The 499,455-nt window shown below is 40.6% G+C and overlaps 5 protein-coding genes and 1 non-coding gene across 8 annotated transcripts; 3 read left to right on the forward strand and 3 right to left on the reverse strand.

The window, feature by feature from the left end:
• Window positions 1–21,415: 21,415 nt before the first annotated feature.
• ddx10 (DEAD (Asp-Glu-Ala-Asp) box polypeptide 10) lies at window positions 21,416–334,630 on the reverse strand. Its single transcript, XM_059964262.1, has 19 exons — window positions 334,371–334,630; window positions 290,761–290,939; window positions 273,825–273,885; window positions 267,347–267,477; window positions 266,035–266,193; window positions 256,105–256,225; window positions 253,952–254,141; window positions 248,264–248,390; window positions 241,857–242,019; window positions 234,828–234,912; window positions 218,946–219,047; window positions 214,094–214,181; window positions 209,986–210,074; window positions 208,340–208,790; window positions 139,060–139,182; window positions 133,155–133,316; window positions 121,834–121,884; window positions 69,257–69,402; window positions 21,416–22,119 (listed from the first exon to the last, which is right to left on the reverse strand). Exons 1-19 carry the CDS (start codon window positions 334,420–334,422, stop codon window positions 21,921–21,923), a joined length of 2,679 nt encoding a protein of 892 aa, XP_059820245.1. The 5' UTR covers window positions 334,423–334,630; the 3' UTR covers window positions 21,416–21,920.
• LOC132390677 (general transcription factor II-I repeat domain-containing protein 2-like) lies at window positions 275,015–280,693 on the reverse strand. The gene is made up of 2 exons (XM_059963236.1): window positions 280,000–280,693; window positions 275,015–275,166 (listed from the first exon to the last, which is right to left on the reverse strand). The coding sequence occupies exons 1-2, from the start codon at window positions 280,691–280,693 to the stop codon at window positions 275,015–275,017; spliced, it is 846 nt and encodes a 281-aa protein (XP_059819219.1).
• Window positions 316,410–365,051, forward strand: LOC132391292 (uncharacterized). 2 transcript variants are annotated; one of them, XM_059964261.1, is made up of 6 exons: window positions 316,410–316,508; window positions 336,854–337,011; window positions 351,541–353,288; window positions 355,681–355,738; window positions 356,645–356,777; window positions 357,008–365,051. In XM_059964261.1, exons 4-6 carry the CDS (start codon window positions 355,721–355,723, stop codon window positions 364,255–364,257), a joined length of 7,401 nt encoding a protein of 2,466 aa, XP_059820244.1. In that variant the 5' UTR covers window positions 316,410–316,508; window positions 336,854–337,011; window positions 351,541–353,288; window positions 355,681–355,720; the 3' UTR covers window positions 364,258–365,051. The 2 variants fall into 2 exon arrangements, with proteins under 2 accessions (XP_059820244.1, XP_059820243.1); XM_059964260.1 differs by lacking the exon at window positions 316,410–316,508 and adding an exon at window positions 334,776–334,969 and having other exon boundaries at window positions 353,108–353,288.
• Window positions 365,052–391,612: 26,561 nt separating this feature from the next.
• poglut3 (protein O-glucosyltransferase 3) lies at window positions 391,613–422,262 on the forward strand. 2 transcript variants are annotated; one of them, XM_059964263.1, is made up of 8 exons: window positions 391,613–391,979; window positions 392,434–392,631; window positions 403,890–404,170; window positions 404,279–404,489; window positions 408,649–408,845; window positions 413,569–413,763; window positions 415,857–415,961; window positions 417,362–422,261. In XM_059964263.1, exons 1-8 carry the CDS (start codon window positions 391,766–391,768, stop codon window positions 417,485–417,487), a joined length of 1,527 nt encoding a protein of 508 aa, XP_059820246.1. In that variant the 5' UTR covers window positions 391,613–391,765; the 3' UTR covers window positions 417,488–422,261. The 2 variants fall into 2 exon arrangements, with proteins under 2 accessions (XP_059820246.1, XP_059820247.1); XM_059964264.1 differs by having other exon boundaries at window positions 391,679–391,809; window positions 417,362–422,262.
• A 5,401-nt stretch (window positions 422,263–427,663) lies between these two features.
• c3h11orf65 (chromosome 3 C11orf65 homolog) lies at window positions 427,664–485,010 on the forward strand. Its single transcript, XM_059964279.1, has 10 exons — window positions 427,664–427,682; window positions 433,451–433,553; window positions 449,261–449,453; window positions 462,903–462,995; window positions 467,769–467,822; window positions 470,837–471,046; window positions 472,363–472,499; window positions 478,271–478,441; window positions 482,234–482,289; window positions 484,100–485,010. The coding sequence occupies exons 2-9, from the start codon at window positions 433,519–433,521 to the stop codon at window positions 482,286–482,288; spliced, it is 948 nt and encodes a 315-aa protein (XP_059820262.1). The 5' UTR covers window positions 427,664–427,682; window positions 433,451–433,518; the 3' UTR covers window position 482,289; window positions 484,100–485,010.
• Window positions 485,011–491,244: 6,234 nt separating this feature from the next.
• trnac-gca (transfer RNA cysteine (anticodon GCA)) lies at window positions 491,245–491,316 on the reverse strand. Its single transcript has one exon. It is a non-coding gene; the product is annotated as a tRNA-Cys (tRNA).
• Between the last annotated feature and the right edge of the window lie 8,139 nt (window positions 491,317–499,455).

Here is a 499,455-nt window from a genome sequence, read left to right on the forward strand (position 1 = left end):
GCATCTGATTCTCATATTGGGCTGGAATATAAGTGGCCCTGGGTTCACGTGTGGTTGCTGGTTTGCCTTGTTGGTATCCTGTCCTTGCTTCTGTGGGGTAAGTCAGGCCGTTCTTGCCATTACCCTATGGTGGGATCTGTCCCTTCCTGTCCTTGCCTCTGTTGGGTAAGACAAGCCATCTTTGCCATTACCCTGAGGCTGGACTGTTCCCTTCTTTCCCTCTGAAGCCCTGCCGGCAACCTTGCCTGTATCACCATCAAGTTCAGCCGCCGGAGTGAGACCGGAGCCTTGCCATGCCAACTGAAGGAAATAGCTATCGTTGAGCATGGAACTGTCTCTTTGTGTCCCTGTGTTCAGCGTCTGTGTATGAGTCCCGGCCCCATGTCCTGTCCCCAAAGAGGGGTCCTGACTCTGTGTAAAGCCCCAGCCCTATGTCCTGTTCCCAAGGAGGGTTCACAGCTCTGTGTTCTGTGCTCAAGTCCAAGGCTCTGTGGAGGTTCCATTCCATGTCCAAGGCTCCAAGGAGGTTCCAGTCTGTGTCCCAAGTCATAGTTTAGGCCCTAAGTCCTGGTCTCATCCAGGGCTAGTGTCCATGTCCAGCTATACCTCTCCCTGCTGCTGTTTTGCTCTCCCTCATCCTAGGCTCTGCGTTCCAGCTCTCCCTCGATAAAGACCTAGTCTGAGCTTCATGTCCTCATCCAGCCCTGGAGCCCCACGTCCTGCCCCCACGTCCAGTCCTCGCCTGGATCCAGAGTCCGAGCCCGAGTCAAGACCCAGGTTCTGGGTCTCTGGCTCGGAGTCCTTGTCCAGGTTCCTAGTTCCTAGTTTTCAGTTCCTAGTTCCTCGTCCAGGTCCCACTTTCCTACTCTAGTCCTAGCCCATGCCCAGTCTCCTAATCTTGTCCAGGGCCTGTGTCTTATCCAGTGTTGTTTCTCCCCCACTTCCCTTGCTTTCTGACACACCAGGTCCCACTTTCCCTAGTACTTCAGTGTCTGTGTCTTGCATCTGGGTCCGCTCCCAATGCCCACCTTATGACAGTATGACAAAGGGCTGTCAAGAGGCTCTTAGATAGGCAGATGGAAGGATATGGACATTATGTAGGCAGGAGATAGGCAGATGGAAGGATATGGATATTATGTAGGCAGGAGATAGGCAGATGGAAGGATATGGATATTATGTAGGCAGGAGATAGGCAGATGGAAGGATATGGATTTTATGTAGGCAGATGGAAGGATACGGACATTACATAGGCAGATGGAAGGATAGGGATATTACATAGGCAGATGGAAGGATAGGGATTTTACGTAGGCAGATGGAAGGATATGGATATTACATAGGCAGATGGAAGGATAGGGATATTACATAGGCAGGAGATAGGCAGATGGAAGGATATGGATTTTATGTAGGCAGATGGAAGGATATGGACATTATGTAGGCGGATGGAATGATAGGGATATTATGAAGGCAGATGGAATTAGTTTAGTTGGGCATTTGATTACTAATTTAACTGGTTCAGCTCAACACTGTGGGCCAAAGGGCCTGTTCCCATGTTGTACTATTCTATATTCTATAAGCATTAATTCCACTTCTTGATAAGATGATTGATGTGGTTCATAACAGCATAGCACAAGTTAAAGCTTTTGACTGAAAGAGAGGAAAAGGAAATGAACGAATGTGCATCTTTCTTGTACTAACGATGAACTGAATTATTTCATGGAAAATTAGCTGCTTTTGAAATGCAATCATTTTATATCATAATAAGCCTAGATTGGTGTGCTTAATTACCTGGTGAAATTTGAATTCATGACCTTCTGGCTCAGAGACACAAGTGCTTCGACTGATCCAATCCGACATCATCAGATACTATGCTGACAAATGGCAGACTAACTTCTAAACATACGCTAATTAAATGCCAGGTTTAGATGTGGCTTATTGAACGATATTTGAGTCAATAGGACATAATTAAGATATTAAAAATAGAATGCCTAAATATCTGATGGAAAAGGATAACATTCAGAGATTTAAACTGAATTTAGTTTAGAAATGAAATGATTATGCATTAGTACAAAGATAGCAAATATTGCTTCAAAATGACAAGGCAGAATGTACTATATGCATTAAAATATTTCTCAAACAACACCATACATCATGAAATTGAAGGCTTTGGTGACATGTAAAGTGTCAAAACGTGAGAGTGGTTCTTTTTAAACAGCTTTGCCCAGCTTGAATAGAATGATGAGCTGGGAGAAGTACTTAAAGAAAGGAGATATGATGCTCAGCTAAAATATATCTGCTCTTGTTGAGGAAGTATTCAAATTAAAATTACACACTGCTCAATTGTGAAAATAATTGTTGATAGGTAGTCCAGATACATGGAGCATCTTTCAGAGAGTTAACAATGGCTAAAATCTAAAATTAAAGTAAAGCCATCGAGGTTTCATATAAAATAGAAATAATCTCTCATTGGCAGAGCATAATCTTTCTGATATTCCATTATGTAGTATACCTATCCTTTGGGGATACCTTATTTGAGCTTTTTGCCCTACTCTGTTGATGTGGTGTCTCACATCCCAGAGCAGTTCAGTACATCAATAGAAGTTGCATTTTTCAAAAGAATCATAATTTTCAACACACAAGGGGCCATTTGGTTCATTGCTGGAACCTTTATAGCTCGATAAGCTTGTAACTTCTTTTGCTGCAAAGGATTTAGATGATGAGGAGGAGGCATACAGCAGCGAGATAGATCAGCTGGTTAAGTGGTGTCACAACAACACCCTTCCACTCAATGTCAGGAAGACCAAAGAACAGATTGTGGATTTCAGCAGGGGGAAATCAAGGGAACACACGCCAGTCCTCATCGAGAGATCAGCAGTGGAAAGGGGCGAGTAGTTTAAAGTTCCTGGGTGACAACATCTCTGATGATCTTTCCTGGACCCAACATAATGATGTAATGACAAAGAAGGCACAACAGCAGCTATATTTCATAAGGAGTTTGAGGAGACTTTCTATGTCACTAAAGAAGCTCGCAAATTTCTACAGACGTACCATGGAGAGCATACCAACTGTTTTGTCACTGTCTGAGTTATGGAGGGGCCATAACACAGGATCAGAAAAAGTTGCGGAAAGTTGCAACCTCAGCCAACTCCATCACGTGCACTCACCTCCCCAATACACACACACAATGCCTGTAAAATGTATTCACTCCCCTTCGAAGTTTTCATGTTTTACATCATGAGTCACAGTGGATTTAATTTGTTTTTTTCACACACTGATCAACAGAAAAAGACTCCTTCGTGTCAAGGAATAAACAGATCTCGACACACTGATCTAAATTAATTTCAAATGTAGAATACAAAATAATTGATTGCATAAGTATTCACCCCCCTCCCCTTAATATGACACACCAAATCATCACTGGTGCAGCCACTTGGTTTTAGAAGTCACATAATAAGTTAAATGGAGATCTGTTTTTGGAGACTTGTGTGCAGTCAAGGTAGTTCAATTGATTGTTTTGAAAATACACCTTTATCTGAAAGGTCCAACTGCCAGTGGGTCAGTATCCTGGCAAAAACTACACCATTAAGACAAAATAACACTCCAAGCAACTCCAGGAAAAGCACAGGTCAGGAGACGGATACAAGAAAATTTCCAAGTCATGGAATATCCTTTGGAGTACGGTTAAGTCAATAATCAAGAAATTGAAAGAATATGGCACAGCTGTAAGCTTGCCTAGAGCAGGCCAACTGAAAAATTGAGCGACTGTGCAAGAAGGGGACTAGTAAGGGAAGCCATCAGGAGAAATATGACAACTCTGGAGGAGTTACAAGCTTCAGTGGCTCGGATGGAAAAGACTGCGCATACAACATCTGTTGCCCAGGTGCTTCACCAGTCACAGCTTTATGGGAGAGTGGCGAAGAGAAAGCCACTGCTGGGGAAAAAAAACTCACATGACTTCTTGGCTCGAGTTTGCCAGAAGGCACATGGGAGATTCTGAAGTCAGCTGGAAGATCTGATGAAACCAAAATTGAGCTTTTTTTGGCATCAGACTAAATGCTATGTTTGGCATAAGCTAAACACTGTATATCATCTAAAACACACCATCCCTACCGTGAAGCATGGTGGTGGCTCCATCACGCTGTGGGGACACTTCATTGCAGCAGGCCCTGGAAGGCTTGTGAAGGTAGAGGGTAAAATGAATGCAGCAAAATACAGGGAAATCCCAGAAGAAAACCTGATGCAGTCTGCAAGTGAACTGCAACTTGGGAGAAGGTTTGTTTTCCGGCAACACAATGACTCCAAGCGCAACGCTAAAGCTGCACAAGAATGGCTTAAAAACAATGAAGTTAATGTCCTGGAGTGGCCAAATCATAGTCCAGACTTTAATCCATTGAGAATTTGTGGCTGGAGTTGAAAAGGACTGTTCACTCATGATCCCCTTGCAATCTGACAGAGCTTGAGCTGTTTTGTAAAGAAAAATGGGGAAAAGCTGTAGTATCCAGATGTACAGAGCTGCTAGAGACCTATCCACACAAACTTAAGACTGTAACTGCTGCCAAAGGTGAATCTACCAAATACTGACGTGAAGGGAGTGAATACTTAAGCAATCAATTATTTTGTGTTTTATAATTGTAATTAACTTAGATTACTTATTATTGTGTGTGTATATATATATATATATATATATATATATATGTATATATATCAAAAACACACCAATTTCTTACTGTAGTTTGTAGTTTTTGATTAAGTATAGCAATATACTGCTGCTGCAAAACAACATGTTCTGCAACATATCTCAATGATATTGAATATGATTTAGATGTTTTTTCAAGATACAATTGATCATGCTTCAGCCACTTTCCTGCTGGGAAACATTTAATTCTTACAGAACACCATAGAAAGAAATTTCTCCAAACCTCTCTTTCTTGACCTTATGATAATTGTTAATTATTACCACCACTTTCAAAGATTTACTAACTAGGAAGAACTGTATTCTTATATTCACTTTTTCAATGGTTTTAAAACCTTTTAACTTCTTATGAAAAATGCGCAGCTGTCTCAGGTGTTCAGTCCATAGCTATCTGTATTTGGGTAATTGATGGAAAAGTTGATGACAACCACTTCTCCTCTCCTCCTTCCATTGTTCTGTGCTCATCTTTGCGGCTTGGTAATTTAGACTAATGTAACAGACAATCTTCCTTTTGGGGAGTTGAAGATAATACCAGAACTGCACGAAAGTTCATTGCAGATCATCAAACGATTCCTTGCAAACCAACATTTTTGTTCCCCTCCATCTGAGTGGTTTCTCATCACCGAACCAAAAAATCTAACAGGCTTTTGAATACTGCATTCTTACTATACCTTACTATTCTGTATATAATCAGTTATAGAATTCTTTGACAGTCTTAAATCCATCTTTTGCCAGTTTTTCTCCAAGATTCATGCCTTAGCTTTTTTATTTTTTTTTAAATTACAAACAATTCCAGGGTAGAAAGTTCTGCAGCATTGCTGAACTAGCAAAACACGATTGAGATCTTGTACCCAAGCTGTCTCTAAATCATAACTCTCATGGTGTCAGTAGCTCACTTCAGTGAAACACAGGGTTTCAGGGTAAATACAGTTCATTATCAAGCCTTGCATAAACCTGTTTGCTCTAATCTGAAATGTTAATACACTAGAAACCCTCAATACCTAAACAGTTAAACTTTAAAATTCTCCTGGAATTTACACATGTGGTTGTGCAGAGCTCTCCACTGTACAGAGATGATTAAGGTCTAGCCAGATGGCAACCAACCAAATTAAAGAGAGGTTCTGCCTGGCTTGAACCCAGACCATCTCAGAGTAGTGGTGCCAAAGAATTATTCTAAATATACACCATATAAAAAGATGAATAATTGCAATAATCCAAGCTGCTTTTTCAAAAGGGAAAAGATAAAGATCTGTATTTTATCTCCAAAATGTATTTTCTAAAGATTTTCTCACCTATGTAATCTCATTTGGTAGCTGCTGGTAGCATTCTCATATTTTCTTTACATTTTCTCAGGTCCTTCGATATTGTTCTAACAGTTCTGAGATCAGAACTGTACACAGTATGTGTTTTCTGAGATACCTATCCAATATTGTTGCTTTTCACCTCTGTATACCCAGAAATTCAGTATTGTGCAGAAGTCTTAGACATATGTAAAAAAAATTCTGTAAAGCAAAGGCTTTCAAAAATAATGAAAAGTTACTAAATATCAAAAAATTACTATAAAGATCAATACACAGTTTAAAAAAAACCAAATCAATATTTGGTGTGGTCTCCCTTCACCTTTAAAACTGCATTATTTCTCTTAGGTACACTGTCATGCAGTTTTATAAGAAAATCAGCTGCTAGTTTGTTCCAAGTACGTTGGAGAACTTGCCACAGTTCTTGTGTAGACTTAGGCTCTCTGGTTTACTTCTGTCTCTCCAGGTAATCCTAGACAACCTCGATGATGTTGCGATTAAGGCTCTGTGGAGGCCAGACCATCTGAAACCAGATATACAATCTGGGACATATAAAATAATCTAGGACTTTTACACTGTACTGAAGATCCCGCATTTGTTATTACTTTTAATATCTTAAGTAACCTGCTGTCTTCCCACATCCCGTCCACCATTCATTTTTATAGGTTTCTATGCCACTGTGAACAATGTACCAATGTGAATTAATTAGCAATCATTTCAGGATGGTGGAAGTATATTCAGACAATTATGATACTGAAGTTACAGTGCGTAGTGGTTAAATTGCTGAATTAGCTATCTAGATGTCTGCACTATCAATCTGGAGACAAGGCTTCAGATTTCACCATGGCAATTAAGAAAACTTAAATTCAATAATTCAAGTGTACGGAGAAACAACATTAATATCCGATATTTCTTTGACACCACACATTTTCAATGGAAAATTTGTATCTCGTTGTGGTTAGCAAATGCTGTACAGTACCAGCAACCCGGGTTCAATTCCCACTGCTGTCCATAAGGAGTTTGTATTGTTACGAATGTGACGCAACTCTGAGGGGCAGAAGGGTACAAAGTTGCCCCCTCCTTTTTGAGAATCACAAGATCACTATTAATTCGGGTCTGGGGCCCAGGAAATGAGAGAGAGACGTCCAGAATACACAGGTTTGGAATGTGTCCTGGCCTCAGCGAAACGGAACCACTGATAACAGCCATTGTCTCTTGGAGACGGAATTGTGTATTGAGTACTGTACTATTCATTGAAACCCCTCAGGGGACAACCAGAGTGGTCTGGTTGAGGGATTGCATCATCCCAACCTGATTGACATCTGAGACCCCATGAGTAAGGATAAAAGAAGGTCTGGGGAACAACCCCTTGAGACGCACCAGGAGAAACGCTGGAAATCCAGTGACGGCGTTTTATAGCAAAAGCCGGTGGGGCTCATGTGCGTCCTCCCTTGCCTGGGTTGACGGGCTCACCACGGAAGAACGGCTTAGTTAAAGGAGAGGCCACAAGTGAACGGCCACACCAATGAGACTCCGATGGATTGGAATCATAAAAGGAAAATCGGCAAGTTTTTCTCCCAAATCTCTCTCTCTCTCTCCAACCATTGCAACCCAGCGGTCCCCAAAGGCTGCAGCCTGCATGAACTGAGTGAACTTTATATTTCCATCGGACAATACATTATCCCCTAGACAACGATAGAGCTATTTCTTATTATTATTATACCCGCACTTTTAGACTTAGTATTGACGACGTATATTATCTGTATATTTGCATTGATATTATTTTTGTGTATTTTTACTAATAAATACTCTTAAAAATAGTATCATCAGACTTCAAAGGACGTCTCCATCTTTGCTGGTAAGTGACCCAGTTACGGGGTACGTAACAGTATGCTCTCCCTGTGATTGCGTGGATTTCCTCCCACAGCCCAAAGTTGTACTAGTTGGTAGGTAAATTGGTCATTGTAAGTTGTCCCATTATTAGGCCAGGGTTAAATTGGGGGTTGCTAGGTAATCTGGCTTGAAAGGTCAGAAGAGCCTACTCCAAACTCTATCTCAATAAATAAAAATCACTGGTTCAGCTATGTCTTCCCAGATTTCTGTGAGCATGCAGGAGCCACACCTTTGTGCCCCAGGTTTTTACCCCTTTTAGATTTGCTTGTTTACAGGTTAATTATCCTACAATATGTGTATAATATTGTAAAATGTAAGTATCCCCTTAAGATTGTTTGTGTCACTGCATTTGAACTACATAACACTGAACAGTACTAAAACAAAAATTAATTACTATGCAGGAGTGATAAGGATGGGATTCTATTATGATGATGAGTATTGATAGAGAGAAACTAATGAGTCTGCAACTTAAAGAGAGCTCAGCAGAGAAGGTGGTACTGAAACAATAGGTAGCAAGGCAAGATATCAAAAATGGGACAATGGGCTATGTTGGGTGCATTAAATAAGATAGAATATAAAAGGGCATTTAGTCTTAATGTGAACGTTCAAAGTAATAATATTGTAGAAGTTACAAGTAAAAATTTCATTTAAAAAAAGCAGTGATCTGGGAATGGCAGCAAGCCTAATACCGAAATGGGCCTGTACATCCATACAAGCTAACTCAAAGAAACTTGGAGGTCCAAATTCAAAACATATAATCAAATGTCAGGGAAATAGTAGGCAATTACATTGTAGATTTGAGATAACTAGTGAGAAATTGTAGTTTTGCATTATTTCTGTGCAGAGCATGGGCGAGTGGACTTTTTGGCCCAAACATTTGAGTCAAACTTTCAGCTACGCCAGAGCCCACCTTCACCATTCCATGTAGGAGTGCTGTCGAGATGGAGTTGACAGGGAAGAATACAAGAGAGCCACAGTCAATTCAAGAGTCTGGGGTGTAAAGGGCCACAGCAGACATCAGGCAAGAGGTGCAAAGCCGGTTTCAGTGGTGAATCTTTCCCTGTTCATAAAGCTCTTAGTGTTTTATGGATATACATTTAGCCTTATACATCCAGATATGGGGTCCTCAGGAACATAGAACAGTACAGGATTAAAGAAAACCCCAAGGCATTCTACAAGTATATGAAGAGCAAGAGGATAAGACGTGAGAGAATAGGACCAAACAAGTGAGACAGTGGAAAAGCGTGTATGGAACCGGAGGAGATAGCAGAGGTATTTAATGAATACATTGCTTCAGTATTCACTATGGAAAAGGATCTCGGCAACTGTCGGGATGACTTATAGCAGATTGAAAACTTTGTGCATACAGACATTAAGAAAGAGGATGTGCTGGACCTTTTGGGAAGTGTCAAGTTGGATAAGTCTCTGGGACCAAACTAGATGTACCCCAGGCTACGGTGGGAGGTGAGAGAGGAAATTGCTGAGCCTCTGGCAATGATCTTTGCATCATTAAGGGGGATGGGAGAGGTTCCAGAGGATTGGAGAGTTGCAGAAATTATTCCCTTATTCAAGAAAGGAAGTAGAGATAGCTCAGGAAATTATAGAGCTGTGAGTCTTACTTCAGTGGTTGGTAAGTTGATGGAAAAGATCCTGAGAGGCAAGATTAATGAACATTTGGAGAGGCATAATATGATAAGGAATAGTCAGCATGGCTTTGTGAAAAGCAGGTCATACCTTACTAAGCAGGTCATGCCTTACGAGCCTGGTTGGATTTTTAAAGGATGCAACTAAACACATTGATGAAGGTAAAGCAGTAGATATAGTGTATATGGATTTCAGCAAGGCATTTGATAAGGTACCCCATGCAAGGCTTATTGAGAAAACAAAGAAGCATGGGATCCAAGGTGATCTTGCTTTGTGGATCCAGAATTGGCTTGTCCACAGAAGGCAAAGAGTGGTTGTAGATGGGTCATATTCTGCATGGAGGTCGGTGCATGTGGTGTAAGTCAGGGTTGTGTTCTGGGACCCCTTCTCTTCGCGATTTTTATAAATGACCTGGATGAGGAAGTGGAGGGATGGGTTAGTAAATTTGCTGATGACATAAAGGTTGGGGGTGTTGTGGATAGTGTGGAGAGCTATCAGTGGTTACAGCGGGACATCAGTAGGATGCAAAATTGGGATGAGAAGTGGCCGATGGAGTTCAACGCAGATAAGTGTGAGGTGGTTCATTATGGTAGGTCAAATATGATGGCAAAATATAGTATGAACAGTAAAACTCGTGGCAGTGAGGAGGATCAGAGGAACTTTGGGATTCGAGTCCATAGGATACTCAAAGCTGCTGTGCAGGTTGACCCTGTGGTTAAGAAGGCATATGATGCATTGGCCTTCATCAACTGTGGGACTGAGTTTAAGAGCAGGGAGGTAATGTTACAGTTATATAGGACAGTACTCCTCTTGGAGTACTGTGCTCAGTTCTGGTCACCTCACTACAGGAAGGATGTGGACACTATAGAAAGGCTGCAGAGGAGTTTTACAAGGATGTTGCCTGGATTGGGGAGCATGCTCTATGAGAGTAGATTGAGTGAACTTGGCTTTTTCTCCTTGGAGTGGTGGAGGAAGAGAGGTGACCTGATAGAGGTGTACAAGATGATGAGAGGCATTGATCATGTCAATAGTCAGAGGCTTTTTCCCAGGGATGAAATGGCTAACATGAGAGGGCAGAGTTTTAAGGTGCTTGGAAGTAGGTACAAAGGAGGGGGTAAGTTAGGTACTTACAGGGGTAAGTTTTTTTAAAAAACGCAGAGGGTGCTGACCACGTGGATTTGGCTGCCAGGTGGTGGAGGCAGATACAATAGGGATTTTTTAAGAGACTCCTGGATAGATATATGGAGCTTAGAAAAATAGAGGGCTATGGGTTATTCCTACAGAAAAGTACATGTTCCTCACAGCATTGTGGACCAAAGGGCCTGTATTGCACTGTAGGTTTTCTATGTTTCTAATATCCTGGCGTATACCCAATCAGGCCCTGGGGACTTGTTCTCCTTAAAGCTCTTTAGGAGACCGAACACAAACTCCTCCTTGATTTTGAAATGCCCTAGCGTATCAATACTCTTGGTACTGATCTCCCTATCCTCCACCACCTCCTCGATTTTGAAATGCCCTAGCGTATCAATACTCTTGGTACCCTCCACCTCCTCCTTGGTAAAATCTGATGTAAGGTATTCATTAAGACCTCACCCACATCCTCCACACCCAAGCAAATGTTCTCCCATTTATCCTTGAGTGGTCCCATCCTCTCCCTGGTTATCCTCTTGATCCTGATCTACGTTAAGGATTCTCTTTAATTCTGCTTGCCATGACTTTTTATGGCCCTTTGTGCCTTTCCTCGTTCCCTTCTTGAGTTCTTTTATGACTTCCTTCTAATCCTCAAGGACTCTGTTCCATTCTAGCTTCCTAAGCTTCACATACATTTTCTTTTTGCCTAGGGGGTACTTGTCCTGAACTCTGTACACTTGGTCTTTAAACACCCTCCATATGCCAGATGAGGATCTGTCCAAAAACAAATAATTCCCTCTTGTTCCTGCCTAATGCTCTCGTAATTTGTCCAGCTCCAGTTTAATACTCTTGCACAAGCTCCATACTTATCCTTATCTATAGCTATCTTAAAACTTCAAAAGTTATGGTCACTGTTCCCTAACTGCTCACCCACTGAAAGTTCAGTCACCTGGCCAGGTTCATTACCCACCACCAGGTCTACTACAGCTCTTCCTTTTGTTGGGCTGCCTACATATTGATTTAAGAAACCCTCCTGGACACACCTCTCAAATTGTGCCCCATCTAATCAACTTGCACAAAGAAGGACCCAGTTTAAATTAGGGAACCCTATTTTTTTTACACCTTTACTTAATCTGCCAGCACATCTGTTCCTCAATGTCCCAGTGGCTACTGGGGGGTATGTAGTGCAATTCCATCAGAATAATTTCACCCTTCCGATTTTTGAGTTATACAGGTATAGACTCGGTGGGTGAGCCTTCCATTATGTCCCCTTTCAATGCACGTGTCCCTGAGTAGTAGTGCAACTGCCCCACACCTCTTTTTCCACCCTATCTTTTCTAAAACATTGACACCCTGTGTTAATAGTCACCCATTCCTGTCCCTCTCTCACCAAATCTGTAATGGCCACATCACAGTTCCATGAACTGAACAATGCTCTAAACTTATCATCTTTATCCATTATTACTCCTGGCATTAAAATACACACACTTCCTATTGATTCTATTACTCTGCTCTCGCTCATTTTTACTGGTCCTGACATCTACCTTCCTTTGCAAAGCTCCGCTTTTTGATGTGGCTCCCACCACCCTGCCAAGCTATTCTAAACCTTACCCCCACCCCAAGTAGCACTAATCATGAACCTCACAGCTAGAATATTGTCTCCCCTCCAGTTTAGGTGGAACCCATCTCTCTTGTACAGGCCCTGCCTAGAAGAGGTTGCAATGATCCAAGAACCTGAAACCTTGTCCCTTATACCACTTCCTCAACTACTCATTCATCTGTACTATCAGCTTATTGATGCCCTGGCTAGCAAGTAGCACCGGGAGTAATCCAGGGCCTCTTCCCGAAATCCCTGCACAGAAACCCCTCCCGCTTCCTAACCATATCATCGGTGCCAAAGTGCAATATGACCTCTGGCTGCTCACCCTCCCCCTTGAAAGTACTCTGCAGCCACTCCCAGACATCCGAGACTACAGCCTCACCAGTGCTTTATAAAGCTCCAGCATTATATCCTTGCATTTATTTTCTAGTCCTCTCAAAATGAATGCTAATATTGCATCTTCTTTCCTCACCATTGACTCAACCTGAAAATTAGCCTTTAGGGAATCCTACATGAAGACTCCCGAGTCCCTTTGCACCTCGGATCTTTGAATTTTCTCCCCATTTTGAAAACAGCCTGTGCTTTTATTCCTTCTACCAAAGTGCATGACCATACACTTCCCGATACTGTATTCCATTTGGCCTTCTTTTCCCAATCTCCTAGACTGTCCAAATCCTTCTGCAGCCTCTCTGCTTCTTCAACGCTATCTGCCTCTCCATCTACCTTAGTATCCTCCACAGACTTGCCATAAAGCTATCAATTCCGTGTTCCAAATCATTGGCATACAATGTAAAAAGAAGCCATCCCAACACCGAACTCTGCGGAGCACCACTAGTCACCAACAGCCAATTAGAAAAAGCTCATTTATTTCCTCTCATTGCTTCCTGTCAATCAGCTAATGCTCTATCCAGCATCTTTCCTGTAATATCATGGGCTTTTCTCTTGTTAAACAACCTTATTTGCGGCACCTTGTCAAAAGCCTTCTGAAAATCCATGTACACCGATACACCGATTCTCCTTTCACAAACAAGAGAAAACCTGCAGATGCTGGAGGAGCTCAGCATGCCAGGCAGCAAATAAGTAAAAGAGTACAGTCGACATTTCAGGCCAAGACCCTATACCAGGACTGGAGAAAAACACTGAGGAGTAGTTTCAAAAAGTGGGGGGAGGGGGAGACGGGAGGGAGAAGCACAAGGTGACAGGTGAAAGTTGAAGGATGAGGGATGAAAGAGCTACAGGGCTGGAGAAAGGAGAATCTAATAGGAGAGGACAGAAGGCCATGATAGAAAGAAAAGGGGGGAGGAGCACCAGAGGGAGGCAATGGGCAGGCAAGGAGATAAGGTGAGAGAGGGAAGAGGAGATGAGGAATGGGAAGTGGGGGGGGGGGGTCATTACCTTGGGCCTTTAGAATACTACTACTTCTTTGGGATGAATCTATTCTGCCCCTTCCAAATTGCTCCCACCTTGCTAGCTCCTCTCTCATGCCTCCAATTACGTTTACATCACTATAATACTGATATAGCTGACATTATATTCTCCCTCTCAAATTCTAGGGTGAAGTTTATCAATTGATACAATGTGTATCCTCTGAAGTTAAGCTCCCAAATATGATCTTTTCAGCCATGATTCAAAGATGCCCACATCATCACACCTACCAATCTCTGCGTTACAATTCATCTACCTTATTTCATCTACTCTGTGCATTCTGTACTCTGTACATAACAAAACTATAAATAAAAACACTAGACTGCAGTTAAGTTACCAGGGGTTTTTACTCACCCAAACTGAACACATATATACATATTAATACACGCCTAATAGCACACGCTCAATAATGTGTTACTACGATATAAAATAGTCCCATATTATATAGTAGGCTATATGGTACACACCTCCCATTTTATTTTAAAAGTGTAACAACTTTTTTTTCTGGGGCACTATGCTAAACGAATACTGTATGTGTACCCTTAATATACAAATGCCCACCAACTGTTTAATTAGTAACTTAATAATATGAAATTATAAAAAAGTAACATAATAATTATAACTGAAGTCTCTGGGGGGGCCTTCTCTGCCTCCCCAGGTAACATCTGCCCTGCAACGTTTGCTTTGGGGAATGAGTCTTCACAGGTACATCAGGTGGGTCCTCAGCACTGATGACAGGCTTTTCTGTGGCCAGGGCTGATGTGGTCATATCAGGAGTGTTTGCTGCTATGTCCGGGGAGTCAGGGCAGGATGTTGTGATTTCCACCTGAGCATTCAGGATTTGATCCACACGACGTGCTTCTATGTCATGGGAGTCCGGGCAAGGTGCTGTTGAGTTTTTCACCTGAGCGTCCAGGATTTGATCCACACGACGTGCTTCTATGTCATGGGAGTCCGGGCAAGGTGCTGTTGAGTTTCTCACCTGAGCGTCCAGGATTTGATCCACACGACGTGCTTCTATGTCATGGGAGTCCGGGCAAGGTGCTGTTGAGTTTTTCACCTGAGCGTCCAGGATTTGATCCAGATGATGTCTCCATACATTCTCTCCCACCTGTACTCTATACATCAGTGGCTCACCTATGGTGGAAATTATACCCGGCTGTCACCTTTCAGTCCGGTAATCTCGTGCAAAAACTGACTGTCCAACATTGAAACTCTGTGTTGACTTAGTGTTTGAACTGTCTTGTTCTCTACATCACACCGTGCATTTGGTTTGAGAAGATCCATGCGGGGCCTCATGTTCCTGATTAGAAACATCATCGCGGGAGTCTGGTCAGTGGCAGCATGTACTGCACTTTTTAACCTTTTGTATTTTTACTGCTCTTTTTAAACCTTGTGCAGCGTCACCAACGAATGACCTCTGATAAAGATCACAACCCACTGAGAAAAGTAATGGGAGCTTCCTGAGCACAACAATGGGTTTGCTGCTGAAGCCGTGATTGCTCCATGGAGCACCGTACCTCGAAGCAGAATTCGCAATACACACTCTGGTGCAGCTGCAGGTACGCTATGGCTGACTGATTGGAGTGAGATGTCTTACTTATCCCAGTTGATGAATGCACCTTGTTGGGAAGGCAAGGACTGAGGGACAGTATCAACAGGGCTTCCAGGCTCTCTAGCGAAGGCTCCATAAACTAACCATGAATCAATGCTGCCAGAAATTGGCCCATAGGGCAGATATTCTGCAGTGGTATATTCTCACCAATAATTATGCCCAACTTAGGGGGTGGTCACACGTGAAAGGTGAAACATTTAAGGGGAATCTACTTCACTCAGAGGGTGGTGAATGTATGGAATGAGTTTTAATTGTAATATTTAAGAGAAGTTTAGATAGGTACAAGGACAAGAGAGGTATGAAGGGCTGAAGTCCAGGTGCAGGTAAACGGGACAAGACAGAAAAACCCAGGTGGCTGAAGGGTCTGTTTCTGTGCTCAGTGATTCCATGTATATTAAAATGAAAATAAATTGATGATTTAAGATAGGTAGAGTTACCAATCTTAAGGGTTCTGTGGCATATTGTATATGCCAAATTCATCTCGGGTTTCATTTGCTAATGCACCCTTATAAATATGATAGTCACATTCAAGTTTGGAAAGTCTGAATCTATTTCACCTTCCCTCCTACAAATGAAAAAGATGTGCCTCTGCTCCGCACCACAAGCAAATCTTGAGATGTTTTCTTTTGCCTCTGAACAAACAGGCTAGGGCACTTTTCAGCTTCAATGGGGTGTATTAAATGTGTTCCAAGACCTGACAATAAACAGGGTAGCTTGTTTCTATTCACTTCTTTCATGTACTGAATTGATTGAAAAGGAGTATTTTTAAGCAGAGAACGCAATTAGTTTAGATAAACTAGTTTTGACTACCCCTGTGATGGTGGTATGGAAAGGGTCAACTGCAGTCTTTGACAAGTGGTTCTTTTGTAGAGAATGCACTAGGCAATTGTAGCTCTGCAGGAAGGAACAATTAGTTCTGAAGCATAAATCAGTTAAGCCTCTCATTGGCATTGGGTACAGCATAAAATTAACACACCAAACAGCTACAGCAGGCTTGTAGAAATTAGGTCCTGGTTGACATAGAAATTTTTGAAAAAGTAACTGAAAATTGGAGAATAATCAATCTATTCATGCACATACATTTTAAAGATAGACTCAATTCCAAATTAAATTGCCTCCCCTACATCAGTCACATTGTCGAGTCTTCTGCCAACAGTTCTTTCCCTCTTGCCAACCTGGACCAGGGTTCCCAGTCTTTTTTATGCCATAGAGTCTTACCATTAACCGAGAGGCCCATGGAACTCGGATGTGTCAGTATTACAGTTGAACAAAGGGGACTATGGAACTATGAGGGAGGAGCTGGCCAAAGTTCAATGGAACAATACCCTAGCAGGGAAGACAGTGGAACAACAATGGCAGGTATTTCCGGGATAATGCAGAAGGTGCAGGATTGGTTCATTCCAAAGAGGAAGAAAGATCCTAAGGGGAGTAAGGGGCGGCTGTGGCTGACGAGGGAAGTAAAGGGCAGTATAAAAATAAAAGAGAAGAAATATAACATAGCAAAGATGAGCAGGAAACTGGAGGACTGGGAAGCTTTTAAAGAGCAACAGAAGATAACAAAAAAGGCAATACGCCAAGAAAAAATGAGGTACGAAGGTAAACTAGCCAAGAATATAAAGGAGGATAGTAAAAGCTTCTTTAGGTATGTGAATAGCAAAAAAATAGTTAAGACCAAAATTGGGCCATTGAAGACAGAAACGGGTGAATTTATTATGGGGAACAAGGAAATGGCAGATGAGTTGAACAGGTACTTTGGATCTGTCTTCACAAGGGAAGACACAAACAATCTCCCATAATAGATGTAATAGTGGCCAAAGGAACTAGGGTAAAGGATGAACTGAAGGAAATTTATATTAGGCAAGAAACAGTGTTGGATAGACTGTTGAGTCTGAAGGCTGATAAGTCCCCGGGACCTGATGGTCTGCATCCCAGGGTACTTAAAGAGGTGGCTCTAGAAATTGTAGATGCATTGGTAATCATTTTCCAATGTTCAATAGATTCAGGAACAGTTCCTGCTGATTTGAAGGTGGCTAATGTTGTCCCACTTTTCAAGAAAGGAGGGAGAGAGAAAACAGGGAATTATAGACTGGTTAGCCTGACATCAGTGGTGGGAAAGATGCTGGAGTCAATTATAAAAGAGGAAATTACGACACATTTGGATAGCAGTAGAAGGATCAGTCCGAGTCAGCATGGATTTATGAAGGGAAAATCATGCATGACTAATCTTCTGGAGTTTTTTGAGGATGTAACTATGAAAATGGACAAGGGCGAGCCAGTGGATGTAGTATACCTGGACTTCCAGAAAGCTTTTGATAAAGTCCCACATAGGAGATTAGTGGGCAAAATTAGGGCACATGGTATTGGGGGCAGAGTACTGACATGGATTGAAAATTGGCTGGCTGACAGGAAACAAAGAGTAGTGATTAACGGGTCGCTTTCGGAATGGCAGGCAGTGGGGTACCAGTGGGGTACCGCAAGGTTCGGTGCTGGGACCGCAGCTGTTTACAATATATATTAATGATTTAGATGAAGGGATTAAAAGTAACATTAGCAAATTTGCTGATGACACAAAGCTGGGTGGCAGTGTGAAATGTCAGGAGGATGTTATGAGAATGCAGGGTGACTTGGACAGGTTGGGTGAGTGGGCAAATATATGGCAGATGCAGTTTAATGTGGATAAATGTGAGGTTATCTACTTTGGTGGCAAGAACAGGAAGGCAGATTACTATCTAAATGGAGTCAAGTTAGGAAAAAGGGAAGTACAACGAGATCTAGGTGTTCTTGTACATCAGTCAATGAAAGCAAGCATGCAGGTACAGCAGGCAGTGAAGAAAGCTAATGGCATGCTGGCTTTTATAACAAGAAGAATTGAGTATAGGAGTAAAGAGGTCCTTCTGCAGCTGTACAGGGCTCTGGTGAGACCACACCTGGAGTATTGTGTGCAGTTTTGGTCTCCAAATTTGAGGAAGGACATTCTTGATATTGAGGGAGTGCAGCGTAGGTTCACAAGGTTAATTCCTGGAATGGTGGGACTGTCATATGTTGAAAGATTGGAGCAACTGGGCTTGTATACACTGGAATTTAGAAGGATGAGAGGGGATCTGATTGAAACATATAAGATTATTAAGGGATTGGACACACTGGAGGCAGGAAGCATGTTCCCGCTGATGGGTGAGTCCGGAACTAGAGGCCACAGTTTAAGAATAAGGGGTAGGCCATTTAGAACAGAGATGCGGAAAAACTTTTTCACCCAGAGAGTGGTGGATATGTGGAATGCTCTGCCCCAGAAGGCAGTGGAGGCCAAGTCTCTGGATGCATTCAAGAGAGAGTTAGATAGAGCTCTTATAGATAGCGGGGTTAAGGGATATGGGGAGAGGGCAGGAATGGGGTAATGATTGTGTATGATCAGCCATGATCACAGTGAATGGTGGTGCTGGCTAGAAGGGCCGAATGGCCTACTCCTGCACCTACTGTCCATTGTTTGATCTAGATCTTTCTAATAAACAGCTAGACTGGTCTTCAGGAGAAAAGAAAATGGAACAAAATAGAAAAATAGATCAATGGTAAGTGGCAGATACTGTACATCAAAAGGGCTATGCAGCAATTAGAGAAGGGAAAATAAATGGAAGCACACAGTTAAAATACATTTCTTATTTTCACTTCTAATGGTCTAAAAAGCCAACTCTTAAGGTTAAAAAGCCAATGTATTAATTTGAGCGTTGCTCTTGTCCAGAAATGATAATATAACCAGACAAATCAGTGAACCATTCATAAAGCTTAAATAAATGCACATTTTTCTCACCTTGAATGTTCCCAAAACTGTATGTTTTGCCTCAAGCCACTGTTGTTGAAAGAGGATGCACAGAATGCAGAGCAGCACATTATTATTTTAATAGGTACATTTGAAAAATGCATCACATGGGCCAATAACCCTTCAATTTTCTGATTCTATGATGGCTTCAAATGACATAATTTTTCAAAAATCCGTTTTCCTCCTTCCTGTGTTTCACATACTAGAACTTCTAGATCATCTTGAACTTCATTCATTTACTTTATTTCTCCATCTTTTGATTGCATTGTGAATAATTTTACACTCAGGATTGGAGAGCCTGAGCTTATAAGGAGAGAATGGAAAGGCAGGACTGTTTTCCTTGGAATGAAGTGTATCCTTAAAAATTTGTAAAAACCAAGACAGGCATAGATGAGTTGGGTGGTCACAGTCTTTTCCCCAAGATAGGGGAGTCTAAGACTAGAGGTTTAAGATGGGAGAACAAAGATTTAAAGGGGGACCAGAGAGGCAACTTATTCCACACAGAAAATGTTGAGTGTATGGAACGAGGAAGAGATAGAGAAGAATACATTTCAAAGAAATGGTTAGGAAAGGGATATGGACCGAACACAGACAAATGGATCTACCTTAAGTAGGCATTTCACTCAGCATGGGCAAGCTGGGCTGAAGGGCTTGTTTCAATGCTGTATAACTCTATGACTTTTTGACAAGTTTTACAGGAACCTCCTTCCTGGAAACTACCTAATTTTTCCCCATCATTTTAAAAAGTCCTCTGGCCGATGATTACTCATTCTCACCCACGAAAACCAAGACATGATTGATCACCATTACTCTAAAGCTATTGTTCTCTTCATCAGCAGATAATTTTCCAGCACCACAAGCTGGTCTCCAGCATAGTCTCAAGTAATGTTTGCTTGAGAAGGGCTTGATACTACCTTATCAAGCCCATGGCTTTCAAAAACTTCCTGAAATCATCTTAATATTCATAGTGGTCATCTCCTCCAGCCTTTGTTTTCCCACTTTTTTTCTCTTCTTTCTCTCTTCACACTGCTGAAATAATTTCAAAAATCCCAATAGGGAGAGGCTCACAAGGTTCAGCCAGAGAGGGACAACAGTGCTGGAAACTGTGCCATCTGGGTGAGTGCAGGGAAACGCAACATTTCATTGTATGAGCCAGCGATGAAGCTGTGAGTGACCAGTCCACAGTACAAGCAGGAGGTTGCCGATGGTATTGTAAAGGTCAAATGGCTACAGCAATTAATCGACACTATTAAGGAAGTCCATTAAATCGCAGACCATCATGTGGAAGAAAAAACACAGCAGAGTAAAGCTGATTTTGATGCGCAATCAAAACCTCAGGAAATGGAAAGAGGACAAAAGGTTACGATCTCAGTACATCAGCCTGTAACATCTCCCAGATGTGCAGCACCATATTATGCCAGGGTCAGAGCCAGTCCATCAAAACCAGACTGCTCCAGATAGTTTAGGTTGGCATCATGTGAACCAACTTGTAGATAGTGTATGTTTTCTGGAACATTGCCAGTGGGATGCTCTGGATGGAGATGATGATACTCTCAGATTTATCTTTCACGCAATGTTGATGATGAGGATGAAGGAGCAGGTGGACCCCTCAGTCGGGTGGGCAAACACTTGCAGTCTTCACACAGAGCTGAAGGGTAGCTCACTTCATAGCCAGCATCAAGAAGGGAGGGTTAAGCAAGGCAATCTTTGCAATCGCCTGAGCCAAGGCAGAAACAATGGAGGAGAGAAACAGATACGTACGTCACCAAATGTTCTGGGAACGAAGCGGGGGATAAAGTTGTTGAATTTCAAGGAGGTATCAGGTAATCAGGTAAATACAGAAATTGCTCTTGATGGTTTTACTTACAGATATTCAGAAATTATTGAATTTGGAATACTACTGATGAGTGTCCTCATAATGGTCAAATGTTTGATTGAAGGTTACATGTTCTCCAAATAAGTGTATTATTCTCAAAGAAAAAAATCCCAACAGTGCGAATGTCATTCAAAGATATTAATGATTTCTGTCTGGTAAAAGACTGTTACCATATTAATACACTACCCATGAACCTTTAGCAGCAAAGTTATCTAGAATCACATTGGAAAAGGGGAAGTTAGCATACAGAAACAAATGTTCACATTATTTTTCACATTCAGCAAAAGAGACCAAATGGAATAAAACAGATCTCTTGCAAGAGACAGATATATCATCAGGGTTCTCTAGGAAATAGAGTAGGCCAAATAAACTGGAGTATCTAGCTATAAAAGGTATAAAGAATGTTCTTCTTAAACATTTTCATTGCAATAATTTATAAAACCAACTCCTGAAATTTATTAAGTACATTTTAATCTGAAAAATTTACTTTTGTCCAGTTATTTTCATTTTCAAGGTACAAGATAATATCAGTATCTACACATTGCTTTACTGTATGAAAATTGATTAAAAGCTTCCATAATAAAGTATGCTCTGACTGCTGACTTTATTTTCTCAAATGGTCTTTCGATAGGAGACCACCAATTGTCTACTTGGAATTAAAACACGTAAGAGGATGTCAGTTATATAAATCTGACATACTAATGAGAAAAGCTTTCCAATAAAGCAAAGCCTCAATGTCTTCTATAGAGTGCAAGATTTTTCACCACTGCTACAGAGTAGGCAGTGTTCTGGCAGACATCTACAGATCTGCAGCAACCCCACTCAGAAAGCATTCATCACTGTCAGACAGGCCCACCTGCTCTGGTTTGATTGCAACTGCAGGAACATGGCTAGCACAGTAAAAGGGCCGACCTGTAAAGCTGCCTAGAGATTGCAATTAGTTTCTGCTGTTCAACAAATGAAGTACTAGCTCTTCATCTTCTGCCAGGGACAGGCCAGTGTCCAGTGGCCTATGCTCATCAGAATCAATTTCAGACTTCATTCTCTTCTGCCGAGCTGCTGTCATCTCCTTGCATTCCTCATGGCTGCTGCTGCTATCATTTCTCTTCCTTTTGACTTTTACTTCAGTTGATTTGCTGCATATAAGATAGAGCAATGTAAAAATCAATAACAAAACTTTAAGTACAGCAATAAATTACATATATTACAATATGAATCAATAATTTAATTTTAAAGTTGAGTTTCACCATTTTGAAAGGTAATCCAAGTAAGTGGTACTAGAATGTAACCAACATTAGGACTCAGCAATTGCAATCCTGTAACAAAACCTAATTAAACTGCTAATTAATTCCTACCTTCAGTAGAATGACCATGAAATATTCCTTGCAATTCATTCAGTCCCATGCAAATTATTGCATTACAGCATTCAACAAAATACAGATTTACTGCACTTTGTGGAACAAATGTACGTTCCGTATTCATTGGTAGCTAATGAAATAATTGATGGTGGAAAATGGATGTTCAACTTCATTAATTCAGTTATATTATAAATGGAGGGACAGATCGTTCAGCCCAAAAGGTCCACATCAAAGATTATGCTCCACATTTCTCATCTTGCCACATCAATATATTCAATTCCTTTCTCCCTTGTGTTTAACTAGCTTCTTAAACGATTTACACTAACTAGTCACTTCAAATTTCACCACATATGCCAGTGATATTAAACTTGATTCTGATTCAACAAACGTTCACAAGTGATTTGTACACTTACAGTGTTCCTTGTCATTGTGCAAATGCAGTACTCCCAGATTGTTTGTATGCCTGCCTAATAGAATGGCCCCGAGATGGATCATGAAGCTAGCAACATTTGCCCAGCAAGTTTAGGGTTTCCTTGCATGTATGCAAAATTACAAAAGGTGCTCACTATTATGCTCCAAAGCTCAATTCCCTTTTAAATTTAGGGATAAAAACTCCAAATGCAAGATGCTAGAGGTGGAATCTATGGAATTGGGCAGTTGAGCTTCAGACTAATACCAAAATCTGAGGAAGTTTGAATAGTTCTCATATTGCCACATAATAATTCAACTAATTAATTAAACAATGAACAGAACAGACAGGAACAGACTCTTTGTCCTATTAAGTCTGTGCTGACAAAATGGCAATTTAAACTATGGTGCACAATTTCTGTTTGTTCCTGTGTCTGTCAGAATATCTCAAACTTTGCTAAAGTCCCACTTCAATAACTTCCCCTGGCAGTGTGGATAAAAAACATTGCTATGTAAATCTCCTTTAAACTCTCTCCCTCTCACCTCAGTTACGCTCTTTAGTACTGTCATGTCTGCCCCTCTCATAACTTTATATATTTCTATCAAATGGCCCCTCAGCTTCTGACACTCCAAGTTTGTCCAGCATTTCCATCGTTCTGGGACCTTCTCTGTGGCTAAAGAGGGTACAAAGGACTGTGTCAGCAATCAACACTTGCCTCCCCAATAACTGGCATAGGCCCCCAAGGCCTGATGGGGTTATCTACTCAACGCGTTCTTTAAAAGACCCAACATTTCCTATTCCTTAATACTGATATGTTCAATGAACATTCCCCTCCCTGCTATCATTCATGCTCTTCTCCAATGTAGAGTGTTAACTTATCATTGATCATTGTCTTTGGCTCCTTGATGGGTTCTACCCTTTCCCTGATATCCTTTTGTTCTAATGAATCTATTGTCAAGGACATGTCATGACCCCTTTTGCCATTTCTGATTCTCTGATGAGTTCCGTCCTGCTAATTGACCCCTTTATGATAACAAAAGAATAGCCAACATTGTCTTGGCATAGACAATCATAGGCTGGTGCACCTTACGTTCGTGGTAGGGAATTACAGAAGATTCCCAGGGCAAGAATCTACACACATCAAGAATAGCATAGACTTACTAGGGAAAGTTAGGGAGGACATGTTGAAATTTTTGAGAGGTAATGAAGGTGATTTATGAGAATAGGACAATGGACTTCAGAAGCAAAGTTTTCGACAAGGTCTCTCATGGTAGACTGATGCAGAAGATTAAGGCACATGGGATTTAGGCAGACTTGGTAGATTGGCCTGATTGTTATTTATTATCGATACAGTGACCACATACCAGTTGTGGTCTAGTTTTACATGTCTGAACTAATAATGTGCATTCACCATACACAAGCTCTGCTAGTCTATGAAATAAATTGCATAGGAGTTGGCTGTGATCTCATTATCTTCCTGGAAAAAATGAAACCTACTTTGACTTATTTGTAATTAAAGGAAATAAATTTGAACAGCTCAGTAAAACTGTTTTATCGACTTCTGAAAGCAAATACAAATCAACTTCCTTCCTTTCCACCATTCCTAAATCAATTCCAAGACTTCTCTCTCTGAACCAGAGTTAACTCTAATTCACCTGCCTTCTCGGTTATGCCTCTGCTTCTTCCTCAAATGTTAAACCCCATTGGTTATTGATCCCAGTATTAGCCAAGGTCCCACATTATCTGTGGACCCCAGGCTACAGGAAAGGGTTTGGTTAATATGCAGGAAGGAGGAAAAGCAGGCTTACAACAGTAACATCTGCCCATGTTTGCGAGTACATTTTGATAATGGAAATATCTTTCTTTATCTCTTGCATTTTAAATAACACTTGTAAACAGCAGCCCAAATCATCCATCATTTCCCACTATCACTGAGTGATCACCAATATTTATCAAGACTGCTCTAAGCTGTACAACTTTTTCTAATAAATCCACCAAAGTGAAGACAACCTTGACCTCCCTGATCTATGATAGTATTGCTGCAATCTCCTAAACTGAATTCATTAATTACTTTTGTTTCTGATCATATTTTACACAGTCAACCTTACATGCTAAATATTTTGTTGAAAGCAAACATTTAGAATTATACTGCAGCAGTATTAAGAATTTAAGAGTAACAGAATAACAAGACAATAAAATTCAACATTAAAGGCTGTAACACAAGAGAGTCTGCAGATGCTGGAAATGTTTATTTATTTAGAGATACAGTGTAGAACAGGCCCTTCTGGCCCAACCAGACTCACCGCCCAGCAACCCACCTATTTAACCCTAGCCTAATCACAGGATTGTTTACAATGACCAATTAACCCACTAACTAGTACGTTGTTGGAATATGGAAGAAAACCAGAGGACCCGGAGGAAACCTGTGTGCTCATGGGAAGGATGTACAAAATTCTTACAGACAGCGTTGGAATCAAACTCTGAACTCCGACACCCTGAACTGCAATAGCGTTGTGCTAACTGATGCCTGGAGGAAACACACATGCATAAAATGCTGGACAAACTCAGCAGGTCAGGCAGCATTTACAGAGAGGAATGAAGAGCAAATGTTTTGGGCCAAGACCCTCCGTCAGGACTGGAAAGGAAGGGGGAAGAAGCCAGAATAAGAAGGTGGAGAGAGGAGAAGGAGAAGCTGGAAGGTGATAGGTGAAGCCAAATGATGGGTATGGTAAATAAGTCGAGGGAGGGAGGATGATGTAAGAAGCATGGAGGTAATAGGTAGAAAAGGTAAAGAGCTGAAGAAGGAAACTGACAGGAGAGGAGAGTGAATCATGGGAGGAAGAAAAGGAGGAGGGTCACCAGAGGGGTTAGGCAGACGAGGAGAGGGTAAGAGGGGAGCCAGAATGAGAATTGGAAAAAGAGAGAAGGGGGAGGGGGAGAGATTACCAGAAATTGAAGAAAGCAATGTTCATATTGTCAGGTTGGAGGCTGCCCAAACAGAATACGAGGTGTTGCTCTTCCAACCTGAGAGTGGCCTCATCACTGAAGTAGAGGAGGCTGTGGACTAACATATTAGAATGAGATTAGGGACCATGCCAACCATTTTAGTTTAATTGCCTATTCTTATTTTATATAACATGCAAATTATAAATGAAAAAGCGAAATGCATAATTCTTAAAAAAAATCCTCAAGAATACCAATTTGTTAATGGAATAATGACTTGATAAGATAGATATTTAAAATTAAGAGAGGCTTTGATCAGGTAGATAATCAGTGTCTGTTTCTCATACTAGGTGTGTTGGAAACTAGGGTCATAGGTTTAAGGTGAGATGGTGGAGGTTAAAGGACACCTGAGAGGTAAAAAAAACACACACACACAGTAATTGGCATCTAGTATGAGCTACCAGAGGTTGGTGGAGGAGGTGGGAACAGTAATAGTATTTAAGAGGTATCTGGAATTAATGTAGTCAAGTGGGATTAGTATAGATAGGCATCATGATTGGCAAAGATGCATTAAGATGAAGGATCTGTTTCGATGTCGTACAGCTCTGAGCCAACAGGCTCCTTGAAGAGAACCACTCCTGTGCTTATCTTGCCTGGGTTAACTGCCCAGAAATGGTTCCTGTAGTGCTTGCTCATAAAGAGATCCCTAGGCTGGATACAGAGGCCATATGCTACTTCAAAACCCTGAAGCATTATCTGCACAGCATCCCAGGGAGCATCAGTGCAGGAATTACCCCTTCAAAACTCTACTGATGATGGGTTTAACCTATGTACTGAGAACGCACAAGTCTCAATATATGATTTTCTCTGCCTTAAACATAATAGAACTCCAAATGAACAGGAAAATAAAAATCAAGCTGCTAAGAAATCAATAAAACTCAAAAGCTCACTTTTCAAATAACTTCATAAACATCAACTTTCTTCACAACTCTGACATCTACATCCTAAAGCACACCAATTCCTGTCTGTCCACCTTCGTTTTCATCAACACTGTCTTCATCAATGACTGGTCATATCATTCCTTCTCACTGCAGAGCCAAGAATTTTGACAGAGCTCTTTAAACCTGTGAATTAATGCACCATGCTTTGCATGATATTATGGATCAACTTGCAATGATACCTTATATTGGAATTACAATATTACCCCCTACAGAAAATGATTGTACAAAAAAATCGTACTTGATCTCCATATATTCATATTTAATTTTAAATATTTTTAAATATTTAAATATTTTAAACTTTTCAACTATTGGAAATAAAGGCTAAATTAAAATGGCATTCTCAAAAACAGAAAAAAAGCAAAGAATGTTATTAATATCTTCCAGGTACAGCACTGCAATTACAGTGTTGAATCTTAGCATATGAAAAGAAAGTAGTATGCCAGGAAATTCAGATGATTATTATTTTTCGTGAATATATAAAGTTATGCTTCAATAGAATATTTTTTAAGTTATTAAACTCTGTAAACCTGCTTATGTTAACTGACATACATAAATGCGCTAACAAAATTTTGTGCTAATTCTTGCTCTACAATAAATCGCAATATTGAAATTTAGCGTTCAGTTTTACTGTGTAAAGTTGTCATGCTGGATCATACAACCAGAATAGTGCATGACTTTAGAACTAAAATTTCATGTGCTATTCTGTCTATGTTCATCAGGTTTTCAACTCTTAGTTAAATGTGATTTTGGCTTAATCCTTTTGACAATCAATAATCTAGGAGCTCAGAAGAAAATGAGTTTTTTTTAAAGCACGGAGAGTTGCTGGTTCCTCTGACTGGCTCCATTCTCTCATTCTCCAACTCAGCTATATTTTCCATTTTACTGCAGTTCAGTTTGTTAATGGTGGCACCATCACTGTGTTCTCACTTTAAGCTAGACACTTATTTTACTTCGGGTTGAAGCCCTCTAGTTCAGCACCTTTGATACAGTCATTCACTAGTTATGCAAGGGCTTTGAGTACCACTGGTAACCTGAAACTTCAGGTGTGACTGCAAAAGTTGCACTTGAAGGTTAATTCAGTACAAGTTAGAATAGATTCTAGCCAAATTTACATCTTGGTCAAGAACATAGAACAATACAGCACAGGAATTTGTCCTTAGGCTTACAACATGTGCTGAATTAAACAAATTCTCTTCTGCCTGCGCACGATCCATATCCCTTCATACTCTGCATATTCCATGTCTATCAAACAACCTCTTAAACATCACTACTGGGACCGCTTCTACTTTTCCCCTGGTCAGTCCATTCCAGGCACCTACACTCTGTGTTAAAACGCTTTCTGCCTCCTACTTTAAATGCATGCCCCCTAGTTCTTGATATTGCTATCCTGGGAAAATGATTCTCTCTGTTCACACTATCTATGCCTGTCATTAGCTTATAAACTTCTGTAAGGTCTCCCCTTAGCCTCCAAAGCCCTCTAGCAAACAACCTATTTTTGCCTAACCTCTCCTTGTAGCTTAAACTCTCTAATCCAGTTAAACCTTAATTAGAATTAGTCAGTGCAAATCTTTACTACAGATTCAAAAAAACCTGGCCCATAGAATGCCAGCCCAGAGTTATAACATTAAAAAAATGTAAATATAACATACACCAGATTTTCTCACCCACTGATTGCCCTTGGTTATAATTACCACTTACAAAAGATTTAATCCCAAATTTAGCATTGTGCAGAATTGATACTTGGCAAATGCAGTAACCAAAGAGTATTAAAAAGTATTGGAACCACAGTTTTAATAAAACAGCTCTACTAAATCTTTTGCTCATAATATAAAATTACACACTGGCAGGTGTCAACCACTGAACAGATAGTTATGTTCCTGTAATTATCCGTACAAGAGAGAGGTTAGCTGTTTAGTGTGAAAGGAATATTACAGTTATACACACAAAATGCTGGAGGAACTCAGCAGGCCAGGCAGCATCTATGGAAATAAGTACAGTTGATGCTTCGGTGGGGGGGGGAGGAAGTGAGGCAGAGGAGTGAGAAGGGGTGGTGGGAGAGGGAAGGGGAGAGAGGGGGAGAGGATGGAGGGGTAGGGGTTAGGGCTGTAGAGGGGGGTGGTGGGGGGTGGCAGAGGGGGCAGAGAGAGAGACTTCAGTATACTGGCATTTCTCAGTTCCTCATTGTTTACATTTTGTACACATTTTTTAGTTTCTGTTTCTATAAGTATTTCAAATGCAATGATCTAGCCCGGTCATGTCACTCAGCTCTATCCCCTTGTAGCTTCTTTGCATAACCAGAATATTTCATTGGCAAAATATGAATAAATTACACTCACTTTTTGATCTTTGAGTTGTCCCAAATAAGCGGTAGCCATGATTAACCATTAATGCCATGATTAACAATTAACAGGAATCCACTGTAATAATATGATTTACAAAGTATTCTGTTTCTCAATTCTAATAATAAATTACTATTGGTGTCAAACTAACTGTCCTTTGTTCTTTCTTTTTCTGGAACAGGATTCTAATTGTTACTTTTAAACCAGCTGGATCCAATCTAAAATCTAGTGAATTTTGAAGGCTGTCAAGTTAAGATACTTTCCTCCAATATCAGTTATGGAATAGAGACTGCTCACTGCTCCCATCCCACTAATGGACTGCCACTGTGCTCTAGGGAACTCTATAACCTAAACAAGTTAAATTAGTTAATTTAAAGCCAAATCACAAAAAATGCAAAATATGAGGAAAGCATGATGGGATAAAAAGAAAATAAGACCCAAACAATTCAGCTTTCTAAAAACCCCCAACTCTGAAGAAACTTCTAGAAGTTAATTTTAGTACAGAAGGACAGGCCTGTATTAAGACCTGTTATGAAGCTAAAACTCCACTCTCATTTGAAATCTTTGATGAGTTTCTAATGGTTAAGTACTACAAAACTACTCCTGTTTTCTTCCAAATATCAGAGTTAACATCGCCGGTGTATGTCCTGAAATTTGCTAACTTTATGGCAGCAGTACAATGAAAAACATGATAAATAAATATCGAGAAAAAAAATCTATACATACACATACATATATGTAATAAATAGTTAAGTTAAAATAAGTAGAGCAAATAACAGAAAAAAGTAGTGAGGTTGCATTCCTGAATTGCTGGGCATGTGCTTTCAGGCTTCTGTACTTCCTTCCTGACGCTAACAAAGAGAAGAGGGTATGTCTGGGTTGGGGGGGTCCTTAGTGACGGGCACTGATACAACAAGGCTAGTACCCATGATGAAGCTGACTAATTTCACAAGTTCCTATAACTTAATTCGATCCTGTGCAATAGCCCCTCCATACCAGTGATTCAGCCAGTCAGAATGCTGTCCACCATACCTTTGTAACTTTCAAGTGTTTTAATTGACAAACCAAATCGTCTCAAACTCCTAATGAAATATAGACACTTTCTTCAGAGGGTTCTTGCCTTCTTTATAGCTGCAACAATATTTTGTTTCCAGGTTAGGTCATCAGAGATATTGACACCCAGGAATTAAAATTGCTCACTCTCTCCACTTCTGATCCTTCCACAAGGACTGGTTTGTGTTCCCTCATCTTACCCTCAATGAAGTCCACAATCAGCTCTGTGGTCTTGCTGATGTTGAGAGCAAGGTTGTTGCTGCAGCACCACTCAACTAGTTGGTTTATCTCGTTCCTGTACACCCTCTCACCTCCATCTGAAATTCTTCCAACAATGGTTGTGTCATCAGCAAATTTATAGATGCTATTTGAGCTATACCTAGCCGCACAGTTATAGCTTCAGAGAGAACAGAGCAGTGGGCTCAGCACACATTCCTGTGGAGTACCAGTGTTGATTGTTAGCAAGGTGGAGATGTTATTTCCAATCTGCAAAGATTGTGGTCTTCTTCTTAGGAAGTCGACAACCTATTTGTAGAGGGAGGTACAGAGGCTTTCCAGTCAGGACTGTAGGAATGATGGTGTTAAATGCTGACCTATAGTCAATAAACAGCATCCTGATACAAGGATTTGCAAAATCCAGGTGATCCAAAGCTACGTGGAGAGCCACTGAGATCGCGTCAGCTGTAGACCTATTGTGGCACTAGGCAAACTGCAGTGGGTCCATGTCCTTCCCAAGATAGGTATTGATGCTAACCATAGAATCGCTAGCGATATTCATTGAGGCAGCTCACACTACTGTTGTTGGGCACTGGTGTAATTGTTGCTCTTTTGAAGCAGGTGGGAACTTCCAATGGTAGCAGTGAGAGATTGAAAATGTCTTTGATACTCCTGCCAGTTGGTTTGCACAGGTTTTCAGAGCCTTACCAGGTACTCCATCAGGCCCAGTTGCCTTGCAAGGCTTCACCCTCTTCAAAGACAGCCTGACGCCAGCCTCAAAGACAGAGATGCTGCAGGGATGCTCATAGCTGTGGTTTTATTCTCCCTTTCAAAGTGGGCACAAAAAGCATTGAGCTTGACTGGTAGTGAACCATCACCGCCATTCATGCTTTTGGATTTTGCTTTGTAGGAAGTAGCCTTGCAAACCTTGCCCGAGTTGACATGCATCCGATGCCTCCTCCAACCTCGCTCGGAATTGTTTCTTGGATCTTGAAATAGCCCTCCCCAAGTCATACCTGGTTTTCTTATATAGACCTGGATCACCAGGCTTAAATGCCACAAATCCAGCCCTCAGCAGACTCCAAACCTCTAAGTAACCTCATGAGAATCCAGTTTATCAAGGCCACTGGGGGAGCAGGAAACCCAGGACAGAAACACCCCAAATGCTATGTTTAATCATACATCTTGAAATACTTCGATTCTTGTCCAATTTCCTTTGTAGGAACTGTGAATGGTAATTGCCTTCTCTACTATTTCTGTAAAAAAAAAATCCACAAGTATGAACTATCTTACTGACAGTAATAGAGACAAAATGCTGGAGGAACTCAGCAGGCCAGGCAGCATCTATGGGAAAGAGTAAACAGTTGATGTTTCTGCCAAGTGCCTTCATCAATATTCAGTGTGCATCACTTTGAATTCCAGCTCCTGGAGATTTTCTCTTGTTTTTGATTAAACTATCTTACTGAACTTATTTCAAAGAAGCTGGCTGTCAGAAGCATTACTGAATCTAATGGGATTAAAATCTATTTAAAAAGATAACAATGGATTACATTGGCTTACAGCAGTATTTTTGGAGGGTCATACAGTCCAAGGCTATTTTCTGGTCTCTTTTTATCCTATCCAAAGATCTACCTTCTTTTAAAAATCACAAATGCGACTTAAAACAAAAAATTAACTTTACTTAAAAGTTGTTTCTGCCAATTAAGTAAAGTCAAGATGGCACTAAGTGGTGACTCCTTTGCTTGCATCTTCAGTAACAGCTCTATTTCTATCTTTGATATCTCTTTTTTCCCTTTTCAAGGTTCTTTTGAAGACGCTGACCTGGAGTTACACTCTGACTTTGGTTCTTTGTGGGAATGGGTCCCACTCTCAGGGCCTCATGACCGGCCGCTGTTTGATATCCCAAGGACGCAGCCTGAAAAGTGAGTGTGCCTTCAGGGTTCCGGATTTTTGTGGCTCTGGAGATGTTCTGATTTTAGGCTGGTGCCCCTGACTGAAGCGTCGCAGAAGAACACGGAACATTGGGAGTAGTGAGTTAGCTGCCGGGGGTTGTGTGCCAAGAAAGCTGCGCCTTTCTGGGGCCGACTCTGTGGGCACAGAGCTTGATAAAAGTGATGCAACAGTCTTAACATCATAAATCAGCAAATTCTTTATTATGTCTCCCCTCTCGCTGTGAAACGGAGACACCTCTTTTTCCCTTATTAGGGAGAGAGACAGAGAGCCTGTGGTATGTCAAATACTGGGTGAACGAGTAGCTTTTGGGGTACTACAAGTCTGTCTCTTTATTGATGCTTTGCTGCACGCTACAGTGCTCGGTGGGAAGTGAAACTGGGGGGAGGCTTTGGGGTTCTAATGTTTTAACTGCAATTCATTCTTTGGGGCACTTCTCTGATTTCATGGATGTTGGCAAAGAAAAAGAATTTCAGGATGTATATTGTATACATTTCTCCGACATTAAATGTAACTACCCATTGACTTATTATTTTATCTTCATTCAAATTAATTGCTCTTAATTCATTTTTCACTGATTTCTCACAGTACTGTATGTCTAAACTAAGATCGCTACATTTCAGATAAAGTTATTTATTTCTTGATCCACAACAGAAAACACACTTATTATACATTATTCAATCCATCTTCTACATTCAATTAAATTTCTCATTGCAAAATTAATCTTCAAACATAAGTGTAAATAACTTATTCAGTAACACCACCTACTCCAATTTTTTAAAGTAATAAATTATTCATTTTTTGCAACTGCAAGTTTAGTTAAATGATTATATTTCATTTTATTTTGCTCATTACTGTATACAGAACATTCACTGACAACATAACATCAGTCAATGAGAGGTGGATAAAGCGCATTATTGAAAGCAAACAGTCAACTTTACTGCAAACCCAATTTAGAAAACATCTCAAGAGCTGAGGAAACACAAACTAGTGGCACTTCAAACTAAAAGAAGCAAATTCTTCAACTAAAAATGCAGTGTGTGAGGACTATTTGTACCTAGATTATGCACAGAAAATTAATTTCAGTCACACCAGATTGATCACTTGATTAACAAGAGAATGGACTCTGTTCCAACTTTGCAAAGTTTTCTAACAACTTATTGGTTCATTCTTTCAGGTAAATGGAGCTCGTCAGCTGGGAAGGCAGTCCATCTAAGAGAGGGAAAACTCTGATTTCAAACCTCCGCTGCCTTGTGGCTACACCCACTCATGGGAAAGGCTTTGGGAGTAAACCCTAAGGACAAATCCGGAACTGGAGTCCCTAAGGCAGTCCAATGTTGCCTTCAACCTCGCTCTGGCAACTCCTACTGTATGGTGCCAAGCTGTATCGGCCCTTGCCCTTCCCTTGGACAACATCGGTGTCATGGAGAGGGGAGACTTGCTTCATGGGCAACTGCTGGTCTTCCATACAACTTTGCCAGGCCTGCGCCCTGGAAACCATTCCAGGCATAGATCCATGGTCTCGCGAGACTAACGTATGCCACCACTGGTTCATTCTAATTAAATTTCATCATTACATATTCATTGATAAAGGAGCTGAAGTAGTCAATATATTGAGGATGAAATGGAACCTTATTACATCCATCTTCTCCTTAGTGCACTACAGGAGGCACCCCTCTTTGTACCAGCACAATCACAGGAACAATCAATTATGAAATTCATCTGATACAACCGTAATCTCAAAGCAAACACAGGTTGAGCAATCCTTGCAGCATCTATAAGGAGAAGCACTGTCGACGTTTCGGGCCGAGACCCTGACGAAGGGTCTTGGCCCGAAACATCGACAGTGCTTCTCCTTATAGATGCTGCCTGGCCTGCTGCGTTCCACCAGCATTTTGTGTATGTTGTTTGAATTTCCAGCATCTGCAGATTTCCTCGTGTTTGAGCAATCCTTATCTAAAATTCCAAAATCTGAAAACCTCTGAAATCCTAATTTTTTTTAAGCGCTGACATGACACAAATGGAAAAATCCACAAGGCACTGGGAAGATTCCCAGGTAATATGCAAGTCCCTATGCACCACAGAAAATTCTGAGCAGTGACCGCACACATGAAATGAACAGAATTAATGGAAAATATGGTGCTGTGCAAGAGTCTTGGGCATAGCTACTGTTCCCTTAGATTGTTGTACGGTACTGTATTTGTCAATGTCGAGCGGAGGAACAAAGGATATTGGGAATAGTGAGGTGGAGTGATGTGGGAGGGGTGTGGGACAGGTAGCAGAAGTAAATTATGTAAAAAGTGAATGGCTGCATAAAGATTGCTAGAATACTATCTAGCAATCCTATCAAGGTATCTGCGAATAAAATCACAAAACAATCATGAGTAAAATTATAAACTTAAGGATGAATTACATATCTAATAGAAATGTCATTACTACTATATAATATGTAAATACTGAATAAATTCATTTTCTAACTGAGATTAAAAACTTTTGCACATGGGTGTTTCAAGGGCCAAGTATCAAAAATGAAGTTGAGGTATAGAAGATCCAAATAAATGGCAAGAGAGCTCAATCATCTCTCCTGGCCCCATGATCCTGGAAAACTGAAAATGGCTTCTATCGGTGGCTGGATAGGTGAAGTAAGGAAAAGCAGAACTCATTTCACAAACGATTCAGAAATATTCCTGCAAGACAAGCTGCTATACTCCTCATTACTAGTTATCTTAAATTATTCTTCAAAATTTTCTATTGTATTTAAAAGTTTTCATGTTCAAACTTAATTATTGTTTCCAAATGCACATCTCAGCGCACCCTGCTAAAATCAATTAAACCTGCTATACTCATTTGAAAAAATGTAGGCCGTAATAAACAGCTCTGCAGGCTGACTAAAATCAGGTGTCTTGATAAATTGCACCATCAATACTTTACAGATGTTACTCTTTCAAATGAAAACTTGAAAATCAAAAACAACAATCATTAGAGGCTCCTGAATCCAGGGGAAAAAAGTGTATTGGAATAATTTTTTTAATACAGCTCACTATCATAGGGAGAAGTGTTCATTTATTGCAATGCTGACAATAATTGTCTTGCTCCAACAGGTTGTCACCTCATTGTGAAAACTAACAAACAGAATTTGCTTGAGTTGTTACATAAATCTGAATAATTAGTGTCTTATAAAATAAGGCTCTTGACATCACCTTATAACAAGCTGTCTCAACAATCTACTGCACAGAAGTAAAATATATTAGCACTAATCATGTCACCCGCAGGTTCCTTAATGACTCTGAGTTAATCTAATGGAAGAGCTTAACTATCTGGACCAGTAATCTCCAATTCTGGATTTTGATGAGTTAAATAATTCAATTATGAGGTTAAAGATATTGCATTTCGCTTCAGAATACACTATTCTCAGACAGTGGTATCACATAATGTTAGAATAATACAGGGCTATAATCAGCATAAAGAGTCAAAAAGTCAGAGCACTACAGCGTCGACTGTTTATTTACGCCCATAGATGCTACCTGACCTGCTGAGTTCCTCCAGCATTGTGTGTGTGTGTTTTCAAAACCATCATACATTGTAAAGAAGGACTTAAGAACATAAGAAATGGGAGCAACAGTAGGCCATCTGGCCCGTCGAGCCTGCTCTGCCATTCAGTACGATCATGGCTGATCTGATCACGGAATTATCTCTACCTACCTGCCTGCCTTTTCCCCATAACCCTTAATTCCCCTACTATGCAAAAACATATCCAACCTGGTCTTAAATACATTTACTGAGGCAGCCTCCATTGCCTCATTGAGAAGAGAATTCCACAGATTCACCACTCTGTGGGAAAAGCAGTTTCTCTTCATCTGCATCCTAAATTTACTCCCCCAAATCTTGAGAGTATGCCCCTTAGTTCTAGTCTCACCTACCAGTGAAAACAACTTTCCTGCCTCTATCTTATCTATTCTTCTGAATTCCAGTGAGTACAGTCCCAGGTGACTCAATCTCTCCCCATAGTCTAACCCCCTCATCTCTGGAGTCAACCTGGTGAACCTCCTCTGCACCGACTCCAAAGCCAGTATAACCTTCTTCATGTAAGGAGACTAGAACTGCACACAGTACTCCACAAGCAGCCTCACTATTACCCTATACAGTGGCAGCATAATCTCCCTGCTCTTAAATTCAATCCCTCTAGCAATGGCCAACATTCTATTTGCCTTCTTGAGAGCCGGCTGCACCTGCAAAACCAACTTTTTGCGATTCATGCACAATCACTCCCAAGCCCCCCTACACAGCAGCATCCTGCAATCTTTTACCATTTAAATAATCTGATCATCCACTTTTCCTTCTAAAGTGGATCACCTCACATTTACCAGCATTGTACTCCATCTGCCACACACTTGCCCACTCAATGAACCTGTCTATATCTCTCTGCAGACTCTCCACATCCTCTACACAATTTGCTTTTCTGCTCAATTTAGAGTCATCAGCAAATTTAGATTCACTACACTCAGTCCCCTCTTCCAAATCGTTAATGCATACTGCGAACAATGCGGGCCCAGCACCGGCCCCTGCAGCACACTGCTCACCACTGACTGCCAACTAGAGAAACATTTGATGTCAAATCTGTTCTCAGTGCAGCCAGATACATTCACTGAAAGAGGCCATTTATGTGTGAACAAGCCGAGATCTGGACTCCTTTTGGAAGAATGTACCCGAGATCATGCTGGAAGAAACAGAGCGGCATCATATCTATAAAGGGAACACAGTGTTGAAATGAAAGGGACTGAAAGCAGGCAAACACTCTGGGTCTTACCGTCTACATCCTACATTTCTAAAACAGGCAGCTGAATTAGTCATGATCTTTCAGAGTTCTTAGTTTCAGTAATAATACTAACAAACTAGAATTTTGGAAACGTAATTGTTTCAAGTGAGGTGAAGACAAAATGGGAACTATAAACTACTTGGCCTGATACCAGTTGCTTGAAAGATACAAAAATGTGGTAACAACATGTTTACAAAAATCACAGAACAGCATTACAGGGACCACAGTTTGTGAAAGGTAAAAAGCTAATAATAAATTCAGTTTTTGAGGATGTAACTTTGCAGGGCAGATAAGGGAAACTACCAGATGTAGTACACCTCTATTTCAAATCGAATTTAAAGAAGTGTTTCATAAGATGATGCGAGGATGCACAAGGTTGGCATGGAATGAGGGCAGACATCAAACAGTCGGAATTAACAGGACTCAGTTTGACCAACTGTTACTAAAAGGATGCAACTGGGGTTGTAATGGGCCCAGTTTTACGAATTAAATGAAAATGTACCCAAGTTTAGTGATGACACAAGGCTAAGTGTGAATGTGAGTTATGAGATACACAGTCTACAAAAGAATGGAGACAGGTTAAGTGACTAGTTTGTAGATGCAAAATGGAGTATGGTGTGCAAAAATATTCTCACTTTTTTCTGATAGCTATAAAGTAAAAAAATCAAAAAATATTCACCAACTTCTTAGTATCTAATTGATTTGTATTGACTCACACTTTCACAGAAGTCACCCCTATTCACTTTCTCTCCTGTCTTCTTTACTCACCAAACTGAAACTCTGCAGACTCTGAGGAATATTATATCACCATTAGTCGTATGAATAGCTGTTCTGTCAATAATGCATTTGATTCTTCTGGAACCAAAGCATACAGCCCTTGTGCAAAAGATTGATGCAGGTAATTCATCAGGAAGAGAAAACAGCTTAACTCACAATTTGAATAAAACTGCATTGTACGAAAATTGCTCTGCCTCTCAAAGCAAGGTTCTACTTGTCTTGCTTTGAAACACCAAAAAAACAACAAAGAGTAGAACATTCATACCTCTAAACCTTTACTTGGGGAAACATAAGCAATGATGTTAAACACCGCAATCTCTGTAAGATTATTCACATTTTGTTTAGAATGTAGGGTGTGGAGGACTACATCTTAGTGAAACCCGTATTTCTAATGTATCCTCGCCAGGTGTCAGAGTGCTGAAAACCTGTGACAACCAAGTGTTTAAGGACATCTTCAGCCTCTCATTGCTGCAGCTGGAGCTCCCCACCTGCTTCAAAAAGGCATACTGGTGCCCAAGAGGAGCAGAGAGAGCCACTTAATGACTATTGCCCAGTAGCTCTCACCACTACTGTGATGAAGTGCTTTGGGAGGTTGTTCATAGGCAGAGTTAATCCCTGCCTAAGCAAAGGCCTGGATCCACTGCAATTTGCCTACCACCACAACAGATGAAATCGCACTGGTTCGCCACTGGATTTTGAACCATCTGAACAATAGCATCACCCATGTGTGCTCAACCAGCTGCTCTACTGGACTTCCTCATCAGAACAGCAGTCAGTACAGACCGGGGAGGACAGTCATCACAGGGGCATCTCAACGATGCGTGCTCAGCCAGCTGCTCTACTCTCTCTACTCTCGTGACTAGGTACCGCTCAAACGCCATCTACAAACCGATTACACCACTGTTGTTGGCAGACTCTCAGATGGAGATGAGGAGGTAGACAGGACTCACAGCAATAACCCTGCGTTCAGTGTCAGCAAGACCAAGGAATAGACTGTGGACTTCATGAAGGGGAAATCAGGAGAATATATACATGTTCTTATTGAGGGGTCAGTGATGGAAAGATTTCTAAGTGGTTCACACACCCATGAAAACTACGTTACTATTCCTTTTTTAAACTATTTATTTTCATTGTAGCATAGTAATTTCAAAGGTATGTTTTATTATCAAAGTATGCACGCAGATTACAACTCTGAGACTTGTCTTCTCCTGACAGCCATAAAATACAGAAAACCAGAGTAGCGGTAAGACATCAATCTGCCGCACGAAAAGAAAAATAACAAAAAATCACAAACCCCAAACTCTGCTGACCCCTCCCTCACACAAAAACTAACAGATCACCCAACCCCCTAATCGCAACAAGAAAGAATCGGCGAGTACGCGATAAAAACATAGAACTGAAAGAGACCAATATGAACTACAGTCCGATCCATAATTCTCAGAATTTTGATAACATCTTCAAGAGCATCGGGACCCAGCAGCCCCTCTGAGAGCAGCGTCTCGAACCTCCAGTCCCTCCAAGGGCAGCGACTCGAACCTCCAGTCCCTCCGAGGGTAGCGACTTGTACCGCCAGCCCCTCCGAGGGCAGCAACTCATACCGCCGGTCCCTCCGAGGGCAGCGACTCGTACCGCCGGTCCCTCCGAGGGCAGCGACTCGTACCGCCGGTCCCTCCGAGGGCATCGACTCGAACCGCCGGCCCCTCCGAGGGCATCGACTCGAACCGCCGGCCCCTCCGAGGGCAGCGACTCGTACCACCGGTCCCTCCGAGGGCAGCGACTCGTACCGCCGGTCCCTCCAAGAGCAGCGACTCGAACCGCCGGTCCCTCCGAGGGCAGCGACTCGTACCGCCGGTCCCTCCGAGGGCAGCGACTCGTACCACCGGTCCCTCCGAGGGCAGCGACTCATACCGCCGGTCCCTCCAAGGGCAGCGACTCATACCGCCGGTCCCTCCAAGGGCAGCGACTCGTACCGCCGGTCCCTCCGAGGGCAGCGACTCGTACCGCCGGTCCCTCCGAGGGCAGCGACTCGAACCGCCGGTCCCTCCAAGGGCAGCGACTCGTACCGCCGGTCTCTCCGAGGGCAGCGACTCGAACCGCCGGTCCCTCCGAGGGCAGCGACTCGAACCACCGGCCCCTCCGAGGGCAGCGACTCGAACCGCCGGTCCCTCCGAGGGCAGCGACTCATACCGCCGGCCCCTCCGAGGGCAGCGACTCGAACCACCGGCCCCTCCGAGGGCAGCGACTCGAACCGCCGGTCCCTCCGAGGGCAGCGACTCATACCGCCGGTCCCTCCGAGGGCAGCGACTCATACCGCCGGTCCCTCCGAGGGCAGCGACTCATACCGCCGGTCCCTCCGAGGGCAGCGACTCATACCGCCGGTCCCTCCGAGGGCAGCGACTCATACCGCCGGTCCCTCCGAGGGCAGCGACTCATACCGCCGGTCCCTCCGAGGGCAGCGACTCATACCGCCGGTCCCTCCGAGGGCAGCGACTCGTACCACCGGCCCCTCCGAGGGCAGTGACTCATACCACCGGTCCCTCCGAGGGCAGCGACTCGTACCGCCGGTCCCTCCGAGGGCAGCGACTCGAACAGCCGGCCCATCCGAGGGCAGCGACTCATACCACCGGTCCCTCCGAGGGCAGCGACTCGTACCGCCGGTCCCTCCGAGGGCAGCGACTCGAACCGCCGGTCCCTCCGAGGGCAGCGACTCATACCGCCGGTCTCTCCGAGGGCAGTGACTCGTACCGCCGGTCCCTCCGAGGGCAGCGACTCGTACCGCCGGCCCATCCGAGGGCAGTGACTCGAACAGCCGGTCCCTCCAAGGGCAGTGACTCGTACCGCCAGTCCCTCCGAGGGCAGTGACTCGAACCGCCGGCCCCTCCGAGGGCAGTGACTCGAACCGCCGGTCCCTCCGAGGGCAGTGACTCGAACCGCCGGTCCCTCCGAGGGCAGCGACTCGAACCGCCGGTCCCTCCAAGGGCAGCGACTCGTACCGCCGGTCTCTCCGAGGGCAGCGACTCGAACCGCCGGTCCCTCCGAGGGCAGCGACTCGAACCACCGGCCCCTCCGAGGGCAGCGACTCGAACCGCCGGTCCCTCCGAGGGCAGCGACTCATACCGCCGGTCTCTCCGAGGGCAGCGACTCGAACCACCGGCCCCTCCGAGGGCAGTGACTCGAACCGCCGGCTCCTCCGAGGGCAGCGACTCGAACCGCCGGTCCCTCCGAGGGCAGCGACTCATACCGCCGGTCCCTCCGAGGGCAGCGACTCATACCGCCGGTCCCTCCGAGGGCAGCGACTCATACCGCCGGTCCCTCCGAGGGCAGCGACTCATACCGCCGGTCCCTCCGAGGGCAGCGACTCATACCGCCGGTCCCTCCGAGGGCAGCGACTCGTACCACCGGCCCCTCCGAGGGCAGTGACTCATACCGCCGGTCCCTCCAAGGGCAGCGAGTCGTACCGCCGGTCCCTCCAAGGGCAGCGACTCGTACCGCCGGCCCCTTTAGTGGCTTCTCCAAGAGCCACTCGCTTTTCTCCACATGTGCCTCGATGTTTCAAACTTCCTCAACACATTAATTGGTGAGAAATATAGTCACTCATGGCTCTACACTTTGTCACTGAGCTTCTCTTCGTGGTAGTTTCTCTCCTGGTGTTTTCTCAGTGACAGCAGAGTGCTAGCTCACTCGAACAAACCACAGACCAAGTCCCAGGCTCCAAGTTTCAAAAACAAAATTAAGATAAAAAGAATAAGTAGAAGATGTAGAAAAATGAAATGATTGACTATCTGGAAGATGTTGCCTGAGGAATCATTCACTAGCATCATCTTGACCAGAAATTCATTTGTTATACCTGCATTGTATTACTGCCACAAAATGACACACTTTGTGATTAATGTCAGTGATAATAAACATGATCCTGAACAACTGGGCATAAATAATACATGTTCTGAAGGACTGATGGGCAGTGAACTCAGTAAATTGGCTCAGAATAATAACAATGCAGTATTTTATTCCTAGAAAATTCTAATGTTTACTTGGACAGTATTAGAAGGTTATGGATTACAAACATTTAGAAGAGACACAAGCACAAAGGATTCTATAGATGCTGGAAATCAAGAATAACACACACAACACGCTGGTCAGATAGCATCTGTGGAAAGGAATAAACAGTCGACCATTTATTCCTTTCTAGTAGGAACAGTGGCCTCTCTGTCAAACTCATAGTGAGCCATGTGAAATAACTGCTCGAATACTTCTGGTTATAACATGAGTAGCTTTTGAATTAAAAGTAAAATAAAACAAAATCCAAGCGAAAAAAAAACAAAAGGAAATGAAATAGTAATTCAAGAACAAAAATTCTACAGATATTGGGAGCTTGAAATAGCAGAAATTCTTGGGAAACATTTGGCAGCGATTATGGAGAAAGAAACAGGATTAATGGTTTAAGTCAACGTACTTTCATCCACCCAGAAAGTTAGCTGTTTCCTCTCTTCACAGATACCACCTGACCTGAAGTTAATTCCAGCAACTTGCTTTTATTTTAGTAGAAAAGTCTGGCCCTAATTATCTTTTGCCATCATGGACATCTAACTCTTTTTAATCATTCCCTATCAAACAGCTTCTGGACTCTTCATTTCTTTCTTGAACAGAGGACCAATCAGACCCTCAACTCCTACTGCCACCCTCCTTCCACTTGTTGAAATTGGACCTCACATTAAACTGCTCCTTTGGCCAAATAGCAATGAAGGAAATAAGTCGATCCAGTTTTCAATCTGCTCCCATTTTCACTTTACCTCAACCTGTCTTTTTAAATCTGGATTCCTAGACCAGACAGCAGAATCCACTACAAGTCCAGAGCAAGGTTAGGATCTCACTTTCCACCCCACAAGCCTCCAAGTTCAAAATCTCTTCTCTGTACTTTGTTACCTCTAAGCAGAAAGCCAGCATCAGACACATTTTCATCATCACCCCCGCTTACAGCATCTCAACTGGACTCTTCTTCCTGATAATCCCTGCTTCACATTTACTATCAATGACCACTCCCTTCCTTGCATTTCTTGCTATATCGAAGCTCAAACACTCTTTTTAGGTCCCCATTGTACTTCAAATTTAATGTACAGCACTTACTACTCACAATATGAAATCCTCCACACCGAGGGTTCAAAAGCAGATTAGACAGCCACTTTGAAGAATGTTGCTGCTCAGCCCCTGAATATAACCCTCAATCTTCCTGTCACTGAACTTCCCTCTTACTTTAAATTGTCTAACCCATTCCCACTGACTTTGGATTTCAGCCTCCCATAAAGTTCCCACGAAGCCCAACGTAAACATAAAGGATAAATCCTTACTTTCCAACTAGCTGCATTGCAAATTCCTGCTCTCAAAATTAGAGTTCAATGGTTTTAGATGATCAGCAACTCCAGCACCGTTTCTCACATTCATGATGTTCAACTCTGAGTTTTTATTCATTTGTTTTCAACTTCAGCTGATTATTATATATTTCCATAATCTCCAGAAACATTTTTATTCCTTAATAATACTTTATTGACCCTGTGCCACATGGCTTTATCACCAATGATTATTAATCACACCCGCCTCATCCATTACATTCCAATGTTTTTGTTATCTCTGCCCTTGCCATGCCTATGGCATTTAATTTTTTTTTGATAATTGTCTAACCTTTTCCAGGGATGAAAGATCATTGATCTGTAAAGTTTATTCTCTCTCCAGATTTGCTAAAACCATGAGTATTTCTAGCATTTTCGGTTTATTTCAGAATTGCAGCATCCGCAATATGTTGCTTTGGACCAGTAAAATAGGCCAAGATGCTCTAAATTTAAACTAGTACTGCCTTTCCATGACCAAGTACGTATCCAATGAATATATTGACTGATTCAGGTTCAACACTATCGGGAATGTTATGTTAGTCATGGGAGATTTCAATATGCAGCTAAATTGGAAACTCAGTTTGGTGCTGGAATCCGGGAGGGAGGGGGAGACGGACTTGTAAATTGCTTACAAGATGGCTTTTAGAGCAGCTTGTGGTTGAGCACACTAAGGGATCAGCTATTCTGGATTGGGTGTTGTGCAATGAATTGGATTTGGTAAGGGAGCTTAATGTAAAGGAACTCCTTGGACTAGTGATTGTGATATAATTCTCCCTGCAAACTGGGAAGCAGGTAAAAGACAGATATATCAGTATTAAAATGGAATACAGGAATTACACAGACGTGAGAAGGGAGTTGGCAAAATTGATTAGAAGGGGACACTAGCAGCAATGACGGCAGAGCAGCGACAACTGGATTTTCTTCAAGCAATTCAGAAGGTGCTGGATAGGTACATCCCAAACAACAAATGAGGAGAATGGGCAAAGAAGTGGCAGATGGATTACAGTGTCGGGAAGTGCATGGTCATACACTTTGGTAGAAGAAATAAAAGGTTAGACTGTTTTCTAAATGAAGAGAAAATTCTTCATTTAGAGCTTGTGCAGGTTTCCCTAAAGGTTATTTGGAGGTTGAGTTAGTGGTGAGGAAGGTAAATGCACTGTTAGCCTTCATTTTGAGAGGACTAAAATATAAAAACAAGGATGTAATGTTGAGGCAACACACACTCAAAATGCTGGTGGAACGCAGCAGGCCAGGCAGCATCTATAGGGAGAAGCACAGTCGACGTTTTGGGACGAGACCCTTCGTCAGGACTAACTGAAAGGAAAGATAGTAAGAGATTTGAAAGTAGAAGGGGGAGGGGAAAACGCAAAATGATAGGAGAAGACCGGAGGGGGTGGGGAGAAGCTGAGAGCCAGAAAGGTGATTGGCAAAAGGGATACAGAGCTTGAGAAGGGAAAGGATCATGGGACGGGAGGCCTTGGGAGAAAGGGGGAGGGGAGCACCAGAGGGAGATGGAGAACAGGATGGGCAGAAAGAGACAGAAAAAAAGGAGGGGGGGGGAAGCTAAATATATCAGGGATGGGGTAAGAAGGGGAGGAGGGGCATTAACGGAAGTTAGAGAAGTCAGTGTTCATGCCATCAGGTTGGAGGTTACCCAGCCGGTATATAAGGTGTTGGTCCTCCAACCTGAGTGTGGCTTCATAAGGCACTGGTGAAGCCATACTTGGGAGTACTGAGAGATGTTTTGGGCCCCTTATCTAAGGAGGAATGTGCTGACATTGGAGAAGGTTCAAACGAGGTTCACGAAAACATTTCCAGGATTGAAAGGGGCTTATCATATGAGGAACATTTGATGGCTCTGGGCCTGTACTCACTGGAATTCAGAAGAATTAGGAGAGATCTCATTGAAACCTATCAAATACTGAAAGGCCTTGATAGAGTGGATGCGGAGAGGATGTTTCCTATGGTTGGGGGACTTTAAGACCATGGGACACAGCTTCAGAATAGAGGGACATGCATTTAGAATCGAGAGGAGGAGGAATTCCTTTATCCAGAGAGTGGTGAATCTGTGGAATTCATTGCCACAAGGTGGCTGTGGAGGCCAAGTCATTGGGTATATTTAAGGGACAGGTTGACAGATTCTTGCTTAGTCAGGGTATGAAAGGTTACAGAGAGAAGGCAGGAGATTGGGGTGAGATGGAAATGGACAGCAGACCCAATGGGCCCTATAGCCTAATTCTTGTATATCTTATGGCATTATGGTATAAAATTAAGCAATTTTCTTTTTCTTTCTTTCTTTTTCAATCTTTTTATTGAGTTTCATATAAATATAAAAAAACATAACATAATAATGAATAGGTTATGAATACAATAGACTTGAAATAATAATAAGATAATGATATCCTATTGAACATCAACAAAAAAAGTACATTAATCAATCGAGTCTATATAATTATATATGAAAAAAACAAAAATAATCGTCAAAAGAAAAAGAAAAAAAAATTTGAAAATATATAAAAGAGAATATATATGAAAAAAACACTAAACTAAACTAACATGGGCAATAATAACAGTTTATAAGTATATGATAGTGTCAAAAAAAACTCCGGAACTCCATACCTGAACAAGAATAAGCAGAGAGAAGGTCTGAAAAAGGCCAAATTAATTCATATGAAAATGTCGAATGAACGGTCCCCAAGTTTCTTCAAATTTAATTGATGAGTCAAAAATAGTGCTTCTAATTTTTTCCAAACTCAGATAAGAAATAGTTTGAAAAAGCCACTGAGACGTGGTAGGAGGATTTACTTCTTTCCAATTTTGTAATATAGACCTTCTGGCCATTAATGTTACAAAAGCAATCATTCGTCTGATTGAAGGAGAAAACTGATTACCATCCTCATTTGGTATACCAAAAATTGCAGTAATAAAATGAGGTTGTAGATCGATATTCCAAATTGAGGAAATGGTAACAAATATGTCCTTCCAATAGTTATGTAAAGTGGGACATGACCAAAACATGTGGGTCAATGAAGCCACTTCTGAGTGACATCTGTCACATTGAGGGTTAATATGAGAATAGAATCGAGCAAGCTTATCTTTAGACATATAAGCTCTATGTACAATTTTAAATTGTATTAAAGCATGTTTAGCACATATAGAAGAAGAATTAACCATTTGTAAAATTTTTTCCCATTTATCTGTTGATATATTGTATCGAAGTTCTTTTTCCCATTGTTGTTTAATTCTATCAGATATCTCTGGTTGTATCTTCATAATCATGTTATAAATAAAAGCTACTAATCCCTTCTGACAAGGATTTAAGGTAAAAATCAAATCTGAGAAATTCGTTGAAGTTGAATTGGGAAAAGATGGTAGAACTTTATGTAAAAAATTTCTGATTTGTAAATATCTGAAAAAATTAGATTTAGGTAATTTAAATTTATTGGAAAGTTGGTCAAAAGACATCAAAGTACCTTCAAAAAAAAGATCACGAAAACATTTTATACCTTTCCTTTTCCATATGCTAAAAGCTTGATCTGTCAAGGAAGGTTTGAAAAAAAAATTAAATAAAATAGGGCTATCAAGAACAAAGTTTTTCAGAGTAAAAAATTTACGAAATTGAAACCAAATTCGTAATGTATGTTTGATAACAGGATTAGATATCTGTTTATTGAATTTAACTAAATCAGCAGGAAGAAAAGAACCAAGAACAGAGAATAGAGAATATCCCTTTACCTCATTGCATTCCAAATTTACCCACTGTGGACACAATGATGAGTCCAAATCTAATTTCCAATACGTTAGGTTACGAATATTATTCACCCAATAGTAAAATCTAAAGTTAGGTAAAGCTAAACCACCATCTTTTTTAGATTTTTGTAATTGCCTTTTACTTAACCTGGGGTTTTTATTTTGCCACACAAATGAGGAAATTTTTGAATCAATGTTGTCAAAAAAAGATTTAGGAATAAAAATTGGTAAGGCTTGAAATAAATATAAAAATTTCGGTAAAATCATCATTTTAATAGCATTAATCCGACCAACTAATGATAGGAATAAGGGAGACCATCTTGTAGTAAGGTGTTGAATTTGATGAAGCATAGGTAAAAAATTCAGTCTAAATAAATCTTTATATTTCTTGGTAATTTTTATACCTAAATAGATAAAATTATCAGTAACAACTTTAAATGGAATCCTGTCATTCAATAAAGTTTGCGCGTTTAAGGGGAATCATTCACTCTTATCTAAGTTTAATTTATAACCAGAAAAACTACCAAATTGAGCCAACAAGGATAAAATAGCAGGAATAGACCTGTCAGGATCAGAAATATATAACAGCAAGTCATCAGCATAAAGTGATAATTTGTATAACTTCTCATTATGGGTAATATCAAAAATATTAGGAGATTCACGAATAGCAATGGCTAAAGGTTCTAATGCAATATTAAATAATAAAGGACTTAAAGGACAACCTTGTCTCGTACCACGAGATAATTGAAAAAAAGAGGATCTATAATTATTTGTAAGAACAGAAGCAACAGGTTTATAATATATTATAAAAGAGGGCAGTGAAGAGGGCAAATGGGCAAATGGAAATGGAATGTTGGCCTTTGTTACAAGGGGAATTGAATACAAGAGCAAGGATGTTCTTTGGCATTTGTACAGGGCCCTGGTGAGACCACACCTGGAATATTGTGTACAGTTTTGGTCTCCAGGTTTAAGGAAGGACATTCTGGCAATTGAGGAAGTGCAGCATAGATTCACTAGGTTGATTCCTGGGATGGCAGGGCTGTCTTACGCAGAGAGATTGGAGAGATTGGGCTTGTACACGCTGGAATTGAGGAGATTGAGAGGGGATCTGATTGAAACGTTTAAGATAATTAAAGGATTTGATAGGATTGAGGCAGGAAATATGTTCCAGATGTTGGGAGAGTCCAGTACCAGAGGGCATGGATTGAGAATAAGAGGTCAGTTATTTAAAACAGAGTTGAGGAAGAGCTTCTTCTCCCAGAGAGTTGTGGAGGTGTGGAATGCACTGCCTCGGAAGACGGTGGAGGCCAATTCTCTGGATGCTTTCAAGAAGGAGCTGGATAGATATCTGATGGATAGGGGAATCAAGGGATATGGGGACAAGGCAGGGACTGGGTATTGATAGAGAATGATCAGCCATGATCTCAGAATGGCGGTGCAGACTCGAGGGGCCGAATGGTCTACTTCTGCACCTATTGTCTATTGTCTATTAATTTAATCCATGATATAAAATTAGGACTAAAATTAAAATTTCTCAATGCATTAAATAAGTATGTCCATTCAACTCTATCAAAGGCTTTTTCAGCATCTAATGAGATAACACATTCTGGGACTGTGGGTGATGAAGTATAAATTATATTAATCAATTTTCTAACATTAAAAAAAGAATACCGATTCCTAATGAAACCAGTTTGATCTTCTGAAATAATCTATGATAGTACCTTTTCTAATCTAATGGCTAAAATTTTTGTAAGAATCTTAGAATCTACATTTAATAATGATATAGGGCGATAAGATGTACATAAAGTAGGATCTTTATCTTTTTTAAGAATTAGAGAGATAGTAGCTTCATAAAAAGATTGAGGTAATCTTAACAAACGCATCATTAAAGATTTCACATAACCAAGGGGAAAGCAAAGAAGAAAAAGTTTTGAAAAATTCTACAATATAACCATCAGGGCCAGGAGCTTTCCCTGAAATCATTGATGAGATAGCCTCACCTATTTCGGCCATAGAAATAGGAGCATCAAACAAGCTACGATCTTCATCTATCAGTTTAGGAATATTCAAATTGTTAAAAAAATTATCCATCATGGACAGGTCACCATCAAATTCTGATTGATCTAAAGATTTATAAAAATCTTGAAAAGTGTTATTAATTTCTTTATGATCAGTAGTTAAATTACCGTCTTGTTTACAAATTTTAATAATTTGTCGCTTAGTCGAAATAGCTTTTAATTGATTAGCTAACAGTTTACCAGTTCGATCACTGTGAATATAGAATTGAGCCCTGGTCCTAATTAATTGATTTTCAATTGAAGAAGATAATAATAAGCTATGTTCCATTTGAAGCTCAACTCTCTTCTTATAAAGTTCTATGGTAGGAGTCACGGAATAAATCTTATCAATTTCCTTAATTTTATCCACTAATAAAGCAATATCTAAATATCTTTGTTTCCTTTTACCAGCGGAATACGAGATAATTTGTCCACGGATAAAAGCCTTGAAAGAGTCCCAAAGTATTCCTCTGTCAATTTCTTCAGTATAGTTTGTTGAGAAAAACAAGTCAATTTGCTGTTTTATGTAGGTGATAAATTCTGGGTCTTGAAGCAAAGTAGCGTTAAGTCTCCAAGATCTAACATTATTGGAAAAGTCCGAAATCTTAATAGATAACTTCAAAGGTGCATGATCCGAAATAGTAATAGAATCATATTTACAATCAATAACATCCGTTAATAACTGATGATCAATAAGGAAATAATCAATTCTAGAATAACTATGATATACATGTGAAAAAAATGAAAATTCTTTATCTTTAGGGTTCAAAAACCGCCATATTTCTGTAATTCCCTAATCAACCATAAAAGAATTAATAAGTAAGGCTGATCTATTCGGAAGAGTTCGGATAGGTTTAGATCTATCCATCGAAGGATTCAAACAACAATTAAAATCTCCACCCATTATCAACATATATTCATTTAGATTAGGAAGGGAAGTAAATAAACGTTTAAAAAATTCAGGGCAGTCAATGTTTGGAGCATAAATATTAACTAGAACAACTTTCGATTAAAAAGTGAACCAGTTATCAACAAAAATCTGCCCTGTGGATCAGAAATAATTTCATGATGTGTAAACGAAATTGAGGGGTCTATAAAAATAGACACACCCCTAATTTTGGCGGTACAATTCGAGTGAAATTGTTGACCCTTCCAGAACCTAAAAAAACGTTGATTATCCTCCCTCCTAATATGGGTCTCCTGTGCAAAAATAATATTAGCGTTTAATCTATGGAATACTTTAAATATTTTTTTACGTTTAATCGGATGATTTAAACCATTAGTATTCCAAGAGATAAAGTTAATAGATTTATCCATCATGCCAATATTAGTTGTGTGTATCATAATAGGTTAAAAAGACACATAACCCATAATTCAGGAAGAAGGAAAATAGATTCAAGAGCAACCGGAGAACATGACACCTCAACAATATTAATAATTTAAAGTCGGCCCATAAACTAAAAGCAAAAAAATAAAAAGCAAAAGCGTGAAAAAAGATCCCTACCCCCTCCCCCCACCCTTCGAAGGAAAGCCAAGCGGCAGGCGCATAATCTAACACTAACCTTACCCCCATTTCAAGATGGCAGCTCTATAAAAAGATTTTAAAAAAACTATATAATACCCAGATTTATATATAGGGTTGCAAAAAGAAAATATATATCAGAATGAAAAAAATAATATAATAAAACAAACAATCATTAATAAAAAAGGTATAAACATTAAAATTTAAAAGTGTAATATACCTTTAAAAAAAAATTCCATATTCAAATACAAGAAAGATGACGTTTCAGAAGCAAAGACTTATGGGAAGAAGAAACGACATTTTGAAAAAGCCATCTTACAAAATATAACTGTAAATTCAGCAATCTATTAAAAAAAGTTTAATAAAAAAAAGTTATCAAAATAGGATTAAAAAAAGATTTAATAGACACTACAATATATAAAAAAAGACTAAAAAATTCAAAACATTCGTCCCATTTCTAAGTACAGGCAAACAAATAAATGCTTATAGAAAGCAAAGTCTTATGGGAAGAAGAAACGACATCTTGAAAAAAAATAAATTATTACAAAATATAAATGTGTATATCTGAAACAGAAAAAAGAATAAAAAAATATTATAAAAATTTAAAAAGCATCTATAGAACAATGATGATAGTAAAAAAAAGAACCAGACCCGTAGATCAAGATAAGAAGTTATAACCCAGCTTCATAGGTTAATTAAAATGAGATGGCATCCTCTCTCTGAAAAATCTTCAACATGACACATAGCTCAAGTTGCACTAGAAGATCTATATTCTTCAACAAATTTCTTCGCTTCTTCCGGAGTGTTGAAAAATTGCTGACTGTTGTCGTTCAGCGTAATTCTAAGCTTCGCTGGATACATTAAAGCTTGTTTAAGTCCAATCGAGTGAATCTCTGCCATCACTGGTTTAAAAGCGATTCTCGCTCTCATTACATCGTATGAATAATCTTCAACAATTCGAAATGTGTTAGTGTTGTAAGAAATCATACCTTTTTTACGAGCTAATCGAATTAAAAGCTCTTTCTCCCGAGGATAATGAAGGCGAACAATCACCGCTCGTGGTTTATCAGACAGAGCCGAAAATCTCGCAACTCTGTGAGCGCGGTCGATAACAGGTATAGATTGCAAACCTTCAGCACTGAAAGTTTCCCATAGTAATTTAGAGAAAAATTCAGTTAAATCACCGGACTCAATTTTTTCGGGAAACCCGATGATACGCAAATTCTGTCTGCGAGATCGATTTTCAAGATCAGTGATTTTAAACTTATACTGATCCATAGTTTTAGCATTCGACTCTACCTTCTTCTCCAGCGCTTCAATTGTATGTACTTTTTCACAAATTGATTTTTCAAGAGTCGCGATCTTATCTTCATGCCGCTGAATGTCTGATGCCTGCGATTGAAGCTTAGTTTCGAGCGATCTATCAACTTCTTCAAGTTCAGATATTTTCCTGGTAAGCTTATTTTCCAAACTTGTCAGTCTACTTCCCAATTTACCATCTAATCTGCCTTCCAGACCCGCAAGTTTAGCATCCAGTTTAACGTCCAAAAGACTAGAAATTGCGTCGATGGATAAAGGATCCTTAGACGATTTCTTGCTTGTAGCCATTTTAAGTTTGACAAGATTAGATCAAATATTGTTTTAGGAAGAAAAAAGAGTTAATCGAAAGTATCAACCCATATGATTAAATTCGAAAAGATTTGTAAAGGGTGATTACAGTTGAAAAAATGAAGAGCGCCTAAAAGGCAGATGTTTACGTCGCCATCTTGAAACTCCACCCCCAGCAATTTTCATTGACAATAACTTCTCAACAATCTAAAACATCGTAAACCATAAAATACCAAATAACTAGACATCAAAGCAATGAGACTTCTATCAAAACAATTTCCTTAATTAAATAAACTGTATAGGCAAATTACATCTCACACTTCTAATCCAGTAAAGTGATAAACACTATTCTGAAGATTAATAACCCAAGGCATTCTCTCTGGATTATGCACAATTTTTCTTTAAAGACACAGTTTAATGAAGGACAATCAGCATGAATATTTAAAGTGATTTGATTAATGGTTGAAGAAATAACAAGGAGAGTGCATGAGGGCAAGATATGTGATTTGGATCATATGGTCCATGTGTACTTAGCAAGGTGTCTGACAAAATATCACATGGAAAACTGCTGGGAAAAGTAACACCCAATGGATGCAAGGGAAAATGATTCTGATTTCATACCATTTATGACAGAAAGCAGGCAGCTTTAAATAAATAGGCTCCAGGCAAGAGGGTTCTGCAGGTCTTAACTATACCTTGGCTCCATGTTTTACATGGCCTATATTAAACTTAAGGGATCACAATTAATAATCATGGTGATACGGTTGACGAAGGGGAAAATAAACCAATGGATGGATCAGCTAAGCAAAAATGTAGCAAATGGAATTAAGTGTAAATAAATGTGAGAAGTGTACTTAAGAGTGTGTAAATAAGACAAGGAAATAATATATTCTAGTAAGAAACTAAGTGTAAAGGAACAGAAGGATCTTGGCTGCATGTTTGCAGATTCCTGAAGGTAAAAGTACAGAGGCTTTGCTAAAATTGTAGAAAATATTAGTTAGGCACAGCTAGTATACCAAGGATTGCCTCATCACCTTATTATGGGGAGGATGTGATAAGATTAGAAAAGGAAGCAATGAGATTTATGAGCAATCTGGCAGACTTGGAGAATGCAAATTATAAGGCAAGATTGGCTGGGATTGTTATCTTTGGTTGTTTTATTAGTACAAAAGTTCTGATAAGGTAAGACTGGCTGAATAAAAGACGAATCTATTTCCCACAGCAGAGAATTTGAAAGGTAGGGAACACAGATTTAAGGTAATGCTACAAGAATTAGAATAGTAGTTGAGGAAATGGCTTTTCATCCAACGACTGATGCATCTGAAAAGCTGTTGGATGCAAAAACCCTCACCATATTTAAAAAGTACTTTTCTGACCTGTTATAACCTACAGACTGGCAGTCACAGTTTCAAGTGGGATTCATGCATATGATCAGCAGAGGGACTTCCTTCTGTGCTGTAACTTTCTATGGTTCTACAATGGATGGATGAAATTCAGCATAGATTTCCTTTCTTTGACAGAAATCCAAGGTTTTTAATCAAAATTAGGACCAGTTCCACAGTCAAAACTGCAGCAAATTGATATAAAAATATAAATTGCCAGAAATATCCTATTGGGCAAGATACAGTACTTTCACTGTTTTCTGTTTTTAATTCAGTAGCCTTTTGGTTAATGAAAGTTTGTGCACTTCAACTGGTATGCACTTGTGCACTGAAGGAACATACAAAATGTCAATACAATATCCCCAGAATGATGTCAACAGCCAGAGGTGTGCATTGTGTAATAGTTCCATTCTCTTTGCCAAAACAGCATAAACAATGCAAATTAACTCTAATTACAGGTAATCCCCGAGTTACGAACATCTGACTTACGGACAACTTATGAACCGAGGAAGGAGAATGCTGTTCACCATTTTAAGTCATTGCCATTGACACTGTGTTGTGCTTTTAACTTTATATTTGGCTTAGATTTTTCTTAGTAAGATTCACCCTGACCCCACCTCCCCCATTCCGGTTGCCTGGCGGTACAGCGAGATCAGCGCTGGGCTGGAGAACGGAGGTTCCCAAGTTCCATTTAGTGACAGACTGCTCCCGTGCCGGGCTGATGTCGATCCAGTGACTCCCGCACCATCCGTGCCGAGTTGATGTCGAGTTCGCAACTCGACATCGTAAAAAAAACACTGCCATCTCCAGTTTAAATTCCCACGCGGAATATTGTGGAGGAACAAATACCCAAACCCAGCACAGCCCCCACTTGTCCCATTTAACCTGTCTCAGGGCAGTGGAGTTTAGGACCCGGGGAATTCAGTACGGTGGTCCTTAGGACCTGGCGGAGCTCGGGACCCGCCACCCGCAGTGTTTCTGTTCCATTGACGGGAAGCGATCGTGATTAAAAATAAAGTGGAAATAATAAAGCATTTGGAAAGAGGTGAAACGCCATGGGTCATTGGAAAAGCATTAGGCTACAATCAGTCAACGATCGGAACAATTTTAAACGATAACGGATAAAGTGAGAATAACAGAGCATGTGAAAGGCTCTGCCCCGATGAAAGCTACAATTATTACTAAGCAACGCAGTGGTTTAATTATTGGAATACATATGTTTCTTAAGTGTCTTATATGCATAGAAAGGTAAAATATATACAATATACTAAGACAAACGTTTGACTAACTGACGCTAAATAATACCGGATGTACTTGTTCCGACTTACGTACAAATCCAACTTAAAGACGGACTCAGGAACGGAACTCGTACGTAACCCGGGGACTCCCTGTTGTTGCAAATTAGTGGCAGTAAAATTATGAATAAAGGTCATGGCAGACAGAAGACCAGAGTTAACCGCAAGGCTGTGAACATCACAGTGGAAGCAAGAAAAGCATGCCCATTGGCCCGTTGTACTTCAGCTTGCTACTTTTCACACACAGCTTAGTATTTGTGGTGCCACATTCATTTTTCAGCTTTCACTGAGCTTTTCCCCCTTTTACACAGCTTTCAGTCAAACATTTATAACATTTCAGATGGCCCTTCATGGTGCAGCATTTCATCACATTTGGCAAAATGTCCTTAAAGCTCAAATGGTCATCCGTGTTTACTGTTCTCCCTTCGCTCCTATTTCCTGTCACAATTTAAGAAATTGTATACCGACTTAGAATTCAAATCCATGTGTAGTGTCTCATACTTGGGATCATAGAAAAGTACAGCACAGAAACAGGCCCTTTGGCCCATCAAGTCAATGTCGAAACAATTTAAACCGCCTACTCCCAATGACCTGCACCTGGATCATAATCCTCCATTTCCCTACTATCTATGTGCCTATCCAAACTTCTCTTAAGCACTGAAAACATTGACTTCTTGTGTTTAGATATGTTAATGTGAAATTGAATCTCTTAAGTTTTGACTGATTCCTCCAGAAAAATGAATCACTTTTATTCAATATTAAAATGTGTTTTAATTTGCTTAGGGCTCAGTTAAAAGTTTAATTTAGATCAACTTCTTGCCAGAGTGTGCCAGAAAACAGGTTAATAAAATACATGGCCTTTATTTACTTTAGTAAAACTTAAAACATTCTCAATGAACTGACTAATTTTCTTTGAAAAAAACACGAATTAACTGGATACAAAAAGGGTGATCTTTGGACTATAGAAAACATGATGCAACTCAAAACCTTGTTATACACACAACATGCAACAAATATTTTAGGAAATATAAGATATTCATATATAGAGCAGCAAGCAGTTATGGTTACTCCAACTTACAAAAACAAATCTGTTTGCCATTTATATTAACTAAGCATTAGTGAGAGAGTTGGTTTTTCATCTTATTGCCGTCTTTGTTATTGCTTCTGGAAGGATAGGTGGGAAGTAGCCTCATAATAGCAATTATATGTAGTATATTGAATTTCACTTTAATGATAACCATGAAAAAACGATACACAAAGCTTCTTGAGCATGAGTCATAGTGATGACTGATATCAAATATCAGGATATATCAGCAACAACCACACTCTAATCTGGATTCCCTACATGAGCACATTTAACTCATTCCATAATGGCATAATGCAACCCGGCTTTTTAAAGCTTGTCTTGACTGCTTGATTATTACTTGTACCTATGAATCACGGTAAAGATGACTAACAATGCTCTCAGTTGCAGTAGTAACAGAGTTAATTTGACCAGCAATTTAAAAATTAGTTCAAAATACCTCAAACTGCAGCATGTGATTTATTTCGCATAATGCATTGCGGTCAACATTTCAGCTAATTCCTATTCAATAACTTGAAAATTCTGATTAGTCTAAGTCATTAGGCAGAAATGGCACACTGCAAAGAGAGAGAGTTCAAAATAAATTTATTATCAAATTACATATATGTCACCATATATAACTGTGAGAGTCATTTTCTTGCAAGCATACTCAATAACTCTAATAACTATATTAGAATAAATGAAAGACTGCACTAATTGAGCAACCAGTGTGCAAAATATAACCAACTGTGCAAATAGAAAAAGAAAGAAGAACAAAAATAAGCAATAAATATCGAGAACATGAGATGAGTCCTTGAAAGTGAGTCCATAGGTTGTGGGAACACTTCAATGTTGGCACAATAGAAGTTGAGTAAAGTTATGCTCCCTGGTTCAAGAGTCTGTTGGCTGAGGGGTAAAAACTATTCCTCAACCTGGTGGTGTGAGTCCGGAGGCTGCTGTACCTTCTTCCTAGCCGATGGGGGTCACTGGTGATAGATGCTGCTTTCCTGCAACAATGGTGGCACTACCCATGATGGACGGAGCCATATCCATTTCTTTTTGTAGGATTTTCTATTCAAGGGCACTGGTGTTTTCATACCAGCCTGTGATGCAGCCAGTCAATGTACTTTCCACCACACATCTTTAGAAGTTTGTCAAAGTTTTAGATATCATGATAAATTTTTGCAAAATTCTAAGGAAGCTGCTGTGATTTCTTCATGCTGAGCTTAGGACAGCTAAGCATAATTGCATATGCTGAGCTTAGGACAGGTCCTCCGAAACACTAACACTGAGGAATTGAAAGTTGCTGACCTTCCCCATCTCTGAAACTCCGATGAGGACTAGCTCCTAGACCGATTTCCTCCTCCTGAAGTCAATAATCAGCTCCTTGGTCTTGATGATATTGTGTAGGAGATTGTTATTGTGGCACCACTCAGCACGTGTGCTGATAGAGAACCGACATGTACAGTACTGTGCAAAAGTCTTAGGCACATATGTAGCTACGGTGTCTAAGACATTTGCACAGTACTATAGCAATTTTATGTATTACATTGAATTGCTGCCTTGATTTAAAAATAAAATTTGGACATATGAGTGATGATAAACCTGATTCTGTTATGGGTCTGTATTGTGGACTGAGGGTGGGAAGGGGACAGCAAGAGGGAAAGCATGGTTGGGAAAGGGGGAAGGGAGAGGAGAGGGAACGCAAAGCACCGGAGAGTGACATTCTGTAATGATCAATAAACCATTTGTTTAAAATGAAATGACCTTGCCTGGTATCTCAGGGCTGGGTGTCTCTCCACCTGTGCCAACCCCAACCCTGGCACTCTTTCTCTGACACACGTCCCACACCCGTCCTATGGCACTCCACCCTCAACATTCTCAACATCCTTTGTTCCCACCAGATTTACCTTGGTGTGCAATCCACGTTAATAACTCCAGTACTGTGCAAAAGTCTTAGGTACCCTAGCTAAACTTAAATGTGCCTAAGCCTGTTGCACAATACTATAGCTTGTACTGGGTGTTCTATCATAAGCTTTAATTAGCAAGTAAAAATCTATTGGGCCAAATACTGCTTCATCAATTTGCCATAACACTTTTTAACTATTAGACATTATTTATACAATGGAACAAAAAGGCATAGATCCGAGTTTGACTATGGACAGAGTGGTAGATGATATTATAAGCAATACCAATGAAAACAAAATCATAAAGATGGATTAACAGATGATTGTAGCAAACAGATTCAAAAGTAGGCAAATGCTTTGTTGTCTATTTGGGATGAGATGGAGTACATTCAAAAGCAACAGAGGTACAAAGTGTCTCAGGAGACTGTGTAACCAGATCATTAACAAGTCAAAGAAAGCTTCAGAAAATATCCAAACAAATTAATGGACTGCAAAACTGAACAGCTAGAGAACTGGAGTACAGTTCAGGATAATAAGAGTTATGTATAGCTTTTCGCAGCTCTGGTTCAATAAAATCTGGAGTATTATAAACAGTACAAGGAACTTACTGGCCCTGGAGCATTAATTTACTGTAAGGATCCCTGAAATTCAAGGAATAAGTTATGAGGAGAGAATGCATAAACTACAATAGTGTTACTTGGATATATAGAGGACAATGATTTAAGTTTTCAATATAACTCAAGTAAAACAGTAGAAACTTATTTTGGTTGATGCATAGAAACACAGAAAACTTACAGCACAATACAGGCCCTTCGGCACACAATGCTGTGCGGAACATGTACTTACTTTAGAAATTACCTAGGGTTACCCATGGTCCTCTATTTTTCTAAGCTCCATGTACCTATCCAGGAGTCTCTTAAAAGACCCAATTGTATCCACCTCCACCACCGTCACCGGTCAGCCCATTCCACACATTCACCATTCTCTGCGTAAAAATTTACCCCTAACATATCCTCTGTACATACTTCCAAGCACCTTAAAACTATGCCCTCTCATGTTAGCCACTTCAGCCCTGGGTAAAAGCCTCTCACTATCCACACAATCAATGCCTCTCATCATCTTATACACCTCTATTAGGTCACCTCTCATCCTCCGTCACTCTAAGGAGAAAAGGCCAATTTCACTCAACCTATTCTCATAAGGCATGATCCCCAATCGAGGCAACATCCTTGTAAATCTCCTCTGCACCCTCTCTATCGTTTCCACATCCTTCCTGTAGTGAGGTGACTAGAACTGAGCACAGTACTCCAAGTGGGGTCTGACCATGGTCCTATATAGCTGCAACATTACCTCTCGGATCTTAAACTCAATCCTACGGTTCATGAAGGCCAATGCACCATGAGCCTTCTTAACCACAGAGTCAACCTGTGCAGCAGCTTTGAGCGTCCTATGGACTCGGACCCCAAGATCCCTCTGATCCTCCACACTGCCAAGAGTCTTACCATTAATACTATATTCTGTCATCATACTTGACCTACCAAAATGAGCCACCTCACACTTACCTGGGTTGAACACCATCTGCCACTTCTCAGACAATTTTTCATCCTATCCATGTCCCACTGTAACCTCTGACAGCCCTCCATACTGTCCACAACACCTCCAACCTTTGTGTCATCAGTAAATTTACTAACCTATCCCTCCACTTCCTCATCCAGCTCATTTTAAAAAATCATGAAGAGTAAGGGCCCCAGAACAGATTCTTGAGGCACTCCACTGGTGATCGACCTCCATGCAGCTGCTGACCTGTCTACAACCACTCTTTGCCTTCTGTGGCCAAGCCAGTTCTGGATCCACAAAGCAATGTCCCCTTGGATGCACAGAACAAACTTGGATCTCTTCTGCAAACAGCAACTGAATCTTGCTCAATTGTTAATTTTGTATCTGAAATCAATTAGTTTTTTTTAAGTTATAAGGAGATGCGATAAGGGAAGGTATATGGAGGTAAATGCCAGATCACTGTGATCTCAAACCAAGGATCATGGAAGTACTCTTTGCTCAGGCTTGGCTAATTTGTCATTATAAACAAAAAGAGAGAAACCCCAGCAAATTCAAGACAGAAAAGCTTTACAGAACATTTTGAAAGAAAAATCAAATAGAAAAAAGAAAACCTCAGCAAAATGTATTTTTAATAAAAATAAAATTCTAGTTAAAAAAACATTAGTTGATCTAAAACCAAATATCCCACATGCACTGAAAGTTATTTTGTGAAAACCATAAATATGCCTTTTATTTTCTATATAATCAGTTTATCAGTACTTAGCAAGCAAAAAAATTAATGCCAAAGTGGTTGAAAATTAATCTAAACAATAAACTTCAATTTTAGCACAGAGATTTATCAGATTGTTAAGCATTTCACATTGAAATATGTTGAAGCATCCTCTATAGTCTGCAGTGAAGAGCACATACAACTCAAAAGTTAAATATTTCCATAACACTTGAGAAGTGCCATCAGGAAGTGAAGGAAGCATCAGCAGATACAGGGTTGAGCAGTCTCCAAGACCCTTTAAGCTACAAATTGTGCACAACACCACCCGAGCAAGAGTCATGACAATAGATCCAATACATCTACAAGCTACTCATGAAACAAGATTTGCAATGTTTCTTTCAGCTTCAACTGTATAAAATCAGACAAATGCTGCCTGCTCCAGCAGAAGCATTTTCCAAGGGTCTTCTTCCAAGGGTCAATAAAACTTAAAACTACTTCGCAAGGAGAACTGAAGAATTTGTTCTTTTATGACAATAATGCTTTATGGATCAGGATGACTGTGTTACAAGGAATGAATAAATTAAATATGAGAAATATAGGGTAGCCAGGAAGGAGCTTAAGAAAGTACTTAGGAGAGCTCAAAGGGGGCATGAGAAGGCCTTGGCCTGTAGGATTAAGGAGAACCCCAAGGCGTTCTATGCATATGTGAAGAACGGAAGGATGACAAGAATGAAGGTGGGGCTGCTAAATGATAAAGAGGGCAACAAGTGCCTGGAGGAGGAGGAGTTTGGGGAGGTCCTAAATGAATACTTTGCTTCAGTATTCACAAGTGAAAAGGACTTTGATTAGGGTGAGGTCGAAATAGAACAGGCCTGTGTGCTGGACAATGTGGAGCTTAAAGAAGAAGTGATGGATCTTCTTAAAAACATCAAGATTGTCAAGTCCCCAGGGCCAGACGTGATATACCCCAGATTGCTGTGGTAAGTGAGAGAAGAGATCACTGGAGCAGTAGCTATGATTTTTGAATTCTCTTTGACTGCAGGGGAGTATTGGAAAATGGCAACTGTAGTTTCCTTGTTTAAAAAAGGTAATAGGGAGAATCCTGGGAACTATAGACTGGTGAACCTTAACGTCGGTGGTCTACAAACTATTGGAAAGGATTCTTAAGGATAGGGTCTACGAGCATTTGGAGAAGTAAAGTCCACTCAGGGATAGTCAACATGGCTTTGTGAAGGGAATGTCATGCCTCACGAGCCTGATTGAGTTTTTTGAAGAGGTAACAAATTGGTCTACATGGATTTTAGCAAGGCATTTGACAAGGTCCCCCATGAGAGACTCATCCAGAAAGTCATGAGGCATGGGATAAGTGGAACCTTGGCTGTTTGGATTAAAAAATTGGCTTACAGGAAGAAAGCAGAGGGTAGTAGTGGAAGGAAAGTATTTTGTCTGGAGGTCGGTGACTAGTGGAGTGCCACAGAGATCTGTCCTGGGACCTCTGCTATTTGTGATTTTTATAAATGACCTGGATGAAGAGGCAGAAGGATGGGTGAGTAAGTTTGCAGATGATACAAAGATTGAAGGAGTTGTGGATGGAGCTGCAGGTTGTAGAAGGTTACAAGAGGATATAGACAGGATGCAGAGTTGGGCAGAAAAGTGGCAGATGGAGTTCAATCCGAATAAGTGTGAGGTGATGCATTTTGGAAGGACAAACCAGAAGACTGAGTACAGGGTTAATGGTCAGTTACTTAAGAATGTGGATGAACAGAGAGACCTTGGGGTTCAAATCCATACATCCCTCAAGGTCGCTGCACAGGTTGATAGGATAGTTAAGAAGGCCTATGGGATGCTAGGCTTCATTAATAGGGGGATTGAGTTCAAGAGTAGAGAGGTCATGTTGCAACTCTACAAATCTCTGGTAAGACCACACTTTAGAGAATTGTGTTCAGTTCTGGTCACCTCATTATAGGAAGGATGTGGAAACTATGGAGAGGGTGCAGAGGAGATTTACCAGGAAGTTACCAGGTTTGAAGAACAAGTCATATGAAGCAAGGTTAGCAGAGCTGGGACTTTTCTCTTTGGAGCGTAGAAGAATGAGAGGGGACTTGATAGAGGTCTACAAGATTATGAGAGGCATAGATAGGGTGGATAGTCAGTATCTGTTTCCCAGGGCACCAATAGCAAACACCAGAGGGCATATGTACAAAGTTAAGGGAGGGAAGTTTAGGGGAGACAACAGGGGTAAGTTTGTTACACAGAGGGCTGTGGGTGCCTGGAATGACTTACCAGGGATGGTGGTGGAGGCTAAAACATTAGGGGTATTTAAGAGCCTCTTGGACAGGCACATGGATGAAAGAAAAATAGAGGGTTACAGGGTAGTGTCGGTTTAGTACTTTTGTTTAAGGAATATATTGGTCGGCACAACATCGAGGGCTGAAGGGCCTGCACGGGGCTGTAGTATTCTAGCGTCTAATGTAAATTCCATTTTATATAAAAATACATGCATAGTGTGATCTGCTTTTCAAATTTAGAATATCTGAAAGTAGTATCAGCAGTAGTTAGGTATTACCTTCACTGAGTCATTCAACTTTAATTTCCTGAATTCACCAGAAAGTCAACAGGACCAATGACATAAGCACCATGGTTACAAGAATAGGTAACTACGGTGACCTGGCACTCATGCTACACACGTATGGAGTTTGAAGGTTCTTCCTGTAACCACATGGAGATATGCTAGTTCCCTCCCTCACCCCAATGTGCTGCATGGTTGGTAAATTCATTGGCTGCTGTAAACTACACCAAGCATGCAGGTGAGTGGCAGAACTTGGGGCAAGTCGATGGGAATATGGAAAGAATAGGTTAGAAGAGATCCAAGTGGAGGAATGCAATTGTTTTGTGTATGGCACTGACTAACTATGGGCCTTCCGCCGCCGAAAGAAACAAGGAATTAAGTAAAGTGGTGGCAAAATCTCTCCTGCTGGATTGATACCTCATCAACACCCAAAACGTTATCTACTCAGCTGGTGCACAGTAGCTGTAGTGATACTATCCACAAAATGCACTGCATTTTTACTTGAATAACTTATCCCAAACCTGCAATCTCTACCACACAGGTCAAGGGCAAATGGGAACATCATCCCATGAGGTTCCTCGCCATCCTGGATTGGGAGTATATTTATCTTCCTTCATCATTACTAGGCCTAAAATTTCACTTCCCAAAAGCATTGTGGGAGCACACCTCCCTGAAAGACAGCAATGATTCAGGATCCCAAAAATAAATGTTTAAAAAAAACACACATCAAATCTGTTAGCTTGGTGCTTTGGGGCTCAAATTGCATTACTGACCATTCCATTCAGAAACCTATCAAACAAAGATTATTTATTGCATATGCTTTTTACCTTACCAGTAACAATTATGAAAATATGCACACTTGTAAGTAAGCAACATACATTTAACAAAAAAGCGAAGTGGGGTTTAGCTGCGCTAAGATTGAACAAGATTGTGTGTAGGTTGGCAGGTGTTTCAACGTGTGGTGAAAATCTCAGGGATGGATACTGATGGGTGATTGCCTTTTTTTTGTGTTTATCGGCAATGAAGAGGGCAAAAATATAAAGGCATTAGATCTGGTTTGAAACATACAATGAAAATAAAGCAAAATATAATTTTGCTGTTTTGAACTGCATGGTCCTGTCCATTTACCTCTGTGCATTTGTCAATTACCTCATCTCGGACAAGGATGTGTACAATGCTTACATTTTCTAGCCACGAGCATGGCCTGCAGTAGGTTACAACTAAAATTAGGAGATTTGCTGGGTGGTGTGGCTCAAAAGGCCTACTCCATACTGTTTGTCAACTAAAAAAAATAAATACAGCCTTTCATTTAAATCCAGCTCTATTCTTAAGTACAGATGAGAAAAAAGCCAGCCCCTCCCCACTTAGAAATGGACTCAATAGATTTTTTCCTGAACAAAGCTTTCAGCTTTTTTCTTCCACTTCAGTTCAACATGTGGTCACTCTTTACAGATGTACAAGTGTCCTGTCAAGCTTATAATTCTGCCTCAAACCTTAAGATATAGGAGCACAATTAGCCATTTGGCCCATTGAGTCTGCTCCACCTCTACAACATGACTGATCCATTATCCCTCTCAACCCCATTCTCCTACCTTCTCCCTGTAACAGATGATGCCCTGACAAATCAAGAACTCATCAACCATTGCTTTCAATATACTCAATAACTTGGCCTGCACAGCCACTATGGCAATTAATTCCACAAATTTACCACCCTCTGATTAAATCTTTCCTCATCTCTGTTCTAAATGGATGAGGATCAATTTTGAGGCTGTGCCCTCTGGTTGTAGCTCCCTCACAATAGGAAACATCCTCTCCACATCCAGACCTCTCAATATTTGATAGGTTTCAATAAGATTCTTCTGCCCCTCATTCTTCTTAAACTCCAGCGAGTGCAGATCCAGAGCCATCAGATGATTCTCATATGTTAACCCTTTGATTCCTGGGATCATTTGCGTGAACCTCCTCCTCTCCAATACCAGCACATCCTTTCTTAGATAAGGGGCCCAAAATTACTCACAATATTCCAACTGTGGTCTGATCGATGTCTTAAAAAGCCTAAGCATTGCATATTTGCTTTTGTATTCTAGTCCTCTCAAAATGAATGCTAACATTGCATTTGCCTTCCTTACCACCAACTCAACCTGCAAATTAAACTTTAGGAAATCCTGCATGAGAGTTCCCAAATCTCTTCGCACCTCTGATTTTTTAATTTTCTCCCCTTTTAGAAAATAGCCTTTATTCCTTCTGCCAAAGTGCATGACCATGCACCTCCCTACATTATATTCCATCAGAACATCTTTGCCCATTTCCCTAATTTCCCCAAGTGCTTCTGCCCCAAAGCTGGAGGAAAGACCAGGTTGGAGGCAAACTGTGGTATGCCCTTGTAACGGTTTCCACCTGAGTTTCTGGTAAAAGCTTGCCAATAACAAGTTATTTTAAAACAATTCCTAAGATATACATAAAAAGGTACTTTTCTTCTAATTCAGAACAAAATGATTCAAAATTAAACCAATGCTTAAGTCTTCCAGTTATTTTCTAGCAATGTGATGGTGCTTGTAAGTATCACCCACCTATTTTCTTAATAACGTACGAGGTTTTAAACACAGTTTATAGCCTCGTCAATCCAAATAAAATAATACAGGCCTCAATAAAGCATCTCAGTTAATTAGATACATGAAAAGTGCTTTTACATTTTTGGGAAAATGTACTTATTAAATCAGCAAGCCAGCCCAAAGGCAAAGGATGTAAAGGAAAGCATTTTGCCATTATCAAGATGCAATTAACATCAGAGATGAGTGAGTGAATGAGTCTAGCACAAATCTCAGAATAGCTTTGTGCACAGTAAACTAGGGACACTGAAAAGAACAGGGAAAAGCGGCATATTTAGCACTTACAGTACTTCAACGTTAAAGCTAATTAACAAACATTTCTTCTGGTGTACAACAGAAAGCAACAGAAGCTGTAATAACTTCAGAAAGCCTGGGTAATTCCTTTTGGACATTTTAAAAAAAATCCCATAATGAAGAAAGGAAAACAAAAAAGTAAATGACTAAACTAATAATCATGCTGGCTGAACAAAAGCATTTCATCTCCATAACAAGAGGCAAAAGGGGGGTGAGAACCAGAATGATAGAGCGGAGGAGGGGGAAAACAGAAATAAATCTAAGATAGTGAGCAGTAAAGATGTCAGGAAGGACAGGCAAGTGATGGGGCAAATTTGCAGCCATTGGGATGAGTTACAGTGCAATAAATTTGCACTGCAATCAAAGCAAAGAGTACCAAATTCTGGACTAAAATTCTATGTATTTAAATGCACACAGCATAAGGAATAAGGTGGATGATCTTGTCGTACAGCTACAGATTGGCAGGTATGATATGGTGGCCATCACTGAGACGTGGCTAAAGGATGCATTGTCTCTGGGAGCTGATACACAATATGTCGGAAGGATAGGTAGGTAGGCAGATGGGGTGGCATGGCTTTATTGGTAAGAAATGATATTAAATCATTAGAAAGAGGTGACATAGGATCGGAAGGTGCAGAACCTTTATGGGTTGAGCTAAGAAATCGTAGGGGTAAGAGAACCCTGATGGCAGTTATATACAGGCCTCCTAACAGCTGCAGTGATGAGGACTACAAATTACAAAAGGAAAAAGAAAAGGCTTGCCAGAAGGGCAGTGTTATGATAATTGTGGGGATTTTAACATGCGAGTGGATTGGGAAAATCAGGTCGGCACTGGATCTCAAGAGAGAGAATTTGTAGAATGTCTACGAGATGGCTTTTTAGAACAGTTTGTTGTTGAGCCCACTAGGGGATCAGCTGTACTGGATTGGGTATTGTGCAATGAACCAGAGGTGATTAGAGAGATTGAAGTGAAGGAACTCTTAGGAGATTGTGATGATTGAGTTCACTGTGAAATTTGGGAAAGAGAAGCCGAAATCCGATGTGTTGGTATTTCAGTGGAGTAAAGGAAATTACAGTGGCGTGAGAGAGGAACTGGCCAAGGTTGACTGGAAAGGGACACTTAGCGGGAAGGACAGAACAGCAGTGGCTAGAGTTTGTGCAAGAAGTGAGGAAGGTGCAAGACAGATATATTCCAAACAAGAAGAAATTTTTGAATGGAAAAAGGATGCAACCGGGACTGACAAGAGAAGCCAAAGCCAAAGTAAAAGCAAAGGAGAGGGCATACAAGGAAGCAAAAAGTAGTGGGAAGACAGAGGATTGGGAAGTTTTTAAAAGCTTACAAAAGGAAACTAAGAAGGTCATTAAGAGGGAAAAGAGAACTATGAAAGGAAGCTACCAAATAATATCAAAGAGGATACTAAAAGCTTTTTCAAGTACATAAAGTGTGAAAGACAGGTGAGAGTAGATATAGGACCGATAGAAAACGATGCTGGAGAAATCGTAATGGGAGATAAGGAGATGGCGGAGGAACTGAACGAGTATTTTGCATCAGTCTTCACTGAGGAAGACATCAGCAGTTTACTGGAACTCAAGGGTGGCAGGGAAGAGAAGTGTGTACAGTCACAATTACAACAGACAAAGTACTCAAGAAGCTGAATAGTCTAAGGGTAGATAAATCTCCCAGACCAGATGGAATGCACCTTCATGTTCTAAAGGAAGTAGCTGTGGAGATTACCGAGGCATTAGCAATGATCTTTCAAAAGTCAATAGATTCTGGCATGGTTCCAGAGGACTGGAAGATTGCAAATGTCACTCCGCTATTTAAGAAGGGGGCAAGGAAGCAAAAGGAAATTACGGACCTGTTAGCTTGACATCAGTGGTTGGGAAGTTGTTGGAGTTGATTGTCAAGGATGAGGTTATGGAGTATCTCGAGGCATATGACGTTAGGCCAAACTCAGCATGGTTTACTTAAAGGAAAATCCTGCCTGACAAACCTATTGCAATTTTTTGAGGAAATTACAAAGTAGGCTAGACAAGGGAGATGCAGTGGATGTTGTGCATTTGGATTTTCAGAAGGCCTTTGAAAAGGTGCCACATGAGTCTGCTAAACAGGGTAAGAGCCCACAGAATTACAGGAAAATTACATACAAGGATAGAGCATTGGCTGATTGGCAGGAAACAGAGAGAGGGAATAAAGGGATCTCATTTTGGTTGGCTGCCGGTTACCAGTGGTGTTCCACAGGGGTCCGTGTTGGGGCCGCTTCTTTTTACACTGTATATCAACAATTTGGATTATGGAATCGAAGGCTTTGTGACTAAGTTTGCTGATGATACAAAGATAGGTGGAGGGGCCAGTAGTGCTGAGGAAACAGAGAGACTGCAGAGAGACTTGGATAGATTGGGAGAATGGGCAAAGAAGTGGCAAATGAATTATAATGGTGGAAAGTGTATGGTCATGCACTTTGTTAGAAGAAATAGACGGCCAGACTATTATTTAAATGGGGAGAGAATTCAAAGTTCTGAGATGCAACGGTACTTGGGAGTTCTTGTGTAAGATACCCTTAAGGTAAACCTCCAGGTTGAGCCGGTGGTGAAGAAGGCGAATGCAATGTTGGCATTCATTTCTAGAGGAATAGAGTATAGGAGCAGGGATGTGATGTTGAGGCTCTGTAAGGCACTGGTAAGACCTCACTTGGAATACTGTGTTCTGTTTTGGGCTCCTTATTTAAGAAAGGATGTGTTGACGTTGAAGAGGGTTCAGAGAAGATTCACGAGAATGATTCTGGGAATGAGAGGGTTAACATATGAGCAATGTTTGACCACTCTTGGACTGCACTCCTTGGAGTTTAGAAGAATGAGGGGGACTCTCATAGAAACATTTTGAATATTGAAAGGCATGGACAGAGTGGAAGTGGCAAAGTTGTTTCCCATGGTAGGGGAGCCTAGTACAAGACGGCATGACTAAAGGATTGAAGGGTACCCATTCAGAACAGAGATGCGAAGAAATTTTTTTAGCCAGAGGGTAGTGAATCTGTGGAATTTGTTGCCACAGGCAGCAGTGGGGGCCAAGTCATTGGGCGTATTTAAGGCAGAGATCGATAGGTATCTGAGTAGCCAGGGCATCAAAGGTTATGGTGAGAAGGCAAGGGAGTGGGACTAAATGGGAGAATGGATCAGCTCATGATAAAATGGTGGAGCAGACTCAATGGGCCGAATGGCCGACTTCTGCTCCTCTGCCTTATGGTCTAAAAATGATAAATTAAGCTATCCAAACCAAAGAAATAAGACAAGAACAATATTTTTTTACAATGGACAAATGCTTTGGCAAAAAAGTACATGGACCACCTGTCTGGAAACAATCATTTAGAAATCAACAAAATTATCTTATATAGTCAGTGTGATTTCAAAGGCACTCAAGTCACTGTGCAGAGAGCTCTTACGTCATTACAGTGACTTCCATCATACCTGAACATAACAAGATAATTTGCTAAAACTTACCCCTTCCTCTATTAGCCAGATTAGTTCCCATAGAAACGGAAAAAATGGGGTCTTTGAAATCTTGTAACTTTTAAAAAACTGGTAACTGAACTAATTACTAGCAATCAGGGAACATTTTGTAAGGGCCCTTTTCACTTTTAAACATGGACAAAATAGTTCTCTGTATGAAACAAAAACAAAGATTCCTCCGCACAAAAGAAAACTAACCTGTAATAGTCTTCAGATTCCGAAACACTACTGTCATCGTTCTCATCGGAGTCTCTACATTTATCAGGATCAGGAAGTTCAGAAGGATCAAAACTTTCCTCCCCGTCACTCCGTTCCAGGTAAGCAACAGCCTCCTCTTCAGATTGCTAAGATAAAAAGGCAAATCAATAACATTCAGTAAAATAAACTTATTGGAAAATTATTTTTTATCATCTAAAAACAAATATAGTCATTCAGTTCAGGCTTGAAGTCAATTTTATTTCTTTTCACAGCAACATTTAAAAGCTTAAAAAATTGTGCATACCTATTCCTCACTGGCACCTGCTGTGCTTGATTTCCTCAGCATGAGCTGCACTATCAAACTTCTATAACACTCACCTTCCCCAATTTTACTAAAAAGATTAATTGTAAGGGAATGCACAGAGCAAAAAAAAACCCATATTCTCAAACACTTTACATTAGAAACAATACTGTAAATAAAAAAAATATTATTTCAGTAGACTAACATTATTAACAAAAGTGGCTGTTCCCCTCAATAATAAGTTGAGGTATACTGCTTTAAATACTATTGAGGGGGCGACCACCAGGGGAGCTGCAATGACAGGGTCTCTGGCACTGACCCTAGCACTGTGGCTCAGAAGAGTTGAAGAGGACTGCAGCAATCACAGGAGGTTCCATAGTTATAGGAATAGAGACAAGATTCTGTGGTCATGAGAGAAGCACCTGGATGGTATGTTGTCTCCCAGGTGCCAGGGTCCGGGATGTTTCAGATCAGGTCCACAGCGTTCTAAAGGGAGAGGTGTGAGCAGCCAGAAGTCTTGGCACCAATGGCATAGATAAGAAAGGCAAGGAGGGCTGAAGACAGATTTTAGGAAGCTAGGCAGAAAGCTGAAAAGCAGGATGAATACAGGACTGAAGGTGTTATATTTGAATGCATGCAGTATACAGAATAAGATAGGTGATCTTGTAGCACAGTTAGAGTTTGGCAGGTATGACATTGTGGGCATCACTGAGTCATAGCTAACAGAAGATTATAGCTGGAAGCTTAACATCCAAGGATACGCACTGTATCAAAATGACAGACAGATAGGCAGAGGGGGTGGGATGGCTTTGCTGGTAAAAATTAAATCAAATCCTTAGAAAGAGATGACATGGGATCGGAATGTGTTGAACCATTGCGGATAGAGCTAAGAAACTGCAAGGGTAAAAAGACCCTGAAGGAATTATATACAGGCCTTTGAACAGTAGCCAGGTTGTGGGCTACAAATGACAAAAGGAGATAGAAAAGCAACATGAATAGGGCAATGTTACAATATTCATGGGGGATTTCAATATGCAGGTAGATTGGGAAAATCAGGCTGGTGCTGAATCCCAAGAGGGGTATTTGAAGAATGCCAACAAGACAGCTTTCTAGAGCAGTTTGTGATTGAGCCCGCTAGGTGATCAGCTATTCTGGATTGGGTGTTGAGTAATGAAATGGAATTCATTAGTGAGTTTGAGATAGAAAACTCCTTAGGGGCCAGTGATCATAATGTGTGAGAATTCACCCTGCAGTTTGAGAGGGAGAAGCTAAAGTCAGATGTATCAGTATTACAGTGGAATATAAGGGAGTTACAGAGGCATGAGTGAGGAGCTGGCCAAAGTTGATTGAAAGAGGACACCATCAGGGATGACAGCAGAGCAGCAATGGCTGGAATTTCTGGGAACAATTCGGAAGGTATAAGATTGATACATCCCAAAGTAGCAGTACGATAAAGGCACAATGATGCAACTGTGGCTAACAAGGGAAATCAAACACCAAAGAGAGGGCACACAACAGAACAAAAATTAGTGGGAAGCTAAGAGGATTGGGAAGCTTTTAAAAGCAATACAGAAGGCAACTAAAAAATCACAAGGGAAAAGATGGAATACTAAAGTAAGCTGGCCAATAATATTAAAAAGGATAGCATATATTTCTTCAGATGTATTAAGAGTAAAAGAGAGGCAAGAGTAGATATCAAACCACTGGAAAATGTTGCTGGAGACATAGTAATGGCGGACAAAGTGAATAAGTAATTTGCATCACATTAAAGTCTGTTGATGGAAGACATTATCAGTATGCTGGATTTCAGGAGTGTCAGGGGGCAGAAGTTGTCATTACTAAAGAGAAGATGCTTGGGAAATTGAAAAGTCTAAGGTAGATAAATCACCTGGACCAGATGGTCTACACCTGATGGTTCTAAAAGTGATGGTTGAAGAGATTGTGAGTGCATTAATAATGATCTTTCAAGAATCGATAGATTCTGGCATGGTTCCAGAGGACTGGAAAATTGCAAATGTCACTTCACTCTTCAAGAAGGGAGGGATTCAGAAGAAAGTAAATTATAGGCCAGTTAGTCTGACCTCAGTGGTTAGGAAGATGTTGGGAGTCAATTGCTACGGATGTGGTTTCAGGATACTTGGAGGCACATGATAAAATAGACTGAAATCAGCATAGTTTCCTTAAGGGAAGATCTTGCATGATAAATCTGTGGAAATTATTTGAAGAAATAACAGGCAGGATGGACAAAGGAGAATCGATGGATGCTGTGCACTTGCATTTGACAAGATGCCGTACATGAGACTGCTTAATAGGTTAAGAGCCAATGGTATTACAGGAAAAATACTAGCATCGATAGAGCATTGGCTGATTGGCAGAAAGCAAAGAATGAATAAAGCAAACACGAGGCATTCCACCAGCATTTTGTGTGTGTTGCTTGAATAAAGCAAGCCTTTTCTAGGGCTCTGTGTTGGCCACTTCTTTTTTTATGTTGGATGACAGAATTGATGGCTCTGTGGCCAAGTTTGCAGACAATTTGAAACAGGGAGAAGGGCAGTTTCTGTTGAAGAAACAGAGGATGCAGAAGCAATACAGTGTGTATGGCTATGCAGTTCCATAGAAGAAATAAAAGCATAGACTAATTTCTATACGCAGAGGATATTCAAAGGATATGCGAAGGGAGTTGGGAGTCCACCGCAGGATTCCCTACAGGTAAATTTGCAGGTGGAGTCAGTGGTGAGGAAGGTAAATACAATGCAAGTATTCAATTCAAGAGGACTAGGATATAAAAGCAAAGATGTAATGTTGAGGCTTTTTCAGGCACTGGTGAGGCCTCACTTGAAGTATTGAGAGCAGTTTATCTAAGAAAGGATGTGCTGACACTGGAGAAGGTTCAAAGGAGGTTCACGAGAATGAGTCCAGGAATGAAAGGGATACTCTATGCAGTTTGATTGATGGCTCTGGGACTGTACTCCCTGGAATTCAGAACAAGGGCCGGGATCTCATTGAAACCTACCGAATGTTGGAAGGCCTAGAATGGATGTGGAGATGATGTTTCTTAAGGTGAGGGAGTCTAGGACCAGAGGGCACAGTCTCAGAACACAGGGGCGCTCATTTAGAACAGAGATGAGGAGGAATTTCTTTAGCCAGTGAGTGGAAGAAAGCAGGAGATCGGGGTTGAGAGGGAAATGGAGCAGCCATGACGAAATGATGGAAGAAATGTGATGGGCCAAATTCTGCTCTTATACCCTGTGATCTTAAGGTCTTATTACAGGAAATATTGCTACAATGTTACAACCTAGTTTTCATGTACGGGCTGAATGGTGAAACTGAAGATTGCTGCACCAAACTTTAAAAATATGCCCTTATCCAAGTCCATTTTATACCTGAGATTCAATGATGATAGAAAATGATAACAATTCTATTCAATTACAGATCACAATGAAGATCATACAACAATGGTATTAGTGCAAATTGAAACTCATTTTTTTAAAATCTGTAGTCTATCAATACACTTGCTCTGTGCAACTTGAGACAAGTTTTCAAGCGAAAAACCTAAAGATATATCACTCATTCAAAAGAATCTGTCATTTTGAGATAACATAGTGAAAAGGCCACTTGAATTGATTACAGTAGAAGCACTGCATTCAGCATACTGAGTAGAAGCAGTAATTTTGATCAAAACCTACAAAGATACCAGGGGACTATCCTGAGGAGTGTAATTACATAACATTAGCCAGCAAAATGTATTAACTGTCCAAAATTCTAACCAATACAAAGCTGAATGCGTAACTACAATCCTTACAATAGCAATATTCCATCTAAATTGACTATTCTTGAATATATTTGGATTGGGTGTGCACTATAGCCCAACAGTTTACAGTACAGGTAACCCGTCTTCAACTCCCACTGCATCTGTAAGGAATTCGTATGTTTTCCCTGTGACTGCGTGGGTTTTCTCCCAGTACTCTGGTTTCCTCCCACAGTCTGAAGATGTACTGATTGGAAGGTAAATTGTTCTGTGATTAAGTTAGGATTAAATCAGGGGATTGCTGGGCAGTGAGGCTTGAAGGGCCTATTCCATGCTGTATCTTAAAAAAAATAAATTAATTAAATTATGATTTAGAAAATTAATTATGAAGAAAAAAATCCCAGGCGCCTGCTGCTCGGTTCCATGCAGCTGAAAAATATAACCAGTTCTGACGCAAAACAGAGGAATGATGTAGATAGACATATCTCTTTCTCCTCCTCCAAACAACTCAAAATTCCTGTTCTGTGTTGAGTCACATAAGGAACTTAAACTTACATTTCCCTACAACTGTGCTTTGGTTTTACTGCAGAGGAGAAAAATCAGATGTTTAAATTGCTAAATCACCATCACTGACAGGCCAAGATGGTGGATACATGGTACTGTCCAATATTCTATGAACAAATATGCATTTTGATTATGAATGATTGGTGTCTTATCTGGGGGAGATTGAACAAAGGAAACTAAACAAGGAAAATAAATTAAGATTCTGGCTTCAAGGACTGAACAGGTACCGGTATTTGATGAGTTCTTTACATAAATAAGTTGCAACTAAGTGAGAGCAGTGTAAAATAATAATACCTGAGGGTTCATTTTGGCATTAATTTACTAATGTATAAGAGAATTGGTTTATTATCGTCACAGGCACCAAAAGAAAAGCTTTGTTTTGCACACACACCTGACATTCTGAACTTTATTGTTAAGTAGTTGCAGTGAAAAAGAGGGAAGCATATTTCAAATATACAAGTGAGGCTGCACTAAGTACAGCACCCATGTGGACGGTGACCTTATTGAAATACATATGGGGCATGGCGGGGTAGATTTGAAATATTTCCACTAGCCTCCCCACCATCAAATACATCTTCAGAAGGAGATGCCTCAAGAAGGATGCCTCAATAAGGACCCTCACCATTCAAGACATGCCCTCTCTGCATGACCACCTTCAGAGAGGAGATACAGGGGCCTGAAGATGCACACTCAACATTTAAGAACAAGTTCTTCTTAGATGAATGCAACTCTAGTAACACCTCAAAAGCTCAACATTATCTAGGTTACACAGCCCACTTGACTGGTGCCCCATCAACGTCCCTACACATTCAGTCCCTTCAGCAAGCACAAGTGTGTATAATGTACAAATTACAATGCAGTTACACACAGAAATTACTCCAACTACACCTGCCAACTCTGTAACTCCACCATCAAGGAAAACAAGGACAGTTGGTGCATGGGTACATTGCCACCAGCAAGAACCCTCCAAGATTTGAGAATGCATCACTGGTTCTCAATCATTGCAGGTTCTAATTATCAGACTCCCCACCCAACAGGCCTGTGGGACTGCATTCACCACAGGGACTGAGGAGGATCAAGGACGCAGCTCACTGTTACCTTCTCAAGGACAATCAATAAATGTGCCAGGATAAATAGCAAGGAGAACCTGACTGGAAAAGCAAGACTAAGGTTGCAGGATTGAGGCAAAAATCCAAGGAGAGAAAGTGGGGTGGGCATAAAACCAAAACTGGGGGTAAGGCAGCAAGAGCAAAATAGGGAGTTTGGAGAAGAAAGCAAGAAGCCAACAAAATCAAATGAGAGCTTAGAAATGATTGATATTATGAGTAGCTTGATTATTTACATAGTAGAAAATCTAACTGCCTTTCATTCCTCCTGTAATTTGAAAGCATCAGCTATTAATACTTATCAATCAAAAATATTCAAGAAAGTTAGAGAGTTTGTATGAGGTTTGTAATTATACCATCATGTTAGGTAAAATGGAGGACATACTCATCTACTCCAGAATGGGAATGGCAGAGCTTCTGTCAGTATCACCAAAGACCTGGCACAGAAAGTACTTTGATGTGTAATAGAGCAATCAATAAATTTGAAGGGGACGGAAATAAGACCATAACGTCATAAGATATAGGAGCAGAAATAGGCCATTCGGCCCAACGAGTCTGCTCCACCATTCAATCATGGGCTGATCCAGTTCTTCCAGTCATCCCCACTCCCCTGCTTTCACCCCATACCCTTTGATGCCCTGGCTAATCAAGAACTTATCTATCTCTGGCTTAAATACACCCAGTGACTTGGCCTCCACAGCTGCTCATGGCAACAAGTTCCACAGATTTACCACCCTCTGACTAAAGTAATTTCTCTGTATCTCAGTTCTAAAAGGACATTCTTCAATCCTGAAGTCGTGCCCTCATGTCCTAGAATCCCCTACCGTGGGAAATAACTAAACTATTCAGGCCTTTTAACATTCAAAATGTTTCTATGAGTCCCCTCTCATTCTCCTGAACTCCAGGAATACAGCCCAAGAGCTGCCAGATGTTCCTCATATGATAACCCTTTCACTCAGGGAATCATTCTCGTGAGCTTTCTCTGAACCCTCTCCAATGTCAGTATAGCCTTTCTAAAATAAGGAGTCCAAAACTGCACACAATACTCCAGGTGTGGTCTCAAGAGTGCCTGATAGAACCTCAACATCACATCCCTGCTGTTATATTCTATACTAGTGGTCGCCAACCTTTTTAAGCTCAAGATCCCCTACCTTGGCCTTAGAGGAAGGCAAGATCGACCCCAGATCGATTAGTTACACACATGCGCACTGGGACAGAAAAGACCAGAAGTAAAACCCCACAACCTGAAAGCAGAAATAATGTATAAGCACCAGGGGTAGCCGCCCTTTTTATGCACCGCGAACCGGCCGACGGGGCGGGGGAGGTGTTAAACACGACAGAAATACAGCGATATTCAAAGCAGGTTCCTTATGTCCAGTCTATTCTGCGATTTATTTTTTGTGGCTCTCAGCACTTAGCTGCTGTCCCACTTGGTCACGCTTTTTCCACTAGAAAAAAAGCCCAGCGGGTTTGTCTTTAAGTGCAGGGTGCTTGGTGTCAAGGTGCCAAAGCAGTTTTGAGGGCTTCATTGCCTCATTAGACAGCCTCCTGCCTGCCCTCCGTCAGACGCCTTGGCCAGGTGCAGCTGGTCGTGGGTGGGGTGAGAGGACAAGGTCAGGGCCAGAGGTCCCCGTACCAGGGCCGCGTTGGTCGCAGTCCGAAGAGAGCAACCGACCTAGCGAGGAGTGCAACAGGAGGCACCCACCCTCCTTGCAGGATCTATCGGCCGACAAAATTTTGGCTCGAGGGATGACTTTCAGTAGATCGCAGTGAAGTAGCTGCTCTTCTACTTACAAAACCCTGAGCCCGAATTAGGTCATCTGCGAATATTTTAGCACCGGGTTCCCCATGAATATTCGGTGTGCTAAACAAGTTTAGAGACGGCGCCCATCTGTCCGTGCTCCAGGCCAGTAGCAATGGCACTTCTTGCCGGCCGGGCGAGGTGGCCAGTGATCCCTGATGCGAGGGTGTCACTGCGTTTAGGCGGGTGATGACCTCACGTGTTCAAGTTCAACAGTGGGCGTGACAGTGAATGAGGAAAGGTGCAGCTGACTCAAATCGTTTCCTCGCAACCTGGTGGTTGGGGACCACTGAAGTACACTGTAGTGCGTGGCAGGGGAGCTACACGCATGCACACTGGGCAGAAAGAACAGAACTAAACCTCGCAACCCAGAAACAATCTCTCAACAGTATTTGTGTATTTATTTTTCTTTTTTTTTAAATCAGGATCTACTGGGAAAAGTCTCAAAGATCAACCAGTCGATCACGATTGACAGGTTGGCGACCACTATTCTATATCTCTAGAAATGAATGGCAACATTGCATTTGCCTTCTTCACAACCAACTCAACCTGGAGGTTAACCTTTAGGGTATCTTGCACAAGGACTCCCAAGGCCCTCTGCATCTCTGCATTTTGAATTCTCTCCTCATCTAAATAATAGTCTACCCATTTATTTCTTCCACCAAAGTGCATGACCAAACACTTTCCAACATTGTGTTTCATTTGTCACTTCTTTGCCCATTCCCGTAAACTACCTAAGTCTCTCTGCAGACTCTGTTTCCTCAACACTACCCACTCCTTCACCTATCTTTGTATCATCAGCAAACTTAGCCACAAATCCATTAAAAATATATTTCAAATCATTGACATACAACTTAAAAAGCAGTGGTCCCAACATGGACCCCTTTGGAACTCCACTGGTAACCAGCAGCCAGCCAGAATAGGATGCCTTTATTCCCACTGTGTTTTCTGCCAACCAGCCAATTCTCCACCCATGCTAGTAACTTCCCTGTAATTCCATGGGCTCTTATCTTGCTAAGCAGCCTCATGTGCGGCACCTTGTCAAAGGCCTTCTGAGAATCCAAGTACACCATGTCTACTGCACCTCCTTTGTCTACCCCACTTGTAATTTCCTCAAAGAATTGCAGTAGGTTTATCAGGCAGGATTTTCCTTTCAGGAAACCATGCATGCTTTGGCCTATCTTGTCGTGTGCCTTTAGGTACTCCCGTAATCTCATCCCTAACAATCGATTCCAACTATTTCCCAACCACTGCTGTCAGGCTAACAGATCTATAGTTTCCTTTCTGCTGCCTCCCACCATTCTTAAATAGCGGAGTAACAGTTGCAATTTTCCAGTTATTTGGCATTCTGGTACAATGCCAAAATCTATCGATTCTTGAAAGATCATTGTTAATGCCTCCGCAATCTCTCCAGCTACTTTCTTCAGAACCCGAGGGTGCATTCCATCAGGTCCAGAGATTTATCCACCCTCAGACCATTAAGCTTCCTGATCACCTTCTCAGTTGTAATTTTCACTGCACAAACTTCACTTTCCTGACACTCTTAAATGTCCGGTATACTACAGACATCCTCCACTGTGAAGACTGATGAAAAATATACATTCAGTTCCTCTGCCCTTTCTGTGTCTCTCATTACAATATCTCCAGCGTCATTTTGTATCAGTCCTATATCTATCCTCGACTCTCTTTTACCTTTTATATTCTTTAAAAAAGCTTTTAGTATCTTCTTTGATATCAGTTGCCAGCTTCCTCTCATAATTCACCTTTTCCTTCCGAATGACCTTCTTAGTTTCCTTCTGCAAGTTTTTATAAGCTCCCCAGTCCTCTATCTTCACACTAGCTCTGGCTTCCTTGTATGAAATAATACAACAAAAAATAAAATGTGCTATCAATTATGTACAACAGCAACAACATGTTTGCCTTCATCTGTCAGGGCATTGAATATAAAGGTTATCAAGTCATGTTGCTGCTCTATAAAACATTGATGAGGCCACATTTAGAGCAGTGTGGGCATTTCTGGCTGCCATGTTTCAGGAAAGATGCGGAGACTTTGGAGAAGGTACAGAAGAGGTTCACTGGACGTTTCCTGGATTAGAGAATACCAGCAAATGGATAGGTTATTTTCTCTGAAGTTGGAGAGAGACCTGATAGAAGATAATAAAATTATGAGGAGCTGACTGGTGAGGGAAGCTGGTAGCAGATACAGTAGTGTCACTTAAGAGGCATTTCAGCAAGCTCGTAAACATGCAGAGAATGGAGGAATAGGTGGCATATTGTTTCACATTTTTATGGTAATAACTCGAGATAAAAATTGATTCTATTTCCTGCAGAATTGACATCTTGCAAACAGGCCTGAGATGTGACAAGCCACATCATTTAATGCAATACACTTGTTTATTTAGCTTCCTTGGTGCATGGCTTTATTCAATGATATATTCTTTGAAACTCATAAATACCATGGCAGTACAATGTGAAATAAAATGTCTATTAATACAGGAGACTTAATAAAGGAGCTGGCCATGGCTACTGTGGGCTCCCCACAATGCACCATACCAGAGAAAATGCCTTGCAGGTGAAGAGTGTGGCAAAACTGCAACCCAGGACGTCTCACATGTTCACACGTCCTCAGACAAGTGAGTGTGTTCCAAAGAGGGACTTGGAACTGCCAACACAATCAACGGCATTGGCTGTTTCTATCTTCTGTTTATCTTTTCTCCACGTAAATTCTATAAGAGGGAATTTTATTCTGCATCTCAAAGTGATCTGTGAACTCCATGGGTGTGAATTTCCATTAACTAAACAACCATAACATGAAGGTCACCTGCAATCTCATGCCTTTGAACTGTATGAAGAAATTGTTCAGAATGCTCCTTTGTTGGGTTATAAAAGATTACAGCATGGAAGCAGTTACATCTAATGCAAAATATGATTTTCAGTGTTAGCATTTTCATTTGAAACGCTGCAATTTATGATCCCTAAGATTCATCAAAAACATGCTCCAAGTCTAATAGAAACAGTTGGTACAAAGCTCACGTAAAGCAACAGTAGACATGATGAGAATTAACCACAAAGAGCACGAAGACGTCAATGTGTACCCGACCGTATTTTTTCCAGGACACACACTGAACTTTTAATAATGGAAGTAAAACAGATTACCTCTACAAGTTTCAGTCCAATTAAGATCAAAATATGTAGGATATTTAAAAATTTTCTTCCATACATAATCTCCTCTAGTTTGAAGCAATTGAGAGTCAGGGAAACAGTAATGAATTTTTTGTATTTATATATAATGGTTCTGTGAATTAAATTGCCAAGGAGAAATCAGAATTTCACCAACTTAGTTTAGTAATGGTTTGTAAACTGACTTGATGAGAACATTTCTTCTTTAACCCAGTACAAGCAATCAACCAAGAAATACTGATGGCCCAATTCATTTGTCACTGTCAGTATCTGTAGAACAGGAGCACCACAGGTAATGTACTGTGACATAAGCAGTCGAGTAGCTACTCCAAGGCCTCACAACTTTGCTGATTTTCTGTATGCAAGAACAGCTAAATGACATAAAGTACTCAAGCATGAAAAAAATGAATTTAACTGTTTTTACCAAATTCTGATTGAGAATAAGAATGCACCAGGGTCCTGAATGTTTCATGGAGAAACTTCTTTTTTTCATGCATTCATTGAAAGTATAAAAGCAATTCTGCACAATATTCTAATTCTATTTCTATGACATTTTTAAAGGAAGGACTTAGAGCTCCTTCAGGTTTTTCCAGTGCAAAGTTATACTTTGATCTTTTTAAAGATGCATTTTCTTCCCCACATCAGATTTTCTGGGAACTGGTGAGCAACAAAGTGCTGAATAGCTGACAATACAACTTAATAGGTTCTTAGACTGCACTCAAGAGAGAATCAAGCATTTTGTTGCTATTTGACTTTTCCTCGGTAAACACATGTGCCTTATTATGAACAAGTTTCTCAAGGAAGGAAAGAAAACAAAGATCTGCTAAAAAAAAAAGATGAAAAGGGTAGGATAAGGCTTTTTTGCCACAAACGATACTGTTTTTAATAAATTATATTAAAATTTTTAAATCATTAACTATTAATAAGAATAATAACTTGTCTTACATAACATCTCCAACACACTCACTGATTCTTACCAGGGCACTTAATGAGAACATGATGAAAGTCTAACAAAACTTGATGATAACTTTATTAGAAGTTTAGTAACAAAGGCTTTAAGGGGAAAAATTAAAGTAAAAGAAATTGGGGAGCTATTTTCAGGCTATAGGAAGGACCAGTTCTGAGGAAAGGCTCCTGACTCAATATGCTAACTGGTTTCTCTTTCCACAGACGCGGCTTGACAGACTGAGTTTTTTTCACTATTTCTGTTTCTGTTTACTAGACCCCAGCACCTGCAATTTTTATTCTTTTCAATGTTGGTTTTAAAACGGAAGTGTTATTGCAACAGGAGTTCACGTGTACAAAGCTGACCATAAGCTTATGTAGGTGGGTGTAATAGGGAACTCCAGCCAGGACAGTATAGGAACAGCCATATCCAGAGGTAACAATGGCACAGAGCAGAACTAGAGTACCAGATAAGCTTTCAAAAAGTAGGGTCATATTAGATCAGAAAATGGGAAAAATGAGTTTTTATGCCAGATCAGAAGTTTAATTTACAAAGAAAGCACCAAGGTTGCAAGTCTTCAGTATTAACATTTCCTGCTCATGCAACACTGAATGTTAGATAAATAGTATGAAAGCGAATGGCCCAGAAAGGGATATCGAGTTGGACCTTCCTGATAGTCAAATATTACATTGAAAATTTGGAAGGGTACGCAGTGATGAGGATCAAGAAAAGCAAAGTATCATCCATCACATGGGCCTCTGCAGATGATGGCTGTGGTTTGATAATAAGAACCAAATGAAACAAGGGCAATTCTGCCCAGATGGATAATGGCGGGGAGGCGCTGCTGGAGCTGTTACGAGGGCTGAAGCCATGTTGCGAAGAGGAGGAGTACTTACTGCAGTAGAGACATCAATTTACTAAAGACTGCAATTTACTGCAGTAAAGACATCAAAGTGGTATTTGTGATGTAATGCGGTGACGCAGCCAGAAATCAGACTGGAGGCATTTAGATGTCCAATTCTAGGAAAGTGAGTACAGATTTTGAAGATAACAACTCATTCAAAGACCTTTGGTGGGAAAGTGAGTTGGAGATAGGATGATGGTTTGTGAGGACAGAGGTAGTAAAGTGACTTTTTTGTGAAGAGGAATGATGAAGATAGATTTGAAAGTGGTGAAACAGTGGGTGAAGATAGGTAACATTACCACCATTACCTATTACACTTGGCTCAGTAAAGAAAGTTAATTTCTAAACAATATGACCAAGCAGAATAAATTAGCATGAACCAAGCACTGTGTAAATGGTGAGTCTGAAGAGAGCAAGAATGTCAAAATCTGAACAATGACATGGAAAAATAAAATAAAATATCAATGTTGAGATCTATTTCTATGAGGGAAGGGCATAACCTAATATAATAATTTACTCAGCTACAGTGAGCTAAATCTGTTTCAAAACTTTGCCCAATGGCATGTATTACCCTGCACTGATTTCTCATTCCCCATTGTACCCACTAATTACCCCACCTACCTGACAAATATCAGAGTTCCTGCCACTGCATTTATTGAAATGTTAAGCTTATTCCTTAGAACTTTAAAAGTTAAAAATGCTTAAATTGCCAATGTTGTAAGCAACACCAACTGATTAATATACAGAATGATAGGTCTTATGCCCCTTTAGGTGGTAATGGCAAAGCATCAGCTATAAACAACTCTTAAGCTGCACTCTATCTTTGCTACATAAGTATACTGCAAATGAAAGTAACTACATTTTTAAGCAAGCTGTGCTGTTTTAATATAGGCAGGAATTTCACAGCTCACTGGTACAATGTCAGTTATGGTCCTTAAACTAACAAAAAATTACCTGTGATTGAAATAAGGTGGATATACAAAGAACCATGGAATGTTATAGTCATGATTACAAGAATTTTATACCAAGGTTATATTGCATAATATTGACTGGCATGAATGTACATCACAGGTTGAAATGATATGCAATGAACCACAGAACCATAATCTGAAATGCATGCCACCTCCTTCAGTGGGAAGCAATAGCAAACGCTGCTAGATCTTTAACTTAGATCTCATATAGTTTGCCACATTCAAAAAAAACATTCTTGAGCTGCTAAGTACGAAAAAAAATTCACCACAAATCACAGAAATGCTCTGTCACTTGATTTCCTCTGTTTGCTTTCAAACAAAAGACCGGACACCGTCAATTGAAATGGCTGAGCGTTCCTGGCATTTTTCATTTTTATCTTAGCTAGGCAGCATCTGCAGTATTGTTGCTTTTGCAAACCGCCTTAGTAATTGGCATCACCATTACAAGCTCGTGCCATCAGGAGATCTCCCCTTCCTTGGATTTTCATTAATTGTACTTCAAATGTGGGATTTATTAACTGGGTATATAAAACAATGTTGATCCACTTATGATCCAAGACCAACGCTTGCCGGCATTATTGGGATAAAACACATCTATGTAGGGAAGAAACTGCTGTAGAATTCAAATAAATGATGAGAAAGATGGCAACATTTTAATAAACTGGCAAACATTTGCTGCCTTGTAAAGACAACAATTTGTAGTCATATTTACACAGCGCTTGCTGAAAGGCAAACTTCAGAAAAATTATCTTGTTTAACTTTATTTTTGTTTACCCATAGCAGCTGCATTTTTAGACATACTATTCTCAATCAATAAAAAGTAATTTGTAGCTCAGTTTATAATTAGAAATCAACTCTTGCTCCCTAAACACTAACCTTTTATAATATGACACTCAATATTCATATCTAAAAAAGATTTTACAGTAACTTAATCAAAAGCTGTTATAACTAGCTCTGCCTTTTCTTCCAAAACAGTGGAAATGCTTTGCATCTATAGCAACAACTAAAACTGTTAAAATCTTAATTCATTACATGCCTATCATACGAAAACAAACTCTTGGCAACAAGACCTTACAATTGTGATAGTTCACATTTCAAAGAACAAAATGTGCTGATGTACGAGTTATATTAAGTTTTAGATTAACTATTCTGACTTAGTTTTCAAACTCTGTAGGCTTATTTGGCTGCAAATTATTGAGACTCATTTAGTGTCATCATATAGAAAGTAGCTATTAAACAGGACCAGCTTTCATCTTGCTCTAAATTAATGCTTATTACATTAAACTACCTAAAATCCTTAGAATTCAGAAAGATTAATGCTGAGATGAGGCAATTACTAATGTAGTAATGACTATTATTAAAATTCCAGTGACACATTCCACCTTCTGGTGAAAAAATTCTGGTGAAACTCTAAATCTCTTATTCCATTACATTAAATTTAAGCCCTCTAGTTATAGACCTTGTGCTCCAGAGAACAATAAAACCATTAAAATTCACTATCTACCCTGTCTACATCCCTCCTAACTTGTAGACCTCAAGAAGATCCCATCTCAGCCACCTCCACTCCAGGGGGGAAAAACCCAGCCTATTCCTGTCTCTCTTCATAATCGAAACGGTCCATCTCAGACAACGTCTTTGTAAACCTCCTCTGCAGCCTCTCTTACACAATCGCAGCCTCTCCTACAGGGTGCATTCAAGCTGTGGGCCAACCCATGTATTATAAAGTACAGAAGCTGTTCTTAAAACGTTCAGTATCATAAAACTCCTTCCTGTACCTCTTCACTACTGGTAGCAATGAGAAAGGTGCAGGTTTGGGATAGTGAGGAGCCCTTAATAATGGATTCTGGCCTTGAGGCATCATCTGTTAAAGTTGACCTTGATAGTGGAGAGGCTAGTGACAATGATGGAGATGGCTGAGTTTATAAGCTCTACAGCCTTTTCTGATCCTGTGCGTTAGCACCTCTGTACCAGTTACCAGACAGTGATACGACAAGACAGAATGCTCTGGTGGATTTTGCTAGAGTCTTTGGTGATATATCTAATCACCTCAAACTCCTAATGATACGTATTCAGTGGCATGCCTTCTCTTTAATTTCAACAATGTGTTGGGCCCAGATAGATCCTCCGAGATGTTGACACCCTAGTACTTGAAACTGCTCACCCTTTTCACTGCTGATCCCTCGATGTGTGTTCCCTCGACTTCCCCTTCCTGAAATGCACAATCAGTTCCTTGGTCTTACTGATGTAAGGTTGTTAGTGTGACACCACCCAACTAGCTGATCTATCTCACTCCTGTGCTGTACAACAGTAAATATTATAGAAAATTACACTCTTCCTCTTGGTTATCATATTTCTTCTGTTCCATGTTCAAGAAATGCCATCAAATAGCACTGGCTAAATAAGTCTTGGCTAGTTTTCAAGCTGTGATTCCAGGTACAGTGGGATCCATTTCATTAATAAAATGCATGTGATTAAATTGTGCAATGGCAAACCTGGACAGTATTACACTCACCCCACCCACACCCCCCCATAATGAAAGTGATGTGGATGGTTGTTGGAAAAATGAGAGAAAATTAACAGTGAACTACAGGCATATGCAGAAAGTCACAAGAAGCCATTTGAAGATGAAGGGGGGCTACCAGAGTGGAGCAAAATTATAACAGCATTTATTGGCAAAGAATAATAATGGTTTAACCCTTCAACAACTCCACAGTGATTTTCTCTTTTCTGTCTATATTGCTGCTGCTTCTCCATTAACTCATATTTCAGCTTCAGTTTCTAATTGAAAGGTCTGATCCTTGTATTCTCCTACTAAAGGAGGAGAAAACACCTTTAAAAATTCAAACATTCTGAACTCTCCAACAATTTTGTCATTAGCACTTCAAATTGTGAATGTTCAGTTGTCTTTCTTTGATGACTGTTAATCAGGTTTCAAAGAACCACTCACTTGAGCTGTTGCGAATATTCGCAATAAGTTTTGATTAAAGCTTCAACAACCCTCGAATAAAGAAATCTTGTGTTCCCCATCATCTGATCAGAATCTGTTGCAAAAAATGATCACTTCAAACTACCTTGCATATTTGTAGTAATTAATGGATGTATTTTTTATTATGGAGAGCACATTGAATGTATATTCAACATTTGGCACGTTAACTAAAACTTTGACAAACTTCTACGGTTGTGTTGTGGAAAGTGTATCAACTGGCTGCATCATGGCCTGGTATGGAAACACCAATGCACTTGAAGAGAAAATCCTACTAAAGGTAGTGGATTCGACACAGTACATCACAGGTAAAGCCCTCCCAACCATTGGGCACATCTAGATGAAACACTGTCGTAGGAAAGCAGCATCCATCACCAGAGAATGTTACCACCCAGGCCATGCTATTTTCTGAATACTGCAATTAGTTAGAAGGTACAGGTGCCTCAGGACTCACACCATCAGGTTCAAGTACGGTTACTATCCCTCAAACATCAGAATAATAAACCCACCTGCCCATCTATTGAGATGTTCCCAAAACCAAAAATCTCACTTTAAGGATTCTTTATCTCATGTTCTCATTATTTACTGCTATTTATTAATATTTGCATTTGTAGAGTTTGTTGTCTTTTGCATTCTGGTTGATCTGTCAGTGACCCTGTTATAGTTACTATTCTACAGAATTGCTGAGTATGCCCACAGGAAAATTATCTCAGGGTTGTTTATGGTAACTTATATGTACTTTGAACTTTGAAAAGGAACCTTGTTTCTAAACAAAAGATAGTTAAAGTAACTGAACTAAAGTAACTTTTAAATAATGAGTTGAATATTATCTTGCTGTAATTTGTTAAAAACGCTCATTTTCTCTGTATCCCTCCACTGTGAAACATACTACAGAATGAAACTGACCAGGCTTTTCTATTGTTGTACAATTAACTCAGAACTTTGCAGGCTGAAATTCATTGAATTGCCATATTCATTTTGGTATTTTGGTATTCAGAATAGCAAAGGTAATACAGTCCAAAGCCAAAAGGGAATAAAAAATGCAAATGTCTAATAAAGCAACTTTTTTAAAATCGATATTAAATATATTGAAGCTTTGACAGTGACAAATGGCGTTTACCAGAGAATATGGATTCTGCTGACTTGTAACAATACCTTAGATTATCCATTGTACTTTGCCTAGTTTATTGCATCAAATTCTCCGTTTCATTAAAATTACAATTTGTATGATAAAAATAACTAGTTTATTTTTGAAATTAATTAATGAAGGATTAAAAACTGATCTTGTTGCCATTTCAGTAAGTATAAGTTAGAATTTACATTTTTTACCTAAATGTTACTTCTCTCTGGGTCACCAGTTGTTGCAAAGTTATGGCTAACCGGAATATGTTTAGTTCTGGTTTTAAGAGTTTTACATTCTGATTAATTTTTGAATTTTATAGACTTCAAGCGTTTTTCCTCTTTCAATAAGTGCCACCATGGAGTTACAGAACAGCAATCCATCCTGTCCCTCAGCTACTTCTAATCACTACCCTCAAGTTCTCTCCCCTCCTTTCCAAAATTCTCTCCTTCTGTCATTTAGTCTTTTTAAAAAATTTCTGCCCATTCTGTTTCCTTTCCCTCCTGCAATATTATTCTCATTGCCTATTGCTAGTTCTAGCTGCTTCTATTTGCTTTAACCTGAGGGCCTTCATTCTGGGAAAAATAAAATGTATTTATCAGAGTTGAAATGGTAACAAAGAAATTAACTGGCCATCTGCTATTTTCAGAAGGACTCAAAATTGACATTCAGGAGATGCATGAATGAACCCTTGAATTGAACATAAGAAATAGGAGCAGGAGGAGCCTATCCGGCCCATCGAGCCTGCTCTGCCATTCAATAAGATCATGGCTGATCTGACCATGGATTCATTTCCACTTACCTGCCTTTTCCCCATAACCTTTAATTCCCCTACTATGCAAAAATCCATACAAGCCTGTCGTAAATTTACTGAGGTAGCCTCCACTGCTTCATCGGGCAGAGAATTCCACAGATTCATCACTCTCTCAGAGAAGCAGTTCCTCCTCATCTCCATCTTAAATTTACTCCCCCAAATTTCGAGGTTATGCCCCCTGTTCTAGTCTCACCTACCAGTGGAAACAACATTCCTGCCTCTATCACATCTCTCCCTTTCCTAATTTTATATGTTTCTATCTCTTCATGATCTTGTGAATTCCAGTGAGTACAGTTCCAGCTGACTATCTTTCATAGTTCAACCCCCTCATCAGAATCAACCTGGTGAACCTCTTCAGCACCACCTCCAAAGCCAGTATATCTTTCCTCGAGTAAGGAGCCCAGAACTGCACCCATACTCCAGGTGCGGCCTCACCAGTACCCTGAACAGTTGCAGCATAATCTCCCTGCTCTTAAATTCAATCCTGCAAACCAACCTTTTGTGATTCATGCACAGACATTCTCACGTCCTTCTGCACAACAACATGTTGCAATCTTCTAGCATTTAGATAATGAGCTGATCTTCCATTTTTCCTTCCAAAGTGGATGACCTCGCATTTACCAACATCATACTCCATCTGCCAGACCCTTGCCCACTCACGTAACCTATCTTTATCTCTCTGCAGACTCTCCATATTTTCTGCACAATTTTCTTTTCACTCAATTTAGTGTTATCAGCAAACTTAGATTCACTATATTTGGTCCCCTCTTCCAGATCGTTAAGGTATATCGTGAATAGTTGTGGGCCCGGCACCGGCCCCTGTGGCACACCGCTCACCACTGATTATTAACCAGAGAAACACCCATGTATCCCAACTTTCTGCTTTTCTTTTGGCTAACCATTCCTCTATCCATGCTAATCCGTCACTCCCAACTCTATGCATCCTTATCTTATAAATCAGTCTTTTATGTGGCACCATATCGAACACCTTCTGGAAATCCAAGTAAATAACATCCATCTGTTCCCCTCTGTCCACTGTGTTTGTTATATCCTCAATGAACTCCAATACCTTTGTTAAACAGGACCTGCCTTTGCTGAATCCATACTACCTTTGCCTGGTGGATCATTTTCTTCCCAGATGCTTCGCTATTCCTTCTTTAATGCTAGCTTCAAGCATTTTCCCCGCTACAGATATTAAATTAACTGGCCTATAGTTACCTGCCTTTTGCCTACATCCTTTTTGAACAGTAGCATGACATTTGCCTCTTCCAATCCACTGGGACCTGCCCAGAGTCCAGAGAATTTTGGTAAGTTATCACCAAAGCCTCAGCTATAACTTCTGCCTTTTTTTCCCTCCCGTACCATTAGGACCAGGGGACTTGTTTACATTTAGACCTACATTTGCTCAACACTACCTCTTTAGTGACAGCTATCGTATCAAGGTCCTCACTTCCCATCGCATTCATAGCATCTCTCTTTGGTATGTTAGACATGTCCTCCATCGTGAAAACCGACACAAAATAGTCATTCAAAGTCTCAGCCATTTTCTCATTACCCAGTATCGATTCCCCCTTCTCATTCTCCTGCATTCACTTTGGCCACCCTTTTCGCTTTATATAATTGTAAAAACTTTACTATCCATTTTTATATTTTGTGCTGGTTTATTTTCATAATTTATCTTCCCTTTCTTTCGCTTAGTGGTCCTTTGTTGCTTTTTAAAGTTTTCCCAATCTTCCAGTTTCCCATTACTCCTGGTGACTTTGTACACACAAGCTTTTAGTTTGATGCCTTCCTTTATTTCCTTAGTTACCCATGACTGTCTCTCCCCACCCTTACTATCTTTGCCTTTAACTGGAATATACTTTTGCTGACCACCATGAAAAATCTGTTTGAAAGTCTTCTACTGTTCCTCAACTGTCCCATCGTACAACCTATCCCAATCTACCCCATCCAACTCCTTCCTCAGCCCATTGTAATCTCCCTTGTTTAGTCATAATACTGTACACTGGTTTTCGATCGAAATATTGCACCCTCCATTTGTATGAGAAACTCAGTCATACTGTGATCACCCTATCCAAGAAGATCCATAACTACAAGATTACAAATTTTACCTGTTGCATTGCACAAAACCAGATCCAAGATAGCACGTTCCCTTGTAGGTTCAGTAACATGCTATTCAAGAAAGCTATCTCATATGCATTCCATGAAGTTCTCCTCAAGACTGCCTCAATAAACTTGACTCACCCAACTTTAACTGTGTACAAGTTGAAGTCCCCCATGGTAACTGCTGTTCCACTCTTACACGCCTCAGATATTTCTCTGTTTATTGCTTGTGCCACTGTAATGTTACTATTTGATGGCCTGTAGACAACTCCCACCAGTTATTTTTTTCCTTTACTATTCATAATCTCTATTCAGATGGATTTGACATTCTGCTCTTTAGATCTTATTGGCCCAATCTCATCCTTAATTAAGAGTGCTATCCCACCTCCCTTACCTTCCTGCCTATCCTTCCATATTACCTGATGTCCTTGGATATTTAATTCCCAATCTTCTCCACCCCGCAACCACATTTCTGTAATGGCCACTAAATCATACCCTTTTGTACTGATTTGCGTCACAAGTTCATCGACCTTGTTACAAATACCACGGGCATTCAGATAAAGTGCCCTTGCACACATTGAGCCTTTAAGATCTAGTAATCTTTGTCTCTTACGCACTTGACTTTTCTGCACGCCACCCTTACTTTTCTCTTTTTTTAACTGGAGTGGGATTATTATGATATAGCTGCAGCTTTTCAATGGCTTTGACCCACAACACAGCAACAAATTAATCAAGGTGTTCTACAAAGATACCTAGAATACAATTGTAATAGTTGGGAGCAAAAAGAAATCTTGGTAAGATTCTGCTTTAAGTGTGGCTAATGGAAGAGGCTGATGACTATTTAATTTCTTCCAGACAGATTTCATCCCCATGTAAACGGAATATGCTGTCATCTGGGAGATACGTAGAATGCATTCTTTTCTGCATTCTTTTTTTCTCCGGTCCTGATGAAGGGTCTTGGCCTGATATGTTGGCTATACTCTTTTCTATAGATGCTGCCTGGCCTGCTGAGTTCCTCCAGCATTTTACGTGTGTTGCTTGAATTTCCAGCACCTGCAAATTTCCTCTTGTTTGTGCAGGCAGCCCTGCTTGCGAATCATGGCAAAACTTCTGATGGCCATTTTCTTATAGATCATATGATTCTTTTCTGGATTTTATCTGAATTTTTGCACACATCAACATTCTCCTCTACTCAATCTCAGTTTGGAACAATATTGCCTGACATCCCCTTCATGTGGTTTCAGGATTTCAATTTTCTGATTGAGCAATATCTATAAATATCTGCCTTGCTGGACTTTGAAAATGACATCTCTTTGATAAGTAGTGCTCCATCTGCTAAGCCCTTCAGCACATTTTGTAAATCTTTTATTTCACCTGAAATTAAGCTTCAGAATCCACGTCATAGCAATGCTCAGGAACATTTACTGCCACTTCTGCACCATCAACAACTTCTGCTCTGTCTTCACTCCACATTTCAGACAGTGTTTTCCTGCTTTCTCTCACCTACATTTCCTTAAGAAATACAGCTGGCCAAACTTTGTAATCTTTAATTGCTTGATGATAACAAGTCAAATCAAGTTGCTTTTTATTGTCATTTTGACCATAAACTGCTGGTATAGTACACAGTAAAAACGAAACAACGTTCCTCCAGAACCATGATGCGACATGAAATAACACAAAACTACACTAGACTATGTGAGACAACTCAAAGCTACACTCGACTAGGTAAAACAACACAAAAACTACACTAGACTACAGACCTACACAAGACTACATAAAGTGCACAAAACAGTGCAGGGCAGTACAATAATTAATAAATAAATAATAAACAAGACAATAGGCACAGTAGAGAACAAATTACAATATAATAACAAATGATGCTGATGGCAGTTTAGACTCTGAGTAATGAGGAGTCTGATGGCTTGGGGGAGGAAACCGTTGCACAGTCTGGTTGTAAGAGCCCAAATGCTTCGGTACCTTTTGCCAGATGGCAGGAGGGAGAAGAGTTTGTATGAGGCATGTGTACGGTCCCTCACAATGCTGTTAGCTTTGCAGGTGCAGCGTGTGGTGTAAATGCCTGTAATGGCGGGAAGAGAGATCCCGATGATCTTCTCAGCTGACCTGATCTGCTGGAGAATCCTGCGATCCGAGATGGTGCAATTCCCGAACCAGGCAGTGATGCAGCTGCTCAGGATGCTCTCAATATATCCTCTGTGGTGAGGATTGGGGTGGGGGGGTGGGGGGGATGGGAGATGGACTTTTCTCAGCCTTTGCAGAAAGTAGGGACATTGCTGGGCTTTCTTGGCCATGGAGCTGGTGTTGAGGGACCAGGTGAGATCCTCCGCCAGGTGAACACCAAGAAATCTGGTGCTCTTAATGATCTCAATGGAGAAGCTATCAATGTTCAGCAGTGAGTGGTCACTCCATGCTCTCCTGAAGTCAACAACCATCTCTTTTGTTTTGTTCACATTCAGAGACAGGTTGTTGGCTCTGCACCAGTCCGTTAACCGCTGCACCTCCTCTCTGTATGTTGACTCGTCCTTCTTGCTGATGAGACCCACCATGGTCGTGTCATCAGGGAACTTTATGATGTGACTTCAGCTGTGTATTGCTACACAGTCGTGGGTCAGCAGAGTGAACAGCAGTGGACTGAGCACACAGCCCTGGGGGGCCCCTGTGCTCAGTGTGATGGTGTTGGAGATGCTGCTCCCGATCCAGACTGACTGAGGTCTCCCAGTCAGGAAGTCTAGGATCCAGTTGCAGAGGGAGGTGTTCAGGCCCAGCAGTTTCAGCTTTCCCATCAGGTGCTGAGGAATGATTGTGTTGAATGCTGAACTATGAACAGCATTCAAACGTACGTGTCTATTTTGTCCAGGTGGGTGAGGGCCAGGTGGAGGGTGGTGGCGATGGCGTCGTCTGTTGAACAGTTGGGACGGTACGCAAACTGCAGGGGCTCCAGTGAGGGGGGCAGCAGGGTCTTAATGTGTCTCATGACGAACCTCTCAAAACACTTCATGATGATGGATGTGAGTGCAAAGGGACAGTAGTTGTTGAGGCATGACACTGAAGACTTCTTCGGCACGGGGACGATGGTGGCGGCCTTGAAGCACGTTGGAACGACGGCACTGCTCAGAGAGATGTTGAAGATGTCTGTGAGAACATCTACCAGCTGGCTCTGCCCGGTACACGTTGGGGATGTTTGTGTAAATAAGGTCCAACGTATTCGTTGGATGGAATTTGGGGAGCACTGACTTGAGGTTTGTGTGGTTAAAATCTCCGGCGACAATAAACAGTCCATCAGGGTGTGCGTTCTGCATTTCGCTAATAGCCCCATATAGTTCACAGAGTGCCTCCTTAGCATTAGCATTGGGGGGAATGTACACACCGACTATAAAGACTAGTGAATTCCTACGGTAAATAAAATGGTCTGCATCTAACAAGTCACAAACTCCACCAGCAATGAGCTGTAACTAGAGAGCAGCACAGAGCTCTTGCACCAATCTGTTTTGATGTATACACACAAGCCACCACCACGAGCCTTAATGCACAGAGCTGCATCTCTGTTGGCCCGAAACAAGATGAGCCCATCTAGCTGAATGGCGGCATCCAGAACTCTGTCGCTAAGCCACGTTTCCGTGAAAATGAAAGCGCAGCAGACTCTGAACTCCCACCGAGTAGTCACTGGAGTCAGAAGTATTGCCCAGGGAGCAGACATTGGAGGGCAGAATGGACGGGCCAGCCGGCTAAGGTTTGTTTTTAGTCTAGCATGGACCCTTGCCCGCTTGCCACACTTCTGCTTCCTCACACACCGCTTATGACATCCCCACCTCCAGCCACCAGCATCAGGCAACACTGAGGACTGTAGGCCTGGTCCCCAAAGCAGGCCGAGGTCGCGTAGCTTCTGCAGCAGATCCTCATGAAGGTTTGTTGTTGGGCAATTTCTGTACTGTAGCAGTGTCTGGCGAGGGTAGAAACGAACACCGGTTGCTCTGTTGTCCATGTGCAATTGAAAAATTGTGCCCTAGTGCCCTAGTTAAAAAAAATTAAGTTAAAATAACAACAGGTCCTTAGAGGCTGCTGCTGCCGCGCTGCCTCTTTATAATGATTGAGCTAAGGATATTAAAATAAATTAACTAAGAGTGGAAATTTTCTGCTTAACGAAAAAGAAAGCCAGAACAAAAAGACAATACAGATAAACCTCCTCAAACTCTGAAGCAATCTTTTTAAATTGCAGATATTAATTCAAATCTAAATTCAAACCAGTGGTAGCAATTGGAACACGAACCTTGAACTAGAAGCAGTGATGAAAGCAGACATCCAATAACAGAGTGCTCTGCATCCTAATGACCATTTCTTTATAGATCTCTTAATCTCTCACTTCTTTTGCTGATATTTTTAAATTTATGGATTTTTTTGATTGGGCCACTGACAAATGTAAAATAATTTTTCCTTATCTGACTTTTTGATCCATTAATGAAATTTTTCCTCTGAATTTTCTTAATCATTTGATATCAGTGCCTATTTTTAATATAGTCAATCTTGTGACAGATATGGAGAAAGAAGTCTTGTTCATCTTTTTTATCACTGACACCTCTTGATTGCTAGTTGTTTTATTCTGCATTATTCAGGTTTAATTTTTGTTATGACAATATGGTGGGAGACACAAACTATTTGGAGCAGTGAAAGTCGGTTAAACTATCAAACAAAAAAAATTATGTAGCCTAGTTTAAAAAAAACTTCTGTGTAAAAGAACTTACCCCTGATGTCTCCCCTAAACTTCTCTCCCTTAATTTTGTACATATGCCCTCTGGTGTTTGCTATTGGTGCCCTGGGAAACAGATACTGACTATCCATCCTATCTATACCTCTCATAATCTTGTAGACCTCTATCAAGTCCCCTCTCATTCTTCTATGCTCCAACGAGAAAAGTCCCAGCTCTGCTAACCTTGCTTCATATGACTTGTTCTCCAAACCAGGAAACATCCTGGTAAATCTCCTCTGCACCCTCTCCATAGCTTCCATATCCTTCTTATAATGAGGTGACCAGAATTGAACACAATACTCTAAGTACGGTCTCACCAGAGATTTGTAGAGTTGCAACATGACCTCTCTACTCTTGAACTCAATCCTCCTGTTAATGAAGCCTAGCATCCCATAGGCCTTCTTAACTACCCTATCAACCTGCGCAGCGACCTTGAGGGATGTATGGATTTGAACCCCAAGGTCCCTCTGTTCATGCACACTCTTAAGTAACTGACCATTAACCCTGTACTCAGTCTTCTGGTTTGTCCTTCCAAAATGCATCACCTCACACTTGTCCAGATTGAACTCTATCTGCCATTTTTCTGCCCAACTCTGCAGCCTGCCTATGCCCTCTTGTAACCTTTGACAACCTACAGCTCCATCCACAACTCCTCTAATCTTCGTGTCATCCGTAAACTTACTCACCCATCCTTCCGCCTCTACATCCAGGTCATTTATAAAAATCACAAATAGCAGGGGTCCCAGAACAGGTCCCTGCGGCACTCCACTAGTTACCGACCTCCAGGCAGAATACTTTCCTTCCACAACTACCCTCTGCTTTCTTCCTTTAAGCCAATGTTTTATCCCAAACAGCTAAGGTTCCACTTATCCCTTGCCTCATGACTTTCTGGATGAGTCTCTCTCGAGAGAAACCTTGTCAAATACCTTGCTAAAGTCCATGCAGACCACATCCACTGCCCTACCCTCATTAATTTCTTTTGTTACCTCTTCAAAAAACTCAATCAGGCTCGTGAGGCACGATCTTCCCTTCACAAAGCCATGTTGACTATCCATGAGTAGACCGTACTTCTCCAAATGCTCATAGATCCTATCCTTAAGAATCCTTTCCAGCAGTTTGCATACCACTGACGTAAGACTCACTGGTCTATAGTTCCCAGGTTTCTCACTATTAGCTTTTTTAAACAAGGGAACAACATTTGCCATTCTCCAGTCCTCCGCCACTTCCCCTGTAGCCAAAGAGGATTCAAAGATCATAGCTGATACTCCTGTGATCTCTTCTCTCAATTCCCACAACAACCTGGGGTGTATCATATCTGGTCCTGGGGATTTATCAATCTTAATGTTTTTAAGAAGATCCAGCAATTCTTCTTCCCTAATATCCACATTGACCAGCATACAGGCCAGCTCTACTTGGACCTCATCCTGATCAAGATCCTTTTCACTTGTGAATACTGAAGCAAAGTATTCATTTAGGACCTCCCCAACCTCCTCCAGGTACACGTTGCCCTCTTTATCCTTTAGCCGTCCCACCTTCATTCTCGTCTTCCTTATATTCTTCACATACGCATAGAACGCCTTGAGGTTCTCCTTAATCCTACATGCCAAGGCCTTCTCATGCCCCCTTCGAGCTCTCCTAAGTCCTTTCTTTAGCTCCTTCCTGGCTACCCTATATTTCTCATAAGCCCCTCCTACTTTATGCTTCTTATATCTAACATATGCTTCCTTTTTCCTCTTGACGAGTTGCCTCACATGTTTCGTCAGCCTACGGTTCCCTTTTCCTACCATTTTTTCCTTGCCTCAATGGGACAAACCTATCCTGAACCCAGCTCAAGTGGTCCATAAACTCCTCCCACATTACTCCTGTGCTTTCCCCTTTGAACATCTTGTTTCCAATTTACTTTCGCTAGTTCCTGCCTCATCCCTTCAAAGTTAGCCCTTCCCCAGTTAAGTACATTACCATTTCATCAGATTTTATTCCTTTCCATAGCTAAGGGAGTTGTGGTCACTCTCACCAAAATGCTCCCCCACCAAGAGGTCTGTCACCTGACCAGGTTCATTACCCGGAACTAGATCCAGTATAGCCTCTCCTCTCGTCGGCCGGTCCACATACTGTGTCAGGAATCCTCCTTGAACACACCTGACAAATTCAGCCCCATCTACCCCTCTTGCACTCAGGAGGTGCCAGTCAATATGAGGGAAGTTGAAATCACCCATAACTACTACCCTGTATTTCCTGCACCATTCTAAAATCTGCCTGCTTATCTGCTCTTCGGTGTCCTGAGGGCTATTTGGGGGCTGATAGACTACTCCCAGCACAGTGATTGATCCCTTCCTATTTCTGACTTCCACCCAGACCAACTCCGTGGACACTCCCTCTACAGTGTCCTCCCTTTCTATAGCTGTGATACTGTGATACTATCCCTGACTAGCAATGCCACTCCCCCCAACCCCGTTTTGTACCTCCCATCCTATTCCTTTTAAAACACTTGAACCCCGGGACCTGCATCATCCAGTCCTGCCCTTCCTGCAAACAAGTTTCAGTAACGGCCAAAACATCGTAGTTCAACATACTAATCCATGCTCTAAGTTCATCCTCCTTGTTCCTAATACTCCTAGCATTGAAATAGACACATTTCAACTAGTTTAACTGGCTACAATTATCTTTTGTCCCTTGAAGAGAGGGTAACCAGAAAAGGGAATAGAAAGGGAGAGAAGGGAAGAGGGGATTATTACTAGAAGTTAGAGAAATCGGTGGCCCAAAACATCTACTGTTTATTCCCCTGCATAGATGCTACCTGATTTGCTGAGTTCCTCTAGCATTTTGTGTGTGTTGCTCAGGATTTCCACCATCTGTGGAATCCCCTGTGTCTAGGGTAAGTGTGACGTTTTTCAGACTGGAGGTCTGTGACCATGTGATCCATATTTTATCAGTGCTGGGACCTCTATAGTTCATAAAAAATGGCTTAGATGAAAATGTAGCCTGTCCGATTATTAAGTTCGCAGATGACACAAAAATTGGCGGGGACAGGATTGGTGAAATTTATTGTCAAAAGGATATGGATCACTTGGAAATTTAGGTGGAAAAATGGCAGATAGAGCTTAACCTGAGCAATTGTGAGGTGATGCATTTTGGAAAGTGGAATGCAAGATGACAGAATGCAAAATGGCAGGATCCTGAGAAGCAAGGTTTTCGGGCTACATGTAAAAGTGGAAAATTGGTATACAGCATGGTTGTCTTCATCCACTGGGGCACTGAATAAAATGTTGGTAAGTTATGTTGCAGCTGCAGAGAATTTTGGTTAGGCCACTTTGGGAATACAGTCGACCCTCCTTATCCGTGAGGGATTGGTTCCAGGACCCATCACGGATACCAAAAAAAACGCGGTTGCTCAAGTCCCTTATTTAACCTGTCTCAGTGCGGTAGTCTTTAGGACCTGGTGGAGCTCTGAATTTGCAGTGTTTCTGTTCACGAAAATAATCACGATCACAATTGAAAATAAAGTGGAAATAATAAAATAATCGGAAAAGTTGAACAAGTTTGGTCTTTATTCTTTGGAGCGTAGAAGGTTGAGGGGGGAGTTGATAGAGGTATTTAAAATTATGAGGGGGATAGATAGAGTTGACATGGATAGGTTTTTTCCATTGAGAGCAGGGGAGATTCATGAGATTCAGGGAGGACATGAGTTGAGAGTTAAGGGGCAAAAGATTAGGGGTAACACGAGGGGAAACTTCTTTACTCAGAGAGTGGTAGCCGTGTGGAACGAGCTTTCAGTAGAAGTGTTAGAGGCAGGTTTGATTTTATCATTTAAAAAAAAATTGGATAGGTATATGGACAGGAAAGGAATGGAAGGTTATGGGCTGAGTGCAGGTAGGTGGGACTAGGTGAGAGTCAGCATTTGGCACGGACTAGAAGGGCTGAGATGGCCTGTTTCTGTGCTGTAATTGTTATATGGTTATATGGTTATATGGAAAGAGGTGAAACGCCACTGGCCACTGGAAAAGCGTTAGGCTACAGTCGGTCAACGATCAGAACAATTTTAAAGGATGAAGTAAGAAAAGCTCGATGAAAGCTACAAATATTACTAAGCAACGCAGTGGTTTAATTATTGAAATACTTACATTTCTTAGCATAGAAAGGTAAAATATATACTATATACTAAGACAAACGGTTGTCTAATTGACGCTAAGTAATACCGGATGTACCTGTTCCAACTTACTTAGTAAGAGAACTTCTGTTTTTTTTTTCGATCCTGATCCACAATAACTTACGCAATCCTCCTGTATACTTTAACTCATCTCTAGATTACTTACAATACCTAATACAATGTAAATGTTATGTAAATAGTTGTTACACTGCATTGTTTAGGGAATAGTGACAAGAAAAAAAAGTCTGTACATGCTCGAACAACAAGTGCTGGAAGAGCACTTCCGGGTTTTCTCGATTCGCAGTTGGTTGAATTCGCGGATGTGGAACTCGCGGATAAGGAGGGCTGACTGTATTATGCATAATTCTGGTCACTACATTACATGACGCAGACTTTGCAGAGAGTACAGGAGAAGCTTGCCAGCATGCTACCTGGATTCAAATGCATTAGCTGTAAGGAGAGTTTGGAGAAACTCCGATTGTTTCCTCTGTAGTGTCAGAGGTTGAGGGGTGACTTGATAGAAGTATATGAAAATGATGGAAGGGATAGAAAGGATTAGATACTCTCATAGTCTCCCCCCCCACCCCACCAAAATGGAACTGCCAAATCTTAGGAGACATCGTTTTAAGGTCAGAGGGGGAATGTTTAAAGGAGTTGTGTGAGGTTGATTTTTTTTAAAAACAGAGTGTAATAGGTGCCTGGAACGTGCTGATAGGGAAGTCAGTAGAAAGGTATGATAGCAATGTCTATGAGACATTTAGACAGGTACATGAACAAGTGAGGAATAGAAAGATATTGACCACATCCAGGCAGATTGGGTTAGTTTAGATTGGCATCATGATCATAGCAGACATGGTGGGCCAAAAGGCCTGTTCCTGTGCTGTACTATGAAGTAAATACCTTATTGTTTTTTTAAAAGGAGAATCCAATAATATTGCAGCTTAGTACCTTCCTTTTTCTGTAAATGTCTGTAAGAAGTTGTAGTTCAAGTTAGCATATAGTAACATAAACATAATTTGACAACAGATTTACTTTAAACACAAGAAAATAATGCCACAACTTAGTACTGAGGAATAGAGGGATTTGGTGACCAAGTCTAAGGATCTCTGAAGTCAGCGGCTCAAATAAGTAAGAAGGCATACAAAATATGTCTTCATTTGCTTGAACTTAAGAGAAGGGCAGTTACGGTACTACATACTTCCCCCCTCTTCCATCAGATTTCAATAATGGGCCATGAACACTGCTTCATCTTTTGCTCTCTTTTTGTACTACCTGTTTCTATTTTTGATTTTTCTTATTGTAACTTACAGTAATTTTATGTATTGCATTGTACTGCTGCTGCCAAAAAACAAATTTCACACCCAGAGATAATAACCCTGATTCTAAACTGTCAGCACCTGAAAAATCTGCTGTTTTAATGTTGTTGATGTCTAAGGTTTTCAATCCTTTTTAATTACCCAGTTTTGCTGAAGATTTGCATTTTCAAAATAGCAAAGTTTACACCATCTAAGAGAGATCTGAAATTGCACTAGGATACAACCACATTTTTAAAGACAGCTGGTATGAGTTTTGTGAAGTGATAACTAAGCATTCTTTGTCATCTTCAGTGAAGTGTAATTTGATACACAAAACAAATTTGATATTTAATTTATGAGTAAAAAAATTAAGCATTCAAAATTTACATCCGTCTTTCTTTTGCTTCAGTTGAGCTTGACTGGGCCTTTGACTATTTCTTACTGTTTATTTCACTCCAGACCATTCCAACACACAGTTCCCTTTATTCTCAGCATCCGCACTAATAGACCTCTCAACATTCAACAGTAGACCTCCAACAAAATAAAAACGCATCAAAAGGAGAACCCTGATATTTACCTGCTGTGGAAAAACATTTCTGTTCCCTACTGAGATGAAAATTCTCTACTGAATAATGCTGTTTAATTTCTTAACATCTGTAGAATTTATTTTACATAATGGAGTCAGAAAATCCCATAAATTTTGTATAGGTAAATTGCATAATCCAAAACAAATTCATCTTCCCCTTGATACAAAAATATGTCCCAAAGTTGGCAGATAGATTTAAGATTTAAATTAATGCAATGTTTTAAAGCACTGCAATAATCATTCCTAGTAAGTGAAATAAATTATTTAAAAGATTACAGGAAAAGTGCAGCTCCCAAGCCATAAAATAATTGCCATTCAATAATACCTAATGTTTAGCACTGCTTTAAATTCTTAATGGGCACGCTCTGATGAGCATGTCCCTTTTAAGCAATTATCCACTTTAAATAGTTGTCATACAAATAGAAAAGCATGATTCAGTACCTGAGCAAACTGCTCACTTTGCAGGAATCCACTAGGTTAAAAAGTCTAACAATGATCTACTCCTCTACTATATGTGGATATCACCACTGCATTCAAATTCAAAGTGGACACTTCTAATTTCACAATCAATAGAAGCTTTGAATGTTCATAGAAAGGCAGTTCTCAGCCCTTCAAAGTGGGACCATGATCATGCTGCAGCATATCCCTGCTAATTCCATAGTTCATTTTTAAAGAGAGTGAACACTAAAATGCCACATTATTAGAGGCTGTTCCAAGACATGCTCCAGCCACTTAAATAATAACCATTTAGTATTGTAACTCATTTACCAAAGTTCATTCCATTTCCTTTGATTCATAACAAAAATCTATCAATCACAGTTTTAAAAGTTTGGAAAACTTCAATCTTCCTCAAAAGCTTTTGTAGGAAAAAGAGATTCCTTTCTATCTCTATCTTCTATCTATCTATTCCTTTCCATCTCTATTTCATAGTCTTTCATGGTATCTTCATAAGGTATAGTCTAACCTTAATTTTAATTTTTCCCAGACACAATCCACACCAACCACCCTACCAAACCCATTAAATAGATCATCCTCAAAATTCCTTTATGGAAGAACTAAAAAGCTGATCATATAACCCAATCGTGGAGTCAAAGACCGATACTAGCTTCCAATTAAATTTATTCAAACATGCAAATAAAGGAACACAACTAGTTCTGCAAATCCATCTATGGAAAGGAACAAACAGTCAACTTTTTAGACCGAGACCTTTCAACAGCATGAGAAAGGAAGGAAGAGGGAAGAAGCCAGAACAAAATGGTGAGAGGGGGAGGAAAGGAAAGGAGTAAAAGCTGGCAGGTGATGGGTGAAGCCAGATGGGTGGAAGGGGGGAGTGAAGTGAGAGGCTGGGGGGGGGGGGGGTGGAAAAGTTAATGGGCTGAAGAAGGGGGAAACTGATGGAGAGGAGAATGGAACATTGGGAAAGGAAAAGAGAGGCACCAGGGAGAGACCACCCAAACAGAATATGAGGTGTTGCTCCATCAGTCGAGAGTGGCCTCATCATGGCAGCAATTCTCCAGCATTTTGTGATTTTGTGTACATTTTTATACAATTATATGACATTGCAAAATTTATGGTGACATTTACTGCCAGTAATTTGCTATTAAATAGCAGTTCCTCAAGCTATATGGTAAATATCCAGATTAATGTTAATTATTTCACATAGGTTCCTAAGGTTGTCATAACTGGGGTTGGTAGTGGGTTTAAGCTCCCACTACCTACAAAGTGCTCCAAATTTCATGCGATTGTAACAGCCTCTGACAACCAAGTCCAACTCTTGGCCTTCACGTGTGGCTTAGCTACTAGGCCTGGCAGAATTGTTTCTACTGATAAGAGAAGGGGCAAAGGTGCTCCACTGGTGCCTCAAAACCAGTTGCTTTGGATAGGTGGGGCCCGTCAGCCTTGGTTGGCAGCCCGCCGAGAAGGAAAACTCCTTTGCTGCCTTGTGGCCCTACCCACCCATGGCAAAGGCTTCGGGAGTAAACCCTGAGGAAGAAATCTGGAGTCAGGATCCCTAAGGCAGTTTGATGTTGTCTATAACTTCACTCTGGCAACCTCTGCGACAGCCCTTCCCTTGGACTACATCAGTGACGTGGAGAGGGGGAGCCCACTGCATGGACAACAGCCGGTTCTTCAAATCTTCCACCCAGGCTTGCGCCCTGGAGACAACACAGTCCACTAGAGGCACAAACCCATGATCTCCTGGATCGACAGCTGCCTACTACTATTTCACAGAACTTAAGGCACTCATGTTTAATTTCCTAACTTCAATTAGGGTTTATACAGTTATTCACAAATTAACTTAAATTGATTTTTTTTTTAATTCTGGGTGTTGGGTGCACAATCAATAACAATGAAGTACATTGGCCTCATTTTATGAACATTCTGGTAAATGATAGATTTCGGATCATTCACATCAGAGCTAACAAAAAAAAATCTGCAAAATAGATCGGATCTTTGAGGCAAAGGGACTATAGAGAAGAGTGCAGAGGAGACTTACAGGGATGTTGCCTGGATTGGAGAGCATGCCTTATGAGAATAGGTTGAGTGAACTTGGCCTTTTCTCCTTGGAATAATGGAAGATGAGAAGTGACCTGATAGAGGTGTATAAGATGATGAGAGGCATTGATTGTGTAGATAGCCAGAGGCTTTTTCCCAGGGCTGAAATGGCTAACATAAGGCGGGCATAGTTTTAAGGTGCTTGGAAGTAGGTACAAGGGGAATGTCAGAGGCAAGTTTTTCACAAAGAGTGGTGGGTGCATGGAATACACTGCCAGCACAGTGGTGGAGGCGGATATAATTGGGTCTTTTAACAGACTCTTAGGCAGGTGCATGGAGCTTGGAAAAATAAAGAGCTATGCAGTAGGGTAACTCTAGGCAGTTTCTAGAGTAGGTTACACTGTCGGCACAACATTGTGTGCCAAAGAGCCTGTAATATGCTGTAGATTTCTATGTTCTATGTTTGCTCTTAATAGCTATAAAGTGAGACATAATTTAACAATTATGTTTTATGAACCATCCTAAAAATATAATACATGGCTGTTCACTAAAGATGAATTTTTAACTTCACTCCTTTTTAAATTGAGCTTTATTTTTGTACTACAGAACAATCAATAACATGGATTCTTATAAACCTAACCTTTTGTTCCTTACTTCTTTGTGTCTTCTTTCTTCAACTACTGAATGAGCCATAAAATTCAGAATACCTTCTTCCATTAATTTTTTCTTTGAAACTTCTTCCTTGAATTGGAGTTATGTTGTGCCCAATTATGTTTCTCTTAAGTACCATGGGACCTTTTACTACGTTAAAGGTGTGCTGCTCCAAAGAGCGCTATACAATGTCATTCTTACACTTGGTCATTAGGCTCTATAATGAGTCAACCTAGAGCCAGGTTGACTCATTCCTGTTAGTCTGACGACCCCTCCTGTTAGTCTGTCGGGGGTAACTTATTTTTACTCTTTCTTACTTCTCTCCTAATAGTTGTACATCCGTGACCTTGTAATGCTACTGTGACATTGTAATTTCATTTGGGATCAATATAGTATCCATAGAAATGTTAGTTGATTATGTCATTTTCAAAGGAAGATTTGAGTTTACCACAACATATCTAAACAGTTTCAACTTCAATACAGAATTACATTCCATCAAAGTAAATTGCCATCACTGATAAATATTTTGGATTCTATTACATGTTTGTAAATACAATTTAAAAAATCCAAATTTAGAAATACATGAATGTCGTTTGGCAAAAACATGCCACATTATAACATAGCACTGGAACACTCATTATAAATATTACACCAAAACCAATGTAATGACAAATTAGTGGCCATCCTCTGTAACTAGGATGAAGGTAGGATTTCAATGGTACACAAGAGAAACATAATGTTCACATAGTATTCCTTTAACATACATCTGAAATAATGTCTTGGAATTTGCAATTATAGTGGAAATATAAGAAAGTCAGCATGATTGTGATTACACTGCAAAACCTGCAGCAATTTTTGAAGGCACAAATGCTCAGTTAAGCATGGAAATCCAGAATCAGCCTTGAATAATGACCCACTTGGTTATGGAATGCATTGTTGTGCATTCAGAGGAAACTAGTACGTCTACATTGATTTAGAGTCACCTTTGCAAAATACTGATATCTTGTACTGCCCCTATTGAAGGAACGTATACTCAGTGGCCAAAACCCATGAAAATCTAACATGATGTTACACAAGGTATAAATGATATGTACAATTAACACTTAAAGTAAAATAATACTTTGTGTTAATTGCCATTGCCTCAAGTAAATATTTCAAAATTCAAAACCATGATTAATTTTAATGGTATTTCAGTCTACATTTTCTATGACTTAATATGACCATTACTCTTACAAAAATGACACACTACTTGCAGCCATCCACCTGCTAAGAACCAACTCCAACATTGTCATCAAACCTACTGGTGAAGGAAGTACTGTTGCAAGGCAGATTGACAGCCACCACGCAGAGGTTGAATGCCAACTCCCCCTGACACATTCTTGCCCTTACCTCTGGAAAATTACTTCAACATAAAGTAACAACCATTGTCTCCAGACAAAGGCATTAGTTCCTTTACTGATCCTCTCCCTGTAGCCTCCAGCATCATCATCCCCAGCACACACAGACCACCTCAACCTCAAAAAGGACAACCTTGGTAAACCTTGTCATTCCTGTACCATTGGAGATCTTTGTTTATTTATTTTATTGAGAGACAGTGTGGAGTTGGCCCTTCTGGCCCTTTGAGCCACGCCACCCAGCAACCCCGATTTAACCCTAGCCTAATCATAATGACCAATTAACCTACCGATTTGGACTGTGGGAGGAAACTGCAGCACCTGGAGGAAATCCACATCGTCACGGAGAGAATGTACAAACTCCTTACAGGCAGTGGTGGGAATTGAACCCAGGTCGCTGGTATTGTAAAGTGCTGAGTTAACCACTACACTATCGTGCCACCTAATTTTCTAGATCAAAGTGTTACAGAGCCAACTAGAAAAGTAATTTCTGATCTTTTTGTGCGATGAAAAGAAGATGATTGACAATTCCGTTTTTAAGGGGTGTTTGGTGTACACTACTCCAGGTGTGGTCTCACCAAGATCCAATGTTGTCTGCTACAGAAGGAGTTCAGCAAAAATGCACTAAGGAATAGGGAGCTTTGCTGTATGATAAAAGATTCCATTAACTTGGACTGCATCCTTTGGAGTTTCAAAGGGTGACAGGGTTTAATTGAAACTTACACATTTCGGGTAGATGGAGCTCGTCAGCCTGGGAAGTCAGTCCATCTAAGAGAGGGAAAACTCTGATTTCAAACCTCCGCTGCCTTGCGACCATACCCACTCATGGGAAAGGCTTCGGGAGTAAACCCTGAGGACAAATCCGGAGCTGGAGTCACTAATACAGTCTGATGTTGTCTTCAACTTCGTTCTGGCACCTCCTGCGACGACACTGGTGCTAAGCTGCATCAGCCCTTGCCCTTCCCTTGGACATCAGTGGTGTGGAGAGGGGAGCCTTGCTGCATGGGCAACTGTTGGTCTTCCATACAACCTTGCCCAGGCCTGCGTCCTTAAGTGGGAACAGATTCATGGTCTCACGAGACTAATGGATGTCACACACATTTTTTTTTAATTTGATTGGCTTGATGCAGTTGTCTAGGACCAAAAAGCACAGTTTGAGAATGAGGGACAAATTGTTCAGGACTTGGATGAAAGAAATTACATGTAGGGGTAATGGGGTAGTGAGTAAAAGGGGTAGTGAGTCTTTGGATTCTCTAGAAGGCTTTAGAAGTCAAGATGTTTTGCTCTTTCAGAATAAAGATGGATATTGCCAGTGGTTACATAATTGAAGCTTTTCAACCAATGTCCTCCTCCTATGTTCAAGTTTTATTGTCATTCAACCATACATGAATACCCATAAATACAACCAAACAAAACAGCATTACTCCGGGGTTAAGGTGCAAAACACAGCACGGGACACATATAAGATAGCAAGCAGATACAAGATATCAGTAAGATACAGTCACACAAAAAAAAAGTCCAAGGCCCTGAGTCCACAAAAGTTGCAGCAGTCCACAGTTGAACACATATGGCAAAGATGGTTTTCATTTCAGAGGATCTGTCCTGGGTCCTACACATAACTGCCATTACAAAGAAGGCACAGCAGCACCTCTACATTCTTAGAAGTTTGGAAGATTCGGCATGTCATCTAAAATTTTGACAAACTTCTACAGATGTGCTGTGGAGAGTATATTGACTGGTTGCATCACAGCCTGGTATGGAAATACCAATGCCCTTGTGCAAAAAGTAGTGGTTACAACCCAGTCTATCACAGTTAAAGCCCATCCTACCATTGATGACGTCTACAAGGTTTGCTAAAGCAGTATTCATCAAGACCCTCACCATCTAGGCCATGCTTTCGCCTCGCTGCTGCATCAGAAAGCCATGGGTCCTACACAGCCATGTTCAGCACAGTTAGTACCCCTCAACCATCAGGCTCTTGAACCAGAGGGGATAACTTCACTCACCCCAACAATGAACGGTTTCCACAACCTGTGTATTCACTCTCAAGAACTCTTCATCTCATGTTCTTGATATTTTTTGCTTACTTGTTATTATTATTATAATTTGTTGTATTTACAGTTTGTCTTTTACACACTAGTTGTTTGTCTTTGTTGTGTGTGGCTTTTCATTGATTCTATTGTGTTTCCTTTATTTATTGTGAATGCCCACAAGAAGATGAATCTCAGAGTAGTATATGATGACATATATGTATTTTGATGATAAGTTTACACTGAACTTCGAACCACTTCCACACAGCCACTGCACTATGACCTATACTGAAAGCAACATTGCCAGTTCTCAAAATTGCTACCAAGTCAAGGAAAATGTGGAAATAAAAATTTTAATATTTTCAGCTATGTTCTAATTGTTATTTCCAAATTCATAAAATGTTGAAAATGAATTAAGTTGTGTCATTTTGGCTATCACAATAAGTACAAGTAATTTGTTCTGCTTGATAACATTATTGATAGCAAAATTTGAGATCTCTACAAACATCGAACAGCAACAGAGAGTAGGAAAGAGAAAAGCCACCACATAGAGATTGATCAATCTTTGCTGACAGCTTCCTTTAAGTCATTGACCAGCATTATTAGTTTAGTGATAACTGCACAGTTCAAGCCAAGACTCTGAAGCCTAAGGAAATATCTTCATCAGAAACCATGCTCAGCAATTTCCACAGATATATTTTTCAAATATAAAGTCTGCAGAAATGGACAAAGAGACAACCAGTTCATTTTTAAAAAAAAGCAAATAAAAATGTTTGGACCAAAAATAAACTGAGCTACAAGATTTTTAATTGCCTATTTTTACCTCCAATTTATCAATATTGTCACTACTTCACTAGAATGTTAGCACCAGCGCTGAATAAAGATTTTCACTTGCGTCAACAGCAGAACTGTTTCGAAAAACACCACTTACGTCAGCCTTATCTTGCTACAACTCATCCAAAAGAAATTTTCTTTAGAAGTTAGCAGATTTTTGCTTTGTATCAACTTGGCTGCAGCTGCACCTGAAATGAAGCTAAAGATTTTGTTTTGGAAGTTTGGAAATGGAAAAGATTGTCTTCCTATTTGTTACTGATTAGGAAATTTATAATACCATCTGTTTCTCCTTGCCAGTGAAATCACAAAGAGTACAGGAAATTGATTAAACTATATTGTGACTATATTTTAGAGGAGACGAGCTGTCAAGCTGGAGCACAATCATGACATGACATATAACCAAGCTCCATTTATTTGCATGCTCATATTTCAGAAGATACACATTGAAACTTACCAAATACATAAAGACCTGGAAAAAGTGGACAATGGGGAAGATTTCTTTAGTAGGAAAATCTAAGATCGTAGGGCATAGCCTCAAAAAATAAGGGCATCCCTTAAAAACTGAGGTAACAAGGAACTTCTACAGTAGTGCTCGCCAACCCATCGATTGCGATCGACTGGTCGATCTTTGAGACTTTCCCAGTAGATCCCGAAAAAAAAAAGAAAAATAAATACACAAATACTGTTGAGAGATTGTTTTCGGGTTTTAGTTCCGTACTTTCTGCCCAGTGCGCATGCTTACAGTTCCCCTGCACTACACAGTGTACTTCAGTGGTCCCCAACCACCAGGCCGCAAGGAAACAATATGAGTCAGTTGCACCCTTCCTCAATCACTGTCATGCCCACTGTTGAACTTGAACCCACACGACGTCATCAGTCGCCTACACGCAGTGATACTCTTGCGCGGCCGGCGGGAAGTGCCGTTGCTGCTGGCCTGGAGCACGGACAGATAGGCGCCGTCTCTAAACTTGTTTACCACACCGAATGTTCATGGGGAACCCGGTGCTGAAATTTTCACAGACAACCTAATCCAGGCTCAGGGTTTCGTAAGTAGTAGAGCAGCTACCGCGCTGCGATCTACTGCAACAAACTTTTGTCAACCGATAGATCCTACAAGGGGGTGGGCGTGGGGCTGTTGCTCTCCTCGCTTGGTCAGCTGCTCTCTCCGGACTGCGACCGCCGCCGCGGCCCCTCTCACCCCACCCACGACCAGCCGCACCTGGCCAAGGCGGCTGGACAGGAGGCTGGAGTTCGGGCCCGGAGGCTGTCTAATGAATGAGGCAATGAAGCCCTCAAAACTGCTTCGGCACCTTGAGTCCAAGCACCCTGCACTTAAAGACAAACCCGCTGAGATTTTTCCAGCGGAAAAAACGTTAGCAGTACGGGACAGCAGCTAAGTGCCGAAATTGCAGAATAGACTGGACATAAGGAACCTGCTTTGAGTATCGCTGTATTCCCGTCGTGTTTAACACCCGCCCCCCCCCCCCCCCCATCGGCCGGTCCGCAAGAATATTGTCACTATTAAACCGGTCTGCGGTGCAAAAAAGGGCGGGTATTCCTGGTGTTTATACATTATTTCTACTTCCAGGTTGTGGGGTTTTACTTCCGGTCTTTTCTGCCCCAGTGCGCATGCCTGTAACTAATTGATTTGGGGTCGATCTCGCCTTTCACTAAGGCTGAGGTGGGGGATCTTGGGCTTAAAAAGCTTGGTGACCACTAGTCTACAGCTAGAGGATGGTAAATCTGTAAATCCACTGAGGTGAAGTTATTAGATATATTTAACACAGAAAATAATAGGGCTACTGATTGGTAACGGGGTTAAGGGTTACAAAATGGGGTTGGGAAGAAAATCATCCATGATGGGCCACATGGATTAATTCAGCTCCGATATCTTATGATCTTGTGCTGAAGACACCTGTAGCTTGCCAGTGAATAGCAAAGTGCCCTTCCTGAAGCAAGCATAATATTTGCTGAAATGTGGCCATAAGTTATACAGGCATATCAAGCTACAAATAACTTCAAATCTGAACTTTTTGCATAAATATTAGATTAATTTATGTTTCTCTATTGATATGTCAGTCATTCTATAGAAAAATACATCTTAATAATAATATGCCATAAAAGCATGGGAAGGTGTTTGAAAAGGCAGTGTCATGCAGAATCCAAGGAAATTATTCAGAAACATCCAAAGTAAAGCACTGTGTTTCAAAGCAAGGAGAAAGAATGGCTCAATCTGCTACTGCCAGCAATAGAGGTGGAAGATAGAGAGTGGCATTGTAGGCAAGTTGTGTAAGAAGGCATGACAATCTAAACACTTCAGAGCAGGGAATAGGTAAAAGATTTCTGCCTGGGGATTTTAAATAGAATATTTTAAATAGTCCTTAGAATAGAGGAACTGACATGAATGGGACAGCACTTGGGTCAAGCAAATTCTTGACACTGGAGGATTTTCTGATATGGAAGTTCAGTTAGCACTTAGAACACTCAATCAACAGTAACAAACACTGGCAAACGTTTCAATTGCAAAAGTGACATGGACGTTGCTGATGAATCACAGGTGGAATCAGACACCTTTGGTGCTGATACAGGGTCTGAGTAATAAGTGATTTCAGAGTCAATCAGGGTATTAAAGCTGATCTTGAGTTTTACTGACTATTTAGGGTGAGATTCTGTAGCAATGGCGAAATGTTCAAGACGACTTAAATGTGATGTATTCTTGCAAGATGCCAGTCCAGTCGATTTAATGACAATTAAGCAGCTAGTGAGTCATGCAAAAACAAATACTTCTTTACAAATGAAAGCTAATTTTGTATGTGCAGATAACATTGCCAAGATAACAAAGGATAGAAGTAGCATACCAACAATAAGTGAACTAGATTTCAAGAATTGAGATATGTGTAATGAAGATAGATCAAAAAAAGACGGTTATTCTCTCCCCAATTAGCTGTGGCTAAACATGCTAATATGCAAGTCTTGATAGAGTCTTAATGTAGTAGGGTGATGTCTAGGGAAAGTGGAAGACACAAGGGAAAGAAAAATAAACACTGGGCAACAAGCAGTATTGAAATCGACTGACTATTCATCGCTGCTACGCTAAATTTCTTTTTAAAGTTACAAGAAACCCCAAAACTATCTACCTATTTCTGCTATCATGAGAGAAATCTAAACATTGTAACAGAGTGCACAAGATACAGCAAAGTCAATTTGCCCAATAACATCCTTGCTTTGATCTGAAGGTTGCTTTAAAATTATCAAATCCTCTTGTCAAGGTATTCTAGTAGAGCTACAACAGAGAATAATTCCAAAAATGTGGAAAAGTTTGCATATATAAAGGGTCCACAAAAGATGCAATGAATCCAATCTCATTTATTGCTGCAGCTTCAGTGTTGTCTTAGTCAACAAAGTGATGGAAGGTGTTATCAAGAGAACCACCGAGCATCACTTACTCATGCAATAACTTGCCTGATGATGCTCAGTCTGTGTTCCATCAGAAACATCTAGATTGAGACTTCATTACAGATTTAGTCATGGATAAAAAGCTGAATTTCCAGGGCTGGCTGAGAAATGCAGTAATCAAAAAGTAACGTTTGATCAAATAGAGTTCAAGAGTAATTGAAGCCAATTGAAATCAAGGAGAAAATTTTCTATACACTGAAAAATGGGTATAGTTATTAGTCATGCAAATTTTGCCAAGGGGCAAAGCATAACATATCAATAATCATCTTCAGCAGCTTCATCAATTACTGACTCTCCATCAGAATTCTGCCCATCATTGTACTGTGCGTTTAATTTTTCATTCCACAGAAAAGGAAGATGGTAACTGCCAACAACAACAGGACAATACTCAGGCAAAAGCCATTCAAAGTGTCTTTTTTGCCATAGTCACACCATTCTGTGATGCTCAACTCCCTAAAAGCCTTTCTGCCATCTGCAAGGAAGGAGTCATGATAGATCTAATGCAACATTCTCAACTTCCCTGGTAGCCAGTAGCTTTAGAAACACTCAAGAAACTCTTGAGGACAAAACATCATTTGTCTGGCATTGTTTGGCACTCCAACCACATTAACCACTTATTTCAAAATTCACCACAGCTGCAAAATGGACCAGCCTGCAAATGTACTGCACCACACAGCAAGATTTCTTCGCAAATTACTTGTTAAATATACAATCTGGAATGTCAAAAACAGCAGCTACAGGGATTGCTTAGAGCTCCAATTTCTACTCCAAGTCATTTTCAAGTTGACTTTGAAGTAAACTGCCATTTTTCAACCATTGGGTCAAAATCATAGAACTTTTGACCCAATAGCAGTCTGGGAGTACCTTCACCACCAGCACTGCAGGAGTTCAAGGCACTTCATCAACAGCCAGTGCAGAGGCTTGGAAAAAGTGGGAGAGAGTTGTAAACTTTACTTTATTGTTACCAAACAATTGATACTAGAGCGTACAATCATCACAGCGATATTTGATACTGCGCTTCGCGCTCCCTGAAGTACAAATCAAAGTAAATATAATAAAAATTTAAATTATAAAATCGTAATTAGAAAATAGAAAAGGGAAAATAAGGTAGTGTAAGTCAGGTCTGGATATTTGGAAGGTACAGCCCAGATCCGGGTCAGGATCTGTTCAGCAGTCTTATCACAGTTGGGAAGAACCTGTTCCCAAATCTGGCCATACGAATCTTCAAGCTCCTGAACCTTCTCCCGGAGGGAAGAGGGACAAAAAGTGTGTTGGCTTGATGGGTCGTGTCCTTGATTATCCTGGCAGCACTGCTCTGACAGCGTGTGGTGTAAAGTGAGTCCAAGGATGGAAGATTGGTTTGTGTGATGTGCTGGGCTATGTCGGAGCAGTGCTGCCAGGATAATCAAGTACACGACCCATCCAGCTTCTTTCGGTCTTGGACAGGATGACTTCCATACCAGGCTGTGATGCATCCTAGAAGAATGCTTTCTACGGTGCATCTATAAAAATTAGTGAGGGTTTTAGGGGACAGGCCAAATTTCTTCAGCTTTCTCAGGAAGTAAAGGCACTGGTGGACTCTTGGCAGTGGACTCTGCTTGGTTAGATCAAGTCAGGTCATTTGTGATATTCACCCTGAGGAAATTAAAGCTTTTGACCTGTTCCACCTGTGCACCACCGACGTAGATGGGGTTGTGTGGTCCACTACTCCTTCTGAAGTCAACAACCAATTCCTTCATCTTGCTGACGTTGAGGGATAGGTTATTGTCTTTGCACCATGCCACCAGGTTCTTAATTTCCTCTCTGTACTCAGACTCATCATTACCCGAGATACGGCCTACAATTGTGGTGTCATCAGCAAACTTATATATTGAGTTTGATGGAAACTTGGCTACACAATCATGGGTGTACTGTAAGTACAGCAGGGGGCTGAGTACACAGCCTTGTCGGGCACCGGTGCTCAGAGTGATTGTAGAGGAGAGCTTGTCCCCTATTTTTACAGCCTGGGTCCTGTCTGTGAGGAAGTTGAAGATCCAGCTGCAGATCTGAGTGCTAAGACCCAGGTTCCAGAGCTTAGGAATCAGTTTATTTGGAATGATGGTATTAAAGGCAGAGCTGTAGTCAATGAAAAGGAGCCTTACATATGCCTCTTTATTCTCCAGGTGTTCTAAGGAGGAACATAGTGCCAGAGAGATGGCATCTGCTGTTGACGTGCTGCTCCTGTAGGTGAATTGCAAAGTGTCGAGGTTGACCGATAGGTTATGGTTGATGTGTACCATAACCAATCACTCGAAATGCTTCATAGCAATTGATGTCAGAGCCACAGGTCGGTAGTCTTTCAAGCATGCCACCTTGCTTTTCTTCAGCACCGGGATTAGCGTTGCCTTCTTAAAACACGAGGGAATCTTAGACTGAAGCAGAGAGCAGTTGAAGATGTCAGCAAACACTCCAGCTAGCTCGCTTGCACAGGCCCGGAGAACCCATCCCGGGAAGCCATCTGGGTCCATCACCTTCCTTGGATTTATCTTCAGGAAGGCTCTTCTAACGTCTTCCTTGGTGATGATGAATCTCAATGCCACCAGGTCCGGTTCATCCGGAGGGGGCGGGACTTTCCCCTTCTGTTCGAATCTTGCGTAGAATATGTTAAGTACGTCAAGAAGAGAAGCGCTACAGTTATTTATATTCCCAGCCTTTTCTTTGCGCCCAGTGATCTCATTTAGACCCTGCCATAGTCTACTGGCATCCCTCTGGTTAGCCTGGGCTTCCAACTTGGTTCGATATTGCCTCTTGGCGCCCTTAATGGCTTTCTGGTGTTCACACCTGGATTCCATGTAGCCAACTCAACCAGCTCCAGCAGTTACTGCTTAATACACCATCAATAATCCCTTTTGTCAGTTTGCTAATGATCGTGCAATGGGGCAGTAATTGGCTGGGTTTGACTTGCCCTGCTTCTTGCAGACAGGACATACTAGGACAATTTTCCACATTTTTGGGGAGATGCTAGTATTTAGAACTATTAGAAAATTTTGACCAAAGGCTCGTCATGTTCTGAAGCACAAGTCTTCAGTACTATTGCCAGAATACAGTCAGGGAACACAGCCTTTTTTGCTGTGTTTAGCTATTCCTATATATCAAATAAAAACAACCAAAAGGAAAAAAAGCTATGCTGTAAATCTGAAATAAAACCAGTATATTGGAAACTAACATAGCAGGCTGATAAAGCCAATCCTCTGACGCTGTTGAATTCATTGCTAACTCCTCAGGACAGTAATGTGCTTTGTCAGAAGATCAAAAGAGAAAATCTGCAGATGCTGGAAACCCAAGCTACACTCACAAAATGCCGGAGGAACTCAGCAGGCCAGGTAGCATCTATGAATAAGAGTACAGTCAATATTTTGGACCAAGACCCTTCAGCAGGACTGGAAAATGCAGTTGACAGTCGGGCTGAGATGTTGACTGTACTCTTTATGCTGGCCTGCCGAGCTCCTCCAGCATAGTCTGTGTTGTCAGAAGATCAAAAGAGAAAATCTGCAGATGCTGGAAACCCAAGCTACACTCACAAAATGCCGGAGGAACTCAGCAGGCCAGGCAGCATCTATGAATAAGAGTACAGTCAATATTTTGGACCAAGACCCTTCAGCAGGACTGGAAAATGCAGTTGACAGTCAGGCTGAGATGTTGACTGTACTCTTTATGCTGGCCTGCCGAGCTCCTCCAGCATAGTCTGTGTTGTCAGAAGATCAAACGGTTTTTCTCATCTTACTTTGGATTTTATTTTAATCACATAAACAATCCTCCCTATGCTGGAAATCAATGTAGACTAATGACCAGTTTGCAGAGCACCTCAGTTCGCTCCATCAAGAGTGCTTTATTACAGCATCATTTTTATTACATCCTGTTCTCGGATGTTGGTCAGTCTATTTCCAACATTTTCTATTTCAGTTTCAGATTCCCAGCATCAACAGTGTTTTGCTTTTATCGTCTGAATCTCAGTTGCAGCACTTTTTTTAAAATTAACCCTTCTGTTTCCATTCATCTCCTCTGGACACATCATGCATGATTGATACCTTTTCACTACTCCTCCTCATCCAGCTCTTTCAACTCATCAATGTCACTTTCCTCTCAAAATTCCAGCCCTCTTCTGAAGCTTAAATTATGTTTAACTTCTATGGTCTCATCTTTATTGAAAGATTAACAACCATATTTGCTGCATTCACGGATACTGCCTAGCCCAGAATATTGCCTGCTTACATTTCGAAAAAAAAATGTACATAGAAACCCTGCAGCACAATACAGGCCCTTTGGCCCACAATGCTGTGCTGAACATGTACTTACTTTAGAAATTACCGAAGGTTAACCATAGCCCTCTATTCTTCTTAGCTCCATGTAGCTATCCAGGAGTCTCTTAAAAGACCCTATCATATCCACCTCCACTGCTGCTGCCAGCAGCCCATTCCACACACTCACCACTCTCTGTGTAAAAAACTTACCCCTGACATCTCCTCTGTACCTACCTCCCAGCACCTTATAACTATGCCCTCTCATGCTAGCCATTTCAGCCCTGGGAAAAGGCCTCTGACTATCCACATGATCAATGCCTCTCATCATCTTGTACCCCTCTATCAGGTCATCTCTCATCCCCCATTGCTCCAAGGAGAAAAGGTCAAGTTCACTCAACCTACTCTCATAATGCATGCTCCCCAATCCATGCAACATCCTTGTAAACCTCCTCTACATCCTTTCTATAGTTTCCACATCTTTCCTGAAGTGAGGTGATCAGAACTGAGTACAGTACTCCAAGTGAGGTCTGACCAGGGTCCTAAATAGCTGTAACATTAACTCTCAGCTCCTAAACTCAATCCCACGGTTGATGAAGGCCAGTGCACCGTATGCCTTCTTAACCACAGTGTCAACCTGCTCAGATCCCAAGGTCCCTCTTAATATCAAATCTAAACAGAACAACTAAAATTTATTTCAAGATTAAGTATTTACAAACAATTTATTTCACATTTTCAAAAGTCAGAACCACTGATATTTTTCACAGATTTTAGCAACACACACACACACACAAAATGCTGGAAGAACTCAGCAGGTCAGGCAACATCTATGGAAAAAAAGTACAGTCAATGCTTCACACCAAGACCCTTCAGAAGGACTGGAGAAAAAAAACTGAAGAGTAGATTAAAAAGGTTGGGGGTGGGGGGGGAGAGAAACAGATGAAACCTGAAGGGGAAGGGATGAAATAAAGAGCTGGGAAGTTGGTTGGTGAAAGAGATGCTGGGCAGGAGAAGGGGGGAATCTGATAGGAGAGGACAGAAGGCCATGAAAGAAAGAAAAGGAGGGAGGAGCACCAGAGGGAGGTGATGGGCGGGCAAGGAGATAAAGTGACAGAGGGATAAGGGAATGGGGACTGGTGAAGGTGAGGGGGAATGGGGGCATTACCAGAAGCTCGAGAATTTCTAAAGTAAGTACATGTTCGGCACCATCAGGTTGGAGGCTACCCAGGTGGAATATAAGGTGTTGTTCCTCCAACCCAAGTGTGGCCTCATCACGACACCCTGCCTTTAAATTTACCTTGTCCATTTCCAACAACTCTCTCCCCTTTGATGATCTCTATCTCTATCTATTATCTATTAATGTCTATTACAAACCCATGGATTCTCGGCTACCTGTACTATAACTCCACCCACCTTCTTACTTGTAAAAACACCATTCTTTCTCTCAATTCCTCTGTCTCCGCTGCATCTGCTCTCAGGACAATGCCTTTAGTTCCAGAATGGAGATGTCCTCCTTCTAAAAAGAAAGATGCTTCCCATTCTCCACCATCAATGCTGCCCTCGACCAAATCTCTTCCATTTCACACAATAATGCTCTCACCCCTTCCTCCCAACCAGGGATAGAGTTCCTCTTGTCCTCACCTACCATCCCACTGGCCTCCACATCCAGCACATAATTCTCCACAACTTCTGCCATCTTCAACAGGATCCCACACCAAATACATCTTTCCCTCTCCCCTCCCCCACCCACTTTCTGCAGGGATTGATCTTCACACAACTCCCTTGTCCAACTCTTGTCCATTCATCCCTCCTCACTGATCTCCGTTCTGGCACTTATCCTTGCAAGCTAAACAAGTGCTACATCTGCCCCTACATCTCCTACCTCACTACCATTCTGGGCTCCAAAAAGTCCTTCCAGGTGAGGCAACACTTCACCTGTGAGTCTGTTGGGGTCATATACTGTGTCCGGTGCTCCCAGTGCGGCCTCCTGTATATCGATGAGACCCGATGTAGATTGGGAGACCGCTTTGCTGAGCATCTGCACTCCGTCCACCAGAAAAAGTGGGATCTCCCATTGGCCATCCACTTTAATTCCACTTCCCATTCCGATATGTCTATCCATGGCCTTCTCCACTGTTGTGATAAGGCCACGATTAGGTCAAAGGAACAACACTTTATATTCCTTTTGGGTACCATCCAATCTGATGGCATGAACATCGATTTCTTGAACTTCTGATAATGCCCCCCCTTCCTTCACCATTCCCCATCCCTTTACCCTCTCTCACCTCATCTCCTTGCCCACCCATCACCTCCGTCTGATGGTCCTCCACCCACTTCTTTCTTCCATGGCCTTCTGTCCTCTCCTATCACTCTCCCTTCTCCAGCCCTGGATCTCTTTCAACAATCAGCTTCCCAGCTCTTTACTTCATCCCTTCCCCTTCAGGTTTCACCCATCACCTTGTGTTTCTCTCTTCCCTCCCCCCACCTTTTAACTCTACTCTTCAGCTTTTTTTTTTTCTCCAGTCCTGTCGAACGGTCTCAGCCCAAAGTGTTGATCGTACGTATTTCCACAGATGCTGCCTGGCCTGTTGAGCCCCTCCAGGATTTCCAGCATCTGCAGATTTTCTCTTGTTTTTAGAGATTTTATTGTTTTACTTTTCTGCCTATAATTACTTCTGATGGATTGTATTTCACCCCTACTTCTATACTTATGTAATAACTCTCATTGTGTAGTACAAAAAGAGCTTTTACTTCTCATTTTTGGTCATATATCAGAAAATATTTGTTTAATAGTGCTTTATTTAGCAAACAATTACCACACACACCAATAGCATAGAAATGAGCAACTGATAGCATTTACTACTTAATCTATCTACCACTGAGTTTTTTTTAAAAAAAGACGATGCAAGGTTTATGCAAAATCATCAATGTACGTATGAAAATATTCTTGTATTTACTAAAAAATAGATCCATAGTCATTCATCATACACGCTTTGAAAGCAAAATCAAGAACAAAATTCACAGCAAGATGTTTATGCTTATTCAAGACACTATCTCATCTCCCGGGACTATGAAAATACAATAAGCAGTTATCTATAAAATAACAATACATATTATTTAAAACTGTCATAAGCTATTAGTTTAAATCTTGCAGTTGTTTTGCAAGCACCTGAAATACTGTGCTGTACTCGATGATTAACTTACTACAACGTGTAAAACTTCCGTGTTAACATAGACAACTTTCAATTGGAGTATACAACCAAATATACTCTGCCAAATAGCTGTCAATTGTCCGTAACAATTGCTTCATAAGTTGCTGTTTCCCAACTTTGCGTATTTGCATAAATTATCATCTTGGATGCCCTAACCAACCATTTGAAATATTTCTCACAATGGGCCCTTATATACTACCCTGCCTTCGCTCCCCTTTAAATAACAGAATGATACTGACATATATTTGCATTAGAAGTTTGACAATTTTAAGTTTATTTTATGGGAAGAGTAGTGAGGGAATGGATTGCTTCAATACTATAAGTATCTCAATAAATATAGTAAAAGAACACCATAAATAGAATAGAATTGACCTCAGTCGGCGTGGATTTAAGAAAGGAAAACATTATTTAACAAATTTGTCAAGTTCTTTAAGCATTTGATCAATAGAGTACACAAGGGAAGCAAATAGTGTAAATAGATTTAGAGTATTAGAGTGTGGATACAACATGCCCATCCAACCTGTCCCACTAACCTGTGGTAAGCCCCTATTCCTCTGAGCCCTGCCCATCCAAATGTTTCTTAAAAGCTGTGATTGTATCTATCTTAATCACTTCCTCAGTCCATATAGTCAGCACACTGCATGGAAAAGTGTGATGCTTAGGTCTCTTTTAAATCTTACTCCTTTTACCTTTAACCTATGCCTCCTAGTTTTGGACTCTCCTGGAGAAAAGACTAACTGCCCACCTTATCGATTTTAAACATTTCTACAAGTCCCATCCCTCATTCTGCTAGATTTCACGGAATAAAGACCTGGGCTAGTCAATTCCCCCCATAACCACGTCCTCTGGTCCTGACAACATCCTCAAATCTTTTCTGCACCCTTTTGAGTTTATCCCATAACAGGGTGATCAAAACTGTACACAGTGCTCGAAGTGCAGCCTTACCAACGACTTACATAACTGCAACACCATTTCCCAACTCCTATACTGAATGCCCTGATTGATAAAGTGTGCAAAAAGCCTTGTTCACCACTGTCTACTTGCAATGCTACTTTCAACAAACCATGCACTTGTCCTCCTAAGTCCTTGTCAATTGCACTCCCTCATGCTTTACCATTTATAGCTAAATGCTTACAATGGTTTGATTTTCAAAAATGCATCACCACGCAGTATCTGCATTGAAATCCAGATAACTGGAAATCCACTTCTTAGCCCACTTCTCTAACTGATCTGTTCTTCACAAGTAACACTTAATTTTGTGTCATCCATAACATTAATATCAAACCTTGTGTGTTTGTGTCAAAAATATAAATATAAATATAAATATAAATAATGAATAACAAGGTCTCTAACAGCAACCATGGTAGCACTCTACTAGTCCTTCAACCACCACCCTCTGCTTACTACCTGCAAGCCAATCTTGAATCCATTTAACCAGCATAACCTGGATTCCTTGTGACTTAACCTGCCTGCCATGTGGGTCCTTGTAGAAGCCTTTTGGTTACCTCTTCAAAAAACTCTAAAAGGTTCATCACATGTGATGTTTCATGCACAAAGCCAGGTTGACTCCTTGTAATCAGACTCAGTGTCTCCAAATGCTACTAGATCTTGTTCCTCAGAATTCCCTCCAGTGACTTCCCTACTTCTGATGTTTCATGTCAGGCTGATTGGCTTGCAGATCCCTGGCTTGTCATTGCTGCCCTTCTTAAATAACAGAACAATATTCCAGTTTTTGGGAACTTCACCAGTGGCTAACGATGAAGGAAATCTGTTGGTCAATTAGGCCAAGGGAAAATGAACTCAGAAGGTGAAGAACCTTTAGAATTTTCTACCCTTGATGACTGTGGAAGCTAAGTCTTAATGTTCAAATTGTGATCAATATATTTCTGGACAATAAGGGAATTAAGGAACTCGACAAAAGTACTGCAAAATGCTGCTGAGGTAGATAATCAGCCATGGACTGAATGGCCTGCATCTACTTCTATTTATCATGCATGTCTCCAACAATGGACATTAAACCACTTTACAAAGTGAATGCAGTTATATCAACATAGATACTATTTGACAGTAATTCCAGTATGAAACAATATCCAATGACAATAATCTATACATATTGGAATTACATAATGCAACAAAACCCTACTAAACCTTACAGAAGGTTTCAAGCCATGACAGCTTCGAGTTCAAATGCAAAATAAACTGAACTTGCATTTAACAAGTGACAATCACAATAAAATATTGTTAAAAGTCTTGGATTTATTGAATCTATTGGTTTGCCAACACAATTCTACCTCCTTAGATTCTAAAGGTCCATCTTGCTAATCCAAAATGTGCAACAAGGCCTCAGTGAAAATGAGGTGTCACTTAAAACATCAAAGAGAAATTAACCAATCCAATATAGGGAACACACATACTAAAATTGAGTAATTACTACCCAACATCACAGGGAATACAATTTTACACACATACTAACATTGGAATAATTAACCATTTCTGGTAGAACAAGGTAAGTATGAACCCCAGGAACTGGGACATTAATGTGCACCTTATGAACTAAGATGTTAGTAATATAGTTTAGAGTTAAATTATGCAAAACTAAGCAATTAATTAACTTGGAAACAATACCAAAATGTAAACAAAAAGACAACTTTTTGTTTTAAAGGAATTGTTTAAAACAGCCAGTACACATTTAGGTATCAATAATAAGAAAGTTTGGACAATATAAGCTTAGTTTCTGGTACTCTACAAACTTGAAGATCATGTAGATATCAAATCAGTAAAGCTGAACTAGCTATACCAGTTTAGCAATTGCCTTGTTTAGAATATTCTTCTGTGTTTGAATACTTTTCCTGTCTCTGAAGGGAATTTTCACAACACACAAAAGTAAAATACTTACATCTTTCCTTCTCGTGGCCTTTCTTGCTGCTCTTTCCTTAAGCCTCTTTACCTTAAAAAAAGATGAAATTGACAAGTTGAACTCCTAGAATCATAAAACATCAATTGTTAAAGTTTAATTTATTTTTTCCTTATAAAGCAATTTCTGTTTCTTTACAGCCCCAGGTATCAAGAATCGCTTCAATTTTGATTTGCTGTTGTGATTTTGAAAATTTCCCCTGAGGTTTGAATGGTGTGGTGTACTAAGATGTGATAATCTAGCCAAACTGGTGGAGGAAAAAATAGTAACTCTAAATTCTGAAATAAAATGAATTATGGAATTCTGGCCCCAATTCTTACTGGGATTAGACAGCTACATATAATTGCATTTTCCAGGAAACAGGCTAAATTTTGCCCTACAATCATGTGGGTCAAATATATTGGTATCAATTTCAAGAAGAAATTGATTTAGTTTTTTTTAAAAAGTAATTACACAAATTGTTATTTTCTTAAGGATAATGCCTAAAGAAAAACTGTTCTATTCTCAGATTATTTTCAAACAAATGGTATTTCGATATATTTTATTGATTCATCTTCAAATTTATTTTTCTTCCTAGTGCAAAGTTAAATAGTTTCTCCTTGTTAGAACAAAGAATAATTTTCCTTGATTTTTGAAGTCAACAGATAAGGCCCAAGTGCCTAAAGAGTTTCTTAACTTTTACACATAGAAATGTGAATAGTAACAATGATTATGAAAGGTTCACAGTTGTAACACTGAATTATCACACGTCTGAAGATGGAAAAGAAAGTTGCATCTGTGCAAAATTTCAATATAAAACAAACCTAAATTTTGCAGTGGTTCAATTTATCAGTCTCTCTGCTGCTTTTAAATTGAATTAAATTTGCATGTTAGCCAGGACAAAGAAAAATACAACAACTGACCAGACAAATGAAATTCCTTTACTCGCCAAGCTCCCTTGACTAACAAGAAGATGCAATAGATGGTGTGAACAAAAGGTCCAGGAGAATGATTCCTGGAATGTTCAATCTGCCCTATCAGGAGGTATTAGGTGAGCTGGATCTGTACCCTCCGATTTAGAAGAATGAGAGGTGACCACAAACTTCTTAGAGGAATTGACAAAGAAAAAACTGCATAATGGATCCTCAAATAAAAGGGTTGCTCTTCAGGAGTGAAAATAGATCATTAGACACATCCATCCATAGCAGTGAAACATTCTCAAGATTCTCAAACTTAGAGGGATGTGAATACTTAGTTACTAAGTATATTTGAGACAGATTGACAGATTGTTGGGGGGGGGGGTGTGGTTATTATAGAGTTTTAACAAGACAGTGCCAATTAAGTATAAGATCAGCAATAATCAAGCTGAATGGCAGGACAAGCATGGGAGGCAGAATGTTTTCCTCCTGCTCTGTTTCTTATGTTCTCAAAAACTTGCACTTTTAGCATGGTAAAAGATGGTCAACTAATCCACATGGCAACCACCGAACCTCACCTGAGTAAAACAGTTTTAGGACATGTAGACAGAATCTAAGTAACCTTTCAGAAACATTACAAAAGAGGACAGATGGAGTGGTTCAGGAAATGAATCTCAGAGCTTGGCTGCCATATCTGAAGACGCTACTAATAATATAGAAATACAGAAAGCATGGGAGGAAAGGATTGAAATAGGATGGACTCGTAAAAGACAGGAAAAGCTAACACCACGGAGAAATTTGAATGCAAGATAGAGAATTCCACAATCAGGTTATTGCATTGATTTTAAAATCTCTCATGCAAACAGCTTTAAAATGGGATGGATCATGCTGATGTAAAGGAACATCAGCAGACTGCAATGCATGCATAGGACATTCCAGACTTTGGCACCATAAATCTAGAACAACTTTGGAGTTATTTGCAAGTACATGTGAACTCTCATTCCATCACTATATTCACCAATGAATCTCGAGGCATTTCATAACTTACTGAGACGGGACTGGCCACATTTCCAAACCCCAAAAAGTATAGGCACAATGCACTTCAAAGGTTCAAAGTACATTTATTATCAAAGAATGTATAAATTATACAACCATGAGAGCCACAGAGCAAGAAATCCAAAAGAACCCAATTAAAGACAGAATTAAAAATAAAAGATCAATACCTGATATGCAAGAGAAAGGGGGAAAAAAACAGAAATGATGTAAACAATTGATGTGAGCAACAGCGTTCCAAACCAAAATTGAATGCTCAGATCCGAACCCAGGAGCAGCCTGGAGTTAGCCCAAAGTCTCACTTGTTAGCCCATCATCTTAACAGGCACAGAGCACAACAGCCGGGACAGTCTCCAGAGACTCCACGGCGGAGAGCGAGCAAAATTGGCTCTCGTCTCAGATTCCAACATCCTGTCTTTTCAGTCTATCTGGGCTGGCATCAAAACAGCGGATCATGCCTCGCAGTAGGACCCAGCTGCTACGAAGTACTCAGCACCTAGACCACGCTGCCTAGTGAATCGCTCCAAGCCCAGATTTCACCATCCAGCCAGAAGCTGCTCTAAACCTCTTCAAATCAGCACAGTGCCCAGAGCAATCCCAGCTTGCATCCATGCTAGTTGTACGGACATTGGAGCTCCACTGCCCTGACCTCTCCTCTTCGAATGGCCCACTCCATCTGCATCGATGCTGCAGCACACCCTCCCAGCTCAATCCCCAAACTCACCTCACCATCGCTCACCCCCTCACTGTTTGCAGCGATAATTCAGCACAATTTACCTCAGAAAAGGTGCTTTTAGTGACGTTTTTAGTCAAATTTCTTGCCTTTTGACCTACCATTGAGCTGTTACAAGTCCCTATAAGGCAACTCCTTTATCTAGCAACCAACATGCCTCTTTTCCCTGTAACTCCACCCACCTCTGCATCATGGCATTAGCAATCTTCAGTTTTATTTACATTTCTTTATTTCACTGAATATTTGCTTTAATTAATTACTAGTAATTTAGTGGGTTTTAATTGTTTATCTTAAACAATTCTTCATAATTTGAATTACTTCAATAACTTAACAGCTCCTGTCTCCAGTTCACCTAGAGGTACCCTCTTGAGCCTGATCGGCTTGTAGGACAGCTGCAAAACAAAAGCTTCATGGGTTTTGAGAGTCACACCCTCAGAGAACTCTTCTTTTTAATAAATCTTTCCTGGACGAGGATGACTAACTTGCACAGAGTTTGTTGTTTTGAGGTGGCTAATAAGGAGATGTGGGAACCACTGACTATTCCACAGGTGGAACAGGTGGTGCTTGAGAAGGCAGGTGAGTGTGTAAAACACAAGAAATTCTGCAGATGCTGGAAATCCAAAGCAACACACACAAAATGATGGAGGAACTCAGCAGATCAGGCAGCATCCACGGAAATGAACAAAGTTGATGTTCCAGGCTGAGGCCTTTCTTTAGGACAGCACTGAGTGGGTAATTGACTACTTCCACTTGTGCGTGCTCCCAATGTGCTTGTTCTGGTTCTCAATACCATTCAGAAAACTCCATCCCCCATTTGAGCAGTCATGAGACATATTTTTGCAGGAGTTACTAGGGATATTGTGCTTCAAGGAGGCTTTAAGCACAGCCTTGAATCATTTTACCTAACTTGTAGGCTTCTTCCATGAGAAAGCTCATAACTTTCTGGAGTCAGGTACTGTGAACACAAATTATGTGGTTTGTCCAATCTAGTGGACTGAATGCAACTAAGGCCTCAATACTGAGAGTGTTGGCCTGGGAGAGGATGCTGATATTGGTTTGCTCTCCTTCCAGTGAAATTGGAAAATTTTACAAAGAAAGCTACCACATAGATAAATGAGAGCAGCAGGCTAAATGGAGCATGATTCCACCCAACAAGAAAGGAAAGACAGTAATTTATTAAGGTCTAAAGCGGTAATGGCGTGTGAAAGTGGAAGATATCATCACGGTTATTGAATACTTGCATATGTTCTCACAAAGAGATCAACACAGATACTATACAAAAAGAGAAAGAATGTGAAAGGTTGCTGGAATAAAGAATTTACATAAAAAATGGTTCATCTTGTGTTCATTCTAATTAGTGTCACTTTCTCATTCTCCGTGCTTCCCCTACATCGGCATGAACCTCCTACAGGAGGAATGAAGCCCCAGTCTTTGGAGCTGCAGATGTACTGGAAAGAAGAACAATCTATCAGTAGAAATTTGTCAATAGATCCTCAGACTCAATCCTTACTATCATAATAGCCCGTTGTCACCTCCTGCTGTTTTGAAATCTCTACAATAATTAGAGATATTGTAAAATAATTGAAACAAAACTGAACAATTAAAACATTAAAAATAATTAATCCCACCAAAGGCTGATGTGAAGCCTGTACTCAATGAACCGTGGCCAACAGCCTTGAAATGGGATTCCCAGAGGCCCTCTTCATTATTACCAGCAACAGACGTTCTCTTAGACTGTAAAGTCAAGAGGGGAAGAGGGAGAACGAGCCTCTTGTTGGATTTGGAGTAGGCGAGAGGAGGGAAGCTGGAAGCCAGGATCAGTGATTTGGCCACCACTGCCAGCCCACCAACTGGAGAGTGTCGTGGTTTAAAGTCGAAACACTCTGTGAAGGTTGGGAACCACCTGATAACATTTGCTCCTGGCTGAAGGCCACAGTTACCTCATAAGGAATCTGGAGAATGCGCCCTGACAGGTGTATGTAACAAGTAATCTCTGGTTTTTACCAGTGGCTTCCAGGAAAGACTGGTGTGGGCTCACAAGGCTAGCAACCTCGTGGGCAGCACTCGCAAGATGGCACCACTCAAGCTACTATTGAACACGAAGAGCAATACCCCCAGAGTCTCCCGAGAGTGGGGGAGGATGAGAGACACAACGGGATGGTCATACAGGCAACGGCCAGGACAGGAAACATACTACGAGGAAGCTAAAGCTAACAATACTGATCGGAGAAGAATTCACGGTAAGAAAGTCTGCAAAAACATCAGAGGGCTCAAGATACACCACAGCAGGTCTAGATGTGGATCAATGGTGACCCAAGTGCAGCGCACAGACTTAGTATCCGCTGCGACGAAGGAGAATGTCGGCCAGGAAGCACCCCACAGAGCTGAAGATCTCTCCGCACTTGAGTCGCCTCAGCACCAAACGACACACCAAGTGGGTTTGCTCTCAGCTACCCCAATCCATTCGTCAAGGAGAGACAGGATCAAATGGCCCAGATCGGCAGACATCGGCCATCGGCCACCGAACTGCATCGGCCCAGATGGATGCAGTTCGGTGATGATCTAGACGGCATCCTGGAAGTTGCCTTACCAAGTCCAATACACAGAAAGCTCGACTCACTCACAGCCATAGTGTACAATCTAGCTAAGGAACGATTTGGCCCAATGGAGCGGAGAAGTCAGCTCAAGTTACTGCGGCAACCAAATAGGAGGGAAAGGGAGGTTCGTTGCTTGAGAGGCGAATTAAAGATGCTCAACAAGAGGTTTAAAACCAGCTCACTGGCCAAAAAAGAAGGTATTAAGGACTTAACTAGCATGCTGTGGGAACAGCTGTGTAAACTCCAGAGGGCGGAACATCTTCAACAGCAAAGAAGGAAGAAAGAGAAAAGGCGAGCGCAGTTTGTGAGCGATCCATTCAGCTTCACCAGGGCTCTTCTTGGCCTGGTTTACTATCCAGCTCGAAGTCAGAGGTAGAGGAGTTCCTGTGGGAGGCATACAGCAATCCATGGAGGGGTCAGGGACTAGGAACCAATCTGGCTTTGTGTAGACCAGAAAAACCATCAATTGAGCTGAATGTGAAGGAGCCTACATGGCAGGAAATCCAGGACATCATCCGGAAAGCTAAAGCATCAGCTGCCCCAGGCCCAAGTGGCACACCTTATAAGGTGTATAAGAAATGCCCAAAACTTCTTCGGAGACTGTGGAAGGTCATGAGAAAGATCTGGGACAAAGGTACTATTCCATCAAGTTGGAAATTGCAAGAGGGAAGAGGATTCTTCCAGAATTGCCCAGTTTAGGACAATTTCTCTCCTGGATGTGGAATGTAAGATTTTCTTTTCTGTGCTTGCAAGATGGCTCACTTCTTACATGACGCAGAACCGCTATATCAACACGTCCACCCAGAAAGGCGGCATTCCAGGCTTTTTGGGGTGTTTGGAACACCCCTCAATGATTAGCCATTTGATCCTTGAGGCCAAGCAGAAAAAAGGCAACCTAACAGTTGTCTGGTTAGACCTTGTGAACGCCTACGGGTCTACTCCACATGAAGAAGGAATTGACCACTACCACATCCCAGTGGCTATTCGAGACATGATCACCAACTACATAGGAGGATTCAAACTCAGATTTACATCAGCCCATTTCACAACTTCTAGAAGGGGATTCTGAAAGGGTGCACCATCTCCCCCACCCTATTTATTATGGGAATGAACCTCTTAATATCAGCAGCAGAAGATGTAACCTGCGGCCTGACGCTGGAGTCGGGCATTGCCCAGCCGGCTCTACGAGGGTTCATGGACGACATCACTATAACAACTGTGTCACACATCCAAGCAAGATGGGTATTGAAAACCCCGGACAATGTAACCACTTGGGTGAGTATGTCCTGCAAGGCCAAGAAGTCTAGGTGTATGGTGATCAGAAAGGGCAAAGTAACTAGCAAGTTTAGCCTCCAAGTTCAGGGTGAGGTCATCCCTTCCATCAAAGATAACCTGTTAAAATGCTTGGGGAAGTGGTTTAATGAGTCGCTGACAGATGGGGCCAATGTCACTAATGCTATGAAGCAGATAGACAAATGGCTGAAAAAGATCGACAAATCCAGACTTTCCGGTAAATTCAAGACCTGCCTGTACCAATACGGCCTTCTGCCCAGGCTTCTCTGGCTCTTCACACTTTATGAGTTCCCCATGACATCCGTAGAAGGTATCGAGAGGAAAACCAACAAGCACCTGCGGAGATGGTTAGGAGATCCCCCAGGCTTCTCCTCAGTGGGCCTCTATATTTGATCCGGGCAACTGCAGCTTCCCTTGTCCTCTGTTGTGGAGAAATTCAAGGTGGCTAAATGCAGAGCCTTATTAAGCTTGAGCAATTCCAATGATGACCTGGTAAAGCGAGCAGGCGTTGCTAATACAGCAGTAGAGCAGGCAGTGTGTTCTCTGCAGCTGCGAGATATCATCGGCAACCCCTGCGTCGGGCAGCAAGGCCTCAGCTCAATTCACTTCCAGCAGTGGGGAAACGCAAGCATAAGGAACAGATGTGACATGGTACAGGCAGAAGTACTGATCCATGAGGAAGAGAAGTAGATGTCAAAGGCAGTGGAACAAGTGTCCCAGGGTGCCTGGACAAAATGGGATCAGCCCAAGCACAAGATCTCATGGGCAGAGTTATGGAGACTGGAGCTCTTCCGTATTTCCTTCCTCTTGTGATCTGTGTATGACACCCTTCCTTCGCCATTACATCTGTACACATGGGGGATAAGAGAGGACCCGAACTGTAAGCTTTGTGGTCAAAAGGAGCACTGGCTCATATACTGTCCGGGTGTAAAACAGCTCTAATTCAAGGGCGGTATAGGTGGTGCCATGATAAGGTGCTGCTGACGCACTAGAGCGAGAGAGATGCAAGAAGAGGACAGCTGGCACAGATTTGAGGAATGCCATCACCTTCATCAAAGGGGGAGCCAGCCTTTTGTAACCAAACAACCAAAGCCAAATCTGCTGCTAACGGCCAGGTCCTGGGAGATGAGGGTCGATGTGGGAAGGAGGCTGCTGTTCCCGGAGGTGGTGCACACAATGTCCACTTGGACATTGTATTGTGGTCAACTGAAGACCGGAAAATAATTCTGGTTGAGCTGATGGTGCCGTGGGAGGATGGATGGGAAGAGACCCACGAGAGAAAGGCCTTGAAGTACCAGCCCTTAGTGCAGGAGTGCAAAGACAAGGGATGGCAGGCATGGTTGTTCCCTGTGGATATCGGCTGCAGAGGTTTCCCAGCCAAATCAGCATGGCAGTTGTTGTTAGCTTTGGGCCTGAACGAAAGGAGCAAAAAGCAAGCAGCTCGTAGGATGGGGGAAGAGGCAGAACAAGCCTCTTGTTGGATTTGGAGTAGGTGAGAGGAGGGAGGCTGGAAGCCAGGGACAAATAGGCAGTGATTTGGTCACCACTGCCAGCCCACCAACTGGAGAGTGTCGTGGTTTAAAGTCGAAACACTCTGTGAAGGTTGGGAACCACCTGATAACATTTGCTCCTGGCTGAAGGCCACAGTTACCTCATAAGGAATCTGGAGAATGCACCCTAACAGGTGTATGTAACAAGTAACAAGTTTCAAAGTTAGATGATAACAGGCTTAAATAAAAACAACGGCTTTGAAGGTTTTAAGGCAGACACATAGACTCTTGATAAGCAAGGGGTTATAAAAGTCACTATGGGTAGGCCAAATGTGGAGTTATGGTTACAGTTTGATTATGCATGATCTTAATAAATGGCAGAACAGGCCCATCGGGCTGAGTGCCTATTCCTGCTTCTAATCTGGATGTTTATCATAGTCATGTTTCCTGAGTCCTAGCTAAAGCATCAAGCACCCATTTACACTATTTATAAACTAATCCCATTTTATCCTTGCTAACCCCAGATTCTGCTCTTTACCTGCACATTAGGGATAATGTCTTTGAGATCCATGTGATCACAGGGGTGCTAACTCTATATAGGGAGCACTGGAATCAGTAGACACTCCAGAAGATTGTGGCAGGACCATAAAAAACATGGAACCATTCCCCATATCTCAAAAGCTAGTTTGTGGCAAAAGCAGATATTGATGATGAAATTCACCGCCACTTTCAAAATACTAGTATTATTTTTTTGGATAAGGGGGAAAAAATAAACTAGTTGTAACTCAGCTAGGTTCAAACTGCCCCAGAGAATTAGACACTTATTCAAGGTAGCACTTCAGTCCAGGAACAAGACAATGTTACATTGTCAGAAATGGAGACCTTGTGCAAGAAGTCTACCTTATTCTAATTGCTTATTGAGATGCTGAAATGCACTAGACAAAAGCTTGTTTTCTAAAACAGAACCTGTTTTTGTATAAAATGTTGATGCACTGTTTTGGTGCAAACAGGGTAACGGAGTAGAAAATGAGTGGCTGTACAGTGCTGAAGGACAAGCTTAAATCAGCAAGACCAAGCGAGTAAATAAAATAAAATCATCAGGTCATTCATATTTAGAAGCAGCACCGCTGTAAGAAAAGCAGAAACATGATGTGATAATTTATGTAAAGTTATGTAAGAATAGCAATCATAAGTTGCTAACTAAATGTTCTAGACTAAGAATAAGGGAAACCAGAATTGAATACTTAAAAATTAAAATCCGTCAAGGTCACCCATCAAGTGTAATTTGTGTATTCTATGTGGCACACTAATAGTAATCAAACATTGAATTTTCTATTCCAACACTGCAGTGGAATCAACTTCATTTTCCACACTTTAAAGAGGAAAACAAGTAATTACAAATTTCACTGTCAAAAACTATATTCAAACACCTTGCTCAGTTATCTTTTCAATATTTAACTATATTCATTTTTAAATCAAGTCATCCTACTATTTTTTTTATTTAAGATCTGCTAGATATTTACTTTATTCCCTGGCTAAGTTCTCAATGCAGTCATTTCAAAATTTGGAGAACATGCACTCTTAGTTAATAACTTTCTATCAATGCTTAGGTTCACACAATTTAGGTACAGATGAAAACATAGAATCAATTACACAACCATAAATTATTCCTCCCTATTCTATTGAGAAACAGGTCAAGTATGAAAAAATTTCAAGCTTCAAAATGAATCATTATCAAAAGATTTTTATGCATTCTCTACATTAGAAGATAAATCTTCTCTTCTTCTAGTTTTAGCCCTAACTGCAAATTATTTAATTTTAAATCTGAAACCCAATGGCTATACAGCGAGATTAAGTTTAGTAAAATATATTTGGAACTTTCATTTTGATCTTTTTTGAAAAGAAACCTATTTACAAAATCTCACATTGCGTCGAGCACCAATGTGAAGAAAAGACACAGAACTAAGAGAAAGCCACAATTAGCTCCTTATGTCCGCTCTACCATTCATTGCAATGGCTACTGTTTCATCACAGATTATTGTAGATGACAGGTGGACCTTAATCAGTTAGGGAAGTGGGGCAAAGAGTGGCCAATGGATTCAATATAGGTAAATGTGGGTGATGCGTTTTGGAGAGTCAAATCACTGTAGTATTTGTACTATATATGGTAAGGCACTAGGAGTGTAATGGAACACAGGGAACTAAAGGCACACACACATTATTTGTTGAAATCATCACAAATAATGAAAAGTAGAACAGAGGAATCTTGGGGGTCCATGTCCATAGACTCCATGGAGTTGACACACAAGTTGATAGGGAGGTTATGTTGTGTTGGCCTTTATTGTTAGGGAGATAACGTTCAAGATGTAATGTCGGACCACACATGGAGTATTAAGTTCAGGTCTGGTACTGACCTGTAGGAAGCTTTAGAGAAGGTGCAGAGATTTGCAAGGATGCTACCTGGATTGGCAAGCATATCTTAAGGAGGGATGACTGAGAGAGCTGGGGTTTTTGTCTTTGGAGCGAAGAAGGATGAATGGTGAATTAACAGAGGCATAAAAGATGACGAGGCATGAACAAAGTGGACAGGCGGCGACTTGGTCTAATATGACAGGGCATAATTTTAAGGTGATTGTAGGAAAGTATAGGGGGGATATCAAAGGTAGTTCCTTCAACATTGAATGATAGTTGTGTGGAACCCACTGCCAGGATGGTGGTAGAGAGTTATATTAAGGACATTTAAGAAACACTTAGATAGGCATATATTGTAGATAAAAGAAAAATAGCAGGCAATGTGGGAGGTAAGATTTAGATGGATCTTAGAGTAGGTTAAAAGGTAGGCACAACATTGTGGGCCGAAGTGCCTGTACTGTGATGTAGTGTCCCATGCTAAATATTGTAAACGTCTAACTGAAGTTAAGGATGTTCAACATCATTCTTTAACAATTCATTTGTTCGGAGAGGATTGCTTCAATGTACATTTATAACACAACAGGATCAGTATGCAGCAAACACCTATGGCAAGTTGATGAGAGGAAAAGAAAAACTGCAGGAAAAAGAAAGACAGAAGATGGTTGATTTTCTTGGATCTCTGGTAGAGAGCATGAAGAAGCTGGACAACTTCTTTCTCAATGGGATGAAGGATAATATAAAGTCCAGTTCCTCCTCATTCACACTTCCCACAACAAAAAAGTCATATTAGTATAAATGTCAATTTCTCAGGTTACAGAATACCACTTACCCTGTGTTTTTCTTTTATTTTTTTTCTGTACTCTTCTTTGTCATATTTATCCTCCTTACGAAGCCTCTCTTTCGCCATCTCCATATTTATTCCCCCTGCATCATCATCGTCTGTGATATTCTCCACTTTGCTTTTTTGCATGGGTGGCCACTGCTGAGCCACCTACAGTATAAAAAGTGGACAACTGTGAATGGCAGGAAGAACAAACTGGCGCTGAATTAAATTTGATTACTTTTCAAATATAAAACAGCATCACAAAAACAGAATTGTAAACACTACCTTGAATTTGCATTAAAAAAATAACAAAATTAGCATAATAAATTCAGATTTATAGATTAATTAGTTGCCTAAATTCAAAGACCAATGTAAGCAGTTAAGTTTCAGCTCATTGTTAAAATCAAGAATTAGGGCTTTAAAATATTTAAGAACATTATGTAAGAAATTCCTAACAAAAATTAAAACAACAGCTTTATGTTAGAGAGCAATTTTAAATGTAATATCATTGTAACTTAATAAGTACTGCTAACATACAATGAAAACCCCAACTTAAAAGCACTAAGCCTCCAGAATAAATTGAACTGCCCAAAAAAAGTTAATCCGAGTAATAAATTCTTTCAAAACATTCCTAAATGTAATCAAGAAAATGAGGCATAAATTAGAGAAAGGAATTTTTTAATTTGGGGAAATCAATGTTTCACAGTTAGGTATGTTCTTAAGTATTTAGTATCAACTCATCCAGCACATAGAGAGCACTCTGACTGGTTGAATCACTGTCTGGTATGGAGACACCAAGACACTGGATTGAAAGAGGCACCCGGTTACAGATTCTGGCCGGTCCATCACAGGTACACACCTCCTACAACTGAAGGCATCTTCAAAGACCAGTCATCAGTTAGACCACCCCCCCCCCATGTGGGATTGCCTTCTCCTCATTACTACCATCAGGGAGGAGGCACAGGAGCCTGAAAACACACAATCAACATTTTAGGAACAGCTTCTTCCCATCTGGCATCAGATTTCAGATTGGTCTGCTCAATGAGAATATGAATGATTAACTCACTCAATACACTATGGCCACCTTCTTCCCAGCCCCACCCACCACAAGTCATACATCATAGAAGCCAGCCATCCAGTCCACCATCTCCAAGATGACCCATGGATATACGCCTCCATATAAATCCCATCTTCCAGAACTTCACCCATACACAAGATGACAGCGCACACAGATGCAGCGGCCTCTCGGGTGCCAACCAAAGGTGCTTTTTTCTTTGTAAAATTTGTTTTTTTTTTATGATCCAAAGACAATTCAACTCCAAACATTCGAGACTGCAGGGCTACTCCATCAGTGAGCTGCTGATTGATCGGAATAGCTGACTGGTGTCGGTAACAGAGTCAGCCAAGGTTAGGATTTGAGGGGGGTGGCGGGGGAGAGCCGGCTAAGGTATCAAAGGCTAAGGGGTCGGAGGTTACGGTTTGGGTTCAGAGGAGCTGGCCTGGCTGCAGACTGTGTTACTCCCTGCTACTCAGAAGCATCGGAGTTGATGCAGTTTAACCGTGGAAGTTTGTCTCGGACATTTCACTTGTGATCATAAGACTCTGTTGGAGATCACATCGTTGGAGCCTCCCTGCCCTCTATTGTGGACCTGTACTCTTCCAGGTTGAAGAAGAGGGCGGAGAACATCATAAAGGACTCCTTCCATCCTGCGCACGGACTGTTTGAACTGCTTCCGTCTGGTAGGCGCTTCAGGTCCCTCCAGACTAAGACTAATAGGCACTGGAGAAGTTTTTTCCCTACTGCGGTCACTTTGCTGAACAGTTAACAGTCGGCTAACTATTACTTGGATTGCACCACCTGTACGTATAACCTATATTTTCATTTATATTTATCATTATTATTGTTATGAGCAGAGAGACAACATCTGCCGGAAGTAAATTCCTTGTATGTGCACAGGTACTTGGCGATTAAAGTCTGATTCTGATTCTGAATGATAATGTAAATTGCCATAGGCCTGTTTCCCTTGACTGGTGGAGGGACAGTCAACATGAGAGCTCTCAGTTGTAGTGAGATCTTGGTCACGAGCCTCAGAGTTTCCTACAGCTGCACACCAGGTGGAGCTCGGTTGGGACCTGGCCTTGTCCTTTGGTGCTTCCCTCCGGTGTTCGAGTGGTGGAATGACAGGCTGGATTGCATGTGTCTGTACACTGCTGGGTACATACATATACACACTCGCGCATATATAGAACATAGAATAGTACAGCCCATTACAGGCCCTTCGGCCCACGATGTTGTGCCAACCCTCAAACTCTGCCTCCCATATAACCCCCCCCCACCTTAAATTCCTCCATATACCTGTCTAGTAGTCTCTTAAACTTCACTAGTGTATCTGCCTCCACCACTGACTCAGGCAGTGCATTCCACGCATCAACAACTCTCTGAGTGAAAACCCTTCCTCTAATATCCCCCTTGAACTTCCCTCAACTTACCTTAAAGCCATGTCCTCTTGTACTGAGCAGTGGTGCCCTAGGGAAGAGGCGCTGGCTATCCACTCTATCTATTCCTCTTAATATCTTGTTCACCTCTATCACGTCTCTTCTCATCCTCCTTTTCTCCAAAGAGTAAAGCCTTAGCTCCCTTAATCTCTGATCATAATCCATACTCTCTAAGCCAGGCAGCATCCTGGTAAATCTCCTCTGTACCCTTTCCAGTGCTTCCACATCCTTCCTAGTGAGATGACCAGAATTGGACACAGTACTCCAAGTGTGGTCTAACCAGAGTTTTATAGAGCTGCATCGTTACATCGCGTCTCTTAAACTCTATCCCTCGATTTATGAAAGCTAACACCACATAAGCTTTTTTAACTACCCTATCTACCTGTGAGGCAACTTTCAGGGATCTGTGGACATGTATCCCCAAATTCCTCTGCTCCTCCACACTACCAAGTATCCTGCAATTTACTTTGTGCTCTGCCTTGGAGTTTGTCCTTCCAAAATGTACCACCTCACATTTCTCCGGGTTGAACTCCATCTGCCACTTCTCAGCCCACTTCTGCATCCTATCAATGTCTCTCTGCAATCTTCGACAATCCTCTACACTACCTACAACACTGTCAACCTTTGTGTCGTCTGCAAACTTGCCAACCCACCCTTCTATCCCCACATCCAGGTCGTTAATAAAAATCACGAAAAGTAGAGGTCCCAGAACAGATCCTTGTGGGAAACCACTAGTCACAACCCTACAATCTGAATGTACTCCCTCCACCACGACCCTCTGCTTTCTGCAGGCAAGCCAATTCTGAATCCACCTGGCCAAACTTCCCTGGATCCCATGCCTTTTGACTTTCTGAATAAGCCTACTGTGTGGAACCTTGTGTATACATACACGCACACATACTTCTCTTCGGTTGTCCATCAAAATCCGATGACGATGTCCACTCCTTTAACGGTGAGATCTTTGATGACTATACAGTCCTATCCTGGACCCACAAGCTCTATTGCAGGTGGGACATGTATATGTGGTAGTGGTGGTAGTGATGGCAACCATGGCTGTATTTCTCCTGGCTCTCCTCTGCTGTCGTCTGGTTGTTCTTTCCATCTCCAGAATACAAACCCCATCCTTACACAGCTGTCGCCAAGTGTTACGGTCAGCAACACCATCCTCCAGGTCCTCAGGTCTGATCTTGCCCTTCCTTAAAGCATTCTTCATCTGATCCTTATAGGGCTTCTTCAGCCCTCCAGCTGAGCGTCGACCGTAATGTAACTGGCTGTATAACACTCTGTGGGGTAGCTGACATGGGGGCATCCTTATCATATGCCCCAGCCACTGTAACTGACGCTGGGTGATCATAGCCTCAATACTTCTGCAGTTTACAAGTATTTCAGTGTGAGGCACCTGCTCAAGCCAGTTAATTCCTTGGATGCGCTGGAGGCAGCTTATATGGAAGTGCTCCAAGAACTTGATGTGACGGCTGTAGGTTACCCAAGCTTCACAGCTGTAAAGGAGGGTGGTGACACAGACCGCTTGGTACATGGCGACCTTTGTGGAGGGACGAAGGCTCCTGTTCTGAAAGACTCAACGCCGAAGTCTCCCAAAGGCAGCTGATGTCTGTTTAATGCTCTGGATGTCGTCGTCAATGCCGCTATCCTCAGAAAGAATGCTCCCCAGATATTTGAAAGATGGCCCTACTGACAGCTTTTCATCACCAACAGTGAAGGCAGGGAGAGTGGGTGGGGCAGTGCACTCCATTACCGAAAGACTAATGACCCTCCATATCCCTCGGCAAAGAAATGTTATGCTACGTTTCTCAGTGCCTATGTGTCAACTTTGCCATCTGAGAACGAGGCCAAGGAATGTTTTTATCAGACACTGGAAGAAGCTCTTTGTTGGATCCCTAAGAATGATAAGGTCCTTTTGCTCGGCGACTTCAGCACTAGGGTGGGACAGAACGACAGGATACAGAGTGGAGTGCTAGGTATAGGCATGGTATTGGCAAGGTGAATGAAAATTGCATGAGGCTACTTACTCTTTGCTCTGAGGATAACCTTACCATAACCAACACCATCTTCCAGCAGAAGGCAAAATACAAGACCTTGTGGATGCACCCTCGCTCTAAACACTGAGACACACACGCATATGTGCACACACACACACACACACACACACACACTATATTTATATATGCACACACACACACGTAAGTTTTTCCCGAGTGAATATGCTTCTTTGAATTTGTTGCTCACTCTTTTTGAATGTTTGCTTGCTATTTTGATTGCTTTGCACCATTGCCTAGAGGAACACTGTCTCGTTCAGCTATATCTATGTATGGCCTGAATGATAATAAAACTTGATTTGATTTGATTTGATTTGGAAGCACTTCAGTGCCTTGGGAGAAGGAGATTAAAGAAAATTTCCCTCCCCCTCCCTTCTTCTTCTATTCCCCGCTCTGGCCTCTTAACTCTTCACACCTGTCTGTCACCTCTCTATGGATCCCCTCTCTCTGCGTCCCCTCCTCCTCCCCCCTCCCCCACCTGTCTATTCTGGCATCTTCCCCCTTCCTTTACAGTCTTGTAGAAGGGTCTCAACCCAAAATGTTGACTGTTCATTCATTTCCACAGATGCTGCCTTATCTACCGAGTTCCTCGAGCATTTCATTGGTATTGCTTTGGATTTCCAGCATCTGCAGACTTTCTCATGCTTAAGTTTTGGATTCAGTTTGCTATCGTGCCTCAGATCCTTTTGTGCCCTCCAACTGTGAGGACCTCCACTATCTGGTTCATGCCGCCTTCTCATTACTACCATCGGGGAGGAGCCACACAATTTTAGGAACACCTTCTTAACCTCTGCCAATAGATTTTGGAATGATCCACGAACTCAAGAATGCTACTTTTGATATTCCTTCTTTTGCACTTTTATTTTGTAAGCTATAATAATTTGTACTGTCTTTGCACTATACTGCTGCCACAAAACAAGCACCTTCATGTCACGCAGCACTATGAATATCACACAATCAGGACCTTGTTAAGAGAGATGATACCATTAAAGCATTCAAAATTTTAACAGGGCGTGGCAAATTAGATACATTTGGTGTTTCCCTTCGTTGGCAAGTCAAGAACTAGGAGACAAAACCTAAATGATGGGTTGACCATTCAGAACAGACAAGATTAAATTTTGTCTTTCATTCAAGTAGTAGCTTTTTGAAATTTCACTATTTAATTTCACTGCTACTTCACTGCTTGGAACTCAAATTGCAAAGTATATTCAAGGCAAACTGAAAGATTTCTGGATATTAAATAAATCAAAGGATGTCAGATTAGTGCAGGAAAGAGATGAAGTATTAGCCGTGATTTTACTGGACGGCAGGGGTGACCTACAGTACTTCAGCATTTTTATTACTTATCTGAAACTCACCTCTCCTTCTTCATCAAAAATTATTTTTGTATTCACTTTAAATTTCTTCTTCAAAACTTTCTTTGCTTCTTTGACTTTTGTTTTCTTTGCTGTCGTTTTCTTTAATTTTTCTTTCTGAGGTACCTATGAATTAAAAAGGTAATAAGTATCTTAGTTCAAAACAACCCCACTTTGACTGGCTAATGACAATCAGTTGCTTTACTAAATTACATTAAGCAGCTAGATCGCTTGTGTTAAAATCAATAAAAATCATTAAAAAGCATATGCAGATTATCCTGAGGCAGTGGTCAGTTTGCCTGTAACAATCACTGCTACTTGAAATTTTGGTTTATACAAAAATACCTTGGAACCAATGTTCCATATAAGTGGTACAACAAGAGAATAGCAAAATTCAAAACACCATTAAAGATTTAGCAGAAAAGAAAATCTGTCAGAGAAAATACCTTTTTGTCATTTTTCACCTTCATACCTTGAGACCAATACATCAGAAAAACTATGAAATCAATGGCAGAGAAATGCAACTACTTTTCGTGTGCTGCTGTCTTCAAATGAATGATTGTCAATAGAATTACAAAACCATCTTGTGTTGAATCTTGGCCTAAATAGTTCCCAAAGTCCAAGCTTACTCAGTAAAGAGAACACTGCTCCAAGCAAAAAAAATTGAAACCAGTCTAGAAATCAGAACAGACTACTTTAACAGGGAAAATTAAAGCAGATTTAATCACATCCAATGAGCTAAAGACATCAGCTGTTGTCACAACATTCCTGCACTCACTGTCAACAAAATCAAAAAAATTGATTGTGAACTTCAGGAAGGGGAAATTGGGAGAACATTGAGGGCCAGTGGTGCAAAGAGTGAACAGCTTCAAATTCCTGGGCAGCAACATGTTGGGGGATCTATCCTGGGCCCAGCACATTGACACAATCATGGAGAAGGCAGGCTAACAGCTGTATGTCAATAAGAATTTGTGAAGAATTGGCACATCTCCAAGACTCCAGCAAATTTCTACAAATGTACAGTGGAAGCATTCTGACTGGTTGTATCACCATCTGATATGGAGGTTCCAATGTAAAGGACCAAAAGTCATAGGAGCAGAATTAGGCCATTTGGCCCATCGAGGCTGCTCCACAATTCCATTATAGCTGATTTTATTATCTCTCTCAATCCCATTCACCTGCCTTCTCCCCATAACCTTTGACACCCTAACTAATCAAGAACGTATCAATCTCCACTAAATATATCAATAGCTTGGTCCCCACAGCCATCTGTGCCAATGAATTCCACAAATTCACCACCCTCTGGCTAATGAAATTCCTCCTCACCTGTTCTATATGGATGTCCTATTATTCTGAGGCTGTGTCCTCTGATCCAGGACTCACCCACTAGCGGAAGCATCCTCTCCATATACACTCCATCTACACATTTCAATACCAATAGGTTTTAATGAGATTCGCCTATACTCCAGTGAATACAGACACAAAGCCATCAAATGCTCCTTATACATTAACTCTTTCACTCCTAAAATCATTCTTGTGAACCTCCTCTGGACCCTCTCCAATGTCAGCACATCTTTTCTTAGCTAAGGCACCCAAAACAGCTCAGAACACTCCAAGTGCAGTGTGACTAATGCTTTATAAAGCTTCAACATCACATCCTTGCTCCTGTATTCTAGCCCTCTCGAAATGAATGCTAACATTGTGTTGGTCTTCTTTACACCGACTCAACCAGCAAGTTAAGCTTCAGGGAATCCTGTTAAAGGACTTAAGTCAATTTGCATCACTATTTTTTGTATTTTCTCCTTATTTAGAAAATAATCTACGTCTTTAATCCTTCTACCAAAGTGCATGACCATACACTCCCCTACACTCTATTCTATCTTCCATTTCTTTGCCCATTCTCCCAATCTGTCCAAGTCCTAATGCAGAATCCTATCTTTGTATGTTCGTAAACTCGGGCAAACTTAGCCCTACACCAGTTCCTTGGCCACACATTCATCTGCCAGATCATCCTATTTTCACCCTCACTAGCACTCAGCACAGGGAGCAATACAGAGATCACTACCCTGCAGGTGTTCCTGTTCAGCTTTCTACCTAACTCCCTATATTCTCTATTCAGGATCTCCTCCCTTTCCTACCCATGTCATTGGTACCAATATGTACCAGGACCTCTGGCTGTTCACCCTCCTCCTCTAGAATTCTATGGACCTGACATCCCTGACCCTGGCAACATACCATTTGGGTGCTTCTTTCACATCCACAGAATCACACATCTGCTCCTCCAGCTATGGAATCAGTCTACACTATTGCACTCCTCTCCCGTCTTCTGAGCCACAGAGCAAAATTCAGTGACAGAGGCCTGGTTGGTGCGGCTTCTCCCTTGTCGGTTGTCACCCCAACAGTATTCAAAGCGGCATACTTATTGTTGAGTAGAACAGCTGTCTATTCCCTTTCCCTCCCCTGACGGTCACTCAGGTACCTGACTCCAACAATTAGTAATAAGCACACTAGGAGAAAACTATTGATTTAACCTTCTCTATCTTGTGAATTATACAGAATCCAGGGACAGCGGGGAGGAATACAAATCACTTCAAAATTAGAACACTCAAGTTGAAAGTATGACAGCTTGGCTTCAAAACGCAGCACACAATTTGACTGCAGTCCATACAGCTATGTAATTGTATCTTACAAGATGTCTCTAACTCCTGAAAATGTCCTGAACAATGGACCTCTACTCAAGTATGAACAAGCTATGGATGTCATAATAAATACTCAACATTAGTTTTGTAGCCTGTAATTTTTCCACTGAAATTAATACCTGGATTCTGAACACTTATACTGAATCTGAAATCTTACACTGAGCTATAGGTGTATAATCAGAGTATCTTTCTCTTCTACCAACATAATCGTAAATCTCCAGTTTGGCTGACCTTCACCTCCTGAAGGTAACTGCGTTGACAAGAGGAGCTCATAAATCCAAACACAAAACACATAAATAAAAATTAAAAACCCCGGAGATGCTGGAAATCTAAATAAAAACAAATGCTGGAAACATTTGGCAGATCAGGCACATATATGTGGAGAGGAAGTAAAAGCTGAAGACCCTACTTCAGACCTATAAAAATAAGTTAAACAAATTGATTGATGACAGTGTCACTGTCACTGGCCTTGGGCAACACTGCAATAATTTTACAACCACAAAGCAATACACAAACACATGCGGGAATAAAAGTGAAGTCTATTGATACATTAATTGTTTGGTGAACACTCCACTAGATTGCTTGCCTGTTCATTAGTTTGTGGCTTGACGGTCATGGGTACGTCTCGCCAAAACCGAAGCGCTCCTTCTGGGCCGGTGGTGGGGAAAACTAAAAATGGGCCTCAGTTTATCCCCAGGTGCGGCTGGAGGTAGACCCTAATTGTGGTAGGTGACTGTGAACAAAGTTGAGGAAGGAGTGGTATATCCACAGACTGTAACCAGGAAATCTTTAGGGAGCAGTGACTCAGAAAGGCAGCGTCCATTATTAAGGACCTCCAGCACCCAGGGCATGCCCTTTTCTCACTGTTACCATCAGGTAGGAGGTACAGAAGCCTGAAGGACACACTCTCAGCGACTCAGGAACAGCTTCTTTCCCTCTGCCATCCCATTCCTGAATGGAAATTGAAGCTTTGGACACTACCTCACTTTTTTAATATTCAGTATTTCTGTATTTGCACATTTTTAAAAAATCTATTCAATATATGTAATTGATTTATGTATTTATTATCTTTTATTTATTATTTATTTCTCTCTCTCTCTCTCTCTCTCTCTCTCTCTCTCTCTCTCTCTCTCTCTCTCTGCTAGATTATGTATTGCATTGAACCGCTCTTGCTAAGTTAACAAATTTCACGTCACATGCTGGTGATACTAAACTTGATTCTGATTCTGAAAGACTTGATGAATGCTTTGACCAAACCCACAATATGGTGAGAAAGTTTGTAGCAGATACTGGTAAGGACTGAGACAAATGGCTGCCGTTCTTACTATATGCCTACTGGGAGTGCCTTAAACATCAACAGGATTTTCACGTCTTGAACTGTTGTGTGGGTGGTATGAAGAGGAGCTGGGAGGCACCAACTTCAATGCCCTCAAACAAAGGGATTGTGCAGTATGTAACACTGATGCAAAAACACCAAGAACAGTACAGGGGGAAGCCCAAAAAAACACCTCCAGAAAGCCTAACAAAAGCAGGAGGTGGTCTGAACATTACCCTGCCATAGGGAGCACCTGCCTGTTCAGAAGGTCTTGCTGCCCCAACCGTCCAACTCCAACAAACTCCTGGCTAAGCGGCAGGGACCCTACACCATCCTCCGCAAGATGGGCTTTGTCACTTATGAATTCCATCATCCAGACAAGGGGAGGGACCAGCAAACCTACCATCAAAGAATGGAAAGAGAGAGAGGCAAACACTACAGAGATGGCACTAGTGGTTCGGAAGGTGGAGGAAGATGAAGAAGAGGGGTGTGACGTGGTAACACCAGATACTCTTGAATTTAGATCTCGTGAAGGAAGGCCAAATTGCTGAGCTGCAAAGGGTGACCCAGGAGTATCCAGCCCTATTTTGGCAAAGGGCTGGAAAAACCCAGGTATTACCGCATGCCATCCATTTGAAAGATGCCACTCCAACCCGTCAGAGACCATACCAGGTGCTTGAAAGACTGTTAGAGCCACTAAAGAGGGAGATTACAACTATGAGGGAAATGGTGGTAATCGAACCTTCTAAAAGTGAACGGAACAGCTCAATTGCTATTATTCCCAAAAAGGGTAACTCCCTACGAATCAGCCTGGATTCCAGGAAGCTCAAAGAAGCCTCCCAGTTTGATGTCTACCCTATGCCTCTAAGTGATAACGTTGGAAAGAACTGGAAGAGCCAGGTACATTATAACATTGGATCACTGCAATGACTACTGTAAAGTTCCCCTGGAAGCCCAAGGCCTGGGAGTACACAGCATTTAGGACAGCAATAGGCCAGTACCAGTTCACAGTCATGTCTTTTGGGTGACGTGGAGCACCTGCAACATTTTGCAGATTGATGGACCAGGCTCTGCAGGGCATCTACAGCGACAACTGGAGTGACCATCTCCAGCATCTGTGCCAGATCCTGAAACATATTCATGTTTAGGCTAAATCTACAAAAGTATGACTGGGCAAAGTAAGAGACCCTCTACCCACGCTACCAGCTGGGGGAAGTACAGCCATAAGTGATAAGTTAGAGGCCATACGAATCAGTCAAAGGCCATGAACAAAAAAAAAGCAGGTACAATCTTTCTTGGGGCTCGTTGGGTGGTAAATGCAGTTCATTCCCCAGTTTGCCACCATTGCAGTACTCATGACAAATCTGACCACCGTCTGTGAAAAATCCAGTGGAATGGGCCAAGGACTGTGAAAAGGTTTTCTTCACCCTCAAGGACCACCACTGCCTGTCTCTCAATCTGCAAAGCCCAGATTTTAACTAGTGTTTCCTAGTGCAGGTGGATGCCTTGGCTTCAGGTATTGAAGCTATGCTGGCACAAGGAGAGGCAGGAGAAGAATGGCCAATCCTCTATCTCAGCCACAAACTTCTATCCAGGGAAGTGAGATACTCTACCATAGAAAAGGAGTGCCTTGCCATCAAGTGGGCACGACAGCCTCCGATACAATACTCAAGCAAGAGTTTGACCAGGACATTGACCACCATGAAAGACCAAGTGCCAGAGCGCTCCACGCTCCTTCCAATTCAATATTCACCACGAAGCAGGAAGACAGAACATTATGGCTGGCTATCTGCCCAGATTGCCGAACAGTGGCAATCCTGGAGAGCAGAGTGGTGATGTGACAGAGGGCTCAATCACTGGCCTTGGGCAGCACTGCAATAGCTTTAAATACAAACACATACACGGAATAATAATAATAATAATAAAGTCTATTAACACATGAATGTTTTACGTTTGTTGAGCATCCCATTGGACTGTTTTCGGTTTGGCTGTTCAGGGCACGTCTCAGCACAAACAAGCCACTGTTTCTTGGCTGGAATTATCTGTCAGAAGCTGCATGTGCACAGTGTGTAGAAGGGACAGACAATGGGGTGTGGGGGGTAGCTGGAGACCCTGGCTCTCTTCAGTGCTTGCAAACTAAGTTGGGAAAGGCATGACCATCAGTTGATCTGTGTAAATATTTATAATTAAATATTATATGCACCCTGCTATGTGGCAGAGCCAGTCACTCCCACCCCCCAAGAGACAGAGCTTAAACAATGCCTCTACATCAAAGTGAAGAATGTTTTAACATGATCTAGATCAACTGGAAAATTAGGCAAAAGAACAGCAGATAGAACTTAACTCAACCAAGTGTGAAATGCTACATTTTGGTAAAATTAAAGCAGTGCAGGATTTGCAGAGTAAATAACAGGGCCCTGAAGAGTGCTGTAGAATCAAGAGACCTTGAGGTACAAGTACTGTACATAGTTTCTCAAAAGTGGCAATACATGTAGACAAAGTGATAATGAAGAGCAGCATGTCAGATGGGCAATTGAGTATGTAGTAAGAAAATGGTGAGAGAAACAAACAAAATAAATTGAAAATAACTTCAATAATAAAATGAGTTAAGACTCCATACTTAAGAAATTAAATACATGATTGGATATGTTGTGAAGATTTATGTCCTTTTAAAACTACACAGTCAAAGAAAAGTACAGCACAGAAAAAAGCCCTTCAGCCCATCTAGTCTGTGTCAAACCATTTAAACTGCCTAGATTCAACAACATGCACTTGGGCCATAACCATTCATACCCCTGCTAACCATATACCTTTCAAAACTTCTCTTAAACTTTGAAATTGAGCTCATCTCCATCACCTGCACTGGCAGCTCATTCCACACTCTCACCACCCTCAGAGTAAAGATTCTTCACCTTTCACCGTTCACTGTTAACCCATGACCTCTGGTTGTAATGTCACCCAACCTCAGGGGGAAAAGCCTACTTGCATTTAACCTAACTATATCACTCAATTTTGTACACTCAATCAAATCTCCTCTCGGTTTTCTATGTGCCAAGGAACAAAGTCCTAATCTATTCAAACTGTCCATATAACTCAGGTCTTCCAGTTCCGGCAACATCCTTGTAAATTTTCTCTGGACTCTTTCAAACTTAAATCTGAATTTACCCTTTTCTATCACAGTTAATGGATAAACAATTGGGAACTAGCGCATTTTCTGTCCTATTTTGCCATGTCTTTTTAGTGAAATACCTGTACAGTGGGAGTTTGTGAAGAAGAAATTAAACATTTTCTTGGATCCTGGATTGAAGTGAGCACTTATAGATTATGGAAACTGCTGTTTATAAGAAGGAACACTGGCATCCTGTTACTCTGTGTATAATTTAAGTCATTGAAAAACCCAAAACAGTTTATTAACAGAAGAAAAAGAAAGAGAAAAAAATAATGGAAACTTTTTCTAGAACCAGTTATACAAAATATATTTTAATATACTGATGGCTTTAGTTCATTAACACTCACAATCACATAACAATCAGTAAAATGCTTCTTTTTAAATAAGCATTTTATATTTAAATCAGTAATGTGGGTATGGGCTTACATTGTGCCACATTCTCCTGCTACCTCGATTTAAGATATGTTGTATATTCATTTTAATATTTAAATAGTCAAACTCATAACTCAGTTGTGACTGCTTGAGTTCCCAGGTATTAGTGCAAGAGTTCCTCAGGACAATATTTAATGCAACTGTTTCATAAATGGCATTCTTTTCTTTATAAAGTCATAGGGGAAATGGAAATCTAACAGCTTGCAAATGCTGGAAAACTGACCAAAAAAACAGAAAATGCTGGAAACACTTAGCAAGCCACACACTGGTAGAAAGCCAAAAAATGTTAATGCTTCCCTTCATGAAAACGTAAAAAGAGAGATGAGAGTAAATGAATGGGATTGGTACAGAGAGATAGTTGGGTAACATGACATGGTGGTGCTGCATGAGGGCAAGACAGTGACTACATTTCATTCGTAGTTTAAGGAGATTCAGTTTGTCAACTAAAGCACTCGAAAACTTCAGCATGGAGAGCATTCTGACTGGCTGCATCACTCTCTGGTATGGGGCCCTCACTACACAAGACTGAAAGAAGTTGCAGAAAATTGTAAAATTAGTCAGCTCATCATAGGTTCCAGCCTCCATAGTTTCCAAAACAACTTCGAGGAACAGTGCCTTCGAAAGGCTGCATCCATCATTAAGGATCCCCACCACCCAGGACATGCCCTCTTCACAGTGTTACCATTGGGAAGGAGGTACAGAAGCCTGAAGGCACACACTCAATGATTCAGGAACAGCTTTTTCCCCTCTGCCATCTGATTTCTAAATGGATATTGAACCCATGAACACTACCTTACTATTTTTTATATGTTATTTTGTACTAGTTATTTTAACTATATAATAGACATATATACTGTATATACTTCATGCAACTTAGTTTTTCTCTATATTTATTAATCATGTATTCCATTGTGCTGCTTACTGTAAAGTTAACAGACATCATGACATATGTTGGTGATATTAAATCTGATTCTGATAGCATATGTGTAGGGTTTGCCATAGGCAGATAAACAAGGATGTCCAATGAACATAAAGACAGACGAGCACTTCACTTAAAAAGCCTAATGTTTCATAAATGTTCTGCCCTAGTAAAACTGCTGGATAGAAAAAATCCCATCCTAATTTTCAGCTTATTATATTTTAAGCATAATTTATTTCAAGAGAACCAAATTGTGAACACACATACTTCACAAATGCAGTAAGTGAAACCATTTTCTAATGAAGAAAGCTGAATCATTGTTGTGTGTGAATTGAAGCTTAACTGAAGTGTGAATTGACTTCAGAAATTCATTTTGAGTTATTTGACCACCTGATGTGACTAATGAAGTGTTTCTACTCCCCTTGAACATTTGGCATTATTTTCAAAATTGAACTCGTGATTCTAGTGCTTCATCTTTAAAAATACTTTTTGAAAGAGCCAACATTTCAGTAATTAATTTCAGTAATTTATAGCGTGAAAATTTAGAGAAGTCTGACGTTAAAATGCCCTTTCGAGCACAAGCTGAACATGAAATGAGAACAAAATAAAGATATTATTAAAAGCTACATGTTCAGAACTTGCAACTTTTACACTTTTATGAAGCTCAAATATCCTTATTTACATATTTTAATTTATTCAGACTAATTTATTATTTATTTGAATTTCTCTTTTTTCAGAGCAGCTTACTGATTCAGCAACATTATAAACTAGAAATAATATTAATACAATTTTAGACAATACATTCCATAAAAGAATTTGTAAGATTTACATATTAGGCATCATGCTTATAGAAATTAACATAAGCAAATATGGTAAAGTAGTGGAAATAGAACTGTTCTGTCCGTTGCTGAAAAGAGTATACAAGAAAATGCAAGGGCACTTTGCTTACAGCAAAATAGGCACACTATATAGTCTGTGCCGGGTTTCACAATAAATCTACACCTTGAAATTCACTGCTGTAAATCAACACTAGATATCAATAACTCATAATAAACTACTTGTTATAGGTGTCCAAAGAATTGTGCCAAGCCTTTACATTAATAAAGGAAAGCTAAGGTTCTGTTGGTCTGATGACAAAATAATGGTGCAATTGAGACCAAACGTAACACATACTGAACTAGTTAATATATTTCAGTCAGCAACATTAATCTGCTTCATATCTGCATCACTAGTCTTGTACTTCTGTTTATCATCCATATACATTGGAAATCATCTTATCCAGTATGAAGATTCCTCAGTCTAACGGCAGCAAATCTTTAATAGCAAATGGAAGTTATGGCCTTATGTAAGTTGTTTGTTACAATTTAAAGAAAACTGAGAAGGATATAAATTATTAAATCGAACACTGTACAGAAAAGGAGGCAGCCAATTGCCCCCATCACATCTGTTACCTGGTGTTATGGGATTAATCGCATTTTTCTGCATGTAAATTTCATTTCAAACACAGTTCTTCTTCAGCCCAAACATTGAATGCATAAGCTAGTTCAAAATCAACTGGAGGTATACAGATTTCCTTACATATCCCAGTCAATTAGTTTTTAAAAAATGAAACGTGATAGCTTTGGAGATATAACTGTACGATAAATGTATAAATTATGAAAACAGCAAAGCTAAGAGAGAAGAATATCCCTTTCTTGTTTTATCTGGCTTATAATTATATTAATATTCCTCCTAATATGGAATCATTAGAAATGGAAACAGCAATTCAGTTCAGATCTTTGAAATTTACATCCATGGAGGGCAATAATGTGCAGATTGTGACATGTTATATTGTCTTGAAGCCTGCCTCAGCACAGCCTTGGTTGCTTGTACAAACATTGCATTTCACTCCATGTTTCAATGTACAGTGAAAATAAATCTGAATTTGTCAGTACATCTGAATTCAAGTCATCTTAAAATAGTTCAACATCATTTTTTTCATTTCCAGCATTCTTTAAAAATAAAAAGTCATCCTTTTAATATAAATTAAAGGTGAAATATTTCCTTCATTAGACCACTTGGAGTGGTGTGTATAATTCTGGTCACCTCCCTGAAAAGAAGGAGAAACTTGCTATAAAGAGAATGAAGCAAAGAGTCACCAAAGTAGTTCCTGGGATAGCATGTCTGACATTACAGGAGAGATCCACTCCTAAATACAGGTCTCAATCTTTTAGAATTTAAAAGAATTTGCTCCAAGAAAAAAGTAGTGTAAAATGACACTAGTAGTGTTAATTTGACCGGGAAGTTATTGGAGGATGGTACCCCTGACTGATCTACGGGTGATGAAGTGTCAGTATTCTCTAACACAGAGAATAGTAGAAGCTTAGTCTCTGGCTGTTTTGAAAACAGATATCAACACAATACATATCAGAATAATTGTGGGATACGGAGATTATGTTGGAAATTGGAATTGAAGCAAAATATCAGCCATAAATATCAAACAGGCATAAAGAGATGATTGCCAACCTATGCTCCCATTTCTGATGTATGGGGTAAAATTAAACTGAACTAAATAGCAAACATCTTATTTGAGAAATATTAATAATTAAAAATTGTAAAATAAGAACAACGATATAAACATTTACGAACAAATGTAAAGTGGAAATGCAAATACGGATAGTAATTTTAAGCCACAAGAAGTCATGAGAATTATACCATGCAATCATTTTCATTCACAGTACAATTAATTCCATTAATAGTCTCTGCCTGGTTTATGTAAAATATGCTGTAAAGTTCTTTATTTTTTCCAATAATTTGTAAAGCGGATCAGAAGAATTCTAGAACATCTTTAACTCTTAATAATTATTTGGATTTTACATTCTTGAAGCACTGATGATTGTATGCAAGTTCAAATGACAGAATTGTGTTATGATAGTTAACCTTTGAATTTTACAATAAAAAATTGAAAATAACAGCACAGCTGCAATGGAAAATTTACAGCTTTTTTTCAAGACACTGTTGGTTTATTCATTCTAGCACTGGAAGCCTAGATATATCATTTACAAATAACATGGGCTGTGCATTTCAATTTAAATGAGAACTACAGGAAGTACAAATTGAAGTGGCAGCATATTATTAACGGACAATCATTTAGTTTTCATCAATGTTCGTCAGATCTCAAGTGGCAAAACACTGGACATTTGCCAGTAAATTACACATTTAAATAGTCTGTTGTTGTGCAACAATATGTACAATAAAATTAATTCCTCATTTTCACGTTAATACAAATCACAAAATTCATTAAATCTGTTTGAAATACATAAACAAATAGGAAAACCAAGGTCAAAGGTCAATACAAAATTCAAAGTAAATTGTCAAACGTGTCACCATATACCATTCTGAAATTCATTTTCTCATGGGCATTCACAGTAGACACAAAGGAACACAACAGGATCAATGAAAAACTACAAAGACAAATAATCAATGTACAAAAAATAAACATGCTGTGCAAACACAAAGAAATAAATATATAATAACATACATAAATAAGCAATAAATATAGAGAACATCAGTTCTAAAGTTTCAGTTTTAAAGTTTTAGATGACATGCTGAATCTGCACAGATGTCTAAGGAAATAGAGGTGCTGTCGTGCCTTGTGCCTTCTTTGCAATAACAGCTATAAGAAGGGAAAAGATGAAATACAAGGGGAGACTAGCCAATAATATAAAAGATACCAAAAGTTTTTCAGTTGTATAAAGAGTAAAAGGGAGATGAAAGCTGATTTGGACCACCAGAAAATCATGCTGGTGAGGTAGTAATTGGGGACAAAGAAATCACAGATGAAACTTAATGAGTACTTTGCATCTGTCTTCACTGTGAAAGACACTAGCAGTGTGCCAGTTGAACATGAGTGTCAGGGAGCAGGAGTGACTGCCACTGCTATTACAAAGGAAAAAGTGCCAGACAAACTCAAAGGTCTTAAGGTGGATACGTCACCTGGACCAGATGGACTATATCCCAGAGTCCCAAGAGAGGTTGCTGAACAGATAACAGATGCTTTGGTCATGATGTTTCAAGAATCACTTGATTTTGACATGATACAGAGGACTGGAAGATTGCAAATATCACTCCACTCTTCAAGAAGGGAGGAAGGTAAAAGAAAGGAAATTATAGGCCAGTTAGCCTAATCTCAGAAGCTGGGAAATGTTGGAGTCTATTATTAAGGATGAGATATGGAGTCTGATATTAAGGATGAGATTTCAAGGTACTTGGAAACTAATGATAAAATAAGTCAAAGTCAGCATGGTTTCTGTGAAGGGAAATCTTGCCTGACAAACCTGTTAGGGTTCTTTGAGGAAATAGCAAGTAGGGTGGACAAAGGAGAAGCAGTGGATGTCATTTACTTGGATTTTCAGAAGGCATTTGATAAGGTGCCACACATGAGGCTGCTTAACAGAATAAAAAACTTTTATACTGGCATGGATAGAGGAATGGCTGACAGGCAGGAGACAGTGAATGGAAATAAAGGAGACATTTTCTGGTTGGCTGCCAGTGACTAGTAGTGTTCCTCGGGGGTCAGTATTGGAACCGCTGCTTTTCACACTATTTGTCAATGATTTAGATGGTAGAATTGATGGTTTTGTGACAAAGTTTGCAAATGATACAAAATAGGTGAATGGGTACTTGGTGCTGAGGAAGCAATGCAATTGCAGCAGGACTTAGACAAATTGGAAGAATGGGCAAAAAGCGGCAGATGGAATACAGTGTTGGGAAATGTATGATAATGCATTTTGGTAAAAGGAACAATAGTGTGGACTATTATGTAAATGGGGGGAAGTTTCAAACATCAGAAGTGCACAGAGTCCTCATGCAAGACTCCCAGAAAGTTAATTTACAGTTTGAGTCTGTGTTAATTAAAGGTGGCAAATGCAATGTTGGCTTTTATTTCAAGGGGAATAGAATAGAAAGGAGATAATGCTGAGCCTTTATAAGACACTTAGTCAGGCTGCACTTGGAAGACTGTCAACAGTTTTGGCCCCTTATCTCAGAGAAGGATGTGTTGTCATTGGAGAATCCAGAAGAGGTACACAAGGATGATGCCGGGAATTAAGGGGTTAACATATGAGCAGAATTTAGCAGCTTTAGGCCTGCACTCCCCACAGGTTATTAGCGCATGGAACGAAGTGCCAGGATTGGCAGTTGAGGCAGATACATTAGAGACATTTAGGAGACTCTCAGATAGGCACATGGTTGAAAGAAAAATAGAGGGCTATGGGCTGTGTAGGAGAGAGAGGCTGGAAACTAGAAGTGGTTCCCAAAGTGGGTGATATCGTCCTCCCCTGCCGGTGGTCGTAGCTTCTAATAGGGCAAAAAGATAAAGGGGGCAGTGGGTTGCTTGGTAGCAAGTGGAGCAGCAGTGAAATTACAGGCTTAATTTAAGAAATGAATTACCTATTATAAGTTGATCCTCAGTGCCTCATAGCTGATTATAATAAGCATGTAATCACCTCATCTCTTGCTCATTCACCATCCTCTTTGACTTTGCTCAAAGCACATTATAGTTGTTAAAAAAAAATATGGAACTTGTTTTTAGCATATCATGAGAAATCTCGATGGTAGAAGTCATGTTATTTCCAGGTTTGGCCATGCATTATTGCCATTCACTACTAGAGAACGATGTTAGGTAGTATGATTCCCATATGCTAGTCACAGAGTAACATAATTCCTGTGAATTAGGATATGGCATTCAACAGAGTAGAGTTCAGAATCTGCCTTTTCATATGGTCTTGACCACATTTCTCTAGCCCATGGCCCAGAGATATTATTGCCCCCTTTTATATACCTTCAGGCAGAGAATCAGGTTTTGCTTGACCTAAGATGACATCATAACTTTCCTCTTTATTGATCACAGCTAAGGTTGGACTTAAACAATAAGCGACTGACTGTGGCAGTTAATCCAGAACAAAAAAAGCAGAAACAGACCCAAACAAAACAGGTAGGCTATATAGTGTGGTATACTATCGATAAAGCATCATATCCGAAATATGCGTTTATACTAGCACCAAGAAACCAACAGCAGCCAATGTGTCTGGTATAGGAAAAAGCTTTTTTATTCCCCCAAATGGGACAATGAAACCATCCAAGCTCCTTGTATATTTGAAGTGAATACACTGTGATAAAGCAAACAATTTCAGTCAATTAATGAAAACTTTTTGCAACAAAAAATACTTTCAAAACATGCTTGCCAGCACTTCACAACAAAACAGTGATGATTTTCTTGCTTCATACATTTCACTGTTCATTGAGGAACTGATACAACTGGAAGAAATACAACTGGAGAAGAACTGATTCTGCTATCAGTAAGGGAGCTTCTGGGCACAGTTTTGCAAAAGACATCAGACCAAATAATTAAAGCAATTCCGCTCAGAAACAACTCTGTTCAACGACAAAAAGATGAAATGTCTGAGAATGTGGAAGACACATTGTGCAACATACTTAGGACAACAGAACTTGCTCTACAGTTGGATGAGTCAACTTTGCCAGGTGACAAATCTTTGCTTCTTGATTGTTTGCTTCATAAAGATGAAAGCATTGTTCAAGTGTTATTTAAAATGGGACTAGAAACAGATAGAGAGGGGGAGACAATGTTTTGGGTTGTTGACCAATTTTTCAAAGAGAACGACATTCTGCTCACCAATAATCTTGCTTGTGCAACAAATGGGGCACCATCAATGATAGAACGCCACTGGTGGGGGGGGGGGGTTTATTACTTTCTTGAAAACAGCTGTACTTGATATATTTACCATTCACTGTGCAATTCACAGACAGCTTGTTGCAAAACACCCAAATGAATGGCTGCACATTAAACACCGTTGTCAGTGTTATGAGTGATGAACAGACCTGATGGTCAATGGGGTGCAGAGTTAACCATTCCCAACCCCACTCCTCAGAACTACAAACTATTGCTGTTGCTACGCTGCTCATGAGAGAGAGATAAAGCCCGGGCAAGAGCACTTGCTACAGATAAGGGGGGGAGAGAGACCGTTGATTTACTGTATTTTGATTCTTCCTGGATTATTTACCTTCCACTACAAGGACTTTACTTTGCTCGTTAACATTCCTCAGGAGATAGCAGGAGTGACCTGATTTGATGGACACGGTCATTCAGAGTTGATGGATAGCTGAGACCCTGTGAGTGGGGATAAAAGACAGGTCTGGAGAGACACCCATCAGACACACCAGTGGACACTGACTGAGTGATGGGAACCCACAGAAAGGTGGGGGCTTTGGAGACCGAATCAGGAGATCAGTCAGTAAAGCTCTCAGTGTGACAGCAGGGCCAGTGGGAACTTGTGTGTGTGTCCACTCATGCCAGAGTGACGAGTTCACCACAGAAGAACGGTCTAGCTGAAGAACAGAGGGGTCACAACTGAATGACCACAACGATACGACGGATTAAGAAAGCCACAAAAGGTTTGCCTGCCGCAGCTGTTGCTGTTACATCTCACTTGCTCTCTCTCTCTCCAACGATTTCAACACAACAACCATAACCACCTCAGCATTTATGAACTGAACTTTATACTTTTCTATGACAATTCATTTACCTCTAGACATCGATAGAGCTTGTTTATTATTGATTATTATTATTCCTACACTTTTAGGTTATTACTGCCAACTTGTTTTATATGTATATTTGCATTTTTGATATTGTATTGTGTAGTTTACTAATAAACACCTTTAGTTTGGTACCATCAGACTCCAACGGATTCTCCTTTCTCTGCTGGTCAGACACCCAGTTATGGGGTACGTAACAACAGCAGTAAATAAAACCAAGTCCCATCCTCTCAATGATTGACTATTTCCAGAACTTTGTATTGAGAATGATGAACAGTTTAAATGTCGGCTGTTGCACATAGAAGTCAGATAGCTTTCATAAAGGAACTGCCTGAGGTGCTTTTATGTGCTATTTGAAACTGTAATAAAATCCTTTGAAGACTCAAATGCTTTAGTCAGTTACCAACTCAAGAACATTAGGCATGACATTACTTTTTTCAAGGAATTATTTGTAAAGTTTAATGAAATCAATCTTAAATTTCAAGGAAATGATGTGAAATCTTATCAAAGTCAAATCAGTCATCTCCACACTTTATTTATTGAAATACATCTTGGAGTAGTGCATGTAGATCTGTAAAAACCAGTAACATTAAACAAATTTTTTGAATTTAGTCATTGGAAATGAGTTTCTTAAATATAAACAAATCTCAAGTACCTGTGCATTTTCATCTGACAATAAAAACTAACCAATGAATGACTTATTTGCTTTAACTTGGCAAACAAACATGGTTTGATCTTGGAGCAACAAAGTCTGCCTGAGGACTCAGCTGATCAAGCAGCATCTTGTGGGAGGAAAGCAATACTCTACATTTTGGATTGGACTACTAGAACAACCTGATCTCTGGTTTACTGCCAGGGATGAGATTGACAAGATCCCAAGGTCACTTCTCACCATCAGTATTTACTATATGTTCTGCTGTACAATTTTTCTTATAACATAGGGCTCTTTAGGAATATAACTCCTTTATTAACTTGAAGAAATGCACAGTTTAGCAGTTTCATTAGTGAATGGAGATGACCACAAAGGTTACCAATTCATGTCAGAACATCAAGAGTCTCTGTGCTTGCCAGGGCATAATAGGGATTCTTAATCAATGTGCATAGCTCACTGGTAACTATTAGAAACACAGAAACCCTACAGCGCAATACAGGCCCTTCGGCCCACAAAGCTGTGCCAAACATGTCCTTACTTTAGAAACCACCTAGGGTTACCCATAACCCTCTATTTTTCTAAGCTCCATGTACCTGTCCAGGAGTCTCTTAAAAGACGTATCGTATCCACCTCCACCGCCGTCACCAGCAGCCCATTCCACACACTCACCACGGAGTAAAAAACTTACCCCTGCCATCTCCTCTGTACCTACTTCTAAGCACCTTCAAACTGTGTCCTCTTGTGCTAGCCACTTCAGCCCTGAGAAAAAGCCTCTAACTATCCACACGATCAAAGTCTCTCATCTTATACACCTCTATTAGGTCATATCTCATCCTCTGTTGCTCCAAGTAGAAAAGGCCAAGTTCACTCAACCTATTCTCATAAGGCATGCCCCTCAATCCAGGTAACATCCTTGTAAATCTCCTCTGCACTCTTTCTATGGTTTTCACATCCTTCCTGTAGTGAGGCAACTAGAACTGAGCACAGTACTCCAAGTGGGGTCTGACCAGGGTCCTATGTAGCTGCAACATTACCTCTCAGCTCTTAAACTCAATCCCACGATTGATGAAGACCAATGCACCGTATACCTTCCTAACCACAGAGTCAACCTGCATTGCAGCTTTGAGAGTCCTATGGACTAATGGAAAGTATTCTTACAGATGGTATATATAATCATCTGGATAGACAGGGTCTGATTAGGAACAGTCAACGTGGATTTGTGCGTGGAAGGTCAAGTTTGACAAATCTTATTGAATTTTTTGAAGAGGTTACCAGGAAAGTTGACGAGGGTAAAGCAGTGGATGTTGTCTATATGGACTTCAGTAAGGCCTTTGACAAGGTTCTGCATGGAAGGTTAGTTAAGACAGTTCAATCGCTAGGTATTAATATTGAAGTAGTAAAATGGATTCAACAGTGGCTGGATGGGAGATGCCAGAGAGTAGTGGTGGATAACTGTTTGTCATGTTGGAGGCCGGTGACTAGTGATGTGCCTCAGGGATCTGTACTGGGTCCAGTGTTGTTTGTCATATACATTAATGATCTGGATGATGGGGTGGTAAATTGGATTAGTAAGTATGCACTTGATACTAAGGTAGGTGGCATTCTGGATAATAAAGTAGGTTTTCAAAGTTTGCAGAGAGATTTAGGCCAGTTAGAAGAATGGGCTGAACGATGGCAGATGGAGTTTAATGCTGATAAGTGTGAGGTGCTACATTTTGGTAGGAATAATCCAAATAGGACATACATCGTAAATGGTAGGGCACTGAAGAATGCAGTAGAACAGAGTGATCTAGGAATAATGGTGCATAGTTCCCTGAAGGTGGAATCTCATGTGGATAGGGAAAAAGCTTTTGATATGTTGGTCTTTATGAATCAGAGCATTGAGTATAGGAGTTGGGATGTAATGTTAAAATTGTACAAGGCATTGGTAAGGCCGAATTTGGAGTATTGCGTACAGTTCTGGTCACCGAGTTATAGGAAAGATGTCAACGAAATAGAGACAGTACAGAGAAGATTTGCTAGAATGTTACCTGGGTTTCAGCACTTAAGTTACAGGGAAAGATTGAACAAGTTAGGTTTTTATTCTTTGGAGCATAGAAGGTTGAGGGGGAACTTGATAGAGGTATTTCAAATTATGAGGGGGATGGATAGAATTGACATGGATAGGCTTTTTCCATTGAGAGTGGGGGGGAGATTCAAACAAGAGGACATGAGTTGAGAGTTAGGGGGCAAAAGTTTAAGGGTAACACGAGGGGGAATTTCTTTACTCAAAGAGTGGTAAGTGTGTGGAACGAGCTTCCAGTAGAAGTGGTAGAGGCAGGTTTGGTATTGTCATTTAATGTAAAATTGGATAGGTATATGGACTGGAAAGGAATGGAGGGTTATGGGCTGAGTGCGGGTCATTGGGTCTAGGTGAGAGTAAGCGTTCGGCACGAACTAGAAGGGCCGAGATGGCCTGTTGCATGCTGTAATTGTTATATGGTTATATGGACTTGGACCCCAAGATCCCTCTGATCTTCCACACTGACAAGAGTCTACAAAATTAACAAAATAATTTAGCAAATCTCCACTGTACCTGAATCTACAGTCACTACTGTGGACACAAGATCAGTTTTCCAGAGGGTGAACACACGGAAAACATCCAAGCCCGGTTGATGCCCCTGGCCACGTTCTTAGATCGTGTGCAGATCATTTGACGGGCATTTGGACACATTTTTAACTTCTTCCTGCTTTAAGCAATGGTTCCCTCCTACTTTAAGATGACCAGTATCATCCTGATACCCAAGAAAAAACAAGATAATGTGGCTGAGCGACTACTTCCCAATTGTTCTGACATCCATACCAGGACCACCAGACTAAAAAACAGTTACATTTCCCAAGAAGTAAGGAGGATCAATGCTCAATAACCCAGCCCTCCACAACCCCCACCACAAATACTTTATCATTTGATGTCAGAGTCACCTTACGAACAGACATTCATGTGCCTAGAGTCATTTTATACAATTAATGTATACAAGCTACCTTTATGTACTTATATTTATTGTGATTTTTTATTATTGATTTTTTTGTGTTGCATCAAATTTGGAGTAACTATTATGATGTTTTCCTTCACACTTGTTTATGGAAAATGGTATTAAACAATCTTGAATAAAGTGTTTCTACAGGTTAGCCCAGGCAAGCATCAAACTCCAGATTTCCTAAACAAACTCAACACACTACAATTTATCTACCACATAAACAGGTCTATGGCAGATGCCATTCCCCTGGCTCCACATTCATCCCAGGAACATCTGAACAGTAAGGACACTTACTTCAGACTACAACTCTGTCTTCAAGCAGTGGATGGGGTAGAGAGGGGAGAGGAATTAGTTCTGTCTTTTTTTAAATGGACCAACTTGCACCAGACTTTTGAATTCAATACTATGGGAGGTAGTTCATATGTACAAGTGTACACAAATAGTGCATTCATAATTCAGGGATATTGATGCTTTTTGTTATGTTTGTACTGACTGAAATAAATCATGTTTGTTTGAAATCCTACATATTTTTCTTAAGTTTTAGCTTTTTTTAAAAAGCAAAACTTTACATATCAATAAAGAAAAGTGACTCCAATCATGAAGTTAATGTTGGTCAGCACACCAAGCAAATCATTCAACAAAGCATTTGTTCAATTAATTATAGGAAGCAGCCTTAGGATCTGAACAAGTCAATACAAATCAGTGGCTCAAGTAACACAACAACCACCAACTACTATGAGTTTGATTAAATACTCTTTTTCTCAGTTGCTGGCAGAAATCACATATTAATGTTATATGAGCACAATATGTGGTGCAACCAGTTTTCTTCGTGCCAGATATACTTTGAAGCTCCTCCCACTGAATTGCTTCGTGCATTCTGTGACTAAAAGAAAACTTCCATGTAAAATTTCCACAGATATTGCAAGTTTAGATCTTCCAAAAGTTTTAAAATAAAAGTAAGTTTTTTGTTTGGTCAAGCTTTGTGTTGATAATCCTATCACTATAAATGCTTAAAATTTGGCAACTAGACCCACATATTGTACTTTGCTGAATAAAGTTTGCTAATTCCTGACTCACCAAAATTCAGATTTATTTATTTAGCACATGTGCATCAAAAACATATAGTGAAATGCAACGTTTGCATCAACTGCCAACACAGACTAATGATGTGATGAGAGCAGCCCTTAAGTGCTGCCACACATTTCGGGGCCAACACAGCATGCAACAACGCTCAGCAAAAGAACACCAAACACAACAAGCAACAAAATAAGCACCATCCCTCCCTCCTATCAATCCATGCACACACACAGCCTCCAGTCCCAAGAAAGGCCATCTTCAGCCTCCAGCGCACTTGTGGACTCCAGGATAAGAGTCCTCAGTCTTGAACTCCGAACTTGCCAATGACAGGACCCTGAACACTAGGACTTGAACTCTGGTCTCACCAATTCACGTACCTAGGGGGCCTGTGTGTCTTCTGCCAACATGGAATAAGAACTTTGATCCAATTAGTCAATTACTCACTATGCAAGGGTTGGGGGGGACATCACCAGTCCTCATCCCCGCACCCAACCACAGATGTGCCATGCCTGCATCCCTTTGAATGCAGAGCAGAGGACTAGAATCTGGGCTAATTTCCCCTAACTCCCCTCTGCCTCAAAATCATCTCTCCAAACCTAACCAACAACTAAATCTGAACCACAACCTCAATAGAGACATCAGCTCAATGCCATCTTGACCAGAAAATGACCAACTAGCTAAATTTTCAGAGGAGAGAAGTTCATAATTACTTATGAACATCCATACGGACTTTCTTTTAAATGCATTCGGGAAAGGTCAGGAAGCACAGCAGCTGATGAGAGATAATCCAATAAAGGAACACTATGTATTCTGCAATAAGATTGACAATATTTCACTTAGTTTTTTTTAATATTCTGTGCTCTTCACCTGTTCTCTCTCATACCTTTTTGGGTGGGGGAAGGGGTTTGGGGTCGAGGTTCTTGTGGCATTTTGTGCAGGGGGGCTAGGGGTAGGTTTTCATGTTTTCTTTTTTGGTTAGTTTCTTTGTGCAGTGAGAAGGGGATATGGAGGCCAATGTCTTTTTTGTGTTTCGTGTGGGGGGAGGAGTTTGAGGGGGGGTCAATCCTCTTGTTACATTTTTGTTCTTTTTTTGTGCATGGAGAGGGCCAATGTTCTTGCTGCGTTTTGTGGCTAACTGGAGAAGAATCCCAGAATTGTAAATTAACCTCTAAATTTTTATAAAATTTACAATTGGGAATAAAGCCACATGTCAAAGTATCCATGTGATTTGCTCTTGATTTCAGTCATGGTGAAGGGATTTACATACTCTATTAGATCATGTATACCCCATTAGAAAGGAAAGCAATTTAAATTGATCGTTTCACATAGCTGTAAAACGCCTTGGCAAAAGAGCAAAATCAAGCATGCCAAATATACTTGAGTATACTTGCTCAAACTCTAGTGCACAATTAACTTTGATGGTTGAACTTCACAACAAATGAAAATGCAAGACTATGACACAGATTCTGGAGTTGTAATTATAATGAAACTAGCAGTGTTCACCATCAATGGATCATAAGACTGACAATAACTTCAAGATTTTGAGGCGACAACAAAACACCTTGATGAAGGAAGAGCAGTAGATGTAGTGCATATGGATTTCAGCAAGGCATTTGATAAGATACCCTATGCAAGGCTTATTGAGAAAGTAAGGAGGAATGGGATCCAAGAGGACATTGCTTTGTGGATCTAGAACTGGCTTGCCCACAGAAAGCAGAGAGTGGTTGTAAACGGGTCATATTCTGCATGGAGGTCGGTCACCAGTGGTGCGCCTCAGGGATCTGTTCTGGGACCCTTACTCATCGTGATTTTTATAAATGACCTGGATGAGGAAGTGGAGGGATGGGTTAGTAAGTTTGCTGATGACACAAAGGTTGGAGGTGCTGTGGATAGTGTGGAGGGCTGTCAGAGGTTACAGGAGGACATTGATAGGATGCAAAACTGGGCTGAGAAGTGGCAGATGGAGTTCAACCCAGATTAAGTGTGAGGTGGTTCATTTTGGTAGGTCAAATATTATGGCAGAATATAGCATTAACGGTAAGACTCTTGGCAGTGTGGAGGATCAGAGAGATCGTGGGGTCCAAGTCCATAGGACACTCAAAGCTGCTGCGCAGGTTGAAACTGTGGTTAAGAAATCATACACTGCATTGTCCTTCATTAATCGTGCAATTGAGTTTAAGAGCCGAGAGGTAATGTTGCAGCTATATAGGACCCTGGTCAGACCCCACTTGGAGTACTGTGCTCAGTTCTATCGCCTCACCACAGGAAGGATGTGGAAACCATAGAAAGGGCGCAGAGGAGATTTACAAGGACGTTGCCTGGACTGGGGAGCATGCCTTATGAGAATAGGTTGAGTGAACTCGGCCTTTTCTCCTTGAAGCGACAGAGGATGAGAGGTGACCTGATAGAAGTGTACAAGATGATAAGAGGCATTGATCATGTGGATAGTCAGAGGCTTTTACCAGGGCTGAAATGGCTAGCATGAGAGGGCATAGTTTGAAGGTGCTTAGAAGTAGGTACAGAGGAGATGTCAGAGGTAGGTTGTTGTTGTTTTTTTATGCAGAGATTGGTAAGTACATGGAATGGGCTGCTGCTGGCGGTGGTGGTGGAGGCTGATATGATAGGGTCTATTAAGAGACTTCTGGATAGGTACATGGAGCTTAGAAAAAAAATAGAGAGGTGGGTAAGCCTAGGTAATTTCTAACGTAAGGACATGTTCAGCACAGCTTTGTGGGCCAAAGGGTGCTGTATTGTGCTGTAGGTTTTCCATGTTTCTATTTCCATGTTAAACAATGAATACCACACAAAGGCAAAGAAGAAATTCCATGATTCTGTCTTCTTAAAAGGCCAGTGTTTTGCAGCCTCTCTCCAGAAATGATGCCATTTGCCATTCCGCCATTCATATTTTAAAATGCAGTGGTTTATGAAGTGTACATTTTTGATTTTTATTTTGAAAATAAATTAACTGCAACCAATCTGATGAACTCAGGTGCATTTTTTCTCAGCCAACATAATGACAGAGATTGCAACGACCTCAAATACCTGGAACCTGACACTCCATAGCAAGAATTAGATGACAAACTGGGACATTAGGAAGTAGATATCTCGAGGAAAGTGGCACATTCAAGCTAGCCTTTAGAGTGGATGACAACACTTTAGCCCACCAAGTTATGCAGCACATAATTGTACAGCAAAATGTAGAAATGAAGGAATTACAGACAATTATATAGTCAAGGGTGAATAGCATCCATCAACAAGACTTGACATAGTTCAAAGCAGATATTATCATCAAAATGCATATATGTCACCATATACAACCCTGAGATTCATTTTCTCGTGGGGATACTCATTAAAACCATAAATAGAAGCAATGAAGGACAACAAATTGTGCAAAAAGAAAAATAGTAATAATAAACAAATAAGCAATAAATATCGAGAACATGAGACAAAGTGTCCTTGAAATCAAGTCCATAAGTTGTGAGAACAGTTCAAGTGATGGGGGCGAGTGAAGTTGAGCGAAGTTAACCCCTTTGGTTCAAGAACCTAATGGTTGAGAGGTAATAATTGTTCCTGAATCTAGTGGTGTGAGTCCTGATGCTCCTGTACCTTCTTCCCGATGGCAGCAGCGAGAAAAGAGCATGGCCTAGGTGGTGGGGGTTCTTAATGGTGGATGCTGCTTTCCTGCAACAACACTGTGTAGATGTGCTCAATGGTGGGGATAGCTCGATGGTATTACTTCCCTGTGCCCAAGTAAAGGAAGGACATTGTTTAAATTTTGACAGGGCTATGAAAGAGGTGTCAGGAAAGTGACAGAAGCTGTACTTCATATTAGAATTATTAACATAAAAATTAAGTTACCCTGGAGCTTCAGGAATAACTGATGGAATCACAAGATTTGGATTAATGTCCTGACAAGGAATTTATGCTGCAGAAAGCTGCATAGCTTCACCTATCAAGTGGGTGGCAAGGTAACAGCAGTAAGAGTTATGCTTTACAATGGCAGCTGTAAGGTTGGTGTTCAATTCTCACCACTATCTGTCAGGAGCTTGTACCTTCTCACACGACTGCACCTTTCCTTTGGGTATGCCTTTTTCCTCCCACATTCCAAAGACTTACGTTTAGGGTTAGAGTTAGCAAGTTGTGAGCATGCTATGTTGGCACCAGAAGCATGGCAACAATTGCGGGATGCCCGCCAGCATATCCGCGACATAAACAACGCATTTCACTGTATGTTTTGATGTACATGTGACATAACCTTTATCAGGCTGATAGTACCTGGAGGAAATATGAGAAATAAGAAATAAGATGAAGGAAAGGAGCTGGAAGAGGCAAACAGTACTGTTGTTTGGCGGGATTGGGCACAAGACAGGTGCAAGGAAAACCAAGTCAGATATGCAGTGCAAGTGACAAAGTTACAGTATAGAGCAGGGGTCAGCAACCTTTACCACTGAAAGAGCCACTTGGACCCGTTTCCCACAGAAAAGAAAACACTGGGAGCCGCAAAACCCGCTTGACATTTAAAATGAAATAACACTGCATACAACGTTTTGTTTTGCCTTTATGCTATGTATAAACAAACTATAATGTGTTGCATTTATGAAATTGATGAACTCCTGCAGAGAAAATGAAATTACATTTCTGCATGCAACAAAAACATTTTGAACTCCGAAAAAAAGACGTTGGGTTGAAGGTTACTTTTAAGTAAAATACTCAACGTCTATTTGAGTCCTTCTTGTATTTATGAAAAACGCCAAACTTAAATTTGCCGCCAGCAGCAAACCAAAAATAACGTCAGCCAGCTGTCAACCTGAAAAATAAAAGGACTATTTCACTGAACAATGAAAACATATGAATATACGTAAAATAATAGGCAATTAAAATATTTATCATACTTGTTCAGGTTGACTCACACCTGACAATGCAGTCGTATTTAGTAGGGATGGATCGATGCTTAGGGGAGTGACCGGGAAGGATAATGTGTTTTTTTCCTCTCTGAACTCACAGAAGCGTTTCCCAAACGATGTTTGCATTGCGATGATTGCAGAATGTAAATACTCCGAATTTATCATGTCGTGACCTTGTTTGAACTCTCTCAAATTGGGGAAGTGAGACAATGTGCCTTTCTGTAAATCTCTGGCAAGCAACGTCAACTTGCGCTCGAATGCCAAAACATTCTCCAACATGTGCAGGGCTGTACGTCCTTACCCCGTTGAAGAGCTGTGTTCAGCGTGTTCAGGTGCGCTGTCATGTCTACCATGAAGTGTAGCTTTTCCAGCCACTCTGGCTGTTCCAGCTCAGGAAAGTTGAGCCCTTTGCTGCCCAGGAAAGTTTTCACTTCTTCCAGACACGCGACAAAGCGTTTCAGCACCTCCCCCCTGGACAACCATCAGACTTTGTTGTGCAGCAGGAGATCAGAATATGCAATTTCCAGCTCGTCCAGTAACAAACGGAATTGACTGTGATTTAAACTTTTTGCCATTATTTTATTGACAATCTGAATGACAACATCCATTACTTCTGTGCATTCCGGAGGAAATGTTTGAGCGCACAGTGCCTCTTGGTGCAAGATGCAGTGAAAAGTCAGCAGCTTTCTGTCCAGCAACTTCTGCAGTAAAGCCACAATTCCCTTGTGTGTTCCCGTCATATTCGGTGCCCCCATCAGTAGCTACTGACACCAAATGGGTGGTCTTTATTCCTTTGGCTCTTAAACAATTCAAGACAGCCTCACAGATGTCCTCCCCCCGTGTTTGGTCTTTTAGAGGTATCAACTCAATCAGTTCTTCCTGTGGCCCGGCAGAGTTTACATACCGGCAGAACAACGCTATTTGTTCAATATCACCTTTGTCTTTAGACTCGTCACAGGCAATCGAGTAGGCCACAGCTGAATTGATGTCTTTAATTTGCTGTCTTGTGATGTCTTCTGCCATTTTTATGGTTCTGTCTTTGACAGTCTTTGCAGAGAGGGGCATATCCCTGATTTTCTGCACAATTTCACTCTTGTTTTTAAAGTCCGTGAATAGATGTTCTGAAATCTTAATGAAAGATTCTTTTATATATTCACCATCTGTAAACTGCTTCCCGTGCCTGACTATTTCCTGAGCGGCAATATAACTGGCGTATGTCGTTGATTTTCCAGACTTCATCCATTTCTGGAAATGATTTTTGCTCAGATCAACCTTCCGCATCAGTTCCGAAACGGCTTTTTTTCTCTCATCTCCATCCGGATATTTTTGAGCAAAGGCTGCGTGTTTATTCTGGAAATGCCTTGCGACATTTGACTTTTTGTTGTTTGCTAGTTTCTCATTGCATATTAAGCATACCGGTAAACCAGTCTCGTCAACAGTGAAAGCAAATGAATCTGTCCACGTATCATTAAACGTTCTATTTTCTTCAGTCACTTTTCTTTTTTTAGAATTCTCCATAGTTGGCTTACCTTGGATCGAAAAATTAAAGAAATCGCGCACTGGCGGGTGTCAGGTATTGGCAGTGGTGACGTATATTAATAGCGATAAAAACACGTTGTAGCGGTGTGCTCACGCAGTCAGTAAACTGCAGTCGAATAACTTTATTCGAACTAAACAGCCTTGCTTTTAAGCCTCCCTCAACCCAGCCCCCATGGACGCAGATGCTGCAAAAGACGCGTACTCACAAACCCCCGTAGGCTATCTCCCTTAGCCGGAATGCTGGCTAATTGTGAGGAAATGTGTCGCCACACTTAGATTGTACAAGATCACCATAATCTTCAAATTTAGAATTACATTTCAAAAGCTAACAAACTAACATAAAATACATTTTAATTAAATACTGACCAATTATTTCCCAAAGCCACAGGGAGCCGCAGCACAGAGGTGAAAGAGCCACAAATGGCTCGGGAGCCGCAGGTTGCCGACCCCCGGTATAGAGAGATGCAGGAACAAGACATCAGATGAGCTAATGACAACATGCTAATACAAAAATCATACGAGCAAAGATTGGAAACTTAACATCCCCAAGGACAAAGGGTTCAAGAATGACAGAACAATATATAAAATGTTTCTGAGGTAAATATTTCTTAAATATAAGATGATAATTCAGGAGAGAGAGAGATGTCAAGATCATGGACAGTCTGTTTGTTTAGACTAATAGTAGAGCAATGTAATTCCTGGGTGTGTACCTACAGAATGACAAATAGTTGGCAAATAGGTATTCAAACCTAGAGGAAAATAATGAAATGATGTATGGACTGCAAAGCAGTAATAAAGGAAGATTACCATTATGCCGGTACAGACTAGAAGAGTTACAGTGTTACAAGCAAAGCAAGGAGGAAATCAAGCAAAATGAACAATTTCTTGATTTCTTCAACAACAAAAGCAAATAGTGCTGGATCCAGTTCTATAGTATCTGGTGCTCCCATGATCCACTCTCCTCTCCTATCAGATTCCCTCTTCTTCAGCCCTTTACCCATCACCTACCAGCTTCTCACTTCGACCTCCTTCCAACCAGCCACCTGGTTCACCTGTTACCTTCTAACTTGTCCTCCTCCTCCTCCCCCCAACACCTCACTCTGGTTCTTTCCCTTTGCTTTCCAGTGTTGATGAAGGGCCATGCCCTGAAACATCGACCTTATCCCATTCCACAGATGCCGTCTAATGTGCTGACTTCCTCTGTACGTGTTACTCTGGATTTCCAACATTTGCAAAATTGCTTGTGTTTGTAGGTATACTTGAAGTGGAGGTTGATTAGTACGAATATCAAAAGTTATGGGGAGGAGAATAGGATTAGGAGGGATAATAGATCAGACATGACTGAATGGCAGAGCAGACTCAATGGGCTGAACTTAATTCTGCTCCTGTGTCTTATAGTTCTGTGTCCCCATCCACATTAATGTTTGACATGCTTTCAGAGCCGCTCCTCTGCCCAGCTCTGTTGTAACGCCGTCCTGTCTTCTGAATGGACCATGTGAATGGTTGAATGACAATTAAATTTGAACTCGAATTGTCAGCTTGAACAAATCTGGCCATTCTCATTAACAACATGTTTTTACCTACAGAACAGGAGAATTTTTTTTGTTGTTTGCTCCTTTCTCTGTAAACACTAGAGAATGTTGTGCATGAAAATCCCATGAGATCAACAGTTTCTGAGAAACTCAAAACCGCCCCGTCTGGCAGCAACAATCATTCCACGGTCAAAGTCACTTAAATCACATTTGTTCCCCCGTTCTGATGTTTGGTCTAAACAACAGCTATGTCTGCATGCGATTATATATTGAGTTGCTGCCTCGTGATTGGTTGATTAAATATTTGCATTAATAACTAGATGCATAGGTGTACCTAATAAAGTGGCCACTGGGTGTAATTGTACTTCAAATTTTAAAAAACATTCATATAATCATTTCTCAAGCTGGATTTAGTGATACATTAAATTGTTAAGTACAGAGATGAAGGGTAGATTTACTTTTTACAGATCTAGTCTAATAATTTATTTACCGTCATTCAAAGCCCTATTAAATTACAAGGAAGAAATTCAATTTCAAACACTTTTGGTAATTTTGGAGAGATCTGATGACTCAGATATGTGACTCAAAATCAAGGTGTCAAGTACTATACCAAATGTTGGCATTCCGTTCAGCAACATCTCAATTATTTTGTTTTGCAGACAAGTTCAGCAATGCCCGATCTCACTCTGAGCAACTACCATTCTCCATTGTAGATATTCTATGGCAGTAATATTTTACTTTGAGTTCAGCTCATTGTCTTCTTGCACCCAGTGTAATCCTATCACATGCTCATTCAGATTTATAGTTCAGTTCTGTTGTAGCAACAACTGCACTGCTTTGGCACCACGCAAAACACTTCACAAGACCATTATCAAACAAAAAAATGCTGGGGTCACATATGGAAATGTTAAAGCTGATGACCAAGAAATTGGTCAAAGGGATAGTCTTCAAGATTTTTTTTGAACTATCAAAATGAGAAAGCGTTAGGGAAGTTTTTGTTTGATCGGCGTAGCAGAGATGAGAAAGTACAATTTTCCAGAATTTATGACCTTGACAGATGAAGAGGCAGTGGAAACACAAGTGCTTCAATCTGGATACGGGCAAGGAACCAGACTTGAGGTTTCAACTGAAGGAGATTACAAAGATACCTGCTACAGTAGAATATGAAAGCAAGGATAAGAGTTTCAAAATGAAGTCACAACTTCACAGGCGGCACAGTAGCACAGCCCGTAAACTGCTCCCTCACAGCTCCAACATACTGGACACAATTACAAGATCTGACAGCAGCTAAGTCATCAGTACAGGGTACAGTATTTTTGTCACATGTACAATGAAAGGCTTCTGTTTATGTGTCACCCAGAGATCATGCCATTTATATGTAATTAAATCAAGGAAGTAAAAAGAAAATAGCACTCAGAATATAGCAAAGTTGGAGGAATTCAGCAAGTCAGGCAGCATCTAGGGAGGTGATGTTGTGGGCCTTCGCAAGGTTCAGTTCAAGGGCCCATCTTTTCGCATATGAGAGGAACTGTCTTGGGACTAGTGGAAAGTACCCTCAAACTTTTTGTATCTTCAGCCTGATGAAAGAGGGGAGAAAAGAGAATGACCACAGAATGAGGGGACTTTGAATATAGTTGCTGTTTCCTCAAGGCAGAGGGAAGTGTAGATTGAGTCACTGGAGGGGGGAAAGTCAGATCATATTCTGGAGGAAGACTGTCTTGTTGACACCACAGGTGTGATGTAGGAAACTCAATAAAGGTCAAGTTCAGTTTAAGCTGGTAGTTGGGAGAAGGATGGAGTTATCAGCAAGCAAATAGTGCTTGTGAAATGACCAATGATAGTATCTTTGGTCTTCATCTAGAACACAGAACGTTACAGAATGGTGCAGGATCTTCAGCCCATGATGTTGTGCCAAGCTTTTAAGCTACTCTCATATCAATCTAACCCTTCCCTCCTACATAGCTAAAATAAATATTTTGCTAATTCCACTGAATTCCAGGCAAGCAGCTTGACAATTTAAAGACAGTGGAGAGGTTCAAGCAAAGCAGTTGCAAGGCAACGTTAGATAACACTTCACACATCTGGAAACAGCTACCTTTTTTTTAAGGCAATGCTGTATTTAAAAAAACATGTAGATAAAAACTAGGAGGAAGGCAAGGAATGACCCTTGGGAAAATTACAAAACACAACAGTATGGGCGAGGAAACAGAAGCCACTGAGTGATTTTTTTTGGCTATAACTAGACTGAAAAATTTGGACCTACCGAACTGGACAGTGGGTAGAAGAGCAGTCAAACATTTCAAATCTGATGGTTCCGAGACAAGGGGCCATGTTTCTTTTGTCACGATCATGTGCCTAATATGATCCAAATTTTTATAGAAATTTTAAGCCATTCTTAGTCCTGGGGTCAAATATGCTGTCTTCCTGCAATCTAATCTGCATTCTTCTCTGTAGAAGCAATGTGACAGAGCAAATAATTGGCAGATTAGCAAAGGTTGAGACCAAAGACTAGAAAGCAATTTGGGGAAGCACTCAAGTCAGATAAATATCTTATCAAGTCGGACTGGTGCAGGATCCTGATTCCAAATCTCCAGCGTAATGCATCGAGAATCTAACAAGACCACCCTTCCCCAAACTCTAGTTTCATGTGAACAGCTAAACAATGCCAGCAAGATTCAGTTCAGAATCAGAGTTGGGTTTATTATCAGCGTATGTGTTGTGAAATTTGTTAACTTAGCAGCAGCAGTTAAATGCAATACATAATATAGAAGCAAGAGGGAAAAAAATAAAATAATAAATAAATAAAATTATAGTAATTGTATATTGAATAGATTAAAAATCATACAAAAAATAGAAATAATATATTTTAAAAGTGAGGTAGTTGTTCAAGGGTTCAATGTCCATTTAGGAATCCGATGGCAGAGGGGAAGAAGCTGTTTCTGAATCACTGAGTGTGTGCCTTCAGGTTTCTGTACCTCCTACCTGATGGTAACAGTGAGAAAAGGGCATGCACTGGGTGCTCGAGGTCCTTAATAATGGGCGCCGCCTTCATAAGACACCACTCCCTGAAGCTGTCCTGGGTACTTTGTAGGCTTGTACCCAAGATGAAGCTGACTAGATTTACAACCCTTTGCAGCTTCTTCCAGTCCTGCACAGTAGCCCCCACCCTCTCCCCATACCAGATGCAGCCTGTCAGATTGCTCTCCACAGTACATCAAAGGAGTTTTTGAGTATATTTGTTGACATACCAAATCTCTTCAAACTCCTGATGAAGTACAGTAGCTGTCTTGCCTTCTTTATAACTGCATTCATATGTTGGAACCAGGTTAGGTCCTCAGAGATCTTGACACCCAGGAACTTGAAGCTGCTCACTCTCTCCACATCTGATCCCTCTATGAGGACTGGTATGTGTTCCTTTCTCTTACCCTTCCTGGTCCACAATCAGCACTTTTGTCTTACTGACGTTGAGTGCCAGGTTGTTGCCGCAGCACCACTCCACTAGTTGGCATATCTCGCTCCTATATGCCCTCTCGTCACCACCTGAGATTCCACCAACAATGGTTGTATCGTTAGCAAATTTATAGATGGTATTTGAGCTATGCTTAGCCACACACCATAAGTATATAGAGAGTACAGCAGTAGGCTAAGCACACACCGAGGCACACCAGTGTTGATTGTCAGCGAGGAGATGTTATCACCAATCCGCACAGATTGTGATCTTTCAGTTAGGAAGTTTCAATAGGATCCATATCCAGAGCACTGTCTGTACAGAGATAAAACTTCCAACAAATGCTTTTTTTCTCCCCAGTTCAGATAAAGCTTACAGTAGTCCTTTAACACATATATCCTCCCCATAACCTGCCTTCCCTATTCAAATCTCATCACCAGACCCACCCACCCACCCCCAGAGACCTTGTCTCTGGCTGGAGGCATGTCAAACACTAAGAAAGAGGGCTGTGGTTGTTGAAGATCAATCATCTCAATCCCAGGGCATTGTTTCATGAAATCACTATCTAGTGTACTTGGCTGAAGCACTTAGTAGCTCTTTAATGACCTTCCTTCATTTATAACATTTGAAGTGGGTGTTCACTGATAATTACAAAATGTTCAACTCCATATTTGTCAGTTAATATTTTATCAAATCAAAGGCGATGAAACCTTTAATCACAACTGTATTATTACTGAAGAAATACATTCCAGATCTAGCTATGCCTCCAGTCAAGTTGTTTCAGCGTAGTTACCAAAACATAGTTACTCAACTGTGCAGAAAATTGCATCCTGTTAACAAAATGCAGTACAAATCCACTTTGGTTAATTACTGCCCAGTCTGTCTATTCCCACAGTTTTGGTCCAAAAGTTGTAACAAAAGTACATTCTAAAAGAGAAACAATACACACAACATGCTGGAAGAAAGCAGCAGGCCAACTATCTATGGAAAAAACTAAGCAGTTGACATTTTGGGCCGAGACTTTCCATCAGCTCTGATGAAGGGTCTTGGCCCAAAATGTCGACTGTTTACTCTTTTCCATAGATGCTGCCTGGCCTGCTGAATTCCTCCACCACTTTGTGTGTGTGTGGCTTGGATTTCCAGCATCTGCAGATTTTCTGTTGTTTGTGATGTTCTAATAGTGAAGTGAGGATGATTGTCTTTGACATCAAAGAACCCCGATGAAACTAAAGTCAATGGGCATCTAGGATAAAGCATTCCAATGGTTAGAGTCATACCTCATGCAAGAAAAGAGCCTAGTGTTTGCTGTACTGCTCATCAGTACCAGAGAAAAGGTGGTGCTGCTATGGTTTCAAGGGCTGAACTAAAAATTAGCAAGTAGACTGTGAAATCAAGGCAGAGAGAGGCAAAGAGGTAGTGCCTGTCTGTTTGTAGCCCTGTGTTTGTACGTTTAGATCACCAAGGAATGAACTGAAAACCCAAAGGGATATTGAGAAATGGAAACTGTTAGAACATCAGGGCACTGCAGAAAAGGAGCAATATACTTTTTTTGTATCATGAACCCATTGTAGATTTCTGTATCTTTTCTCTTGATGGCATCGGTACATTAAAATATATAGCAGGATATAGAAATAATTTAATAGAGAATTCCAATTTGACCAATTTTCCACCTCTACTTTCCCTCATTTTACAATCAGTGGCAGTGACTTCAGTTGTATAGGTTCAAAGCTTTGAACCCCTCTCTAAAATTCTCCATCTTCCACATCCCTCTTTTCTCTTGTAGAAACTTCTTAAAACCAACTGAGTAAGCTTTAGATTGTGACTCAATGGCACATTTTACCCCCAATTACACTCCAGTGAAGGGCCTTGGAATGCCCCTCCCATTAAAGATGCAATATAAATGACAGTTGAAGAAAACATATTGATCCACCTGATAGAGGATTTATAGTTGAACTTCATGCCAAAAAACAATCAACTTTGAACATACAGAACGAGATGTCAGTTGTACTGTTCAATGTGCATACTTCAAAAATTATGAACCATTTCAACTGCTCTCATTATATAGTTTAAATGTGCTATGCATAATCTTTTGAAACTAAAGTTAGTCAACAATATGTAAAACAATATTTTTATTAATTTTCTGTAAAACACCAATGAAAACATCCAGACATGAGGACTTTTAACCCAAAAGCAGCCAGATTGGGTAGCAAGCAAGAAACATGAAACTGGACAACAGAAGTAAACAAGTAAAGAAGAAGATAGTAGTTAAAGATTACGAGTTTCTTACAGACTGAGGCAGTCAGAAAGTAAAGAAATAGTAGAAAAATTAAACAGTTTGTCCACAGGACACTTGCTCCTTGACACTGGCTGTCAAACAGCTGCTGCTTAAAACATTTCTTTGATCCTTTTCACACTGGTTGAATTTTTGCTCAAAATCGACAAGAGCTTGGGAAACAAGATTGAATTTCTACGTGGAAATGTGGCATACCTAGCCAATCTGTATGGCAAAATGAACATTTTAAATATGAAAATGTAGAGTGGGAATTTCAATTTAATCCAGTCAAACAGTGCAGTGTCCACTTTTATCGGAAAATTGTGAGAAGAAAGTTCTCAGTTTCCCTGCATGGAAAGTGATTTCATAGACAGTGATTTACAAAAGTACTGTTTATACCTGCAGTCACTGAAGAAGGATTTTCAGATTCAATTCAAGGATTTAAATGAACTGGAAATTCCAGTCTGGGAAATTAGCCCATTTCTTGGCAAGGCAAAAGAACAGGAAAAGAGCTTGCAAGAATAAATTATCGAAATTTAGAATGATAAAGAAAATGCTCTTCCAAAATATCAGCTTTTGTGGGATGTGGCACCACTGTTAGATGAAGTTTCCTGGTCTTTGGAGGAGAGACAAATTGCTCATCATTGCATTTCCATCCTCCTACCTTGCTGAATGAGGCAGTGAACCACATACTCACAAACAACAGAAACTGCTTGGACATCGTTATGTGCGAGGTTTTTACTGTCACAACTTGAACCAGATTTAGGGGGACATTGGGCTAAAAAAGGTTGGGAAACACTGTTGTACAATCATAAAACAGAGCAGCAAATCTTTGGAATTCTCAATCCAAGAATCCTCTGGGGTCTGAGTCAGAATATATTCTTGACACAGATCAATAAGGTTTTTAGATATTAAGGGAATCAAGGGATATAAGGGTTAACATAAGAAAGTTGTACAGAGGTTAACTAATCAACCATGATTTCATTCAATAACACTGTAGACATAAGGAGCAAAGTGGCTGACTTTTGTTTCTGCTTACATTCTTATGTCACTGCATTTAGTTAAATGCAATGACAAAATACTTCAAGCCAGAAGGTCGAATAATAAATGCATAAAAATACAAATTCTTACATTTGTTCTGTTGCTAAAGAAACCTAATAACTCTGTACCTTTACAAATAAAATCATTGAATATAAAATTATAAATAACTAGCTCCCCATAGCCATCAAATATATTAAAAAACCAGACTCTTGTCCTTTGGAACAATACACAGAAAATGCTGGAGGAGCTCAGCAAGTCAAGCAGCATCTATGGAGAGGAATAAACATTCTATGTTTCAGACAAGACCCTATATCAGGACTCCTCAGACTGAAACATACCCTCCACAGATGCTGCCTAACCTCCATCATTTTGTGTGTTGCTCAAAGTTTCCAGCATCTGTGTCCAGAGTTTTCACCTTTCAGATGAGAGGCATTATCTAAAGAGCTTTAGCTCCCTCTCCCGCAACCCCCCCCCCCCCCACCTCCACTCTGCTTGTGGGCTATTTCCAAACTCAAAAACAATGATTTTCCTCAAGTCATAAAGCTGATCAATACTTCCACCCACTAACCCACCGCTCCACATTCCCAACCATCATTACCTATGTTCCCTCTAAGCTGTGCACATGTGCATGCACACACGTTTTTCAACCAGCGCACAAAGGAAATTAATGTGCGCACAAAACGTTAACTACCTAAAATAAAGTAGTAATTAATAATTATACTTATTGAAAATAACCTTTTAGCTAAATTTTTCTGTTAACTAGTCGGTTTTTCAAATACCACAATGCAAGTCACTAATTTACGTCACCTCACCTTTCCTGTTCCAGTTTGTACAACTGCACCACGGCGGTAGCCATCTTTAGTGGACCGTGTTCGTATCATAAAGTTTACAAACACCTGTTTCAAATCCTGTAGACAGCTTACTAAGTTTTTATTGAAAAAAATATTGATTCACTATGTCAAATTTAAAAGAAGCTAAGGGTGTGAAGCGCAAAAGGACTGCAAATTGATTTAAAGTTGAATGGCTTAACAAAATAGTAGAAAATGATACACTGAAAATGTCACAGTCAAAACAAGTTCACTGGTGACTTTTATAAATAGTCTTTGTGTTCATTTAGAAGAAGGGTTTCCTGAAGATGAGGTACAAGAATGGTCAGCTTTTGATTTCTCTAGAATTGCAGATTGGGACTTCACATTTGGCAATGAACAAGTTAATGCCTTATGTCTAAAATATCATGATTTTCTAGCTGAATATACTGTAATAGACAGTTTAATGATTTCCATTTTCCATGCAAGAAAAAATTAAATACAAACTGATTTTAAACTTTGCTCAAATGATGGCATTTGTACTTCAAAATGAACAGTTTGCGACCTTGCACAGTTGATGGACATTGGGGGGACCTTTCTTGCGTCTGGCGTGCACTGTGAGCGAGGTTTTAGCCTAATGAATCAACTCAAAAAAAAGCTGAGAAATCGTTTAGGTGAATGTCATTTGGATATGTTAATGAGAATCAAAAGCTATCAATTGGATGGAAGTTCTATTAGTCTAGAGAGAGTTTACAAAGAATGGGTAAATGCCCAAGACAAGATAGAGAAAAAATAACTGAGTGACTTAAATATGTATGTTATTTTGTTGTTATTTTATGCAGTTTTTTGTCAAATATTTTGTAAACCTACATAAACTGTGCCATATGTGCATTCAGTGTGCACATACTTTTGTCACAGGAAAAAATTTGCATACTATAAGATTTTTGCGCACACTGACTACTAATAGAGGAAACACCGATCACTACTTTATTATTTCCTGTCAGTCACCTCATTGACAGATTCTCCTGTGCCTAGCATCACTTTATGGATGTACAATCAGTGTATGTCTACGTTATGTATTCAAATTTATTGTGTTTCTGTTGTTGAGTTCTTTACCTTTTGTGGGTTTTCGGTGCTGCACAGGGTCCAGAGTAATAATTACTTTGTTCTCATTTACTCATGTACAAGAAATCACATTAAACAATCTTCAGTTCCACCCCACCTCACCCATCAATATCCAAAATAATCAAACAGAAAGATCCCTTCAAAATTACTTATTCTCGACAGGTATGTTATCGGGGTCTACGTTTCCTCTACTCACCAGTTGTGTTCATGACCTATCGTTTCTACAGGAATTTCTGAAGAAGTTGCCTGTTTCAGAAACAATTTAATTGCAGTTCTCCAGAGCACGGCACAATTCCTGCAATCAATAAAACCACGCCCAATCGCCAAACTTACAGAGAAATTATTGCTGCAGATATTCTTGCTACCAAGAAGCATTTCTTAAAAACATTACTCTTGCCTTGCTATTGAAATGGTGTGAATTTTATATTCATGAAAGTAAATGGTGCAAATCAACAATCTATTTCAATATTAATTCCTGCATGACATTTATCTGAAAAACAATGTATTTGCATCAGTTTCCTGTTTATACACAGAACATTAGGTTACTATACCATTTTTAAGCATAGGCTAGAAAAAAACCTCATATTGTCAAGAAAAAAGGTTAGCACCCAAGTAGAACACATCGTGACAAAATATAAGGGATGAAAGATATGCAACCCATGAGATATAGCTGAACACTCAAAGGATCATATAGTGCTGTTGAGTATAACAAAAGTGACTGCTTTGCAACTGGTTATCTATCTGGCCAGAGACTAGTTATTTCAGGACGTCTGTTTCTTAACATAAAGATGCTGATTTCCAATTTCAAAGCAAGTCTGAAAGCAAAGTCTCCATTCATGCCACTAGAGGTGTTGCAGGCACACAAAATATTGTCAGCAGCATCGTCAAAGCAATTTTGAAGAATTCTGAATTCTGAAGAAATTCTGATTTGTGACTGCTCACATTGGCCATAAAATCCATCTTCAGAGAAGCATTCAATATAATAAAATCTTGGTTCAATATAAAATTGACAGGCACACCACCAAACACACTATAGTTTGCTGGTTGTATTTATTAACACCGTTATTCCAGCTATTAAAAAAAGCACAAATTCATAATTCTGCCATTATACTCACAAATGACTGATTCTTCTATGTCATGAAAATATTTTGGCTGAGAAGGAAACCTGCAGGTGACCTTGGGCAACATTGTATATAAGGGAGGATTTTGACAGCAACATACCAAATTAGAACTAATCATTAAAATCCTTCATACACCAAAACACTAATAAGAACTACATTAACCTTATTCGGTCAAGAATCTAAAATTAAGTTAAACTGGCAGCAACAATGAGTGAAGCAATGTTGGATATCTATTAAAAAAACAGCATCAAAGGCATTGCTATTTAGTGGTAGCGATGGACTGCAGTACCTCAGATAATGAGTTTAAAAGGACACCAGGCAAACAACCACCTGAACATTTATTCTGCAGCTGGGACACCAACTGAAAACTCAATTATCTCCAGTACAATTTGTTCCTTCAAGTGAGCCCAGATTCTTTCATTGCTATAGATAACAAACTCCCTGTTAAAGCCTACGTCACAGATAGTAACTTATTTTACAGTCAGTACGCCACCTTTTGATTGTATGATCCAGTCTCAGACCTCCAACATATCACCCAAAACCATTCAGGAAATACTACTAATACAACTAGTAAAGCTTATCCAGAATTGCATTCATTATTGAGCACTGTATCACAGGAAAGATATTATCGACGTGGAGCGTGTACAGCACATGCTCAATAAAAGAAACTATGTCCTAGTGTGATATTATGTTGATGGGTGCATAAATCTGACTTCAATTCCCTTGAAGAATTAGGGCAGCTGTGGACAATTTGATGCTGGTAAAGATATTTAAATGATTCAATAAGTTGACTTATTTTCCCCTCTGATGAGAACCTGGATTAAGGAATCAAGATTAAAGATGGGCCTTCTGGGAGTGAAATTCTAATATACAGAGAGAAGCATAAATCTTGAGTTTCCGCTCTTAAGAGACTGTGGTGCTCAAATATTGAATTCTTTAAAGGTGGCTGTCAATGAATATTTGGCAAGGGTATCATGCAGTATACAACTATAACGGATATGTGGAACTGTGGTATCCCTTAAATATAAACTACATACCACTACTACTGCACTTCTGATTAATAAATAAGTAACAGGGCACGTCATGGGGATGTGATCTCAATACTTGAATCCCTACAACATACCCATATGCATGTTAGATTTTTCACAGCAGACAAAAGCAGAGGGTGTGAATTATTTTCGATTGGTCCTTTCCTATCAAAAGAATGTCATCTTTCCATCTTCAAAAGTCTGAAAACACATCACTTAATGGTACCTTGGCAAGTATTTTTTAATGAAAGGAAAATATATTCACCTGCTTCTGATGCATAGTTAATAGATAAATATTTATTAGGCACCAGGAGAGCTACCTTGAAGAATGTGCCAGTGGTATGTAAATTGAACCATGTTGAGAAGGTGACAACTCCAGTAACAAAATTATATGTTAAATGTGTTCCTGACTCATGGAAACAGTAGACAACTGATCCAAGCTAGATGATCAGTCAATTTCTTCGCATCTCCTCTTTCAAAAGACTGAAACTGGGATAAAACTTTAAACTCATAAACTTCCGACCTCAGAGTTAATCAAGCTATTTAATTAGAGCACCTTAAATGATGAAAACCCTTTGATGGGAAAGTAAGCTGCGGCATCTTGACCATTCATCTAAAAAGCATCACAATTTTTTTTTAAATCCAATTCTGACCTCAATTAAGGATATGACAGCAGTGATTTGGACAGTGACAAGAACAGAATGAAGGAAATGCATTAGGATAACCCAGCTGCAAGTTTACTTCTACTCAACCTTTCAGAGGTACTGTAGATTCACTAAAGCAGGGGCTTAGCCAGCAACATCTTTCAAAAGTGCAATAGCTGGTTTCTGAAACCAACTGACAGATTAAAGATTAATGCAATGAGTAATAATTGTAGAGGTAAAGATTTCTTACTGACTGCGTGACTACCCCCGAGTTACAAACTTTTTTTTTATCAGAAATGAAAACAGATTAACTCTGGAAATACTTTACAGATCAAGCCCCATCTGGTGAGACATGCTATTTTCAGTTTTTATACAAGTATCCAGCATCTACAGTTATTCTGTCAGCTACATGCTAATGGAGTCCTGTTCCATCAATGAAATATAACTGTGCAATAACATCCTTAAGTACTGAAATGATATGGTTCAAAGCATGTTACCTTCACATAATCAATAAAGCCTTCAAATGCAAATCATAAATTTATAACACTGCATCCTTAATATTTTCATTGTCATTATGATCACAACCAAAGATAAGACCATAAGAGATAGGAGCAGAATTAGACCATTCAGCCCATCGAGTATGCTCCATCATTCCATCATGGCTGATTTATTATCCCTCTCAACCCCATTCTTCTGCCTTCTCCCTCTAACCTTTGACACCCTTACTAATCTTAATCTATCAATTTCCGCTTTAAACACTCTGACTTGGCCTCCACAGCCGCCTGTGGCATTGAATTTCACATATTAACTACCCTTTAGCTAAAGAAATTCCTCATCTCTGTTCTAAATGGACATCCCTCTAGTCTGAGGCTGCGCCCCCTGGTCCTAGTCTCACCCACTATAGGAAACATCCTCATTACATCTGTTCTATCCAGACCATTCAATATTTGATAGGTTTCAATGAGGTGCCCCTCATTCAAATAAACACCAGTGAGTACAGGCCCAGTCCCATCAAACACTCATGCATTTAATCATTCATTCCCAGAATAATTCTTATGAATGTCCTCTGGACCCTCTCCAATACCAGCACATCTTTTCTTAGATAAAAGGCCCATAACTGCTGAGAACGTTCCTAATGCGATCTGACCAATGCCTTACAGAGCCTCGGCATCTCATCATTGCTCTAATATTCTAGTCCTCTCAAAGTTAATGCTAACATTGCATTTACCTTCCTTTCCTCCAGCCTACTCAACCTACAAGTTAACATTTAGGGCAGGCATGGGCAAACTGCGGCCCGTTAAGCTTTTTAATCCAGCCTGCAGAACTTGATAAAAAAATTATATTAATAAACCTTGTTAACGTTTTTTCCCCGCAATTCTGGCGTCTTCCCAATAGATGACGCACTCTATATACATTGACCTTTGTTGAGGTGCAGCGTATTATTCCACATTTGCGCTTTACTTTGTGACCTTGTGGCGACCCATTTCCTGGCACATCCGAACCAGCTCACAATTAGCCAGCGTTCCGGCTAAGGGAGATAGCCTGCGGGGCACAGAGCTCTGCATATTGGCGCACTCTCACTGTTCTGTCATTGTGCGGGTCGTTGTTGAGTTTTGGCACAGGGGACAATTGAATAAGAAGGAGCAGGACAAGTAGACCTGCATCTCCTACCGTTTTTGAAATAAAGACAGTCAGGAGGAGAGTGATGATGATAATATCTTGAAGGATAACAGAATTTTCAGTGCTTTAAAATAATAACTGTTACTATTAAAAAAAGCTGTATTTTATTCATTTAATTTTCAGTGTTTTAAAAGACATTTCAATAAATAGCTAAATACCATGGGACTTCAAAGACAGATATTTTGTTGTAATGCATTTGTTCATTTTCAATTGAAATTAAAGCACATGTTTTCTACATATCCCATGATATTTTATTTTCTCTTATGAGGTGTATTACCAAAACACTCCGTCCATCTGCTCCTGGTCCCGCCCCCCTGTCAAATTTTAGAACCCTTTGTGGCCCTCAAGTCAAAAAGTTTGCCCACCCCTGATTTAGGGAATACTGCACAAGGACTGTCAAGCCATTTTGCATCTCTAATCTTTGAATTTTCTCCCCATCTTCTAGTCAAGATGGTGCCTCTGCAGAACACACTCTTAAGTCATCACCTTCCAGAAAGTCCATGAAACTGCTTATTTCACACTTGTATGTCTGCTTCTCATCTTAAATGTGTTTCTGGAACTGTTAGTGCCTGCAACTTACAGCTTGGAGATCGATTGGGTAATCCAGCACTTTGCTATTTCTGAGTAGATTCCAGGAAGCGAGTTTGAGTGTCCTTGAGGCAAAGAAACTTTGAGATGGGGCACAAGGCAATGTTTGACTCCATTTCACCAATTAAAGCGCCGAGAAAACATCGAGGCAAACTCGTAAGGCAAATGAAGGTTCAGTGCTGACTGCCTGCCTCTTGATTGCTGACGGGATCCTCCTGCTGTCAGAGAAGATGACTGTGTGGCTCTCGCTGTGCTCGAAGGGTAGGCCTCTGAGTTCAAGTGGTGTTTCTCCCTTTTGATGATGTTGGAGGATGTTACTGAAGTTTTCTGTTTATGGATTGGACTACGAACTTTTTCAATCTTATGGATTGTTTTGTGCAGGGGAGGGATGGTTGATGATCGTATTCTTTCTTTTTTGTGCAAGGGGTGGGCTTGCTGATTCTTTTTGAACTAGCTTCCTTGGTTTTTTGTTTCAGGGCTATCTGGAGAAGATGAATCTCAGAGTTGTATACTGCATACAGACTTTGATAATAAATGCCGCTTTGAATCATTCAGAAAATAGTCCATGTCTTTTTCTTTCTTCCAAAGTGTGTGACCAGACACCTCCCGACACTGTATTCCTATGGATCTGATTTCATTTTTTTTTAAGCAACAGAGCCTCTCCACACCCTCTGCCTACACTTTCGATACAAACTGTATCTTTACATGTTATGCTCCCAAAAAAGATCTTCTTTCAGCAACAACTCAGTGCTGCCCTCAACACCTTACTGCCAATCTCTAACTGCGCTACAGGATCATCTACCTTATTCTGTATTCTGTGTGCATTCAAATACAACACCTTGTCTGTATTCATCACCCTGTCCAATGTTGCTCCATGTTGCACTTCAACTCACCCCAGTAGCTGCAATTTTGCCCTATCATCTGCCTGTCCTTCCTCACAGTCACTGCACACTGCATCTACTTGTATTCCATCTGCTCAATCCTCACCCATCATTCCAGTTCCCACCCCTCGTTAATTTAATTAAGTTTTTAATTAATTAAGTTAAATTAAGTTAATTTAAACCCTTCCCAACAGCTTCATTGAACAATTCCCTATATAATATTATTCTATACTTGATTCAATAACTTTCTAAAGGTCACAGTAAAATAGATTTTGGTACTGGTTTATTATTATACATTTAAACATAAATTACTACATGCTCAGTAGTTACACAAATGCCAATTGACACAGACAAGCTTAAAAAGAAATGCAGCAATCAGGGTATAGAGAATAAAACAAAAGAAGGCCAAGCAAATAGGAAGGGAAAAAAGGTGATGCTTGAGAGTTCTTTTTGCTGGAGCCCTTGCTGTTTGTAATAAATGTGAATGATTTGGACATGGGAGCCATTGATTAAATTGTTGATGGTGTAGAAGGCCATCTTTCTGATGGTATCTAATCCAGACAGATAAACTTATACATTTTGTTTGCACAAATGAGGCTTAGACATAGTGGAGTATTGAAGAACAGAAATCTTTGAAGGGGTAGCACAAGTAGATGATGTGGTTAGGGAGGCATGGTACAGTGGTCTTCATTAATCAGGACATCAAAAGCAGAAGTAGGGAGGTTATGCCTTGGGTAGAATATTATGTGCAGTTCCAGTGAACAGGAAATGTGTGATAGTGCTGGAAAGGGTGCAGAGTAAATTCACCAGGATGCAACCTGGGATAGAGCAGTACAGATATGTGAAGGGAGTGGAGAAGCTAGGTATGTTCTCTCCAGAGCTGAGGATGTTAAGAGAAAACCTGATTGAGGTAGATAGGGTGGATCTCAGGAAACTATTCCCCATTTCAGCGATAAAACTAGAGGACACAGACTAAGGGTAAGAACAAAGATTTGAGAGGTTTGAGGGCACCTTCTTCATCTAAACAGTGGCAAGTACCTGGAATGCACTGCTGGAACGAGTGATTAAAGCTGGGTTGTTGGTAGCATTTACAAAGTATTTAGATAAGCATCTGAACCACCTATGCCTAGGAAGCTATCGGCCAAACACTGAGAGATTGGATGAATACGGAAGGGTGCCCACTCGTTGGCATGGATGCATTGGGCCCATTAGTCTGTCCCCATGCTGTATGATTCTTTGGCTTCTATGAATAAACAACAACTAGCAATAATTGTAAAACTATCATCTAATTTCAAAACCACCCCATGGCTATTGTAGCCCCCTATCTCAAAATAAATAATTAATTCAGAGTTCTCAGAGTTCTATTAACGGGTTACATTTTGACAAAGCCATCTGTTCAATTCATCCTGTGAAATGCTCAACAACTTCAGCTGCTTTGCATTGAATACACCCATCTTTACATGTTATCCGTCTTTGGTTCTGCTGGCAGAAAATCTACGTATTTGCACACATATAATATATGTGAGCTGTTGAAGCTGCGAAGACCGATATACAGAATGAATGTGAAATACACATTCAAACACTGCTTTGTGGTGAAATGTCAGCATGCAAATAACTATCGTTCAATGTATCTTAAGTGACACGTTAGTGGTACCTGTATAAAGAACAAATAAAAGTCACCTGATGTTTGTTGGAAATGGACAAACCAGAAGAAATCATCACCGCCAACAAACAATACTTTAACAAGTGCTATAAGCAACTCAAGTTATGATTTAGCTAGATAGGGTCTTGGAGTCACATAGCACGGAAGCAGGTTCAGCTCAAGTGTTCCATGCCAACCCAGATGTCCAACTAAACTAGTCCCATTTGCTCAAATTCTTCTCAACCTTTCCTTTCCATGTACCTGCCCAAACATGCTTTAAATGCCTCAAACACTTCCTCTGGCATCTCATATAGTATACAGATCATCCTCTGAGAAAGACTGTGCGAGACCTTTCCAACGCCCCCTCATGATCTTATAGACCTCAATAATAGCAACTTGGATTCTTTTATGCTTCAATGAATAATATCCCAATTCCCTGCAACACACTCATAAATCTCCTCTACATTGTTCCCAGCTTAATAGCATTTTTTCAATAGCAGGGTGACCAAACCTGAATACAATCAACATCTTGTACAACTGCAACATAACATCCCAACTTCTATCTGTAATTCCCTGACTGATGACAGCCAGTGTGACAAAAGCTTTCCTCACCATCCTGTCTACCTGTTGTGCCACAAAATGTGGCTTGGAAAAGGTCAGGTTTCTCTCGGGTCTGAAAAAAATTCTAGCAATTTGACCAAAAACAGGCTGACAGCAATGCTGGGCAACTGCTGAGATGATCCTCTCTTAAAGACTCACGACTATCCGAGATAAACTAGCAGCCTTACGACGGGCCCCCATGAATAAAATCAAAATGGCCTGGGAGCAGGATTTAAATATCTCCTTATCTGAGGAGAGCTGGGATTCAGTTCTCAAATCGGTTAACTCAACCTCTCTTTGTGCTCGCCACTGCCTTTTACAGTTTAAGATTGTTCATAGAGCCCATTTGTCCAAATCTAAACTATCTCGATTCTACCCTAGCGTTAGTCCGCTCTGTGATAAATGCAAGAGGGGCGTGGCCTCTCTCATCCATATGTACTGGTTCTGTCCTAGCTTGGAGAAATTCTGGAAAGATGTCTTCACTACATTATCATGTATTCTGAATCAGCACCTAGAACCAAACCCCTTAATTGCTCTGTTCGGTTTTTGGGGCGAGACAGATTTATGTCTGGGTCCGACCAAATGCCGAATATTATCCTTTGCCTCTCTCCTGGCTAGACGCTTGATCCTCCTCAGATGGAGAGATGTTGCCCCGCCCACTCATGCTCAATGGCTTAATGACATCATGGCCTGTTTGGACCTCGAAAAAATTCATTATTCAGTTCTTAATTCGGATCTAAAGTTCCATGAGGTCTGGGGACCTTTTATCGAGTACTTTCATAACCTTCCACTTGACTAGGGTTTTTTTTTTCTTTTCGGTCCCTTGCTTTCAGCTCCTTCTTTTTTCTGGTAGAAGGCATTATTACCCTCTGTTGCTGAGTGTATTCACAGTCTGGGAGTTTGGCTGTCCTGACTTATACTCTCTATATTGTGTTGTGGTTGGTCTGGAGTTGCTGTTGTTTTTTCTTGTGTTGTGGGGCTTGGGGAGGACACTAAGCTTACTTGTCTTTAATTCAGGTGCTTTTTTTGCTAAACTCTCTTCCTTTATAGCATATTGTTATTGTATGCTTAATTTTGCACTGTTTTAATGTTCCTCATTGGGATTTGGGGTTTTTAATTTGTAAAATGTTTTGAAAAACTAATAAAAAAAAATTTAAAAAAAAAGACTCACGACTGATTAATATTATTTCCTATACTTAAATGTAAGGAGAAAAATAATAATTACTCCAGATCAAATACAGAACAAAAAACACAAAAGATAAATACAATAATAATTTTAAAAACAATAAATATAAATACATAAGATAGCTTATAAACATTGATTTCATGTCCATAAAGTGACGCTAGGCTGTTGAATAAGATAACTGACGGGAAATAATAAAGATGGAGTTAGTGGGTAGAGGCATTGATCCGTCTTACTGTTTTTGAAAAGTAACTGTTTTTGAGTTTGGTTGCCTTGGTGTGGATGCTACACAGTCTCCTCCCCGATGGGAGTGGGACAAACAGCGGTTGGAATCATTCATGATGTTACTGGCCTTTTCCTGACACCTTTCTGTACAAATGTCTTTAATGGAGGTAGGCTGCTGCTAGTGACAGATTGGACAGTTTTGACTACCAGTGTAGAGCCCTCCTATCTGCTACAGTGCAGTTTCCGTACTAAGCAGTGATACAGCTTGTTGGGAAGCACTCTACTGTGCATCTGTAGAATGACATGAATATGGATGTGCAAAGCCCAGCTCTCTTCAGCCTCCTCGTTGGTGAGCTTCCTTGACAATGTAGGATGAGTTCTGGGACCATGAGAAGTTATGTGCAATGTGCACTCCCAGGAGTTTAAAACTGTTTGCAATTTCCACTGCTGTGCTGCCAATTAAAAGGGGGAGGTGTGAGTGGTGTGAGCTCTCCTGAAGTTAATAATCTCCTTTGTCTTGTTAAGGAAGTTTACTGAACAACTATTATGATTATCAAAATATAAGCAACCCGTTATTTATCAAAGCTTTTCAAAAATGTTAAAATTGAGGTTTGCAACAGCTATGCTTGCCATCAATTAAGAATTACAAAACATAAGCTTTTCAATTTCAGCAGTATCTGTAGCCACCAGTTGAAACCGATTGGACCAGTGAGTTTCGATTTGTACTTCCCATTGAACCAGAATCAACTCTTTCTGAAATTATAAACTGTACAATTATAAAGCAAATGGCCCACTATCAACTGAACATGAGCACACCATGATAGAACATCATACATAACTTAAATCACCTCGAATCACATTTCCTGATGTAACTCTTGGCAACCCAAGTCACCCACAAATTCTATAGTGATCAGTAACATATAATAAACAACCATATCAGACTATCAGACATATTATCAGAATGGATGATTGTTACCAAGCTTTTACAAAAATCGATAAATTTTAACCTCATTTTAAAATTTGCAGTAGTCATGCTGCACATCTCTTACACTGTGCTAGTGATTAAGGAACTATGCATTATATTTACACTAAGTAGCAACCTGTAACCATCATCTGCCTGAACTTAATGTGCAATATATGTTGCTTAGCCTCAAAACTATCCACAACAGGTGAATTCAATTAGACAAAAGTTCAAAAATATAACACACACAGTGCTTGTTAACTTTGCCGTAAAATTGACATTGTGAACTAAATTTATTCATTTTTGCCTGAAACATCCAACTAGCTCAAGAAGGGCACACAACACACAAAATAATGAGCTGCTGCTGGATCTCAGCAAGTCAGACAGGATCTGTGGGGGAAAAATGGACATTTGACATTTCAAGACTGTTACGTACCGGTGACACGTGACAGTGGTGTACTTGTCATATGACAGGGGTTGAAGCTATACTGGACTTGAGGTAATGGTCTTGTGATGGTGGAGTGACATCATTTTCCCGCCAGTAGAGGTCATGTGACAGGTTTTTTTAAAAACAGGTTATAAAAGGAGGACCCCTCTCTGTGAGGAGGGGTAGTTCGTGGCTGGATTTGCCATGTTGACTTCATGCCACTGCGTGATTTAATGTTATGACGCAGTTTAGTTGAAAGATGAAGTTTTATCCAATGCCTAAAGTTTAAAAGGTATTTGCCAGCAGTTTCTTTATAAAACTGCTAGTTGAGAATCAGTGGAGAGTGAAGATGGGAGTTCGGGAGTTAAAAGATCGAGGAGAACTGATTTCGACGGTGAAGCAGGTTCGACCTTGTTTGATCCTTATTCGGAAGGAATTTGTTGATTGTTCTCGTATTAAACCCTGTGAAATAGCAGAAAGGATTGGGAACAGTTCTGTAAAGGAAAGGTCAGTGCCCTTAAGCCGTTTCATTTGTCCATCTCCGTAAATTCTTCGTGGGAAAAGTTCGATTTGGGAACCGAAGCAACACGACGTGAAAGAGAATTTAAATCGTCTTAAAAAGTCTCTCCCTTAAATGGACTGTAAGCATTTTGAACTTTTGTAATACTACTTTGAAGAACTGTTTTTGCAACATCGCTTTAAGAACAGTTTAAGCTTCCTTGCTTTAAGAACTGTTTAAGCTGCCGCATAGCAGCTGATTTCCGGTTACCTGAGTGGTTTGTTTACTTTTGGGGGGTTTGTTTTTCAGTGTTTAATAAACATGTTATTTGTTATAAAAACCCCTGCCTGACTCATATATTTATTGTTGCTTGAATCCATAACAAGACACAACCCTTTATGTTGCGCAAAAGATTAGAGACAGCCAATATAAGGATGTTGGGGTAAGGGTGGGGCAAGAGCAGGAAAGTGAAACATGAATCCAGGTGAGGAAAGGGTAACTGGCTGGCGTGGAGGGAAAGCAAATAGCTGGAGGTATCAAAGGGCTGCAGATAACACAGTCTGCTAAGATTCCATCATATACAGTGGATCCGATCTCATTGGCTCTTTATGCAGCCTTTGATCACCTGAAGAATACTAACATCTATGCCAGAATGCTGTTTATTGACTACAGTTCAGCATTTACAGTTACGAATGAAAAGTTCCAAAACCTTACTGTAATTTAGTTCTTTTTTCCTCTATTATTTATCCCAAAGACACCAGGTTTTGCAACATGTGCTAGTGATATTAAACCTAATTCTGAAAGGAAAATGAAGAGTGGAACCAAATTAGGAAGGAATGGTGGCCAAAAGGTAACAGAAGGTGGGGGTGGGGGGGGGGGAGGGCGTGGAACAAAGCTGGGTGACAGGGGCTCTCCAGATCCATGCAGGGACCTGACCTGTCCTTCCATGTGAAGCAGAGATTCACATGCACGTTCCTTAACCTCATACATTACCCTCGTGCCACCTTGTTGCATCACCACTTGGTACGGAGGGGCCACTGCATAGGATCAGAAAAAGCTGCAGAAGGTTGTAAACTCAACCTGCTCCATCAGGGGCACCAGCCTCCACAGCATCGAGGGCACCTTCAAAAGGTGATGCCTCAAAAAGGCAGCATCCATTATTAAGACCACATCACCCAGGACATGCCCTTCTTTCATGGCCACCATCGAGGTGGCGGTACAGGAACCTGAAGATATACAGTCAACGTTTCAGGAACAGCTTCTTGCCCTCCCCCCCACCACCATGCGCCATCAGATTTTTGAAAGGACAATGAAGCCATGAACACCAACTCAAATTTTTTTCCCCTATCTTGAACTACTTATTTATTTTCATGTATACTTATTGTAATTTGTAGATTTTTTGTTATTATGTATTGCAATGTGGTGCTACTGCAAAACAACAAGTTGCATGTCATCCTTTTCTTTATTATTTATTTATTAAATTTTTAGAAAATTACAAAGAATAAATGTAATGAAAAAAAGAAAAATAATATTGATCCTCCCCCCTCCCCTTAACCCTCCCCCCCTTAACCCTTTTCTAAAGAAAGAAAGAAAGAAGAAAAAAGACTGCCTGGATATCGGAGGATCCCCACATGCTCCAGGGAGTTCAAAATAATTTTAATATTTATTTTTACTTTCCCCAATTACTTTATAATTTTATCTTCAAAGGACCTATATATTTAATCCCATCTTTTGTATGTATGGGAGCCAAATTTTCAAAAATATATCATATTCATTTCTTAGATTATATGTAATTTTTTCAAGTGGAATACAACTATATATTTCATTATTCCAATGATCCATAGTTAAATATAAATCAGATTTCCAAGTAACTGTGATAACTTTTTTAGCTACTACCAATGCAATTTTTATAAATTTTTCTGATACTTATTCAATTTAAGTTTCAGTATTGTCCCTTCAATATCTCCTAATAAAAATAACATTGGACTACGTGGGAGTTGTACTCCAGTAATTTGTTCCAATAAAAGTCTTAAATTTATCCAAAATGGTTGAATTTTAAAACAAGACCAAGTAGAATGTAAAAAAGTACCAATTTCTTGATTACATCGAAAACATTGGTCAGACATATTTAAATTTAATCTATTTATTTTCTGTGGTGTTATATATAATTGATGTAAAAAATTATATTGTATTAATCTAAGTTGAACATTTATTGTATTTATCATACTATCAGAACATAATCTTGACCAACTTTTCCATCAATTTTAACATTCAAATCAGATTCCCATTTTTGTCTTGATTTATGAATTCCAGATTCAATTGTCTGTTCTTGAATCAAATTGTACATACAAGATGTAAATTTTTAAATTTTTCCTTTTTGAATTAATATTTCTATTTCACTAGGTTTTGGCATCAACATTGTTTGACCCAGCTTTTCTCGTAAATAAGCCTTTAATTGAAAATAACAGAAAAGAGTATTGTTTGATATTTTATATTTATTTTTTAATTGATCAAACGACATCAATATACCTCCTTCAAAACAATCACCTATATATTTAATCCCCTTTTGGAACCAATTATGTAAAAGTTTATTATCCATTGTAAAAGGAATAAGCCTATTTTGAATTAAAGTTCTTTTTGCTAATAAAGATTTCTTTATCTCATCATCAATATTTACCTTATTCCATAAATCAATCAAATGTCTTAATATAGGAGATTCTTTTTTTCCCCTTATCCATTTGGATTCCCATTTATATACAAAATCTTCTGGTAAGTTTTCTCCTATCTTATCTAATTCTATTCTAATCCATGGTTTTTATAAAAAAATTAAAGATTTATTAATTCCTCCTTTTATGGAATTAATATATCAAGTGGAAAGAATGCATAAACTCCCACAACCTTTTTTTAACAGTCATCATAACTGTATTGCCAAAAAAAGATAGAGATCCTTTAACACCAACATCATATAGACCTATTTCTTAGTTGAATACAGATTATAAAATAGCAAAAATTTTATCTAATAGAATATCTAAATATTTACCAAAATTAATACATATGGATCAAACAGGTTTTTATTAAAAACAGACAATCAATGGATAATATAACCCGGTTACTTAGTATAATTCATTTGGCACAAAAAAGAGAGAAAATGACTGTGGCAGTTGCTTTGGATGCAGAAAAAGCATTTGATAGATTGGAATGGGATTTTTTTATTTAAGGTATTGGAAAAATATGAGTTAGGAAAATCTTTTATACAATGGATTAAAACTTTAAATACTAATCCTCAAGCTAAAGTAGTTACAAATGGCCAGATTTCAACACCATTTTGCTTAACGAGGTCAACTAGACAAGGCTGCCCATTATCACCTGCTTTATTTGTATTGGCAATAGAACAATTAGCTGAATTAATTAGAACAGATTCAGACATTGGGGGCTTTAGAGTTAATCAAGAAGAATATAAGATTAATTTATTTGCTGATGATGTTTTGATTTATTTAACAAATCCATTGCAATCTTTGCAAAGATTATCTTTTAGATTGGAAGAATATGGGAAAGTATCAGGGTATAAAGTAAATTGGGATAAAAGTGAAATTTCACCCCTTACCAAAGGAAATTATAATCAATGTCGATTAGTAACTCAATTTCGATGGTCAATAAATGGGATAAAGTATTTAGATATTAGAGTTGATAATGATGTAAAAAATTTATATAAACAAAATTATTTGCCATTATTAAAAAAAATAAAAGAAGATCTTGATAAATGGATGATGTTACCAATAACATTAATAGGTAGAGTTAATGCTGTAAAAATGAATATATTTCCTAGATTGCAATATTTATTCCAAACTTTACCAATACAATTACCTCAGAAGTTTTTTCAAGAACTGAATAAATATGTAAGGAAATTTCTTTGGAAAGGAAAGATGTCAAGAATATCATTGGAAAAATTGACGTGTAAATTTAATTTAGGAGGGTTACAACTTCCAAATTTTAAGAATTATTATAAAGCAAATCAACTTAGATTTATTGTCTTTTTTTGATGAAAAAAACCCGGCATGGATTAGTTGCATGTCATCTGATAGAGAAAATAAACCCGAATCTGATTCCGACCTCCCTCACCTACTGAACATCACCCAAATCAGATTTGGTTCCAGACTTCATCTTCCTTTTTTCACAGCATTGTGCCAAAGTTTTATATTTTATCATTCTCTCTCTATCACTTTCCTGCTCTTCCCTCACACCACCCCTCAGCACCTCACTTCTTTATACTGGCTACCTTCCCTCTACTCTTTGCAAAGAGTAAGCCAAAATATTCATGGGATTTTTGTGAATGAGACCATGCACAAGATCTCTCTTTACTCTGATGATGTATTGGTATATATATGTATCTAAGCCCGAAGAATCTATTCCTGCTTTGCTAAAATTATTTGACAAATTTGGAGATTTTTCAGGATATAAAATAAATTTTAGTAAAAGTGAATTACTTGCTTTAAATTAATCTGTCCCTATATATGATAGTATTCCTTTTAAAGTTACAGACTCCTTTAGATATTTAGGTGACATAATTACTAAAAAATAAGGATCTTTATGAAGCCACTTTTTCTCCTTCAGTGGACTCTATGAAGTACTCATTTAGTAGATGGAGCCCACTTACATTTTCACTTGTTGGTCGTATTCATGTAGTTAAAATGATGATTTTACCAAAATTTTTAAATTTATTTCAGAATATTCCTTTTTTTGACTAAGAAGTTTCTTTTGATCGGATTGATTCTATTATTCTATCTTTTATTTGGAATAATAAAAGACCAAGAATTAGTAAATGTCATTTACAAAAGTTGAAAAAGGATGGAGGTTTCACTTTGCCTAATCTAAGAATGTATTATTGGGCTGTTAATTTGTGATATATGTCCTTTTGGTTATATTGGGGTGATAGGAATGATCAGCCAGATGGGTTCCAGTGACATCATCGTCGAGAACGGCAGCTTAAGTCAATAGCTCCTCCAGAAAAACACATATTTTGCCCCGTTAACCCATCAAATATAGGATTTTTTGAAAGTATTTGAACTGATAAGGGGCAAGAATGGGGAAAAGGAATGAAAATTTAAAAAGCGACACTGTGGAGCCTGTGGATGAGAGGAGTGTAGCGAGCGGCTCTCCTACCCAACCACGTGCTAGCGAGGCTGATGATGGGCCTCATTCAGGCGAAGTGGCAAATATGATCAAAATTTTGAAAGAGATACAGGAGCTCCAAAAAGATATAAAACAGCAGCTACATGATATTAAGTCAACATCAATCAAAAAAATATAGGATATATATCACAAATTAACAGCCCAATACTCGAATTGAGAAGGTGGAAGATCACGTGCAAAATGTGGAACAGATGCTAAATAAGACGATAAAAATATTAAATCAACAAGAAGGTAAACTGCTTGACCTGGAGGGAAGATTACGGCAGAAAAATATCAGGATATACAATGTTCCCGAAGGAGCGGAGGGTTTGTCTATGATGGAGCTTGTAGGAAAGTCGCTGCAGGATGCGCTGGAGCTTCCCTCGACTATGGAGCTGGAAATTGAGAGGGCGCATTATGCGATCGTCCCGCAGTCTACCCAAGGCAGAGAAGATAAGCCAAGCTCAATAGTAATTAAATTCCTTCTATACAGTACCAAGGCGGAGATTCTACGAAGGGCCTGGGGTAAGAAGAGGGTGTTTATAGGAGATTGTATCAGACAGTGGAAGAGGTGACTACAGACATGAAGGCCAAAGGGTTGCCCGTCAGCGTGATCAAACTGAGAGAAAGCCTGGCAGACGAATTATCCCGCTCTGCTTGGGAAATAGTGCGAGAATCAAGAAGGCAGGAGACAGGAGGAGGCCAACAGAAGTATATCAGGAAGAGACTGGGAGTTTTCCCAAAGACAGCCCTCACCTCCTCCAGAAGTGCCATATGGTTTGGCTAACTTTAAAAATGTTGAGAAGCTAAACAGAAGCAAAAGTAGACGGTGATATACCTATCTCGAGAAATATTTATTATAATGTGGAGTTTATATTACTTAGTTGTTATTCTTTATTCGCTCACTTACTCCTTTTTCCCCACCAAAATGAGAATATATGTATATGTATGTATATATGTGTATGTATGTAATATATATGTATATATGTGGGTGGGTCTGTATACGTGTGTATATATGTACACAGGGAAATCTTTTCTGTGTAATGGATTTGTTCACTGACTTTTATGAATACTGCAATGGGGGCCCTCAACTCACAAGTAAGAGGGGTTATCCCCCACAGCTAGACATTTCCTCTAGCTCAACCCAGGGTCATCTACTAGAGATCTCAGCCTTGGAATCACACCTTTGTTGCCTTTTCTCTTATTATTTGCGTTTCTTGGTTTTTATTTGTTCAGGGAGTAGATCGATTAAGTTTTATTCTGCTAATTTCAATGATACATTGACGGATAAATACAGATGGCTAAGGTCAAAGTAAAATTCATTTCTTTTAATGTCAATGGGCTATTAAATCCAATCAAACATAATAGAATTTTATCCAAAATGAAAACAGAACAAGCTCATGTAGTATATCTACAGGAAACTCACTTGAGTGATAATGAGCATAGATGTTGGTTTAATTGATATGTGGAGGGACCTTTTCCCTGACAGAAGGGATTACACTCATTATTCTGCTCCCCATTCTGTATATACGAGAATAGACTATTTCATAACATTTGGAAAAGACAAAGACAAAATAAACACCTGTGGAATTGGGGCAATAGATGTAAGTGACCATGCACCTATATATTTAGGTGTTGATTTTGACCTACAACCAAAGAATACTATTTGGAAACTAAATTCAAGCCGACTCAATGATCCGTACTTTAAGGAACAAATTAAAAAAACAAATTGGTCTCTACTTAGAATTTAATGATAATGGAGAGGTTTCACCCCCCATTTTAAAGGATACTCCGAAGGCTGTCTTAAGAGGGAAAATTATAGCGATATTTTCATATAAGAGAAAAATAAAAAACATTAGAGGAATTATAAAATAGGCTGAAGGAACTAGAGAAAAAATACAAATTGAATTTGGCACAGGATACATTAGGGGAAATTGAAAGAATTAGGAATGAAATTAATAGTTTGGCTATGCAAGAAATCAAGAAAAACAATGTTTCTGAAACAGAGACATTCTGAAAGTGGATCGAAGTCTATGAAAATACTGGCGTGGAAACTGAAAAAATAAAACAGAAAATACAATTCATAGAATTAGGGACCCAAGAACAAAAATGATTAAAAAAAAATAAGCTAAGTGAAATTGAAGAAGCTTTTGAAGTGTTTCACAAAAGTCTATATTCCAGCAGATGACATTTTGATCTATCTGGGGCAACCAACATACTCTTTACCTAAATTGATGCAATCCTTTGAACAATATGGTCAATTATCAGGATACAAGATCAACATAGATAAAACCCAATTACTTTCATATAACTATAGCCCACCAAGAGAAATTGAAAGTAGATATCCCTGGGCATGGCAAACAGAGTCTTTCAAATATTCGTGCATCATTATGCCAAAAGATTTGGCAAAATTATCAGAATGTAATTATCAGCTTTTATATAAAAAAAATTAAGAAAGATATGGCAAGATGGAACCTGATTCCTTTTTTCAGTCTTAGTTCAAGGATTGAGTCTATCAAAATGAATATACTGCCCAGACTGTTACATCTCTTTTAGATCCTACCAATAGAGATTAATCAAAATCAATTCAATGAATGGAACAAGATGTTACCAAGGTATATTTGGCAAGGTAAAAGGTCTAGAGTTCATCTCAAAACTTTGCAATCAGCAAAGGAAAAGGGGGGGGATGGGGCCTACCTTCTCTTAGAGATTATTATTTTGCAGCAAAGTTGAGAGCTGTGATATGTTGGTGCAACACATTATATGACGCTCAATGGAAAAACATTGAGGAGCGGGTACTTCCCATCCCCATACAAGCAATTTTGGCTGATAACAATCTGCAAAGGTACATAAATACTATTAATAACCTATGGGTGAAATTGACTCTTAAAATATGGAAAACTACTATTAAAAAATAATCTAAAGGGAGATATTGCAATTCTTAAATGGTGTGCAGATGACTCAGATTTTACAGCAAATAAACTGGATGCTAGATTTAAGGACTAGACAGCTAAAGGAATAACAGTTCTTTGCAACATAATGAAAGAAGGAACACTGTTCAGTTTTGAAATGTTTAAAGAGAAACACTTACTAGAAAAACAAGATTTTTAAATCGGTATTTACAGATGTGACAATATGTTAATAGGATGCTTAAAAATGTAACCAAGGCAAGTACATGCTTGATAGGGCTATTTGGAAAAGCATATAATTCAGATAACGGTAGTAGAATGTAGAATCATTTCAAGCATGTATAAGGGTTTGTCAAATCTTAAAACACATTCCGACTTCATACATTAAAACAAAATGGGAGAAAGAAGGAGGGATAATTACATCTGAGGAAGAATGGACAATAACATGGAGGTATCAATGGAAGTGTACCAGTTCACAGAAATGGAGGGAGTTTGGGTAGAAAAGCTTAATATTTTATTACACCCTCTCAGAAATCCCATTATAATAGTAACCTCCCTGTTTGCTGGAAAAATTGTGGAAATCAAAATGCAAATCATTATCATATTTTTTGGGACTGCCCTGTTATCAAAGACTATTGGAGGGGGATACACAATGCCTTACAAGACATCGTTAAATGTGAAATACCCTTAGAGAGTAACACCATATATTTTGGATATATCCCTCAAGAATGGTTGAAAAGAGATAGATATTTAATGAATATACTGTTGGTGGCTGGTAAAAAGACTCTTACTAGGAAATGGTTATCACAGGAGAGCCCAACTTTAAATGCATGGATGGAAATTACAATGGATATTTACAAAATGGAGAAGATAACAGCATCTGTTAATCATAAGCTGGAACAATTTGATTCATACTGGGAAAATGGTTTAACTACATAATGCCTCATGGGCCTGATTCTATTCTCACAAATCAATGAATATGTTGTAAAGAAAAAAGATCACTCCCTGCTCATACATAGTTCTTTCCTTTTGCTTGTTTTTTCTCTCCACTCTTTTCTATAAGTGTATACCTCAGATAAATACTTTGTGGAAATTTGTGATATATATGATTATATGATATATACGTACAATGTCAGAAATACATCTTATGGAAATGTTTGATGATGAACTTCAATAAAAAAATAAATTACAAAAAAAATAAAACAATTTTGGAAGTCAGTCTTTTTCACAATTTCTAAAGCACTCAGAATCAACTTACAACCTAATAAGTTGTGCTTTTTGGAATAATTCCTCAAAATATCCATGGTATTTCAGTGTCTGACCAACATATTATCGTGTTTGTTGCACTGATAGCTAGGAGGGCCATCTTGTTGAAATGGAAGGATATATCAGCTCCCACTTTGTCACAATGGTTCTCTCAAGTGATGCTGTGTCTTAGCTTGGAGGTTAGAAGTCAAACCTTTGAACCTTAATTTGATTTTGAGAAGAGATGGGGCTCATTTGTGCGTTATTATCATTTCAGTTAACTGATAGATTTCCTCTACGATCTAAATGTAAATTTTTTTTTGATATATCTTTCTTTCTTGTTGGCAGTTTGATGTTTATTTTTAGAAGCTTTCTGTAAGACGCATGGCTCCAGGGTTGTGCCCTCAATGGGTTTTTTTTCCCCTCACTTTTCTTGCTTAGTAGGGCTTTTTTAAATTCACAAAAATTTTCAATCTTATAATTTCTCTTTTTTTTGAGGCATTGTGTTGTTACTTCAATGTACCTGTGTTATTTTTGAATAATAATAATAAAGATTTGAAAAGAAAGGAAATGTCTTGCTAACTCTTCTGTTAAGGCAAGCAGCGTGCATAACCATTGGAAAAGTATGCTTTGCACGCACTTTTAACTAAGCATGTTTGTTGAATATTCAACTTCATACATTCTGTAACTTGGGGAACATAAATGTTTGGTCAAATTTTTACCGTTTTTAAACAAATGATTAATATAGTTATTCATAGTCAGTGTTTTCTGTCTCACTCACCTTCCCGCAAACCTGATTCAACAGTACAGCAATACAGACATCAGAAATTAATGGTGCCAATTACAGGGTCAACAATAATTGCAGGAGACTAGCTTACAGTATATATGGGCTGGAGAACTGTGTTATGATATGGACAATGGCATTTATCCAACACTTTTCTAGATCAATATATCAAGAAGGAACCAACTAGGAAAAGATTATGATGGATCTTGTTTGGTGCAATGACAGTAAATGACTGTTGTCAAGAATTACTGTGAGGGATAAAGTATAATATAATCAAATTTTACTTTGGGTTCCAAAGAGATATAGCTCAAACCAAAAGAAGGATTTTAGATGCAAACAAAAGAAACTATGAAGCTATCAAAGAACAGGAGACTGTAGTTGATGAGAGGCATATATTGAAAGGCATGACAGTGCACTGGCAACAGTTAGCTTTTAAGGAAATGCAGAAATTCCTACATTCCTTTAAGGCACAAAAGCCCAGAATGAAAAGTGATTCATCCATGGGTAGCCAGAGAAATTAGAGGTTGAGTTAAATCAAAAAAAGACACTTGTTTGGTCATCAGAAACAGCTGCAGGTCTGAGAACTTGGAGCCATTTTGGAGCACAGCAGAAGAAAAGCGAGAAACTGATAAAGACAAGACACAATGGCAAAAAACCCAAAAACTTGCTGTAAGAACTTTTATAGGCATGCCAGAAGAAAATGTATTAGTGGGAGTAAATGTTGGCTTATTATCTAGCTCTACAGAATATCTGCTGGACATTTTAGAGCATCAAGGGTAAAATGAGAACAAGGGAATGAGGAAATAACAAGTCATAAAGTAGGACAAGCAATCCCCAGGATGCACAAGGTTTCTATTCCTGAGAAATTACCTTAAACACATCTTTTTCATGTCAAAAATGTCCATTTTCTACAGCTACCCATATCTTAATGCACTAGATATACTGCTTCAATTGTTTCATTGCATCAATTATCTTCTATGTTCACCCTAACACTAAACATAATTAACTTAAAGGAGCATGTTCTATATCCAGCTATTAACAATAAAATATTTCACTATATTCATTATTACTATCTTAAAAAATTCTTTAAAAATTTATGGAGAATTTGCATAGATTTCTACAAGTCTATTGTAACCCAGGGAGACCCTGTATTTAACAAGATAGTGTTAAGCATACAAAATGCTGTACAATCTCAACAGGTCAGTCAGCATCTTTGGATGGAAGTAAACAACTGACATTTCAGACTGAGACGCAGCAGGACTGGAAAGGAAGGGACTGACCTTCCCTTCAAAGATGCTGTCTGACCAGCCGAGTTCCTCCAGCATATCCAGATTCTGACAAATATCCTGTGTCATTAGAGATGGTGCACTTTAAAATTGGAGTCCAAGCACCTGATGATTCATATACAAGGGCTTTGAAAGAGGACTTTAGAGATGGGGATACTCTGGTTATCATCTTCCAGGGCTCCATAGAAATGATCAGAAAGTATAAAGTATGACTTCATTTACTTCAGAAAGTAGGGAAAGAGAAAACAGGGAAATGCAAACTCCAACCTGACACTGGAGTTAAGTAAAATGCTGGAATCTATAATGAAGGAAGTAACTGCAAAATAACCTTTAAAAAATAAATGGATTCAGCAGAGTCAGCACGTTTTTAAAAAGGGAGAGGGAAAAAACACATTTGTTTTGTTCGAGTTCTTTGATGATATAAGTAGTAGAATCAGTAAGGGGCATCTAGTGTATTTGGCTTTTGGTAAGACCCTATACATGAGCCTGTTCAACACGGTTAAAGCACATAGAAATTGAGACAGAAAATTAGATACAGTGGCATACAAAAGTTTGGGCACCCTAGTCAAAACTTCTGCTACTGTGAATAGCTAAGCGAGTAAACGATGACCTGATTTCCAAAAGGCATAAAGTTAAAGATGACACATTTCTTTAATACTTTAAGCAAGATTACTCTTTTATTTCCATCTTTTAGTTTCAAAATAACAAAAAAGGAAAAGGGCCCAAAGCAAGTTTGGGCACCCTGCATTGTCAGTACTTAGTAATACCCCCTTTGGCAAGTATCACAGCTTGCAAACGCTTTCTGTAGCCAGCTAAGAGTCTTTCAATTCTTGTTTAGGGGATTTTCACCCATCCTTCCTTGCAAAAGGCTTCTAGTTCTGTGAGATACTTGGGCCGTCTTACATGCACTGCTCTTTTGAGGTCTATCCACAGATTTTCGATGATGTTTAGGCCGGGGGACTGTGAAGGCCATGGCAAAATCTTCAGCTTGTAGTCCATTGTGGATTTTGAGGTGTGTTCAGGATCATTATCCTGTTGTAGAAGCTATCCTCTTTTCATCTTCAGCTTTTTTTTAAAAAAAAAACAGACAGTGTGAAGTTTGCTTCCAGAATTTGCTGGTATTTAATTGAATTCATTCTACCAGTGAAATGGTCCTTGTGCCACTGGCTGCAACACAAGCTCAAAGCATGATCGATCCACACTCATGCTTAACAGTTGGAGAGGTGTTCTTTTCATGAAATTCTGCACCCTTTTTACTCCAAACATAGCTTTGCTCATTGCAACCAAGAAGTTCTATTTTAACTTCATCAGTCCACAGGACTTGGTTCCAAAACGAAAATGCATCAGGCTTGTTTAGGTGTTCCTTTGCAAAATTCTGACTCTGAATTTTGTGGTGAGAACGCAGGAAAGGTTTTCTTCTGATGTCTCTTGCATGAAGGTCATATTTGTGCAGGTGTCGCTGCACAGTAGAACAGTGCACCACCACTCCACAGTCTGCTAAATCTTCCTGAAGCTCTTTAGCAGTCAAACAGGGGTTTTGATTTACCTTTCTAGCAATCCTATGAGCAGCTCTCTCAGAAAGTTTTCTTGGTCTTCCAGACCTCAACTTGACCTCCACTGTTCCTGTTAACTGCCATTTCTTCATTACATTATGAACTGAGGAAACAGCTACTTGAAAAAACTTTGCTATCTTCTTATAGCCTTCTCCTGCTTTGTGGGCATCATTTATTTTAATTTTCAGAGTGCTAGGTAGCTGCTTAGAGGAGACCATAGCTGCTGATTGTTGGGACAAGATTTCAGGAGTCAGGGTATTTATAAAGCTTTGAAATTTGCATTGCCTGGCCTTTCCTAACGATGATTGTGAACAAGCCATAGCCCTAACAAGGTCTAAAACCTTGGTAAAAGTTATGTGAGAGCTCAAATCTCTTGGGGCACCCGAACTTTCGCATGGTGCTCCTTTTATTCCACTCTAAAATTGTACAAAACAAAAATAATACACTAATCCTGCTTAAAATGTTGAAAAGAATGCTTCATCTTTAACTTTATGACTTTTGGAGATCAGTTCATCTTCTACTCACTTTAACTATTCACAGTAACAGAAATTTTGACCAGGGGTGCCCAAACTTTCTGTATTAGACAGAAAGCAAAGGATGAGAATAACCAGATCGTTCTCAGGTTGAGAAAATGTAATTAATGGAAGGTATCTAATAACTGTAGGGGTTTGCACTTGGGGTCCAACTTTTCTTGATCTAGATCAACAATTTACCTGAAAAGACTAAATGGTATATTTCCAAGCTTTCAGACATTGCTAAACTCGGTGGGATTGTGGGTACAGAGGGTGTAAGCTACAGGAGAAAATGGGAAACTCAGTGAGTTGACTGGATCATGGCAAATGGAAGAGTGGGGATGAATGAGAGGAGGAGAGAGCATAAAACGACAAGGAAGAAGAGGTAGTAGTCAGACATGGTCAGTGTCAGAAAATTAAAGTAAGAGTGTATGCAAATAGGATCCTGGATGTCAAAGACTGCAGCTTCCCTACCGTAATGCACAAAGCATTCACAGAAGGGTAGCTGAATTGATGGTCGCGCAAATACAGATAAATGGGTATAGTCTAATAACTATACCAGAGATATGATCACAAAATGATTTAACTTGGAACTTGACTATTCTACTTGACACCAAAAGAATGGGCAACATGTAAAATTAAGTACAGTAAATATGATAAAAGGAATGACATTAGAACAATAGAGGTAAATAATCTTTTCTCAAAAGGTTCCTAAATAGAATCAGATTAGGTGAAGCATAAGAAATAAAATGATTGGTGGGATAGTTGATAGGCAACTTAATAGCAGCCAATTTGTTCAGCGAAAAGAATTACCCAAGAAATAGCTATCATGAGTGACTGCAAACATGATATCAACAGTCAAATCTCGTGATAATGAGTTCACAGGGAACACATTCACATGCCCTCTAAGCTAGGCAGCATTCTGGTAAACGTCCTCTGCACTCTCTCCAAAGCCTCAACATCCTTCCTATTGTGGGGCAAGCAGAACTGTACACAACACTCCCGATGTGGCGTAACTAGAGTTTTATAAAGTTGCAACAGGTAAATTGTACTTAACCCTATGAGTATTGTAAGAAAGCATAGACTGGCATTTGGAATTACAGCACTGAAGGCATTAATAAGCATTGGCTGCAAGAAGGGCAAGGACTGGCAGCTCAATGTTCCAGGATTCCATTGTTTTAAACGTGAGAGAGTAGGAGGGATTAAAGGGGAAGAAGTGGCATTACCAGTCAGGGAAAATGTCAAGTGCACTGACAGGATGGATTGGAGAGCTATGTTTTATGACATTGTAGCTGTTAGTAAGCCATTGTTGCAGGAAGGGCAGGACTGGTGGCTCATTGTTCCAGGATTCCAGGAAATAGCCTACTTTTGATTTGATAATATGTAAGGAGATAAAACTAATCAGCCCTTTCAGCTGGGGAAGAGCAAGCATAAAAACAGAAGAATGCATACTGCTTGAGAGGAGCAAATGCAGCTCCAAAACCAACATCTCAAAACTTAAAGTATACAGTAGATCTACAAGTGAACAAAAGAACCAATGACAAAGGATTAGAAATTATAATAGAGAATACGATATTAATAAAAACCAAAACAAAACAAACTGCAAATAAAATAAAAAAGGCAAAATTCTGGAAAAGCTCAGCCATTCAGCAGCATCTATAGAAAGAGAAACAGAGCTATCATTTCAGGTGCAAGACTCTTCATTAGACCTGAGAAAGAGAGAAAAACACAAGTTAGTTTTCAGTGGTAGTAGGGATGGATAGATCAAAGGAACTAGCTCTGATTAAAGAAAGACCAAATGAGCAAATACAGTAGTAAAAAGAACCACATGTAATGCTTCTTTGTCTGTATAATGGCTTGCAAATAGCAAGGCTATGGTACAAGCCAAAGAGTACAAATTATACAGTCAAAATGATAAAAGGCAGAAAGAGAATTACCAAAAGATGGAGAAATCAACATTGCTCTTTTAAAGACAGAGACAAGGAAATTAATTACGGAAATTGAGTAAATAACAGACATTAATTAATTTGTTTTTCCTTTCCACAAGAGAGATTGAGATGTTGTGCCGAAATAATTGAAATGCAGCAGGGAAAAGAGTGAGAAAAGTAATCATTCTCACTGAAAGGAGTATTTAAGCTACATACAAGGGTAAAAAAGAAAGAGGATGCAGAGATCATGGATGCACTAATTGCAACCTTCAAGAGTTACACTATGCACTGGAGAGTTCCCAGCAGATAAAGCTGCATATGTCACACCATAGTTTAAAAAAGAACAAAAGAAAAATGTACAAGCTCGTTAACCACTGCAATTGAGAAAATGCTGGAGCTGTTTGTAACCAAGTGCCACACACTTAGTAGTCTGTCAAAGTGGGGTACCATTGAGATCAGCTATGGCTTCTGCTATTTACAAGTTATCTTAATAATTTGGTCAAGGTGACCAAAGATATTACACTGTAGTAAATATAGGGGGTGAGAAATACATTTGTGATGACAACAGAAAAACTGTAAGACGACTAAAAAAAAAGGTTCTGTTACTGGGAAAGCTATGGCAGATGTAAGATGAGGAAATTGAGCTTTCTACTTTAGCCAGAAGAACAGAAAAAAAGAATTCAAATTGAATTGTGCAAGGCAGTAATATTAACATATACAAAACAAAAATGTAATAAGTGGGCAGACAAATATGCACACAAGACATATGAGTTAATTGTGCTCCTTTGGCCTATCGACTCTGCTCTACAAATGAAGTGTTAGTCTACAAGTGAAGAGGTGTACAGAAATAGGAAAAAAGGGAGTAAAGTTGTAGCATTTATTTTAGAAAGAATATACTTACCTTGGAGATTTCAGAGAAATATGGAATGGTTATCTTATGCAAGAATATTTACCATGTTTAACCTTTAGAGTTTAGAAGACCTTCCTAAAATATAAATGATGGATACAGACAGAATATTTCCTTCAGTAGACAAAGCTAGGAAAAGTACAGTATCCTGGAATAAGGTGCTAACATTTAATAGAGTTAATTTCATCAATCTGGAACATTAACTCACTAGATACTGTCTGAACTACTGAATATGCTATATTTTTTTTTAATTTCAGATTTGCAGAATCTGCATAATTTTGCTTTTATAAAATCAGGGTCCATTTTGGGATTTCAGTAGTAGTTTTACATTCAACTTTACATTTAACTACTTGTTTCCCCTTTGCTCTCAACTGCAGCATTATAGGGAACATTATTGCAACCGATTTTGTTTTTGGAAGAACAATGGGTAACGAAAGAGTTTCCAGTACTAACTCGATAGCTTGATGAAAATGTGCTATTGTTTTCCGGGTGCAATGACCAATAGTAACCCTGACAGGTTGGAGTTGGCTTTTGAGGGACTGAAAAATAAGTAGTCCTTTTAAAGGTGGTGACAAAAAAAACTGAACAAAGCATGTTCTAAAACCTAATCTGTAGATCACCAAATGTTGATAAAAAAAATAGACAACAAATAGATAAAACAAGGTAGGAATCTATAGAGTGATATCCAGTTAACCCATTTTTGTGTGTGAAATTGCTTGCAAATATTAATGAAAGAAGAATGCAACATTGATATGCTCAGTGTAGCTGGATTGGAGCTCATCATGTTACTGAAAAAAAATTGCTGAACACAGTGTAAAAACTGGCATCAAATGTGAAAAAGCTGCCAAAGTGCAGAGAAAAAACACTGGGCCATGCACAGAAACAAACTAAAGCGCTACTTTAATAAAACAAAAAGCAAGTTTAATTCACTGATGTCATTAGCACAATTTTTTTTAATTCACTCTTTTGCTATTCCTTGTATAATAAAAAAACATTTCCTGCCTTACAAAACTAAAAATTTACAGTTAAACAAATTTTATTTGGACTGCAGTGTTGATCTAAAATTTGTAAAGTTGCACTAATGTGACATGCTATCGTATTTTTTTCTCAATGCTGAAATACATTAAAGGATCCACTGGGACCAAGAAGCACTTGCAGTTCTTCAGTAATCATCAATTATTGGTGCAGTCTCATGTAATGTTTAATCTAACCTAATGCTTTTTATAGACACACATTTAATGTAAAAAAAAGAGCATAATGCTTCTCTGGATTCTATGTAAATATTTTATTGAATTATGTTTCGCCTGAGTTAACCTATTTACTTTAGGAAAACAAAGCTCATTGTTCTCTTAAAAGCTTAATGTTTAATATTTTGGATGGTCTGGAATTTAAGTTATTATATTATGACTGACTACGTGCATGAATACAACACCAGCTAGTCTCTTAACCTCTGCTGGTGAAAGGTTACTCTTTGTTGTAAAATATGAAATCAAGAAAATACTGCAACCATTTTGTGCACGGACATGAAATAAAACTAATATTGAGAGAGGAACACATGATTTAATTCCCCCAACCTTCGAAGTAATGCATGGAATTTTATGTCCATTTGAGAAAGATATTCAATGATGCAAGCATCTTTCAAATGAAATGGACTTAACCTCTCTTATGTACGCAAACCATCCCATCTCATTGAAGGACGCTGGCTACAATTAGTAAACTGAGTAAAACCAGAACCTTAAAATATAGAATCTAAAAGAAACTGCAGTATTTTCAGAACCTCCTGGGAAATGGGACGAGACCCAGAATCAAGCCAAAATCCACTGCAGTAACTTACAGCAACCATTTGGCTCAACAGATCTACACTGGCGATCAACAGAGCAAACCCATCAGTTCTATTCTCCCTCTCCTCAATTTCATGAAACTGCAAATTATTCCCACTTTCATTTTCTCAATAACTTCCCTTAGATTAATTTGTCACTAACCTACAGAGGAGTAATGTATTTAGCCAATCAGGTTATGTGTTTTTGAATTGTGGAGGAAAACAGAGAACCTAAAGGAAACTGACTCACTCACAGAGAGAATATACAAATTGTCAAAATAAAGCGCAACTGATCAGAATCTAACATGCTGCACCACTGTGTCACCACAAAGACAATAATATGACAAAGAGGTGGTGAAAATTGAAGTTTTGAGTGGTCCATCGTGGCTAGAATGAACTCCAGCCTGAGCAAAGGCCTGGACTCACTGCAGTTTGACTATCACCACAACAACAGATGCAATCTCACTGGACAACAGCAACAACATCGGGCTGTTGATTATTGTTTACAACAGTGTTCAACACCATCATCCCCTCTTTGCCAACACAGGTACACCTCAAGGATGCATGCTTAGCTCACTGCTCTACTCTCCCTACACTCATGACTGTAAAGTTCAGAACAGCTCAAACGTCATCAATAAATTTGCCAATGGCACAACTGTCATTGGCAGAATCACAGTTGGTAATGAGGTGTACAGGAGTGAGATCGATCAGCTAGTTCAGTGATGTCAATAAGCAAAGAACTGATTATGGACTTCAGGAAGGGGCAATTGGAAAAACATAATTGGGGACCTAGCCTCAAGATTCGGGGGAGTAGAATTAAGACGGAGATGCGGAGGAACTGCTTTTCCCAGGGAGTGGTGAATCTGTGGAATTCTCTGCCGAATGAAGCAGTGGTGGCTACCTCAATAAATATATTTAAGACAAAGTTGGATAGATTTTTTGCATAGTAGGGGAATGAAAGATTATTGGGAAAAGGCAGGTAGGTGGAAATGAGTCCATGGTCAGATCAACCATGATCTTAATGAACGGCAGTGCAGGTTCGATGGGCCAGATGGCCTACTCCTGCTCCTATTTCTTATGTTCTTACATAAAGCAGTTCCCATCGAGGAGTCAGCACTGAAAAGGTGAGCAGCTTCAAGCTCCTGAAGTCAACATCTTTGAATATCTATTGTTGGCCCAACATATTGAGGCAATTACAAAGAAGACATGGTAGCAGCTATATTTCGTTAGGAGTTTGAAGAGACGTGGTATGTCACCAAGAGACCCGAACAAATTTCTACAGGTGTACCATGGAGAGCATTTTAGTGGCTGCATCACCGTCTGGTACAGAGGAACCAATGCACAGCATCCACAAAAGCTGCAGAGAGTTGAAAACTCAGCCAGCTCCACTGAGGTCAATAGCCTCCCCACCATTGAGGACATCTTCAAAAGGAAATGCCTCAGGCAGCAGAATTCATCATGAAGGATCCTCACCATTCAGGCCACGCCCTTATTCTCATCAGACGGGTGGTACAGAGATCAAAAGATGCACACTCAACGTTTTAGGAAGATCTTCCCCACCACCATTAGATTTATGAACAATCCATGAACACTACCTCAGTATTTTGCTCGCTTTTTGCGTTCGTTCGTTAGTTAGTTAGTTTGTTTGTTTGTACTGTACTGTACCCACAAAACAACAAATTTCACAATATATATCAGTGATAATGAACCCGATTCTGATTCAAAAAAGTATACAGTCTGAAGTGATAGTCAATGCCCTAGTTAACTGAGAACATACCTCACATAATGACTAGTTACATGTTATCATATGAAAAAGTGTCTTTGTTTAAATTAGGACATTTTCAGAATCAATTACTTCGAAGAAATATGGTACAATGTTTTAAAACATTTTTGCATATTTTGGTAATTGCATGAACTTAATATATTCATAAATGCTTAATTCATTATTATAAATTTTTCTACTCACTTTCTATTAATTCATATAGGTTGCTATTCATGAAATTGAAAAATTGCAAATCAGCCTCTGGAAATTTGCATAGTATTTAAGATGGCAGAAATATGACAAGTGTGGTTGCAAGGGAGGAAGTATTTGCATGTAAACCACTTTTAGTAAACCAAGCCCTCTACTTGAGATGAATTAAGACCAACTTACTGTTTCTTCTTCAGTTTCTTCAATTTCTTCTGTTTTAAAGCCGAAAACATTTCTCCGCTTCACTACAAGAAGGCTGGAATCATCATGGTCATCAAAAACATCATCATCATCATCAATGAACTGGAGTGCTGCTTCTTGTTTATCCTCCTCTTCTTCAGTGCTTGGATCGTTCTTATCAATGGAATCATCCAGAAAGCATAACTTGTCCTTGCTAGCTATTTTCTCTTTGGTCTTCTTCTTGGGCTCTTGTTGGGAAGAGGTCTGTTCCCGAAATAGAACCTTAAAGTCTTCTAATTCGTCATCAGCTCCTTCTTGAGAGCTTTCTGCTGCAGTATCATTCACAACAGCTGGTTCACTATCTTCGGCTATATTGCTCATAGAAAGCATTTCTCTTTCTTTTTGTGCTTTCTGAAGAAATCTAATTCGGGGAGGAACAGCAAGACCCAAGGAGCTGTAATAAGAGGGCATATTACATATTTAACAACTTGATCTTCCAAAATAAGACAGCACCCAAGTAGGTTATTCAGGTCCTACATATGTTGGTTATGGTCCATTTAGGTCACCTCCTGTTCTACTATCATCATAAATCTCCTTTCCCTTCTTCACATATTTATCCAGAAGCATTTTCAAATCTATTTATACTATTCACTTTTCACAACATGATCACACTCTCTCACAACTCTAGATGGAGAATCAGGTTATTTAAGGAAAGGGAAGCAAAATGGAAATCCGCGTCTATTTCTATCCCCACGAAAGAATTCACTCCATCCAAAACAAAATAATTTGTCCATTTCTGGCACTACAAACTCTTACTAATCTCTAGCAAAATTACAAGGCAGTTTGTGCATTCCTTGTTCATGTGACAAAAGAATTCCAGCTGGTTTTCTATACAAAGTGGACTTTCTGGGTTCTTTTCAGGATCTTGTCCTTTTAAAATCAGGATGGTTTTGGCAATAACTAGGCATTAGCAGATCAAAAAAAAAATCCGAAAGCCCATAGCTTGTACTCAAGTCAGTCGGGGGCATCATGGGAGAAGTGGTTGGGCAGCAAAAATCCCATTATGAAAATACTGGAGGGGGATAAAAAGCAGACAGCCGGCTGAATAGTCCTAGGGTCTGCACACTGCTAAAGTTGCCATGAACTTATTTTTGATCAGAGCTTAAAGTGATTACAAACTTTAAAAAAAGCAACTAAAATACATTAAATAATCCCCTGCAGTAAAAAAACTAAACATCAAATATTTAATTTCTTCATTACAATGATGGATGCCAATTAAAAATTCAGTATTTTCTTGGACAACAGATAATGTCAAAGGAACTTAAGGAATGACAGATGTGTACTTAAAAATTACAACAAACTAAATCAATGTAGCAAAAATTTAACTAACAATAACCCAATACAACTAAGATGCAGAGAATTAAATTTTTTTTAAAAAATCGAAGTACAAGAGAAATGTTTATTTTTTAAAGAGCAAGGAGGCATAATTTCAAGCAGTCCACATTCTAATAGGGCTGAGATTGCACAATACGGTCACTTGTTACTGAACATGGCAATGTTTTCTGTTCTTGATAAAGTTGTTCCTGATCGAGCTACTACATGCCCTCACTCAAACCCCACAACTATCACCTATAAAAAATGCTACTTACAAAGCATATTCCTTTAAAGATAGTGTGAAAACGTCAAAAACATCTTTGTTCTTCATCAGGTAGACCGATCGCACATAGGATACAAAACACTGGAACAGAGCAGGAAAGCAGATACATTTCAGACATTAAAAACAATTTCAAGGTTACAGTACTATCTATTTAAGATTTCATGCGTCAAACCCAACTCAATGAAACACTGGTATGCAGATCAACAGAGAAAGGTATCAGAACATGACTTGGATTTTCTGAAGGCCTTTGACAAGGTTCTGCACATGAGGCTGCGTGTGGTATTACAGGAAAGATCTAGCAAGGATAGAGAATTGGTGATTGGCAGGAGACAATGAGTGGAAATAAAGAGAGCCTTTTCTGGTTTGGCTGCTGATGACTATTGGTGTTCCACAGAGGGCTGTGGTAGACCACTTCTTTTCACATTATACATCAAAGATTTGGATGACAGAATTGAGGGCTTTGTTGCCAAGTTTGCAGATGAAACAAAAAAAGATGAGGGGCAGGTAGTGTTGAGAAAGCAAGGAGTCTGCAGAAAGCCTCAACAGATTAGGAGAATGGGCGAAGAAGTGACTGACAGAATATAGTGGTGGGAAGTGTATGGTCATGCACTTTGGTAGAAGGAATAAAAATGCAGACCATCTAAGCAGGCAGAAAATTCAGAAATTAGAGGTGCAACGGCACTTGGGAGCCCTCAGCAGGATACTAAGATTAACTTGCAGGTTGAGCCAGTGGCAAGCAAGGTAAATGCAATGTTAGCATTCATTTCAAGAGGACTAAAAGATAAAAGGAAGCATATTATGCTAAAGATTTAAAAGGTATTTGTCAGACTGCACTTGTAGTATTATCAGTAGTTTTGAACCCGCTATCTAAGACAAGATTTAGAAGGAGTGGATTAGGACAATTTGTTTTATGGGAAAGATGTAACAGAAAAATGGAGATCATTTAAAGGTGAAATTGTGAGGGTACAGAATCTTTATGTTCCTGTTAGGTTGAAAGGAAAGGTTAAAAGTTTGAGAGAGCCACGGTTTTCAAGGGATATTGGAAACTTGGTTCGGAAAAAGAGAGACAGCTACAATAAATATAGGCAGCATGGAGTAAATGTGGTGCTTGAGGAATATAAAGAATGTAAAAAAAATCTTAAGAAAGAAATTAGAAAAGCTAAAAGAAGATATGAAGTTTCTTTGACAAGTAAGGTGAAAATAAATCAAAAGGGTTTCTACAGTTATATTAACAGCAAAAGAATAGTGAGGGATAAAATTGGTCCCTTAGAGAACCAGAGTGGACAGCTATGTGTGGAGCCGAAAGAGATAGGGGAGATTTTGAACAATTTTTTTCACTTCGGTACTCACTGAGAAGAAGGATATTGAATTGTAAGGGAAACAAGTAGGGAAGTTATGGAGACTATGATGATTAAGAAGAGGAAGTACTGGCGCTTTTAAAGAATATAAAAGTGGATAAGTCTCCAGGTCCTGACAGGATATTCCCTGGGACCTTGAGGGTAGATAGTGTAGAAATAGCAGGGGCTCTGACAGAAATATTTCAAATGTCATTAGAAATGGGGATGGTGCCAGAAGATTGGCATATTGCTCATGCGGTTCCATTGTTTAAAAAGGGTTCTAAGAGTAAACCTAGCAATTATAGGCCTGTAAGTTTGACATCAATGGTGGGTAAATTAATGGTAAGTATTTTTAGAGATGGTATACATAATTATCTGGAAAGACAGGGTCTGATTAGGAACAGTCAACATGGATTTGTGCGTGGAAGGTCATGTTTGACAAATAAAGAGGTTACCAGGAAAGTTGATGAGGGTAAAGCAGTGGATGTTGTCTATATGGACTTCAGTAAGGCCTTTAACAAGCTTCCATATAGAAGATTAGTTAGGAAGGTTCAATCATTAGGTATTAATATTGAAGTAGTAAGATGGATTCAAGAGTGGCTGGATGGGAGATGCCAGAGAGTAGTGGTGGATAACTGTTTGTCATGTTGGAGGCCGGTGACTAGTGGTGTGCCTCAGGGATCTGTACTGGGTCCGATGTTTGTTATATACATTAATAATCTGGAAGATGGGGTGGTAAATTGGATCAGTAAGAATGCGGATAGGTGATGTTCTGGATAATGAAGTAGGTTTTCAAAGCTTGCAGAGAGATTTAGGCCAGTTAGAAGAGTGGGCTGAATGATGGCAGATGGAGTTTAATGCTGATAAGTGTGAGGTGCTTCATTTTGGTAGGACTAATCAAAATAGGACATACATCGTAAATGGGAGGGCATTGAGGAATGCAGTAGAACAGAGTGATCTAGGAATAATGGTGCATAGTTCCCTGAAGTGGAATCTCATGTGGATAGGGCGGTGAAAAAAGCTTTTGGTATGCTGGCCTTTATAAATCAGAGCATTGAGTATCGGAATTGTACAATTGTAAAATCATACAAGGCATTGGTGAGGCCAAATTTGGAGTACTGTCTACAGTTCTGGTCACCAAATTATAGGAAAGATGTCAACAAAATAGAGAGAGTAAAGAGGAGATTTACTAGAATGTTACTTGGGTTTCAGCACCCAAGTTACAGAGAAAGGTTGAACAAGTTAGGTCTTTATTCTTTGGAGCGTAGAAGTTTGAGGGGGTCTTGATAGAGGTATTTAAAATTATGGGGGGGATAGATAGAGTTGATGTGGATAGGCTTTTTCCATTGAGAGTAGGGGAGATTCAAACAAGAGGACATGAGTTGACAGTTAAGGGGCAAAAGTTTAACGGTTACACGAGGGGGAACTTCTTTACTCAGAGTGGTAGCTGTGTGGAATGAGCTTCCAGCAGAAGTGTTAGAGGCAGGTTCGATATTATCATTTTTAAAAAAAAAATTGGATAGGTATATGGACAGGAAAGGAACAGAGGGTTATGGGCTGAGTGCAGGTCGGTGGGACTAGGTAAGAGTAAGCGTTTGGCACGGACTCAAAGGGCTGAGATGGCCTGTTTCCGTGCTGTAATGGTGATATAGTTATAAGATGTGCTGGCATTGGAGAAAGTCCTGAGGAGGATCACAAGAATGATCCGGTAATAAAAGGGTGAGTGCATGAGGAGCATTTGATGGCTTTGGGTCTGTACTTACTGGATTTCAAAAGAATGAGGGAGGAGCCCCATCGAAACCTATTGAATATTGAAAGGCCTAGATACAGCAGACGTGGAAAGGATGTTTCTTATAGTAGGAGAGTCTAAGACCAGAGGGCACAGCCTCAGAATAGAGTCCATTAAGAACACAGATGAAGAGGAATTTCTTTAGCCAGAGAGTAGCAAATCTGTGGAGTTCATTGCTGCAGATGGCAATGGAGGCCAAGTTATTGGGTATATTTAAAGCAGAGGTGGACAGAATGTCAAAGGTTACAGGGAGAAGGCAGAAGAATAGGGTTGAGAAGGATAATATACCAACCATGATGGAATGCTGAAGCAGACTTGATGTGTTGAATGCCTTAATTCTGCTCCTTGGTGTTTCATCTTATAAAAATCCAAATTAGAGTGCTTCTAAAAACTTCTACTTCCTTAAATTTATCAATACTAATTAATGAAACAATTTACCAATGAAAAGTAAATAAATACTTTGTGGAGATTTTGTGATATATATGATTATACGATATATATGTAAAATGTCTGAAATACATCTTATGGAAATGTTTGTTTGATTAACTTCAATTAAAAAAATAAATTACAAGAAAAAAGAAAAGCAATAATTTCAAATACAAAGGTCCTAAATCAAGCCTCTTTGAAAGGCAATTTTTGGATTCTGCTGTGTTCTATATCGGGAAACATTTTTAATACAAGGATACTGATAGCTCACTGCAGCGGCTCTCTGCTGTGTCCCACAGGATTCAAGCTTTGATTTATTATCACCATTGTGTTCATTGCACTCAATTATCAAATTTCCAACCAAAGTAAAATAATATTTCAACATCCAGTCGTGTGATAATCCTCTCGGGTGCACTGGTGACTGCAAAATGCCTGATTTGCCAACTGAAGGGAGGAAGAGTGATCATCCACAGTGCTCATGCTTTTACACCAAATCCAGCAAAAACTTTTTTAAAGAAGGAAATCACAGTAAAAGTTATTGTACTCACTCGTTGTGCTCTTTCCTTCAGCTCTTGTTCTTGAGCTAAAAAAGCTTCCAATTTTGCCTGTATATTTGTCAGTTTTGCAGGATTGATTCTGTATAAAATAGTTTCTTTTAAACTTCTTAAATGCTGATAACATATCAATATACAAAGCAATGCTACCAAAATAACAATTAAAAAATATCAAATCAAGCAACAAACAATCTGCCGGAGGAACCAAGCAGGTTGAGCTGCCTCTGTGCGAGGTTGATAATGAGAGTCAGTGTTTCAGAGCTGCCACGCCACCCCCGCCCCTCCTGCCCCTCCACCCCAAAGATGCTGCATGACCGGAGTTCCTCCAGCAGGTCATTTGTTGAACCACATTCCAGCATCTGCTGTCCCTTTTGCTTCCCATTTCTGGCAAGTTTGATTTTAATGTGCACAGTTAGTAAAACTTGCAGTGTGTGCAATGAAAATCATTATTTGATTACTAATGATTTTCAAAGAATTGTAAATGCTGGAAATCTGGAATAAAAATAGAAAATACTAAAAACACCTAGGCCAGACATCAACGCTGTTAACATTCAGGACCTGGACCCTTCATCTGATGAAGCATAATAATCAAAAATGTGAAGCTAAACAATAAAAGAGGATTAATGTACTGTGTACTGTGATAGGTGAATATAACATCACTTTTGAAAAGACAAGCATCATAAAAAGACTCCCAGCAACTGTGTTCCAGATCTTAGTTCCAGGACGTTTTGTTTCTCTTTGCAGCATTGCCCTTAATTATCCTCTTCTATTAAAGTCCTCCACGCCTGCAAAATTTTACAAGCTTTCATTTCCCTCTCCTAATAGTCAACAGAAGAAATATCACAGAAATTGTCTTTCCTCCTTCAACTCTTGCCTTTCAGCAATAAAACATGCTTGTTTTATAATGTTTCCAGTACTGAAACATTAACTTTGCTTCTCAGATCCGAAACAATCTGATGAGTACTTCTCCTAATTTTCTGCTCTTACTCCTTAAATCCGCAGCAGTTCAAGGTGGCTCATCATTACAATCTACTTCATTATGATCTTGCACTTTACTGTCTACCTGCTCTGAACTTTCTTTGTAGCTGTTACACTTTATTCTGCATTGTTATTGTTTCACCTTGTCCTACTCAATGCACCATGTAACAGCATACAGAAGTGTTTTTTTTTAAAACTGTATCTCTGTACATAAATCAATACCACTGCAAATGGACCCAAGGGTCCTTCCAGCAACGATTTCTCCCCTTTGCTCTCTCTGACCACCATATAAAATGGTATTACCTTCTGACTTTCAAAACCAAGATCATTCCTCACTGCTGCCAAAATGTCGTCTTTCATCATTGAAACAACTTCACCTCCTGTTGCCTGCCTGGTGTCTGTTAAGGATGTTATCTTAGGACTGAAAAGTAAGTCTGATTCAGCTGGGGAAGTGGAGGAAGGGTAAAGGGGAAATGAGACGTGGGACTCATTTGTTGCAGTCCACATTTAAGCCAGTGCCAGAAGACCAAAGGCTCTGCTGATATAAGGAACTATCATCAATTAAACAAAGCCACAAGGAAAGGAATGAATAACTCCATAGCATTCCCAAAACATAAGTAGCAAATAAGAATAATGTACTTTAACTTCTTCAACAGATATAGCAGTGAAGTACGATTCTCACACTATTAATTTGAACTAAAAGGAGAAATCAAGTTTGCTGCCAAGGTTGAAAAAAAAGTGTAAAAATCAATTTCACTTTCAAAGGAGGTAAATCCATTCTGTGCCATGATATTCTGCTAAATAGAGCAGCAGGACAAAGTACAATCCCCAACCTGTAGCAAAACAGCTGAGATTCATACCTAATGTTTCAAGTAAGGATGAATCATCAGGCAAAACTGCTGTGTATAATAACTGCAGTAATTGATAATATTAGTGGCAATCCAGTGACCCCCTCTGGAAAGTGAATGCAGCAACATCTGATTCAACATTTTACTATGATGTACTTAAATAGAATGGAAACATGAATGGTCGAAGATAGACTTACAGTGCAAATTATTGACTTCAAAAAGGGAAAGAGCTGAAGTAAACTCTGCACATATCTATTTTATCCATCTTGCCCAATGACTTCAGCAATTGAGATGCCTCTGTGCTGTACTCATCGAGTGAGATGGAAAATAAAATTCCAGCCTGTAAGCGCTCATTCTACTCAAGGACAGTTTAAGCATGTCACCAGTTTTCAAAATAACTTTGTTGACAATCAGCCCAGGCACACATCAAGCATGCATGCTTAGCCTACTGCTCTGCTCTCGCCAAGCTTATCAGGCACAGCTCAAATACCAGTGCTGAGATCACTGTTGCTCGTAGATGTCAATGAGGTATATAGAAGTGAAACAGATTGGCTGATTGAATGGTACTGGAACAACCACCTCGCAATCAAACCTCAGCAAGACCAAGGAATTGATTGTGAACTTAGGAAAGGCAAGTGAGGAAACCACACACCAGTCCCCATTGAGGGGTCAGCAGTGGAAAGGGTGAACAGCTTCAAGTTCCTGGGCATCAATGCCTCAGGTAATCTATCCTGGGCCCAACACTTCGATTCAACCATGAAGAAGGGAAGCCAGCAGCCCCACTTCATTAGGAATTTGAAGAGATTTAGGTGTCAATGCCCCTTGCAAATTGCTACAGATCTATGGTGGAGAGCATTCTGACCAGTTGTCTTGCAGCCCACTACGGAGACTCCAACATACAGGAGGCTACAGAGTGTCATAGACTCAGCCAGTTCCACCACAGGCACAACCCGTGCTGCCATCGAGGACTTCATCAAGAGGAGTGCCTCAAGAATGCAGCATCCATCATTAAGAATCTTCACCATCCAAAAAGGCCTTATTCACATCACTACATGATGGGATGAAGATCGACATTTTAAGGACAGCTTCTTTCCCTTCGCCATCAGATTTGTGAACAATCCATGAACACCACCATTCATATTTGTTTTTATTTAGAGATTCAGTGCATCATGGGCAAAGAGTTCCCTTCCTTTGAGCAAATCTACATGTTGCAGGAAAGCAGCATCCTTCATGAGGGCCTCCACCACCCAGGTCATGCTTCCTTCTCACTGTTGCAATTAGCAAGCCCTTGACACACTGGAGATAACTCTTCATCTCCTGTTCTCAATATTTATTGCCTTTTTTCTTTCATTTGTTTTACCTTGGGTATTATTGTACTGGATACTTGCAGTAAACAGAGAAAAACAATCTTTCGGTAAACAAATATTCATCAGGTGGGGTGAATTTAGGGGATCACACACCAATCTCAGAAGTGGAAGAGGTGAGCAGTTTCAAGTTCCTGGGTGTCAACATCTCTGAAGATCTAACCTGGGTCCAACATATTGATGCAAGCATAGAGAAGGCACAACAATGGCTATATGTCATTTGGAGTCTGAGGAAAATTGGTATGTTACCAAAGGGACTCGCAAATTTACACAGTAGTACCATGGAGAGCATTCTGGTTACATCACTGTCTGGTATGACAGGCCACTGAACAGGATCAGAATAAGCAGCAAAAGGTTGCAAAGTCTGCCAGCAACACACACAAAATGCTGGGGGAACTCAGCAGGCCAGGCAACATCTATGGAAGAGAGTAAACAGTCAATGTTCCAGGCCAATACCCTTCTTCAGGACTGGAAAGGAAAGGAAGAAATTAGAGAATTTCTATGAACCCATAAACACTGTCTCACTATCTTCCCCCTCTCTTTCTGCACTATTTACTTCATTTAATTTTCTTCTTTACATATACTTACTGAAATTTAAAACTGTTATTATGTCTTGTAATGTACTGCTACTGCAAAACAAATTTCACGACATATGCCAGTGATATTAAACCTGATTCAGATTCTATCTAACTCCTGTATGCCTCCTCGTTACCATCAGACATTCTGTGAACAATAGTTGCATGTTCAGCAAATTTATATATGCCAATTGAGCTGTGCCTAGCCACAGTCGTGAGTGTAGAAAAAGTGACACAGTGGGTTAACTACACATCCTTGAGGTGTGTCAGTGTTGACTGTCAGCAAGATGTTATTTCCGACCTGTACAGACTGCGGCCTCTCAGAGAGAAAGTCAAGAATTTAGGTGCAGAGGGAGGTTCAGAGGCCCAGGTTCTGGGTTTGTTGATTAGAATTGAGGGTATGATTGTGTTGAGCACTAAGCTGTAATTAATAAACAGCTTTCAAAGGCTGAACGATGTTACAGAGCTTGGCAGCTGCAAAGTAACAGAAGTAAAATCATTCCTGTAAAAAGGTATAACTTTCACTTAAATATTGTAAGACCATATAATTTATGCAAAGTAATTTTTGTTTGCTGCACAATCTACTGGAAATTACATCCGTATATTCAAGAATATTCTAATGACTTATCCATCAATAATTAATGTCATATTTGCCAACTTTTTATTCCAAAGTTTATATGTATCTGAAACCTTAAATACACCCCAGCTGATGAATATTCATGTATGGCAAGATTACTTTTCTCTGTTTACTGCAAGTAACCTGTAGAATAATGTCCAAAGTAAAACAAACCATATGTTGCTGGGTTACATCAGAAACAGCAGAAATCTATTTATGTTACCATCAATACATCCCTCTTCTACATCATGTACAAACAGAAAATCAAAAATAAAAATTGTGCATTTTCTCTGTGCGGATCAGAAAGATTGATTTCAAAAAGGTTAAGTGCATTGCTTTAAGCTTCACTTAAGACCACTTCAACAAGTCCAGTAATTTTCAAAACACTTAGCTGCAATATTTGTAATTTTCTTAGCCAGTGTAATGCACTAACTGCATTAAAATTCGAGGAGGTAAAAGTATTACTTTATTTTGTTGATAGGGACTTTCTTCTCTTCCAGCTGTTTCACCATGGCCTTTTCTTCATTTGGAAGTAAAACAAGCAAAGCTTCACCTCCTTCCTTGTACCTATGAAATGGAAAGATAGATTTAAATACCAATGAATGGTAAAATCCACATCAATGAATATCAGAACTCAATGCTCTCAGGGAGCAGATTAATTAGAATACAAAGGCATTTTATACATAGGTTAAAAACAAGATTGTAGCTAGAGAATGGGTAGTGCTTCTCAAGGGACAATGAGGGGGATTTATATTGCAAGCCACAGAAACTGTACAAGGTTCTAGATGAGAACATGCTATCAGTATTCAATAAGGAAAAGATTATGGTGGATAAAGAGATCAGTGTGAGGTTTGATAACATTCTAAGATGGTGATATCAAGGAGATGGTGATTTTGAAGGTCTCCAAGAGAAAATTAAGGTAGTTACGACCCCAGGGTCTGAGGGAATCGATCCAAAATAATCAAGAGTCAAGAGAGGAAATGATTGGGTGTTAAAAGAGACTAGGCTCTAAAGGACTGGAGAGTTGAGGATGCTGTTCCTTTACTTCAGGAGAATAGGGATAATCCTGCAAATTATAGGCCCATGGACCCAGTAGGAAAGCTACTGGAGAGGATTCGAAGGGATAGGATTTATTTGCATTTGGAAAAGCTACTCTCCCAAATTATCCTTTTCTGATACAACTCTTCCATCTTATTGCAATATGACATTTGCAAGTGTCCATAATCACAACTTTAATGCCACTGAAGTACATTTACTTTATTCTTTGCACTACCATGTCATGTTACATACTGACTGTGTACAGATAATCCAAATGATCCAAAGCAGTTGTTCCTTTGTTTAAAAAGGACAACAGAGACAAATCAGGAAATTATAATTCTGTGAGCTTTACATTGGTAGTAGGGAAATTCCTGAAGATGCCAGGGATCAGGATTTATTCAAATTTGATAAAGCATGTAATTATTCAGAGATCATCAGCAAGGCTTTGTGCAGCAGAGAACCTGCCTTACAAATTTGAGGTTTTTTCAAATTAGGTAATCAATGAGTGTAGGGCAATGGATATTGGAAGCATAGACTTTAGTAAAGCATTCGAACAGGTCCATCCTGGTAGGCTGATCCAGAAAATTAAGTCAAATTGGATCCACGGTGAGCTGATAAGTTGGGTGCAAAATTGGCTTCATCATAAAACACGGGGATTGTGGTGGAGGGCTGTTTTTCTGACCGGGGTACCAGCACTGTTTCCACAAGGAACAAGGGCAGGTACCACTGTTGATCGTAATTTATGTAGATGGCATGATTAGTATGTTTGCAGACTAAACAAAAACTGGTGGAATTGTGGATAGCGAGGTTCAGGTCAGTTGGAAACTTGGGCAAAGAAATGGCAGAGGAAATCTAATGTTGACAAGTGAGAGGTGAAATGCAAAAAGAAAATATAAAATAAATGGCAAGATCCTTAAGAGCATTGATAGTCAGCAGATTCTTGGAGTGCAAGTCCATAGTTCCCTGAAAGAGGCAATGCTAATAAATAGAATGGCAAAGGTGATGTACAGCACATTTGTCTTCATTGGTTGGGCCATTGTGTATAAAAGTTGGCAAGCCATGTTGCAGAAAGCTCCACTGTTCTGGTTTCGACAGCATGGATGTGGAAGATTTGGTGAGCTTGCAGAAAAGGCTCACTGGGGGGGGGGGGGGGGGGGGCAGTTGTCTAGAATGGAGAGTATCAGCTATAAAAAGAAATGGACAAAGTTGGATATTTTATCTGCAGCACTGGAGGCTGAGAGAAGACCTGACAGAAATGAAATGATAAAAGCCAAAGATCGGGTTGATATAGTCTTTTTACCTGGATGGAAATATCAGATACTAGAGGGCATAGCTTTGAGGTGAGAGTGGGAGGTTTTAAAGATGTGCAAAGCAATTTAGTATATGTTATTTTTGTTTTACACAGAAAGTGGTAGGTCCCTGGAACATTCTATCACTTCTCATGACAGCACATTAATATTTAAAAGATATTCATACAGGCACAAACAACACAGGCAAGGAATAGAGGGTCAAACATAATCAACACATGCATGGAGATTCTGAGGGCCTGTTCATGTACTATAAAAGTTTTACATTCCATGCTCTATGTTTCCTGTTGCAGTGCTCTTGTGTTCCTAATATAATGTGTTATGGAAAGCTATTTGCTCTTCATGGAAAACAAACCATTGAGTCATATATAAAAACGAAATTTACTACATTCACCCGCATGTTACAAACATTTTTGATTAATCATTTTGAACCTAAAGTAGTTTGCAACTGACTTCATACAATTGAAATAAGCATAGAAGGAAGAAATTATTCAACTTTTTATAAATCACTCATCTTGAAAATATTGTGATCTGAGTAAATTACACAGTTGAAAAAAAAAGCAGAGTTATGAATAATTCCTGATGCAACCGATACTCCATTTCATACCTTTGCAAGATACAATTCTCTGCATTTTGAAAAAGTACATGGAAATAGGTTGAAATTTTAAGAGTAAGTGCAGAATCAATTGAACAGAACTTTGTGTCAGAATCTACTGTATATTCAGAATAATGACAGGATCGAATGTAGAAATTAATCTAATAATCTTTAATTCTTTAGAAAATTAGAATTCATTTGGACTAATTTACATCACAAAATATCTGTTAAGTATACTACACAGATAGGCAAATTCTCACTAAAATGTTTTAACATTCAAAAGCAGTTGCAACACTTCGTAATGGAGTGCAAGGAGGATCTCACAATATGAAATTTACAGTTACTTGATTCTCACACTTGCTATACAACATTAAATTGATGCTAGTTATGTCTTCACAGCTGGTATATGTGCAACAGATGGCTGAGATCACATTCAGTGACATTGGAATCCAAACAGATAGGAGCAGAATTAGGCCGTTCATCATGTCTGATCCACCATTCCATCATGGTTGATCCCAGAACCATTCAACCCCATATACCCGCCTTCTCAGCATATCCTTTGATGCCCTGACCAATCAGGAAACTATCAACTTCCACCTTAAATATACCCACAGACTTGGATCCAATGCAATCTATGGCAGAGCATTCCACAGATTTACCGCTCTCTGGCTAAAAAGATTTTTAATAGAGCGTCACTGTATAAAGTCTCTCTGAAGTTTTGTCAACACATCTAGATGAGCATACGGGGAGATAGCATACTCGACCACTGCTATTCTGCAACGCTTATAAAGTGCTCCTCCATCCAATTTTGGAAAGTCGGATCACTCTGCCATCTTGCTTCTGCCGATGTAAAGACAACAGCTGAAACAACAGGCGGCCACAGTTAAAACCGTCTACTGTTGGCCCAACCAATCGGTCTGCATGCTACAGGGCTGCTTTGAAGACGGCAACTAGAATGTCTTTTGCAACAAGGATGTCTCAGAGTTCACAAATGGGGGTCATGAGCTTCATCTGGAAGTGCATCGAGGACATTATCCCCCAGAAATCGGTCAGGGTCTATCCCTGGATCAACAGTTCTGTATGAACAACACTTATCACTCGTCACAGAGCTTACATTGCCAGAGCTCAAGAAATGCAGCTTTGATCTAGTCATCAAGGCAGCAAAATGACAATACAGGGAAAAGATCCAGACACAACTCTCCACCAACACACGCAGCTCATGGCAAGGTCTGCACACCCTCGCAGACTTCAAAGCTAAACACAGTGGTGCTGCCAACATCACTGCCCCTCTCCGAGATGAGCGAAATATTTTTAACTTTCGGTTCAATGTCGCCAACACTGAATTCCTGAGGGGAGCCGCCGAGGCAACCTGCACCCTGGTCACCTCTGACGCAGGTGTTTCCATCGAGTGGACAGCAGCAAGGCTGCAGGACCGGACAGTATCCCAGAGCAGGTACTCAGAGTGTACTTGGCACAACTGGCAGGTGTGCTTACAGACATTTTTAATCTTTTCCTCTCCCAGTGTAGTGTGCCTTCCTGCTTCAAAACATCCACCGTTGTCCCCGTACCTAAAAAAGACCAAGGCAACATGTCTGAATGACTGGTGTCCTGTCGCACTCACCTCAATAATAAGCAAATGTTTTGAGAGATGGTCAAGGACCACATCTGCAGCTTGCTACCACCCAAACTGGGCCCCCTACAACTCACCTACTGACACAACTGATCGATAGATGACGCAATAGCCGCAGCTCTACATACCATCCTTACACATCTGGAGAAGGAGGATGCTAATGTGAGAATGCTGTTCTTGGACTGCAGTTCAGCATTCAATACCATAATTCCATCCAGACTCGACAAGAAAGCTCAGAGATCTCGGCCTTGACCCTGCCTTGTATAGCTGGATCCTGGACTTCCTGTCAGAGCACTGGCAGGTGGTAAGAATGGGCTCCCTCACCTCTGCTCCTCAAGACTGTGTCCTAAACCTCCTCCTTTACACTCTGCATACCCTTGGTTGGGTCGCCACCAACAGCTCCAATCTGCTAATTAAGTTTGCTGACAACACTACACTGATTGACCTAATCTTAAATAATAATGAGGAAGCCTACAGCCTAATAATGTCACCAACCTGACACAAGTGGTGTCAAGAAAACAACCTCTCCATCAATGTTGCAAAAACAAGGAGCTGGTTGTGGGCTATTGGAGGAATGGAGACAGTCTAACCCCTATAAACATCAATGGATCTGGGGTTGACAAGGGTAGTAGCTTTAAGTTCCTTGGCATCCACATCACTGAGGATCTAACGTGGTCTGTACATACCGGCTGTGTGCTGAGAAAAACACAACAGCACCTCTTTCACCTCAGACAGCTGAAGAAGCCTGGCATGAGTCCACAAATCCTTTCTATGGGGACATGACGAAAAGCATCCTGACTGGCTGCATCACTGCCTGGTATGGGAACTGTACTTCCCTCAATCGCAGGACTCTGCAGAGAGTGGTGCAGACAGTCCAGAGCAAACTTCCTACTATTCAGGACATTTACAGAGACAGGTCCGTAAAAAGGGCCCGAAGGACCATTGGGAGCCCGAGTCACCCCAACCACAAACTGTTTCAGCTGCTACCATCCAGGAAACAGTACCGCAGCATTAAAGCCAGGACCAACAGGCTCCGGGACAGCTTCTTCCACCAGGCCATCAGACTGACTATAGTTGGCCGTCCTTTTCCGCGGGGGGATTGGTTCCAGGACCCTTGCGGATAACAAAAATCGCGAAAGCTCAAGTCCCTTATTTAACTTTGCTCAGTGTGGTGGTCTTTAGGACCCAGCGGAACCCCGGACTTTATTTAACCAGTCTCAGTGCGGTGGACCTGGCACAGCTCTGAATCCGCAATGTTTCTGTTCACGAAAGTAATCACGATCACAATTGAAAATAAGGTGGAAGTAATAAAGCGACCAGAAAGAGGTGAAACGCCATCGGTCATTGGAAAAACGTTAGGCTACAGTCGGTCAATGATTGGAACAATTTTAATGGAGCATGTGAAAGGCCCTGCCCCAATGAAAGCTACAATTATTACTGAGCAACGCAGTGGTGAATTATTGAAAATATGTATGAAATATGAAATTATTGAAATACATATGTTTCTTAAGTTTCATATGCATAGAAAGGTAAAATACACACACACACAAAGAAAAGCGTTTTACTAATTGACGTTAAATAATACCGGATGTACCTGTTCTGACTTCAAATCCGACTTAAAGACAGACTCAGGAACAGAACTCATTCATAACCTGGGGACTACCTGAACTTCTAAATAATCTCTAGATTACTTATAATACCCAATACAATGTAAATTCTATGTAAATAGTTGTTATACTGTATTGCTTAGGGAATAATGACAAGAAAAAAATCGTCTGTACATGCTCAAACGAGAGCTGGAGAGAGAACTTCCGGGTTTTCCCAACCCGCGGTTGGTTGAATCCGTGCATGTGCAAACCACGGATAAGGAGGGCTAGTCACTGGCAGTCAACCAGAAAAGGTCTCTTTTATTCCCATTCGCTGCCTCCTGCCTGTCAGCCATTCCTCTATCCACGCCAGTATCTTTCCTGTAACACCATAAGATTTTATCTTGTTAAACAGCCTCATGTGTGGCACCTTATCAAATGCCTTCTGAAAATCCAAGTAAATGACATCTACTGCCTCTCCTTTATCCACCCTGCTCGTTACTTCCTCAAAGAACCCTAACAGATTTGTCAGGCAAGATTTCCCTTCACAGAAGCCATGCCGACTTTGACTTAATTTTGTCAGTAGCCTCCAACATTTAACCAAGCACTGAGATTAGGTTAATAGAACATAGAATAGTACAGCACCATACAGGCCCTTTGGCCCATAATGTTGTGCCAACCCTCAAACTCTGCCTCCCATATAACCTCCCCACCTTAAATTCCTCCATATACCTGTCCAGTAGTCTCTTAAATTTCATGTGTATCTCCCATGCACCAACCACTCTCTAAGTGAAAAACCTTCCTCTAATATCCCCCTTGAACTTCCCATCCCTCACCTTAAAGCCATGTCCTCTTGTACTGAGCAGTGGTGCCGTGGGGAAGAGGCACTGGCTGTCCATTTTATCTATTCTTCTTAATATCTTGTATACCTCTATCATGTCTCCTCTCATCCTCCTCTCCAAAGAGTAAAGCCCTTAATCTCTGATCATAGTCCATACTCTCTAAGCCAGGCAGCATCCTGGTAAATTTCCTTTGTACCCTTTTCTAGTGCCTCCACATCCTTCTTATAGTGAGACGATCAGAACAGGATACAGTCCTCCAAGTGTGACCTAACCAGAGTTTTATACAGCTGCGTCATTACCCCACGACTCTTAAGCTCTATCCCTTGACTAATAAAAGCTCACAACCCATAAGCTTTCTTAACTGCCCTATCTACCTGTGAGGCAACTTTCAGGGATCTGTAGACATGTACCCCCAGATCCCTCTGCTCCTCCACACTACCAAGTATCCTGTCATTTACATTGTACTCCGCCTTGGAGTTTGTCCTTCCAAAATGTACCACCTCACACTTCTCCGGGTTGAACTCCATCTGCCACTTCTCAGCCCACTTCTGCATCCTATCAATGTCTCTCTGCAATCTTCAACAATGCTCTACATTATCTACAACACCACCAACCTTTGTGTCGTCTGCAAACTTGCCAACCCACCCTTCTACCCCCACATCCAGGTCGTTAATAAAAAATCACAAAAAGTAGAGGTCCCAGAACAGATCCTTGTGGAACACCACTAGTCACAACCCTCCAATCCAAATGTACTCTCTCCACCACAACCCTCTGCCTTCTGCAGGCAAGCCAATTCTGAATCCATCTGGCCAAACTTCCCTGGATCCCATGCCTTCTGACTTCCTGAATAAGCCTGCCATGTGAAACCTTGTCAAATGCCTTACTAAAATCCATGTAGATCACATCCACTGCACTACCCTCATCTATATGCCTGGTCACCTCCTCAAAGGACTCAATCGGGCTTGTTAGACATGATCTGCCCTTTACAAAACCATGCTGCCTGTCCCTGATCAGACCATGATTCTCTAAATGCCCATAGATCCCATCTCTAAGAATCATTTCCAACAGCTTTCCTTTGCTTGCATCTTCAGAAACAGCTCTATTTTTTTGCCATTTGTGCGATTTGTTCTTTTCCCCCCACATTGGGTGTTTGATGTTTTTGTTGAACAGATTCCACGGCGTTTCTCAGTCTCGTGGCTGTCTGTGTGAAGACAAATTTCAGGGTTGTTCCCTACACACATACTTTGATAATGAACGTCCTTTGAATCTTCAAATAAAATGCTTTGTAAACAAAAAGGACTGATTCCACAAATCATCTACCAAATGGACAAAATGAGTTGGGTGCAAAATGATAAGCAGTATCAACTGGTGTATTTTATAACATGAAGTATAACTTAATTGTAAATCACTGATTGACTAAAAATATATTTAAAAAATTAACATCAATGCAAGATTTTAAAAATGTTAACCAAAAATGCAACAAACACTCAACAAGTCAGGAGCAAGCTCAAAGAAAAGAGTTAATATCTCAGATCCAGAATCTTTTTATCAAAGCTGGGAAAGAGAGAAATACAAGTTTGCTGTCAGCCAGGTACAAAGGTAGAGCAGAGATGGATAGAACATCTCCAATAGAGTGAGTCCTAATGGGTGTGGTTACTAGCAGGTTACACAGACAAAGCAGCATGATATATTATTAAAGACAAGGCTATGGGAAATTCACAGCAGAAGAAGACAAAGAAAATAAGAAGTCGCTGTCTTTGACCTGGTGAAAGAAAACTGTTGTGATTATTACAGGCCAATCATCATTGCATTTCTCTGCAGCCGATTCCCAAGGCTTTGTTCAAGACAAAGCCATTTTCTGCTGCTCTGATAATGGCCTGTCCTCCACTATAGGGTCAGAAGCAAGAATGCTCACTACAACAAAAGTATAACTTTCGATTCTGCTTCCTCAAGACTGGAATGGTGAATTAAGAGTGGCAGACGACCAAACCTGTGCAGTCCACAGGAATGGTACTGGGCTGCCTACCACTTCAATCATCCATCCCATTGACATTCTGACCTGTGATCTCCTGCACTTTCAGAACGAGGTCCAACACCTCAACTTCTGTCTGGGTAGACTGAATTACCCAGACTTGATACTGAATTCTCCAGTGTCAGATAACTCGTTCTTTTTTGTGTGTATCAGAACTGACTATTTTTTATTGTCTTCATGCATGCTGGGCATATCCTGCAGCCTTACTATTTGCAACACGAGATGATTACAGAACATCTAGACTACATCTAGTATTAACGAATGAAAGATATTTGCAGTTCTATTTATCCCTCCCCTGCTTTCACTCCTACTGAAAGCTAATATCCTTTTTCTTCCTCTTTCCCAGTTCTGACAAAGGATCCTGAACAGAACATTAACTCCGTTTCACTTTCATTGGGAGCCTGACCTGTTCAGTGTTTCCAGCATTTTTTAGTTTTATTTTTGCAGTTTTTAGTTCACGTTGAAAAAAAAGCTATGGCCAGTCAAACTGAACTCTGGCAATTATCACAGCCAAGTAGTCCAGGAACCTGATAAGATCTGCAGTTGATAGCTGAGGGTGTAGTTGGACCTGCAGCTTCAAGATCACATAAACAGAGTGGAGGACAAAGAGAAGCAAAGGAGACAGCTCGCAACACAACTTGATCCTCAGCATCTCATGAAGGGCAGATTTGGTCATTCTATAAGGAACATCAATGGATATCAACTGACCTCTGAAGCAGGCAAAAGGACACAAAATTAAGTTCATAACTTAGAGTAGGTATCTGAAGTTCATAAGTTAAGGAGGAACCAAGACCCTGAATGGTTTCCTGAAAGTCATATTGCAAGCTGGTGGAGAAGCCTTTTAACTCCATCATCATTCAAGATACTGAGTAAAGAAAATGGGATATTAGATTGGTAAGGCCACTTTTAGATAGAGTTTCGTTTTGATCATCCCATTATTGAAAAGATGCCATTAAGCTGGAAATAGTGCAGAAGAGATTTACAAGGATGTTGTTAAGACTAGGGACTGAGTTATAGACATGTTGAGTAGATCAGGACTTTTTCCAATGGACTATAGGAGAGTGGGGGGGTGGAAGGTCACCTTATCTTCTGGGGGGCAGAGCAAAGTTAAGATGGCACTAAACGACAACTCCTTTGCTTGTATCTTCAGAAACAGCTCTATTTCCATCTTTAATAACTTTATTTTTCCTTTTCAGGGTTCTTTTGAAGACCCTGACCTGGAGTTACACGCTGACTTTGGTGCTTTGCAGGAATGGGACCCATTCTTGGGGTTTCAGGACTGGCTGGTGTTCGGCATGCCAAGGGTTTGGCCTGAGAGTCTGGCTCGGATTTGGAAGCCTAAGTTCTCAGGGCTCTGGAGACCGTCGGATCCAGGGTCGGTGTCAAGACAGGAGACCCATGAGTCTTCAGGGGAGTCGGAAAATCTACCGCTGTGTGCCTGAAGACCTAGGATCTTTGCAATCTTCAGGCACAGAGCTCGAAAAAGCGACAAACTCGCTTGTTTATGGTATTATGTCTCCCTACTCGCTGGGAAAAAAAAGGGAGACATCACCTTCTCACTTATTAGGGAAAGAGAGAACCACTGATATGCTGTACGCCGGGTGAAACACAAAGACTCTGGGGTAACTGCAAGTCTGTGTCTTTGATAATGCTTGAGTGCTCGGTGGCAGTGCCAATGCTTGTTTTTTTTTGGTGGTGGGGGGAGGGAGGATTATTGCTCGCTGCCGTTTACATGCGGGGGGGGACTTTGGGGTTCTTACACTTAACTGTCGTTCATTCTTTGGCGCACTACTCTGTTCTCGTGGATGTTTGAAAAGAAAAAGCATTTCAAGATGTATATTGTATACATTTCTCTGACATTAAATTGGATCTCTGCACCTTTGAAAATGTAATCACGATGCACATAGAGGGTTTAATCCGCAGTGCCCCATCTCCCTCCTCCATCCACCCCAGAGGGTGGTATGAATAAAGAATGAGCTGCCAGAGGAAGTGGTTGAGGGAAGTACATTAACATTTGAAAGATACTGGGGCATATGCACAGACAGCAATGGTTTAGGGAATATGAGCCAAAAGCAGGCAAATATGACCAGCTTAGATGGGAATCATGATCAGCATTGACCAGTTGAGCTGAAGAGCCTGTTTCCATGCTGTATGACTGCACTGTTTGTCATCCACTACATTTTAGTCATAAACTCTCAACTAAAGTAAAAGAATCAATATCAAAGATAAATAGTGTCTGTTCTAAAATTAGGACTTTATTTTACTTCTACCTTTTTGGCAGATGCAAGAGACTCAATGATATGGAAAAGGACCAGGGACGTCACTGCCCTGGAGAACATTTAGCACTCAAGCAACGTAGCTGATTACAGTTTGCAAAAGTCTCTGTGCAGCCTGGTTGACTGCTTTCTGCACTGCAGCAGTGAAGCATATCAAAAGTACTTTATCATCTTCAAGACACCAAATAATTCAGTCAGTAGTGCCAAATATATGACCCATCTCACTTTCACCTGAAATACCAACAATCATAAAAGCTGGTCTTCCACCAAATGAATTCATTCCACGGGATAGCAAGAATAATTTGAGAGCAATGGACACCTCTAAAGCTATGAGACTGGAAAACACTTCAGCTCTATTTCTGAAAACCTGAGGTCCAGAACGAGACACAATCTGGCCAAGCTGTTCTACTACTGTTATAATACTGGTGTCTATCAAACATTCCCTCAACATCAAGGCAGCATTTGAACAAATGTAACATCAAGGAACACTGGTAAACCTGAAGTTAGTGAACATGATGGAGTATATATCTAACTTTTGTCAACAGTTCTCCCAACCCCATGTAATTACAGGAGGAGTTTTTCAGGTCAGCTATCAATAAACAAAAAAATTATCAAAACAACAAAACCGCAAACTCTAGAAATCTGGTACAAGGACAGAAATGCTGAAAAGGCTCTGGAAGTCAGACAATATCTGTGGAAAGAGTAAAGTATCAATGCTTCAGCTTGAGAATCCTTCATCAAAATTGACTCATCTTGACATTGACTTTGTTTTCATTACAACCATAAGTGAATCTCCTTCCATTATAAGGTTCAAAGACTCATTATCAAAGTATACAGCTCTGAAATTCAATTCTCCAGTTAGCCGTGAAACCATGAAAGAAAAAAAAAGGCAGCATAACCCCCAAATCCCACCTCCCACAAAAAAAACTGACAGGCAAATCAACCCCCAAATCATCTCGCGCACCATCCTGCAGCCTGACTGCCACAAGGTTCGCTCACATTGCCTCTGCCTCCTGGAATTTTCTTGGAGACTGCAGAGTACTGAAGCACCCAAATGATCTCGACAACAAAACAAAGGCTCCAGCAGTTCCAGAATCACATTCAGTACAAGAAACAAACATAAAAGATGTGAAAAAGATGGTTTCATGATCTATCCTGAAGATGTCAACCAAAGGAGCATTGTATGCAAGCACTACCTTGACCAGATTTTTTTTTAAGGACATAAGTTTTGATATTACTTTACAATATTTATTTTGATTTAACAACTCCTGAGCAAATACACCAGTCCACATTTGAATGAAGCAAGATCTAGACAGCATTCCACCAAGGACTAATAAATCAACACAAGAGACGCTGCAGATGCTGGAAATCCAAAGCAACACGCAAAATGATTGCAGAACTCAGCATCCAAGGAAACTTGGACCAAGATCCTTCATCAAGACTAGAAAGGAAGGGGGAAGAAGTCAGAATAAGGTGGGAGGTGGGAAAAGGCAAAGGGCTGGAGAAGAAGGAATCTAGATAGGAAAGGCGAGTGGATCATGGGAGAAAGGGAAGGAGAGGCACCGCGGGAAGTGATAGGCTGGTGAGGAGAAGAGGCAAGAGGACAAAGCGGGGAAATGAAGAAGAGGGAAGGGGAAAGGAAAAGTTACCAGAAGTTGGAGTAATTGGTTCATGTCATCAGGTTGGAGGTTTCCTCAAGGAATTACAAGGTGCTGCTCTTCAAACCTGAGTGGCCTCATCATTGCAAAAGAGGAGGCAATGGACTGACATATCAGAACATGAATAGGAATAAGAATTGAAATGATTTGCCACTGAGAAATTCTGCTTTCAGAGGATGGACTTGAGGTATTCAACAAAACAATCCAATCTACGTCAAGTCTCACCAGTATTCAAACTAGGTCGCCAGACCTGAATGCCACTGATCAGGCCCTGATCATAATTTTGTGTACCTCAAACAAATTTCCTCTGAATCGTCTACATTTGAAAAAATACAGTCCTAACCTATCCAATCTTTCCTTATAACTCAGGTCCTCCAGACCCGGCAATATCCTTGTAAATTTTCTCTGCACTCTCTCAAACTTGTTTACATCTTTACTGTAGGTAAGGTGACAAGAACTGCACACAACACTCCAAATTAGACCTCATTTATGTCTTATACAACTTCAACATAACATCACCTCCTGGACTCAATACTTTGATTTAAGGCGGCCTATGTGCCAAAAGCTTTCTTTACAACCCTATCTACCTACGACGCCACTTTCAGCGAAATATATACCAATATTCCCAGATCCCTCTGTTCTACCACCCTTCTCAGTGCCTTATCATTCACTGTGCAAGACCTACCCTGGTTGGTCAGACTAAAGTGCAAAACCTCACACCTGTCTGCATTAAATTCCATCTGCCATTTTTCAACCCATTTTCCCAGCTGATACAGATCCCTCTGCAGCCACAATAGCCTTCCTCACTGACCACAAACTCCCAATCCTGGTGTCAACCGCAAATTTATCACATTGTCATCTGTTTCAATGATTTGGATGACAAAGGACCCAGCACCTCCCTCGGCTGCACACCACTAGTCACAGGCTTCCAGACAGAGAAGCAACCTACCACCACTAGCTTCTCATTCAAAGCCAATTTGAACATCAGTCTCTTTGAATACCTTCCAGTAACTTTCCCACAACTGATATCATATTCACCAGCCTATATTCTGAATTCTGTTTAGACCCTTTTTAAACAACATTGGTAGTCCTCCAACCCTCTGATAACTCCTGTCGTTAAGGATGTTTTAAATATCTCTGCTAGGGCCCTGGCAATTTCTGCACTTCTCTCCCATAGGGTCCAAGGGAACACCTTGTCAGGCCCTGGGAATTTATCCACCCTGATTTGCCTCACGGTAGCAAACACCTCCTCCTCTAAACTGTACAGGGTCCATGTTGATGTCGCTTTGCCTCACTTCTATAGACTCTGCATCCGTCCCCCAAGTAAATACAGATGCAAAGAATGCATTTCAAATCTCCCTCATCTGTTTTGGCTCCATGCATAGATTACCATTCTGATTTTCCAGAGGACCAATTTTGTCCTTTGCTATCCTTTTGCTCTTAACATATCTGTAGAAGCCCTCAGGATTCTCCTTCACCATGTCTGCCAGAGTAACCTCATACTTTCTTTTAGCCCTCCTGATTTCTTTCCTAAATGATCTCTTGCACTTCTTATACTCCAAAAGCAGCTCATATGTTCCTACTTGTTTATATTTGCTGTGCACCTCCTACCTTTCTTAACCAGGGCCTCAAGACCACTTGAAAACCAAGGTTCCCCACACCTTCTATTCTGACAGGCACATACTAGCCCTATACTTTTGAAATTTCATTTTTTTGAAGGCCTCCCACTTTCCATGTACACCTTTCCCAGAAAACAGGCTGTCCCAATCCACACTCGCCAATGATTTCTGAAACCATCAAAATTGACTGTTCTCCGACCACAAAAAAGAGAACTTTAAGAAGAGGAAGAGTTACTGGTTATCGTCGAAGTTTCACAACATCTCAACTTGAAAACAGTTCACCATTTCCGTGTCATCACAGGATCTAAATCCTGGAACTCCACACCCAACAGGAGGATTCTGGCCAGTTAAGACAGCTTCACACCACCACCTTCACAAGTTTGAGCAGTTCATCTTGCCAACAGTGCTCAGAACCTCAGAAATGTACGAATTAAAAATAACCAAATTTTCCCCTCTTTGAAGAGTACTCACTGCAAATTGCAAAGTCCTACAGTTAATCTTAAAAGTAATCACAAAAATCCAATACAATAAATATTTTCAAAGCAGATTGTGGTGTTCAAGTAAATAGACATGAAATCTCACGTAATTTATTGTATAGTAACTTCTTTAAAATGCTCCTGCCAAAATAATTTCCAACACAAGCAATGGAAACTGGTGTATTACCAATTAAGTATTGACTTGCTGACGTACTACTAAATATTCCAACACTCATTACAAAAAAGTTAAATCCATTATCCATCAGCTTAACACGGAAATTCATACTTTCATGCTCCCTACAATTGGTGCCTACCTTTGTCAGGTGATTGAAATATTGTATTGCCCTTTTTGAAGGAATGTATTTCAATGCATGACAGAGATAAATTTCGTGTGAAGGTTGAAAGACATTCCTTCCCACCCCATCTCCTTTACTTGGTTCCTTGCTCCACTTTCCTTTCAGATTTCATCAGCAACAGCCTTTTGATGCCTCCACTATTGTCTCCCAGCCTCTGTCATGATATCCGCTCTTCCCTCCTCCATCTGCCAACCCTCTTAACCTGGATCCACCTATTGCCTCCCAGCTCTTACTCTTTCCCCCCACCCCCTTCTCTTTATATTGGCCATCTCTCCTCCATCTTGCAGTCCAGACGAAGGGTCTCAATCCACAATGTTGACTGTCCATTTCCCTCCATTGATACTGCCTGAATTTGTCCAACATTGCTTTTTGGTCCAGATTCCAGCATCTGCAGTCTCTTATCTCTACCAGACATTCTTTTCTTCTCAAGTGGTCCCTGAGGAATCAAGGAGAATTTGTCTCCACTCCAGTTCAATGGGTTCTGAGGTCAATCTGGGACCCCACCCCCCAGAATATACTACATATAGAGCAAGAAATGCCTGACCAAATGGTGGACAGGTTAACATTTCAAAATATGAAAGTAAAAAAAAATTAAGTGTTTTTTCCAGTTCAGGCAGGAAATATTCAGCAGTACGTTTTTGAATGCACTCACACTCCTTTTGCCTCTTCCAGAACACAGGTAGTAGCATTAAACAGAAACCAAGAAAGCCATTGCAATATTCATAACAATTTGTAATATAAAAGAAAATAACCAAAAGAAAATAATTTATCAAGTGAGGTAAAGAAAATGTATGACTCTTTAAAAGTCAAATTACAAGTTAATCTAAAATTGCCACTTAATATTCATTATAAGCACTCAAATAATGTCTATAATAAAATTCACCAAGAGAACTGGAATACAGTTAGATAAGCACGGATTCATTTCACAATACCTGGCTGTCCTCCCAGCTCTATGAATGTAAGTATTAGCATCCTCTGGACAATCCAATTGAAGAACCCAGTTCACAGCAGGGAAATCTGGGTAAAAAAAACATTTTTCTTTTAATTAGACACTACCATAGTGTAATAAAAGCTGTATATTCTACACATGAACTTTAGAATTCTAGATATCATCCCCCTCTGTGAAAAGTTCCTATTAACTTCAGTTTTCAATGACAAGCCTCTAATCATGCAACTATGTCTCCTTGTTCAAGATTCTCCCATAGATGAAAGTATCTCCAGATGTATCCTGTTGAGTATCTAGCATGATCTCCTGCTGTCCTTCTATATTATTTTGACACTTTGACTTCATACTTTGTGAAGATGGTCATTGTCTGAACTATTGTGATGTGAATACTACCTGCCACTTACCATTTCATGCTTTATGTGGTCTGAACAGACGTATATGGGTAACCTCCCACACTGCTAGATTAATGCTACAATGCAACCAGTTAATTAGAGGAGCAGGCAGTTCTGTTCTGCAAGTTCTCAATACAATAGCTGGTACCCTGCCTGGTCTCAAAACCACCGAGAGAGGTCTGTGGGCAATGAATATCGCATGGAGTAAATTAAAATGGCCAAAGACAGGTTTCTTTATGATTGGTTTCTATAAATGGATAATCTATTTGGCATTTCTGTTTGAATGTGGATACGAATACTTCAGTCTTTTTACTTAAGCACACAGATGCTGAATTGAGAATAGTGACATTCTTGCAACCTCTTCTGTCCATTAGCTGTTTAATTGTCCATGTTCATTCATGACTAACTGAGAGACTCCTGAGCTATGACCTGACTGCAAGATCACTTAGCTCTGCTCATCACATACTACTTTTGTTGCTAAGCATATAAACAGTTCTGTGTTGCGTCTCATCGTTTGAGCTCCCCTACTTTGAAAAAGTCGCCACAGTAGCATAGCGGTTAGCGCAACGTTACTATAGCTCAGGGCATTCTGTAGTTCAATTCCAGTGCCTTTCTGCAAGGAGTCTCTGGACGTCCTTCCTGTGGAATGTGTGTGTTTCCTCTGGGACCTCTGGTTTCATCCCACAGTCCAAAGACATACCGAGTAACTTAACTGATCATTGTAAATTGTCCCATGTTTAGGTTAGAGTTAATTGGGCTTGTCAGGGGTTGCTGGGGTGGCATGGTTTGAAGGACCAGAAGGGCCAACTCTGTGGTATATCACTAAATAAATAAGTTTTCAGCTACTGTTCTTAACAAGCTCTTCTGCACTCATTATTGAACAAGGGTTGATCCTGTCTTCAATGGCAAACCAGGAAGATACAAAGCCGGAATAACAAATTCCTACTGTTATTGGTGGTCAAGGTACTCCACATATTACTAATTTTAATCTCACAGATATTCTGACAGTATCCTATTCACCATGTTTGCAGAGTCACTGTTAGACAGAGGATTTCCTTGCTGTAAATGGCAGATCAGGATGTAGGATTTTTAACCAAACTATAAAGCCTCGCCAGTTTACCAATTCGTATAAATGAGATGAGAAAGGAAGATACGGGTGAATACAACAGGACAGCCAAGTGATACAACAGTTAGTGCCACAGCCTCACACCTCCAGGAATCTGGGTTTAATCACAATGTAGGGTGCCTTCTGTACAGAGTTCACAAGTTCTCTCCTTAACCATGTCAGTTTCCTCCACGTGCTTCAGTTTCCTTTCACGTCCAAAAATCTGTTTAAGAACTTAGACTGCAACTTCAAATTAACCCAGACGAAACTCTCATGATAAACTTCCTGTGGTGCTCTGATGTGGCGATTTTGACGTGCTTGTTCCCCCCCCCCCCCCAAAACACTTTGAACAGCTAACAATCAAATGCTGACCGTTCTATTTACCAAGAGTTCTCCTCTGTGATCCTGACCATACTTCAATCAGGCTTGTTTGAAGAAAGCGCACCTAATTACAATCAGCTTATAACCTGTAGCATCAGAGGTCCCAACTCACTAAAGCACTGCTGTACTACAATAAGGAATGCCTACCTTTCCATGCCCAGACCGCTTTCTGGAAAATCTGATCCTTCTCCTACCTGCACACAGGCAGAGACTAACAAGCAAGGCTCAAGAGATTAGGACACCAAACAGAGGGTCACGGGAGGCAGAAGAGCAACTACAGGATTGCTTCAAGTCAGTGGACTGGACAATGTTCACGGACTCATCTATGGATTTGAACGAATACACCATGAACTTTATAAAAAGTCGTATACAAGTGTATCCCCACAAAATCATTCAGTGTCTTCAGCAACCAGAAGCCCTGGATCAACCTTGACATCCACAATCTGCTAAGGGTTACATCAGAGGCATTCAGGTCTGGCAACCAAGAAAGCTACAAGAGGTATAGGTACATTCTCCAGAAAGCCACCTCACAGGCAAAGTGAAAATTCCAGACTAAACTGGAATCAGGATAAATGACAGCTTTGGCAGGGCTTGAATATTTTCACCCCTTAAAAAATGAAATCAAGTGATAGATCGTAGGTGATAACAGGGCTTGGCTTCCAGACTGGTTCAACTTGTCCATCAAAACATGGAGGAGCTATCACAAAATCCACAGCCCCCAACTGATCCTGTGATTTCAGTCTCTGAGGCAGATGTGAAAGCATCCTTCAAGAGGGGGAACCCATTGAAAGCATCCAGCCCAGACAGGGTACATGGCTGAGTACTAAAGGCCTGTACTGATCAACTGGTTGGAGTCGTAATGTTCACTAAGATCTTAAACCTCTCGTTTCAACAGTCTGAGATCCATGAGCCAGCCCTCATGGGGGAATCAAAGGTGGAGAGGGTCAACAACTTTGAATTCCTGTGTTATCATTTCAGAGGAATTGTCCTGTGCCCAGCACATAAGTGCAATGATGAAGAAAGCAAGCCAGCGCCTTTACTCCCTTAGGAGTTTACAAAGATTTGGCATGACATCTAAAACTGCTTTAAGCAGGCTTCAGTTATACCGGTGCTTCAGAAGAATGTGGTAACCTGCCTCATTGACTATCATTCAGTAAACATTTACATCATCATAATGAAGTGTTTGGTGAGGTGGTGATGAAACATACCAAATCCTGCCTGAGAAGTGACTTGGATCTGCTCCGATTTGCCTACTGGCACAACAGGTCAACATCAAATGCCATTTCATTGTCTCTTCACTCAACCCTGGAACATCTGAACAGCAAAGATGCATACATCAGGATGCTCTTCATGGACTACAGTTCAGCATTCAATACTGTCATCTGCTCAAAACTAATTAATAAGCTTCAAGAACTGGGCCTCAATACCTCCTTGTGCAATTGGATCCTGGAATTCTCCACTTGCAGATCCCAGTCCGTTCGGATTGGCAACATCTCCTCCACCATCTCCGTCAGCACATGTGGGCTTAGTCTCCTGCTCGACTCACTTCACACTTATGACTGTGTGACTAAGCACAGCTCCACTGCCACATTCACGTTTGTTGACGACACTACTGTCGTAGGCCAAATCAAAGGTGGTGACAAACGCATAGAGGGAGACTGAAAATCTGGCTGAGTGGTACCACAACAACCACCTCAGTCAATGTCAGGAAGACCAAGGAGCTGATTTTTACTTCAGGAGGAGGAAACCAGAGTCCATGAGCCAGATCAAAGATGGAGAGGGTCAACAGCTTTGAATTCCTCAGTGTTATCATTTCAGAGGACCTGTCCTGGGCCCAATATACAAGTGCAATTACAAAGACAGCATGACAGCACCTCTTCTTCCTTCAAAGTTTGCAAAGATTCGGCATGACATCTAAAACTTTTATAAACTTCTGCAGACATGTGGTGGAGGGTATTGATTAGCTGCATCACAACCTGGTATGGAAACATCAATGCCCTTGAATGGAAAATCATACCAAAAGCAATGGATATTACCCAGTCCATCATGGGTGAAACCCGGCCCACCATTGAGCACATCTACAAGGAAAACTGTCACAGGCAAGCAGCATCTATCATCAGGGAACCGCACCTCACAGAACAAGCCCTCTTCTCACTACTGCCATTAGGAAGAAAGTACAAGAGCCTCAGAACTCACACCACCAGGTTTAAGCTCTTGAACCAAAGGAGATAACTTCACTTGCCCCATCAACTGTTCCCACAACCTATGAACTCGCTTTCAAGCACTCTTCAGATCATGTTCTTGATATTTATGGTTCATTTATAATTATTTCCATTTTTTTTGTTTTTGCAGTTGCTCAGTTTGTCATCTTTTTTGCACTCTGGTTGTCTGTATGATGCAATTTTTTATTGATTCTATTAGTTATTTATTGACTATGTCTACAAGAAAATAAACCTGAGGTTTGTACAATGTGGGGTGACATGCTACGTGCACTTTAATAATAAATTTTCACTTTGAATGTTGAACTGATTATATTGAAAAAATGAGGTAAAATATTTATATTTTACAATTTAACAAAAATAAAAGCTCATCCATTCTGCATAACAATCACTGTGTCGTCATTATCAGGACAAAAGAGGAAAGAAAAAAAAGAGAATGTGATAGTACAAGTGAGCATAAGAATGAAAGTATTGGAATGAGGCATTCCAACAGTAACGTGAGGCTTCTGCAAGATGCCACTGGAAAGTGATCTTTACGTGCATCCCCAAAGAGAATCATTAAATGTTCCTGTTTAATACTACCACAGCTAAAATCCAGTCATAGCCATAGGTACTTCAGTTAGCAACATGGTTTTAAGACATTTAAAAATCCTACTAATCCTCAAAATATGCTGATCCTGGACTGAAGACTCAGGCTGCGAGTGCAGCTCCCGTTTAAGAAAAGGGGAATGATGAAAGAATGCTGGTCTGCAAGCAAACTTGAAACACTGGCTCTTACCTCCCACCTCCTACTAGCCTGCTGACAGTCTCTCAAAAATAGAACTGAAGACCTCAGACAAGATTGCAGTACCAGAGGGACATCAAGGACTGCTTTATACTTTGCTTCATGGAAATATTGCCCACTCCCATCATTTTGGATTGCTGCACTGCAAGCCGAAAGCTTTACCATCCAACACAAAGACAGGATAGCTGAGTCTCAGCCCTGCTCCACTGACCTGGAACATCTGGTGGTCAAGTTACATCCATTTTATCTGCCGAGGGAGTTTTCCACTGCCATCCTAGTAGTGGTGTGCAATCCACTCGTGGCCAATGGCAGGCAGGCAGGCACTGGAGGAGTCAAGTACTGTGATCAGCAGCAACAAAACAGCACAACCAATCACGGCGGAGGAGTTCAACCAGGTCCACTCGTAGAAATCTCTAAAAAAAACTACCACCAAAATCACCTATGGAGCCAGAGAGGCCAACACACTTGACCACTGTCACACCACCAGAAAGAATGCTTGCCATGCCATCCTATCCCATGCTCTGGACCATGAAAGTATGGTCAAGGAAAGTGGACAAGAGGTTACAGGACTGCTTTGAATCAGTGGACTGGAGAATATTCAGGGATTCATCTTCAAATCTGAATAAATATGCCATAGTTGTCACTGATTTCGCCAAGACCCATGTGGATAAGTGTTTGCCTTTGAATTATATACTGGACATACCCAAACCAGGAGACTGAAAGCCTGCTGAGAGCATTAAGACCAGTAACCCAGCACTATAAAAGTAGTCAAGATACGACTTATGGAAGGCTTATGGAAGGCTATTTTAAGAGCAAAAAAAAAACTCTGATGCTCGTCAGCTCTGGCAAGCTTTGTAGACCATTACTTCCTACAAGGTGAAGAATAACATCAGGAATGGCTGTGATGCCTCATTTCCAGATGAGCTCAACGCACACTTTGAAAGGGAGAATAAAACTACACCTGTGAAAATTCCTGCAGCGTCGGGTGACTCGGTGACCTCTGTCTTGGGGCCGATGTCAGGACATCTTGCATGAGCATGAACACTTGCAAGATGTCAGGCCCTGAAGGTGTAACTGGTAGGACAATGAAAATCTGCGTCAACCATCAAGTATCAACCAGGTCCACTTACATCTACTGTGATGAAGTGCTTTCAGAGGTCGGTCATGGCCAGAATCAACTCCTGCCTAAGGACTTGGTCCTACTGCAGTTTATCTATCGCCGTAATAGGTCTACAGCAGATGCAATTTCACTGGCTCTCCACTTGGTCTTGATTTACCTAGACAATAGCAGTCCTTGCTCCAGGCTGCTGTTTATTGATTACAGCTCAGCATTCAACACCATCATAGTATGACTGAATAACCTCCAAAATCTGGACCCCTGCAACTGGATCCTTGACTTCCTAATCAGAAGACCACAATCAGTGCGGATCAGAAATAACATCTCCTTCTCAATGACAATCAGCGCTGCTGCACCTCAAGGGTGTGAGCCCATTGCTCAACTCTCTCTCCACCCATGACTGCGTGGCTAGGCAAAGATCAAATGCCATCTACAAATGTGCCAACAACACAATTATGGCATAACTTCAGATGATAAGGAGACGTACAGAACTGGGATAGATCAGCTGTTGGGTAGAGTCGCATCAAGAAGCTTGTATTCAAAAGTCAGTAAGACTAACAAATTGGGCACTAGCGTCCGAAGCATCGAGGACATCTTCAGAAGGTAATGCCTCAAAAAGGTGGTATCCATCATAAAGGACTCTCATCACCCAGGACCTGTCCTCTTCTCACTGATACCATCAAGGCAGTGATATAGGAGCCTGAAGCCCGAAAGAGCCTTCCCTCTGCCAGATTTCTGTAAGGACAATGAACCCATGTACAATACCGCACTACTTTTTTCCTCTCCATTTGCCCTACTATTTAATTTAAATATATACATATTTCTTAACGAAATTCATAATATTTTTACATATTGCAATGTACTGCTGCTACAACTGTCATCTGCCTGATATTAAACCTGATGCTGATTAAATATTTACAGTAAAAAGTTCTTCGAAAGTTATTCAGGTCAATAGAAAAAAAAAGTTTGAATTGCCCTCATCACTTGCCCACATTCTTCATCCTGTAGACAACATACCAAGTCCTCGAGCAGCAATATCCGTTGCAAACAGGACAGCAGCTTTTTTCCGGCAGAAATCATTGTAGACCTCAACTCGTTTCATCTGTTGTTGCTTGCCATGAAGTGCAAGGACTGGTAATCCGGGACGCAGACGGCAGAATGCCCGGAACAAATACTGGACCTAATGCAGAGAAGCAGAAATGTGAAGGTTACAAATAAAAAAAAAACACCTCAAACTGTTGCAAAAAGTTAATCTATTTTTTTTTGTTGGAATAAAAACATAAATGCTGAAAATACTGAGCTCAGGTGTTTGGATTGAAGTTGTAAAACACATTTTTCAAACTTCCATTTCAAGAATTGCATATTTCCCCTCCCAATCCCAATTAATTCACGATGCTAGTCAAACAACATATTATGGCAAATCTTGTTTGCGGCTAACATTCAACCATTATGTGGGTAAGCTCAGTGTTCTCTCCAATCCAGGAGGTAACCCAGAAGTGGTGTATTCTCAGGGCTCTCAGTATTATCAAAAACGCTCCCATCCATCCCACAAACTCTTCAACATCCTACATTCAGATGGAAGGTACCACAGTATAAAGAACAAGGACTGTTAGGCTAGGTAACATGCTGTGAGATTTCTGAATACGCAGTACACATTATTTATGACAGCACCAGTATCATTATACTGGTGTATATTTAACTATGTCATATATGCACTTTTTGTCAACTTGTATATCTATAGAATTTTTAATTCTCTATTAATGTTATTGTTTTAATATTATTTTAAGTGTTGCTTGTGATACATGTACTGTGTTTTGCACCCTAGGCCAAGAGGAACATTGTTTTGTTTAACTGTATATATCTGTATGGTTTACTGACACTAAATTTGAACTTGAAACATTTTGGCTACAAAATTCAGCAGTCTAATGAACAAGGAGGCAATTAAAAGAGAGAGAGGACTCTGACGGTTTTGATAACACTTTTAATTATGACCTTGAGAGAGAGAGTTCGGCACCAGCTGAGACATGAGCTGGGAAGTCACCATGGTAACAGCTCAGAGTGGTTGAGTTAACGGACGGCTGGAATTTCGAATGGATTATAAAAGTTGAGGCGGTTGGTCTGATAACGGCAGAGGAGAGACGACACAGGAGAAGTGCAGAAGCTACCCAAGAAATCACTGGTGGAGTTTAAGACCACCAGGACAGTGGAGGCCATGGACCAATTAATTTCAACCCGTGATTACCAGTGCAGGTAAGAGCTTGCCTGTGGGGGTCTGCTGGTGGTGAACCCGTGCCGTGGGTTAGTAGACCGTTCCCTAGAAGGGGCTCTGTCCGTCTGTGTCTGTGTGGGGTTCACATGAAGTGACTCTAAAGACTTTGGAAGCAAGAACAACTGAAGCTGCCAACTTAAACAACAACTCAATTAACTCTCTCTCTCTCCATCAATTCAACTCGACGCAACACAAAGTGAACTGAACTGCCTAAACCTACCTGACACCATAAGACCGATATCTACCTCGAGGACTATTATCTCTCGCACACACATACATTTTGGAGGGAGGGGAGGGGGGAGGTCATGAATAAAAATTTAGGGTTAGGGTTAAGGGTTAGGTTGAGATTATGCGGGCAGTGGGCGAATCAGACCTCTTGTGCTTTTTGATCTCATCACTTGAGATTCAGTTTCACTCGACCCTGCCACTTTGATCTGGCCCACACCTTCATTAACCAGGTCCAACACTTGCCTTTGTTGAATCTTGCCCCTCTTGACATAGGACATCAGGTTTGTGGGGGTTTTGCAGGGGTTAATCAGTGTGTGCTTTGGGTTTGTTGGGCTGAAGCCAGGGTTAATTGGGGAGTGCCTAGGGTTTGTTGGGTTGTGTACCCCTTCTGGACTTCAGGATTAGGTTTGAGTGTTGGGCTGGTGGCTGTATATGTTTGGCTGGGAGAGGTTAGGCTGCAGAGTTTTGAGTGGTGCTGTCTGAGGTGCTATGGCGGATGGGCGAGTATGGTGAAGCCAGGTGGGTTCAGGGTTCAGGGTTATAACCTGTATCGTATTATCCGGCTTTAATGATATTAATTTATAGTAGTAATAAATAGTCTTAGTTTTTAGTAAACCAGACTCCAGATGTATTCCATTTCTGCTGATCCCTTTCAACTTGTCACGGGATTTCTGACACTACACTGTTGACTAGTTTTCAAGGACACTTCATTACAATAAACTGTTTGTACGACATTGGCAAGTGAGCTCTGTGTTTTTAGATATGGACTCTCAGGCTTGCAACTTGCAGAGAATCCTATTCCTGTATTGTTCTGAGCTGTCACCCATTCACAAGATAAAACAGGTTGCAGTTTACCTGAAAGGTCACAAGTCTATATAACAAACCATAATCCTTAATCCTTCAAAAAGTTGCAAAGGTAACTTTGATGCTTACATGGAAAAAGAACAAATATTTCTTTCTATTGCATCACATTCAGAATATTTTTTTTGATTTGCTCTCAGTCCAAAATTCAGTAAAAGGAAACTGCACTTAAGTATAATAGTCAACAGTTTGCTTTTAATCAAACTTTCATCTTTTCCTTCACTGATACCAAGGATCGAAGGATTAGATGTGCAAGCATTTGTCTTCCAACTGTTCATTTCCCTTCTGATCAAGAGTACAACCAACTTTGTCCTGTGAACGGGTGACAGCTCGAAACAATACAAGATGAGGCTTCTCTGCCAGTTGTAATCCCGAGAGCCCATATCTAAAAATAGAGTATGGCAGAGAGCTCAGTAATGTTTATGTTCACTTGGGTCTCATGTCTGGAAATGGCATTCAAATAGTTTATTTACATGAAATCACAAACAAGAGAAAAATCTGCACACACAAAATGCTGGAGGAACTCAGCAGGCCAGGCAGCATCTATGGTAAAGAGTAAACAGTCAACGTTTCGGGCCAATTTCCTAGGTCTTGAAAAAGACAGGAAATGGTGGGGTGGGGGAGAAAAACTGGAAAAAAAGATGTTGAGTCAGGGGAAGGGAGGAAGATCCATGGTGAAAGGTGAGACTTGGAGGGGTGAAGTAAAGAGCTGGGAAGTTGATGGGTGAAAGTGATACGAGGCTGGAGAAGGGGGAATCTGATAGGAGAGGACAGAAGGTCATGGAAGAAAGATAGGGGGAGAAACACCAGAGGGAGGTGATGGGCAGGCAAGGGGATAAGGTAAGAGAGGGAAATATGAATGGGAAATGATGACGTGTGTGTCGGCGGGGGGGGGGGGGGGGGGGGGGGGGTTATTATCAGAAGTTCGAGAAATTGAGGCAACCCAGATGGAACACATGGCGTTGCTCATCCAACATGAGTGTAAGTTCATGTGTGGCAGTGGGAGAGTGTTTATAGAAACAGTGGAAAAAGCAGAGGTACTTAATGAATACTTTACTTCAGTATTCACTATGGAAAAGGATCTTAGTGACTGTGGTGATGATTTTCAGCAGACTGAAAAGCTTGAGCATGTAGATTTTAAGAAAGAGGATGTGCTGGAGCTTTTGGAAAGCATCAAGTTAGATAAGTCGCCGGGACAGGATGAAATGTACCCCAGACTACTGTGGGAGGCAAGGGAGGAGATTGCTGACCCCCTGGTGCATCATTAATTGAGATGGGAGAGGTTCCACAGGACTGGAGGGTTGCGGATGTTGTTCCTTTATGCAAGAAAGGGAGTAGAGATAGCCCAAGGAAATTATAGACCAGTGAGTCTTACTTCAGTGGTTGGTAAGTTGATGGAGAAGATACTGAGAGGCAGAATTTATGAACATTTGGAGAGGTATAATATGATTAGGAGTAGTCAGCATGGCTTTGTCAAGGCCAGGTTGTGCCTCACGAGCCCGATGGAATTTTTTGAGGATGTGACTAAACATATTGATGAAAGAAGAGCAGTAGATGTAGTGTATATGGATTTCAGCAAGGCATTTGATAAGGTACCCCATGCAAGTTTACTAAGAAAGTAAGGAGGCATGGGATCCAAGGGGACATGCTTTGTGGATCCAGAAGTGGCTTGCCCACAGAAGGCAAAGAATGGTTGTAGACTAGTCATATTCTGCATAGATGTCAGTGACCAGTGGTGTGCCTCAGGGATCTGTTCTGAGACCCTTACTCTTCGTGATTTTTTTATAAATGACCTGGAGGTATTTTGGATAGTGTGGAGGGCTGTCAAAAGTTACAGCAGGACATTGATAGGATGCAAAAATGGGCTGAGAAGTGGAGTTCAACCCAGATAAGTGTGAGGTGGTTCATTTCGGTAGGTCAAATATGATGGCAGAATATAGTATTAATGGTAAGACTCTTGGCAGTGTGGAAGATCAGAGGGATCTTGGGTTCCCAGTCCATAGGACGCTCAAAGCAGCTGCGCAGGTTGACTCTGTGGTTAAGAAGGCGTATGGTGTATTGGCCTTCATTAATTGTGGAATTGAATTTAGGAGCTGAGAGGTAATGTTGCAGCTGTATAGGACCCAAGTCAGACCCCACTTGGAGTACTGTGCTCAATTCTGGTCGTCTCACTGTAGGAAGGACGTACAAACCATAGAAAGGATGCAGAGGAGATTTACAAGGATGTTGCCTGGATTGGGGAGCATGCCTTATGAGAACAGGTTCAGTGAACTCAGCCTTTTCTCCTTGGAGCGAAGGAGGATGAGAGGTGACCTGATAGAGGTGTACAAGATAATGAGAGGCATTGATCGTGTGGATAGTCAGAGGCCTTTTCCCCAGGGCTGAAATGGTTGCCACAAGAGTACACAGGTTTAAGGTGCTGAGGAGTAGGTACAGAGGAGATGTCAGGGGTAAGTTTTTTTACTCAGAGAGTGGTGAGTGCATGGAATGGGATGCCAGCAATGGTGGTGGAGGCGGATACAATAGGGTCTTTTAAGAGGGTTTTAGATAGGTACATGGAGCTTAGAAAAATAGAGACTATAGGTAAGCTTAGTAATTTCTAAGGTAGGGACATGTTCAGCACAACTTTGTGGGCTGAAGGACCTGTGTTGTGCTGTAGGTTCTCCATGTTTCTATGACCTCATCGCGACAGCAAAGGAGGCCATGCATGGACATATCGGAATGGGAATGGGAAGTGGAGTTAAAATGGGTGGCCACTGGGAGATCCCGCTTGGTCTGGTGGATGAAGCATATTGTGGCAAATGAAGCGTAGGTGCTCTGCAAAGCAGTCTCCCAATCTGCATCGGATCTCACAGATATAGAGGAGGCCACACCGGGAGCATGGGATACAGTAAATGAGCCCAACAGACTCACAGATCAAGTATCACTTCACCTGAAAGGACAGTTTCAGGCCCTGAATGATTGTGAGGGAAAAGACATGGGGAGAAGTGTAGTACTTGTTCCACCTGCAAGGAAAAGTGTCAGGAGGGAAATGAGTGTGGAAGGAAGAATGAACAAGGGAGGCACATAGGGAGTGATCCCTGCTTTCTGCAGGGGGGTGATGGAGGGAAGGACATACTCAGTGGTGGGATCCCGCTGAAGATGGCAGAAGTTATGGAAAATTATGTGCTGGGCCCAGAGGCTGGTGGGGTGGTAGGTGAGGACAAGAGGAACCGTATCACTGGTGGGATGGCGGGAGGATGGGGAGAGGGCAGAAACTCGCAAATGGAAGAGATGCAGTTGAAGGCAGTATTGATGGAGGAAGGGAAGCCCAGTTTTGGAGTGAAAAGCCTCATCCTGAGAGCGGATGCGACGGCGATGGAGGAATTGAGAAAAGGTGATGGCCTTTTTTCCCCCCCACAAGTAACAGGGTATAAAGAGGTAAAGTCCAGGCAGCTATGAGGATCAGAGGGTTTATAATTTTACTTTCCAATCCAACATGTCAGTCCATGGCCTCTCTTGTCATCACAATAAGGCCACACTCAGGTTGAGGAGCATCATCTTATATGGCGTCTGGGTAGCCTCCAACCTGATGCCATGAACATTGATCTCTCAAACTTCTAGTAATGCCACCCTACCCCATCCTTCACCATTTCCCTATTCCCATCTCCCTCTCTCACCTTACCTTCCCATCCCTTCCCTCTGGTGTTCCTTCCCCTATTTTTTCTTCCACAGCCTTCAATCTTCTCCTATCAGATTCCCCCTTCTCCAGCCCTGTATCTCTTTCCCCATTCAACTTCCCAGCTCTTTACTTCACCCCTCCTGGTTTCACCTATCACCTTGTGCTACTTCCTCACCTCCCCTCGCTGTCTTACTCTCACACATCTTTTCTTCTCTCCAGTCCCGAGACTTGGCCCAAAACATCGACTGTACTCTTTTCCATAGATGCTACCTGGTTTGCTGAGTTCCTCCAGCATTTGTGTGTGTTTATTGCAATGAAGTTATCTTACAATGTATTCCCAAGAATACAGAAATAAGTTTAAGCAAGGAAATAATAAAGACACAAAATGGAAATAGAAATACATACTTGTTTGCAGGTTGAGAAAAAGACAATCGTCTTCTTGTTTAGATGATTCTTCACGAATGAATACAACATGTTTACTTTTTGGTGCAGCTCACAAACCACGTAGTTCTGTTCCAGTGTTCCGGGGGTGCTGCAACACAAAACTCACGTCAACATTCACGCAGAAGATCACTTTATAAAGACACACAGAAAGCGAGAATAAAGTGGTGTTTACAGGTATGTAATATAGGAGGGGCATAATTGTGAGGTGATTGGAGGAAAGTACAGGTGGGGGATGTCAGGGGTAGGGATTTTTGTTAAACACAGAAGAGTGAGGTTTGGAGCAGAGTGTGTGGCCTGCAGGACTGGAAGTCTGGAGCCTCCATTGCTTTTCTCTGATTGAGGCATCATGCAAGGTTGAAATCGACAGGGATAAGAGCGGAGGACAGGCAGGCATTCGAAGCCTGCATTTGGCCAGTCTTCTTCTCCCTCTCGCTAGCTGCTGTCGGAGGAAGGTGCAGTTGTCTTGGTATCCATGTTGATAGGATTGATCGGAGAGGCTGTAGTCTCATTTTCGGGGAGGTTAGGGTTCACGTTGCATATGCTCCTGGATTATGGTTACTCTTTTTAATTGCTGTGCTTGAGTGATTTGTTTGGGACGATCGATGCGGTCTGGGACGCTTCAGCAAAGAACGCTTTGCCCTGTAGCCTGCAGTCGGCTAGCAGCGCAAAGCTGAACTAAAATAAACTGAATGTACAGGACTCCTGATTTGATATTCTTTGTATAGTCCTCTTGCTTTTTGCCATTTGTGCAATTTCTTCTTCTATTTTGCACATTGGGTGTTTTGGTATTTTCTTAAATGGGTTTGATGGTTTTTGTTTCATAACTGCCCCGCAGGAGGACGAATCACAGAGTGGTATACTTTGATAATAAATATATTTCGAAACTTTGAATCTTTTCCTTCAGTTATTAAAATTGTACAAATAAAATCCAGGTTAATTTACATATAAAATTCAAGATTACTCCAGCTACCTTCATCTTTGCTTCTTCTTCATTTCTCTTGTCATGATTTAATCATTTTTAACTGATGTCAATTATTCTAATAATTCTGCTTTTAGAGAGAACTCTCAGAATCCCATTGAACACAACCCAATATTATTCTGGCATTGTATTTTTTTTTAAACTGCAGATGCCAGATATTTGAAATAAAAAGCACTGAAAATGTTGGAAACACTCAAGTTCAGCTGTACCAGCAGAAAGTAAAAGAGTTACAAGTTTCAGGTCCAGGACCATTGATCAGAGTTGTTTTTCTGATTCTCTACCTACAAACATTATCTGCTGAATTTTCCCTGCAATACACTAGAATGGTTTAGGATGGTTTCCAGCACTGTAAAAGGTTTTAGGCTTGAAAGATTTCCAGTTATAAATCTAGACTCTTCTTCTTGAGGTACAGATTCTTGGACGTTAATTTAATAAAGGTCTTCAAGATTATGGCAGGTTCAAACAGTGACTACTGATAAACTTTTCTCATCACAGGATGGTTGAAGCACCAGATGACATTGTTTCAAAGTAATGGGCAGAAGTTATGAGGTGAACTGTCAGGGGAAAAGAATGCAAGGAAAAAGAATAAACACAAGGGAGATTCTGCAGATACTGTGACAAACACAGAAAGCTGAAGGAGCTCAGCAAGTCAGGTAGCATCTGTGAAGGGATATGAACAGTAAATGTTCCAGACCAAAATTCTAGGAGCTTTATTCCCCTCCACAGATGCTTGCCGACTTACTGAGCTCCTCCAGATTTTGTGTGTATCGCTAGGGAAAAAGAATCTGTTATTTCTTGCACTGAGTGATTATGGTCTTGGTGTCACTGTCTGCAAAGGTGAAAATACTATTATTCAGAATCAGAATTATGATCACCGGCGTGTGACGTGAAATTTGTTAACTTAGCAGCAGCAGTTCAATGCAACACACAATCTAGCAAAGAGAGAAAAATAATAATAAAATAAAACAATAAACAAGTGAATTTTTTTTTAAACGTGCAAAAACAGAAATACTGTATATTAAAAAAAAAGTGAGGTAGTGTCCAAAGCTTCATTGTCCATTTAGGAATCAGATGGCAGAAGGAAAGAAGCTGTTCCCGAATCACTGAGTGTGTGCCTTCAGGCTTCTGTACCTCCTACCTGATGGTAACAGTGAGAAAAGGGCATGACCTGGGTGCTGGAGGTCTTTCATCATGGATGCTGCCTTTCTGAGACACTGCTTCATAAAGATGTCCTGTGTACTTTGTAGGTTAGTGCCCAAGATGGAGCTGACTAGATTTACAACCTTCTGCAGCTTCTTTCAGTGTTTTAAAAAGGGGAGCTGGATAAATACTTGAGAATAAAATATTTTGAAGGAAAATTCTGTGACAATGAGTCTGAATAGATTGCTCTACATCAGGATGGACTTGTTGGGCAAAATGGATTTCTCATACCATTAAAAAAAATCAAAGATTCTGCAGTTTTACCATAGTTTAAGATGATGTTTAGTACTTTAAGATGATGACAGAAAAATTATAAACACACACACAAACAAAACTGAAATACGTGGCTGCTGATTAAAAGGAGAACTAGTTAAAAGTAGCATCACTAACAGTATGATCAAGCCTGACTGAAATTTAGAAAAGATGACTGCCCAACATAACTTTGAATTGATGGCTTTAACCAGATAAACAGAACCAAAGAAATATAAACTTGGGAATTTATACAACTCTTGAAAAATATACTTGGTTGAGTTAACGAGTAAATGTTTGTTGCATTAAATGTCTAGCTTGCCCGTTCATCGAAAGTCACTCCCCCGTGCATTGCAGCCCATCCCACTACCTGCCATTTAACTGATGACCTCACAGAACCGGTAGTTTAAATACCGCACATGGTAACTATGTGATCTCCTTTGTTCTCTGGGTCATCGTGAAGCAGGTAGTCAACTTTACTTTATTATCACCAAACAATTGATACTAGAGCATACAATCATCAGTGATATTTGTTTCTGCGCTTCACGCTCCCTGAAGTACAAATCAAACATAATAAAAATTTAAATTATTAATCATAATTAGAAAATAGAAAAGGGAAAGTAAGGTAGTGCAAGTCAGGTCCGGATATTTGGAAGGGACGGCCTAGATCCGGGTCAGGATCTGTTCAGCAGTCTTATCACAGTTGGAAAGAAGCTGGTTCCAAATCTGGCCGTACGAATCTTCCAGAGGGAAGTGGGACAAAAAGTGTGTTGGCTGGGTGGGTCTTGTCCTTGTATTATTCTGTCAGCACTGATCCGACAGCGTGTGGTGTAAAGTGAGTCCAAGGATGAAAGATTGGTTTGTGTGATGTGCTGGGCTGTGTTAACGATCTTCTGCAGCTTCTTCCGGTCTTGGACAGGACAACTTCCATACCAGGTTATGATGCATCCTAGAAGAATGCTTTCTATGGTGCACCTATAAAAATTAGTGAGGGCTTTAGGGGACAGGCCAAATTTCTTCAGCTTTCTCAGGAAGTAAAGGCGCTGGTGGGCCTTTTTGGCAGTGGACCCTGCTTGGTTAGACCAAGTCAGGTCATTTGTGATATTCACTCCGAGGAACTTAAAGCTTTTGACCTGCTCCACCTGCGCACCATCGACGTAGATGGGGTTGTGCAGTCCGCTACTCCTTCTGAAGTCAACAACCAGTTCCTCCGTCTTGCTGACCCAAGATACGGCCTACAATTGTGGTGTCATCAGCAAACTTATATATTGAGTTTGATGGAAACTTGGCTACACAATCACGGGTGTACAGTGAGTACAACAGGGGGGTGAGTACACAGCCTTGTGGGGCTCAGAGTGATTGTAGATGAGAGCTTGTCCCCTATTTTTACAGCCTGTGTCCTGTCTGTGAGGAAGTTGAAGATACAGCTGCAGATCTGAGTGCTAAGACCCAGGTTCCAGAGCTTAGGAGTCAGTTTATTTGGAATGATGGTATTAAAGGCAGAGCTGTAGTCAATGAAAAGGAGCCTTACATATGTGTCTTTATTCTCCAGGTGTTCTAAGGAGGAATGTAGTGCCAGAGAGATGGCATCTGCCGTTGACCTGTTGCTCTGGTAGGCAAATTGCAAAGTGTAGAAGTTGACCGGTAGGTTATGGTGTACCATGGAAATGGTAAAATGTGGAGGTGTGATGTAGTATAGAGGGCCCAGGCACACACTTTAGGTATTTGCCACTGTATATTTAGTGTTTTTTGTCCTTCCAATTCAGCACTCAGTTTAGATAAGTATTTGTAAATGAGTACAGCTTAAAGGCCTTACTGAATATTCAATGTCTGCCTTGTCCTGTAAATAAATAATTAACTTACTTGTCATTAGTGAGTGGAGCAGACTCGATGGGCCAAATGGCATAATTCTGCTCTTATATCTTAAGATCTTTTGTCCCCACTCACCAAATTTGATTTCGCACAACATTGTATAGCTATATAATAAAATACATCTCATACAATTTCCGAATTGCAATTCTGACTCATTTGGAAACTGATGTGTCTGTTCTGTCATCACAGATTGTTCATTCAGTTCCCTCATCCAAAAGTACACATCCTACAGTTTGTATGAAACCTAACAAACAAAAAGTTGGCAAGCAGCTGCAAAGCTCAGCAATACTGATGTACAGCGTTTCCAAATTTAGCAAGTTGAACAAGTATTAAATCTAAAACCTGCAGGTTCATCACTTTCTCCATCAAAACTGAAATTTGACAATGAGTTAGTTTTCTGAACACCTTTGTCTCAATCTGCGAGAAGGCAGCCACATTAGATGGTTTTATGATAATGACTACACAGTATTAAAAAGTTATTCCATGTTTGTAATGAGAATGGGAAGTTGAGGGGAATAAGTAAATGTAAGAAAAGAAGAATACACTTTCTGAAGAGGAATGCTGCAAAAACGTTGGGGTCTTCCAATTCACTGACAACTATTTTAATGGCCAATAAGTCCAGTAGATAAAATAATGCAAGTTTGTAGGTAATGAACTTCCATCAATAAGAAATTAAATTAACTCCAGCCCAATCCTACGTTGTAATGGTGAAATTGTTAGAAAATAATTAGAAAACACTTACATCCACTGATCTAAGATTCCTCACCTTTGATTAATTAGTGTACCTACTAGGAATTACAAAATAATTAAATAGTGTTGATATTGTTTTGAGATGAATATATGCGTCCCTTATGTGCTTTCCATGGAATTTGCAATTTTGTTTGACCATTTAAGAAATGTAGATTGTCCATTCTTCATGTTACTAAGGCAGTGTGATCCACTATTCTTGAATGAAACCATATGCAAACTGCAACCACCACCAAATCCATAAGCAAATGAATATGTATACAAAGACAGAGCAAATGAAAGGAATAAAAATAAATTCAAATCTTGAAAACTCAAGAAGCAGTCAAAAGAGGGTAAATAATATCTTTGTACTGTAGCTTCATGAATTTTTTTAATTAAATTTGGAACTTGGAAAGAAAAACAGACAGATGATAAAGAAACAAGTCAGTTACACAAGGGGCAAGATGTCAATAGCCAGAAAACATTTAGTACTTAAAAGTGGTCCACTGAAATAAGGAGTTCACTGACAAAGCCAGAATTTAATGCCTAACCTAAAGGAAACAAAAGTTTGATAATCTGTTGCAACTTACAAACTTATTATATCCATCTAAATGAACACCTACCTGAATTTAGCTCTTTCATGCACCCAAACATATTCTGGGTCCTTCAGACTCAGTCGTGCCAAATCCTTCACAGACTTGGTCTGTGTTGCTGAGAAAAGCAACGTCTGGCGTTTCTTGGGCAAATTTTCAACAATGGCATTCATCGTCTCAGAAAATCCCATATCCAAAATTCTATCAGCTTCATCCAACACTAAAAGAGAAAAAATACATCTCAACAAAGGTAAGGATTACAGGTGTCTCCCTCCCCCCCTTTAAAGAAAGAGCATTCCTATGAAACCTTTCTTAAGCCAAAATGGTGTAAAGCGAAGAACCATAAATTTATATGGGAAAAATTTTCGTAAAAGCGAAAATCCTCTTTGTATTGTGAAAACAGGTTACTAATGTAGATGCTTTGTAAAAGCGAAGTGGCGTAAAACAAACATTTGTAAAGCGGGGGACACCTGTACATACACTTAGTCACAATAAGAATACAGTCTATTGTTGAAACCTACTCATAATAATAATAATTCAGACTGGCCATTATAAATATCGATACGTTCTCTCCAATTTTGTACAATGTAGGGTCTGATACAAATCAATCACACAAGAACTTCAAAACGATCTTAATATTTTCTATTAACCCCAACATTATCCTCTTTCAGTCCAGGAACTATCACATTGCCACACAGCAGCAATGTGTAGCAATAAGTTACTTCTCCAATACATTGTGCCCAAAGAACATGGCATGTATTCATAAACCTGATTTCCAAGCAGCACAAGTTTTCCAACCTTTGAAATGGCTATGATCTGCCCATGAATTACCTCAGCTCTTCTCTCCCTGGTAAGCTACAAGTTATTCTTTTACCCATTTACAAGGCATCTTTTACCACATAACAAACATTGCAAAGCATAAAAAACTAATTATAAATTACCCAACATGCAGGTCACTTGCTTATTTTTATCTCAATTTCGGTCACACATCATAAATATCAATATTCTTGCACATTACAATTCATAAAGGGACATCTGCTTCAGTCCCTACCTCAATATCCAGCTCTCCAAGGCACACTATCTTTGTACACTAAACTTTTCTCAACCCACAACATTTGTCCAGCGCATGAAAATAACGTCATAGTGACAAAACAAAGTGAGACACCTCGACAAGTATTATCCTTTTCATTTCCCAGGTATTAATATTCAAACATTACTTCAACCTCTTTTTACATCAGCTATTAAAAATACACCATTCATTTATCGTAATTAATCTCATTACACAGGCAAACCCAATTTGAATCTACCCTTGCTTTTGCATATGCCCTAGCTTATAAAAACATAAGTACACAATCATGCAGAAAGTCCTTCTACACTTACTGCAGATTCAAGTCAACTTTTATAAACTTCAGTCCGTTTCCTGCTGCCTAAATCAGGGTTTACTCCAGAAAAATCCTGAAAGAATCCACCAATAAGCTGTGGCACATCAGGCTCCTTTCTTCACCTTAATCATAAATGAAGACAAGGAGACCAATTCTCAAAAGAATAATATACAGCACATTGCAATGGAAGAAAGGCTAAGCACTTAACTGAAAAGGATTCAAACAAATTAACCCTAATTATTGTTGCATACCTCTCAGAAATGTACAGCAAAGTGACTACAGAAATTAACAGAGGAGCATAAAACACTTACTTCTAACTAGGACAGGAAAGCCTGAACATTTCAGGCACAACATATTTGCTCTACCATGACCAGCTAATTAATTCAGTGGTGCATTAGAGATGTTTAACTCAGTGGTGAATTAGAGGTGTGCACTGAAACACCAATATTCTGCATCCCAAGATCACAGACAATTGGATTCCAATCTCTCCCACAACGTTAAGTGCAGATCATATCCACCACCTAGCACTCTATAAAATACCCTGCTCATTGGTTCATTACTTAATAGTCTAGAGCAGCCAACAGTAAAAACTTCAAAGCCAAGACTGGCAGGATAGGGAGACAAGGAAGGAAAATGGAGACATTTTGTAAACTCCAATTCTATTGAATGACAAGGATCCATCACTCTATATTGTGATATTTTAATAACATTTATATCTGAAAGTAATCAATATCAATTATGTTTAAAGACAGTGCTTTTCCCACCACCACAAACTGTATGTATTGTCCCAGACATACTTACCAAGCATCTGAAGGTCAGAAGCATGGAAATACGAAGTCTCATCCATATGTTGCAGGAGACGGCCAGGAGTACAGATGACAATATTAGTCTGATGGATCCTCGCTGATTCTCCTTCCAAATTCTATTGCAAGTAATATGTATTAAAGATTACATTAAATGGACTACTACAATAGAAACAGGGCAAGAAAGAGCATATACAGGACTAACATATTGCCTAATTAACTTTTCCATAAAGACGTTCCCCAATCAGACAATATTATAGATATCAGTAAACTAACATACATCAATATTACACATACATTATTATAGTTCAAAGATACCAACAAATAGGCCACATAAATCATAATATGGTATATGATGACCAACTGAAATGTTCCCCTACGTTAGTCACTTACTGGCTGTGAGGGGTAAAGGAAAGAAAGCTAACATGAGAAGCAAACAGTTGACAGGACTTTTAAAATACAGTCAGCCTTCCTTATCCAATGGGGGGTTGGTTCCGGGACCACCACAACCCCCCCTGCCCCCGTGGATACCAAAAAACACAGATGCTCAAGTCCTTTATTTAACCTGTCTCGGTGCACGGTGGACTTTAGGACCCGGCAGAGCTCTGAATCTGCAGTGTTTCTGTTCACGAGAATAATCACGATCATGATTGAAAATAAAATGGAAGTAATAAAGCAATTGGAAAGAGGTGAAACGCCATTGGTCATTGGAAAAACGTTAGGCTACAGTCGGTCAACGATCAGAACAATTTTAATGGAGCATGTGAAAGGCCCTGCCCCAATGAAAGCTACAATTATTACTAAGCAACGCAGTGGTTTAATTATTGAAATACATACATTTAAGTGTTTTATAAGCATAGAAAGTTAAATATATACTATATATTAAAACTAATGTTTGACTAATTGACGCTAAATAATACCAGGTGTTCAGACTTCAAATCCGACTTAAAGACGGACTCAGGAACAGAACTCGTTCATAACCCCGTTCAAAAGCCTGTACTTTAAAATCATCTCTAGATTACTTATGTACCTAATAATGTAAATGCTATGTAAATAGTTGTTATACTGTATTGTTCAGGGAATAATGACAAGAAAAAATAGTCTGCACATTCTCAAACAACAAGTGCTGGAGAGAGAACTTCCGGGTTTTCCCGATCCATGGTTGGTTGAATCCATGCATGCGGAACTCACGGATAAGGAGTGCTGACTGCAGTTAGCAAAACCAGAAATAGCAGCCAAATTAATGACAGACATATTATTCATGAGAAAAAGATGCAAGGGCCACCTGGGAAATAACTGGTTCCACTGAGTGAAAAATTATTATTAACACAGTGACAACTGCAAGATACCAAAACTAGTCAAGAAAAGCAATCTGGCCATTTTAAATTAAGTCCCGCCAGACTGCAAGACACAAAGTAGAAGAGAGATCTTGCTTTGTCAGATTGAGATAGTCAATAACAAACAAAGCTAATTGGATCTTAGAATGTACAGCAGAAGAATGGAACATAATTCCCTGGGAGGTGATAATCATCTTCTTTGGAATTACACATGGATATGGCCAAGTGTGCAGTACTATGTACATTTCTGGCTGTCGTAAAAATTCAGGAATCAAAGGAAAAGGGGAGGGGACTACTCTGCTACTGTGAAGAAATTTTATTTTGAAGCATGCATGCATCATTAGCAAAGCCAACATTTATTGCTTGTTCCTCATTTCTCTACAAAAAGGTGCTGATAAGCCATATTGTGACTACACCAGTTTTAATATCAGTTTAGTTCATATTTAAAATTTTGATCTGTGAGTGTGAATACGTTAGATTAGATTCAACCTTATTGTCATTGCACCAAGTACAGATACAAAGCCAAATGAAATGCAGTTAGCATCTAACCAGAAATGCAAAGAATAGTGTTATTTACAAAATAACTGCGAATAAAAAGTTAGACAGTACAATATGGGTGAAATACTGCTTAGTGCTGTGATGTGAGGTTCAGCAGGGTCACAGCCTCAGGGAAGAAGCTTTTCCTGTGTCTGTTGGTGCAGAAGCAGAGGTTCTTGTAGCGCCTACCTGATGGGAGGAGAGGAAAAAGTCCATGGTTAGGGTGAGATGCATCCTTGAAAATGCTTTTCGCCCTGCCCAGGCAGCATTTATGGTAGGTGTTCTCAATGGTGGGCAAATGGGTGCTGATAATCCGCTGGGCAGTCTTCACCACACACTGGGAGTGCTTTGCAGTCCGATACGGGACAATTGCCTTACCACACTGAGATGCAGTTGGTGAGTATGCTCTCAATGGAACAGCGGTCAAAGTCCGTCAGTATCCTGGGACAAAGGTGAGCTTTCTTGATGCTCCTCAGGAAATAAAGGCACCATTGTGCCTTTTTGATCAGGATGGAGGAGTTCAGGGACCAGGTGAGATCCTTGGAAATGTGGACACCAAGGAATTTGAAGCTTGATGCACGCTCTACTACAGCTCGCGATCAGAAAGTCTGATAACAGACTTCACAATAACAGATAATCAGCTCCAGAGTGGCCGCTACAAGCTGTGTCGTGCCGCCATCTTGGAATCTCACAACTTCTTTGACAATCCATAGACCATAGAACAATAAGGCTCAGTACAGGCCCTTTGACCCATGATGTTGTGCCTAGTCTAAGATAAATCTAATGCTTCCCTCCCTCAGAGCCATCTATTTTTCTTTCACCCATGTGCCTAACTACATAGGTGTCTCTTATATGTGTCTCATATATCCCCCTCTACCACTACCCCTGGGAGCAGGCTCCACACATCCGCCACTCTGTGTAAACAACTTAACTCTAATACTCCCCCCCCCCCCCACCCCACCATACTTTCCTCCAATCTCCTTAAAACCATGTCCTCTTTTAGTAGCCATTTCCATCCTGGGAAAAAGGCGCTAGCTGTCCACTCTACCCAATCCTCTTACCAACTTGTACACCTCTACAAGGTCACCTCTCATTAGCAATTACTGCAAAGAGAAAAGCCCAAGTTCACTCAACCTTTCATCATAAGACATGCTCTCTAATCCAGGCAGCATCCTCTGCACGCTCCCTAAAGCTTCCACATCCTACCTGTAATGAGGCAACCAGGACTGAACACAATACTTCAAGTGTGTTTATAGAGCTGCAACATTCCTCACAACTCTTGAACTCAAACACCCAACTAATCAAGACCAATACACCATAGGCCCTATCAACACACAGCAGCTTTGAGGGATCCATGATTGAGGATTCCTCCACACAGCTAAGAATACTTCCATTAAACTTGCACTCTGCCTTCAAGTCTGACCTTCCAAAGCACTACATACTTTGAATTCAATCTGCCACCTTTCAGCCCATCTCTGCACCCATTATAACAATGTCCCATTAGAACCTACGATATCTTCTACACTGACCACAACACCACCAATCTTTGTGTCATCCGCAAACTTACTAACCCACCCTTATACTATTACTTCTGTCATTTATATAAATCACAAACAGTAGGGGTAATAGAACAAACCCCTGCAGAACATCACTAGTCACCGACCTCATTTACTACCAGCCTCTGACTTCTGTGAGCAAGCCAATGCTGAATCTACACAGCCAAGTTTCCCTGGATCTCATGCCTCCTGACTTTCTGAATGAGCCAACCACTGCAACCCTTATTGAGCACTTTATTAAAACCCATGTAAAACAAATCCACCACTCTACCTTCAATTTGTTTTGTTACTTCCTCAAAGAATTCAATCAGGTTCATAAGGCATGACCTACCTTCACAAAATCAGACTATGTGAGGAATTACATGCAGAATTACAAGGGCTAAAACCTAACTGATTTATTGGCAGTTTGTCAAGTCTTGCTGTGAGAATAATGTATGAACAAAGAAATGTTTGTTGCATGAGAAAACTGCTCTATCTTCCCTTATCAAAGTTATCACAAGTGATAACAGATGTATTACAGCAGCACCGGCGCGAGCACACACACCTGCCTCACCCTTGTGCGTACAAGGAAGGGCTCGGACTCTTGTCCTCCTGTGGTCACCCGAGCAGTCATCCCATCGTGGAACTGGCGAAGGATGTTAACAAATTTATTGGGACAGCCAAACCGGAGGAGGACATGCCATAAGGGCTCTCTTTACACAGTGTCAAATGCTTCACAGCTCCTTTATAGCTGTGAAGCTTGGGTAACCTACAGCTATCACATCAAGTCCTTGGAGCGCTTCCAGAAAAGCTGCCTCCAACGCATCCTAGGAATTAGCTGGCATGAGCGGGTGCCTCACACTGAAATACTCATAAAGACCAACAGCAGAAGTATTGAGGCTATGATCACCCAGTGTCAGCTGCAGTGGCTGAAGCACGTGATAAGGATGCCCCCATGTCAGCTACCTGCAGAGTGTTATACAGCCAGCTACATCGTGGTCAACACTCAGCTGGAGGGCCAAAGCAGCGCTATAAGGATCAGATGAAGAATGCTTTAAGGAAGTGCAAAATCAGACCTGAGGACCTGGAGGATGGTGTTGCTGACCATAACACTTGGCAACAGCTGTGTAGGGATGGGGTTTGTATTCTGGAGATGGAAAGAACAACCAGAAGACAGCAGAGGAGAGCCAGGAGAAATATAGCCATGGTTGCCACCATTACCACCACCAAACATACAGGCTTCCCCCGCAATCCGAAGGTATAGCATTCCTATGAAACAGTTTGTAAACTGAAATGTCATAAAGTGAAGACGCAATTACCATCAATTTAGGAGAAAATTTTTTGAGTGTTCCCAGATCCAAAAAATAACCTACAAAATCATACCAAATAACACATAAAACCTAAAATAACACTAACATATAGTAAAAGCAGGAATGATATGACAAATATACACCCTATATAAAGTAGAAATATTGTAAGCACGGTGCAGTTTCACTTATCAAAATCAGGAAGACAGCGAGCCAAAATCTATTTGGAGAAAAAAAACGTGTACACGCCTACGCATATACATGCATATGTACTCGTAAGCGTACTCACATACACGCATGCGCAAACAACTGCCCGTACAAGGCTTCACTATGTTACGAACCCCGTAACTGGGTCACTTACCTGCAAAGATAGAGAGGTCCGTTGAAGTCTGATGGTACTATTTTTAACAGTATTTATTAGTAAAAATACACAAAAGTAACGTCAATGCAAATATACAAATATACGTCGTCAATACTAAATGTAAAAGTGTGGGTATAATAATAATCAATAAGAAATAAGCTCTATCGTTGTCTAGGGGATAATGTATTGTCCGATGGAAATATAAAGTCAGTCAGTTCATGCAAGCTGCAGTCTTTGGGGACCGCTGGGTTTGCAATGGTTGGAGAGAGAGAGAGAGAGAGATTTTGAGAAACTTGCTGATTCCTTTTATGATTTCGATCCGTCAGTCTCGTTGGTGTGGCCATTCACTTGTGGCCTCTCCTTTAGCTAAACCGTTTTCCATGGTGAGCCCGACAATCCCAGGCAAGGGAAGGACGCACACGAGCCTCCTAACAGCTGTCGCTATTAAACGCTGTCACGGGATTTCTAGTGTTTCTCCTGGTGCGTCTAAAGGGGTTGTTCCCCAAACCCTCTTTTATCCTTACTCACAGGGTCTCAGATGTCAATCCGGTTGGGATGATGCAATCCCTCAACCAGCCCCACTCTGGTCGTCCCCTGAGGGAATTCAATGAATAGTACAGTACTCAATACACAATTCCATCTCCAAGAGACAGTAGCCGTTATCAATGGTTTTGTTTCGCTGAGGCTAGGACACATTCCAAACCTTGTGGATTCTCTCTCATTTCCTGGGTCCCAGACCCGAATTAATAGCGATCTTGCGATTCTCAAAAAGGAGGGGGCGACTTTGTACCCTTCGGCCCCTCAGAGTTGTGGCACATTCGTAACAACGGTCACTGTAGTCTTTCTTGGGGTAAACACACGTATAAAGCAGGTGTCTTTTTTTCGTAAAAGCGAAGATCCTCTTTGGTTAGCGAAAACATGTACTAATGTAGGTCTTTCATAACAGTGAGTTGTCGCAAAACGAACATTCGAAAACTGGGGGACACCTGTACATATCCCACCTGCAATAGAGCTTGTGGGTACAGGATAGGACTGTATAGTCATCAAAGATCTCACCGTTAAAGGAGTGGACGTCGTCATCGGATTTCGATGGACAACTGAAGAAGATAGCAGCAGCCCAGACAGTAACTCAGATGTTCACTTGATTTGCAGATTTTCCCAGATTCTGTGAGCGGAGACTCTGTTTTATGAACAGAGCGACACGAGCTTGCTAATAAACAGTAAGTACTTTCAAGCAAACTGTTTGAAAATTATTCCCTGGATCTGAACCCAAAGGCCTCTGGTAGAGAGGCAGATCGACATCTTGGCGCAGCAGCAAGCAGGGTCCCAATATGTGGCAGGTCCCTCGCCAGAACTGACTAAGTGAATAAAAGGACCGTTGGGGTGAATCAGAGACGAATGGGCCCACAAGGTAAGCTTTAACCTTGGTTCTTCTCTGCTCTCTGATGACTCTACTTGTTCCCCCATTTTGGCGGGGAAAATCCACTGACATGACCCAAAGGGAATAAAAAGGACAGGTGGTTCAAGTTCCCCAGAAAGAGGACGGGCAGTTTGAGTCCTCCGGAAAAAGGAGACGGGTGGTTTGAATCCCCCAGGAAGTCAAGGTGGGTGGTTCAAGTCCCTCAGAATAACTGAGAAGATCAAGTCTTCCAGTAAATCAAGACGGGTGGTTTGAGCCCCCGGAATAAATTAAGTTTGAGTCTTCTCATAAATCAAGACAGGTGGTTCGAGTCCCCCAGAATATGACGGGTGCGCACTTAGACAACGGTGGGGAGGGAGGTGGGAAGTAGTCGGTTACAGAAAATAATAGACAAATATAAGAAAAGACAATTGGCCTGCAGGAGGTACAGTTGATTTAAATTTAAAAGAGCAGACAGAACAGGGAATATGGAAAGGGCAGGTGGGGAAAGTGTATGGTTGCCTGATTGGCCCATGGCAACAAGAGGCAGAGATAAAAGACAGGCATTAATTAAATTGTTGGACCGATAACACTAAGTGAAGAGGGATAGACTGACGTGATAGATAAGGCAATCCTCGGTGTTGGAAAGAGTTGAGAGCAATTGTAAAGTATGGGATAAGGGACAAATACAGACAAAGGAGATGGGAAAAGAATTTGTATCAAAGGCAAAACATAACAGCCATGGAAGAACGAATAAAAGGAAAAGGGAAAGGGAAAATAAAAATAATTCTGGGGTTGCCTGCCTCTATCCAGACATACCGAACGATTCCTCAAACGACACAGATAATGATTGGGAATGGGTACAGCGACCGAATGATCCCACCATACTACGCACAACTGTGCGTAGTATGTTGGCGTCTGTTTTTATCACGCTCAGGCTCCCCACTCCTATATGGTTCTCACCCTGGTTGGTGCCTCAGTCGCCACCGACCGATGTAATTCCACCAGAACAGTTGGGAAGCCCAATACCCGTTTCTGCCTACACGCGCAGTCAGACTGGACCTCTCCCAGACCAGACCCCTGAACAAGGGTCATTGGTTTTACCGGGACTGATACAGACTCAGTAGCAATTACCCATGAGGACAGTTCTTAACCTACAAGCCAGAGTGGCAAGACAAGCACCTACTATGCAAATCCACAAGTCCTGGACCCCTTACAAACTCTGCGTAAACTGAATGCCATCCCTGACAAATAGGTCAGCCCCCAAGGGTTATGTAATTATTTAAGAATTGTCCTGACTATTCAGTCCACTAGATCCTGAGACTTGTTCCCTCTAGCCATGGCCGCCCTTACTCTGACTAATCAGACACGATTCACCACTTGGCTCGGACATGGCAACTACCACCAGTTAACTGCACCCTAGCAAACCGAAACGCAGATGACTGAAAATATATTGGACGCCTTGTCCCACGTTCTGGCCCCCTGCATAGATGTAACTCAAGTCTCAGAGTGTAAACCCAGGAAAGGAGAGACCCCAAATGATTTCCTAGAATGCTTTCATGCCCTTTACTCTGCACAATCAGATAAGTGTACACAGCAGGGAACCAGTCCCCACAGAACTATGTTCCCGTCCGCCAAGCCCTGCCCAGCAAGGTGGCCAACAAGGTTAAAGTCAACAATATGAACTGGTCAGAATCCACTCAAGCTTCAGAAAGCCATTTGAAATTAGTTTGTAGTTCACAAAGACAAAATATTTCTAGGAAAGCTGTAAATCAGATAAAGACATTCATTATTTATCACTGTAGCTGTATTGACAATCTAACGCCTTGTCAGAAAGAAGTGTCATGGTTCAGTCTTTCAAAGCAAACCACAAAGGCCATCTAAAAGGGAAAAATGTTCATTTAAATTTAGTACATAACATTTCAATGGGTGGCTGGAGCAGTCTTCTATATTTGTTTTCTTTCCTTGTGACTACTTGGGTGCTCACTTGATTTGCTGATTTTACCAGGCTCTGTCAGCAGGGACTGTTTTATCAACTGAGTGACACAAGCTTGTTAATAAACTGTACTTTTAAGTAAACTGTGTTTAACAATTATTCCCTGGGTCTGAACCTAAAGACCTCTGGTAGAGAGGTAGATCGACATATGCATCCCTTGGAGTTAAAGAATAACTTGCACAAGACCATTGGCGTCAGATTTCCAGTGCCTTGAGGTAGATACTATAGGTAGCATAGCTCTCAAAAGGTATAGTGAACAATTCCATGCATGAACTTGTCTTCTATGTATAGGTGTTAAAACCCTGTGAGGTATGCTGATAAATGTGAAAATGGCTCATCAGTAGACAGGGAGGGGAAAAAAATGGGACAGATAAGAGTTAGGAGTTGGGAAATTTTATATCCAAATATCTACAAATCCAAAAACTATAAATGTTTGAAGGAATGAAACATTGCATGTGTAGAATTTAACAGACATCGTCAAAAGATTAACAGGTAATTATCAATAAAATACTTGGAATTAAAATGACTAAACTTTCTGTAGCAAACATTTCCACTTGTATCAATATCACCTGACAAAAAACTGACACCAATTACAGAATGGGACATTCAAGTCAATTTTCAGAACAAAGAGGTAGATTTCAAAGAGCATCTTCAAGGAATAAAGGCCGGTGATTAGAGAAGTTTAGGCAGGATATTCCACAGCACACAACCATGACAGCTAAAGGCACAAGCACAAAAGGTAGAGCAACTAAAATCAGAGATGTCCAAAAGCCCAAACTGGACACACTTATCTCATAAGGTTATAAGGCTAAAGGAATATTGTGTAAGGCAAGACCATGAAGGATTTGAAAACCAAAGTGAACATTTTAAAATGGTAGTGTTCTTTAACCAAGAACATAGGTCAAAAGGAAACTATTAAAGTTAGTATGCAATAGACTTTTCTGTGGGAAATTTAAGGGGAATAGTATGAAGAATACCTTGAAAGCAAAGTGCAAGAATATGTTATGAAAGTCATCTGTCTTCTTTGCTACACAACAAGTTCATAAGTTAATTTGGACATTTAAGTGCTTGCAAACAGAAAACTGATGTACCATTTACACATATATAACGGGGAGAGCCACAACATAAATAATATTTTAACAGCAAAGTGAGGAGTACCATCCAAAAACGCCAGCTTTAAGACAGTTTTTCTTTAAATGTCTCCATCTTTCCAAGCTGACTTAACTAACATAAAGCAATAAAAAATAAAAGTCACTAATCAAGACAATTTAGAATTGGTAGCAATAACACAGAAGCTGAACATTGAAGTTTGCAGGTAATATTGCTAATTGTCAAACATATTTATGGCAGACACCTACAATATATCGTATGTTCCCCCAATACTTAAAACAAAAATGTTTCTTAGAACAACTTCACATCTCAATTTAAGTATTTAATGATTTTCCTTAATGCTCACCTTCCCTCCTATTATGAGTCCAGCTGAAAATTCATGGTTTTTCCCCACTTTCCGAAGGACTTCAAAGGTCTGATAAGCCAATTCTCTGGTGGGTGATATAATGAGAGCACCCATTCCATCTTCTGAAGTCCATTGCTGACGATAAAGACATTCCAGTACCTGTGGAATGGCAAAAAATAAGTTGTTGAAGGCCAGTTCAAAAAAAAATCACTTTCTACCAACTTAGCATCACACTGTCAAAACTGAATTTGCATTTATGTGATTGCGTATTACAGTCACAACAGTATTACTATTTTGAAAAGTTTATATTTTTCAGATGCACAACTAACACACAAAGATCAAGTTGCATGTAAATTTATGTTCCATAAAATAAATATCCATCTAGTTTTTCCTGCCTGTCTGCTGTTCAACAGAATCCTTGCTAACCAATGTTTAATACTTCTGCCCTTCATTCCTCAAGTTGAATTTGATTCATTTTCCTTCAAAATTTATCTCTGCAACCAAATATCATTTTTATTAAATCTATACTGCATTCTCATTGCCAATATGTTCATTCTTTTATGTCAAGAACTAAATATTACTCCAGGTATGATTTAACCAAATATAAGCATACCTAAATAGCAGTGTATAAAATTGAGAACATTCGTTCTGCAGATTTAAGAATGACAACCATCTGAAAGCCCCACTTACCATTTACACCAAACTTTACCGCTGACTGAAATCCTGCTGTAGCTAATTTAATCCATTGCTTAGGCAAATAAAATTCCAAAACCTCATCACCAAACTACACTGCAACGAGGAACCATACAGTTCAAAGGAATTAGTGCACAATATTTTGCCAGTGAACACTATCCTACTTGCCCTCTTCCAGAAGGCTCTTTTTATAGAATATAAAAGTAAAATAGTAGTCAGGTTTTCAAAAAAAAAAGGACAATAAAATACCAAAATATTTTTCTTGTAATTCTTTATTTTACTACCATGTTAAACAAATATAATATTAATTAATCCTCATGGTAAGGTCCAAGGAGAACCAAGGCTTTCAGTGAAATAATATTAAAATAACTGGAATAGGGATGCAAATACAGCTTAGTCCTCATAGTAAAATTTGCAGTCATTTGCAATTATGGTGTTAGAGATACAAGTGAAATGGTTTATGTGTATTTGCATTCTTTCACTAAAAGAACAGCTAGATAAAAAAAGAAATTAAATAGAATTGTATTATAAAACAAACATTTCCTTTAGAAGTACTCAGTTTGCTTGGGCCAATGCCAAAGAAATCAGTTTTACAAAGCATTAAGTCCCAGTAACTTACAGGAATAAGAAAGGCCAATGTCTTTCCAGATCCAGTTTTTGCAGCACCAAGTACATCTTTGCCCTGCAAGGCGAGGCCAATTGTCTGCTTCTGTATTTCAGTTGGCAGGCGAAATTCCGCCTCCATCAAGCCTAGAAGAAAGAATACAGCTTTCAGATTTTCAAATCAGTTGAGCATCAGTACATTTGCTGCTTAATGCAACCATACTGTATTCCTCCCTCCAATCAAAGGGAAGCACTGCACTGAAAGAATCTATACATAAATAAAACATCTTGCAATATCAAGTGTCCAACAATGCGTATAACGCTGGTCCTTAAATATTCCTTTATCAATATAACCAAAATAAGATTACAGTTATCAAAATGATACTCAACTATTAAAATTATTTGGAAAAAAAATTTAAACCAAATACTGCCACACATCAGAAAAACCCTACTTCAATTAATTACCCATTATCACCTGCAAAAGAAAATACTGTAACATTATCTCAGTGGAAAAAGGGCTGGGGAGGAATGCAAATATCTACTTACAAGCTTCCATTGTCATTCCACTCACATACACAAAAGTTTTGATAATCAAAGTTCTTCCAAAATATGAACAGAAATATAATTACATGTTTCAGGGATAAATACTACATGAAACTGGATTGAGTTCTCATAGTGAGGGCTATATGAAAGCATTTTTCCCTAAAAATTGGAAATTCTTCCTGTTATCACCTTTTAGATGCAGACTCAGAATTTAGTAGCAAATGTTAATAACTTCCAGCTTACTGGCTTTTCTTTTATTTTAGGTCTGGTTCAAATTTCAAGAAATTATTTTTGAAAACTGAACAAAAATCGTCATTGTCAGGTCGCATCTGCCTATTTCCAGTTGGCAGACGATTTCCCTCCACACCGCTCTGAAATATTGGGAAATCATGTACTCGGTAGGTTACAGCAGTGGTTTGCCTTTGCCTTCTGCCGTGTGAGTTTACAGAGATCGCCACCTCTTGCAGTGGATGACCAGGACGTCTAAGTGCCTTGTCGTGCTCTTAGTGCTCCACAACTGTCTACTGGTCTGCCTTCTTGACCATTGCACCATTAATCTGACTCCTCTGCTCAATCTGCCAGGGCCACACTTCACACACTGGGATAGGCAAATCCCTACCTCACCAATGGTCAAAAACCCGTCGGCTACCTTCACCTGGTTTAGCCTGTCTGCCGAGATGGTTTACCAGGGTGTGGCCAATGCACCTACTACAAGTGAGAGCTGAGCGCCAGGTGGAGACCAAAGGTGGACGGGCTACCCTGAAAAAGGGCACAGCAGGCCACCCCCCCTCCAGAGGTGCTACCCCTCCCTCGACACCCCATACACAAAAATAGCACATTCAAATCCTTTAGAACTTATTTTGGATCTGCATTTAGAGCCTCAGAGCTGGGGATGCAGTTTTGCAAGAGAATACTGTTGTTAGTTTGTTTAATGCTTCAAATTAGATAACATCTAAATTTCCAAGTCAGTTTGCAATTTCAAACAAGACACTGGATGAACTCAGCCAGTCAGGCACCATCCGTGGAGGAAACAGGGACCGTCAACAACTCAGGTCAAGACCTGCATCTGGTCCAAACACCGAGCTTTTTAAAATCTTATTGTTGCTCCAGATTCCAGTATCTGCAGTCGTGTGTGTCTCCAATGTGTAGCTGGCCAGGGAATGGGCAGGTGATAATATTTCCATGCACTCAAAGCCTTGCTTCTTGCTGGTATAAGTCATGGGCTCTGGGGTACTGTTGGAGGAGCTATGAGTGCAGAGAGGCAGCAGTGTGCATCTCATATACTGCAGGGCCTTTGTATGTGACTGCAGCCACACTATAGTAGTGCTTCTGATGGATGGAAAGCGGTTAAATTTGTCCTGAATAATGTCGAACTTGGGTGTTGCTGTAGCTGTACTTATCCATCAAGTGATTCAGTTGGGCAGCATTCATAATCAGACTCCATACATAGAGGGAATGCTTTGACAAGTCACATGTCACTCAGGATACCCAATCTCTAACTGCTGATGTAGCCAAAGCATTCAAAGACCTCCAGCTGAATTCCTGACGACTCCCCTGAGGAAATTGGTAATGGATGATGCAGAAGTAGTAATGTTATTTAATTTTAAAGGCAAATTGTTGGATTTTGTGTTGGAGAAGGTTGGTATATGGAAGGTAGGTCATTAATGAACCAGCTGGAGATCTCTTAAGCTTCAAGACACTTCTGTACTGAACTCCTACAGTGATATCTTGACCTTCAACAATTACAACCACCTTCCTTTGTGTGAGATAGGATTCCAACCATTTGTGTATTTTCCATGCATACCCAATGGCAGGGTTTACCAGGGTTTCTTGAGGCCAAAAATCAGTGAAGGTCACATTGATAAAGGACAGTCACTCTCATCTCTCTTCACCTCAGGAATTCAATTATTTGGTCCATACTTGGACCAAGCTGCAGTGAGAGATGGAACCAAGTGAAACCCAAAAATTGGCATCAGGTTACTGGTGAGATTGTACCATCGATGACATCTTCCATCACTTTTTGATCATAACTAAAACCAGTTTGACTAGGCAATAATTAGCAAGATTCATCTGTTCATCCAAGTGTGATCAGTTGCCAGTGAAACTGATTGGCTAGAAACCCTCACTTCTAAAGCTAGGTCTTCAGTTCTACAGCCTCGATACTGTTTAGTCCCATAGCATTTGCTGTATCAAGTGACTAATCTTGATTTCACATGGACCACATCAAAATGGGTGAAGACTAGCTTCTATGATGGCGATATCTCAAGAGGAAGCCTAGATGGAATATGTACTCAGCCCTTCTGGCGGAATATTGGTTACACTGCTTCAGTCTCATCGTTGGCATTCACACTTTAGGCCTTGCCATCACAGACTAAGGGCATGTTTTAGGTTCCACCTCCATCTCCAAGAAGCTTCTTAATTCATAAACACAAGAGATTCTGCAGATGCTGGAAATTCAGAGTAGAATACACAAAATGCTGAAGGAACTCAGCAGCTTAGGCAGCATCCACGGAAAGGAATAAACAGTCAACGTTTCGGGCAGAGACCCTTCATCAGGACCATGGAAATGAATGATCATGTCTCAGACAGAGATCCTTCATCAGAACTTCACTGTCCTAATGAAGTGTCTTAGCCCGAAATGGTTTATTGGTTTCCGTGGATGCTGCCTGACCTGCTGAGTTCCTCCAGCATTTTGTGTTACTCTAGCTTCTTAATTCTACACCATAATGCATAAGTAGGTATGGCAGGTGTGCAGAACTTTGATCACATCATTTCACTGTGGAATAGTTTAGCTTTTTCCATTGCATACTATTTTCCGTAAGGCAGGGATATAATCCTGTGTGACAGGTCCACCAGGTTGACAGCACATGCTTAAGTATTGACCTTATTTTATACTTGAGAATTTTGATCCTAAATCCTCACCAAAGAGAAAATGTTTCCCCTATCCACAGAGTCCATTTTATAAACTCCTAATCAAATTTTCCCCAGTCTTCTCCAATAACAAACATGGTCGTAACCTCTCTAAACCGTTCTAGTAACTGTGTTCCCTTCTCATTCACAGGAAGCAATGGCATAAATCATTTCTGGACCTTAATGCCTTCACATCCTTCCAATTGAAAACAATACTCTAGTTAAGGCAAACACAATGTTTTAATAAAGATTTAATATAGCTCCCTTCCTTTTATACTCCACGCCTATACTGATCAAGCCCAGAATTGTATATGGCTTCCTACCTTATGGCCATAGAAATAACAGAAATTTGTTCTTAGAGAACTCAAAAGTCACTAGCCAAAAATTGTAGATATGGAATAAAATTTGGTGTTACAGAATTTATGTGGAAGAAAAGCAAATAAGAAACACAATGTATTTTCCCCCAACTTACATTTCTTTATACACACAGATAATGCAGCTTCAGGGTATATAAAATTGTGATATAGAGTGCTTTCTGGATTATCATTTATACCTCTGCTCCTATATCCATATTAGAACAGTCCACTTTATTCAATATTGCGTCTCTTCATTCTTCCACACAAAATGCATCATCTCACATTTCTCTGCATTAAACCTGATCTTGCACGAGCTGCATCAACCCCTTTGTTATCCATTGCTCCAAGGCAACATCACCACATCTAACCTATTAGTCCATTACATGAAGTTAAGCACTGATCAGGTTAACCCCTCATTTTTCTAAAAGTTAGGTCTGTGCTTTTTCATCCTCAGCTACAACCTCAGTTCTGGTACCATCTCTGAAAAAAATGACCAGGCACACAAAAGTAGGCAGTCAATCATAAATGTCCTATTAGTTTTCTTCTATTAATGACCCAAGAAAACAAACTAAACATGACAAGTAATCAACAGTTTTTGAAAGAGAAGGGCAAGGATATAAACAAAACATAACATTTAGATGACAGCCATGTACATTGGTCTTCAAGCGTCAATGAAACAGACCAAAAAAAAACTTATCTAGCCTCCCATACATGGTTTGACAATTTTTGAAACGTTCACTGTCAAAATTCCTTTCTCCCCCATTCTTCAGCTACTGTAACAAAAATAATTCAGTTCTTTGACCTTGAATGTTGTAAAAAATGCATTTCAGAACAGCAACAATAGCAATAAGTAGATTGACAAGAGCGTAGATACAGGTATGGTGGCCATCACTGGAGATGGACACTGAGCCAATGCCTAATGGAGGACATGATCCCATGGTCATCTCCATTACTCCCCACCGATTAAAGCATCAACCAACATTAAAATAGTCGCAACATTAAAATAGAGCAAAAAACCAACAGGTATTTAGCGCCATCTGTGTGTGTTTGACAGGTCTCCCTCTCTTCTCGCTAATACCATTGGGCATGAATCCCATGCTGCCGGTTTTGGGGGGCAGTTGTTGCCCTGTAGCCCTCTGGCTCCTGGACAAGCTTCACTCACCTCAGCACTGAATAGGCTCCTGCAGAGACACTTTCGGGGACTCTGTAACTTATTTTCCACGTATTTTTGTTTACCTTTTCTTTTTAAAAAAAAATATTTTTGCAATTTAATCAAGGCACTTCAGCTTTGAAGTGACTCTGCAGCCATCAGCACTTGCCACGACACTGAATAGGTTCTGTGGTTGTGGCCTGCTGCCAAACTCCTGAACTGGGTTCACTCACTTCAATGTTGAACTGCCTCTGCGGCTGTAAACTCACTTTCAGGGACTTTGTGGTTAATGTTGCATGTGTTATTCACTGGTATTATTTTTTTATTGTTTGCACGATTGATTCCCTTCCCCCCCCCCCCCCCCCCAACCCAACACTGGGTGTTTGACAGTCTTTGTTGTTTTTTTTTAAAAAAGGGTTCTGTTGTGTTTCTTTGTTTTATAGTTCAAACTTTGAAAATAAATGAACTCACACTCTGAATTCTACAATACTTTGGTTAAATGCAGAAAAATCAGTCAGATTTCTAACTTCCATTCAAGTAGGCACATTTTCACCCACAGATCACTTAGCTGCAAGCAGCAATAGATTAAATGAGAATACAGTCGGCCCTCCTTATCCACGGGTTCCGCATGTGCGGATTCAACCAACCGCGAATCGGGAAAACCTGGAAGTTCTCTCTCCAGCACTTGTTGTTTGAGTATGTACAGACTTTTTTTTCCCTTGTCATTATTCCCTAAACAATACAGTATAACAACTATTTACATAGCATTTACATTGTATTAGGTATTATAAGTAATCTCGAGATGATTTAAATATACGGGAGGATGTGCATAGGTTACCATGGATCAGGAATCCAAAAAAAAAAGTTCTCTAAGTTAGAACAGATACATGCAGTATTATTTAGCGTCAGTTAGTCAAACTTTTGTCTTAGTACATAGTATATATTTTACTTTTCTATACATATAAAACATTTAAGAAACACATGTATTTCAATAATTAAACCACTGTGCTGCTTAGCAATAATTGTAGCTTTCATCGGGGCAGGGCCATCACATGCTCCATTATTCTTACTTTATCCTGACTGTAGCCTAACGCTTTTCCAATGACCGATGGCGTTTCACCTCTTTCCACTCGCTTTATTATTTCCACTTTATTTTCAATCATGATCGTTTTCCGGAACAGAAACACTGAGGGCGGTGGGTCCCGAGGCAGCCGGGTCCTAAAGTCCACTGCACTGAGACAGGTTAAATAAGCTCCAGAGCTCCGCCAGGTCCTAAACTCCACCGACTTGAGCATCCACTTTTTTTGGTATCCACAGGGGGTCCCGGAACCAATCCCCCATGGATAAGGAGGGCCGACTGTACTGATCTCAGAGCAGGAGAATAAGCGAAACAGTGAGTGAGCAAGCAATATCCTGCTATGCTTCCAGTATTCCCAACTGGCAGTTTACAAAGCAATATAGAGAAAACAGCACAAACAATACATTGACTTAGATCAGTAATTCAAAAGCAATGGGAAAAGTAGAACAGAACATACCTTTAATAGTTTTTTTGGACAACGGAAAATCTGAAAATTGCAGTATCGCATTGGCATTTATCTGAAAGTCAGAAAAATATTAATTAGCACATTTCACAAAAGAGATGCTTTTTCATACATGTTGCATTTATTTTTCAAAATACTTTCCAATTACAAACTTTATAGTAGATCTTGCAACTTTTCTTACAAATAAGGTAAAAACTGAGTCGACTTCTAAAGATCCTCGTGAAGTCACACTCTTTCAGAGAACTACCAAAACACTTTAAATATTTGATAAGTTGTATCAACGGGATTTTATTTTGTATTCAATTTGAAGCATAAAACAGCCAATTTTTTGTCACAACTGAGAGAGAACTTTTCAAAGTGCTTTACAATGGGATAAAGTACAAACATGAAAATTTTAAAATAAAATAAACATGAAAATAAATGACAAAAAGATGTTAAGTTAAAAAGCAAAGAGGTTTTAAGCTTGCATTTAAAAGTGTCAACTGAGTCTGCTTCCCATATATTTATACGCATTGAATTTCAGAGTTGAGGAGCTGAGGAGCATAGATCAAAAAAAGCGGACCTGCCTATTATTTTTTGAACGAGGTTGTTTAAATTTACGAGTCTAGTGGACATTGGCCATCTGGATGTGCAACAACATAGCCGCTCATGATGTTAAGTTTCATCCTGTAGGAAGTAATAGCCTCCAGACCCTGCCAGAGCTGACAAGCATCAGATCCCATCTCTAACTTCAATCAGAATAGTTTATTTGCTTTTAAAATAGATTTCTGTAGGCCGCACCTGAATTTCTTGCGTAGTTCTGGATCACCAGTCTTGAATGCCACAGATTACGCATCTCCTGATTTATCCAATGCTTTTGATTTGGATATATCCAATATGTTCTCGAAGGCGCACACTCATCCAAGCAGGTCTGATGACAACTGCGGTGTATTCATTAAGATCTGAAGATGAATTATTTAATATATAGTCCACTGATTCAAACTAATCCTGCAAGTGCTCCTCCACCTCCCTGGACCATATCTTTGTGGTTTTCACCACTGGTATGTGGTCCTCACTTTCTGCCTGTATGCCAGGAGAAGTCGTACATCAGGGTGATTAGACTTTCCAAAATGTAGGCATGGGATGGTATAGTAAGCATTCTTGATGGTGGTGCCACGGTGGTCAAGTGTGGTGGCTCCTCTGGTTCAATAGGTGATATGTAGGCAATAGTAGTTTGGAGACTTCTTTAAGCTGGCCTGCTTGAAATCCTCCACAGCAGCTGGGAAGGAATCAGGGCACACCGTTTCCTGATGACTGATCACCATGTTCAGCTCCTCCAGCGTGTCCTTGACATCCACTACCAGGATTATAATGAAAAGCTCGGTAGATAAAATGGATGATACATGAGCTGTAGATATTCCAGGTTGGTGAGCAGGACTGAGCAGAACCACCACGTCTGTTCACCACGAAGAGTTAATCATGAAGCATACTCCGCCTCCTCTAGGAGATTCTGTTATCATTGCAGTGGATGATAAAGCCCCCGGGCTGCAGAAAGCGTCCAAGATGTAGGAGATGAGCCATGTTTCCATAAACAAGGTACACAGCAGTCCCTGATGTCTCTCTGGTACTGCAATCTTGCTCTGAGGTCTTCAGTTTTATTTTCTAGAAACTGTACAAGCACTAATAGAATGGTACAAAGTGGTACTAAGGGCTCTGCATTACTTGCAGACCAGCATGCTTTCCTTGTTTCCTTTTTGTTAAAGGGAAACTGCACTCACAACCCATGTCTGCAGTCTGGGGTCAACTGATTGAGGATATGTAGATTTTTTTAAAATGTTTTAAAATGATGTTGCTTACTGAAGTAACCATGGCTGTGCCTGTGGATTCAACTGTAGTAGCACTAAATGGGAATATTTGATGATTCCCATTGGAGCTACACAAAAAAGGGGTCACCACTTATCATCTACAAAAGTAGAGGGATTTCCTAACAATGCAGCTAACTCTCAAACTATAACGATCTAAGTGCTTATAGATCACATAAGCAAAAGTAGCAAGTTACCCCAATCTAAATTACTAAGAAAAAGCTTTAAAATGATCAAGTTAAAACTTACAAAGCATTCAATAGTACTCACATTTGATATTCTCTAATAGAGCACCTTGCCAATTTTTCATCCAAAATGTTACCAATTTGAAACCAGAACAGAGCTCAATATTTCCTGAAAATTTTGCTTCACAAGATAGTAGGAAAATTAAAAATCAATAAACACCTTTAGTTTATTCCCACAGCAGCCTTGTATACATAAATATACAGTCCACCCTCCTTATCTGCAAGTTCCACATGTGCGAATTCAACCAACCATGAATTGAGAAAACCCGGAAGTGCTCTTCCAGCACTTGTTATTCAAGCATGTACAGACTTCTTTTTCTTATCATAATTCCTTAAACAATGTAATATAACAACTATTTTACATAGCATTTACATTGTATTTATTATAAGTAATCTAGAGATTATTTAAAGTATATGGGAGGATGTGCGTGGGTTATTGTGGATCGGGATTGAAAAAAAATCGGAAGTTCTCTTACTAAGTCAGAACAGGCATATCCAGTATTATTTAGCATCAGTTAGTCAAACATTTGTCTTTGTATATAGTATATATTTTACCTTTCTATGCATATAAAACACTTAAGAACGTGTGTTTCAGCGCCGGGCTTGGGAACGGAAGTTCCCGAGTTCGATCCAGTGACAGACCGCTATCGAGTGCATTCTGCACCATGCCGGGTTGATGTGGAGGATCAAAAACTCAAAATCCCAAAACCCAATAGTTAAACCATTGCGTTGCTTAGTAATAATTGTAGCCTTAATCTGGGCAGGGCCTTTCTCACTTTATCCTTTAAAATTGTTCCAATCGTTGACCAACGTAGCCTAACACTTTTACAATGACCAATGGCATTTGACCTCTTTCCGATCGCTTTATTATTTCCAGTTTATTTTCAATCGTGATTACTTTCGTGAACAGAAACACTGCATATTCAGAGCTGCACCGCTGGGCCCTAACGTCCGCTGCACTGAGACATGTTAAATAAGATCTGGGGTTCCACTGGGTCCTAAGGTCCACCACATTGAGGCAGGTTGAATAAGGGACTTGAGCATCTGCGTTTTTTGGTATCCGTGAGGTGTCCCGGAACCAATCTCTCACGGATAAGGAGGGCCGACTGTAAATCACATTCTTTCAGTGTCATACAGAAGTTGATTTATGAAAAGCCTAGCCAAGATATTTCCTTTGTCCAAAGCATTCCTCTCCACCATTAGTGCTACATAAAACTAACTTGTTGCCTCCCCAGTTCTGCATGTTGGTCTTCACTGCAAGGCGGATAGAATATAAAAATAGAAGGTTCTGGTATAACTATACGGTTCAGGAATGAGAAGCATTCAAAACTGCATTAAGCTTGATTTCTCTTCTTAAAAATTGAATACATACACTTGAGACAAGTGAAAGGAGAAAGGAATGAAAGGAGCCAAACATGCCATATGCCTTCTTTTTCAAATTTATCAAGCTGTGTTCCATTTTTGTGAGCTATGGACTTGGAAACCCCAAGATCTTGATGCACATCAACGCTGTTAGGGATTATACCAATCATCAGATATTTTCCACTTAAAAATCATTAAGTACTGAAGAAATTTATAATAATGTCCAAAATAATGTTTTAAATATTTTAAATTTGAGTTAGTTCTTTTTTTTAGAAAATTGGGAGAGTTTTTTTTAAATCATCTGCAAAGTAATTTGGAGATGTTAAATTACCCGGATTATTTAAATGGATAAAAACTATTTAACCTTATTTGCTTAAATAGATGAATGGATTAATTCAAAGATTATTAAATATCATAAATAATGAGATAGTATAATCATAAAAACTCCAAGTATAATCATAAAATTAAAACAAGATTATTCAGGAGTGAAATTGACAAGTTCATTATGCAATAAATAATTAAAATTTATCATCCTTTCTACGAAACGTGATTCAATTGAATGAGCAACATTTAAGATTTTTTTGTTATTTTTGTCACATGCACTGAGATATAGTGGCAAGTTTGTCTTGTATACTTCATACAGATCAATACTTTGAGTGCATTAAAGTTGAACAACATAAAACAATAACATAGAATAACATGTACCAGTGTCAGAGAAACTGCAGTGTAAATAATAATGAAGTACATGGTCCTAATGAAGTAGACGGTGAGAAGAGCCCATCTTATAGTATTAGGGAACCATTTAATAGTCTATTAACATCGCCGATGGAAGTGGCAATGAGAGAAAACGTCCTGGGTAACTAGGGTCTTTGTCTATATTCTGACCGCATCAGTAAATCAGAAACAGGTTTACTATCACCGACATGTCCAAGATTCAATGTCCATTTAGGAATCGGATGGCAGAGGGGAAGAAGTTGTTCCTCAATCGCTGAGTGTGTACCTTCAGTCTTCTGTATCGCTTACCTGATGGCAACAGTGAGAAAAGGACATGCCCTGGGTGCTGGAGGTCCTTGATAATGGATGCTGCCTTTCTGAGACACCGCTCCCTAAAGATGTCCCAAGTACTTTGTAGGCTAGTGCCCAAGATGGAGCTGACTAAATTTACAACCTTCTGCAGCTTATTTCGGTCCTCTGCAGAAGCCCCTCCATACCAGACAGTGATGCAGCCTGTCAGACTGCTCTTCACGGTACAACTATAGAAGTTCTTGAGTGTATTTGTTGACATGCCAAATCTCTTCAAATTCCTAATAAAGTATAGCTACTGTCTTGCCTTTTTTATAACCATCCATGTGTTGGGACCAGGTTAGATCCTCTAAGATCTTGGCATCCAGGAACTTGAAGTTGCTCACTCACTCCACTTCTGATCCCTCTAAGAGGATTAGTGCATGCTCCTTTGTCTTACCCTTCCTGAAGTCCACAATCAGCTCTTTTGTCTTACTGTCACTGAGTGCCAGGTTGCTGCTGCGGCATCATTCCACTAGTTGGCATATCTCACCCCTGTACACCCTCTTGTCACCACCTGACATTCTACCAACAATGGTTATATCACGAGCAAATATATAGATGGTATTTGAGCTATGCCTAGCCCAGGGGTGGGCAAACTTTTTGACTTGAGGGCCACAAAAGGTTCTAAAGTTTGACAGGGGGGCCAGACCAGGAGCAGATGGACGGAGTGTTTTGGTAATACACCTCATAAGAGAAAATAAAATATCATGGGATATGTAGAAAACATGTGCTTTAATTTCAATTGAAAATGAACAAATGCATTACAACAAAATATCTGTCTTTGAAGTCCCATGGTATTTAGCTATTTATTGAAATGACTTTTAAAACACTGAAAATTAAATGAATAAAATACAGCTTTTTTTAAATAGTAACAGTTATTATTTTAAAGCACTGAAAATTCTGTTATCCTTCAAGATATTATCATCATCACTCTCCTCCTGACTGTCTTTATTTCAAAAACGGTAGGAGATGCAGGTCTACTTGTCCTGCTCCTTCTTATTCAATTGTCCCGTGCCAAAACTCAACAACGGCCAGCACAAGGACAGAACAGTGACAGCGCGCCAGTATGCGGAGCGCGTTATTTGATCTGGAGCGCATTTTTTATTTTGAGAACGTACGTGCACCTGCACACTACTCATGTCCATCACTTAACAGAAATGACATGTAACATGTAAGGCTTATTGAAAAAAATATTTTCAATTGCATTTTTTACATAACACAATGAAGAAACTTATTTTTAATTTCAGTGGGAACAGTGTTGTTGGTCTCCCTTTTTAGCCAGCACATCAAAGTCTGGATTTAGTTTTGTTGTGGCGATTCTCAGGATGGATCTGAGGTGTTGGTCAGTTAACTTGGATCTGTGGCTGGCTTTGTTGACGTTCATGACGCTGAACGCCTGTTCACACAAATAGGTCGAGCCGAACAACACCAGCATCTTTTGTGCCGTCCTCCGGAGGTTTGGAAACACCTCTTTACCAAGTGAAGCATAAAAGTCATTCAGTTTAAGAGAGTTGAACTTCTCTTTTAAGATGGGGTCAGACTGAAGGTCGATCAGTTCCAGCTGTAGCTCCTCTGGTGCCGTTTCAGGATCTTGTGACAGGGGACAGGCCACCAACTGAAGTGACTTGTCAATTTTTTCAAAATCAGAAAAGCGACGGCAGAATTCTCTGTGCAGCGCATCCAGTGATTCGCTGTATTTTTTCACATTTGCGCCAGCCTCTTCCAGCGTGGGTAGTGTGGGAAAATGAGTGAATAACTTATTCAAAATTTGCCTGGAGAAAAAAGCCAGCTTGGATTTAAAGGCTTTCACATTTGTGTACATGTCATGCACAAACTGATCCTTCCCCTGTAGCTTCACGTTCAGTTCATTCATGTGTGAAAATATATCCACAGCAAACACAAAGTCGCAAAGCCAGCTCTTGTTGCTCAGCTCAGGAAATTCGCCGGCCTTCCTCAGTAACTCCAAAAATGCACCGATCTCCTCTTTGAGCTCCCATACTCGTTGAAACACTTTGCCCAAACTTAACCAGCGGACACGGGAGTGATAAAGTAGGTCCTGGTGATCCGCATCAGTTTCCTCCAGGAACGTGATGAACTGACGGTGCAGAAGTCCCCTTGCACGTATAAAGTTGAAAAGTTTTACGACAGGATTCACAACATGATTCAGCTGTAATACCGATTTACATAGAGATTCCTGGTGGATGATGCAGTGAAGGAAAATAACATCCTGGTCAGGATTTTCATCTTTCACTTTATTCTGTATTCTCCTCAGCAGGCCGACATTTTTCCCCATCAAATTAGGAGATCCATCTGTGGTGACGTTGCTAAGTTTACTCCAAGGGAGCATCATATTTTCGATGACAGCAGACACCTGGTCATACAAGTCCTCTCCCCGTGTTTTTCCTTTCAGAGACTCCATTGTCAAAAACTCCTCCCGTTATTTCAAAAGTATTGTTAATTCCTCGGATAAAAATGAGCAGCTGAGCAGTGTCTTTTACATCGTTGCTTTCATCCAGTGCTAATGAATATAACGTGAACGACTCTGCCTTTTTATTTAAGACGGTGGTTATATCTTCATCTATCAGTTCCTCACGGCGAGTCACTGTCCTGCGTGATAAACTGATTTTTTCAAATTTATCTTTGCTCTCCGGACACAATACACCTGCTGCCTCCACCATACATTCTTTTAAAAACTCGCCTTCAGAGGCTTGCTGGCCTTTGCTAATTTGAATGACAGCATAAAACTCGCCTTGGTACTTGAGTCATGAATGGCAGTTTGACGGTGAAAAAAATTTTGTTGAGCCTGTAAATTAGCAGCCAACCTCTGAGCATTAGCTTCCCATTCTTTCGTTGACTGGTTGCTAGCATAGTTGGCATGTTTTGTGGCAAAGTGACAGCTGATATTATATTCTTTAAAAACCGCCACAGTCTCTTGGCATATCAGGCATACAGCAGTTGATCGGTGTTCGGTAAAAAGATATTTAGTTGTCCACTCCTTATTAAACACCCGATATTCTCTATCCACTTTTCTTTTCTTAGCTCCACTCATCTTTACAGAAGGGGTGAGAGGTCAAAGAGTAAAGTGCAAATGTGGAGTAATACACTGCACCTCAACAAAGGTCAACGTATATAGAGTACGTCATCTATTGGGAAAACGCCAGAATTGTGGGGAAAAAACGTTAACAAGGTTTATTAATATAATTTCATCAAGTTCTGCGGGCCGGATTAAAAAGCTTAACGGGCCGCATATGGCCCCCGGGCCGTAGTTTTGTGTATATAGAGAGTAGAGCAGTGGGCTAAGCACACACCCCTGAGGTGTGCCAGTGTTGATTGTCAGCGAAGAGGATATGTTATCACCAATCCACACAGATGGTGGTTTTCCGGTTAGGAAGTCGAGGATCCAATTGCAGAGGGAGGTACAGAGGCCCAGGTTCTGCAACTTCTCAAACAGGATTGTGGGAATGATGGTATTAAATGCTGAGCATTTAGTACCCAGGACAGCTTTAGGAAGCGGTGTCTCAGAAAGGCAGCATCCATTATTAAGGACAGCCAGCATAATCAGAGTCTGTAGACAGGAAGCTGGTTTCTGTAAGGTGCTGAACTGCATCCACAACTCTCTGCAGTTTCTTACAGTAACAGGCCAAGCAGTGGCCATACCAGCCATTATGCATTCAGATAGGATGCTTTCTAAAAAATTTTTAAGGTTCAATGGTGACAAGCCACTGAGCTTCCTTGATTATGGCAAATACATGGTTGGAACAGGACAGGCCATTAGCAATGTTCACTCCAAGGATTTTAAAGCTCTTGACCGTTACACCTCTGACACAGACAGCAGCAAGGACACTGCACTTCATCCTGAAGTCAATGACCAGCTGTTTTGTTTTGCTGACATTAAGGTTGTTGTTATAACACCCTATAACTAAACTCTTTGTCCTTCCTGTACTCTGGCTTAGCATTATTTGTAATGTATCACCAAAGTTAGAAATGGAGAGACTTTTCTTCAAAGTTGAACTCAAAGTAAATTTATCATCAAAATATGTATATGTCACTGTCTGTTACCTTAAGATTCATTTTTGTGCAGGGATTTACAGGAATATAAAGAAATAGAATAAAATTGTGAAAAAACTACACATGAAGACTGACACAAAGAATGACAATGTTCAAAAGAAAAACTGGTACAAATAATTAAGATTATTAATTCAGTTTATTGTCATTCAATATGTATACCACTTGACCAAGGTGCATTAACACAGTACAATTCACACACATAACACAAAGTAATATTAACAGAAATAAATTAACGATGAGGTACATATACAACACAAGTTAAAAAATAAACAGTATAACATTACTGGTGCTTCATACATGGTGAAACCTGGGAGGTGGTAAAACATTTAGTCTTTAAGAGCCTGGGGTAGGAAATTCTTTCCCATCGTACTGGTTCTTGTCCGAATGCTACAGTACCTCCTGCCCAAAGGTCGGGACTTAAAAAGATTGCTGGACAGATGAAAGGGATGGATCATTGACAACATTAAGGGGCCTGTGTACGCAGCCCTCCTGATAGACCCCAATGATCCTCTCAGCAGTCCTTACAATCTTTTGTCAAATGCCTTGCAATTGCCGTACCAGATGGTAATCACCTTTATTCTGGATAATGATCACTGCAATCAGTAGCCTATAACTTCCCTTTTGGAGTGGTGCATGACCTGTCAGTGCTCTGGGAGACTCTGTGAACTGGAGTTTCGAAGGTGCCGTGTGGTATGGGCTGAATTGAGGTGGCAGGGCTCAGGCACACAAGAGAAGAAAGAGCTGATGTTTGACCATTGCTGGAACAGTCTGAGGGCCAAACAGAAGCAGCATGACCCGGCCCAAATGCAGTACAAGAACAAGCCAATGTTTAGCTGATTTAAGTGCCAGGTCAAATTGAAAAGATTGGGTTTGGGCCAAATCGAGGCAGTGGGGGTCAGACCCAAGAGCAAGAAATCAGGTCAAGGTTTGACTGATTTAAGCGCAGGGCCAGATTGAGAAAGTCAGGGCCAGAGGTGAGGTGTGGACTGATGTTCAGCTTGCCGCACAAGGTCCACTTGTCTCTGTGCCAAACTGAGGCATGGCCTGCATCTAATGGACTACAGCGACGGGCTACAGCGACAAACTGGCTTCGTGGCTGTGGTCTCACTTTACTTTTAGTTTACTTTTCATTTTTGTGCATTTTTTCTTTTTTTTCCCACACACTGAGTATTCAGGTTTTTTTTAAATGGATTCTACTGGGTTTCTTTGTTTTTGTGGCTGCCCGTAAGACAACAAATTTCAAGTTTGCACATAGCATATATATTTTAATAATAAAGGTACTTTGAACTTTGGTCGAGCTGATCAGGTGCTCTTGCAAAAATTGGTTAAAATGGTGTGGGGGGGAGCCACACTTGCCTCAATCTCCTCAGGAAGTGGAGACTCTGCTGTGTTTTCTTGACCAAAGGGGTGGTATTAAAAGACCAGAAGAGATCATCTGTTATGTGCACTCCCAGAAAGTGAGTTCTCCTAACTTTCTCCACAGAGGAGCCGCGTACATGCAGTGAGGAGTGGTCAACCTTCCTAACGTGGACAGTCATCTCTTAGGTCCTGCCTACACTGAGACTCAAGTTGTTGTGCTTGCACCATTCTACCAGCCACTCCACCTCCTCTCTGTACGCTGGCGCGTCGTCGTTCATGAGGCCAACCACTGTTATGTTATCACGAACTTGATGAATTGGTTTGAATTAAATCTAGTAGTGCTGTCATGCATCAGCAGTGTGAACAGCAGCAGGCAGAACAAGCAGCTCTGGACAGCACTGGTGCTCAGTGTGATGGAGCTGCAGATGCTGCTGCCAACACAGATGACTGCAGCCTTTCTGTTAAAAAGTCCAGGATCCAGATAAAGAGGAAGGTGTTGAGACTCAATAAGGACAGCTTATGCACTGGCTTCTGAGAGATGATCGTATTAAACAGCGAGCTAAAGTCAACAAACAGCATTCTGGCACGAGGCACCATTTTCCAGGTGGGGCAAGATAGAGGAATGCAAAGGCTACAGCATCTCTGTATCTCTTTTGCCAATCAACTTTCCAGCTCTTTGCTTCATCCCTCTCCCTCCTGTCTTCTCCTATCATTTCGGATCTCTCCCTCCCCCTGTCAAATCTCTTACTATCTCTTCCTTCAGTTAGTCCTGACAAAGGGTCTTGGCCCGAAACGTCGACTGTACTTCTTCCTATAGATGCTGCCTGGCCTGCTGCATTCCACCAGCACTTTGTGTGCATTGCTTGAATTTCCAGCAAATGCATTTCCTCGTGTTTGCATCATCAGTGGACCAATTTGAGCAATAAGCAAACTGGAAAGGGTCCACTGTAGCAGGAAGATGGGATTTAATATAATCCATAACCAACTACTCAAAGCACTTCATTATTGTTGATGTCAGGCCCTCTAGATGGTAATCATTGAGCCAGGTTACTATTGCCCTCTTTGACACTGGGATGTTGGCAGTTGCCTTGAAGCCTGTGGGCACAGTGGACTGCTCCAGAGAGATATTGAGGATGTCTGTTTGAACCTCTGTTAGCTAGGCTGTACTGTCCTTCAACAACCGACCAGGTATGTTACCAGGCCCTGCAGCTTTATGTGGGTTGACACTAGCTGGGGTCTTCCTCACTTCAGCTGCAGCCAGACAGAGTGCCTGCTCATTGTTGGGAGAGAGAAGTGTGGCCTTCCTTGTCAGCACATCACTTCTCACATCAAACAAAATGTAAAAGACGTTCAACCTATCAGGAAGAGAGATATCTCTGTCATTGACTTGCAGGGTGGATCTGTGGTGTTATGGTCCGAATGCCCTGCCACATGCACCTCATGTCTCTGCTGTCCCAGAAATGGCTGTACACTCTCCATGAATAATCCCGTTTTGCTTCCCGATGACACCGGAAAACGCAGTGCTCTTGCTGACCTGAGGACTGTCTTGTCCTCCAGTCTGAAGGCAGCATCATGATTTCCCAGGAGTGCCTGAACATCTGTACTGTCAGCTGCGGCTTCTGTGCATGGGACTGTCGTGTACTTCGCTTCACAGAAACATGGCTAACACCTGCAACAATGAAGCCCGGTGACTTCACCATTCTTTGCAAAGATAGGACAGCTCAGTGTTTTAAACACAGACGAGATAGAATACATTTATGATTAACTTATTGTGGTGCACAAACATGGTGGCTGTCTCAGTCCAGCTCACCTGACCTGGAACATGAGCACTCAAGTGTTGTCTATGTATACTGCTGTGTATATTCTGCTGCAGGCTGATACTGACCTGGCTCTCAAGAAACTGTATGACCATCAGCACCATGGAGACTGTATACCTGGTGGCTGCTTTCATCATCACCAAAGACTTTAATCGAACGTTGCTGTCTAAAGTTTTTTTTGAAGCTTTGTTATCACATCCAGGTGAGCACATGGGGAGATAGTATACTCAACCACTGCTACTCTCCCTTCCGCAAAGCTAACAAGGTGCTCCTCCATCCACTGTTTGTAAAGTTGAATCACTCCTCCATCCTGCTTCTGCCCGTGAACAGACAGAATCTGAAACAAGAGGCGGCCATTGTTAAAACTGTCCACTGTTGGTCCAACCAATCAGTCTCCATGCTATAGGACTGCTATAATGACATCAACTAGAAAGTCTTTCATTATGAGAATGTCTCCGAGTTCACGAAAGGGATCACGAGTTTCAACCGGACATGCATCGAGAATGTTGTCCCCAAAAATCGATCAGGGTCTATCCAAACCAGAAACCCTGGATCAACAGCTCCAAGCGAGGAGCACTTATCGCACGAGACAGAACTGATATTGCAGGTAACCAGCAGAAACTCAAGAGATACAACTATGATCTACACAAAATTATCAAGGCAGTGAAACAATACAGGGACAAGAACCAGACACAACTCCCCACCTAAAACACGCACAGCTTATGGTAAGGTCTGCACACCATCGCAATGGAGTTTCCAACATTGCTGCCTCTCTCCCAGATGAGCTCAATCTTTTTTATGGTCAGTTCAATGTCGCCAATGCTGAAACCCCAAGGGGAGCCGCTGATGCGACCTGCACCTTGGTCATCTCTAACGCAGGTGTTCCCAACAAGTGGACAGTCACAAGGCTGTGGGACCGGATGGCATCCCACAGTGGGTACTCAGGACGTGCGTGGCACGACTGGCTGGTGTGTTTACAGACATTTTTAATCTCTCCCTCTCCCACTGTAGAGTGCCCTCCTGCTTCAAAACACCCACCACTGTCTCTTTACCTAAAAAGACAAAGGTAACATGTCTGAACAAATGGCGTCCTGTCGCATTCATCTCAAAAATACACAAATGCTTTGAAAGGCTGGTCAAGGACTACATCTGCAGCATGCTACCACCCACACTGGGCTCCCTAAATTCACCTACCAACACAACAGATCCACAGACAACACAATAGCCTCTAGAGAGGAGGGATGTGAGAATGCTGTTCTTGGACTAGTTCAGCATTCAACACTATAATTTCTTCCAGCCTTGACAAGAAGCTCAGACACCTCGGCCTTCACCCTGCCTTGTACAGCTGGATCCTGGATTTCCTGTCAAATTGCCACTGGCAGGTGGTACAAGTGGGCTCCTCCTCTCTGCTTCTCTGTCTCTCAACACAGGTGTCCCTCAGAGCTGTGTCCAAAGCCCACTCCTTTCGTCTCTGTATACCCATGACTGTGTCGCCACCCACAGCTCCAATCCACTAATTAAATTTGCAAATGATACATTGATTGGCCTTATCTCTAATAATGAGACAGCCTGCAGAGTAGAAGTCATCACCCTGACACAGTGATGTCAAGAAAACAACCTCTCCTTCAATGTTGCAAAAACAAAGGAACTGGTAGTGGACGACTGGAGGAATGGAGACAGGCTAGCCCCTATTGTCATCAATGGATCTGTCGTTGAGAGGGTAATCAGCTTTAAATTCCTCAACATACACATCACCAATGATCTCACTTGGACTGTACATACCGGCTGTGCGGTGAAGCACAACAGTGCCTCTTTCACCTCAGATGGTTGAAGACTTTTGGCATGAATCCCCAAATTCTCAGAACTTTCTATAGGGGCACAATTGAGAGCATCCTGACTGGCTGCATCACTGCCTGGAATGGGAACTGTACTCCTCTCAACTGCAGGACTCTGCAGAGAGTGGCGAGGACAGCCCAGTGCATCTGTGGATGTGAACTTCCCACTATTCAGGATACTTACAGAGACAGGTGTGGCTCAAAAATCACTGGGGACCCAGGTCACCCTAACCACAAACTGTTCCAGCTACTACTATCCGGGAAACGGTATAGCAGCATTAAAGCCAGGACCAACAGGCTCTGGGACTTCTTCCACAGAGCCATCAGACTGATTAACACACACTGACACAACTGTATTTCTATGTTATATTGACTGTTCTATTGTATATCTTACTGCGATACTGCTAATTGCAAATTACTGTAATTTGCACAATGCACATTCAGACCGAGACATAACATAGATTTTTACTCATATGTGTGAAGGATGTAAGAAATAAAGTCCTTAATTCATATTTTATCTGCAAAGGGAGGTTCCATCATCATCCCAGTAGTGATGAACATTCCACCTCAGGCCAATGTCAGACAAGACAGTGGAGAAGCTAAGCTCCATATTCAGCAGACACAGAACTCATTTCCCTATTATTGCGGGAGATTTCAAACAGGTCAGCTTGGAAAAGTCTCTGAACAACTATCACCCACCGTTGAAAGGAGCAGTTAATGTTTCAGGCCGAGACCCTTTGTCTTGGCCCAAAACATTGACTGCTCGTTTCAACGGATGCTGCCCGACCTGCTGAGTTCATCCAGCTTGTTTGTACGTGTTGATTTGACCACAGCATCTGCAGTGTACTTTGTGTGAGGTCACACAGCACTTTCCCAGCATTAGCACAGGGGTGGAGGGGGGATGTTTGCGGCCAAAAATCACAATAGCAGTAAACTCCCTCATTAGATGAGAGGCCTGCTCTTCACCTTTAAGAACTCTACTACAGATGAATAGTGCCATCAGTTCTTATTAACGCAGATATGTACACCTCCACCATGGGTCTTGCCAGAGATCATGCGAATTTTGTCAGCCCAAAAGAGATTAAACACTCCAGCTAGAAGGTTCTGAACACAATCAATACCACCAGGTACCATAAAACTGTATTAGTTATTGACAGAGAAACTCATTTAGTATACGCATTTGTTTGATTCACTGTAAATTAACAAAATCAGTACTGGTATCTAGGGTAGACAATGGACTGCCTTCATACAATGCAATCATTGATGGCATCCTTCTAAACGTCATTTTCATTGTAACATTCATGATTGTCGATAACTTCAAATCCTTTGTAGTTCTGAACTTATGAAAGGAGCAAAATAATTTCATTTTCACTCCCGGCCGTTTGCAACATCTCCAAGCCTGAATGCTTGAAGTCACAGTGAGCAAAACAGTTCTGAACTGTCTTACTGCCTAGGCCTCTCCAACTACCAGTGACAAAAGTCACTGCATTTTGAACACAGGCGCACACTACTGATGCTACCGATTGATCACATAGCCACAGCACTCACTCACCTGGAGAAGAATGATGCATACATTAGAATGCTGTTCCCAGACTGCAGTTCAGCGTTCAACACCATAATTCCATCCAGACTTGACAGGAGCTCAGAGACCTCGGCCTTCACCCCACCTTATGCAGCTGGATCCTAAACTTCCTATCCGATCACCAACAGGTGGTAAGGACGGGCTCCCTCACCTCTGCCCCTCAACACAGGTGCCCCCCAGGTTCTGTTGAGCCCCTTTCTCTACTCCCTTTACACACACAACTGTTCTGCCACACACTGCTCCAATCTACTGATCAAATGAAACAACTTTGATCGGCCTTATTTCTAGCAGTGATGAGACAGCCTACAGAGGAGAAAAAAGCTAGTTGTGGATTACAGGAGGAACAGAGTCAGGCTCAGCCTGATCAACATCAGTGGCTCTGCAGTTGAGAGGGTGAGTAGCTTCAAGTTCTTCGGTATACACATCACCGATGATCTCACTTGGACTGTACACACCAGCTTTGTGGCAAAAAAAGCACAACGTCTTTTCCACCTCAGGCGGCTAGATAAGTTCAGTATAGGCTTCCAAATCCTCAAGACCTTCTATAGGAGCACCATTGAGAGCACACTGACTGTATCACTGCCTGGTACAGGAACTGCACCAACCTTGATTGCAGGACACTGCAGAGTGTGGAACAGACAGCCCAGTGCATCTGTGGATGTGAACTTCCCTCCATTGAGGACATTTACAGGAACAGGACTTGAAGGAAGGGCTGGAAGATCATCAGGGACGCCAGTCACCCCAACCTTAAACTGGTTCAGCTGCTTCTGTCAGGCAAATTGTACCACAGCATAAAAGCCAGGACAAAAGGCTACAGGACAGCTTCTTTCTACAAGCCATTAGACTTTTAAATTCATGTCTGTACATTGCAGAACCATAACACAAAGATTTTAACTCCCTTGCGTTATGGAATGGATGTAAGATTTAAATACATTCTAAACAATCAAAAGGAATCTCAGCTATTTTCTCAACTGATTTTTGCTCTTTAGGAGTTGTATCAAATAAGTTGCTGCCCCGATTAACCAGAATCCACTGTATATTCTTCATGAAACAGTTTAAAAGAGTTTAAAACAATTTACCTATTAATTTTCAAACAAAACCACCAGGTTCAAGATAAGCAAGCTATATTAAGTTGTTATATTTCACAAATATCTTGTTAAACACATAACCTAGCATCTAAAAACTCATACACAAATATCGTCAAATAATTATCCGTTGCCATCAATAAACTGTTTGCTAGCTTACTTTATCGCTTCTCTCCACCTTTTTTTTTAAATCATATCTCCCCTCTATCTTTCAATTCAGATACAGGGTCTCGAACCCAAAACGTCGTTTGTCCATTTCCCTCCACAGATGCTGCCTGACCCGCAGAGTTCCTCAATCACAACAATCACACGAGTTCCTCCAGCATCTTGTGTATCTCTGTGGAAAACAACCCGTCTAAACCAAGGTTCTGCAAGGTGTCAATAACTTTTGACTATACTTTTTACATATTTTAAACGCATGACAACATATTGTATCTTCCTAGGACTTTTCCAACCAATAATCATTGGGTCATTCATACCAATCACTGGTGCTTCGCAAAATGCTGCGGCCTAATCTAGTTCCATGGATACCGTGACTGAACTGCGCTCCACACGATGCTGGGATAGTAGTCCACCAACACCCTTCACTACAAAGCAGCCGAACTGGGGGGACAAAGTCGGGCCTGCTCGGGTCCCGTGCCGAGCTGAGGCACTCACTCCACCGTTCCTACCTGCGAATAGCGACGAACCAACTTGGCGATCTGCTCCCTCTCCAGCAGCCACTCGGGTTTTCGTTTCATCCTCCACAGCTTCTTCTTAGCCTTCCTCTTTTGATATTTCTGTTTCCATTTTTCATAGTTATTAATAATATCGCTGCGAGTAGCAGCCGGGTCCCCGGCGAAGCCCATGCCTGAAAATAACGTGGAAATGATCAACTTTCCGTCGCTCAGTAATGACGCCGGCGGCCGGAGCTTGTCGCGTATTAATGACGACAGGGTGCGCGGTCGGTCAACCCGGGGAAAGTTTCGGCCTCATGGAGACAACTGGACCGCAGATGCTCGAGCAACCCAGCAAACAGTAAACTCGGCTCCTGCACCAACAACGACGGGATTAATTGTGGACTTCGGGAAAGGGAACACACACCAGTGCTCATTGAGTGGAAAGGGTGAACAGTGTCACGTTCCTGGGTGCCAACATCTCTGAAGTCCAAGATACTAATGCAATCATAATGAAGGCACGACAGCGTCTAAATTTCACTCGCAATTTGAGGAGATTTGGTATGTCATCAAAGCTACAGGTAAAGTTCTACAGATGTTCCGTGGAGAGCATTCTAACGGGACCTCTACACCAGGATTGTAAAAGCTGCAGAAAGTTGTAAACTCAGCCAGCTCCATCATGGGCACTGGCCTCCTCAGCATCGAGGACATCTTCAAAAAGGCGGCATCCATCATTAAGGACCCCCTTCCCAGGACATTCTCTCTTTTCATTGCTACCATCAAGGAGAAGCCTGAAGACACATTCTGCTTTTTAGGAACAGTTTCTTCCCCTCCATCATCAGATTTCTTAATGGACAATGTACCCAAGAACACTATCTCACATTTTTTGCTCTCTTTTTGCACAACTTATTTATTTTATATATATATATGTATCCTCTTTATTGTAATTTATATTTTATCATGTTTTGTACTGCTGCTACAACTTTCATGACATTTGCCAGTGATATTAAATCTGTTCTGATTCTTATCCCTACAATTTGTCCACTCTAGGTGAAGTGTCTCGAATTGAAATATACACTCCCCATTTCACTCCACAGATGCTGCCTGACCTGTTGAGTTCCTCCAGCATCCTGTGTGTTCCTATAGCTAATGTTTAACACAGTAAACTCTTGATCTGACAGATTTGGGGCTTTTATGTTGCTGAACTCATCAATTTTTCAGAACCAAAAAAAAAAGTAAAACTGCAGATACTGAAAATCAAAAACATAAACAGAAAATGCTGGAAAAACTTAGCAGTTCATACAGCATTTGTTCAGTTCATCAGTTGTCATGAAGTGTCTTCCAATGGGAATATTAACTGTTTCTCGCTCCAGAGATACTACTTGATGATCTTGAGATCTTCCAGCATTTTCTGATTTTCTACGTTATTGAATGCTATACGAGGGGTGATTGTTAAGTTCATGGCCTAAGGTAGGAGTCAATTTTAGAAAACCTAGCACATTTATTTTTCCTACATTTACACACACAGTCCAGCAGTCATGGAGCATACAGATCCCTCCTTTGTAGGAAGTCAGTGTCTTGGACCTCCAGAAAGTGTCCACAGCAGGGGTGATTGATAAGTTCGTGGCCTAAGGTAAAGGAGATGCGGTATTAACTTCAAACTTTCTGAATAATCACTCAAAAGAGTTGAACTGCATGTGCATGTAACGAGAGCAGTATAAATCATCATCTACCTTGGCCTCAAACTTATCAATCACCTCTCGTACCTATATTTCATCTCATCTTTAATTTGCCCTGACACATCCGAGTAATAAATGCATCAGTAAATCCATTGAGACTGAAGACAGTGTTGGAATAGCAACACCACCCCCAGCAGTATAAGGAAACACAGAAATTGGGACATTGATAATTCAAAGGAAACATGAGAATCAAGGCCCCACTATTTAAAAGGGTGCAGAGGAACTCGAGTTCCTGTTCATTAAAGTGAGCATCTAAATCAAAGCTTCAGTGATCCTAAAGGAAGCAAGGAAATGGGCCAGGAGAGATCAAGTGAACCTAGGAACAGAGCCAGGAGTTAAAATGAACCCAGGAACAGGGTCAGGGGTTAAAGTGAACCCAGGAACAGGGTCAGGAGAGTTAAAGTGAACCCAGGAACAGGGTCAGGGGTTAAAGTGAAGCCAGGAACAGGGCCCCAGGGAGTGAAAAGAACGGGGAGTTGCAATCCGTAAATGAAAACAAGTGGGTTAGTTAGGCCCTATCTAATGTCAGGGTTGAATTCAGTTCTCTGTTCCTCTGAGCCAGCTGCACCACTGAAACTTTAAAACTTCAAAAGGAAAATAAAATGTCTCACAGTCAAGCTTTAATAAAATTTGACACAAGAAGATTAGTGTTATTTTGTCACATGTTCATCAAAACATTGAAACACACAGCAACATTGTGTCAACGACCTGCAAGCCCACAAGTGGCGCCATGCTACCAGCACAGACATCGCATGCCCACAACTTACTGACCTGTAGTCATTGCAATGTGCAGGTAACTGGAACACCCAGAGGACATCCACGCAGACATGATAGAGCGGAAAGGACTAAAAGTTGGGGGGGGGGGGTGGCATTGCTAGTCAGGGAAAACGTCATGGCATTGCTCAGTCAGAACACTGGATACCTCATCAAGTGAGGCTTCATTGGTAGAACTGAGGAATAAGAAAGGTATGACCATGTGAATAGGATTTTATTATCAACCACCCAACAGTCAATGGGATTTAGAGGAGCAAATTTGTAGAGAGATCACAGACAGTTGCAAGAAACATTAGGTTGTGAAAGTAGGTGGTTTTAAATATCAACATATTGACTGGGATTCCCATACTAGAAAAGGACTAGAAATGTGTACAGGAAAGTTCCCTTAATCAGTACATAAAGGTCCCATCTAGAGAGGATGTGATATTAGATGTCCCTTTAGGGAATGAAATAGGGCAGGAGACAGAAGTTTGTGTAGGGGAACGTTTTGCATCTAGTGATCATATACCATTACTTTGAAGGTAATTCGGGAAAAGGATAGATCTGGTCCACGAGGTGGGATTATAAATTGGAGGAAGGCCAATTTTGATGGTATCAGAAAGTGTGGACTGGGACAGGTTGTTTCTGCCAAAGTGGGGGGCCTTCAAAAGTGAAATTTTGAGAGTACAGAGCTTGCCTGTGTCTGTCAGAATGAAAGGCAGGAATAACAGGTTTAAGCATCCTTGGTTTTTGAGAGATATTGAGAGCATGGTTCAGAAAAAGATAAATCCCCAGGACGTTACACAGGTTCCCTTGGACACTGTGGAAGGCTAGTGTGGAAATTGCAGGGGCCCTAGCAAAGATATTTAAAACATCCTTAGCCACGGGAGAGGTACCGAAGGATTGGAGGACAGCTAACGCTGCTCTGTAATTAGGAAAGGCACTAAGAACAGGCCAGGAAATTATAGGCCAGTGAGCCTGACATCAGTTGTGGGAAAGTTATTGGAATGTATTCTAAGGGACTGAGTACATAAGTATTTAGATAGACAGGGACAGATTAGGGATAGTCAATGTGCATGGTAATTCATAGCTAACCAATCTTAAAGAGCTTTCAAGGAAGTTATGAGAAAAGCTAATGTAGGCAAGGCCACGGATGTTATCTACATGGGTTTCAGCAAAGCATTTGACAAGGTCCCATATGGGAGGTTGGTCAAGAAGGTTCATGATGAGGAAGTAAATTGGATTAGACATTGGCTTTGTGGGGAAAGCCAGAGAGTGGTAATAGATGGTTGCCTCTCTAACTGGAGGCCTGTACTAATGGTGTGTTGCAGGGATTGGTGCTGAATACATTGTTGTATGTGATCTATATCAAAGACCTAGATGATAATGTGGTAAACTGGATCAGCAAATTAGCAGATGGCAGAGGCTAAAGATGTAGTGGAGACTAAGGTCCTCTCAATATTTAATGTTTTTACATGGGTACCTAAAATGCCACAACATTGAAGTGTCTGGTTAGGTGTTAGAAAATGGATCCACATGGATACAAACAAGCCTTTTTTTGTCCTATGAATCTCTGTGAAAGCACTGGTGCACAACATACGGCCCATAAGTCAAATCATATCTGGCCTGTTGGGTGTTTTTATCAGAACCATCTCAAAATCCCTAACTACAATTCAAAAGGCAACAACTGTCATCAAAATATTAAATAATTTCCTTGGAGCAGTAAGCTGCCAGCAATCACTGTTCTGCTTACGGCTTCTCAGGAGCAAATTGGAGGTTGGCAATAAATTATTTATCCAGCAACTTTTACATCCCAAGAATGGAGTATGTAAAAATCAGGTCTACATTTACAAAGAACAGAGCTGGTTAAAACTTAGGCCCAAAAGATTGCTTTAAAAAATATCTAAATTAACCAACACTTACCAAGGTCCCCCATCTCTAAAGGAATGTGGTCACTTGTAATGAGATAGTTATAATAATAGATCTTTTGATTCAGGAAATTGTGACACACCATGGTAGAATTCCAGATACATCTTGATGGCAAACATCACAGATCCAAAACCAGTGTCCTCCCATGAATTAATCGCTGTTACAATGATGTGATAGTGGAATTGTCTAGAGTGGACTGGGCAAATGTGCTAAAGGATATGTCAGTGGATGACCAGATAATTAAGCAGTTAATTCATGTTACTTAACAGAAGTTTATGCTAATTTGTAATTTGAATTTCCATGATAAAGGTAAAATATCTCTGGTTAACAATGATGACCAAGAAAAATATTAAATTGTAATCTTGATCTTGGAAAGCCTGCAGGATTTTCAGGAACCAGTAGCAAGAGACTAAAGGAAGGAGAAATTTGATTTTCAAAAAAACCTGCAAATATTAAGAAAATGAACAAAGACTTCTGCAGGTGTATAAAAAGAACAGGGTTAGAGCTGGTAGAGGTAAAGGGGGACTTAATAAAGAGAAGCAGGAAAATTTTCAGGTAAATTAAACTAATGGTTTACATTAATGTTCAAAATGGCAGACATGATAGATATCAGAAAGAAAACAGATGGTCCAGTTTCAATAATACAAGAGCTTGCAACAATCTGAAGACAAGGTATTGTAAAAACTAATAGATCTAAATACAAATAAATTGAAAGAAATGATGTTTGCATCCGAGCATTTCAAAGGAGGTAGCTGCAGAGATTCTTTGGCTGAGAATTTTCAAATATGGAGTCTAAAGTCAGGAAAGAAATATTTAGACATTTCAAAAAGTTCAATACAATCAAACCAAGTCAAATGATTTTATGAGAGATAAATCATGTTGGCACTTTTTCCAGATGTCTTCAAAAAGCAAAGTTGATCAAGATCAGAATCAGAATCAGGATAAGTCATTGCTGACTTATACATAGTGAAATTTGGTGTTTTGCAGCAGCAGTGCAGCCCAAAGACATGAGTTGCTACAAAAGTGGGAACCTATAGATGCAGCACATTTAGTTTCCAAGGGGCATTTGACAAGGCACTCTATAAGTTGTTGATGCACAAGACTAAAGGAAATGGGTTTGGATTAAGTATCTAGCAAGTAACTAGACTGGTAGCACTTATGTTCTCTGATGAAGATCACCTGACCAGACAAGGTCTCCAACACAGAGGTCCTCCCTCGAGCCGGAATGCCAGCAGTTTCAACCTTGATGATGTCAGCCCAACTGTGCTGGGCAGGACATGTTGTCAGAACGCCTGACAGGAGACTGCCCAAGGACATCTTGTATGACCAACTGTCCAGTGGTACCCGAAAACGAGGAGGCCAGTGACTACGGTACAAGGATGTTCTGCACAGGAGCCTCAAGAAAGCTGACATTGCCCCATCGACATGGGAGGATCTGGCTCAAGATCGCTCACAGTGGAGGGACGCTATCAGAAAAGGTGTGGACGCTGCTGAGAACAAGCTCAACGAGGCAACAGAGGAAAGGAACAGGAAGCGCCACAACAGAGCTTCTGCCCCTGCTGCCCCTCCAGGCCTCACCTGCCAAGTACGTGGCAAGCAGTGCCTGTCAAGGATTGGCCTGTACAGCCACTCCAGGACGCACATATCAAACCCCACTAACCGACTGAAAGGAACCATCATCATCCTAGGGGATGGGTAGCCAGAGAGAGAGAGTGAGACTGGTATCTTGGAGAAGACAGAGAATTGGAATAAATGTGTCTAGTGAAGTTCCCTTAAAATAAGTTCTTGGCCTCAGTTAGTTGTTATTTTTATTAATTATCTGGAGGATGGGAAAGTGTGTAAGGTATTCTGATTTGTGAGTGACACTAAAGAGACCAAAACTCTGCACAGTCCTCCAGATAAAACAGAGCATGTTGTAATAAGAATATATATACCCTTTAAGAGGATATAGATGATTGAGTGAATAGGAGAAAACTTGGCAAATGGAGCTTAATGTGTAAAAGTGTGAGGTTGTGTATTTCCATTAATTAAAGGAATCAAAGGCAGACAACAACTGGGGAAAAATGTAAAATGTGAAAGGTTCAGAGGGATCTAGATGATCTTATGTATAAATCGTAAACAGCACAATGGATTGCATAACAAGTGTTTAGGAAGGTAAATGCTACATTCATTATTAGGATTGGGGTTTAAAGATCATGGAGTATTGTTACAATTGTGCAGGACACTGTGGAGGCCACACCTGGAGGACTGTGCAGAGCTTTGGTCTCTTAATTAATTAATGTGTGCCACAGTGTGGAAGGCCACACTTTTAGCCCTTAAGTCCAAAGGGTTGCCGGTCTCTCGATGGCAGGAGGTCCTCCCTGAGGCACTGCACTCTATCCGCTCTCTGTTATGTACGTCCACCAATGCCACCCCTCACGAACGCCTATTCTCTTTTCCCAGGAAGTCTGTCACTGGGACCACCCTACCAGTTTGGCTGACGTCCCCGGGGCCAGTGCTGCTCCGGAAACATGTGAGGAGCAATAAATACTCCCCGCTGGTGGAGAGGGTTCACCTTCTCCATGCGAACCCCCAGTATGCTTACGTGGTCTTACCTGATGGGCGGGAGGACACGGTCTCCATCCGCGACCTGGCACCCACAGGTGCAGCAGACCACTACCCTGAAGGCTCTCCGGTAACTGTGAACCCTGCACCAGAGGTGACACCGTACTCACCAGGCCCTACACAGACTCCTCACGACACTTGTATACCGGGCGTTTCGTACGCATTTATACCAGGCGCCTCGCACATGCATGAGGGATCACCGGCGCCTAGTGGGCAAGAACACGCGCAACCCCCGTCCCCTGTGCAATCGCCAATGTTGCCGGCACCTATGCGGTCACAGCCGGTGCTACGTAGATCGCAGCGACAGATTCGACCGCCTGATCGGCTTGACTTGTAAGAACCTTCGCTACATGAGGACTTTTTCAAACGAAGGGGGGGTGAATGTGGTGAACTATGTGCCTGTCGGGACACGCCCCTGCTGACTGCTCCTGTGGCTCCTCCCACAGGCCCCTGTATAAAGGAGACCTGCGGCCTGAAGATCGGCCTCAGTCTCCAGGATCTTGTATGATAGACACTCACTCCTGGTTCCTTCTTCCAGTCAATAAAAGCCGATATCTCGCCTACGTCTCAGTGTGAGTTATTGATGGTGCATCAATGTGTTTGTTTGTTAATTGAGAATCAGCACAGAATAGGCTCCTCCAGCCCTTCGAGCCATGCCGTCCAGCAGCCCCTGATTTAACCCTAGCCTAACCACGGAATAATTTACAATGACCAGTTAACCTACTAACTGGTATGACTTTGTCAATGGGTGGAAACTGGAACACCCGCAGGAACCCATGTATTCCATAGGGAAGATGTATACACTCCTTAGAGATGACATTGGAATTGAACTGCAAACTCCAATGCCCCGAACTGTAATAACTGCAATGCTACCACGGCTTTGTAAACAATCCAAAAGAGAGTCACTAGGCAAACTCCTGGCTGAGAGAATTTCCTATCATGAGCACCTTGAGAAGGCAGATGTGTATTGTTCAGAGTTCAGGAGGATAAGAGCTGATCTTACTATATCAAGGCAGATGTTGGGATGTTTCCACTGGTATCAGAGTCACAAGGTAAAGGGCATATTTAAAATTGAGTTGCATAGGAACTTCTTGTGGCAAATTCCTGGAATTCTGTATGCTGCAGAGTTGTGAAGGCTGAATCTTTGTAAGTATCAAAAGAGGAGGTAGACATATTTTTGAATGAAAAGGCAATCAATGGCTTTGGGCACCTGGCACAGAAGTTGAGTTTAGACCTGGAGCTGATCAGCCAAAATCATTTTGAAAGGCAGAGCAAACCTCGGGGCAAACTCTTGGTCACATTTCAGACTTCTACTCATACTTTCTTGTGTAAATCACAAACAGGAAGGAAACAAAGGGCAGATTAAAGAACACGATGGGGCTGAATTGTGATTATTTCAACACTAGGACTATTATGGGTAAAGACAACACACTTAAAGCTTGGATCAGTACGTGGAATTGCAACGTTGTTACCATTACAGATACCTGTTTGTGTGAGGGACCTGGCAGCTCAGTGTTCCTGGATTTCATTGTTTTGGACCTGATAGAAAGGGCGTAAAAGAGGTGGAATTATTCCATTAATGATAAAGGGGAATGCCACAACAACATTCAGAGAGGACATACTGAAGTGTGACTACAAAAAAAGCAATTTGGGTGGAGCTCCAAAATGAGAAAGGTGCAATTACATTGATGGGATTATACTATAGTAACCCCAGTAACCATCAAAAAGTAGAGGAACAGATATGTGAACCGATTATGGAAAGGTGCAGAAACAATAGGTTTATCTTAGCCAGGGTCTTGACTTCACCAGTATTGATTGGAACCCTTTATAAAACAGGCTTGGATGGAATGGGATTTGTTCAGTGCATTCAACAGGGGTCCTTGAAACACTGTGTGGAGGATGCATCATATTGGACCTAATTTTGGGAAATGAGCCAGTCAGGGTGACAGTAGAGTGGGTAAACTTTTTGAGAATAGTGATCTCAACTTGTTATGCTTTAAGATAGTTATGAGTGAAATAACATCAGATCTTCAGTAAGGTACTAAGTGGGGGAGGGCAAATTATGAATGGATAAGACAGGAGCTAAAGGACATTGAGTGGCAGCAGCTACTTTCAGAAAAGTCCATGTCTGACATGTGGGAATTGGTTAAAGACCAGCTGATCAGAGTTCAGGATTGGCATGTTCCAATTACGAGTAAGGACAGGAATGGTAAGGTAAAGGAAACTTGGATGACCTGAGAGGTCCTAAATTTAGTCAGGAAGAAAACAGGAAATATACAAAATGTTTAGGAAGCTAAAATCAGAGTGGGTCCTTGTAGAATATAAAGCTAGCAGGAAAGTACACAAGTAGATAATTAGGAAGGCCAAAAGGCGGTCATAAAATGTTCTCGGTGAGCAAGTTCAAGAAGAATCACAAGGAATTTTACACTTACATTAAGAAAAAGGATAACTAAGAAGAAGGTAGATCCACTCAAGGATAAAGGAGGGAATATGTGCTTAGAGTGAGAGCTCATGACTGAGGTACTAAATTAATGCTTTCTTTTAGTGTTTAACAAAGAGAGGGATTTGGTGGGTAGTGAGGGCAGAGTGGGGCATACTATGTGCTGGGAAACTTTGAGATTAAGAAGAAGATAGTGCTTAGTCTTCTGGAAAACACTAAAATGGATAAGTCTCCAATGGCATATATCCAAGAAACTGGAAGAAAACAAGTGAGGAGATTGCTGGGGCTTTGACAAAGGTCTTTGTACCTTCGCTAACAACAGGTGAGACCCCAGAGGACTGGACAGCAGCAAATATGGTGGCTTTGTTCATGAAAGGAAATAGGAATAATCCAGTTAACTATCGGCCAGTGAGCCTCACGTCAGGGGTAAGGAAACTGCTGCAGAGGATACTGAAGGATGAGATTTATGTGCATTTGGAAGAGGATGGCCTGTTTAGAGACAAACAACATTGCTTTGTGTGGGGCAGGTCATGCCTAGTGATCTTCAGTTGAATTTTGAGGAAGTAACCTAGGTGCTAATGAGGGTAGGGCAGTGGATGTTATCTGTATCAACTTTTGTAAGGTATTTGATAAGGACCCTCGTAGTAGGTTGATTCCAAAGATAAAGATGCATGGAACACAGATTGAATTGCAAGTTTTGATTCAGAACTGGCTTGCCAATGGAAGACAGAGAGAGGGTGTGTGTGTGTGCGTGAGAGAGAGAGAGAAAGAAAGAGACTATCAAAGGATACAGCAGGATATACAGTTTGTAGATCAACTACTGAGAAATGGAAGATGGAATTTATTCAAGGCAAGTGTGAGGTACTGCACCTTGGGAAGTCAAATAGAAGGAGAAAGTATACAATTAATGACCACTCTCTACATTTTGAAGAAGCTGAAAAGAGCTGGACTTTGGACATCTATACTCATGTCATTCTACAGATGAGCAGTAGAAAGTACCCCAACAAGCTGCATCACTGCTTGGTATGGAAACTACACTGTGGCCTTCAAGAAGGTTCAAGACTGCCCAACGCATCACTGGTACCAGCCTAGCCGGCATCAAGGATATATATACAGAAAGGTGCTGGAAAAGGGCCAGTAACATCATGAAGGATCCCACACTCCCAGCTCATGGACTGTCTGTCCTACTCCGATCAGGAATGACATTACGTAGCATCTATGCCAGGATCACCAAACTCAAAATCAGTTACTTACCCCAAGCAGTGAGGCTGATCAGCACCTCCACCCACTAACTCCATCACTACTTTATTATTTCCTGTCAGTTACCTTTTGTACAGCCTAGCATCACTTTATGGTCAATTTATGTATAAAAGCTATCTTATCGAACAACATAGAACATAGAACAATACAGCACAGTACAGGCCCTTTGGCCCACAATGTTGTGCCGACCCTTAAACCCTGCTTTCCATATAACACTCCACCTTAAATTCCTCCATATACCTGTCTTATGTATTTATATTTATTGTGTTTTTTATTATTATTGTTTCCTTTATCTTCTGTGTTTTTTTTTGTGCTGCGTCTGATCTAGAGTGACAATTCTTCTGTTCTCCTTACTCCTGTGTATAGGAAATAACATTAACAAATCTTGAATCTTATAGCATTGAGGTACAGAGGGATCTTGCTGTCCAGGTCCATAGTTCACTGACAGTGGCTGTGCAAGTGGATAAGGTGGTAGAGAAGGTATGTGGCAAGCTCTTCTTCATTCGTAGGGGTGTTGAGTATGAGTAGAAAAGTTATGCTGTAGCTACGGTATATAAAACTTTAGCCAGACCACACTTGGAGCATTGCACACAGCTCTGGTCACCCATTATAGGAAAGGTATGGAGAAGGTTCAGAAGAGGTGCTGCCTAGAAGGAATAGTTAGACAAACTTCGGTTGTTTTCCATAGAGTGCTGGCAATTGAGTGGAGACCCGGGAGAGCTTTATAAAATCATGAGAGGTATAGATAGAATAGACGCTCTCTATCTTTTCCCCAGGGTAGAAATGTTAAACACCGGGTGGGGAGGCAGAGTTTTAAATTGATGTGAAGGACAAGTTTTTTTTGTGCAGAGAATGGGAGTTGTCTGGAACAGGTTACCAGGGGTAGTAGTAGGTAGGCAGTTTAGTGGAGTTTGAGGCTTTTAGATCAACATGTAAATGAATAGATATGGATGATAGTCAGGAGAAGCACATTTAGTATAAATTGGCATTAAAAATTAGCACAACACAATGGGCCAAATGGCCTATCCAATGTGATATGATTGTATGTTCTAAGTTCAATAAGTATGCATTTCCTGAACTCCACGTGAGCTGGACATGATGAACTGAAGGACTCCAGATAATAAATGTATGGTATCATCAGAACTGCAGTCCAAAGCCTGAAGTGTCGAGTGTCAGAGAACAATCACTAGATAATATTCATCTGTGAAATGTGGAAACTGCTGTTACTTATGCATGTTTATCAGGATAATCTCTGAAAATTTCAATGACTTTCCCCACAAAATTAAATTCTTAAATTGATTACAGTACATAACCCAATCCACTAATAGCAATTGGACTGTATACTTGATAGATCCATAAAGCTTATTAAGAAATTCCAACTGACTTACTTGATTGAATTAGAATCCTAAAATAAGTCAGATAACTTCCATGATTCATAAGGAATATTAAGTAGTTGTTTTATCTTTGTAATTATTTTCCTTGGTATTTAGTAGCCAACAGTACAGAGAACAGTCCAGTAAGATCAGTCAAGTCCAGTCGTTTTGAAAGAAAATCTACCTTGCTCTTTACAGTGATTAAAAAACATGTAAGTAATTTTTATCCATGAGTAACCATTTGTAATGATGCTTTTTAATTGGGGTTATAATTAAGTGGGGTTATAATTAAGTACTGATGGTTGATAAAACAATCTCTTATAAAGTTAAATCAAATGACACTTGTGACAAGGCTTCACTTCCAAATGAACTCAATACCTTCCATGTTCGCTTTGACCATCAAAATATGTAAGAACCATCACAAACTCCCACAGCCCAAAATGATCCTGTGATTTCAGTCTTTGAGGGTGATGTGCGAACAGTCTTCATGTGGGCGAAGCCATGCAAAGCACCTGCTCAGACAGGTCACCTGTCCAAGTGCTAAAGACCAGTGCTGGTCAACTGGCTGGAGTGTTCAACGATATCTCTAACTTCTTGCTTCGGTAGTCTGAGGTACCCACCTGCTTCAAGCAGGCTGCACCCATACCATTGCCTAAAAGAACGTGGCACCTATCTCACAACCTGTTTTCCTAGATATTCACAGTATCTCAGTACATGTGACAATAATAAACCATAATCTCCTCCAAGATCTCCATCAGCACAGGTGCTCTACCAGACTGTGTGCTTAATCTCCTGCTCTACTCACTTTACACCTATGATTGTGTAGCTAATTGCAGCTCCAATACTATATTCAAGTTTGCTGACAACACCTTGTCATAGACAAAATCAAAAGTGGTGATGAATCAGCATATAGGAGGGAGATTGAAAATCTGGCTGAGTAGTGCCACAACAACCCCTTACTCAACCTCAGCAGGTCTGGCTGAGTAGTGCCACAACAACCCCTTACTCAACCTCAGCAGGACCAACAAGCTGATTATTCATTTCAGGAGGAGGAGACCAGAAGATGATAAGTCAGTCCTCATCGGAGGCTCAGAGATGGTCAGCAACTTTTAATTACAAAGAAATTTAGTATGTCAACAAATACACTCAAAAAATTCTATAGGTATACCCTGGAGAGCATTCTGACAAGCTGTATCATTGTCTGGTATGGAGGGGCTACTGCACAGGACTGAAAGAAGCTGCAGAGGGCTGTAAATCTAATCAGCTCCATCTTGGGTACTAGACTACAAAGTACCCAGGACATCTTCAAGGAGCGGTGTCTCAGAAAGGAAGCATCCATTATTAAGGACCTCCAGCACCGAGGACGTGCCCTTTTCTCACTGTTACCATCAGGCAGGAGGTACAGAAGCCTGAAGGCACACTCAGCAATTCAGGAACACTTCTTCCCCTCTGCCATCCAATTCCTAAATGGACATTGAACCCTTGGACACTATCTTACTTTTTTAATATATATTATTTCTGTTTTTTGCACAATTTTTTAAGCTATTCAATATACATATACTGTAATTTATTTATTATTATTATTTATTTTGTTTTTTTTTTCCTCTATATTATGATTTGCATTGAATTGCTGCTGCTAAGTTAACAAATTTCATGACACATGCTGGTGATAATGAACCTGATTCTGAAAGCACAGCAGCACCTCTACTTCCTTAGGAGTATGTGAAGATTCAGCATGACATCTCAAACTTTGACAACCTTCTGTAGATGTGTAGTGGAGAGTATACAGATTGGTTGACATGGAAACAGTAATGTGCTTGCATGGAAAATCCTGCAATTAGTAGTGAATACAGCCCAGTCTATCAAGGGTAAAGCCCTCCCCACCACTGAACACATCTACATGAAGTGTTGTTGCAGGAAAGTAGCATCCATCATCAGAGACCCCCACCTCAAGGGACATGACTGCTGCCATCAGGAAGAATGTACAGGAACCTCAAGACTCACACCACCAAGGTTCAGGAACAGTTACTACCCTTCAACCATCAGATTCTTGAACCAAAGGGGGATAACTTTATTCAATTTCACTTGCCCCATCATTGAAATGTTCCCACAACCTATGGACTCACTTTCAAGGACTCTTTATCTCATGTTCTCAAAACTTATTATTTACTTACTTATTATTATTTTTCTTTCTTTTTGTATTTCCACAGTTTGTCTTTTGCACAGTGGTTGAATGTCCAAGTTTGTGCAGTCTTTCATTGATTCTATTATGGTCCTTATTCTATCATAGATTTATTGAGTATGCCCGCAAGAAAATAAATCTCAGTTTTGAATATGGTGACCTATATGTGCTTTGCTATTAAATTTACTTTGAACTTTGAACTGTAGACTTTGGCACTTTGTTCTGATTGCCCAACTTGGTATCAAGGGATTGTTCACATGAAACATATGGGAGTTCTCTACACTGATATCTATTCTGTGCAGATCAGCGCCAGTAACTTTCTGGATAAATGTGAAAATCCTTCTATGATAGACTGGATGCCAAAAAACTTCAAGGCAATATACACATGCTGAATGTGTATACAACAACATAGCAGACAATCTAATGCAAGTGTATCCGCTTCAATAGAAGCTTCTAGCTGGTTAGAGATCGAGAAATGTTGAAGTTCAATATGACTTATACAAGTCACTGATAGCTAAAACGTAGCAGTTAGGAAGGCAAATGATATATTGTCATTTATTGTAAAAGCATTTGAATGCAAAAGTAAATGGTGTCTTATAATAATTACGCAGTGACTTGGTAGAAGCATCTCTAGAGTATTATGTTCAGTTTTGATCTTCTTACATAAAAATATCCTATTGGAACTCACGCTTCGGCTAGCGGTTTAATATAGGGGGTGATAGCACCCAGCTCGGACAAACTTATGAAATCGCGTTTGGGTGGATGCTGCGCAATGTGTCCCGTTACAAATCAGTACCACGAAATAACAAACAATACACAATATCTGATTAAACGATTAAGCTTTATAGTTCTTACTTTGACTATATGGTTAGTAAAGAAAATAAAAATAAAGAAAAAGGGCCCAATCTTATGAAACAGTCTATTGCGCAATGTTGGAGCTCACTGATAAGCTGGTCATCGACCATCAACCTCCTCTGATTGTCGCTACCCTTCGGACCCTCGCAGTCTACCAATTCTCTCCGTTTACATCTTCTCTCCTCACATCTCCCTGGCAAAAGACTGTGAAAATCACTCACAAGAAAGAACAGCAGCATTCCAAACCCTGTTATCTCTAGTCATAACCCAAACATTGCTGCTACAGATAAACCATTACATTATCAGTGAAACCTTACAGCATGTTACACTATATTAGCCAGAGAGGAAATGTAGTGAAGATTCACCAGCTTGTTTCAAGACAAAGTTCCTTTAAAAGGCTGATTCACCAAGATTGAGTTGATAGAACAAGCTGATAAGAGATCAATCACATTTTCCTAAAAGATCCAGCCCAAATAACAATTAGTGGCCCTTTTCCCATTCTACATTTGATACTCTGCTATAGATCTTCGGTATTCAGAAGCATTGTTGTTTATCTTTACTTAAGACTATGGCAACAGTCCTAGGCTTTGGTAACGCCAGCAAATTGTTCAAGTATATGTCAGTAGCAGAAGAATGCCATTTGTTCAGGCATCACAATATTATAATGTTGCTGACAGGAGGAGAGATACAGAGTTTAATAAAACTGGAATTGGTAAGTAGCATTATGCAGCCAGATAAAGTTTCTTTCTTCCTATTTCCCTGGAATAACCCATCTTTGCAGTGGTACAAGGTTGGATGGCCAGCCCTATATCCACTTTCTCTCCTTGAGCAGATAAGAATGTTGTCCATGATTCTCGGAACAATCTGCATACACCTTACTTATGGGACTTTTTTGGTCCCATTCTCACTCCAACAACCAATTTATTTCTAGTATATCTATAGCACCTGGCCTTGATCAGATATTGGTTACTATAGACCAATACTTCCCAAACCTTTCTAGGTTTCCACCCCCCTTGGCTCCCACAAAATATCCCCAGTGCCCCCTCTTCCCTTCTGGACATTATATAAAAATTATAAAGAATTTTGATTTACGACACATACTAAAAAATAGGAATGGCAAATTCAAAGAAGGACAAATTGCAAAATTTAATCAAATCTGTTTAAAGCTACAATTTTAAAAATTTATTTACAGTAAAAACTATTTTCATCAACAACTTTAAAGCTTATATTAGTAGTCCAATTATTCACTACTTCATTGCTTTTACAACTTTCAATGAGATGGAGGGGCTTGGTGCAGTGATATCAGCTTCTCAACATCAGGCTGAATGTCACTCAGAAGGAGTCTCAGATCCCCATATTCAGTGCAGTCTGTTTCGTTTCTTTGACAGAATTTGGGTGACTGCACTAAAACCATTCTCCACTAAATATAATGTTCTAAAGGCAATATAGAACATCTTGACCTTTTTCCATAGTACAGGAAGCGATTTCTTTCTGCAATAAAATGTCCTGACATGATATTTTGAACCTCGGCTTCAGCTTAAAGTCATTTTTAGCTAGACCAATTCTTCCTCATTTCAAGTGTTCAGGAATGGATTTATTACCCAATCTGGAATTTGAATCGAGAAACAGTTCTGAAATCTCTCTGATATGTCTCCGTGCAGCTCACCCAGATGGGCACAGAATACTTGAAGGTCATCATCTGGTATTCTTTCTCTTCCAACCCAGAGAGGCAGGGAAATTGGAAAATGTCATGATGACCAATGTTGCACTTAAATAGGGTTAATCTAAACAGAAATGTGGAGACAGCTGATTTGACTTTAATAAGATTCATATTATTTCCTTGCAGTTGAAGGTAGATTTAATTAAACTTTGTGAATAGTTCAACAAATAAGTAAAGTCACACCTAATATTCTTGAGCTGATTACCAAATGAAGCATTCATAGCTTCTAGGAATTTTATCACAGTTTCAAAAGGCACATAAAAATCTTTCAAAACAGTTTCCTTTTGAGAGCCACCTGACTTCTGTGTGCAACAGCAAGCATTCAAACTGTTCATCATTCTCAATGCAAGGCTCTCGAAATAGTCGAGAATCGAGAGCATGGGACTTGATTTTATTTACCACTGTGATACCAATACTTAATCATTTGTGCAGCTGATCGTTTGGGATTTTTGCAGCAGAATGTTGTCTGTGAATTACACAGTGAATGGTAAATATGTTAGGTATACCTTTCTTTGATAGTGTCCTGTTACTGTTGGCACCCTGGAATGTCCTTCTCTTTGAAAAATTGCTCACCATCCTGAATATTAACACCCCTTTATATCTATTTCTAGTCCCCTTGCAAATAACAGTTCTTCAACCATCCTTTCATCTTTATGAAGCAAAGATAACCAAGAAGCAATGGTTTGTTGCCTGGCAAAGTTGACTCAGCCAACTGAAGAGCAAATACTGTTGTCCTAAGTATGTTGCATTATGTACTTCAACATTTTCAGACATATCATTTATTTGTCTTTAAACAGAGTTGTCACTGAATGAAATCACTTTAATTATTTGGTCTGATGATTCACGCAAAACTGTACTCACAATTTCCAGTAGGCAGGGTGGAGGAAAGAGTAAGCACTTGAATTTTGCAAACATTTTCGAAAATATTTTATTCCTATACTCAGAACAACCCTTAATGCTGGCAGAATCTGTTCTTTTCCAATTGTATGAGGCTTTCCAGATTTAGCACTGAGCAATGAAATGTTGTATGAAGCACTCAAATGATCACTGTTTTGTTGTGAAGTCCTGCTGAAGGGTCTCAGTACAGTCAATGTTTCAGGCTTTTTTCCAGAGATGCTGCCTAGTTTGCTGAATTCCTCCAGTATTTTGTGTGTGTTGCTTGGATTTCCATCACCTGCAGATTTTTTCTTCTTTGTGCATATAATCAGTAATTAATTTCTTAAATTAAGCCTGCAGTCCACTCTTGCCACTGAGCACTGTCCTCTTTATCTTTATTGCTTCTTAGAAACTCCCACCGCCCTCCCCCCCCCCCACGGGGGTGATATCACCCACTTTGGAAACCGCTGCGACAAGGCATCAGTACCATGAGAGAGCTTCAAAGCAGGAATAGTCTGGGTATTTTCATCCTATGGAATGCTTGTAGCAACACGTAATACATTATGTCAAGTGGAGTATTCATTTTTCCCTTGGCCATACTACAAAACAACTGGGTGGGTAAAAGTCATAAAAATTGCTTGGAGACATACCAAATTAAAACCAAAAATACTGGAAATGCTCAACAGGTCAGGCAGCATCTTTGGATACAAAAACAAAGTTAATGTTTCAGGACAATGATAATTCATCAGAAGCTAAAACAAATCAATTGGCATGAACCTTCAAGGGTAGTGCCTATCTTCTGGAAACTAATCTGGGAAGTATTTGTGGAGAATCCTCAATTTGTTTTAGTATTTAATTTGGGGAATCTGTCATTTGTTAAAAAGTATACATATTAATTACATATCATTTTTAAAAAGTAACTAGCTTTAAACATATTAATGTGCTAAAAATTACAAGCAGCCTCAGAGCTTGAACAACCCAGCTCCAATCCTGAACTTTGGTGCTGTAAGTGTGGCATCAGTGGCCTACCAAAACTAGGAGTGCAAGTGAAACAAACAGCAGACTCGGGTAGAGCTGGTCCTTTTCTGGCAGCTCAAGCAAGAGGAGTGAGAATTGGTGCAGAGCCCTACGCAAGGCAGGAGAGAGGATAAAAGGAACAGATTCGGGCAAAGCCAGTCTTTCTGGACTGTGCAGGAGCAGAAGGTGTTGGGGTCAGAGGCCTAACCTCAGCTGCAAATAAAAGAAGGGTAGGCTCAAGCAGAGCAGCCATTGTTTGAGTGTGACAGTGAAGGCTTTGGTTTAACAGGCTTCAACAAGAACAGCTGAAGACACAGTTAAGAAGAGGCAAGCCTTTTTCTTTTTTTGGTATAGAGTCATCAGGATGAAACGCTCTTCCTGTCAAATGTGGGAATACAGGATACATGACGTGTTCCCTGAAGACTGCATCTGCAGGAAGTGGAATCAACTTCACTGCCTGACTGACTGGGTCAAGGAGTTGGAGCTGGAGTTGGTTGTACTCAGGATCATTCGGGAGGCTGAAGATATTATAGAAAAGACTTTTGAAGAGGTGGTCAAACCCAGATTACATTCTTTGAACAGTAGATGGATGACCACCAGGAGAGGTAAGGGAATTAAGAAGTCAGTGTAGGGTTCCCCTGTGACTATTCCCCTCAGGATGAAGTATACCCCTTTGGATACTGCTGGGGGGATGACCCATCAGATCACAGCAGCAGCTGCCATGCTCGTAGCACTGTAGCCAGCTCTGAGCTTCGACAGCAAAGGGCAAAGTCAGACAGTGTTGTAGTTACAGGGGACTCAATAATTAGGGAGACAGAAAAGAGATTCTGTGGTAGCAAAAGAGACACTAGGATGGTATGTTTCTTCCTGGGTGTTATGGCCCATGATGTATCAGAGCGGCTATAGGATATTTTCAAGGGGGAGGGGGCACAGAAAAGGGGAAGAGGTCCTCCACAGTGACTATATAGGGTCAGGAAAGAGGCTGAAGAGAAGGACCACCAAGGTTAGTATCTCTGAATTACTCCCTGTGCCACGTACAGGTAGGACTTGCCCATGTCACAGGAGTGATAGCACGGATGACTAAGTGGCTGCAGGAATGGTGCAGGGGACAGGGTTTCAAGTTCTTGGATCAATAGTTCCATTTTATATTAGAGAATGTATACAATATACAACCTGAAACTCTTATTCTTCGCAGACATCCATGAAAACAGAAGAGTGCCCCAAAGAATGAGTGACAGTAAAAACGTTAGAACCCCAAAGCCCCCCACCACTCTCCCCTCGTACTTCAGCAAAAAGCATCAGCACCCTCCACCCACCAAGCAAGCAACAGCAAAGCCACCAGAAAGACCATGATTATTCAGTACAACAAAAACTAATTGTTCGCCTGGCAATTCGACACACCACAGGCTCTCTCTCTCTCTCTCTCTCTCTCTCTCTTTCCCCTTAATAAAAGGGCAGAGAAGTGTCACTCAGCGAGAGGGGAGATATAAACAACTCGCTGATTTATGGTGTTAAAGTCTGCCACCTTGCTTTTATTTCTCGAGTTCCCCGACTTGAGAATTGTCAACAAACTCTGCCCCACAACGAGAGAAAGGGAGAGAGAGAGAGAATACAATTTGAGTACAGAGCTCCCAACAGCTGATCTGCTGTTCCTGATACTCTGTTTTCTCCTGCAATGTTTCAGTCGGCAGCACCAGCATAGATTCAGCTCGTCCCTTGGAACCCCGAAGATGCACTCATCTTCCAGCCTACTTCCTTGAGATATCAAAAAAACAGCCAGTCAGTGAGCCCTGAGTACAGGAACCAACATCATAAAGAAACGAAGTTTGAGTTCAGCTCCAGGTCAGGGTCTTTGACAGAATCCTACCCACCTTGAAAGGAAAAAGAGAGGCATTAAAGGTAGAAATTCAACAGTTTCTGCAGGTGAGCTTGAAGAAGTCGCTGTCTAGTGCCATCATAGCTCCGCTCACCTCATCATTGAAACCTTTTCTGGGGAAAGGGTGACCTGTAACAAGAGGGATGGGTTGCACCAGAACTGCAGGGGAATCAATGTCCTAGCCAGGAGGTTTGCTGATGCTACTCAGGAAAGTTTAAACTAGTTTTGAAGAGGGTTGGGAACCAGATCCACAGATCAGTAAGGAAAGGATTGGACCAGAAGATAGATGTCAGGGAAAGTATTGAAAAGCAAAATCAAAATAACAGGTATGATGGGTTGGACAGTTTGAAGTGTGTGCATTTTAATGCTAGTATTATGGGTAAGAGTGATGGACTTAGAGCATGGATCAGTACATGGAACTGCAATGTTGTGGCCATTACTGAAACTTGGCTGAGAAAGGGGCAGGAACGGGTGACTACTGTACCAGGTTTCCGAAGTTTTAGAAAAGATAGAGGAGGAGGTAAGAGAGGAGATGGAGTTGCACTACTGATCAGGGACAATATCACAGCTGCACTCAGAGACATAACAGAGGGGTCAGCCACTGAGTCCATTTTGGGGAAACTCAGAAATAGGAAGGGTGCAATCACATTGATGGGATTGTACTACAGACCCCCTGATAGCCATCGGGGTATTGAGGAACAGATTTGTAATCAGATTGAGGAAATGTGTAAAAATAGTAAGGGGATTCCAACTTCCCTGATATAAACTGGAACCTTCTTAGTGTAAGGGGTTTAGATGGGGCATAATTTGTTAAGCGCATCCAGGAAAGTTTCATAAATAAGTATGTGGATGGTCCAATGAGGGGAGGGGCCATACTGGACCTAGTGTTGAGCAATGCGCCTGGCTACGTGACTGATCTTCCAGTGGGTGAGTAGTTCAGGAAGGGTGACCACAACTCCTTATCTTTCAGGGTAGCTATAGGTAAGCATAGGTATGGTCTTTGTGGGAGAGTTTTAAATTGGAGTAGGGAAAATTATGTGGGCATTAGGCAGCCACACATTTTCTCAAATGAGTCCACATCAGACATGTGCTTAAAGATCAATTGCACAGAATATAGAAAAGGTATGTTCCTATTAGAATGAAGGACAAGGACGGAAAGATAAGAGAATCTTGGATATCCAGGGGTGATGAATTTAGTCAAGAAAAAAAGGGAAAGTATGCAAAGCTTCAGAAGCCTGTATCAAATGAAGTACATGAGGAGTATAAAAAAATCAAAATAGAACTAAAGAAGGGAATTAGGAAAAACAGGAGCGGCCATGAAAAGTCCCTGGCAAGAGGGATTCCCAGTGATTTATCCAACTTGATGCTTTCCAAAAGCTCCAGCACATCCTCTTTCTTGATATCTACATGCTCACGCTTTTCAGTCTGCTGAAAGTCAGCACTACAATCACCAAGATCCTTTTCCATAGTGAATAGCATAGTGAATTAAAGTATTCATTAAGTACCTCTGCTATTTCCTCTGGATTCATAAATACTTTCCCACTGTTACACTTGATAGGTCCTATTCTTTCACATCTTATCCTCTTGCTCTTCACATACTTGTAGAATGTCTTGGGGGTTTCCTTATTCCTGCCCACCAAGGCCTTCTCATGGCCCCTTCTGGCTCTCTTAATTTCCTTTTTAAGCTCCTTCCTGTTAGCCTTATAATCTTCTAGATCTCTACATTACCTAGTTCTCTGAACCTTTTGAAAGCTTTTCTTTTCTTCTTGACTAGATTTATTACAGCCTTTGTACACCACGGTTCCTGTACCCTACCATAACTTCCCTGTCTCATTGGAACGTACCTATGCAGAACTCCACACAAATATCCCCTGAACATTTGCCACATTTCTTCCGTACTTTTCCTTGAGAACATCTGTTTCCAATTTAAGCTTCCAACTTCCTGCCTAATAGCCTCATAATTCCCCTTACTCCAATTAAACGCTTTTCTAACTTGTCTGCTCCTATCTTTCTCCAATGATATTGTAAAGGAGATAGAATTATGATCACTATCTCCAAAATGCTCTCCCACTGAGAGATCAGACACCTGACCAGGTTCATTTCCCAATACCAAATCAAGTACAGCCTCTCCTCTTGTAGGCTTATCTATATATTGTGTCAAGAAACCTTCCTGAACACACCTAACAAACTCCACCCCATCTGAACACCTTGCTCTAGGGAGAAGCCAATCGATACTTGGGAAATTAAAATCTCCGATCACAACAACTCTGTTATTATTACACCTTTCCAGGATCTGTTTCCCTATCTGCTCCTCAATATCCCTGTTACTATTGGGCGGCCTATAAAAAACACCCAGTAAAGTTATTGACCCCCTTCCTGCTCCCTAACCTCCACTCCCTGAGACTCCGTAGACAATCCCTCCATGACGTCCACCTTTTCTGCAGCTGTGACTCTGATTAACAGTGCCACAACATCACCTCTTTTGCCTCCCTCCCCGTCCTTTCTGAAACATCTAAAACCCAGCCCTTGAAATAACCATTCCTGTCCCTGAGCCATCCAAGTCTCAGTAATGGCCACCACATCATAGCTCCAAGTACTGATCCACGCTGTAAGCTCATCTACTTTATTCACAATACTCCTTGTGTTAAAACAGAAACATCTCAAACTGCGGCTTTGAGCTTAGAAGTCAGGATGTTATAACCATATAACCATATAATAATCACAGCACGGAAACAGGCCATCTCGGCCCTCCTAGTCCGTGCCGAACTCTTAATCTCACCTAGTCCCACCTACCCGCACTCAGCCCATAACCCTCCACTCCTTTCCTGTCCATATACCTATCCAATTTTACCTTAAATGACACAACTGAACTGGCCTCTACTACTTCTACAGGAAGCTCCTTCCACACAGCTATCACTCTCTGAGTAAAGAAATACCCCCTCGTGTTTCCCTTAAACTTTTGCCCCCTAACTCTCAAATCATGTCCTCTCATTTGAATCTCCCCTACTCTCAATGGAAACAGCCTATTCACGTCAACTCTATCTATCCCTCTCAAAATTTTAAATACCTCGATCAAATCCCCCCTCAACCTTCTACGCTCCAATGAATAGAGACCTAACTTGTTCAACCTTTCTCTGTAACTTAAGTGCTGAAACCCAGGTAACATCCTAGTAAATCGTCTCTGCACTCTCTCTAATTTATTGATATCTTTCCTATAATTCGGTGACCAGAACTGTACACAATGTTGGGCCACATCTGGAGTATTGCATACAGTTCCGGTCACCCCACTGTAAGAAGGATGTTGAGGCTTTGGAGAGAGTGCAGAAGGGGTTTACCAGGATGCTGCCTGGGGCTGCCTGGTTTAGAGGGTATGTGCTATTATGAGAGGCTGGATAAACTTGGGTTGTTTTCTCTGAAGCGTCAGAGGCTGAGGGGATACCTGATCGAGGTTTATAAGATTATGGAAAGACATCGATAGAGTGGACAGAGAGTATCTGTTTCCCAGGGTTGAAATGTCTAATACCAGAGAGCATGCATTGAAGTTGGGGGGGGGGGGGATCAAAGGGGAAGTGAGGGGTAAGTTTTTTTACTCAAGAGTTGTGGATGTCTGGAATAGAAACAAATACATTAGAGGCTTTTAGGAGACATTTGGATGGACACATGGCTGTAAGGAAGACATGTTGGAGGTAGGAGGGACAAGTTTTTGGGTGTTTTTGATTTGCTTTTTAGCTGGTTTGGCACAACATTGTGGGTCAATTGGTCCAGCAGTACTCTTCTCTGTTCTATCCCCCTCCCCCATGTGTCCTATTTTCCTTCCAGATACACCAAAATGTGCACCAGGTAGTTTAATTGGCTACTATAAATTACCCCAATGTAAAACTTGGATGGAATAACAGAAACGCATGAAGTAGCAGCAATGCAGGCGTTCACTGTAGGAAGAGCTGGGGAGCATTACCGAGGGACCACGAAAGGCCGCCATAGCTAGGGCTCGTGCGGGTGCCCGCGGCTGCACCTCGAGTCTGGAGAAAGTGGAAGGAGAAGGAAAAATTGTTGAAGGTGAGGACCAGCCCTGCCGGACAGAGAAGGGAAATGGGTAGGTTCTTTTATTGATTTGGTTAGCTTTAAGTAGTTTTTTAAACTAATTGTATTTTGTAGAACTCTTACAGAATCCCGACTGTGTATTTACTTCTGCCCTAAATTGTTACAAAATGTTAAAATTGTATTATTTATACAATTGATCTAGTTCCCCCATTGCAGAGAATGAACTCTCCTCTCAAGTGCTTTAGTGCATTTGAGTTAATTTGTCATGTTGATTTCAGCTCGGCCGTTCAATACAACACGCGCACTTGAAAAGAGTTCATTGTCATTACGCAATTCACTGAAAGGTATACGATGAGCAATTATTTTAACTTTCTAATGACATCATTGTCTTCATGGAAGAGGCGTTAACGGCAAATGATTCTCCAAGTGAAAGAATCCCTAATTCACCTTTACCACCAGCAATGTAATTATGGTGTGCTTTTTATCTTTCAAGAGCAAAAAGGAAGGTATTTTTTCATCGGAATTAAGGTGCGGCTATTTGCTGTTGATAAAAGCTCTTACTTGAATTCTCAAATTTTCTCGTTTGTTGTTTGAATTCTAAAGTTTTACGACTGGCGTATATATTTACAGATAGATTTTACTCTAGAAAAAATCGGGCATGCGGAAAACGGTGTGCGGCCGAATCTGTTACGGTATTTGCGAGCTTAAATAAACTTCAACACGCTCCTCTTGATCAGGTTTTGACCAGTTGCATTTCGTAGGTGTTCCTCAATTCTTGACTGACCGAAGAAAATGCTACGGTAAAGTGTATGTGATGAGACTCCTTAAGAGTTGGGAGTGTCCTGACCCTCCTACTGCCAGCAGAATTTTTGTTTGCTGGAATTTGACTTGCTACAGTAGTTTGAAGGCGTTCAGCTATTAAAAGGTGACGATCCGTGCAGCCTGGCATATGGTCTCTTAACTTTTCAACTCGGGGGAGTTTGGTGAAGAATATGAGCGCGCTAAGAAATAGCTTCCTGATTCCTCGATCGAGGCAGTTTGTCCTCTGCGTTCGCGTCTGAAGCGGAGCTTTTGCCCAGCAAATCGAACAGACTGACGGTGCGTTAAGTGACAAGCAATTTCAATTAATTGTTAATTTCAGTAAGTTAAATTTGCTCCTGCAGTTCGCCAGTTAACTAGTTTTCTACGTGGATCTGTTGCTGCGCAGGTGATGGTGTGATGTTATCTTAAGTTGGAAGTCAGAAGGGTTGATGTAGCAACATTTTAAGACCTGTACCAACCAGTTATGAATGTTTTTGTAAGGTGGAGTCCCTACTTTTTAGACTAATTATTATAAGTTCTCTGCTTAGAAGTTTATTTGCAGTGTACATCCATTGTAATCATTTGGATTGATTGTAGGGGTTGTGGTGAAATCACGAATTCCGTGGCCTGTTGGCTAATCTTTAGAAGGTGTTCTCTAATCTTTTTATTGTTGCTGAGAGTTTTTTATATCAGGCCAGTCTCCTCATTCTCAGGAAGGTGAAAGTTGTACAAAAATTGGGGATAATGTTACAGTACTTCTGGTTCCAAATTCAGCAGGTCTCAGCAAAGAATAATGGTGAAACATATGAGATTTGATTCCTCCTGTGCAGGCCTCCACCACCTAGTAGTGGTCCTGGTGTAAAAACACCTGATACTCCAGGAATGCTTTAGCTGCATTTATCAGGAAGATGGAACACTCCAGGGAGAAGTGTCAAAAGTGGTAATAAAAAAGTACTGAACAACACAGGAACCTGCCCTTTGGCCCATGTTGTTTTGCCACATTAAACTAAAAACACCCAATCCTTTAGTCTATATCCCTCCATTCTCTAAATGTTCACATGTCTATCCATGGGTCCCTTGTATGCCTCTACTGCATCTCCATCCCCCACTACCCTTGGCAGCACACTGCAGAACGGAATGAAATATTGGTTGTCCCACAGATCTCTTTTGGACTCCATTTCCCCCCCCCCCCTTACATGCATTACCTCTAGTATTAGACACCGTGACCCTAGGGGAAGAAAATGTATCTATGCCTCACAACACTTTATAAACTTCTATCAGGATTCCCTTGGCCTCTACCACACCAAGGAAAACCACCCTATTTTGTATAACTACTTGTAGCATCCAGCTAAGCCTCTTCTTTCCTATAATGGATCAACCTGAACTGGAAGCAATCTAACCAGAGTTAAGGCTGCAAAGTAACGTCCTGACTCTTGAACTGTGCCTCAACTAATATAGGCAAACATACATTACACCTTGTTTACCGCCCTGTTGAAACAAAAAAAACACTAAACTTGCCTGGGGTCACTTTGGTAACGCTAATAACACTTGTCATTTTGTCAAGGGAAACATTAGAAAGGTTGGTGACATTTTTGTTCAATCTATTAACTTGTACATATATAGTCACCTACTGTATATATTTTGAACAGTGAATTACACATCAATATAATTGCTGGAAAAGTGATTTCAATGTGTGCCCTGGGTTTAACTGGATACCTAACCTTTTATGAATGTTTGTTGGTAAAAGAACATGACAAAATTCAGTAACTGTGGATGTTTTACTCCCACACTTATTTGCTAAACTAATTAGTAAAAAGGCAAGACTTCAGGAACATTGTGGCATGTGATTCAGAAAGGTAAACTCCTTGTGTTGTCCGCTCCAACAATCATAAGATGTGTTCCAGATTATCCAAGGATCATTTGGGTATGTGCCTTCCAGGACATACCCAAACTAAAACCCATGGAAGAATCAGGAAATTCAGTCTGCTGAGGGCTAAATCTGCTGTTCAAAGCTGGCAGTCCACAGCCCCACAAGAAGTCCAGGTATGACTTACAAAGCGCCATCAAGAGAGTGAAAAGGCAATTCCTTGTGAAGTTAAGAGACACAATAGGATGCATACCAGATGTGGTTGTGTTTGCATGCCATTACTTCCTATAAGACAAAACCCAACAGCATCAATTATAGAGATGCTTCACTCTCTGATGCACTCAGTGCAAACAATGCACATTTTGAAAGCGAGACTAATACTACACCTGTACAAATCCCCACAGCATCTGGTGACCTTGCGATCTGTCTCGGAAGCTAATACTAGAATATCCTGCAAGAGGTTGAAGGGTCATGTCCTGATGGTGTACCTGGCAGAATACTGAAAATCAGTGTGACCAATTGGGTAGTGTGTTCAAGGATATCTTCAAATCTCACTGCTGCAGTCAGAGGTTCACACCTTTATCAAAAAGGCATTAATCATTCCATTGCTCAAGAAGAACAGGGTGAATGACTACCATCTGGTAGCACTTGCATATACTGTGATGAAGTGCTTTGAGAGGTTGGTGATGGCCAGCATCAACTCCTGCCAGAGCAAGGACGTCTCACAAAGGACCAAAACCTTCTTGTGGCTTGGAAGCTTATGTGTCTCAAATGACCCAGAGAGCTATGCTGGTTGGAGTCAGGGCCATGTGCTGTGCCTCAACCATACCAACTGGTCAAAGGGTAGGGACCAGACTAGGGTCAGCAGTTTGGCTCAGGGCTAACAATTCTAACTAGTCAAACAAAACTTTTACAGAAACATCAATGAAGAATCCTTTTTACATCTGTATTCCTGAGTCTCCACCTGGGAGTTGCATGGCCGACTATAGTGAAAGCCATAAGGGAAGCTACTGGCATGATGAAGGAAGCCCTGAACACCCCCAAAACCAATTCCAAAATCAGTTTTTGGCATGTACGAACCATATACAACACTGGCAAGCCAGCACAAATAACTGAGGAAGTGCGCCGTTACAGTCTACCTATGCTAGGCATCAGAGAAAATAAATGAACAGGATCCCGCAGACTAAAGGCAGCAACAGGTGGAACAATTGTATACTTGGAAGGGGAAGAGAAGATGGTCAGCATATGATGGTGAAGAAAGGCATTGAGAAGTGCTTGCTGGAGTGGAAACCAATCAACAGTACTGAGAGTCAGACTGAAAGGGAAGCAAGTGAACATAACTATGAAGGGAAACACTAGAAGAAAGTGATCCAGTGCTATGGTCCACCTAACGATAGTGACATTGGAAAAAAAGGACGTCTTCTATGAACAGCTGCAGTCAGAGGTAGAGTTAAAACCACACCTTGACATATTCATTGTCATGGGAGATCTAATTCCCAAAGTGGGAATTAACAACTCTCACTTCAGTAGTCTCATGGGCACACATGGATGTGGAGTGATGAATAACAATAGTGGAAGACTATTCATGGCACAGAATTCTGGTCATAGGAGGGACCCTCTTTCCGCACCATGAAATCCACAAATTGACATAATGCTCATCCAACAGATGCGACCAGAGTACGTGTAGAGACAATTTGATGCCGAGGAGCTCAAGCACACCAATGTTAGATCTGTCCTCACTATTCAGCTTAAGAACAGATTTCAGGCCTTGAAAATGTTGACAAGCATGTGTCAGTAGGCAAGATCAATACAACATGGAAAAAGATTCAATTTTCTGTTGTGGCACGGAGAGGCCTCAGAGTGCTGGTGCGCAGTTCACTGAAAGTCACCATGCAATAGATAGGATGATGAAAAAGAAGTGTTTAGCACGTTGGCCTTCTTCAGTCAGGTCAAGGAGTTTAGGAGTAGGGGTATTATGTTGCAGTTATGCAAGGTGTTGGTGAGATCACACTTGGCATATTGTGTACAGTTTTGGTCACCCTGTTATAAGAAAGACATTGTCAAGCTGGAGAGGGTGCAGAAGAGATTTACAAGAGGCTGCCTTAACAGAGGACCTGAGTTACAGGGAGCTTTATTCCTTGGAGCATAGGAGAATGAGAGGTGACCTCAAAGTGTTTATAAAATCATGGTAGGTGTCATTAAGGTGGATGGTCAATCTTTTCTCTAGGATTGGAAAAGCTTACAGGGAACAGGTATAAGATAAAAGGAGAAAGATTTTAAAGGAATCTGAGAGGTAATCTCTTCACACCGAGGGTAATGAATACATGTAATGAGCTGCTAGAGGAAGTGATCGAGGCAGGTACAGTCATAACATTTAAGAGGTATTTCAATGGGTTAATGGAGGGGAAAGGCTTGAGGGATTATGAGCTCTGAACGTGGCCCATACATTTCAAAAGTACTGGAACATAAACAGGAGTTGCACCGATCTTACTGTCTAATACTTGCACAGAAGTGCAATCAGAATAAATTCAACTTTCTTGCTTCAGTGTGTTGTTTAAACTGTGACTCACTTTCCCATCTCTTTGTCCTCTTGATATTGTTATCTTGTTGTAGTAAGAGGTAACTTCACAGACTAGCAAGGGAGAACCTAGTCTCACACTCATCAATAGCTTCACACTTTACTGCTCCTGTGCCACTGATCATGTTCATTTGGTTGCACAGCAAAAATAAATACCACTCTAAGATTCCCAGCACAGATCTGAATTGTAAATGACATAGTTTATCTGCTTGCCCTTGTGCGGTTTCTGACCTAAGGTTGCTGTATGGTACCAGCCCAGTAAACGCATATTCAATGGACTTTGGCCATTTTCCTGGGCAGCATTTTGGCACATTCTGTTTGAGGGTATTGCTGGGCAGCTGTTATATCCTTTGCACACTGGCATCCAGAGCAGTAAGAGTAGCAGATTGTGTTTACATTGCACTATACAGATAAACCATCTGAGCTTCCACTACAGAACTGACACATTAGTGTAGCTGCTACTACTGCTGCAATGTGGGTGCAACATCAGATGCTCATCATGATTTACCCCAAAATATATGACCAAAGTTCAACATCAGGTCCATGCAAGAAAAGGTAGCATCCAATCTTTGTGGTTTTGGACTCTTCCATACTCCTCAATTTTGGTTTGGATTGTTGTTTGCTTCAACTGTTTGATGATTTGTTTTTTTTTCTTTTGCATATCAGGTGTTGGTCTTTTATTTTTGTACTTTTTTAAATTGGGTTCTTCTGGGTTTCATGTGTCTATCTGTGAGCAAACAAATTGTAAGGTTGTATAACTTGTACATTCTTTGATAATAAATGTACTTTGAACTTTGTTTGATACAGGCTTTCTGAAAGGGTTCCCACCCACAATCTACTTTATACACATCTGCTTGCATGAAGACCTCATCTGTAAATGAAGCCCTTTCATGCTGAGCTAACAGCTGCACTATTTCCCCCATCTAGCTTTCAAGTTACTGATGCCAGGCATCTCACCACATGTGGCTTTCCAGCTCTCTGCTGCTCTCTAAAATAGAGTCACTATCTGTCTTTGTAGCTGCAATTATGAAATTGATAGTAAATTGCTGTACATAGGATTTGGGTTGTTTGGTAAATGAAATTTGGGAATGGTAAGAATTGCTTGGGGTTAAGGAGGACAAAGGAAGCCCCACAAACAATTTGTATATTGTATATCAGAAATGTGAGTGGTGATTGGCTCAGAGGGTATCTAAATCTTTGAACAGATTTGGACCTCAACTTCAGTAATTCCCAAACCTAAAAATGAACAACGATATTTTCTGTAACACCAGATTCTCCAGATGCTGGAAATCTGGAGCAACACAGACAAAAATCTGCAGGAACTCAGCAGATCAGGCAGCATCTATGGAGGAGAATAAACAGTCAATGTTTCAAGCAGGGATCTTTCATCAGGACTGGAAAGGAAGGGGACAGAACCCAGAATAAAAAGATGGGAAGAGGGAGTAAAGAGGACATGTAGTCACACCAGTCTACCTGTAGTCCTCCCCTTCTAATTGCGTACCACCTTCATCCTGTTAGTGAGAGGAAAAAACATTGAAGTACTATATGTTGTGTATTCTGTTTTGGAGAATTGACCATGTAACTGAGAAGTGAGCAAACTTTAGGAAATGCATTTGAAATTTGCACCATTTCCCCAAGTGGATTCACTGCAGTGTATGCATGTTGGATATGAGAACTGGCCTTTGGTTGGTGTGTGAATTAACCAATGTCTAACTAGAATGGAGCCATTGGAAGGGATTGATCATTGATTTATTATTGTCACATGTACTGAAATGCAGCTGAAAAGCTCTGTTATGCATGCCGTCCAGACCAAATCATAACAAACAAGTACTTCAAAGGAGAACAAAGGTAAAAGCAATAATGAAGCAGACTATAGTGTTACAGTTAGAGGGGGAAAAAAGCAAAGCAGGTAGGTGAATAAGATCCAAGGCCATGGCAACATAGATTGAGAAATTAAGAGTGAATCTTTATCACATTTTGTATTTGTAGATTAATTTATTGATCTTGACTGTTCATTAGTTACTGATTTTCTTGCAGAATTGCATTCAGGTCCTTGGGGCTTCTGATTCCTGGGATTGACCATTTCAATCCCTTTACCTGCAAGACCACTGATTTTCCAAGTGATGATATTATATACTGTTAGTCTCATTGTTATTTGTCACAATCTCATGCATCTTGCTTTAATTACTGTAAATGGAATCTATACTCAAAATATAAATTACTGTACATATATGCAAAGATTATATATGCAAAAGGCAAAGACATAATTTACAAGACAGCAAAACAATCTCAGAAACAGTGGGTCAGATTAAAATTCTGTTCCCTTTTACATCTAGTACTGAATGGTGTTGAATAACCAGTTAATGGGAGGAAAAGGTCCAAGAATATATCTAGCCTGGACAATGGTAAGGTCAATGTTGAAACTATGACTTCTGCTAAAGCATTCACAGTCAATGTTCAGCCACAAATGCCGAAGAGATGATCTGTCTCCTAGATATGCGCCGTCAGAATCCAGCCTTGATTCACTTTAATCCATACCATGTGATACCAAAGAGTGACAAGGGGCACAGAAATCAGCAGTGGCAATGGGACCAGGCAACCAGAGTTCCACAGCCAGCTGCCCCTACAACACTGACATCAACCCCTGGCAATGTCAACAATTCACCAAATATGTCCTAGCAATAACAGAATAGGACAACTCATCCGTAAAGTGATGTAATGAACCATTAACAGTGCTATCAGTCAGAACTCGCCAATAATTGGCTCAACAATGGTGGTTCTAGGTTTCACCAGGACCATTTGGCTCTATACTTTGTTGCAGCCATGTTCCAAATGTGGACCAAACAACTGAATTCCACAGGTGAGGTGAAAGTCACTGTCCTTGGCTTCAAGGTAGCATTTTGATCAAGTATGGCATCAAAGGGCTCTACAGTCAATGGGCATAAATGAAAAATGACTCTGAAACTTCCCACTAAAGAAGAAAGTTGTGATTGTTGGACACCAATCATCAAAGTCTAGAACATCACTACAGAAATTCCTTGGGGCAACATCTATGTCCAAGTCCTTCAGATACTTCATCAGTAACATTATTCCATTAGGTGTCTGTGCAATCATCAGTGCACTATGTTCAATTCCATTTGCAAATCTTTAGCAAATGAAACAACACATCCAGATGCAGTAACATTTACGGAACTGCCATATGTGATGGGTAATATTTACACCAAAAAATTGCAGGTGATGACTTGCCACAAGAAAAAATTCAATTACCTATCCTTGACATTCTATGACCCTGGGTATTATTAAAATCATGCACCACCATCAGCACTCTGGGAATTACTATTGACCATAAACAGTAATATATAGATTATGGCTACAAAACTGTTTAGAGTTTGACAAACACCTGAGATACTGATTAACAGTAAAATTACATTGTTCTTGTAGGAGGGAAATCCACAAAATATGGATCATAATTATTTATAGACAGGCAATATACACATCTATTTTTGTTGAGGTGGAAGTTTTTTCCCCTTTTATTGGTTCCTCTGTAGAATCTTTGCCTGCAACAGTACTGGAACTTGGCCCCAAGCCAGTGGAATGGTTGTTAAGTGCTGCATGTGAACATGGTTAACTTATATTTCCCTTCTGCTAGAATATGTTTGAAGTGAATGCCTGTTCAACACATGCAAGGTCAAGGTAATTGCAATTAATCATTTAATAGGTTAACGTTTGGAATTAAGTAAGTGGCTCTAGTAATCCAGATATGAGTCTAAAAGAGTTGTCTTTATGGGGTTTGAAGTTTTCCCTGTGATCTGATGTGTTCCTTTGAGTGCTATGGTTTTACTGTCTATCCCAAAGATGTTAATTGGTTATTGTAAGCTGCCCCTGATTCAATTGGATAGCATAAGGATCTAGGGGAGTTGATGGAAAAGATGCAACAGATAATGTGAAAGAATGAAGCTGATGAGAACATCAAGGGTTGACACAGACTTGTCCTATGTTGTGTGAGAATGAAACATATCAGTTAAGTATATTGTAATTTGCCCAGGATTGTAAGATAACTTTTTAGGATTTGGGTATATTACATTAAATATCCTTGTGTGAATGAACCAGATAATTCACAAACTATAAGATTCAAAACTAAATAGTGCAGATGCTAGAAACATGAAATAGAAGAGATAATGCCATAAGTATTAGCAGATTACTTAATATATCTGTTTCAGGCTGATGAATTTTCATTAGAACTGGGAAGAAATAAGTATTAAGTTTTCAAATTTTCCCAGATCTGAATCACTAACCTGCTACATTACTCAGCGTCTCTGTCCAAAGATGCCACATACATTTTAATATTTCTGCATTTATTGCTCCCAGTTATTTTCCTATTTTAGGTGGTGATGACCCTGCTTGCATCACGTGCACAGGATTAAGAGTCTACCATTATCACTGCTGCAGATAAATTGTCTTGCATTTCCAGGTCATCCACCTATATATTCCCAAGTTATTAATAGCAAATTGTCCTTCACATGAATAGTAGGTGAATCACCAGAAACCAAATGATTACTTTGCATCAGAAGTCACCCCCTGCTGTGTATTTCAATATATACATAAAACACAATCCATTGAGGTTAAAAAGTGGAACTTCCTGGTGACCAAACATTTTAATTGTTTCCCATTTCAGTCCATGGTCGCCTCATGTGCCAAGATGTGGCCACCTACAAGGTGCAGGAGCAACACCTTTAATTCTGTCTGGGTGGCCTCCAACCTGATGGCATGAATATCGATTTCTCTTTCTGGTTTTTTCCCATCCCCTCCCCTCTTCTGTTCCCCACTCTGGCTTCTTACTACTTCTCACCTGCATATCACCTCCCCTCCTCATTCCCTTTCTCCTGTCAGATTCCTTCCTTTCCTATCCACCTGGTTATCCTCCTTCCTCTCCCCCCCCCCACCTTTTTATTCTGGCATATTCCCCCTTCCTTTCTAGTCCTGACGAAGGGTCTTTGTCTGAAATGTTGACTGTTTTATTTCCATAGATGAGTCCCTCCAGCAGTTTGTGTTGCTGAAGATGAACCTGCTGACTTGCCACACTAGATGGTGCAATAGCAGCAAACTTGCAAAACTGTTGTTTATCTGTATTACTTCAAAGCAAGTACACGGTCTGTTGTAGATTGCCTGTCAATGAAACACTTTTTTTCAGAATCTTGATGTTTGATAGGAGTAACAATCTGAACAAGTAGAAATGAAAAGGTATTGTTCTTTAGTGGCCTCTTCTTTGACAGGACAAGATAATGATCCTTTCTTTCCCTTTCACTCATTCAGTTCTAAAAACTGGAACCTACACTGAAGTGCAAAATGGAATACTGTAAGGATTTGGTTGTTAAACCATCAGGTCAAAAAGCACAACCAGTCTGTAATATCTGTTGCTGCTAAACCAAATTCTTCCATCTAGGATAACTACAGCAGAGAAGGTGATCATTAGGTCAATTGAATTTGTTAACTTTTCGCAGAAGAATATATTCAGTTCCAGAACACTACCACAACCACCACCACCGCTCTTTTCCCAGAGCCCATAAATCATTTTCCTTCAAATATCTATTGGATTCTTCTTTGAAACTTTGTGTGACTTGGTTTCCACCAGCTTGGAAAAAATGTTACAGACCATCACCACTCAGAGTCTAAAAGTTTCCCCTTACTTCTCCTTTTATCTATTTTTGCAACCTCTAATTGTTGAAAGATATATAATGGTAACAACTCTGCTTGCCCAGTGAAAATATACAGACAACGGGTTGTAAATGTACATTTTAGTTGAAAGAAATGAAATGCTATCTGGAGTTAAAGCATAGAATTTTCATACAAAAGTGCACATTTATGAAACCTGTAGTCTTGTTTTAAGTATCATTAAGAAAGCATTTCAAAGGCAATAACTGAAAACTTAGTTTGACTTTGCTTGCACGTAGATTGAGTAAAAAGATTGAATATATTATTAATTATTCCATTAGGGCACTATTTTGACACATCACCCACCCAAGAGGCAAAATATGCACAAATCGGACAATGACCTGACATGTTAATTAGAAAGAGAAACTAACAACTCAGAGATTGGATGGACACTCTTGGTTAGTTGTGTGTACCAGATTAGTTTTAAAAATTAATGGAATTTCCTAATGCTTGGAATGAAGCCAAATGCTACAGTCATGGATGGTTTGCCATAAGCATTTCTATCTTAACATTAATTATTTGTTGACTCAATTCCACTCCAGGAAATGAAAGTAAACTCTGACGCAATTGCTTTGCAATCCTGCAGGTAGCTGTCTGTTCATGTGGAAATTCTTCCCATATTAGCCCAGGACAAGAGTCTGGATTGATTTTTATTTGTACTCTAACCAATGCATCTAAAACAAATTGAGGTTCTGTATTATGCTTGCTGTTTGTGGGCTTTATAGCTATCATTCTCTTATGACCAACGTGTACTTGAGAAATAATCATTGAAACTACTTTGTAGTTGCTTTAACTGCAACATTTTTTTCATATTTGCAAGAAGGTTATTCTTATAGTAATTTATTTATTTAGAGATAAAATGTGGAATAGGCCCTACTAGCCCTTCAAGCCACACCACCCAGCAACTCCTGACAACCCTGATTTAACCCTAACCTAATCATAGAACAATTTACAATGACCACCATACAATTTGCAGCTCTTAGTTCACTGCTTTTTCTAGGTCCTTTCTTGTTGAGGTAAGTTCAGAGGCAGATTACTGTTCCTCTATTGGACCTCCTTGACAGAATTGTGGCATAAAACATTATGCAGTTTCATCCCAGGGTATGAACCACCTGATTTAGGAACACGCCATTACATACCAACAAGTGTTTGGGAGACGGGAACTGTGGATGAAGGTGGATTTGCCAGCTACTGCAGGGCTGAAGGCATCTTCTGCTAAGTGGGACAGGGTCATTTCTGCATTATTACTACTACTATTCCTCTTTCCACCCACCCACCCAACAAAATATAGCTTCCTCATTGATGCCATGCCCTGTACACTGCCCAGCTTCTGAGGTGATCAGAAATTGGGGATGGTATTGGAACAGAATCTTGGCAGGTACTTGAAGATAGAATGTTCATGGGCATCTTTCTGGATTTTCCAGTTAGGCATAGGTGGAAAAAAGAATTATTACATTTAAAATAGTGTTAAAGGGGAGCACTGACGGAAGATATTTTAATGCACGAGTTTGGGGTTAATGTACTCCCAGTATATAAACAATTAACGGTCTATTACTTTGATCTTGTATCAGGAAAATACTTTCGTAATAATCTGTATTGATCCATAAACAAAGTACAGAAACTGGCCTTCTGACAAAGTAGGAGATGCCTTTGGAAAATTATAGTGCTGTGCATGTAGATGGGAGTTAAGGAGGAGATGAAAATGGATCATTCTCTTCAAATGAAATGTGATCCACTGATTTGTCACATTTTCTATAGTGTATTATAAAGTACAATATATCAGTTGAACAAAGTTGCAGTGCTCATAGGTAGTGGAGTAAGTTAGCAATGAGTTGACACTGCCTCCTTCCAAAGTTAACTTCAGAGAGACGGAATAAAACAAAATGTATAGGCCATGCAGGTACTGTTTGCAAGTTTCTGTAGCACAATATGAGCCTATTTTCTTATCCTATGTGCTTTTCCATGTCTTTCTCTCCCCCCCCACCCCCACTTCTGTTTCTGTCCTAAGGAAGGGTCTCACCCCAAAATGTCAACTGTTTATTCATTTCCATTGATGCTGCCTGATCTGCTGATTCCTCTAGGTGTGTGTGTGTGTGTGTGTCTCTAGATTTCCAGTATCAGCAGAAGCTCTTGTGTACACATTCCATAATATTCACCAACAGATTGATGTGAACCAGTCAATGTTCATGAAGGGTATCATATCAGAACTTGAAACCTTTCATTTCCAAGTTCACAGATGACATCACTATAGTGTGCCAAATCTTAAATGTTGAGTTGGAGTACAGGAATTGGGGGGGGGGGGGGGGGTGCCTGGTTACATGTTGTCATGACAGTGACCTTTCCCTCAATGTCAGCAAAACTAAAGGGTTAGGTCATAGACTTCAGAGACAAGAGCAATGCATACCCTCCTCTTTACATCAATGGTGCTGGGGTTGACAGGGTTAAAAGTTTCACTGATACCTTGTCTTGGTCCCACCATATAAACAGCAGAAAGTGCGCCAGCACCTGTATTTCCTCAGGAGCCTAAAAAAATTTGGTATGTTCCTTTTGACCCTTACTAATTTTTATCAATGTACCATAGAAAGTATCATGACTTAGTATGTCAACTGTTCAACCAAGACCACAAGAAACTGAATTGTGAATGTAGGTCAGAACATCATGGAAACCAGCCACCCCACACCTCCCCCATGGACTCTGTCTACACCTTTCACTGCCTTGGTAAAGAGCCAATATAATTACAAATCCCACCCACCCCAGACATTCTCTCTTCTCTCACCTCCCATCAGGCAGAAGCTACAAAAGCCTGAAAGCACAGCTTCTAGCCTGCTATTATAGGACTATTGAAAAGACCCTCAGTATGCTGGGGTGGACTCTTAACCTCGGTCTGCATTATGGCCTTGTACCTTATTGTCTACCTATACTGCACTTTTTCTGTAACTAAAGTTTTATTCTACATTGTTATTTTCCATTGTATTATCTCAATGTAATGTTGTAATGAAATGCAAGGATCACGTGCTTACTGTACCTTTGTACACATGACAATAATAAACCAATTTACCACAGGTTTCCTGTGAATTGAAGTTGCTACAGATTTATCAGTAATGTACAGATGGCAGACCTGTACCTTTACAGTACTGGTTGAAATCTGGGATAAAATATTTGTTTCTCAGACTTCAGACATTTCCATTCAAGTTGGAAGGCTGTGGTGATTAAAGAAAAATATTTTCTCATATCTGCTTGATCCTGAGCTTTGCACATTGTTATAATCCCCAAGTTCTAATGAATCCTAATCTAATCTGTGTACTTTCCCGGTGCGTTCTCTGATTGAGAAATGTGTACAGAAATTAATTGTGTGTGTGTGTGTGTGAACTAGCAGTTGAAAAGCACTCTCATCTTGGGTGAGCAGGCACAAACTTGACAGTGGCTGGAAGGGAAAGTTCAGTCAAGAGGAAGAATTGTTGATGGGGGGAAGGTGGAAAGGGAATTCTAAGAGGGGAGAGTGCAAGAATACGAGGGAATGAGTGCAAACTAATTGGAGGGTTGGAAAGGAATTCAATATAAGAGCAGAGATGTGACGCTGAGGCTCTATAAGGCACTTGTGAGACCACACTTTTTGTTATATGTGTAGCTATGGGCTCCTTATCTTAGAAAGGATATACAGACGTTGGAGAGGGTTCAGATAAGATTCATGAGAATGATTCCAGGAATGAAAGGGTTACTGTATGAGGAACATCTGGCAGCTGTTGGGCTGTATTCCCTGGAGTTCAGGAGAATGAGGAGGGATCTCAATGAAGCATTCTGATTGTTAAAAGGCCTGAACAGATTAGATATGGCAAAGTTATTTCCCATGGTAGGGAATTCTAGGACATTCTAGGGAAGTGGGCATGACTTCAGGATTGAAGGATGTCCTTTTAGATCTGAGATACAGAGAAATTATTTTAGTCAGAGCGGGTAGATCTGTGGAATTTGTCATAAATGGCTGTGGAGGCTAAGTCATTGGGTGCATTTAAGACAGAGATAGGTTCTTGATTAGCCAGGGTATCAAAGGGTATGGGGAGAAAGCAGGGGAGTGGGGATGACTGGAAGAATTGGATCAGCCCGTGATTGAATGGTGGAGCAGACTTGATGGGCCAAATGGTCTACTTCTCCTATATCTTATGATCTTGTAAGGAGGAGAGCAATGGAGTAGAGAGCTAATATTGGAGAAGGGAAAGCAGGGAGTTTGAGGAAGAGGTGGTAGGGGTGGAGAAGCAGGATGGAGGGAATGGCTGTATGAACTCAATGGGAGAAACTAGAGGTTAAAAGGTTGAGGGAAGGAGGAGTACAGGAAAAGGGGTGGTGCAGGACACAGCAGGCTAGAGGGGGAGAGTGAGAAACAACATGTGTGCTTGTGGATAGTGTACAGACTATACAATTGCAGAGTTAGTGTGTATGTGAGTACATGTGTCCTTGCTTAATTTTATGTGCAGTGCCTGGTCCCATTCACTGTAGACCTCTTTGCCATTGGACCAAGAATCCGCTCTGTAAAATCCATGCATAACTGATGTACAACAACCATCTGATATTTAAAAAAAAACAGCTTCCACTCATTTCTTTCCTAGAATAGAGTCATCCTTCATCCCAGTCTTCTACGTAAAACACCTTTGTAGCACCTCCAATATGTCATTTTGGGGGTGCTGAATAATCCCAAGAATTGAATTGACTTTACATGAGTAAAAATCTTTACATTGTCAAATGTGCAATTTATAGTAATTCATAATAAATATTATGTACAACAGTCTAGTCAGTATAACTTAGAAATACAGTTGTGTCAGCATGAATGAATCAGACTGATGACCTGATGGGAGAAGCTGTCCTGGAGCCTGTTGGTCCTGGCTTTTATGCTGCGGTACTGTTTCCTGGATGGTAGCAGCTGGAACAGTTTGTGATTGGAGTGACTTGGGTTTTCAATGATCATTCAGGCCCTTTTCACACACTGAAGATGTCCTGAATAGTGTGAAGTTCACATCCACAGATGTGCTGGGCTGTCTGCACCACTCTCTGCAGAGTTCTGCAATTGAGGGAAGTAGTTCCCATACCAGGCAGTGATGCAGCCAGTCAGGATGCTCTCAATCATGACCCTATAGGAAGTTCTTCGAATTTGGGGGGGGCCATACCAAACTTTTTCAACCATTTGAGGAGAAAGAGGTGCAGTTGTGCCTTTTTCACCACACAGCTGGTATGTACAGACCAGGTGAGATCCTCGGTGATGTTTATGCCGAGGAATTTAAAGCCTTCGCCCTGTCATCCCCAGATCTGTTGCTGTCAATAGGGGTTAGCCTGTCTCCATTCCACCTGTAGTCCACAATTAGCTCCTTTGTTTTTTGCAATGTTAGGGGAGAAGTTGCTTTCTTGACACCACTGTCAGGGTGATGATTTCCTCTCTGTAGGCTGCATCATTATTATTTGAGATTAGGTAAATCAGTCTAATGTCATCAGCAAATTTTAATTTGCTGACCATTCATTTACTGATATGCTTCCCCATAATCCATGACTAAAACAACAACTACCAGTATCTCTGACATAGTTAAACCTGTCTCAGTATTTCATATGTATAATGAAATAAAATCTGACTTTAATCAAGAGAAGGAGAAATTAAGCTTGCTGACTGATATAATGTTTAAAGAGATAGGATTGTAAAATTGTCTTAAAGGTGAAAGGGGTGGTAGAGAGGCATGAACATTTAAACAGGGAATACCAAAGCTTGAGATTGAGGCAGATGAAGGCACAACCACAAATGGGGGGGGCAAAGAAATTAGAAAGAATGTCAAACCATAAGTGGATGAGCTAGGCATAATGACTTCCCCCTTCATAGATGTGGCTTGATAAGGCTTTTAAAGGGAGAATGGGAGTGGGGGTAAATTCTTTACAAATAGAAATTAGAAGCATATAAACATTTCCTGTATTATTTACTTAGAACAAATAAGGTGCAATAGATATCAAATATGTACAATTCTGAGCAGAATAATTTTGTATTACAACGTATCACATTGATGTTGGGAGTAACCTTTCTAAATTGACAATATGCAATATGTACAGAGATAAAACTACATGATTAAACCTACTTTATTGCAAAAAAATACTATAATTTTCTCAAGTGTGGGGAACTTGGTTTCCTTCAAAAGATGGAAACAGTGGTAGTGAAGAAAGCTACACTGCAGCATAGGTTCAGAAGGGATGAGGAAGAAGTGGCTTTGAAGTTCCAAAGCAGGAATCAAAATCTGGGAGTCTGGATATTGAGCTGCATGACGTTGATGTCCTCAGATACACAGGGCTTGCAGATTTGCTTCAGTTTTGCATGAAGCTTGTTGGAGATGAGGTGCAGCATTGTAGCAAAAAAAAACAAAACACCGGGCAATGATACATGAGATCAGTCTGCACTAATCTCTATTGTGAATCTATTGTGACAGTCTATTGTGAATCTGTCTATCACCCAATCCACTTTCTCAATTCATTATCTTAGTCCAAAACAATGATGACTGTAGAAGCATTGCCATAAGTAAATCAATTCTAAAAAAACCCCCACAAAATTAGTGCTTCTCTTACAGTGCCTCACAGATAATCGAATGATTCCCATCCAGTAGGAGCTACCATAGAATGTGTACAATGAATGAACTGGCTATAAGCTCATGGATGCCAACTACAGTGTAAAGATTCTGTTCATATCTAGCCGAAAGCACTAGGAATGGTCTGAGGAGCAAGACCAGAGAGTCCAGCTGTTGTTTAACCATCACAGCAAGGCATTCTTGAATTTGGAAATTCTGTCATCCTAAAGGGACAAGCAACAACTCCAGACAAGTGAAGGTTAAGTCTCAACAGGGAACAATGATGAATAGATGATGGGGTACAGAAATAAAACTAAAAGGGATCCCAACAAGTTGCTAGATTCAGTGTTGTCAAGACCACCTGTGGCCCAAACATCCAAGGGCCCATCCCACTGAGAGCAAAGAACAGAGGTGAACTTCTCAAGGTCAGAGAAGCAATCAGCATCCACTGGAAGGAACACTTCAGAAAACTTAGCAAATGTACTTCTATAAACACAAGCGATGCTGGAAATCCAGAGCAACACACACAAAATGCTGGAGGAACTCAGCAGTTCGGGTGCCTCTATGGAAGTGAATAAACAGTTCTCATTTTGGGCTGAGACCCTTATAGGTTCCTGAAGGATCTCAGCTGAAAGCATGGACTGTTAATTGTTTCCATAGTAACAGCACTTCTATCCTTGATGTAGGTGCTGTTACCTGAATCCCAGGGCAAATTGTCCACCTCAATCTCATTCCCGTCCTCAACCGACGGGCTTTGTGAGTAGACAGCTTCCCTGCTAAAGTTTCAAATCATGGCAGAACTACTCAGATTGAAAATCTGATCTCCAGTCTCTGGCAATATATCAAGGTATTTAGGAATGTTGTAATCATGACTATTTTCAAGAAAGGAGACTATGGTAACTTCAGAGAAATCTCATGCTGATGGCTCAAAGAAAGCCGTGCTTCCCAGTGGGAGAAAACCTGTTCCCTCACTGTCACTGTGGATGCCATCGACGTACAACAATGGTTTTCAAAGGGAGAGTTGTTGCCTTTTGAGTTATGGGTCACCAAAAGGAATCAGTTAAGAGTAAATCATGTGTCCAAGGAGTGTAGAGGCTTGATGGAAGAGAAGAACTTCGGGATTGCACGGGAGCGAGAAGCCCAAAGAGCTCGGGAGAAAGGTGGGAAAGAGGCCAAAAGAAAGGGTGGTTCCTCAGATTGGCGACTGATCATCCTGCCTCCGCCCTTGTTAATCTAAACTCGCCTATGCTAGCGGGTTTATCAGTAGATTAAATATCCTCCTATGATATGCCGTTTAGAGTTTAACTATAGTGTTTAATTGCACTTGCAATCAGAGTTTTGGTTACATGGAAATTGCTAATTGAGTAAGCAGTTTTGATTAAATTGGGTTACCTGGATAATTTTTTAAAACTACTGACCTGGAGGCTCACTGGACGTAATCAACACCATGAGCCATGCGAGAAGTGGCATCAGCCACTCTGAAAGGACTGTAGCCCTTGAAACAGGGATGAACTGTGGAACGTGGAATCCCCCTCGCTTGTGGTTGACCACAGAAAGTCGGCCCCACCTGTCTCTGACACGTCCAGCGCCGCCTTGTGCGCGCGTCTACTTTCAGAAGTTTACTTTTTTTTGTTAATTCAACAGGACTTAAAGTTCGTATTATTTAGCTATCCACTGACTAAAGTTCCCAAAAGAAAGCCGCGCTGTGAAGATGAGTGCATTGATAGGTGAATGCCTGAGGTGAACGCCCAGGTCAGTCCTCCTGCGTTTCCATGGTAATGGCGCCGACCCGCCCCAAGTCTCTGGCGCAAAGGTGATCGCGTCATTCAGGCTAACTATGCCCTGGAGTGTTTCCGTGAGCGTGTCTCAGACTCGGCTCTACGATGTTCAAACGGTGGACGTCCAAATCGAAGAATTCAGTGGATCTGAGTTTTCTGAGTCATGAAGAAGCGACCGCGATCCTGGGCGTGTTGGAGCGGGACAAGGAGGTTCAGCGGATGAATGCCGAGAGGCTTAAGTATGTAATGCCTCTGGTGCCGGGGTTCCGATACTGGCGCCTGAGACTTCAGAGTTGTGCCACTGTTTGTTTAAAAGTATTTCGCTCTGCGTATCGTTAATTAAATATTCCTTGCAAACTGTGAGGATTGAATTAATACAATGATACAGTAATCATTTTAGCGTAAAAAGGACATGTAAATGTCTCATTTCGAAAATGGGTATTTCCCCCACTGCGACGCATGAAATGTGATATGAAGATGAAAGTGTAATTACTTTATTTTCATATATAATCTGTAACAATTCAAACTAAACTGATTGCAACAGAGTACGTTCCATTTGAGGGACAGCGTCAAAATAGTGCTAGATCAATATGTAACAAGAAGCTGGGAACAAGCTGTTTAATAAGAGTTCACAAACCATCTTTGTTGCCATTAGATGTGTTTGCTCCAGATTTATTTTTGAACCAAGTTTATAAAGGAAATCATATTTTTTGAGGCAAACAAACGATTATTGCAGTCTTGTGTAATGTCGCCAATGCCGGGATTTTGAGTTTGAATTACTAAATGTGCGTGTAAACGAACTCTAAGAGCCAGTCCCTGCATACCTCTCAGGTGAATTATGCCTGCCGACACGAAGCAAATCTCTACATCCAGAATTGCAGCAGTTAAATGTTCCCAGTAAGCTGAAAAAGGAATTCACCCACCTATGTATTTTCCAGCCAGTTTCCCGAATACAAGTTCTGCAATTTAAAGACAAGATGGAATAAAATGTTATACAGGCAACAATGATGTCGGATGCAAGCTATAAACTTTTGCTGATGCTTCGACACTACTGCCTGCATGCAAATCGAAAGAAAATTTCCCGAGCATAACTGAATATGTTTCACAACTCGGTGACTCAGAGGGAGTCACTGTAAAATGGTATTGTCTTTTTAGAGGTCGGGGAATGACAGCCCATGTTGCTGGGGGCATTGTTTATATTTTTTTGCAACCAGAAGTACTGATCCAAACTATTCTATTTGATGAATCAAAGGTTTTCGGTCGGACACAGTTGCTGCGGTTTCTGATATGAGTCGGAAACCGGCTGCCATTGACGCAACTATTAACTATTCTTGGCAGTGTTTTTAATGAACACCCTCAAATATTCAATATTCTTAAGCCAATAATTCCAACGTAGGCTGATAAGGCCAACTCACCTTCATTTTGCAACGTTATTGAAACATTTTCAGTATAAACATGGAACAAGCGTGGAACAAGAAAACAATGTTTTGCTGTTGGAAATTTGAATGTTATTTTTAGATTTTCTTTAATTTGAAAGGAAACCTTTCTGTCTTTAAAATTTATTTTAAATTGAAAAGAAACATGGTGGTACAACTTTCCAAAACGAATTGTACTGAGTACATAGGAAAATAATCCAATATTTTAACTGTTTAATATGATGATTGCCATTTATGTGCAATAACCTCTGTTAGGAAAGACGCCGTTGCATTAATCGGCCCTGTAACTTTCCCAGGCAGGGAAAGAATCGTTCACTAACAAAGCTTTGTTAGTGAATCTCTTCAAGTTTGTGCTGCTCCGGGATAGCTCATTTAATAACGTCCTTGATGGGCAGCTTATTGGTGAAAGATAGGATTCTGAGGAAAAACTGCTCCTCCCTTTATCTTCACAAAGAGTAGTTAAGTCACTAAAGATCTACAATAAAAGTTTCCCCAAATAACCTGACTGTCAGATTTAATGAAATGGAGCTGGACTGGGCAGAAATGCTGTGATCCCAAACAAAGAATTATTGAGAAGTATTGATTATAAGATGACTGATTGAAACTGTTTTGGAAAGACTACTTAGCATAAATGGAAGTGTCAATTCTGTTTCCCTGAATTACTAATAATAATTATTTCAATTTTAGAGAAATCAAGAAGAAGAATACCAGCAATTTGTGGTTGAAAGGAGTAACTGGCCAATGGTTTGAAGAAATAAGAAAAGCAAAATTCAAAGATCAGACTGAGTTAAGCAAGCTACTTAAAGTGCCGCCTGCAAGGAGCTTTAGAAAGAAAGGCCAAACTGGTAAATTTTTTTTAAACATGTTTATTGCTGAAAACTGTTAGAAAATAATGATGATTTTGGTTTAGTTTATTATTGTCGCATGTACTGAGAATCAGTGAGAAAACATTTCATGCACACCATTCATAGACATCATATTACACAGCGCATTGCGGTAGGAAAAAATAAAACAGTAACAGAATGCAGAATAAGTGCAAAAGCTACAGGAAGTGCAATGCATGTAAAATGTGAAACACAAGATCACAATCAGGTAGATTGTGAGGTCAAGAGTCTATATTATTGTACAAGAGATCCGTTCTGGAGCCCAATAACAGTGGGATAGATGCTGCCTTGAGCCTGGTGGTACATGCATTCAGACTTTTGTATATTCTACTCAATGGAAGAGGGAGTATAAAGGGTGGATGCTGCCTGGCTTACCAAGGCAGCGTGAAGTATAATGTAAGCTGCCATTTTGCTTTTTTGTGAGTAGTCAGGTATGTAGTTTTCAACCTTTAATGGAGGTTTGGGCTCCATCACAAACTCCATGCTACAATGACAGACTCCATTACTTCCTTCACGGCTGTCATGAACATGGGGTTCACACATTTGGTGTTGTATTGATTGTATGGTGAATTTTGGACTTAGGTGTCTGTGTCATCACAGACAGAATTGTTGGAATTAAGCTAAGGCTCAGGTCAGCTGCTACTGAAACTTCTCTTGAGCCTTTCTTAAACTGTTTGGCCTCCCAGTTTGTGTCCTCCCAAATCTCTGCTGGCCCAGTGGGCTAAACATTCTCATGTTTGTCTTAATCCCTCAATAATCACATCTGATTTATCTCTGTAATTTCCTCCTGTTCCATAACTCTTTGTGATATTGGCAGTCCCACAATTCTAGTATCTTACTCATCCATTTCCTGAATTTACTCCATCGTTGGAAACTGTACCTTCCATGATCAAAGTTCTAAAATCCTGGAATTCTCACCTTAAAATCCTCCCTTCTCCCTGAAAACTTTTTGACCAAGCTTTTTGCATTTCTTCTGTTTAACAATAATTACTAACTTCTTAAAGCATGTTCTGTCATGTACCCCGTGACCGGGTTAAGGAACCAGCAGAAATGGAAAACACTTTGGAGTCTGGTAATACTAGTAACTAATAGTGTTTATTTGTAAACTACACAATACAGTACTATAGAATGCAAATATATGGAACAGGTTAGCAATGATATATATATATATACACAAAAGTGTGGAAATAGGAACCAAAACCAGGCTCTTTCAAACCTTAGGGGTAAACGGATACAGTCTTACGATATGATGATGAGTTCAGTTCAGTTCAGGCCGAGGTAGTTATTTGAGTATGATGAGAGGTGATACCGCTGCCGTCGATCTTCCCGTTGTCTTCCAAAGTCCTGTTGTGGTCACCGACTGTGACCATAATGCATACGACTGTTCTTCAGTGGTGGAGCTATCACCCAGGCAAGGGAGGACACAGAAACAGAGCCCCACCGGTCGCACCTTCTCACATTGTGAGCCACTGATCGATTTCCCCAAATCGATCCTCCAAAAACCCCACCTTCATGTGGGTACAGAAAGCTCATTCAGTGTCCTGTAGTGTGTCTGTCTGTGTCCCAGCGGACCTGCTTTTTATCACCATATGCTGGACACCTCCCCCCCCCTCTCTCTCACAATAGTAGCACAGTTCCTAGGGTCAATTCTGGACCCCGTTTCAAACTCAGTTTGCCCATCACAGTTCCTACAGAGTGAAAATGGTTATTGCAAGTTGTTCAGAGAAGCTGGTATCACTTCCACTAAAACCAAAATACGTGAAGGAATTATTACATCTAAACTTGGGCTTCATACATTTCTCTGCAACTGGATCTTTGACTTCCATCATCTGGACACCACAGTCAGTACAGTCAACACAGGCCCACTTCATGGATGCATGCTTAGCCCACTGCACTCCTCTCACTACACTCGTAACTGTGGCTAAATGTGCCTCAAATACCATCTGTAGATTAACCAATGTTACCACCGTTGTTGGCAGAATCTCAGATAACAACAAGGAGGCATACAGGAGCAAGATAGGTTGGTGGGTTGAGTGGGGTCACAACCACAACCTCACACAAAGTCAGCAAGACCAAGAAAATAGTTGTAGACTTCAGGGAGGGGCAGTCTGGAGAGCACACACCAGTCCTCATCGAGGTGTCAGCTGAGGAAAGGATGAGCAGCTTCACATTCCTGGGCATCCATTTGGGCCCAATTTGGGGATCCAACTTGGGCCCAATTTGGGGATCCAACTTGGGCCCAACACTGACACAATAATAAAAAAGTTCTGCTTTTTAGGTGTTTGAACAGATCTGCTATGGCACCAAAGATTCTTGCAAATTTCTATAGATGTAAGGAGGAGAGTATTCTGACCTGCTGTATCATTGCCTGGTTAGGAGGCTCTAATGTTCAGGATCACAAGAGCTGCAGAGCGCTGTTGACTCAGCCAGCTCCGTCATGGACGCAGCCCTCGCTACCATTGAAATGCTTTTAAGAGGCAGTGCCTTAAGAAGGCAGCATCCATCACTAAAGACCTTCACCCTCCGGGACATGCCCTTTTCTCGATACTATCATCAGGGAGGAAGTAAAGGAGCCTAGAGTCCCATGATTCCAAAACTTCTTCATCCCCTCCACCATCAGATTTCTGAACAGTACATGAATACTACGTCATTATTCCTAATTTTTGCATTATTTAATTTGTAATATACATTAATTTTATGACTTTGCACTTTCCTGCTGTTTTAAAACAAATTTCATGTTAAATAAGACGGTGATAAATCTGATTCTGATTAAAAAATTTTAATGAAACATCCATAAGAAAATCAGGAAAGACTATTTCTTCAGTTCATGTTGGTTGTTACATTTAAAGGGGAGTATTGAAAATAGGTGTGTCGTGGCAACAGAAGAAATAGTTACTCAGATTCTTGGCCTCAGGAAAAGTTGAAGTTAAAATAAGTTAAGTCACTATATTTTTCATTGGAACTAATCATAAAGTTGTATAACATCTTATTTTCATGTACTGTATCTTAGCAGTAGCAAGGAAGTAAAAAAATGTCTTATCATTTGACCTTCAAAAGGTACATAACATTTATCACTAACAAAGTAACCGGGAACAATATTCACAGGATGGTTAAATATTAACACAAGATTGTTCTCAGAATCACAATCAAAATGCAATTTATTATTACTGACGTTTGGATGTCACTAAATATTTTTGGCAGCAGTCCAGTGCAAGACATTAAAAAAAATCCTGTAAGTTATAATAAAGAATAAAATAGTACAAACGAGGAATGGTGAGGTAGTGATAGTGGTTTCCTGGACCTTTCAGAAATCTGATGCCAGAAGGGAAGAAGCTATTCCTAAAACATTGAGTGAGCGTCTTCAGCTCCTGTGCCTCCTCCTGTGGCACTGTCTTTTGAAGCTGCCAATAATAGGGAGGCTAGAGCCTGTGGTGGAGCTGGCTGAGTCCACAACCTTCTGCAGCTTTTTTCAATCTTGAGCATTGGAGCTTCCGTACAGGTGATGATGCAATCAGTCAGAATTCTCTCCACAGTATATTGATGAAATTTGTTTGAGTATTTGACACACTAAATCTCCTCAAACTCCTAATGAAGTATAGCTGCTCTTATGCTACCTTTGCAATTGCATCAGTACGTTGAGGCCCAGGAAGTTGAAGCTGCTCACCATTTTGACTGCTAACCCCTCTGATGAGGACTTGCTGTGTGTTCTCCGGACTTCCCCTTCCTGAAGTCTACAATCAATTCTTTGGTCATGTTGACATTGAGTATGAAGTTGTTGTTGCAACACTACTCAATCAGTGGATCTATCTCATTTCTTTGTGAAAGGGGGAGAGTGAAGTTGAAGCCAAGATCAGATCGGCCATGATCTTATTGAATAGCAAAGCAAACTTAGCCAAATGGCTTACTTCATGCCCAACCCCAAACCAACCTTTTTTAATATTAAAAACTATGCATTTGTGTAGCACCTTTTCAACATAAAAGGTTTCCTGAGATGCTTCACAGAAACTTTGTGAGACACACATTGATTCCAAACCAAAGAATGGTATCAGAATGAGTGACTGAAAGAGGTTACAATAGGTCTTGTAGAAAGAACGGTAGTGGTGTGCTTTGAGGAAGTAATTCCTGAGGTAAGGCTTAGAATGCTGAGGATACACCACTCTTTCAAGCTGGTTTAAGATGGCACTGGTGAAAGGTAACAGTGCCTTACTGGCAGCAAACATAACTACTAACTACTTTAATCACTCTTTTTCTGGACAATAATCACTGTGGCCTGTAACTTCCCTTTTGTACGACCTAGCTCTGTTGCGGTGTGAACTGAGGTCTAGAAGGTATAGTAGGGTGGTTGTGGCATGGTGTGTACAGGTGTATCGAGGTGGTGGACCCAGGCCCAAGAGTGAGGAATGAGCCAATACTTGGCCTTTGCTGGAGCGACTTGGAGCCAATTTGAAGTAGCAGATTCAGGGTGTGATAGGGTCCGGATCCAAGAGGGAGGAACGAGCTGATGAAAAGATCAGGGTATCAGGGCTGGTGTTCAGCTTGCTGCTCAGTGAGGTTTACTTGTCTCTGCACTGAACTGAGACTGTGGCCTGCAACTAATGGTCTCCTGGACCTGCCACAGTGATGACTGCCTTCATGGCTGTGGATTCACTTTTATGAACTTTAGTTCTGAATGTTATTTGCTTTTTTATTGTTTGCACAATGTGTGTGGGTCTTTTTGCTTGTCTGGTTAATAGTCTTTTATAATAGGTTCTGTTTGGGGTTTTTTTGTGGCTGCCTGTAAGAAGACAAATCTCAAGGTTGTATACAGTCCAAAAACTTCAATAATAAATGTACTTCGGAAGTTTCAGAGATAAGTGTTCAAAAATGTAGGTAGAAGAATGCAGAATTCTTAGGGTGTAGGCTGGTGGATACAAAGGAATTTGGCAGTGAAGGAATTTCAACAATAAGATGACTTTAAATACTGCAAAATCAACAGTCAGTATTAGCTAATATTTCTAGACCCCCAACAGGAATCATTGCTTGTAGTATTATTATTATTATTTTCATCCTCATACTATTTTCTATTTTTGTCCATCACACAATGGGGAAAATCATTGTTATTTTCTTTGATCCCTACCAGTCCTTCCTCTTTTTGGTCAGATGAATTTTATTGTATGGAACCCCAACACCCTTTCTAATCCCTTTTCTAAGCTTTAATTCCAACTCTGTTGGAATATTCATGACCCTCTGAAGGTTTCTGTTGATGAGACCATTTCAACATTTTTATTAAATCTTATTGGACTTGACTGTACCAATACTTTCCTGGCTGTTTCCCCAAATTCCATTCATTTGTTAAATATCTGCAGAGTTAATGTCTAATATCTTTAATGTCTAAAATTAAATAATGCTACTGACTTTAACAAATTAATTTTAAAATGTAGGTTGTAATTGTAAATGTAGGTTGTAGTCTGTGTGGATTGTTGATAACATATCCTCTTTGCTTAGCCCACTGCTCTACTCTCTGTACACACGACTGTGTGGCTAGACATAGGTCAAACACCACCTACAAATTTGCTGCTGATACAACCATTGTTGGTAGAATCTCAGGTGGTGACCGGAGGGCATACAGGAGTGAGATATGCCAACTAGTGGAGTGGTGCCGCAGCAACGACCTGGCACTCAACGTCAGTAAGACAAAAGAGCTGATTGTGGACTTCAGGAAGGGTAAGATGAAGGAACACATACCAATCCTCATAGAGGGCTCAGAAGTGGAGAGAGTGAGCAGCTTCAAGTTGCTGGGTGTCAAGATCTCCTGAAGATCTCACCTGGTCCCAACATATTGATGTGGTCATAAAGAAGGCAAGATAGTGGTTATACTTTATTAGGAGTTTGAAGCAAATTGGCATGTCAACAAATAAGCTCAAAAGTTTTCATAGTGATACTGTGGAGAGCGCTCTGACAGGCTGCATCACTGTCTGGTACGGAAGGACTACTGCACAGGACCGAAAGAAGCTGCAGAAGGTTGTAAATCTGGTCAGCTCCATCTTGGGCACTAGCCTACAAAGTAACCAGGACATCTTTAGGGAGCGGTGTCTCAGAAAGGCAGCGTCCATTATCAAGGACCTCCAGGACGCAGGGCATGCCCTTTTCTCACTGTTACCATCAGGTAGGAGATACAGAAGCCTGAAGGCACACACTCAGCGATTCAGGAACAGCTTCTTCCCCTCTGCCATCTGATTCCTAAATGGACTTTGAAGCTTTGGACACTACCTCACTTTTTTAATACACAATATTTGTTTTTGCACATTTTAATAATCTATTCAATGTACACAATTGATTTGTTATGTTTTTTAAAATTTTTTCTCTCTCTGCTAGATTATGTATTGCATTGAACTGCTGCTGCTAAGTTAACAAATTTCACGTCACGTGCTGGTGATAATAAATCTGATTCTGATTTAATGGAGTTTCTCTCTAGATCGGGGGTTCCCAACCTTTTTTTGTGCCATGGACCAATAGAAATAAGCAAGGGGTCCAAGGGCCACAGGTAGGGAACCTCTGCTCCAGGTGGTTATTTGATCTTGTGCTGTGAAACAATTATGAGAACAGTTTTCTTTTGACTAGTTGTGAAGCAGTGAAGTTCACCATTGAACTTGAACATAACAAATCTTCTGTAGAGAATTGTACTTGGTAGGTCAGCTATATACCGTGTCAGATGCCCGTCATTGTCTTGGCTTTGAGCATCATGGGATTGGAGGTAATCCTATCATTGGGTGCACTCAGCCCATGCAGTTTTTTTTTACAGCACTGCTTAATCTGCATCAAGGTGATTTGCCTGATCCAGGTTAGCACTCATTTCCTACCCCACCAACTAAATCCAATCAAGAAAACAGCCTTTGCCAATTTCCTACCTATACAAGGCCAAAAGCACTTGCCCTTAAATCAGCTCCTGTCTGTACCTCCACTGACTTCCCCCTCCCACCCTTGCAAGCTGTCAATGCAATCTCTTAACAAGCTGCCAATTGCAGCCCCATGGCTTATCTTCCCCTCAGCTGACAATCATAGACTTTGACATGTTGATCACAGTAACTGACTTTTGCCCTGTTTTACCTTTCCCATCCCTTCCACCACACTTGCCCACTTTCCCACCACTGCACAGCCAAGGCCTTCTATCCCCTGCAGTGACCTCAGATGTACCTGCTTTCTGAAGTGTGTCTTCCCTGGTTGAGCCATGAAGAAAGGGGCAAAATAATAGTGTAGTGATTAGTGCAGTAGCTTTACAGCCGATCGGGGTTCAATTCCTCCTGTCCAGAAGGTACATTCTCCCTGTACCTATGTGGCTTTCCTTCACATTCCAGAGGTGTGTGGTTAGAGTTAGTTGTGGGTGCCCAAAGTAGGGTGACACTTGTATGCTTCCCCTACATAATCCTCACTGGTTTAATTTGATGCAAATAATGCATTTCACTCGATGTTTTGAGGGGTATGTGACAAATAAAGGTAATCTTTATCTAGGGATCCCTGAGATTACTGCACTTGCCTTCCCCAGGGTCCAAGTGATCACCTTTTCAGGCCCTGGGGAATTATCCATCCAAATGTGCCACAAGACAGCAAACGCTTCCTTACCCGTAATCAGCATAGGGTTGAAGACCTCCCTGTTGCTTTGCCGCACTTCCATAGACTCTGTGTCCATCTTCTGAGTAAATACAAATGCAAAAAGTTCCCTTTAAGATCTTCCCCATCCCTTTTGGCTTCACACATAGATTACTGTTCTGATTTTCCTGAGATCAAATCTGTCCCTTGCAATCCATTTGCTTTTAGCATATCTGTAGAATCCTTTTAGGATTCTCCTTCGCCTTTTTTGCTGGGGCAACCTCATGCCGCCTTTTAGCCTTCCTGATTTCTTCCTTAAGTGTTCTCTTGCATTTCTTGTACTCCATGAATACTTCATTTGTTTCTACCTGCCTATACCTGCTATGAACCTCCTTTCGTTTCCTAATCAGGATCTCAATATCTCTTGAAAACCAAGGTTTCCTAAACCTGTTATCTTTACTTTTTATTCTGACAGGCATGCATAAGCTACGTACTCTCAAAATTTCACTTTTGAAAGCCTCCCACTTACCTAGTATACCTTTGCCAGTAAACAGCTTATCCCGATCCACACTTACCAGATCTGTTCGGAAGCCATCAAAATTGGCCTTTATCCAATTTAAAATCTCAACCTGTGGATTGGACATATCTTTATTCCATATTTACTTTGAAACTAATGGCATTATGATCACTAGTTGCAAAGTATTCCCCTACACAAACTTCTGTCTCCTCCCCTGCCTCATTCCCTAACAGCAGATCAAATATGGCATTCTCTCTCTCACTGGGATTTCTGTGTGCTTATTAACAAAACTTTCCTGAACACATTTGACAAACTCTATCTCATCTAGTCCTTTTACAGTATGGGAGTCCTAGTCAATGTGTTGAAAGTTCAAATCACCTACTATCACAACCTTGTGTTTCTCACAACAGTCTGCAGTCTCTCTACAAATTTGTTACTATAAGACCTGCGACTGATGGGCGGTCTATGATAATATACCAATAATGTGGTCACACCTTTCTTAATCCTCAGCTCCACCCATAAAGCCTTGCTCAGCAAGTTCTCCAGTCTATCCTGATTGAGCACTGCCGTGACATTTTCCCTGACTGGTAACACCACCCCACTTCCTTTTAATTACTCCCATTCTGTCTCATCCAAAACAACAGAATCCCGGAACTTGAGCTACTAGTTCTGCACCTCCTGCAACCGAGTCTCACTAATGGCTACAATATCATAATTCCACATGTTGATCCATGCCCTGAACTCATCTGCCTTTCCTACAATACTTCTTGCATTGAAATGTATAGCTCAGGACATTAGTTACACCATGCTCAACCTTTTGATTCCTGACTTTGTCTGAGATCTTAAACTACATCTGTCTCCATAACCTCTCTACTATATTTCCCATCCCTTGCAACTCTATTTTAACAACCCCCCCCCCCCCCCGCCCCATGCAGTGCTAACAAACCTTCATGCTAGGATTTTAGTCCTTCTACAGTTCAGGTGCAAACTGTTTCTTCTGTATAGGTCTCACCTTCCCTGGAAAAGAGTGCAATGGTCTAAGAATCTGATGACCTCCCTCCTCCACCAACTCCTTAGTGGAGTATGATCTGTTAAACTGTATGATCTTCCTCTTTGTGGCCTCACTAGCAGATAGCACAGTGCATCTTTTCACCGTTTTAGTGGTTGTCTAAACTAGTTTAAATTAGTCAGGCCTCATTTATTGCTGTTCCATCTCTCACCACTCTGCCATTTCCCAATTAGTAATCAAACCATTGCTGCTTCATCCAGTCAGATTGAATCCTGTATGAAAGGCGAGCAAAGTGAACAAAACAGCTACTCAAATGTTCTCGCCTGGAGACAACATCCATAAGTGCTTCCCACTATAGAAAGTGAAGGCAAAATCGACAGGAGATAAGACAATTTGCAATAGAGAACAGAAGCTTGTGGTGTTATAGATTTTCAGAATGATCCTCTAGTAATGAACAGTTTTGGCAGTGGAGACAAGGGTTTGACATCTCTTCGTGTCCCATCTAGTGAGTAATAAAATCAAGCATCTGGTTTAAATCTGCATCCCTGGACTTGAGGGAGAGAAATAAGGGGCACATCAGAAGAAATGGTCAAACTGAATGCAGGAACGGTTTTATTAAAGACAATGGAGCGAAAGATGAGTGTGGATTGAGCAGATTGGTAGCTGCAGGAACGAGGGACAAAATAAACATTTATCCGTATAGAAGGCAATCTGTGGAGAATGATGCCAGCAATCGCATGAATTGCATTAATATTATTGGAGCAGCGCAGATGGCTGGTGTTGGTAGATGAGGGTTAAGATTTCAGTTGAAGATCATTGTCTCAAGCTGCCTTCTTTTAGAAGGAGGTTGTGCCATGTCCCTGTTGTTCACAAGGTTGCGAATGTCACTTGCAATTCTGAGTTGAAGATGGAGAACTTCCTATTTTGCTTAGTGTGGGAAGAGTAATATTTGTTTTCAATAATATTTCAGGCACAGTTTTAATTGTCTTCAAGCACAGCTCTTCGTCTGCTGGTCTGTGTATTTTCAGCCCTTCGTTCTCTGGATTTGGGATTTTCTTTTATTCCGTGGAAGCTTTGGTTTTATTCAAAGCAGCGATCGATGGGTATTTGACTAGTTAAGAGGTGGGTGTCAGGGCTACAGAGAAAAGACTGGAGAGTTAAAATAAAGTCAGTCATGTTTGAATGGTGGAGCAGACTTGATGAGCCAAATGAGCTAATTCTGCTCCTATATCATGGATTATGTATATAATCCTATTTTCAAAGGCTCCTCAGGTTAAGTTGTAAATAAGGTTTGAAGTGCCAGGGCTTCTTTTCAACCTCACTCCTCTTGATACAGTGTGTCTATGGAAATGTTCTTTCATCTTCTTCCAACACTGCACAGCTGCCCTGGTATCATCAGAGTTTACAGACTTCAATAACCCTCAGCAGATTTATATTGTTGACATGAAGGATGCTCAATTCTGGCCATATTTTTCATTTGTATGTTACCTAGGAAACATTATTTGTGATTCGTGTTGCCACACTATTTGGAGCTGTTGCCTAACTTAGGGAGCTGCCTCATTAAAATAATGTCATTACATCATGTTTAATTCACAAATTTACAGAATGGATCACAAACATGAGAAATAGGAGCTGGAGTAGGCCATTTGGAATTGAGCTTACTTTACTTTATTGTCACCAAACAATGGATGCTAGAGTGTACAATCATCACAGTGATATTTGTTTATGCGCTTCGCGCTCCCTGAAGTACAAATCAAAGTAAATATAATAAAAATTAAAATTATTAATCATAATTTAAAAAATGGAAAAGGGAAAGTAAGGTAGTGCAAGTCAGGTCCAGATATTTGGAAAGTACAGCCCAGATCCGGGTCAGGATCTGTTCAGCAGTCTTATCACAGTTGGAAAGAAGTTGTTCCCAAATCTTCATGCTCCTGAAGTGCTCACAGCAGAAAGACTCAGCACAAGCATTCTTGGCAGAAACACATGGCACAAGCGCTCTTGGCAAAAACACTCTTTCCAGTAACCTTTAAGCTATGAAGCTGCCAAATCATACCAAATAACACATAAAAATACACAGCCTATATAAAGTAGTGTAGCGGTGTGCTACATGCAGCGCTAAAATTACGACACGGAGTCGGTAACTGCAGTCGAAGGAAAAACTTTATTCAAAATCTTCAGCCTCACTTTTAAGCCTCCCTCAACCTGCCCCCCATGGCGCAGAGGCTCCAAAGCTCTGTGCTCGCAAACCCCCGTAGGCTATCTAATTGTGAGCCGGTTTGGATGTGCCAGGAAATGGGTCGCCACAGTAGAAATAATGTACGTCCGGTGTAGCTTCACTTACCGGAATAGGGAAGACAACACACTGATGATGGTGTGTTAGGCTGAGTCGTCGGAGGTTGGGGTGGTGGGACACTGGGGTGTCATCTCATTGTCGCTGTTTCCATCAGGGCAGGCAGGTCATCTTCTATGTCTGCCTGCCTCGATGCCGAAGGTTGAGTTTCATCGTCTGCTGTGGCTGATGTGGAAGGCTTGTAAAACAACAGTATGCTTGACTGCTTAGCCTCATGAATTTTTCTATCATTCGGTTCTTTGAAATCACTCAAACCATCCTGCAAATATGCCCTAAACCTACGTACCCTTTCAAAATTAAAGTAATATTTTTCTGCAATCATTGCAATGTTGTCAATCAAAGCAAAAATCTGACGCAATTGCTTCACATTCAGTTCCTGGACGACTTCACTTTTGGGCCGTTCGCTACTGTGTTTGGCTTCAGTTGTTATCCTTTCCTCTTCATCAACTCTTCATCTGTCAGTTCTTGGTCATAGGATGCCAAAACCTCTTCACCCTTACGCGCTCTTTTAGGCTTTTCTGATACCTTAGAACTCACCTTGCTAACGGATGCACAAGATAAATTGACATAAAGCACAGATGCTTACAGGCATGTGTTTGAGCAATGCCAGCTAGAATGCAGTTCCGGGGGAGGAGCTTGGCTGCTCGGGGCGCGTGCGCTCCCTTTTTTTCATAACAGTGGAAACACCTGTTAGTGAAAATAGGTAACTAATGTAGGTCTTTCATAACAGTGAGGTGTCGCAAAGCGAACGTTTGAAAAATGGGGGATACCTGTATAAAACACGGAATAATTGATGCATAAGTACTCACCCCCTTCAAGTCGGTATCCAGTAGATGCACCTTTGGGAGCAATTACAGCCTTGGGTCTGTGTGGATAGGTCTCTTATCAACTTTGCACATCTGGACACTACAATTCTTCCCCATTCTTCTGTACGAAACTGCTCAAACTCTGTCAGATTGCATGGGGATCATGAGTGAACAGTTTTCAAGTCCACCCACAAATTCTCAATTAGATTGAGGTCTGGACTCTGACTTGCCACCCCAGGACATTAACTTTGTTGTTTTTCAGCCATTCCTGTGTAGCTTTGGCTTTGTGCTTCTGGTCAAATCCTCTCCCAATTTGCAGTTCTCTTACAGACTGCATCAGGATTTCCCTGTATTTTGCTGCATTAATTTTAACCCTCTACCTTCACAAGCCTTCCTGTGCCTGCTGCAGTGAAGCATCTCTACAGCATGTTGCAGCCACCACCATGCTTCAGGGTAGGGATGGTGTGATTTTGATGATGTGCAGTGTTTGGTTTATGCTAAACATAGTATTTAGTCTGATGGCCAAAAAACTCAATTCTGTTTTCATCAGACCATGGCACCTTCTTCCAGTTGACTTCTGGCAAACTCTAGGTGAGATTTTGAGGGTTTTTTTTCGACAGTGGCTTTCTCTTTGCCATTCTACTATAAAGCAGCAAACTGGTGAAGCACCTAGGCAACTGTTGTTGTATGCCCAGTTTCTTCCATCTCAGCCACTGAAGCTTCTAACTCCTCCAGAGTTGTCATGGATCTCTTGGTGGCCTCCCTCACTAATCTCCTCCTTGCACAGTCACTCAGTTTTTGAGGATGGCCTGCTCTAGGCAAATTTACAGCTGTGCCATATTCTTTCCATTTCCTTAAGATTGATTTAACTGTACCCTAAGGGATATTAGGTGGCTTGGAAATTTTCTTGTGTCCATCTCCTGACTTGTGCTTTTTGATAGCCTTTTCACAAAGTTGCTTGGAGTGTTCATTTGTCTTCATGATGTAGTTTTTGCCAAGATACTGTCTCACCAGCAGTTGGACTAGGTCGGGGGTCGGCAACCCGCGGCTCCGGAGCCACATGTGGCTCTTTTACGTCTGTGCTGCGGCTCCCTGTTGCTTTGAGAAATAATTGGTTGTGGCGACCCTTTTCCTGGCACATCCGAACCGACTCACAATTAGATAGCCTACGGGGTTTGCGAGCACAGAGCTTTGGAGCCTCCGCTCCATGGGGGGCCGGTTGAGGGAGGCTTAAAAGTGAGGCTGAAGATTTCGAATAAAGTTTTTTCCTTCGACGGCAGTTACCGACTCCGTGTCGTAATTTTAGCGCTGCGTGTGGCACACCGCTACATGGTCAGTATTTAATTAAAATGTATTTTATGTTAGTTTGTTAGTTTTTGAAATGTAAATCTAAATTTGAAGATTATGGTGATCTTGTACAATCTAATTAAGACGTTGTGGCGACCCATTTCCTGACACATCCGAACCGGCTCAGAATTAGCCAGCGTTCAGGCTAAGGGAGATAGCCTACGGGGGTTTGTGAGTACGTGTCTTTTGCAGCATCCGCGCCCATGGGGGGGCGGGTTGAGGGAGGCTGAAAAGCAAGGCTGTTTAGTTCGAATAAAGCTATCTTTGACTGCAGTTTACTGACTGCGTGTAGCAACCGCTACAACGTGTTTTTATCGCTGGCTGTCCAGAGGGAAGGTGCTGAAACGCTTTGTCGCGTGTCTGGAACAAGTGAAAACTTTCCTGGGCAGCAAAGGGCTCAACTTTCCTGAGCTGGAACAGCCAGAGTGGCTGGAAAAGCTACACTTCATGGTAGACATGACAGCGCACCTGAACACGCTGAACACAGCTCTTCAGGGGAAAGGACGTACAGCCCTGCACATGTTGGAGGATGTTTTGGCATTCGAGCACAAGTTGACAGTGCTTGCCAGAGATTTACAGAAAGGCACATTGTCTCACTTCCCCAATTTGAGAGAGTTCAAACAATGTCACGACATGATAAATTCGGAGTATTTACATTTTGCAATCATCGCAATGCAAACATCGTTTGGGAAACTCTTCTGTGAGTTCAGAGAGGAAAAAAACACATTATCCTTCCCGGTCACTCCCCTAAGCATCGATCCATCCCTACTGAATACGACTGCATTGTCAGGTGTGAGTCAACCTGAACAAGTATGATAAATATTTTAATTGCCTATTATTTTACATATATTCATATGTTTTCATTGTTCAGTGAAATAGTCCTTTTATTTTTCAGGTTGACAGCTGGCTGACGTTATTTTTGGTTTGCTGCTGGCGGCAAATTTAAGTTTGGCGTTTTTCATAAATACAAGAAGGACTCAAATAGACATTGAGTATTTTACTTAAAAGTAACCTTCAACCCAACGTCTTTTTTTCGGAGTTCAAAATGTTTTTGTTGCATGCAGAAATGTAATTTCGTTTTCTCTGCAGGAGTTCATCAATTTCATAAATGCAACACATTATAGTTTATATATAGCATAAAGGCAAAACAAAACGTTGTATGCAGTGTTATTTCATTTTAAATGTCAAACGGGTTTTGCGGCTCCCAGTGTTTTCTTTTCTGTGGGAAATGGGTCCAAGTGGCTCTTTCAGTGGCAAAGGTTGCTGACCCCTGGCCTAGGTGCAGATGTATTTTACTATAATCAATTGAAACAACTTCACTGCACACAGGTTTATATATAGCTAGGACACCCTAACTAATTATGTAAATTCTAAAACCAGTGTCTGCACCGGTGATGATTTGGTGCATCATATTCAAGGGGGCAAATACTTGTGCAATCAATTATTTTGTTTTATATTTGTAATTAATTTAGATAATTTTTGTAGAGATCTGTTTTCACTTTGACACAGAAGTCTTTTTCTGTTGATCAGTGTCAAAAAAAAAGCCAAATTAAATCCACTGTGATTCAATGTTGTAAAACAATAAATCATTACTTTTTATAGGCACAGTATATTACATTCAGTTTCCTTCTTGTCAATTCTGACATCACATCTCCAAACAATTTCTGTAGATAAATGTCTACAGTATGTCTACAATTTCTGTAGATAAACATAACCTTTCTTGCACAAATGTATGTGCTGCTTTATTCCAATATGCTGCTGAAGATATTCATTATACATCATAGATTCCAACATTTTCTTCGGGCTAATAGATCAATATTACCCCATTTTCACTCCCCCTCCTCCCTTAAATATTGGGGTGGCATTTTTTAATCCATTTTGCAGAAATCATTCCTGCAATGTGTGGAAGTTTGGAAAATAATAACTTGAGCATCCACCATCTCTACTGCAACCTGAACAATTTTCCTGGGATTTGTTGGTTTTAATTTCAATTCAGATTCTATAGATCTCATTTTAAAGACCCTTTTAACAATGATTGATACTCAATAATGATTGATTTTGTGGAATATTTTGTATAATTGCAGGCTTATAGTCAATAATTATAAATTGTTTAAAATTGGATTTTATTTCTATTTATATCAACATGCATTGCCTTTCTCGGGACAGTTTTGTAATTCGCCAATGCAGATAATTGCACTAGGCTCCAAGACAGCTTCTTTCACCAGGCTGTCAAATTTATCAGTACACATTGATCTGATTGCATACCTGACTGTACACGTGTATACAAAACAGTTATGTATACTATCTTAGAGTTTGGACAATATCCTCCCACATTGCCCTTATTGCTATTACATTCCAACAGAGACGTAACAAAGATTTTTATTTCCTCATGTTGTGTGATGGATGTAAGAAATAAAATTAATTCTAATTTTCTTAAACTCCCTCTGTTTGCTCTTTTCCAGTTTTAAGTGACTTGAAGCTTGCACAATCAAAAAACTGCCCAGAAGTTGATAATGTAGTCAGTGATTTGCAGTCTTCAGATAATTTCAAAGGAGGCAACAGTGAAGATCCTGTTTCCAGCCCACCACCTGTCGCTGCTGAATCTGATAGACAAAACACCGAGGCTCTCTTGGAGCAAGAGCTGTGAGTTTAACCCTTATATTGTACATTTCCAGACTTAACACTTTACAAAAATGGAGCCGTACCTGTAAAATAAATAAAAACACTTGAAATTTTCCTGAAATATTGGGAATACATAAGCTCATTTGGAAGGGAGCAGATGGCACTGTGGTGCAGTAATTCAAGCTACTGTTTCCCAGGTTCAGTGACCCAGTTTTAATTCTGCACTCTGAACAGAATCAGGTTTAATATTGCCAGCATATGTTGTAAAATCTGTTAACTTTGCAGCTGCTATGCAATGTAATACATGATAAGAGTAAAAAAAACTGAATTACAGTAAAGCTACATGTATATATGTGTACTCGCTCATGTTCATGGGTTCAAAGTCAATTCAGAAATTAGATGACGGGGGAAAGAAGCTGTTCCTGAATCACTGAGTGTGTGCCTTCAGGCTTCTGTATCTCCTACCCAACAGTAACAATGAGAAGAGGGCAAGTCTTGGGAGGTGGGGATCATTAATAATGGATGCTGCCTTTCTGAGGCACCAACCCTTGAAGATGCTCTGGATATTATGGAGACCAGCAGCCATGATAGAGCTGTCTAATTTTACAACTCTCTGCAGCTTACTTGTACTTCGATGCTGTGCAGTTGCACCCCCCCCCCCCCCACCGCAATACCAGGTGGTGATGTAGCCAGTTGGGATGCTCTCCACTGTACAGCATTAGAAATTTGAGTGTTTTTGGTGACATACCAAATCTCCTCAAACTCCTCATGAATATATCCGCTGTCTTTGTGGAGTTTGCACATTCTCCCCGTGACTTTGTGCGTTTCCCACCCTGTCTGCTTAGAACAATTGGCCACCGTGTGTTTCCCCTGGTGTGTATGTGAATGGCAGAATCGGAGGGAGTTGGATTATGGGAATGTGAGGAGAATAAAAGCCCCTGGTGGAGGCAGTAAGTAAATAGATTCTTCATGGTTGGTGTAGACTTGGTGCTTTGTGACCATGACTCTTGACTCTGAAAGGCACACCCGTGTTTAAGATGTAAACTGTCTCTCTCTGCCAAAGTAAGAACAAGTTCATGAACTGTCTAGCAGCAACAAATTGATCGTTATCTTTTCTGTTGATGTACTGTTTTACCTTGCCTCATGACCAGATCCTGAGGAGTATTTCTCTTTCCAAAGTCTCCTAAATCTGCATTTATCACCTTTGTGTGGCCTTGCATTTCTGAGCAGCAGCCAGCTGCAGCTTCCCAAAGTAAACTTTGGTATTATATTCTTTGTGTCAGACAGAAGTAATCTCGGGGAGGATTACAATGGCAACCAAGCCTTCTCCCCTTGTTAGATTGGAACGAGTAGAGTACAGCCTGTGTACTCTGTGTCATACCATCCAAATTCAGAACAGTGCTTGTATACTATACAACAATGTATAGGGAATAAGTTTCCTGGAGGGGAATTTCCTGGATGGGAGGGGAATAAGTTTCCCCTCCCATCTGCAGAATGCCAAAGCCCAGTGCCTCACCCATTAGAGGCACTCCAAACTCAATTTTCCCGGGAAAAGTTCACAATCAGATTGGCTGTATGGTTTTATTTTTCTTTCCTTGAATGGTATATAAAAATAACAATGCAATTGTGTAAATTTGGAAAGTATTTCTGCATTAAAACCATCAGGTTAAGCTAGTTGATCATACTCCTGTAACTGTATGACTTTGTCAAGACAGTGAAAGATGATTACACAGATTAACGTATAATTTTAAGCTCAGACTTTACTCCAGAATGTTTCCCTCATTTTGATCAGCATGCACTGTATTTAACTATAATCCTTTAACTCTGGGGAAAAATACATCATTAATTAACAGATAACTAAAGGGGAAACAATTCATCTGCTAACATTCATGTACTATTATCATTGTGAGAATATGATTAGTCTGTCTCCTTGTATCATGATGTCACCTGTTCTTAACTAACAGCCAGCAAGTCTGATGAATAAATTACTTATTCAGTTCACTGTGTGTGGGATCAGTTTCTTTCATTTGAAGCAGCTTCCATATTTAAAGTAACAGTTGCCCTTGGAGAGAGGGAGAGACTGCACATATGACAGTTGAACTTAATACTAGTATTGGATCTTCCTCATGTGTACCTGGGATAGCCTGTAGTTCATTGCCTGTATAGTGGTTTGGGACATAGTGAAGATTTAAAAGGCGCTGCATAAAACCAACCATATTCCTTGTGGAGATAAAAGCAAAGTTAATATTTTATTTAAATGACTGAAAGATCATTACACTGAAATGTTCTTCCCCTCCTGTCGTCCTAACCCCTGCCGCTCTCACTTTCCAGCATTCCATGATTTTATTTTTTGGTATCCGCAGTCTCTTAGTTTTCCATGTCTTTATTAATTACGTGGTATTTATTTTGGTAGGTGCAGCAGCCACAAATTGTTGCAGCTGGAATCAGAAACCATGTTTCAGCAACTCCAGGTAATTGTTTAATATAGTTATTGATATAAATTGTACTTTGCCTCCAATTGAATATACCTTATTGGATTGTTCCTAAACAATTAATAGTAAATGTTAAAAGAATGGAAAGCTCATTTAGACAATTAATTCCAAACAGAATCTGAATCTGTTAGTTTATTTTTCTTCACTTGCCATACTGTGGAGAGACCACTATTCCCTATCCATTAATATGTAGGGAAACAATTTTGGCATTTTATCTGTGGACACTGTCACTAACAATTTCATATCAAGCAGGCACTGGCCCCTGGTGAAAAACCTGAGGGTAAAATAAATTTTAAAAAATTATGACCTTGGTATGTGGCAAGGAATCTTCTGTAAAATGTTTAATGTTAGGTATCCATGCCTCCTCCCTTCAGAACAATGAAGGGTTGTGCAGGATTTCAGGTTGGGCTGGTTTACCTCCAGGGAATCAACTATTTAAGTAACAGTTCATTGTATTGGCGATGGCCAGAGCAGAGATCAAAGCAATATAAATGGGATCCCTCGAGTCACACTGTAACAGAGTAGCAGTAACTTGAAATTTCTCCATTCTTAACCTCTGGAAAAATTCTAAACTTCAAATTTATTGAGCAATGAAAACTTAAGATATGTTTATGAATATAAGTAATTAGTTTATAATGGGGAATTTACATATACTCTTGTGTAAAACAGAGGCATAGGTAACCATTCAAAAGGAGAAATGTATTCACATTTGCTGCCATTTCTTAGTGGAACAGACTGGAAAGTTCCAGCTCAATCAAGCTATTTGGCTGATAATGATGAATTCCATAGATAATGAGTTTGTGGCTGGATTGCATGTATTTTGTCACTTGTGCTGCTAATTTCACAAATAAACTGTATCAATTAAGAGAACATAATTTACCACAGGTACAGTTGAAGCCGGCTGCAGTACCCCATGTGAAAAGGAAAGTGTTTATGTATCATGACATTTATAAACACGTTCTTGATAATGATCACCATAAAGTCCTTGGCCAATACTCAGAAACAAAGACCAACAATGGTAAGTAAGCAAATGTTTAAATGTAAAACCTTTTTATTATTTCCTTTATGTACATTATTCATTTACCAGTCTTCCTGATCTAATCTCTCCGCCAGCACCAATCTTACTTGCGGTAGTTTTTCTAGTAATTCTAGTGTTTATGTTCTAAGTAAAGATAATGCTTTATTTTGTTCCTTTGCAAATTCATTGTGCATCTACCATATTCTGATATTTTTAATATTATTTTGTAGCTGCTGCTGAACAAGAAAAAATTACATCAACAGAAAATGTAAGCAGTTCAGAGTTACAGAAAAGTACCACAGATGACGAAAGCGTAAGAAGTTGTGCACAGCATGGCCGAGCAAGATTCATTAGCAATAATGATGAAATGAATCCTGCAAAGTTAAGTGAAGGCACTGAGAAAACACCACACATTGTTGAATCCAATGAAGAAAATGCAAGGCAGGCTTCTGACGTTCGTCCTACTGAGCAACCAGGAGACGATTGTACTTGTGTTGACACTGGTCATTATAAGGCAGATGATAGAATATCATCAAATTCAAAAACTGCCCCATCATCCTCCATTATTCAGCCCAAAAATATGCTTTGGGATCAACCAAAAATCAATAGTCATGATGTTCCAATAAGATCAAATTCTGTTTGCTCTTTGCCAAAGAAGAAATGTGAAATAAAAAGAACATCGTTATTTGATCTTCTGGTTGAGTCAAGGGTTCTTCTAGATGTTTCCACCGAGCAGAAAAGTTGTTCACCAAACAATATTTGTGAAGGTGAGTCAGCCAACCTTGGTGAGCCTGTGCTGTTTGGCTCAATGACAGGACCAAGAAGCCTCAGCAAAAGTAATGAGGGGGTGCCTCAGCAAAATTGGTCAGATAGTCTAATGAAGACTTCACAGAAGACTGAGAGTGCAGTTACGTTATGTGGCAGTACATCTGAAGACAATGCTGTAGCTTCAGCATCTGAACTGGTATGCAATCCACGTCCTCTGCTTTCCACAGATACTAACAGCAGGTGCAGTATTAAAGTACAAAATCAAAATTATGTCACTTCTGAAAGTGACAACATTGGTGATTCTTCACGGATCAGTCGACTGAAACATAGCATTTCACTTCCATTACCGGGCCCAGGGTGTCAATCAAGAGTTGCTTCACGTATTACAGTAAACATCAGAAAGAGAAAGCAACACTGTGAGTCAAATGACACCAGGTTTGTTACACCAATAAAGTATAATGATGGTTCCTTACAGCTTCGTAGGGATGATAAAGAAAGGGCCGCTTTGTTTTCCAGCTTAAAAGCAGAAACTCCTTCAGTGAATATTCTTGCCTTGAGGAAAACCAGAATGGAAATCGCGACACCAAGAGACACTGACGATCCTTTGCCAGGCGATGAAAATAAGGATTGTAAGGTTGAGAGAAGGAGCAATTCTTTATTACCAATTCGGGTAAATGGTTCACAGCTGCCCATGGCTGACAAGGAGAATGATGGGGGACAAGCATGTGCATCAAGCAGTGTGGATGCTGTCCTGCAGATGGGTGGCGGTGATCAGTTACAAAGTGCTAAATCTGAAATGGGTTCCGAACTTCCTGCAGATCCAAAAGTTGCACCACTGCATTTAAGAAATGTAATTTCGACTAATATTGGTGCAGAGCAGAGCAATCCTTCAAAAGATGAGGCTGTCAGCTTAGTAAGTGTGAATAATACTTTACAGTGTGGCCCAGAAACAAGTAATTCAATTGAAGTGAGTACACCACTGTCTCCAAACTATGAGAGCCAGATGCTTTTTAACAAAAAATTGTCATCAAGCAACAACAGCTTTACTTTGGATGATAATTACATACAAAATATTAAACCTTCATACAGGATTACAGCTCCTAAAGTTCTTAGCTACAAGTACCAGTTGCTGGATGACTCATCAAACAGCATTACTGTAACTGCGCACAGGACAGTTGACCATTATAAATCTGAACCTAGCCATGCACTTCCATTACCGGTTACTACAAAAGCATTTCCTTCTCCATTACACACAGTCATTGTTGGGGTGACAGAAGTACCTGGTGCTGATGATGTGAAAAATTATAAACCTGAAGCAGCCATCGCCACATCATCAAGTGTAATAAAGCAATGTATGTCTAGAGCTTTTACGCATACCTGCAAAGGCAAGTTATCAGAAAACTACCCTGAAGGTCGACATAGCAGTATTGCACAACAAAACAGATGTGAAACGTTCTCAGAAACGGTGAAAGATTGGCATTCCACTGTAACTAAGGCACAGCTGAGTCAAGGTACATCACTCGGTGAGGGCAATGAATATCTACCAAAGGACAAATCTGAAACCAGTAGTGACCTAAAGTCAAAAAATTCACAATTTGGCCAATGCATTCCTGCAACGAGTGTAGACAGCAGCCAAAAGAAGTCACAAACCAATTTCCCACTTGGTGATATTACCATGGCTACTATAAGTGTAGAGAATTGCCAACCTGGAAATAATATTCCATTTTCATCACAGGATATGCTGACTGGTGAGCAGTCTCCTTCAAAAGGTCACAACAAAGCAGATAAACTGCTGTTTCATTCCCCAGTGAGGTTGAGCACAGACAAGGATTTGGAAGATTACCACTCTGAGAACAACCCTGCTGTGTTACTACCTGATACTCCATTTGGTTTGAGGGCTGCCTCAAGTATTGAACATGGTACCAAAAGCACACTTCAGAACTGGGAATCCAACACTGATGACAATACCAAGATTGGAGGCATTGTTAAAGAATGCAAGCAAGCAGATGATTCCAAGGCCAACATCATCATTTCTTTACCGAATGTGGTTTCTGAACAGTTGACTGATACAAATAATGCATACGTGTCACAGGATCGCTGTCTGAACAATATTGGTGTCAGTGGGAGCAGAAAAGGTTTTGACTATTTGCAGACATTGAAATCTGAAATTGATACTCCAATTGTGTTAAGTAGAGTCGCTGATCAAGTGTCTCCCCAGTCCATGAAGTTAAGCAAAGATAGGCAACTAAACTATTTGCTGAAAGCTATTGATCATACACAGTGTAGCAAATCTGAAGCTACTTGTGCATCTTCATCCTCTGATCTGGTGACCAGCCAGCCACCTTTCGCAAGTAACACACTCAGCAACAGATGTGAGTCACTGAATTACTCACTTGACAATTATGCTCGCATTGTGACTACTGGGTTCAATAAGACTTTGGGAAAGTTCAGCATAAAACATTGCAGCATTGATCCGTCACTAGATCCAGGTAATAGCCCTGCTAACATTGTACAACATTTAACTGATAGATCGATGTCAGCAAATTTGGATTTGCCTTCAGTTCAGCTAGTTGGGCAGGAATCTACTGTTTCTACCCCAAATATAAAGAAAAATGTACTGCCACCTTCTTCTGGTGAAGGGCCTTCTGATCAAAACAAATGTGAAAATTTGGCTGAAACTAATACATCAATCTCATCACCAACTGGGGTGAGTACTCAGTGGTACACTTCAAATAATTATCCAAGCAAAAGCCTGGTTCATCCTTTAGACAATAATGGAATCCATGTGGGGAAAAGCAGCAACCAATATTTAGAAAACAAATCAGGAACCTGTGCTGCAAGCCTATCTTCAAATGTATTGACTGATACCAAGGCTGCAGCCACTAACATAGAAATAAATAACAATACACTGCAACATGATACATCAAATGAAACTCTTCATGACAAGACATCTTCAGACCTATCTGAATTTAAGCTATTGCATGAAACAAACAATGAACTCTCATCTCCTTTAGTGACTAGTAAGAGGTCTCCAAAAGCTGTTAAAAGGACTAGCAAAGACTATTTGCAACCTCGTACCCCACTTGGTGGAGATATCACAATGGGGAGGGGATTGAGAGTATATTTGGAAAAGGACAACAGTGAATTACTAACCTCTGATTCATTGGCTGACTTGCAGCTGCCTTTAAATGTCATGCAAAACATAACCAAGTCACCCACACATTTTCCTTTTATTGACGACATCTCTGTGGGTTCAGACAATGAAAAAAATGTGAAACATTGCCAACCACTGGGCCACAATGCAATTTCGCCAAAGGTATCTACTGCCCTAATGTCTGAAACAAGTCACACAGTAGATGGAGTAAACAATGTACAAAATGTATTCCAAAGTAACAACGGCATCACTTTTTATAGAAGAACTGGTAATAGCAATGCACAAGACAAATCAAAAACATTAAATTTGATTGGTGAACAGCTTTCCACAAATACCAACAGTATACCAATGTTTTCAACGATACCAGATAACAAGTGTGTGTCGAAATACGAGTCCCTGAATTATTCACCTGTAAGTTCAATTATGACTGAGGACAAAGCCAATGAGAATTTACAAACACACACCACAACTACACAGTCGCGTTCAGTAACTGAGCTCAACTCTTCAACAAATATCCCACAGGACAAAATATTGTCATTGACCCAATCCCCACTCAGTTATAACATCACCCTGGGTGTAGAAAGCACTGAACTAACAGAAAACCACCAATATGAAGAAAAATGTCCAGTTTCATCACATGGACAACAATTTCTTTCAAATTTGCACAAAGACCAAAATGAGCCTTTGACTCATTTACTGAAGAGTGGTGAATTAGGAATCAATGAGAATTTTAAAAAAAATAAACCCAGGATTACCGATGTCATTTCAGCAGGTACTTATCCCTCTGCAGCAAACTTTACAGATGTAATAAAAAATACTTTGCAGCACTGTACAACAAAGGTAACTGACATCTATCGTCGTAAGAGACCATCAAATAGATTCAAATTAAACCTTTTACATAGAGCAAAAAGTGTTCCTTCATTATCTGAAATGACCGATCAATGTCAGACTGATAATATCTCTTTTGACAACAAGCAAGGAAGATCAAGGACTACTCCACTCAAAGAAAACAACCATCTGCTGTCAAGTGAAAAATACCAAACAGTTTCATCAACAGATGAATTGCACAAACAGTATATACTTACAAATATTTCACATGACAGGAAGGATAAAATCCAGAAATGCTTGTCAAATATTGAAGACAGAATTGTTAACAGAAGGTTTGATTACAATTATGACCTACAAGATGGCGGTGAGACTAAGTGTACTCCTTCATCACTGATTCCAGTATCTAGCCATTTGGCTGACATAGACATTGCACACAATGTTGAAAACAAGCCACCAGGTCAAGTTTTAAACTATGCTGTTGATGTTGTATACCCCAAAAATCCTGATGATCTTGAAAACAGAAGACCCGTTTTATCAAGAGATGAAGTTGCTCAACCAGTATCTCCTATCACTACAGCACACAGCAATAAAAACAAATCACCAAGTCATTCATCACTTATTGCAGACACTATTTTAAGCAAGAAAATTGATAACTTTAACACAACATGTGTAAATCCATCGCTGGACCCAGTGATCAGCCAGCAGACTTCCAGCAGTTCGTTTATGACTCTGAGTGATTTGCCCAACAATGGTGCTGTCAGTGCAAAACCTGCTGTCAACAAATGCATACAAAAGGATGCTACAGAAACGAGCAAAATACGAGCAGTAAGTTTTCAAACTGGCTTGCAAACTGTTCCAGCTGTCACAGATATGAATCAGAATATTGGACAGCAAAACAGAGTTTTTGACATGGGTTGTGATAAAATGCTTAATGAGAAATCAAACCAAAAACTTTTACGTAAAACAAATAGTGCACCATCTTCACCTAAAAGAGACACTCATCGCCATACCGCTGATCTTACTTTCAGGAATCAAGACAGGACATTTAAACTGAATGATGAAATTTTAATTGGTAGAAGGAACAATGACTGCATACAACGGAACAAATTGGAAGTCAACACTCAATTTTCATTACCAGCTAGCCAACAACTTTCACCCAGTGACATTAAAAATAATCAGGTTAAGTCATTGACTTGTTCTCCAGTTGGAAGCGACTTTGAAATGAATGTAGCAGGTTTCAAGAATGTAGAAAAAGCTCAATCACAAAACAACAGAGGAGCTTCACTACAGACACCAAATGACCTGTGGTTTTCTTCAGACAGCAGTACTGAATTTCTAAGTTCCTCGCCAAGGAATGATACATTTTTGAAAAGAATTGGTATTGACTCAGAAAATGACGTGAGCCTTCAATCACCAGATTTTGTGCCTGACCCACAATCTTCAATTGATGTCACATGCAGCAAGAATAGAAAATCTTTGAGCAAACCAGTGAAAATTAGAGATGGCACTTTGGATCAAAGGTGGAATGCTAATTGTGGACAAACAGATGATTTAATCAATAACAGTTCTCCACTATCTACTTCTGCACCTGTTCTGTCTCCTAGAAATATCTATAATCACAGGAATTATTCAGCAGGTAGTGGCAGTGTTTCTCCACAGGGCAATGACATTTTAAAAAGAGAGAGAAAAATGGTCAGACACAGGCGGGAAACATTCCCTGGACTACAGATGGCAGGTGGGATATCAGGAACCCGTGTGACAGATAGACATACACTGAACTCCTTTCAGTATTGTTCTCCTCCAAAAAATCAAATTGGTTCAGAATTCATGGAAATTAATAATTTAAATAGGTTAAAACATAGTAATTTTCCCAAATACACAGGAAGTTCATTTAGTATTGACAAAGATAATCACCTGGTAAACAATCACCAGGCAGGAACAGCCAGATTCTCAAAAAATTACTCCAGGTTTACACGGTCCCGGGTTCCCAATTCTCAGAATGCACAAAATAGATATGGCCAGATCTCTAAAGATACTCATTCACATTATAATCAATCATCTGAAGGAGATCAGGAAGATTTACTTTCCACCGATAGCAGGCAAAATTCTAAACTAACTGCTCAAAAGAGACACGATAAGACCAGTCACTTGTTTTCAAGTTATACAAAACGTAACAGACTTTATGGGTCTTTTTCTGATCTGTCCTTTGGTGGGAAAGAATTTGATTATAACAGCAGACCTTCATACCGTGACAGCCTTGATTGCAATGAGGTAGTAAATAGAAACGAAGACACAAGAAAAGTTTCTAAAGAAGCAGTAAAGAAAGATACACACTTGGAGAAGATGGAACGACAGAGATTGTGGAAACCTTCTGAGATCCACAAAAAAGCCTCTTCCCCAAGTCTTGAGGATGTTTTTGATCCATTCCCAAGTGAAATAAACATGGATCCAGGGATGAATGCTCAGACAGTGAAGAATGATGAGTACTTTCCTGTGGATATAAAAATGTTCTGGCCCAAGGAAAATCCCACAGATATAATAAGACTATTCAGTTCAACATCCACAGGGAGTAAAATTTCAGAGGACAGCCTTTCACCACAGTCATATCGTATACCAGCAGGGGTTTTGGAACGGAAGATGTCTTGTTACTCAGATACAGACTCAGACACCACTACTGATGATGAGTATTTCTTGGATTGCTCTGCTCCTGCAAAGGAATCTGCATTATAATATTCACAGCACAAGACTGAATAGCAAAGTGTTTTACTGATTTGCAACAAATCATGCTGCATTCCATTTGCTGCTTTGATGGCTATGGACATCTTTCTATCCTCTTGAATTTAGCTGAATAGCTAAGAACATTGATATTACCTGTTGTCAATGAGTATTTTAAAAACTTGTAACATGGTTACTTATTTTTGATTTTATTTTTGTACACTTCCAGAAAAGGGAACTGAAAATGCATAAGGGACATCTGAATTTCCCTTATCCATTTTTTTGCATGGATCTAAATCACAGCTGTTAAAGCCATCAATTCTAAAATCGTAAATTCATGGGCTCCTGGTTTAAAAAAAAAATGGTAGCCTATAATTTTGGGAAGGTCTTTCAGCAGATTTCTGATCCAGAAGCACATCTGAAGTGTTAACATGGCTTTTTCTTGTATACAGAATGCTCTGTTTTGCAGTTCCGGTCCTTTCTGTTCTCATTCGAGATTTTATTTTTATCAAAGGAAGCTCGAGTCCTTATTGCTTTAAATTCTGTGAGCAGCACATAAGTTTGAAATATATTTGAGGGAGTAGGCAAAATAGTTTCTAGTCAAACATATTCCTTGTTTGATCATTGATTTTACATTGTATGTATCATCTATGTCTGTCAACCAAATGAACGTTAAAGTTGCCATATAAAAATAGAGCTGCTAATAAAATAGTGCCATTTCTATTTGCATTTGAATGTAATGCCCATCTTTTTGGGTTTCAAACAAAGAACAAAAGCCGAAAAATTCAAATCCAGTCAGTAGCACCAAATGTACAAAACAGAAGTAACGTTTTGGATGATATTCTTGGCTTCTGAATGTCAGTTCTTACATTTATAGTAGATCTGAATTTTGGAAGAAGTATTGATTATGTACCTGCCACATATAAAGCTTTTATCACTAAAAGTGGAGCTGGTATTTTTAGGCAAATGCACATGTACAGTTTGTCAAAGTGTGCACTTTTATCTTACAGTTAGGAAAATATAAAAGTGGGGGAAAAGTTATAAACTTCTATTGTATATTGAGAGAATGAATGTAATTAAAAGGCTGATAATAATTTTAATAAATTTATATTAAATAATTTTAAATACAAGACATGGATGTTTAAATCTTTTGATTTTTAACGTGAATGAATAATAAATTAAGAAGAAAGAACATGCACTTGTTAAGTAAATTTCATGATTCTACCATACCCTATTCTATTTCACAAACCATGAATTAATATTGAAAGTTACTCACTATAGTTCATAGGCAAATATACTGTTCGGTTCAGTTTGTGCATTGAGAAAATGGCTAGAAAATCTATTTCTAGATGTCTGAAGGAAAAAACAGAATCTGATGTCAAGAGAGGCTGCATGTGCTGATGCTGTGTGGTAGAAACACTTAGAAGGATTGTGGTCACACTCGAGCCCAGAAATTGAATTTTGCTGAATGGCATTGACGCCCATTTGGATACCTCACAAATATTTGTGAAATTGTGCAAAACTCGATTAGAAACAGTACTATGGTAGGTTGCACACAGAATCATGCGGTTAAACAGGACCTGTGCATTTCCTAGAGAGAACAAACGGATAGGCTGACTACTACTGTCTCATTCATTACTGATCACAGGAAAAGTTCTTCTTAAAGGTGCCAACCACAAAAGACTGTCATGGAGGTAAGAACAATGGTGATCTGTGAATATGTGGGCAACCCACCCCTCCATGTCATAGACTGTCCCAACACCCTGTACCACAGAATGCTATTAAGTGTAGGGTGACGAGAGCAACAGAGGTGACATTTGTCTAAAAATGTTGAGTAGTGAAGGCAGATGCAGTGATGAGATTTTCATTATAATGAGCATTGAAAACTCGGGCTGCTGTGTGCCTTATGGACCATTTATTTGAGGTCTCGAGGCCAAGATCCCAGCTTTTATTTGTGCATTTTATGAGAGTTGTGGATTGCATGAAAAAAGTTCAAACATAAGAGATGGGAACAGAATTAGCCATTTGACCCATTGAGTCTCTTCCACCACTTCATCATGGCTGATCCATTTCCTTCTCAGCTTCAATCTCCTTCCTTCTCCCCATATCCCTTCATGCCTAACCAAACAACCTCTGCCTTAAATCTACCCAATGACTTGGCCTCCACAGCTACCTATGGCAATGAATTCCACACTTTCATCATTCCTCATCTCCATTCTAAATGGATGTCCCTTTATTCTGAGGCTGTGCCCTATGGTCTTAAACTCCCCCACCATAGGAAATATCCTCCGGAATCCACTCTTTTGAGACCTTTCAACATTCAATAGTTTTCAATAAGAATCCCCCCCCCCCCCCCCCGACTCATTCTTCTGAATTCCAGTGACTACAGGCCCAGAGCAACCAAATTCTGGAAGAACTCAACAGGCCAGGCAGCATGGCCTGCTGCATTCCTCCAACATGTTGTATGTGTTGCTTGCCATATGATAAGCTTTCAATCATGGAATCATTTTTGTGAACCTCCTTTGAACCCTCTCCAATATCAGCACATCCTTTCTTAGATGAGGGTGCTGAAACTGATCACAATACTCCAAGTGAGGCCTCAATGTTTTATAAAACCTCTACATTATATCCTTTTATATTCTAGTCATCTCAAAGTGAATGCTAACATCGCCTTTGCCTTCCTCACCACTGGCTTGGCCTACAAATTAATCTTTAGGGAATCCTCCTAAGTCCTTCTGCACCTCAGATTTTGTACATTTTTTCTCCATTTAGAAAATAGTCTACACTTCAATTCTTCTACAAAAGTGCATGACTGTACACTTCCTGACACGGTATTCCATCTGCCACTTCTTTTCATAATCTCCTAATCTGTTATAAATCCTTCTGCAGCTTCTCTGCTTCCTCAAAATGAACAGCCCTTCCACCTCTCTTCCTATAATATGCAGACTTGGCCACAAAGCCATCAATTCTGTCATTCAAATTATTGACATATAATGAAAAACGAATCTGTCCTAACACAGACCCCTGTGGAACACCACTAGTCACTGGCAGCCAACCAGAAAAGGTTCCCTTTATTCCTATTTTATGCCTCCTGCCTATCAGCCACTGCTCTATCCATACTAGTATCTTTCCTGTAATACCATGGGCTCTTGTTAAGCAACCTCATGTGTGGCACCTTGTCAAAGGCCTTCTGAAAATCCAAGTATACAAAATCCACCAATTCTCCTTAGTCTATCCTGCTAGTTATTTCTTCAAAGAATTCCAAAAAATTTGTCAGACAAGATTTTCCTTTAAGGGAAACAGCCTGTTTTAACATGTACCTCAAAACCACATACTTAACAATTGACTCCAACATCTTCCCAATCACTGAGGTCAGACTAACTGGCATATAATTTTCTTTCTTCTGTCTCTTTCCTTTCTTGAAGAGTGGAGTGACATTTACAATTTTCCAGTCCTCTGGAACCATGTCAGAGGACAGGAATGGATTTTTTTTCTGTTGGTGTGGTGCATGATATGTGGTGTCTTCAAGTGGCCTTAAGAAAATACCAAACAAAAGTGAAATGCACTGATGTGTGTGATTTCACTCAAAAAATTTTGCTAGCGTAATTGAACCTAGATAAAATTACATAAATCCAAAATTTACTTACCAAAGATGGACATTAATATACACATTATAGACTATGACATGTTTCCCTTATCGATTTTCTTCATTTGTTGCATTTCTGCAAATTCCCTGTGACATTATTCTTGGCAACATACCCTTTAAGCTCATCATCGATCTCTTTTGTTAACCTGAGATGGATCAATTTTCTCATGTAGTATTTCACCTAGAAGTAAGTTCACACAATTCTGAACAAAAGTACAGCTGAGTAGTTGAAAATCAGGTTAACCTGGAATGGAGCGACCTCAAGCACTTTCCTTGCTGACCTGCCAAAAAAATTGGTCTCCCCATTTTCATGGTGAGGTTTTTGTTCACCTTAGCACAACAGTAGCAGGCTGCACGGAACAGTTTGGAAAATTATGGATAAAGCAAAAGGGAAGGAGAATGCAGGAGTGATTGCAGAAGTTTCCAGAATAAAGAATAACACAAGGTTTAAAAAAAGATAAAAATTTATCTTCAGGCAACATGATGTCAAAATTTGAAAGTGTGCTGAAGGTACTACATTTGAATGCACGTAGTATACATAATAGTGCAGATGATCTTGTAGCATAGTTATAAATTAGCAGATATAATGTGGACATCACTAAGTCGTGGTTGAAAGTAGATTACAGCTGGGAGCTTAATATCCAGGGATACATGTAAACAATGCAATCAAATCCTTAGAAGTGATGCAGGATCAGAAGGTGTAGAATTTTTGTGGATAAAGTTAAGAAATTGCAAAGGTAGATGAGAGTTACATTTAATGGCCTCCAAACAGTAGCCAGGAGGTGGGGTACATATTACAATAGAGATGGAAATGTCATGTAAAAAGGGCACTGTTGCATAGCCATGGGTGGTTTCAGTATGCAGGGAGATTGGGAAAATCAGATTGGTGGTAGATCCCAGATGAAGGAATTTGGAGAATGCCTATAGAGTGACTTTTTAAAAGTAGCATGTAGTCAAGCCCAGTAAGGAAAATGCAGTTCTGGATTGTGATGAACCAGATTTGATTAGGGAACTTAAGGGAAAGGAACCCTTCTGAGGCAGTAATTATGATGGATTTCATCCTGTACTTTGAGAGGGAGACAATAAAATCAGATGTATTGTTATTATAGTGGAGTAAAGGGAACTACAGAGGCCAGCTGACTACAGTTGATTGGAAAGGGACACTAGCAGGAATGATGGTAGAGCAGCAATGGCTGAAGTTTCTGGGAGTAACTTGGAAGATGCAAGAGCAGGTCATCCCAAAGAACAAGAAGCATTCTAAAGGGAGGATGAGGATGAGGCAACCATGACTGACAAGTGAAGTCAAAGACAGCATAAAAGGAAAAGTATGGGCACAGAATATAGCAAAAATTAGTGGGAAGCTAGATATATGAAAGAGTAAAAGGGCAGCAAGAGTGGACATTGAGCCTCTGGAACATGACACTTGAGAGGTAGTAATGGGGAACAAAGAAATGGCAAGTTAACTAAATAAGTATTTTGCATCAGTCTTCACTGTGGAAGACACCAGCATCATGCCAGAAATCTGAGAGTATCAGGGCAGAACTGAGTATAGTTACTATAACTAAGGAGAAGGTGCTTGGGAAGCTGAAAAGTCTGAAGGTCGATTTATCATGTGTACCAGACAGACTACACCCCAAGGTTCTGAAGAAGGTAGCTGAAGAGATTGTAGAGACACTAGTAACAATATTTCAAGAACCACTAGATTCTGGAATTGTTTCAGAAGACTGAAAAATTGCAAACATCAAACCAGTCTTTAAGAAGGGAGGGTGGCAAAAGAAAGGAAATTACAAGCCTGACTTCAGAATTGATAAGATGTTGGAGTCCATATTATGGATGAGGTTTTGAGGTAATTGGAGGCAGGTGGTAAAATGGGCTGAAGTCAACATGGTTCCCTTAAGGGGAAATCTTGCCTGACAAATCTGTTGGAATTCTTCGTGAAGAAATAACAGGCAGGATAGGCAAAGAAAAGACAGTGGATGTTATTTACTTGGATTTTCAGAAGGTCTTTGACAAGGTGCTGCACAGGAGGCTGCTAAACAGGATAAGAACCCATGGTATTATGTGAAAGATACTAGCTTGGACAGAAGTTGGTTAACTGGCAGAAAGCAAAGAGTGGGAATAAAGAGGGCCTCTTCGGTTGACTGCTAGTGACTAGTGGTGTTCCACAGGGTTTGGTGTTAGGACTGCTACTTTTTACACAGATGTTAAAGATCTGGTTGCTATATAATTGATGGCTTTGTGGCCAAGTTTGTGAACTATAGAAAGATAGGTTTGGGGGAGGCAGTGCTGATGAAGTTGGGGGTCTGCAGAGGCACTTAGCTTAGGAGAAGGTCTGGCAGATAGAATTCAGTGCATGGTCATGCACTTGGGTAGAAGGAATAAAGGCATAGACTAGTTTCTTAATGTGGAGCAAATTCAGAATCAGACATGCAAATAAAGTTGGGAGTCTTCGTGCAGGATTCCCTAAAGGTTAATTTGCAGTTTGAGTTGGTAATAAGGAAGCCAAATGAAATGTTGGCATTCAATTCTGGAAGACTAGAGTATAAACTAGTCTTTATAAGTAGTCAGAAGCTGAGGCTTTATAAGGCATTAGTCAGACTGTATTTGGAGTACTGTGAGCAGTTTTTGTCCTATATCTAAGAAAGGACATGCTGGCATTGGAGATGGGCCAGAGGATGTTCACTGAAATGATCCTGAGAATGAAGGGATTAACTTATGAGGAGTATTTATTGGCTCTGGGCCTGTATTCGCAGGAGTTTAGAAGAATTGGGGAAGGGGCAAGGATTTTAATTGAAACGTACCAAATAATGAAAGATAAAATGGACGTGCAAAGGATCTTTCAAATTGTGGGAATGCCTAGGACCAGAGGACAGAGCATCAGAATAGTATAATGTTCCTCTAGAACAGAGATGAAGAGGAATTTCTTTAGTCAAAGGGTGGTGATTCTGTGGAATTATTTCCCTCAAGCAGCTGTGGAGGTCAAGTCATTGGGTCTATTTAAAATGGAAGTTGATATATTCTTGATTGGTAAAGATATCAAAAGTTACAAAGAGAAGGCAGGAAAAAGGGATTGAAAGGGAGGAAAACAGGCATGATTTAATGGTGGAGCAGACTCAATTGGCCAAATGGCCTAATTCTACTCCAATGTCTTATGGTCTTGTTGTTTCTGCTGTCAAACTCCCCTAAGTGGTCTTAACACCCATAAAGTACACCTGTAGTGTGATTTTCATTATACCAACATAGGTAACTCACTGAATAGTCTTTACTAACCCTGAAATTTTGCTGAAACCCAGCTCTAGGATGATTCTAGGTTTTTGTTACCTCTTGCAGGTATAACTCAGTCTGCAGCTCACTGCCTTGTTGAAGCTTTTTTACTTAGGGAGAGGAACCTTCATCTACTTTTCCTTTGTCCACAGGAGTAGACAGACCAGGTAGGGGCATTTGCCTCAATTGCAGCCTTCTCCAATATCAGGAATTCAGAGTCTGTATTGATGTTGCTGTTAACTTCCTTCTAGAAACAGCTGCCTGTGCCCTTGAAGAGGTGTTGTGGTCACATTTGACAAGGAACCTGACTTCTAGAAGTGTTCTTGACTAGTCAGGCCAAATTCCTTTGACCACTGCCATGTTCCTTTTCAACCATCCCAAAACGACTAACCCAAACCCCTCCCGTCATTTCATATCTATCAGCTGCTGTGTTACATTGTAGCCACTGGGAAATTTTGGGTGCATGACAGAGAATGCTGATCTGAAATTGATAATGTCAGTTTTGGAATGAGTTATACAAAGAAATCCCATGAGACTGTTCCGTGAAGCTCACATATTAAGTCCCCCACCTGTTTTAATGCCAAAAGATGGGTTGCAATAACTCCTAAGTTATTTTTTCTCAATTGATTTTCTGTTCTCTAAGTATTTTTAAATGCTAATTTAAATTATTTCCATCACTTTTCCAATAAAAACTCTTTAAACTGATTTCCCAATTTAATTTAGCTTAAATTCAATCTGTTAGCTTCTGATGGAACAATATTCCTCATGAGTCATGTTCAGAATTCTATAATGTTGTATTAACTGTCATACTGGAAATCTGGTTAATCCTTTCTCATTAGAACAACATCCTAAATAATCCTATTTCTGTGTTAGTTCCAGAAAAACGTGCCAAATAAATTCCACAAGTTCATCCTCTGTACAAGATTTACCTGCTCTGTCAAAAGATTAAAATTCCTATGCTAATTGAACATATTTTACTTCTTCATTCATTTTCCATTCAATACTGCTCCTGCTCCCAGGATCTTGTAAACCACTTTCAGCAGTGTTGGCCTTCACCCATACTGTTCATAGATGTCCAACGAAAGTTCATGAAAACTTGGGGAAAATTCTGTCTATCAAATGTTAAGTGTCAACCAAGTAACCTGACAAAGAATAATTGAGGAGTCAAAAGAATATTATGAGGCAGAGTTGGGTGTCTTTTGGATGGTTTTAATTTTTCAGGAGTAACACATAACTGAGAAATTGCAGGAGACTCAGGCATGTATGCAGATAGAAAGGCCATTGCATTTTATCCTTCAGCCACTTGTAGGGAAACAACTTTACCATCTGGGTGTTAATAGGGAGTCAAAAGAAAAGGATAATATGATTATTTGTGTCAGAGACAGTTGATGAGTCAAGACTGTTGATGACTTAAAGAGTAGTACTGTATCTATTCCATGGGAGGGTTCATTAGTTTGTAAAAATTAAAGCAACTGGAACACTACAGGCAAACTATTTAGAAAGGGTGGACTCCCATTTTTGAAGTTACAACATGTTTAAGGACTGCAATTAGGAGGCATTTTGTAATGATAGAGAATCCAGGATCATTTTACTTGAAGCATGGTGAAAGCAGATTTCACAAACTGCAGGACAAATCACTAAAAATTCCATCTGACATTGGAGCCAGGAAATGGCTGGATGGTTAAGAGAGTAAGGGAGTATGATATGGACATGAGATGAACTGGAGAAAATGTAGGTGATGGATAGATAGGAGGTTGGTCTGATTGGGCAAAGGGATGGGACTTTGCTGGGTGGATTTTTTTTACTAGTTGGGGATTATGGTGGAGGAAATGGGAAAGATGTGTTTAGGAGTATGACTTGCAGTATATAAAAAAATTGGCCTCATCCAGGGTGGTCTTGGAATTATGAACATTGCAGTTGGTGAGAGCAGATTCCAGTTGTGCTTTGGGTGATCCCTCCAGTTCTGGCACTGATTAGCAAAAATAATTTCTGTTAGCCAGGTCTAGTACCCTTGGATTTAAGTAAGTGAAAGTTAAAGGTGTACCAGGAATCAGTGAGAATAATTGTTTTAATGGGAATAAGTATCATGGCTAGAGACACACATGCAGAAGAGCATAAATGTTCTGCCGAGACTAAGTAAACAGTTGACGTCTGAAAGGGTGAGCACCTTCAAGTTCCTGGGGATCAACATCTCAGAGAATCTATCCTGGGCCCAACACATTGATGCAATCATGAAGAAGGCATCTAGGGGCTCTACTTCATTAGGAGTTTGAGATTTGATATGTTGCAAAAGACTCTTGCAACGTTCTGTAGATGTACAGCCGAGAGCATTCTGACTGGTTACAATCACCACCTGGTATGGTAGTCAGGTTCCCAAGAGGGTTGTAGATTCAGACAGCTCCATCACAAGCATAACTCTCCCCACCACTGAGGATATCTTCAAGAGGCAGTGCTTCAAGAGAGTAGCATCTGTTATTAAAGACCCTTATCATCTGAGCGATGCCCTCATCACGTTACTACTACTGCGAGGGTGTTTAGGAGCTTGAAAATCCACACAATGTTTTAGGAATAGCGGCTTCTCCTCTGCCATCAGATTCTGAATGGTTCATGAACCCATGAATATTTCTTCACTATTTGTCGTTTGCACTATTACTTATTTTTGTAACATAATAATTTGTATGTCTTGCACTGTGCTGCTGCCACAAAGCAACAAATGTCATCACATTCTGATGGTCATTGATTGGGAGACTGATTTCTCTAGATGAACTCAAAACAAAGTAAGGAAAGGAAAAATGGATGCTCTGAAACAGTCCCAACATGTACAAATCTTCAGCAGTTTGAGGAGCTCTTGTGTTACAACTCCATGTTTCATGCACCACCTATTTTTGTCATCACATTTCTTTGTGGTTAAGTACAAGTCTGGATGTGCCATTTTAATAAAGTATGATCATTTCATTCCTCGTGATAGCTTTCAATGTGACTACACCCTAAATTCTGTGATAACAAGCCCTGTTTAGCCAATGTACTATTTGTTGTTTTTTTTTGTTTGGTTTTCATTATTGTATGCTTCACATTCAAGGCCTGCCTCAAAGCTGCAAGATTTCAGTGGCTAACAGGAAAAGCTGAAGAAAATATGGAAAACAAAAATACTACATTCAGTGGCCACTTTACTAGGTACATCTGTATACCTACTCATTAATGCAAGTATCTGATCAACCAATTATCTGGCAGCAACTCAATGCATAAAAGCATGCAGACATGGCTTAAGAGGTTCAGTTGATGTTCAAACCAAACAACAGAATGTGGAAGAAATGTGACCTAAGTGACTTCAATGATAGTTGGTGTCATACAACCATTAGACCGAGATGCAGAGTTGGGCCATTTGGCCCATCAAGTCAGCTCTGTCATTCCACCATGGCGGATTTATTATCCTTCTCAACCCCATTCCTTGCCTTCACACCATAACGTTAGATACCCTGACTAATCAAGAACCTATCAACACCGCCTTAAATATATGTAATGAGTTGGCCTCCACTGTCGTCTGTGACAATGAATTTCACAGATTCACTACCCTCTGGCTAAAGAAATTCCTCCACATTGCCATTCTAAATAAAGATCCCTCTATTCTGAAGCTGTGGCCTCTGGTCCTAGACTAACTCACTATAGAAAAACATCCTCTTCATACGCATACTATCCAGATCTTTCAAAATTCAATATGTTACAATGAAATCTCCCATTATTCTTCTAAGCTACAGTGAGTACAGGCCCAGAGCCATCAAACATTCCTCATACATTAATTCTTTCATTCCTGGAATCATTCTCATGAACATCTTCTGGACCCTCTCCAATGCCAGGACATTTTTTCTTAGACAAGGGGCCTAAAACTGCTCATAGTACTCTAATGCCTTATAAAGCCTCAGCATTACATCCTTGTTTTTATATTCTAATCCTCTGGAAATGAATGCTACATTGCACTTTCCTTTCTTTCCACTGACTCAACCTGCATGAGGTCTTCCAAATCCCTTTGAACTTCTGATATTTGAGTTTTCTCCCCATTTAGAAAATAGTTTCACTTTTATTTCTTCTACCAATGTGTATGACCATACTCTCCCCAACACAATATTCCATCTGCCACTTCTTTGGCCATTCTCCCAATCTGTCGAAGTCCTTTTGCAGACTTTCTGTTTTCTAAACACTACCTGCCCCTTCACCTACTGTATCTTCATATCATCCGCAAAGTTGGCCCCAAAGCTATCAATTCCATCATCCAAATCATTAACATATAATATGAAAAGAATCGGTCCCAATGGGAATACCACTTGTCACCAGCACCCAATGAGAATAGGCCCCTTTATTCCCACTCTTTGCCTCCTGTCAGTCAGCCAATCTTCTATCCATGCTAGTATCTTTCCTGTAATACCATAGGGTCATACCTCTTTAAGCAGCCTCAAGTGCTGCATCTTCTCAAAGTCCTTTTGAAAATCCAAGAAAACAAGATTCACTGATTCTCAGTTGTCTAGCCTGCCTGTTATTTCCTCAAAAAATTCCAACAGAATTGTCAAGTAATATTTCCCCTTTAGGAAACCATGCTGACTTTGACCTATTTTATCATGTGCCTCCAAGTACCTCAAAACCTCATTCTTAATAATGGATTTCAACATCTTTCCAACCATTGAAGTCAGGCTAACTGGCCTATAATTTCCTCTCTTCTGCCTGCCTCCCTTCTTAAACAGTGAAGTGTCCTTGGCAATTTTCCAGTCCTCCAGAACAATCTCAGAACCTAGTGGTTCTTTTAAGATCATTACTAATGCCTACCCAATCTCTTCAGCTATCTCTTTCAGAAAACTGGGGTATAGTCCATCTGGTCCAGGTGATTTATCTACCTTCAGACTTTTCAGTTTCCCAAACACCTTCTCCTTAGCAATAGCAACTACACTCACTTCCGCCAGCTGACACTTTGGCATACTGCTGGAGTCCTCTATGTGACAGAGTGGTTTGAGTTTCTCAGGCACTGCTGATCTCCTGGGGTATTCATGCAAAATAGTCCCTCAAGTTTCCAGAGAATGGTGCAAAAAGCAAATTTTAAAAAATCCAGTGAGTGGCAGTTCCATGGGTGGGGAGGAACAAATCATTAGTGAGAGAGGTCAGAAGAGATTGGCCAGACTGATTCAAGCTGACAGGAAGTCAGCTCAAGTATCTACATGATACAACAGTGGTGTGAAGAAGAGCATCTCTGAAAGCACAGCATTTGGAACCTTTTAGTAGATGCATTACAGCAGCAGAAGCCCATGAATGTACAGTCTGCTCTTAATAAAGTGGCCACTGAGTGTAGGTATAATATTAGCTTGAGTATTTCATTCAAATTTTGTAATTGAGATCAGCTTTTGTGTTAAAGACTACATAAACATCGTGGAGGAAAGTGTATCTGGTTTAAAGATGAAGTATCTGGCAACCTTAAAAATATGTGATCATTTCCCTACTTAGCACTGTCTATCAACACTGTATTCAACCTCTCATGATCCCAGAGCACATTCTCCACAATCAAGGAAGTTCACCAACACCTCTGCTTTCTGAAGAGAGCTGGACAATGCACATCTATACTCACGTCCTTCCACAGATGTGCAGTAGAGACCCATCCTGACAAGCTGCATCAGTGCAGAGTATGGAAACTGTACTGTGGCAAAAAGGAAGGCTCGACAACAGGTAGTCAAATCTGCCCAATGCATCACTGGCAGCAGCCTACCCACTATCAAGGACATGCTGTATGTACAGAAAGATACTAGAAAAGGGCCAGGATCACACCCATCCAGTTTATGGACTGCTTATCCCACTTCCATCAGGGAGGAGGCTGCATCACATCCATGCCAGGACCACCAGACTTATAAACAGATATTTTCCCCAAACAGTAAGTCTGATCAACACGTCCACCCACTAACCCACTCCACTACACCCCCCCTCCCACCACTACTTTATCATTTTCTGTCAGAGTCACACTTGTTTTGTGATATTCTGTTTCCAATGTTAATTAGATGAAGATGAACAAGCAGGTGGTGAAATTTGGATTTGTCTACTTTCCTGTCTAAAGCCATTCCTTACGCAACCAACTGGAGGGATCTGGACCAACCAACACTGGTCCTTAGCTAAACTTGCTTAATATGTGTGAGCAATTAAAACCAATTAGCCCTCTCACGCAGTGACTCCAAGATAAAGTGTTCATTTGGTAGAAGACATATTAGATTGTATTTGTCTCTGGCTGTAGTAGTGCACGATCAGGAACTGCTGAGTGCTTGGTTTTGCAGAAACACGGCTCCAGGACAATGACCCATGTACCATCAATCTACAGGCTATGTAGATTTGAGTCATATTCTTTTTTGTGACAGTATGTTTTTCTTCTATCATATGTGTTTGTGCTATGTATGGCTATAGGTACTGTGTTTTGTTTTATGTGTATGGTTGAATGGCAATTAAACTTGAACTCAAAATCAATGGGTGAGAACCTGTAGGTGTGCCATAGAGCCTCGGGTTGCAGTCCCCCTCCTGCCTCTCAATGTAACACATCCTGAAGTTTAAAAAGTGGTGACTGCTGCTTAAACTGCAGAGATTACTTAAAATTCCTCAGCACAGCATGCTCAGCTGAATCTCAAACAGTATTTGCATCTTGTCTCTCATTTCCATATGCAAAGGGCTCATAGTTGTTTTTGGATGACACTTGCAAAATACCTTTCCTATTATGCCAGCTTGCATAAAATATATTCTGTTTATAGCCTGCTTCTGTTTATTTATTTACGCAAGCAGAAGCACAAAGGTACGCACAGACACGGCAGTGGTGTTGCCTTTGGTATTTGAGGGAGAAGTGGACAGAGATCTAGTACCAGTGAAATTGGTAAGAAGGGTCAGAATCAGAAATAGGTTTGTGGGCAGCAGTTACTGAGCAATACCACAAATTACAATAAGGATATAGAAAAATGTGCGAAAAGAGGGCAAAGTAGTGAGGACGTGTCCACAGGTTCTTGGGCCGTTCGGAAATCTGCTAGGGGAGGGGAAGAAGCTGGTCCTGAAACACTGAGTGTACAACTTCATGCTCCTGTACCTGCTCCTTGATGGTTGCAATGAGAAAAAGGCATACCCTGGATGGTGAGGGTCCTTCATAATGTATGTTTCCTACTTGGAGATGCTTCCTAATGAAGATGTCCTTGATAGTGGGGAATCTAGTCTCCATGATGGTGCTGGCTGAGATTACAGCCGCCTGCAGCTCTTTCTGATCCTGTGCGTTGACCATGTTGTGTTTGATATTGAGGGAGAATGAGGAGCACACACCAGGAGGACAGCCTTGCAGAATACTCAATTGAACTTTGTTGATAACTCTGCCTGTACAAAACGTGAACTCTCTCCCCCCCCAAGTGGAAGTGGATAACTTAATTCATTGAAAGTAATACTCTCAACATCCCAAATTCCTTCGTCCATCAGGTTATGTTCACCTCTCTGGATTTGTCTCTTGGAACTCCTCAGACAATCAGACACAGGAGCAGAACTAGGCCATTCGGCCTACTGAGTTGTTCCACCATTCAATCATGCTTGATCTAGTTTCCCTCTCAACCCCATTCTCCTGCCTTCTCCCCATCACCCTTACTAATCAATAACATGTTTTAAATACTGTATATCCAATGACTTGGACTCCTCAGCCAACTGTGGCAATGAATTCCACAGCATCACTACCCTCTGGCTAAAGAAATTCCTCCTCATCGCTTTTCTAAAGGGATATCCTTCTATTCTGAGGCTGTGCCCTCTGGTCTTAGACTCTCCCACACCCACTCTACCTACATAGGTCTTTCAATGTTTGATGAATTTCAATGAGATCCCCCCTCATTTTTCTAAACTTCAGAGAGTACAGGTCCAAAGCCATCAAATGCTCGTCATACATTAACCCTTTCATTCTTGGGATCATTCTATTGAACCTACTCTGTACTCTTCAATGCCACCACCTCCTTTCTTTGATATGGGGCCCAAAACTGCTCACATTACTCCAAATGCAGTCTGACTAATGCATTAAAAAGCCTCAGCGTTACATTCTTGCTTTTATGTTCCAGACCTCTTGAAGTGAATGTGAACATATATTTGCCTTCCCTCCTACTAACTCAACCTGCAAAGTAATTTTTAAGGAGTCCTGCACTAGCCCCAAGACCCTTTGCACCACCGATTTCTGAATTTGCTTCCCAATTAGAAAATAGTCTACACCTTTATTCCTTCTACCGAAGTGCATAACCATACACTTCCTTACACTGTATTCCATCTGGCACTTTTATGCCCATTCCCCAAATCTGTCCAAGTCCTTCTGCAGATTCCCTGCTCCACCTGTCTTTGTATTGTCCACAAACTTCACTACAAAGCCATCAATTCCAACATTCAGATCATTAACATAGAACGTGAAAAGTATTGGACCCAACACCAGTGCCTGCAGAACACCACTAGTAACCGACAGCCAATCAGAAAAGCCCCCTATTGGTGCCTCCTTGCTGTATAGTGATGCAACCAGTCAGGATGCTCTCCACAGTACATGTCAGAATCAGAATCAGATTTATTATCACCAGCATATGTCATGAAATGCATTACAATGCAATACACAATAACATAGAAAAATAAATAAGTTGATTACAGTAGGTATGTATATATGCATATTAAAAAGTTGAATTATAAATAATACAAAAACAAATAATATTTTTAAAAAGTGAGGTCATGTTCATAGGTTCAATGTCCATTTGGGAATTGGAGGGCAGCTATTCCTGAATCGCTGAGTGTGTGCCTTCAGGCTTCTGTACCTTCTTCCTGATGGTAACACGGGAAGAGAAAATGTCCTGGGTGCTGGGGTCCATAATAATGGACGCTGCCTTTCTGAGGCACCACCCTTTTGAAAATGTGTTGGGGACTACGAAGGCTAGTTCCCCAGATGGAGCTGACTCATTTAACAACCATCTGCAGCTTCTTTCGGTCCTGTGCAGTTGCCCCCCCCCCCCCACACATACCAAACAGTGATGCAGCCTGTTGGAATGCTCTCCATGGCACATCTATAAAAGTTTTTGAGTGTATTTGTTGACATACCAAATCTCTACAAACTCCTAATGAAGTATAGCTATTGTCTTGTCTTCTTTAAAACTGCATCGATATGTTGGGACCAGGTTAGATTCTCAAGAGATCTTGACACCCAGGAACTTGAAGCTGCTCACTCTCTCCACTTCTGATCCCTCTATGAGGATTGATATGTGTTCCTTCATCTTACCCTTCCAGAAGTCCAGTCAGCTCTTTCATCTTACTGACATTAAGTGCCAGGTTGTTGCTGCAGCGCCATTCCACTAGTTGGCATATCTCACTCCTATACGCCCTTTCATCACCACCTGAGATTCTACCAACAACGGTTGTATCATCAGCAAATTTATAGATGGTACTTGAGCTGCGCCTAGCTACACAGTCATGGGTATACAGTATAGAGAATAGACTTGTCTGCGTTCTCCCACTTTCCCCTCCCTGAAGTTCATGATCAATTCCTTGGTCTCATTGACACTGACTGCAAGGTTATTGTTGCAACACCACTAAACCAGCCAATCTATCTCACTCCGGTATGTCTCCTCTTCACCAGCTGAGATTCTGCCAACAACAGATGTGTCATCGACAAATTTTTGGATAATGTTCAAACTGTGTTTTGCCACAGTAAAGAGTGTAGAGTAGAGCAGTAGGCTTAGCATACACTCTTCAGGTGTGCCTGAGATGGCTGTCAGTGATCCAGAGATGTTACTGTTTTTTTCAGGAGGATGTTTTCGAAATTCCAATACGTATGTGATTATTGGACTGTAGTTTAATTGCTCTCCTTCAGCTTTCTGTGTTTTCATTCTTGCTGCCGATTGACGGGTTGAGGTTTCGGCAGGGCAACATGTTGGTTTTTTTGCGAGGGAGGGGTCGGGGATTTGAAGTCTGATATTCTTTTTGGTTTTTCTGCTGTTAGTTTTTGTGAGTGAGAGAGGGGTGTGGTGGTTTGATGTTATTGTCACTTCTTATTTGCAAGGGAGTGGGTTGAGGGTTTGATGTTAGTGTTTTTTCTGTGGGTGTTTAGGGTTTTTGATGTACAAGATGCTGCTTTCTGGGTGAGCAATCTGTTAGTTTTGTGTGTGAGGGAGGATGTGGGAGTTTTGGGTTGCAAATTTTGTTTCTTTTTCCTTTTTGTGTAGGGGGGTGGGGTGATGTCTTCTTTCAACAACCCCATGGTCTTTCTGTATTTCATGGCTATCTAAGGAAGACGAATATCGGAGTTGTATCGTACATGCATATTTTGACAATAAAGTGAAGCTTTAAACAAAATAGCTGCCTTGATTAACTGATGGCACAATTAACAGGAATCCACTGTCTATTTCGTCAACACCTGGATAAGTGGAACTCCATCCACGTTCGATAACACTAGCATGTTGTCACGGCTTGGGTTTTCCTTCCGTGCTGTGATGGAGGCCAGACCCTCCTCAACACTGCCTCAGTACTGTCCAGTCTTGACATTGGCCTGGTACTTTCTTACCATTGGTCCAGATGTTCCCTCATTGCTGACCTATTTCTGACAATGGAGGCTCTCCAAGTGTTGTTTTGATGTTGGCCCAGACCCTCTCTCCTTCAATCCCACCCCCCATCCTGATGTTAACCCAGCCCTGCATATTGTCCTGACATCAGGTCCCATACTGCCTCCTGTTTCCTGGTATTGACCCTGGTGCTCCTTCAGCATTGTCCCATTATCAGCCCTGGCTCACCCTCCACGTTCCCTTAATGTCAGGGGTCCTTGTACACAGTCTTGCTGTTAACCTGGAGACTGCCACTGAATTGCTGGCTGGGAGTTAATGAAGTGCTGGCTAACAGAGCTTATGCTGTATTTACATGGCTCCCGGTGTATTGATGATGGGTGATGGCAAACCAATTCGAGCTCAAGCATGAGGATTATACTTGTTTTTTCTACAAATGGTCGATGGCCTGACAGTTCTGTGGTACTAATCTCATTTGCTAGTGTTATTGTGGTTGGAACTCCATTCATCCAGGCACTGGCTCAGACTTGAACACAACAGTTATGTGGAAAGTAGACTAGATTAGGACTTCCTTCCCTGGAGCACAGGAGAATGAGGAGAGATCTTGTAGAGGTAATCAAAATTATGATGGTTATAGATAAAATGAATATACAGACTTTTCCCTCTCAGGTTGAAGGAGACTAGAATTACTTAAGGGAACTCTGATGGGAAGCTTCTTCACTCAGAGGGTGGAGCAAGTGTGGAACAACCTGTCTGCATAAGTGGTAAATGCAAGTTGAATTTTAACATTTAAGACAAGTTTAAGTGGTGCACAGACGAAAGACATCATGAGGGCTAGGACCAGGTGCAGTGCAGATGGGGCTAGACAGAAGACTGGGTCAGCATGAAGTAGATGGGCCAAGGGGTCTGCTTTTGTGCTGTAGTGCTTTATGACTCTGAGTCTATTTTCACATCTGACCTTATAGTAGAAGTACAGCCATTGAAGATGGCTGGGCCAGGAAAAACAGCCCTGAGGAACAGGCCGTGGTGGCCTGGGCTGGGGGTGATTGACCTTCAACAAGTAGTGTTGAGAAAGAAGGAGCGTGCAGAAGGGCTTGGACAAATTAGGAGAGTGGGCAAAAGAGTGGCGGATGGAGTAGGAAGTGAATGGTCATGCATTGAGGTGGAAGGAATAGACTGTTGTCTAAGAGGAGCACGGGGACTTGGGATTCCTAGTGCAGGATTCCCTAAAGGTGAACTTGCATGTTGAGTTGGTATCAAGGAAGGCAAGTACAAAGTTAGCATTCATATCTCAAAATGGATGTGCTGGCATTGAAAAGGATCCAGAGGAGGATTATGAGAATAATCCCAGAAATGAAAGGGTTAACAAATAAGGCACAGTTAATGGCTCTGAGCCTGTAGTTGCTGGAGTTTAGAAGAATGGGGGGTGGAAATCATATTGAAACCTACTGAATATTGAAAGGCCTAGATTGAGTGGATATGAAGATGACAAATTGTGGAAAAGTTGAGGACCAGAGGGCAGTGCCTCAGAACAGAAGGGCATCCCACTGGAACAGAAAGCAGAAGGAATTTCTTTAGGCAGAGGGTGGTTAATCTGTGGGCTACATATTACAAGAGGAAATAGAAAGACATGTCAAAAAGGCAATGATATGATAGTCATGCATAATTTCAATATGCAGGTAGATTGGGAAAATCAGGTTGGTGCTTGATCTCAAAAGAGAGAATTTGTAGAACGCCTACAAGATGGCTTTCTGAGCAGCTTGTGGTTGAGCCCACTAAGGGATCAACTATTTTTGATTGGGTGCTGTGTAATGAACCAGATTTGATTAGGGAGCTTAAGGTAAAGGAAGCCTTAGGAGGGAGTGATCATAATATGATAGAATTCACCTTGCAATTTGAGAGGGAGAAGCTATAGTCAGATGTTATTAGTATAACAGTGGAGTAAAGGGAATTACAGAGACCAAAGTTGATTGGAAGGAGGTATTAGCAAGGATGACAGTAGAGCAGCAATGGCTGGAGTTTCTGGGAGCAATTCAGAAAGCACAATATAGATAAATCCCAAAGAAGAAATATTCTAAAGACAGGATGACATAACCGTGGCTGGTAAGGGAAGTTAAAGCCAACATAAAAGGCAATGAGAGGGCATATAATCGAGCAAAAATCAATGGGAAATTGGAGGATTGGAAAACTTTTAAAAACCAACAGAAAGCAACCAAAAAAACCTTAAGGGGGGGGGGGGAAAGAAATGGAATATGAATTTAAGCCAGCCAACTATATCAACAAAGTTACCAAACATTTTTTCCAATATACAAAGTTAAACAGAGGTGAGAATAGATATTGGACTGCTGGAAAATGAGGCTAGAGAGATAGTCACGGGGGACAAGAAAATTGCGGATAAACTGGATAAGTATAATCCATAGTCTTCACTGGAAGATACTAGCAGTATGCCAGAAGTTCAAGAGTGTCAAGGGGCAGAAGTGAGACCAGTTGCTATTACTAGGTGCTTGGGAAGGTGAAAGATCTGAAGGTAGGTAAGTCACCTGGACCAGATTGAGTAGATAAGAGTGGATATGAAGAGGATTTTTCCTATGGTGGGGGATTCTAGGACTAGAGGGACATCCATTAGAATGAACATGAGGACAAATTTCTTTAGCCAGAGGGTAGTGAACATGTGAAATTTGTGCAGGCCACATCATTGGGCGTATTTAAAATGGAAGTTGATGGATTCTTGATTAGTCAGGGCATGAAAGGTTCCAGGTAGAAGGCAGGAGAATGGGGTTGAGAGGGAAATGAATCAGCTATGTTGAAATGACGGAGCAGAAATAATGGGCTAAAAGGCTTAATTCATTAAGACCTGTGTGGGTGAGTGTGTGCCTACAAAGATCTATTGTGCATTCCCAAACCAAAAGCCATGGATGAAACAGGAGATACGTCATCTGCCAAAGGCTAGATCTATGGCATTCAAGTCTGGCGATCCAGGCCTGTACCAGAAAACCAGGTATGATTTGCAGAGGGCTATTTCAAGGGTGAAGAGACAATTTCAAATGAGGTTGGAGGCAACATCAAATGTATGACAACTCTGGCGGGGTTTGCAAGACATTACTTCCTACAAAGCGAAACCTAATAGCATGAATGGCAGCAATGCTTCACTACTAGATAAATACAATGCCTTCTATACACGCTTTGAAAGGGAGAACAAAACTACAGCTGTGAAGATCCCTCCTGCACCTGATGACCCTGTGATCTTTGTCTCAGAGGCTGATGTTAGGGTATCTTTAAAGAGAGTGAACCCTCGCAAGGTGGAAGGTCCCGATGGAGTACCTGGTAAGGTTCTGAAAACCTGTGCCAACCAACTAGCAGGAGTATTTAAGGACATTTTCAACCTCTCACTGCTATAGGTGGAAATTCCCACTTGCTTTAAAAAGGCTACAATTACACCAGGGCCCAAGAAAAATAATGTGAGCTGCCTTAATGACTATCGACCAGTAGCATTCACCTTTACACTGATGAAATGCTTTGAGAGTTTGGTCATGACTAGACTGAACTCCTGCCTCAGCAAGGACCTGGACCCACTGCAATTTGCCTATTGCCACAATAGGTCAACGGCAGATGCAATCTCAATGGTTCTTCACACAGCCTTAGGCCACCTGGACAACACAAACACCTATGTCAGGATGTTGTTAATTGACTCTAGCTCAGCATTTAACACCATCATTCCCACAATCCTGATTGAGAAATTACAGAACCTGGGCCTCTGTACCTCCCTCTACAATTGGATCCTCGACTTCCCAACACAATCTGTGCGGATTGGTGATAATATCTCCTCCTTGCTGATGATCAACACTGGCGCACCTCAGGGGTGTGTGCTTAGCCCACTGCTCTGCTCTCTATATACACATGACTGTGTGGCTAGGTATAGCTCAAATACCATCTATAAACTTGCTGGTGATACAACTGTTGTTGGTAGAATCTCAGATGGAGATGAGAGGTCATACAGGAGCGAGATATTCCAACTAATGGAGTGGTGTCAATCATGTCTCCTCTTTCTAAGGATTTGATTTCAATTTTTTTTTACAAGCAGAACCACACCAGTAACTCTGCCTACCTGCCTGTCCTTTTGATACAATGTGCATCTTGGATGTTAAGCTCCCAAATATGATCTTTCAGCCACAACTTAGTGATACCCAAAATGTCATAACCTGCCAGTCTTTGTGTTGCAAGATCATGTACCTTATTCCATCCACAGCATGCATTCAAACACACCTTCAGTCCTGTATCAACAGTATTGCTGTTTTAGCTTTTGTCCTGCTTTTACGCTGCAACTCATCCCACTGACTGCAATTTTGCTCCATCACCTGCTTTCTTTCCTGACAGTCTCACTGCCTCTGCTGGCAAACCAAAAGCCCTCCCTCAGTCCTATCACTCCAGTTCCCATCTCCTTACCAAATTAGTTTAAACCCTCCCTGCCTGCAAGGATATTGCCCCCCCCCCCAGATTCATGTGTAACCCAATGATCCAGAAATCTGAAACCCTGTCCCCAGCACCAGTTTCTCAGCCACGCATTCACCTGCCAGATGATCCCATTTTCACTCAGAGATTGCTACCCTGGAGTTCCTGCTTTTCAACTTTCTACTTAGCTCCCCAAATTCTCTCTTCAGGATCTTGTCACCTTTCTTACCTATGTCACTGGTACCGATATGTACCAAGACTTCAGGCTGCTCACCCTCCCCCTCAGAATGCCGTGGATCTGATCTGAGACATCATAACCCTGGCAGCTGGGAGGCAACAGACCATCTGGGTGTCCCTATCACATCCACGGAGTCTCATGTCCACTCCGCTAACTATGGAATCCCCCATCACTACTGCAGTCCTCCTCTTACCCCCCCTCCTTCTGAGCTACACCGCCAGAGACCGAGTCACCATGGCTCTCCATCGCCCCAGATGGTCATCCCCCTCAATAGTATCCAAAACAGTATATTTATTATTGAGGGGAACTGACAGAGGGGTACTCTGAACTAGCTGCTCATTCCCATTCCTCTCCTGACAGTCGCCCAGCTCCCTGTCTCCTGCAACTAAGGGGAAGCAACCTCACTGTAGCTTCTACCTATCACCCCCTCCGTTTCCCAAATGAGCCCAAGGTAACTGAGCTGCATCTCCAGTTCCTTAACACAGTCTCTGAGGAGCTGCAGCTCAGTGGAGCTGTTGCAGAAGTGGTTATCTGGGAGGCTGGAGGTCTTCTGGAATTCCTGCACCTCACACAAAGAATGCAATACAGCCCCTGGGGCTACGCTCACTGCTCTACGTACTAACAGAGGAAGAACCAAGAAGAAACCTAACTTACCCAAGCCTGTTGAGCCAAAGCCTCCCCCCACTCCAACACTGGTCCACTTACACAATGGCCACTCCACTTGTCCCTTCCTTATTTTCATTTGCCCTTACAAACGAATTGTGACTGTGCTGCCAAAAAAGGGCAAAATCCCACAAACTCTCCTTTTTTAAAGCTCTCCCTTCCAGACCTGCATGAGGTCTCCTGCACCAATTTGACTGCGACTGTACCACCGAAGGTTGGTTGGTAAGGGTGTCAAAGTTTACAGGGAGAAGGCAGGAGAATGGAGTTGAGAGAGAAAATAAATCAGCCACGATTGAATGGGCCAAATGGCCTAACTCTGCTCCTGTGTCTTAGCCTTGCAGACTTATGACCTTCTTTTGCATGGGGTATTACTGCAACCATTGGCAAGCTTTCCTCTTGATGTTCTGGATTATTGCTTTTTCTTTACAAAATATTCTGTAAACCATAAAGCATATTGAACATCCTTCGGCTATTAAGGTGCAATCAAAAATATCTGATGAGTAAATCCGTTGCCCAATCTGGCCCAGTCCTCTTCCCAAATGAAGTTTTGTAAAAAACTGCAACTGCTGTAAACCTAAAAGCGAAACAGAGAATGCGTGAAATACTCAGTAGGTCAGGCTGCTTTATTGGGAAGAGAAACAGTGTTTCAGATCCTTTGTCGGAACTGAAAGGGAGACAAAAGAAGCTTGTAAAGCCTGCAGGGATGGTGGGGGAGGGGCATCTCTGATTGGGTAAAACCATGGAGTTAAGCTGTAAACAAGGTTAATGTGTGAACTGACCAGGTCAAGGGTGATAACATAAAAGAATGCAGAGCAGGACAGGCCCAGTTTGTGCATGTTGTCCTCTCACAGGGAATGAAAAGGTGAGGGGGCGGGGGGGGGGGGGGAAGATGAGCTAACACAAACGGATACAGGCAGAAATCAAGTTACCTTCAGCTGTGGAATTCAGTCCTGAAAGCTGCAATGTGCCCAGATGAAAAATGAAGTACTGTTCCTCAACCACTGCTTTAAATTTACCCAATGACTTGGCAGCCACAGCCGTCTGTGGCAATGAATTCCAGAGATTCATTACACTCTGGCTCAAGAAATTCCTCCTCATCTCTCTTCTAAATGAACATCCCTCTATTCTGAGCCTAGTCCTAGACTCTACCCCCTTAGGAAACATTCACTCCACCTCCACTCTGTCTAGGCCTTTCAACACTCAATCAGGTTCAATGAGATTCACCCCCCCCCCCCCCATTCTTCTAAGCTCTAGCATGTACAGGTCATGAGCCATCAAAGGTTCCTCATGCGTTAACCCTTTCCTTCCCGGAATAATTCTCGTGAACCTCCTTTGGACCGTCTCCAATGTCAGTACATCTTTTCTTCAATAAGGGGCCCATAACTGCTTACAATATGCCATGCAGTCTGTCCAAAACCTTATAAAGCCTCAGCATTACATCCTTGCTTTTATATTCTAGTCTTCTGGAAATTAATGCTAACGTTACATTTGCCTTCCTTACCACAGAATCAACTTGCAAGTTAACATTAGGGAATCCTGCATGAGGACTCCCAAATCCCCTTCTACTTCGGATTTCTGAATTTTCTCTCAATATATAAAAAGTCTGTCTTTGTTCCTTCTACCAAATTGCATAACCATGCACTTCCCCACACCATTCCATCTATTACTTCTTTGTCCATTCAACTAATTTGTCTAAGTCCTTTGGCAGACTCACTGCTTCCCTCAATACCGCCTGCTCCTCCACCCACCTTCCTATCAACCACACACTTGGCCATCAATTCCATCATTCAAATCATTGGCATTTCACCTGAAAAGTGGACCCACTACCCACCACTGTGGAACACCACGAGTCACCAGCTGACAAACAGGAAAGGCCCCCTTTATTCTCACTTTTTGCCTCTTGCCAGTCAACCTTCCCCTTAATACCATGGGCTCTTATCTTGTTTAGCAACCTCATGTGCGGCACCTTGTCAAATGGCTTCTGAAATCCAAGTAAATAGAATCCACTGACTCTTTTGTTTATGACCTACTTATTGTTTCCTCAAAGAATTCCAACAGATTAGTAAGGCAAGATTTTCTCTTAAGGAAACCATGCTGACTTTGGCCTATTTTATGATGTGTCTCCAAGTACCCTAAAATATCATCCTTAATAAATGATTCCATTGTCTTCCCAACCACTAAATTCACACTGACTGGCCTTTAATTTTCTTTCTTCTGCCTCCCTCCCTTCTTAAAGAATAGGGTGACGTTTGCAATTTTCAATACTCTGGAACCATTCCAGAATTTAGTGGTTCATTGCCAATGCCTCCACAATCTTTTCAGCTAACTCTTTCAGAATCCTGGGGTATAATCCATCTGGTCCAAGTGACTTATCTACCCTTATACCTTTCAGCTTCCCAATCACCTTCTCCTTAGTAAACCAACTGCACTTACTTCTGTCCCCTGACACACTTGAATTTCTGGCATCATGCTAGTTTCTTCTACAGTGAAGACTGATGCAAGAATATTTATTAATTTCATCAATTTCTTTGTTTCCCCATTACTACCTCTCTAGCGTAATTTTCCAGTGGTATGATGTCCTCTCTTTTACTCATTATATATCTAAAAAAGCTTTTGGTATCATCTTTTATATTAATCTCCCCCAAACCCATTAAATGAATAAATTATTAGATTCCCACTAACCCCCATTGTGCTGCCTTTGCCCTGTAACCTTTGAAACCCTTACTGATTAAGAATCTATCAACTTCTGCTTTAAAAATATCCAATGGTTTTGCCTCCACAGCTGTCTGTCACAGTGAATTCCACAGATTCACCACCCTCTCACGAGTTACTGGAACAGAAGAGTGGAGCAGGGAGTCGTGAAGGGAATAGTTCTTGTGAAATGCTGAAAGTGGAGGAAAAGGTGGTGGCAGAGTTGTGGAGAATGATCTGTTATTGAACAGAAACTGGTGGGATGGAACTGTGTCCTTGTTCCAATCCATGAGGGAGAACAACAGCATAGGAAAAATAGGTGATTTACTAGAGAGTAAGTTATGAGTCAGGAAGGAAGGAAGATGTTTTTTCATAAAGTTCTGTATCAGACATCTATCTATTCTATTATCTCAGCTTTTTGAACACACTTTCATTTCTCTCTGAGCGTGGACAATTTGAGCAGCCTGACCTGATTGTCTGGTCCGCCTACTCTGCGGTTTGCAACTTCCACATTCTTTTCAATAGGTTCAATAGCAGCACTAAAGGTCAGAGCAATACGTACAATATACATCCTGAAATTCTTTATCTTCGCAAACATTCACAGAAACAGAAGAGGGCTCCAAAGAATGAATGACAGTTAAACGTTAGAACCCCAAAGCTCCCCCTCCCACGGACAAGCAGCAGCAAACCAATGGCCCCTTCCCCCACCAGCAAAAAAAATCGCCCCCCCAAGCACTCGGGCGTGCAGCAAAGCATCAATAAAGACAGACTTGCAGTACCCCAGAGACTACTGGTTCACCAGGTAATTCGACATACCACAGGCTCGCTCTCTCTCCCTAATAAGGGAAAAGGAGGGGAGACATACCAAAAACAACTCGCTGATTTATGATGTTAAAAGTCTGTTGCGTTGCTTTATCCAAGCTCTGCGCGCAGAGAGCTCAGCTCTCTTGACACACAACCCCCGGCAGCTAAGCCGCAGCTCCCGATCTTCTGTGTTCTCCCGCGCCGCCTCAGTCAGGGGCACCTGCCCGTCTCTAGAGCCACGAAAATCCGGAGCCCTAAAGGTGCGCTCGTCTTCCAGGCCGCGTCCTTGGGCCGGTCGTGAGGCCCTGAGAGCGGGTCCCATTTCCACAAAGAACCAAAGTCAGCGTGTAACTCCAGGTCAGGGTCTTCAAAAGAACCTTGAAAGAGAAATGAGACATTAAAGATAAAAAAAATAGAGCTGCTTCTGAAGATGCAAGCAAAAGGAGTCACTGTTTAGCGCCACCATCACTTCGCTCCACGATGTTCTCACTCCCTGCTCCCATTGACCAGACAACCTTGTTTTCAGTTTATCCCCAAGTGACCAGTCAGTGACACCCCTCTGAATTCCACCTACAGGCTTATACACTTCTGTCTGCTTTCCTTTCTGGGGGAGAGTCTCTTAAACGTTGGCCCTGTCTGTCTTCCCCAGGATATTCCCGTTTAGTGTTTCCTCTTTTATTTCATTGTGATGTTTGAACACCTTCGCCATAATCCTTAAAACCGTGGGTCTGGTGATCTTCACCGCAATGCCTACTACAGTCCATTACTCCCTTCGCCTTCTCATGGCGGCAATGAGGGATAAGCAATAAATGCTGGTTTTGCCAGGATACGCACAGCCCGTTTATGAAAATACATGCAACGACGGTGGCAGCCGGTTTGTACACAGAGCCCCCCGCCCCGCCGCCTTTGCCAAGCGGACGGATGGAACACCAATCACAATGTTCCTCTCGGATCCTAATACCTGGCGCCATGAGGCTTCTCATGAAGTTAGAGGCACTCTGGAAATACATGCTTATGGTTATTAGGTTCGGCTCCACCAGAGATCCGCTCCAGATTTTCCTTTCATTCTGACGTGAGGCTCTTGTTTCCCCGCAGTCGTCGGGGTTTCCGCACCGCACTCAGAGGCGGCCAAGAATGTTGAACAGCACCGGGTGGGCTTGAAGTTTTGGGTGGGCTGGATTATATGTGAATTCGCTGCAACTTAAGGCAGATTGGAAAATGCAGCGGCAGTACCTCCCTCTGACATGGTCACTTTTTATGCGGTTAGTTCTGATGGTTTCTGTTTGTTACTGTGAGCCAATGAAAGAGGAAGTAAGTGCAGGGAGAAGTTTGGTCTGGGGGCCGGGTCTGAGGGCTGATGTTGTGCTGCCGGTTCGATATTTCTATATCCAGGCAGTTAGCAACACGGGAGAAAATATCACCTCATCCCCTGGTATGTAACTTGTTCCTTTTGAACATTTCTCGTTAACAACACGACCGTAAATTTTGAAGTAGCTTTTATAATTTAACTTTTAGAACTATAATAGTTGTAACATTTTTGTGCAGCCAGGTGCTGCTTAATTTCATTCAAGTTTAGTTATACAATCCATAATTGTTGAGTATTTCGGTCAATGTTGTTTTCTTTTTTTCTATCTTGCGGTACAAAAATATAACGGATCCCAACGTTAAATTAAATGGGAATGTCAATCGCAAGCAATAACATCTGTGAATGATTTAAAGATTGTCTTAAAGTTATGTTTAAATAAAGGCTACTCTGGATGTAGATTTTGTGTTAAGTCTTCTCATCTAGAAAAATGAGAATCCGTAAAAGTCTCTAGCTATTTTCTTTTGTTTTATGATAGTAGAATGGGGCAAACCAAGGATATGCATTTATTTTTTTAATTTAGGCAGCAATACTTTCAGTGTTACGGTCAAGGTGCTAAACACCAGAGAGCACGTTCGCCGATATGTACCAACACCCTTGGATCGAAATGATGGATCATTTCTCATGAGGTATCGAATGTATGGAAGTGCCGTTGAGGGGATAAAGATTGAAGTATTTCATCAAGGTCAACATGTAGGCCAGTCACCATATATTTTAAAAGGTATGTAAAAGTTTAAAATCAAGGCTTGGGAGTTAGGACAACTGAGAAATGGTGAAAATAAAGTGGGCCAAATGATGGAAGGTCCTTCAAGTAAAAGGCCACATGGTATCTGTTGGAGTTATTGAGGAAAGTAAACTAGACATTGTGGAGGTTTTGATCATGGTTTTGCCCCGAACACGCTCATATCCTAGGTGCTAGAGGTTCTGATTTGGAAGATGTCTTTTAGGTGATGGTTGAAGTCAGTGTTTAGGATGGTGCCAACCAAACAGGATTTTTTAATCGAGGATGATGATAACCCTCTTGTAACATTGTTGGAGCCGTGCTGATTCAGGTGAAGAGTATCTTCACTTCACGTGGAATTTAATGCAGGTAAGCGTGAGGACAAACCAGGGTAGGACCAATACAGTGACTAGCAGGTCACTAAGGAACAAAGGGATCTGGGAATACAGATCTGTAATTTCTTGAAAGGGACATCACAGGCAGCTAGGGTCATAAAGAGAAATTTTGGCTCTTTAACCTTCATAGATCAGAGCATTGAGTACACGAATTGGCTTTATGTTGAAGTTGTACAAGATGATGGTGAGGCCGAATTTGGAGTATTTTGTGCAGTTTTCTGATCACCTATGACACTATCGTGTCCTGTGAAAAGTGTTTGGGGATTAGTATGATTTGCTGTAGACTAACCAACTTCAGACCCGCTCCTATAGCCATAATATTTTTGTACATGGTCTAGTTAAGTTCATGGTTACAGACAATTCATCAGGATCTTGAAGGTGGGATATTTCATGAAGGTAATTACAGGCTAGGTGACTACATCCTGCTGAGTCTTTTTGGGAAATCATTGAAGAAAACTCTCAGGGACAGTATTTGTATGTTTAGAAAGGCATGGGCCAATTAGGGAGAGTCAGCGTGACTTTGTAAGGGGGAGAGGATGGAACCCTGTTTTACCAATTAGCTTTTATTTTGAGAAGGTGACCAAAGAGATTGATGTTGTCCATAGGGACTTTAATAAGGTATTTGACAAAGTACACAGGTGGAAAAGGTTGAGATCCAAGGTCAGATGGCTAATTGAACCAAAATGTGTTTAGTGATCAGAGAAAGTGTGTAGTTGTAGAAGATTTATTTTACTGATTGGAAAAACATCCATTACACTGATCCATGGCGAGTGGATCGGAAGGAATGGAGCTGGGAACTTTGCTGTTTGTATACTAGCAACTTGGATGTGAAAACAAGAGGTATGGTTAATAAGCTTGTGGTGACATGAAAACTGGTGTTATTGTAGATAGGAAGGAAGCTTTCTAAAGCTACAGTAAGATAGAAATCAGTTGCAAAGTTGATCATAGTGTTGATAGATGGAACTTAAGCTCAGCAAGTGCAAGGTGATGTATTTTGGGAGGTGAAGTAAAGATAATGTATGTACAGTAAATGGTGGGGCGCAAAGGAACATTGATGAATAGAGACAAAAATACAGTCAACATTTAGGCCTGAAACATTGTACTTTTTTTCCTGTTACGAACCCCATAACTGGGTCACTTACCAGCAAAGATAGAGAGGTCCGTTGAAGTCTGATGGTACTCTTTTTAACAGTATTTATTGATAAAAATACACAAAAGTAATATCAAAGCAAACATGCAGATAAGATACGTCGTCAATACAAAATCTAAAAGCGCAGGTATAATAATAATCAATAAGAAATAGCTCTGTCGTCTAGGGATAATGTATTGTCCGATGGAAATATAAAAGTCACTGTAAGTTTGTTCAAGCTGCAGCGTTTGGGTTTGAGAAAAAGACGGGTTAAAACTTGCCCAGTCCTTTTATGATGTCAATCCTTCGAGAGTCGTTGGGAGTTGATTTCCCTGTTGTTAGCTAAAAGCCGTTCTTCCGTGGTAAAGGACACTGGTTCCGGGCAAATGGAACCGAACACAAGTGGCCTCCCCACCGGCTTCCGCTATTACGGGATCGCTAGCGTTTCTTCTGGTGCGTCTGAGGGGGCTGTTCCCACAGACCCTCTTTTATCCTGACTCACAGGGTCTCAGATGTCAATCAGGTTGGGAGGATGCAATCCCTCCACCAAGCAGCCCACTTTGCCTGAGGGCTTCCACGTAGTACAGTATTGTAATACACAATTCCGTCTCCAAGAGACAATGGTCGTTTCCTGTAGCTTTATATCGCCGGGGGGGGGGGGGGGGGGGTCAAGACATTCCAAACGTCTCTCTCTCATTTCCTGGGTCTCCTGACCCAAATCAATAGTGATCCTGCGATTCTCAAAAAGGAGGGGGGCTGTGGGCGTAACATTCCATAGATGCAACCTGGCCTGCTGAGCTCCTCCAGCATTTTGTGTGTGTTTCTTGGATTTCCAGCATCTGCAGATTTTCTCTTGTTTGGTGATGAATAGAAACCAAGGGGACCAAGTCCATTGTTTCCTGAAAGTAACAACATGGTTGGAGAGGATGGTGCAGAAAGTATGCTTGGCTTCATGGGTCAAAGTATTGAACATATGAGCTGGGATATTTGTTGCAATACACACTATAGGCTACACTTGTGCAGTTCTGGATGCCATACTCTAGGAAGGATGTGATTTCACTGGAGAGGGACTCACCAGGAATGGAGGACTTTAGTTATTGGAGGGAGGTTATACTTCAGAGAAGGAAGTATATAAGGCATAGGTAGGGCAGATAATCAAAATCATTTTTCATGGAAAACAAGAAGGTATAGTTTTAAGGTGAGAGGTAGATAATTCAAAGAGCATTATGACAACGTTATTTTGTTTTAAAAAAAGATTGATAGGTGGAATGCGCTGCCAATGGAGGTGGTGGAATTCGATACAATTATTTTGTTTAAGAGGCATTTAGCCAGGCACCTAAATAAGCCAAGCTTAGAAGGATTCTGTCCTATTGCAGACAAATGGAATTAGTTTAGATGGACAGAAAAAAGATTGCACTGGATGTGAACACGTTACTGTACTATGCAACTTGATGGCTCTAAGAAGGTCCCAAAGAGAGGAGTAAATTTACTCTTTTTGGTATTGAAAATTGGATTCCTTTTTGTGGCGTAAATGCCCCTCACTAGAGAGTTGCCTGAGCTATACTGCCTACTCTATAACGTAATGACTTGTGCAAGGAGTTGAATGTGGTACTTGTGGACAAACAATCTTCAGTTTTGTGAAACGACAATATTTGTTGCCAACATTCATGGTTTGGCTTGGGGTTCTGCTCTGAGATGCTGCTGAATTAGTGGCAGAGGGGAATAAAAGTCCAGGTGGTGCTGTTTAGCTGGCTGAGATCACCGGCCTCCACTAACCTGGAGTTCTTCTTCCCAAAGTACATTCACTTCAGACTTCAAACTTCTTTTATTGGTGTCTGAAGGTGTATTTGGAGCCAGCTTGTCCTGGTGTCATTCGTACGGAACATCTAGAGAGATATGGGACCATAAGGCGTAAGAGCAGAATTAGGCCATTCCATCATGGCTGATTTATTATCCATCTCAACACCAGTTTCCTGCCTTCTCCCCGTAATGTTTCACTCCCTGACTAATCAGGAATCTACCAACCTCCCCTTTAAATATACTTAATAACTAGGCCGCCACAGCCATCTTTGGCAATGAATTCCACGGATTCACCTCCTCATCTATGTTTTACATGGCCCAGGTACCGATTGATTCAAAGTAAAATTATTAGCAAAGTACATGTATGTCACCATATACAACTCTGAGATTCGTTTTCTTGTGGTATTCACAGTAGATGCAAAGAACCACCATAGAATTAATGTGCAGTTGCACACATGACGGACAAATAACCTATGAGCAAAAGACAACAAACTCTGCAAATGCAAAACATTGATAAATAATAAGTATCGAGAACATGAGATGAAGAATCCTTGAGAGTGAGTCCATGGGTTGTGGGAACAGTTCAGTGATGGGGTGAGTGATGTTATCCTCTCTGGTTCAAGAACTTGATAGCTGAGTGGTAATAACTGTTCCTGAACCTGGTGATTAGGCCCTGAGGCTCCTGTACCTCCTTCCCGAAGAGACCATGGCCCTGACAGTGGGGGTCCTTGATGATGGATGCTGCTTTCCTGTGACACTGCTCCTTGTAGATGTGCTCAGTAGTGGGGAGGGCTTTATCCATGATGGCTTTTCCATTCAATAGGATTGGTGTTTCCATACCAGGCTGTGATGCAGCCAGTCAGGATACTCTCCACTGCACATTTATAGAATTTTATCAAAGCTTGAGATGATCTGCCAATTTTTTGCAAACTTCTGAAAGAGTAGAGGCACTGCCGTGCTTGGATGGGGCTATGGCAGGAATCATGGATCTGTACTTGCAGGTCGCCTTGTTCCACTGCACAGCTCAATGCCCTATGATTCACTGTGCAAGTCTTATCCTGGGCTACATCCACACTAGACTGGATGATTTTGAAAACGCCGGTTTTGTGTAACAACAATAGGCGTCCACACTATGTGTTTTGGAAAATATCTCTATCCACACTGAAACGGAGATTTCGGTGAATCTCCTCCTGCTGCGCATGCGCAGGACACATCTACCGAAAACAAGCGACATGTTTGGTGTTGAATTTCACTGTGAAAGTGAGCGTTTGTGTAGTTACAGACTAGAAAAACTTAAAACAATGGACAGCTGTTGGCTTTCGCGCAGGAGAACTTAAAACCAAAAAAAAACAAATACTGGAGTGTACAGAGGCAACCGACAGGGAGCTCACGGACAGATTGACCCGACTGACGACGAACATTGAAAAACTGACCAACTCTGTTGCATCAATAAAGCACTTTGTTAAATGTATAAAACATGTCTTCATCAGTGTTATCTTGTATTTCCATACAATGTTACATTAGACTGTTACACATCTATTGTCAGAGAAGTACTTGCATAAATAGGTAAACCACCTTCATACGAGCAAGGACAGAAAACAGGGCAAAGTGAGTACAGTATACTTAATTTATTCAGTAAGTTATGGGTCAAAGTATTTGGTGAGTACATTTCTAACTCTTCTGGCTTTAGTCTCATTGCCGTCTGTTCTGAAATTGTTAGGTTGCATTCAAGAAAACAATGAAATAGCGTGCTGCCATCTGATAGCGTTTTCAAAAGTCTCCGGTTACTCCATCCACACTGACCTGCCCCAGCAGCATTTTCAAAAATAACCCAGCCTGGAAAGCGTTTCTGAAAAGCTCTGTTTTTGGGGGACAAAAACGCCGTTTTAGTGTGGACGGAGGGTGAAAATGAAGAGAAAAAGCTTTGGTTATGGATTTATCCAGCGTAGTGTGGATGTAGCCCCAGTTTGTCTTCCTAAAGTGCAATGCCTCAGGCATTTGTCTGCATTAATTTACATCTGCCATTTTCTCAGACCATTCTTACAGTTGTCCAGATCACTCATCAAGCTTTGATCGTCTTCCTCACTGTCCACTACACTCCTAATGTTGGTGTCATCTGCAAATTTGCTGATCTGGTTTACCACACTAAATCATTGATATAGATGATAAGCAACAACGGACACAGCCCAAGTTTCTGCTGCACTCCACTAGTCACAGGCCTTCAGCCAAGAAGTCAACCCTCTTCTACCACTCTCTAGCTTCTCTTGTTTTAAAAAAACTGTAGAATCCAGTTGACTAATCATCCTGAATCTCAGGCAACTTAACCTCTGGACCAGCCTCCTATGCAGGACCTTTACTAGAAGCCTTGCTGAAGTCCATGTAGACAACATCTGCTGCTTTTCCTTTACCAGCCCTCTTGGTAACCTCCTCAAAAAAAATATATAAGACGTATAAAGTTGTATATAAAGACACATAACCTACCATGTATAAAGCCATGTTGACAATCCATAATCAGGCCCTGTCCATCCAAAAGACCTGAATATGGATGGTCAACATGGTTTTGTACATGGTAGGTTCTGTCTAACCAACCTGATATAAAGTTACCTTCAGATGCCTTCCAATAATTTACATTGTTATTGTGAGATTTTTGAGGCAGTTTCTTCAGAATCTGTAAGGAAATGGTTGATGCCTGACAACTGATGATCGTTGCAAGTCTCATTATTCAGTTAATTTTTGCTTATGGAATTTTGTTGTATACGTGTTTTGCTTTCAGGTAATTCAAAGCATGTCATTGTATGTGAATATGTGCATTACTTTGTTGTTTGAGACCAGAGATCTATAGAACAATTTATTTTGTTTGTTCTTTGTGGAATAAATGCCAATGTGCTTCATGTGTACCTAAGAACTCAAGAACTAATTTATGAATTCAATGTTCTTTGCAGCTCTGTTTTTTTTCCTAGAAGTTTTAAATGCTAGCAGGTCTTTGGACAAGAGCAGTATAAAGGGATACGTGCCTGATGTACGTAAATGCAGCTAGTGTAGATAGGCATCACAGTTGACATGGATGATGTGATGTGATGTGAGCTAAATGGACCCACTTCTGTGCTGTGCATTTCTCTGATTCTTTATATTTTCTAGACAGATTGGTACATCATAGAAGCAATGTGGGTACCAATAACTTACAAAGAACAAGATGTTCTGATGAGGGAACTTGAGCAGCTAGGACTAAATGTAGAACCAAAAAGGGCAATAATCTCTGAATTGTTACCTGAGCCACATGCAGACTGGCAGAGGATTAACAAGATCAGAACTAAATGGATGGCTCAAAGATTGGCGTAGGAGAAGTGGGTTTGAATTCGTGGGACATTGGCACCAGTATTGGGGAAGGAGGGGGCTGTTCTGATGGGACAAACTCCACCTGAACCATGCTGGGAACAATGGCCTAGTGAATCACATAACTCAGGCTGTGGATAGGGCTTTAAACTAAATAGCAGAGGTTCAATTCAACCACTTGGAAATTTAAAAAGCAAGGGAGAGTGCAGGCGAGGTTACCGGGGTCTCCACAATAACAAAAAAAAATGATAAGAAGTTTAGAAAGGGATAAGAATTTAACTTCTGGCAACATGGAGACAAATTTGAAATGAAGGGTGGTGAATAGAGGGCTGAAGGTGTAATATTTGAATGCACTCCATATATGTAATAAGGTAAATGATATTGTAGCAATTAGAAATTGGCAGTTAAGGTGCTGTGGACATCACAAATCTGTAGTTGAAAGAAGATCACAGTTGGGAGCTTAACATCCAAGGACAGACATTGTATAGAAAAGGACAGGCAGGTGAGCGGTGGATTTATTGGCAAGCATTGAAATCAAATCCTTAGAAAAAAGTAACATCGGATACGAAGATGTAGAATTCCTGTGGCTAGAGTTGAGAACATACAAGGGTAAAAAGACCTGATAGGAGTTGTATACATGCCTCTGAATAGTAGCCAGGAGGTGGGGTATCTGGGAAATAGAAAATGGACAATCTTATAACAGTAATAGTGGATTTCAATAGGCAAGTAAATCTAGGGAAAAATCAGGTTGCTGCTGGATCCAAGAAGAAGAATATGTAGAATCAACTTCAAGTTCAAGTTTAATTGATATTTAGCCATACCTACAACGTGGGTTTTTGGAGAGCTTACTGTTGAGTCCACTAGTGTAATGAACCGAATTTGATTAGGATGCTAAGGTAAAGGAACCCTTGGGAGGCAACAATCATAATGTGATAGAATTCACCCTGCAGTTTGCAAACCAATAATAAGAGGATACCAAAAGTTTTTACCAATTATATAAAGAACAAAAGGGAGGCAAGGGTGGACATTGGACTGCTGGAAAATGACACTGGATAAGTAATAACTGGAAACAAAGAAATGGTGGATGAATTGAATAAGTATTTTGTGTCACTCTTCACTGTGGAATAGTTCCAGAGGATTACAAAATCATAAATGTCACTCCACTCTTTTAAGAAGGGAGAGAGTCTAAAGACAAGAAACTATAGGCCAGTTAACCTGACTTCAGTGATGGGCGAGATATTAGAGCTCATTATTAAGGGTGAAGTTTTGGAGTGCTTGGAGGCACTCAGTAAAGTAGGCCAAAGTCAGCATGTTTTTCTTAAGATGGAATCTGACCTAACAAATCTGTTGGAATAGAGAAAGAGTCAGTGGATGCAGTTTACTTGGATTTTTCAGAAGGTCTTTGACAAGGTGTCACACATGAGGCTGCTAAACAAGATAAAAGCTCATGGTATTTCAGGAAAGGTACTAGCATGAACAGAAGACTGGCTGACTGGTTGGCTGCCAGTAACTGCTGGTGTTCTGCAGGGTCAGGAAGTGTATAGTCATGCGCTTCTGTGGAAGGAATAAAGGCACCAACTTTTTTTCCAAACGGAGGAAATTCAGAAGTTGGAAGTGCAAATGGACCTGGGATTCCTAGTGTAAAATTCCTTAAAGGCTAACTTGCAGGGTGAGTCAGTAGTAAGGAAGGCAAATGCAACGTTCACATTAATTTGAAGAGATTTAGAATGTAAAGGCAAGGATACAATGCTGAGACTTTAGAGGGCATTGGTCAGACCACATCTGGAGTATTGTGAGCAACTTTGGACCAGACTGTCTAGTGAAGGTTTACAAAAATGATCCTGGGAAAGTAAATGTATGAGAAGCGTTTGATGGCTCCGGGCCTTTACTCACTGGAGTTTAGCAGAATGGGGTTATCTCATTGAAACTTGCCAAATATTGGAAAACATGGAATGGACATGGAGAAGATGTTTGCAATAGCAGGAGAGTCTAGGACCTAAAGGCATAACCTCAGAATAGAAAGGTGTCCCTTTAGAACAGAGATGAGGATAAAGATAAGATTAGCTTTATTTGTCACTCGCACATTGAAACATGCAGAAAAATGATTCATTTGAGTCAATAACCAACACAGTTGGAATATGTGCTGGGGGCAGCCCCTAAGTGTCACCACGCTTCTGATGCCAATCAGAATGCATGCTTACAACTTACTAATGCTTACTAATTCATGCGTCTTTGGAATGTGGGAGGAATCTGAGTCCACGAGGTCACAGGGACAACGTACAAACTCCTTACAGAGAGCGGTGGGAATTGAACCCTGAATGTTGGCATTTTGCCAGCTGCTATGCTACCATGCCAACTAAAGGAATTTATTTAGCCAGAAGGTGGTGAATCCATGGAAGTTATTGCCACAGACGGCCAAGTTATTGGGTATATTTAAAATGGAGCTTGATTGGTGTTTGTTTACTAAGTGCATCAAAGGTTACGGGGAGAACGCAGGAGAGTGCTGTTGAGAGGAAAGGTGAATCACCGTGATGAAACGGTGGAGTAGACTTGATGAGCAAATAGCCTAATTCTGTTCATACTCCATGTCTTCTGATTTAAACAGGGCAATCCATCATGTTTATTGTAGTATTGCCCCTCGGTGCTCAGAGTGGGTAATTTTTTCAGATTCAGTGGCAAGAACTTTTAAGTAGTTGGATGTATTGTGATCCAAGAGTGTTGTGATTTGCTTTTGTATTTCTGGTCTCTTCCCCATCCTCAAATCCAGGCAACGTTTGTGACTAGAAATACAAAGTCTTTTCATGGATGTCTTGCTAATCTTGTACAATTTTTTAGTGATTGTTCTAGGATGCTATAGCTGGAATAGTTCTCTTATTGCAAATAAGACCATAAGAAATAGGAGCAGAATTATGCTATCTAGCTCATCCAGTCTGCTCTGCCCTTCAATCATGGCCAATCCTTTTTTTCCCCTCCTCAATCCCAGTTCCCAGCCTTCCGCCTGTAACCTTTGATGCCACGTCCGATCAGAACCTATCAATCTCTGCCTTAAATACACCCAACGATCTGGCCTCCACAGCTGCACATGGCAACAACTCTATCAAGTTCACCACCCTTTGGCTAAAGAAATTTCTCTGCATCTCTGTTTTGAAAGGGCACCCCTCTATCCTGAGGCTGTGCCCTCTTGCCCTAGACTTTCCCACCATGGGAAACATCCTTTCCACATCTACTCTGTCTAGGTCTTTCAACATTTGAAAAAGGTTTCAATGAGATCCCCCCCCACCCCCCCCCCCCCCCCCGTCCTTCTGAATTCCAGTGATTACAGACGCAGAGCTGTCAAACCATCAAACGTTCCTCGGATGATAAACCTTTCATTCCTGGAATTATCCTTGTGAACCTCCTCTGGACCCTCTCCAATGCCAGCACATCTTTTCTAAGATGAGGAACCCAAAACTGTTCACATTACTCAAGGTGAAGCCTCACCAGTTCCTTATAAATCCTCAGCATCACATCCCTGCTCTTGTATTCTACACCTCTTGGAATGAATGATAACATAGCATTTGCCTCCTCACCACTGACTTGATCTGCAAGTTAACCTTCAGGGTGTTCTGCACAAGGGCTCCCAAGTCTCTTTGCATCTCAGATTTTTGGATTTTCTCCCTGTTTAGAAAATAGTATGCACATTCATTTCTACTACCAAAATGCATGACCATGCATTTCCAACATTGTATTTCATTTCTTGTCCATTCTCCTAATCTGTCTAAGCCTTTCTGCATCCTACCTGTTTCCTCAACACTACCTGCCCCTCCACCAATCCTCGTATCATCTGCAAACTTGGCAAAAAAGCCATCTATTCCATCATCTAAATAATTTATTTCAGCATAAAAAGAAGTGGTCCCAACACCAACCCCTTTGGAACACCAACTAGTCACTGGCAGCCAACCAGAAAAGAATCCTTTTATTCTCACTCACTGCCTCCTACCAGTCAGCCAATGCTCTATCCATGCTAGTAACTTTCCTGTAATACCATGGGTTCTTAACTTCATAAGTAGCCTCGTGTGGCACCTTGTCAAAGGCCTTACGAAAGTCCAAATATACAACATATACTGCTTCCCCTTTAATTATCCTACTTGTAATCTCCTCAAAGAAATCCAACAGGTTTGTCAGGCAGGATTTTCCCTGAAGGACACCATGCTGACTTTGTACTATCTTGTCCTGTGTCACCAAGTAATCCATCACCTCATCCTTAACAATTGACCCTAACATCTTCCCAACCACTGAGGTCAGGCTAACTGGCCTATAATTTCCTTTCTGCTGTCTTTTTCCTTTCTTTGCCCTTTGGGTAAAGTACTTTATTACCCTGTGGTTAAGTTATAAAATACTTGCATACTGATTTGCTGTATCATCGAATAAGCAGATATATAAGTCCACATGCAAAGGCCTTCTTTTCATGTAGTGATCAAGTATCTTGTAAATATGTAAATTGAAAATATTTAAACTTTGCATTTTTATGGATTGTTTTTCTATGTTTTATTTAAGAAATATTAGGGGCAATGCATAATTACACACATAGTAATACATTGTGTTCCTATTTTCATTATCAGGACCCGTTTATCATGAGTACTGTTACTGCCCAGAAGAAGATCCTGAAAAATGGCAAGCTACTCTATCATGTCCTGCAAAAGAAGAACAAATTTCTAGTGACTTTGATAATTTTCCCAGTATAAACCTTTCACTCCTGCTCGAACAAGTGCCAAATAGATTTGGTGATCGAGGAATTGTTCACTACACTATATTAAATAACCTGATTTATCGACGAACAATGGGGCGGTACACAGACTTCAAGATGTTTTCAGATGAAATGCTTCTTTCTTTAGCAAGGAAAGTATGTTAAATTGATGATTTAGCAAGGAAAGTATGTCGCATTGATGATTTTTCTTTGCTCCTTTGTATTCTGTTACATAATGAGGCAATTGAACACTTCTCTTTTTAGGTTCACTTACCCAATGTTGAATTCTATATAAATGTCGGAGATTGGCCACTGGAAACTCGTAAAAAAAAAGATAGCCCATTGCCTATCATTTCTTGGTGTGGCTCGGAAGATACTGCCGATATTGTCCTTCCAACATACGATATCACACGCTCTACATTAGAAACACTGCGTGGTGTAACAAATGACCTACTTTCTATTCAAGGACAGACTGGTATGTTTTGCCATTCTTCTTTGCATTGGTATACTTTTACAATGATTTTTCAAGATAATGTAATAGAGTCGAAATCCATTGTTTTATATGAAATGAAGTTCTCCACACAGATCATCACTTCATTCAGAAGAGTTTTATCTTCATTTGTAGCTTTCTCTTTCTCTCTTCCACATCTTCCTTTGCTTTGTAATTGTAAGTTGCTCTGTTGCACCAAGGTTCAAGACCTCCTGCGGTATCAAATACACTTGGAGATTTAATTAGAAAATTATAATCACTATCCTTGCTCCCAATCCCATCTAATTTCAATAGATTTTGCCAGTCTACCTCCAACTTTTCAACCCCTTTAATGTCTCCTGTCCCAAAATTACACTCATCCTTTCGGCAACATTATTGCTTAAGTGTATTATTTGAGTTCTGTCCTAGCCACAACCCTGAAATTTCTTAATCAGAATCACAAGAAACACAGTCCAAAGTGATTGTGGTGGTGGAGACCTATCCTGGGCAATCCCTCTGGACCTCTTCATCTATGTCTTCTTGCTACTTTGATTTAGGAGTGCATACATACCTTTCCACGTATTACCTAATCAATCACAGATTAAGAATCTCTACAGGGCTCTTTGTGCTCCCACGTTATTGTTTTCAGAGTTCATAGTTGGCTTTCAGTTATTTCTCATCTGCATGCTCTTCCTTGGTCATGTTGTCCAAGGACATGATTCTGGATTCCATGTGTTTCAGGTTGTGAGTAGATGCCACTGCTGCAGATCGCTGGATTTTCTCTGTCCAAGATCTAGACTCGAGTTGACTGCAGTGTCTATTTAAACAGTGGGACCACTTCCATAATTGATTCTGGCTGTTGCCACAATGTTTGTACTGTAGTCATACTTTTTTTAAAAATCATTTGGCGGTGCAGACTCGAGGGGCCGAATGGTCTACTTCTACACCTATTGTCTATTGTCTATTTCCTTGGCCACTGCTTTGGGTTGAACCAGATTCATTACAATATTTTGTAATATATTGTAAATACAATATTTGTCCTGAGTTGAATGTTCTACTCTTTTTCACAATGTCACAAGTGAATTCTCCATAATTCCACGTATTGTTTCTGTGTCTGTTTTAGTTTTTCTCCTGCTAAATTCAAAAGTTTTACTCACTGTGATCACTCATTTTCTATCCTCTTTCTGTAAGAGTATATCCTAACCCACACATAGTTCTTGTGTACACAAATAATTGTCATCTTTTGTAGTCAAACATTTTAATTTCATCTGCAAATAAATCATTTCTAGGACTGTCAATAAAAAGACCCTGCCTTAACCCAGCATCGTGCTTCTCTTACCATAAGTAACCGCCTGAGGATCTCCAGGCCTTCCCTCCTGGAATCTTCGAGTTCCCTTCTTTTAAAGTCACTTGTTGAATCTATTTGTGTGAACAACATTTTGTTGTGATCACTTGTCTTTCTGACATCATTTCATCTCGAATGTGAAATACTTTTAATGTTTTCCACTGATAGAGGTACTAATTACATTGTCCTTCTTTTGACAATATTAATATTCCTTGCTTGTATCTTACTGTTATCACCGGGCATTCTGTTACTTCAACTTCCATTTTATCACATTATTTAATGTGTACTGATTTCAGCGCTAAGTGGCTCTTCATCTTTTTGTGCAAACTTTCAAAATCCAGACTTGTTCCTGGTGCATTATTCCACTACCTAAGCTTCTCCATACCAATCTGTTCTTGGTGATGCCATTCAGAAAGGGGAGAGTGAGGGATATACTGAGGCATTAGGTTGTCCAAGGCATGCTTTTACACAGAGTAGATAAAGTGTCTTGGCCAGAACATTGACTGTCCATATCCCTCCACATGCTGAGTTCCTTCAGCAACTTGTTTTAGCTTGGATTCCCATCTATGTGCATTCTATTTTGGCTGTTGGTTACAGGATTCTGGAAAGTGCCATGTAGACTTGAAAGTCATAAAATCCTTTAATGGAATTGGTAAATACATTGTACGGAAAAGGTTGATTCATAAACTAAGTTCCTCCAGCATTTTGTGTGTGTTGTTTGGATTTCCAGCATCTGCAGATTTTCTCTTGTTTGTGATTAATAAACTAGCCACGATTCCTATAATGTAATTGATACAATGGAAGCTTTACCCTTTGAACTACAGAGAAAAACAATACACTGGATAACAAAGATTTTTCTTGTTGAATACTTTGAAATTGCCTATATTTCTTTCAATTCATAATTCAAGTCTGAATACTTGATGCCAAGATTAAGGAAGATATTTTTGCTGGTCCACAAATCAAATAGGTCATCAATGACAGGCAAATCAAAGAACTTTTAGTGGGATCAGAGAAAATCAGATGGAAGCCATTCAAGAATGTTGTTGAAAATTTTCTTGGCAACTACAGAGCACCAGACTACGTGCAACTGAAGCTTAAATGCATTCCCATTTAGACTTCTTCTGTTAGTGATAAGCAAGGTGAAAGGTTTCACCAGGATATTGTGGTCATGGAGAAACAGTATCGGGGCAACTGGAATCCATCAATGCTGGCTGATTATTGTTGGTCACTTAAGTGAGAAGCCTCAGCCACTGAGTACAAATGAAAATCATCAACAAAATATTTTTAGCTTAGTTAAACTATTGCAAAGCGCCGGCACTGTTGGGCAATTAGACACATTATGTTCTATATAAGTTAAATTCATGTTTTTCCAAATTCCTGTGTGATACAAATATCCGAAATTGTATGTGTTCAGCTTCAAGTGGTATATCATAAAAAAAATTCTGAGGAAGTAACACTTTCAGGAAAAAGTTGTTGTCCAGTTTTATAGAATGCACATGCTGCTTTCTTGGGGGGGGGGGGGGGGGAAGATGTAACATTTTACCAACTGATCTGAATCCGGGTTTCATGACTGCTCTAAATAGAGAGGGAATATTCAGCATGGTATTCAGAATCTTGAGAGCATAGAGAGTTCTTGTGTTAATAATGTAAGAAATGAATATCCCGCAACCCCCCCCTTTGAACTGCCCACTTGGTAGGTGTTTGTGGGTCCTTCATTCCCTTGAAGTTGTAGAACAAAACAGCACAGAAACAGGCCATTCAGCCCAACATTTTAGTAATGACCAAGATGTTCATGTTTAGCCCATCACCCTCTCAACCTTTTCTATCCATAAGCCATGATTTTATTTTCCTTGGGTGTGCGAGGAAGCGGAAGTGAAGTGAGCAGTCAGGAGTCCGTGCCAGGAAAAAAGCAACCCCTAGCCAGCTGGCTCTCCCGTCCATTCTGCTCTCTAATGGACATTCAATTAGACTACACCTGTGGCAACGAAATACTCGGCGGGAGTACAGAAACAGACGGAATCCCGGGCGCCACCATTCAGCTGTTTATTTATGTAACAGATTTCCCCCAAGCCATCGGACTACCAGCCTACTGCCCTCTGCTGTGCCTATTGTCTTGTTTATTATTTATTGTAATGCCTGCACTGTTCTGTGTACTTTATGCAGTCCTGGGTAGGTCTGTAGTCTAGTTTTTGTGTTGGTTTATGTAGTTCAGTATAGTTTTTGTATTGTTCATGTAACAGCATGGTCCTGAAAAACATTGACTCATTTTTACTGTGTACTACACTAACAGTTATGGTCGAAATGACAATAAAAAGTGACTTGACAACTTAGAACCCAGAGAGCTGGAGTGACCCTTATCCTTAACTTCCATAGAGATATGAAATTATAGCCAATTATTTTTCAGCTTTCAGTCATAAAATTTACTAGTTGGAGATATAAGCATAATATAAGATGTTCTGACATCTTAATGTAATTTTTGGTATCTGAACATAGTATTTACTGTCTCATGAACCATACTCTTTTGAACATTGTATTTCAATTTATTTCCTTAAAAGAAAATGTTCTTTAGTGCTAATTTTTGAAATTTCTTGCCTCTCTACTTGCACAACCCAACTTAAAATTCTATGTCCAAAGTAAATATTTTCACCTAGGCTTCTGCTCATCCTTCATAAGCTGTGCATTATGTCAATTATTCTGATTTTGTCTAGTGACAGGTCACGTAGGTGATATTTTGTCGTGCCTCCTTTTTTACCTCAAGGAGGCACTAAAGTTGATGAATTTCATAATAGCTCAATTTTTATTTTTCTCTCAAACCACAAGGTCCCTCCTGGAGCAATAAAACACAGCAAGCATTTTGGAGAGGTAGAGACAGCAGTGAGGAGAGACTCAAACTAGTGAGGATTTCCAGAAAGAATCGGGATCTTTTGGATGCTGGAATAACTGCGTATTTCTTTTTTCGTGAAGAAGAAAAAGCTCTAGGAAAAGCCCAACTTATCAGTTTCTTTGACTTCTTTAAGGTATGATTTTGTGGAAAAATTGAAGAATCTCAGAATTGTGCCACAGGAGGCCCTTTTGGTCCATTGAATCAGTGTTGTACCAGATCAATACAAGAGCTATGAGCCTTTACTGGGCACTATTGTCATAAATAAATTATTTTGAGCTCTCCATATAATTTAGATTTTTTTTGGAAGTTTTACTCTTATTTATTATTGTGCTGTTCTGTATAGTGCTGGTGAATTCCTAATGTTTATTACTGTTTAATGTAGAGAGCTATTGCTGAAGGGATGGTTATTCATCATTTCTTGACTTGTGGTTCTATTGGTGCATGTTCAAATATTGAATGATGGATATTGCTGCGTTTGAGGCTAGTCCAGTCCCTTTGTTCTAACCTTCCATCATCCATCCTACCAACTTCTCCACAAATTAAAGCTAGCTCTACCTATTAGCTCTCTTTCTCAGTACTGCTGAAAGATTTGAAACGTTAACAGCTTTTTTCTTTCCACAGATGCTGCCTGACTTGCTGAGTGCTTCCAGCATTTTCTGTTTTGAGTTCAGATGTCTAGTATATATAGCTTTTGTCTTTTTTTTCATTAGTCTGGTCTCACAAGTTTTGAGTGGACGCAGTGTGTTACTAAAGCATTTCACAAGTGGCTGGAGTCAGACAAATAAAAGAAATGTATGTCACTATATATGATATAACTTCTTTTCTCTTTTTCCACTAACTCACCTGACTTCACTTTTTGGGTCTTCAGCACAACCAAATGTTGCATTGACTATAGTCGTAAAATCTCACCACTGATTTCCTTAATCTTTGGAACAGAAAGGTCTACAGAAAGTAATGATACAGCCCTGTCCATCACAGGCAAAGTCTGCCCCACCATTGAGCACATTTACATGGGAGCACTGCCACAAGAAAGCAGTGTCCATCTTCAAGGACCCCAGCCGTATAGCCATGCTCTCTTCATGCTACTACCATCAGGCAGTAGGTACAGAAACATTAGGTCACACACCACCAGGTTTAGGAACAATTATTTTATAACCATCAGGCTCTTGAACCGGTGTGAGTAACTTCACTCATCACAAATCAACCTATAGACTCCCTTTCAAGAATTTTTTACAATTCATGTTCTCATTATTATTTTTTATATTTTCACAATTTGTCATCTTCTGCACATTGGTTGTTTGCTAGTCCTTGTTTATGCCGTTTTTTATAACTTCTATTGTACTTATTTATTTTCCTGTAAATGCCTGCAAAAAGGAACCTCAAGGTGGTATATGGTGATGTGTGTGTACTTTGATAATAAATTTTACTTTGACTTTGAAATTCATGTAGAGTAGAGGGAAAGATAGCCTTCCAACAGTGATACATACAGAATAAGATGAGATGGACACCCTTCCATTGGCAACACTGATGAACAAGAGGCTGAAGGATAACTGACTCTTGTTCAAATTTAAAATCATGCTGAAACTGGGCTAGCAGGATTGAGATTTGTGTCCAGTTTATTCTTTCTATTGGCTTCAGATTTCATCAAAGCTGATCCGATCTCCCCAACCTCCAGTGTATATCAGTTAAGTTTTTAAAAAATATTTGATTCCTTACAGATTTGATTTTGATAGCTGTCAGTCTCTGTTTCATTTGCTTGTCTAACCTTGCAGAGGAATAGGAACAGTATCTATAATTGTAACTCTTTGGCTTTTGCCTGATTTCCATTCATTCGCTTGTGGCTCCAAGATGGAGATGTATACAGTTGCAACATCTGAACCTTTTCTCAAAGGCACAGCCGATGGGACTGCTTATGATGCATGCTGGATGCACACAGCTTCCCTGTTTCGAACATTGGCCGCTTGAGATTGTGAAAATGTGACTGACCAAGCTTGTTACAACTCCACCATGAGGTCAGTTACCAGCCGGACGATGCTGACGATGCAACTATGAGAGAAGGCAGACGAGTGGAAAGGGAGTGGGTATACACACCAGGCTAAGAGACTCGCCTTTCAGACCTGTTCCCATGTGCCGTCTTAGCAAATGCACGGTCAATCTCCAACAAAATGGACAAGATTAGACTGAGATTCATCTTACAGAAGAGCCTAGCTGGACCACGAGGTGCCTGATGTGGCTATTAGACTAGCAGGTCAAATGGCCTTCCACACTGACAGAGCGCACAGTTCTGGCAAGAAATCAGGTGGTACTTTTCACATTTATGTTAACACTGCCAGGCACACTAATTAGTCGTTATTGAAGGTTACTGCTGTCCCAACCTGGAATACCTAATGATAAAGTGCAAGCCCTTTTATCTACCAGGTGAAATCATTGTTGTTTATATTACAGCAGTTTGTATACCTCCGTGGGTCAGCACCAAGTTAGCATTAGATCATCTGTATGATGCTATTGTTAAACAACTGGCTGCTCACTCTGATGGTTCCTGCATTGCAGCTGGTGATTTTAATCAGGCTAACCATAAAGATTTAGAGGAATACACAACCACATTTATGTGCTACATCAAATTCTGTATAGTCAATGTCATCACCACCAAAACCATCTGAGTATTCCTGAACCAGAAGCCTTGGATGAACAACAAAGTATGGAATCTGCTCAAAGCTTATAATGCTGCTTAGACACTTGGTGATAGGCCAGATCAAATCTTAACAGAGGTGCCAAAGTACAGACTGAGATGCATTTCTACACTGCCACCATTCCAGGAAGGCATCAGATCCATCTCGGATTACAAAGGAAAGCTCTCCTGCCCTGCTCATGGTGATGCCAAACTAGCCGAAGAGCTAAGCGACGACTTTGCTCGATCTGATAATCACCAGTGATGAGGGTCTTAATGTTGGCTGGAGGAACTGTGTCGACACTGTACATACACGAGGCAAGGTGTGTACTCGGTAATGTCAACACACACAGAGCAGCAGGACCACACAGCATACACGGATGGGTTCTCACGGACTGTGCCAACCTGCTAACAGGGGTTTTAATGGGTATTTAAACCACTTGTTGTCCCAGCCTATGGTCCCAGCATGCTTCAAAGCAGCAACCATGATCCCCAAGACACCAGTGGCTACATGTCTTAATAACTACTGTTACAAATGATGAGGTAGTGGAAATGTTCCCCAATTTCAAATTTTGGGGATGAACATCGCCGAGGAGCTCTCTTGGTCCATCAACACGACCTCAATAGTAGGGAGGCACAAGAGGAATGATACTACCCAAAAGTTGCTGGCCAACTTTACTGCTGTGCAATAGAGAGCATACTGATATATACAGAATTACAGTGCAGTACTCTAGCTGCAGCAAGACAGATCACAAAGCACTCCAGCCAAGTAATTAGGATGGCTCAGCACATCCTTAGGACTCAACTAGCAGACCTGAGGACAATATACAAATCATGTTGCCTATAGCATGCTCATAACAGCATTAAAAACCCATCACATCCCAGACACTGTTCAATCTCCTGCCATCTGGTAGGAGGTACAGAAATATCTTGGCCAAGACGGTAAGGCTGATAAACAGCTTCTTCCTGAGTGCTGTTGTGCAGCTGAATATGCTACACCCCGTCTTGCTGATGGCCTTTGAGTGATATGGACTATTGAAGTCACTTGTTGCATGTAAATATTGGAATTTTAAAAAATTGAGCTATACTGCCTCATTTTAAATATGTTCTGCATGGACTGGAGTAGCACCGTAATGTTGTTCTCTTGAGCAATGACAGTAAAGTTCTATTCTACTGTATTCCATTCACTGCACCATGACCATTACATGATCTCCTGTTTCATTTAGTTCAATATTACATAAATTGCTAGTTTGCTCCGTAGCCACAGCCTTTCCATTTTCAAATCTCTAACTTGCCTCTTGAGTATACATGACTTACTTGGCTGGTGAGCTTTACATTTTTTTGTTTTGTTCAGAATTGTTTTCTTTCAGCTGCACACTTGAGGCTGTTGAGTATCAGTGAGGCTTGTCCTTCTCTGTTGCTGTTTCAAAACCCCAGCCAGCACTTTTGCTACCATGTAGGCATCTCAAAGTCCTGAAATACTGGTCAGCAACTCAGTGGTTCAATTTAATATCAGATCATGTATACAGTATACAACCTGAAATTCTTGCTCTTCGCAGACATCCATGAAACAGAAGGAAAGTCCCAGAAAAGGAATAACAGAAAAATATTAGAACGCCAAAGCCCCCCTCCCATGCAAAGCATCAGCAAAAGTATCAACCCTCCCCCTTACTGTGCTGAAAGTTGTATGATCTGAGGGCAAGTATAGACATTGGAACCTTCTTCTTTAAAAGAGAAACAGGTGACAATTTGGGACCAAGTGTTCATGAATGAAAGTTTGTTTATTGTTATGTTTGTTTCAAAGTTGGTGCATTTGAGATTTCTATATATTTAAAAGTTTACCTTTACCATGAAGATTGATCAACATACACAAGTTCTGTAGCAGCATTTATCTTTGCATCTCATGTTTTTTGTTCATTCACTTTGTTGTGAAAGATCAGTAGTTAACTTGTTTTTGTATTAATAAATGTGTTGCTCTCCATTATCAGTAAGTCTAAACTTGAAATTTAAACATATAAAACAATAGGTTTTATCATACAAAGAGTTACAAAATTGAGTATGTATACCTTCAAAATCTTCGCACTGGTTGTAATTATTGAAGATATCATTGTACATCTTATGCACAAAATTTCTAATGTATTTATTTATTAACTTATTTATAACATGTATCTTCTGCATATTTTCCCAGTATAAATATCAAGTGAATGTGGATGGTACTGTGGCAGCATATAGGTTCCCGTACCTTATGTTGGGTGACAGCCTTGTATTGAAACAGGATTCAAAATACTATGAGCACTTCTACAAATCTCTAAAACCATGGATACATTATATTCCAGTAAAGAGAGATCTGAGTGACCTTATAGAAAAGATTAAGTGGGTGAAGGTAAGTCGGTCACAACGGTAAAATTGAACATGTAGAATTTGCCTAATAGATAAAGTTGCCAATATTTTATTACAGCAATGATTGATAAGCTACACAGGGCCTGTTTTAATGTGTAACAGAAGTTCCTGGGAGCAGCAAGCTGTCTTCTATAATTATTAGTGTTGCATAGAATTGTATTAAATAACTGGAGGAAATTAAATGTAACACAGGACCTACCCTTTACTGAAATCTGACCATTAGTCCATGAAGGTTATTCAAGTACATAAAGGCTCGGCTTTCTTTCCCTTCACAAACCTAGTTCAGATTTTAACCCTGCAGACTCAATAAGTCAGTCAGCACAGTTAAACTTACCAGAAGCATTGATTCGGTTTCTCACTTTCTGTTGATGGGGGGGGGGGGGGGGGGGGGGAAATAATTTTTGAAATAAGAAAAGACAGTGTTGGTGTGCTGAACATTTCCAACACTGTCTTTTCTTATTTCAAAAACTACTTTTTTTTCATCTTCAGGAAGGGAGAGACAAAGAAGCAGAAGTAGGTGTAGAGTATAGCTGAAGTGACCATCTTAGGGAGAGGAAAACTTGCATTCATTGTAATAAACACTGTGCTACAATAGATTGTTGCAAAAAGGACACATTAATTTCTATTGCATTTTTATTTAGAATGTGAATGATAGGAAGACCCAGACTTCCACGTGGACGCTGCTAGCCATTAATCCTACCTGAGCAATGCTCTGATGTGGACTTTCCTCTGATTGTGGCTTTGTGCACTAATGTCAGACTTTACACTGTCTTGCCCAAATATGCATGCCTGTGATGCTGCTCCATATAGCTTTTTCCATTGTGCTTGCACCTCACTGTACTTATGCAAATGACAGTAAACTCTGCTTGACATCTGTTTGAGGAAGCTAGAAAATAAAAAGTGTCTGTTTGCTGTGCCACTGGACTCAGAACAGAGACCATGTTTCTGAGTCCTGGATTGCTTTCTGGCCCTCTATCCTGACCAGGTAAGCATGAGTTTTGTGGACCCATAGTGCTGATCAATCAGAAGCATTGAGATTCATCAGTTACAGTGGATTCTAGTTAATTGGGCCATCAGTTGGTCAGGGCAGCAGTTTATTTGGAGAGCTCTCAAATAATAAAAATTAAATTGAGAGAATAGCTGGGATTCCCTTCATTTATCTGGGAGACTCTGCCACCTAATTGCAGCAGCATACTGTTGCCAAACAGTTTCTAACTAGCATCAGTTGCGTGCACTTGCACGGCTGTTGGACTAGTACCGTGCTTGGAGCAATCAGTTTTTAGTTAGCATCAGTTGTGTGTGCTTGTGTTCAAAAAAAGGCAGTGATTTGTGTCACTGATAGCTGGTGAGAAATAAAGCAGTCAGACAATTCAGAGTTATTTTGCTCACTGTGGTTTGAAGCGTTCGGACTTGGAAAAGCCAGAAACGCCAGGAGTGAAAATGAAAACATTTCACTACCTCAACAAGTTAATCAACTTGAATGTTACAGTGAAAGTGAAAATTTGGAGTTTACTATCATCTAAAGCATTCCATTACCGTGTAATTGGTGTGGCACAGATTTTGTTCATTTATTGTCAATCAAAAGAACATGCCAGATGAATTCCTCCATTTATAACTATTAGAAACTAATACAGTTTTATACTACTGTAGAGATATTGGTAGTGTTCTAACTTTTTCTGTATTTCATTTAAATATGAAATATTTAATAGATTCTAAATTCAGAATAACATAATGCTAATCTAATTTGGAACACAAAGTATTCTTAGCAATAGCTCAAGTAATTTCTCAAGAGTACAATATTATTATTACCAAGAACTCTCCACAGACCTAGTCTTTATTTGTTGTTTTAGGAGTATGCTAGATGGCAGACTACTATGTATTAAGTGTTATTTGGAAACTAGGAAGACTTAATGTGCAGTACTGTGCAAAAGCCTTGGGCACCCTAGCTATCTATATGTACCTAAGACTTCTGCACAGTGCTGCATAACAAAGCAATTGCTAATGACAGTGTAAAATGGAATGGAATTCTGCAAGCATCTTGCTAAAATGTTTTTCATTTACTTGATTTTGTTTTAGGACAATGATGCTGAAGCTCAGAAAATTGCCAGATCAGGACAAGTTCTTGCTCGAGACCTTCTGCAACCTTCAAGTCTTTACTGCTACTATTACAAAGTCTTACAGGTTTGAGAGACTCAATAGATTTATTAATGTGTAAAGCTGACATGCAGAATTATTTTTAATGTCATTTCTTTGATTCAGTGATGGACAGATAAATGAGAGGAAACTTTAAGGTTTATCCTGGATGGATACAGCAAAATCACTGAATTAGCTTTATCTTATCATTACCTTGCATTAGTAAACTAGACTTAATTTTTTTGTAGTAAAGTCAGTGAAGGGAAAATCTTTGAGAGCAATATTGGTTCGGCAGTTTTTTCTGTTTTTATTCGCTGTGTGAGAATTGAAGACCAAAGATTGGGCTTCAGTAAGGGTGTCAAAGGTTATGGGGAGAAAGCAGGAGAATAGGGTTGAGAGGGATAATAAATCAGCCATGATCAAATGGCAGCAGTGACTCGATGGGCCGAATGGCCTAATTCTGCTCTTATTTCTTATGGCTTTAATTATAGGCACCTGTTCGTTCCAACAAGTTTTGTCTCATTTTGTAAGTAAAGGTCCCCTGGTGCTCCCAGTGCGGCCTCCTATATAATCGGCAAGCCTCAGCGTAGATTGGGAAACTGCTTCGCTGAGCAGCTATGCTTCATCTGCCAGAAAAAATGGGATCTCCCAGTGACCACCCATTTTAATCCCATGTCCCATTCCCATTCCAACATGTCCACCCATGCCCTCCTCTACTGTCGTGATGAGGCCACACTCAGGTTGGAGGAGCAACACCTTGTATTCTGTTTGAGTAGCCTCTCAACCTGATGGCATGAATATTGATTTTTCAAACTTCTGGTAATTCCCCCCCCCCCCATTCCACATTCCCTTTTCCCTCTGTCACCTCATCTCCTCCCCCTTCTTCCTTCTTCAATGGCCTTCTGTCCTATCCTATTGGATTCCCCCTTCTCCAGCCCTGTATCTCTTTTACCAATCAACTTCCCAGCTCTTTACTTCACCCCTCCCCCCAATTTCACCTATCACCTTGTGTTTCTTCCTCCCCTCCCCACCATTTTCTAGCTCTGACTCCTCATTTTTTTTTCTCTCCAGTCCTGCTAAAGGACTCGACCTGAAACGTCGACTGTACTATTTTCCGTAGATGCTGACTGGCCTGCTGATTTCCTCCAGCATTGTGTGTCCCCAAGGCAGCATGTTGTGCACAGCAGCATGAAAAACATTGAATTGCTTATAGTCTTATCAATATTACTGCCCCTCAACAGCCAGCAAAGAAATCAGACATAGGGATTCAATCAATGCAGATTCTAAATTCAGAATAACATAATGCTACTCCTAATTTGGATCACTTAATGTATTCTTAGCAATAGCTCACAGCGTGTTGTGTTTCCTTGGAAAGTAATATCACAAGAGTACAATATTATTATTATAACCACCAACTTTCCAAAGTCAGTCTTTCTTTGTTGTTTTAGGAGTATGCTAGACGGCAGACTACTAAGCCTGAGATTCGGGAGGGAATGGAGCACGTTCTACAGCCATCTGACCATGAATCTATATGTAACTGCAAAGGAGCTACCAATGTAAAGGAAGAACTGTAACTGTAATCAATATTATTGCTTGTTTTTATTTTGTATGCTTTATTGAAAAATAACTCTTTCTTGGACCATTCCTAGAAAGGGCCTGGGGTAATGTATATTTTAAACATGAACTAAAATTCACTACACTCAGCTTTTGTGTATAATGTTATTCAGCCCTTGTGGCTTCAAGTTGACAAAATAAAATGTGAAATTAAAAAGTAAACATTGCAGAAATAATGTACTGAAGTTTGTAATTTAACCTTAGCAGTTATTTGAGTTATAATTTGTAACGGAAAATATACTTCATCTGGTTTGATTTGTCAGTAGGCACAATGTTGTTTTTAGTCTGTTGACACATCTGACTAAATATTAGAATCAGATTTTGTTTCTCTAATAATAGAGCAACTTTCAGAACTAATTTACTTCAGTACATGCTTTCTGCATATATATATATATATATATATATATATAAATATATATATGAGTTTTTTTGTAAACTACAAATCTAATGTACTCGCCCCAGAGAACCGTTTATATTAAATATGTGCTGAAACTTGCAAGAAATATTGTACTTTATGTTTGTAAAGTAAATTAAAGATTCAGTGTGACAATTCACAGAGGGAATATAATGAGTTATGTTTCAAAATTACAGATTCAGGTTTTGATTCGCTATCAAATTATTTATCCTTAGGGGTAGAAATAATTATTTAAATGTTTGGCAAAGATTTTCAAGGGAGATCACAGTGACTCCCTTGTATATATTCAGCTTTAGTGTATACGATTGTGTTTCTATATATAAAATACATGCAATGAACAGTTTCTGTCTCTTAAATGACAGAAGCCGGGATGAGATTTAGATCTAGATACAGTCAAGGGTTCAAATTTGAGTGAATCTAGCAAAGTGCATCTAATTAGCCATTGTTTGACCTCCCCATGCTTTAATTTATGTGCAAGGATAAATTGCATATTGAATGAAAAGTAATATTATTACCCAAAAGCATGAAAAGTAAATGAGATTTCAAAGTTAATTACATTAGCCATGGACCTAAAGGTAGAGCAGTTTTAAGTATTCAAGTGTCCTATTCCTGTTCCAATTCATGTATTTTATAGTTGAAAATAACAAGGCACCTGGGATTTTAGGTTTCATAAATAGAGATAGAGTGTATGAGGAAAGAGATCATAGAAAAGTTGATGTACCTGAAAAATAAAGCGTGAGCTGACAATTCAGTGTCAATTCAATGATTTCATGCCTTAGCACGCCTTTGTAGCAGTGCTACAAATCTAATTTCAAATTCCTTTCAGTCCTTGCCTTTTAAGAGCACAAGATGATTGTTAATTCTGAAATAAAAAATGAAGATGTATTTAAAGTAGAAAATTAATGGGTCCATACTAAATTGTCAAGATGTCCCTTTGCTCTGTATTTAATTATCTTCCCATTCTTCCACCCAGAATGTCTCACCTCATTGCTCTCAATCTAGTCCGACTTCCATCCACTGCCGACTCGATCTCATTTCTGTCTCCAAATTACTGAATACAATCAGAATCAAGTAGGGAGACACTCTCTGGTGCCTGATTCTTTTTAAGTCCATTTGCAGTTTTTGATTTAACTGCAGGGAAAGTGGAGGTTTTGAGAAGATTTTGGCAGCCAAACAGAAGACATATTTGATTATTTTAGGGTGCCCAAATTTGGGGAAAAAAAGAGATGGGCAAAATTTCAGTTGTAGTGCTTTCAAACACACAATGCTAGAGGAGCTAAACAGGTCAGACAGCAACTGTGGGGACAAGTAAAGACCCAACATCTCAGGCTAAGATGCATCACCAGGTCTGGAAAGGAAGAAGGAAGAAGCCAGGAAAAAGAAGGTGGGGGTGGGGGGAACAGAAGGAGTACAACCTAGAATGTGATAGGTGAAACCAGGTACCAGGTGAGGGGGAAGGTAGGTGGGTGAGGGGGAAGGCAGGTGAGCGAGGAAGGGGAAATGAAGTGAGACACTGGCAGGTGATAAGTGGAAAAGGTAAAGGGCTGAAGAAAAAGGGATCTGATAAGTAAAGAGAGTTGGCCATGGGAGAAAGGGAAGGAGGGGGGCACCAGAGGGAGGTGATAAGTAGGGTGAGGGAAAAAAAGAATGCTTAAGAAGGGAAGCAGAATAGGGAATGGTAAAAGAGAGAAGGGGAGGGGGAGAAATTGCCAGAGGTTAGATAAATCGATGTTCATGCCTGACCCACTGGGTTCCTCCATCATTTTGTGTATGTTGCTCTAGATTTCCAGCATCTGCTGAATCTCTTGTATATAAAAATTATGCTACTTTCAAAACCTTTCAGGCCATAACAGGAGCAGAGTAAGGGCATTCAACCCTGCAAGTCTCTGTCATCCCGTCATGGCTGATTACTTGTGTTGTTTTTCTTATTACATTTATTATCCCTTTCAACCCCATTCTCCTGCTTCCCCCCGCCCCATATCTTCGACACCCCTACTAATAAAGGAACCGTCAACCTCTGCTTTAAATATACCCAGTGACTTGGCCTGCTCAGCTGTCTGTGGCATTGAATTACAGAGTCATCACCTTCTGTCAGAAGAAATTTCTCCTCATCTCTGTTCTAAAGGGGCATCCCTCTTTTCTGAGGCTGTGCCATCTGGTCCTAGACTTGCCCGTTATAGGTAACAACCTCTCCATATCCGCTCTATCTAAATATATCAATATTCAATAGATTTCAAAGAGATTTCCCCCTCATTCTTCTAAAACTCTAGCGAGTACAGACCCAGAGCCATCAAATACACCTCATATGTTAACCTGTTCATTCCTGCAATCATTATTGTGAACCTCCTTTGGACCCTCTCAAGTACCAACACATCCTTTCTTAGATGCTCAAAGTACTCTATACTGTCTGATCAATGCCTAATAAAGCCTCAGCATTAGATCCTTGCTTTCATATTCTAGCACTCTCAAAATGAATGTTAACACTGTTTGTATTTGCCACCAGTTCAACATGCAAGCTAACATTTGGGGAATCTTGCATTGCACTGGGACTCCCAAGTCTCTCTGCACCTCTAGCTTCTGAATTTTCTGCCCGTTTAGAAAATAGTCTACACCTTTTTTCCTTCCAGCAAAGTGCATGACCATACACTTCCCTGTGCTATATTCCATCTGCCACTTTGCCCATTCTCCTAATCTGTCGTTCTTATTGTGATATATAATGTGGAGAAAAGCTGTCACAGTAATTAGTCTACAAAACCAATTATAAGCAGCCAACCAGAAAAGGCCCCCTTTATTCCCATTCTTTACCTCCTGTCAGTCAGCTGATCTTCTATCCATGCCAGCATCATACCATGCCTGTTACCTTGTTTAGCAGCCTCCTGTGCAGCACCTTATCAAAGGCCTTCTGAAAGACTAAATATACAATATCCAATGACTCTCCTTTGTCTATCCTACCCCCTAACCTTAAAAGACACTCAGATAGCATGTTGAGAACATAGAGTGATTCTTTGCGATTCACAAAAATGGCACCATTTTTGGTTGATAAGTGTTAAACACCACTGGTCTAATTATCATAATATCAATTTCCCTATTATCCTACACTTAGTATAAATTAAAATTTGTATTAAATCTAGAGTCACAGAAATATATCATGAGAGTGGAAAGTGCTCTTTGTTAGTAGTAGACAGACGTTAGGGTCTTGGAGGAATGTGATGGTGTTTCTGTCCACCTAACTCTTCTAAGTTACAAATTTCATTGGTTGGGAAGTATAGTTTTTAAATGGTGCACAGTATGGACATGTGCTTTAATTGAGTGGCATTATTTATTGACAGAGGTTCCTTCAAGATATGCTGTGATTCAATTGTTGTTAATTCCTTTAGTGACTGTACAAGAAAGCAAAATAAAATGCCTTTACACATTAGCAACTGGAAGATGAAAACTGCCGAACTGTAAGTGTTGTTCTTATGTAATGCTTTTGTAAGTTGAATGGTGTCTTAGAAACTCTCAGGATAGGATAATATAACTAACTATAATTGTTGCAAAAATAAAATAAGAGATTTGGGGAAATGTTTTATATTCTGAAACTTTAAAACAACTTGTATTGCAGTGATTCAGTATTTTTGTGTTTGCACCAGTTGTATATTGCAGATTTAGATGACATCTTTCAATTGAGCAATAGATTGTGCCTGTTAAGGAGATGCAACACTTTTTATTGGAAATTACATTATAGAAGGAAAGAAGAAGTCCATTTGCTCGTGGGTAGATGCCAAGACATACAAGTTTGTTCCTGCCAGATGGGGAGATAAAGTATCAGGCAGTCCTTAAGGATGTGTGCTTAGCCCACTGCTCTTCTCTCTACACTCGTGACTGAGTGGCGAAGCACAGCTCAAATGCCGTCTATGACTCGCAGATGACACCGCTGTTGTTGGTAAATGGTGATGAGGAGGCAGACAGAAGCAAGGCCTTTCAGCTGGTTGAGCGGTGTCATAATATAGCCTCGCACCCAATGTCAGCAGGACCAAGGATTTGATTGTGGGTTTCAGAGAGGGGAGTGGGAAAGCACATTGCTCCTCATTGAGGGGCCAAGCTTTAGGGCATCAACATCACAGAGAATCTATCCTGGGTCCAACACTGATGCACTTTTAAAGGTGGCATTTGAGCAGCTCAGTTTCCTTAGGAGTTTAAGGAGATTTGATATGTCACCAAAGACTCCTGAAAATTTCTGTCAATTAATACTACTCCATTATTCCTTTCTTCGTGCTATTTAGTTCGTAACTTTTTGTTTATGCACTGTACAACTGTCACAGAACAACAAACTGCACAACTTATAACTCAGTGGTAATAAACCTAATTCTGATTAAACTAGTGAACATCATTAGTCCTTCACCCTCCGTTCCATAACATGCCAGAATAACTTTGATACTAGAATCAGAATCCAGATGAAAGTGCTGCAAAGCTCTGGCAAATTTGAGAGGAATTGCTAAATACCAGGAGTGTGATGTAAGTTAGGAGATACTGACTTTGTGGAATCTTGGAGGTGCTTAGTCAAATCTGGCCACCAAGTGAGAAGAAACAGAATTTCAATTGGGTGTTATTGTTCAGCCAACAGAAAGATCAGCTCAGCAAGCACAGAATATGCTACCTGGCCCAATGACCTTGCTGGATTGTATTATGTTTTGTAGTTACGAAATGTAACATGAGCGATGAGGTGTTTTTAAAATGAACCTGAGATGGCTATCAACCTGTTAAAGTACAGCAAGGCGTTTGAATTAAATAAAATGCTTCTAGGAATGGTTGAGTCTAAAAGAAACAGCCGAGCACGTGGAGAGACGTCGAGTTTAAAACAAAAGCAGTGCAGCACAGATTCTTAAGAAGGGAAGACAAAATCGAGTTTTTTTTAAAAGGCCGTAAATGGAAGAATTCAGTGATCATAAGAGTGAGTGCTAGGTGATACTTATCATAAATTAAAACAGAAATAACTAGTTACATCAGAAAGATTGACAAGTTTTATTACACAACAGGTTATTGGGTCATGTATACTGAGATATTGGAACAGGATTTAGAAGCAAATGAAATAGCCAATGAGAAGCAAGTGCCAATTTTGCTAAGTGTATTACTTTTAAAGGCATGCAGTTTGCTTTGAAGTTTGACTGCTCCAACTATCATAAATGATAGTTTGTCAGTTTAGAACTAAAGCCATTGTTGATTGCAGAACGCTTTAGGTTTCATAAGTGGAATCAAAAGGAAGGGAAGTCTATTTCAGCTTATGAGGCTGAATTGAAGAGATTGGCTGAGCATTGTCAGTTCTGTAATGGGCTTAATGGTACATTAAAAAAAAATCATTTAATTTGTGGAATCTTAAAAGAAAGCATTCAAAAATGGCTCCTAACTGAAGCACAGTTTACATTCAAACAAGTAGTAGAAATTGCTGTGTCAATGGAAACAGAAGACAGAGACGCAATTGTGATGCAATCAGGAATGAAAGTGAGTGTGAATAAAATTGCATCGTCTAAACAGAAATTAAATTGTACTACTATTATGGCAGGGCTCACATACACCAACCATATGCAGATATCCAACTAAGAACTTAAACTGGAGAAAAGGTAACTCCTGTGGAAATAATATTTGTAACTGTGAAATACGACAACCAACAAGCCACATTGAGCTTGCAGGTGGTAAAAACAGAAGGACCAACATTGTTGGAACATTATGGCTGAGACAAATACAACTTGATTGGAGATCCATCCACCATTTCCGTTTCGCATCTCCTGCAATGAAACCAACTGAAAGCAAGTTTAGCAAGGTACTGGATGATGCCACAACTGTCTCCATGCTGAACACCATGAACTGTTGCCCAGCAGATATTAAAATGGTGCTGGTGCCTACCTCTGTGCTTTTGCTTGGAAAAAGCATATTGGACCAAGGAAGACATACAAAATGCTGGAGGAATTGGACCAAGGAAGGACCATGCTCCCCAGAGGAATTGGGAAATTGATGAAGGCAGTGGTCTGACTACTACATCTGAGAAACTGTAGTCAACATATCTAAGAAAGCTTCTGATATGTTAATCAGGCAGTTGCTTGTGAAATGTGACTTGGTGTTAAGCTGGAAGAGAGTTCAAGGAGCTTCGGGAAAGTTGCAAGCATTTGGATTTTGTGATTATGAGAACCAGAGTTTACTCTGCGTCTGTTAAGATTATTGCATGAACTTCAAGTGGGTGACAAAAAGCTGCTTGTAAAAAGTAGATGCAAAGACCAAAGCCCAGATGGATGAATGAAAGGCCAAAAAGAAAGGAGTCAATGGAGATATAAAAACAGGATTTGGCAGATGTTACGGATACAGAAACCAAGAGGAGAGATCAGATTGTAAAGGGAGCAATAGAAGGATTAATTAGAGAATACACCAGTGAACTAAATGCACCTTCCCAAAATCAAGATGCATAAATTATAAAAAAGTAAAAGGAGGGGGGAGATGGAGAGAAAGAATTGAACAAGAAAGAGAATGGTGTGAAAGAGAGAGAGAGAATGTGGAAAAAAAAAAGGAATTTAAGTAGATCCAGCAAGAGAAAAGAAGGAAGGTGTCCAGAGCTGGCAGAACCACTTGCTGCAGTCTCAGAATCAATTCCTTCAACCACCACAGAGGAGCCCCCATAACTTGACATTATTTCACAGTCACAACTCTCAACAGCCAAACAGAGTGATCCCACTTGTCAGGAAAGATGTTATCCCTCAAGAGTAATAAACCCCCCACAGCGATTAAATATTTAAGTCTGAAAGGGACAATTGAAAAACTGACTATGCTGTGGATGTCTGTACATAGTAGTTGCATTATATAATATAGTGCGTGTGTATATTTGAGAGGCATCCTATACTGAGTTGGAGCTTATACCTAAGCAAAAAGAAATGTTGTAAGACCATAAGATATAGGAGCAGAATTAGGCCATCAAGTCTGCTCTGCCATTTCATCATAACTGATCCATTTTGGCTCTCAGCTCCAATCTCCTGCAGCCCCCCCCCCCCCCATATCCCTCATGCCTTGACCAATAAAGAACCTATCAACCTCTGCTTTAAATGTACATAAAGACTTGGCCTCAACAGTTGCCTGTGGTAACAAATTCCACAGATAAACCGCTCTCTGGCTAAAGAAATTCCTCCTAATTGCTATTCTAAAAGGAAACCCCTCTATTCTAAGGCTATGTCCTCTGGTCTTAAACTCTCCCACCACAGGAAATTTCCTCTCCACATCCACTCTATCAAGGCCTTTCACCATTCGATAGGTTTCAATTAGGTCACCCCTCATTCTTCTGATTTCCATTAACTACAGGTGCACAGCCATCAAAAAGATATTCATATGATAAGCTATTTAATCCTGGAATCATTTTCATGGACCGCCTTTGAGCCCTCTCCAGTTTCAGCACATCCTTTCTAAGAGGCCCAAACCTGCTCACAATACTCCAAGTGAGGCCTCACCAGTGCTTTATAAAGTTTCAACACTTCATCCTTGCTTTTATATTGTCCTCGTGAAACAAATGTTAAAATTGTATTTGAATTCATCACCAGAGACTCAACCTGAAAACTAACCATTCCAGAATCCTGTACAAGGGCTTACAAGTCCCTTTGTACCTCAGCTTTTTGTATTTTCTCCCATTTAGAGAACAGTCATCCCTTTCATTTCTTCTACCAAAGTGCATGACCATACACTTCCCAACACTGTATTCCATTGGCCATGTCTTTGCCCTTTCTCCTAATCTGTCTAATTCATTTTACAGCCTCTATATTTCCTCAAAACTACCTGCCCTCCTCCTATCTCCATATCATCTGCAAACTTTGCAACAATTATCAATTCCATCATCCAAATTATTGACACATAATGTAAAAATAATCTTTCCCAAAACACACCGCTGTGGAACACCACTCGTCACTGGCAGTCTACCAGAAAAGGCCCTCTTTATTCCCACTCTTTGCCTTCTGCCAATCAGCTACTGCTTTATTCATGCTAGAATCTTTCCTGTAATACCATGGGCTCATAGCTTGTTAAGCAGCCTCATTTGTCAAAGGCCTTCTGAAAATTCAAGTACACAACATCAACTGATTCTCCCTTGTCTATTCTGCTTGTTATTTCTTCAGAGAATTCCAAAAGGTTTGTCAGGCAAGATTTTTCCTTGAGGACACCATGCTGACTAGGGCCTATTTTATCATATGCCTCCAAGTACCCCGAGACCTGATCCTTAACAATCCCCAAAATTTTCCCAACCCACTGAGATCAGACTAACCGGCCTATAATTTCTTTTCTCTGCCTCTCTCCCTTCTTGAAGAGTGGAGTGACTTTTGCAATTTTCCAGTCTTCTGGAACCATTCCAGAATCTAGTGATTCTTGAAAGATCATTACTAATGTCTCCACACTCTTCAGCCACCTCTTTCAGAACCCCGAGGTGTACACCATCTGGTCCAGGTGACTTATCTATCTTCAGACCTTTTGGTTTCCCAAAAACCTTCTCCCTAGTAATGGTAAATTCATACATTACATGCCCCCGACACCTGGAACTTCCACCATACTGCTAGTGTCTCACACAGTGAAGACTGATGCAAAATACATAATCAGTTCATCCAACATTTCTCTGTCCCCCATCACTACCTCGCCAGCATTTTTTTCCCGGCAGTCCAATACAGTATCCACTCTTGCCTTTCTTTTACATATTTTGTATCTGAAGGAACTTTTGGTATCCTCTTTAATATTATTGGCTAGCTTTCTGTCATATTTCATATTTAACTTTTTAATGACTTTTTAGTTGTTATTTAAAAGTCTCCCAATCCTCCAAGTTCCCGCTAATTTTTGCTCTATTTTATGCCTTCTCTTTGGCTTTTGATTTCCCTTGTTGGTCATGGTTGTGGCATCCTGCCTTTAGAACACTGTGTATTTAGTATTTCAATAATATTTGAGTAATGGTGTGTGTGTGTGTATGTATATATATATATATATATATTTTTATATATATATATATATATATATATATAGGTTAATTAAGCATTTTTGTTTGTTTAAATAATGTATTACGAGTTATATTTATAAATACATTAATTGTATACGCCTTCACGTGAATTAGTTTAATGTTTTTAAAATACAAAACATAACAGAGTGTTAATTCTGAAAGTCAGTGTTCACTGAAGAAAAGTGAGTGTCAGTATAACATTTTGGCTTTGTCGTATTGGAACCAGAACCTACACAATATTGACTAGCTCAAGAGACCATCCAACAACTTACTTTTCACTAATAAACTCTGCATCGTTAGTTTGGAAATTGAATGCACGCTGTGTGTGCTTTAGAAATAATTTTTGACTCTGGGGGTTTGAATTTTATCCTCCCAGACTGGTAAATAATTTTCGCCGTTAATCTTGCAGCAAACCTACTGGATTTAACATACTGAACAGCAAATGTGCGTTTCGAAAGCACGAATTACTGCATTATAAATGACTTCGTAAATAGTCAGAGAAACCAAGTTCAGCATCAGAAATGAACACGGGAAAGCATCTATTCTCAAGCGAGCGCAGCTTGATTAAAACACAACGCCTTCTTGAGTTTCCGGCCAGTTCCGTCTGCGGCGTCATTTCCGGTGTAACCATAGCGAAGAGACGCTCGAGCAGATTGAAAGAAACCTGACGTTCACCAGGTCCTCGGTAATAATGGTAAACTTTACTATCATCAAAGTTGGGAACGTACTAATCTTATTCACCTAACTTTAATAGGTACCACATTAAACGACATTTGTATAATTGTCCCTAAATATACCATTTTAAGAACATTTACTTTAGATGTTCCTGTTGAAGGTCCATCCATCCTCGTCTCCCTTGCTGCTAACTCTGACTTGCTTTGATTTTCCGGGTTTACTTTTGGGTCTCTGTTTTCCACTTCTGTTTTTCTCCCCCGATGATGGAATGTGTGTGACCGCAACTATAGTGCTAACTGGTTATCAAATATAACAACAGGAAGAAACGGCTGGATATATCCTATGGTGCAGACAATACATGTGGATACTTTTCGTCAGAATGTAGTTCTTTTGGACTGCTGCCTCTGTCTTAAAAGGAGAATCTCGAGTGTATGGGTTAATGTAGAAAGGCGCATTTACCAGTCCCAACTAAGTCTAATTGGTCTTCACTTCGGTTAGGAAGTTGAGGGGAAAAAAAAATAGTCCAGGTCCGCAAAATAGAAGGTAAACTAATAAAAATAGTAAAGAATATGGATAGATTCTCTCTGAGCAGTGACCTACTCTGGAGAATTTCTATGCACAGAAAATTCGGCCTTCTTAAAATAGGATTTTACAACAATATCTTGAAGCCTGTTGACTCTGGCCACCTTTTGGGCAGTATGCAGAAGGTTATAAGTTCAGGTTCTACACCATTGACTTAAAACTCCAAATCCAAGCTGACATTGTGCTGGATAGCTGGACGTGCACGTTTCAGAGAAGATAATTAAAGCTGTCTTGAAAACGAGGGGGAAATTATCTGATGGACATTATTTATGTCTTAGCAAACATAATTTTTGTGGACAATTTGGTTATCATATTGTTGCTGGAACCAATTTTTTTGCCACCTTTCTTACTTTACAGCAGTAATTATATTTAAAACATGTATGTAAATGGCTGAATTCCATTGCTGCTGCAAAACAACAAATTTCACAATTTTTTTCTGGTGATATTAAACCTAATTCTGATTCTGATATATTGGCTGTAAACTGTTTTAAGGTCTCTTCAGGGACAGTATGTAAAGCAAGTATTTAGTTTTGCAAAATAAATTCCATCCTTTCTCCCTTTCTCTTTTGCAACCATGGTATTGCCTTTAATAATTTCCTCATCCAGACTGAATCATTTTCACCACGGATAAAGCATCCTTCCACACCTTCAAAACACTCCATGATGGTCTAATGAGACTTTATTTCTCCTTCAGCAGGTACTCCATCAATACATTAATTCATTTTCTTGAATTTTGTTCTCATATTGACAAGCTTCTCCTTCAACTCCATTCATTTTCCTAAATGAAATATTTATTTAGAAATATAGTGCAGAACAGGCCCTTCAGGCATATCGCTCCATGTCGCCCAGTCACCCACCTATTTAACCCTAGCCTAATCACTAGATAACTAACAACAACTAATTAACCTATTAACCAGTATGTCTTTGGACTGTGGGAGGAAACCGGAGTAGCCAGAGGAAATCTGTATGGACACAGAAAGACGGTAGAAACTTTCTTACAGAAGATGCCAGAATTGAATTCTGATCTCAGATGCCGTGAGCTGTAATAGTGTTGATGGAGCTACTGGAACCGACATGTGTCCCAGCCATGCCTGTGTCCTTATGAGACGCAGCACTTTTGCTTGTGACCACAGGCGATGCAACGCCAGCTCCTTTGCCCCATCCACGTGAAGTAACAACTTATGTGCACTTCTTCCAGTCTAATGAATTGCGTCAAATTCTCATGATATGGTTTCACCTACATGAGTGAACATAAATGCAGATCGAGTAACTTAAGTTTCAATGATGTCCATGTAAGCTTGAAGAATAGCACTTTATTTTCCATCCAAATATTACAGCCTTTGGGGCCCGGTACTGAATTCAATATGTTTCGAAAGCTTGTTTTTCCTTTATGCATCTAAACTGGCTAGTTCTGCTGTTTCAGTTCTGAGGTAAAGGTTTCAAACTTTCTCTTTTCACAGATGCTACCTGACTTCCCGGGTGCATTCAGCAATTTTCTCTTGTATCTATTTTTCAGAAAGATGTCACAGGAACAATGGAACAAATGACTTTTGTAGTTAGAAAGCTTTCTGCATATTTCTTTATCATTATTCTAAAATGGAATTTCTGAAGGCATGGATAGAATTTAACATTTAATAATACTTTAGAAAATAATCCTGCAAAAATAAAATCAGCACTATATTCATCAAAAAAAAAGCTAATTTTGTTTGAAATCTACAATTACTAACGTTTTAAAAGGGATATATGTGGAAGCATGAATTTATCTTGAGTACAGAACAGGTATGTTGAGTTTATGACAAGTTTATGAGTATTGAACAGGTATGTTTCAGTAAGAAGGAAGGACGATAATGCAAGGCAAGAAGACTTTCTTGTCAAGAGAGGTGGTGAATTTAGTCAAAATGAAAATGGGAGCATTTGCAAATGACGCTAAGATTAAGGATGTAGTGGACAGCAAGAAAGGCTATCAAAGTTTACAGTAGGATCTGGACTAGCTGGAAAAATGGGATGAAAAATTGCAGATTGAATTTAATGTGGACAAGTGTTGCACTTTGTGAGGACAAACCAGGGTGAGACTTAGACAGTAAGTGGTAGGGCACTGAGGAGTGTGGTAAAACTGAGTTATCTGGGAATATGGATCCATAATTCCTGAAAGTGTCTTCACGTGTAGACAATGTCATAATGAGAGCTTTTGGCACATTGGCCTTCATAAAATTGAGCATAGGATTTGGGATGTTGTGTTGAAGTAGTATAAGACATTGGTTTGGAGTATTGTGTGCTAGTTTTGGTCTCCTACCTAGAGGAAAGAGGTCAATAAAATTGAATGAGTGTGGAGAAAATTTACAAGGTATGTGCTAGAATTTTAGGACCTAAGTTATAGGAAAAAGTTAGGACTTTATTTCTTGGAGTGTAGAAGATTTGAGGGAAGATTTGATAAAGGTATACAAAATTATGAGGGGTACAGATAGGGTAAATGTAAGCAGGCTTTTTACTCTGAGGGTGGGTGAGACTAGAACTAGACATCATAGGTTAAGGATGAAAGGTGAAATACTTAAGATAAACCTGAGGTGGAACTTCTTCACCTTCTTCTTCTGAGGTGGTGAGAGTGTGGAACAAAACTATGGAAGGCAATGGCCCAGGTGTGGGTCAATAGGACGAGGCAGAATAGTTCAGCATGGGCTAGATGGACTGAAGGACCTGTTTCTTTGCGCTACGACTATCTGTGAGGCTTAGGAAACTCAAATCAAACTGAACCCCTTGGGATTACATATAAAGAAGCTAAGATAGTTCTCAAGAAATTAATTAGGAGTGCCAGGAAGGGCCATGAAAATCCTTGGCTAGTAGTATTTAAAAGACTCACTAGGCATTCTATACATACGTCAAGAACAAGGAATGTGTGCTTGGAGACAAGGTCCTAATGAGGTACTTTGTGAGGTACCAAGGAGAAGGGCATGGAGGAGAGTGAGATAGTGTGATGAATGTGAGAGGGATAAGAATGCTGTGTAGGCAGAAAACATTAGTTTAGTTAGGGATTATTTTGCAGTTTAATTAGTGCTGAACAACACAGTGGGCCAAAGGATTGTTCCTGTGTTGTCCTGTTCTATGTTTTAGGAGTTCCAAATTTAGAAAATCTCTTTTAATTGCTCTTCTTCTTGGCTGTGTTAAGCTACAAGGTAGTTTTGATGCCGCGGTACATCAACAGTTATAATTAGTTGAATGACTGATTTTAACAATATACTGTCAGATGGTTTAAGTTGGGATGGGCAAACTCAACACATGGAATGGACTGAATCTATCATCAACCATCAGTTAATAACTTGGGCAAGTTGCAGATTTGCTTTATCATTTGTGTCATTTAAGATAAAGGAAGAATGATCAGCTGCAGAGGAAGTGGTGAAAGCAAAGACTCTCACAATACTTAAGAGATATCTAGAAAAGCATTTTCATTGTAAGGCATAGAAAGTACAGGCCAAGTACTGGTAAGTGGGATTAGTATAGATGGATATTTGACGAACAGCATGGATAAGGTGAGCCAAAAAACCTGTTAATGGTGCTTCAAAACTCAGTGATTCTTATTGTTCATACTTGCATTTGAAATGAACAATTTTTAATTTGTAATTAAAATACTAATAGATTTAGACTTTTCATACTTGAAAACATCATTTTTAGATTAGTTACATTATTTGTAGATAAAACTGTGATTAAAGGTTATTGAATTAGGCCATTCATTAAATATATTCAAGACGGTTGTTTTACTTTTAAAGATCTTTGTTATGTAATTGTAATTTGAACAAAGGTAAACATGTTGAATTATTTCACAGACACATCACTCCACCCAGCAAGAAAGTCAAATAATATTTGTAATGTTTCATCCAGACTAGAAAAACAGGTTTCCTATAGATTCAAACATGAGGAAATCTGCAGACGCTGGAAATTCAAACAACACACACAAAATGCTGGTGGAACACAGCAGGCCAGGCAGCATCTATAAGGAGAAGCATTGTCAACATTTTGGGCTGAGACCCTTCATCAGGACATGTTGGAACATCCCTATATGTGGGAACACAACAGTGATTTTTTAATCAAATTTCTCACAATTAGCAATATTAACCAGTTATAAAAATAGAATATGCTGGAAATTTTGGCAATTTAGGTAGCCTCTTGTGGTGAACTATGTGCCTGTCGGGACACGCCCCTGCTGACTGCTCCTGTGGCTCCTCCCACAGGCCCCTGTATAAAGGAGATCTGCGGCCTGACGCTCGGCCTCAGTCTCCAAGACCTTGTATGATAGACACTCACTCCTGGTTCCTTCTTCCAGTCAATAAAAGCCGATATCTCGCCTTACATCTCAGTGTGAGTTATTGATGGTGCATCACCTCTGTGGAAAGAGAAACAGGGTTAAAGGTTAAAGATCCTTGACACTTTGACTTAAAATGTTAATTCTGTTTGATGCTGTCTGATTTGGTGTGTCTTTCCTTCATTTTCAGTTTTATCTCAGCTTATTTCAGCTTTCCAGAATCTTCGCTCTTCAATAAATAGTGAGAAAGCTGGTAGACTAGAAAGAGAAATTGGTCTAACAGATAAAACTCCAAGATGATATTTTTAAAATTAGAGTTTATTCAAGTAAGTTATAGTTTTTTGGTAAGAGGAGTAATTGGAAGCCTTATTGACTTTTTGTAAGTTCCTATATGTTCTTTACCACAAAATGGCTTCATCCTAACATATGATACATAGTTGCCTAACACTTAATAAAAATTAACAATATTATCTAGGTTGGCAAAGGAAATTCCTACATGTTTATTCATTAGTCTCTAATTTTGTTATTACACAATATCAAAAAGCTTATGCCCAGTCTTTTTAAATAATGGTCAACTAAGTAAAGTTGTGCACAATGTGTTTTTTCACTCTAGATCTGTCAGCCATATCTCTGCTTTCTTGACATGCTTGATGACTTTCTGCATTCACTTGGACATTCACACATTAGAGAATGTTATTAGAATGATGAAGAAAGGTTTGAACTGCTTTATAGCACTGAGTAGTAGCTCAGACTAGGTTGAGGAATGGTCAGGTGTTGCCATAATATCTTTCTTAAGCAATAGTTTCTTTACTTGTGAAGTATCTTACATTATTAAACGTCTAAACTGGAAGAGGTACTCATTTAAATTTGTAATGGAGTCTCTATCACAGTAGTTTGAGCATCAGAATTAGCAATATGATTTTTTACTGAGATTATGTAATCAGTTATTTCAATATTTTTTATATTCTCAGAGGCCTTATGTGGTGGAAGTTTAATTTTATTAACTGATGCAAAGAAGCCATCCACGAATAAACGAAAAATGAGTGAAGAAGTAGTACAAACTAACAGTGGCTGGTAAGAAACACACTTAGAATTTTAGGCATCAGTGGAATTAAATTTCATAATGACTCTTATTACATTAATGGATCATCCATAACTCAGTTGTTGGATATTCCTGTAATTTGAAAATCTGATCTTTCAAAATCACTCGTGCAACCCTGGGGAATGCCTTACCTATATTTTAATCTCAATAAATATAGTTATGCCATTGTGTACTGGCAACTTCAACCATTGGAGGATTGTATGTTCAACGCAGTTAACGGCAAAAGGATGTGTTGATTATAATGCAAGAGCTATTGCAGGTTCAGGACCAGTGAAGCTATTGTAGAAATTAATAGAGTATAAAAATGTATCATCAGGAAAATTAAATATTTAAAAGAAATTTATAGCTAAGATAAATAGGACAGTTCCTTCAAAGTTCAAAGTAAATTTATTATCAAAGTACATATATACCTTGAGTTTCATTTTCTTGTAGGCATTTACAAGAAAAATAAAGAAATACGATAGAATCTATGAAAGACCATACATTAAAAAAACGACAAATAACCAATGTGTTATGTCAGGTATAAAATATAACATCTAGTTATGTGCTTTAAGCTAACCGGAGTCCTTTGAATAGGTTGATAGAAGAATTCCCCAATTAATATTCAGTTAAAGGTTCCTTGGTTACCAGTGAAAACTGAGACTTTTTGTTATATAGTTTTGGGAAAGTATAAAACTTTGAGTGAATGCTCTTTGGGACTTCAATCTAATGAAAAAGTAAATACATTTGCTGCAAGGAACTAGATAGTTTAAGGAAACCCAGAGGCCACATTTATAAATTACTGTGTGAGAGTACTTTTTCCCAGAGGCATCTGGAATAAGAGGCAAAAACAAAGAAAATAGGGCAAGTTCCTAAATGTATTTTGATAGATTGATGAATGGAGTTATAGAGCTATACTGCACTGAAACAGGCTTTTCAGCTCAACTTATCCATGCTGACCAAGCTGTCTACCTGAACTGTTTGCATTTGCCTGCATATGATCCAAATCCTCTAAACTTTTTCTGTCCATGTGCACGTCTAAAGGTATTTTAAAAGCTGTTATTGTACCTGAGCCTCACCACATCCTCATTCGGCACATGAACCACCATCTGTATGAAAAAATGCCCCTTAGATCCCCTTTAAATTTTTCTTTCTCACCTTAAATCATTGCCCTTTAATGATAGAGGTGCTCCTCATAATTTTATATACCTCTATAAATCTGCCTCCTACACTCTAGTAAGAAGCCTGATCCTATCCAGTACCTCCTTATAATTCAAACCCTCCAGACCCAATCATCCTTGTGAATCTTTTGTGCACCCTTTCTAGCTTAATCACAGTATTTCTATAGCTTGGTGACCAAAACTGCATGCAATCTGATCCCATCATTGTCATGTTCAGTTGTAACATGATGTAACTCTTGTATTCAGTGCCCTGACAATTGATGCCAAATGCCTTCTTCATCACCATGTCTACCTGTCTCACTACTTTCAGGGAATTAAGTACTTATATTCCTAGATCTCTCTGTTCTACAACACACTCCAGGGCCTGCTATTTACTGTGTAAGTGCTGGCCATGGTTAATCTGACTAAAATGCAACATCTTGCACTTGTCTAAGTTAATTTTCATCTGCCATTTTTTGGCCCCTTCCCCATTTCATTTAGATCCTTTAATCTTAGATAACTTTTTTGTGGTCCATCAATTTTGGTGCTATCTGCAAACTTGCTAACCATGTTAACATTGTCATCCAAATTGTTAATATAGCTGACCAAGGACAATGGAATCAGCACCAATCCATGTGTCTGGCATGCCACAGATCATAGGTCTCCAATCTGAAAAATAATGCTCTACTACAGATCTCTGACTCTTACACTAAGCCAATTTTGTACCCAGTTGACTATATCACTTTGGATCCCATGTGATCTAACTTTCTGGATCAGCCCACCATGTAAGACCTTGCCAAAGGTTTTACTAAAGTCCATGGAGACAATATCTACTGCTGTGCCTTTATCAACCCACTTAGCGAACCTCTTCAAAATCTCAATCTAGTTCAAAGGACACAATTTCCCTTGCACAAAGCCATGTTGAATAGCCCTAAACAGTCCTTGCCTTTCCAAAAGCAGGTAGATGCTATCTCAAAGAATCCCCTCCAGTAACTTTTCCACTATTGATGTTAGGCTCACTGGCCTGAAATTCCCTGGCTTGTTTTTGCAGCATTTCTTAAATAAAGGCAGAATATTAGCCACTCTCCAGTCTTCCAGTACCATACTCATGGCTAAAGACAATGCAAGTATCTATTCAAGGGCTCTAGCAATTTGTTTTCTAGCTGGTGGCAATGTCCTAGTTTACACTTAGTTAGATTCTGAAGATTTCTCCACTTTTACATTCTTTTTGATCTTTAGTACCTCCCCTATTTTTTTGTGGATATGTTTCAAGAAACATAATCAGTGGAAAAGTGGAGGGAATGTCTCAGGCATTCCAATCTCTACATATAACTCATGCCCTGGTAGCAGTTTAGCGAGCCTTTTCTGCACATTTTCTAGCTTATTGACTTCCTTCCTATAGCTGGGCAACTGGAAATGCATATAGTATTCTAAGTGTGATCTCACCAACGACTTGTACAGCTGTAACATATTGTCCCATCTCCTATCCCACAGGTCTGAAAGGATTCCCTCACTGACTCTTCAGTCATGTGCCTTGCCTCTTTCCCTAGTATGAGGTATAGCGTTGACCCCTCTCGGATATGGTTTGAATTAATTTTCATGGACACATTTAACAAATTCTGCCCTAATCAAACCCTTTGCAATCTAATTTTGCTCCTCTAATTCCTGTTGACAATTAGGGGTCTATTGTAAAATCCTCTCATAGCCATCACCCTTTCTTATTTTGAGTGCCACCCATATAGCCTCACTGGTCTATCCCATAGGGATATCCTCTCAAAGTGCTGTTGTGATGTTCTCCTTAATTAAAAATGCAATCCCTTCCTTTTCTTAACTCTAGCTCTATTGTTCCTGTAGCATCTGTACCCAGACTAGCTTAAACCCTCTCAAATCTTTCCACCAGGAAAGATTTCGGCCCTCAACTGTTCATTGCTAACCCAATCGTCTTGAAGACATCACCTCTTCCTGAGAAGAGATCACAATGGTCTAAGGACTTGAATCCTTCCCTCCTGCACCAACTCCTCAAGCGTGTATTCATCTGCCCCATCCTCCTATTCCTACCCCCAGTAGCACATGGCACCAGATTACACCTCTTGAGATTCTGCTTTTTAAACTCTCTGCCTAACTCCCTATATCTACTCTGCAGAACTACTCTATATCCACTCTGTTGATAGCTTATAATTAGTTATCCCTTTCAGAACCTGCTTAACCAGACATTGAGGTGGAATTTCCCAATATTCTTGTCCATTGCTATGATATTTGTTTTGTTTAATAGTTTGCCCTACCCAGAAAGTTGGATGGCACTGTGTATAGGATAGTGGGATTGGTATGAGGTACTCACATTGGAAAGGATTCAGAGAAGATTCACGAGAATGATTCCAGATATGAAAGGGTTACAATGTGAAGAACATCTGGCAGCTCTTGGGCTGTATTCCCTGGAGTTCAGGAGAATCAGGGGGATCTCATAGAAACATTCAGAATGTTAAAATGCCTGAACAGATTAGATATGGCAAAGTTATTTCCCTTGGTAGGGGATTCTAGGACAAGAGGACATGACTTCAGGATTGAAGGACGTCCATTTAGATTGAGGTCAGGGCTTTGTGATGGCCACTCCAATACCTTGATTTTGTTGTCCTTAAGCAATTTTGCCACAACTTTGGAGGTATGCTTGGGGTCATTGTCCATTTGGAAGACCCATTTGTGACCAAGCTTTATCTTCCTGGCTGATGTCTTGAGATGTTGCTTCGATATATCCACATAAATCTCTTTCCTCATGATGCCATCTATTTTGTGAAGTGCACCAGTCCCTCCTGCAGCAAAGCACCCCAACAACATGATGCTGCCACCCCTATGCTTCACGGTTGGGATGGTATTCTTCGGCTTCTAAGCCTCACCTGTTTTTCTCCAAACATAACAATGGTCATTATGGCCAAACAGTTCAATTTTTGGTTCATCAGACCAGAGGACATTTCTCCAAAAAGTAAGATCTTTGTCCCCATGTGCACTTGCAAGCTGTAGTCTGGCTTTTTTATGGCAGTCTTGGAGCAGTGGCTTCTTCCTTGCTGAGCAACCTTTCAGGTTATGTCGATATAGGACTCGTTTTACTGTGGATATAGATACTTGTCTACTTGTTTCCTCCAGCATCTTCACAAGGTCTTTTGCTGTTATTCTGGGATTGATTTGCACTTTTCGCGCCAAAGTATGTTCATCTCTAGGAGACAGAATGCGCCTCCTTCCTGAGCAGTATGACGGCTACGTGGTCCCATGGTGTTTATACTTGCGTACTATTGTTTGTACAGATGAACGTGGTACCTTCAGGCATTTGGAAGTTGCTCCCAAGGGTGAACCAGTCTTGTGGAGGTCCACATTTTTTTCTTCTGAGGTCTTGGCTGATTTCTTTTGATTTTGTTTGTAAACTTCTGACCCCCTGGAATTGTGATATAGTCAATTAAAAGTGAAATAATCTGTCTGTAGACAATTGTTGGAATAATTACTTGTGTCATGCACAAAGTAGATGTCCTCTACATCTTGCCAAAACTATAGTTTGCTAATATGAAATCTGTGGAGTGGTTAAACAATGAGTTTTAATGACTTCAGCCTAAGTATAACCATATAACAATTACTGCATGGAAACAGGCCATCTTGGCCCTTCTAGTCCGTGCTGAACGCTTACTCTTACCTAGTCCCACCTACCTGCACAGCCCACAACCCTCCATTCCTTTCCTGTCCATATACCTATCCATTTTTTTTAAATGACAAAATCGAACCTGCCTCTACCACTTCTACTGGAAGCTCGTTTCACACAGCTACCACTCTCTGAGTAAAGAAATTCCCCCTCGTGTTACTCCTAAACTTTTGCCCCTTAACTCTCAACTCATAACTCATGTCCTCTTGTTTGAGTCTCCCCTACTCTCAATGGAAAAAGCCTATCCACGTCAACTCTATCTATATGTAAAGAGGGTTTCTTCTTTTTGTTAACTAGCAGGAATGCTAATTTACTGATAACGAGAATGGTATTCCTTTGTAAACCAAATGGGGATTAATGTTCTTTCTTCTGAGTCTGTAAGCTTTTGTTGATGGGCTTTTGGGCAGATCGGCGCGAGGGGGTCGAGAGAGAGGACGCAATGCTCTAAGCTGGGCGAGGATCGGACCCCAAAGGGGGGTCCGAGGCTGGGAGATTCTCCGAGGAGGGGGGGGATGAAGCTAGATGTGCTTGGTTGACCACTCGGAGGGTCCTGAGCTGTTTGGAGAGTCGAGGAGTTCGGAGGGTCCTGAGCTGCGAGTCGAGGAGTTTGGAGGGGATCGAATGGTGGCCAGAAGATTTCAGTAATTGAGCTCCAACGGCTGTGCACGAAGTGGTTTGGACTTTGATAAGTTTGGCGCCTTTTCTTTAATTTTCTCTTCATATATACTGTATCGTTATTAATCACTTAGTTATAGTAACCTTTATAAATTGTACTCATTTAATCGCATATGGTGTACTGTCTGGTTTTGGGCGAGGCGGGGACATCACACAGCATCCACACCAGCTGATTACCCAGTTTGGCGGGGCCGAAGGCTGCTCCCCCTAGACGAGAATAAGCTGAGCGAGCCTGAGGCGACCCAGGGGGTTACATATATATCTATCTATAAGTGTATGTAAACTTCTGACTTATATCTAATGACCTTATGGTCTTAATCAAGCTGAATGTGACAGGATAGGGATAACTCTGTTCCATAAAATCCTGTCTTTATTCATACGATTTGTTTATGCTTTTGAGTGCATTTGTACTTCATTGCAGGAAGTGGAGAGATTCAAAGAGTGATTTATTCATATGTTGTTGCTGTGAATATCACAATAATATGACTGTATCTAAAACAGATGTTATGATTTTATTTTATTCCAATAAAAACAAATTTTATTGGAAATGTATTCTCATGTAATACCACTAGATCATCTTAAGAGTATGCATGCTCGAAGTATGTCAAGATAAGCTTCCACAAACACATAGCAAACTTTATCAAAGTACTCCAGCTGTAACTTTATTCTACTATCTTTAAACAATGTTCACAATATTGAAAGATTTAATTATAACAACATCTGAAATGCATTATTATTATAATAAAATGATTATAATTTCACACAGAGTTTACAATTATTACACAGATCTTTGAGAAGATAGGCATTTTCCATTTCTTCCCTCATCCATGTAGCAATCAAATCCTACCTAACTCAGATCAGTGATCATCTTATCAACTAAATCTAAGGATTATATGGCTGAACTCTAAATTTCAAAAATTTAATTTTGGAAATTATTCACAGAAAGAAAAGAAATGCGTTACTAATAAAACAGTCTGCTCTAGGAAATAGCTATTTTTATCAGTAATTTCACAGGTACCATCAAGGATAAAATTTGTTTCAAACAAAAATTTACAATAATGCATTCTTTTGTCTTGTATCTTTAGCGCTAGGTGACCAGCCCATGTTGACAATTCATTGCCTATAGCAACCCTCTATTTAATGCATTGCTACTTGGTAATAAGAGGAACACAAATCAATTTTTTTTAATAGCTGAAGATTTTCTTTTTGTTTTTCCATTTAGAATAGAAAGATGGTTCAAATACCTGTCCTTTATTTATACATATTCCAATAGAGAAAGGAATCCAAGTATTCTATACAAAATACACAAATAGGTTTTAAGTTTCACTTCTAGTACTAACATAAGTTCTTTGACCTGGAACATAAAATGTCTTTTATTGATGTTATTTGACCTGCTGTGTGTTACCAGCATCTTCTGTTTTTGTTCTAATTCAAATATCTGTATTTATACTTATTCTTAATAGATGTGAGTTATTTAGGTGAAAACAGTTCTTAGTGCATGTTGTTCTTTTTTTAATCTGTTAGAACGAAACCTGCTCACTCTGCCAAAACAAAACAAAATATTTAAAATCTGCTACGCCCAGTTAGAACTGAAAATAATTTGCTCAGGTGACGCAAGTATTAAAATGCTGCTATCAAGTCCAGTTTTTCTTGCTTAAGCAGGCTTTTGGACACATGTTAATCATAGTCATACTTCAACTCTTGGAGCAGTGAGGCAGGAGCTCCAGATGTTTTTTTTCTTCCCAGGGAATACCTGTCATGCAGGCCAGATGACAGAAGTTCTTGGGACGTGACCCCAACCAAGCCAGCTTCAGATGCTTCTTCAATGATATTCCCTTCATTACAATTTTGGAAGTGGAAAAGTTTAATGACTATTCAGTTCCATTCCTTGAATGATACAGTGTAGTGTTTAGACTTGATCTGTCAGAAAATACAAGTAATATTTATTCCTCACAAATGTTGATCAGTGACATCTTCATCAGGCTAACTGTCTTCCTTGATGTTTAAATATATTATCATCTCTTCTTTGCCATGGGGTGTCATCACTGATTAAAAATCTTAGGTGAACAAGCTACATAGAAGACTATAAAGGCATAAGGCATGGAAGCAGAATTAAGCCACTTGGCCCATCGAGTCAGCTCTGCCAATCTATAATGGCTGTTTTATTATCCCCCCTCAACACCATTCTCCTGCCTTCTCCCCATAACCTTTGATGCCCTGACTAACAAAGAACATAAAAACCCCTGCTTTAAATATACTCAGTGGCTTAGCCTCTATGGTCATCTGGTGGCAATGAATTCCTCACATACACCACCCTCTACCTTAAGAAATTCCTTCTTATTTCTGTTCTAAATGGAAGTCCCTCTATTCTGAGGCTTTGCCTCTGGTTCTAGACTTACCCACAATTGGAAACATCCTCTCCCAACAGCTCTATCTCAACCTTTCAATATTCGATATGCTTAAATGAGATTTTCCCTCATTCTTCTCAATTCCAATAAATACAAGCCCAGAGCCATAAAATGCTTCTCATAAGTTAACCCTTTTATTCCTGAGATCTTTCTAGTGAACCTCCTTTCCCAGTAAGATGGAGTCGTGTGCGAATGTAGCTGCCTCTCGAGGGGGCCAACCATAGGTGTTTTTTACTTTGTGAAATTAGTTTTTTGTGATCCAAAGACAATTCTACTCCAAAGACTTCAGGTACTATAGGGCTACTCTGTCAGTGAGCTGCTCGTTGATCAGAGTAGCTGGACTGGTGTTGGTGGCGGAGCTGGACGAGAAGTCGAAGGGGTTGGCCACGATGCTCGAGAAGGAGCCGGTTGGGATATTGGAACAGGAGATGGTCAGGATATCAGAGGAGCCCACAAGGGTGTTGGAGTAGCCAGTTGGCAATGGAGGAGCTGACCTGGCTACAGACCATGTTGCTGCCCGCTGTTCAGAAGCATCGAAGTTGGTGCTGTTTAACTGTGGAAGATTGTCTTAGACACTTCATTTGTGATTGTAAGACTCTGTTGGACAGTGGTAATCTAAATAGCTTCAGGCCTGTTTCCCTTGTTTGGTGGAAGGGACAGGCAACATGGGAGCTGTGTAGTCTCAGTTGTACAACTCAAGCCTTGAGCTTGCCTGGTGCTGCAGACCAGATGAGAGCTGTAGATGCACTACAGCGTGGCGTCTGAGCTCGACTGGGAGTTGGCCTCTCCTGCTGTTACTGCCCTTCTGTGTTCAAGCAGTGTAATGACAGGCTGAGTTGCATGCGTCTGCACACTGCTGGGAGACTGTAACATTGATTACCGGACATTGTCACTCAGGGTCTTGGACTATGTTTGTTTTATTTCAGTGAACATGCTTTATTGCTCACTATTTTGAAGTTTGCTTGCTATTTTGAATGTTTTGCACCTTGGCTCCAGTGGAATGTCCTCTCGTTCAGCTGCATCCAGGTATGGTTTGAATGATAATTAAACTTGATTTGATTTGGATCCTCTGCAATGCCAGCATATCTTTTCTTAGATAAGGGGCCCAAAACTGCTCATAATCCTCTAAGTGTGGTCTGACCAATGCCTTGCTCTCATATTCTAGTCCTCTCGAAATAAATGCTAACTTTCATACCACTGACTCAACCTGCAAGTTAACCTGCACAAGTCCCTTTACACCTCTGATTTTTAAATTTTCTCCCTTTTTATAAAATAGCCTACACCTTCATTCCTTTTACCAAATTACATGACCATACACTATATTCCATCTGCCCCTTCTTTGCCTATACTCCAAAGTTGTTCTACAGACTCACTACTTCCTCGACACTACCTGCTCCTCCATCTATCTACATATCATCTGCAAACTTGGCCACAAAGCCATCAATTCCATCATCTAAATCATTGACAGGTAACGTAAACAGACATGGTCCTGATACTGACCCCTGTGGAACAACACTCGTCACCAGCGGCTGATCAGAATAGGCTTCCATTATTCCAACTCTTCGCCTTCTACCAGTCAGCCAATCTTTGACCAAGGCATGACTGAGTAGGTGCATGGACGTCAGTGAGTTAGATTGGTGGGAAAGGTGAGCATTTTTCCTTCAGCAGTTTAGTCCACCAGGAAGAATTTTAAAAGAAGCCAGATTTACAGAGTGGAAATCGGAGTAAGATGGCTTTGGCTCAACAGGGCTTTGATGATAATGTGTCAAGGCAAGGTAAGTTACCTGTGAAGAATAGGAATAGGAAGTGTGTCTGCGAGGCCAGTGTTCTGTGCTGGGTGTCAGATGTGGAATGTCCGAGAGACTCCCAGCCTCCCAGAAGGCCACATCTGCGCCAGGTGCATTGAGCTGCAGCTCCTTAGGGACTGGGTTAGGGAACTGGAGATGCAGCTTGATGACCTTTGTCTGTTCAGGGAAAGTGAGGAGGTGATACTTAGGAGCTGTAGGCAAGTAGTCACACTGGAACCTCAGTAGACAGATAAATGGGTAATAGTCAGGAGAGGGAAGGGCAAGAGTCAGATACCAGAGAATACCCCTGTGGCTGTCCCCCTTGACAAAAAGTACTCCTGTTTGAGTACTGTTGGGGGGGGAGTGGGGGGGGGGGGAGGACCTACCTGAGGGAAGCAACAGTGGTCGTGCTTCTGACACAGACTCTGGCCCTGTGGTTCCGAAGGGTAGGGAAAGGAAGAGGATGGCAGCAGTGATAGGGGATTCTATAGTTAAGGGGTCAGACAGGCAATTCTGTGGGTGCAGGAAAGAAGCATGGATGGTAGTTTGCCTCCTGGGTTCCTGGGTCTGGGATGTTTCATATCTTGTCCACGAAATCCTGAAGTGGGAAGGTGAACAGCCAGAGGTCTTGGTACATACTGGTACCAATGACATAGGTAGGAAAAGGGAGGAGATCCTGAAAACAGACTACAAGGAGTTAGGAAAGAAGCTGGGAAGCAGGACCACAAGGCTGGTAATCTCAGGATTACTGCCTGTGCCACATGATAGTGAATATAGGAATAAAGTGAGGTAGAGGATAAATGTGTGGCTGAGAGATTGGAGAAGGGGGCAGGAACTCAGATTTCTGGATCCTTGGGACCTCTTTTGGAGCAGGCGCGACCTGTACAATAAGGACGGGTAGCACTTGAATCCCAGGAGACCAATATCCTGGCAGGGAGGTTTACTAAGGCTACTGGGGAGAGTTTAAACTAGAATTGCTGGGGGATGAGAACCAAACTGAAGAGATGGAGGAAGAGGACAGAGAAGATGCTTGTAGGCAGTGTGAGAGGGAGGGTAGGCAGGTGATAGAGAAGGGATGCGCTCAGACTGATGGTTTGAGATGTGTCTATTTTAATGTGAGGAGTATCATATACAAAGCAGATGAGCTTAGAGTGTGGACCAGTACTTGGAGCTATAATGTTCCAGCCATTACAAAGACTTGGATGGCTCAGGGGCAGGAATGGCTACTTAGAGTGCCAGGCTTTAGATGTTTCAGAAAGGACAGGGAGGGGAGCAAAAGAGGTGGGGTCATGGCACTGTTGATCAGAGATAGTGTCATGGCTGCAGAAAAGGAGGAAGTCATGGAGGGATTGTCTACTGAGTCTCTGTGGGTGGAAGTCAGAAACAGGAAGGAGGTTGATAATTCTACTAGGTGTTTTTTATAAACCACCCAATAGTAACAGGGACATTGAGGAGCAGATAGGGAGACAGATTCTGTAACGGTGCAATAATAACAGGGTTGTTGTGATGAGAGATTTTAATTTCCCCAATATTGATTGGCATCTCCCTAGAGCAGGGGATTTAGATGGGGTGGAGTAGTGTATTTAGGAAGGTTTCCTGACAAAATATGTATAAAGGTAAATAAACTTACAAAAGGAGAGGCTGTACTTGATCTGGTATTGGGAAATGAACCTGGTCAGGTGTCAGGTCTCTCAGTGGGAGAGCGTTTTGGAGATAGTGATCACAATTCTATCTCTTTTACCATAGCATTGGAGAGGGATAGGAGCAGACAAGTTAGGAAAATGTTTCCCCTTGCACATTGAAATCCCCCATGACTATTGTGATATTGCCCTTATTAAATGCCTTTCCTATTTCTTGCTGAAATCTATATCCCACATCCTGGCTACTTTTCAGAGCCTCTACTTAATTCCCATCAGGGATTTTTTACCCTTGCAGTTTCTTAACTCTACCTACATGGACTCTACAGCCTCATAGGATAGGAAGATTTGATTTCATTTTTTTACGAACCCACCACACTCTGCCTACCTGCCTGTCCTTTCAATACCTTGTGTTTCAGACAGACAGACACAGACAGACAGAGATACTTTATTGATCCTGAGGGAAATCAGGTTTTGTTACAGCCGCACCAACCAAGAATAGTGTAGAAATATAGCAATATAAAAGCATAAATAATTAAATAATAATAAGTTAATCATGCCAAGTAGAAATAAGTCCAGGACCAGACTATTGGCTCAGGGTGTCTGGCACTCCAAGGGAGGAGTTGTAAAGTTTGATGGCCACAGGCAGGAATGACTTCCTATGACGCTCAGTGTTACATCTCGGTGGAATGAGTCCCTGGCTGAATGTACTCCTGTGCTTAACCAGTACATTATGGAGAGGATGGGAGTCATTGTCCAAGATGGCATGCAACTTGGACAGCATCCTCTTTTCAGACGCCACCATCAGAGAGTCCAGTTCCACCCCAACAACTTCACTGGCTTTACGAATGAGTTTGTTGATTCTATTGGTGTCTGCTACCCTCAGCCTGCTGCCCCAGCACACAACAGCAAACATGATAGCACTGGCCACCACAGACTAGTAGAACATCCTCAGCATCTTCCGACAGATATTAAAGGACCTCAGTCTCCTCAGGAAATAGAGACAGCTCTGACCCTTCTTGTAGACAGCCTCAGTGTTCTTTGACCAGTCCAGTTTATTGTCAATTCGTATCCCCAGGTATTTGTAATCCTTCGCCATGTCCACACTGACCCTTTGGATGGAAACAGGGGTCACCGGTGCCTTAGCCCTCCTCAGGTCCACCACCAGCTCCTTAGTCTTTTTCACATTAAGCTGCAAATGATTCTGCTCACACCATGTGACAAAATGTCCCACCATAGCCCTGTACTCAGCCTCATCTCCCTTGCTGATGCATCCAACTATGGCCGAGTCATCAGAAAACTTCTGAAGGTGGCAAGACTCTGTGCAGTAGTTGAAGTCCAAGGTGTAGATGGTAAAGAGGAAGGGAGGCAGGACAGTCCCCTGTGGAGCCCTAGTGCTGCTGACCATTCTGTCTGACACACAGTGTTGCAAGCACATGTACTGTGGTCTGACAGTCAGGTAATCAATAATCCATGACACCAGGGAAGCATCCAGCTGCATCACTGTCAGCTTCTCACCCAGCAGAGCAGGGCGGATGGTGTTGAATGCACTGGAGAAGTCAAAAAACATGACCCTCACAGTGCTTGCCGGCTTGTCGAGGTGGGCGTAGACACGGTTCAGCAGGTAGACGATGGCATCCTCAACTCCTGGTTGGGGCTGGTAAGTGAACTGGAGGGGGTCTAAGTGTGGCCTAACCAGAGGCCAGAGCTGCTCTAGAAGTCTCTCCAGGGTCTTCATGATGTGGGAGGTCAATGCCACCGGTCTGTAGTCATTAGAGCCACTGGGGTGTGGCGTCTTCGGTACAGGAACGAGGCAGGACATCCTGGATGTTAAGCTCCAAACTGCAATCTTCTTTCAGCCACGACTCAGTAATGCCCACAACCTCATACCTGCCAATCTCTTAACTGCGCTACAAGATCATCTACCTTATTCTGTTTATGCGTGCATTCAAATATTTATATATTTATCACACCTTTCAATTTTGCCCTCACTTTACACTTCAACTCATCTACTGCAATTTTGCCCTATCATCTGCCTGTCCTTCCTCAGAGTCACTGTGAGGATAGGCATTTGGTACACTGCATTGACTTGTGTACCAAATGCCCATTTTCAGCCCTATTAATCCAGTTCCCATCCCCTTGCTAGCTTAGTTTAAACCATCCCCAACAGCTGTGGCAATCCTGCCCGCAAGGATATTGGTCCCTTTCAGGTTCAGGTATAAACTGTCCTTTTTTGTACAAGCCGTACCTTCCCCAGAAGAGATCCCAGTGATCCAGAAATCTGAAACCCTGTCCCCTGCACCACTTCCTCAGCCACTCATTTATCTATACCACCATCTTATTCCTGCCCAGACATGGTACCAGGAGTAATCCAGAGGTTGCTTCATTGGAGGTCTTGCTCTTCAGCCTCTTCTCTAACTCCCTATGCTCACTGTACGGGACTTCTTTCCCCTTTCTACGTATGCCATTGGTGTCAATGTGCACCATAACCTTTGGCTGCTCACCCTCCATCTTAAGAATCTTCTGCAGCCATTCTGGACATCATGGGAGGCAAGATACCATCCTGGCTTCTTTCTTGCAGCCACAGAATGTGCTCTCTATCCCCCTAACTATTGAGTCTCCTATCAGACATCATCATTTCTGACTTCTGTTGAAAAGAAGTAAATCTGTTAATTATTTTTAATAACATAACAAATGCCATCTAATCATGATCTTAGCCCACCCTTTTGCTGTGTACACCTTGCCCTTCAGTGATATTATCTAAAAGGCAACAGTAGGTTCTAGTGGTTTGCAGAAGTATACCAGGCTTTATGGTATACCACCACTCTTAACCCCACCACTGATCTGGCACACTTTCTTTTCAATAGCCAGTAATAAATGAACAAAGACCTCCACTTAACTAATTATTGGGAAAAAATGAATGTGCTATCTTTGGACCCCACTACAAACTGTGCGCACGGTTTATCAGTTTCATTATTCTTCTTAGAGAGTATCTGAATTTAAGCTAGACCATTGATTCTGCATTTGATCCCCTTTTGAATATATATCTGTAATAGGGTTTCCTTTTTATGCCTCTTTCCCTATCTTTGCTCATCTGATGCTGAACCCTTCATCTAGACTTTGGTTATCTCTATGTGTGATTATTAAGATAGTTTCCAGGTTATTCTTCCATGTTACGTATAATCACTCTCCTGATTGTAACTTAACTAGTGCAAAGCCCTATTCACAAACAAGAGAAAATCTGCAGATGCTGGAAGTCCAAGCAGCACACACAAAATGCTGGAGAAACTCAGTAGGCCAGGCAACATCTATGGAAAAGAGTACAGTCAGCGATTTGGAACCTGTCGAAAGGTCTTGGTACAAAACATCAACTGTAGTCTTTTCCATAGATGCTGCCTGGTCTGCTGAGTTCCTCCAGCATTTTGAGTATGTTACAAAGCCCTATTCAGTAACCATTCCAAAGCAGATTTCCTCCTTTCACTAACTGCTCTCTGAGGTACTTTAGTTTCTGGTTCACAATGTCAGTATTAAAGTCCTCATGCTTGTTTATATTTCATTCTTTCCTATCCTCCAGGGGAAAAAGCTTTTATGATTTCTGTGGTGTTCCTGTCCTGATATTGAACATCTCCAATTTTAATCACTCCGTTATTAGTGGTCAAAGCTTTCAGCTGTTTCAGCACTACACTTTGAAAGGCCCTCTCCAAACCACTCTCTCTTTGCATCTTCCTTTAAGTTGTTGATTAAAGCCTACCTCTTTGACTAAGTTTTTGGATATCTTTTCTTGATGACTCAATCCATGAGTCAATATTAAACTTTTCAAGATATTGCACTTGTTAATACATAAATTATATGTAACCATATAAATGCAACATTCTGCATAAATGCAATTTGTTGTATCATTGGTGGTTGCAAACATGGATGAATGAAAACCATTAATCTTGTTTCACCTCCATTAATGACTTAATGGTTACATTAGACACATTACGTTTAACATAACCATTCACTTTTGTAAAAGTTCTTTATTGCCCAAAAAGGGCTTCAAATGCTAATTTAAAGATTTTTATTATTTTTCTCTTAACATTACAATGCAATTATCACATTGATACTTACAGTATAGATGGGAAGAGTCTAAGGTAAAATTGATGCATGTAAATCTGTGAACCAACTTAATGAGTAGAGGAAGGTTTGGCCTTTATGTTCATACTTTAGGAGACCATTTGGAATGTATCTTTACAAACTCTGACCAGGCAAACAGGAAAGAGTGTACATTACTCAGGATTTAGGAAAGACTGTCAAATTTGCTTTGTGGAACACAACTCCTGAATTAATGTTAAATTATTATTTTTTAAAGTGTTGAAGCATTAATGTTTGATGGAAGTAAGAGAGAGGACAAAAGGTGCCCTATCTACAGAAGCTCTGCCGGTGAAATCTTTGCAACCAGGATAAGAACGCATGAGATCTCTGAAGCTGAGAAGCAGCAAGCAACTCTTACAAAATTAGAAAATTCAGCAAGAATAATACAAAGAGCATGGAGAAGATATATTGTAAGTTTTGCTATATACTAAATTGACAGTTTGCAGTGCATGGATGATATTACTAATAAGTTGAATATTTTAAAATTTTGTTTCCTTGTGCAACATTCCTCAATTTTTACCTACCATCAATATTATGCAACATGAACTACCTTATAACAGTAACTACATTTTCAAATTATGTCAATAAGGGGAAATATTTTAATACATCTTGAAGCTGTGAGAGACTATATGAAAACTCAGATTATTGCTTTGCTGTATTTTCCAAAAATAGCAGAATTAAAATGGTCTTTATGATAGATTCTAAATATGAAAATAACCGTTTAAAATAATTATCTATAATTGTTAGACAAGATACCATAATTGCTATTTCAGGAGATGTTGTAATTTTCTGTTTGGGGCTAAAGGAAATGCCTGAAGGACATTTCAATGTTTCAAGGTTTGAAAGAAATGTTGAGCATAGAAGTTAGATTATGTAACTCAGCGCAAAGTAAATGCAATTTAATTTAACTGAAAGTGAATAATTACACAACCATTTCCAGATTAACTTGTGTCAAAAATAACAGTTGACAGGCCACTTCCTGTCATGTCTCTATTTAACCTATTTTTGCCCTCTATACCCCCGAACCTTGAGCTTGCATCATCTGCTAACAAAGGACCAAGCCTGACATTAACATTAGAACATTTGGCAAGGGCGGAACTGTTTCGGTTAGATAATTTGCAGGAGTTGGATGTTAGCTTTCAGGGTCCTTCTCATACAGTATCTCCCACTGATGCATGACCTGGCCACAGAACATCAGTTCATTGTCTTCCGGTCACCAACCTCACTTCCTCAGGAGATCTTCCCTCTGTGGCCTCCAGCCTCAGTCTCTCCATTGATGCACTGCCTCCTTTTTCCTTAAGATCCATTCTTTCAGCTTGTTCTTACCTAAAAATCCTGTTTATTCCTACCTTAACTGTACTCTTTTCCCCTTGCAACTTTCCCCCACCACTTTGACTGGTCCCATCTTCCCAATCCTCACCACAGATGCCTAATTCCTCCATATTATCTCAAAACAGAATGATCTGAGGGCCTTTCCCTTCTTCCTTGAACAGCAGAGGCTCAACCAGTCCATTTCCACAACTACTCTGTTTCGCCTGCTAAAATCATTGATATATTGAACAATGTCCTCCACTCAGCTCCACTCACTTTCTGCAATTCAAAGGCACAGGTATGAGACCTCACCTGACCCCAATTCTACCAATATCTTTGTTGGATATTTGATTTGGTTCTACATTGTTGCTGCTTCCTAAATTTGTAGAGAACATGAAAATCTATTAACTCTGCTCCCACCCTGCTCTCACATGGTTTCTGTCTGAATTCTCTTTTCTGACATATTTATTTTCATCTCAGAAGACAGATTAATTTCCAATATCCATTACAAGCCCATCAACACTCACAGCTATTTTTAATACCTCTCCCACTACACTGCTTCCACTATAGAATCCATTCAATTCTCCTACTTTGTCCATCTCCAGTGTTAATCTGCTTTGATGACAAGACTCTATACTGGTGCTTTCAACATTCCTTCCTTTTCCCTCAACCATGATTTCTCTGTGCTATAACAGACAGGGCTTTTGATCACTTCTCACTTATTTCCTGCATTTCAGTTTTCACCCAGCTTCTTCCAGTCAGCTTAAAGATTCAACATTTAAGTTTGTTTAATGTCATTTCCATTACACAACTATAAAGAAGAACAAAATAATTGTTACTCCAGATCCAATGCAGCACTGTAAAGCACTGTGCCGCTCACAATAATTAAAAAAACACAATAAATATAAATACACAAGTTAGCTTATATATAGATTGATTGATATCCATGAGGTGACTCTATGCACAGGAGTGTCTGTACATAAGCTGATTGACAGGAAATGATAAAGTAGTGGTGGTTAGGGTGTGGACAATAGACAATAGAGGCAGGAGTAGGCCATTCGGCCCTTTGAGCCAGCACCAAAATTCAATGTGATCATGGCTAATCATTCACAATCAGTACCCCGTTCCTGCCTTCTCCCCTTATCCCTTGACTCTGCTATCTTTAAGAGCTCTATCTAACTCTTTCTGGAAAGCATCCAGAGAATTGGCTTCCACTGCCTTCTGAGGTAGAGCATTCCATAGATCCACAACTCTCTGGGTGAAAAAGTTTTTTCCTGAACTCCATTCTAAATGGCCTACCTCTTATTCTTAAACTGTGGTTCTGGACTCCCCCAACATCGGGAACATGTTTCCTGCCTCTAGCGTGTCCAATCCCTTAATAATCTTATATGTTTCAATCAGCTCCCCTCTCATCCTTCTAAATTCCAGTGTATACAAGCCCAGACACTCTAATCTTTCAACATATGACAGTCCCGCCATCCCGGGAATCAATCTTGTTAACCGATGCTGCACTCCCTCAATAGCAAGAATGTCCTTCCTCAGATTTGGAGACCAAAACTGAACACAGTACTCCAGGTGTGGTCTCACCAGGGCCCTGTACAACTGCAGAAGGACCTCTTTGCTCCTATACTCAACTCCCCTTGTTATGAAGGCCAATATGCCATCAGCTTTCTTCACTGCCTGCTGTACCTGCATGTTTACTTTCAGTGACTGATGAACAAGGACACCTAGATCAGATTCAGAATCAGATTCAGCTTATTGTCATCTGGAAACCACAAATGCAATGCAGTTAAAAAATGAGACAATGTTCCTCCAGAATGATATCACAAAAGCATATGACAAAACAGACTACACTAGAAAATCCACATAACGTTTGGCAATCCCCAATCCAGAGTCCGGAGATGCTGCTGTGTATTAATATCGCGCTACCGTCTTAGTGCGTTCCCCGGAAAGGACCTCCAAGTCTACCAGACAAAGAAGACCAAAAACTAAAGCTACAAGACCACATAGTTACAACAGTGCAAAGAATAGCATAATTTATTAAAAAAAAACAGACCATGGGCACAGTAAAAATAGTCCAAAGATGTTAAAAGATTATAAGTTCAAAAGAAATCACCACACAGTTTCCACAAGTCCCCAGGGTCCCGACAGACTCGCCATCCCACGCCAGCAGCAGAAGGGAATACCCCCGCTATGGACTTCCATGGCGCCGCCCGACTCAGCCTCACAGACGCAGCACACGACAGCTCCGTCGAACCCAGCCTCGCAGACGCAGCACACACCGAAAGCGACCTGACTGCAGCGGACTCTGAGTCCATCGAACCTCCGAGCCAACAACCATCCCCTCCGGCACAGCTTCTCCGAGCACCATCCTCTGTCGAGCGTATTAAGAAGGCCCCGCCAATGGCCATCGGCAACGCGACCTCGAGGACTGGTGGCCTGTTCTTCCCAGCAGAGTCCCGGACCTCACAGCAGCAGCAACGAAGAAGGTCTTCCTGGAGATGTTCCTGATGTTCCTCTGTGCTCCCACGCTGCAAGCTGCGTTGTGCCACCATCTTGGAATCCAAGATCTCATTGTACACCCCCTTTTCCTAACTTGGCACCATTGAGATAATAATCTGCCTTCCTGTTCTTGGCACCAAAATAGATAACCTCACATTTATCCACATTAAACTGCATCTGCCCACTCACCCAACCTGTCTAAGTCACCCTGCATTCTCATAACATCCTCCTCATATTTCACACTACTACCCAGCTTTGTGTCATCTGCAAATTTGCTAATGTTACTTTTAATCCCTTCATCTAAATCATTAATGTATATTGTAAATAGCTGCACTCCCAGCACCGAGCCTTGCAGTACCCCACTAGTCACTGCCTGCCAATCTGAAAAGGACCCGTTAATCCCTACTCTTTTTTTGTTTCCTGTCTGCCAACCAATTTTCTATCCATGTTAGAACTCTACCCCCAATACCATGTGCTCTAATTTTGCCCACTAATCTCCTATGTGGGACCTTATCAAAGGCTCTCTGAAAGTCCAAGTACACTACATCCACTGGCTCTTCCTTGTCCATTTTCATAGTTGCATCCTCAAAAAATTCCAGAAGATTAGTCAAGCATGATTTTCCCTTCGTAAATCCATGCTGACTCGGACCGATCCTGTTACTGCCAACCAAATATGCCGCTATTTCATCTTTTATAATTGACACCAGCATCTTCCCCACCACTGATGTCAGGCTAACTGGTCTTTAATTCCCTGTATTCTCTCTCCCTCCTTTCTTAAAAAGTGGGACAGCATTAGCTACCCTCCAATCCTCAGGAACTGATCCTGAATCTATAGAACATTGGAAAATGATTACCAATGCCTCCACGATTTCTAGAGCCACCTCCTTAAGTACCCTGGGATGCAGACCATCAGGCCCTGGGGATTTATCAGCCTTCAGTCCCATCAGTCTACCCAACACCATTTTCTGCCTAATGTGAATTTCAAATGGGGGGGTGGATTAGTGGTGGAGTTGTTTATCATCCTTACTGCTAGGAGAGTAAATGTTTTTGAGTCTGGTGGTCCTGGTGTGGATGCCTTGAACCCTCCTCACAGATGGGAGTGGGACAAAAAGCAGATTAGGTAGGATCTGTCATGATGTTACTGGCCTTTTTCTGGCACATTTTTGTATATATGTCCTTAATGGCGAGTAGGCTGATGCTGGTGATGTGCTGGGAAGTTTTGACTTCTGTTGTAGAGCCTTCCTGTCCGATGCAGTGCTATTTCTGTACCAAGCAATGATGCAGCTTGTTAGGATGGTCTCTACTGTGGAATGACGTGAGTATAGATGTGCAAAGTCCAGCTCTCTTCAGCCTCTTCAGAGAGTAAAGGCGATAGTGAGCTTAAGATGTGTTCTGGGACCATGAGAGGTTGTGTATGATATGCATTCCTAGGTATTTAAAACTGCTTTCAGTTTCCACTGCTGTTGCACCAATGTAAAGGGAGGTGTGAATGGTGTGAATTCTTCTGAAGTCAATAACCATCTCCTTTGTCTTGTTGACATTGAGGAAAAGGTTAATTGCTTGGCCCCAGGCCTCTTCCACCTCCTCTCCATAGGCCATTTCATCATTATTGATAATGAGCCCCACCACTGTCCTGTCACCCAGGAACTTGACAATGTGATTACTCAGGTGTTTAGCCATGCAGTCATATGTGAGCAGAGTGTACAGCAGTGTGTTCGGCACACAGTCTGGGGGGCGGGGGGGGGGGGGGGAACCATGTTGGCAATGATTGGGAGGAAGGAGCAGTTGTGCATCCTGACTGTCTGAGGTCTATTGGTTAGGAAGTCCAACGCCCAGTTGCACAGTGCTGTATTTAGACTGACAAGTAAGATTTTGTTCACCAAGGTCTGTGGGACAATAGTGTTGGATGCTGAACTGAAATTCAGAAACAGCATTCTGACATAAGTGTTCTTGCTTTCTAGGTTTGTCAGAGCCAGGTGCATGACAGATGCTTCGGCACACCTGTCATAGAGTGGTTCTGTCAGTAAGCATATTGGTGAGTGTCCAGTGTGGCAGGAATGGGATCTTTGATGTGTGCCATTACCAGCTATTCAAAGCACTTCATGATAATTGGTGTCAATGCCACTGGATGGCGGTCTGCAAGTGCAGAGTTCTTTGGTACATGGATGATGATGGCTGATTTGAAACATGGGGACAGCAGCCTAGATGAGTGAAGTATTGAAGGTGTCCATGAAGATGTCAGTGAGCTGGTGGGCACTCTCCCTGAGTACTTGGTGGGATATTGTCTGGCCCAACTGCCTTACTCTCTGTTCACTTTCTGCAGAGTCCTTCTCACATCTGCTGCTGTTCCAGACAGTGGCTGCTCACCTGGGAGGGTTAGCTTTCGTAACCGGCATAGTGTTACATGTCCTGAAATGTGCATAACAGTTGTTTAGAGCCTCAGGGAATGAGGTATTGCTGGCACAGTCAACACTCTTTTTCCTTCTGTAGTCAGTAATATCCTTGATGCCCAACCACACATGCTGGGGGTTGCTATTGGACAGGTGTTCTTGAATTGTTTTGTGCGTAGGTGATCTTTGCCCTCTTGATGTCAAAGATGAGGTTTCTCCTGACTGCTCTGAGAACTGTTCTATCACCTGACTTGAAGGCAGCGTCCCAGGCTTTTAGTAGGAAGCATACACCTGCATTCAGCCAGGGCTTCTGGTTGGGTCATGAGATGTAGTTAGTGACATATAAGGCATATTCCTCAAGACCTGTGTTTTCTCCGTTTGATGTGGCCTCCTAGAACATCCGCCAATTAGTCTGTTCCCTTAGGGTTCCCCTGGCCCTCACATTCCACCCCAAAACTTCCATATTCAATGGATTGTATTCTACCATTTCTGAAAAGATTCCAAAGCCAGTCACATTTTTTTCTCCCCTTACTTTTCAGCACTCCAAATGAAGTGTTCCTTCTGCAACTCTCAGATTCATCCTTCTTTTTCCAACAAGCAATTCCCTCTCACAGCACTTTTCCGTACAATTGTGCAAGATGCAGCACCTGCCCTTTTATCATTTTGCTTTCCACTCTTCAGGAACCCTGTCCTTCTAGGTTAAGCATCAATTCAGTTGCACTGCTTCCCTTTCAATAGATTGGTGTCAACATGAACTGTTCTACAATGGAGAAACCAAACATAGATTTAACAACTACAGATATTTTGTGTGCAGAACAGGTTTCTGGTTGCTTCTCATTTCAGTTCTTCTGTTCCACTCCCTGCTTGATCTCTTGGATCTCCCACAATTGGTCCAACAGTCCCCAATGTAAATTCAAGGAGTAGCACCTCACATTCTGCCTATGGATTTGAGAGCTATAACTATCTGCAATTCTTTCCCTTACTGAGCTTCATTAACAATTTGAACTAGTTCCTGTCTCACTTCAGTGAAATGTGTAAACCACTTGGAAATGATGTTAGTTGGATGCACATGAACATATGCTAAAATTAATCAAGGAGTCAGTCACAACAGAGTTTGTATTGTAGCATTTTAATGGCGATGAGGTTCTACAGGATGTCACCTCATCTCCTACTTTGACAATTCAAGTGTTCTGTCTAAGTACTTTTAAATACTGAGTGCATCACATTCTCAGGCAGTAAATTCCAGATTGCATCCTCTGGTTGACAAAAAGATTATCAGAACCCAAGACTCTCTTGGAAAATTAACATGGCATGATACATATATTCCAATTTCTTAGCCACAGATGTGTGAGGAGGCTGTTAGATTAAAAGACTGAAAAGAATGCTTCAAATGTGGTATGTTTCTGGGGTTGTTTGATAGCGTCACGGTTAGCCAATGATCCAGGATCAATTCTGCAGCTGTCTGTAAGGAGCTCATACGTACTTCCGGTGATTTATTGGGTTTGTCTGGGTGCTCTGGTTTCCTCCCACGTTCTAAAAATGTACAGGTTTGTAGGTGATGCACCATCAATAACTCTCGGAGACGGGAGGTGAACGAATAGGCTTTTATTAGCAGCAAAACGGAGCACAGCGTCTCGGAGACTGGGGGGGGAGCAGGGCCTGCAATCACCTTTATACAAGGGTCTGTGGGAGGAGCTTCAGGAGCAGTTAGCAGTGGGGCGTGTCCAGACAGGTATACATAGTTTACCACAGTAGGCTAACTGGTAACATAGGTGTAATTGTTGTGCAACAGACTCTTGGGCTGAAAGGGCCTGATACTGTTATGATCCCAGCCCCCTCCTTTGTGAGAATCACAAGAGCACCCATTGAGGGGGGGGGGGGGGTCAGTAGACCCAGGAAGTGAGAGAGAGAGAGAAACGTGTCAAATTGCACGTCCCACCCGGGATGCAGAATAAGACGACAGCGACTATTGTCTCATGGAGACCACGTGAAAAGCCCTCGGGCAAGGTGGGCTGGTTGAGAGAGAGATTGCATCATCCCAACCTGATTGACACCTTCGACCCCGTGAGGAAGTATAAAGGAGAGTCTCAGGGGGACAGCCCCCTTAGACACACCAAGAAGACACGAGAGAGTGTTCCCGCAGCAGCGGGAAGCCATTCTGAAGGAAGCCACGTGCGTTAGATTCCGGGATTGGAATTTGCAGGAATCACAGAAAACTGCTTTTAACTAACATCGGGGAGAGGAAACCAACACTCCCCCCCCCACCCCCCGATTTCACGGAAGCCTCATCAAGACTCGACAAGTTCTTTCTCTTCTCCCCCAAACTCTCTCTCTCTCGGTCGCCCCACGTGAAACCCAGCGATTTTCAAAGGGCTGAGGCCGGCAGACTTTCAGAGTGACTTTTATATTTCCAACGGACAATCTATTAACCCCTAGACAACAGCAGAGCTCACTTCTTAATGATGATTATTACTATACCCGCGCTTTAGATTGAATGTTGACGATGTGCACTATCTGAATGTATGTATTAACTTTACTTTTGTGCCCCTTTATAAAGAAAAACGTTTGAAAATAGTGACATCAGACTTCAACGGACCTCTCTATCTTTGCTGATAAGTTCTCCAGTTACGGGATTTCATAACAATACCATGTCATATCTCTAAATAAATAAATGAATAAATAAACAAATAAAAAAGATGGAAAGGAGCACAGATGAGATTGAACCTATTTCAGAGTAAACTACAATGTGAGAAATGAATTGAGCTCCCAAAGTGACCTGATCTTCAGAAATGAAAGAGTATTTCTTTATGGGGGAATTGCTATTTCATGACCAAAATGCATTTCCTACTTATGGGAGTGGGTACCAGTTTCTACCAGGGTGCCAGGGAGGAATGGGGAAATCAGGTGCCATGTGCAGTAATGAAGGAACTGTAGATTCCTCGAAAGGAGCCAACCAAAGGAACTACTGCACTCTCATCAAGTCCCAGACATACCCTGGACAAAAAAAAAACTGCTTAGATCTGTTTTGTAGAAATGGAAAATACATTTTATAATATTTGGATTAGTTTCCATGTTTTCAGAAAGTTTACTTCTTAGTAAACTCCAATTCAATTAACCTTAACATTCACAATGTTAAAGGGCTATTTGTCTTTACAACACCCCTGAAGTTCTGTTCAGAGATAATGCACTATAGTTCTCAGAAGGCAATTTTCGTAAGGGCTCGTAAGGGCTTGCCAGTTTGCTTTTTGAAAATATTGCTTCCCTTTTTACAGAATAATGGAAAGGCATACATTTGATTCTTGATGTCATCAGGATGAGCATCTCATCTTATCAATCACACTTCCATTCTGTGCAAATCCTCAGCCATCCAATTCCCTTTGCTATTGGCTCACCTCCAAGCAGCTCCACCAAATCCACAGTGGGGCACCTGACTTAATCCTGGGATCAATGCCGCTGAAGTGGGTGACCAAATACTGCCTGGAGATGAGGAGGAATTTCTTCAGCCAGAGAATGTAGAATCTGTAGAATTTGTTGCTACAGGCAGTTGTGGAGGACAAGTCATTTGGGTATATTTAAGGCAGTGGTTGCTAGATTCTTTATTAGTCGGGGCATGAAGGGTTATGGGGAGAAGGCAGGAGATTGGGGCTGAGAGGGAAATGGATCAGCCACAATGAAATGGTGGAGCAGACTTGATGCGCCAAATGGTCTAATTCTGCTGGTATAACTTGCAGTCTTATCTCTGTAAATATGTCCAAGGAACTGCTGAAGAAAGCTATGCTATCAGAATCCATCGCTATTTGAGCATCCTAGCCTTTTACAAACTCACCAACCCACAAGACTTATGAATAGCCGAATAAAGAACACTACTCCTGTTACTGCTTAAATCAGAGTTGATACCAAATTTAGGAAAACACTGTGAGGTGCTCAAAGATGACAAAGATGTATTGTCAAAGATCTGCTACCAGTAAAAGCTGAAGCTGGCAACAGATGGACATCAGACATGATGTAAGGTGCCAGAACATTTGGGCATGGCCCAAGCGCAGAGAGAGAGACACTGAAGCAGGTCGACAGTTCAATAACTTTAATAAGAACTTTCTAGAATTTTAAGAGAAAGGAAAGCAATGAACACTAGGCAACAGCAGCGTTAATTAAAACTCTCAAACCAAAAGTTAAATGCCAACACCAAGGCTGAAAGAATTACCTAAATACTAAATGAATACTGCTCCTTTTCAGTGTCAGTCAAAATGGTAGTCCTCTTTCTCAGACAAGGACAAAGGTAAGCAGGGAGCATAACGTTGCTGTGCTTTGCTCAAGTCTCAACAAGACTACATTGAAAAGAAGGGAGTTAAACGGAACCTACTATTCAGCCTGCATGTGGGGTGTGTAGACCCTGCAGTATAGTCTGTGGTTGTGACAGAAGGTAATGGATATTCTGTACACACCATACCAAAGTTCATTGGACATCACAAGGGAACAGTGTATCCTATGTTGAATGAACAGATCCTCTTAGGAGGATTTCTGAAGAAGGTGCTTTATGAAAGTAGGTATACCTGCAATACAATTATATCATGGACCAGCAGTAGACTCAAAGACCAACTAGGATCAGATGTAGAATAGTCAATTGACCTATGTATCTGGAAGACTGTGTGCCAATATAAAACATACAGAACCTGGATAGTTATTTTGTTTTGTTTTTCTTTCACTTTTTGTTATTAAAGGAGTCAATTCCCTGAAATAACTGCTATAAGCTACTATCACTTTTTGAGGAAATTGAATACATATCTCATTTCATTCAAAGATGTCAGGATGGTGTGTTGCCACCCAAGTACTAGGGTCAAGGATGTCTCAGAGTAGATGCAGAAGATGGAGGGGTGGCTCTGTTGGTAAAAAATGAAATCAAATCCTTAGAAAGAGATGACATAGGATCAGAAGATGTAGAATTGAGTGGATTGTGGATTGAGTTAGGAAACTACAAAGGTAAAAATACCCTGATCAGAGTTATATACAGACTTCAGAGCAGCATTCAAGATGTGGGATATAAATCGCAATGGTGATCAAAAAGGCATGTAAAAAGGGCAATAGGACGATAGTCATGGGGGATTTCAATATGCAGGTAAATGGGGAAATTCAGGTTGGTGCTGGATCCCAAGAGGGAATTTGTAGAATGCCTACAAGATCGATTTTTATAGCAGCTTGTGGTTGAGCCCACTAGGAGAAAGGTTATTCTGGATTGGGTGTTGTGCAATGAACCAGATTTGATTAGGGAGCTTAACATAAAGGAACCCTTAGGAGTCAGTGATGATAGAATTCACCCTTCAGTTTGCAAAGGAGAAAATTAAGTCAGATGTATCAATATTACAGTGGAGTAAAGGGAATTACAGAGGCACGAGAGAAGAGTTGGGCAAAGTTGATTGGAAGGGAACACTAGCAGGTTTGATGGCAGAACAGAAATGACTGGAGTTTCTGGGGGCAATACTGAAGATGCCGGATAGTTACAAACCAAAGATAAACAAGTATTCTACAAGGAGGATGAGGCAATCATGGCTGACAAAGGAAGTCAAAGACAGCATAAAAGGAAAAGAGAGGACATATAATATAGCAAAAATTATTGGAAAGTTAGAAGATTAGGAAGCTTTTAAAAGCCAACAGAAAGCAACTAAAATGGCATAAGGAGAGAAAATATGAAGGTATGCCAGCCAATAATATAAAAGATAATACCAAAAGTTTTTTGGAGATATAAAGAAAAAGAGAGAGGCGAGAGTGGATATTGGGCCACTGGGAAATGACCTGGAGACTTAGTAACAGAGGACAAAGAGATGATAGTCAAAATAAGTACTTTGCATCCATCTTCACTGTGGAAGATATTAGCAGTATGTCAGAAATTTGAGAGTGGGCAGAGTGTAGTTGCCATTACCAGAGAGAAGGTGCTTGGGAAGCTGAAAGGTCCCCAGGGTTCTAAAAGATGTAGCTGAGGAAATTGTGGAGGCCTTAATGATCTTTCAAGAATCACTAGATTCTGGAATAGTTACAGAGGACTGGAAAATTGCAAATGTCACCTCGCAAGGGAGGGAGGCAAAAGAAAGGCCAGTTAGATGAATATTAGAGTTGTGTTGTACATGCATACTATGTATAGTTGTATTGTACATACTTATTTCTGGTTAAGATGGCTCTGCTAAACGTGTGTGACAGCCTTCTGGTAGGCTAAGAAATCTGTCCAACAACATCACTATAACATTCCTTTCCTGAGGCAAATTGTGTTAAATTATTGCTGCAAACAGTGAAGGGGTGAGTGATGGTGAGGCGAGTTTGGGGATGAGCCATGATGGGGTATAGCAGAAATGTTGCAGGAGGAATTCTGATGCCCATACAGCTGACCTGTGAGCGAGATTGGATTGCTCTCGGTGCCAAAAGGAGAAGTCGAGGCCCAGTCAGAAAAGATTTGGTGCCTGTACAAATGGTCCAGGTTTCAGGTTGGATTGCTCTGGATGCCAAGCTGATTTGAAGAGCTTGGGAGCAGCTTCAGGCTAGGCAGCAAAATCTGGGCTTGGAGCAGGTCGCTGCATGGCATGATCTAGGCCCAGAGTGAGTCGTTGGGTGGCAAGGTCTAGACCTGGAGCTTTTTGCCTCAGCTGGATCCCTGTGCAAGGTACGATTTGTTGTTTAGACAATTTTAAATACTGGCCCTGATCGGAGGTGAGAGCTGATTTTGCTTGCTCTCCATGATCTTCACTCCTCTCTCCAGGGCACTGGAGCCTTTCGCTGTTCCATTGTTTGGACAATTTAAACACCAGCCCAGGTGAACTGAAAAGGTGTTGGTCAGGACAAGAGCTGATTTCACTCGTTCTCAACATGGTCATCTCCATAGTGCTGAGGCTATGAAGACTGTCCTGACTGCTGCGCTCTCTACCTGCGAATATAATGAACTGATAAGCAAGTCTTTGGGCTTCCTACAGGCTTCTCTGGGGTTCAATTCCAAGGACTCAATTTTGGTTTGGAATGCTGTTTGCATGATATGTATTTTTGTCTTTCTCTTGCAGTATTGGTCTTTTTATTTTTATTCTTTTTTTAAATTAAGTTTTTCGGGTTTCTTGCTTTTTGGTTACCTGTGAGCAAGCAAACCCGAAGTGTGTAATTTATACATTTTTTTGATAATAAATATAATTGAATCTTGAATGTTGACAATAAAATAAAACTTTCAACCTTTGAACCTTTTTTTAGCCTGACTTTAGTGCTTGGGAAGATGTTGGCGTCCATTATTAAGGATGAGAGTCTAGGAACAGCTTCAGAATAGGATGCCCATTTAGAACAGAGATTAGGAAGATTTTCTTTAGCCAGAGCATGCTGAATCTACAGAATTTTCTGCCGTGGTTGGCTATGGCAGCCAAGTCTTTGAATATATTTAAAGTGGAGATTGCTAAGTTCTTGATTAGTCAGGGCATGAAAGGTTATGGAGAGAAGGCGGGAAAATGGGTTGAGAGGAATAATAAATCAGCCATGATGGAATGGCGGAGCAGACTCAATGGGCAAATTAGCCTCATTCTGCCCCTATGTCTTATGCTGAATGTTCACTGTAAGTTATTGAATTCTTAGTTTTGAGGAGCTTTCATTACTTTTGACCCATTGCTATAACTATAAACCATGTTTTTCTGTTTGTAGGACATACAGCTGTTCATGCATTATAAGAATATGATTAATTTCAGAGGGAGAGGAAACCCTCAATGCATGATGAAATGTATTAACCCCATTGAGGTAAGAGAAAATGTATTCTTAAAACACATATTTTGGACTAAGATCTTTTTAAATTCAGTACAATAACACATGGAATGCATAGAAATATGTCTTTATTTATCAGTAAATCATTATGGTTTCTCACCCAGTTCACATTGGTTCATGCTATTAATATGCAAAATATACATACCTTACTGATTTTTCTGTCTGAACTTTGTGAATCATTGCTGTGGTTGTTGTGAGTATCATCATTTACAAAGGATACAATATAAAAATACATTGTCTCATAAAAAATATCAGAATACCTCTAAACCTAATTTGATATCATAAAGTTTTGATATGATGAGGTGAGCAATTTAGAAAAAGGAGTCTAATAAATATTTTGCATAAAACGAGTCAGGAATGATCTTTAATGGAACTCATAAATCCTGAAATATGATCTGCCTGTAATCATAGTAACTATATATTACAAATACCCAGTCTGCAAGATAGCTACCTTTTAAACAGTGAATATCTACTGGGCTTTATTGGTGTTCAGCTTATCTTTACATTTTTCTGTAAATGCTAGTTGAGAGGGATTGGCAGTAGTAATAATTTAAGTCTGGATCCTGATATTGATGAATGTTTGATTTACCTGTCCTCATTAGATCAGCACTTGCACCACTTTTCATCAAGAGAATTCTATGGTAACTTACTTCTACATTCCATAAAAACATCCATCAAGATTATTATCAATCTATAACTCTCATCTGTTGCAGAAGTTATTATTACAAAAGCCAGTGAGGATTCATGTTACTGGAATGAGGAAACATAATCACAAACACCAAACATGGAAGTCATTCATCATATACTCAAACACTAATTTTTCTCTACAGGAATGCAGCATATTATTCTCCTATGCATTATTCTTCCAGAACTTTTTACTTAATAAAATAACATATAAAATGCTATAAGCTTTCAATAAGTAGCATATAGAAACAAAAGAAAATGCTGATGTTAATATTTCTGACATATCCATTCATTGGAAGAAACAAATATAGGTTCGGAAATTTACCACAATGACAGACAGATATTGTTAATCATAGAACAGAATTTCATAACAGTGCTCAATTCTCTTGATAACCTGCCCTTGAGAAATTGGATGTGAGTCATTTTCTTGAACTACTAAAGTCATTCTAGCAAAAGTAACTTCACGGTATTATTGTGTCACGTACCCCGTGACCGAAATGGAAAACAGAAATGGAAAACACTTTGGAGTCTGGTATTACTAGTAACTAATAATGTTTTTTTAGTAAACTAAGCAATACAGTAATCTACAAATGTTGTAAAATGCAAATATATGAAACAGGTTAGCAATGATATATACAGAAGTGTGGAAATAGGAACCAAAACCAGGCTCTTTCAGAGCTAGGGTAAATGAATACAGTCTTATGATATGATGCAGAGTTCAGTTCAGTTCAGTTCAATGGTTAGAGACTTTCTTATGGGAGATGGTCATTGCCTGTTGCTTGTGTACATTGGAAGTTATTCTCCTTCTATCAGCCTATGTCTGGTAGTAGTCCTGGCCCTGTTGCATGCAGGAATGGACTGTTTCATTTGCTGAGGTGCTAGGAATAGAATTGTCATTTGTGCAAATCATCAATGAAGATTTCTACTTCTAAATTAATATGTAAGAAAAGTAATTAATGAAGCTGCTATAGATATTTGGACTCAGCCACTGCATTGAGGAACCCTTGCAATAATATCCTAAGATTGGAAATATTGATCTTCATTTTCCTTTGTGTGAGTTTCTGACTCAAAACCCTTGAGTGTCTTTCTCTTGATGCCCATGAATTTCAGTTTCCCAGGGCCAATTAAAGCTAAAGTTTGCCAAAAACTGTCTTGATCTCAAGTACAGTTACTTCCATCTCATCTCTGGAATTTTGCTGTTGGTCTTATGTTTGGACAAAGGTTGTGATGAGGTCTGGGACCACGTGGCCCTGGTAGAATGTAAACTGAGCACCAGTCAACTGCTTAAGTAAGTAGATAGCACTTGATAACACTGTTGATGATACCTTTCTGTCACTTTGCTAGTGATTGAAAGAGGACTGATGGTATTTAACGCGATTGGATTTATCCTGCATTTTGAGGACATTTCAAATTTTGTGATTAAGATGCAGAATGAATTTTTCCTATGCTTTTTATTTTGTATTTTTAAGACCAGTGTCTAAAATATTAACATTCCTCATTGCTTTTAGACACTGTTTTAAATGTTGACATGTTCCAGCATGTTTTTTATTTATATAGTTGCTTTTGTTTATATTATAACAATAAAATCCAAACACTGGAAATATTCATTACACCTAGCAGCATCTGTAAAGGTGTAGCTATTTTTTAGGTCAAGATCTTGCATCAGGATTGAGAAGGAAGAGGAAAGATGACCATTCTATATTAGTACAGGAGGCGTTGGGTAGGTGAACGTGTTTGAGAGAACACAAGGTTAGGTTATTTGAAGTAGGCAAATTGCATTGTAAGCAACATACGCAAAATGCTGGTGGAATGCAGCAGGACAGGCAGCATCTATAAGAAGAAGGACAGTTGACATTTCAGGCCAAGACCCTTCGTGCGTTAGTGCTGATGATGGGTCTCGGCCCGAAACATCGACTGTACTTCTTCCTATAGATGCTGCCTGGCCTGCTGCATTGCACCAGCATTTTGTGTGTGTTGGTTGAATTTCTAGCATCTGCAGATTTCCTCGTGTTTGTGAAATTGCATTGTAAGCTACCTTAGTGAAATATGAGATGTGTTCTTCCAATTTGTGTTTGACCTCTGTGGCATTGGAGAAAGCCAAGGACAGTGTGGGATTGGGAAAGACACACAACTGGAAGGCCAACTGGAATTGCAGACAGAGTGCAAATGCTCCTCAAAACAGTCTGTACATAGTTTAACTGAAGTAGAGGGGGCATCATTGCAAGCATCAAATGCAATTGATCTGCTTGGAAGAGGTATGGGTAAACCTGTCTCTCAGGAAGGGCTGTTTGGCCACCCATTTCAATTCTACTTCCCATTCCCATTCTAACATTTCAGTCTATGGCCTCCTCTACTGCCATGTTGAGGCCACAATTGGATTCCAGAAGCAACACCTTATATTACGTCTGGGTAGCTTTCAACCTGATGGCATGAATATCGATTTCTCAAATTTTCCAGTAATTGACCCCCACCTTCACCATTCCCCCATTCCCGTTTCCCTCTGTCACCTTTTCTCCTTACCTGCCCATCACCTCCTTCTGGTGCTCCTTCTCCTTCTCTTTCTTCCATGGTCTTCTAACCTCCTCTATCATGTCCTACCTTCTCCAGCCCTCCTCTAATACTAATCAACTTCCCAGCCCTTTTCTTCACCTCTGCCCCCCTCCCAGTTTCACCTATTACCTTGTACTTCTTCCTCCCATTCCCCACCTTCTTGCTCTGACCTCATCTTTTTTCACATTCCTTGTTGTTAGTTCACTTCCATTGACTTCAATAGCTCTGTAGCTGTGTGCTTTTTTATATATCACTGGGAGTTGAAACAATGCTTGTCAAGACAAAGGTAATAACACATTAAGAATGTGTTAAGAAAAGGTGGAATAAATTGGAAGGGCCTGTACTGAATCCCAGAATGGCAGCAAAGCTGCAATCATTTGACCTCGTTAAAACAAGAAAATACTAGTATCTTGGAGATATTTGCACATGCATAACTTAATCAGAAATCCCAAAGTTTATGGTAGTGATTCAAGAAGTAAGAGGGAATTTTCTCTATAAAACCCAGGGAAACTATTGCCTGTCAACCTCTGTCACTATCTCTAACTTTCTCTCCCATCTGATTCCTTTGACCAATCAATCCTCCTCAAATGGAGACACAAGAGATGCTGGAAGTCTGGAGCAACACACACACACACACACGTCAAGCATCATCTATGGAGGGAAATAAGCAGTCGATTTTTCAGGCTGAGACCCTTTATCAGAAATGCACTGAGATCAGTCCTGATGAAGTATCTCAGCCCGAAATGTTAACTGTTCATTTCCCTCCATAGATACTGTCCAACCCACGGAGTTCTTCCAGTATCTTGTGTATTTTCCTCCTCACCTGGATCTACCTATCACTTGCTAGCTCTTGGCCCACACACTCTCTCACCTCTTTATACTGCCAATCTGCCCTCTACAATTTCAGTCCAAATGAAGGGATTTGATCCAAAACTTTAACTGTCCAAACCCCTAGCTCCTTCAGCAGCTCACCTGTTGCTCCAGATTCTAGCATTTGCCGTCTCTTGCATCTTTACAGAGTCATAGAATTGTCTCAGCACTAATCTACTGAGTCAATGCATCTCTACTAGCACTAAGACCAATATCAATACCAATTTTTAGCCCCTTTCCGTTGCTCTATCCCTGTTTCCTGTGAATTATTTTCACTCAGGTGTCTATCAAAGGAAAAGTCCTGAGTACTCCTAACATTGACCCTGCTATTTTCTGAAATCAAGCAATTCCCACAGGTCAGTTTTCAGTCTTTAAGGCAAGCTTTATCCATGCTACCATACCCCCTTTATTTCATGGTCTTAAATTTTGCTAACAGACTTCTACTAAGGAGTCTGTTAGTTAGAAGAAAAATAAAATCAAGAATAATTGTTTCAAGTATTAACTGCATTTTTATTATTTCATTGAGTATATTATAGCACTTAATTCTGGCTGCTTAACACTGAAAATTGAAAACGATATATAAATGAGAAATTTGGAAAGTTTGCCTTTGTCTAATCTCTATCCATTGCTCCTATATGTTCATAGGCAGATTTCTTGGATAGGGCTGCTGGAGTTTATGTCCGATTCAGACTCGGGGGAGTAAGTAATCTTCATTTTCACTGATTGAAGTTAATATCATTTCTAACCATGCCTTCTCAGTACCATTATACTTAAGGTGTTATGTGTTTGTGGATGGAATTTGTTCAATTAGAATGGCTAACTTGATGGTATGGCAACATATAAAATAGATAATATCTGTATGGCAGTGCTCTGCAGTATACATGCAGCTGAGGTCAGAAGAACAAAATTTAATCTGCATTAACAGCATCATTGAAGCTTTGCCAAATAATGAAGCTGAAATTTACTGACAGGCTTTCTTATTTTGAGGAGGTAAAGTCTAAGCTCCATCTCTCACCATTATAACATTTGCTGAATATTAGAGCTCTGTGTTTCAATCCCAAATTACATCTTCATCCTGGTGGAGATCATTCCTCCCCCCAAAATCATTTTCATTTTAAGCACCAGTATAGCTATGATATATGGAAGGTCATCGTGAGAGTGGAAAGGTAATTCAGTGTGAAATTAAAGATGCAATCCATGCACGACAGCTGTGACAGGGTTTGCATGTCATTACTTACTATAAGGCATAGCCTAACAGTATAAATGGAAGTGATGCCTCACTCCCTGATGTGTTAAATGCCTTTCAGGCATCTTTCAAAGGGAGAGCAACACTACACCTGTGGGAATCCCCACAGTATCCGGTGTCTGGTGCAGTGTCAACAGTGTACCTGGCAAGGTTCTGAAAACCTGTGCCAACCAACTGGCTGAAGTGTTCAAGGACATCTTAATTTAATACTGCTGTGGTCTGAGGTTCCCACCTGCTTTACAAGGGCAGCAAACATACCAGCGTCTAAGAGCAGGGTGAGCTGTCTCAACAACTATTGACTGGTAGCTTTCACATCTGTGGTAATGAAATGCTTAAAGAGGCAAGTTATAGCTAGAATTTATCCTGCCTGAGCAAGGACCTGGAACCATTGTAATTCACTGACCACTGTAACAGGACTTAAAGTAGACACAATATCACTAGCTCTCTCTCTCTGCTTTGGAGCCCCAGACAACAGCAAAACATACAACATGCTGGTTTTTTATCAATTACCTCGCAGTGTTCATTACCATCACTCCCTCAGCTTCTAAATTTGGACCTCTGGTAGATTGCTGATAACATCTTGTTGCTGACAGTCAACATCTTGTGTTAACTGATATGCACCCACTAGCAATCAGTGCAATCACAGTTTAATTCCCATCACTGTATGTAAGGAGTTTATACATTCTTCCCATAATCATGTGGGTTTCCTCTAGGTGCTCCACATTCCAAAGACACATGGGTTAGGGTTAGTAAATTGTGGGCATGCTCTGTGGCATGGAAGCTTAGCAACTCTTGTGGTTACCCTCAGCACATATTGATGCAACTGACACATATCACTGTGTTTTGGTTTACATGTGACAAATAAAGCTTCACTACTCTACACATTCATTACTTCAAGGCTAGGCACAGCTCAAACAGTATCTATAAATTCATAGATGGCACCCACTGTTGGCAAAATCTCAGATGGCAAAGAGGAGGTGTATAGAAATGAGGTGGGTTGACTGGTTGAGCTGTGCCACAACAACCTTGCATTCAGCATTATCAAGATCAAAAAATTGAATGTGGACTTCAGGAAGAGGAAGTTTGGAGTTCAGACATCAGTCAGCAGGGGATAGGTGAGAGCTTTAAGTTACTGGGTGTCAAAACCTTACAGGATCTGTTCTGGGCCTGACCTATTGATGCAATCACAAAGAAGCCACAGCAGCTGCTCTCCTTTGTTAGGCGTTTGAGGAGATTTGGTATGTTTTCAGACTGACACATTTTTATATATGTACGGTTGAAAGTACGTATATACTCTGCTAGCTCTGTCCCTTAACGCTCTCCATCATTAACAATAACCTCAAGAAGGTATTATCCATCTTTAATAAACCACAACATCCAGGATCTGCCCTCTTCTCATTATTACCATCTGGGAGTTGGTACAGGAACATGCAGACCCACATTCAACAATTCAGAAACAATTTCTGTTTTCTGAAACCTTCATATTTCTAAACCATTCAGTTACCCATCAACACCACCACATTATCCTTTTATTTTTGGACTATTTACTTACTTTATAGTAAAATCTTTACACTCTACTGCCAGAAAGCAATGCATCTCATGTCATATAAGACAGTGGGAATAAACCCGATTCTGAGTGTCCAAGTTATGTCCCACAGATGGAAACTCCACGCCCCCCCCCCACCCCCAAACCATGCTAAACATCTTGTTCCAGATAAGGTCACAGGAAATCTCCAGAGCCATTCCAAAACTGAACAAATCCCAGGAGAAACTGTGGCCCTTTGAACTTCTGTGGAAATTCACTAGAATGATCCCGAAATCTCTGCCCCTGGATTTAAATACAATTAGATAACTTGACCAATGCATAACAAAACTATATCTTAAATAGATTTTATTGGTGAAAATGGAAAATGTGCCATACTTGACCAAATTTACTGAATAATAAAAAGTTAATTTCTCTCTGCTTACTTCAGTGAGGAGATTTGTCAGGCTTTAAGGTAAAAATGTGTTTCTTTATGTGATTTCCTTCTGCTTAAAATATAAGGAACTTGGCTGAATTTAATAATCAATTGAATTGAAATTTCATTTAGTAGTGCAAAGGTGAAAGATTATCCCTTATGTATGTAAAAGATATTTTATTTATCCAGGTATTCAAATAGGATACTTCTTATTTCTATCAATTACAAAAAACAGTTCAGTTTCTGATTTAAACGTTTGGACATATCTCTCCAGTCTGGAAGCTGAATACAGCTCTCTGGTCATATTAAGTTTTGGCTGGCGCGGCACACGCGCGCACACACTCACTCACTCCTGTAAGGTTTGTGTTTGTTCTGAATCAGTTGTTTTGGGTTCTTTCTCACATTATAAAATTTACATCATGCATGTGTACCAGTGTTTATAAATAGTAGCCTGCACTTTTTACAAATTAAAGTCAACCTGATTTTGTTCATCCTGGTTTGTTTTATAGGAAACCTTTCCTCCAAAAATCTACTACAAAATATTTACCCACCGTCCGATTGTGGATTTGTGTGCAAACAGTCCTAAAGATTATACTAATCCTGCAGCCAAACAGAAAGTACCAAGGCAAGTTCATAACCGAAATCCTATTCAGAAAGATGATCGCAGTGGATGGTACAAACGAATGGAGAATAATGACTGGAGAAGTCTTTCAGACAAGGTAAATACACAAATGTTTTCCTGACAAAATATTTACAGTCGTATGTACATAAAATTAACTCGGAGGTAGATGCCCCTTGATTGTTACCAAAAACAGAACAATTAAAAATGATCAAACACGAGGAAATCTGCAGATGCTGGAAATTTAAACAACACACACAAAATGCTGGTGGAACACAGCAGACCAGGCAGCATCTATAAGGAGAAGCGCTGTCGACGTTTCGGGCTGAGACCCTTTGTCAGGACTAACTGAAAGGAAAGATAGTAAGAGATTTGAAAGTAGTGGGGGGGGAGAGGGAAATGCGAAATGATAGAAGACCAGAGGGGGTGGGATGAAGCTAAGAGCTGGAAAGGTGATTGGCGAAAGTGATACTGAGCTGGAGAAGGGAAAGGATCAGGGGATGGGAGGCCACGGGAGAAAGAAAGGAGTCGGGGGGGGGGGGGGAGCACCAGACGGAGACCGGAGGGTTAATGCGAAATGATAGGGGAAGACCGGAGTTTTTTTATTTGATAAAAATGATGCTGTTGCAGAGTCCAGATTTGGAAAAGCACTTTTATTTCAGACAATGGAACAAAGTACCGGAGGAACTAGCAGATCAGACAGGATCTGTTTCAGGTTACAAAGCTTCATCTGGACCCAGCTTTTAATTTCCTTTTACAGATGCTGCATGACATGCTGAGTTCTTCCAGCATTTTGTTTTGTTTCTACAGATTCCAGCGTTGACCATCTTGTGTGTCTGTACTGATATTTCAGGGTGGTGGTGCTGGAAGTAAATACAAAAGTGAGAGATTAAGCCAAGAAGCAATTTCAAAACTCGTATGACCATTTAAAAAATTACAGTATTGCTGAAAAAGTATGGGATAACCTTAAAGTTATGGAGTTGGAGGAAGGTCTAGAGTGTATTAGAATAATCTAGACTAATAGTAACAAAGGCACCTCCAAAAGTATAAAAGTGGATGAGAATTACATAAAGTTAATATATGGAGAAAAATGCAGCTCTAGGACAACATTTAAAAGATATCTACCTCTATGCTGGCATGTTAAACAAAAATTGCAAAGTTCTGTCACATTACGTTTATGGTGTAGGGAAGGTTTTCCAGAATTTGAAGCTAGACTTGTAAAAATTAAAAGTGATTGTGATCTTTCCTAATCTATATTCATACCTTATAGTGAATTATTGAACAAATCTCATCCAAAAGTTTGGTTAATGTTGTCCATTGATAAATTATTTATACTATTAGTTTAAGCATGGAAGCATGAAAACTTAATCTATTAGTTACAAATGTGTTGATGAATTGTCCTTTGTGTTTTTTCAGTACCTGGGAACCACAACAGATTACATGCAGTTTGAGCCAAACAAAAAAACAATAGCATTTCATCATTCCATATCCCAGAGAAGACAGGATGTTATGAGAAAGAAAAAGCAAAGAAAAGTTGAATGGATGAAAAAGATGTGAGTTTGAAGAAAAATTGATGTTATTCCATCAGAATTGGATGAAGTCTACTGCTCAAAGTTCAAAGTAGATTTATTTTCAAAGTACATATATGTCACCATATGCAACCCTGAGATTCATTTTCTTGCGGGCAATCACAGTAAATACAAGAAACACAATAGAATCTATGAAATACCCCACCCAACAGGATAGACAAATTACCAACGTGAACAAACAACAAACTGCAAAACAAAGAGGGAAAAAGGAAATACTAGTAATATAATTAATAAATAAATAAATAGATAGATAGATGGATGGATAGATAGATAAACAAACAAACAAGCAAGCAAGTAAGCAATAAGTATTGGAGAACATGAGATGAAAGGTCCTTGAAAGTGAGCCCATAGATTGTGGGAGCAGTTCGGTGAATTGGCAACTGAAGTTGAGTGAAGCTATCCCCTTTGGTTTATTAGACTGATGGCTGAGGGGTAATAACTGTTCCTGATCTCAGTGGTGAGGGTCCTGAGGCTCCTGTGCCTTCTTACTAATGGCAGTAGTGAGAAGAAATCATGGTTTGGATGGTGGGAGGTTCTTGGTGATGGATGCTGTTTTCCAATGACAGCACTGTATGGTTGTACTCTGTGGTGGGGAGGGCTTTACCCATGTTGAAATGGGCCATATCCACTACTTTTTGTAGGCTTTTCCATACAATGGCATTTGTGTTTCCATACCAGGATGTGATGCAGCTAATCAAGACACTCTCCACCACATATCTACGTCTGAAATTTGTCAAAATTTTAAATGACTTACCGAATCTTTGCAAACTTCTAAGATATTAGAGGTTCCTTCGTAGTGGCACTTATGAGCCGGACAGTTCCTCTGAAATAATAACACTGAGGAATTTTAAGTTGTTGACCCTCATCCCCAAATGAAGACTGGCTTATGTACCTCTGGTTTCCTCCTCCTGAAGTCAATAATCATCTCCTTGCTCTTACTAACTTTGAGTGAGAGTGTGTCACAGCTCAGTCTCATTTTCAATCTCCCTCCTAAATGCTGATTCATCACCAGCTTTGATTTGGTTAACAATAGTGGTCATCAGTTGTGAGGTGCTCTCAGGGCTGCTGTACTTGGCGCAAGAGTGGCGAGTCCCTCACTCCTTCAGCTCGGAAATCACCCAAGCCGTCTTCAGATTTGTCTGGGGATCCAAGATGGAGCGGGTCGGACGGACCACCATGCACAAGTCCCTGGACAATGGGGGCAAAAACGTCCCAAATGTCCCCCTAACCCTGATGGCCAGCTTCGCGTGTGGCTGCATCAGGTTGTGTGTGGATCCCAGGTATGTGGGCACCAAGTACCACTACATGCCCAGGTTCTACCTGTTGCCCTGGCTACGAAGGATGGGTCTGGCCCCTTTCCCATGCAACACCCTTGTCAGCTGGTCATTGCCGCCAGACCTGTCCTTCGTAGAGAAGTTCTTTCAAGTCAACGCCTTTGACCACAGGGCCATCAGGCAGTGGTCAGCACGTAAGGGCCTGCAGGCACTGCAGGAGAAGGACGTGATGGACACAGTGGGGTGGTTCCCTGAGCAGACCGTCCAGTTTATTTGGCAAAATGCCTCATCGTCAGACCTCACCAACAGGCACCAAGACCTTGCCTGGCTGGCGGTGAGAGGGGCCCTCCCAGTCCAATCCCTCCTGTACGCCCGGAACATCATCTCCACACCTGTCTGCCCACAGGAGGACTGCAGTGAGGAGGAGTCAATGACCCACCTCTTTGCACACTGTGGGTTCACAAAGAAGGTGTGGAGGAGGATGGAAGGGGCAGTGTTGAGGTTCATCCCCAGCAGCTGAGTAACAGAGGACCCTCTGATCTAGGGGCTGTTCCCGGGGACGCACACGAAGACCAACATCCGGTGCTGCTGGCAGATCATCAACTCGGTGAAAGACGCTTTTTGGTCGGCCCGAAACTTGATGGTCTACCAGCACACGGAGATGTCCGTGAGGGAATGCTGCCGACTGGCACATTCTCGGCTGCAGGAGTACGTGCTGAGGGACACACTCAAACTCGGTGCAGCCACCGCAAGGGCCCGGTGGGGAAGGACCACAGTCTAGGGTTCTTCTCCCGTGGGAGTTGAGGAGAAGAGGGGTTAGGGGTATACCCACTGAATGTAAATATGAAATAACAAAGTGCCACTTGGGTGGCAAAACTTTTGAACTTTGAAAATGTAAAGACAGTAATGGTACCAACTGTAAAGAATTGGAAGTCTTTGTATGGTTATTGTATATAATTTTATTTTTGAATAAAGTATATTTTGTTTAATTTAAAAAAAAATAGTGGTGTCATCAGCATACTTAAGTACTGTATAGCCTCACAGTCCTAAGTATAAAGTGAGTAGAGCAGGGAGCTTAAGCACACAGACTTGTGGTGCACCTGTGCTGATGGAGATTGTGGCCTGTGTTCTCTCACTTTAAGGAACATCTCATCCAAGTTTATTTTTGGTCCTACTTAGCATTGCTGTTTTACAGGTCAGATCACAGGCATCTTGTGTAGTGACCTGCCCTGAGGTGTTGAATCAATTCACAAAAACATAATGCCTGTCTACACCCCCTTATTACAATGGTCTCTGTGAAATTAACTCTGGAACCTTTTTACTCAATTTACCAGTTCTGAAAACACTTAGGCAACTGCTTAAAGTAACAATACCTTTACAGCTAATCTAAAACCTGAAACAGTTATCCCATTTTTATTTCAGAATAGAAAGAATGTTTTAATGCATATATGCAGTGCCTTCACAGATTTAATAACACTGAAGTTAATTGATCCTGCGTCAATTTCTGAGAACACCTATATAAGTACAGTACTTATAAAAACAGCAATTAGTATAACGCTTTCCAGCACCAGAAACCAGGGTTCAATTCCCACTGCTGTCTGTAAGGAGTTTGTACTCCCCATGACCACATGGTTTTCCTTGTTTGGGGCGGAGGGAGGTTCTGGTTTCCTCCCAAATCCCAAAGACAAGGCTAAGTAAGTTGTGGCATGCTATTTTGGCGTCGGCAGTACAGCGTCACTTGTGGACTGTGCTGGACATTGATGCAGAAGTTCCAATGTACATGTAACATTTAAGCTCATCTTTATCTTTAAAAAAAAACTGCATTTTTACACCTAAGTTGACACATCCTGTACTCTGTTACTCCCCTCTCACACTCATTTATAAACTTTGCCATCTTTTGCTTGCTGATCCACTCTGATAAATCTGTGTTGACCTGTATTTTCTTCATGGATATCGCTGGTCAGGGGTACTGCTGGTAATGTAACCCAGAGAACAAAGAGTACATACTTCTTGGAAGAGAACGTAAAAAGAGGTAATATATATTATAATTTGAAAGGGAAGCCTAGACTTTCCACATCAAAAAACCATTGAAGGTAGTTGAACAAACTGATAACATTGTTTAAAAAGAAAATCCTTAGCTTTATTAACACATACATAGTGTACATGAGCAAGTCTTCATTAAACAATGGTTGAGTTTAGTCTAAGGCCAATTCTGAGTGTTAGTTATTCAGAAGGATATCAAGAGTTTTCAGAAGTTACACAAAGATTTTACCACTTGGATTCTATGTTTGAGGGCTTACAGATTCATAAATTATACTGGGAAAGTGACATCACCTTCTTTTGAAAAAGATCTAAAGGAAGATTTAGCTGACATGTTAAATATTTAGTAAAAAGGGAGAAACTGGAAGGTAGGACAATAGCTGGGGGATCCAATTAGCAAATGATAGAACAGATGACTGTTGAGAGTAAGGAGTTACCTTCCTATGAAATGGTCAATCATTCCTTATTAGAAACACCTTTTGCAGTAGACTGCAGAAACAATGCAGAAACACGTGTTTCCATGGCTTTTCTGAAGTAATAATTTGGTAATGAGATTTACTTAAGCAACCAAATATTCAAATATCTCTGGCAGCTCCATGTTTGATAATGTTGCAGTATGAAAAATACATCACTAGAATAAGAAACAGATGTTATATGACCACCGAGCTAACAAGGAAGAAAACACAGTTGCAAACTGGAGAAAGGCATCATACCAATCATTCACCAGTTTTATTTTCAATACAAATTCCTTGTATTGTTTCCTCAATATATGGTCCTATCCCTAGTTTTATACTACTATGTTAATATGTATATTCAGGGAAATTCATGAAGGATGGCATGGGTTCTTTTAAATCTCAGTGGATGGGTAATGTAACATTTTTTTCAAATGGAACCATTTCTGGTAATGCAATAGTTTAGCAAATCCCTGCTGAAATCTCAGAACAGATTAATTTCATTATTGGAGATGGGCAAAGATTCATATCATTTAATACAGTTGCCACGATAGGCAATTAAATGTCACCGAAAGGCACAGTGTTGCAACCAGATTGAAATATTCAAATATGCAGTTCTTGAAAATACAAGTACAAATAGAAAGAAAATGAATAAATTAGACCACTAGCATCACTGGTTTCACAATTAAGAGTACAGATGGTAAGATCAAACATTTATTGTGTTTGGTCCACAGTCAGGATGTTGCCCACCATTTTAGATTCTCCATTACAGTAAGAACATTCAGGCCAAATGGAACGTGCTGCACAGATGACAACATAAATAATTAACTATTACCTTCTGATGCACCATCAATAACTCACTCTGAGACGTAAAGGCGAGATATCGGCTTTTATTGACTGGAAAAAGGAACAAGCAGTGAGTGACCATACTGCATCCTGGAGACAGAGATGCCAGGCTCAGGCCTCGATCGCCTTTATACAGGGGTCTGTGGGAGGAGCCACAGGAGCAGTCAGCAGGGCGCGTGTCCAGACAGGTATATGTAGTTCACCACACCTTCATTATAATTTAGTGGTCAAATTCAATGGTCGAGTTCTGGGGCAAGCATCATGTCCTGTATGCCCACCCACAGTTTGATGAAATCCAGCATTTTCTATACAAGGCTTCTTGTTCAACTTCCCACTGAATCCCTTGCTCTTAGAATTTGTCTGAACTGTTAGGAAAAGATTTTTAGAGTTAGGTAATGGAGAAGACTAGTAGGCACTGTTCCTTCCAAGCTGCAGAGATGTGTAGCCACATAGTAACTGAAATGCTCCCACACACGTAGCCTTTGTTACCGTGCCGCTGGAATTTTCTTTTCTATAATGTTAATATTAAAGTGCCGCACAGTTTTATGGTTGTGTAAAAAAATTCCTGCTAAGAGGAATGGTTGGTTCACGCAACTACAAAAAAACATTTGAGGGAACACTGCTAGTAGGGTCTGGTAAACCATTGCTTCTGCACACTGAGAAGACTAATTTAAAATCTTACATCCCCAACCTCTAGTTATTGTGTTGTTGTCTTCCATCAAATTACTCTGCTGAACATTCCATTGATTGTAAGCTGTGTAAGTAGAGCTAGGCATGCATGTTAAACTGGAAACACATTTTGCTCTGGGGAGCAAAATTAATATTTTTAATTCTCCCCTCCATCCCCCAAAATCTTATTTTCAGCAGATAACTGTTGCATGTTCCAATATGACTCTGACTACTATCTGATCAGTAGTCCACTTGCGAGGGCTAAATAAATTAAAGCAGTTGGGATCTTTAGAAGTGATGTCATCTGAATGGCCTTCCTTGTTTAAACAAAGCTAAAAGACCGATCACATTTGGATCATTACATGATGAAAAATGTTCCTAATTCTATACGTCCTGCAGTAACAATATAAACTGAAGAAAGGTTTGTTCTTCATGTCAATTTATTGTCTTCCAGGTACCAGGAGGGCATGCTGCAGGCCCAGACACTGGATCCAAATATGTCTATTTTAGTGCAAAGAGCAACAGAGGGAGTAATCAACAGTATAGAACAAAATGGCCCAAATGCTGTCCTAGATTGGGAAGTGGATGAACTTCTTGAATGGACCAATGCACTGAATTTTGAAAAGTAAATAAATTATATTTAATATGAGATGCATGAACTGCTCATAGGAATTGGGTTTAAAATTAGGTCTACAAAGAAAACATTTTTATTGCACACTGCTTTATGCTCTGGATGAGTTAATCTTGGGTTTTACTCCACTTTCCTTCCGACTTTAGAAGTTTAAAATAATTAGAGTCTTCCAACTTTCTGTGAATGACATGCACATTTTAAAGCAATGATTATTTTTGAGTAAAATTGCAATTTTTTTCTGAATTCATGAGTGTGAATATCATGAGCAGAAAATATATTTGGTATCATATCTGAAATTGCTTAAGAATGTGATAAAGAACCTCTCTGAATTGTTGTGGTCAATACAATGAAGGCACTGCTACAATACTGTTGGGTATGGAGTTCTGAGTTTTTAATGCCTTGAGAATGAAAGATGTGTGTCAAGGTCGTGTTTTTTTATTTTATTGAGATACAGTGTGTAAGAGGCCCTTCCATTCCGTAGAGCAGCATCACCCAGTAACCACCCCCCCAATTTAATCCCAGCTGAATCACAACACAATTTACAATGACCAGTTAACCCACCGACCAGTATGTCTTGGGTCTGTGGGAGGAAACAAGAGCACCTGGAGGAAACCCACATGGTCATGTTTATTTCATTTATTTGCATCATGTTGATCTTTAACCAAAATTTTTATGGCTGGCTTGGAGTCGTAATTCATAAATGCTGTCACCCAAAATGAACAAGTAAAAGGAGCAAAAATAGTCCAGATATCTACTGATCAGTTAAAATATAACAGATATATATTAGATTACAACTCCATTTTCCTATATTATCCCATTTAATTTGAATCCCTTTTGTCTGAAAAATCTCTGTCTTGCTCAGAGAAAGAATTACATCCTTGCTTTTATATTTTACTCCTTTCAAAATGAATGCTAATATTGCATTTGCTTTCCTCAACACCAACTCAACCTAGAAGTTAACCTTTAGGGAATCCTGCATGAGGATTCCCACATCTGATTTTTGTATTTTCTCCCCATTTACAACTAATCCACACCTTTATTCCATCTGTCAAAGTACATGACCATGCACTTCCCTACATCCGCCACTTCTTTGCACATTCCCCCAATCTGTCTTTCTGCAGACACACTGCTTCCTCAATATTACCTTCCCTTTCACCTATCTTCATATCGTCTGCAAACTTGGCCACAAAGCCATCAAGTCCTTCATCCAAATCATTGACGTACAATGTGAAAAGAAGCTGACACTGACACCAAAAAAAGCCCCTTTTATTCCCACTCTTTGCCTCCTGCCAGTTAGCCAATCTATCTATGCTAGTACCTTTCCTGTAAAACCACAGGCTCTTATTAAGCAGCCTCATGTGCGGCATTTTGTCAAAAGCCTTCTGAAAATCAAAATAAACAATATTCAGTAACTCTCCTTTGTCTATTCTGCCTGTTATTTATTCAAAGGATTCCAAAAGTTTGTCAGGCAAGAATTCCCCTTTAAAAAACCATGCTGACTTTGGCCTTTTATCATGTGCCCCAAAGTACCTTAAAACCTCATGCTTTATAATCAACTACAGCCACTGAAGTCAGGCTAGCTCCCAATAATTTCTCTTCGTTTGCACCCCGCTCCCCACAGTATACTTATTATTGAAGGGAATGACCACAGGGGTACTCTGCACCAGGCTGCCTGTTCCATTTTCCTCTTCTGACAGTCACCCAGGGACCTGTGTCCTGCAACTTAGGGTTGTCTACCTCCCCGCAGTGCCTATCTATCACCTCCTCTTTCTCCTGTATGAGCCGAAGGTCATTGAGCTGCAGATACAGTTAGCTAACATGGTCTCTAAGGAGCTGCAGCTTGATCCACTTCATGCAGATGCAGTTATCAGGGAGACTGGAGGTCTCCAAACTTATCCACATCTTACACAATGAACATACACTACCTCTGGATCCATACTCAGTACACTACGTACTAATTCAAAATAAAATTGCTCAAAGCTTTCTACTTTACTTAAAGTTCTCATGTCAAAAGGGATTTTGGATTTCTCTTTTAACATGGAACTAATTTAAAAATTGTGTTTCCTTGTCTCTTGTTGCCCAGTAGACTATTTCTTTATTTCAATCAACACAAATTTGAAAATCTTCTCATTAAAGCATGTAAGAATATTAGAATGTAAGAGCAGGAGGAACAGAAGGTCTCAAGCCTGTTCTGCCATTCAAAAGATCACTGTAGGTCTGATCTTGGCTTTATTTTCCTGCTGTTCTCCAGAAACCTCAACTCTTCTCTAGTTTAAAAATCTCCCTACCTAAGCCTTGAATATATTTTATAATGACCCCGTTTTCTTTGAAATAGAAAAATTCAAAAAATCATGATTCTCTGAGAGAAGAAATTTTAACTTTGTGAGCCTTCTCTGAACTGCCTTCAGTACAAACATATCCAGCCTTTAAAAACAGGGACCAAATTGTGTGTAGTATTCCAGATGAAGTCTCTGTAAAATATGTTTCCCTATGCTCAGACTTGATCCCTCTTGCACTAAAAGGCTACATTTGATAAGTTTACCTAACCAGTTGCTGTGCGAGCAAGCTAATATTCTGCTCCTTGAATGAGGACATACAAGTCCACTGATATATGCCGCCGAAACTTCCGTAGTTTTCCCAACAGTTTCCAGATCCAACTATCAGTCCCCCACCTGTTTCAGCATCCCACCCTCACCCAGTCATCAGACTATTAATGTTCGGCCCTATACATAAGCACACTTAGATTTTAAAGGTCTGAAGCTGTAAAGGTTCCCATGTGACAAATTTGTTCAAAGATAAATGTAGAAATAAGCTCGCTGAATATTGTGTCCAATTCTTAGTAGGTTTAACATCCAAGGATGCACATTGTATTGAAAGGACAAGAAGATAGGTAAAGGGGGGTGGGGCAACTTTGTGGTAAAATTTGAAATCAAATCCTTAGAAAGAGGTGACAGGATTGGAAGAAGCAGAATCCTTGTGGTAAAGTTAAGAAACTGCAAGGGTAAAAAGATCTGAACAGTAGCCAGGATGTGGGCTACAAATTACAATGAGAGATAGACAACACATGTCAAAAGGGCAATGTTACGATTGTCACGGGGGTTTTAATATGCAACATCAGAGGTGCAAATGGACTTAGCAGCCCTTGTGCAAGACTCCTAGAAGGTTAACTTACAGGTTGAGTTTGTGGTAAAGAAGGCAAATGCAATGCATGAATGCATAAATAAATGCATAAATGCATTTATTTCAAGAGGAATAGAATATAAAAGCAAGGAGATAATGCTGAGGCTTTATAAGATAATAGTCCGGCCACACTTGGAGTATGGTCAACGGTTTTGGGCCCCATATCTTAGAAAGGGTGCATTGTCATTGGAGAGAGTGCAGTGGAGGTTCATGAGGATGATTCCTGGAACAAAGGGGTTAACAATTGAGGGGTTATCTTTTAGAACAGAGGTAGGGAAGAATTTCTTTAGCCAGTGAGTAGTGAATCTGTGAAATGCTGTGCCAAAGACTGCGGTGGAAGCCAAGTCTGAGGGTATGTTTAAGGGGGAAGCTGATTGTTTCCTGATCAGTCAGGGCATCAAACGATATAGTGAGAAGGCAGGTATATGGGGTTGAGTGGGATCCGGAAGCAACCATGATGGAATGGTGGAGCAGACTCGATGGGCTGTATGGGCTAATTCTGCTCCTATATCTTATAGTCTTAATATTAACTAGTGTATAAATCATACTTCATATAATGCTTAATAACCAAGAATCACTAATGAATGATGATGCATTCTTTTTCAGATACTTAAAAGATTGGATGAAAATTGCATGTAGCAACTCTTCTGCAGCTTACTAAGGTACCTCTTTACTTAGTTCTAGTATTTACTGCACTTGGGCCAGCAATGTTCCAGCTACTTTTTTAGGAGTTTGAGAAGATTCAGTATGTCAAATTTCTTGTTGGAAATCTTGGACCCCAATAACTTGCAGAGGCTAGTAAAATTGCTAAGAGGTTCCCAGGGATCTCCCCCCACCCATTTGTGTCATTTACTGGGAGCATTGTAGACGAAGGGCCTGAAGTATTGTTGAGGATCCCTATGAGCTATCCCACAATCTCTTCGTCCCACTATTATTAGGAAGGAGGTACAGGAGCATCAGGACTGGAATTGTCAGACTGGGTAACAGCTTCTTCCCTCAGGCTGAGACTAATGAATACCCTGCCAATACTGAGGTGTTGTGACGAGAACAGTAACACTTTGGATCATATTAACTAATTCATGGTAATATTTTGTTTCATGTACTGTGTGTGACAAGTTTTGTGGGTCAATGTGGATCAGAAGAACATTGTTTTTGTTTGGTTGTATATATGTACAGTCATGTGACAATAAACTTGAACAACAGGTGTATAGGGGAGAACATTCTGAATGGTTGCTTCCCTGCCTGGTATGAAGGCTCCAAATCAAAGCATCACAAGAGGATGTACACTCAATGATTAAAGAACAGCTTCTTCCCCCTCCACCATCAGATCTCTGAACAGTCCATGAACCCTCGAATACCTATCTCATTATTCCTTTTGCGCTACCTATTTTGTAATTTATGTTAATTTTATGTCTTTACACCATACTGCTCCTTTCAAACACCAAATATCATGTCATTCTGATTCTGTACTGTTCCATTATAAAACACCTGATGAAATACTGTCTAATTTCTGGGATAACGTCAGTAGCATTCAAGAAGCTCAACACCCTCCGGCATAAAACAGACATTCTAATTGTCGATCACCACCTAAAGGATATATTATTTTCACTGCCACAGATCACATCTGCCACAGGGTACTATCTGCAACTCACCAAGAGTTCACCAAAGTAGCAGCTCCGAAAATCACAACTTCCTTATCCTTGAATAATGAAGGTGGCAAAATGCAGGGAAACACCATCACTTGACAGCACCTTTACCTTGGACAACATGGCTCTCCCACCTTCTCAAGAGATATTTGATTTAGATGCTGGTGTTATCAATGATACCAATGTCCTATGGATTAATAAAAAGTCCTGTTGTTTTATCATTGAATTATTGGTGAACTTAGTGCAACAGCATGGAACATTGTCAAGGAAATATTGTTATTCCTTTTCCAAACCTCTTAAGTATTGTTTATTGTACCGTACATGGAACAATCACTGGAATAATTGAACAATTCAATTGACAGATAATTATGATGGGCCCTTCAGAATCAATAAGCAAACCATTAGGCAAACAAGAAGAAAGAAAAAGATAATTAAATATCACTACTTCCCTGATATCTGAAAGTGTCCCATTGTTGGCTTTCTGAAATTATCTGCATTAGTCAGATGCAGATCATTTTTAATTCAAGTATACTACAATCAAAAATTGGATGTTTCTTTTTGAAGTATGCTAGAAAATGAAATAATAGATTAATTAATTAAATGTATTCACTTTCATAAATTACTTCCTGTTTATACTTCTACACCATTAGTTACCAGTCTGCATAAAGATTTCATTTGCAGTACATTATAATGCAAAATGCATTTTGCAAATTGGCCATAGCCAAATAGATGCACCTTCAGAAGCTGGTATATTCAAGTAAGGACATTGCAAGACAAATATCCATGAATTCATGCATCAAATTCTGTTTTTGAATTTTATCTACAGAAACGAGGTGTTGCCAGTCGAAAAATGAACCCTGCAATCGTCTATTTTTAATGATCAATGATGTGCTATGGTGGAGAAATGTTCAACATAACATACCAGTTATTCAAGAAGAATCAATGAGCAATCAAGTTAACTTTTGAATAAAGAAAGCACCTAAAATGCAATTATTTTCTTGGATGAAAACCATGGCACCAATGAATTATTTCACTACTATAAGCACTCATGTATAACTTGTCATCAATTTACTTATCAGCAAATATTCTTACTATAAAATGAAATTGAAGAATGTCTCAGCTTTAGCTCCCAGGCCTCAGTTTCATCTGATGTCAAGCTGCTCTAATAGTTTCACCAAGAATAAGGAAGCCATCCTCACAATTAGTTCCTCCCAACATTATGCTAAAGGGAAATAATAAAATAAATAAGAACAAAGATCAATTCATGAAGGGCCTCTATCAAACTGCGAGGATTTTCACTTCCTCACTTGCTCTAAGCGCTGAATGTTTCAGCTTACCAGTTTAAATTCAAACAAGATATACTAGTAAATATATTCTATCAAAAGTGATTGTTGCTTCCTGATCACCTAATTATAGACAATAGGTGCAGAAGTAGACCATTCGGCCCCTCAAGTCTGCACCGCCATTCTGAGATCATGGCTGATCATTCACTATCAATACCCAGTCCCTGCCTTGTCCCCATATCCCTTGATTCCCCTATCCATCAGATATCTATCCAGCTCCTTCTTGAAAGCATCCAGAGAATTGGCCTCCACCGTCTTCCGAGGCAGTGCATTCCACACCTCCACAACTCTCTGGGAGAAGAAGCTCTTCCTCAACTCTGTTTTAAATAACTGACCTCTTATTCTCAATCCATGCCCTCTGGTACTGGACTCTCCCAACATCTGGAACATATTTCCCGCCTCAATCCTATCAAATCCTTTAATTATCTTAAACGTTTCAATCAGATCCCCTCTCAATCTCCTCAATTCCAGCGTGTACAAGCCCAATCTCTCCAATCTCTCTGCGTAAGACAGCCCTGCCATCCCAGGAATCAACCTAGTGAATCTACGCTGCACTTCCTCAATTGCCAGAATGTCCTTCCTTAAACCTGGAGACCAAAACTGTACACAATATTCCAGGTGTGGTCTCACCAGGGCCCTGTACAAATGCAAAAGAACATCCTTGCTCTTGTATTCAATTCCCCTTGTAACAAAGGCCAACATTCCATTTGCTCTCTTCACTGCCTGTTGCACTTGCTCATTCACCTTCATTGACTGGTGAACTAGGACTCCTAGGTTTCTTTGCATTTCTCCCTTACCTAACTCGACACCGTTCAGACAATACTCTGCCCTCTTGTTCCTGCTTCCAAAGTGGATAACTTCACATTTATTCACATTGAATGACATCTGCCAAGTATCTGCCCACTCACTCAGCCTATCCAAGTCTCCCTGTATTCTCCTAACGTCCTCTTCGCATGTCACACTGCCACCCAGTTTAGTATCGTCAGCAAACTTGCTGATATAGTTTTCAATGCCCTCATTTAAATCATTGACATAAATCGTAAAGAGCTGTGGTCCCAATACAGAGCCCTGTGGTACCCCACTAGTCACCTCCAGCCAGTCTGAGAAACACCCATTCACTGCTACCCTTTGCTTTCTATCTGCCAACCAGTTTTCTATCCATGTTGAAACCCTGCCCCCAATGCCATGAGCTCTGATTTTACTCACCAATCTCCTATGTGGCACCTTATCGAATGCCTTCTGAAAATGTAGGTACACAACATCTACTGGCTTACCCTCATCTAACATCCTTGTTACACCCTCAAAAAACTCCAACAGATTAGTCAAGCATGATTTGCCCTTGGTAAATCCATGCTGGCTCGGCCTAATCCTATTTCTGCCATCTAGATGTGCCACTATTTCGTCCTTAATAATGGACTCAAGCATCTTCCCCACGACTGACATTAGGCTAACAGGGCGATTGTTCTCCGTTTTCTCCTTCCCTCCCTTCTTGAAAAGTGGGACAACATTAGCCACTCTCCAATCTTCAGGAACTGATCCTGAATCTAAGGAACATTGGAAAATGATTACCAATGCATCCGCAATTTCCTGAGCCACCTCTTTTAGAACCCTCGGATGCAGACCATCTGGACTCGGGGATTTATTAGCCTTCAGTCCTACCAGTCTACTCATCACAGTTTCTTTCCTAATGTCAATCTGTCTCAATTCCTCTGATATCTTATGACCCTGGCCCATCCATACATCTGGGAGATTGCTTGTGTCCTCCCTGGTGAAGACAGATCTAAAGTATGCATTAAATTCTGTTGCCATTTCCCTGTTTCCCATAACAATTTCTCCCAATTCATTCTTCAAGGGGCCAACATTGTTCTTAACTATCTTCTTTCTCTTCACATAGCTAAAAAAGCTTTTGCTATCCCCTTTTATATTCCTGGCTAGACTGAGCTCATACCTGATTTTTTCTCTCCGTATTGCTTTTTTAGTTAAGATCTGCTGTTCCTTAAAACTTTCCCAATCATCTGTATTCCCACTCATCTTAGCCCTGTCATACTTCTTTTTCTTTAATGCTATACAATCTCTGACTTCCTTTGTCAACCACTGTGGCCCCTTCCCCCTCTTTGAATCCTTCCTTCTCATTGGAATGAACTGCATTTGCATCTTTTGTATTAAGCCCAAGAATATCTGCCACTGCTGATCCACTGTCTTTCCTGCCAGGGCATCTGCCCATTTAACTTTGGCCAGCTCATCCCTCATGGCTCCGTAGTCTCCTTTATTTAATTGCAACACTGACACCTCTGATCTGCCGCTATCCCTCTCAAATTGTAGATAAAAACTTATCATGTTATGATCACTACTTCCTAATGGCTCCTTTACTTCAAGATCACTTATCAATTCCTGTTCATTACACATCACCAGGTCCAAAATAGCCTCATTCCTGGTTGGCTCAAGCACAAGCCGTTCCAAAAATACATCCCTTAGACCGGGGGTCGGCAACCTGCGGCTCCCGAGCCATTTGTGGCTCTTTCACCTCTGTGCTGCGGCTCCCTGTGGCTTTGGGAAATAATTGGTCAGTATTTAATTAAAATGTATTTTATGTTAGTTTGTTAGCTTTTGAAATGTAATTATGGTGATCTTGTACATTTCCTGCCACATCCGAAACGGCTCACAATTAGCCGGCATTCCGGCTAAGGGAGATAGCCTACGGGGGTTTGTGAGTACGCGTCTTTTGCAGCATCTGCGTCCATGGGGGCTGGGTTGAGGGAGGCTTAAAAGCAAGGCTGTTTAGTTCGAATAAAGCTATCTTTGACTGCAGTTTACTGACACCGCTACAACGTGTTTTTATCGCTGGCTGTCCAGACGGAAGGTGCTGAAACGCTTTGTCGCGTGTCTGGAAGAAGTGAAAACTTTCCTGGGCAGCAAAGGGCTCACCTTTCCTGAGCTGGAACAGCCAGAGTGGCTGGAAAAGCTACACTTCATGGTAGACATGACAGCGCACCTGAACACGCTGAACACAGCTCTTCAGGGGAAAGGACGTACAGCCCTGCACATGTTGGAGGATGTTTTGGCATTCGAGCGCAAGTTGACAGTGCTTGCCAGAGATTTACAGAAAGGCACTTTGTCTCACTTCCCCAATTTGAGAGAGTTCAAACAAGGTCACGACATGATAATTTCGGAGTATTTACATTCTGCAATCATCGCAATGCAAACATCGTTTGGGAAACGCTTCTGTGAGTTCAGAGAGGAAAAAAACACATTATCCTTCCCGGTCACTCCCTTAAGCATCGATCCTTCCCTACTGAATACGACTGCATTGGCAGGTGTGAGTCAACCTGATCTTGAGATGGAACTGGCCGACATAGCCGACAAAGACATATGGGTGTCCAAGTTTAGACGCTTGACAGCAGACCTTGAAGATGTTGCCCGTCAGAAGGCCGTTCTTGCTCAGAAACACAAATGGAGTGATATTGAAAACCTCACAGATGACAGCTTGCGATCCTGTGTAAAGATGAAGGTGACATCATACAGCCCTGATGTGCAGACGCTGTGCGCTGAGGTCCAGGAGCAGAAATCCCATTAACCAAGTATGATAAATATTTTAATTGCCTATTATTTTACTTATATTCATATTTTTTCATAGTTCAGTGAAATAGTCCTTTCATTTTTCAGGATGACAGCTGGCTGACGTTATTTTTGGTTTGCTGCTGGCGGAAAATTTAAGTTCGGCGTTTTTCATAAATACAAGAAGGACTCAAATAGACATTGAATATTTTACTTAAAAGTAACTTTCAACCCAACGTCTTTTTTTCGGAGTTCAAAATGTTTTTGTTGCATGCAGAAATGTAATTTCGTTTTCTCTGCAGGAGTTCATCAATTTCATAAATGCAACACATTATAGTTTGTTTATACATAGCATAAAGGCAAAAAAAAACGTTGTATGCAGTGTTATTTCATTTTAAATGTCAAACGGGTTTTGCGGCTCCCAGTGTTTTCTTTTCTGTGGGAAACGGGTCCAAGTGGCTCTTTCAGTGGTAAAGGTTGCTGACCCCTGCCTTAGACACTCCACAAACTCCCTATCCTGGGGTCCAGCACCTACCTGATTCTCCCAGTCCACCTGCATGTTGAAATCTCCCATAACGACTGCATTACCTTTAGCACATGCCAATGTTAACTCCCTAATCAACTTGTACCCAATATCCACGCTACTGTTTGGGGGCCTGTACACAACACCCATTAGAGTCTTTTTACCCTTACTGTTCCTCAGCTCAATCCACACAGACTACTTCCCCTGTTCCCAAGTCACCTCTTGCTAAGGACTGAATCTCATTCCTCACCAACAGGGCCACCCCACCCCCTCTTCCCATATTTCTGTCTCTACAATAGCACGTATACCCTGGTACACTCAATTCCCAGGCCTGATCCCCTTGCAGCCATGTCTCCGTTATCCCAACAATATCGTAGTTCCCCATTTTCATCTGAGCTTCAAGCTCATCTGTCTTATTTCTGACACTACACGCATTCAAGTATAGAATTCTTAGCCCATTCCTCCTCTCTTTGCTTAAAACACTGTCTACTGTACCTAACCCAGCTCCTTGAACTTCCATCGGGCAAATTGCACCCTGAATTTTGATGACCTTCTCAAGATCACCCAAACCTTGTACACATTTAACCCCATGCACCTTCTGACCAACCCTCTGGATCTGGATCCCTGCCCCCTGCACATCTAGTTTAAACCCCCCCGAGCAGCACTGGCAAATACTCCTGCAAGAATGTTAGTACCCCTCCGGTTCAGATGTAGACCATCCCTTCGAAACAGATCCCAATGTCCCTGGAACAAAGACCAATTATCCAAAAACCTGAACCCTTCCTTCCTGCACCATGCTCTCAGCCTCGTATTAATGTGCATAATCATTCTATTCTTCGCCTCACTCGCACGTGGCACAGGTAGCAATCCCGAGATTGTCACCCTGGAGGTCCTGCCTTTCAGCTTCACTCCTAACTCCCTGAACTCTCTAAGCAGGACCGCCTCACTCACCTTACCTACATCATTGGTCTCTACATGGACCACTACATCTGGGTTCATGCCCTCACTCTCAAGAATAGCCTGCACCCGATCTGAGATGTCCCGGACCCTGGCACCAGGGAGGCAACATACCATCCAAGACTCCCGATCTGCCCCACAAAATCTCCTATCTGCCCCCCTAACTATAGAGTCCCCTAAAACTATCGCTCTCTTCTCTTCCCTCCTCCCCTTTCTAGTTGAGGGTTCAACCTCTGTGCCAGAGGCAGGACCACTACAACTCATTCCTGGTAGGTCATCCCCATCAACAGTATCCAGTACGGTATACTTATTGTTAATGGGAATGGCCGCAGGGGTGCTCTGCTCTCTCTGCCTGCTCCCCCTGCCTCGCTGGACCGTCACCCATCTGTCTACTTCTTGGTTTTTGGTGTGACTACCTCCTGATAACTCCTATCTATCTCTGCCTCCACCTCCCGAATGATCCGTAGTTCATCCAGCTCCTGCTCCAACTCCCTAACTCGGTGATAGGAGCTGCAGCTGGACGCACCTTTTGCAGGTGTGGTCATCAGGGACAGCTGTGTTGACCCTGACCTCCCACATACCGCATACGGAGCACACCACTGTTCTGACTGTCTCCCCCATACCTGAACTGGATTAACAGAATAAGTCTAAAAAGCACCTAGCGACCTTACCTTCTTCCCCACAGCGAGCAATCACACAGGCTTACCGAAGTCCCCTTACGCCGAAGCCCACTTGGCCAAAGCCCAGGACTCTGCTTCCACGGACTCCGCTGCCCGCTCCGACAAGAAGTCCTGCCTTTTAAAGTGCGCGCTCGACGCTGACGTCACTCGCGCCTGCGCAGCTCCCCCTCCTCCACAGGTATTGACCAGGTAGGCTTAAATCCTACCTGCACGGTCGAATTCTCTGAGCTCCCAGCTGAATCACAAGCTGTAACTTGCTCCCGATTCAAATATGCCTATTGTACAGCTATATTACATTATAAGATTGAATTTTGCAACTAATGGTTTCTTTAATTTACTCCTTTACTGCAATTAAAGGAGTAAAAGAGTTTATTGAAATCATAAACTTCCCAAACTGATAAATTTAATGGCTCAAGGCATTACATGGTGTTTTGCTTAGAAAATGTCAGTTTTCTGTTTCACCTTGTGAAAAAAAACACAACCTGCAGCTTCCCCTTCAAACAGAAACATAAATAGATAACTGAAGTGTTCTCCTAGATGATTATTGATATGTTATAGGATTGTTTTACTCAAAAGGGGAATTGAGCTATAATGTTCAATTTTCAAAAATCTTCAAATGTACATTTAGTTTCTGTTTTACATAAATGAGAATGAGGTTTAGATTTACTTTATATTATATTTACTTTTTGATTAGGTTTACATATACTTTAGGTCTAATTATATAGCTGAGTCTTGTTTTAATGACTATTCAAAAGGTACAAAATAGTAAATAGGATTTATCAAGAAATAGCAAAAAAGTGCGGATACCTGGATTTGAACTTATGCATATTCTTTAAATTTAATACAAATCAATTTTTTATCAACATAACCCCGTTTTGAAATTTCAGGCTACTCTTAAAGAAACAAAAAATACAGGGGGCACCCGGATTTGAACCGGGGACCTCTTGATCTGCAGTCAAATGCTCTACCACTGAGCTATACCCCCTTGCACACTAACCCACTACAAAATACATACATGAGTTTTATTTGTATCCCATATTGATTAGTTAGTGACTTGTAATTTTACAAGAATGCAATATTGTTTCCAAAAGCGAATCTTCGACTCCATCACAATATCTATGTTCTATACACTCAGTGTGACGAACATTGGTCGAATGTTGATACAGCGAGAATGGAATGCTGCCCCCTGTAGATTCCAGACAACAATGACTCCAGCCCGATTCTCCCGGAACGGGAGAGGCCGGTCTACGCTTTTAGACTTTATCCTTAGATCCCAATTATTCGAGTTTTTTTTTGTATGTTTGAAGTTCCTGGTCTTAAAATAAATTTATTAACAAATCTTGAAATCTGGTCCCAGCCCATTCATTCTTTCTCTCCGTCTCTGGAAGTTTCCAAAGGACACCAACGCTTCCTTTCCAGGAACATCCAGCCGGAGGCATAAACCTCAGGAGAGAGTAGAGAGTTTGCACAAAGGGACTCTAACTCCCATTTCCACCCCACCGCACACAAACCCCTCCTGCCCCATCCTCTACAACCGACTGCCTGGACCTGTGAATAGCTGCCTTACTTAGCTGGTTCCTGCAACAAAGAGCGAAGAGACCACAGAGCTGATTGTGGACTTCAGGAAAGGTAAGGCGAGAGAGGAAACACGATCCAATCTTCATAGGGGTTCAGAAGTGGAGGGAGTGAGCAATTTCAAGTTCCTTAGTGTCAATATCTGTGGACGGAACGTGTTGATGCAGTTACAAAGAAGGCAAGACCGCGGCTATATTTCATTTGGAGTTTGAGGAGATTCGGTTTGACAGCTGGAACACTAGAAAACTTCTACAAATGTACCGTGTAACTTCTACAAATGTCTGCTGACTGACTGCTTCACCGACTGGTATGGTGGGGAAGGGCGGGGCTACTGGACGGGATCGAAATAAGTTGCGGAATATGTTCCGTAGTATCCAAAACATCTTCAAGGAGCAATGCCTTAGGAAGGCGGCGTCCATCATCAAGGATCTCCACCAACCAGACATGCCCTCTTCACACTGTTACCGCTGGGAAGGAGGTGCCGAAGCCTGAAGGTACATACACAGCAATGAGAGAACAGCTTCTTCCCCTCTGTCATCCAATTTCTAAATGGACATTGAACTCATGAACACTACCTCACTACTTTTTTTAAAATTTCTGTTATGTCTTGTACTAATTTTAACAACTATTTAATAGTCACACACACATACATGTGCGTATGTATATATTTAATGTAACCTTATGTAACCTTTTTTCTCCACATTTATTTATCATGTATTTCATTGTACTGCTGCCGTAAGGTTAACAAATTGCACAACGTGCCGGTAATATTAAATCTGATTCTGAAAATGATTAGCAAACTCCAAGCCTAGTTAATTGGTCATCCTTTGCCAAAGATTATTGGGGGGGGGGGGTTGCTGAAGTGCAATCAGAACCAAATGAGCAGTCCCCTCAGGTATTCAAAGAGGGATTGCTACAGGGCACATTGTTTACACGCATGGAATACAATAAAACACACGTTCAGCTGCAATACTGAAGTGACAGGAGGCCTGGGAATCCATGGACCAGCTAAAAATAAGTGATTCGGACTGCTGTCGTATCATTTGCTTGGTTCTAATAAAACTTCTTAAAAGATTTCTGGGTTGTGTTGCTCTCTAAGCCTTAACTAGATTTATAGGGAATAGGCGCAAAACTGCAAGTGTCTCACACCCCGACTTTCACAATCCGGAGTACACTACCAATCTGCCCGCAGGGGTGCAGCTGAAGGGACTCGGCAGCATCCAGGAGAAAGTGAAATTTGCTCCTTTCACCATCATTACAAAATGGTTTACTTCAACATTACCTCCCAAGCCTGTGATCCCTCGTACCATGAATAATTGGAACAGGAGTTACAGCACCTGTAGATTCACCTCCAGGTCACCCAGCATCCTGAATTGGAAATATGTCACTGTTCTCCCACGGATTTCCAAAGAAGGCATGGAGGTGGATGCAAGGGTCTCTGTCCCGGTTCATCCATCCTCAGCAACAGCATTACAGAGGACTCTCTGATCTATCGGCTGTTTCCAGGAATACCTCCTGAGGCAGACTGGCCACCAGAAGGTCATCATTTTAGTGAATGACGCGCTTCGGGCTACGTGCTGACACTCGGGGCAGCCAATCCACTACTGCACATGGGGGGGCCAGAGTTGAATGGGGAAGCCCCTCCCACAATGAAAAGGGCATACCCCCCAGGGTACAACATGAATGGCATGGTAGTATTGACTTTTGTTCTTTGTAAATAATATGCACTACTAAATGTAATGACTTATCATGGTTTCTTCCTTTGTAGACCTTTTAAATGATGAATAAAATTTATTATTGAAATAAAAAAAATAAAGTTTCTTCATCATGACTTGCTCCAGTTCCCAGTACTTCCTACCAAAGAGATTATGGGATTAACTTCATCAGTGGGAATACAGTAATTTAAGAAAGCAGCTCACTGGCGCCTTCTCCTCAGGGTAATACGCATATCACACTGGCTTTATCATACAAACGTTTGTAGATGTGCTTGTGATGAAAATGATTACGAAAAGCATTGAGCTCAATGTCCTAAATAACTTCTCATTAAAATAATAGCATTTTTAGAGCAGAGATCATCATCTCAGTCCTGTTCACCCTCTCAACACCACCTGAGATTCTACCAACAATGGTTGTATCCTCAGCAAATTTGTAGATGGTATTTGAGCTATGCCTAGCCACACAATCATGTGTATATGGAGATTTAAAAGATGGGGAGACGGGAAAGAGAAAGACAAGGTGATAGGTGAAACTGGGAGGGAGAGGGATGAAGAGCTGGGAAGTTGATTGGTGAAAGAGATACAGGACTGGAGAAAGGGGAAACTTCCCCTCTCAGTTTCACCTATCACCTTGTGTTTCTCTCTCTCCACCCCCACCTGTCATGACCCAGTCCATGAAATCCACATTCCAGTTCACGGTCCCATCCATGCTCCTTATTCCAGGTTTTCCGGGTTTCCCCAGTTTCTGTTGAGACAGCTGATTCTCGTTCGAGCTGGCTTCATAATTCAGCCTCTGGCTGCTGGATTGTTCCTGTCCAAACCCCCTGTCTGTATCCCTTCACCTTCCTCCTGGAAGCCCTGCCTTGCCTGTAACCCTTTGCCTTCACTGCTGTCAAGTTCAACAACTGGAGCAAGATAAGGAACTGTCTCTCGTTGTTTTGAACTGTCTCTGTGTCCACACCTTTGCTAGGTAGGTCTGGCCGTTTGCTGCTGCCTAATGTTGGGAACTGTCTGTGTCCATGCCTTCACTAGTCTGGCTGACTGCCTCTACCTTGTCTTGGGAACTGTCTCGTTGTATTCTGCCTTCTGTGTAATCAGTCCTGGCCCTACGTCCTGTACCCAAGGAGGGGTTCTGGCTCTGTGTTCCTGTCTCTTCATCGTCCAAGTCAAGGCTTCGGGGTCTCATTCAGTCCTAGCCACGTCCAAACACCTTGTCCTGTCTTAGCCATGGCTTTGTGTTCTTGTCTTGTCCATGTGCCTTGCCCAGCCCGGTGCTGGGGTTTCCTTGTCCTGTCCAGGAGTCTCACATCCAGTCCTGTTGCCTCTCCTCGTCCTGTAGCCATGTCTTGTCCTTGCCTAGTTCTGGGGTCCGAGCCTGGTCAAGACCCAGGTTCTGGGTCCTTGTCCAGTATCTGGCTCGGAGTCCAAGCCCAGGCTCCTAGTTCCCAGTTCCATGTCCTGGTTCTGCTATCCTAGTCAAGTCCTAGCCCAGGCCCAGAATCCTTGTCTCGTCTAGGGCCTGCGTCATGTCCAGCGTCCTTTCTTCCCCACTTCCTTTGCTTCCTTGATATACCTAGTCCTTTCCCTTGTACTTCAGTGTCTATGTCTTGCATTTGGGTCCGCTCCCAATGCCCCCCTTGTGACACCACTATTTAAATATACTTTTATTTCTCCAGTCCGGCAGAAGGGTTTCAGCCAGAATGTCGACTGTGCTTTTTTCCATAGATGCTGCCTGGCCTGCTGAGTTCCTCCAGCATTTTGTGTGTTGCGGTCATAGATTAAATTATATTTGATCTGATAGTAAATATTAACTTGTAAATCCACAGGCTGGATAGAACAGTAAATGGACATTCTGTAGTGTGAATACTCTTTGATGCATTTGCTGTGTCAAAAGGAGGGAAAATTGATTCCATTTTGTTCAGTGAGATCCAATTTGGATTCCTGATAAAAGAAATGAATTGGCCTTATCCAGTTGAACACAAAAATTTATTTGATTATTTGGAAAGGAAATAAATCACATAAATTGTTAAGAGTCTTATGTTGTACTGCCAACTAGGCTTCAACTTGCATTGTAAAAAAAATTTGAAAACTCGTATTGCCAAGTTGTGGTGGTTGTATTTTTCTGCTTGATAGAAAAATTACTCCTATTTTCAAAATTAAACATATTTCAGCAACTCCTGTAGAAAACTGAGCTGCAGAAAATGGAAACCCGTTGCTGATGCACGACTACGTTGCAGGATTTAGTTCAAGCTGTGTTATTACGTTTGTAGATGCCACACAGTGGTTGGCCTGATTAACAATGATGATGAGTCTGAGTACAGAGAGAAAGTGGAGCGGTTGGTGGACTGGTGTGAGAACAACAACCGAAGTCTGAATGTGGAGAAGACCATGGAAGTGATTGTGAACTTTAGGAAGGTGCAGATGAACCATCCCCCTCTGCACATATATGGGAAACTGATTTTGTTAATGGTGTCACCCCGGGATTGTCTGGCAAGAAGCAGGCCAGCAAGGCTGCTTTTCTCTTACTCCTTCTGATCCTCAGATGTTTGCTGTGCAACTGGTGGTAAAGGCTACTGTTTCACAATGATTGGCCTAGTTCATGTCCCTGCAGCAGGCCAGCCCTGATCCTGATTCACTCTTCACTGAGCTTCACTCATCAGCTAAAGACAGCTAAATCATTATCTTGGCACCCCTATGTTCAGTTTTATCTCATTCACTCCTGTCGAATGTTAATTATGCATACATGTCTGCTACTGGTAGATAATCTTTGTAACTCAGTACTCATTTTGGTTTTGTAGTAATGGAATTGGAATTGAAATATTATTGTCACATGTACCAAGATACAGTGAAAAGCTTGTCTTGTATCCCATTCATACAGATCTATTCACTACACAGTGTATTGAGGTAGAACAGGATAAAACAATCACAGAATGCAGAATAAAGTGTAGCTATTACAGAGTGAGTGCAATACAGGTAGATAAGGTACAACTTCATAATGAGGTAGACTGTGAAGTCTGATCATACTAGGGAAACACTCAATAGGTCTTATAATAGTGGGGTAGAAGCTGTCGTTCAATCCAGTGGTGTGGACTTTCAGATGTGCATCTTCTGCCCAATGGAGAGGGGGTAAGAGAGAATGTCTAGGCTGGGTGGAGCCTTTGGTTATACTGTTTGCTTTACTGAAGCAGTGAGAAGTATTGGCAGAATCCGTAGAGGGAAAGCTGGTTTCTGTGATGTGTAAGCTGTGTCCACAGTACTCTGCAGTTAATGGGTTGTTGTACAATAAATGTATCAGCACGTTTGCCAGGATACACAGAATGGCGTAGCAGATAAAGAGGTGATTTGGCCCATTATGAGCATGCTACCTCTCTCGTTCCACTGTCCAGTCGTTACCCCATAGTCTTGCAGATTCTTCCCACTGTTCATTTATCCAATCCCCTCTGAAATGAATGCTTCCATCATATTTGTATCTGGAATATAGGAATGACCAAGTAATTCTTTCTCACTTTTTGTTATATGTGTGACCATTTGTCTTGAACCGTATCCTCTCTTCACTCTGTCCAGACCTCTCATTTTTTCACTTCCTTCACATTTCCTCTCAATCTTCTCTTCATGAAGCAAAATAGACCCAGTTGCTGCAACTGATCCTTTGAACAATAGTTCATAGCAGGAAGAATCTCTGTATAGTTTTACTGCCTTCTCTGATGTCTTTATGACAAGACTTGAACATAATATTCCAGTTCAGGCCAGATTGGCATTCTTTAAAGCTTCAGTATTCTCCTGCTTTGTACCTGTTGTGTTTGATATTGAGGGAGAGTACAGAGATCGTGAGGATGCCAGCAGCAGGCAAACTATTCAACTGAACCTTTTTGATAACTTTGCTTGTGCAATGTGTGAAGAGACAGCTATTTGAATCTAGAGCCCCAAGGTAAGCTCTCTCTTCATCTGAATCATGGTCTTCTTTGATCTCCTGAAGAACTGTTTTTGTAATGGTTAACTCTATTTCATTGGTGGCCTTTCACTTAATTTGTTGGACAGAGCTCTTTGATGTGGAATGGAGACTTGCCACATCCCCTACAGTTGCATGTTACCTGCTCTTTGTTTCAATTGTCTGTTGTGTTTGAGCTGAGTTCTACTGTCACCTCTGATGGCACTTTGTACCCTTTTTGAACAGCTTCTAGCTTTACCTCAGCATTGTTTTCATGCCTGAGTTCTGCCTGTTGCTGATGAACATTCTGACTCCTCCTGACCATAGTAAAAGCTTTCTCTAGTGTGAGATCTGCCTGCAACTGAAGTCACTCTGAAAATTTGGTGTCTAGTAGCCCAACAACAATCTGTCTCTAATGAGCTCATCTCTCAGATTTCCATATGGACAGTTACCTGACAGGGCATACAATGCCATGATGAAGTCACTTGCACTGTCATCTGGCTCCTGTTTTCTGGAGTTGAACTTTGCCCTCTCATATATCACCCTTCACTTTCCTGTAAAACATCCTTTGAATGTGTCTTACACTGTTCTGTGCTCTCTTTTCTGAGCATCTGTTGGTCCTAGTCCACCTCTGATGTCATCTGCAGTATATCAGTGTGCTTGCTTGATGCTCTTCTGAATTCTGAGTGAGATTGCTTGCAACCCTAAATCTCTCAAAGCATCTGAGCTATCTCTCAAAGTCCCCTGCTTTAGAGAAATCAAATGTCTTAGGAGGCTTTAATAGGTAAATGGATGTAGGTACTACAGGTATTTGCACTATTTTCCTGTTTGTCTTATTGTTTTATTTATTTGGCTTACAAAAGATTCATTGATGATCAAGGATTCATTGATGATCAACCACTTCTGACAACCATGCTCTGTTAAGTTTTTCGGGAAAATGCAGAGCCCAAGAGGCAACCAGCAGCTTGCAGGCTGTTTAACTGAACTTTATTGATAACTTTGCTTGTACAATATATGAACCCTTCCCATGTAGTAGTGGCTAACTGAGTGTCAGTGGATTAATCCATTAACTAGCATAACAGTATCACTATTGGAAAGTCCAGAACAATGTGTGTCTCATTAACCCTTTTCTCTACATGTGCTATCAAATGCAGCAACTGAATCCAGGTGGAATGGAATTCACGTAAAGCAAACCTGCTGCACCACAGATGTGACAAATGTAATGCTGAACTGCAAAAAAAAAGACAGTGGAACAGCAATGGCAGGTATTCTTGGGAATAATGCACAAGGTGCAAAATCAGTTCATCCCCCAGAGAAGGAAGGATTCAAAGGGGGGAAAGGGGCCACAGTGGTTGACAAAGGAAGTTGGAGATTGTATAGCATTTTTAAAAAAAAGGAAATATGATAGAGCTAAGGTGAGTGGGAGGACAGATGATTGGGAAGTTTTTAAGGAACAACAGAACTTAACTAAAAAGACAATACGGGGAGAAAAAATGAGGTACGAACGCAAGCTAGCCAGGAATATAAAGGAAGATAGCAAAAGCTTTTTTAGGTATGTGAAGAGAAAGAAGATAGTTAAGAACAAAGTTGGGCCCTTGAAGAATGAATTGGGTGAAATTATTATGGGAAACAGAGAAATGGCAGAAGAATTTAATGAGTACTTTAGATCTGTTTTCACTAAGGAAGACACAAGTAATCTCCCAGATGTATGGATGGGCCAAGGACATAGGGTAACAGAGGAAATGAAACAGATTGACATTCGGAAGGAAACGGTGATGAGAACACTGATGGGACTGAAGGCTGACAAATCCCCAGGTCCAGATTGTCTGCACCTTAGGGTACTAAAGGAGGTGGCCTTGGAAATTGCAGATGCATTGGTAATCATTTTCCAATGTTCCTTAGATTC

This window comes from Hypanus sabinus, chromosome 3 (genome assembly GCF_030144855.1).
Source record: "Hypanus sabinus isolate sHypSab1 chromosome 3, sHypSab1.hap1, whole genome shotgun sequence".
Taxonomy (NCBI): domain Eukaryota; kingdom Metazoa; phylum Chordata; class Chondrichthyes; order Myliobatiformes; family Dasyatidae; genus Hypanus; species Hypanus sabinus.

Excerpts from the sequence above, each read along its gene's own strand:
- poglut3 (XM_059964263.1), top strand. The coding sequence starts at position 391,766 with ATGCAGCGGCAGTACCTCCCTCTGACATGGTCACTTTTTATGCGGTTA. Across the intron at positions 391,980-392,433 it reads AAATATCACCTCATCCCCTG|GCAGCAATACTTTCAGTGTT; the intron begins GTATGTAACTTG and ends TTTTTAATTTAG. Across the intron at positions 408,846-413,568 it reads GTTTCTTTGACTTCTTTAAG|TATAAATATCAAGTGAATGT; the intron begins GTATGATTTTGT and ends ATATTTTCCCAG.
- ddx10 (XM_059964262.1), bottom strand. The coding sequence starts at position 334,422 with ATGCCACTTCTCGCATGGCTCATGGTGTTGATTACGTCCAGTGAGCCT. Across the intron at positions 208,791-209,985 it reads TCTTTAAAGGAATATGCTTT|CTCCTTGGGTCTTGCTGTTC; the intron begins GTAAGTAGCATT and ends CTCTTATTACAG. Across the intron at positions 139,183-208,339 it reads AAGAAACTGAAGAAGAAACA|GTACCTCAGAAAGAAAAATT; the intron begins GTAAGTTGGTCT and ends TTTAATTCATAG.
- LOC132390677 (XM_059963236.1), bottom strand. The coding sequence starts at position 280,693 with ATGATGCTCCCTTGGAGTAAACTTAGCAACGTCACCACAGATGGATCT. Across the intron at positions 275,167-279,999 it reads GCTGCACAGAGAATTCTGCC|TGGATGTCAAGGACACGCTG; the intron begins GTCGCTTTTCTG and ends TAATCCTGGTAG.
- c3h11orf65 (XM_059964279.1), top strand. The coding sequence starts at position 433,519 with ATGAGTGAAGAAGTAGTACAAACTAACAGTGGCTG. Across the intron at positions 433,554-449,260 it reads GTACAAACTAACAGTGGCTG|TGTTGAAGCATTAATGTTTG; the intron begins GTAAGAAACACA and ends TATTTTTTAAAG. Across the intron at positions 449,454-462,902 it reads GAGCATGGAGAAGATATATT|GACATACAGCTGTTCATGCA; the intron begins GTAAGTTTTGCT and ends TTCTGTTTGTAG.
- LOC132391292 (XM_059964260.1), top strand. The coding sequence starts at position 334,836 with ATGTTCAAACGGTGGACGTCCAAATCGAAGAATTCAGTGGATCTGAGT. Across the intron at positions 334,970-336,853 it reads ATGAATGCCGAGAGGCTTAA|AGAAATCAAGAAGAAGAATA; the intron begins GTATGTAATGCC and ends TTTCAATTTTAG. Across the intron at positions 353,289-355,680 it reads GCTCTCTTGGAGCAAGAGCT|GTGCAGCAGCCACAAATTGT; the intron begins GTGAGTTTAACC and ends TTATTTTGGTAG.